Source organism: Didymosphaeria variabile (assembly GCF_027946475.1).
Source record: "Didymosphaeria variabile strain IMI 356815 chromosome Unknown scaffold_2, whole genome shotgun sequence".
NCBI classification, from domain to species: Eukaryota; Fungi; Ascomycota; class Dothideomycetes; order Pleosporales; family Didymosphaeriaceae; genus Didymosphaeria; species Didymosphaeria variabile.
Window position 1 is genome coordinate 3201694 of NW_026611621.1, and position 538820 is coordinate 3740513.

Genomic DNA, 538820 nt, shown 5'->3' on the forward strand with positions numbered 1-538820 from the left:
CTATCAAGTCCGCTCATCTGGCATGTCAGCTTGTCATCGTCGAAGTGTCTGGCGACGTGTGTGCGAGATGTCCGGAGCTTGTGTGACAACGCCTCCGCCTCCGCCTTCAACGCCCTGCGACTGGTACCGATCGTAGCGCTTGGAAGTTCCCATGTTGTCAGATCACGCTCGTATTACCCTATTCGTTGTCCGCAGGCGCGCGCAGTCAGGATGCTGTCATCTTGGGTTATCTCTGTGAGCATATGAAGGCTCCAGTCATGATATCGCTCGTTGTCCTTGATAGCTTCAATAGAATCGCGGCGAAGCGGCGCTGTGCTCGCCAAGATACTGTCAGCCACGATGACAACAGGGTCCTTGCTTCCTTTGGGACAGCAAATCACTCCGAACCCCGTTGTGAAGTGTTAGAGTTGGAGCGGCGTGTTGACGCAGGCAGACCAATGCCCAGGGTCACGGACACAGACCGCATCAGCCCTCCAAAACCAGTTTCCAAATGCACAAGAGCTCAACTACCTCTGCAGTTGCTAAACTCAACCTAAGAGAAGTGTGGCAAGTATGTATGAGCTCGTATTGGCCTACCTAGTCTCTAATTCCTGGCCTAGGGCAGAATGCACGCTTCTGCCCTCACCAACGGCGCGTCCCGCAACACAACAAAAAGATGACCTCGCTTTCTAAGTTGCCCACAACCATACTCGAACCCCCGCGAAAAAGAAAACCCCGGGCGGTGGGGAAAGGGAAAAGTCTTAACATTTTACCCTTTTGAAACACAAAGTGGGAATACGTACCTGATTACCACTGCACCACCTGCAGTCCCTTGGGCCTGGTTACCCAAGGGTGATGGTCAACCTAACCCACCACTTCATATACCGGAGCAAAAAGGAGGAGAAATTTAATTGGTGAGTGGAAATGGTTCACAAGCAGGCAGACGCGCGTTCACTCAATGACCATGCTCATGCCTCGAGCACAGGCCTGTCCTCAGGTGAGAGGCTCGCTGGCAGGTCTTGGGAGCTTGTTGTTGCGGTGTAGACACGCATGCGTGGTTGCCAGTCGGCATTTGGCGGTACATACCGCCTTCAGATCGAGTCCTTGAGCACGCACCGTCTGAGGTTAGCTCTACATGACGATCCCGACAAGTCTCAATCCGCCCAGGGATATTAACGTACGGGCCGTTTCTTATTCGAGGTAAGCAGCGCTGCAGCAACCGACTTCTGTAGCGTGAAGCACATAGCGAATATTCATCCATATTGGAGAGTCGCTCCGACAATTGTTAGCTACGGGCTCTCTGAAGGAGCAACATAGATGCACAATCGGCGAGTGGCGACTGCACTGTATTGCCTGCCCGGCCATGACACAACATCCGACACGTCTGATCTCCGGGCTCGATGCGCCTTATTGACCTTGTTTTGTAGCTTTGGAGAAGCAACGCAACTGCGGCGAACATATAAAGAACTTAGGTACTCGTGTACCTCTTAGGCGAGCGCAATTGAGCCTTGCTATACTACTCCTGAATAAGGATGTCAAGGCCGAACAATGATAATCGCCTATGCAACATAGCTTCATTGACAATCCAATGTCAGTCACATGGGTAGGCTATCATCTTCACCTCCCTCCACTCCTGGATCCACTATGCATGGTGCGATGGAGAGTGCGCCAACAAAATCGGCTTGCGCATCGATTCCACAAGGCAGAGAAGCGCAGTTTCGTAAGGAAACAGAACAAAGCCACAAGCTACACAATCGAAATGCGTCTATAGCGTCTGAATACGATGATAATTCTCGATTGACAAGCTTTCGTTATCAACCATTCGCATGAGGTTGCCCCCAAGCTCTGCCAAGGCAATCCGCCCAATGACGGAGGTGTCGACCCCAGATTGACGGATGGGAGGCATGACCCACCCCTGCTTCGCTCTTCCACCAACCAGGTGCAGCCGTGCGCATGCCAACGTCATTCCGCTCGCGTGTTTGTCCCATGCGCCTCGTACCGCATCCAGACCATCATTGCCTTGATCGTTGCTGCCCCGTGCACAATTAATCTCTCGCCAGGACCATGTGCTACTCCCCGCCGACCTCGACTTCATTGTCAAACCATTCACAGCCTCAGCTTTGGAACCATGAATGACCCTGGTCTTGACGGACCTGCGCAGCAGGCGGCGGAAGACGTGGAGGAGAACGTTTATGAGGCTGACAAACAGAAGGCGGAGGCTGAGGAGCAGGACTTCCTCGATCCTAGGTATGCAGCGTGCGCATTGCATGCATGGTGGAATCCGAACTAATTGGGACCCAGTCGGTGGTGGTTCGCTTCAACCGCGTGCCCTCTTATCGCAGGTACCTTTGGTCCCATTGCGAACGCTTTCTCTATATGCGCGCTTGTCGAGAAATGGAGAGTGTATATCCCACCAGGGGGCGACGAGGGTCACGGCTCGAAAGTGGAGGACCCCAAGTGGCTTGTAGCCGTCAACTCGATATCCTTGGTCTTCGCTCTTGTCGCGAACATGGCGTTGCTACTCAACATGACAAGACGACTGTCATTTGCAATCGCGCAGCCTATTACCATTATCGGATGGTTCTTGGCTTCCTTCATGCTGATCGCCCTTGTCGTAGTGGCTTCAACATCCGTCTTTCGCATTCAACCGATGACAGAGCATGCCTTGAGCCAAGCGTTCTACTACGGTATTATGGCCGCTGGACTCTACTTCATCATTGCATCGCTCATGATACTCACCGTTTGGGGCGCCTATCGCGGACATTATCCGAAAGAATTTCGACTCACGGCTAGCCAGCGCACATTGATGCTACAGACGATCAGCTTCATGTTCTACTTACTTGTTGGCGCACTGATATTTTCCAAGGTCGAGGGCTGGAACTTTCTCGATGCCGTGTACTGGGCCGATTTCACACTACTGACTGTCGGCCTTGGTGGAGAATTCGTTCCGAAATCACACACAGGTCGGTCGTTGCTTTTCTTCTATGCGATCGGAGGAGTGGTGTCGCTGGGTCTGGTCATTGGTTCGGTGCGGTCTCTAGTGCTCGAAAGGGGCAAGGAAAAGATGTCAGCTCGTTTCATGGAAATGAAGAGGCGCAGAGTGCTTGATTCTATGGACGAAGAGAAAAGGACGATTAAGCTAGGCTTGTGGGAAAGGATCGAATTCTCTGAGCAAGGATTGAGTGAGGCTCAGAGAAGAGAACAAGAGTTTAACGTTATGAGGCGAGTCCAGGAGAAGGCCGAGCGCAAGAGGCGGTATACTGCACTAGCGATGTCGTCTATGGCCGCTCTCCTCCTTTGGTTCCTCGGTGCCCTGGTATTCATGCATTCCGAGAGACCCCAGGGATGGAGTTACTTTGTCTCGCTTTATTTCTCCTATACCTCTTTGTTGACCATTGGTTACGGCGACTATTCTCCTACGAGCAATTCCGGTAAAGCTTTCTTCGTCTTCTGGAGCTTGCTCGCAGTGCCCACCCTCACGATCTTGATCAGCAATATGGGGGACACCGTCATCAAAGCGTTCCGGGATCTGACCATTTGGGTTGGCTCGCTTACTGTGCTTCCTGGCGAGCATGGCGTTACTGGAACATTGAAGACTGGTATCCAACAATTGAAGACCGGAAAAATCTATCGCGACGACAAAGAAACAGAAAAAGGCCTGACAGGACGAGGAGCTGCGGAACAGACAATGCAGGATCGTCTCGCAGAACATATCGAAGAAGACGAACTTGCAGAAGCAGAGGAGGCTGGTGAACACGGCGAGAAGCTTCTACGCGACATTCATTTTTATCACTATATCCTGGCCAAAGAACTACGGAAAGTTATGCATGCTGTGGACGCTTCACCACCAAAACAATACACGTATCAAGAATGGAACTACTACCTTAGATTGGTTGGGCAGGACGAGAACGATGCATCTGCTCATCGCAAACCAAAGGTGCATCATGAGCGACAACCGCACAGCCAGCCTGATCTCGGCACCGCAGACGAAGGCGAACATAACGCCTGGAGTTGGCTTGGTGTTAGGAGCCCGCTTATGGGTAACAGGACGGAGGCACAGTGGCTTCTGCAAAGACTGACCGCAACACTTGAGCGCGAGATGTATATGATGCGAGATCCTAAGGCAAAGCGCGAGCCTCCTCCGATATCGATGGCTGATTTGAGAAACAGCGAAGGTCGGTCCGATTCCGATCGTGAGCAAGGTTTGAAGAAAGATGTCGGTGCGGCTGAAATCAGGAGGAGGGCCAAGCATGATATCTGAAGAGGAAAAGTACAAACACCGATAATTGAATGCAATAAGTACCCGCATAAGCTGATCGTCACCTGAGCTTTCACAGCCAAGTGTCCGTTCGATCCGCAGACGCTATCGCTCAACGTACAAGTACAGCGCTGTGTCCAGCTATGAATGACCATATGTTCACCAAAACAAGTAAGAATCATTCGATACATCAAAGGTCCCCGACATGGCATTTCCAGCCCCTTCTTCTCGGACGCTCATCGCGAAGTTCAGCGCCTTGTCGACAGTCACCCTCGCACCGCCGCCTGGGCTGGTGCCTTCTCGCTCCCTCCACGTACATCCCCTTGCATTGATACCATTCATCGTTAGTTGCCTCATAATTGGGGTAACCGCAACCTACGTTTGGATATTGTGGCATCGGGAAGACAAGTACTACGTCGAAAAGCATTATTCTGATGAGGAGTACGAGGATTGCGAAGCGACGGCCATTGACCCTAGCACTATGCGTGGGACTGATCTTGATGCTACAGTTCGCGAGAGGCGACCGGTTACGCCGGAGAGCTTGGTAGCGGCCCGCGAAGAAGCCCGAGCGGCGGTTTTGCGATATGGTATCTCTAGGCCACTCGCTACAAGAACGATGCCCCTTGACATAGAAGACCCTGCGTGGACTCATATGCACAGCCAGGAGCATGGCGCTTCCAGTGTTGCGATGCCCGTTCATGTACCGGACCAAATCGCTTCTCCACCTGCAATGCTACGGGTTTCCTCCGCTGTTGGAAACCCAGTACTGGCTACCGACGACGCTGCTTCCTTCAATTCTACCGAAACCTGGGAGCATGATAGCAATAGATCTCTAGATACCAGCATTCACCCCAACGATGCACAGCCACCTCAGATCTATGTCCAGGAAGGCCATTTTGGCGGTCCTTCAGGTTCCCCGAACAACAACAAGCTTCGACAGCCTGCTCGAACTCCCAATGCCGGATCAGAATCGGAGGAGTTTTCCGCTGCGGACTATGGCGTTCATCGGCAGAGCGGAATTGATTGGAAGGACGATGGAAGCATATTCCAACGCAGCGATCTCACCAAGTATGGTTTTAGCGAGTTCGGCCGTAGCAGCTATACCAATCGCTATGAGGACTACTAAACAGAGGAAGCCGACGAAACAGTTCCCAGCAGGTACACGTGAGCCAGTGATTCAGAAACTAGTCACAACTGACAGCGGGCAGTGTAGCGCAAGAGGTTGGACGAGTATTGTGCCTAGCGTAATTCAGCAATCCCAACCGTCAGGCAGACCGAGCCGGTTGACATGTGTGATCTCTGCAAACTTGAGTCCGTTGCCGCCACACTGTGGCCCTTTGCGTCGAACAGTCACTCAAGCTACCCTTGCTAGCTAATGGCTGCTCTACATCATTGTTTTACAGTCATCATGGTCTTTACGTTTAATGCGCTAAAGATCATTTTCTCTCGGGCACCCTAGAGAAATCTTAAAGAGGGTGAATCTGGAGACACTGCGCATATCAACATGATACGGTATAATGCTGAGCTTAGAGCATTCGTTCCGCAATCCATTACAAAGGTGAACGGCACCAGTCACAGCGATGCCGACTTCAACACCGAACAAATTGGCTATCGTGAGTCTCAGTCATCTCGTTCTACGAACAAGCCAATCAAAGGGCTCACCTTTGCTACGACTCATTCCCAGGCATTGGGTTTTCAAGATGCTATCGAAGCGTTTGACATCAAATGGACTGTTGAACAAGGTGGGCGGCCTGGAATGGAAGGTCTCACAACGACACGGTTGAAATGCAACATTACAAGGTAATGAGGCCCCACAGTCATGGTGGCAAGAGACATACCAAGATGTCGAGGATGCAGATCCAACGGCGGACGGCGCAGAGGAGAGCGAAGGACACAGGGCGAAGAAGAGGACTGTTTGTAAGTTGTAGCTGAATCTCATTATGCGTATTGCGACTGTGAAGGTGCCATCAGGAAATCGATCCCATAGTGGCCACCTGCCGCAATCGAGATGATGGAAGGAGGATACACAAGTTTATGTCAAGTGTGAATCTTAGCGACCATAGATACAAACACCCAACAGCCGAGACTGCAGTGACTGTACTCCGGTAGTGCACGAAAGGCCTGGCCGAATTTGCGTGTCACAGATGGTTGTAGGAGAGTCGAGCTTGAGGTCAATGGCCAGAATACTTGTAAGATTCTTCGATGGTTGCTGTGTAAACCGTGATGAGCTTCATCTGCAGAACTACATCTGAACAGCCTTGATGTAGTTCGACTTCGGCAGCAACGTGGCAACGAGCACAAGATAAGAGGCTTTTCGCGCTTGAAAGTACCAAGACTGGTGACTCCTGGAATTGCGATGCCCAAACGAGGGCGCGGTCGGCTCGGCGCAATCTGTTAGATGCAGAATTCGGAGAAAGCTTGGCACACAACGCGTGTTTTTCCCCCCATTTTCTGCTAAAACACGCCTCTGTTTCACAGCCACGCAATTAAGACGCTTGTAAATTCCTAGAAAGATAGCATTTCATATTGTCAATCTAGATCTTTATGAATTTTTATGCTATCTCTTAGCGTTGTAAAGATGTAGGTTGATGAAAAATCGCGTTTTGTTAAAAATAAGCTAAAAGCTTAGGCCACTTCACATGCAGAATTCGAAGAAAGCTTGGCATTTTTGAAATATTTACATTTCTGTTAATTTCTCAACAGCACAGAACTATTATGTCAAAATTCAATAGAATCTAGATTTGCTACATAAAAAGCTATCTTCTTAGGAATTTATAGGCTTTTTGACTATGTGGTTACCAAAATAGAGAGGTTTGTTGAAAGTTGGGGGAAATTTTCGCGTTGCGTGCCAAGCTTTCTCCGAATTCTGCATCTAACAGATTTAACGAGGCTCGTGCGCAAAATGTGGAGAGTACACATGCAGCATTTTGTCGACCACACGACGCGCGCCTCCAGGGACCTCTCACTCCCTTTTCCCCCTTCAATTGATACCCCGCCCTGACCCGGCACCCTTTCACGACCTCTGTTAATATAGCGCCGCTCCTGGTGTCCTTTTAGCTAAGCGATACCCCCCATCTCCCCACAGCACCCGCTCTCCCTTACCTCGTTAATCTCAACCACTCGTCACCCGCAATCATGCCGGGTGTCAAGGATCTGGCTTACTACGCTGTCCACCCTAAGGAGCTGCGCTCAATCATTCAATGGTAAGCCATCTGCGACGCGCGCATCTTTTGTAATCTGTACCTTAGTATACTTACTCTGCTGCAGGAAGGTGTGGCACAACCCCGTTCATGAGCGCGACGACTCCAAGGAGAGCGAGTCGCTGAAGCGATGCATGTACTTCCTTTCCCAAACGAGCCGCAGCTTTGTCGCTGTCATTCTCGAGTTGCATCCCGACATTCTCGTCTCTGTCGCCATATTCTACCTAGTCCTCCGCGGCCTGGATACTATCGAGGACGACATGACGATACCGTTGGCTACGAAGGAGCCTATCTTACGCGATTTCCACAACATCATCGAGCAGGATGGTTGGACATTCACCGAGAACGGGCCCGACGAGAAGGATAGGCAACTGTGTGTTGAGTTCAACGTTGTGATCGAGGAGTTTAAGAAGCTGAAGCCTGCGCACCAGGCCATCATCAAGGACATCACCAAGCGGATGGGCAATGGTATGGCAGACTATGTGAAGAATGCCGAGCTTGGCGTCGAAAACAATGGCGTCAACAGCGTCAAGGACTACGAGAAATATTGCCATTACGTAGCGGGACTTGTCGGCGAAGGTTGCACGCGCTTATTCGTCGAGGAGGGCAAGGCGAACCCAGCTCTTCTGAAGAGGACAGAGCTCCACGAGTCGATGGGCCAATTTCTGCAGCAGGTCAACATCATCCGTGACATTAAGGAAGACTTCGACGACAAGCGACGCTTCTGGCCGAAGGAGATCTGGTCCAAGCATGTGGACAATTTCGAAGACCTTTTCAAGCCGGAGAACAAGGACAAGGCCCTTGCCTGCAGCTCAGAGATGATCCTGACGGCATTGAGGCGCGCCGACGACTGCCTCTTCTATCTCGCTGGTATCAAGGAGCAGAGTGTGTTCAACTTTTGCGCTATTCCCCAGTCCATGGCCATTGCGACACTCGATGCCTGCTTCCAGAACCACGACATCTTCAAGCGAAATGTCAAGATTACGAAGGGTGACGCTTGTCAGCTGATGCTTGAATCAACACAAAACCTGCAATTGGTGTGCGATGTGTTCAAGCGCTACACACGCAAGATCCATCAGAAGAACAATCCCCACGATCCGAACTTTCTTCAGATTAGCATTGCATGCGGCAAGGTAAGCAGTTCCGCAACGGAGATGGTGCCGTGCTAAACACACTGATGCAGGTTGAGCAATTCATCGAGAGCATCTTCCCTTCGCAGAAGCCGCCCGTGGATGAGAAGAAGAACCCAGCCAGTGCGGAAGAAGCCGCAAGGCTGAAGAAGGAGGCAGATGACAACAAGTGGGAGACATTCTACATGATCTCAGCCGTCATAGGCACCATTGTATTCATTTCCGGCATAATGGTGAGTAACCCTTCTGTTGCTTCGTACGTAGATATTGACATTGATGCCAGTTGGTCGTTGCCTGGTTTGCGGGCGCGCGGTTCGACATTGCTCTTGGCCAAGCCAAAGAGCAACTAGGGCAACTCTTCGGCACGGTGGGCTCCGACAACGCCAGTGCGCCATTGGATGGCAAGCCGTCGACGGATCACAGCGAACTGTAGTCGCGTGCGGCGACGGTTCGAACGTTCATCATGTCTATATGTACTTATAATACTCGGCGGGTCCTTTCTTCTGGACAGGTACGATGCCTGTAAGCGAACACTAATTTGCAGCTCCCCGGGTGTCCTCGCACCTGTCTCTGCTTTCTTCAACGTGATGCCTCAGCACGGATGTCAAATTGCAATTCTGCCACTCAATGGCTGTAGTTGTGCCGCTTTAGAAGTGCTTATATCATAACACGCCTTGCTCGGCGACGAGGCTGCTCCTAGCCTGGCTCCCTACATGGGTTAGGTCTGGAGTGGTGGCGCGGACATGTCCTCATGGAGGCCAAGGGCAGTCGAATCAAAACATTTCCTTTCCTCTGTCTCGCTCGAATCATATGCATGTCTGATCTGAACCTGTGAGTGACGTCTTGTGAGTCAGCGAGGTTATGATATGCATCGAGTTTCACAATCGTTTGGATCGCTAGCGCCGCCAAGACTGGCGGCAACCGCAGCACCTGCATTTTCTTCGTGAGCGCGCAGAAGGCACACAGGCAGAAAGACAAACGCGCCGGCCCACACGACGACTCTTCGCTTCCCTTTATCTCGGCGCTGCAAACAAACAGTGAGCGCCCCGCGACTGCTCTCTTACTTATTCGCCCGGTGCGAACCCAAAAGCCCCGCCTTCGACCCAACCTACACGTCCACACCACTCTCAACTGCAATCTATCCTGTCCGCAGCCGCTCGCTGTCAACACAAACTTCCCCACCCCGCTACATATCTCCATTTGTCACAATGGCCGACGTTGCGACCGCGCCCAACCCGAACCAGCAGGTTCCGCTCGACACCATTCCCATCTCTCCGTCCGATGACAACTCTGGCGAGTCCAAGGACCAGGGCTCCACCGCAGCCGCCTCCGACAGCGAGATCCGGACTGTTTTCCACGACCCCGAGAACTTCAATGTCAAGCATCCGCTTATGAACACATGGACCCTGTGGTTCACCAAGCCCCCGAGCGGCAAGGTACGCTTCTGTGGTGACGGTTCCTGCGGCTCCGCTAACATGACCAGGGCGACAACTGGAATGAGCTGCTGAAGGAGGTCATTTCCTTCGATTCGGTCGAAGAGTTCTGGGGAATTTACGTGAGGAGCAGTCTCACCTATCGACGAAAGGTTCGCTAACGATCTAGTAGAACAACATCACGCCCACCTCGGATCTTGCATTGAAGTCAGACTACCACCTTTTCAAACAGGGTGTGCGCCCCGAGTGGGAAGATGCCCAGAACAAGCATGGCGGCAAGTGGGCCTTCCAATTCAAGGACAAGAAGGCCATCAACATCGATGCGCTGTGGCTGCACGTTATGCTCGCTGCGATCGGCGAGAACCTGGAGGACGAAGACGACAACGAAGTGATGGGCGTCGTTGTCAATGTTCGCCGTGGCTTCTATCGTATTGGTCTTTGGACAAGGACGGTTGGCAAGGCTCTCCCTAGTGACCAGAACAAGGGCCGCACGTTCGAGCAAGGCAAGGAGACGCTGAGCAAGATCGGCAACCGCTTCAAGCAGGCTCTGCAGCTCAAGGAGAACGACCCGGTCGAATTCTCGGGTCACACGGACGCCGCTCACGCCGGTAGCACCCGAGCGAAGGCCAAGTTCGTGGTCTAAAAGCCCTCGAAATGGTTGTTCGATCGCTTTTGGTTCTGAAGCTACTGGATATCATGCCGTGCGCGTTGTTCGGTCTTCCACAGCAGCCTGCCCGGGCGGTGTTTTTTTTTGGTTATGCCATCTACATAATTTCCTTTGCACGGGTTCAGACAAAAATTCCGTACCGGCACATCTTGGCTGGTTGGTTCTAGCATGGCGTCTACGTAGCATGGGCGGCGACGGGTGTGACATTGGGTTTTAGCATGATTTACGGGCACCACGAGTATACCCTAAGATCAAGGGGATGGATTGTGCTTGATAGACGACTGTGTCTTATGCAAATATATCTACGATAAGAGCCATTTCTGAGTCCATCTTGTTATTCATGAGAAAGCCTTTTTGCTGAAAATCATATATCTCGCCTCGACACGGACATGTGAGATGAGTATGTGCTCTACTAGTATTCTCATCGAGATTGTATACAAAGCTCGTCTGCGTTACTTCACACGTCAGCTTGTGGTCATGCAACCGTTGGTAAAAGCTGTCGTGCGAGGTTTTTTGGTCCGCTGTTCCGCCCGCGATTCCGGATGAAGCTTGGCGAACCGCGTGGGCGGTGACGTTGTGAGGTGGCAGTGGCTGCGGCGGTGCAAAAATAATACAGGTGCTGCCTCGCGTCAACGCTCAAAACAACCCCACCTCGCTCCCACCACCCTTCAACCTATATACACCCTGTTCCTTTGATACCGCCGCCATGGTCAAGGAAACGGCATATTACGATGCACTCCAGGTGCCGCCCACGGCGACCGAACTCGAGATCAAGAAGGCATACCGCAAGCTGGCCATCAAGCTGCACCCCGACAAGAACCCCGGCGACGAGACAGCGCACGAGAAGTTCCAGGCTATCGGCGAGGCCTATCAAGTCCTCAGTGATGAGACGCTGCGCAAGAACTACGACCAGTATGGTAAGGAGGGTGCTATACCGAGCAGTGGGTTCGAGGACCCCGCCGAGTTCTTCACCATGATCTTCGGGGGTGAGGCTTTCATGGACTGGATCGGTGAGATCTCGCTTATGAAGGATTTGACCAAGACCATGGAGATCTCCATGCGAGAAATGGAAGAACAGGAAGCAGCTCAAGCCGAGGCTGCAGCTGCAGCCTCTACGGCTGAGGATTCCGCTGCTGGCGCCCCGACAGCTGCAGGACCATCGACTACTGACAAGACGACCGAACCCTCAGGCGCTGCTGAAGCCAAGGCGACCGAGGCTGCCGCTGAAGCTGCAAATGCCCCCGGAGGAGGTGCTGCCCCTCCCTCATACGATGCTCCTCCGCCAGCCTACGTAGAGACACACGCTGAGCCCGCCGCGGCTTCTTCCGGGCCGGCGCAGCCCGTACCTTCTGGATCTAGCTCGCCACAGTCTGGTCGAGGGATCCCGATTCGAGCCGCCATAATGGATAAGTCAGAAGAGGATGCACGGCTGGAAGCGGCGGGTGTTACAGACGCCGAGAAAGAATTAAGAGAGAAGCAGAAGAAGAAGGGCGGCCTGACCAAGGAACAGCGCGAAGAATTGGCAGCGTACGAGCTAGAGCGAAAGCGCATCCGGGATGAGCGTGTCCAGACTCTGGCTAAAAAATTGGTCGACCGCATTTCTATATGGACAGAGACAGACAAAGGTGCTGATGTGACTGCGGCCTTTAAGGAGAAAACCCAGCTCGAGATTGAAAACCTTAAGATGGAGTCCTTCGGCCTCGAAATCCTTCACTCCATTGGTGCAACTTACCTGTCCAAAGCAACGTCTTTCATTAAGTCGCAGAAGTTCCTTGGAATTTCAGGCTTCTTCTCCCGCGTCAAGGATAAGGGTACCCTGGTCAAGGAGACATGGAATACTATGTCGGCAGCCATTGACGCCCAGCTCACCATGGAGGAAATGGCCAAGCTGGAAGAGAAGGGCGGCGAAGACTGGACGGACGAGAAGAAGGCCGAGTACGAGAAGAAAGTCACAGGCAAGATTCTTGCAGCTGCTTGGCGAGGAAGCAAGTTCGAGATTCAGAGCGTGCTGCGCGATGTTTGCGATCAGGTGCTTAACGATAAGAAAATTAAGCTGGAGAAGCGCGTCGAGCGAGCACATGCTCTTGTCATTATTGGTGAGATGTTCTCCAAGGTAAAATGATATCCTGACTCTTCGAATCTGACGGACGAACGCTAATCAATGCTAGGCTGAGCGTGATCCAGAAGAAGAAGGCGATTTCATGGCCTTCGAGCAACTCATGGCTGAAGCCGCGGCGAAGAAGGATACCAAGACAGACAAGGAGAAAAAAAAGCACAAGCATCATTCGCATCACCATGAAAAGGAGAAGGCATGAGTACACCCTCATCTCCCATCTCATGCCTCTTTTCATGACCGTTTATGAAGCGTTGCATCTTTCTTTCCTTGTACTGGTTTCTTTCACGATATCCATAGATTCACTTCACGATCAAGAGCGCGGAATGATTAGAGATGGCGGCCGTTGCTGACAAGAGTCGTGTAGACGAGGTCGCATTCGAGATCGCATTCAGCGTCCTTGTCACAGGAGCAAGGAGATGAGTAGCAGCACATGCAGTGAGCGGAGAGCACGGCAGACGACCTCACGCTGCCTGGTATGAGGCTTTGCCAGCAGTTGTGACAGGGGTATGAGCGATCTTATGTGATTCTCTATCAGGAGCAACAGGGTTGGTCGGAGGTTTGCAGCATGCGGCAAGAAAGAGCAAGTCGTAGTCACAGGGTCCTGGAAGTATACGCCAAGCGGACGGAAAATTAAAGTCGATTCGTTCGCAAGCCCATGATTCCTTGCTTTTGTCGATTGCATTGCTTCAGGTCTCTCATCAGATCTCGATCTCCACTCGCCCCCTTTTGCCTTGGATCAAAGTGCAAATTGCGACTGAGTGCGCTTACTCTTGCGATGATCTCCGTTGGCAGCTTGGTACAAGCTAGCGGCTTGTAACACGCAACGTTGACTGAGCTAAGCTACGTGCCGTGTGCGGACTAAAACCCAACAGCAGCACGAGACCGAACATGCGGCTGCGGTAAGAGGGGCAGTACACAAGTCCAAGATAGAGAAGCAATATCTAAAGCTCGTGCGTTCTCTCTCTCTGATGTAAGCATCGTCGTCATCGAACATATAGCCGCAACACTACCGCCTGCCCCTACAGATGAAAAACGCATCGTTCACGATGCCCTCCCCAACGCCTACGATCAAGAAATTCCTCGATCGAAACAAAGACAACGCGACCACTAATCTCCTCATTACCTTTCCGTCCGGCACCCAAATCCAAGCTCCAGCCACCAAAGCAAATAAGCCCAGCACATCGCAACAACCCACATTCTCCCTCGCGCACTCCTGCCTCCGCACCCACGCCCCAGGCGCAAAATACCTCGCCGTCTCCCTCGATCTCGACGCGCCCAGCCCCTCCCTCCAACTCGCCTCCCCATCCTGCACTACCTCCACACCGACCTCACAGCCGCAATCACCTCGCTCTTCGCAGCGCCCCAGCCCCGAGCCCCATCTATAAAACGGACACCGCGACAGACACCTGGGTACAGCTGACGGCCTCGACTGTTGCGGCGGGGGCAAGGGTACCCTGGAGAAGCCACTTGCGTCATGGGCTGCGCCTGCGCCGCCCGGGTTTAGCGCGCCGCATCGCTATTTGTTTTTGGTGTGGGAGCAGCCTGAGAAGATGAGCGGGGAGCAGGTGAGGGAGAAGCTGGGGTTGGGAAAGGGTGAGGCGGGGTTGTGGGGAGGATTCGGTGGGATGTGGAGGACTTCGTGAGGAGGTTGAAGTTGGGCGAGGTTGTAGCGGGGACGTGGATGCTTGTTGGGAGTTAAGGGGTGCAGCATAGTTAACGAGGAGGCAGCGTCAAAGCTCGGAGGCAGGGGTGTTTAGAGCGGGTGGTATTCTCGGGTCTTTTAGGGCTTTATGTGAAGTGAGGTTTTGCCAACATGAGCATGCAAGTGCACTTGTTCCAGATGATTAAAAGTGATGTATACCACTAGGAAACGGTTCACGATGCGTACAGGTTATTGGTTCTCAATCTCATCTGTCATCATTCATATCTACATTCGTTCGTCAAGGGTATACCACCACATTATGCGCACTTTGTTGACCATTACCAGCATGTTCCAACTCCGCTTCCACCGAGATGTGGTAACAATGTACCACCATCCCACTAGTAGATGGCTCGCGCCAATCTGTATGATATAGGGTACTGCTGTGTGCAGTCTATTCCACCATCGCTATGCAGTGAGCGAGAAAACAAATGAGGGTATAGAAACCGCTTGAACGCAGCAAAAAGCCGATAACGCCGCAAAGAAGAAAAGCCCATTAGTAAAATTAACGTATGTGTGAAAATCGGCCTCCTGGACCTACAAGAGCCCAGCTCAGATGAAAGGGAATTGTCAAACGCTCACGGTGCGGCGTACTCCAACCTCGGGCTTCTGCGCATATCCAATGAGCAGCCTGAAGCTAGTGCCACGCTTCTCACACTCGTTAATGAGGCTCTCGTCGCGCCAGATGCTGCTCCGAAGAATGTCGCCGGAGTTCGCGGCGTCTGGTTCGCCAGCTTCAGGGAGGACAAGGGACTCGTAGCAGCGCGAATACCACCAGCGGCCCACGCGCGCCACCATATCGGTTATGGTGTTGTCTGTAGATTCGGAAGATGCGCGTGTGTTGAGAAGATCTGAGAACGAGACCTCGGGCTTGGGCTTTTTGGTGGCCTTAGTAGTGGCTCCGGTCGGCTTGTTGATAGAGCTGGCGGTGCTCCCTTTCCTCTTCTTCGACGCAGCGTCGGTGTCGTCTGGGCTGGGCAGATTGCCTGCAACAGGAACACCTACGAAGCATCTGTTGCACTCGGTGAAGCCTTTCTTTCCGACAAGACCCATGATCTCATCGCTGATGTTGCGAAGAGACACGTCCTCGTCCGCGACCTGCATCTTGACTTTGAGACCGCGAACGGCACGTCGAGCGCGATTGCCCATGTTGACGAGGTCGAGATCGAGAACGCTGAGCTCCAAATAGCCCCCAGGCCTCAGTACCCGCTTGCACTCTGATATCACAGAGCGGTGAACAGATGTAGGGACAGCGGATGGAAACCGGAGTACAACGCATGCGAAGAAGCCTTTCGGAAAAGGAAACGGGTCACCGAGGGCAGTATGGTTGAAGTGACGGTGGTTACTGAGTGTGGACCACGGTTCAGGCGCATTGCTCGTAGTCGCTGTCAAGGACGGTTGACCAGGACCAAGGTTGTAAACGGTTGCTTCGGGGTATGTGAGAGCGCAATAGTACGACCAGTCTTTACCAAGGCCATCAATGACGAGGATGCGATCATGCTCGGGATTCTTGAACTCGAAGTGCGCGGGGCTGAAAATGACACGGCCAAAAGACAGCCACTTGCTGGTCATCAAAGCACCAAAACGAAGATTGGCCATTGACGACAGCCCGTCTGCTTGTGTCTCAGCCATCTCCATAAGCCGGGTGTCTCTATACTTGTTCGCACTGGCGCTATTGCGGTCCCTCTCAGAGCTAGAGGCAAGAGTAGCCTTAGATTGGCGAGCGCTCAAGTTCAGAGACGCTGGCAGACTGGAGCGGTTCGAGCTCGCACGATTACGTGGAGCTGAACTAATGGACATGCGGGCAGTGGATGGAAAGCTGAGACGTCCACTTATCGGGTCGACTACGCTAATGCTCCTTTCTCCATACTCTTGAAGGAACTCGGACAAAGATATCGATGATGTGGGTGACTGGGAGTGCAATACAGCAAGTAGTCGGGAGCGGCGTAGATGCAATGAGGGATTTGAGACGCCTGTAGTGGAAGCTGCCGAATGTGAAGACGCCCTGGAGTGCTTTAGCTTAAGTGGAAGTGGCTCCAGAGACGGCCGTCTCTGTCCAGATTCGCCACCAACAACATTTTGCGAGTCTACAGGAGAAAGAACCTCGTCAATAAGGTCATCGTACTCGTTCCAGACCTCGTCTTCAGATTGAGGTGCACCACGAATGGGAACGATTGCAGTTCCAGCGGTTGCAGGAAAGCTCCATGTCCCCGAACTGCTGGAGTACGACACCTCAGAACCCTTCCTGGACGAGAAGACGAAAAACTCTCCTTGGCGTACGGATGCCTCCGCACTCGGGCTCATAGTAGCAATAGCCGTGCCGTGGGTGAGCGCGTTAAGCCCATGAAGAATAGGATACGGCTCGGCTGGACCAGCTGTTGCGGTCATAGAACCAATAGAGCCATGCGAAGTGTGCGAAGACGCGGTCGGTTGGTTCATCGCAAAAGGACGAGAGAAGGATCGGGAATGAGGACGGTGTGACTTTTGGCGAGTTGAGACTACTTGAGGTATGCGACCTACTTGAGCTAGGCGGCTGGGCCTTGGTGGAGGATCCGAAGGCGGTGGTCCCAGAGGAGATAGTGTAGCAGGCGTTGACGGTAGGAAGACTGGTACAAGAGTCTTAGGCGAAACGAAAGGCTCGGAAAGTTGCACGGGTGATAGCGGACTGACTGGAGACGATGTGGGAGAAAGATCTGTCACTGGAGTCAAGTCGGCCACTGAGGGCGGCACACGATGAGCCTGCTCGGTAACACTCGTATCCAGAGTAAGCTTTGGCGGAGACTCCGGCATGGGTCGCAGAAAGACCTTTGGCGAAGCTGGACGGGCAGGTGCTGTGAAAATGTCAGGCAAGATGGGCTTCGGTGGCAGTAACATGGATGGTAGACGCTCCGTATCCTTATATTGAGGATTAGAAATTACAGTCTCATCCTGCTGCACTGATGATGATGCTTCTTCGGGCGTGCTGTCTGCCTCTTGCATAATCTTTTCAATGTCGTCGGCGTCGAGTCCAGATTGCGAGTCAACTATTGCGTAGTGGGCCATGGACCGCGAGACTGCTACACGAGCAGGAGAAGAACTTGGTGCTTCCACAGCTGGAGTGGGTAGACGCGGGGCACCGTGAGCCCGCTGGAAAAAGTTCCACTTTCTGGGAGGCTTGGAAGACTCTTGTAAAGTTTTCTCCTTCTTAGATGACTTGAGCCAACTCCCTTCTTTGCCTTCTGAAGTAGCCCCACTGAAGGAGCCCTTACGTGTTTTACTCAAATTGTTCCTCACCGATGGTGTTGCATCAACCACTTTCGAAGTTCGGGACGCGCGCTTGGTAGCAAGGGATGGGATGAAGGATCTCTTCACCTCATCTTCACTCTCTGATGGACGTCGTAAGCCGAGGGGCATTTTCTTCATCGGCGAGATGCCCTGAACGGAATCGGACATCGCTGAGGGCAATAGTGCAGGAGATGCGCTTTCCAAGCAAGTTCTCGAGGAGTTGCTGATAGTCGTGTTTAGCTGGGAAAGTCGAGGGCTCGAGACGTCAAGGCTGCTCGTGCTCTGTAGCGGGTCCGGACTCATTGTAAGTTCGGTATTGCTTCCATTCCCGCGTATAACGACAGGATTGAGTCGCTCAAGGAAGAAATCGTCCATTTCCGTACTAGTCGTACTTGTTACACTGCTCTTGCGGGTAGAAGGGGTCCTGTCCAAGCTCTCGGTGGTGGTTGCAGCACTTGGCGACTTTCCGATACTTGATCCGCTAGCTGCACTTCCATTTCTCGTCCTGACAGCATGCCGTCCGTACCCTTCGTGGCCTGTACCAGCAGCTGGTCCCCGGCGGTGGAGCTTTTTGTCTGGCTTGACAGCGGGCCCGGCTGGCTCTGTTTTGGCACGTCTCGAAAAGAAGCCAAACCGAGATGTTTTACTTGGGCTCGGGGCAGGAGCAGGCGTAGGTACCGTTGATGACCGTTGTTTCTCCAGAGGCAGATCCGGTGTAGGTCCTCGAGTGGGAATGCGTGATGTTGGGGCCAAGCTTGAAGTAAGGCTCGGGTTGGGGGACGGATTGCGAGACGCTTGCTTCGACGACATGATGCCGAATCTGGTTTTGCTGTTCGTCGCTATGCTTGCAGTCGATCCGGTGGATGTTGTTCGTTGATGTGAGGACGGAAACCTGTTCATGTTACTGTGAATGACAGGTGAAGGTCCACAGAACCCAATCATTTCAGGTGTTCCATCCCTGCTTGGTCGCGTGGGTCTTCGTGGAGCTGCCATTACTGACGGCTGCTGATCTGCCAAGTGGGCCAACTCAGGAGGTGCCTGTACTTGGGATGTCTCTTCGGTAGTTTGTGATGGACGTCGGAGCCCTCGGGTCACTCCATTCTTGGCTACATCCGCTGGTCGCTGCGATGTTGGAAGGCGCGTCTGTGTCGTCTTTGATAATGAGCCAGAGGACGAAGAGATCATCGGTTCCGGCACCAACCCAAGTGCACGCTCTTCGGGCGTTCTATATCTGACTACCGGAGGTTTACCTTGTAACGGGCTTACTTGTCGCGTACGTATTGTGCTCTTTGTCGATATCACGATTCCTGGGGAATAAGAAGACATTGAAGTCGGAGTCGACGAGACACTGAATGGACCAGGTGATTCCGAATATCGCGTGGAAGGAGTGGTGGAAAGGGCATATTGAGGAACGGGTGGTGATAAAACTTCCGTAGGCCCCAATTCGAAGTCATAAGGAGGATTTTCTGGCAGCTCCAGCTCTGCTTGTGAGTGAGCGGGTACCGTAGAAGTTGTTGGTATTGATATGCCCAGCACTGTCTCAGAGAAAGGATCCTTGTAACCTCCAGGGATGCCTGTGGCCAAATAAATCTTCTCCTGGGCAGCCCTTGTATCTCCCTGCGTGTGACCAACTTCTCTCCCACCTCCGACTCCAATGCTTGTTTGTTTGCGTCTCAGAAGATTCGATCGTGGGCTATCGACGGTAGAGGCGGAGGATCCTGACACAAGGGATGGCGTGCGCGTGCTCGTTGAAATCTCAGTTTTCGGCAAGCGAGAAGAGCCCTGTAAAGCATGTTTAGGAGCCGTTGAGCGTGGAAAAGAACGGACTATAGGTACAGTGGAGGTTGCGCCAACTTGGCGTGACCCGACGGGAACCGGTGCTTTTGGCGTCGGCGCTCTTTGACCAGTAACTCCTCTAGTGAGATGTACGTCATCTCTCGAAGGCCTCCTCTTCTGGAGTTTTGACGGTCCGGGCCCGGGCACCTGAGAGATGGTCGCAGTAGGCGTGATAGACCGTTGTGGTAGCTTGGCGGAAGGCGTATGATGGAGGTACGGTGGTTGATCCTCCGACCTTTTTGGAAGATTGGAATATGATTTATAGGAAGCCATGTTAGGCAGTTCGGTGCGACACAGATCAAGAGTGTGCGCAACGGTAGACCGGGCCTTGTATGACAGAAGCTTGTACGTGCTGGACAATTCATGAAGACATCGGTATGGTCAACGAGAAAGGGTCCCCGGGCGCCACCAGAATCGATGTTGCAGTATGTTGGTCGAAATTGTTCTTGGTGTTGTCAGCAATCTTCAGCTCGGGGTGCTTCCGGATGATTATTTGGTGTGTGCTGCGTGTAGCTTTCGGGCTACCCAAAGTGCTGGAAGCCTGGGGGTGGCAAATCTGACTAGACTTCAGGTACATGGGACGGGAGCCGGGCCATTTAAGATAGCTAACTCTTTTACTACGCAATTCCCAAGTGTCTAGCAGAGACTCGGTGAGGACTGGCTGTTCTTGCTCATGTACTACGCCACTCCACGGTGATTCCGAGTGAGTCGTGGCGTTCGGTTAGTCCGATCCTGGGTATAGTCTGTGGCGGTGCCTGCATCCAAGATACAAGGGTAGCGCAACCGTTTACAAGGCGAGTAGACGTTGCAGGTTGGGCCAGCGACAGGAAATATAACTTCCAAGATGCAGCTCACGCGTCCGTGTTCGTCTCCACGGGCCTTCGTCGGCCGTGGGTGAGTTGCCGCTGTGTCCGAGTGACTCCGTCCTAAGCGAAAAGGCAAACCAGGAGCTTCAAGGGACTCCTGGTTCGTAGACCAAAAGGGCGCCAGGGGACAATCTAGGTCGTTGGATGAGCGCGTCCGGACTTGCTGACTCTGCTGTCTGACAAGTTCAAGCGGAGTCTAGGTCTGATATATGGCGTGCGGCCCAACGCGACCTAAGGAACGAGACGCGCCGCTCTCCTGGTCAAGGAAGAAGGCTCGCGGACGCGGAGCATTGCCGTCTGGCAAAGCGCTTGCGCTTAGAGGGCGGTTCGAGGTCTGAGAAAGAGAGGCCATGGACCAGTGAGGCGCCGGGCCCGTGGTGGAGGGCGACGATTCGTAACGGATCCCTGTAGCAAAAGCGCACAGACGGGATGGTGGAGGCGTGACTAGACGAGAGGCAAGTGCCAGCGATTGGGCGTCAGCACTTCTGCTAAGCATCGTTTTTCCCACACGCTCATGCGGCTACCGACGATCGAAGCCATGGCCATGTCGAAAGCCCGCTTTTTGCTCGCTACGGTGGAGACGAAACGGCTCCATCGCAGCTGAGGCATGATAATTGACTACTTCAGTGAGGCCACTGCTCCGTCCAGCTAACGTGCGAAGAAGGCCCAATCCACCCCGTCCACCGGCCGACTCTCCACAGATTATCCGCGGCTTGTCACAGATGGTGCGTATAGATGGTGTGAGAGGGATGTGGCTCCAGGATGCGCAAAGAGAGTGTCGGACCAATGCACTCTTGAAAGCTCGTCTGCAGCTCACCTAAACCAGCCGGAGGGGCCGTTGGTTGGGAGGCCTGCGCGGCCTGTACTGAGATGCCATCCGGGTCGATATGGGTCAATAACGAATGATGCGCACGCCGAGGAGTCATCGGTCTTGATGCGCGTTTCCCGCCATGCGCACCCAATGCTGGAGGATCTGATGATATTCTCGTGACCGTCGGTCGCTACACCGGCCGACGACGGTTGCGAATTCCGGGGAGACCGCGCAAGCTGAAGGGTGGCTAGGTGCATTAGCTTTAGCAGATGAGGCTGGTGCCTCGCCACTGTTGCACTGCCTCTTGCCAGCGCAGCAGAGGCGAACCATTCCCCTGAGATAGGTGACGTGATGTTCAACGAGAGCACGCTATGTGTACGTGAACGTTTACCGTCTCTTGCTCGACGAGATGATTGTGGTCTTTGCAGAGGTTGCGCCCCAACAGGTCAGGCCCGGCATCCGGGTTGCCTGCAAGCCACTTCGACGTCTGATGCCTCTTCTGCACCCTCATTGGTCCGTTACACGCGTGATTCGTGTAAACCCTGCCACATGAGCTTCCAGTCATGTGATCAACTTATACCACAACAGGTAAACTATGCTTTGGTCCTTCACCAATGGTTGAGCGAGATGGCACCTTTGGGGCCACCGCTCGCTGCGGCTCTATGCAGGGGGGCGCCGCCATTTCTTGCTCCCACCATTGTCGACAAGCGTCTGCGTTGCTGTGAGACATGTCGGTATTGCAGCATGGGCGAACGGCGACCATCTGAGTTCACCATCGAGGCGTTCTAGCTGGATGGATGCGCCTTGCATGATGTAACAGTGATAGACGATGGCACACCGACTAATCAGCGCAAGCAACTTGGACCCAGTCGAACTGTACGTCGTCTCTCCTCGGTACATTTTAGCTCGGCTCTCGACCGCAAATTTGACCGTTCACCTGATAGTTCTAATCGCGTGATGCATCTTGATCCGTTCTCTGTTTACCCTGCTGCCGGAGGGCATGCAACACGACAATAGCATCTTTGTCTTATTGCCAGGATATATCGACCGTCCATTGAATCATGGGATCGGTGAGCAGCTTTGAATCGAGTGCGAATGCTCAATTTCGATTCCGCCGTCTGGCTTGACGTGGACTGCCGCATCTTGATACCCGGTCCTTCGATGTTGACGGTCTGGAGCTTTGACAAGCATGCCTTACCTTCGCATTTACGTTAGTTGCGGGTGGAACGGGAACGGCAGACGGGGCGTCCCCAAGCGTACCACTCCTCAGCACCGCGAATCAGATCGCGGACCACACCTGAAGTGCAAGTGCCCCTGTGCAGACTAATTGGGGCCATATCAAAGCAACCCCCGCGGAGACTTCATGAGCAGTATGCGAGAGTATATCGCTCTTGATAATGGCGTGTTGGCAACACTCTTGCTTGGAACCGAGCCTAAGCTTATGGTCCACTATCAATATACGGCACGTTTTATCTCCGCATACTAAGATAGCTTTGATTGCAAGTTTGGATTCTTCGTGCAGACGTTGATGACGATAGCTCCGGCGCTTAGTGTGAGGATACCGTCACTGCCTGGGTGTTAGAGTGCCAATAGTATTCAGGCGTCATGATGCAAGCAGTCGAGCAGCAAACTATTATCTCGTATCAAAACACAGGTCGGCTAGAACCTCTGTGGATGTTGAACTTGTAGAGACCGGTTATTGAACAGCATATCGTAAGGTGACTTAGGCTATGTGAAGCCTCCGAAAGTGCAATGTGAGAGTGCACGGCCGAAATCACGTTTGCGGAAGATATAAATCTGGATATAGAGACCTTGAGCTTTCGACAGTGGAATCATGTGCAGGCGTGATCCTCTCCATTCTTGCTGTTATGGCTTTCATAGCAAAGCATCGCGAAGACCTAGGTGAGGAGTTGTGCGGTACATCCTGCTGAGAACGATGTTCGAGCTGCAGATGATCCATCTACAGATTTAATGTCATAGTCCGGCTCGTCAACGACGTGTTATAAACATTTGACGATAAGAGGCTTGTTTGTGCCTTCCTATTCCTGCATGAATGCGGAAGGCACGGACAACCTTACGGGATGGAAACGTAAACCGTAGATGAACGCATACACCACTCATACCGAGCGTGAGCCACCTCTGGAGTGTGCCGACCGACGAGAGATCGAGTTTCGAGTACCGCACATATGGTATATCTCTCTGCAAAACAAGTGAGGCGGTGCATTGATTACATAGTCGGAATTGTGGCTAGTGGCTTGGCACGATGTGCCGTTCCTCCTTTCACCTTTGTCTACGTGTCGGTCCTTCACGACGCCAACGCTCTGTGGACTCAGACACCGTCGCAAACCTCAGTCCACATCCGAGGTCGCCCATACTTCCATTACTGCCCGTTGCGCAGGACTGTTATCGAGCTTACATCGCGCGCTCCGCCGCTCTCAACAGGAACCCCTTTCACGACGCGTTTCACCTGCAATCGCGCTCAACATGTCCCAATACGCCAAATTGAAGAACGATGAGCTTCAGACAATGCTCAGGGAGCGTGGTCTACCGACTACGGGCAAGAAAGCAGATATGGTGGACCGTCTCAGCAAGGATGATGAACAGAAAGCCTCTGATGCTGCGCCTGCGCCTGCGCCTTCGAACGCGCATCCTGAAGACGAGATTGACTGGGATGATGGCGATGATGCCGCGAAACAAGAAGAGAATCCAGACAAGGAGACGGAATCTAAGGAGCCCGCTGTCACCACCCAGTCAGAGACCGTCGCTAAAGCAGGTGGCACTGGGCAGCCGCCGAATCCGCAGGCCGTACCCAATCAGAAAGTCGACATCGATCCCTCGAAGACTGACGATCTTTCGGTAAAGCCGGCTGGCGAAGAGGCGGAGGGCGGCGTCGAAGCAAATGCGGAAGAGGACAAGGAGCCCGCTCCGAGCTATGCAGCGGGCATCGCTGCGACCGACCTCGATGCCGAGATTGAGAAGCGCAAAAAGCGCGCTGCGAAGTTTGGCATGAAGATCGAGGACGACGAGACCCTCAAGAAGTTGGAGCGCGCAAAGAAGTTTGGCGAGGCTGGAGCACTTAAGGGTCTCGACGAGGCTCTTCCCGAGCGCAAAGAGCGAGAGCGAAAGCGAGGACGTGAGGACAACGAGGATGGCGGCAGGAACAAACGCCGTGGCGGCGGACGCGCTGGCGGAAACCGAGGAGGCAATCGCGAAGGTGACAGGAGACGGGACAACCGAGATAACCGAGACAACAGGAGAGATGACAGGCGCATCGACAATGGGTCCAATTGGATGAGCACTGCAGACCGAGAGCGGGCAGACGCACGCAAGGCAAAGTGGACGAAGCCGGCATCTAGCTCTTGAAGATCGGGGAAGATTGCTTGTTTGCACGTTCGAGAGAAGCTGGGGTTGGGGTTGAGGCTTCAGGATTTAGAAGACTCGCTTCCTTCAGCGACGTAGGCCAGGGCCCGCGGAACACGGACACAGAGCCTGTATACCACGTCTTTAACGATCGTAATCGGGTCAGATTGCCAGAACAGCTTGGGGCTTCATTTCATACAGAATTCCAGGATAATTGCATTAAATCATTGGGCCAGTCTACCGGTTATTCTTCTTACCTCGTTTCTGGTTTCGCGCTGTTTGCAAATCCTCAGATCCGGCGCCTGGGAATACACAATCATGTCTTGATCGAACGAAGCACCCTCCCTATGCTTCTATCGCCGGGCTGCCAGCTGCTTCGAACCTTTTTTATCGTGACAAGATGAGCGTTTCTTCAGGACCTCATCCCGGTGCTTAGACAGTTATGGCATGATTAGCGATTGCGGATGCGGATACAGCTGCTATCGATGTCTGTCTTGTGGAGAGACAAGGATTATTTGTACTTTTATTATCAACAAGCCACTCTGCCAAAACGCTGCGAACCTGCAACTTAATACTGGGTCGTCAGCGCCCGATGGTCTTTTTTTTTGGACACGAAGAGACAGCTGCTATGAAGTAAAGTCGAATATGAGAAGTTCCAACGTCGATTGTGTGATAAGGATCGTGATTGACTTCTACTCTGTGACCAACGGCAGGAAATAATGTATACTCAGTCGAATGTACATGAGTAGAACAAGTAGAAGACATCCTGCTCGCGTCCTGGGCTACTTTGGAATATCGAATATATGTTGATTTGCTATGCCGAGGTGTACTAGCCGATCGAACCCTCTGACATCGTCAACATGTCCTGAGGCTGTCAAGGGTGGAGCGCGTCGAGTCACAGATGGCCGTGGGGTCGTATAGGTAATCGCGTAATCATGCTTTCTCGCGATTCACGTGCATCTAGACCCTGTCGAAGACACGAAGAAGGCCTGCCGACCGCGTCTCAGTCTGGGGATGATGCGGGCCTCCACAGTTCCGACGCATTTGGACGCAGCTGATTGTCAGCTTCACGGGCTTGTGAAGATGCATGGTACGTGCGCCTGCCCGAAACAGCACTGCCTCGGCATGTTTGCGCATGACGTCGGCCGCGTTTACCTTCTTCACACGAGCAAGTGAGCCGGCCACCAATCACGCAGCTTCGAAAGCGCTCACGAGGTCTGTGAATCTCGGGCGCGTCACCGAAGCCATCTCCACACGCTTGCTGCGACTCCTGGCCGTCAGATGTCGCATGCCTAGCGTGGCCCGACGGCATGTGAAAGCCCTCAACTTCCGTGACAAGTCATTCATCCTCGGCAGCCGGCATTGTTCTTCTCTCTGTAACACCTTTTGGTAGCAGTGTACTCTCTCTTTCTTTCCTCCAATCTTCCGTTCATTGCATCGCAACAGTCATGTCGCAGCGATTCTCCACCGCCGACGTTGCGTCGCACAACAAGGCCGACAACCTTTGGATCGTTGTCGACGAGGATGTGTATGATGTGACCAAGTTCCAGGACGATCACCCTGGTGGCAAGAAGAGTATGTCTGTTGTTCAATGCACCCTTCAGCTTAATGGCTAACAATGCAAAGTTCTGCAACGTGTCGCAGGCAAGGACGCCTCAAAGCAGTTCTGGAAGTACCACAATGAGAGCATCCTTAAAAAGTACCAGAAACAACTTCAGGTCGGCTCATTGGACTCCAAGGCAGCTCCCCCAACGCCTCCAGCCACCCCTCCTCCCCAAGAAAAGGAGCTAGTTAAGCCGGAGGCGAACTCTGGGGTCGTTGCTCCCCAGCCAACTGCAGAGGCCGAGGAAGCCGAGGCATTAGACCCGTACGGCGATCTGATTCCATACGCTGATCCTTCATGGTACCAGTCGTACCACTCACCCTACTTCAACGAGTCCCATGCAGCGCTCCGCGAGGAAGTCCGACAGTGGGTAGACGAGGAGATACAACCCAACGTGACCGAGTGGGATGAGGCGAAGAAGGTGCCGGACGAGATCTTCAAACAAATGGGCGACCGCGGATATCTCGCAGGTCTGCTTGGTATGCATTACCCTACGCATTTGACGGATAAGCGTGTAAAGAGCGTCCCTCCGGAAAAGTGGGATCTGTTTCACGAGCTGCTGCTCACGGACGAGCTTTCGCGCAGCGGTAGCGGTGGTCTCGTATGGAATCTTATCGGTGGATATGGCATCGGTGCTCCGCCACTTTTCAAGTTCGGCAAGAAGGAGCTTGTCCAGCGTATCGGTCCCAAGATTCTCAGCGGTGAAAAGCGCATCTGTCTTGCTATTACTGAACCTGGTACGTTGATCTTCTGTGGCTGCGAAGCATCCCAAACTAATTTCAATCAGATGCTGGTAGCGACGTTGCGAACCTGACCTGCGAAGCCAAGCTTTCCGAAGACGGCAAACACTACATCGTCAACGGCGAGAAGAAGTGGATCACGAACGGTATCTGGTGCGACTACTTCACCACCGCCGTGCGAACAAGTGACAAGGGCATGAATGGTGTTTCCGTGCTCCTCATCGAGCGTGAGGCTGGCGGTGTCTCAACGCGAAGGATGGACTGCCAAGGTGTATGGTCAAGCGGTACCACCTACATTACCTTTGAAGACGTCAAGGTTCCGGTCGAGAATCTGATTGGCAAAGAGAACCAGGGCTTCAAGGTTGTCATGACGAACTTTAACCACGAGCGTATCGGTATAATCATCCAATGTCTCCGCTTCTCCCGCGTCTGCTACGAAGAGTCGATCAAGTACGCACACAAGCGAAAGACCTTTGGCAAGCGGCTTGTCGATCACCCTGTCATCCGCCTCAAACTCGCACATATGGCTCGCCAAATTGAAGCCTCGTACAACTGGTTGGAGAATCTTATCTTCCAATGCCAAAAAATGGGTGAGATGGAGGCTATGTTGAAGCTTGGTGGTGCCATCGCCAGTCTGAAGGCCCAGAGCACAACAACGTTCGAGTTCTGTGCAAGAGAAGCGAGCCAGATCTTTGGTGGTCTAAGCTACAGCCGAGGTGGTCAAGGTGCGAAGGTGGAGAGGCTGTATAGGGATGTAAGGGCGTACGCTATTCCCGGTGGTAGCGAGGAAATTATGCTGGATTTGAGCATTAGGCAAGCACTTAGGGTACACAAGGCGCTTGGCATGAAGTTGTAAGATGTATTATATCTATGTTTGTAGAGGACTACTATCAAGAGGAACATTGGAACACCTTTCGATGATTTTCTACATTGCAAATCGCACACTAATACTAGGCTTGAGAGAAGTATTACATACAGTCCCCAATGTGTGCCACAGAGCATACACACACACGGAATTACAGCCCGCTGCAATTAACATCAACCACATCTAGTAACTCCCCATTGATCGCAGCCGTGGAAGTGAACGAGCGGAAGCCAGCCAACATGACCCTAAAAGCTGAATCAGTTCTGTGTGCACGGCGAATGATCTTTATCCGTAGCCGTCCAATCAGCTCGAGCGGGTTTTCCTGACATCGTTCCCTACAATTCATTCCCTTCGAGCGGTCTCATTTGGGCCATAGGATTTTGACCCAGCGATCCTGGTTCTGGAAGTAGTGCCCTTGAGCCCAATCGCAATGAGCCGTATACATTGTTGGTTTCGCTTGCATGCTCGACTCGACTGCCATCAACTTACAATTCCACCCGAGAAGTTCGCCGCGACCAACAATCTATCGAGAAACGACATACAATTACCCTCAAGTGACTCGTACCAATTCGACACCGGACCAGCAATGCTGCTACATAATGACACGGCACCGACAAAGATGGCCCACCCTAACATGAACGAAACCTTCCTGTATTGGTATGCGTTCGCAGCGAGATCAGCTGACACCCCGGAAACAACGAATGCAAAGACGATTTGCACAGTGCGTCGTGTTATGCCTCAGACAGTGCCCATAACGTATCATATCGTGAGGTAGGTGGAGGATCTTCCGTAAGAGGTTTGTTGCTGAGGTCGAAGTTATTTCGTGGGGAAGAGCGAAGAATGTGCATTGTTGTGTAGAAAGAAACATCGTATTCGTCCGTAGAGTGCCAATCTCGCCGGACTGTCTCTTCTATTAATCAACGGGAATAGCTTCGAGGAAACAAGTGGATATAGACATCAATCATACGCCTGTGGGTATCTAACGAGGGACAAGAAAAATCTGCGAGCGAGACGTAAGCCAATACCATGGGCGACCACACCATATCAATCGTTCTCGTCGGCCCCTCTCGCTGCAAGCCCAAATCATTACACGATAGTTAGTCGCGACGCCATATCCCTGCCTCTTGCCCATCCCACACATCTCTTGCTGCTATCCGTCCGCCGATCACTCCGCCACTCTCTTCACGTCTCCTCTTTCCTGCTTAGTAGCCTCTCTTCGTGCGCAAGAAAGTCATCGTCACCGCAACAAGCAAGACCGCAGCAGTGAACCACAAGAATACGGTATCAGCCTGCGCCTCTTTGCACCTCTCATTCAAGTGGTCCAGACGATCTCCACCGTTCCAGCACTGCTCCTCGCCATCCTCTTTGCCGTAGCAGCCACCATTGAAAAGATGGTTCTTGAACAACTCCCTGCGATTCTCGGGGCTTGTGTCACTGCATTTGGGGACGCCGATCTGGATAGCTAGTAGCTGTTATGATGACATAGGTCAGTAATGCTTCCAAAATTGAGGGCGAAGACATTCGGAATAACATACCACACCACCAGCAATGTTCAGCAGTATGATCAGGCCGTCAATAATCAGCCCGACCATGCCTTGCAAGACAGAGACCCACTCCGCAGCGATACCGACGAACCCTGTCAGGAAAGAGACGCCGCCAACGAATGCGGTGTAGCGAAGTGATATTGGTGAGCTAAGAAACGGTCCTTGGCCCTTGATCATGCCGACGGACAGTCCAAGGACGACAGCCGCGAAAACAATCTGAAAGCCGCGGATGGCGAAATTGAGGACCGGTGATGGAGAAGACATTGTGAGATATGATTGTGGGTCGTGAGCCAGTGAAGACAGGCGTGATGGTTGTCGAGCACTTTGCGAGTGTAACACGGTGCCAGTTGTTTGTTTGTACGTGCGACGGGTATGGTGACGATGGTGTCGTTCTCAAGGGACTGTTTTTCGTGAAATACTGCTTCCAGGTTTAAACAAGGTCTATGGGTCGCAATGCTCTTCAGCGCAAAGCAAAATTGTGAGTAGGATTTGTGAAGAAGGAATCGAAACCAGACTCAAGAAGCGATACCAGCGCACTCTATATGTCCCCCAAAGCAAGCTTTCAGTGCCGCACAAGCCCCGCGCTGCCGCCTGTGCCTCCCTCAGATCACCCCGAATGTGTTCGACCGCACGTTCATCGTGCAGCGGCACACAGCCCTGCACTCTCCGTCAATGACTGTGTGCAAATCCGATTAGGCACCCAGATGCAGCAACTGCAGTCGTTGCCTGAAGCATCCTTGTCGGCCCCCAAGGGGACCTGGCCAACCACATCGCAAGGATAATTTCGGTAGCCGAGCCTTCTGAAGCACCTGCATAGATCCATAAGGCTGTGGCGGGAAATGGTGTCACGCCTTGAAACTGCTGTCCTGCTGCGCCGTTGTTGTCGCAGGCTGGTTCGCATGTCCGGATAGCGCAGCGCCCCCAGTACCCGCCCACTTCAGCATGATACCAGAATAGCAACGACGAGACCAATCGTGCCGTGCGGGCCTTTTGAAAGCTGTGGTGGAGACAGTGTAGGATAACTACGTGGGTGACTTCAACTGTTCTAAATCGGCGGGGAAGCTTGGGATCATTTCACAAGTGCCGCAGAACTAGGCCAGGCATGGCTAGCGGTTGCCTGCTTTTAGACGGCCTGAACGAGGCTGAGTTCTGGCGCACGCGGGTCTCGGCAGCTTTTTCACTCACCGGTATTTGGCATCCAGGTGCAACATGAAGAGAGTCTAGAATTGCAACGTACCGGGGTTGGTCCATCGATATTGTCTATCAGATTTCCACAAGCTCACCGCATGTTTTCAGGTGTGCCGAGGTTGATATGCTATCATACAGCTTTCACCGGCTCAATGTACCTGCCATTGGGTCGATGGATGTTTGGCCAAAAAGGACAACAATGCGCAAAAGTTGGGCTAGTGCATCCCCCACACCTATCAACCGATGCATATGAGGTCTTCTCCTCTTAGTCACAGTGACTACCATAGAGGAAACTCATTCAGTCCTGCGTTGTTACAACTTTTGTGTCGTTTCTCGATGATCTACTATCGGCATTGAAACTTGTTTCCCCTCAGCAGGACGGTGTCTGAATACAGGGCATTCATGTCTTCCAACGTGAATCTTTCGTGTAGAACCTTGATCAAATGCATCCCTTTCGCGTCTCAGAGCTTCTATCAGCGCACAGCTATTCCAAATATACGGGAATCCCGTAAACAACAGCAGCAGCCCCATTCAAATACCTCAACACACACGCTTGCCTTGCATCTCTGACCGCCTCATCCAAACCAATACCCCTTTTTCTTCTTCCTACCCTAACGCTAGTATCCTCACTGGCACTACCCTTCCGGGACTTGCTCGCTGCCATCGGAGCATCCACCTCTTCTACAAGCTGCGCAACCCTCCCTTTCCCCTTTCTTTTCTTAATCGTAGGCGGCGGCTCAATGCTGGCTTCGTTCTCAGGCTCCGGCTCCGGCCAAAGACCCCACAGCTCGCCAGCCCTGACAGCAAGTCGATCGCAATCCTTATCAGTGACATCCCACAGCATGCCTAGCACGGCCGGCGCTCCCGCAGTGAGGTAGCTCGACAGCATGCCCGAGGGCTCGTATATCCCATTGTCGGAGAGGTGCACACTCGAGCATCCGAACAGGAACGTGGTTGCACAGCCGGGCTTCTCCTTGTCGCCTTCTGATTGCGCTTTGCCATTCAGATATAGTCGTCGCACGGCCTGTGAGCGTATGTACTGTGCTCCGCTGCCGTGTCCAAAGAATAGCACGAGCTCGTCATTCTTCAGACAGTCTTCAAATTCCTGCTCCAAGGGCGGACGGTTGGTGATGTGTGTCCATGTACCTTGCATATCATCCAGACAAGGTTTGATCGTTTTGCATGTGTGGCCCAAGTCTCCCGAAGGATTTAGCATGCTCGTACCTCCTGCCTTGGTAGAGATGTAGTGGCCCGCAGGTGCATTCTGAGTCACACTCGGCGACCTGGCTGCAAGGAGGCGTTCACGCAACGCAGCTAGGGAAGGAAGCCTGGATATTGAGAGCTTTTCAAGGCGTGGGAGTGACTCCCATGGAAGCATGTGCAGATTCTTGTCAAGTATGAGAATGGTGTGGGCGGCTCCTGGAGACGCCTTTTGTGCACTATCATGGTAAGCGCGCAACGCTTCGTACGTCTCGATGACCATTGAGTCAAAATCGATCTCATCGTAAGCGTTCGGCTCGCCGTTGAAATGGAGAATGTCGACGACGAAGTAGATGAGGTCTGTGAGTGCTTCGTCAAAGTCGAGCTCCGGATCCGAGGCATCACCCAGGCCGATGAACAAGTCCAATACTCTTGGATCAAGGTTCGGTCTCTTTTGCTGGCTCTTCTTCTGCCGCGAAGGTAAGTGGCGAGCTAGGACATTGTCGAAAGACTTGCGAAAGCGCGCCAGGAGAGCCGGTTGATGGGTGTGGTCCGAAAAGATGCCCTTGAAGCCACCCAGCCAAATCTTCTCAATATTAAGCAGCAACTCTCGGAGTTTAGTATCGAGTGCCTGGCGATCATCCCACCATTGTTTCCTGCCCTCTCTTGAAGTTAAGTCCTTCGCATTTCGCGTGGTGAAATCGCTAAGCTCAATGATTTCTTCGAGCTCCCGCCTGCCGTCTGCGAAAGTAAATTCCTCCTCGTCCAAGTCGCGGGAAGAATGACGAGACAGCGGTAAGCGCAACACAAATGGCGATGTGTTTCTTTGGTAACGAGTGATGTACAACTCGTCTTGTTCCTCACTCAGTGCTAAAGATACAGCGGTCCATGTTTCGGGGATGATGTCGATGTAATCATGTTGGAACTCGGCTGGTGATGCTGTAGGTGGCTCATTCTCAATGAATTTCGGCCACTGCAAACACACTTCTCGCGACATCGTCTCTTGGTCGACCTCAACAGAGCCTTGAGCGGATGCTAAAGCATGATGCTTTGGGATTTCTAAGTTCCGTGAGCAATGCTTACGCGTATATTGAGATGATACGTACCGCTCATATATGCAGAATACAATGGGTGAATAGACCCACGTATGCGACCTTGAGAGACAGCGGAGAGTAGAACCGTAGCATGGCTTAGAGCTGCACACAGCTGCCGGAAGACATGATTGCTGGCAACAGTGGCGTGCTGAGCATGTGCCTCAACCAGCCTTTCGCGAGCGTCCTCGACCAGTTTAACAAAATCGTCTCCAGCTTGTTTCTTACCACGCGACAATTTCGTGACAGCCTTGACAGCTGGGCGCTTGGCGGCAACTCCGTCAGACGACTGACGTTCTTTTGGCGGTATAGAGGGAAATGCGATCGTAGACTCGGGTAAAGTGTTGAAGGTGAAATCATTAGATATACTTCTGATCGCCTGTGCTAACATTGCCTTGAAGCGCACCCAAGCATGAGACCCTTCTCGGTCACGTTCTGACTTCTCGGCCTTACTCAGAACATCCATAGCTTTCACAACGTCACTCTGCAAGAGATACGTAGCGACTCGTCTGTACAAGACGTCGGCTTGTAGTGCATCCAGTGATGTGCAGTGCTCACTGGCGCTCTGTTTCTCGTAGGCAGGCGAAGTAGTGGCTTTCTTCGAGACTCTCGGAACGGCTGTGGGTTCGCTCGTGAGAGGTGCTTTGCGAGTCGTGCGGGTTGTCATCCTCGTAACAGTATTGGGGACGGCCTTGACAGCTGTGGTTCGCGCCCTTACTCTTCGCGTCTGTTGAACATCTGCAGGCTTTGATTCTTCCAGAGTGAGCGCAGATACGTTGTCGGTCACAACATCCAGATTGGGCGTAAATCTTACCGTCGATCTTACGTATGAAGGTGATGATAAGTGGTGTAGCAGCTTTTCCAACACATCGTATTGAGCAATCTCATCATCGAATCTCTGGCTTACGTGATGCATTCTCGCGAGCGACAGATGATAGGAAATAGTGCTCAAATGCTTGACCGACTGAGACACATCTAGACCATCAAACAGGGGCTGTGCTTTATCGGGTCGGCCACTCTGAATCCATAGATCTGCAAGACGGCTGGCGTGGTCTACAAGCATTGTCCGGGAACCGATAGCAGAAACCACCTTTTCTGCTTGCTGAAGTACGTAAACAGCCTCTTCAAGCATCCCTTGGCTCGCTATGACAATCGAATGTTGTGTCAAGGCTCTATATAGAGACGGAACGAGCGACCAGAACTCCGGTCCTTTGAGCGCCTCGTGAGTGATAGAGCTGGTGAGAGATGCGCCTTTCTCGTGGCGCATGGAACTTGATAAATCAGAATGCGCGCTGATGGGGGCTTCTGTCAACTTGTAACTGTTCGCCGCAACAGCTTTGCGAGTATTGGCATTGCCCTCTCGCGCAGCCCAGATACGTCGATTGAGCACGACAGCCTGTCGAGCATGTCTTGCCGCGTTCTTGTAGTCTCCTCTACTGGAACAGAGAAGGGATGAGACATAGCAAGCTTCTGCTATAACTTTGTTGAACTTCATACGCCCAGAAAGGCTTGTGGAGGACTTCGACAGGTCGGTAAAAGTGCTATTGTTCCGAGCAAGTGTCTCTGCGGCGGACAGTGTACTTTCACTATTGTGTGTAAGTTAAAGTGACATAGAACGGTTAGGAGATATTTTACCATTTCGAGGCATTACCGATGCTCAAGAGATACTCAGCGTAGCCTATGTGCCATCGCAACTTCGCCTCGACCGAGGCGGTCTGGTTCAACAGCACTTCAGCTTTTGCAAAAGCCAGCCCTGCTTTGCCAGAATAGCCTAGTCGCAAGGATTGTAAGCCCAGGGTGCTCAAGGCTAGGATTAGTTCCGATCGGTCTGAGGCTGTCTGGAGCTCTAGAATTCGAACAAGCAGATGAAGCACTGGAAGTGCTTCGTATTCTTCGCCCTTAGCGCAGAGGAAGTCCACACTTGCTTGGATCGCGGCCAGCCAGTTGTCAGTATTATCAACTTGACCTTCCACCTCAACCCAAGATGCTGTAGTGTCAAGTATAGACTCCCAGATACTGAAGCAGTTGCGAAGCTTTTGGAGCGACAGGTCACCTTGGTGTAGTAGAGTCTTAAGGGTTATCATGGCTTTTAGATGATCTCCGAATCGGGACAGATCGCGATCCTTCGTTTGGTTGATGTCCACATCGCTTCCATGCTGGTAATCTTCTGAAGTGTAGGCATCTGATATGATGTTCGGGTACATCTGTGATAGTTGCAGAAGTAGCAGGTGTAGCCTTTTTCGTCTCACCGGAAACTGTTCAGGCGTATACATGTTGACAAGGCGGTCCACGATAGCTTGAACCGACGAATTGAGAGTAGCATCCCAACTGCGGTGTTTCGATAAGGTTTGTTCGTAAGTTCCTAGCTGCCATTCGAGCAATGCCCCGCGCACAACAGCTGTGTATTCGACGTTGTCGAAGAAAGCGAGCTCGTCAGATTTGCGTAGACCGTTTTTCATGTACGAGCGATGATACAATCGGAGAACTCGCCCCAAATCACTGACAGAAGGATCCGTTCCAAACACATGCACAACAGGGAAGTTGGACGAGGCTTCAGCGATCGCTTCGCATAGGTCGTCATTTAGTGATACCCGAATACATTCCGCGTACGCCTCACGGGACTCCTGAACGCGATCAAGCCTGTCTAGCTCTTCGCCTAGTCGTTCTAATTTCAAGCTGAGGTGCCCGGCTTCCTTCTCCGCTTGTGATCTTGAATGAAGAAGCGCGGTAGATCGTTGCATAGCCGTTATATCGGGTGCGGAGTCAGAACCCAATTTTTTGTAACTGTCGCCGCAAGGTCCAGTACGAGTTAGAGAACTTGACAAAGAGAGACTGCGTGCCTTCTTGCGAGCCAAAGCCCGCATAATCATTGTCTACCGACTCTTCCTCAAGCTGCGATGTGAAGCGCACGCAGTCTTGGATCAATACGTCGAGCTCTTCCCATGCGGCATCTGATGTCAATGGCAGTCTGCAACAGACTGACACAGCATCAACAGTACTCCTCACAAGCTTAGCAGCAATGGCTAGACGTGCTTGGTATGATTTTATCTTTCCAGGAGAGGAATCTTCGGTAGGCCGGCTTCCCATGAATCTCCTAGAAAAGTGTATGCTAATTGCGACGATGCGTACACACTGCTCGCGAAGCGTTGGTGACCATTTTGTATTGCCTACTGAAGCAATCAATGATAGGATACGGCTTGCTACGCGCCGTAATGCGTGGACCTCTAGCAGTAGCGTTTCCAGATCCCTGGCTGTTCCATCCAAGCTACCGGAAAGCCTTTCGAGAGCAGTGTCGATGGTGGCGTCTTGGTCCGGCTTTGATGAGCCCTTCAGGCAAGCTTCGAGGGAAATGGAGGCGACGCGAACCGATCGAACCGTAATTGCTGCCGAAGAATCTTTCGTGAGAAAAGAAGAAGATTGACTTCCCAACCACCGGAACGCTTCCTCGGGAAGATCTGCAGCACGTGCGAGTGATGCGAGCGTCGAATTCTTGAGTTCGGACAAGCCCTGTCCATCTCTTTGGGAAAAGTCAGTGGTTTTGCCCGTACCCAGCAAGTTCGAATACAAGGACTCGGCAATCCTATACTGCTTTGCGGCAGGTAAGGTTGACCGTCTCGTAAAAGCTACGAGACATTTTCCAAAAGGCTCGATGAGCTCCTTGTCTTTATTGCCCTGGTGTTGAGCCAATCCCCACCATCGTTGTCGAACCCCAAACGCGAGATGTTGCAAGCATAGAACGATATCTGGAGACGGTTGTGGCTGCTCATCGTCATCTGAGGGGGAGATACTAGGACAAAGATTGAGGATCGTCTGCGCGAGTGATTCCAGCTGGCGTGCTGCTTTAGGCTGTTGTGCCTTCTCTTTCGCAGTGTGCAAGATGAGGCTAGTGGGGTTCGAAGGATGCGACAGCTTGAGATAGTTCCAGACCGCTTCTACATGTCGTGGACGTTTGAGTCTTCCAATCACACGCAGCACGTAGATCTGCAAATTGATGATGATGGGAATAGCCGCATTGGTGCGATCCACGTCACCAAAGTCTAAGAGTGCTGCCAGACTTTCCTTTTCCGGTGGGGGTACCTGCTGAGACGCGGACCGACTAGAGGCAGGTCGTAACTCCTCTGTTCCATTCTTCCGCAGAGTATATGTGTCCAGCCTCTTCTTCAATAAGCGCATTTCTTTTACTGCAAGGCTGTCCAAGCCATGAGTCACCAGCTTTCCAACCAGTGACAGCCGTCCATTCTCCAATGCCAGTTCAGGCGAATTTTTCCCTACGAATTGAGCACCCTCTGATGTGCTCAGATATGCGAATCCTAGCCTAGCGCATTCGGCAGTCGCAAGCAGGCTTGCGTCGGGGTCTGTGAAGGTCGGGTAGGACGAGGAGCGGCGCAATCCCTTTGGTCTTGTCGACGAGTTGGTGGCCTGGCTGACTGAGCGCTCTTTCAGTGGGTGATTTGTGACAGATGAGCTCTTTGCGTGAGGCTTTTGCGCATTCGTCGCAACGGTCGGAGAGGGCTTTGATGCTGGCGGCGATTTGGCTGTTCGTTGCGTCACTGGTGTCTTCAGGGCGTCGGTAAGAGACTTGAGGGTGGCGTTCACTGTCTGTGTCGCCAGTATGTATCGTTGTCGCGGAGAGAGGCCGTGCTCCGCCTTCGCTGCAGTAGCTGTGCCGGGTCGTCGACGAATTGTTGATTGGGCGCTGGTCGTTCTTGCGCTTTTGGCGCGTACGTTCTCTTTCTGCGACTGCGCCGTGTCAATAGAAAGCAAGTTTTGGAGCTTCGCGACGGTCGTGGCTGTACATGTTGCTATCGACTGCAACTCGGTTTCGATGTTTTCTAGGCGCGTTGCCGTCGCGTCCTCGTTGGCCATATTTTCAGGGTATCGAAGTTCGTATGCATACACGATCATTCATAGAGGCGATAGTATATACATCATAGGAAGAGGAAGCCAAGGCTGGAGAGTTGCACGAGACGTATGTTCTGGTGGGTTGAATCGTCCCGTCCAACGTAAACAGTCTAGGTGATTTCCGATTTAGCGCAATTGCAGGGGTTCGCGTCACGGCAGCTTTGATGACGACGTACCACAACGCTTTGCGCCCAGATCCATGATACTTCTTGGCTGAGCTTCCTCTTATCGCACATGTTGCTTACGACAGACACATATAAGGAGACCTAGCTCTTGACGACCGCGCTGCCTGGCGGCAAGGTAGGCAAGAAACGAATGCCTTTGTTGAGAAGCAAGCATACCTACTCGCGGAAATGAAACAGTGTAGTCATCTGCGCAATCGCACGGCTACCGTCTCTAATTATTGTATGTCTCCGAAATCAACAGCTCCTCTATAACTATCAAAAGGCAGGTACGCGATGTGTGTAGTGTACAGCCACACCAGTATGCCTCGCTTTTCCAAATTGGGGCAAAATCTTGGTGGCTTTGGTAGCGCTGTGCTCCGCCTCACAAGGCTGTTATTGCTACCCATTTCGTGGAGCAACCAACGAGACATATATCAGTGGACAAGAACTTCTTCTGCCATTGTTTTCTATTATTTACGTACCATTGATCACGAGCATTCGAGAATTTGCACAGCCAGACTTGATTCGAAACCAACTACTCCCACATCAGCACCACATCCGCAGACAACTTCATCAGCAGCACCTACAAGTCTCGCTCCCTTGCGCAATTTGTTCCAAAACCTCTCAAGATGAGAATTCCCGAGAAGCCCGCAACTTTTAACAGCCCCAACGCCGCAGAGCCGGAACCTCCCGCATACAATGACTTGCAACCGTCACGTACTGGGGATGGGAAGCAGCAGCCACCTCCAGAATACAGCCACAGCGAGTCTTCAATAGCGCAGCCATCAAATCATGTTTCACAACACCTACGGTCATCGCGATTCCCAACCCAATTCAACGTCTACATGCATTTCAGCACGTTTTCTTTAGGTCCCCACGAAGACAATAAACTCTTCACAGTCGTGCAAACTGGTTTGAGAAAACCCATGAAGCTCATTCAGGGCTCTGAGAAGAAAGCATCTCCGCTTTCAACACTCAAGATGAAAGGTATGGGAAGTACCTCGAACTTGACTATATTCCCACACGATGGTGGCGAGCTTATCTATCCGCTGGAAATCACTATCGAGAACCACTCCACAAGGCACTGCTTTTGCATTGGCCTGCCCAACAAAGCCCCTCAATACTTTGAATGGCGCAGCTCCAAGAGCGAGGAGGTGCAGGCATTGGGTGCGTACAAGCGCGGCTGGAAGCTCGTCTGGCTACGGAAAGACGGAAGGAAAGATGAAATTGTCGCCGCAAGTGCTCTGAACAACACAATGAGCATGAAGAAGGGGCTTAAGTTCGGCTTCTTTAATGCTGGGCTTGATGGGACACTCGGCGATACTTTTCAAATTGCCGCTGTTACGACGGCGATGAGCGATTTTGAAGTGTTTATGAGTACAAATGTTGCGATTGCAGGGAGTGCGAGTGCGGCTGCGAGTTCAGCCTCGGTGGCTGCGGCCGCGACGTCTACTTAAGGGAGGTATCAGGTGTTCTTGGTCGTGTGATAGTTCGGAGATAGAAAACCATTCTCTACAGTTTACATGATACTTGGTCATTCAAGTCTTTAACTAAGTGAAAGGGGCATAAACTCAAGTACAAAAGAAGTGTCAAGCCATTCAGCTTACATATTCCGAGAGCGACCGGGATAGACCCCACCCAACGTACAGCCCAACCCAAAAGTACCGGAACGCCTCGCTATGTGGTATGAATAGTTCCTGACTCCGATCAGCCGTGGAATTTGTTTCGAACCCGTACATCGGTATCAGAATCAGCAACAAAGCCCAGCTACCGACTTTGCATTGGCAATACCTTGCCAGAATCGACAATGATCTGTTCGTCCAGTCGAGCAGCAATATCGCCATACTCTAGTCTTTTCCATGTGGAAATCCGCGCTTGGTTGGTGTCGACTTCGAAAAGGCGAATCCGTCGGTGAAAGCCGCCGTAGCCACCGTATCCTCCAAAGCCACTTCCGCCAGCGTAGCACATCCACAGCTCAGGATCGCTCTGCTGGCTCTTCGAGAGCATGCAGTAGTCGTTCGCATGGTCGTGACCGCAAGATACAACCTTAATGCCCTGTTCCACCAAAGCGTCTTTGAAGTGTGTGTTGAAACGTGGCGCCGTGACACGCTCTGGACTCTGACCGAGACGTTCGTTCTCTACAATGGCGTATTCTGGGAGAGGGATGTGGATGAAGGCCATGTCTAGATGGATATGGGTGTACTTCATGTGCGATTCTTTCAAGCTATCGGCAGCCTTCTTGAACCATTGGATCTGGTTAGGTTTGAGCCAGTCGTAGCCTTTGTACTTCTTCTCATCTTTGGAGTAGGCGTGAGTATCGAGGAAGTAGAGTGTGAGGGCGGAATGTCGGTTGGCTCCGTGGGCGAGGACTTCGACGTAGTAATTGCCGACACCCATACTGCCATCAATAGACGTAGGTCCGGCCTCGGAAACCGAATAGGGGAGCGACTCATAAAGCTGCATCTGACTAGCACGGCTGAGTACGCCTCCTTCGTCATCGTGGTTGCCAAAGATGGCGGCATACGGGATCTTGCGCTCAATGAGAACAGCGGTAATCTTGAAAAGCGCCTATAACGTGTTAATGATGTCTTTGTCAAACAGCAGCCCAGACTTACGCTGGGAACATCGGGTGCTGTGCCGCCATTAACTTGGTCGCCGGATAGGACCACCATATCAGGCTTCTCATCATCCAGCAGTCTCTCCACAAACTCCAGGGTCCTGGTGTCGGCGTCACAATGTCCGCCATTGTAGTCTTTCGGCTCTGGGTCTCTACAGGGCCGTACTCCGGTGCTGAGATGCAGATCTGATATTTGCATGATCTTAAATTTACCATCCTTCGTGATTCTAGGGACAGGTTTCGTGACCGCCTCCGGTTGTCCTCTGCGAATCGATAAATGCGGCACCTTGTCGTCACCACCGGTATCCAGGTGTACAGCCCCATTGGGGACCAGTTGCCATCCAGGGCGAGACTCTGTCGCGTCCGCGCCGAAGAGTACATCTACAGCAGTAATGGTCTTCTTCGAGTCGCTTGCGTGCCGCCTGGCCGACCGCTTGATCCATATGCCGGCCGGGCGCGACTCCCATTTCTCGGATGCTTGCGACTGGTCTGCCATGGCAGGGTCCAGCTTTCCTGTGCGCACGTCCAGAATGACTTTGTCTTCGTCTGTGAGCTCCTCCTCTTTCTTGCGCTTGATGTGAACATATGCCTTCGACACCCAGCCCGTGCCCAGGTACAAGTCCTTTTCCACACGATGCCATTGTTGTTGGTCGAGATGGCACTTCGCTATCGGGTTCAGCGATGAGCACGTCTGTATAGTAATGTCTGTGATTACGAGGCCTTCGTGGTGGAGCGGTAGGTGGTTGTGCACAGCTTGCGGGAGCACGCTGTAGCGGCTGTCGAGAAATAACACCAGGAGAACGACGATGACTACGAGCAGACCGAGCTGGACCGATGTCCGAACCTGAACTGTAGTTAGTACCCTCGAGTGGCTACAGCGTGGGAGACGTGCGATTCTGCGCGGCGCAGGCATGGCGCTCTGAGAGACCTCCGCGGGGAAACAGCTGGACTCACACCAGGGGTGCGGTCATTAAACGATATCAAAGAGACTCTGTACAACAGATAGCCATAGTCGCATGCGTTAGTGTGTTTGGGTCTCGGATGGAGCGTGAACCGTAGTCGTGCAGGTGACATGTTTCAACGTCTGCAAGCCGACGGGTGTACTGGCCTTGTCGGCTTGGCCTCAAGCTCAGTGCCACTTCCGGGCTCACCTCCGCTCCGCCGTCAACCCCCCTCCCTTGCTTGTACATGCAAGCCATGCGTTTTTCAAGGTCAATTGAACGCGCATCTGCTCAGCTACAATCGCGCTCGATTAAGAGGAGCTTCGCGACCGGCACCTCCCTCAGGCGAGCTTTCCAAGGCATGCGCCCTGTCCGTTCTTACCCGCCGACCAGATGCTAACGATTCCACAGAAGGCGATGTCGTACTTCTGAAAGAGAAGAAGAATGCAGGCCATGACGGGATTTTAGTGAAACTTCAGACCACAAAGCAAACGCACACCCATCGTGGGAACCTAGCACATGCGGACATTATCGGGAAAGAATCGCGACAGCTTGTACACTCGGCGCGAGGAAATGCGTACCGCATCCACGAGCCCACGCTTGCAGAGTACGTCCGTCTGACGCCACGACTGGTTACTCCTGTGCGTCCACTGCATCGAACGCGCTCCAACGCCTTCGAGACGAGTGAAGGGCGCCTAACAGAAGCTAGATTTATCCTTCCGATGCGAACCTGATCGTGTCTCTACTAGACATCCACGTCGACACGCCCTCCCCTAGCATAAACGGTAGCCCACCCGTGGAAATACTCGAGGCTGGTACTGGTCATGGTGCGCTGACCTTACATCTCGCTCGTGCAATACATGCTGCGAATCCGCCTCTTCCAAAGCTCCACAACTATGCCTCAGAACAGGAAGCGGAAGACCCGGTCTACCTAGGGGAATCCATTGCGGACCTACAGGACGCGAATAATGAGTCCTGGCGGACATGCCGGGGTGCCATCGTACACACGCTTGACATCTCCAGCAAGCACTCGGAGCATGCGAAAAAGATTGTGGAAGGCTTCAAGAATGGCATATATGCCGGCAGTGTCGACTTCCACCTTGGAGACCCTGGCTCTTGGATCAAGGAACAGCAAAAAGCTAGGAAGACCCAAGACCCATTCCTATCCCATGTCATTTTGGACCTCCCAGGTGCAGACACGTATTTGGACGTCGTGGCATCAGCGCTACATATCGACGGTCTGCTTGCAGTTTTCAATCCCAGCATCACCCAGATAGTGGAATGTGTCGAGAAGATTCGTAAAGACAGGATGCCCTACCTGCTCGACCGAGTCGTCGAGCTGGGCGCGAGCACCATCCGTGAATGGGATGTGAGAGCTGTACGCCCCAGAGCAGCGCTGAAGAAAGCGGAGCAGAAGGCTGCGCCAGATGCGTCATCTGGCGCGGAGTCGAGTGACGTTATCAAGGGACAGGAGGCCAGGGACGACGAGCTGGCACAAGACCTTGGCAAGAATGAAGAGAAGTGGGCAATGGTCTGTCGGCCCAAAGCAGGACAGGAGGTAGTCGGCGGTGGCTTCATAGCTCTATGGCGGAAAATGGAGCCTGCAAATCTCTCCGAGTCGCCGGAGCCCTCTGCGGCGGCTACGGAGCAGGCCTAGAGCTTCTGGGTACGAATAGATCAAAAGTACAACGTAACACGTTCACCGCTGTACCACTTGGCTCGGCTTCAAGCTGTTCACTCGATGCGTAGATTAACGCGCGCCACGTGATGTCTGCGGCACCTGGACTCTGCCCCGCGGTAAGCTTGGAGCTCTCTCGTCCAGCAGTTGGAGCAAGCAGCTCAGCACTAACGCGCACGCGGCAATGGCCTGTACAGAGGCAGTGGATTTTGTGCGTTGTCAAGAGCTCGACGCCGAGCATGATTGGCTCAGCATCGGAGTTTATTAACGCTGGGCCAATCATGCACAGACAGTCGCGCTTTCCGCTTTCACTGGGTGCGCATTTAACAGTACCTCCGCCCTTCCACTCATCCCCACCCCACCTGTTTCCTTCTGAGCCTTGGAAGCGAAAAATGAGCGGTGCGGGCGAGAATCGGTAAGCTTCCTCCGACGCGTTTCGTGGACGCATCTGGTCTGACAGCAGATAGGAGTAGCTGGCAGCGGCCGCAGGGACGAGGCAACCGTGCCTCTGGCTCGAACAACCCAGGCAAAGATGGCGGGAGGCAGCAGGCCATGTCGGCGCTGTCTGGCAACGCGTGGAAGGGAAAAGGACAGGGCGGCGGTGAGCGGGCGCAGGCGCAGACACCCAGTGTCCCCGCAGAACAGCACGTACCTGTGAAGGACTTCAATGCTGGCGAAGTCAAGGAGTTCTTGAAAAAGAGTAAGCGCGCATAGCTTGTAGCGGGCCATCACTCGGAGTGTAGAGCTCCTCGATGTCCTCCAAAGCTTCCCCGCCAATTGAAGGGCTGCATCTGACGTGCGTCGCAGAATACCTTGAAAGCGTCGCAGGTACATCTGCCTCGAACAACGCGCTCGCAACAGACATGGGGACTAATGGCAAACCTCTAGACCAACCATCCGCATACCACAAGGTACAAGGGGATTCTGTAGCAAAGAGGAGCAGCGGTGCTTGGGGCTCTCGAGGTATGCCTAAATTGCGCAGGTCTAATTTGGCTGGAGTAACATGAATGCAGGCAACATGCCACACCTCATGCCCAGTGGGCAGGACTTCTTCACGCAGCTCAAGAAGCAGCTGGCGTCCCTCGATCAGGCCAAGCCTTCGTAACCGCAATACGGTTGTCACGCGTTTCCTTCCAGCGGCATTCTAGGGCATAACGGGAGTTCACGGGCCATCGCATTCTTCTCACTACACTATACTCTGTCCTACGGTGGCTGTTTACGAAGACGGTTCGGTTCTTGTTCAAAAGATCGGTAACATGTGTAAATCAAGGACGGGCATTGCAGCACATGGCGTTGGCGGAGCATGGCAATTACGATTCCTGGTATTGTAAGGATACCCATCTATTTGGACTCTTCTAAGGGGCGTCGTTCTGTGCTTGGGAAAGGACGACAAAGACTCCGTACGGTCCCACGAAATGGCTCGTACTTGATCTGTATATAGTCGTAATAGACTGGCTCTTGCGATAAAGTGCAGGTCGGTGGGCGTCAGCAACTGCTTGCATGATAAGTTTTCAGATGGTGACTGTGATGGCCATTCTGGACGTGTTGGGGGTATATGTGCTGGGATGTTTATAGTTTCGGATGTGACGAGAAGAAAGGCGACGACGGCGTTGTCACGGAGCTTGCACCCTCGATTCGGTCAACAAACATACGTGCGGCCCCGCAGCTCGCGCCTTCACTCCACATACCACATTCTTCGCTTGCTATTGCGCCTCGTGCATTGTGACAACCAGTCCAGAAGCCTACTTTGCGCTATTGTGCCATTACATTCATTCGCTGCATCGTTGCAGACAGCCAAGACCGGCGACCACAACGCATCACATTCCACACCCCAAGGCTCACCACCCAACGCACGCGTCGCTACCCCTCATTTGCGGCGGCAACCTGGTCCACGGACCTGGAAACATACGACGCAGGGCATACCAAGGGACCGCACGCCGCTACATGCCTGCAGCGTAAAGCCGTCTCATATCCGCACACGGATGCGTACCTTCACCGGCCACCACAGCAGACCCACCGCCTCTGTCCTCTCCCGTCTCCCCGCCATCAGCGCTCTGCATCTTCTAGAGTGCAAATCACAGCTGAAACGACATGTCTTCGCCGCCGCAAACACCCACACACAGACCTAATTCGTCTCACCGCCGCCGCCCCTCGAGTCTTGACATGTCCCATACCACGCCCTCGTCCAATCGAAACTCTTTACGTCGACGCTCTTCCGGATACTCGTCAATAACGCCACGATTGTCGCAGGAATTCGAACATCAAAATTTCGATGGCGGTGGAGACGGCGGTCTGGGGAATCTGGCCGACGAACTAGGGGAACTTGATGATTGGGACGAGGACGACGAAGGAGTCGAAGGTGAATACGAGGACGAAGACGATCTGCCGCACGAGGGCGCGAACAACATCGGCGTAGCGGTGGATCACGACGGAGGCGTCGGCACCGTGAACGGTGTTAGGGACAGCGGCGTCGCAATGCAGACTTCTTCGCCTGCGGCTACGAGGCTCAGTCCACAGTCTGCAGTCAAGAGTAGGAAACATCAGAGGCAGCATTCATTATACGACGGATCGGACTACGGGGACGATTCAGACCTGGAATCAAACGAGGGCATCTCACCTGCCCTCGAAAATCGCATGGCTGCTATCGAAAGCCTAGCACGGCGGGGCATGGAAGAGAATGGCAGCGCGGCGGACGGTGTAGTCAAGCGGGTGACAGAACAATTACGAGACCTCGGAAGCCAGATCGGTATCGAGAACGGAGCCACAAGGTGAGTCGCTTCCTGATATCCGAAGAAGTCCACCCTAACCCGAACCGCAGACTAAAGACCGCCCACGACGCCCTGACTACACACCTCACCCATCAATCTCGAACATTGAACTCCGCCACTGCTATCATGACTGGGCCCCGTGCCATCATGCCTCCTGCCGAAGAGATCGAAGTTCTCCTCCCACTTATAGCTAGCACCCTCGAGCTCCTCCCACATTCCTCCCCACAAGCCCTGATCGCCCTCTCTCAGCTTACGCTATCAACACGCGAACTGCTTGAGCACTTTTCAAATGTATCAGATAGCTTGCATATGTCGCGACAGAAGGCGAATGAGGCGAGTCGAAAGCTCAGATCGAGCAAAGACCAGCTAGCAGAGTGGAAGAAAGATATGGATCTACGGGAATTGGGTATGGGCTACATTGACAATGGAGACTGGGACAGGCGGTTACGAGATCGAGAAGTTGGCGCCGCTTGCGGTGACGTTGTCAATGGTTTCGAAGAAGTTTGTGGCATGTGGAGGAAGAAACTTTGTGAGGGGTTAGGTGTTGCGAGTGCGTAAGATTCTTGCGCAACGTCATTGATTTTCTTATGTTGTAGACTTGATATCAAGTAGCTGACGGGCTTGACGCGTAGGTGAAGATTACCCAGAAGAGACGGCATGCTCTCCTAGAGGGAACACAGAGACGGAATTGGAAGACAAGGGGAAGAAGAATAAGCCCCAAAACTTCAGTAGCCCATTTCGGACGCAGTATAGGAACTTCGACTCCGGAGTGCATGACTGCGATTGATGGATTGCTGGGAGATGATATCTAGCAAAGGCTGTCAAGGCTTTAGATCCCTGGCACTGGCTTCCGCATTTGAAGGTATTTTAGCGTGAACATGTTGGGATTTTTGTGCGTCACACGTAATACCCCTACACATCGATATCAAGGGTCTGGCGTTCGTAGGTCTCGTTTATTAGGGCGACGGAAGAATACACCGAAGTTGATAAATAGATCAGGCGATACCACCGTCAATATATAAGACCACTGGATGCATATAAGGGGTGCTTTCTTTGTCTTTGGTTAGACTACTGGCAGATAGAGACTTGTGTGACTGCGTTGCTAGATAATCAGCTCAAGGCAGATATTTGTGCAGAAGGCCGGGTGTGTTAATCAACTCGAGGCATGATTTTCGATACAGCTTAACACACCATCAACTAGTTCTATTTAATACCGATTATCGTGTGCATCACTGTGAGCTGTGTATTCGGCGTTTGTTGCGGCAATTCACTGCGAGCTTTTGACCGGATCAGACACTGCTAGCTTTGCAATTCGACGTGTTATGTTTGGCCATGGCCAGACTCTTAGGGTGCTAAGTGACAGCAAGGTGTACCCTTCGCCTTTGTTTACTTTCTCATCTTTCACACAATCTTCCGTCCCGATTAGCTCACACAACAGTACCACGTCCTGCGTGGTATTTATAGACTAGCACCGAAGAATTGTTGCGGTTCAAAACGAACACGTCAACACATTCTGAAGTGTTGCTATAAATGTTAGCGGCGTCGAGCATGGCTTTCGCTACAAACCCAACTTCGACAATGCTGGGTGCGGTATTGGTTGGCGATGTAAGTATTATTCGCGTTTAAAATTGTTTTAACGGTACTAATACAATATCTCCAGAGCCCTTAAATCTAGAGGAGTTGAAATGGCATCTTCTTGTCGAAGGCTACTTGCACTGAATTATTGGCTAGACCTGCTTTTGTCCTCTATGCCCACTGGGATGATGATGTTAAAACGATGACCTATCTATGTACAAGAGCCGCCGCGGCAATTGCACACCCCGGCCCCAACGCGACATGCAACGAGCTGGTAATGTATGGTGAGGCCGAAATTCCTACTGTGCGCCTGTTCCTCGTAGAAGCTTCGCAAGTATAAAGCTTTGTAAATGACATCCAGATACGCTAGGAGTTCTTCTACTTCTCGGTGAAGCGAAGCCACTCTAACATGATTGACGAGACCTTGGGAACAATCGCATGGTTGACTGAGTTCCATTGTGTCTTACACTTGTTGACTTTAGAATTTCAGGCAACTAGGTTCATTCCCAATAGGAAGCCGCCGTAAAGTGGTACAGTAACTAGAAGTACGACTGGATCACCCTAAATATCGGATATCGTCATGGATATGGCCAAGGTTAGGCGTCGATGAACTGTATCGCTGGTCACAGTGGATCTGAAACGGCTTTACTGAAAGCTATTCTGGGTAACTTAGGAATAAAGGAAGGGCAGCAGATCAACCAAACGGAGGTTGCGGGTATTCTGGAGAACTGAAATAAGGAGGAGGCTGATGTCGTGTGGAATGCATGGGATGAGCAGAAGCGTGATCAGTATATCAAGTTACTCGTCCCTTTCTACCAATTCGTTCGTTTTGGCGAATGCCGACTATAACAGACTTGTCAAACCCACTCTTCATTGCTGCTGTCCTCGTAAGCTCAACGGCCATACACACAGCCCTCCGCAATCCGCTCCACCATACAATGGATCGCAGTCGTCACGCGGATCATCCTCACATACTTGATCCTTGATGTCGCAAGCGGTTCCTGCAAATCCACCGCATAACTTGTTCTTCACACAGATACCCGATTGATCGCACGCTGGCCCACATCCGCCTTTGTATGGGTCTTTGATGCAGACTTCGTCAGAGCCGCACTCGCCATAGTTGCTACGGCCGCCGCCGCATGGAGCGTGCGTGCCGGTTGGCCTGGGAATGGATGCTGCATTGAAGGCTGGGGTGGATATGGGGACGAGTGAGGGTGTCTGCATGGGAGGACATGCCTGGTTGCAGGTCAGTGGCCTCTCAGAAGACGCAGGCGACTAGTCGTTATGTACCTGCATATCCGGCTGTACGCCTCCGCACTTGTCAAAACAACGCTGCTTCTGTGCATTTGCGCAATAGCATGAATCTGGCCACATTTGCGCACAGAAACCCTGTTCGCACTTGCACGCTGCATCGGCGTGCACTCCTGGGTTGGGCGGTGAAGTGGGCGGACTCGTCGAACAGGGCTACGCGATGTCAATTTATACTGTTTCGCCATAGAAGAAATTGAGGACTGACAAGGTAAGTAGGTTTGTAAGTTGGACAGGTCTTCTCGCACATTGTTTCGCGGGAGTTGAGGCATCGGCAGAGATCCTGAACGAACATCAGCATCTCATACACATATTGGACCAAGAAGCGTACGACGGCATTGCTAGCTGAACATTTGACAAGTGGACACTCGCAGGCCGACGTAGGTGTTTGCGCCGATGCGAGGGCTCCTAGTAGAGACAGGAGTAGGAATGCCTTCATGGTGGTGACGTAGGATGTCGTGGTATTGCACGCCGAGCCAAGCTTGTAAAGACCCAAGGCAAACGTGCTGAAGAATGAGCAGGTACACCCATCCGCTCTTCCCCGCAGTCCACCTATATAGTAGCTGTATGGCTTGCCGCCAAGCCTCATGCACACCCCTAAATTGGCCATTGACCTCTTTGCACGAGCTATGCGATACCGAGTTGGCTTTATTCTTTTCCAACCTGGGTAATTGTGTCCCAGCTTGGAACAGCTAGTGGCTGCGCTGCATTCCAGGACGCGAAATTAACCCTGAGGGGAATAACACGCGTTGAGCTAGGAATGCTGACGCCAAAGCAAATGCTGGGGAAGCAACGAAAGGGCTGGCTAAGAATAGATCGAAAGAATAGTTTAAGCTGGCCTCGTATCTGCGTAACCCATCCTACTCGTCCAGAGGAATTTGCCTGGCTGAGGACGATTTATACATGCCTGTGAGCGGCGTTAGCTGATGCTTGTGTCCATAGTTCAGATCATCCCCAATAGATATCTCATTTCTCTAATGAAGGGACCTGACGTGGTAATTGGCCAAGCCGTGGCGCTCTCAATCTTGACAACACGAGCTCGCCGAGTTCGCTGATATTTCCCCCTGGCGCCGATTGATCGGTAGGAAGTTTTCTGAAATGCTTGGTAGTCCGTAGAAGCAAAGTTGAGGGAATATTACCGCTAGAGGCAAATCGGCGAACGTGTGACACAAGAACGCAGTCACGGACACGGCGGATTCTGTCGTGTTGCGCAAAGTGAACATTAGATGATATCGGGATGAACCAAAAGATTGATTTGGTCCCTATTTGTGCGAACCTCGCCGCAACGTACTCAAAGCTCTTGCTCTTGCCCGCATGCCTTGGGTGGTACGTCGTGTGCCGACTTGCATTGTCCCCGTGAAAGCCAAAACACAAGCTGATGAGACTTGATTTCTCAGCTGCTCAGGGCATCTATACTTGTCTTTACAATGCTTTGAACTTGCTTCCAGCGCCGTAGTAGGGTATCTTTCTGTGCTGTCTTTACTTCTCCACCAGCCTTCAGCTCTTCCACCTCCTCCATAATCTCCATAATCTGCCTCTCGTATTTGACTAAAAGCCCAACAACGTATCCATTTACCTTTCCTTGGTCGCCCACTCCTTCATCGGTCCCGCTCACGAAAGCCGTGTATCGCCGCGAGGGCAGCGTCAACAAACGTACGACGGCCTGAGTGCGATGGCATATTGTCGGGGTCGTCGGTGAGAGCGTATAGGATCCGTAGAAACCATCTTCCCTGAGTATCTCGGCCTGCTCAGACGAGAGTTGCGAGAGTATAAGGTGGTCCAGAGGTAAGGAGTCACATCCGTTGGTGTCCAGTATGAAGCCATACTCCACGAGCAGGAAATCATTCGAATGTGAGCCATACGAGACGTAGACTTCTTCGCCGGCTTTGTAGGCGCGATCGGCAGTGACCGAGTAGCCTTTTGCATCAGCCTTAGGGTCGCAACCTTTATCAGAGTGATTGAAGTAATCCATGAAGGGACACATGGCGTAGCAGTCGTCTGCTGTCAGCTGTTGGCGCTTTTTCGGAAGGCGCGGATGCGCATTTGGAAGATCAGGGTATTCCCAGTAGAAAGTACGTGTGTTGACGATAAGCCATGTGTAGGTGAAGAGAACTTTTGGGATGGAAGGGTGGATGGCGTGAATATTAACAAAGTCTCTCTCGAGATTCGAGCGCTGGGCTGTGAGAAGCACTGCAATGTATTAGCTGATCGCTGTTTCAACCGTCATTGTCAAGTGAAGTCAAGTGAAGTCAAGTGTAGCCTAACAACATCTTATCTATGCCAATAGTGCACCGCTGTAGAACTAATATGGCTCGACATATCTTACCAGTCGCAGCATGTGGTAGCAGATCCTGCAGCTTCCTCGACCAGTGCAGTGGAAGAATATGAATGAATTCATCCTGACTTGGCCAGACCTCCCGCCAAGGTTGATGTTGGCAGTCCTCGTCTGCGTAGTGAAGAGCTAGATACGCAGCTAGACGGGCATGTATTGAAGTCTTGGTCGGGAACTTGAGCGCTTGTATGGCGTGTTGCGCAACGGTGATTAGTGATGTGTTGCGCACGTGCACTATTTGCTCTCCTTTCTTGAACACTTAGTAGATGGTCTCCAATTCAGCAGCGGCTGCAGGAAAGGTGCTTTGTGCAGCCCATCGATCTTGAGATGACTCGCTACATGATAACCGACTTTTCGCAACCCTTGATAACATAGAAAACTGACCTTGATATCAGATGCGGCTACGATCCCCATGCCGCGATCCTTGAATTTAGCAGGAGCGATACCATTGATGTCCACGCCGTGAGATTGTGCCCACTCAATGAAACGAGTGTGCTCCTCTCCTGGGTCCATAGCTGCGGCCATGGTTCGCGGAAAGGTTCGTGTGGGTATCGTGGACCTGGAGAAAGACGGAACACAATCTGTCACCAGGCTTCCGTTCAAACCTCGTGACGCCCAAGATATAATACCTCCTAATTACCTAAAGGACTCGGGCTTTTCTTTCAGTTAGGCTTCAGTGAACCACTGACGATGGCTTCTGGGCGGAGAAATCCCGTTCTTCAAATCCATGCGAAGTGACCCAGTGTGGTATGCTCTGAAGCTGGCACTTTGTGTTCTGGAAGTCGAGCGTGCTGGATTAGACTGTGAGTCAAGGGAAGAGTGAAAGTTGTGACATCGAAATGTGGCGTAATCCGTGGCGCGTGCTATCGATAAGAAGTGGCTGAAGCTGTTGGACCACCTTCGGGGCGTGTCACGATGCATGATGCAAGTTTCGCATTGCCTCTTTCACCTCCACCTCGCTCTCGATGGCGGGATCTTTGAAGCGGTCTACTGCGGCCTTGGTTTCTGCCCCTCCCAAGGTTGCCTCTCACGCTTTACACCTGGCTTGTAGTTACCGATGCTTCTCTGTGCTCAATCGGCCGCAGCCGAACTATGAAGGCCACATGCCGCTCACACGGACAGAGAGACTGGGATTGGCAGTAGGCTCAGGGCTGATGAGCTTTCTGGACCCTCGAAGAGGAGGTCAGGTCCTTGATCAGACGGGCGACGGCGTCCAATTGGCTAAATCTCTTAGATCTCATTGCGGCATTTGGCGAAGCCACTGCGCAACCGTACTTCATTAATCGTCTTCGTGACCGCATGCTCCTACATCCGACGGGCCGAAGAATCCTGCGCGACAGGCCACGTTTGACGTCCACCTCGCTCGACATCCCACGACTCCGTTCATTACCCAAGAATACCGTAGGCTATGTCTACACCGAATGGCTGGATCGCGAGGGCGTATCACCCGACACACGAGCCCAGGTACGATACATAGATGACGAGGAATGCGCATATGTTATGCAGCGTTACCGCGAGTGCCATGACTTCTACCACGCACTTGTTGGCCTTCCTGTCTTTCGTGAAGGCGAAGTCGCGCTCAAGGCTTTTGAATTTGCCAACACGGGACTACCTATGACTGGACTAGCTGTCTTAAGCGCTTTCACACTCAAGAAAGGCGAGTGGAGAAGATTTTGGGACATTTATGGGCCTTGGGCGGTACGGAATGGCGCAAAAAGTGAAGATGTGATAAACGTGTACTGGGAGGAAGAGCTCGAGACCGACGTGGATGAGCTCAGGACAAGGCTCGGAATCGAGAAGCCACCGGACCTCAGAGATTTGAGGAAAGCTGCACGCGAGGCGAGGAAGAAGGAGAAGACTGCTACGGAAGCTGCTACTGGTGCTGCTGTATAATACCTCCTGTTTGATGAAGTTTACTTACTGAAGGTCTAATAATTGGTTTACAACGAAACCTGTAAAAGGGGTGAATAGCTGCCAGAGCATGAATATGGGATCACTCTCAACCTCATCAAGGAACTTTGTGAATCCTTGTCTTGTTAGCGTTTTGTTCTACCATCCCTAAGCCTGTCATACTGTTGAATGAGAAGAGGTTAAACCCATTGATTGGTGATCTATGTACAAAAGGTAGACTTTATAGTCTTAGGCATTGTTTGTAGGAGTCTTGTGATGGGCTTCCAACCAACACATACACGTAGACCTTCATCTGTAACTACGAAACCAGTCGAACTTTGCAACCGTAATGTCTGACCTACACGTATGTTAGCACTATGCGGGTCAGGCGAGCTCACCTCTCGACTGTCTTTGTCTCCAAAGCTGAAATTATAGATCCAAATAGATATGAAGGCTGTCTGGATGTCGGTTCGACCTCGTAGGCTGCTCGCACTAGGCAAGGCAAGGAGAAGTCTGAACGTACCGGGCGCTCCAGGCTCAGACTAGAACGCTATTCAATGTAAGCAAATAAAAAAGAGCTTGTCGTTGCTGGATAAGACTTGGTCAAAGAAGAACTCACCTGTTATATCCTTTAATATATTTTTCAATGAATATCGGGTAAACGGCGTGTTAGTGCCTCACGGTTGCGCTCTATGGTTGTGGTAATTCATGAGAAGCATGCTTCTTATAAACTGGTAGAAGTTGTAACAGTGTGGTGTCAATGAATGAACGCTCTCTCAGCTAACAATGTGTTTTGCTAAATGTAGCGATAACACTTAGAAACCTTCGTACAATGCAAGGCACCTTTCAACATGGGCTTTGTTCGCAGGACGTTTGCATACATAGTGTAAACACAATACGAGGATGGCTTGTTCCGCGGACCACGGAGGAAGTGAGAAGGAGCTAGCTTGTATCTGTCAAATGCAGAATTTAGAGAAAGCTTAGCACACCTTCTTAGAATTTATATATATACTTTAGCTATCATTCTAACTTTGACTGGCTAGTGCACCAGACTGCGCGACAGAGGGCCAAATGAAGAACATGGTAACATATCCAACGTGGGTGAAGCCTGAGCTCAATGTTCTCCGTGCGTGTAGTGAATCTGAACGGCGTTCAAGACAGCATTCGAACGGTCTCCACGCTGACAATGACATGGACATCGTTTGATGACCGGAAGTGGACCGGACCAAGACAACAGGGAAATACCTCATGGGTGGGAAGATGTCACAAGGGGCCAATGGGGCAAGATGCGGGGAGCGCCAAACGCCAGCGCCAACCTACCTAACCCAACCTTCGCAACCGGGCGGAGGTAGGCGGACGGGACGGCTGCCAGGTGCCGACCAAATACCTCCAAAGCTCAGCTCTGCGCCGGCCACAGCGCCTGCAGACATCATCTCCAGTGAAGAGACCCATGGCCACCAAGCGAAAACATGATGACTCGCCACCATCCGACGCGTCGGGAGCTGGCCCAGAGAATAGTATTGCTTCCACCCGCCCGCAGACGGCGCCCGTGCCAAATAATTATCCCCGAAAACGCATAGCAATTGCTGTCAGTCTTGCCTGCGTGCTCTACAAGATCCCTGGAGAGGCCTAACGCGCTCTAGTGCAATGTGTGTCGGTTCAGGAAAACAAGATGCGATGCACAAAAACCATCCTGCGGGTTCTGCACGGATCTGGGCATTGAGTGCACGTATCGCAAACCAACAGTAGGCGACAGGTTCGTATGCGCTCACAGCCCGGGTCACGACAAGAGATTCCTGGTGTGAAATGCTACTAGAGCTGACCACATGACAGGGCTAAAGCCACTGGTCCCCCTTCAGAGGTTTTGGAAAATATTGAGCGCCGACTTTCCGAACTAGAGTCGCGCCTGGAAGCAACGGAGCACCAAGTGCAAGTGCAAGATGTTGCTGTGATCTCACCGAACGCATCACATCATAGCGAGATGCTACCGCCACTGGAACCACCCCCACGAAGATCAAGTGTAAACAGGCATGCCGTGGATTACCTTACCTCTGCGTATGCAGAGTCAAATGGCTCGGTGGGAACGCCAGTGACGTACGACTTCGCCTATAGACAAACAGCCACAGAAAGCCAGACAGCAAGACCTAGCCTGTTGACCTTCCGCGCACCACCATATATGCACGTGGAGAGCTGGGACTTCACAAGGGACTTCTACGATGACGAGATCCTCGCCGGCGAACATCTATCAGAGCAGCTAGATGCAATGCTTGATCAGCCAGTCGACCTGTCCAGGAGAACTACGAGACAACTGCAGCAAAGCTTCGTGGAAAACTTCCTTCGTTGGACTCCTATTTTTGATCAGCAGACGTGTGTGAACGCTGTCGAGCAAGCAATCTCGGATAGTTTCGTCGGATCTTCACCTTCTACTTGTCTGGCACTCTTCTTGTTGGCTGTGGGTGCTGTTACAGAAGATAAAGGTAAGACTGCCAAGGACACACTTCCAGGTCTTGATTATCTGGCTCGATGCAGTCAAATTTTGGAGCGCCTCTCACTAAGGAACGGAAACCTTATGACGCTCCAGTGCCGCGTGCTGCAAGCGTCGTACTTCAAATTCGCCATCAGACCCCTGCAAACCTGGAACTCTATCACGCAAGCAGGAAGAGATTGTATGCATATTTGCAGCTCCAGGATGAGGGATCACTTGTCTCCGACGGAGCAAGAAGCCTTCAGTCGCGCGTTTTGGGCTACATCGACCATCATTCACGAGTTGGAAGCTACGATGAAGATGTTTCCAGTTGGCATACGCCAATTTCATGATATGGTACCACTTCCCCAGTTTGAGGAAGAGGACTCAAGTATCTACTACTTCCTTGCCCAGATAAGCCTCCGCAAATTCTTGACGCAGTCACTTGAAGTAGTGGGATATCACAGCGGGCGCGTTATTTACGCGCCTGTAGTGACACGAGAGTTGAGAAAACAGGTTCGCGAGTGGTACGATCATCTTCCTGCTGTTGTTCGATTTCCATTGGACACAACTCCAGTCTTCGACCCTCGAAAATCTTTTCTCAGAGGCCAGTATGTCGCATTGTTCGTTGTCCTAGGATGGCCGTCCGTGCTAAAGATTATGGAACACGGAATTGGTGAGGGAGCGCCTTTCGATCAGAATGCTATCGCTGTCATGAAAGATCAAGCAGCTGGATGTATAAGAGGATGCTGTTTATACTTAAGCGTCGCTGATGAGCAGCTAATGGGTCGCACGATGGGCACACATTTCTCTATGTGGGCGTGAGTCGGTCCAAGAGAGATATGCATTGATAGTGCTGACATGTCAAGCAGGGCCTTCGCTATGTTTGCAACGCTTGTCATAACTTTCAAGTGCCCATCCCTATCATTTGTGGAAGAGACGAAGCAAGAGCATCACATACGCAACGCGTATGAAGCACTTAGACCTTGGGACCATCTTCCATTGATACGTAGAGGTTTGGATCAGGCACGAATCCTGATGCACCAAGCTGGCCTATCAGATGGTATGCCTAATTACCCTGCCACTTCATCTAGCTTCGTCACTCTAGTTCCAGTCCTAACGCAGCTTGACTGGTGTCCTCCGCATAGTAGTGCGAAGACGTGATGTGCATGCTAAACTCTTCCAGGATCGATCTAGTGGAATTCAATAACCGAGACCCCGCAAAACCTTTGCCTGTGGTGCATACACAACGGACCTATCAAAGCCGCAATATCAGCCAGACCAGTTCGGATTAAGAGATTTACATTCGTACCGTATCTGTACTTCTTGAAACAGTATCACTGCCATGGGCAGTCACAGGAACATGTCTTCTTCACAGATGACGAGAGCGTATCCAAAGTTCTCAGAGCTACCTCTTGATCCATCTCATCCTCCACACTCGGCTTGGGGCCTTTGGGGCAAGGACGATGAGCTCGGGAGTCTCAACCATCTTACACCTGAGCGTGTCGTCGCAGCCGCAAAAGAAGTGAAGACTGGTGTGCGCTTCGGCCTCAACTGGGCGTTAGAACAGATGGAATATACTGGTGGCTTCCGTGAAACTATCAAGCATGAGATATTCCAGCTAGCAGAGAATATGAATGTATGACTCCCAGGATCTGGTATGATGCGCTACTGACACCTTCCAGGATGACCGTATAACATTCAACACACAAACAAGCACTCAGTGGGACGGCTTACGGCATTGGGGATTCGATGATGGCCGCTTTTATAACGGCTTCACACAAAGAGAGATCATCGAGAATAAAACCTCACGGCTGGGTATACAAGGTACGATGAGACTTGCTTTCTCAACGTTGCGAAGTCCCTGACAATTCTAGCCTGGGCCAAGCATGGTCTAGTAGGGCGTGGAGTCCTCATAGATTTCGTCTCTTATGCGGCGAAAAACAACATACACTACGATCCTCTAGACTTCCATGCTGTACCTTTGAAGACTGCGAAACAAATCGCCAAAGAATCCAACTTTGATTTCCATGCCGGGGACATCGTCCTGTTGCGAACAGGTATGCACCATCTTGATAACAGGAGGCCTGCTTTAACAGTGATTAGGCTTTACTACCGCCTTCGAAAAGGCAAGTCTTGAAGCCAAGAAAAAGATCATGGCCAAAAGACCCTTCAAATATCCAGGAATGGAAAGTAATTTCGAAGTACTCGGCTGGCTGTGGGATACACAAATAGCTGCTGTTGCAGGAGACTGTCCTGGTTTCGAAGCCTGGCCTCCATCCGAGCATGCCTTACACCAGATCTTGCTCGCTGGGTTTGGAATGGCAAGTCCCTCAGGTACAAAGTGGATGTGTCTTCCAGCAAAGGCGGAGAAAACCCTCTTGTTTGTGTATTTAAAACACAAGAAAAGAGTCTTTTGTTCGCTTATCTGAGACACGAGCGAAGGTACCATCCCCACTTCTTGGAGACATACACTGACTTTGTACCTTCGGGGTTGACAGCCTATCGGTGAAATGTTTGCGCTCGATGAACTTGCGAAAGAATGTGAGAAGCAGAAGCGCTGGACTTTTATGCTCACGAGCGAGCCGTTGAATGTCAAAGGAGGTGTCGCAAGCCCTCCGAATGCACTCGCTATCATGTGAACGAAGCTTCGAACTATTAGATACTGCACGGTATCTTTAACGAGGCTCTCTCTGAAATGGTAGCAATTCCTTTGAGACGGCCATGAAATTACTAGCATGACACTCGGTTCGAGAAGTAGCCTTATCCGTTGCCTGAGAGATGAGAAGGCACTGGATGGACATGATGTACAAGCAGCCAATCATTGCTTGCGACGATCTTAGTACGGTAAACGATATCCCTCCATCGGGAACCTCGGCCGTAAGTCTCCTTCACACCTGGACTCTGTCTATCGTGCAAACCCTCTTAGATAATATCAGACGAAGTGCTTCAGTGGATATCGTGGCGTAATCACAATGTGCTTTCTCGGCTACATCCAAGCGAATGGTAGATCTCTCTGTGCTATGAGCCAACAGTGTGACATCGCTAAGCCATGAACTGATCGCAGCCATGCAGAGGGCCATCGGCACTGGGTCACTCGTGCTGCCGAGCAACCGCGATGAGCCATCGAAAGGATTCACAGCCTGGACGGGGAATTAGAAAAATGTCTGAGCGAAGTATAGCACGATTCAAGGATGGAGTTCTTTCGGTATCTACGTGGCCGCTGGCGTCGTCTAACCCTATATATCGGTCAGCCTCCCGCAGGTTTGCTTCGAAATCGTCCAAACAGCCTGGGTCAGCAGGTCTTTTACATTCTTCTTGCAATGTCCTGGATCTTCAAGCTTTCACCATGTCCACTGGAATGGAAAAGATCGAGATGGATCACATGGAGATGACGGAGAACTCCAGTTCTTCGCATGTTTCCGAGCTTGAGAAGAGCGCTTCACTCAACGGCAATCACATTCCCAATGAAGCTCGAAACGAAGATTTGGTTACCCTAACGACATGGATGGTAATAGTCGTACGTACTTGAGATTCTTCGTTCTGCATCTGTCAGATTTTAAAGTAGGCAGGTCCTCTCTTGTTCCTATGGTCTTGTATTTGGATGGCGCTGACCGTGGGGACAACCCAGAAACTAAGTAGCAGCTGAGCTAGGCAACGCGTCCAATACCTCATAATGGACTACCATGTAAGTCCATAACCATGTACTCGTTACAATCCCTGGACACCCACTAATGATGTCTGTAGAAACACTATGTGCACAGCCAGTAAGCAAAGCCGGGGTAAAAAGGTGGGTGTTCAGGCTGGGCGATTGTCTAAGACTCCAGGCCTTACAGTTCTGATTCTGAAATCTACAGACATTAGTAGCTGGCTTGAACACCTAAGTCACCCACTCTCCTGAGTTGGGAACATTACACTGACTTGATAATCCCACCTTTAGTCTCGTTTATGATCTTTGGTGGGAACTCGGATCTCTTCGGGCGACGTTGGTTCGTCATCGGTAGTAACGTCTTCGTCGGTGCAGGTTATATCGCTATCGGTGCCGCTAAAAAAAATGAGACCTGTGTCCTCCGGAGATCTTTGCGAAAGACAAGGGTCGAGAATTGTGAGTTGCATTCCTATTGCCTTTCTCTTATATCTCGCAGGAATTATGCTAATTACCTCAGTACGTACCCATTCATCACTTGATTCTGTCAACATCGTCTACCCAACCATGATCAACGTTCTCTGGACCAACGCGACCATCCCGCTTTCTATCGCTCAAGTACACTCTTCCTCAGAACCCGGGTCTCATATTTGGTTCTATGCTTTTGTGGTTCTTCGGAATCAAGATTGGACATTGGAAGTGTCAATTCATTGGCTCGTTCACTGTCATGACACTATTTGGGTCTTTACTGGCGCTCGGTAATACTGGAAACATGGCCATGATCATGGTCTTCTGCTTCATCGTCCAAGGAACGTACGGGTGGGCGCAAACGCTGAGCATCACGTGGATTCAGCTGAGCGCCCCACAGACACAGCTGGGTATCTCAGGTGCACTTGCAGGTGTGGCCCGCTGGACCGGGGGCGCCATGTCCTCGTCCATCTACCTCGCTATCCTTCCCAATGTTCAAGCTGGGCAATTCTCACGCCTTGGAACCAACGCCCTCGCTGCTACAGGCGGCTCCGAGACCACCGCCACAAAACTTCTCGCTGCGCTACCGCTCGGCGCAGAGGCAATATCGAAGGTGCCCGGAACAACTGAAGCTATGATCGCTGCTGCTAGCCCGGCATAGACGCAGAGCTGCGTAGTAGCGTTAAGGACAGTGTGTTTGACGAGCATTGCGTTTGGCGTAGTAGGTACAACATGTTGCTGCCTCTCGAACGACATTGAGCCTAAGATGAACGATAAAATCGAAGTGTTCCTGGAGAACGATGTACAGGCGGATAAGAACCGGTTCCATTGAAGGAGATTCTAGGCTCGCATTGTTAGCGAGAAACAATGAGACAATGGGTGATTGCAGTGTAATAAATGATGCGAGAGGCGAGTATTATTTCCCGTAAACGCATATTTTATGTCATATTAGTGATGCATAGGAAGCCCTTCTCAATATTACGTATTCAATACCGACACATTCTTGTAGCGCGGAAATACAGAATGGACCACTTAACATTTCTCATTCTGTAAAGGTTATTGCTCGTAGACATGAAATTCATTTTTTAAAGAGCGCGAGTTCGACCGCGGGCGCAAGGCTCGAGAAAATCCAGACGATGAAGCTGGGGTGGTCAAGGGACACGACGATCTGAACACATCAGCCAGCAAACTCTTAGAGGTTGAATCAAGGAGACAATCCAGCTATGAAGGGTTTTGTCAGAATTTCCTTACTCTGTGTGATCTTAAACTGGACATTGCATTGACTAAAGCCATTCTATCACTGTAGAAAACTAGGTAGAATAGTTAGACCGCACACACATTGCTTCTCTGGTAATCATCCTCAGGTTAAGTATAGAAATTGGAACGCTCGAGACTATGCATATCATGCATCTCTCAACCGTCCATACTTTCATTCGAAGCAAGCGAGTGCACACGTACGCAGTCAGGCATAAAAATACATCGTGGCAGGCTGGTGCAATCTATCTACGAACGACCGCAATGCACGTGACGACGTGGCTATGTAAGCATGATCAGCCGATATCGGAGTATGAGCTACGGAAGCTCCTCACACTGTCTCCTCGTCGACCTCCCACTACGATGGGAAAGGCAGCACGACTACCCTGATGAATATGCGCGTAATCTCTCCGCTTTCGCACCGCTTCGAATTCGGCGTCGACTTCGGAGGGTGGCCGTGACGTATAAAGCTGCCCTCCGCCCTTTATAGCAACGCGCTTGCTCTGATCAGACAAGGCTACTAATTCAGCTTACAGCTCTATGACATAGCTACCTGCCTCAATTGATCTGCCCAGAGCGTGAACACATTCACAGCAGTAGCTCAGTTTTCGTACTCGTCGGCGATGGCATCAGGTCCCTACCTTCACGGGCACCACGCTTCAGTCCTCCGCTCCCATAGTTGGCGCACGGTCGAAAATTCGTGCCCACACCTCATACCACACCTCAGCAAATCGTCTCTGAAGATCCTCGACGTAGGCTGCGGCCCCGGCACCATCTCAGTTGATCTCGCTACGCGCATCCCGCAAGGTTCCATCCTCGCCATCGACCCTTCCGCAGAAGTCATACATAAGGCGCGGAAACATGCCGAGGAGAAAGGCGTTACAAACGTGCGTTTCGAGGTTGGAGACATCTTCAATTGGGAGATCATCGAAGGTGTCGAGGAGGGCGGCTTTGACATTGTGCATGCGCACCAGGTGCTACAGCATCTACAGGATCCACTCAGCGCAATGAAAGAGATGAAGAAGCTCACCCGAAGAGGCGGTATTGTCGCCGTGCGCGATTGCGATTACAGTGCCATGAGCCATTACCCTCCTCACCAGGGCATGGACAAGTGGCTTGACCTGTACAGATCAGTCGCGAAGAGTATCAAATGCGACCCAGACATTGGAAAGAGGCTACATGCAATAGCCATCCAGGCTGGCTTCTCTAGAGGTGATATTGATGCGAGTGTCAGTGCGTGGACATTCAGCACACCTGATGAGCGAGCGTGGTGGTGCGGCTTATGGGCCGAACGCAGCACCAAAAGCGACTACACGGCTAGGGTACTGGAGAGTGGGCTAGGGACTGAGCAAGACTTGCACCAAATCGCGCGGACGTGGAGGGAGATGGAGGGGAAAGAGGATGGGTGGTTCGCTGTTATCAACGGTGAAGTGATAGCCCACAACAAGTCTTAGGAAACCAAGTAATTATCCTTCCAAGACAGCAAACCTGGGTCTCCATTTGGACACTGCACATATATATCATGACTACTACGCCTCTTCTGTACGGTCCCACTCCTAGCGTCAGCACACCTCTCCGCGATAGCCACGACCGCACCTCGCCAATCACAGCCTAACCCGCTCTACCCGCGCGACCATCATCTGACCGCGCGCATTAGCTCTTTCCCTGCGTGCTGCAAAGTTGCAAACGACCCCTCCTCAAAAGCTATTATTTATCGACCCCACCACCCCGCCGCGAACAAGCCCAACAGCAGAACCTTCACCGCAACCCACCTTCAATATCCCTAAAGCATACCGTCAACATGGCACATAGCACCTGCCCCAAGTGCAGCGCCTCCATCAGCGATGGCACCAAGACCTGTGGATCCTGCGGCAGCGTGAGTCCTTCCACACCTTTAATGTGTAGGCTGGAGCTGAGAAATGCTGGTTCGTGTTAGACCTGCCCTGTCTAATCGATCGCTACGGAATACTCTTACGATGACTTGCGAGACTAGGCAGGGGCGCAATTCCAGTGGATAAGTCCGGCTGCGAATGATCGGTCGACTGCGCGGTGGAGTTGAAGGATCGCTTTCGGGTTGGGGCCTCAAGGACGTGGTGCCTGTCAGGTACACTGCAATGGAAAGAATATCAATCGTGATCTACTTTGACGTCCAGGGTACTTGCATCCGATTCTGTTTTCATGCTGACACAGCATCTTCGCTCGTGAGCATGTTTCACTTCTTGATTGGCGCGTAGTCAGCAGCCTTTGTTTGGAAGGTCCGGCCTTCGCTTTGTACCTCGTCTTTGCAACGGCTCTCATAGTCGCTGAAGCTTTGATAATGGGCGTTGTCTAATTTCCGTCGCAATAGGATCGAGATTGGAAACGGGCGGAATGAATGGGTAGTGTCAAAGGATGGCAAGGAAAGTACTCAAGGCGTCGCATCTCGCATGTCGGACTTGAATCGTTCAATGGCTCTCTGCTTTGTCTCCTTCCAGTCGACGTGCGGTTTCGGATATCCTAGCTTCTCAAACTCTTCTTTGCTGAGTCGGTCGTACGGCGCGAAGATCGCCTTACCCTTGACGTCTTTAAGCTCAGGAACCCCTGCGCATAATCAGTCATAAGTTTGATTTTAAACCCGTAGCCAAAACCCACATCTCCTAATGTACTCTCCATCAGGATCGTTCTTCTCTGCCTGTGATACTGGATTGAACACCGTGTAGCTTGGCTCCCAGCCTTGCGTATTGTTTGAGAGATCCCAATCAATTAGCGTCTCTGCGAAGTACCGCTCACCTCTCCGGTAATCGAGGAGCAGGTTGCAATACAGATAGCTGGAAACATTCATACGCAATCTGTTGTGCATGTATGCTTCTCTGTTCAATTGTCGCATTCCAGCATCAATAAACGGCTCGCCTGTGATCGTCAGTCAACGGTAGTACTTCAGATGATAGCCTGTCATCATTACCTGTCGTCCCGTTATACCACTTTTCCCATCCTTCCTCATCGTCCTCCCACTTTACGAAGTCGAACTTTAAGTTCTGGGGGAGATTCATAGCCGTGTGCGGTGTTGTCATAAGTGTTTGGCGATACAATTCTCGGAAGACGATTTCGCGCACCCAAGAGTATACCCTGTCGGCGCTGAAGTCAGAGCTACCTTCGTTGTACTCGCGGACCTTGGATAGTGCCTCCCGCACGGACACCATGCCTGCAGAGAAATAAGCTGACATCCGAGAGGTGCTGTTTGCAGCGGGATTCGAGCGAGTGGCTGCGTAGTTGTCAATTTGGGAGATGAAAGCAGTCATGCGCTTCAGGCCGGCGGCATGCCCTGCGGGCCATAGTTTGCGGACACGCTTCTTATCTTCATCTGAAGCGAATTGCTTGTCTTCGCCGACTTTTGGTGGCTTAGAATCGAAGAGCGATTTGAGGTCTTTGGTGGCCGAGGCCGCATTCTTCGCTGGCGCAGGCTGAGTGTCCAGTAACCCCGGTTCCTCCTTCACTTTATCGAGCCATGCGCGATGATAAGGAGTGAAGACCTTCATCGGCTTACCGCTACCTGTGAGCATCGAGCCCGGCTCGACCACTGTTTGGTCGTGGTAGATGGAGACTTGCACATTGCTGTCGACTTCCTTCACGAGTCCGATGTCGCGACGAATCTCATCGACCTCGTACTCAAAGTTGGCGAAGACGTGCGAAGCGTTGTTATCTTTCAAAAACTTTGCAATAGTGGGAATGTGATTCTTCCGCTCTTCTGTCTGTAAGAACACAAGGGGAATGTTCAGCTCTTTGAGCTCCTCTTGCATCAATTTCAGGCCTTCTATCATGAAGTCCATGCGGGCTGGGCTTGTACCGTGCCAGCTCTCTTCTGCAGGGCAATGTAGATAGATGCATACCAGTGGTTTCCCAGAGCTCTGGGCGAGGTGCGAGGCGTGGTGGAGACCAGTGTTGTCATGAATGCGGAGATCCTTGGGACGGAACCAATGGACTACCTTTGTGACTTCCTTTTTCTCTTCTTGCGCTTCAAGCAACTTGGTGAGCCTGTCGAAAGGTAAGTCCTCGTCAATCTGCTTGGCGCGTTTGGTGGAGGGATGACCGAGCTCGGATCGTTCGTATGAAGTGCGCTTCGACATGTTGGACAAACGTTCCGGGTTGCTTTGTTTTGATTTCGCAGATGTATCGTCGATTACTGTTGCGCGTTTTGTCTGGGAGTCTCTTTTCGTCGCAAAAGTTCGGATGGGTACGGCCGCGTGCTCACACCTTTGTGATGACACTGCGCGGATTGACAATGGTATTGTTGCAATGGAAGAGATTATTCTAGTGCTAGGGCCTCTTGCGGAGATCATGGAAGCTGAAATAAAATAAAATTACTGTACCTACATCTATATACCTACCAGCTCGTGAAAGGGATCGCAAGTGGTGACGTCTTTAGTCGGCAGCGCCAAACCCAATGCGGGTCCATTCATCGATTAGAGCCGCATCCATCAGCCAGCTCTGATCGATGCACGGCCGCCATGCAAGTCTGGTCTGAGCCTCAGGATGTGAAGATGCCGTTGCCTTTGATAGAACGAGAGTCACAGCAAGGCCTCTCTCTCTATTGGTATCCTTGCTTCCCGAGACAAAGCTAATCTATACTGCAGGGCGGAACCAGGGGGTCGGGTACGCTAAGGCAATACCACGACCATGGAGGAGCATGCGGGCATTCGAGCGCACGCGACCTCATCAGCATGATACGTGCGGAATACGATGAAAGAAAAACAGTCATCGCATCGCAAGATAGGCCTCAAGGGTAGCATACAAGCTCGACAAGCTCTCGCGGAAGACGTGCTGCAATGCTGAGGGAAGCGCCACTGGCGTTGAGGGCGCAGCTTCGCGTGCAGACTGCTCCGTCCGTGTAGCCGTCCTCGGGGGCTGCGAGACCAATCGCTCCACCGCGCGTACAACACGCGATGATGACTTCCATGGAGATGAGAGATTCCGCCAAGTGTGCCAAGCAGGCCAAGACGCATCCACAACGCGTGGGGAGCGATGCCTCTGCGAATCATAACCACCCCGCGATACACGTTTTGGCCAAGACAGGTCTTCGACTTCGAGGAGCTTGGCGAAAGCCGGCTGGAAGAGGCAGCTCGGTCGCCTGCCTTCATGACCGACAGCCAGGCACCGCCATAGCGGGCAAGGCTGGTGGACCCGGTTCCTGGCGCAGCTAGCAAACGGAGCAGTGAAAGCAGGTGAACGTGCCACGAGGGTGTCTAGTCGCATCAAAGGACCCAGCATCCTGCGTATGCGGCGCAGGCCGACATGTCAATGTGTAAATTCTGGCAAATGAAAGACTTGGGCCTGACCAGGAGCTAGCTCGACAACGGCCAGCTCCTCGGGTTGAATTCGAATGCAAGGTCGAGGTCCCTGGCAAGCGTATAAAAGCTGCATATGCAGCTCCCAGAAGCTCGAGACGCGTCGCGACTCTCACCTCCACCTCCACCTTCACTGCACTTGTCAACATACGAGACATGGCCGTCTTCTCCAAGGTTGTTGGTGTCGCGGCAGCTGCCCTTGTGAGCGCTGTCTCGGCGCAGTCGTTCCAAAGATTGGGCACTTGCCCAACTCTTGGTATGCTTCCCGAATTGAGTGACGGGGATAGCAACTAACAGATCCTAGGTTGCGTCTTCCCGCCTGACCAGTAAGCATTGATGTGGTGAAGCTCGTTCGGAGCTCCAGCTAATCAATTGGTTCCAGGGCCGACTTCCTCGCTGGCCAGTACTTCGACATTCGTCTAGAGGTCCATGCTCCTCAGAACGGCTCCGAGGCGATTGGCCTCCCGGCGGATGAGGCCTTCACCTTCACCATTGCCAAGGGTGATGGCGAGGCAAAGCCAGTGACCGATTTCTTCGGCGTGGAGGATGCGAAGCTTGAGAACTGGACCTTTACTTACTTTGAGGGTAAGAGGGATCAATACTTACGACATGGAATGCAATTGACCATGGCCAGACTACTTCGCTCGCGATGCGAAGACTCCTTCGCTCGTTGATGTGCGATCCAAGGCGTACCGTCGCCTCGCACTCTACGAACCGGGCGAGTACACCGCAACGCTCAACTACAACAACGGCAGCAGTACCAAAGCCACATGGCTCGTACGCGACCTTGCAGAGGAGCGCAAAGCCAAGAATATCATCCTCTTCATTGGTGACGGCATGACGACCAATATGATCACCGCTGCCCGCTTGATCGGTCACAAGACCATCAACGGAAAGTACCAGACCAGAATGCAGATGGACAAGTTCCCAGTTCTTGGCCACCAGATGACACACTCAATCGACTCTTTCATCACCGACTCGGCCAACTCCGCGTCTGCTCTTTACACTGGCCACAAGAGCTCCGTGAACGCTCTTGGGGTTTATGCGGACAGCAGCAAAGATCCCTTCGATGACCCCAAGGTCGAGACCATCGCCGAAATCTTCCACCGTCTGACTGGTGGACACGTCGGTATCGTCTCCACTGCCTTCCTTGCCGATGCTACTCCGGCCGGTCTCACTGCTCATACGCGTGCCCGCAGCGAGTACGGTGCTGTTGTCGACTCTTTCCTCAACGGAATCACCAACTACACCTGGACCGAGTGGGATGGCCCTGATGTCCTGTTTGGTGGAGGTGCTGAGCAGTTTTACTCTCCCGAACTCGGCGGTGTCACCTACCAGAACAAGACGTACTATGACGAGTTCGCGAAGAAGGGCTACCAGGTTCTCCAGAACCGCACTGCACTCTTGGCTGCTCCGAGCAACGAGAAGGCTCTTGGTGTCTTCACGTACTCTAACATGGCCAAGTGGCTCGACCGCAACGTCTACCGCGAGAACCTTAACCAGTCGCTATCTCCTACCGGTGACAAGACCGCTGCTCTTGACCAGCCCGGCCTCAAGGATATGACCCTGAAGGCTATCGACATCCTATCCGAGCGCTCCGGCGACAAGGGTTTCTTCTTGATGTCTGAGGCGGCCTCGATCGACAAGATGATGCACGTTCTCGACTATGACCGCGCTCTCGGTGAGCTTCTCGAGCTTGACGACACCATCAAGGCTACCGTCAACAAGCTTAACGAAACTGGCTGCCTCGAGGAGACACTCATCCTCGTTACTGCCGACCACGGTCACGGTTTCGACGTCATGGGATCTGTGGACACTAAGTACCTTGCTGCCCAGGACGATCAGCGCAAGAAGCGCAACGCTATCGGCACCTACCAGAACTCGGGCCTGTCGCAGTACCAGAGCACCGGTAATCTTACCTACGTTGACTCCAACTTCCCGCGCAACTGGGATCCCCGATACACTCTCTTTTCTGGCTTGACTGCCAACCCTGACCACCGTGAGAACTACACGGTGCACAAGGACGGCCCACGTGAGCCGGCTGTGGAGCTCGAGGAGGACTCTGACGACTACTACGTCAATCCAGAGGATGCCGAGAACGGTATCGAGATCAACGGCAACCTTCCTGTGAGCAACGACCAGGGTGTGCACTCGCTTACCGACGTACCTGTGTTCGCTATGGGACCGTGCCAGGACAAATTTTCTGGTGTTTACAACAGCATCGATATCTTTTTCAGCATGGCGGAGTGCTTCGGTCTTGCGAGGGGCAGGGCGACGAACGGAACCGGTTACTCAACGGGTAACTAAGCGGTGATGTTTTGGTGTAATGACCGTGTATGTTCATACAGACGGGCACGCTGCCTGAAAATGTAAATGTTTAATGTTATTGCAACGTGTAAGTTTGCTCGTGTGCGGGCTCGTGAAGTGATTTGTGGGTGCCATGGAGGCTTTACAAGACGTTTTATAACAGCGTGTGGACAATGAGGTGCTCACCTGGGCTAGATACACTCCGGGAGCACCTCGTGCCATGGAGCTGGAGTGGTTATTGGCTAGTTGAGATGGCTTAGGTAGAACACCAGGGGTGATACACGGAGGCTTTCGTTAGAGTACCATGTTGTACAGGGTTAGCGAAGCAATACTGCACCGACAGGCGCTTGCGTCTCTGTGAGGCTGTTGGGTCATGTCGAGCCCAGACGGAGGCAATGACGGATGACCGAGGCGGAGTGCCAAGCCGCTCGGAGCGGAAGGCACGTTCCACGCTGGGGTTGACGCACATGCGGCGTCCCAGCTTGCCTGCCTGCCTGCTTAACAGCTCCGTACTTCGTCTCAACGCAATGGATCTCGGCGACGAAGGGAGCTCGCCATGGGGCGGTACGTCGCATGCTTTAGGTCTCGACGTGCAAAACCAGTACTGACTTCGTGCGCAGATGTGCCCTCGCGGTCTCCGCCCCCTCAGGTACCCAAGATAACCCAAGAGAACGAGTCTGGTACGAAAGGCGCAGCGCAAAATATAGGACAGAGCTGATGAAACAAAGCACCGCAGTCCGATTCGCAACCCGCCACCTCATCTGCGTCCAATGCCTCGGCCGCACCCCGCTCACCCGTCGGACGAGGGCCGCGAAGGAAGCAGTACGGCGCGCAGGCAACTAAGCTCGAGGCTGTTGAGGATCCCTTGGGGCCTCTCGGTGCGCCTCTTGCAGACTCGACTCCGGGACCAGAGGCGCCACCAGCACCGCCGCAGAAAGAACAGGCAGGACGGAACGCTCCTCCACCACCAGCCGCATCAATACCCTCCCTGCAGGGGACCCTCGACTCCGTGGATCTAGACGACGATGACGACGAAAGGCCCCTCGCGCGAGGCCCACGAGTACCGCCTCCCGTTCAGCCAGCCACTGCAGCCGCGCCAATCCGCCCGACACAACCAAGCGTAAGTGTGGAACAGGCAGCGAAGCCGACATTCAGCATCTATGTGGGAGATCCGCACAAGGTCGGTGATCTGACGAGCTCGCATACCGAGTATTCCGTCATGACCAAGGTAAGCGCACCTTGCTACCTAGCATGGGTCGTCAATGTGCTCATCGACCATCAGACCACCTCCAAAGGGTATCGCAACTCCGAATTCACCGTCTCTCGTCGCTACCGTGACTTCCTATGGTTGTATAATCAGCTACACAACAACAACCCCGGTATAATCGTCCCCCCACCTCCGGAGAAGCAGGCAGTCGGTCGGTTCGACACCGATTTTGTGGAGTCAAGACGTGCAGCTTTAGAGCGCATGCTAAACAAGATTGCCGCGCACTCCGTTCTGCAACACGACGGCGACCTGAAGATATTCCTTGAGAGTGATGCGTTTAACGTTGATATCAAAAATAAGGAACGGAAGGACCCCGGCCTCGGAGAGAGCAAAGGCATGTTCGGTTCAATGCTAGGCGGAAGCAGTGGCAAGTTTGTTGAGCATGACGACGTAGGTACCCATTCAACCTGATTCGATGTTTTATGTTGACGATTTCAGTGGTTTCACGACCGAAAGATTTATCTCGACGCGCTTGAGAACCAATTGAAGGCTCTGCTCAAAGCTACCGACACGGTGGTGGCACAACGCAAAGGCTTGGCTGAAGCATGCGGTGACTTCTCTGCCTCGCTACACTCTTTGTCAACCGTCGAATTATCCCCGTCGCTGTCCGGTCCGCTCGACAGCTTATCAGATATTCAGATTCGGATACGAGAACTCTACGAACGCCAAGCTCAGCAAGATGTGCTCACTATGGGCATTGTCATTGATGAGTATATTCGCTTAATAGGCTCAGTGAAGCAAGCGTTCCTACAACGGCAAAAATCGTACCACACATGGCACAATGCGGAAGCCGAACTTCACAAGCGCAAGACAACACAGGATAAGTTACTAAGGCAAGGGCGCTCACAGCAAGATCGTTTGAACCAACTCAGCGCCGACGTTGCTGACGCCGAGCGACGTGTTCACCAGGCAAGATTATTGTTCGAGGATATGGGTCGCTTGATGAGGAGCGAATTGGAGCGATTCGAACGAGAAAAGGTCGAAGATTTCAAGTCTGGGGTGGAGACTTATTTGGAAAGCGCTGTGGAGGCACAGAAAGAGGTAAGCGAGGGGTGCGACATCGCCATTGTTTGGCTGTACTGACGCGTTCCCCAGCTCATCGAAATCTGGGAAACTTTCCTTATGCAACTCGACACTGAAGACGGTGACACTTTCGTCCCGCCCGCTGGTGTCGTCGCATCGCCAAATTCGGAACAAACGCCATCTGTGGATGATGGACCAGCTACCGCAGAGTCAGAATCTTCGGACGCAAGGGCAGCAGCGGAGGTGACGCGAGAGATTGAAGAGTGATTAGTGCACCCTAATATATATCTTATCTAACACCTTTGACCTAACGTCTGTGGCGTTGGCTAACATGATCTTGTGAGCTGGACAAGTGCGTCTGACTAGACGTGTTTCGGGCAATGTTCGCGATCCTCCCGGGAAAGTTCGTAGGAGGGAACATAAGTCACGACAAGATTCGGTGCAATGGATCTGTCGATGGCCAAGTTTTGATTGTACAAAGAGCGTAAGACGATTCGTCAATTGTCCTAACGATACCATTATCAACGTTGTACTACTAGAGGGTGTGCTTGCGTTTTAGCAGCGAACTCGGTAATGGTCACCAGGTCATTCCAAAAAGCCTCAGGCGAGAGTCAGGAGCTCTTGCTATTCAGCATCATATAACATCTTGCCTTCGTGTATCACACGAACTTTGATGCTGTCGTAAGCCTTTCCCTGCAATTGACCAGGTCGCGAGTAAGGTGTCGATCGCGGTGCAACCCACATGCTCCTCCGGAGGATGACGCACTCTGATTGGACGAGCGGGCCCCCCTGTCACCTAGTGTACCGGTAGTTCCCCAAAAGTTTCTCGAGTTTCGAGGTCGCGTCGCATCCCATTTCAACATCCGAACCACATCTCTCGCAAGCATGGACACGCGCGTCCTTCTCCGCCAGCTCCTGCGCCATCCGCATACCTCGCGCACCCTCCTCACCCCAGCCACCCGCCCGCAATCCCGCACCTTCGCCCTACTCTCTCCACATCACGCCCATGCGCGACACCTTACCATACCAACCATACTGCGGCCCTCTTTCTGGAAATCCATGATACCGCGCCCCTTGCGATCCGGCGAGACACTCTCCTCAACCTCGGACGTTCCGCGCCGCGAATGGAATCCCGCGACGCCGTATATTGTGCTGGCGCTGCTGGTGGGCAGCCAAGCGATTCAGATCCTGTGGCTTAAGCAAGAAAAATCACTGTCGACTCGTCGAGCGGAGGCGAAGATTGGGCTGCTTCGGGAGGTGGTCGAGAGGGTGCAAAGAGGGGAGGACGTGGATGTTGAAGGTATACTGGGGGCGGGCGTGGAGGGATGGGAGAAGGAGTGGGCTGGGTGTAAGTTTAACAATGGTTTTGGTGCAGATGTAAGGGGAAATCAATTGCTGACTTGTGTGCAGTGCTGCAGGAGATTGAGGACGAGGAATTGTTGTTTCAGAGCTCGTTGGAGAAGAAGAGGAAAAAGAACGCGAAGGCGAAGGAGCAGGAGGTGGGGGCAGGAAAGGATGGTAGGGCACAAGAGCAGTCGAGGCTGAAGGTTGAATCTCTTGGTGGAGCGAAATTCTACTAGAGGGTATCTAGAAAGTGGGGCGCGAGCGACAGTTCGTTGTAAAGAGCTTTTTAGTTGTTGATGCGAACATGTCAGGCTATGCCAAGGTCCCAGGCTGTTGATCGCATGAGCAAACCCACTCAGTGGATCCGTTGTAGACGAGGCACCCAATTATGCGAAGACTGCATGCTTCCTAGGCCATTCACTTACATATTGAAGCCTTCCGGTACATGTTGCCTGGACTGAGTGATCGGCAACAGGGTGGTATGTATGAACATTGCGAAAATGTAGACAGGAAAATGCGACATAGACTTCTGAGAGATGCTGTATGAAAGAGCTAGATCTTCGACCGCGTTTTACTCTTCTCCTCCATCAACTTCCTTTTCTCCGCAAACCTCCTTGTCGGTGCGTCCTCGACGAAACGCTCTGCCAAAGCATCGACTGCATTGACAACTGCCATCATCCGCTCCTCTCTCACACCTACATTTTGCAACCTCTTTGTCTCCATCATGCTCTTCCCGTCATTGACTTCTAGCTGACCCTCCAGGAACTTAATGACCTCGGCTTGGAAATCATCGCCCGTTTTGTCCCACACGTAGTTGTACATACCAGCATCGAGTAATTCTCGTGGGGATAGCTTACGGCCGAACATCAGGAAGTCGTTTGCGCGGTGAATACCGATGTGCTGTGCGAAAGAGAGAGCAGATCCGTTTTCAGGGACGAGGCCCAGCGCGCTGAAAGGGCATTGAAGCCATGCGGAAGAAGACGCCAGCACAATGTCTGCGATCCCTGGAAACCAGGCGGCACCACCTCCGACGCCGGGACCGTTCAGTGCGAGAATGAGTACTTTGCGGTGGTCGATCATGCTTCTCAAGAGCTCGTGAGCTGTAGATGATCACGTATCAGTGGCTAATCGAATCTAGTGTTGTGGTGTCATGCCTACATACCATAAGTGAAATTCCGTAAGAACGCCAACTTCTTCTCGCCCGCGTTCTTATATTCCTTCGGCTGCACGATGCACTTAGTCGCTACTTGAAATCGCCAACAGCCCAAACTCGACCATAGAATCAGGAATGGAAAGAGAAATTACCTGCGACAAAGTGCCTGCACCTCGAACATCTGCACCGGCGGAGAAAAAACGACCCTCGCCAGTCAGGACAGTGAAGACGGTGTCTGGGTGCTCGTTGAGCTCGCGAAGAGCGGCGATGACATCGAGGATGAGAGTGCCACCAAACGAATTGAGAGCTTTAGGGCGGTTAAACTATGCGATGAGTTGTTAACTCTCCTTGAGAAAAAGTAGAGTATTCAAGAGTAGAGTACCTTAATAACACCGATTTTCCCTTTGATCTCGAATTTGATGTCGTTGTATTGAGAAGTCATGGTGACTGCTAATTCGGAAATTAGTCCAAGCGAATTGTCGATAAGACAGACTGTGATTGTATATATCGCGAAACAGTGTGGAGTTGAATGCACGCATGTTGCTAGTGTCCCCGCAATACCTTACCCGTTATGCTGTGCCTCGGCCCCTCGGCGAAGGTCCCTGGGATGTAGGAGGGGACTGCCAATCAACAAGTCGGAAAAGTAGGCTCTCAGCGTTGGTGGCTGGGTGTGGATATAACGCTATCCAGGTACTTTGTGATCATAGACGACAGTTGCACATTGTTGTTGCTGCGTATAGCTAAGGTCGCTGACATGTTGAAGCGTTGCGCCTCCAAGCTTACCTCGGCAAATCCGTAAAGGTGAGATCACGTGTTTAACAATCAGCCCTGGTACCTAGTATGTATGTCCAAAAAGCCTAGCATAACTAGGTCACTCCGCAGAAGACGTTTACCATCATCTTGTGTAGCTGAATTCGATGTTCTAGGAATACAATGGTGGCTACCGGTAACGTTGACTCGCTTATGCAGTCGAGCTTCTGGGGCCACCAACATTGGGCCCCGGTTTCACGACCATGGGGATCATCAGCAGGGTCGTCATCGGCCCGAACCGCGACACTGACAGCCTGCTCTGCAGCTGCAACACTGATTCCACAACTGTCACGCTCAACACGGCTCGCGGTCAATCGTTACTCCACAGCCTCATCGCGTTTGCATGTTTCGAGCTCTCGTAACGACATGCGTGTTGGCTATATGCATGCCGGCTGACCGTGTTGGGAAACTGAAGACAAGATTATTCACCAAATCCAGCGTTGCGACCTGATCTAATACTGTATCGCCGAAATATACGTGTAGGTTTAGGCGAGAGCCACCGCGTCATGTTACTCAGTCACAGGCGATGACGTCGTCATGCTCGCCGCGGGAAGCGTTTGCAGCCAAACCAGCTATAGCAAGATCGTGGAAGAGCTACATTGCGGTGACCCTAGATCCTATAACCTAATCCCTCATATTAATACCAAATTCGTCGGTTTAGCTGCCTCCAAACCTTGGAAACCCCTACCGCACGTGGCAGGACTCACGGCAGCGGCGACATGCAAGCACGACAGGACCCCGTTCTGGTCGATGAGTTTGAGGTGGGACTCGACCGAGCCAAGATAACCAAAGCGGCGCAGATACAGATCCCTGAACCGCACGAGACGCCGAGTGAAGACTCTGATGACCAGTGTCAATCTGGTAGCCCGCACACGTCCTCGCACAGTGTTGTCGAGTCAATCAAGGCGAAAAAGCATCGAGCAGGCTTGAAAATCAGGAAGACTCTACATATAGGGAAAGCATCGGATGACCTTGAATACACGACGGCAGCGCTTGCGGGTGCTGGCACCTCTTCAGAATCACGATACGTAACTGATGCGCCAGAGCCAGACAAGCCGACTATGAAAGACTTCCTTCACAATCCTCTCGACACCGTCAGGTCTAAAATATCAGAACAAACCGACCAGCAAGTAGCGGGTCAGATCACAGCAAAGGAAGTTCCTCATGGCGATGAAGTAGACCTGATACATGCTTCTGAAGCAGTTGAACGCGCACAAGACGATGCGCAGCGACTTCTTGCGATCAAAGATCTTTCCAAGCTGCTGAAGGAGCGCCAAGCTACGTACGCGCGATGGACCTTGGATCGCCACGTTACCAAGATCAGGCGTCTGCCGCGAGATGAGATCAAGTTGAGACCAAGATCAGACTTCGAGAAGCAGGATCCACGAAAAGGTCTGATCACTGATTGGAGAGCATACGGACAGAATGTAGGCCAATGGGTTCCTTTTTCCGGCTCTGGGAGCTTTCCGCGAAGCCATCTAACGCATGACAGCTGCTCATTTACTGTGCACATCAATACGGAGGGCAGTACATCGGATATGGTTCCGATCCACCAGCACCATCGAAGCAAACCATCTTGCCGAACATAGAACGCTTCTTGTTGGCTTCTTCCCCGCTTCAAGAACTCATCATGACATCACGTAGAGTCTATCGTTGGGAGCAACCGGCTACAACGGCAAAGTACTTACTGGTATACTTAGTGCTTTGGTACTTCGATATGTTGCTTCCAGGTTGTGTAAGTCCTCTATGTTGAACCTTACGAAATTTAGTACATACTCACTATAATAGCTCGCGGCATGCCTGTATCTCGTTGTACAACGACGCACTCATGGCAACACGATGAAAGACTTGCGCGAAGATATTGAACATCGGGAAAACCAACGCGCGACTGCTCTTTCTCTAACAGAGTTAATCGTCAAGGAAGGTGACGAAAATTGGTCCGACCAACTTGTCGAGGGCTTGGGACCATGGCTCATGGTGCAGCTGGCGGATCTAGCCAACTTCTTCGAAAGCTTACGCAAGTAGGTGTCCCCAGCTATACTTGAGGCATAATAACTGACACGCATAAAGCTTCTACGAATGGCGAGTTCCCCATCGGACACTGCGTGCTATGATTGTTCTCGGTATTACTACGCTAGCTACCGCTCTGGTCCCGATGTGGTTGTTCGTCAAAACCGTAACATTTCTTATGGGTCTGACATACTTTGCTCTATACCCGATCGCTGTCAATTTTCCAGAGTACAGACTATTAGTATCGCCTGCCAAGCGTTTTCTTTGGAATATTCCAACACACGGTTAGTTGCATGCTGCTTGTTTGGACTGTTTGCTCACTGAACCACAGCGGAGTGGGCCGTCAAATACGCCCAAGCCGAAGGTACTCTACTGGCTCAGAAATCCGTGCCAGTGCCCTCCGAAGTGGCATCAATCTCTCCTACTTTCGATCCGGAACACGACTACAACAGCTATACCGCGACCGAGGACAAGACCACCGGTCGTCTTGTCGTCAGTCCTAGCGGAATAAGGTTTATAACAAACTTTGGCCATAATGTCCTCTGGTCTCTCCAATACAACCAACTCGAAAGAATCGAGAAGGTGGATCGCATTGTTACAAGGAACATTCCAGGCAAATTACAAAAGGATCCAGGTCAAGACTTGATGTTCGTTAGCAGGGACGGTAAGCGACGCATACTGAGGAAATTTGACAAGCGTGATGAGGCATTCTCCCAGATCGTTGGCTTCTCGAATACTACGTGGCAGGTTGTCTGGTGAGGCTTGGAATTTGATCTTCCACCGTGCTACTGTGCCGCGTTGCGAGTTGCAGTACAAAGGCTTGCACAGCTTTAAGATGAACAAGATCACTCTAGCGCGTGGGGCAACAGGTCACTCTCAATGCCGGCACGTTCCGAGTCCGATAGCCCTAAACATCGACCATTCCACACTAAGCACTAAGATCGCGACAAGTGTGATAGAGCGCAAGCGAATTTTCGAAGTCTTCGAAAGGACCAACCCAGTATCTAGCTAAGGCTGAAGAACTCTCAGAGAGGAAAGCGGTCGCGGAAACAAAACGCCTCTTCTCCCTGCAACAAGCGCAAAGTGTAGCAGGCGGCGAGCTTCGAAGAGAGCTTTTCCAGGGTGCTATCGAAGAAGTGAAATGGTTTGTCGACTCTATTAGATAGACGTCAATAGTTTGGCGCGGGCAAAATAGAGTTTATCAGCGTAGCCACCAACTCCATTACTTCACTTTGCAAGGGTATGTTACCCTGCCTAATAGGTAAAATCTATCTGGGAGAAAATTTAAAACGCCCAAACGTCTCTTCAATCTCATACGATTTACGTATGTAGGTTTACTGTAGCCTCTGGATAATTACAAGTTCCCACCCTTTACTACTCCTGAAGAGATTGTTGGTTACCGGAGCTTCCGGCGCTTTAACACAACATGGACGATTCTGTAGTAACCTTATAGTATCCTTGAGGCTTGCTCCCGTGAGCATGCGAGACTCAGTCGTCGTCGTCGCGATCTTGACCGCAATGTTTACTGTTTCTTGATTTTTAAGAGTGGTCAACACAGGAGCGCTTGAGCTTAGGCACCATCAACACATACCTGTCGTTGATTCGCTTCCTTCAACTCTCCCAGAATCGCTTCGTTGACGCTCACGTGGATTCCTTTTCGAATTTTCCACAGCCTCCATGAGATCCCTCTTTTATCCGGGCTCTCCAAACCTGAATATCTGAGCGATAAATGGTTTCTACCTATTATTCCCTCGTTCGCCCGTACGATCGCAATCGCAGTCTAAAGCACTCCACTTACTCTGAAACGCCTCATCCATAAACCCAAACTGATGGCAACATCTGAATGCAAGTTGCACGTCTCATCCGCTCCGTAAGTCAGTCTAGCCATTCCTGCCTTTACATGAGTAGAATGATTGAGGAACATTCAGATGTTCATTGGTGTACAAGAACTATAAACAGTAGATGCCCTACTGAGTGTACACATATTCGAAGGGATGGCCCAAGACTTCGTTGTCGGCATGGGAATTCTTATGCAGCACATAATAGCACTAGCAGACGACCTTCGAGACAGGTTCAGCACACAGAACAATGTGAGGCTGGCTTCGAAAGTTCATCTTCTTGGTATCATCTCCCTGTCTACTTCAACGCCTCCACACATAATTTATTTGCTCAGGTCTGCTCCCCACATCTCCTTCGCAATCTCCACCTCCAACCTGACCTTCGCCCACTGCTCCTCCTCACTCAACTCATTCCCCTCTACCGTACTACTAAAGCCACACTGATGGCTCAGCGCAAGCTGCTCCAAGCCCTTCGGCGTAATCTCTGAGGCCTGCTTCAACCTCTGCACAATTTCCTCCTTCTCATCCAGACCCGCCTTCTTCGAGCTCATAAGCCCCAGCACAACAACCTTGTGCTCAGGAAGGTGGCGGAGCGGCTTGAAGTCTCCTGATCGCGCGTCATCGTACTCAAGGAAGTACGCGTCGACGTTGAGTTCTTTGAAGAGGACTTCGGCTACGGGCTCGTATCCGCCGGATGCGAACCACTTGGATCGGTAGTTTCCGCGGCAGAGGTGGATGCCAATTTTCATGTCGGAGGGGCGCTTGCAGATGGCTTTGTTGATGAGCTCGGCGTATTTGCGCGGAAGGGTTGAGAGATCCTCGTTGCGGTCTTCGGCCTGCTTGCGCATGTCGGGGTCGCACAGGTACGCGAGGTTCGTATCGTCGAGCTGGACGAAGCGGCAGCCTGCCTGGTATAGGCTGTCCAACTCCTCCTGGTAGACACGGGCGAGGTCCTCGAAGAATTCGTCCAGGTCGGGGTACGCTTCAATGTCGATGCTTGCCCTGCCGCCGCGGAAGTGCACCATAGTGGGTGAAGGGATGCACACTTTTGTGGTCGCGCCGCCGCCGTGCTTCTTGATTTGCTCTTCAAGGAATTTAAAATCGTCGACTTGAATGGGCTTGGGGTGACCGAGTTTGCCAGTCACGGCGAGCACGGGGGGCGAGAAGCCGTGCGGGCGGATGAGGCCGGTTTGACCTTTGATCTCGATGCCGCTCAGATGTTGGAGAAAGTCCAAGTGAAAGTATGCACGGCGAAATTCGCCATCGGTTACGGAGCGTAGGCCATTTTCGATTTGCTTCTGCGCAACGTCTGCGACGGCGGCGTCTTCGACTTTGCGGAGCTCGGTGATGGTGGACTTTTCGTTGGCGACAGCTTCACGGGCGTCGAGCACGGTCTTAGGACGTAGGAAGGAGCCTACGTGGTCGGCTCTATATACACCAAATGGAAGAGGCATCGTGTGTATTCTGTCTACGGATCGACGTCAGCTTTGGATATCCTTCGGAGAGTTTTGCAGGTCCATTCTCACCCACCTCAAGGTTTCAATATACATAAAACGTCCAGCGTCCCTTCAGAAGAATACGGGATTAAAGACAGTTGTACAGAAGCTCACCTCGGGCCCTAATAGTTGCCCTGATACGAAAAAATCTCTTGGCCCGAACCATCATGAGGTACCCCACCGCGGCAGTTGAGATGGAGGGGCTAACGAAGCTATGCGAGGCCGAGGAGACGCACCAGGACCCTGGAAAGGTACTTGTCGTGCCAATCTCGCTGCACACGTGCCATCTCGTGAAGGGACACCTGGTTTATGATGGGCTGAATGCAGGCGAGACGGCGGCCTGCATCGGAGCTCACCTCAGGTGCTGCAGACATGGCGACATGTGTTGGAGAAGCTGACGGCCGGGATGACGACAGGAGGGGTACCTATCCCGGCCGTGCGGAGACGTTGTTCCGACGGAGCTGTAAACGAACGCCAACAGGCAAATCACACAACTTGCAAGTAGAGGTATGAGGAAACGGACTGTGACAATAACATTGGGGTATCAATCTTCCTAGCGCGACTGTGCGCAAAAGCACTGCCCTTGTGCCACAAGTGCAAGGTCCCTCGTAAAACGACATTTGATGTACTACAGCCGCCTAAAACAACCCTGAGTCAGGGGAGTATATTGCTCCATGCCATGGTCCCTAATGCGCAGCTTTCAGCAGCTTTGGCTCCACCAGCTCACCAAAAGTGCCCTCCCAAATGCTGTCGTCTTCGTCATCTTCCTCGTTGCTCATCCTGAAGGCACCGACGCCGCTCTTGGCTGGATTGCCCGTATCCGTTTCGCTCGCCTTTTGCCGGACATCACGGTCAGCAAGCTTCAACCTGAACGTCCCCGCCCCGTTGCCTGAGTCACCCTCCTTCTCAACGACTGCTGTCTTGTAGTCGCTGATGTGTGGAGTGACGGTCATGGGATCGATGTCGTAGATCCTGAACACAACAACCGCACCAACTCGAATATCATGTGGCTGCAAGAGTGGAAGCGACTCGACATCCTCAGGTAGAGGTGGCAGATCAGTTTTCGCAGCAAGCTCCACGTCCTGTAGAATCTGACATTCTATGGCATCTGTTGGGTCGGAACCTGCCTTCATAGTCTCGGGTGAGTCGTCATAGTCGAGCATGGGTGTTTCCTCGGGCTCTTGATCCTCGTTGTCTTCATACGGCGCTGCAGTCTGCTGTTTGTTCTTCTTGGTTTTCTTTTTCTTCGCGTTCTGTTGGTTCTCGCGCATCAACTTGCTGGCCGGATCCCAGTGCTGCTCGAACGGAAAAGGAGGGGCGCTAAGCTCGTGGTCTTCATCCCAGCACTCGAACGCGGACAGATTGATACGCTGCTTCCAAAAGTCGGGATCGGAAGCGCCCTCGGGTTCAGGAGGCTCTTCAACTACAAGTTTTCTTGACGTTGTTCGCTCAACGTTCACAGCCTGGCGCTGGAGAATGCGGCCAATGGCCGAAACATTGGGTCGAAGCCGTTTCGTGGGTGGTGTTGGCGTAGCGGTACTTCTCTTGGACGCGGGACCTGGTGTGACCGCTGGTGAAGCGCTCACGCTTGCAGTTTCCTCCACCTGTTGTTCTACGGTAGAATTTGATGAATCGACTGGGGTCATCTCGACATCAGGTGCATCATCTGCAAAGCGCGCCATGAGCTCTTGCCTACGTCGCTCAAGCTCGGCGGATTCATCCGCGAGTGTCTGCGTCTCATGGTCCTCTACTTCGTCGTCTAATCGCTTTCTCTTGCCAGTCGCTTTAGATATAGGGTGCGCAAGTGTCAGTTTCGGTGAGTCAGGCTCGGTAGGTGTTCCAAGATATTGCTGTAGGTCGGCATACGTAGCGTCTGGATATAGCTTCCCTTCCGCCTTGAGTTGTTTGAGCTTCACTAATTGTTTTCGCCTGAAATTTCTCCTTCGCGTCTGCTTCGAGCCTGACCACGGTGGTACGGTAGGTTTCGAGGAAAGAACGTCTGGCGCAGAGCTATCGCTGTCACTATCAGAGTCTGAATCGGTTGAGTCTGAATCACTGTCACTGTCACTGTCGGAGTCAGAGTCTGCGCTAGCCTCAGCTTGCATATCTGTTTCTGACTGAGAGTCGCTTTCAGAATCCGAAGATGACCCTGAGCTGCTGTCGGTCTCGACTACCGATGATGTGTCCGAGGCTTCGTCTTCGGCAGAGCGGCCACGCGTGTCTGGTTTCGTAGGCTGGACAGAAGCTTCCGAAGCCGCAGATGAACTGTCATCCTCGCTTCCCGAGTCTATCGAGCCTTCGCTGACATGTCCGGGCACAAAATCTTCGTCCTCTTCACTATCGTCGGATCCTGCATCGTCTGCCTGATCAAAGCGCACTCTGTTCCTGCTCCCCTCCGCTCCAGCGCTTTTTACAGGGGACGGCGCGTCCTCGGCTGCTGTGATGAATCCTGCAGATTCTGGCACCTCACTTCCTCCTGCAGTGTCGTCTTCGATCCGGCGGCGTTTAGGAGGCGGAATTGTCACGGCGGGTCGGGAGGGTTGCCTGAGATACGGTCGACCGAACGGAATGCCGTCGATAAGATGGCGACCGTCCTCGGAGATCTGTGTGCGGCCGCAGAGCGTGCGAGAGCGGACTTCGGCGGTCAGAAGAGGTCGGATACTGCCATGAACGATTAGCAGGCCTATCCAAGTGTGCACGAAGTCAACTTACGAAATGTGGTCGTCTTCTTTTAACGTCTGCGGCACAGGCGAGAAATGGAGGCACTCGAAGCCATCAAGCTCGACAATGTAGTCCTCCAAACCCCATTGCTCCGCTTCTAGCGGCAGAATGCGGTTGACGTCTTCAAGTAGTCGCGCAAACGTGTATGCCTGCGAGCTCGCTATATCCGGCACGCTCCATAGAATGTTGGACACGGGGAGGTTGTTTCGCTGCACTGATAGCCGCAGCCGCATTTTAGCGACTTCTCGCGGGGTGGAATTGTGGTATCGTTGCGCTTTTGCGGATGTAAGTGGTGATGAACTGTTGGAGAGCTTGGCCGGGGTCCACTGCAGCATGTGACTTGGCGTCATAGCCTTTCTTCTTTGAGATGGCGCGCTTTTCTTCCACGTCAGGAGGCAGCTCGCCTGCAACTGCACAACCCTAGGCCCTTGATCTGCTTATCCTACAGGTTTTATAGACTTGTACCATCTACTAGTACCTCCCACGATGTCTAGGGCAACTCTCTTTCGATATAGAGTGATAGAGACAACGGTTAGTCATCAAATGAAGTATAGGGCTTGTGGTCTAGTGGTATGATTTTCCCTTAGCATAGCGATTGCATCTTCTGTATATTGTCTATCGACGATGGGAGAGGTCCGGGGTTCAATTCCCCGCGAGTCCAGCTTTTTTTCGGCTCTCTAGTCCTGTTTTTTTCGGTGGAAATATCTTTTTTCTTGACCCACCTACCTACCTACAACCTCTCGACGGGCAAAGACATCAAAAGCGAGCGACCCAGTCGAACATGGCATACATCACTCTGTCAGATGTCCATGCAAAACACTATGGTAGTCATGTAGCATTTTCTGCTCAATCCCAAAAGAGTGATGCATCGTTGATATGCGTGAAGAGTGCGCTCTTCGTATCCTGCCATGACCGATCCAAGGCGATCCCTCGAACCGATTTTCATGCGCTTTGCTGGTCGAGCCACCTTTCACGTCCACACGCTCTCATAAAAGTAGTACGCAGTGCGTCGGTTCAAATCGATAAGCCTGGGAAGTCTGGATGAGCTGGAGCCCTCCACTGTGAACATGGATCATGCGCGCCCAGCACTCCAGCTCGAATAGCTTTCATACGCAGAGTAAACTTATTGAAGGATCGTCTGTACGCAGATGGTACAAATGTAAGTTCCGGAAGAACGATCAATGCCACCTATGTCAGAGGCTGGACGGAGAGAAGACTGCGGGTGGCTGAGGATTCTCATCGTACTGCTGCTAGTGCAAAATTATTTCGCCCGCGAGCACAAACATCCATGGGAAATCGCTCAGGAGTGCAGTTGCCGGAAAGAGAGAGGAAGCGATTTGCCAGCAGTACTTCTCTAAGACTGTCTGGTTAGATGCTCCGGTAAACTGGGGACTCTCGGAAAAAGTCATTACAGGACGCGTCGACGAGATAACATCTCCAGATCTTGGCTGGCCCCTTACAAACTAATATGACTGAGATACCGTCGTCCGAGTGGGCCGCACAGTAGATCAACGCAGGGCGAGAAATTTGTGGGTGCCATCCGATGTCGGGCCCCTGTCAGTAGTCAACGGTCGGTCTCCCCACGGGCTCCAATTGGCTTGCTTCCCCACAGCCAACGCCGATAACAATGTAGAAGGACCGACCTCGATGCGATGTCATGTCCACTGGGCTGAGCATCGTATTTTGTTATCTCTTGGTACAGCAGCAAGTCTGGTAACGATGTATCAGCTAGTTGAGCATACAAGGTTTTCGATAAGAGGATGAAGAATTCAAATTGTAGCCGGCGCCCGCCGAATACTTGTTTCGCGCACGCAACTGCCATATCTTGATTCATTGATCTTCAACCGCTGAAATATCTTGCTTCCGTGTAGTCCGAATTCGCCAATCATGCAGGTGACGACCACGGATACCAAGCATGCTGACCAGGCCAGTGTTGAGCAAGATGTCGCGGTTGGAACAACATACGTGCCAGACTTGAACGACAAAGCTATGGAGAGGCGCGTCGTCCGCAAGATTGATATGTGGATTCTTCCGTTCATCTGCATATCGTACTTGATCAACTACCTCGATCGCGTATGTGCATACATTCTGATGCGTCCGCAAGATGCTAACGATCCATAGGTGAACCTGGGTAATGCGCGAACGCTCAACAACAATACGCCTGAGAGCAACCTCGTCAAGGAGCTCGATCTTACCGGCAACCGCTACAACATTGCCGTCGCCGTCTTCTTCGTACCTTATGTCATCTTCGAGGCGCCCAGCAATTTCGCCATGAAGTTCTTTTCGCCTTCAGTCTGGATCGGTCGAATCATGATCAGTTGGGGTATTATCACCATTTGCACATGTGCCGTGAAGAGTTTCGGAGGTCTGCTCGCCATCCGATTCTTCCTTGGAGTTGCAGAGGCTGGATTCTTCCCTGGTGTTGTCATGTACCTCTGCTACTGGTACAAACCCTCGGAGCGCGCGACTCGTTTGGCCATTTTCGCCGGTTCAGTTGCGGTTGCCGGAGCCTTCAGCGGTCTACTAGCGACTGGTATCTCGTTCCTGAACGGCAAGGCCGGTCTCGCTGGCTGGCAATGGCTTTTCGTTCTCACCGGCATACCCGCTGTTATCTTTGGTGTCATTGTCTGGAGATATATGCCAAACTATCCCCAGGATGCCAAATTTTTCACCGAAGAGGAGCGTGCCTTCGCCGTCGCCCGCATGGGACCCTTCGCACCGAACAAGGAGGACAAAACATTCAGCGCGGAAATCGCTAAGCAAACACTCCTGGATCCGCTTTTCTGGACGTACGCAATCAGCTATTTCTTCATGGTGAACAGCTTGAACGCCTTCTCCTACTTCAGCCCGACAATCATTGCGAACCTGGGCTTCAAGGGCTACACTGGACAACTGCTCACGGTGCCGCCGAACGTTTTCGGTCTGATCATAATTCTCGCTAACTGCATTCACTCCGACTACTCCAGGGAGCGTATTCGTCATGCACTTGCTGGACTGGCTCTTGTTGGATCCGGCTACCTCATCCTGGCTTTGGTAACAAACTGGATCGGCCGCTATGTCGCCGTTTTCCTGATCGCTTGCACCAACTCAGCCGTCATGCCGTTCCTGGCTCATCGCACTGCTACTGTATCAGGCTCGACAGCGACCGCTTTGGCTACCGGTGTTACCATCGCCATCTCGAACTGTGGAGGTATTAGTGCACCGTTCCTGTTTCCGGGAACCGACGGCCCAAACTACCCTATGGGCAATGTAAGTGAACCTTCCGTAGCAAACTTCCCATTGTCACTGACAAAGTTTTAGTGGACCGTCTTTGGTATGCTTTGTGCTACCTTCCTCATGACTATCTACCTCGGCTTCAGGCTTGGAACAAGCTCTGAGTACCGTGATTTCGCGCCTGGAGCGGCGGAGCAGTTGGCTGCGAGAACGAGCATCGAAGGCAAGCTTCCGAACGAGGCGAGGGATTCGCGCGAATTTCCTCCCCGCAAGCCGGACAGCGAGACGAACGTTGGTAATGCGTTATAGATGATCTTTCAAGCGATCTACGTAACCTGCAAATCGATGACATCTTGACAGAACTTCCGGTGCTTGACGAGTGAAGAGTTCTACAGAGACTTCATCACATACGAGTGCAGGCTAGGACGCGATGTTTCAAATTCTATTGATAGTTGTTGGCTCCAAACTCTTTTAATGCTTTCTGGCGCCTACTTGACACACCGTCGCCAAACCTTTTCGTCGAGGTCGTCTTATCATGTGAATTTCGACGCGTGTAAAGGCGACTGCGAATCGCAATATTTAGCTCTAACGTTTTCTCACTTGGTAAGTCTATGTAGGTTGGGGCTCTCGGTCGTAACCATTTGAAGGGCTGATCTGAGGACCGCTTTATCATCTTGAGGACAAGGCCCTGGCGGAGAATCATCGTGGCAGTGAATTGCTAATTTGAAAGGTCGACCTCGGACCGAAAGAGGAAATAAGCTAGATGCATACATTACCGAAGGGCGTAGGAAACGAAACATAATTGGTAGGGCGCATACTATGTTTCCAAGCCTTCGTGGGTCTTAACCGCCTTGCCGTCGTCGGCCCATAGTCAGCATGTCGAGTTCGGCATTGACAGGCCTTGAACTCTTTTTGGATATATTGAAGACCGATGTAGGTAACCATACCAAGATATCCCTTATTTTGATTGTTTGAGCCTCTCAGATGGATTTCAAGCGCCATCTGGGATCCTAAGTTTGTTCGTTTTTAATTGTATTTCGCGCAGTGATCTATAGTCGATTGAATGAGTCAGCAAGCTGAATGATTAGACTTCGACATCAATCACATAAACAAATGTTCTGATGGACGCAAAGAGCGCCGCATCTAACGTACTGAGACCTTCCATTATGCTTACTTAGCGGTTTAGTATTGGCCTTGCCAAATAAACTTATAGATAGCAAACTGATATACAAGACGCCTACGATCAAGTTGATGATCAAGTTGAGTAGTTTTGACGCTCTTAGAATACTGAGACTTCCGCATGGGCATACTGTGTAATGATATGCTGGGAAATCTGTCTATTGCATCGTTGATCTCCCAGGTGCCATGTCTGTCTTTTTCTGCAGCTCAGCGCGCGATGCCCGAAGATCGTGATCCCGGATCGCGGCGCATGCGATAATGATCCGACAAAGGGCGCAGTAAAGCGAGGATGGCATTGTGGGGAACGGACAAGCAAGCGAGAAGCCACATGTTCTTACGCCATTCATAGGACGGCCTAAGGATGTAGGTCTGCTCTCCTGGGGGGAGAGCGCGCGAGGTGCCCGAACTGCGGAGAGCGTATACGGAACAAACTCAAGATCGTCCATCCTCAAAAGGCCAAAAGGTACCATGCTGTTAAGCGAAACCGCCTGGGACACAATGCGGCCACAATTCTGTCTGATGAGGTTGGCAAGGTAGTCTATTCATGTGAATAGCTCCCATTTATCGATGTCCTTGTATAGGGAGACGCGCCGCGGTGCGCTAACAATGATACTGGTATTGTAATATCCAAATTCTCAGTTCGGGTAGCAAAGGCCCAACAATGTTGGAATCTCCGTCCAATCCACTCGTCTTGATAGGAAAATAAGTGCGGATCGCCTTTCTTTAGGTATTGGTCAGGTACTTTACGATCAACGTCGACGCAAGATATCGGTGCTTTGCGAAAAGAATGCCCCCACCCCTACCATGGTACAGCTCCCTATTTTAATTAATTGTATTACTCATAGTACATATCTACTTAACGATTAGTTAAAATGCGTTGGTACATCTATTTTGATAGCTTGGTGCCCTATTTTAACGTCTACTACAACTAGATCTTGCTATTCAACAGATCTAGCTAGCATTCAACAAGATCTAGCCAGTAATAGAGTGAATGTATCATACAATTGATAAAAGCTGGGGATCTGTACCATGGTCGGGTGGGGGCATTCTTTTCGCAAACGATAATAGTAGTGGCTGATCCTTAAACTTTGTGTTGATTTTGGCGAAAGGAATACTAAATACAGTTCCTCCGGACGACAACGCTTTGTCTTGTACTAGTCTCCTTTGTTTGCGGTGGAGTCACAGTGTGGGTTGGACCCGTGCAAAAATAACACAACGTGTAGAAGAGCAGTGTCCCCTCCAGTATACCGCATCAAGATCCCCCAGTGGGGGCGCGCAAGAGCAAAGGGCTGGCCGTTGTCCTATTCGAGTCCTACAGGTATCGCACTTCGCATCTTCACGGCGCATCGGTTAGTAACTACATCGGGTTACAGACGTTATTGGGTGGCTCGCGCTAACACGGCCATGCTTTTCATCTCGGCGAGATCGTGGGCAGTACGCTCCTCAGGTGGCCAATTTTTGGCAGTGGATCGCCCCTCGTAAAGCTTCCTGAGCTGTGGTTTGAACGCGTAGAACTGTCGAGTGAGATCAATGACAAGGCCTTGCTTCTCAGGCATCATTGTGCCCTGTGTGTAGGAGCTTCCATCGTTGATGTCGAAGTCGGTGACGCCAACTTCCAGCAGTGGCCTTCTTGGTGGTAAGCCAGGGTGCACTGCGTCTACTGGCTGGCCCATGAGGTGAAGCCATTCCCGAAGAAAGACGTTTGCAAATAATGCGTGGAATACCACAACACGTGTGTTCTCCTTCCTACGTACGACTCTTCGGAGTGGTGTAAAGTAACGCTGCGACATCCCAATCATCAGGTTACTGTCAATGAATATCAAAGAGGGCCTAGACAAGAGTGGTTATGCAACAGATAATGAACAGAACACGTGCATTGTATGTTTGACATACAACTACGGCCACATGTATTATACTAATACAAAGTAGACGCCATTCAATTTCATACACCCAGTCTCAAGACAGAGCTCCTCGTTGACCACTAATGGCTCCAACCCTGTGTATAGTCGGGAGTCTGGTCGGTCGTCCCTTGACGGGTGTGTTGTCCTAACAATCTCAGAATCTTCGGCGTCATCATTACGGATGTTATCTCCGTCTAGGGACTCGTGATCGATGGAGCTGATATCGCCGTATTCGTCATCATCGTCAGGCGACGTGTCACCACCGAAGTCGTACTCCGATGACTCGGGCGAATCGTACTCGACTAGCTCGTCGTATGTCCGCTTGCGCATGTCGGGCTTGGTCGTTCGGATCAATTCGAGATAGAGGATAGAGAGGCTTGTCGCACTTAAGTGAGGTGGAAGAAGGACGGCTAAGGGACGGCACTAGGTACTAGGTGCAGAGACGCGCCTTCCGCCAGAAGGACGCCAGTCTTCCACACTCATTAGCAACAACGCCCCATCCTAAGCCTATAGTGTAGTAGAAAGCTTACACATGAGGAGTGTATTACTCGAATTGCTTAAGACAACGAGGTGAAGGAACAGAAGCTTTAGATTACAAAGTCACTGCTACTATTATGGTAATAGCAGCGCGGCTACATGCTATTAGATCGACCACACACTGGCCGACATGGATTCAGAAGAGCAAGCTGGTAAGTTCCACAGACAGGCGTTTGAACTCTTCACACCATCGCGATACAACCACCGCATCCACCAAGCCATCACGCCCCTGCAGCCCATCTCTCCCACCAACCATTAATACCCAACAGCAACGCGAAGGTCTTGACGCGAAGGCCAATCGTTCGGTGGACAAGACGCGAAGGTCAAGTTAGGGATGAAACTCTGCGGCTGCAGTTGGGCAGATGACATGTATACACATGGGGCAGGCGCAGGCGGGGGCACTTCATCTTTCCCTCCGCCAACACGTACCTGCTCCACCCCGGAGCGCGTCATCATTTGTGGCTCCTTCAACCGAAGAGGGCGACGACTGACAACTACACTGCATTCGCTTACAGACTCGTTGGCCGGTATTGAGCAGGATGCCACCCGCAGCGCGCAGCAAGGAGCCGATCAACGATATTTTGTTCATGTGTAGCATCATTCAGCACTGATCTCGGAGAATTAAAGCAGAAGTTGAGTGAAGCAAATCGGCTACTCTTCATACCAGTACCATCTCCATGGACATCGGTGCCTCAAGCCGCCCGAGCGATAGAGAATCAGCTAGAATGGCAGAATTTCAAACCCCCTTATGGGAAGGGATTCTTCAGTCAACGTAGGGGGAAGTTTACCCGTAAACTTGTCTTTTATCTACTGGGCAAAAAACTACTGAAGTTCGGAAAGCCACCTGTCGCAGCTTTCCCTGAAGCCTCGCTGTCGCGACAGACAGAGCAAACGATCCCCGAGCACCCCGACACAAAGAGTGACCATACGACAGCCCAAGGACCTCCTGATCGTCAAATTGGCGATCTTCTATACCATAGCGATCTTCAACATAATGGCATTCAACGCGACCGCACTCAACCCAACACCCACCAGCGCAACAGCGGTCCAGATCTGGCTCATCATGTTCTCACAACTAAACGTTCAACTGCGATTATGAAGATGTCTCGTCGGATTGAGAATGGGGGAGCGGATAAAGAGGCCTTCGCAGAATGTGAGGCAAGTCCCGAACTACATCCAAATCTGGCGTCTCCCGTTGTCTCAGACCATAACGGTACTACGTCCCTGCGAGATCTCGAGTCGAATAGCGGAGGCAGTCCCACCTAAAAAGAGATAATAGATATGGAGACTGCTATTCTATCGGGCTAAAACTATAGAACTAGGTCTAGTTCTTATAAGGCTAGTTAGCTAGGACGAGGTGCACGTACGCAAGAAGATATAGTTTCTAGTATCCTTATAGCTAAAGGTGTAGCTGCGACTAGAAAAAGGGCACGTTAAGCTAGGAAGACGCTGGTGAAGACTAAGGCTGCAGCGAAACCGCCCTAAACGACAAATGATTGTCGGAAGCGTGCGTCGAAGAAGTCACGCTATAACGTAGCTTATCTACCCACCGATGATGAAGAGCACGAGGACTTTGAACCCTAGGTATATTAGGGCCCAATCTTGAAGAATGCATGTTCTTGGCTGATTGGTATTGCTTGCACTTAAAGTTGTGTGTAAAGCCCACACTGTGATTAAGGATGTGTAGCAAGAACCAGCACTGCTACGTTCATCCACTGAGCACCTATTCCAGGATATGTTGCTAGACTTCTCTGCCGATACCGTCTTCAACTGCTTGGGGAAGAGGTGATCGCTTATCCCATGTTCTGAATCGTGGTGTTGGACTCTGCTCGAAGAGGTTGCTAAATGATCCGAGGCTGCAGTTCCCCGCACCCGCCCCACTTTGGACTACGGAACACCTGATCGGGATCCACATGGCAAGCACGCAAGACTTCATGGATCTGTTGCAATGTCTACACGCTCACTATTGGCAGCAAATTCTGATCAGTATTTCACTCTATACCTTGTCCACCACACAGCTATTTCAATCGGATCGTCAGGTCTGCATTACCGGGCAGCATCATATTAACCGACCTCACAACCAGAGAATCCGTTTCGAATAAACACACATCGACAACATCGATAATGACATCAGAACTATCATCAACACCGACCCCATCGGGCCATGACCATTACCACGATCAAGAGCACCACCATTCGGGCCCAGAAGATGCCTGGAAAACAACCGGCGTCCGTGTGATTCCAGCAGACTCCCTCGAGCCTGTAGGAGGCCAACACATGACACCAGGCATGGATCGCGCAGCCGCAATAAACTTCGCACGTGTGGGTGCGCAGAAACTATGGGCTGGCACAGTGCACATTCACGCCGGCGCCAAAACCGGAGCACACCACCACGGCCACCTGGAATCGGTCATCTACGTACTGAAAGGCAAGGCAAGGATGCGGTGGGGAGAAAAGCTTGAGTTCACAGCTGAGGCTGGGCCTGGGGATTTCATCTTCGTGCCCCCGTACGTGCCGCACCAGGAGATCAATGCCAATGACAACGAGAAGCTAGAATGTGTGTTGATGCGCAGCGATAGCGAGGCCGTTGCAATTAATCTACCGGGACTGGAGCCCGTAGAGAGACCAGAGACAGTGAAATGGATAGATCCCACGCATCCGGATGGAGCGGGGGCGTAACATATCTGAAGCGGTGCTGGGCGCAATAGGTTAGCTTCTGTCAGTGTGCAAGATACTGAAACTGAGTTTTAATATGCTATCTACTTTGCACACAACAAATTGCGCTCAGAATAAGCCAAGCAAAATCGCCATCGAAACTTGAGCAATCATGGAGTGATAACTACCATCTAACTGATCGGCTCATACTCATATAAAGCCGGAGACCTATGCTTGCTGTGACTTTCAAACCAACCACAGTATTTCGTAGCACAGTTAATGATTGTTCTTGAAGAGGGGATATAAATACGCCTCATGGCGGCGTAGAAACTAATCAGAATGTACGGGGAGATCATCGGCGAGTGGCTTATTCACAAGACAAGCAGCATGGTAGCTTTAGTTCACACCATCAAGATTTAGACTTCTCGGTCACTTTTCCAGAAGTTAGTCCCAGAGAGTCCTACAAAGATGTTCGTCAATGCTCAGGCCGATCTAGGCCCACCTTTACTCGGTCCAAGTGAAGGAATTGTGCATGCTAATCCAGTGAAAACCCTAGTGCTGCAGAGGGAGAAGTTTTAATTCAGAACAAAATTTAGTGCTTGGATCACTATGAGCCATGCTCAGCAGATCGAACATCTGCCCATTTTCCACGCGAAAGGATCCCACTGCAAGGATACTATGACAATCTTATGAGATCAGTGCGGTGACGTCATTATAGGAGTGTTTACACGAAGGCTGCTGGCGCGTTCGGAGAACGAGGGACTCGAGTGTGTCTCCGATCTCACCTGGGCACCGACGCGAACTCCCTCGGCGGTGTCGGGAAGGGAAAAAAGCTAAAAACAATGATTCTAACTGTCGGTAATGAGAAAGTGTTTCAGCGACACCGTAAGAGATGTGAGTTTCGTCAGTCAAATCCTACAGTTCCGAGTTCTGGCCTGTGACATTCAGTAACAGAGTTCGAACCACAATCATGAACTCTCCTCTGGACATGTACAAACGTTTTCCACGAGCCTCACAGACAGGGACTTCTAGAAGCCGAAAGGACGATGGTGAAACGCAAGTTCTTGATAATATCGGTCCGACACTGGATGGGTCTCCAAGTGATCTGCAGGAGAAGGTGTCGAGCAGATGTAGTATTGTGAGGTGAACGTGATAGTGTCTGTTACGAATACCGTGCTACTCGAAGATTATATTGGTCGGGATTGGGAAAAGTTTAGGGGACGCCATAAGAGATCGACTCAATAGCCGAGAGTATTCTACTTCTCGTACGCTTCTGGAGTGCGTCAAAAAGGTTTTACTGACTTAGTTTATGAGATTGACTACAGCTTGCAAATGCTACTTGAGTACCTAAGATGTGATACCGAAAAACTTGAGCAGTACAGGCTCTACTGGAGGTGCAATGTGCCCTACGCCCTGTCCAAAATATCCTACCAATTTGTTTGAATCACCGTAGATCATCTTCGTGTACGCTGCGCCTTCGTCCACGGAACTTCCAGTCTGGTTGGCCGTGTTCGTAACGCCAAGGACCGTGGACCACTGCTTGAGCTGCTCGTATCCGCACGTCGGACGAACGAGTGAGTCAGCTAGACCATGGGCGACCAGGAAGCGTGGCCGTTTTCCAGTGTAGCCAGGATAGGCGTTATACACGAATTGAGCCCACTGTGCCGGGGTATGAGTGAGCCCTTGGGCACAGGTTTGGTTTGAGCCCATAGGCGTAGGGTCACCTTTGGAGCCTGCAAAACAGCCGAAAGCGGTACCGGAATAGGCTGCGCCAGCTTCGAAAACATCCGGATAGGAGCCCACCATAACTAAAGGTGGGGGTGCAAAGTCAGTGTGATGTTCAGCAATCAGGAAAGTGGGTGAAGTAGGTGTTCTGGCCAGCTGCTCATGTCTGACACTTTCAGACTTAGAGTTGTAACCCTCGGAGTCTTAGACAACCGCCAGCATGAACACCCACTTTGTACCCCGACATTGCGTACCGTTGGTCATCATTGCACCAGAAGAGCCGCCCATGACGTAGACCTTTGCCTTGTCGCCGTTGTACTTGGTGAGTGTGTAGTTGACCATGCTGATGATGCCGAGGGCATCCCCATTGCCCCCATGGGTAAGAGATCCGGCATTGTTGACATCCCAGCAATTAGAGTACTTTGTTGTTTGGGGATAAATGAGGATGAAGCCTTGACTTTCCGAGTACGACGGCAACTTGGTGCCACTGTACCATTGAGAAGCGCTGCCAAGGCAAGGATGCAGCTTCAAGGCCCCTTAGCTTACGTTTCATTTTATGATTGAGGGAGCGATGATACGTACAGCAACAATGATGGCTGGATTTGAAGCAACTTTGGCTGGGACAGAGAGGTACATCTGTATGTTCGTGGGATTTGTGCCGAAGCCAGTCACCTGCGTCAAAGCTCCAAAGACTGCCCCAGTGCAGGCCGACAGGCCGAGAACGTGCTCTAGTACTTTCATGTTATGAATTGAAAATGTCAAAGACTTCGCGCGCAAGCAAATAGGATGCGGATATTGTCTGTCTTCGAATGTTGCAAAAGGACATCCAGTGGCTTTTTAAACATGCTTTCAGCCTCGTCACAGACTCTGGACGTGCTAGAACGGAAGATACCACGTGCATGCTGCCAAACTTCATTGACGCCGGATGCTTTGGCAAATAAGGATCTGTGTTAAAGTCACTTTGGAAGGACGTTAAATGCGACCCGAAATGCTTTAGATCCAGCTAAACTCAATGTCAAGAGAATACAAAGGTTTGACTGTCAATGGTGGAAAGCGAGAATTTGTTTAGCGATTCGCACTTACAACGAGGCTGTAACTATAGCCGGTGGGGCAGTAGATTGCTGCCCCGGGCGGCAGCTCAATTCGGGATCTGCGCCTCCATGAAAGGAATTCGGTCGCTTGGTACGGCAGCCATCGAATTATCCGGGAACCTGGTTCGACAAGAATAGGAGACAACGGTAGCCTGGTTCGGCAGCGATTTCATCAACGAAACGAACGTCTAAGCCTCTATTTAATCCAAGACTTCCACAACGTTCTATCTATGCAGAAACATGACGCGACCGCTCCGGTCATCATGATGAGTGTTGGAGCAGTGTCCTGAAGCATGATCTACTGTGGCGATTAGGAATTCATGCGCAGGAACTAATCGGAGAGCCGTGTTGGCTGGGGGCCTAGCCCGGTTTTGTCATGTTGATCGTTCTCCCAGATGAAACGTCCCTTCTATCTCCACGATATCATCATCATTCAATCGCTGGACCTCTAAGATCGTTCTCGCAGGATAATTGGGTGCCACGTTCTTCCAAAGCTCTTGCGTCACGTTGTTTACGAGCGGTCTCCAACGATACATGTCCGTTACAAAGACTGTCAGCCTGATGCAGTCGGTCTACGCGTGTTTAGTCCAACGATGCATGTTCGGACGTCATTTAGCTTACAAGATTAGCACCGCCAAGTTTAGCGAGCTGCTCCATGTTGGAGAAGGCTTGCTGGACGCGTGGCATACCGACTGGGGCGAGCGTCGTGTTGGTAGGGTAGAAGCCGCGCATACCTTAACAACAGTGAGTATGATCTTGGAAAAGGGAAAATTGGTATACTTGCCAGAGATGTATAAAGTGTTCCCGGCTTTGGTCATTAGACTCCAGGGTCCGCTCACGGTGAAGGACTGGTCCGGGTTGTACACCTCTACACCAAGCGGTGATGTGTAGTTCGGACTAGCTTGGCTGGAGACAAAGCCGATACAAAGATACCACAGACCAGAGATGATAGAGAACTTCATGTCTAAGAGAATCAAATGCGGATGTAATTGTTGATATGGGCATCTGAAAGGAACTATGTCGACATTCCACAGGTTAAATACCTACGGTAGACTTACACTGGTGGTGTTATACGTAGCCTGCCATGCAGTAATGGGCATTACGTTCATCATCTTGAGCCGAGTAGTGGTTCGTGATGGATGCTCGGAGGTAGGCTATCAAAAGCGGGGTCTCTAGCTGTAGAAGGTCGCACAATGCTTGGCAAGGCGGGCAAATGCCTTACGAAAAGTGGATCGCGTACGTCATACAGGCACGACAACTCAAACTCAAGACGTGAAGTGCGCATTTGTTTCAAAGGGTGAGTTTTGTGACAATGCTAGACATGCAAAGTCACTTTTTAGGATCACTGTCGACAATTCTAGTCGAGTTGCATACCTCTTAACCTGTGCAATACTCCTTACCAGAAAGATGCCGTTTCAAATTTCTAGGATCTAGATAAGATGTTAGAAAAGCGATGGATAACCAGACAATCTTCACGAGCGAAACAAATCATTACCGATCTAAATCCTGCAAACATGCTACAATCCATCCTCCAGGCCAGGCAACTATGTCTAGAGGTAGCATCAGTCTCGCGTAATCTTATCCCTTCCGATGTAGCCGAATTGGGGCCAAGTTCCTCTTGCACCTAACATACGTCAAGTTGCGGAACGTCTACCAGTCCATGCATATGTGTCGATTCGCTGCTGCAATTTTTGCCGTTGCCTTGTGAGCCGGTTGTGTTTCATGCAGGGCGTATGTAGTGAGCTGACAAGTCTAGCCCCAGTAGGTGGACATTGCTCGTATGAAGAGTATAGCGCATACTGGATTAGGGCAAAAGGATGCAGGGTGCAAAGCTTGTAGGTTCATCGACAACACTCGACATCAAAGCGCGATACATGATGTCTTCTTCCAACCTTTTGCTTTCGCAGTCTCATACTCCTCTAGAATGGGCAACCAACCGTCAGTCCCCGTACCAGGCACCGAATTGCAAGTCATCGGCGCAGGCCTTCCACGCACAGGAACAGCTTCTTTCAGCGAAGCGCTGCGCATCATTCTAAAAGGACCAGTGTACCACGGTGGCACACAAGCTACCTTAGCGCCACCCCACGAAATCAAGTCATGGATCAAACTTTTGTCGCATTGGCCGCCCAAGGATGCATCGGAGGAGAAGCTTGGTATATGTCCTAGAATCTCCACCAGGTTAGGTTGCTGATGGGCACGCAGTGAACACCCTGCTTGCGGCACGTCTCGAAGGCTACGCAGCAGTGACGGACATGCCAGCCGCAGGATTGGTGAAGGAGATGCTGGAGCTGTATCCGGATGCCAAAGTCATTTGTACCGTACGAGACCCGGATGCCTGGGTTAAGAGCATGGACACTGTAGCCAATGCGGCAACGCTGTGGTTTCTCGGTGTGGTCTTACTTCCTCTTCCTGGTATGTACCTTGCTCATCTGCGTTTGACTAAACGTTCTTGGCAAAGCCGTTGACATCTTAGGGATGCGCCATTTCCCCTCTTACATCAATGTACTGCGAAAACAATGGGGGGCATCTCTATGACGAGCGCGAGCCTGTGACGGTCCAGTCTTACCATCGGCACATCGAAATGCTGAAACAGATTGTACCCTCCGAACGATTAGTCTTTTTAATGTAAAGGAGGGATGGGAACCATTGTGCAAAGCACTTGGGGAGGAAGTGCCTGATGTGCCGTTCCCCAACATCAATGATGGGAAGGCGATCGACGCGCTAGCTGAGCGAATGGTGAAGAAAGGTTTGATCAGATGGGTTGCGCTTCTGGTGACTATCGGGGTTGGTGCCGTCTCATTGCTGATAAGGAGGAATGCAAAATGATGAACAAAGAAAAACGAATGAAGTAACATTAGTCTACCAGAGGTAAAGCTAGCGTCGCGGAACAATTGTAATACCCCCTCACAATCGTTCGATAGCTTCGAGTGCCTCCCGGACGCCAAAGGCTTCTTGATCTGCCAGTGTCTCGCTCCAGAGTCGTTCCATTACTTCCTCTCCCTCTTTAGTGTACATCAAAGGGTGAAAACTACGCACTCATGAGTATACGTTAACTGCAAACCTCGTGCAAGCAACTTACGGGAACATATCCCAACCGAACACGAACGAGCCGTGAGACTCCTCGCCTTTGATAGCAGCTGCATCAATGTACGTCCAAGCACCCTGCTCAGCCGTTCGACCTAGAACAGCCTGCATGATACCCATGAGGATTCTAGGCGCGCCCTTGGGTACTTCACGTCCGAGCGCTGTGTATGCGCTGAAGCCAGGGCAGAAGTTGTTGATTGTGACCTCGGAGGATGGGACTAATTGGCTCAACTTATGGACAAGCATTTGCACCAAGGTTTTCGACGTGCTGTATCTTTCTGAACCCACTGTGATGCCCGACCATTCTTTATCGAATTCGTTGAGCAACGGAATCGCGGTACGCTCAGTGAATCTGGAGCTATAACCCTGTGAAGAGCCAACAATAGTCAAGCGACCAGGTGAGGTTGAGGGGGCTCTTCGCCATGAGGGTCGGTAACAAAAGTATAGAGAGGAGTGCGGTGGAAAGGTAATTGACTTGTATCGTTTCCTCGTGCCCAGTTGAAGGAGACTTCGCAAATCTATCTATCATTAGAGTGTATATAACATGTACTGGTCATTTAGTTTGACATACTCGAGCTTCGTAACTCCGGCGTTGAGAATAGCAACGTCCAGGTTCGGAAGCCCTGCGCAACGGTGCGCAAAAGCCTGCACAGACTCGTACGAAAGCATGTCCAGCTCCCATGTTTCAATGTTGCAGCCAGGGCTTGCGCTTCTTATTGGCTTTGCCGCCTCTTCGCCTCTTTGCGTCGAACGTACACCTAGTATCAGACGTGTAACCCCGAGTGATGGGAGAATTCCGGCTGTTGCAAGGCCGAATCCACTGCTACCACCAGTAAGAACGACCGTTTGTCCTGTGAGAGATGGCAATGGTCCCGCAGGCCGATCTCTTTGCCGCGCCTTCGATATGACCCTCAGCAGGGAAAGATTAGGTTTGAGTGTAATGGATCCCATTTTGAACTATTTGGAGCAAAGCGATAGCATGCCAATGGAGCCCATGGCATCCCATGAACAAATCAATTTGTATAGATCCATCGGACGAATATCAAAATGCCAATGCAGGTATGGATGCCACGCTCAACCACGGCGTTTGCTGTTTTAGACCAGGCCGGATACCTGTATGCAGAATCCCTCAGGCGCGCGTCTGGTGTATAGTCGCTGACTGTGTCCACGAGCCATTGAGCCACTGTCGGTGCTCTTGCCGAAGGGGTGTTGGACGCTAGGGGTCGCCTAGTCCCAAAACGGAAGCCACTGTGGTCAGACTTGCCCGCCGTCAGTACGAGTACGCCCGCTGATGCAACCCTTTTCAGCTGCTACGACCTGCGAAGATGCCGACTGCTCGTCCGCATCCTGTTCCCCTGTGATTGTCTCCAGCAACGCAATGTTTTGGGAAGTCGCTCTGGTTTGTGAACTTCCCACACAATGTTCGAGTTCGTGTCCATGGACCCTGCTGGTCGAGCATTGCCCGCAGACAGGCTGCGCATCCGGAGCCGGGCTGCCAAGGACAAGAATAAACGTCCAGATTCACGCCGCTCTCGCAGGGAAGCTAAACGTCTTGCATTGCTAGAGAAAGAGGCTGCGGCGTGTGCAAGCCTCCCATCCCCGCCTCCTCACGACCTGCAGCTTGTCCCGTTCGCAGAGAAGCTAGGTGGCGATTCTCAAGAACTTCTATACAAGAGTGCGCGTAGCCTTTCGAAAGGCGATCGACGTGTCGCTAACCATTTCAGTATTCTCCTTCAAGAAATTAGAGCAAGGAAAGCCTCCGTTGGAACGATGCATTGACTTTACCCTTTGGGACGCCGCTTGCTTTGAGTGGTTGCAACAAGACATTGCGTTCCTGCAGTCGGTACTTACTTCGGCAGCCATGGTGGACGATGCCAATCGACTCTCAAAGAAAGAACCTGGCAATAAAATGTGGTATCACCTCCACCGTACTATTACTATTCTGAACAGCAGATTGAGCGAAGAAGATACCCATCTGCAAGATTCAACGCTCAATGTGGTTCTCACGCTCTCCATCTTGGCATGTGCCTTGGGTGATCGTGTTGGCCTGAGAACACATCTTTCAGGCCTTTGCAAGATCGTGCAACTAAGAGGTGGTATTGCTTTCCTTCTTGATCGACCGATGCTCCACTTTAGAATCAATCAGTAAGTACTCTACTCCCTCCAATCTTCCTAGACTGACCTACCCATAGCATTGATCTCACGTGGACCTTGATGTCAGGCGAACATCCCTTCTTTCTACCTGCCTTCACATCTTGGACAAGGGTGTTCCCTAACAATCGAATCGTGGATCCCAGGAAGAGCAGTCTCTCGGCCACCAGATTTATTGTTGATGAGCGACTAGTTGCTGTGTTCCAAGACATGCAACATGCAGTACGGCTGCTCAACCAAGGTGTAGACACGAAAAAAAGACACACTGGCGACACGTTCCAGCCGATACTGAATTCTGTACAATCACGCCTGTTACGTCTGGAAGGTCAAATTGATGATACATTTTCCGAATGCATGCGACTAGCTATGCTGGCTTTCCATTCACATGCGATGAACTTCCCTTCCGTTCAATTTCGCGCTACTTACTTGGAGACGCGCCTCAAGTACACGTGGAAGCTCCTAGACCAGGATGATGACTATAAGGAGAAGGACCGCCTCGCTTTAGAATTCTGGATTGCGGTGGTAGCTGCAGGCTCACTGTCAGGATTTCGCAATGACTGGCTTACGCAACGCTTTATTGCCACAGTGCGTGAGCACATACCAACTTGGAAGGAGGCCAACAAGCGGCTCATGAGTGTCATGTGGATTGAGGGCATACATGATGTGCCAGGAGAGATAACCTTCCGACGCTTGTTCCAGCACGACCAGGAGAAGGACTCACAACCGCTTCAATCACCACGAGACAATTGACACAATGGTGTCTCTTCCTATCGCTACGGATCGAAAACCCAGGCGCTTGAACTCAGCGTTGAAACCGACCCAGTAAAAAGCAGCACGACATGCTACACTATCTCGAGATATCGCTTGACCTCCCAGTCTGTCACTGCTTCTTCCCACAGCTTGCATTCGTGGTACCTCGAGCCGGCGTAGTGATCCACGAATTCGTCGCCAAAAAGCTTTCTTGCAATCGAATCCTTTGCTGACATCGCGTCCGTCGCTTCTCGCAAGTTCCTAGCAAGGCGCTTGCCTGGGTCTGCCGTGCTTGCATCCAGAGGTAATAGGTCAACGTCCAGCTTTTCCGTTACACCATACCATCCAGCTGCGAAAATTGCAGCCAGAACGAGCGCTCCATTTGAATCTGCACTTGGCACTCGGACCTCAAATCTTGTGGCTTCGGGGGCGCAGGTTGGCGGCATGATAACACGCACACTCGCCGCGCGGTGTTCGAGGCCCCAGGACACCGTCACAGGCGCCCACATATTCTCCACAAGTCGCTTGTAGCTATTAACGGTTGGAGCGAGCAGCGGCAGTATGCTTGGCAGCGACATCAAAATGCCTGCTAGGAAATGTCTGCCTATGTCTGAGAGGTCTCTCAGTGCCTTCATGGGCACGTTCTCGTCAGGAGCTGCACGAAACAGCAAGTTTTTGTCAGATCCTAGCCTCCTATCCATGAGAGATATGTGGACGTGGCTGCTGCAGCCCGGCGAATTGGCAATTGGTTTGGCCATGAAGGACGGTTTAATCGAGTGCTTGATCGCAACTGATTTCACAGCCAGCCTGTGGAGCACGTCAATAGCGTTCTCCCAAAAGGATCGACTTACTTAAAGAGCGCCGCCCGATCAGCCATTTCGCAGATTTCGTCGAAAGCCAACGCCTACCAAAATCTTAGTCTGTGGTTCTAGCGCAACCGGTGTAAATACGTACTGCCTCATACATTCCTGGCCCAACTTCGGCATGCCATCCTTCAAGAGGACACTGAAATCTTCCGCAAGTCTTGAAGATATCGTAATAGTAGGCCTTGTTGTGAACGGGGCGTGCGATACTGTACCCAAACTTGCCTTCCTCGAGCGGTTTGGGCTTGTCGGAGACGCTCATATGGGTGGCAACACCGGCCTCAGGCAACTGAAAATGGCTAAACTCGTATTCCACTAGACGTGGTGTTCAGCAAAAAGTTGCCGCTGCCGGTTCATGTATTTTCGGATATCCTCACCTCCTGCCATTGCTGTAACCCCCGTTGCGCCAACTTTCTGTGCAATGCGCTTCAACAGACTGCGGGGACACCCGCTGATGCTCTCCTTGGTCTTTGGGTCCAGGAAGTTCACGAGAAAGAAGGGGACATCGTCTTCCCATGGTATTCTTCGAAAGCTACGCAGGTCTGGTACGGCCAACAGATCATTGTAGCCATTCTGGGCATGGCTAATGAGTGGACCCTCGGTGTATCTGCGAGAGGTTACTTCCTTGTTCGTCTAGTTGAGGATGTTGCCAACATTTGATCCTGGAGGTCCCATGCAAACAACACACTTGCGAACCCAAATCCCTCCTGCGCGATGCACAGAAACTTGTCCTTGCTCATCAACTTGCCGCGCAGGACGCCATCAATATCGATTCCTGCAACCTTCACACAGTCATCGTTGGCAAGCAGCGAGGCAAGTTCGTCAAGACGAATGGCCTTTGGCTTGAGCTTTCGCTCGCTGTACAGTTGGTCCTCGTTCATGGTCAGCGTGTGCTTCGTCGTTTACCACTGTTTCTGATTGGTCGCTATGATCGCTCGTCCTTCGAGGCCGGTCACCCACACTAATGACAAATCCTCACGGGAATATTTAGATGCTCTTGTCAAGATACGAAGGTCCTTCCGTCGATGTTCCGTTTATCAAACAACTGAACAACACTCGCAGCTCGATCCTGACAAGCATGCAGGGCACCAAGCAGTATGAAACTGTCGTGATGTGCTGATTTGTGCAAAGATTCCGGAGAGAGCACTAGATGTTGAAGGCATCGAGTACGGAGGTCTATTGGCAGAGGCTTGTGATTTTCTGCGAACACTGCATACCATTTACAGGGGGGAAGTAAGCGCTACCGGGGCTCGAACTGACGTGCCTACCTCGTCATATCAGAGAGCCGCTCCCGCAGGAAGTCGAGGAGGAAATTAACCTTACCATTGGATTCGGTACCTGGCCGACGATCGGGGCTCTTTCCCTGGTTGGAAGCCTTAAAATACTTGCCACGGTCTTGAATGGTACTCCATGGGATGGCTTCGCAATGTACTGCTTCCGCTACTGTATCTTGCGCCGCTTGCCCGCAAACTGGGGCGGAGGATTAGCACCGCAGCATGAGCATTCACCGGATGAAACGGTCGTCGAGGCGACTATCTGGCAGTGTCGCCTTTATCTTGACTTGAAATTCTCCTCCTTGTCCTGCCACAGCATCCCTCATCGTTAAATTTTAGACACGAAAGCAGCCATGGCTTCGGAGACAGGACAGCACTCATTACATTCCAAAACCTCGGGCGAGAAGACGGGTCTGCGTGCGACCCAACATGATGAGATCCACTTCTCCTTTCAACTTCCTGCAGCCGACCACGAGTCGCCTGCAGATGACCACAGTCTGCCTGCATTAGACCACGGAAAAGATGCATGGCTCTTTCTCGCCAGCGCGGTCATGCTCGAAGCGCTCATCTGGGGCTTCCCAAGCGTATTCGGGGTTTTCCAGGATTACTATACCACCCATGCTCCGTTTGCTGGGTCGCAAAGCATTGCCGTCGTTGGAACATGCGCGATGGGCATCATGTACTTGGAGATGCCTATCATTTACGCCATCAACAGAGCCTGGCCGAGCATGCGACGGTGGATGAGTGTATGCGGCGTCTGCGTCATGTGTCTTGCCCTTGGACTCGGCTCTTTCTCGACCAGCGTTCCGCAACTCATTGCGACTCAAGGCGTTGTCTACGCTATCGGAGGCGGCTTCGCTTGGACGGTGCGTGCTACAATGCAAGCAATGACGAAAGTCTGACATAACATAGCCGCTCTTGCAGTACTTGCCGGAGTGGTTCGACCAAAGACTGAGCCTCGCGTATGGCATTGTGCTGGTGAGTTGCATCTGGGTATCCCCAACTCTTTCGGAAAGAAAAACTTAAGTTGCGGGTAGGCCGGGTCGGCATTTGCTGGAGTCGCTTTTCCGCTCCTCATCGAGTGGCTCCTGTCGACGTACGGATACCAGACCACACTACGAGTCTGCGCCATATTCATGTTCCTTCTCACTGCGCCCATGCTTCTGTTCTTCAAACCACGTCTTCACGTGCCACCCAACTCCAGGTCCAGCCGCTGGGGCTTGTCGCTGTCCCACTGTGTTTCTCCAGTGTTCCTCATTGCGCAGACTGGCAACATCATTGAGGCGCTCGGTTACTTCATTCCTTTCGTTTACTTGCCATCCCACGCACGTCTGCTCGGCGCAAACCACTTTCTCAGCGGTCTGACGATAATCCTGTTGAATGGAGCGGCTTGCGTGGGGTGTGTCGGAATGGGAGCTTTGATGGATCGATATCACTTCAGCATCGGCGTCTTCATTTCGTCGATTGGTACGATCATCTCGGTGCTTTGCTTCTGGGGTTGCTCGTATAACCTACCGATGCTTTACGTCTTCAGCATACTCTATGGTCTATTTGCGTGTTCTTGGCCATGCACATGGTCTGGAGTCATGAAGGAGGTGCAAAAGCAGGGGAATATAAAGGACCCAGGCCTGGTCTTCGCGACCCTCGCGGCTGGGAAGGGTATCGGTAGCATTGCCAGTGGCCCGTTGAGTGAAGCCCTCATTCGAGGCATCTCGTGGCGACATGCAGCTTTTGCATATGGCAGCGGCTATGGCGCAGCAATTATCTTTACGGGCGCCACTGCATTTCTTGGCAGCTGTAGCTTCGTGGCCAGGTTGGCTGGTTGGCTCTGATTTCAACCCCGAGCTCTCGCTGGAGTGGGACAGCTCATCCCGTCCCCACTTGTACGATCCAGCCGAACAGCTGGAGTATCCAGTTTCGTTCTTCGTATAAAGCGAAAACGGGGTACAAACAAGCTGACCTTGAGAGCCAAACGACGGCTCAATGTTTAACAGTTTAATGGCTGATGCAGTTGGTAGTCTTTTCTCTCTTCTCCAATTTTGCACCATCTGTTCATTGTCTACTCGGTAATACCTCTCGCCTGGTCTTATCCCTCCTCCACTCGACAGGCCCGCCTTCTCTACGCATAAACATAACAAAACGGTCCCGCAGTTGTCGAGAAAAGCTGATCACTCGAGATCCCGTCCTGTCCGGCTGGAGCGACTACATTGAGCCACTGCCTATCCGTCGACTTGCCCTTTGCCGAGTTTGGATTCATCCAGTTCGTACCACCTACACCACAGAGATTAGCGCTCTTCTCCAAGCCCTAATCGCACTCCACACTAGTTCCCAGATACATTTTAAGAGGACAGTGACTTACCTTCATACATGCTGGTCCTCGCCTTGACCTGATCCGCCAAATAGTTCGCCCACATCCACCAATGTCTGTCCAACTGCCCATGATGCAGCCAAAATACGGGTTCCCCGGGGCTCACAAATATATCACCGCCTGGATCACCAAAAATACTGTAATGCCCTGAGCTATGAATCGCCATCTTACTCCCTTGATCGTTCTGCACGGTATCCTGGAATTTGCCGATAGCAGAGTTAGACGTGATGTGGGAGGCGAGTTCGGTGGGTGTGAGAGAGACCGTGACGAGGTTGTTATTCACGTCGCGCCTCAGACAGCGCGTGTTATCACCGTACCCGTCGCGAGAGGGGTTGGGCTTGATGTTTAGTTTGGGGTCCATGGTATTCATCAAAGGTCCCAACGATATTGTCAGACTACCACGCATCTCAAGTCAGCACATCAATCGACGAGAGCCCAGATCATGGAAGAAGGGAGAGAGGGAACGTACTTTCCAAGCGGTCCTTTCGTCACGCAGCCTCCACCATTACCCGCTGGGAAGGGGCGCCCCATAAGACCGCCAGCGTGTTGCACGTAGTCGCCGTTTCCGCCCAGTGAGGTCTCGCCGCCGTCGAAGATGGGGGATTGAGGCAGGTCGGTGTACTTGCCCCAGTTCCAGTAGGGCTGGGCGCCATTGAAAGAACATTCGGTTTTGAGGGCGGTTTCGTAGGCCCTGTTTCCATCAACATCAGCAAGACCATGGCATGTTGATGTATTGATGTGCAAGAGGGTGAGAGGTAGAGAGGAAGGGACACACCAGATATAGTACCTGTGCCAATGCATAAAGTTCGCAGTCGAGTGCACAGAAGGCGTCATATTCATGTGGACAACGACGAAGTCATCGTAGCGGGACTTCGCACCGGGGAATTTGCCAGCGGGGAGTTTGCTAGGTTGTTTGCGGATGCAGTTGACGGCGCGGATGTACTCGAGTTTTTCTTCTTTGACGAGGTCACCACTGCGTAGTCTGTCAATGACGTTTGTTTTTCAACATAATCAGACGAACTGGAACACGGGTGCACGCACTATTCCTTTCGCACGGACACGGTGTTCTTGTTGCAGGTAGACGTGCGTGTTATGCCATCGGAGAGCGTGCCATCGAGGACTTTGTACGCATTGTTGAGGGCCTGCTTCTGGATATCGTCGATAGACAACGACTGCCGCTTCAAAAATGGGAATGCCGACGCGCTTGAGAACAGGCACAACGCCGTGAGGAGGCTGATGACCGCGTGGCCGGCCATGCTGTGTGGTGTGTTGCTCACTCGGCTGAGGGTTCTCCAAGGCAGTAACCCCCTTTTTAGCACAATCCTGCTTTATACTACTGTAGACACACTTGCTAGCATAAACCCTAGTCCTTCACATTCACCCCTCGCAAGGTGCATAGTACCTTGAATGAGATTATCGTATAATTAGATCACTGGATCCCTTGTTCGGAAGGTTCCTCCGAGTCATCCTGCTCTTGTATAGCACGGCTGGCCAGAGGGTGGTGCTGGGGTATTGCGATCCGGATGCAAGCCTGTCCATCTGCCGTGAATGAGGTCTGGACACGTGCATATGGCGAATGATGATCGATGTTCCCGGGGTTGAGTTTAGAATTGAGATGACAACCAGATGGAAGAAGGTTCTGATGCTGCGGTCAGTATTGGTATACCCAATATGAAGCGCGATCGTCCTGGATTGAAGCTTCCGTAAGTACATAACATGATCGTCTATTGTAACGGCGCTGGTAGGATTTAGCCATGAGAAGCATGCATTCTGGAGTGATTGAGGTTCTTTCGACGTTCACTGTCTTTCGAGTGCTCTCATACAACTGTTGTCGTCATGGCAGCGTATTCACCATGCCTGGAATGCTAATTCACACTCACCACCGAAATCACCGCCATCCAAACCCCTCATGAGTCACAAGTTACATCATTGTAGCACGGTCGTCGGCTACTGTGAGGTTGCACCAAAAAACTTCATATACCGACCTGTTGTATGCTCCAGCTTCCTTTCTGCCGGAAGCAACCACCCAATCTAAAGCGAGATTGTAAAATGCCAATCTCGTGCACCTGCACCCCAGGTCTTGGCAGAAAAGTCATGCAGTATGTAATATCACTCAAAAGCCGGTGAGACGATCGGCAGTGCGCTGGGCACTATGTGTGTTACTTGCGCAACCCTCGCGCAGAATTGTTCATTGTGTCGTGGCGTGGGAAACGTACTGTGTAGGACAGCGGGAAACGTCGTTTAAGCAAGAGAAAAAAGGTATACCTCGACGCTACCATAACCACCCTACTAATGATAACGACTTATTTCTTGAGTGCGCCACCTACGACGATGGAATATTGGCGTTCCCGCACCCTGACTCCACCGCATCTGGGCTGAAAGCAGTCCATTGGAGTGACCGTCATCGGCGTGCCTGTTGGAGAAAGACTACTCATCGGACTTCATCTCGGCGTCGCCGTCTTTATCCTCCTCCTTTTCCCCGCTTCTTTTATCAGGCTCTGGTTTTGAATCGTCTTCTTTCATCTCTTCGTCTATGGGTTCAGGGACGGGCTGTGGGCTTCTGCTCGAACGCTCGATGCTCGGCCGGCCGACCGCGCCCTCAATGTCCAGGTGTGCGGATTGATTCTGCGGCCCTGTATCTTCCATGCCGATGAGCTCGGGACCGCGCGCATGTGGCTGCTCTTCCTCCCCTTCAACGGTCTCCATGACCGTGCCTCCTCCGTCGGCCTCCCCTACCGTAGTCCGGGCGGGGTTCGCCGTAAGTGAATGCGGGTTGTTGAGGACAATGCCAGCTTCCTGCTCTTGACGTAGTATCTCGCCTTGCGTGACAGGGCCTGTGGATGGCAGTGTCTCCCCATCAGGATGTGAGGACGCAATCTGTGACACTCCATTCGAACTTGTCGGTGATGTAGCTTGTGGCGCCCCGTTATTGCCATTGGTACCGCTCAGCATGCCCACTGTGACCGTCTCTATCCTGCCGGCACCATTTGGCCCATCGACCATCTCGGTGCTCTCAGATATGAGCTCGTTTTGGCCACGATTCTGTAGCCACGGTATTGGCGTAAGCAATGCTCCACCGAGAGACTCATCAGAGCCGAGGGACGCCTGAGCTGAGTTTGTAGATGTTGTTCCATTGAAAAGGCCGGTTGCCGTTGGGAGGACAGCCTGAGGGAGGGGAAAGACGGTGTTGGGCGAGGAAACGGAGACTACGCGGTCGAGCGCGCGGAGGTACGGTGAGAGGAACCTGTACCGTCTTTTTGGTTCGAGGATAAGCTCTGCAAGCCTTTGAATCGTGTGGGGTGCGCCATTGGGGAAATTGGTCGACAAAGCATTCCGTATCGATGAATAGAAAGTTATCGTCTCTGGCGGCAGATCTTGAAAGTCCGAATTCGTGAAGGCTGGCACCGGAGGGCGAGATGTTGTCTTGGGCGCTGCATTTTCCTTGTCGCCTGACTGCGAATCCTGGCTAGAGGCTTGCGGCTGTTGTTTTGAGGGTGTAGTCGGGGCGGAGGCTGAGGCAGAATCGGGAGGCTTGGGGAAATCGGCGATTATCTGGCTAGCATTAGCAAGCGGACGAGATTAGACGATGCTCAACCGTGGTTTTACCTCGTCTAGGCGGTCAAGAATATACTTGAGCGTGTTGGGCCAGTCCGCTCTACGAATGGTTTTAGTGATTTCGCTCTACGATGCGACAGCGGTCGGAGGGGCACCTACGCATCGAGCGAACCGTCCTCTGCCGCCTTCTGCAGGACTTGCTCTGCTGTCTAAACGTTAGTTAATAGCAGCCATGGCGACGTATATTGACGTACGAGACGATGCCATGTAAAATAATTTATAGTTGCAGCATGCGACACGCCGCGAGGAAGAGCGGCGCTGGCGCGCAGTTGAACGCGCTAGCCATGCAGCACGTATGACGTAAGCGAGCGCAGTTTAGGGAAGTTGCAAACGAGAAGCCATTGGCGAACTACAGGTGAGCGCCTTTCCTTCGTAGATGTTACTACTGCTATCTAGGAGGGCTATCACAAGTTTCAAGTATGGTATGACGGCTTTCAAGGCGGTTTTATTGACTCAAAAATGTCCAAAGTTTAGCGTAATCGTCACATATAAAGGTCATCATATATACAAGTGGTAGGCCGCGTATGTCTCAGCTACACCTCGACCCTTGTTTACAACACCGCCGATTTTGCGCGCCTGAAAGAATGTAAAATGGGGTATATCGCACGAATGACCAACACCGGAAAAACCCAAGTCTTCGAATAGAAGTCGAAATGTCGAAGCGAAATAACAAACAGATGCTGCGCTGCGTCACACATTACGCATTAATGATGAGATTGCGTTGCCCGGCATCCTCTGGGAAAGCGCCGAACACAAAGCGGTAGAGATCGGACATCCAGCTGAAGCTCTTGCTTCGCGCCATCCACTGAACCGCTCTGCCAATCTCGATTGCGGTTAGCCTTCGAAGAGGCTGCGTGTGGATGTTGCGAAGTGTGGGATCGGTGAGAACGAGGTGCTTGTAGTGCTCGAAAAGAGCACTTTGCCAAGGCAGGGATCCGAAGCTGTTTGAGGGTAGGGACCGAACGAAGTCAGGGAGGGGGTTTTGCCGCGAGTATCCTGTGTTGATTGCGGCTTTGACGATGAGACCTTTGAGGCGAATAAGATTGGGGTCTTCCCGACCCGCTGTGGCTGTAGAGGAGCTGTGAATGGATTGGGAAGTGTCCGAGTAAGTGGAGAGATTCGAGGACGAAGACGACCAACGGTCATGTGTTCGCGTTTGCCCTGCTTCTGGGCCGAGAATCAGGATGTTCGGGACGTTAGGCTCTTCCGCAGGTGAGAATTCTTCTCGCTCGTCGAATATCGTGGTAGGTGTTTCGGGGTGCATGAGGAGCTGTTTTCCCATCGACACGGCGGAGTGGTAAGATTCGTTGAGGCTTGACGATCGGCCAGACGTATCGGAATAGGTAGTTTGCGAGTGTGCGACAGAAGCGGGGGCGGCAGTGAACGTGTACTGCGACGGGCGGGGTGTTCCACGTTCCGGTCGTACCTGTGTCCACCCTTCTCGGAAAAGGTCACACAACTCCCAGCATGCTTGGATCGCCGATCCAAAAATCTCTTCGTCGGCTGGCTTGTTGTCGCGGCTGTTCTGACGGATGCTGAACAGCATCTCGGCCAAAGACCAGCAAGCATGTAGTAGTGCATCGGTCTCCTCGGGAAGCGATGTCCTTTGCTTCATCAATCGATGACACAGGGTCAGATAAAATTCCAAAGTGCGCTCTTGAAATGCCTCCGGCAAGTTGCGGTCGTGTGCATTGTACAAGTGATTATTAAGTTCGAAGCTCACTCTCAGCACTGAATCCGCAGCTTCATCGCCGCGTTGGCGCACGTCGAACAGGGCCTGGCAGAAGTCGCGGCAAAGTTCCAGAGTCGGCTTGATTTGGGTAGTCGGATCCTCGTCTCGACTCTCGTATAGCCTTTGGCAAAGGCGCCAACAAGTTCTCCATGCGTGTTCTTGGACTTGGCCGTGGGAACCGGAATAGTAAAACATTTTCTGGCGGTGGGTCTGGCTAAGCTTCGCCAGGGTGTTACACAGGGTCCAGCACTCGTGCAAAGCATTGCGGAGGGCTGCGATTTCCTTTTCAGATTCGTTGATGCCGTGCAGAACTTCGCCCATGGTTTGAGTGCCTGCGCTTGCGGCCATGGTAGCGAGCGGTGATTCGGGCTTTTGTACATCGCCATCCGGGCTCTCGTCGTTCTCGAATGTGGAACTCGAGGCTGTCTCCGATATGCTGATGTCTTCCGTTTCGGCAATGTCTACAGAATTAAGCTTTGAAAATCGGACAGATGTTGGGGACGAACCTGCAAGGCTAACGCTGACGCGGGCACTGCGTCGTTTGCCATCATCTTCGTAGTCTTGACGCGTCTGGGCGCGTGGCGTGGAACGGTCTGGCGCGGCAGAGGAAGGAACGGCAGTATCAATTGGGTGTGTATAAGTAGACGAATGCTGTGGACGTTCAGCCATCACAATCCGGGACAGAGCTACATGTGCACGACGGACCTTCTCGTCGGGGATCATGTTTGCTTCTGGTGTTTGTGGAGACACCACAGCAGTGTTATCGGAGGTCGTCTCATTCGATGATGGGACAGACACGCTCGACCGATTCTGTTGTTTGTCGTGTTAGCGCCCATGTGGTGCAACCACAACTACGCGACACGTACAAATGTTTTGAAGTTGGTGGGCGCATGAATGACCGACTGCGGTGCATCGTCCGAGTCGGCGCGCAACCGCACAGGCAGTGAGGTGTCTAGTCGCGAAGGCTGCACGCTGTTAGCTGCATCCACACATAATATATGATCATCCTGCAGGGAGGCGTACCTTGGCCTGGCTCTCGAAGCTCACAGGGCTGATGATGTCGTCCAGAGGCGACTTGATGTGGATGTCGCTTCCCTCATCATCGCTAGGTTGGTTCACCTGCGCGTCATCCTCGATCTGCATGTCCCGTCAGCGCTGTCTTCTGCCCTGGCCCCAGCCTTATGTACCTCAGTTCCGCTGGTTCCATTGCTGTCGACTGGTGAGGGGTCCACAGTGGAGGGATAGGGACTCGGCGGGGGCTGCAGATGGTCCGAGGCATTCGAGGACCTTGCCGTTTCCGTTAGCGCTGCGTTATCAATGCCTTGTGGACGGCGCACCTGTTGGAGAAGACCTGGGAGAAGGGAGCTGGCGAGGAGGGCGAGTCGGTGTACGGGCTGAACGAGGACTTCAGGCCGTTGGTGGTAGGAGACGGCATGAGCTGCGTCGCGGTGGCCATCACTCGATGCGCGTCCCCTCAGGCACTCTGTGCACGGCGAGACAGCGCCGTGATGAGAGCCCTTTGTATGGCCCTCGCGGTCTCCAAAGCGGCCGCTGGTCGAGGGCGCAGCGGAGGCTCTCTGGTCGCAAGGCTGAACGCAGGCAGGATGCGCGGCGTAGGAAGGAGCGTTGGGGCAGCGGCCGGCAGCGACGTCTGAGGTAGAGGGAAATAGCAGCCGGCTGCTAAGACGCAAGGCGCGGTCTGTGGAGGATGCAGCTGCGTTTCGTTTCGCCGATCCGACTGACTGACTGCGGATGCGCGCCTGGCTCGCGTGGAGACGAGGTGAGATGTGCGATGTTGTCCACACCCTGAACCTCTCCTCCTCCGCCGCCTACTCCACCTGCTCGCGGCCCCAGCAGGCGGGCCCCCTGCTTAGCCCTGCCGCCCGCTTGGCTGTATCTCCCCAATCACACGCGGTACCAGGGGCTGCTCTAAGCGCCGCAACGACGCGCTACTGCACGGGATCCGCGAGCCTTCGTCCACGGCTGCGCGTTGCGCACTCTCACGGGTCCCAGAGCTCACTGCAAGACCCATCCAGCTGGATAACAAAGACCTCTAGGTCCAGTCCGAAAGCCGCCTAAACACGTCAAGCGTCCAGCCGTCGCGAACACTTACCGAGCGTGGTTGGCATGGTAAGCATCGTAAACCTCCGAACTGGCAATGCCACTCAACAGACACCAGATGTCATCGCCATGCATTTCTTTTACGCTATCTATCACACCTACCCAGTCCAGGATTCGCCGACAGCTGCCAGTGTCTCAGGCTCCTTAGCGTCACGTCCCTCACCGGCCTGCACTAATGCACTTGTGTCCCCGCCCGACTTGTACACCGGCTGATTCAGATGTCCGCTTAGGAACTGCACAGTTGAGGCGTAGAAGCCCACTATAACCTGGATCCGCCGGCCTCTGACCTTCTGGGCCTCGCTCGCTGGGCCGACGTGGCCGACTCCCACCAAATGACGCGAACGCGACTGTGACCGAATCCTCCGGCATGCACGATCTTTGCGGCCCCCAAATCGCTGCGGGGATTTCGTCCCACGTTGATCGACAAAGGCCACTGCAACGGCGACATCTCTCGCTAACACCGCACCGGCGTACCTAGGAATCGCTACTAGGGTCCAGTGCCTCGTCACCGGAAGCCATCATCCCGCAGTCGTCACACCTCGAGCGTGAAGATGTGATATGAACCCCACGTCGTCTATTGCCGGCCATTCTCTCCGACGGTCCAATGTGTTACGAATTTTATCAATTGGGACAAGTGGCGGTCCTCGACCACGAACTGTGCCTCTAACGCGCAGGATTATCCGCGTCAAAGTCCCAATTCAGGACACAGCACGCTCCCTGCCGGTCTGTCTCGTGCTTCCAAGGGCCGGCCAGCCTCACCTTGAAGCTTTGCGTCAGTGACCTCTACTTCGTGCGTTGTTCGAGAGTTGCCATCGACACCACTCATAACTTGATCAGAGAACACTGACAGCGTCGACCTCTTCATATCGCGGGATACGATCTCGAGCAAACTCGTGGAGATCGCATTGACGGCTTCTGGTTGAAGCATGCTTCACTATATCGTGCATTTGCCCGCGGGCTCTTCCTCCACGACTGCTATGCTGCTCCGCCATGTCTGGTCGCCGATCTTGCTATCCCATCGCCGTGCAGCTACTTTACATCCATGCCCTTCTTTCTGAAGGACCTGTATAGTTGCAAGCCTACAGCGCACTAATGTCAGGCTAGGATGGTGGGCGCGTATTTGGGACATACCTTTGGCGAAAGCCCCCCTGACCAACCCATGAAAGGCTTCCAGCAGGCCACAACCTACAACGAATCCTTCAGATTCACTCTAGAGATTACACTTCCTTTCGATCGCAGTCAAAGCTTCGAGACATTGTGCACAACACTCTTCTACGAAGCACTCGCCAACACGGCTGCGGCCATGTAAGGCCACCAGCACCAGCGCCATCACCTCGGAAGGATCGAACCTCTAGCCTACGCTACTAGGCCGCGAACATATGGTCCATGTCGACTTGTAAGCATAGTCCTCTGGTTGAAAACATCTGCCGATACGCTCGGAAGACAACAGAAGAGAAGACACTAGGGGCGTAGAGAGCTGCGCCGTAAGCCGTCGCAATTACGACCGCCACCACCATAGCGGGTCATGTATCCTGCTTTGTACCGACATCGTAGTTCGCCCACTGTGCTGGATAACTTACAAAGGACATTCTAAGATACGATATCATAAGGCTGTCATGGTGTGGCTTTGCCGCGACACGCGCCGCAAACGCCGCTACGGGCGTATCAACTCCCCGATCAGAGAGCGTTATAAAAATACCTTGATGAAGTCCTGGTAGGGATAGGAACCTTTTGACTGGTTCTGGAAATACCATCACCACGCTAGCCCGATACCGTCTGTGCATCTCTAAGTGTATATTCGCCTCGTGCACTTAAGCGCCGCCTGCTCCACCACCAACTTGAGCCTCCATGTTTCAAGTGTCGTTTCTGACTTTGCAAAGCCTCTGCCGCACTCGTGCGTATTGTTGCATAGAATCTGCCTCGCCAACGCATTCATTCCTCAAGCCCATTGATCGTCATTGAGTAGCTAACGCGTAAGGCCGCCCATCGTTGACTTCCACACCGTTTTATACGTAGTCCTCACGCTCGCAAAAGCGATCAAGAACTTGGCCGCAACGAGGCTGTGGCCGGTAAAGCGTGGCCGGTAAAGCGCGACCGAGGAATCATGGCGACCTGAGGGTTGAGGTGGTCGCGTGAATGTCATTCTTTGGTACGCTAACACGACCGTCCGTACTAGCATGGGACGGTCGCACGTCACTTTGCCAATGGGCCATGTCAACCCAACGTCTGCTATCACAGCAAGAATTTGCCTCGCCGCTGCAACAGTTGGCTCGCCAAAACCTTCTCAGCTGATTGCATGGACCTCCCTGAAGCATCCAACATTGACTGTGCCTTCCTAGGATTCTCGAATTGCCGAGCAGCCGTGGGCTACAGATGGAGAAACGTGCTGCTTCCTCGGCACTTCATCGAACATGTGCATGTTGCAGCGTTGGCTTTCGGATCATTCTAGGGAAGTCCGCCTGACAGTGCCCGTCGATGGCATGTAAAGATTCTGGTCTTCGATGCCAACAATGCCGGACATACGACCGAGCTCCACCCTTGTTAACGCCCAGAGCGAATGCAAGAATCAATTCATTAAGCCACGCCCACCACGAGGGCATTATCTCAGAGAGGTTCCCAGAACTGGACAAGACAAACCCACCCATGCCCCACTGTCATCCCAGCACGATGTGAAGACTCTTCGACCTTGTGTCGCGACCCCGACGTAATACCCGGCGATTTCTGTTGCGCAAATGATTAAGATCTTCGTCTCATTATAGTATTATACATAGTAATCTGGTGGTCGCGTCCCCAATCCCCAAAAAAAGACATGTCGATCATCTATCCGCGATCCGCGCCCAATCATCGCGCTGATCCAACCGCCCGGCTTTGTATCCCTGCCCATTAGTCTACCTGTGACGCCGCATGCTCACGGTCCACGATCCGATGTCCTTCTCGTTCTTACTGTCGTCCTTCAAGAATCAATCCTCCTGTGATCGCGATACCTACAGCACTTCATAGGATTATCTTCGTAGAAATCGATGCACAGTCTTGATCTTTAGGTCAGCAGGAGTGAGAGGTGAGGTCCAATCCACAGACCCGAGAAACGATACGAAGCGCGCAGGATCGGGTCTACTGCACGACATCTTTCGCGAGCAACGTTGTACTCGCGTGGTTTGTGTACTTCGTCTCGCTTGTCTTCTTCTTTGAGACTACGGCGCAGGCACTACCGTGCCCACGAGCAGGTTTGCGACTCACGACTAACGTCGACGAAGTTCTCCGGATACGTAAGGGTTTGTTTATGGAATTGAATGTATGAAGTCGGTGACTACCTTCCTAGCTTATCGCTTCGAGTGAGCCCCTTTGGATGGCTCCACTAGATGCGACAAGATCCCGTCCTGATTAAGTCTCGTTTTTCCTTCTGTTGCTTGTGTTCGAACCAGAGTCGACCACGCCTCGCCATTGGCTTCATAAGTCATATGCAAAAGCGTACTGGAGCTCGACTTCCAAAATGGCGCATCTGCTGTGGCGACTATCGCTGCAATGAGGAAGACAGCGAAAGCCCCATACAATACGCTGGGTAGACGCACTAGTACAAATCGAAGGACGCGAGGAGAACCTCCTATTCAAATTAGCCCAGAGCCTAGAAACAGTCAAGCGAGAAGCGAAATTGGACCGAGGTGTGTACACGTGGAAATGATCGGTCGAGCAAGCTCATCGAACAGATGCGCAGCGAAAGGGCTTAGCAACAGCAGCTGTGACACCATATCAACCGTCAATTTGGTGTACGATAATTTGCAGATGGTGATCAACACGTTCGGAACCGCCCTTTAAGTTCGTCTATCGCAGGCACGTTAAGCTCGAACATGAAAATGATGTTGCCAGAAGCCTACTTTCGGCGTAAAGCTCACTGCGATGAGGAAGCCTTCCCACGTCTCGATTGCGCGTCGTGTTAGTCTAACGGCCTGCTTGCTCCTTCTGCAACACCTTTTCAAGCGAGGAGCACTGACTATACGATACTGTTATCAGTTTCGGGTGAGAAGGCAACTTGATTCCTGGAAAGGTTTTGGTTTCAGTGTTGACCAGTATGCTATTACTTGTAACCGCAGAGCCGACTCAATTTTAGAGCTTTTCACAATCTTATAAGTCCGTCGAGAGGCAGGGTCGACATGGAACAGTCTACCAACACGGATCTTGTCGGGACATTCCTGTAGTCAAAGCTCCTGCCACACCACACTGCTCTTGGTTTGACTAGCGTGCCATGCGAATGCTTGTCTTGAAGAGTAGCACGGACTAGTCCTGCTTCTCACTCCTGTGTCCACTCTCGCAACCCCGCTGCACCTTCTCAAGGCCTTCAGAAGACCTTGACGTTAGAGTTAAGAGTTCCCTTTTATTCTATTCCACCGAAGGTTGACTCCGATTCCTTGAATAGTCATGGCGACGTCCCTCAATCACCCCATTCACAGCTGTGACGGTCCGCAATGTCGCTTCTGTGAGATCTTGAAGGGCCTGATCAGTTATCTGCGCGATCCAACCCCTTAGCCTTCCTTCCTGAACCTGAACGGCGATGCCACTTTTGCCAGTCTCAACCCGTTCGCGGAGAGTACAAAGCACCAGCGCGTCACCTTGCAAGCATTTACGAAAACACTCGCCACGTCGCCCAGCAACATTTGAAGCACTCTTTCGTCAACGGACTATGCGCTGTTCTCCAGGACAGTTTGAAGAAGAACGCCATCCAGAGGGACTATCATCTCGGTCTCCGATTCGCGATAGGCGGAAAGCGCAAGACAGAATGCGAAGCTACTCGCTGGATACCATAAGAACCAGCAGGTCTTGGTGGCAGAAATCAAGTTGGCCAGGGTGGACAAGCTTGCGCGAATGCAGGCTTTTGTAGAGGAAGGCCTCCCAGAGGTACGCGAAGAGATAGGCGAGCTTCTAGCTGCCAATACACCAGAGGTCAAGCAGCTCATTGAGGCCTATCGCAAGGCGTGCAGTTTCTAGCCGTCTCTTTCAATGCTTGCTGCCGCACTTATTATGAAGTCAGGACCTTTATACGGCGTGCTGTTTCCAACACAAAGGTAAACTCGACCACGTTGCTTAATAATGTAGACACTGACATAATAAACTTGTTGCTCATTCCGGGCGCACTCTTAGGGAAGAAAGTGGTAATAAGACATGGACAAAAATTCCATGGCTATGAAGATAGCAAAAGATTACTCTTGCTTTTAGCTTTTAAAATGGTGAACGAAAGGATCAATACCTCTGAGCGATTTCCACGGCCGACATCATCAGAAACCTTCGTGTACTACACATAATCATGATAAAATGATGAATGGCGCTTATGTACCCAACTTGTTGGCTCTTGCCTTGCCTGTCGAGTGTCTCTGGGTTTTTGACTTCGTGTCTCGCCTCCTCCTGGTGGACTGGTGGATACTAACCTCGCCTTCACTTGTATTAGTGCTTTCCGCTCTTATAAGAGCTATCGCGACCTCCATGCGCCTGGATTTCCTCTCTCCTGCGGACGGACATTCGGATACATCGGCAGCATGTATCAGCGACAACGCAATGCCTCTCCGTACTTGGCTGATTCCATCTACTGTGTACGCGCTTTCGCGATGGTTCTGGGAATGTTCTAGAAGAGGAGCTGGTCCGTTGTCGCGGTGACGTCGGCCGTGGTTCGAGCAACAGCAACGACCAGGAGCGCCCCGGCCGCACTGGCCAATCATGGCGCACCTGCCGAATTGCGATTCACGGGCGCAACTGCTGCATCGAATTTCCTCGAAAACACCACAAACACACAGAAACAAAGCTTGCTACTTCACCACCGCCGCCTTGACTCGCGCTACACCACCGCCGCCGGCCCTCGTACCATCCGTTTCACTTCACACCACCGCTCGTTGGCCGCAGCATGGCCGCGCAAACACTCCACGGCTCCTGTGCATGCGGGCGCAACCGCTACGTCGTCGAGATACCTCAGCAGCAAACGCAGCTGGCCGAGCTGAGATACGACAACACTTCAGCTTCAAGTGAGTCCTTGCCTTTGCTGTAGGAGTGCTCTTCGTTGCCATCTTTGCATCACGTCATTCGTTGCGCATGCAGTCTTACAGCCCCTCCATATACAATAGCTGACCCAACCAGGACACCATTCCGCTAACCCACTCACCCTTTGGCTGCGTGTGCCTCTCAATTGGTACACTAGCGCTACCTTCGCACAGTTCCCCGACGAGGAACGGACGAGCATCCAGCGCACCTTCGTCTCGCCCTTTGCTTCCAATTCGCGCCGCCAGTTTTGCGGATACTGCGGCACCCAACTCACATCATGGCACGAGCGCACCAGGGAGGATGCTGAGCACATCTGCCTTACGGTCGGCAGTCTGCTGGACGAGGACCAGGCTCTGCTTGGTGAGCTGGGATACCTGCCGGGAGGAGAGAGCAGCGACGAGGATGCAATTACCGCCGGGCCCTCGCGATCGACACAAGCCGTGGCCCGATCAGATCAGCAGCTGCGTGGAGCACCATGGTTCGAGGAGATCGTCAAGAATACCGCTCTGGGACATTTCAAGCAGCAGCGAGGCGGACACACATCGCGCGACGGCAGCGTCAAGGTGGAGTGGGAGGTCGTAGAGTGGACCGAGGGTGACGATGCAGACGACGAGGGAAGCGTCACGCCCAACAAGAGGAAGATTGGCCAGGTCGAGGAGGAGGATATCGAGATGCGAAGCGCGTGAGTTTCGCTTGTTTGGTGCACATGTTCAGTTGTTAGATTGGGATGCTCACGCTTTTTGGGGATTGAGGATAAAGTTCACGAAGACGAATGATAGGTGGGAGCGGCGCATCATGTCACGGCGCAAAATGGCTGACTTATTCTGGGCTCAAAAAGCTATTCAAACAAGCTGTATCATATGTCAAGCTTCCTACAGCACAGCATCTGTGCTGGATAGGATCAGTACTTCTACAAATATAGGTGTTCAAGTAAAAATTGACCAGGATTTGGATTAGCTGGTGAACTTGCGCCCTGCGACGCCTTACATACGGCCCACTTGGTTCGCTATCTGGAGGATGCTAATGCAGCACCGTTGCAACGGCTTCTAGCGCATCCTCGCCATGTCCAGTCAATCTGCCTGACCAACCTAATCGCGTCCCCAGCGAAACGATTGTACTTGCTCTCCTTCTGCCGTTGCCTTTTTCCATCGCTGCTGTCTTCCTACTCATCATGTATGAGCCGGCGAGCGAAAAGGAACACCAGGATTGCATCCTCAATTTCTTCACCGCGCTATTTGCCACTGCCTTTTCGTCCTTTTCATATTTCCCAGGTTCCCTTTGGCATCATTTTCTTCAACGAGCAGTCGACCGTACTCTCTCGCACTTTCCCACAATTTTTTGGCCCTCTAGGTGCATGACGTCTACGCATCCATTTAAATCATCCCGCTCCGCATGCGGGTGGCTGTGCAACATACCAGTACTAGACTGCTATGCTACAACCAGATATCTTCTAGCGAGGCCCCGGCAGGTTTACTATAGCTCGTCGCCTTCGCAAGGTCCGGAAGTTTGCTTTGACACCTCATAGAATGGGGTCCCCTAGGCATCACCAAACATCATGTTTCCTGAGAATATACCGCACCAGCAGCGTCATTGTCTATACTTCAGTCTTCCTAGTTTGATTTGATAAACCAATGGACGGCGACCGTGTCGGTGCATGCCAGCAATACGAGCGGCTGTGCATTCAAGGGCACGTTGGCGTGGTATACGATTACTCGATAGGCTTTCTACAGACCCAGCCACAACTGCGTGGAATCGACATCTTAGACAGTTCAAGTTTCACATCAGCAGTTCGGACACTCGGTCCAACGGGAACGTACGGGTAATGGCGGTGAAACACGTATGTACGTGTGCGGCGCGGTGCATGTGGCACAAGTGTCCGGCGGGCTGCCAGGAAAACATCCGTGACTGCGCTTGCGTACACCGTGCCCATCTTTATCTGCTTGTATGGGTTTGTTTTCCATGGAAAACAACTCGTTTTCCTCTTCGCATCCTCGAACTACGTTCAGTTGAGGACCTTCAGAGAAAAGAAGATCTTCATGTCAGTATGAGAACCTTCGGGAACTTTCGCATGTATTGGTCTTGTGACTCAACCGTCTAACGTCACGACTTTTCTGCGTAAGTTTTCAGAGTCTACCAAAATTACAGGACTAATGTGACTAGTTTCTAGGAATTTTCTAGCAGCCGTTCCAGTATGGTTCGTCAGACTCCATCACTGTCCACTGCAAAGGTATTGTCGTGAACACCAGGTCTGCCAATATGGCGCCTTTAGGTAGTATACCTTAGCTTCTTTAGATTGTTCTCTAGCCGGACAAAGTATGTGCAATCGGACTACTGTATATGTATGGGCAGCCAATCAATACTAGGAATGCCACACCAAATGCGATCTCAACCGTACTGCCGAGCTGCGTGAAGAACAGCCCAAACCAGAGCTAATGGCCCTCAAGAGACCGAAAGGGTTGCAGGAACTACCTCGAGTGGCTCGTCAGAAGCTGGCCTTTCCAAAAGCGCAAAGGCAATAATTGGCGTGGGTGTTCCACTGTTCGTGGCGATGTGGGTCATATCCGAATACCTTCTGCCGAAGAGAAAGAGGCGGTCTAATATGGCACTCCAGACCGAAGCAGACTTATCCGAATACTTTCCCCCGCATGAAGTTTGCCAGGACCAACATCGTCCGCACGATTCACCGGAAGTATAGACTTTTTTGGGGCCTTGAACGCGCATACGATCCTGTGGCGATCAGAGTGCGGTCCCTATCACATGTTCTGTCTTCACAACTGGAGACAAGCTTAGTATCTCACATCCGACCATTTCCTTTTTCACATTCCGTTTTGTATCCACATGTTTCCAACAGAATCAATGGCGAGGAAAGTGTGCGTACATTCAGTACAGTTTGTGGATTCAGAATTGGCAATTTAACGTACTCCTTTAACCAGATCGGTACTCAGTGCGCGTCCTGCTCGGAACGCTAGCTTCCGACGTTGTTCGTTCTGGCTCAGATGCTTAATAAAAATGGAGATATGCAAGAATTGAATGTTATGGCGAGTCAACGCGCAAAGGGTCCTGCTTCTGTCATTATCACATTTCAATTCCTCGTCTGAATAGTCTATATCCTCGTCAAATCTAACCCACCTCACGCTTCCACCTTGTCAAACCATATCAGGTCTCCTGTCTCCGCATACAAATCCACCCCGAATTTCTTCGCCTGCCCACCACCATCGACTTCGAACGTACACTTGAATGTCCTCTTCTCCTCGCTCGCAGGGTCAATGTTCTCGCATACATACCAGTACCCATACGCGCGCTCTTTGATGACCCAGATGAAGGAGTACGACCGGTCCGAACAATCAACTTGCAGCTGCTTCTTACCCGCGTTGAACGCGAGCTCAATCTCGTGATACCCCTTGTTCGTGTACTTGCCGGTGAGTGTTTGCAACGCGGGGTCCTCGTGCGGTTCATCGTCTTTGTGCTCGTCCAGTTCGGGGAAAAGCTCGTCTTTCGTCTTGACGTGCGCCCACTCTTGCATCTTCTTATCATAGTGTGCGCGCCAGTCAAACCTCTTCTCGTCAGGAACTTGCAGGAGCGTGTCTATGAGGTGGAAGAGAATCTCCGTCTCCACCGGAGACGCATCTTCACTGTTCCCCAAAAGTACGACACCCCATTCTTTCTCGGGGAGATACAGCATGATAGATACGAAGCCCGCCCAGCTCCCATCATGCCGTACGATCTCGTAGCCATGATACCAACTCACTTCCCACCCAAGGCAGTAGAACGAGGGCGACATGCCGCGCTGTCCTTCGATAGGGACGTCCTGCAGGATGCGCGGCGCGCGTAGGTCGTCGTAGGACTGGGAAGAGAGGGGTGGGAGGCGGTAAATTTGCGCGTGAATCCAGCGCGCCACGTCTTCCACGTTCGACTGAATACTTCCCGCGCCGAAACCCTCGGGCTCGGGAATATGCGGTAGCTGCAACATAATCTTCTTCTTAGTCGAATAAATCGACCCCAACGCCATGTGTTGTGCTTCGGAGGAGGGAACGTTATCCGGACCTAGCCATGTGCGGCTCATGTTAAGTTTGTCCCAGAAATTCGTCTCGAGGTAAGAGGGGAAGGACGAGCCAGAGAGTCTCTCCACCAAATGCGCAGCGCAACTGTAGAGGAGGTTGTTGTATTCGTACTTTGTGCGGAGGGGATAGGCGAAGGGTAGGTTTCTCATATTCCTAACCACGCTCGCTAGCGTATCTGCATGAGGGTGATTAACACCTCTTACACTCTCCTCATGTCCCTGTAATCCCGTCCGATGGCTCAATATATCCTCCACACTAATGCTCCTCGTCTTTTCCTCGTCTTTAAACCTCAAGTCCGGATCCAATCTGCTCACAGGCGTTTCCCATTTGACCTCTTTGAGCGTTTCATCTTCTTCATCCTGCACTAAAAGCGCCATACTACTCGCCGTAAAACTCTTGCTCATACTCGCAATATCGAAGATCGTGGCAGGCGTCACATCTGGCGCGTCGCTCCCCACACGTGAGGAACCGTAGCCGTGAGAGATTACGGTGTGGTGGTCTACGATTGCGAGAGCGAGTCCAGGGACGCGCCAGTGTCGTAGCGCTTCCTCTACTTTCTTGTTGAATGATTCACCATGGTTGTTGCTGGCGAAGGGGTTGCGACTAGCATCTCCTGCAGGTGAGGGCGCATTGGGATCAAGGACGATGGTGGAATGGCATGAGGTAGATGACATGATTGAGACTTTGGTCTTGGTGGTAGTGGCTTGGTCGCTCAGGATGTACAGAACTATGTAGTGACCGATTGTATGGCTAGTGTGCTAAACTTTCATACGATTGAGTAGGAGCTGAAGTAAGATTAGTATGCGTCGTCCACCTCGTTGGTTCGGGGTATAAGCGCTAGCATTGACCGGACTACGGTACTCATAATGAGTCTTTTCAGCTGTCTGGTATGACGTCTGGATGCAGGTGTATTTGGGTTGTTTGGACGAAGAAGCGCGAATGTAGTTCGCAAACTACGTCAAAGGCCTTTGAGTCACAAATTGCAGCTAGGCTCACACGTTGCGACAAACCATGTCAATTTCGATATTATCTATCTGACTCATCAACCATCCATTGCCCAAGCCTGACCGTTCACATAGGTATCACCAATCCAGCGCAAATTTTCTAAACCCTCACTGGCAACCCTTAGGCCCCAATCGCGCAATTTAGCGGGCCACACAGCCAATCTAAAACGCAGAAACACTGAATAACAGAGAATTTCGAAATGTGAAAGAAAGCCCAACCATGCCCTGGACGCCTCGCATTTTGTGCAGAAGGGTCGTGCCCCATCGTCAAATACCAAATCAAAAAACAGGACGCCGTGAACCCCCGGATATGGTGGTTCGTGTATGTAATGCAGACGGGATAGGGACATCTTTTTGCGGTTTGGGGCTTAGTGTGCTGTCGAAGCACAAGTCGCTCGTTTGTTGTACATCGTAGAAACAAAACATTAGATAATCGAAGAGGCCAGCTGCATCAGTCGTGCGTGTTGGTGTAGACGTGGGCCTAGTTAAAGGTACGCCGACGCCGTGACGCGATCGTGACTGGTGGTGGCCGTGCTGTGTGCAAATTGAACGGACTAGGCAGACTTGTTCGGATCGGCGCTACCCATCACCGATGTCAGCCTTCACGTTCAAAAGAGCGAAAAGGACAAATTTTGTACAAAGCGAGGCAAGAACCTGCTTACATGAAAAATATTCACGAGTGTGTAAATCACTGCTGAGGCGAACTGTTGATCGTTAGTATTCCGTTGCCTTGATGGGGATTATACAACTATGACCTGTGACTTACGTTGGAGAGTACTTGGGCGACGTCGGCGAGTACTGCGGAGACGTCGGCGAGGTGGGAGAGTATTTGGGTGATGTCGGACTGTACTGGCCCATGGGGCTTGTCGGGCTGTACGAAGGCGACGTTGGTGAAGCAGGCGAACGCCTGTCACCGCTGTTGAACTGTGGGCTCGTCGGGCTGTACATTGGAGAGGTTGGACTATATTGTGGAGATGTGGGGCTCCAGCCGCCACCCGGAGAGGTGGCGCTACGAGCGGCAGCTTGCGCAGGCGAGGTAGGGCTCCATTGCGGAGACGTAGGCGAGTATCCCGGGGATGTAGGCGAGTAGCTTGGAGACGTCGGAGAGAATCCTCCAGGTGACGTCGGCGAGAATTGAGGCGAAGTGGGCGAGTACGGGCTCGTGGGGTTGTAGCCGGGGGAGGTGGCGCCAAAACGTGGACTGGTCATGCCTGGAGACGTGGGCGAGTACTGAGGGGAGGATGGAGAGAAGGATGGCGAAGAGGGGCTTGCGCCACCGCTGAAGGGACTCATAGCGCCTGCCATGCCAGGGCTGCGAGTTCCAGCATACGGGCTGAAACCACCGTCACCGTACTGCGGAGCGTACTCGCTCATACCACCAAAGTTCCCTTCTGGAGCTGCCAGAGGCGAGAACTCCGCGCTGTAAGACGGACCACTCATGCCGCCTTCGTAAGTTGGAGAGCCAAGATCGTAAGGAGTTGCAGCGCCGTTGTCATAATAGTTTCCAGTGGCACCGGTGCGCATACGAGAGTTGTCCTCGACCATAGTGAGCAACATTTGGCTATCCATGACAACCTCGAACTCTCCTGTGCCCATTGGTGCAAGCTGGCCAAGCATGATATTTTCGGACACACCGCGGCAGTCGTCCAGCTCACCGTAGCCAGCGGCTTCGAGCAGGATCTCTACCGTCTCTTCGAAGGAGCAGCGCATGAGTGCGCCAGTGTCACCGCGATTAATGCCGTGGCGCGTGATGGCCATGAGGAGACCACGTTGGGTCATGATGTCGACGAGAATAGCCATGTGACGATGGTTGACGTACGAACCGTCAAACTCCAAGACGTTCGACAGTTCCTTCAAGAGACCAGCCCGCGCAGCTTCGATACCGAGAACGCCGAGAACCTCGATGAACGAGTTGGAGTAAGAGCTAGATGCGTCTACGCCCTCTACGGACAGCACCTCGGCCAGGGCGATACCTGTGGTATCCAAGACCCATTCCACGCAGCGATCATCATCCTTCTTTAGAATCAGAGACTCGTCCTCTTGTTCGAAAACCTTCTGCTCGGTACGGATAAAGGCACGCTCGATGCCCTTGACTCCGCGCAGCGTAACATCGTCCAACAAATGAACGGCGAGCTTGCGCATCCATCGTTCATCCCGGTCTTCTTCGTCGTCCTCGTCTTTCCTGAGATGTTGATCCCATTTAAACCGTACGCGCAACACCTGCTCGTCATCGTTGGGATCTGCTGTGATGACAGCGATGTTGGGAGCAAATTCTTCTTGGATCCTTGCAGATACTTCCCGTATATCGAGGTTTTTATCCAGCAGATGCTTCCGGTCCAGAACAATACGAAGCAGCCATTTGGACTGTGACGCCGTGTCTTCGTCATCAACCAAGAAAGCTGTTTCGAGCAAATCTTGATCGGCCTCGATCAATGTAATCCTTGGATCAGGGTCATAATATAACTCAACAGAGTGCGTCAACGATCGAAGAGTTGTATGTTCGATCCGGCTTCGAAGTTCCTTCGCAGTCTGTTGCGAATGTTGCGGGTGGCTCTGCTTGATCAACATACTGGGCGTCTTGATGTTGGCGGCAATGTTGAGGATTTCTTTCAGGCGAGGAACACCAAGAGTGACATTCTTAGAAGACACACCAGCAAAATGGAAGGTATTCAGAGTCATCTGTGTTGCAGGTTCTCCGATGGATTGGGCTGCAATCACACCCACCATTTCTCCAGGGTGAACGGCAGCCCTCAGGAAGCGATCCGCAATTTCGCCAATGATGTGATTGAAGGCGAGCTTATTCAAGTGATCCTGGGTGACCAGGCGCTTGAAGGCTAAACGAGACCGCAGAAGACATTTGAAGAGCATAGTAGCGCTCTTCTGGGCCTCCAAAGTGAGCAGATCGTCACCTCGAATGACGATGAGCTTCTCGAGCAGGTCGCGGACACCATTGATAACCTCTATCGGGTGGAGATCACTTCGTTGAGAATTCTTGATCGCGAATCGAGTCTTGGCATTGTCCACAATGCGGCTGATGTGGAGAGGTAGGTAGACTTCCTTCTTATCGGTCTTCATTCCCTGTCGCAAGAATTTGCGATCCTCTTCAAGCTGAGCGAATTCTTCATCCAGGTATTGGCCAACCTCAGTATCGCCTTGGATCTCGTTGGCAACCTCCAGCACATCGGCAGGGATAGGTGGCTTGTCACTCATCACATCCATCCTGTAGTCATTTTCAAACTTCTTTCGAGAAAGTGGCACCGTGTCAATGGTCTGTTTCTCGACCTTTGCACCGTCGAGACCGTCTTCACCGTAAACAAATTCGACAATGTCACCCATGGAATTACGAACAGTGCCGTCATACTTGACCATGACGTCTTCAAGTGCTTTGACCAAACGACGCTGGATGTAACCAGTTTCTGCGGTCTTGACTGCAGTGTCAATGAGACCCTCACGACCGGCCATGGCGTGGAAGAAGAACTCAGTCGGAGTAAGTCCACGTAGATAAGAGTTCTCAATGAACCCTCGCGATTCGGGGGAGTAATCGTCCTTTGTAAAATGTGGAAGCGTGCGGTATTTGAATCCGAAGGGAATACGATTACCTTCGACGGCCTGTTGACCGACAAGGGACACCATCTGGGCGATGTTGACGTTCGAACCCTTGGAACCAGAAGTGACTGTTTGGACGACGTTGTTGAAGGGCTTCAGGTTGTCCTTGGCTGCAGTACCACCAGCCTCACGTCCTTCATTGAGAGCTTTCTGTGCTTTGGCTTCGAATGTGCCTCGTAGAGTCATACCAGGGTTCGGTTCTAGTTTGTCCGAAGTTGCGAGCTTCAGAACCTCTGCGACTTCAGCCTTGGCTTTGTTTACAGCCTCCACAATCTTATCGGACGTAGCCTTGTCGGGGACAGCATCTCCAACACCGATACTGAATCCATTGTGAAGGAACCAGTAGGCGACGATGCGCTGCGCAGCATTGAAGAAGTCCACCGCTGCCTGCGGGCCGTGTTCGTTGTATACTATGTGGACGACACCACCAGGAGAAGCGCCGACTTGCTTCTTGACAATTTGGCCCATTACCACTTCACCTCCATGGACAATGACAGATTTACCGCTAAAATCGTTGAACTTATCATCCGCAGAATCACTCGATTGCACGAGGTTGAGGTCGTCCTTGAACGCGAAGCTGATGATCTGCTTACCGGTCCAACGAGGTTTCGGTCTCAGAATAGCCGGAGGAGGAAGAAGGCCATCCCAGTCTGGTACCCACATCATGAGAGGCATGACTTGCTCTCGGGTGAGGAAGACATCTGTGTGAGTCATCTTGAAGATACCACACAAGGTATCTTGCACAATACCCATGAGTGGTTTATTTCCCTGAGGTGAGACGATTTGTAGCGGAACCATGCACAGATTCTTAACCTCAGCGCGCGTTTCATCGCTCTGCGGTACGTGCAGGTTCATCTCGTCACCATCGAAATCAGCATTGTAGGGTGACGTGACGGACAGATTCAAGCGGAAAGTCGAATATGGCATGACCTTGACACGATGGCCCATCATGGATTCCTTGTGCAGAGATGGCTGTCGGTTGAAGATGATGACATCGTCGTCGTTGATATGACGTTCAACCTTCCAGCCATATGCCAATTGCAACTCGCTCAGGTTTTTGTTGTGTTTGAGATCAAGGCGTACACCGTCGGATTTGATGACGAAATTGGCTCCGGGATGGTTGGTAGGGCCGTTGCGCACCAGCTGCGACAATTTGCCGATGTTGAACTTGGTTACAGTTTCGGGATACGTCAAAGTCCTAGCAATTGAGCGCGGCACGCCAACCTGATCCAACGACAAATTGGGATCGCCCGTGATGACAGTGCGAGCCGAAAAGTCTACACGCTTGCCCATCAAGTTGCCTCGTAGACGACCCTCCTTGCCCTTTAAGCGGCCACGAATGGTTTTAAGCGGGCGACCAGACTTTTGCATCGCCTGGGGTACACCGTTCGCGTCATTGTCCATGTAAGTCGCAATGTGATATTGCAGTAGCTGCTCGTACTCCTGTATAGCGTGCTGCGCAGCACCTTCTGCATGCGCCTTCTTCACGTTGCTGTTGGCACGGATAATGTCGCCCAATTTGTAGGTCAGATCGTCTTCACCACGCGCACCTTGGCCAGTGCCATCTACCGAAATACTAGGACGGACTGGAGGCGGGGGCACGGGAAGCACGGTGAGGATCATCCACTCAGGGCGGGCATAGTCGACATTCAGGCCGAGCAGACCGAGTGTGTTGTCGCTGAGGTGTCGGAATGTGTTGAGCGCATCTTGCGGTCTGATTTCCTTCTTCTCGGTGTCTTTGCTCTCTTCCTCGTCTTTCCGCGGCTTGTACGAGGCAGTCAACTTCATACCCTCCTTCTTGATAGAATCGGGCATCCGGTTACCACAACCACCGTGGGGCTGCTTCGGGTTCTTATCAGCTGAGTCCGCTGGGTTGTTCTCGCAGTTCTTCCGCCCCTTGGAAAGTCGCCAGATCATGTCAAAGCGCTTTTTGGGGTCCTTGATCTTGATAGCGGTATTCCAATCTGGGTGATTCTAGTGCTGAGGTTAGCCAAAGCACTCCACTAGGCCGCGATGTTCGTCTTCCATCAGGGAAGACTTACGAAGTCAGCCAAGATTAGACCACAGTTGTGGCACACTGTCTCGAGTAGCTTTTTGATCTTCACAACAAAACCTGAACAAAGTCAGACAAAGCTTTATGAGATGACGATCGTAAGATACTCACCAACATGGAACACGGGCACGGCCAACTCAATGTGGCCAAAATGCCCTGGGCAGGTCTGCATGTCTTCCTGGCATGTGCCACAGACAAAACTGCGATCGATGCTTCCAAGCCGGCTATCATTAAGACCTTGGACACGAGCCTGCTGCTTTTCTTCGTCCATGGTCTCAGGGTAGAGGATGTGAACGACACTCATGGACTTGATCTCCTCGGGTGAGAGCAGCCCGAACTGAATCTCCTTGATAGTGCGCAGCGGGCACTTCGAGACGACGGGGGCTCCCGGAGGCATAATGGCGGATGTGTAGGTTAAGTGCGGCGATTCGCAGTTGACGTACGCAGAGAGCGTAGAGAGCTGGCTATACCGTGTCACCGGTGAGCGCGGGCTGCAGGGCGAGCCGTGAGTGAGGGAACGGCCGCGGTGGCCACGCCGGGGCTGGCGCCTCCTCGGTTGCAAAAAAAAGTGTCTAAATGTACGTAGAAGGGTATGCCACGGGTAGGTATAGTATCGCTGATGCGCCGATGCGCGCGGTGTGATGCGGTCGAAGAATACAGCCTGCGGACAAAGGCTGAGCGGGTCGTGGGCTCGCTATCGGTCACGCGTCGCTGCAGCAGGCAGCGCGGAAAATTTGCGCAGTGGCGGGAGCGCAGACGGGTGCGGCGAGATGTTTGACGCGCTCGCAGGCACCACAGCGGTCGGGATAGATGGGGTGGTGGTGTTGAAGGGGGGGAGTGCAGGAGCGAGAGGCGTTTCAGGCCGCAGAGCAGAACAAGAGGAAGCGGCGAACAAAGGAGCCAAGCCGCGCTATACCTGTTGCATCTAGCGCCAGAATCGCACAACGGCGCACCACTACAGCCCTAGCTGTGTGGCTGTCAATCGCAGCACGCGCGGGCCTCTCCAAGATCGCGATCACGAAGGCATGGAGCGCGCAGACGCAAGATGTGCAGCAAATTGAACGCGCGCGCTACCCTCTACGCTCCAGCCCGCAGCCATGAACCTGTCGCTGGTTGATCCCTTTATCCTCGCGCAGGATTGCCCCGAGGTCATCACCGGCCGTCTGCGTGAGTCCCCCAATATCATCATGCCTCTCATCGTCACCGTGACTGACTCACCCCGCGTGTAGGCAGCGGCCACTCGACGTCGATCCGTTTCAGTCACCGCGGCGACTTGTTAGCCTCTGGCCGGGTAGGCAGCAGTATCAATCAGCATGGGGCTTACGGCTAACGCCGCCAGCACGACGGCATTGTCGTCGTCTTCGACATTGAGACCAACGGCGTCGCCCGCAAGCTGCGCGGCCACACGCGCCAGATCCAATCTCTGAGCTGGTCCACCAACGACCGCTTCCTGCTCAGCGCCGGCCAGGACTGGAAATGCGTGCTGTGGGACCTCAAGGATGGGTCGCGCGTGCGCACCGTCCGCTTCCAGTCGGCCATCTTCATCGCAGAGCTGCACCCGAAAAATCAGTACGGTATCCCGACGATATCATGTATGACGGCTAACACCGCGCAGCATGATCTTCGCAGCTGCTCTGTTCGAAGACCAGCCTGTACTCGTGGACATATCTGCAGAAGTTCCCGTCAAGCACACGCTTCCCACCGTCCCCCGCCGCTCGCAGACTGGACGTGAGAAGGCCACCGAGAAACAGGCAGCACAGGACGCCAAACAGACGACGACCGTAACCGTATTCACTCCCTCCGGCGAACACATCCTCACAGGCACGAACAAGGGCTGGTTAAACATAATTGATGCGAGAACGTACGACACACTATACTCATACAGAGTCACGAACTCACTCATCGTCCTGATACGCATGACGCAGTCAGGCCGCGATGTTGTGTTGAATTCCAGCGATAGGATCATCCGGACATTCCTTCTTCCTGATCTTTGCGATCCAAAGCTCGACTTCGACATGCTGGAGCTCAAAGTCCAACACAAATTCCAAGATCTAGTCCAACGATTGTCTTGGAATGCAGTCACCTTCAGTTCAGCTGGTGATTACGTCGCAGCGACAACGTACATGAATCACCACGTTTACATCTGGGAACGCGGCCAAGGCAGCCTTGTGAAGATCTTGGAGGGAACCAAGGAAGAACTGTCTGTGTTAGAGTGGCATCCTTTCCGGCCTTTTGTTGCCGCTATCGGCGTCGACTCTGGTCGCGTCTGGCTGTGGTCCATTTTACAACCTCAGCGCTGGTCTGCGCTCGCACCGGACTTCGTTGAGGTCGAGGAGAACGTGGAGTACATTGAAAAGGAGGACGAGTTTGATATCCAACCACTAGAGGAGCTGCACAAGCGGAGGCTCGATCAGGAAGATGAAGAGGTCGATGTGCTAACTGTTGACCCTGTCAAGACCAACGCTCAACATGAACCTGGCGAGTTTAGAATGCCTGTGTTGCTAGATATTGAGGCAAGCGACAGCGAGGATGAGATTGTGGCCGTTGGAGCTGGACAGTTCAGACGGCGGAGTCCTGGAGCGGGGAGGGAATACATGAACGATGATGAGGTAACAGCCAGTGGTGATGAGGCAAGGAGGGCCAATGGCTCTACAGCGAGCGGGACAAAAAGGCGAAGGGCGTGAGTCTTTCTAGCTGCTTTTGCCCACCATCAACATGAGATGCGTCGTCGTCCTGGGTGCGAAACCGAGTTTCTAAGAGCAGTGTGGAGCTCAAACACAACGGCAATGGCCGTCAACCACATGGGTCAACCACATGGGTCAACCACATGGGTCAACCACATGGGTCAACCACATGGGTCAACCACATGGGTCCGCCACTCGGCGCGAACCGTCTATAACGAGAGACAATACCCACAGGTTCTTGATATAGCAGTGCAAAGGAGGCAAATGCAAGATAAAAGGCCTGCAGCGATCCATTTTTTTTTTTTAGTGAAAGACGAATAAGTAAAAGGGTGTAGTAATCATTATCATCTCATATTAATTTACCATCCAGTCTTCTATCTCGAACTACTTTAGCTGTTCAGCACCCCAAGCCATGTGTGAAGCTACAGCCCTACGAACCCCAAAATAGCTACCACGTTGATCGGCGCCACACCTAATTATAACAGGCGCCCTCCCCTTCCAATGAACTTCGCATATGACGCAACACTGGTATCTAGCCATTGTGCGGTAGGAGTACAGTTTCCACGAAGTGCGACGAGTCCCTCGGGTTTATGAGATTTTTGTTTCTTTGTTGAGGGACAAGTTCAAATAATAAGACTTCGTATCGTAAGTAGAAGAGCGCGCAGCTGGGATGGTGTGGGTGTGCCTGTGAAGCGAAAGAAGCTGCATACGCTCTTCAGCAGGACTAGCGATCGACTTTGCAGCATGAGCAGCATTTATGATCAGACAGCTCGAATTCGACGTTGTTCCCACAAAACAGTGTCGATCGTACAGTCTTTCACATGTTCTAGCCCGCCGTGAGGTTGCGATAGGCGTACCGATCTTGTACTATTACCCGACCGTCGCAACGCCACTCCCAACTACCTACACACCACAAGCGGCCTCGCATGTTGCACACCGCGTCCCCCTATCTTTCGTATCGCGACCAGCTCTCCTCTCCCGGGTTTATCCAAGAACTTGCCGGCAACGCCATGCACAAACACGACATGTTTCAGATGCTGAACCAGCCACCGGCGAGGCTAGCAGATTCCCCTGTTCGCTCACCTCCAAATCGAGCATGGCGAGAATACCTAGTTTAGCACCGCGGCCGTGCATGCATGATGTAGCCATCCCTTCTTTTAACCGAGTGAGAAGGTCTGCAGGGTCCAAGATCTGAGACTGTGACGGACGGTCGAGAACAGCAAAGTGGATAAGTCCACTGCGACTCTTAAAAGCTCCGTCAGCCTCCGTACTCGGTCCTTCGTTCTTACCTCATCGTAGTTCTTCTTGGTCGCGAAGTGTGTGTTGTCACTCGTTCTTTCCATGTTCTGAGTTTTCGCCGCACAATATATATCCTTACCCTAGGGCCACGCTCGCTTCTCCTACTGGCCATCTGCCTTGCTCGACGGGGTATCTTACTTGCTGCGATCCTTGCTATCATCTTAAAAGGCATCTTAACGGACATCGAATACTTCTGGTTGCTCAGCTTGGTCGACGTTGCCACATCCGGCGCTTTTGTCTGGTCTATACCCCACGCAAGGGACGCATTCTTCATTCTTCAACAGTGCATTGTGCAACCGCACACTTCTTCCTTCAAAATACTTGTTATTCGAGCAGACTCTATCGTTACGTTATGCTTTTGAAGCGCGTGCTGGCTGCGGCCCTGGCTTGTGGGTTTGCGGCGGCGGCTCCTGCGTGAGTGTTTTCTTAGTTATCCGTAAGCACATGCGCGTAGAATGTGCTTGCGCAAGCCTGTTTGGAGCAGGAGCAGAGTGTCACACGCGCCCCCTCCGCACCACAGAACAAGATCCCTCTCGTAACAGACAGCTAACCAGATCTAGCTCCAAACGTGGCGTCGCCTTCGCTTGGGGGTCCGAGAAAGTAAAAGGTGTAAATATCGGCGGATGGCTCGTTCTGGAGCCTTGGATAACGCCATCTCTCTTTGATAAACTCGGTCGCAGCGATATCCTCGATGAGTTTACTCTAGGTCAAAAGCTTGGGAAGGCTGCTGCACTTAAGATTCTGCAAGAGCACTGGGATTCTTGGGTTACGTTTGAAGACTTCCAGAAGATCAAGGATTCAGGATTCAATCTTGTGAGGATACCGATTGGGTATTGGGCGTATGATACACTGGACTCGCCGTATGTCAAGGGCGCCGCACCTTACAGTATGTGACTCCCCAGTGCGAAAAGACGATGTCATCTCCCTCCTCGCTCGCGTAGCACACGCTGACTCTGTCCACAGTCGATGCCGCCATCGACTGGGCCCGAGGCCTCGGCCTGAAAGTAATGATAGACCTCCACGGTGCTCCAGGGTCCCAAAATGGCTTCGACAACTCCGGCGAACGCATCTCCGCTCCGACTTGGACAACCGGCGACACAGTCCAACAGACCCTGGAAATCTTCTCCACTATCTCAACCAAGTACGCCCAACCGGAATACCAAGACGTGATCGTGGGCATCGAGCTCCTCAACGAGCCTTTAATCCCTAAATTAGATGAAGGTACCGTCCGCCAATTCTTCCGGGACGGCTTTGGGAGGTTGAGAGAGACGTCGGACACCCCCATCGTCCTGCACGACGGTTTCCTCCCCACATCAAACTGGAACGGCTTTCTGACCCCATCCGATAACAACGCGCAAAACGTCGTAATGGACCACCATGAATACCAAGTCTTCACCGACGCCCTCGTCGCGCTCTCTCCCGATGCCCACGTCTCTGCTGTTTGCTCTGCCTCCGGCAGCTACTCCGGCGCCGACAAGTGGACCGTCGTGGGTGAATGGACGGGCGCAATGACCGACTGCGCGAAGTACCTGAACGGCCTCGGCATCGGGGCCCGATACGATGGGACGTATCCCGGCTCGACCAAGGTTGGGGATTGCAAGTGGCAGAACGACATCTCCAAGTGGCCTCAAGAGTACAAGGACCAGACGAGGAAGTATATTGAGGCGCAGATGGGGGCATTTGAGACGAGGGCGAATGGGTGGGTGTGGTGGAACTTCAAAACCGAGAGTGCACATGAATGGGACGCTTTCGCGCTCATTGATGCAGGGGTGATGCCGCAGCCATTAGAAAGTAGGAAATTTGAGGTCATATGTTGAGATAACGGGGGGGTTTTTGGAAATACATAATGAGTCTAGAGGTGTTCGCGGGTGTCGGTGTACCACGGGACATAGTTGGGTAGACCGACTTCTATTCGTAGTGTGTATTGTGGCGGATAGTGGACATAGTATAACGTACATAGAGAATCTCACAACGTATACGCTTGGTGACCGCTCTCTATACGCTGGGTGAGGCATTATTGCTTCCTAGAGTGTCAAATAATGGCAATCTGCTCGGAGTGCGATTACTCAGCCTAAGAGTGGGACTCAAGGCGTGAAGAAAGACTCGACACCTATGGGTTCATGTTTAGGGCTACAGGTAACGATGTTTGCAATAGCAATCATATTGAAGAGATGTTCGATATCCTCCATTTTGATGCATACATGTCAAGGCACGTGTGATAGTAGGCCAAGCTCAAGACGGCGGACAAGAGTTCGTGGTGGTCATAGAAGGCGAAGTACATCGTGAAGCGCCAGCCGCTTATTGCGGTCCCCGAAGACACAGACAGTGGCCGTATGCCCACAGCGCTGGCTTGCGGTGCGCGGGTGCCTCCAGAATTACCCCGATATTGCGAGTCTGCTGCGCACGATACGCGAAACAAGTCCAGTACGGAGGCCGCATTGCAGTAGTCCAACACATCGACGAGAACGTACTCATATAGACGTCGCTCTGAATCCTGGAGCCACTCGCTCTAGAGGACCCGCGTGCCTTCGCGCATGCGCGTTGCTGGAATCGTACGGATCATTTGGAAGTCGGAACGAGGAGCTACAGGCTGAGACCACCTATGTAGCTTAGCAGATCGTTAAGGATGCCACAAGAGCAACTGTGCGACTATAATTCAATTGTCATGATGGTTGATGGAAGCACCGTGGACATCCGGACGCGCGCTGCTTGCTGCTTTAGGCGTAGGGCAATTGTACCCCTCCTTGTCGCTCGACACTTTCCCTGCCTTCCTTCTTTCTTATTCCTTTCCATCGGCTTCGCATCTGTTTAATCAATGGTCTGATCGCCAATGAAGAAACAATACTTGTTCGCATGCCGTCAACTTCCAACACATCCTAGTTCCAGCAATGTAGTCGCGACGCGGAAACTTTCCGCCGAGCCTGTATCAGGCTATATATCACATTGGTGGCCGACACAGTAGTTTCTCCGTCCGAGACTGCTCCGGATCGTCGGTGCATCCCAGGGTTACTTTGCACGTCATGGAATAGATCTACCCCTCAAATAAGGGCAGTTGATGGAAACGGCAGGTAGAGATGTTGCGCTATCTGTGTGATGGTGTATATCAGTGTCAATGCCTTCTAGAATGGTTCACGGCGGCGCAGTATCGCTCAACGCCTGCTCTGTTTTTGTGCAGCACGCATTCCCAGGATGTTACTCTCGACTTTGAGAGTGTTCCTAGCGGGAAGCCTCGCGGCTTTCGCAGCTGGGCAGGATAATCTCGGGCTCTCAGGTGGCTATACTAACTTACAGTCTACTGATTTCAAGGGCACGATCGTCAAATCTTCCGGGACGCTTGCATCCCTCAATTCAAGCCGCACAGGCTTCAACTTCTTGCCAACAGATCTGATATCGCAGCTAGCTCAAAATGGTGCCCACCACCTTGGAGATGTTACTTTTCGATATCGGACCTCAAGTAGCGCATCCTGGACTAGTGTCGATACAGCCAGCTCTAGGAAAGCGGTCACACAGTTGACAAGCCTGGGAGCTGGAGTGATCGCTGGTGCAGACCTAGCACCCACGCTTGGAACGGCCCGTCCATTTAAGGTCACCCGAGAATGGCTTACCTCCGGCAGTGGTCTTGCCTTGAGGTTCAACTTTACGAACACCGGTACAACCTCCATCGAGCTCGGAAGCTTGGGTCTGCCAGTCGCTATCAACAACATCTTCACCAACCGCCTCGCAACCGATACGCAAGCGAAGTGCTCTTTCGCCGACCCTTACATTGGCCTTGATGCAGGATTCATCCGAGTAACACCGTTGTCGGGAACTGGAAATGCGCTTGTCCTTGCTCCGCTGGGTTCAAGCAATTTCGAGGCGTGGCGCTTCCTATCAGAATCGTCGGGCGCTTTCGGCTACCAGGGACAGACCTATGAAGGCAACTATGAGTGGCAAGTCCACAGCCTGGCATATGCACAGAATGAGTGGAAGAGTACTACACCCTGGAACAGTGCTACATCAAAGACGCTCGCTGCTGGAGAAGTTTACTCTGTAGGAGTCAAGTTCGTCCTGGCTGACTCCATCCAAACCATTGAAGATGCCGTGGTAAAGAGCGGCACGCCCCTCGCAGTTGGTCTACCCGGCTATGTCGTACCTGCAGACCTCACCGCAAGGCTGTACCTCAACTACTCGTCCGCGGTCAAGAGTATCGATGCAGCTGACTTCACCATCACGGGACCCTTAAACACATCAGCCGGTGCACAGTACTCGCTTACACCCAAAAGCTCAGCATGGGGAAGGTCGCGCGTCACTGTTACATACGCGGATGAGAAGAAACAGACAGTACATTACCACATCACGAAGACCGCAGCTTCGACACTCGCAGATATGGGTAACTTCTTCACGACCAAAGCGTACTTCAACAAAACAGATCCGTTCAACAGGGCACCGTCCATCATGACATATGATCACGAAGTTGGTGCTATCGTAGAACAAGATAGCCGCGTTTGGATTGCCGGCATTAGCGACGAGGGTGGAACTGGTGCCTATGTCGCAACGGCGATGAAAGAGTTCATACAGCCCAACGCCAAGGAGGTCTCGCTGTTTGATGACTTTATCCAAGACACCGTTGTGGGCACGCTTCAGCAGAACGCAAGCTTGGGTGTCGTTGCCAGTGCTTTCTACTACCAGCCTGGCGCAGTTTCCTACACGTACGACTCAGCTTTGGATTGGACTACCTGGACGTCCTGGGATAAGACACGCGCTTACACGACGCGAAGAGCGTACAACTACGTTCACCCCGTGGCTGCGTACTGGTCCATGTATCGTGTTGCAAGGAATTACCCCGAACAAAAGCTTCGGCAAGATTGGTCATGGTATCTGAACCGAGCTTATAACACCACGCAATACTGCCTTTCGAACCAGTCCGCAAATTGCGACTATGGCCTTGTTGGGCTGATGGGCGAATGGGTGCTCGGCGAACTTCTGGAAGACCTGAAGCGCGAAGGTCTGACCACCCAAGTGACCGCCCTAGAAACGACAATGCGCTACCGCGCTAACCTATGGGAAACCGAAGCCGTCCCCTTCGGCAGTGAAATGGCCTGGGATTCTACGGGGCAAGAAGGCGTGTACTATTGGACCAAGTAACCTGCCCCATATCGCCCATACTGCCCTTACTAACGCTCCCTAGCTACTTCAAGCTCGCTACTACCCCTACCAAAGCTATAAACTCTATCTTTGGCTACATGCCTACCGTCGCTCACTGGGGCTGGAATGGCAACGCGCGCCGGTACTGGGACTTCAACTACGCCGCGAAAATCGCACAAACAGAGCGTCAACTCCACCACTACGGGTCTGGTCTGAACTCGCTCCCCGTGCTCAACTACTATGAACAGCATCCTGCAGATCTGTATGCGCTAAGAGTGGGCTTTGGAGGTAATATGGCGCCCCTAACGAACATCCACCAGGATGGGTTTGCGAGCGCGGCGTTCCATAGTTTCCCAGAGCTGCTCAAGTGGGATCCATATAGTGGAGATTATGGACCAGGATTCTTGGGACTAAGTTTGGGACAGTGTGTATACGTTCTTACTGGAACGAAGTATGGAGACGTTGCGTTCGGCGGGAACCTCCTTTCCACGTCCGGGGCTTCTACAATCTCGGTGGCGCCCAGGGATGCCGTCAAACGCCGCGTGTTCGTCGCAGACCTAGGGCTTAAGGCTGAGATTAGCGCTGGTATCATCTCCAAAGTGGACTTTGATAAGACCGGCAGCACGGTTACACTGACGCTTGCAAGTGCGGCGCAAACGGCGGACCTGCAGGCTAAGGCGGCGATTGTTTGGCTGAAGAAGCCAGCAAGTTCGACTGTAGGCTATAAGGTTGATGGGGCGAGTACGGCTAGGGGCGGATGGAGTGTGGACTTGTCGAGTGGGAAGGCGACGGTGAAAATTGTGAAGGTGTAGGTGGTGGTAGTATGTTAGCTAGAGAGTGACGGAAGTGATATAACGCCACCATATGCTTATCGTTGAGTCAATTTTCGCTTGATTGCTGGTGGAGCTTTGGCCTCGTATTGCTCGCTTGCTTTTCTTGTGTTGGTGCTTCGCTGGAGCACATATACAAGCAGCTTGCACATTGGGCGTGGGATTTTTTTGTTCCAGACATATAGACGCATGGTGCTTCTCCCGCCAATCTCTCCGCATATCTTGTCGGAAATTATATAGATCGAAGCTCCTGGTCTCGCTATCTTTTGGTGGGCATTCTGAAAAGGTTTATCAGTGATTATTTGCGTAGGCGATGTCCGTTCACAGCACCAATTCAAAGACAGGTGGTATCGGATTAACCGCCTATAATGTACATAATGTGTTTATCAAAAGAGTCAAAAACCCGAGTAGAACTCGAGGAAAAGCACGGATTTCCTACTACGACTGTGTAGGCTAGTTGATCACCAAGAGTTACCACGGTGCACGGATCTTGAACCTGTGTGTGAACACTTCGCTAACGATGGCTCGTGTCCTATCGTCTGTGGCCTATGATGTATATCCGTCGTCCACAGTCCCAAAAGGACCTCACTCCACTCTGCAATCGAATTGCAGAGGTCAACATGCCGTTCACTGGATTACTGGTGGAGCCCAAAGACGATATGATCGCGCATTTCGTGCGAAATGTCAGTGTCGTATGCGCGTGGTCTGTTCAGTCTACCTCGAGTATCGGTGCTTTTTGAAAAGAAACGTGCTACCTCCCACAGTATTGAGTGAGATATGTATACTTTCCCGATAAGCTAATTAGCTATATAGCGGTAAGATGAGCTTCTTAGTAGTAGGTATCCCTAGAGCTTTACTAACCAAGGAGTCTGATTAGTTAGATAGTCGATGGGTCACATCTACTCGCCCCGAAAGCAATTCCAGCACCGTGGGAGGTCGCAGATTCCTTTCGTAAGCGATAACAATCCAGTGGAGAGAATCCTGTGCATTTGTGAAATTAACTCGATTCAGAGGATTTCGGAAACCCCATTCACAAGGAGATCATTGACCACGCACCGATGGAAGCCTTCCGAGTCAAGAGCCCATGAAAATCAGGTACGACTTGCGATCGTTCTACCGGCTCAAATCCTATCGTTACATTGAATACAAAACAAAGCAGAATTAATGTTGCGGGCTGGATAATTTGCTGGCAATCATCTATCACACGCCTACCAGCGGTCGTACGATGATCGCAGGCGAGGAACGAAGACAAGCTGGCTACTATCGAGCAGTTAATAAAGCACATTGTGGTTTGCCACAATATACGACTTTTGATGCTTATTTGAGAAGTCTAGTGTATCAATTATTTCTGAATAACAGCGCTGCGGTATTAAAAGTACAGTAAATAAACAATGCGCCAATCTTACAAGCTGCAGAGACGGAAACCCTTGCGGGACCTGTTCTACTAGTCTCAAACTCCGGACCCCGGACGTTGTATGTGAGTCTGCTATGCAGCCTTCGTCTTCTTCTTGTTCTTAGGCACTCTGCATAGCCAATACAAGGCCGTAGCTGCCGCAACATTGAAGACGACATACACCCACAACAGCCCAAAGTCTCTCCACCGATTGTCCCAGGTAGCATTGATCTGCTGCAAGAACTGATCAGTGCTTGATAGCTGACAGAAGCCACAGGTATCGGTCGCGCTTGGATCCTGAAGATATCCACCAGCCATATTGATGTAGTCCTGCATGTACTGACCGCAGGATTGGTTTGGCGGCGGCGAAAAATTCTGGAACTCGTTCGGCGAGCAATACACGTCCGCCTGTCCTAGCGCTGTGCTCATGAGAGAGCTCACCAGATAGGTGAAAGGGTTTGCGCGGTACATAAAGATCCAAAAGCGAGGGAGCTTGTCCGGTCCAGACAGGATGCCACAGAAGGCGTAGAGCATGATGCTCATCAACGTTGCGATACCTCCCGCAACTTCTTCGCTGGGTGCGCCAGCAATCAGCATGTGAGCAAACGAGCTAGCAAAAAGGAATGTCGCAACGATGATGAGGAGGATTCCGAAGCTTCGGATGTTCACAGCATCTGTAGGCTCCGCGTTGCGGTACAGGCCTACAGGATAGAACCATACTAGGAAGCAGAAGATACCCATGATCTAGATTGAATTAGCAGGCATGACAGCAAGAACGATGATGCAAAAGTGGCTTACAAGATTCCAAAACATCTCAACGAAGATGTTGGAGAAGAGAAAGACTTGCCACATGTAGGTCTTCGATTGACGTTCACGCGCCTCATACAAGGTTCGCTGCACAACGAAGTTGGGCATGATCTGATACAGAAGCTGGATGACGACGAAGAGAAACACAAAGATTCCAAACATCTGTTCAAGTTCACACTTAATACAAAAACATCTTCGTAGTCTTTGAAGTGCTTACCTGGTTCTGGAGTCCTTGGATTGTGTTCTCCATCTTGAAGAACGAGAAGCCGATGAACAGGGACTAGTAATAGTCTGTTAGCACCAGATTCATGATTACAGTGTGACCGTCAACTTACGCAGCCGATGGAGAGCAGAGCTTTAGAGTAGATGTACGAAGGAGTTCGCCAGTATTGCTGAGCACACCGATTGGCAACAACGAGGAACTGTGTGGTAAACGGCGCGGCAAACTCTTGGTAGCTGGAATCATCTGTATCCATGACTGCGGATGGCTCCTTCCGGAGCTCCCTAAGCCTTGCAAGTTCTGTGTGGATCTCCGCATACTCGGCGGAAGACTTCCATACCGTAGGCCAATCGATGTCTGTGTGAGTCGAACCTGGGGTCGCACCTATAGCGTCTAGCATGTACTCGGCAGGATTCATACTCAGGTCGTACTTCGCTCCACCATTGCGTTGGAAATAGTCGATGAGAGTGTGCGACTCGCGCCCAATGTCTCCGAAGTAGACCGTACGGCCGCCCCTGGCCAGTAGAAGGAGGCGATCGAAGCGTTGAAACAACATCGCGCTGGGCTGATGGATAGTACAGAGAATCCTACATTGGTCAGCTCGCGCTTGGTCTGTTAGTAAGAGCAACACTAACGCCTGTCCATTCTTCGTCAACTTCTCCATCAGGTCGCAGATCGACCACGAAGTCTGACTGTCCAGACCAGAGGTCGGCTCATCAAGGAAGAGTAGAAGCTTTGGTCTGGCAGCGATCTCAACTCCAATGGTAAGTCTCTTTCGCTGTTCAACGTTAAGACCTTCACCTGGCACACCGACAACAGCATCGGCGTAGTCCTCCATGTCTAAGAGACGAATGACCTGGTGCAGGTCAGCGCAAGCACTTGCTTACATCAAGCTAGATGGAAGCCTACCTCGTCGACATATGCCAGTTTCTCTTGTCGGGAGTAGTCTGCTGGCTGGCGTAGCAGGGCGCTGAACTCGAGTGCCTCGCGTACAGTGCTGCTATGAAGGTGTATGTCTTGCTATTGGTGGGTCAGTCTCTGTGGTATATTCACTGCGCTTGTTGACGTACCTGCATGACGTATCCCGTCTGTCTCTGGAATGACCCATCTCGTTCCCGACCGTCGACGAACATTGATCCGGAGATGACACCCATAGTCGTGCGGCTCGCGAGGACATCCAGTAATGTAGTTTTTCCGGCTCCACTCACACCCACTGTACCTAATAAGCCAAGATTAATAGTGTGGTGTCGGCTGCTTACTCAAGGCTGTCAGAGTACCTGGCTTTACCCAGCCGTCGACGTTCTGCAGAATCTTCCTAGTTTCGCCCTTGATTTGCACCTCATAGCAGACATCTTCCCAATGGAAGATACTCCGCTGCTTCTCCACCTTTGAGGCAGCGTCGCTGTCACTGCTATATTTATCGGTTTGTACGGCAGTATCTCTCCCGGTTTCTTCATCAAGTCTATGACGCTTTGCCAGGGCTTGAAGATTCTTGCGCCGAAAAACGAGGACTTCTCCCTTAGAGCGAGCAGAAGCAACTAGCTCGGACGTGATAAGGTGCAGTGCGGCGAGACCGATAATGAACACAACGATGATCCCAAAGTTGCGCCACCGGTGGGCGTACTGATAGTCATACGTAGTGCTCGCGAATGCCGTCCCGTTGACATAGTTGGCGCCGGCAACGGCACCTTTGACGGCGCAGGCTCGCTGACTGGGAGTAATACCCTCGTACGAGGGTCCGGATGGAATGAACTGCGCGCACGGAAATTGACGGCCATTGAACTCATTCACAATCACGCTTTCGAAGCCGTAGGATATGGGGTTGAGATAGCGGATCCAACTGGCCCAGCTATACTTGGTTAGCTCTCGAGCTCCAGTACTGCGACAATGACTCACCCTCTCATATCGGCTACGGGGATAGCGAATCCGGTGTACAACACGAGTCCCATCAAAATGATAGACGACGGGGCTAGCGCTTGAGCAATAGTCTTGGTGATGGAAGCAAAAAACCTAACGTGGTCAGTGAGGCGGCAATTGTTTGGGCGGACACCCTACCTGAAGAACATTGACATCGAAAGCAACATCGAGAAGGCGATAAGAAAAAAGAAGAAGAAAGCTCCTGCATCGCGGCGGAGATTTGCCATGAAGTACAAAGTTGTGTTGACGAGTGTTGCATTCGTGATCTTGTAGGGTAACTCCACGATCATACTAGCCATGGCTTCGGCACTCGGGTGATATAAAGCGTAACGATTGTGCTAGACATCTGGTCAGCTCATGATAGTTCACGGGCCACGAAGTCTGTCGCACCTTCTCCACGATCTCTCGCTTTGCATACAGAGAGAATATCTCTAGCATGCTGCCAAAAGCATTCAGGAGCACCTGCAAGTGTCAGTTACCGGGACTCAAGGGCTAGCGGCCCAGGCAGCAACGTTTAGCAAGGTACTGACCATCATGAAAAGGACAGCGCCTCGGGAGAAGAAAGAAGAAGTGTCGCCTGCCAGGTTGAAAAAGATGCTCGCGATTATCAAAGCCTCGACAAGATTGATGACAAGCATTGAGATTGGCACCGCTGGGTCAGCCTTCAGGCGTTGCACGTCTCGCCACATGCAGAGCTTAATTTGGCCAAAATATGACAGCGTATATGGCGAGCGCTCGCGCTGAGCTTTGGACTTCTCCAACTTCCTCGCCGCGGCGAAATTGCTGTGACCGACACCGTCCAGAGGGTGCTCACGACTGTACTCATCGATCTGTGCCCAGAGAAGCTTCCGTTCATCACTTTGTTGCCAGCATCTTGCGAATTCATCGGAGGTCCTTGGAACGCGATCCTCGAATCCGGATTTGACGATCCGCTCGGATGGAGAGGTCATAGACGTGAGAAAGTCGGGGACAGTCTGTGCATCGGGGCACACAAAGCCAAGTTGCTCAAAGTAGCCTTTAGCGCTTTGTGCGGGTCCGAAATAGATCTGTCGGCCCTCATACAGAACGGTGACCTTGTTGAATAGCTAGATGGAATATATCAGCGATGATACACCATAACAGATTTAGACTGGCTCACATCGTAAGCGGCTTGTGGTGCTTGGTAGATCGCCACGAAGGTGGAAGATGCGAAGACGTCGCATTGGGTGCGAAGCGTTTTGCAAAATTCAACGGCGTTCGCAGAGTCCAGACCACGAGTGGAATTATCCCTACACCTCTGTTAGACCAAATGAACGCACCCGTAGCTTTCGTAGATGCCGCATCGTGGACGACTTACCAACATTGAAGGGGCGCGTAACTCAGAGCGGCTTCGGCAATGGTAACCCGCTTCCGCTCCCCTCCGCTCACTCCACGTACAAAGTCGTTTCCGACGCGGGTGTTCATCGTGTGGCTGATGCCAAACATGGCCATGATGACGTCTCGAAGATGCTCCGCATATTGTTCGCGAGAGACACCGCCTGGAATCGTGCGAGGCGTGCGGGCGAGACTGCAATACGCTCCATGTCAGCAATTTACTTATGGGGTAGAGGTCACTTACGCGGCAAAGTACAATGTGTCTCCCACCGTTAATTGAGGGTAGTGCCTGTCAACCTCCGCTGTGTATATGGCTTCCCCACGAAACTGTTTGTGCATCTCTGCTGGTGCGATGCCTTGGTAGTTGATCACCGAATCAGGGCTGACCTTGAAGCCATGGGTCTCCCCAGATATTGTCTTGAGTAGCGTAGAGCAGCCGCTGCCGGGTGGTCCCAGTACGCAGCATTGTTCTCCAGGAAGTACTAGTCCATCCAGGTCACGAAGAATATCGATCTTCTGCGCACCTCTCCCAAAGATCGCAGGTAGCTTGAGAACAGCATTGGCAACACTGGACTGAAAGTCGGTAGGCGAGCCAATGCCCGAGACATTTAGGTTCTTGAAGGCTACGCCAGCTACGCGCGCTGGTACATCTGAGCTATATCTAACGTTGTAGAAAGCCTTCGCCCAGGATCGGGCATTGAATGTGGGAGAGTTTGGATCGAGATTGGAGCCTTTGCTCGCTTGGAATGGTGATTCGTGGTGAGACTGATGGGACTGTGCAGTGAACTTGCGCGCTAGCGAGACAACAGCATTCTCATGTTGCTGTTCTTCCTCTTGTGGTGAGCGGACATCGACATTGGAACTCGATCTTGATTCATTGCAACCCTGTTCAACCCACTCCTGCTCCTGCTCCTCCACCTCTTCGTGTACCCTGAGGCCCGCAGACATTGCGAAGCAACGCGTCACACTGGACGCAAGAACAAAGGGAGGAAGCTGGTCGTGGGGTCTCAAGAGACGCTCAGCTTGTACAGATTTGGGAACAGATGCGGAAACAGTTTGCGAGAATGAGTCGAAGTGATGCAAAGTAGCTGCAAGCCAAAGAAGAAGCACCAACACGAAGTGGATGATGGTAACGTTCTGACTACAAGCTTATAACCGTTTCAAGGAAAGTTTTGATCGCTGATTGATACGGAGGCCAAGTTTCGCACGCGTTGCGCGCGCACCGAGCGCCAAGGCATGTTGTTTGCCCAAGAGAGCAAGCGACGAGGCTGGACATGAACTCGTCACGTCTTTCATCTGACATGCCTATAGATCAGCGAGTCCACCATTGACTGGCGCTGTGGCGCAGAACAAGCTTCTTGGAAGCGGAAGTCGACCGATGGAAACCTTGGTGAAGCCAGACGGTTGTTGGTGGGCCTTCGGGGGGCGGTGCCAGTAAGAGAATTGTTCGCGGCGCCCGAGGACACCGGCCCGGGTTTCCATCGGGTGTCCGTGCACTCGGAGTCTAAACTCAAACAGCAACAAAGAAGGGACGATGTAGGAAATTCGTGCTGGCGGAACTACGTAATGGGCACGGAGAGAGCCATCAATGGAAGACGAAGGCGAAGTCTGCACAATCAGCGGTACCTACTACCTACGGCACCAGTCCATTTTGCGCATGCAAGGAGCCCATGCTAGTCTTTCACCCTTTACGGTACACCGCTTATGAGTTCTTTAAAGCATTCAGCGTCGAGGCTAATGCGTTTATCACGCTTGTATGAGTCCACCGGCCCCAACTCGTGGTCGTGGTCGTATAACCGTGTCGAATACAGGTGTCAATATTGAAACAGAAGATGTGTAGTAGAAACACACACATCGCCCATAGTTGTGACCTCTTGAAGCCAATCTTCTGAAGAGTCTTGAATGATACATAGCGGGTCGATCCAAGGATAATACATTCCAAGATTACAGACGGCATCTATAGCATTTGCAAGGTCTTGGAACATGTCTAGAGCTGCGGCCAGATGTTAGAGCTTTGACACTAGTCTTGAGGAGTTTCGTTGGTGGGTGAGATCCCCGACGGTGACTGAGTGTCATGTATGGTTTCTGAGACCCGAAGGTATGCTGCTCGGAGAAAATATGTACAAGAGTCGCGTCGGCTGCCAAACGCCATGCATTGTTCGTGATTGTGTAAGCATTCGGAGAGCCACAGCAAGACATACAAGGCCCTGCGACTCACACCATCCGCTGGGCGATGACAAAACAAACTATCGACTTCGGCTGACCTTGGTATTAGTGAGCCACGACTCAGGACATTAATTACCGAGAAGTGTACCGAACACCCGCCACAGTTCAAAAGTAAATCCACCGATTCTTAAGAAAACTTTGGCAAATAGAAAAGATCAAAGTTCCCACCAGCAATCTGCTGTCTCGTTCGTGGTCTGATTGGGAATGTGCGTTCAGAGTGAAAGATATAGAAGTAGGGCAATCCTTCATTACAGCTCCGTTATTTGACTGACTCCCTAATCCTGGAACACACGAAGCATCCTGCCTCTGCCGGAATGCGAAGGTCGCAGAGGCATGGGTAGTGCCCCTTGCCCCTGAAGCGCTGTGGGAGCCCCCGCCCCCTTTGAAGATGGTTGCACACCTGTCGCAGAGCAGGCTAGAGAACGCAGGGCCGAGTCAATCCCAACATTAGCTTGCATCAGGCAGATAGGTAGGCCCGTGCTAAGCTGCGGTCGACCAACCACACATTGGCTTAAGTAACGACGCTGGGGACTAATTTCTGCCGCTCGGGATCATCGTCGTGATACAGCACAACTTTCCGCTTCTGAAAGCTTGCATACTTGGCTGTTTCAAGGCGTCACGGGAGAGATCTCGTCCTTATCGCGAGTTTGTGGTAACGGCGCCGACGCAAAGTCATAAGATCCCACTTGGGCAAAATCATCCCTCCCGGAAACCTCCAGCTTTAAGCCCTTGGTAGGCGAATCTCCCGATCCCTTGCTCACAAAATGGGATTCGATCAGTGTCGGACACTGCGTGTCCTGACTGCCAATGCTGGTAACCGCCAATCGATCCCGGCGAGTATGAGCAGTCGGCATGGACGGCCCAGTCGCCTGAGACATCCGTGCGTTATTGCTATGCGTCGTAGTCCGCGAGGCTGGGTAATACGACCACGGCTGAGGGCTTGAACCGTTAAAATCGTCTATCTCGAAAAGCTCGCGAAGGATGGTCCATGTGAAAGGTATGTTGGCGACTATGATGGCCATAGAGAGTTCTCGAAGGTACCAGGACAACCAAGTGTGTATGTACGGGTCGTGAATTCCGTAGTAAGCGCTCAACACCGCTGCCGCTATGGTGAATAAGCCCAGCGAGAAGATGAAGCAAAGGACAAGTTTTCGCTTGAGTGGGAAAGAAGACCGGACAAGCATCTGGAGTGCGATGCATAACATGATGAGATCCGAGGATATGTTGAACACGGTCTTGGTGATGCGATGGTCGACTAAGGTATCGCATTGCTTGGAAGCAGTCGGCGTCGCGTAATATTCGGTAAACGGACGACACCAGGCGACGAAGTAGAGAACCTCCATAACAACGAAGCCAAGAACTACGTAGGCCGCTAGAAGCTTAATTGCGATGTGCTCTTGATGCAGCGCTGTGCGTGTCAAGCGGTGGTACATGACGAGGAGGCACCCCTTGCAGGCCCAGATGACAAGGACTAGCATCTGCTCCACGACGATCATGAGTCTGCTACCGTAAACGCGTCGAGAGATATCATACACGCTTAGTGCGCTCCAGTCGAAGCCAGGCGGCTCGAGGTTCGAGCCGGCTTTGAGATACTTGTTAGAAATCACAATGAAAGTCGTGTAGCACGTCGTGACGAACAAGCCCATAACCCAATCGTCAATCTGGAGATGGTTGATAGAGCGCAAGAGTAGTCTTCTGGATATTCTGCGAAAGATCAGTCAGTTGCAGTCTCGGTCGTTGACTTATTGAGGAAGTCACTTACAGCCTCGCGCCTATCATGGCAAGAACGACAATCCACCATATCCATGATTCTCCGCTATATGGTGTCTTCGACATGGCAGGCTTTATCCGTCCGGTCGCCTATAGTCGCGAGGTTGTCGTGGGTGCATATTGTAATGTAATCGGGGGAGGACTATCTGCGGCAGGCTGGGTGGTCGTTTGCCTTATGAGCAGGACTCGAGGGTGCCAACCACGGGAGAAGGTGAAGGTGAAGGTGAATGCGGGCGTGTTATCGATACACGGCGTCTCGTCGAGCGAGGCTTTGGGCTCGGACGTGCAAGCAGTGACTGAGATCAGGTGTTGTGCAGGAACCCGACGTGGACCCCGGAGGATCCGCTCTACTGTTTGCGGGGTACTTCCACGCTACGGGTCACTACGGCCACCTTCCCGGCGACACATCATTTACTGTATTCTTACGCGTGGTCTCGGATGCTTGAGCGCTTCGAAGTGCCAGGCCTAAGAAATGGTTGCTTATCGTGCTCGAAGCGGTATACCATGCATCGACAAGCCAGGCGAGAAGGCGATGACAAGGCTGATTTGCACCAAGTGGGGAACTTGCTAGTGTAAGAGAAGCCATGGGGGTACCAGGTACGTGGCTTTGAGCTACGTGTGGGCTTCGACTGCCAAACATCTCAAAGCGTGGCCTGAGACGGTGCTGGCTGCGATTGAGGTTACTGCAAGGAGCGTGAGAATGCGAAATTGAGGTTACTGCAAGGAGCGTGACCGGGCAGGAGCAGCCGTTCGGCGCGGAACTACGAATCGCGAGCTTACATAGCAGCGACGTGCTGGACATTGCGCGGGCATGTCGCTGAAGTTTCGTGCTACACAGACAAGGCGTGACCCGTGGGTCTTGAAAAGCTTTGGTGCTACGGGTGTAGTTGTTGAGAGAAACACGAGAGGCGGCAAATTCCGCCTTGCAACACCTGCAACAGCCAGCATCGTCCTCCGGACTCCGGAGAAAACTGCATCTTGCATCTGATATGGCGATGTCTAGAATCCAACAGCCGAGGGCGCGACATGCGCAAGATCGTAATCGAGCAGACGATGAGCTGTTTGACCAAGCCACTGATGGCGGCACTGGCCAATAAGAAGCTGGAACGACCGCGCTTCAACAGGGACAGGGCCCGCACTTGAAGGTTACGCTTGCGAGAGCTGCCCTACGTAACTGGTCTGCTGGCCTGGCCTTCCTACCTATCCTATTGCTTCTTTTCACGAAACTCCTAACGTCCTTTCTTGAGATTTCTCCATGATACCCCTACGACTTTGTTGTTAACGTTGCGCACAATGACGCATGACGAGCGACCGCCCAACAGCGGGGAAGCGCAGCGCGACAATTCCCCGCCCCCACAACAACCACCGCCGTACAATGAGAACACCCCGGAGCTGCCAGGCGACGCACCCGGGAGCTCAGCGCAGCAACATGGTGCTACTGGCAATGAGGAAGTGCCGGAGAGGCCGCGGACGAAGCCTGAGGGCTCGACTTACGCCGGCTCGTACCGTCCAGGAGAAGGGCAGAGTCTCTCTCGCCCAGCGTACGTATACTTACGCTTCTTGTCCTCCTAGTACTGATTCGCTGCTAGGACTGCTGCACAAAGCCAACACGGTTTGAACAATCTCGACCACGACGACCACTCTGCCCCTGCCGACCATCCTCCACCAGCATACAGCGAGTTTCCAGGCACGCTGCAAGACGAAGGCGGCCAGCTCGGCGCGAACGCTACAGTAGCGGATGACGGTCGAGTCAATATTCGCATCGACCAGAAGAGCCGCGGCTTGTCGCAGCTCATCGTACCACAACTCCAACGGCAGCTCACCCGCGTTCAGCACGAACCCGCACCACCTCCTCCCTATATCCCAGAGTCGCTCGGGGGTGCCCCCGGCCAGAAGCCCCCTCCTCCTTTCAACATCGTCATACAAGTCGTGGGCTCAAGGGGAGACGTGCAGCCTTTTGTTGCGCTCGGAAAAGTGCTCAAGGATACGTATGGCCATCGCGTGCGATTGGCGACACACGCAACCTTCAAAGACTTTGTGACTGAGAATGGGCTGGAATTCTTCAGCATTGGCGGCGACCCTGCCGAGCTCATGGCCTTCATGGTCAAGAACCCGGGGCTGATGCCAGGTTTCGATACGCTGCGCAGCGGCGAGGTGGGCAAGCGCCGAAGAGGTATCGCCGAAATACTGCGCGGCACATGGCGATCGTGCATCGAGACTGGCGACGGGCTGGGTGTGGATCCACTCAAGCAAACCATCGAAGAATGGATGGGCGTCGAGGATCAGCTACCGGACGAGCTCAAAAAGCCTTTTGTGGCCGACGCCATCATCGCGAATCCGCCCAGCTTTGGCCACTTGCACTGTGCAGAGAAATTGGGTATACCCCTACACATGATGTTCACGTGAGATTCTCACTTTCATCTTATTGCAACAGCTGACAATGATAGTATGCCATGGTCCCCAACGCAATCGTTTCCGCATCCGCTTGCCAATATCCAAACCTCCAACGCAGACGCAACCATCACCAACTTCATGTCGTATATCCTTGTTGATATGCTGACATGGCAAGGCTTAGGAGATTTGATCAACAAGTTCCGCAAAGATGTCCTTAGCTTAGATCCCATCAGTCTACTCTGGAGTCCTGCTATGATGGAAAGGATGAAAATCCCACACACCTACTGCTGGTAACGCTCATCTGTCTATATCTTCCACTAACATATGCTAATGCAAATGTCAGGTCTCCTGCATTGATCCCGAAACCCAAGGACTGGGGGAACCATATATCGATCGCAGGTTTCTTCTTCCTCTCCTTGGCACACAACTATACTCCAGCTCCAGATCTTGCAGAATTTCTAGCAGCAGGCGAACCACCGGTTTACATCGGCTTTGGTTCAATTGTTGTTGACGATCCCAACGCTATGACGACGCTCATCTTTGACGCAGTCAAGGCAACTGGAAAACGAGCCTTAGTCTCGAAAGGTTGGGGTGGCCTGGGAGGTGACGATCTCAACGTACCCGAAGGTGTCTTCATGCTTGGTAATGTTCCACATGACTGGTTGTTTCAGCACGTCGCAGCTGTCGTTCATCACGGTGGTGCTGGTACCACTGCTGCAGGTATAGCAGCAGGTCGACCTACGGTTGTGGTACCGTTCTTTGGTGACCAACCTTTCTGGGGCTCCATGGTAGCCAAAGCTGGCGCTGGGCCCGAGCCCATTCCATACAAAGACCTCACGGCGGAGAAGCTGGCCGATGCTATAAGAGAGGCTTTGAAACCCGAGTCCCTTGCCAAAGCCGCGGAGCTCTCGGCCAAGATCGCAAAGGAACAAGGAGCCCAAGTCGGAGCTCAGTCATTCCACCAAATGCTCAAGTACGATGATCTAAGGTGTGCGGTCGCTCCGGATCACCCAGCTGTTTGGAGAGTCAAGCGCACTCAGGTGCGCTTAAGCGCCAAAGCTGCAACTGTCTTGACCCAGGAGGGCGAACTCAGCTTTTCTGATCTCAAACTGCAAGTCTGAAACTACACATCATCAAATATTTGCTTACCATGATAGGTTCCGCCCGCGCGAATACATGCCGGATGAAGGGCCTTGGGATCCGATCACTGGCGCTGCCTCTGCCCTCGTCGGTACTGCCGGACAAATGATGATGGGCGTAGCGGATTTCCCTATTGAGACTTTGAAACTTCTCAACATCCATCCCGACTCCTCACGCAAAGGCAAAGGCAAAGCGAAGCAAACTGAAAATGACAGCACAACCGAATCCGGTTCGCAAGCTGGCCGCGGGCAGGCATCACGGACTACCACGAACGTGGGATCAGGGACCGCGGGCAGCAGTACTTCAATCACTCCAATACAAGAACCTAGCACGCCCGACGGTCGCAGTGGTAGCTTATCTCAGGCCCCGAGTGCATCTAATCCTACCAGTCCCCGCACAGACACCGAACGGTCTGGTTTCATGGCTCAAGCAATGGCTCAATCTTCTGAAGTATCACATTCTCGGTCGCCATCGCGAGATCGCACCCGTCTCCAACCAGGATCCAGCCGCAGCCGTAGATCAAGTCAAGGCCGTGCGGCGTCGGTGTCAGCGTCGGAGCTACGCGATAGGTCAGGCTCTGTCTTCTCTGATAAGACCAGCCTCGGAGACAGGCTCGGCGGCATGGACAAAGACTCCATCGTTGGCACGGGCAAAGGCGTTGGTAGAATTGTTGGCGCTGGCTTCAAGTCGCCTTTAGACTTCTCAATGAACGTTGCGCAGGGGTTCCACAATGTGCCGAAGTTGTATGGCGGTGACGTGAGACAGGTCGATAAGGTCACCAACTTGCAGAGCGGCCTGAAGGTTGCTGCGAAGGTGACACACGTCTCCCCATTAATGTTTGAGTATCTAACAACGATTCTAGCAATTCGGGTTCGGTCTCTACGATGGCATAGCCGGACTCGCCCTTGACCCTTATAAAGGCGCTAAGAAAGAAGGTGGCTTGGGTTTTGTCAAAGGCGTCGGCCGCGGCATCTTCAGCGTCCCCTTCCGCGTCATGGGCGGCGCCTTCTCCGTTCCGGCGTACGCGATGAAAGGCCTCTACCAGGAAATGCTCAAAAACCAGGGCTCGGGAGTGCAAAATTACGTCATTGCAGCGCGCATCTCGCAGGGCTACGATGAGGCATCAGTGTTGTCGACGGCCGAGAAGCAAGATATTGTCAATAGATGGAGATGCATCAAGACCAACGTCAAGAAGAAGAAGAACCCAGGCGAGGAACAATTTCAAGCCTTACACAGCTACATGTCGGAGAGAAGGGAGAAGAAGGAGAAAGGCCGTTGGGCGAAGTCTAGGAGGCAAGAGACCGCTCCTGGTGCTGACGATCCCCGTCTGTACATGACGGACGGCAGAGGCTCTCTGGACCTCCCAGAACCCCTTATTCGTTCGGAGACTGCGGCGAGTACGGCTATCACGAGGAGTCATAGAGGGATCCACGACCCCATACATCTGCTTCACCATGCTCGTACTTACCCTGAACCTGCACACCCGCACAACAATGTACCAGCTCCCCATCAAGTCCAACTGGTTAACAACGACGAAGCAGCCGAGCGCCACGAACTCGAGACAGCAATCAAAGCTTCCGTTGCCGAGACCTCGCGCGGCAACTCCGAGGAAGACGAGCTCATCGCGCGCGCGATCCGCGCCTCAATGGTCGAACTCCAGCGTGAGCCAGAGAGCGGTGAAACGGAAGAACAAGCGCTGCAACGCGCGATGACAGCCAGCATGGAGGAAGCACAAAAGAGTGGCGTGTCCGAGGAAGAACAACGCATTCTCGAAGACACGCTGCGCTCTTCTATGTTGGAAACGTCACGTGCACGCCGCGAGCACGGCTCAGACTCGGAGTGGGATTCCTCCGATACTGAAGACGATGAAGAGTATCAACGCATTCTCGCTGAGTCTGAGAAACTGCACCATCTCCATTCGAAGGAGGAGAACCACGATGAGTACTTTTCTAGCATAGTGGGCGCGCGCGAGGCTGTCGACACGCAGGAAGAAGCGACTAGAAAGGAGGAGGAAGAAGCATTACGCAAAGCGATCGAGGAGAGCGAGCGCCAGGACAGAGAGCATAAACTTAACCTCGAGAAACAGAGAACTGAGGAGGATATCGTCATGGAGTATGTGAAGAAGCAAAGCTTGGCGGAGGCGCAGCATAGTCAGAGGCTGAAGCAGGGGAGGGATGTTGGTGGTGAGAGCTCGGGTGCTGGAGGGAGTGGGCCGGCGTAGTATGTTTGTGTGAAGGGTGTATGGTGTTGAGTTGGGATTCGAATGATACATATGGTTGATACCCACGGCACTAAAAACACACATCTATGATATTGATTCTATTTCTGCTTAGTCTACATTTTTCTGTCTCCTAAAGGGGAAAGTCTTCCACATTGGGAACGTAGGCGTTCCATAGAAAGAAGATAAGCTAGGTGCGTAGAAGTGGCTTGTAGTTATAGACAACCCCACGGTCGCAAATCCTGCGAATCAAATCTGCTTCACGGACAACAACTCCATGGTACCTTAACATTACACTGTCTCCTAGAGTCAAAGGCTATGGACCTGCTGGAGAAGAGAATCAATGTATTGCAATTGTGTTTTCGAACTTCAGATGTGCACAGATGTGTACCAACCCGTACCATCCTCGGACAATCGGTACTTGTTTTGTAAGATAGCTCAAAGCTGCCTAAGGTCCATTACCCCTTTCTCGGATATCTAAAGCTACGCTTGCATTACCAATCTTGTCTCGTTCAACGGCGGCACCGACACCACCTCTGTAGCATTCATACTCCCCCCCCTAAAAGCATATGTGAAAGTCCAACCCGATCCTGCCCCTCCATGCTCGCCATACTTATCGACCACCACAATCCCATACGAACCCTCAGGATACTTCCTTAGAATGCGTTTAACCGCATCCTCGGCCGCTAGCTTCGGGCTCATACCCTGCCGCAGGTTCTCCACAGCCTGGTAGCACGGGAGGAACCGCATCATGATGTCGCCGTCACCCGTAGCGCCACAGCCGCCAATGTCTCCGTCAACGTAGGATCCAGAGCCTGTTATTGGGCCGTCACCGACGCGTCCAGGGACTTTCCAGGTTGCACCGTTCGTTGAAGTTCCGGCTGCCATGATACCAGAGGCGTGGATTGCGATCATGGAGATGGTATCGTGGGATGTTTGACTTGCGTCGGGTGTGATCGCTCTTTTGTAAGCTGGCGATGTCGAATTAAGTGCGGTACCCGTGTAAGGCCCACACGATGACTTCGGATCCGGAGTCACGTTAATCCTATAGTTCGGTTGGCAGTTGTCTTCCCTCCACGCTGTGCATCTCGCTGCCTGCTCGGCCGTCGTAAGATTGCTCAAGGGAAAGCCATTTGAGACAGCGAATTGCGTGGCCAGATCGCCTGCGAGAAGAGTGTGCGTCGTGTATTCCAGTACGTAGCGTGCGACCGCGATGGCGTCTTTAATCCGTCGCAAACCTGCTACCGCACCAGATTTCATTGTTGTGCCGTCCATAATCATGGCGTCCAGGGTTGTCTCGCAATTTTCGTCGGGCGATCCACCAAAGCCAACGGACCCATCACATTGATTTCGCTCGCATGTGGAACAACCGACCTGTACAGCGTCGAGAGCTGAAGTGGCAGGATTTTGCAACGAGAGATAGGCGGCGTCGGTGGCTGCGGTGAAGGGTCCTCCCCACGTGTTGATGATGAAGGGAAGGCCTGATGACGCTTGCGCGGGAAGACTTAATGCAAGTAGACCAGCAATTGCTGCGGTTCGTGTCATTCTGGCAGTGCTCGTAGATCGCGTTCCGCGATTTCTGCAAATGGCGAACATATGTCAATGGGTATCAGTGCCTAAGTCCTGGCGTCGGCGTTTGAGACGCACATATATTCTTGTACCGACGATAAGCCTTTAATCGCACGAAAATGATAAGCCGAATTGATGTACACAATGTAACTTTAATTAACTATTTCCGGTAGGTGCCGAGCTTTTCAGAGCGGGCAGATGTCTAGTGCTAAACACATCGGGACTAGTAAAGCTTAATGGGATGAAATACTCCCACGCCTCTGAGTGGTCGAGCTCCGAACATTCAGCTAAGAGGGCCATCGCATTATTATAGCCTCCTATGTCACATATACGCAACTCTCAGCTTACTGCTCGTCCCGAAGGCAAGGCCGTGATTATGGTATGTTCGTGCTGCATTAAAAACGCCAAGTGGCAAGTAAATTAAGATGAGGTGCCCGAGATGCGAGCCGTTCTCGCGCTGCTGCGCTCACTGAGCGTACTACAATGGGACTTTGGCATCGTGAGTATCTATGCTTTCCAAAAGCTCCTTCCCCACCTTCCACGGCTCGGTTACCCTTTTCGTCATCTGCAATCTTCAGCCGATCTATGTACTATAGGAGGCTGGCTATTGGCTAGATTCTGATGAGTTTATATTTCTGCGCCTAGTAGACGTTAGAAAAGACTTACTAAAATGAACAGGCCGACAGCTAGCGATCATTACATATGTTGACTGATGATTTACGAAAAGGGTACCCAGGGCCATGAAAAGGTGGGGGAAGAACTTTTGTAAGACATCGATAACGCGATTGGGCATGACCGACGCCTATGGCGTTCAGAATTAACAATGCGGTGTTTGAGACAAGAAAGCAAGTGGGTGGGTTGAAGCCTTCGAAGGTTTGGTTGAATACACCGGAGCAGGGACAACGTTGTCAAACTTTTCAAAGTTCAGCTGGAGTGAACTCGCAGTGGGGAAGCATTGTCGTTTTGGTGTGCAGATTGCTAGGCCTTGGGCTTAACATGGAAGCCCAATGTATTGACTTCTATATGACGCTTGTATGATCACATCCATACCGTAACCCAGCATTTACTCAGTAACCTTGGTTCCTATGAACTATCAAACACCTTTGTTCTCGAAAATTGGATACCTGAACAAGCAACATGTGAAAACGTCATATGGTGTATAGCATTGGCACAGCACACATCACGTTCCCACCAGAGGTAGCAAACAATCGTGATATATAAAAGGATTATGTGTTCCTCTCCAACTATCTGCAATATCAATGCTTTCGCGATTTTTAAGGAATGGTGCTCACATTCACCTTCACCGCGGGGTTGCCCCGCAAACAGGCACGCAAAATTCATATGCGCAATCGCTTTTCGAACGTCCCTTCTCTCCTCAGAGACAGACTTCAACTATATACACCTCCTCTACGCTAGATCCTCATCAAAGTACACCTTCATAAACCGCATGTAGCACCAATCATGTCTCGGCAGTTCGTCTTCTACCATTCAACTGGTGACTGGTGGGCATCACCAACGCATATCGAGGATTCAACACCGGATCGTAAGCTTCTACGTAATGTTTACTTCGACCCCGGCGTGTTTCGATTCCCAAAGCAAAGACAAAGCGCCTCCAACGGCATACTCTGGCTTCCATTAGGCTCCATCGTCGCTGCATTCGCGTCTGGCCATAACACATATCCACCTGCCGGAAAGCTCGTTCCCTACGTGTATATATACAAGTTCTGGCATCAAGAGCCGAATCAGCACTGCACGATGCAGCTTGGCTGGCAAGATGAGCATGGGTAATGCCATTCGAACGTGCACCGGAAGAAGGTGGCTGACCTGTCATAGGAACAACGTGAGAACATTCGGAAAAGCACACGTACACCGAAAATGGACTTGAGTCCATTCGCGATTGTAGCACGGGTGGCCTTTTGGTGAGGCCGTATGGACAGGCAGGGTATGATTGGCATCCACCGGCTGCGTTTGTGCAGGCAGTCCCGATTCAGCAAGCGGCACAGGCACCGGCACCAGCGGCTTCATATTGGACTACGTCAGACGATGAGGCAGATGCAGAAGGATGGGGCAAGCGAGTAATCACTGGGGAGTAAGCTGCAGGAGTTCTCTGGGTCTGCGAGATTGATCGAGTTACCCTGGGAAGGGATTCCATTGCGACAGAAGATACAGTGGGAACGATGAGCACTTATAAGCTAGTAGCATCACATTTGAGAATATCACCAAAGGACCATTGTATTGTGAAGATTTGATCATGAAACCCTGTAGATACCCTCTTTGGCCCGGCCTCGTATCGCCGGACAATCGACTTTGACATGAAGAAAGATGTTTATTTCAGGCGAGTCCGAAGATGTGGCACCACCACTTTCTTCGATACCCTGTCAATCCGGGCCCATGACTCCTTTGCAGTGAGGAGCAAAAGCCCGAAGATCTGCTCAAGGATATTCCCTAAACGAATCGCGTACGACCTTCCGAATTGCTGTCTCACCTGCCATTTCATTAGCACTTGAATCCTCGATTCGAAGTTTTGATACTTACCACAAGTGCGGCCACACAGTCACATCCAGTCGACCGCCCTCCACCTTAACATCGCCAACCTTCTCCACACATCTAGTCGACCACGGCAGATCATGAGGTGAGACCTTAGCAGCTGCCTCAACGTTCCCGAGTGAGTGCTTGACGAGCCAAATGAGCTGGTTTCGGCGAGCGGCCTTGTCATCGCGGTCCTTCTCTTTCATGGTCTTGTAGATGTTGGGTGCAACCGACTGTGCCTGCTGAAGGATCTGGCTGATGCGTGCCTTGCTGCATAATACCGAACTGGTGGTCAAGATTCGGGCGGGTAGACGAGGTGAGCGCATACGGGCGCCGGTGGTGTTGAAGGCGTACCGGATCATCTCGAGGAATCGCTTTCTGGGTCGTTGTTGGGGTGAGAAAGGATAGCTGCTGTCAACAGTGGATAGTGAGGTGAGAGGACTTGAGAGATTAAGGGCAAATTGATAAGGTGGCGGGAGATTAAGTCTATTCTCTATGGCGTGGCAGATACCGAAGGCGCAAGCTGAACGGTCAGTGTCTTGCTTCATAATCTCCCTTATGGAAGGAATACGCTCTTCTCCACGTGGGCTAAAATTACTTCTGATATGGCCCAGATTGGTTGCAATCGCGGCCGGTCGTTCATTGTTGGCTGCTCTTTCCGTTTGTCAGTCAGCTGCTTCAGGGTGGCGAGCCTTGTTCCAAAAAGACCATCTTGCCGTGAAAACTCCGGCCAAAGAAGTATTCGGCATTCCATGATCTGAAATGAGAGCATGTACTGCTGTTTTCTCGAGATGTTTCAATGTGGTGTTTGCATGGGTAAAAGTGGGAAGGAACGTTGAAGGTCGTCCCCTAACAGTTAGCTCGTCCTGTCCCTGCAGCAATCGGGAGCTTGGGCCCCTGTGCGTCATCCATCCCAGCTGCAACAACAACGTCCAACTACAGAGAACCGCTACAATAGGAGGCTTTAGTCTATTGCTTGAGCGCATGGGGATCGTCGCGCTGTAGACTCAAGCACTCACCTTCTGCGTACGCACGTTGCAGGTTCCATGTTAATGCTAAGCGCTGGCTCACGCCCTCCTCGCGCAGTTCCAAGCCTACTTCATATCTTCGAAATGCAAATCTTGACTTTGATAGGGCTGTTCTTGGCTTCAGCATCAGCCTGGAATATAGATGGTATGCGCCTTTCCTCGTCGTGGGCACCACTGCTAACATTGCACAGTACATAACCAGATCGGCTTCATGGCCGAACAGTTCCTCGAGCCATACACCGTCTCTGTCCTTGCGAACATTCTCGAACCACAATATAATGGATCAATAGGCCGCGCCGCAGCATGGGCTGACGGCTACGCGCACACAGACGAGGGTCGCTTCTCCTACCAGTGGCACTGGATCGATTCCCACGACTACCCGCCACATCATTGCGATCTTTACTATAACAGAGACTGTGCAAAAGGGGGGTTGCGTAGTCTCTGCTATCGATAACCAGACGAGCATACTCAAGGGCTGCATTTCGGATGTAAAGGCTGGCAGCCTTGACAACGGCGCAAACTTGACGTGCTCGTACGCGCTCAAGTGGGTATCGCATTTCCTGGGCGACATTGCGCAGCCACTGCATGCATCCGGCCGCGCTGCAGGAGGCAACTTCGTCAGGGTGAAGTTTGGCAACGTGTCGACTGAGCTCCACGCCGTAAGGTTCCACTCCATATTTATTGACTATAGCTAACAGTCAGCTCAGGTATGGGACCACTACATTCCCTATACAGCAGCTAAGGCCACCCAACCCTTCTCGAACGAGACCATTGCCCCTTTCTTCGAATACCTCGTATCTCGCATCCGGAAAGATCTCTTTTTGGGAAGCTCCATATATGTGGCTAGCATGTAGTGATCCATCCAAGGCTGTAGACTGTGCGATGCGTTGGGCACGAGAAAGCAACAAGTGGACGTGCGACTATGTGTATAGACGATTAAACGCCACCAGCGACCTGGCTGCAGATGGGTATGCCGCAGGCGGAGTACCTATCGTAGAGTTGCAGATTAGCAAGGCGGCGCTTAGGCTTGCCACTTGGCTGAACAAGTTGGTCGGAGAAGAGCGCCAAAAGCAGTTCGACCAGGTAGAATTATGATGAGTATATCGTACTCTCCCGTATCCCAGCATCTCAGTACACTATGTAATCACCGGATCTAGAGGTCAGCCTTCAAGGTCCCGCTCTTCTGAACACTTAGCGCGGCACCCCACATCAGCAAGTCCGTCGGCATCTGGCTGCTCCTCCCCACATGGTCGGTACATGAATATCATCGCCACCAACATGGGAACTCTTAAATCCAGGTGGTTAAACGTTTTCAACCACGGTAGGGAACAACAATTCATGACGTGGTAATGGCTTTTGAAGATCTGCAAGAGAAAATGACACCCAACGTACGGCAAGCCCCACATGAAATTCGAGTATTAAGAAATCTTACGACAACGCTTGGAGCCAAAGATTGGGCATCCTGACTGATATACGCTGCAGCACCCGAGTCGCGAAACCTCACCTGCCCGCGGCGCAACTATTCCCCAGGATGCCGCCGTTCCCGCCGACCGCAAACTCCTCCGAGAATGGCAAGCATCGCAACATATAGACCGCGATGCTCAAGTCAAGATAACTAAAGTTTCGCACATGCGATATCAGCACCCTGATCTCGCCGAGATAACAACATTCTTGCGCGACTTTGGCATGAGCGTGGCGCAGAAAGCAGAAGGGAAAAGATGGTTCAAGGGATACGGTACGGATCAATACTTATACTATGCGCAACAAGGTGAGAAGAAGTTCCTAGGCGGTGCGTTTGAGGTCGAGAGCTATGCAGAGCTAGAAAAGTGCGTACACCCACTGGAACCCGAAAGAAGAAGAACACGCATGTTGACGACACGTATGCAGGGCAGCGGGAATACCAGGAGCATCCGCAATCCAGGGCTTGACGGACGCTCCAGGAGGTGGATACATGGTCACCGTCTACGATCCCGAGGGTTTCCCAATCAACCTCATCTACGGGCAAATACCTAAATCTTCCGGTCCTATGCCCGAAGTCCTCCAAACTAATTACGAAGTGCAAAAGCCCCGGGTCGCCGCCTTTCAGCGCTTCAAGCCCGGCCCGGCCGCAGTGCACAAACTAGGTCACTACGGCCTCTGCGTCACGCAATTCCCCGCCCAGCTCGCATTCTACACGCGTTCCTTCAACTTCGCCCCCACAGACTTTCTTTATGTTCAGGACGAAGAAGGGGAAAAGAAAGATGTCGCTACTTTCCTTCACATCGACATCGGCCCCAACTTCACAGACCACCACACTTTCTTCATGTCGTCGAATCCTACGGCACACGTGCATCACTGTTCTTTTGAGGTGCACGACTTCGACGCGCAAAATCTGGGCCACGAGTGGCTCGCGAAGAAAGGGTATAAGAGCGTGTGGGGCGTCGGGCGGCATATTCTAGGGAGTCAAATATTCGATTACTGGTGGGATACCACTGGGAATATGATCGAGCACTATGCGGACGGGGATCTGGTGAATGAAGAGACTCCGGTGGGTTGGGGAGCGGCTGGAGATGAGAGTTTGGCCGTTTGGGGACCCGAGGTTCCAGGTTGGTTTTTGGATTGATAGGTCAGATTGACAGGTTTTTAGGTTGTGGTAAGGATGGATTACCGTGCTCAAATGTTTGTGTTCTTGGGGTGGTTTTCTCATATGCTGGATTGAAGGAGAGGCTGAACAGCTTGACTGTGGTCTTTTTCCAACAAAGGTATGGAGCGATTCCTGTCTCAATCTCATCTCAAAAAACCACGAAGTCGGATTTCAGAAAGAGAAATTACGCGATATCAACGCGCGCACCCGTACCCGTACTGCCATTATGTATGGATGTGCTTGTAGATTTTTGTATCTATGTGCAGGATTTCCAGTAAGACATGTTTAAACTGCTGGAGATGATGGCCATATGAATTTGCATAGTGACGCCTGGGTTCTGGTTCGAGGTGACACAGCATCCGCAGTACATGCACGTTGTAGAATGCAACCCGGCTTCCGGCTTCCACAACGACTTACATTCTTCCTTTTAATCTGAACGCTCAACGATAGGCTACCTATAGCGCGAAGACAGGACATTGTAATCAGTAGCAGAAAGATACCCGCACCGAGGCGAGACATTGGCGGTGCGTCGTACGATGGTGGTGATGTGCCTCGTTTGGCAGCGTTCAGACTGGCATTTGCTAGTGGCGTAATGGCTCCTCCTGCGAGATTGGCTCCTACCACATATGATGGACATCACTGCTCGAGGTACTCAAGAGCCGATAATAACAGGACCAGGTTGCATAGTCCTTTTCAGAACTGCTCGAATGCAGTAAGTGGCAATAAACAGCAAGTCCCTCACAAGTACTATTGCATTGGCATTGCAAAGACGAAAGAGGTCAAGTAAAGGTGCGTATGTCGATCTCTACCTAGGTCTAGAACCTGGTGCAAGATACTGTAGATTAATAAGCCACCGGTTGGGGTTCCAAAGGTCCCCATTGTCGCAAACCTCCGCACCCTGGAACCGCGATCAACGCCAATTTTTTTAGCTCCCCTGTCTTACCACAACACCTGTTGAGTACGAACACTGTACATTGTTGATCCATCAACACGTATCGGTACTTCGGCTCATTCCGGTAAGATCAGCAAAGCATTTCAAGGCGGCCCTTGTGGTAGGGTAAGAAAAGCGGGAGATACTCGATAGAAAGAGATAAGGTGGTACCATAAGTAGAAGGCGCTCTTTTCTTTCGCTCGAATTACTAAATGTAGAAGGAACTTCACGATAAATCGCAAGTTGAGCGTTTTTGCATGAATCTCGACGCGTAAACTGCCAATGAGGATTTTGAACGTCATCGCATTTCTACTTAGTTAGTTCGATGCGACAAGATGTCTCCCAAACGGCGAACAGCCAGAGAAATGAGCGCTTTGTGGCAACAAGCAGCTCGAAAAGATCGACCGGTTCGAAGGTATCATCCTTTCGGTAATGCCCTTGTGCTCCGCGAGTCAGGTGATATCATACCATATACATACCTGGTACCTGATTTTCCCCAGTTTCCGAGTACTGGCCAACCAGACCTTGCAGATATGCTCTTTTATGCACGCAATATTCTATATCGGGGAAGTGAGTATGCTAACCGCACAGAACACTCTAGTGCCTCCGCTGCCCGCTGCAGCAAAGCTACATACGTACCCCGCAACCATCACCCAGGCACGGCAAGCGTGCTCGTTATAGGACCTCTGCCGACACATGCACGAGTGTTTCGGCTATATCACCCAGAGGCGTAATGTGATGATATACCTCCGATCCCATGGTCTGCAGGGCCTTCACGTGTAGCCCAAGCTTTCAACGAGTAGCCGATCTCCATCCATAGCCCCACCTTTCTGCAAAGACATTTCGTATGCGCAAGCAAGGGGATTGGTCCTTACCTGAGTAAGTGTCAGGTAGAGTACCCTTGGCCTGGACATCGTGGGGTCGTGACGGGCAATCCCGCACGCTGATATAGATGTCGTACAGGGGCGCAACGTATGGAAGTGTGCCGTGTCCTTAAGAAGTACCTCGGTGCTCCACTCTTGAGTTTGGTTCATATCAAGATCTGTGCGGTATGGTGACCCTACATTTAGCGGTACTTTTGCTGCTTGGAGCGGTGGGCGCGGTGGAGGTACCGAAGACGGGGCGCAACGTTGCGCGCGCAGTTGACACGGGGCTGGTGAGCATCATCAATGAGATTCCTAAGTGTGCTGTAAGTTGGCCTTTCTTGAACCTGGCGTGGGAGATAGAAGGGTCGCTCACTGTCGTGTAGTTGACTTGTCTAGGACAAGAAGCCAGCTCGATAGGCTGCTCACTGCTGGACGTAGAATGCCAGTGCGCTTCGAAGAATTCCACCGAAATTCTCCAACCATGCATGAAGGCGAATTGTACATATGAAGAGACGTTCAGTAAGTGTGCAACACTAGGCTTTTGAACCAACCCCAGCATCAGGCTCGTCACCCGTCGAAACGTAATCTCACCGGCGAACAGAGCTTCTCCACGTACAAGCTGATCTGTGCGACAAGCCTCACGACAACAAGTCGTCAAGTGTCAAGCTAGTAGCATGGTCAACCGGCATCATCTCCATCGCAGCGGTTGTCCTGCGCTTCGTATCGCGGCATCTGGGCGGAAGTCAGCTTTGGTGGGATGACTGGTTGCATTTGGTCTCTGTTGTGAGCGCGAAGCGTCTTCCATTAGTATTGCAGGCTATGCTGACCGACATCAGATATTGGTGATTCCAATGACAGTCGCTACACTCCTAAGTAAGAAAGAGAAAACATTCGTCAGCTAGAGGTTCGGAACTAAGCTCTTCAACAGACGCCGAAGCTGGAATAGGCCACCATATCTGGGACCTGACTTACCATCAGGTTGAGAGTATCGGCAGGTGGAGTATGAATCCACTTCTTGCCCGGTTTTCTGCATCAGCTAATCTCATTCCAGCGTACATAACCACCATCTTGTGGGCGCTGGAGCTGCTCATCCTGAAATTCAGTATCCTCTGTTTGTATATGCGCATCTTTCCGAATCCTTGGTTAAAGCGCGCCGTTGTGATCTTTACCGTCTTTACGATCTTCTACACCGGGCCGCTCATCTTTCTTGCGGCACTTCAGTGTATTCCTGTGCACGCTATATGGGATCTTGAAGCGCAGAAGACGGCTAAGTGTATCGATTGGATTGCGGTTCTCAGAGCAACAATCGTATTTGAAGTCATCGCGGAGGTGCTAATATTCGTGCTGCCTGTGCCAGTAGTTCTCAGGTTGAAGTTGAGGCGATCGAAGAAGATACAACTGCTCACTTTCTTCGGTCTTGGCATCTGGTGAGTCTGATAAAAGACGCCTATATCTAGTTGACTGGTTAATGCCGTGTAGTATCATAGGCATCTCCGCTGCACGCCTTCCGACCCTCCCTGGTGTAGTCTCCTCAGATGACCAGCCTTACACCACTGTCGACGCCACTATCCTAGGCTTTGTCGCAAGCGTATTCGGTCACGTCTGTGCCGCCGTACCCACGATTCGCGCTCTCGTTCGTCTTTGGTGCGGCTCACTCGACGACTCATCGTCGCGTTCGCGCCCGTCGCGCTTTGGCAAAGGCTGGGACAGTTCAACAGCTTTGAGCGGCAGGCGGTCTTCATGGTTATCCAAGAGCGGGAATAGCCAGTATAACCATTCGAATAATCTCCTGTCATTGCAAGTCACTGGTAAGGAGAAGAGTGCTGATAGCAACGTCCAACACCACTTCGGCGTGCAACCCGTGATCGAAGCCCAGGATAGCGTGCTATTGTCAGACTTGCAGCCTATTCGCGAGCGCGCGTACCAGCCTTCGCGGCCCCAGCGCGGCGTGGAACACTGGAATTCAGGGCGGCCTAGATGGGCTCCACAAGAGGAGCAAGAGCCTGCGCTTATCCGTGAGCCTTGGAAAGAAGCTGATATTGATGATTCGTCCTCGGAGAAGGATATACTGCCAGATAGAGGCCTGGCGAGGACTCCTTCTGTTCGTGCGATAGAGGTGCACATTCAGTCAATGGAGGCTAGGATGGCTGAGTTGGAGGCAGAGATACAGTTTTATCGGGGGGAGATCGGCACGTGGACATGGGTCGAGGATGTGATGCTCCGAGAAGTTCGTTGTTCTGTAGTATCTGTAGAATTTAGTATTTAGTGCTGTTAGATGATTAGACCACAGGACACCTGACGATGACTGAACGATGTCAAGTTCTCCTGTGGGCCTGGCACTTTGGCATTCTCCACGGTCTCATCAATTTGCAAAGCTTCTTCATAAGTTTCATGACATGGGTCAACCTATCTTGGACGATAGAGAACCCAGACTTCTGATCTATAACTGTACATGGCCTGCATGCATATCTTTATCGTGTTTACCCACGTTGATGACGCCTGGGTGAACAGCAAGGTAGCAAGCCAGCAATACTGATACCAAGAAACGGGAAAATATCAAAAAACGCTCTTCGGCCTCAATCTAGTTTGTACCGACAATGGGAGGCAATGATGGAGTCGTTGTGGGGTTGGGTCTCGTCCACGCTACCCCGGACTTGGCAACATCACGTGGGGCTTTCACATGCCTCGGCCCATGTAGCATGCATCGTCGCTCACAGAGCTGATTGCATATGACAGACAATAATGCCAATGCCGACTTCTTCAATGCCCGAGACATGAAAATCCTCTGCCAGAGGATCCCCATGGCCTACAATGGCCGCACAATCTACTCTACGACAACCGCATGATCCGCTCCTCGCCCTTTACAACCACTGTGCGGCCATTCTCCGCACCCGCGTCCGCGACGCCTCGAAGCTCACGAAGCTCTTCTCTACGATCACCCTCGCGCTTACCATCATTGGCACGGGCTATGGAGCGCGAAGATGGTACAAGAAAACCCGCGCAGAGAAAGAAACCGGGCAGCGGTTGATGAGGAGGAACTCGGGCTTGAGAGGAAAAGATGGGTCAAGAACGATATACGTGCCGTACCGGGATTCGACATCCAAGGTGGTCATTAACCCTACGAAGCCCACCACATTCGATGCGCACCGTCGTCTTTTCCTCCAGCCGCCTCGCGCCGCCCGCATGGCAGATGCGAGCAGCTCGCAAACTCCTCCACCGCAAACCAAACCTGGTCTGAACCTCGCCTTCCTGCACCAGTTCCTTAGCCTCCTCAATATCATGATACCGCGATGGAACAGCAAGGAATCTGGCTTGCTCATTAGCCATAGTGTCTTTTTGATGCTGAGAACGTATCTGTCGCTGGTCGTTGCGAGACTGGATGGAGAGATTGTGCGAGACCTGGTTGCAGGCAACGGCAAGGCATTCCTGTGGGGCATTGTCAAATGGCTGGGTGTTGGAACCTTCTCATCATACACGAACGCGATGATTAAATTCCTGCAGTCGAAGGTATCGATTGCATTTCGCACACGACTCACGAGATACATTCACGACCTGTATCTTAACGACCACCTCAATTACTACAAGCTGTCAAACTTGGATGGAGGAGTGGGCCAGGGAGCAGATCAGTTCATCACGCAAGACCTTACGTTGTTCTGCGCGTCTGCCGCATCACTCTACTCTTCGCTCGGGAAACCGTTCGTCGATATCTGTGTCTTCAACTACCAACTTATCCAATCGCTGGGTCCGCTGGCTTTCACTGGGCTGTTGAGTAACTACTTCCTTACCGCAACAATTCTGCGACGCTTGTCGCCTCCATTCGGCAAGCTCAAAGCTGTTGAAGGGCGTAGAGAAGGAGACTTCCGCGCGCTGCATTCACGCTTGATAGCAAACGCGGAAGAGGTCGCCTTCTACGGCGGAGATGTCATGGAGAAGCATTTTCTAGACAAAGGCTTTAAGGATCTGAAGCATTGGATGGAAGGCATATATAGCTTGAAGATCCGCTACAACATGTTGGAGGACTTCGTGCTCAAGTATTCCTGGTCAGCCTTTGGCTACCTGATCACATCGCTCCCTGTTTTCCTCCCCGCTTGGGGTGGATTGGGCAGTGCGCAAGAGCTATCAGGAGGCGAGAAGCGAAGCAGAGAGCGAAATCGCATGAAGGACTTCATCACTAACAAGCGGCTCATGCTTTCGCTTGCCGATGCAGGAGGACGCATGATGTACTCGATCAAAGATCTCTCGGAACTTGCTGGCTATACGTCGCGCGTGTATACCCTTATCAGCACGTTGCACCGTGTACACTCAGACGCATACCACCCTACCCCAGGCACCAGACCAGAACTCTACTCCCTCTCAGACATTCAAGGCACAGTCCACAAAGGCTTCGACGGCCTCCGTCTCGAGCACGTCCCCGTCGTCGCGCCAGCTCTCTACCCTATGGGCGGCGACGAGCTCATCGAGTCTCTCTCCTTCATTGTCCACTCAGGCGAACACCTCCTCATCGCAGGTCCCAATGGCGTCGGGAAGTCCGCCGTCGCACGCATAGTCGCCGGTCTTTGGCCTACCTACCGGGGCCTCGTCAGCCGCCCGCGCACCATCGGCACAGATGGCATTATGTTCCTTCCTCAACGGTCGTATCTCAGCACAGGCACCCTGCGCGACCAGGTCATCTACCCGCACACTGAGGTGGACATGAAGGCCGCCGGGCGCCGCGACATCGAGCTCAGCCAAATCCTCGAGGAGGCAAAGCTCGGCTATATCCCCGACCGCGAAGGCGGCTGGGATACAAAGAAGATGTGGAAAGACGTCTTCAGCGGCGGTGAGAAGCAGCGCATGGGCATCGCGCGTTTGCTGTACCATGAGCCTAGGTACGCGTTTATCGATGAGGGCACGAGCGCTGTATCTTCGGACGTGGAGGGCTTGTTGTACGAGGGCGCAAAGGCGAAAGGGATAAGTAAGTCACCCTTACCACCGTTCCATATATCTTGAAATGCTGCTAATGCATAAAAGCGCTCATCACAATCTCCACGCGCGCCTCCCTCAAGCGGTACCACACGTACACCCTGACCCTCGGCCAGGGCGAGCAAGGCGACGAGTGGGAGTTCCAGCGCATCGGCACCGAGAGCGAGAAGTCGAGCGTCGAGAAGGAACTCGCGGAGCTGCGCGAGCGGCTTGCTAAGGTCGAGGACTGGAAGAAGAGGAAGCAGGAGATTGACGAAGAGCTGGGGAGGGTGTGGCTCGAGGGCGGTGACGAGCTTGCGCCGCCGGCGTACGCTGAAGTAGAGGGGGAGCAACAGGCCGTTGAAGAAGTGGAAGTGGATGAGACGGGCGATGCATAACGAAGGGTAGTAAACTAAGGGAAACTGCTCTTGTACTCATATATTTACATTATTGCGTGTAGAACTGACTAAGAATACTGAAACAAATTCTTCGCAGCCCTCTTCTTCGCCTCCTTCCATTTAACACTGCTTCCACCGGATATACAATTGACTCGCAAACCTGCCCGTCTCTTTATTCACCGCCAGCTGGCCGCTCGCATAGCTTCCCAGCGGCGTGAGCGCCACCTCAGCATTCACATTCAGCAGCGACTGCTGGCCGCAGGGACTCCACACGCTGACGGCGACGTCGTCTTTCTTGACGTACTTGCCGGTGAATGGGCCTTGGAGAGTGAGGCTTGTTGAGCCCTGGGGTTGTGTCAGCCTTATATCTTGAGTAGGCACATGGATGGGTAGGGAGTGGGGACGTAAGGGGAGGCGCGGGGAGGAATAGAAGGAAGAAAGAGGATTAGTTACAGTAGCCTGCTCTCCGGAAAAATAGTAATGCGCCACGACGGTGCCCTTCACGCCGCTGTCGATGTCCGCCCAGCCTGTGTAGTCGGCGCTGTAGACGCTGTAGCTGTAACCAGCGCTGTAGGAGATGTCGAGGTTGATCTGGCAGTTTTTGCGGCTTTGATCGGCGGTCACGCTGGGACCGACGGTAGCTGTGAAGTCTTTGCTGAAGTCTGGTGGGTGTGGTTAGAATGTGTGATGAAAGGTGTTAAGAGGGGCGAGATGGAGTGGGAGAAGGTGTAATGATGCGACGTACAAATGGGCAGGATGCCGTTGTTAGTCCAGTCGATGTCGATGCTGCCTTGAGGACAACCGGAGCCGCCGGAAACGACTTTGTTAATCTTGAAAGCTGGAGGTGCGGACAAGGTGTCTGCTACGAGTGGTGCGGAGAGGGCGAGAGCAGGGAGAGAGAGTGCGACGAGGGACTTCATTGTTGCTATTGCTGCGGTCTGTTGTATGCCGTTATTGTTGCAATGAGGTCTTAAAGTAGATAAGGATTTGAGTCCTAGCGAGGTTCAATGATGTAGACTTCTTAATCTCGATGATGAGGTAGTGTGGCGAATGATGAAAGATTTAGATTACATATGGAAGTGGCGGCGTATGTGTAGAGAAGTGTGGACAAGAAAGGAAGCGAGCGACCCAAGTTTTATATGCCCACTTTGTTGAACCGGGTACGAGAGAGAGATCAGCTCTTAGTGATGGTTCATGAAAACTTTCTCGATCTTGTGGGTCATTCGAAGCGAGACCCTGCAGCTTTACTATCCACTATCACGTCTTCTCCGGACTCGTATAGTACTGCACCCCAAAAAAGTATATCGCTACCGACATCCGAGATGGTGATCCATGCTAGCAGGCTCTGGAAGCCTGATCCAGATGTCTTTGACTTGGTCTACTGGCGTGCTTTGCACGAAGTCGTAGATAAACTTCATTTCGCGGATGCAGCTAACTAAGGAAAGCCAAATGCTGCATGCTCGATCACGAAGAGAACACGTTCGCTCAAGAGAGTCGAAAAATCCGGGGTATTTTGAGGGCCGTTATCCAAGAATAGCATGCGATAATTGGGAATGGAAGCATGATGGCAAGATACTGAGCTCGAAAGAGGACGGCGTTGTATATAATAGATTGGAAGACCTTGGTCGAGGTCGCGACTCGCGAGGTGAACGGCAACGGTTAATTACAAGCCGGAAACTTGCAGATTGTCTTAGAAATCTAGCGTGAAGAGGCTTGCATATAAACCAACGGTCCTGCCGAACATAGGTAAAAAGCTTTTGCCTTTCGTATCGCTCATCAAGCAGATATTAATTCCTTCGCCATCGAAGTGAAAAGGGCAGGCTGTCGAGACGTCTCATTGAAAGGCAAACGACGGACTAGATGCGCTGCGAGGTTCCTGAGTCGACTTTTGTTGTTTCCTACTGGGCGAGACAATGTTCGAAAAGGCTTCTGTCTGGCTATTGTTGGAACGCGATGCTTGATCAACATGGTTGGCGAGAGATGAACCTGGAGGCAAAGCAGTCAGCTGGTACCTACTATCACTAGCTCACGTGCTTTTCCGCAGGCCAGAAAATCACGCTGACACGGCGACGAAGAGAAAATTGGATTCCAACAATTGCTTCTTGTCAACGAGGACGCGTCCCTTTGTTGAGTACTTTGCCCGAGTCAGTTTTTGCGGAGTCACTAAGATAGTGGTCCCAATTAGCGGCCTTGGAGGGTACAAAACAGGGTGATTACAAAAACTGCAAGCACCCAAAGCAGCAGACATAGTGTACATCATATAGGTCGAAGCTCGAAGTCGAGCAGAATGACAGCCCTAGTGTCGCTTCCCGAGACGGGCAGCGTGCGCATTTGTGGATCTAGCTCGTCTCAGGGTCTTTCTAGGGGTCCTCTTTCGGGTGGGGTGGACGAGGGACATGGCTGTCTATCCTCTTTTCTGTGTCCACCGTACTTTGCTATCGTGTTCATTTTCGGTGCATCCAGGCGTCTTCGGACCGAATTGGTGGCTTCCAGGCCGCGTTAGGGTGGTCCTCCGGCGTCTGAACAAGGCCTCGTGCTACTCACTGGCTTGGCACAGCGCGCTCGCGGCAGTAAGAGGAGGCTGTTGCTGGCGCCAGCACCTGCCATTGCGGGCTTGATGGGGCGACCAAGCAATGTGCGACGATGCGCATGTCGGAGTCCTCGGGTCGTCCCACGATGAGCCGGCACTTGGCCAAGGGAAAGCCGTCGGTTCCCACTGCGCGACTCTGTGTTGATGATGTTTGGGTGTCAGCGTCGTCGGTAGTCAGCGCTGACCGGACGATGGAAGCGGAAGCGGAAGCGTTCGATTCATCGTTCGCGACATGATGCATAGTACGCCACACAGGCAACTCGAGCATCGAAGGTGCCCTCTGCGGTGGTGGAGGTTGCCCCGCGGGAAGCAGAGGCGACTGCCCCGCCCGCATCATCGCGCTTTCACTAGTGTACATTCGGCGAAACTACCGAGACGCTGATCGTGTGGCATCCAAACGGGCCTTGTACTCACCTTGACTTAAATATCACGGCAGCCTTCGCCCCTTGCCCAATTCCTCATCTCTCCCTTTGCCTCCTCCACATACATCCGTCTCAAGAATGTCTCCCTCAAAGGTACCCACTGTCGAGTTCGACAAGTTCTACAACATCATCGACGGCAAGCAGCGCGGCAGTGACAACGTCCACCATGGCATCAATCCCGCCACCGGCCAAGACAACTGGCCGGTGCCCATTGGCAGCGAGAAGGATCTAAACGACGCCGTTGAGGCCGCGAAGAAGGCGTTCCCTGCGTGGAGAGACACTCCGATTCAGAAGAGGAAGGACACCCTGCTCAAGTTCACCGAATACTTCGGCCAATTCACAGATGACCTCGTCACCCTGCTCTGCAAAGAGACGGGCAAGCCGGTATGTGGCGCGGATACTCTTTGCCCCGTGTGGCGTAGCTAACGGTTCGGTAGAGGAAGTTTGCAGCCATTGAAGTCGGTGGAATCGCTGGCTTCATCCAGTACCACTGTGAGTGGTCCGTCGGCTGCACATGAGCGGCGTACGCTGACCATCATCAAGGCTCGCTAGAGATCCCTGAGGATAAGATCGACGACGACGAGAAGACTATCTACACCGAGTACACTCCTCTCGGTGTCTGTGGAGGTATCATTCCGTGGAACTTCCCCTTGATCTTGGCTATTGGAAAGGTCGCTCCTGCGCTCTTGACCGGCAATGCCATCATCGTCAAACCATCGCCGTTCACGCCCTACACAGGTCTCAAGGTCGTCGAGATCATGCAAGAGTTCTTCCCCCCTGGTCTTGTGCAGGCGGTAGGCGGCAACAACGAGCTCGGCGCGCAGATGTGCGCGCACCCAGACATTGCTAAGATCTCTTTCACCGGATCCATCGCAACTGGCAAGAAGGTCATGGAGACCTCGGCGAAGACATTGAAGCGCGTTACCCTAGAGCTCGGTGGCAACGATGCCTCAATCATCCTTCCCGATGTCGACATCAAGAAGGTCGCGCCGGAGGTCGTCATGGGCGCGTTCCAGAACTCCGGTCAGGTTTGCGTCGCAACAAAGCGCATCTACATCCACGAGTCCATCTACAAGGAGTTCTTGGAAGAGATGGTCAACTTCACCAAGACCGTCAAGGTCGGGAACCCGGATGACGGTGACAACCTGCTCGGCCCTATCCAGAACCCCATGCAATACGAGAAGGTCAAGGAGTTCTTCGCGGACAGCAAGGCCAAGGGCTACAAGTTCGCAGTTGGTGAACCCGATATCGCGGCCGGCAAGGGCTTCTTTATCCAACCTACTATCATCGACAACCCACCCAACGACTCGCGCATCATAGCCGAGGAGCCGTTCGGCCCCATCGTACCTACTCAGCCGTGGTCCGACATCGACGAAGTCGTTGCGCGTGCCAACAACACCAACACTGGTCTCGGTGCGTGTGTTTGGGGCAAGGATGTTGAGAAGGCGTCCAAGGTCGCACGCCGCCTCGAAGCTGGATCCGTCTTCGTCAACTCCTGGGAGAAGCCTACACCGCAGGCCATTTTCGGCGGTCACAAGGAGTCTGGTATCGGCGGTGAGTGGGGCAAGACTGGTCTCCTCGCATTCATGAACGCCCACGTCATCCATGTGTACAAGTCATGACTCGACAACGATTCGAAAGGCACAGCGAAACTGTAAACATATTGATGCAGAGAGAAACTGCTTCGGCAGACTTGTGAGATTGCACGTCTAGAGAGTATTCCCAATGTAGGACTAGCAAATGATAACATGAATGAATAACTCCATTACATTGTGCTAATACTAACGTTGGCACGCAGGTACGATGTGGTGTGCTGATAGTGGATCAATACTTCGCGACCAACTTTGACTACTCAACACAATGTTGTCCTCGCGCTCACCAAGAATCTATCAGCACATTACATAGAGTGCCAAGCTCTGTCTCATACCATTCTGTGTTCCAACCTGTAACCTTTATCAAGAGGACTCAAGCCAACGTGTTTGCCGTGCCAAGTGCTTTTGGAACCAAAAAGCCACCTTGGTCTTGGAACTGCCTTCAGCGTTTGTTGATTGCCCGTGGAAGCGAGCATTGAGCCTGTCATAATCGTGTGTAACTGCTTTCTCCGCGGCCACATCCATCTGGATACACGAACAAGAGGGGTAGTGGCCAACTTCCATTGAGAGCGGTTGGGCCCATGAGAGCGCGCACTGAAGAGGCTGACGTGCATCCGATATTTTCCCAACCTCTTGGGGTTTCCACGCTGCCTCTGAAGAAATTCTCGGATCCCAGCTTTGCCTCGAAGAGCTTCCAAATGCGAAGGAGCGGAAGACCGTTGATATCAACAGTTCATCGGAACGGACAAAGGCTGAACCGAGCGTTCAGGTTAATTGAAAGGCTGTACTTGGGCACACATGGTGGAAAGGTTGCACATTGCCCCGAGAAGCTGAGAGGAAGATTCTAGTGTCAAAAGCGTATCACTGCAGACGCTTACGGTGTATCCCGGGAAGTCTGAACCTGGAGTCAGGGATGTGCGGGAAAACCGTACAACCATCATGCACCGAGGCCGGTGATGTTGGGACGATGTGGTGGTGGACGGGTGCTTTCCGGCGATGCGAACAGTGCACGAAGATTTTAGTGCTGCCTAGGTAGGCTTGGGACGCTTAGCATGAGCAAAATACAAACCGGCTCAATAGATTTATGCAGGTTCAAAACTCGTCTTCACGCCCTCAAAGCTGCCCCGCTCCGCGTGACCTCTATTCCAAACGCCTCCACACGCCTTGCACCCCATGCGTATCCAACGCCATATGAGCATCGCACATTTCCGTTTCTGCTTTCATAGTTTACTCCTCGGGTCCCTCGATCAAAATCTTAATGCCCTTCCCAGCCTTTACGTCCCTAAACGCCTCCTCCGCATCATCAAACTTGACCTTGTTCGTGATAAGCTCCTTGATTGAGATACGCTTCGTAGCAACGAGGTCAACGGCAGTCTGGTAGTCGCCCGAGCCGTAGCGGAACGAGCCCTTGACGTTGAGTTCCTTGGTGCACATGGCCATGATGGGAAAGTTGATGTCAGGTTTGCCCATGCCGCCCTGTTTTTCTTGTTAGTATATGTAATTTGGAGAAGAAGGCAGAGCGGCATGAGATGGAATGGGTGGGAAACATACCTGGACGTATGTTCCGCCCATGCGCAGGGCATGGATGGCCGTTTGTATGCACGGCTCGGCACCGCTCGCATCGATGATGATGTCCGCGCCAGGACCTAGCTCACACTCCTTGATCATGTTCTGTGCATTCTCCTCTGCGCTGACTCTCGCGCTCTTGAAGCTCGTTGTCGCCGCAAACTTTAGCGCAAATTGTAGTCTCTCGTCGTTAATGTCGACTGTGACGATCTTGGTTGCGCCGTATGCCTTCGCAACCGCGCAGCAGAGCAGACCTACGGGGCCAGCGCCGAAGACGACCACCGAGTCACCGGGCTTGACACCCGCTTGACGTGTAATGTGCACCGCGACAGCAGTCGGCTCAATGAGCGCGCCCTCTTCCAGGCTCATGCTCTCGGGAAGCTTGTAACAGTAGTCCTCAGGCAGAGCATAGTATCTTGCAAGTGTGCCGTCGAAGGGCGGGGTAGCTGCGAAACGCATATCCGGGCAAAGGTTGTACTTGCCCTCCTTGCAGCGGACGCAGCGACGGCAGGGTACGCCTGGTTCCATTGCGACGCGATCACCGACTTTCAGAGTGGCTACCTTGTCGCCGACCGAATGCACGATACCTGCCGATTCGTGACCCAGAACCATTGGCTTCTCAACGACGAAATGTCCGATGCGTCCTTCAACCCAGTAGTGTACGTCTGAGCCGCAGATGCCCGTCCATCGTGGTTTGACAATGACGTCGTACGGTGAGGGAAGCTCAGGGACGGGACGGTCCTCGTAGATAATCTCATTTGGCGCTTTGAGAATGAAGGAGGGGTTCTGCGACTGAACTTAGCATCGACACCACATAGAAGAATGTTGTCTTCGCGGTTGTATTTGGTGGTACTGTCATTGTCGCGTAGCGCGTGGCGGGGTTTGGTGAATGGCGGGGTAGCTCTACCTTCTGCGTCTTCGTTTGTGTCGTCATCCTGGGCGGCGTGGGCTTCTCTTCTTTTCGTTCCTCGACCACGGGCGTCACTGCAGATTTATTCTTCGAGGAGAAGACGTGACGGAAGCATAGGCAGGACGACATGGGGAGCTAGCTGTAGCACTAGCAGCACTAGACGGCGGAGTGACCATTGTTAAACCGCGGAAAGCTGGTGGAGCTTGGGAGGAGCTCTGGCCTCGGTCCCGCGCCGAATCGCGCATTGTTAGCTCCAGGAACACGCTGTAAACATGCAGGCGGCATCTGGAAGCTCGGAATTTAGCCGATTAATTTATCCGAAGACGCATTTGGTGCTGTCTATCGTGGGTACTGCTGTCTATCGATACTGCCGTTGTCGCCAATTGGCACGCTGCGCCGTGCTGAATGACTAAAACCCACAACGGAAGACGCTATCAAGACGTCGGAGCTGAACGCCACGCAAACGCCCCCACGGAACATCGTGGACGGGCGGGATAATCTACCAAGCCTAGTTAGAGTTTGTCGGACCGGTGTGAAAGAGGCTGTTATGAGTCTTGTCCTGGTAGGTTTTTCCCCCAGCATGACCACCAACAGGTCACCAGAGCATCTTCGTCCTTGCTAGCATCGCCCCAATCGTCGAAGCCCTTCTCTTCACCTTCGTTCAGTATCTGCAGACCTATCATGGTCATCTGCTTACGGAAACTGGCGATCTCGGGTAGATATGCGGCTCTGTAGGGAAATTCTACGATCACTTTTGAATCTACGTCTTCCGAAAGCCAAGCCGCAATGGTATTCACGAGCATTTGCGGGTGATCGGGAGAATAGAGAGAATCCGCAGCCAGGATCAGTGGAAACTTCTCAGAGAGTGCGTCGCCGTCGCCGTTGGTATCAACAACATCTTCTGGGAACAGTGTGCACGAATGTGGGCTTGTCCAGTCCAGTACTCCGGTCCGTATGATTCCTCGATTCTGCTCCACGATGGATGCATTCGTTTTAGCATTGCGAGCAAGGTTGGTATAGATGCTCGGCAGATCTGTCAACACAACGTCTGCACCGAGGCCGGCCATCGCCAGACCAACTAATCCCGTCCCCGAACCGAGCTCGAGAACTCTCGCCTTATCGCGCTGTCCCGGCGGGATAAGGTCAAACAAGTGGAGTCTTTTTGCAAGAAGGTAAGAGGCTGCCCACGTCTTCAAGCCCAGGTCGTCTCCCGTCAGCGCAGGTTCGTGGATGTTGAGCTCGAAGGATCCGTCTCGTGTTGGTATAGTGAACCGGCGATTTAGATCGCCCATTGCTGTACGACCAGATCTCTCACTGAGTCGAAGACTGGCCTGGTTCCATATCTCTTCCTTGACCTCTTCGTCTGGTATCCACTTGAGACTGTTGCTCACGATGCTTGTGAGGTACCGTGCAACTCCTTCCGAATCGATTTGTACACGCTCGACTTCTCCTTGTGTATCTAGATCTAACCCATCTTTTGTGTCGGGATCGGCATTGTAATCCCAGGATGAAGGCGCGGAGGTGAGCAGAGCGAGTGTGTCGAGGAGGGCTTTGGCAGAGGGCTTGGTGTAAAGCTGGGGCAAATCTAGCACTACAATGAGGTGATTAGCATCAATCAAGGAGACTTTCTGGGCAGACTTACCACTAAGAGGCGACATATCTTGGTCTGAACGCTGCAGCAGCGGGGTGACAGGCGCCGATGTACCCGCAGAAATAATGTGGCCCGTGCACGTTCAGATCTCGACTTGAGCACGAGATACTGTTTGTGTCGCGAGACTACCCAAGATGCAGCATACTTGCAATCGATTCACGCAGCATGAATCGCTAATGTCGCCAGAACGGGGTCAGGATGTCATGGGAAAGAACGTGTCACACTGGCTTGCAGCCCCGCCCCCGCACTCCGCGTTCAGTCTTTCTTAAGTGTTGCCTTGAAGCCGTGGTATGCACTGTCCATGTCGAACTGGAACTCCCGAGCTTGATCATCGTCGAGCTTTTCCGCTGCGCGCATTTGGTTCAACGTGATGAGCCATTGAACAATCTTGCCTTTACTTTCGAAGTCTATGTCCGTAACCTTGTTGACTGCCTGGATGATCTCGACCAACAGCGGATGCAGCGTGTCCTTCTCGACGAGACCTATCCTGATGGCATCTAACAGCGTAATGAAGTTTTCGGTCGCATTGATCACGAGTGTCGCGTCGGCCGAATCGCCTTGCTGTGCCGGCTTGTGCGAGGGACCTTGCTCCACAGTAGCTGGTATTCCAACCCTCAGACGCTCGGTAGCTCTCGGGCACTCCATATCCCACTCGCGCTTGAAAGTCTCAAGATCGCCGAACGCGCGCGCAACTGTCTCATCGGCCAGATTCGACTTGTATTGCTTCAGAAGGCGGCTGCATGTCTCGGTGTAGTCAGCTTCAGATATCGAGTCTTTCAGATAGCCCTTCTCGAGTGCGTCCAGGGTGATGATTATGCTGTAGATCTCGGCGAGAGAGTCGTACAGGTCGCGTTCGGTGCTCGTCGAGGATAGCTTAACCTCCTACAAGCAGGCTATCAGTATCGACAGCGCATCTGACGCGTAACGTTATTTACCTCATCGAGATTGATGGTTGCAGAAAGCGTTGACCGCGGAATATATGGCGTGGGCGCATAGGCCAGCTGGCGGTTGCTATACATGATGGTGCTCGGTGCGTTGATGCTAGAGCCTAAGCTTCGCTCATCGCTCATCGCTCGGTGGTGCTCGCTCGGCCCAAGGTTGCTGCTATGTGGGGAAGGCGCCGAACTCTTGGCTGCGCTAACACTTTTTCCGCTGTAACTTTTTGCAACAACATCTCGCGACTTTTGCACCCGCCAATCCTACGCCGACGGCGCAGTGGACACTTTCACAATGCCGGTCTCAAAAGCAACCAAGAAGTTTGAGAAGAACAAGCTGAGTCAGGTGCTCAAAAAGCGGAAAGATGTCGCAAAGATCAAGCAGAGGAAGCAGATGGACCTGAAGCGCAAGCAACGAAAAGCCTTGGACAATGCGCCCGCTGACGGTGTCGAGAACGACGCCAGCAAGAAGGCAACAAGCAACGGAACCAAGGAAGATGCGTTCGGTGAAATGTCTATGGACCAATTCTTCCAGGGCGGTTTCCAAGTGCCCGAAATGAAAAAGAAGTCCACAAAACCGAAGACGGGAAAGCGCAAGCGGACGCCGGTCGAAGACGGCGCCTCGGACGATTCAGATGTCGACCTGGCGGAGGCGGCGGAAGGCGCAGAAGATGCTGGCTCAGACAGTGAATCTGGCGATGACATGGAGGCACACAAGAAACAGCTAGCAGGGTTGGCAGAAAAGGACCCCGAGTTCTACAAGCACTTGAAGGAACACGACCCAGAACTGCTTGATTTCGAGGACGACGATCTGGAGGGGCTTGAGCTCAGTGCCAGCGAGGACGAGAAGACGCCACGAAAGAAGCGCAAGTCGGACAAGGGTGCAAAGGACGACGAAGCCGGATCAGCGGGCAACGAAGTGACTAAGAAGCTTATTCAGAAGTGGAAATCTTCCATGGAGGAGAGCTCATCGCTTAGAGCGACGAGAGAGGTCGTGCTTGCTTTTCGGTCTGCTGCCCACCTTGACGAGGAGAAGAAAGAGAAGTATAAGTATACCATATCGGATTCAACTGGTTTGTCGACCCCATTCCGCAGCATATTGATACAGTCTGACTTGAAATAGTGTACCACGAGCTTCTCATTACCGCCTTGAAGCTGATTCCGAAAGTCCTTCAGCATCACCTGCCAGTCAAGGAGTCTGCATCCGGCAGAGTGTAAGTCGCACGTTTCCCGTAGCAGTCAATCTCGTGCTAACAATTCAGACACTTGTCGACGGACTCCAAGAAGTTCCGCAACCTTGCACCTTTGCTCAAATCGCACGCAGTCTCAATAAACCATCTCCTAGACAATCTTTCGGACGCTCCTACACAGCGTATGACGCTTGACTCGCTACTTGCGCTCCTTCCCTATATCCTGTCGTTCAAGAAGATCGTACGAGACGTTGCAAAGACGGTCTCGTCTGTCTGGGCGGATTCTTCCAACACTGAAGCAACGAGGCTGTCTGCATTCCTTGTACTTCGCCGACTGGTCGTCATCTCAGATGCTGGCATTCGGGAAGCAGTTCTCAAGCAGACCTACCAAGGTCTTATTAAGGGTGCCAGAAACACAACAGTGCACAACATCCAGGGTATAAATCTCATGAAGAATACTGCCTCTGAGCTATGGGGCTTGGATCCCAATATCGGTTACACGACAGGCTTCGGTTTCATTAGACAGCTTGCCGTCCATTTACGACAAAGCATTACCAACAAAACGAAGGATTCTTACAAGACGGTCTACAACTGGCAGTACATCCACTCGCTAGATTTCTGGTCGCGAGTAGTCTCCGTGCACTGCGAGTCTCTCCGGGAAGCAGAATCGGGTAAGCAATCTGCTCTACGGCCTCTCATCTACCCCATCGTCCAGGTCACTCTCGGGGCCATGCGTCTGATACCGACGTCGCAATATTTCCCTCTTCGCTTCCAGCTCGTTCGCTCCCTCCTCCGCATATCGTCCGCTACATCGACCTACATCCCGCTCGCCCCAGCCCTGATAGAGGTACTCAATTCTGCCGAGATGAAGAAGATGCCTAAGCCCAGCACGCTGAAAGCTTTGGACTTCAGCACCAACATTCGCGCCACCAAAGCCTACTTGCGCACTCGTATCTACCAAGACGGTGTCGGTGAGCAGGTCGCAGAGCTTCTCTCTGAATTCTTCGTTCTTTGGAGCAAGAACATTGCTTTCCCTGAACTCGCGCTCCCGGTCAGCGTCATGCTCAAGCGCTGGGTGAAGACCATGGCCAAGAAGTCAAGTGGCAACCGCAACGCCAAGATCAACTCGCTGCTCGCGCTTTTGGTGCAGAAACTCGAGGCAAACTCAAAGTGGGTAGAAGAGCGGAGAGCGAAGATCGACTTTGCGCCCAACGACCGCGCGGGTGTGGAAGGCTTCCTCAAGGAAGTGGAGTGGGAGAAGACACCATTAGGTGCGTTCGTGATCGGTCAAAGAAAGACGAGGGAGCAGAAGGAAAAGATCGAAGAGGCGGCGAGGAAGACGCAGGACAAGAAGAGAAGAGAGGCTGAGAAGGCTGAAGCAGAGGAGAACGCGGAGAAGTTCAGTGATGCCGAGAGCGAGGAAGAAGATGAGGAAGCAGAGGAGGGGGCAGATGGGGTTAGCGCGGAGGATGTTGACGACTCCGAGGATGAGGAGTAGGAACCGAGTCGGTTTAGTGTTGGATACCTCGAATGCATATGCTAATTACAAGCACCCTGTTGGCTGCCTGCTAAGCCTTCCATTGTGTGAGCTGTAGATCAAGAATGCGCTCGGTGTTTTCCTTCCTTTACATCACTACCCATGCCACTTCTAACACTCACCTCCCATCGTCGTGCCCCAATGCGAGCAATGCGAAGGCTTGTTCATCATGAACCCCTCACCCAATGACGTCACAAACATACACCACTGTACCAGCACCGTAACTTCACAATCACGACGCTCGCCACCAAATTCGACATCTTCCTTCGACTGTCACAAAGCTCTTCGCCCATATCAAGCCTAGTTCTCTGCGAATCTAAAACCGTCACCAAGCTCTCAGCCTGGCTGCACTTATAACAACATGACCAAGCCAGTACCAACTTCCTCCGCCCGTCTGACCTGCCTCTGCGGTGCGATCTCCCTCCCTGGCACCTACCTCGCGGAGACCAGCTTTCCTTTTTCCTCCATAGTATGCCACTGCAATCCGTGCCGCTACACCACTGGCGCTCTCCTGCCGACCTTCGCAGACCTGAAAGGGGCGCCTCCCCCAGAGATCAGAAAGCATCTCACAGCGTACCAATTCACGCCTTTCTGCGTGCGGTATTTTTGCAGCACGTGCGGCTCTCATTGCTTCGTGGAGCATCCTCAGGCGGAAAAGGAGGAGTGGTATTGCACTGCGGGGATTATTGAGCCCAAGGAGGATGAGGGTGTTAAAGATGTGGTCCAGCTCGTGGGGCATATGTACATCGACGACTTAGGCGATGGAGGATGTGTCCCACTCTTCCTACCCATCACAACGAACGGCGAGTCGGAACTTTACGACGCTCGATCCGGGACGCAAAAGCTCAGCCCGCAAGCTCTTTACGCCCGCGTGCAGAGTTCTCGCCAGCATCCCGCACCTGGTCAGGAGGAAATGCTCGAAGCACGGTGTCACTGCGGCGGTGTCGATTTGAGGATCAGGAGAGCGGAGTACCCAACAGAACCTGAGGGCGTGAGGAGCTTGATGAAGACGGACGAACCGCACAAGTACCTCGCGCGTTTCTGCTCATGCCGCTCTTGTCGCCTATCCATGGGCGTCTCACTTAGCCCGTGGACGTACGTCGCGCTGTCTTCTGTCCTTAATGTCCACACATCCAGACCTGTACGCTTCGGCGCCGACGCAGAAAATGGTGGTGCGAATGAGGGGCTGGATCTGAAGCATCAACACAGCAGTGAAGGGGTTTGGAGAAGTTTCTGTGGTAGTTGTGGAGCGAGCGTGTTCTACTATACAAGCGATGAGACGAGGAGCCATGTAGTCGATGTCGCTGTTGGATTGCTACGAGCGAAGAGTGGCAGTATGGCGAGGGAGTGGGTGGGGTGGGCAGATAAGGAAGTTAGTCATGGAGACGAGTGCACCGATCACAGCCAGGTTGAGTGTATCAAACAGCACGGGGAGAGGATATGATCAGACGAAGGGATGCGGTTGGGAGTAAGTGGGATGGTTGTGAAATAATACTTGCGCTGCTCACCTGTTGGAAAGTCGAAGTGTCCTTTGGAAGCGTTGAGCACGGGGATACCCAGGCATTGGGAAGGATCGAACGTAACCGTGGTACTAAATTCATATTCGTGACTGTGTCAACCTTCCGACCACTCAAGCACAAGATAAAATAAGTCTCTGGAGTCATGCAACAGTCAAGTCATATCTACACATATCTCATGTTTATAGAATATATATCCCTCTCTTGACGTTTGCTGAATCTCCAAATTAGACTACGATCCCGACTCTGAACACCATGTCGTCACTCATATCATTTGCAGCTTTATACACGAAGGAAGGCCGGTCGAAAGTCCTCAATGCGCCCATCAGTCAGTGGCAAATCCGGCATATCGTGCAGTACCTTGGACTGAAGCACAAGCCTTGCAGGAGCTTGACTTTATTCACTAAAGGGAAAGTCAACGCTCTTGCACTGGATATCCGGCGAACAGTCCGCGAAATTTTATCCCTTATTTACGGCCCTGAAGAACCATCTAAACCTGGATCGGCGCCTACAAAGTTTGAACTCAGGGACGAGCCAGCATTTATCGACATTGCCAGGACGATCAGCATGGAATACGGACCGTTGCTATGGGGTTCCGAAGCGAGAGAGCATCTATATGAACCACCAAAAGTCCGAGCATATCGGGGTTTATACTGGGATAGGCCGGCTGATGCTGAAGTGGTTCGGTTTCTCATCCGATGTTGGCTGATCAGGCACGCGCACTCTCGCCGCAGACATCTAAAAAGATACCGACGAACAGCGCTATGTCCAGAGAAAATTACGAAGAGACTTGAGATAACTGCAGCAATAACAACATACCGATCACGAAATATTAGACCGAAGTTTGCTGTAGGCAACGACAGCGACAGCGATGACGTACCGCCAGTCCGAAGACATACACGCATCCAAACCAAGCATGCAGATGATCTGAACGACAGCGACAGCGACGATGTACCTCTAATTCAGAGGTGTGTACGTTTTCGAACCCAAGATGCAAAGGCCGACACCGACAGCGACGACATGTCGCTCATCCGAAGGCAAACACGCACCCGACCCAAGACTGCAGATGATCCTGATGCCGACTATAAGCCAAGCGATGATGGAAGTCCACCACCATCTTCTCAACGACCAATGGAGAGTGAGTCCGATCGTACGTCTTCAAGGGAGAGTTCAACGTTCTCAGACCTTTGTCGCGAACACTCCTTCAGTATCTACTCAAACGACATCGAGAACAGTTACGAAAGCCAAGTCGAAGCTCAGAGAAACCCTCCAAGATAAACCTATCTTTGGAAGCCCCATGCCCCAGTCGATCCGGACATAACAGACGACAGCACGGTACCAAAGCTCCTCCAAGATCTCGGTATGATTCTGAAACACCAGGAAAACCAGAAGCTGGGGATCTCCGAGGTCATTGACTTAGGCTCTAGCCCTCCTTGCAGCCCAGACAACAGTCCTTGAAGAGAGAGTAGTATCAGGCATGTGATACCGAGCATGAGTCGCGATTTGATGTTGAAAATCAAGAAGCGGGTGAACTCGGGAGCCAGAGACTTAGACATGAGTTCAGATAATAGCACGAATAGCGGTTCTACGAAGAACGGTAGCAGGAAGGCGACATTGGTTGTACGTGCCATGTCGGAGGAGGAGGAAGAAAGAGAGGGCGAGACTTGAATCTTGAATCTGCTGTGTGGGATAGAGGCGAGCTATAGGTGTAGAACTCCAGATGTTTTAAAGGTGTTGTCGTGCCCTAAGCATAAAACAAGGCCGGATTGAACGGTTGGCCTGCCTAAAGGAAGGGGGGGGGATAGTTGGTGGACGTTGAATTAAAGGCACAACATATAAAAGATACATGCAGAGATGGCCTGCTCTCAGGTGTATTGTAATGAATCAAAGTGGCAATTGGCAGACTAGAGTTGACTAAGAGCGTAGTTCATAGTTGCAATTCTCAGTTTCTATGTTTCCAGAGTACAAGGCTACGCTTCAATCGCCCTCAATTGTCCTTTACACCGAATATACATCTCGAGCATTATCCGCAAATAATGAAAGATCAACCACGCCGCACCACTGCAAACCCATCCGCCACCCAACACATCGGATACGCCATTTATTCAACTACGCTTTGATATTCACATACCCCTACCTATAACTCCCTGCCTTACCACCTTTTTTTCTAACAACACATGCACCACTCTCCACTCATCTGCCAAAAGCCCCACAACACAATATCACTTCGGCGCGGAGATGATCTACTACATCTCCACGGCACTCTTCCTCCCGGCCTGAGGCCATCCTCCGTACGAGCCTCACACCACCATCCTCCCTGGAACCCTGCAGGCGTTTCACGTATCGCCACCGGTAGGAAGAAGACCCGAACGACACTTGACACATGACACATGACTGGCACCTTGGCGCTTGGCCACGGCTGAGGCAGGCAGGCAGGTAGGCATGCAGGCAGCATGTATGTGCGGCTCTGCGAGTTTCGTCGCGTGGCGGTCCGAGTTCGAGCTTGGTCGGCTGGTAGAAGTCAAGGCAATGACGCGATGTGCAATCATCATGGCACAGCACAAATGAGGCAACAAGCTATTGTCATGGCGAGCACTGATTCAATTGATGCGAAGATACGCGACATACATACGAGGCTAAAGTAGCACACTCGTTCATACAAGTAAAAAAAAACGTACAAACCCTCTCCCACAAGCGAAGGGGAAAAGCGTAGGTATTTCCATAGCGTAGGTATTTCCGTTTCCGACTCTCTCGCCATCAGCCGTCTAGTCCGGCTGGCGCCCCTATCTTCCTGCATCGTACACAGTAAATAGCATCTAGAAATGCTCCTTCCAGAACTTGAAGTTGACCTCCTGGCATTTCGCCGACTTGCACGCCCTCTTGATGTCACGTGCTGCCACGTTAGGACCGCAGAAGTACACACCGACGTCGGTGCGCAGAGTGCTCTCGAGGCCGCCAATGTACGTTCTATCGAGGATACCATCGCGCATGCCGCAGAGCAAGCGCTGGAAGTCGGGACGTCCAAAGTTAGTGCGGGACTTGAGCTCGGTGAGGGGATCCTTGTCCGTGCCAACTGAGTTGAGCACAATGTTTTGCGCTGTGTTGGAGTCGATCTTCTGCGTGAGGTATGTGTGGATGCGCAGGAACTGCTCGTTCTCGTTGCCGCCCATGGACTGTGCTTCAAGCGACGAGAGAAGCGTCTGGAACCATTCGAATGAGGATGTGTCTTTGCAGACCCAGATGAACTCGACACGGCGGAGACGCTTAGGCGGGTTGGGGCTGAGGCGCATGTGGTAGATGGACTTGAGGATGGAGGCCCAGGGAGTGACACCAATACCGGTACCGATAAGCACGGCAATTTCATTCTCGAAAACGTCCTCAGCGGGTGCTCCGTAAGGCCCATCAATCCGGAGAGCGGGCATCTTCTGGCCGTGTTGCAGAGCGATCTCGTACATGCCCATAGGGTCGAGGTCGTCGTAGAGCTTGGATTGCGACATACCCGCACCGAGAGCATCGGCAAGAGAGCGCGTGAAATCACCAACCTGGCGCACGTGGACAGAGATGTACGGGTCCTGTGGGCAGGAGGTAATGGTGAAAGGATGCCACTGGTGGTAGCTGACTTCTGGGCAGTTGAGGAAGAGCCACTGTCCAGGCTTGTACTTCATGCTGGGCTTAGTAAATTGGATCTCAACAGCATCTGTTGACCGTTAGTCTCAGCTCGAAACTCGCTAGCGATTGACTTACCATAGGGATGGCGGACGACCTTGACGATCTGGGTCTGCCTTCTGCAACGGACCTCTCGGTACAGACGGTCGAGCAAGTACAGTCCTCCTCCGACAAGCTCCCATCGCCAGCCTTCATAGCCGAGGCAGTGGCCCCAGAAGTTGTCGTGATCGAATGGCGAAAAGGGAGCAGCGGTATCACGCACGAAGCAACTAGTGGCGTGCGTATACATGCCGAGCAGGAATGGAATGAACAGGTGGTGGGTATACCAGAAGGTTTCGAACGACTGCTGTCGAATCCTGTGGTGGGCGGTGGTGTAGATGAGCAGCATCATCAGCAACATGAGATGGCCAGTGACACCGCCGGCCTGGGTGTAGTGAATCTCGAGAGCAATCTCCGGACGAACTTGTGTTCTTTCGACGTTGAAGAAGCTGGCACAATTAGCTACATGCAGCCAGACTGCGAGGTGATACGTACTTGACATAATGCGCCGAGGTGTGAATGATGGTGAAGAAAACCATAGCGTAAGCGACTTGTCGGTGGAACCACATGGACTCGTCCAGAGGTAGCCATCTAATCTTAGGTCGAATCATTCGTAGTATATTTCGGCACATGGGCATGACGATGACCATGGTGTCTACTGACAACACCAAACCCGCACCACGAGACGTCCACACGGAGAACTGAAGGGCGTTCAAAGGTGCAAGTCGAGGTTCGGCTGCCTGTTTCCACCTGCGGTAGGTTAGTGCTTGCCCAGGGACCATGGTGAACGGCAACGTACCATCCTATGCCAAATATCGCCCAGTGGAATCCCCAGAAGAAGAAGTTGAACGCCAGCTTCTTTGGCGCGAAGAAGCCGCGCCAAATCGATCCGCCTCCGGCCATGATTACTTTTCAAGTGTCGATAATAATACGTCTTATATCCTGCACCAAGCGCGGAGCATCAATCGCAATCCAAGAGGGCCGGCCGTTCAACGGTGATTACAAGCTATTAAAGAGCGTACGAGGTAGAAAAGCGAATGTCGACCGGAGAGCAAGGGACCCAGTCGACTTCAAACCGGCCAGCCAGATACGAAGTGAAGAAAAGAATGTCGGCGTCAAGCGACGGTGGAGGGAGTTGGGATGTTGTAGGAGGGAGCGGAGGTAGAGATGACGACCAAGGCTTCCGGGCACCCAGGGTTAAAGAGGGTAAGCTTTCGGGGCTCGCTAGTGGCTGTCGCGCAGATCAGGTGGATCTCGGAAGAGCAGTGCGGTTTAGGAGGACGGCACGCTGTGATGAAACCAACAGGCGCGTTCGGAACGGGCGTGGCTCAAACCGAAGCCCTGATGGTTTGCTGCATACAAGATGCAATAAGGTGGATTACAATTTGCAGCCTCCAGAATAGGGATGGCGATCCAGGCAGAGATGAAGCGGCACGAAACCTGGAATGGCTCGGCAGGTGCGATGGCTTCCCGAGTGTGTTGTTGGGGTGTGCACCTATGCGATGTGTGCCTAATGTATGAGGAACGTCTCAAACCTGAAGCGACAGGCACAGAACCATTTTTCCTTGTAGCGGGATTGACTGATGGGGGAAGAGAGGGCCGTTCACCCTGGAGTATGCACGGTTATGCGGCAAAGCGCGCGGGAAGCACGGGTGGTGTTCAATGTAATCGTTGGGTCCGCGTTCGACGACGGTACAATCAATTCTACAGCGGGTTTTTGGACACGTTCTTCACAATCTTGTTGCGTGCCTGACCCGCCGATGTCGTCTTGACAGCTGCTCTGTGCTGGGGGACTTGGGCTTGTCGCCGTGAGCGAGAGGCGGTTCGATGATACGCAGGGGTTCGCTGAGACAGTTCACGTTGGAGCTCGGACAAGGTGACGTGAGGGAAGACGTGGCGCGCGCAAATGGAGAGAAGCACAGAGGGCAATGTGCTTCCAACAGCAATTGTCAAGCAACAGCAGTGTATGCGACGGAGGTGGAAGAAGTGAAGCTAGATTATGTGCAGCATTGCGCAGAGGCGCCACGACGCTGGCGAGGGACAGCGGTGTCTTGGAGTGGATCCACATGCAAGGTGCAGCAATCGAGAGGCTGCTGGGTAACATTTGCTGGAGGCGCCGAGGCGTGAAGTCGCGTACAGGATGGATATTCTCAGGGCGTGTGCAGGCTGTGGTTGGCAGCACGACTTTGGAGGGGGCTGGACGCCGGGCGTGGCGTCACCGTGTGAGCCAATGTGCGTGGGCTTGTAACCGCTCAGGACCCTGCACTAGACCCCCCGCAGCGGGCGAGCCAGACGGTGAGCGCCCATCGACGACTGCGTCCAGGTCCCACCGCGGCCACGCGGTATCTACACAGTGCTGTGGTAGTCGAGCTACCGTGTGAATGGAAAGGCATCGCGAGTGGGGCTTTGCGTTAGGGCTGTGATGGCGATGCTTGTGGCGAGCTGCGAGCACCAGTTGTCTCGGCTGTCGGGTGCCCTCTGAGCCTCCTCGATCGGCTGCAGCGGGCAGATGCTGTGCGACAAAGATCTCACCGAGGCTCGAATCCTGCGCTGCCGAGTCGTGCATGGTTCAACGAGAGCGCAGACGGACTCGAACGGGCCGAGGGTGTATCGTGCACTGCCCGATCGGGAAGGGCAATGGCAGTGTGATATCAGCATTGCGGGCCTTCCAGAAAGCCACTCCCTCTCCGACGGCTGCGGTCTGAAAACAACCTCAGGCCATTGTTTGGGGCATCCGTCGCTCGCACCTCGCAGACAGATGCATACCCCAACCTGGCGCGTCCGCAACCTTGGCGTTGAAAGCTTGACAGCCGTTGCAGCAAACAAAGTCATACGAGACTCGCTCAGTATCAGCCCATATTGTTTTGACAGCACCTGTCAAGCTTCTGGTGGATCGCTGTCGCGGGCGTCGACGCCAGCTTCATGCCTGAGCATCCAGCATCCGGAGGCGGCTTCCCGGGCCTGCAGCTTCTGATGTAAACGTTGTCGTACGATGTTGTTTGATGATCCTGCAATGACCTGCCTGGTCTGCTTCTGCCGCGCCGGGGAGGCATTTGTGTATCCTGAGGCGTTTCTTAAACCGGGACTGAGGCATCCGGCACGGGCCCATGGCGGCTTTGGGCATGGTGGACTGTGGAGGTCATTCACCGCATCTTGCCAGCCATGGCATCATCCAACGTCTTCCAAGGTTCTCGTGGCTGCACGTGGGATGAGCATTCCAGCGGGTCTCGACTGCGCGTCTTGGAAATGCGATGGAAGATGCACCGACGAACCAGACGTCGACGCGCGACTACCGAGCCATCTCGCACCACGGCATCTGCTTGGCCCCGCCGCCACGTGACGCTGCGGTATGCCCATGGACTCAGTATGGATTCGCACTCGCAGCCAAGGGCGAGCACGGCGACGCTCACTGGCGGCGTGCAGGTTGCGGCTTCAGGCCGGTGCTGGTGGCTGCAGGCGAGAGGCAGGGATGCGCCCGCCGTGGCACAAGACACGCATCAGCGCCCCCCGCCACGGCCAATCAGCCCCATTCACTCTACGCGGCGGGGCCCGGCAGCGGCTAGAGGGCAGCGCATCCCAGCTCGGGCTGCCCCAGCGCATGACATGTCTTTGCATTTACGGCCGTCCTGCCCTCCCCATCCATCGTCGTGATACACCACCCGTAGCATAACCGCACCCTTTCTGCCTCGAACACTGCCTGAGCCCTCTGCTCCACCGTCGCAGGACAGCCTCAGCCCGCAATCGTCCCTTCCCGTGCCTGAGTCTCATCCCATCGCCGCTTGGACGACACTAAGCCTGAACCGCCTGCCCGTGACCGACGAACGCCTCGACGCCTGGTATAACAAAACCCTAGACCCGCCCTGGGCTGCCAGTTGCTCTCTGGTCTGTAGCTACTGGTAGCTCGCTGCGCGATACAGTCGTTTACCTTTCCGTTCTCTTCGCCTTCTGCCGCCGGGTCGGTCTTGCAACTCGTCCTTTCTTTTAATACCTTTTGCGAACCTCGGAGCCATGGGAAAGTTAATTAAGAATCATTGGGCGCGCCTCATCGTCCTGACCGCCGCTGCCTGTGCGTGTTCCTGAGAAGTCAATTCGGCACTTCGCCATTACTGACTGCGTGACAGACCAGATAGCTGCAGCGATTGAGGCCTTCTTCTGGCCCAAGATCTTCTGGGATTTCTTGACAAAGAACCTCGATGGCGCCGTCAAGCCTGTTCCCGCGCTTCAGATCATCAACATCATCATGGGCGTGGTGGGACTGGCGTGGGAGTGGGCCCGTTGGTTTCCTCGCCGGCTCTGGCCTACACCGATCCATCGAAGCCCGCCTGATCATCTATCCCATCAGCGCTCTCGTCGCGCTCTTGATTTACCAAGGCACCAACGCCGGTCTTTACTACATCATCGGCATGATGGCATACTTCTGGGCCTACAGCGAAGGCGAGGTACGTTCTCATCCAGCATTACATCTTGCATCCCATACTGACATGCAAAAGGTTGTCTGCCCCGAGCCATGGACCCTCCCCAAGCGTGGCTCGACGCGTCGTGGTGTATAGACCCACCCAACAGACTTCACTTCGCAGTCGATGATTATCACGCGGCGGGCACCATTGAGCGACTGATACCATTTTTCTCATCTACCTATTTCCCGCGCAAAGTGCGCGGAGGCGTTTGGGATGCATGACCTGACCTGACTATCGGACTGGATAAAGACGCATCGCGACGCAACTTTCTCACGATTATGCTTTTTAACTACGCATGGTAATCTGACCAAAGCAGCGAGTATTGCACTCGCTAGCTATGTAGCAATACAACACCAAATCAAGCAAAAACATTGGAATACTATTGATTCGCTGCCCCTCTTGAAGACCATCGTGAAGATCCTAATGATTCGCTTTCGCAACCTTGATTGTCGCATGAATTCCGTCTCCTATGATTTGCGCGCCCAAACACTGAGGCAGGCCTCTGAGGCAGCTTAGTGTGTCTGAGGCTTGTGCTGAGGCTGCGCGGGTTTCAGGCCTACCCGCGCGCTCGCGTATTCACATAGTTCACTACTACACCCAATAGCCTCCGACGGTGTAGGCCCTTTCGTCTCTTCGTTCCTCAAGGCACAAGGAACCGCCTCGTCGGAACTCTGCGTCGGAGCGAAAGCTAAAGATCCGGATGATTTGCTACTGGACGTCGTTGAGATGGTTCTATGTTGGCGGAGCAAGAGGTTGTTATGGCCGTGAAGGTTGGAACACGAACCAATTTTTCGGGAATTATATACCAACATGCTCTGCCTCGAAGCAGTGACTCTTACTATATGCGCGTGTGCTTCGCCAGACCGAAGGGCACTCAACTATCAATCTATTGCTAGAAGATGCGAAGATATCAGACTTCTCGTCGGATTATCTTGAACTTCATGTTCTTTTGCTTGACGAAGCACACATATTCGCACTCAAGCTCCGCATTCGCATCTGCGCGTTCAAAATCATACTTTCGCAGCAGCTGTGGCACAGCCTTCGAAATCTCCATCGGACTGATATTCTTGCCTAAGCAAGTCCTAGAACCGTGACCGAACTGCAATCAGATCAGAGATCGTATCCCAACGATTGTGGTTCTCTGCAGAAAGTGCGATTCACTTACAGGGATCCAATATCTGTTCATGGCGGAGACGGTCTCCTTGTCGGCGAGCCACCTCTCCGGTCTGAATTGATCGGCGTCCTCACCGAAGACGGCTTGGTTGGCGTGTGCAACCCAACAGTTGATTCCGACGGACACCTTCAAACTCGATTAGAAATCTCTACCGGAAGACTCAACATGTCGTAAACGTCTCTGCACGTGCTACTCACTCCTTCCGGGAAGAATCGCCCAGCGATATGGGCACCTCCCTTTGGCACAATTCTAACCAGGGGGAAAGCAGCAGCCGGGTGGATCCTCAGACCTTCCAAAATGACGGCTTGGAAATATGGCATGGTCTGGGTCTCTGCAAACGTTGGAGGGTCCGAAAGCTGGCCGTCAGCCGTTTTCTCGTCAATCTCGGCGCGCAACTGTCGTGCTATTGTCAGACATGGTACTGCAGGACGGGGAGGAAGAAATAAATTTGCCTTAGCGAGAACTCTGCGGTCCATTATTACGTTCCATAAGATGGCGCTCAGGCTGATGCTTGTCGTATCTGTACCAGCTCCGATGTTCTGAAGGCAAGTCAAGAAGACCTTCTCCATGGGAAACTTGGCTGGGTCCTCGCGGTGCAGCCGCAGCACACTAGTCAAGAAATCGTCTCCACTCTCTCCGGTCTCTTCATCTTGCCATTTCGATAGCCGTTCTTGGATTTGCTTTCCTGCGAAATCCATGACCGCCGCGAAGCCGCTGTTGCCAAAGAAACTGGACAGCTTGAAGATGACTCGGTGCCATTCCGGGTACACGCCAATCCGGGCAACGTATAGAAGACTTTGGTGGATGTTGGAGATCATGTTCATACAATCTTCCCCCTTTTTTAGGAACCCGAAACGCTTGGCAACCTGCAATATTTGGTCAGACGTGTGCTCTCCTTGTTATTCACTGTTGAGTGAGAGTGGTGCTTGCGAACAGTTATGGCGCCTATTACGTCAAAAGCGTAGCACTGAACCCACCACTGCAAATCAATCACTTCGCCGGAACTGTGTTAAGGTCAATTGATTGACAAATCCAAAGTTTCCAGCTGCGTCCTTACCGAGAGATCTCTGAGAGCCTTTGATCGAACTCTTTGATGCATTCATCTACCGCGTCCTCCATCTTCCGTAGTGTCTTTATAGAGTAGAATTGAGCAATTTGACGCCGATGTGTAGCGTGCTTTTTCGCATCCAGTTCCGTGAAGACGTCGCGAATGGGCATGTCGGGACTCGCACTGACGGAGTACCATTCTCCCTTGGCGAAAGTAGATCTAGCGCCGTAGAGGATTTGCACAGCAGATGGATCGTCGATGGAATAGTGATTCGGTGCTATCCGGACAATGGGCCCTTAACCTTTCAGTCAGTAGCGTGATCTACATCAAATTTCCTTCCCAATTGAGATATACATCGAAAAATAACTGAGGGACATACCATACTTGCGGTGTTGCTTTACAATCACCTTGTGCCAGTCACCGCGCCAAACCTGACGCAAATACCAAAGACGAGATAGACGGGAGGCAAAAGGCCCAGGTACTGAACGAAGAGGACTCAAAATGGGCCTTGTGATATAGTGCACCAGCAAGACCCCTACCAATGCCGCAACCAAGCACAACCCAAGACTTGTCGGAGAGAGCAAAAAAGTATGGGCTAGGTCGATCTCGGAAGCCATGTTGATCAGAATTCAAGAGCGCAGTATATATCCAGAAAGAAGGAGAGATAAGGAAGCCCTGGAGTTTCTAAGTAACATCAAAGGCTGCGATACTCTTTTTTATATACAAATCGGGTGGCCAAGACGGGGTGCGTTGTAAGTCCAGTGTTATAAATCGTGAGTACCTACCTATGGTACTCTCTACCAATGAGGTCGCTGTCGATCGAGTCCATAAGCCGCGCACGGACTCTACAAGGGAGTGTTAGAAATTACTAACGCTCTATTACAGGTAGCGTGATCTATTGTTCAACCCGACAATGAGCTTGTAAAAGCGGGGCCACTCCTCCGGGGCAGATGAACGGGGAGTCTGGCACGCCCCGTCGATTTCGCCCTCCACCTCATATTGGGTGTAGTAGATACAAATACCACAACCCCATCAGCTACTGCGAACGTTAAACTTAAAAGGGTTCTCTGCATTTGCAAGCACCTCCTGTACGCGTCCGATGCTGCGTCGTTGCGCTGGGCTGAGTGCGTACATGTACATGGTAGGCTTGGTTGACAAAAGTATTGGGAACCCTATATGTATCATCTGCGCCTCGCTCGCGATGCGAGATGGAGTGGTACAACAATCCGAGCACCAACATTGTATAGTCAGTGCATATATTACTGCTGTGCGCCTGTATTGAGCAGCATGTCGACGTGAACAGTTAGTGTTCGTGCGTGAATATGTTGAGATAGATGGCGTTGCTTCTCGCGCGGCGTATTGTTGGATACAACAACCCTACAGACCTACACACTGTCTACCCCTCAGGTGGATACACCACGATCTTCTCTATATCCGCGCCCTTCACATCAAAGCCATTGCTCAACCCTCCAATCTTGATCTCGTTGGTTCCCTTCTTCAACTTCAGCTTCAACGGCGTACTAAGAATTATCCCTTTGTGCGTGTCTCTTTGGTACAGCGACTCCACATTCTGCGTGTCTCCGTTCAAGACAACGCTCGCAATCCTCCTCAGCTGCCAGGCTCCGCCGATCCGGTCCGGCGTGCCCCCCGGTTGGTCCCCGAAGCCCATGTCGTCCGTGTTCTGGTAGTAGAAGCTGACCCACTGGCCGTCCTTCGCGCCGTTGCCCTGCACATTGGAGAATGTTACGGTGGAATCGTTGCCGTAGATGCCGGTTAGGAGGGAGCCGGTGTCGCTGAAGGTGGCTTCCTGTTTGAACGCACTGCCTGCTGTCTTTGCCGACGGCGCTTGATAGATGGTCCCCTTTACTTCACGATACTCGCCGGTCTTGACGTTGAGATCGTAGATGTCGTACCATTCTAGCTGCAGCGACTTCTTCTGCTCATTGATTGAGACGGGCAGCCATATGTATCGCGACTCCCAGAGGGAATTGGAGTCCCATTGGTCGCCAAGGTAAAGGTAGGTGGTTTGCTTGCGGCCTTTGATGCGCAAGCTGAAGCCGGATTGCGAGTTGAAAGTGCGTGTGTTGAGGGGTGCGACGATGAAGGGTTGGGACCATGGCCCGGAGAGCTTGTCTGCGCGGAAAGCGACGACGTTATTGGGGCGGTAGCCAGTTTTGTGACTCATGAGGGCGAAGTAGCTTTTCTCTGTTTGGATGATAGTAGGTGCCTCAAGGTCAAACTTGTCGAAGCGGTGGACGACCGAATCGAGGGCGGTTTTGTTGTCATTATAGCTTGTGAGGTAGACATCGCGGGCTTCTTTCCGGTCTCCGTTGGAGTAGAGGGCGTAGGAGCGACCGTCTTTGTAGTCGGTGAAGAGGCCGAAGTCTTGGGACCAGTTTCCTAGCGGGGAGGTTGCGTCTACAAAGCTGTACGGACCGGTGATGTTGTCGGCTTGGGCGAAGCCTTGTAAGAGCAGCCCGTAGGTGGAGTTGTCGGCGTGCCAGAACATCTTTTCCTGTCAGTGTACTGTTCTTGCGAATGCGCATGGTCACATACTTGGTATTTCTCGGTGGCATCGCTGTATATGACCTTTGGTCTTTGGATGATCATTTTCGGGTCGAGGTACGGGTGTCCTTCTTCGGGCTCTGGTTTTTACTTAATATCACACACAAATTCAGCAGACCAGCTCTCACATACTCAAAGCCAACCCATGCGATTCCCAAGTCGCCAAATCGTCGGAGCTGTAGACAGCCACTCCACCACCCTCAACCTGCCCTTGAACTTTGTACTCGCCGAACAAGAAGAACTTGCCCGAGTCTTCGTCCACCGTCACGCACCCAGCATGTGCATTGACCAAGTTCCCATCAGTATCGCTCCATCGTGCGCCCGGAACGATCCATTTCGCGCTCGCTAGCCCAGCAGCCAGCAACAATTGGCTCGACAGCCATGAAACATACATTGTCCGATTACCCTTACACGAGATGCGTCCTCAGTGGCAAGAGGTACCTTCTCAATTGTAATATGGGAAGTTTTCTTATATGAACACGAGCCAAGACGGTTCCGGGCGCAATTACCCCGAATCCAGGAACGGCGCGGGGCTCCGCATCTTGGAGCGAGCGACGATCATCGTGTTTCTCCAGGTTAAGGAACGCGCCTTCGATTCTCGGTTTTGGACGCGGAGAAATTGGTGCTGCAATGTCGGTCGAAGGGCCTTGGTGATTATATACTCTTCTCATGTCATAGGGCCAAGTACCAATGGTATGGTACATATGATAAAAGCTCATCGTCCCGGTTTCCGGGTTTCGGGGGATGTTGCTACCGAAGGCGAACGTGTTATATCCTATAACTTTGTCTTGGGAATTTTGTGTAATAGCTTGAGTCAGGAACGTTGGCAATGTTCGTTCCTCTTCGCCTTAGGGTTTTGTCGCACCTGCACTAACCGCATTATCCCAATTTCCACTCATTCACATCCAAAATCAACCTCGACATGAGACATAAACAAAAGTCTTAGGACCAGCGGTCACAGGTTTTGCAGAAAATCTGCGCCAACTTTTTTTTGCATATAATGCGCAAGGTCCTTCGAGAATTCGCAGCTTGAGAACACCCGGAGCAAAGAGGTTTAATACGTTGCTCGTCCGCGGTACATGGTATGCCGACCTTCTAAGCACGTAGCTCTTGCTTGCTTGGAAGCAAGACTCTGCGAATAGTATTTTGAAATAGGCATAACTATGTATCCTAGCGACGAGGATTCTTTCCCATTTCTTGTCTTATATTACGACTTTATGCTTTACGTTATCTAGGCTATCAATTAGTTGTCGCAAAATAATATCTGGTTTAGCAATCGGCGCATTCAGTTGCCATCGGAGAGGTCCCGTAGAGATATTCTAGCAGTGTTCTGTCAACTTAGGTTACCGCGATGTAGAGCAACTAATCTTCATGCGTCCAAGCGGGGCATTCTCAAGTGTCGCCACAGACACAGGCCCCCCAAACCGCTGATCCTACGTGCGCTGAGTCACTCAGTAATCGATAGGGAGTGTTACCTTCGGTCTTCCGACCTTCTTCAACCTTCAACCTTACAGGGTACTCAAGCATTTGAGACACCCCGCACTCAAACACTCCCTAATCTCCCTACCTTCACCATGACTCAACCCTACACCGGTCCTCCCTCTCGCATCTCCCTCCACGTAATATTCCACATCGACCCCTCCAACATATCCGCCTTCTTGAAAGCCCTCAAGCCGGCCTACGACGCCGTGACTGCAGAGCCCGAGTGTGTCTTCTTCGAGGTCTACCAATCGCCCGATACACCTGGCAGGATCAAGTTCGTCGAAAACTGGAACGCGAGTGTGGAGTGGTTAATGAATGTAAGCTCTACCTCGACTCATAGAGATTCAGTACTAGTTGAAGACGCTTTACCGTACCGCACGTTATAGATAATGTGAGAGGGCACAACGGGGAAGAATGTTGGCAGGGCCGGTATTCGATGGAAATGCTGACAATAGCACAGGTGCAGATTCCGAAAGAGTACTACAAAGAGTATCAGACAACTACGAAGCCGATGTGGTTGAAGCCTGTTGAGTTCGAGGTATTTCAGAGAATGCCGGAGAACGAGTGGGTCACTGTGAAGGATGCGATGTTGAAGTGATCATCCCAGCAAAATCAGCAGGCCAGTAGCACCGGCAGAAAACCATAAATCTGATATTACTCCTGCGATACAGCGTACTTGCTCTTCGCCCTTATCCTCGTGCCGTAGACGTGGAACAGACGCGGCGCGGTCACCAGCCATGCGCTTGTTAATCTATGATGCTTAAAGTCCAGTCTATACATATTATTAGAGAACGGAAAGCCTACGATGACTATCCTTCCAGAGACGAATAGCTGATAATGGTGAAGACTGCGGTGGCTGATGCGGAGTCCCGTCCGCGTGAGTCGCTACCGTATTGGTACAAGCTGATGAAGATGTAGACGATGCCGTGCCTGGGAAAAGCGCGCGGCAAGCGGAGACTAGGTTGATATCTCTGATAGCGAAGATGCGCTGAACAGAGTAGATGCTTGAGACTGGCTGGAGTTTTGTAGATGTTGTCGGCACGGACGAACATCCCTTGGGGCAGATTCGGAGGCTTGTTCAGGTAGACAACCGATCTGTTTGCGAAACCTGCGACTCTGGAGAAGTGAAGGTAGGGATGGGAACAACACGGTCAAGGGGCGAGTGGGGGATGCGTAAATGAAGTATTCGGTTTCCCCCAGGCGCTGTATTCCACATTGCTGTGTCATATCCCATCGTCTTTGTGAATTCGTTGGATATCCGCATGCATAGCATAGCGTTAACCTGAAAGCTGTCCCCGCCATGAAGTCCGCCGCAGCGATCTGCTACGGTCCATCCTCGTTGGCGTTTAGACGAGTCCAACCAATCCTCGCTTACTCTCATCGCGGGTGGTGGGAATGGGAACGAGCTTCCTAGCCAGACATTTTCGAAGTCCATTTAATCGGCGGAAATGGCCCGCTAGAACGACATGCAAGCGCGCATTTGTATATTCCTTACTCGGAACTAGCGGTGGTGACGTCAAGACAAGAACTGAATACTTTCCTAGCGTATGATGTTGATACATAACTGATCGTACCGGTGCAATGAAGGTTCAATGAGGAAAGCGAGCCTTCCGTCTGATGCTCTGCGTTGAAGGAAGCCATGAGTACGGCGCTGGGTTGCAGCGGAGGTCCAAGGGATTCGCCAAACTCCGGAATGGATGGCATAGCAGGGTGTAGCGGTTTCAGCACACTCGAAGAGCGTTCATTGAGTTTTTCGTACTGCGAAGTTGATAGCTTCCAGAAGCTGGGTGTATGTCGAGGGTCATCCCGAGCTTTCGGAACGGTAAGCGCACTAGACCCGATCCGGAGTCTTGTTTACACGTTCTCTCGCGAAACGCCGTTTGAGAGTCGCAACAACTTCCGATCTCACGACACTCCAACGCCGCGATGGAGGGCACCTTCAACCTAAAGACGGCTTCCGAATACATCAACAATTTACTACTCGCACGCGGCTTACTACGCGATGGCAAGAAAATACAGTTTGCGCATCCGTCACGAGGAGAGGGAGGGAAGGAAGTCACAATGGCCCAGATAATCAACCTGGTGCACGATCTGTTGTTGAAGCGAGACGTAAGTTCTTGTATGGATAATTTACGTTTGCCTGTTGCTTATGCATCGTCTTTGCAGCGTGATCAAGAACAGCGAGAGACAGTTGCCGGCACCCTTCGAAACCTGCGCAGCGAAGCTACGCGCCAGACGCTCGCCATCGAGAGGCTCCAGACGAAGAATGCAGACCTGGCGCGACAAGTTTCCCTCGCTCAATCGCAAGAGCGCTCTGCACGCGCTGCCCTCCGAACCGCCGAATCGTCTGCCCGCAGTCTACGCGAAGAGATGGTGCGACTCAAGACTACAGTTCAACAAGTGCGAACTAGCTGCGCGAATGATATACGAAAACGTGAGGTCCAAATACAGCGGTTGAAGACGCATTTGACCAGCCAGCAGCGTGGGAACAAGACAGGTCTAGTCGGCGCGAGCATTACGATCAATCCTGGCATTACAGGCGCGGGAGGGCTGACATCCAGTATGCGTGACGATGCGCCCAATGTCGATGACCCTCAATACAGTCTAAAGCAAGAAACGACCGAGTTCCTTACGCAACTTAGCCAGACTCTGAGCGATGAGAACGACAACCTGATTGGTTTGGTGAGGACAGCCATCACTACCCTCAAGGAGCTACAAGGCATACCAGAAGAACGAAACGAAGGCGAGGATTTGTCGGTCATCAAAGAGGAGGAGGACAGGACATCACAAGGGATGCTTCACGCGCTACCCACAAGCTACGAGGCATTGGCTACCGAATTAGACACGCTGCTGGAGAATCTAAAGCACCTTCTGACGAACCCCAATTTCGTGTCCATCGATGAGGTAGAGTCGCGAGAAGAGGAGATACATAGGCTGAGAGCAGGCTGGGAGAAGATGGAGACCAGACTAAGGGAAGCTTTCATGCTGATGGAGACATGGAGAAGACGCATGGCTAGTGGAGGAGATACAATTAACCTCGACGAGCTCAAGATGGGTCTTGGTCTGGGCCTGGGACTGGAGTCAGTAAACAGGGAGGACATGTCCTTGATCGCAGAGGACGATGAAGAAGACTTTGAAGAGGAGGGCACGAGCTCTGTCTTCGACGAGGATGTAGATGAAGCAGAGGATGCAGATGAACCCCAAGATCCACCATTTCTAGAGGCGCCATTACGCGAAAAGACACCGGCCTCAGAGATATTCAACTTGAAGCTGCAACCAAATCCTGCAGCGCTTAAGTTGACCAACGGCAATCCCAAATCACCCTCTAGATCGCCCCGCAAAGTCGCATTCTCAGCGTCGATCCCCAACACACCTTCTCAGGTGGAGGACGAGAACACAGAGGCATCCGAGCTCAACCTTGTCGGTGTGGAAAAGCCCACGCGCCCAACATCCCGTTCTGATGAGCGCACATCCCGGTCGATAAGCAAGGATGAACGGCCACCTCGTAGCGTACGTTGCGACCTCATTGTGGACAAGCTCTGCAAACTGGCGAGCAAAGACACATTCTCTTCCTCTCCCTCATTCTCAACACTCGACGCAATAACCGCTCTCGCTTCTAACGAAGACTGGCAGGCAAAGAAGCGGCACTCGAGCCCACATGCGCACCCAGACGAACCGTCGCCCAAGCTGACCGTGCAGGATAAGCTCAAAGTCGCGCAGGCGGAGGCGGCAGCAGCCGCTACTGCCGAAGCATTGCAGGTCAGGTCGGCCAAGAAAGAAAGGCATGATGCTGAAGGTGTGGAGCGAGAGCGAAAGCAGAGGCGGCCAAGTCGGTCGTCGCCAATGAAGACTCGTATCGGTGGGCGACCCAAGCGGAGAAAGAGCACACTTACGCCTGAAGAGCTAGATACTCTGCTCGGAGTATAGGGTGCAAGCGAAGCTCGAGCTGAGTTACATACCATGATACGATGTACGAATACATGCATACCTAATCTCTTCACGAGTCGGTGGAGCTCATGACGTTGGTGCCTGGTGCCCTACTCTAGCACGGCCAACTTGTTGGGCTGGACCTTCCAGTCTACGGGCGTTGGTTGGTGTGAGACCCACTAAAGCAAGTTTTTGGATGGTGTTGCGTGAACGAGTACGCATGATCACTGGCCAGGGATGGCGCGTAAGCATGAGATATCTCCGATCGAGCTCCACTGCCGATAAATTGGGGGCTGGAAGGTCATCTTGGTGAACGAATCAACAACAGTATACCAGGAAGTACGATTCAGTCACGTACGAGTTCTACTGGACTTGAGCAACGTCTCCCTAGGCAGCAAACATTGAGTGAGACCAGCGAGCAGGAAGGACCGTGAGACTTTTAGGTTTCGGCCACGGTGCCGCGATATTGCAAAGGGAGCCTGATGTGGGCTTCCACGGTGGTTCTTCGTCCAGCCAGGGTTCATAATCATGTCACGGCGTCGCAACGTTGGCCGCTCGAATGGCTGGGTTGCTCGAGCCGCTGTGCCCTTGGATCCCCCTAGAGAAGTCGTCATGCTCCCTTCACAACTGTGCTGCACATCATCAAGCCTATCTTTCACGCGATCTCTTGCTCGCGATAGCACCGTGGGCACACTCTTCGAAGGCAGCAGGTCGTGGTGGTTGCACCGGCAAGCCACCGAGCTATTAGGCGCCGAGTCCCACTCTGGTGAATTTTGTGTTCAGATGACCGCCGTCTGCGCACGCGATTGGAGGCGATGCTCAGCTGGGCTAGTGGAGGTGTGAAAAGGCCGCAAATTAATGCAGATGCAGCAGGGAGGGGAGTGCAAAAAGACGCGAATGCGGCAGGGAGCAGGGACGCGCAGACGGCATAATATGACCCGCAACGGCCAGTTGGTGACTCGTTTGGGGGGTTTGCTGCAGTGTGATGGACGCGGGCTGCAGGCTCTCGCGAGGAATCACAGAGTGGTGGGCTTCGGGCGCCGTGGTTGGCTGCATGTTTTCACTCGGCAACCGTGCACGACAGCCGACCCACTCTCCACGACCCCGCCCAGCGCAGCCAATGGCAGTGCTCCTCGCCAACGCCCGGCTACACAACCCTTGGGCTCCACCACTCTCGCATCGCGGTCAAGCGCTGGCCTACATTCGATAGACTGCAACCCACGGCGCCTTCCCTGCCCGCTCCCTGCGATGCAGCTGCACAAGCAATCAATGGCACCCGGGAGGAGCGAGACCTCTTCCGAACTCTGTGTAGTGCGAGTGCAGCCAATATGCCGGTCGGTAAGCCCATCCCACCCTGCCAACCGGCGAGGGCCCGATAAATAAAGGCCTTGCGGCCCCTCATCCAGCGTTCTCTCTCCAGCAAGCGTGTGAAATTCCAAGAGCTGTGTATCGTTGTTTCCTTGTACCCTTTTTTTCTCTTCGTTTCTTTCCCCTCCTACACTACACATCCGCCTTCGGCCTGGTGCCCATAATACCATCTTTACCGCCAACCTCACTTTTTGCATATTTACGACCGTCTTTGTCTCGAAAGAGGAGAGACAGTTCTTTTACGCTAATTCGATTCGATACTGTGGCCGGTCCACAACACACAACGTAATACCAGTTCTCTTGCTCAGGACGCCATCACCATCTGCCTCAGTTTAGTGCTTGAGACAGCACTTCGACCGACCGGCAATTGCGCAACCTCGCTTTCTTCACGCTCTCTTCACGCTCTACTCAGCAATCCGACGTCTATCCATTAGCTTGGCCGGGACCAAAGGAAAAAGAGTATCATAATTTGCAAACCTTTCCCCAATTGACAGAAAGAGTTGGATCCAATCTCTACAATGGCAGCTATCCAGCTCAACTTTTCGCTCCGTACGTCGAGCGGCTGCAAGACGGTGCACCTACTAGGATCGTGGGATAACTACGCGGGACAGCTTCCGCTCTCCAAGGACCCAAAGAAGAGCGGTGGCTGGTTGGGATGCTTCAAATTCCAGGGAGCGACTCTGAAGCAGGGCCAGCGGTATTGGTACTACGTGCGTATTCCCATTCTCTTCGCTGCACACGACCTCGATCTAACAACCGCAGTATATCATCGACGGCTACCACGTCTCGCACGACCCAGCCAAAGACCACACCACAGAGCCCACCACTGGCCGCAAGCTCAACATCCTCGACATCCCCAGCAAGACGTCCAAATCTTCATCAACATCGCACCACACATCTTCCCGCTCCTCTGGTACAAGTCGCGAACAGCGCCGCGTAAGCTCCCAGTCCATCCCCAAGGGTCGCTCCATTTCGCCATCCAAGATCGTCGCGCCCAAGCCGAACCGCCCGTATCAAACCCGCGAAGTCATCCAAACACAGTACGACAAGGCGACGCTCGACGCGTTGTCCTCCCGCTTCGCACGTCACACTATAAGCCCTGCTTCCTCAGCCACCTCAATTTCGGAAGACGACGAATCGGAGTTCGACTCTGATGACTCCGGCTCGGACGTGCCGTCTCTCACCTCGCGGTCCACCAACTCGTCGTCTCCATCAAGTGTCTCCTCGGGAAGTAGCTGTTGCACGTGCGAGCGGTACGGCATCACGCGCTCGGGAGATAGAGTCAAGCTCGACTGCGGTGGTTCCCGCTGCGGATACAGCGACGATAGCTCTGAGTGTTCATCGGAAGATGAGCACATGTACGAGCAGAAGACTACCCGGAGGCAGGGTGTCGTAATCCGATCTTGATCACCCTTGCCAACCCGTCAACCTGGCGTTGTCATTGTTCGATCCAACTTCTTTTCTTTCTGTCCATATTCATGATACCTTTTTCCTTTCCTTGTTTGACTCATATCACTTTGGGGTTATGATTATGATTGCTACGGCTATACACGCTCATTGGATAGAACGACTACGTTTTGTTGCTGCTGGTGTTGGAGCGTAGGAAAGGAGAGAGGAAAGCAGGCAGCAGTGCGCGCGAGAAGGCACGCCATGGGAATACTCTTTTCAGTACCATAGGTATGAAGAATCTATGATTCGCATGGCTCGTGCGTGAAACGAATCTTTTGGCCCGACGATGCTATGATGCGATATGTGATGCCCTGTGACGGGTGCATTGACTGGGCGGTGGTTGTGGGATTGCTCCATCGCGATCGCCAGTGAGACGTCGGAGCAGTAAACAGGACGAAGACCCCCGTGCCCTTGGTGTCATAGACACCTCGATCGACGGGCCAAATCTACTGCCCGATTGGGTATTTTACGCAGGCTGCATCATCTTCAAGACGTAATCAGAGTTCGACGAGGCTCAACCAGCGACTCTGCTGTAGTTGTGATTTCATCGTCCAGTGCGCAGAAGGTGATACAGCCACGAAGTCCAGCCGAGAAGAGGCTGGTCCGTGATGGCAAGTGTTATCAGATGCGATCGTTTTGATAGCAGCTTCCTTGATGCGAACCGTTCTCCTACCACCTGCTCTGGCAAAACGAAGTCCACACCTTGCTTTATGACTAGCAGTCACTTGCAAAGGTACAGCCAGTACTATCTAGACACTAATCGCAATCCAGGCCCCTTGATTTCTGCACGGGATTGTGGGCGGCCACGCTGCGACCGCCGCCAGATCGAACCGCCGTCAGCGCGGTTCGCGGCGGGACTTATGCGCTGCAATCCATGGTTTGGAGTGTTGCCGCTTTGGGTATGTTGAGCAGTGTGGGGTGAGGTAGGGGCCGAAGTTTCGCAACGAGCTCGATTTTGGAGCGATTAAGCCATCGGGTCAAAGTCTACGGTGCGCTATGATTTGAACTTGTTTTGTATCGCCCGCATGTACCTATTGTGTGCTTGTAGTGAGAAAGAAGTTCGTTACATCGGGCAGATCGCCCGAACGATCGTGCAGGATCTCCACGAGGAGCAATGCAAGGGGGAGGATGGCATCCTCAGACAGAGCCAGGGAGAGGTGTGCATCGGCGAAGGCATTCCAAAAGGTAGGCGGTTGAATAATCTGTTCGATGATGCGGTGTAGGAAAAGTCCGTCGTACAGTTGCTTGACGGCTGGGTCTGCCTGATATCGAAGTACCGAGGTCGTAGGCCCGTTTAGGAAGGCGCTATCCCCAGAAAAGCGAAACGCCTTGGCAGTAGCTGGCAAGCCTCCAGTAGACGCGACGATGCTTTCCACACACTTGACCGCGTCTTTCTGCACAGCCAAAGCCTCCAAGAATCGCTTACCATCTGCCAGACTCTTGACTTCCCGATGACCGTGGATCACCGCGTTGTACAGCTTTGTCAAGCCGGCGAGCCGCTTTTCGGCTGCCTCGTCAGCCATCTTCGTCGGGTTAGAGGCTGCAGAAGAGAAAAAGCAGCTTCTGGCGAACGAGATCACTAGTGGCAGGTCCAAGTAGGCGATCCAAATGCTGTCCGGAGGTTCGAATACGGGCGTTTGTCTATTTGACGTGACAGTCCTCTTCGAGGAGAATACGCAGCGATAAGAAACAACGCGAGCGATTGGAACAAGATGTGGTTCGTGTGTGGCAGGCTGTGTAGTGATGATTGTCCGCATACTTCGGAACATCTCCAAAAATCGACATTGGTCACGCTGATGCTGTACCACCTGCGCAAACAACAAACAAGCCAAACCCCCACTCAGGCTTGCTTGCTCGGGCATCATCCTGGGCTTTGTAAGACGGGCCTCTCTCAACTTGACACATCAGAGACAGCTTCCTTCTATATCTCATTCGAAATCATTTCAACTGAAAAAGACCATCACAACAGTTTTTGTGGACTATCGACCCCATCTGTACATTGATTCCCCTAGTGCACCCGAACCAAGCCTGAGCGTGAGGACCCCTCTGGTGTTGGTTCCGCTCCGGTACCCTACGCAGACAGCACCATAGGAGACAACGCCAGCATGTCCTTTCCTCTTGCGCAAGCATACGCAAGAGGTGGCTTTGCTCCACGCCGAGGACGAGGACGAGGTGGAGCACGTCCTTTTGTTAAACGTACGGTTGTAAAGCCTGCTATTACGAAGCGTCCGCTCGGACAACTTTTACAAACACTCAAAGTATCCGATCTGCAGTCTCCTGATCGCGCAGTAGACGTCGATAAGATCACGAATTGCGAGTATGTTGCTTCGTACAATTGGATAGATGCGAGATCTCCCACCATCCTGGTGCCTGGCAAGTATATTGAGTATCTCGACGCAATTCGCTGCTGACTTCCAGGAAGGCAAGCCTCCTCTATGGATGCCCCTTCAGCAATCACAACCTCTCAACGAAGACGGCGATGTCTACTTCCGTGATCCCAACTCGGCGAAGTTTCCTAACTATCCGACCGAGCCAGCCGTTCGCGCGCTGTTTGATACCGATCCAGCCTTCCCTACTGGGGAAGTAGATGTATTTGCGTGTGGCAGTACGATGGGTAACCTCCTTCGTTTCGCTCTTTCGGTCGATAAGCCTTTTCGGTTCAGTGTTGAACTCGTCGGCTCTACTGTATTTTTAGTTCGCAAAGAAGACGATCCCCGAGAGACGATCGAAGGCGTCCATGGTTTCGGTAATACTTTCCCCGAAGCGTATACCACTTGGGAGAAGGAGGTGGAAGGTTCAGAGACACACCAACGCATGTGCCGATACGATCTTGGGCGCTTCAATTGTGTGATTCGATTCGAATGCGATGGCTACCTTCCTACTGGCTCGGAGAAAATCGCGAGCTCAACAGTTGAAACGAAGTCAAGCAACATTGACGATCTTCTTAATAACCTCAAGAACGTCATTGTGGGTCAAGGAACAACTTACGATGTTAACCTATTGTCTCTTAAGCAAGGAGGCACAGTTATCCCGCAGCACAACATCTTCGACCTGAAGACTCGATCAGCTCGGTCCAGAAAATTCATTGACATGGACGAAATTTACCCCCAGCTTTGGATCAAGCAAATTCCGAACTTTATCGTTGCATACCATGACGGTGCTGGAACCTTCCCTACATCAGATATACATGTCCAGAATGTCAGCTACAACATCCAAGCCTGGGAGCGGCAGAACCAAGCTGGCATCCAGCGCCTCCTGGTTCTCCTTGACAAGATCGTCGACCTGGCGAGGCAGGATGGCGCAGGCCTCCTGGAAGTGCATTGCCCATCGGTCGATCGCTTGGAGGTTCGCAGGCAGTATGGACAAGGCGTACATGCTTTGCCATCTGAACTAAGAGCAAAATGGAAAGCTTTGAAGGAGGCTCAGCTTGTTCAGACTACGAGCATGACGACAAGGATCAAGGTGGGCTGAAGCCCGATTTCGACTCGGATGAGGATCCTGACTACACTGCCTGCGGTGACGACTATGGTTACTGTGGCAAGTGTACATACGAGAGCTAAGAGTGCGATGATAGTCCGATTGAAATAGGTCTTATGTGCGCTGCTTTTCTCATGTTGACAACGCGTGCTTTGAGTACTAGACCCGAAAACTGATCACTACATTTCTCATCCTGGAGTAAGTAAAGGTACCAACTTATGGACGCGGCGCATGTGCCTGTCTTCTTGATTCTGTTTCCTTGGCAGATTATTTACCCGATGCGCAGAGAGTGCGAGTCTAAGCCATCTTTAACCCTTGGCAAATGGAAGGGGTGATATGGGATGAACATTGAATAGCTCAGCATGCCGCAATTCTGTCAAGGCTCATATCCTCAGCTGTACTAAACGATCTGCTGCTGACGCTTAGACATGATGCTATTCTACGTATAGCAACACATTCTGGGCAATCGCCCTCGTCATTCGCTCGTACTGGATTACCAGTTACCGCTCGCTTCTCACGTGACATTCATCTGCAAGGAACAGACCGTAAGCTTACCCTTGAGGCGTTCGCATCACAGGCTCACCGCACTGACGTTGGATCCTCGACAGAACGCTGCCTTTCAGAGACTGCGCCTCAACGTTCTGACAATGGGAACGTGCTCTCTTGTTGTCGGGTCATTATCTGCGAAGCAATGATTGACCGTGATTACTCTTGCCAAGCATCTACAGCAACTGCAGTCCTCTAATGTACGAAGCGCCATGTCTAGTCATCATTCGTAGACCAGCTGACGCAGAGATGCCTGATATCTCTACCAAAAGCCGTGAAACACTTACAGTTGACAACAAACAAGTGACACTTGGAGGTTAGATCACACCGTACAGTGCTCGAACATTAAGGGCTGTATACAAGAACATGTTCATTAGTTTAGTCAAGAAACCACGATAACGTATGGTACGTATACGCAACGTCGGACAAGCCCGGTATGGCTGCGGCGAGAATTCAGTGACCTCGGCGCCTCATGGCTTGTGCGCATCCTTCACGATCAGCTTACGTGAAGAAAATGCTGGATGCATCGAAAGATGCCGTCACGCGTTCTCTAAATCTGAGCCAAGTTGTTCAGCTGTGTGGGTGATGAGTTCAGGTAATGCCTTCATTTTCCGAGACATTCTTCTCTTGTCTGGGTATAAGAGAGGCTGAAGACTGCGATGCACAGAGTCCTCCACAGCAACGACTAGATTACCAAGCTTCACTCATCGAATACTTTCCATACTACAACCTGAAGATGGCATCTGCAAATGGATCCAATGGCGTGGGATCGACTGCTGAAGGTAGTTCTTCCCCATATTATGACCCATGTTTTTACTGAGAGCCTTCTCAGATCCAGTCTTGATTGATCCCCGGACTCGATTTAGCGACCTCAAATTGGAACTTCCTCCCCAGAGCTTTCCACAATTGCAAAGAGACTTTCCAACGAAGCCTGACTGTGGCGAAACCAGCTACAAAGGTTACGGTCGCCTGGCCGGACGTCGTGCCCTGATCACTGGCGGCGATTCAGGAATTGGGCGGGCAGTGACTATTGCCATGGCACGTGAGGGAGCAAAGGTAGCCATCAATTACCTTCCGGCCGAAGAGCCAGATGCCGAAGATGTCGCGAACCTGCTTGCTAAAGAAGGCATCAAGATCACCAGAATCCCAGGTGATTTATTAGACGAAGAGTTTTGCAGTCAGTTGGTTCTGAGGGCGCAGCGAGCTTTGGGAGGTATAGACATCTTGGTCAACAACGCTGGGTAAGGCTATGAGTGTTCATTTGAGGACCAAGAAGCTAAACCCTTACAGAACGGGTGGCGATTTCAATCCTGATATCACCACCTACACCACAAAGCAGTGGGATAGAACCTTCCGCACCAATGTCTACGCCGGCTTCTTCCTCGCGCGCGCAGCGATTCCTAACATGCCGCCCGGTTCCTCTATCATCTGGACCGTATCGGATGTTGTTGCCAACCCTGTCAACAATGTTCATGACTACGCTGCGACCAAAGGCGCAGTGGCAAGTCTCGTCCAGACGCTCGGCATCTCGCTCGCCAGCAAAGGCATCCGAGTAAATGGCGTAGCGCCTGGATTAACATACACACCACTTATTGCTGAAGTAGGCATGACAACGGAGCAACTCCTTGCATTCACTCAGACGATTCCAATTAAACGTCCGGCGCAACCAGTTGAGATGGCTCCGCTCTATGTTAATTTCGCGGACAAGAACGTTACTTACCTAAGCGGTGGGATCTTGCAGAACAATGGTGGAACTACAGCTTACATCCTTGAGTAATAGATATGCAGAGGACGCGGGGTTGAACAGTATGGGTGAATTCGTTGTAGATGGTATAGCAATTGATGATGCATCATCATTCACAGCCAACACGTTCGGCACTCAGTATGCAGAGTCAATTTCAGGCGTGCTAGCATCCAATTGGACGTTAATACTCTTGCGCAAGGCCATAAGGTTCTATCGTTGTGAGGTTCTATCGTTGTGAGGTTCTATCGTTGTGGCTGGACAAGCATCAGTGATATGGACAAGAAGATTAGCCTTGCATAGAGCCCTGCAAGATCTACATCCAACATCCGCAGAAACTCTCGTAGGAGAGGAAGATTTAGTGTTGTGTCCTCATTCACGTAGTCAAGTTCAATGTCGCTTCAATGTAATGATGTATTTGTAGCCCGAGATAGCGTCCCCGGGTGTATCTGTGGATTCACAACCAGCGTTTTTGTTACCAGAGTTGTAGCATCGTGCAAATTTCGCCGCGCTGGCTTGTTGGTAACTGCGAGTTCCGACCCAATATCTTCAGGCTTGTGCAGGGATCCCCACTCCCAAGGTCCACTTAGAATAACGCTTCTAAGGTTGTTCTTTTGGTACCGGTACCGCGAGCGACGCGGCTGTCATACGAAGTAACTCCAATATTAACTTGCAGACATTATCTTGTTCTTGTAGGCAACAAAAGCTGTTATGACCAATGTGATGACGAAAATACCCTGGCCTCAAGCCACATCGATACGCAAGCTTAAACCCGCGCGAGAATGCGGCTTTAGATGCGTAACAGATGCAGAATGATGCATTATTGACAGCTGAATATGACCGCCTAGACTCCATACTCATGATTTTAGGGCGCGTGTACCGCCGGTGCCATGCTGTGATATTTGAAGATGCAAAGCACTTGCAACAGTTTAGGTTAATATCTGCATTATCCGGACACAAGCTCTCAACCTACCTTCAATCACATCGCTTCCACGAAATTCCGCCACCATGAGCATGAGACAGATGAACATTCCCCTCTTCGTCTCCACTCTGCCAGAAGAGATGACACTCACCATCGACGAGATCACCAAGGACGTACCCTCTAGAACGTGAGCCAACATCAGCCTACCAAACAAAATGTCATTCCCACACACCTTCACAACACAAAAGATGAAGGATGTAACCCGTCCAACAATCGTGACGCAAGAGTGGCCGAACACCAGCTTCGTACAGACGGCGCGTTCGACAATGGCAATGGCGGCTCTTTCCTAGTCAATTTTACCATCAAAGGTCGACCGGATGAATATCCCGATGCAGATTTGTAGGACACAAAAGGCCAGCTCACCGTTGGGACTTCACACTGGGGAGTATTTTCTCGGCCCGATTAGACAAATTTCTCTTGGACCATCGACAAGAGAAGCCAAACTTACACAGCTAAGACACCGACTTTGACTTATATCGATGACTCCTGTATGTTGGTATCGTGCGTGCCGGAAAAGAAGGCATACGTTTTTGGGGTATCGAATCAACAAGGACTCATTGTCAAGGTGATTCAGGGCGCCGTAAGTGCCATCATTGCCGGTCATGAGGCTTTGTATACTACTGCTTCCGGTTGGTTCTGCGTCATTGGGGGCGCGGCGGTTGCTGTTGTTGCTTTCGGAGCAAGCTTCGTAGATGGAAATCAGCATAATCCTAATTCGAAATACACTATCACAACGACCGTACTGTTGCTTTCCGCTCAATGAAGGTCTTGTTGGTATCGACAGGGCAGCGGTTATGCCGTACTATCAGGGTATCACGTAGATGTTGTCGGCCCACTTGTAGTCCCCTATGACGCTTCCGTTAACATCGGAAGCGACAGGCAACCGTCATGCATCAGTTGATACTTCTGATGTGTTATATATGAAAAGACCAGATAACCCATCTATTGACACTGACGTGCGTTCATCGTGCTGCTGATGATAAGCAGACTTTGCGGTCGTATTTCAGCTTAGCCAAACTACACAAATGCTGGTATTCTCAACGGCACGACGACGACCTCACTTATAGCAGGTGAAGGCAGTTATCATGTGCTATAAGGATTATGCATTCCTCGACATTGATGTTTGAGGGTTATGTCTTCTTAGCTAAGCCCCGACACCCTTTGATTATTGCCTCCTTTCTTTCCTTCACAATGACAACTAATCTTAAAGGACGTCAAAATCTAGGGTGCTCATGAAATGGGCGCATAGAAACTAAACTTTCCATCCGGATCATACTTTTTCTTCAGAGCTAACAGTTTCTCCTGGCGCCAAAACTCATTACCGTAGATTTCTTCGACGCTCTCGGTGCCGAATGCATAGTTGACATAAGTACGCTTGATATTATGGCGATTGTCTTCACCTTCATGAAGGATGTCCCGAAGCGCCTCACCCAAGGTCTTCGCCTTTCTTGTGAGTTCTTCTCCATTTTCGTTGAACCTGACGACGGGAGAGACGAGGAGGTTGCTGCCACGGAAAGGATATGCCGAGTCCTGGCTAGGTATAGCTTTGACACCCTGCTGCGAATAGCCTTCGAAAAGGATGATGGACCTGTTCAGGGCTGGTACTTCATTCATCGTGGATCTCAAGAGGTCATGCACACGTCGCTGAGCAATGACATTGTACTTCTGAAGTTCGATCGGGAATCGAGTATTGGCGAGGCCGGAATTCTGGCAAGTTGCAGCAGCATTCGCCCAACCTATCCACCCGGGTAGCTCTGGGTAGTCCCCACTGCCCTTGAACGTCGCGAAGGGTTCAAGGGCTAGAAATGGGGCAACGACGGCTTCTCGGACGGCGTCTACACCTTCCTGCAGGATGTAGAAGAATATCGCGGGCTTGGAAAAGTCAGTTTACTACTGACATCGTGGACCATATAGAATGAACACATACGCTGTCTGCATCGATAGCAGCATTCTTTGAGAAGAAGGAATAGTGAAAGAGATCCGTCGGTTGCGTGCCGTTCCTCAGTAGATGCTCGTTGATGTTGGAATAGAGTGCTTCCACTTTATCTCCAGTGAAAGTGAAGTTTTGGAAGGCCCATGTTGGGTATTTGGTGTCGTAGATCCTCGAAGTAATCGACGTCACTATCCCAAAATTGTGCCCAGCTCCTCGCAATGCCCACCAAAGCTCATGGGTATGGTCAATAATTTCAAGGGTGCCGTCTGCCATGACCATATTTAGGGAGACGAACTGATCCGAAACCAGACCGTGTCGCGCCTGCAACAAGCCATGGCCGCCGCCTAACCCAGGTCCTATCACGCTCACACATTCGCACCCCCCAGTCACTGGTCCCGTTAATATGCCAAGTGGCGTAAATCACAGTGAAACAGATTACCTGTCTGCTTTCCTACGGCCCAGAGTGCGTCTGTGACAGCCTTGTCTAGGATGCCTCCGCCAAAAGTCGCTGTATGGCCATCTTCTCCAACTTGGACCGAATCGAGTTGGCGCATCCATATCATAATTCCGTTTTTCACTCGACCGACCGTGGTAATCGCACCATGAGCGTTGTTGACAGCCAGGAATGGGATTTGTTGTTCGTTAGCATACTTCACCACTTCGATCACATCACCCTCCGTCGCCACTTCAACCGTCATTCTAAACGTCGGCGCTTCGAGAATAGACCATCTCTGTGTCGAAGTTTCAAACTCCTCGGAATTGGGACAGTAGATGTTTGCTTGGTCAGACAATCGTTGTGCAAGGCGCTCTCCGCATGCCGCTGTTCGAAGCAGGTCACCTTCCGCGGATTTTAGCAAATGATCGCACAAGGACTCTGTCGCCGCTAAGACAACACCGAGTATGTAATAACTGAAGATGGATGTCAAGACCATAACGGAAGTTAGGTAGGAAGATCTTGAGGAGCATTGTGCAACAGTGATCGGGCTGAATATATCGCCGGAGCTGGAAGTTCAAACCCCGCACTCGATGGTGTTGCAAGGCTTATTACATGTCGACCCCTGCTGCTTCTGTCAGCAAGTCGATATGAACGGTGAGCACAACAGGTGCACGGTCTCGTCAAAGATCTTCTCGGTTCGTGAATTGTTGAGCTCTAGGTAAGTCAGAGTAGATTGACGTGTGTTTGTGCTCTCGCATGAACAGCTGACAAAGAAGTGGACAGTGGGAAGCTGTTGGCGGTGAACTAAATAGCGTTTCTGTCCCACTTTCTGAGCCTCGGTACAGCTACTGGAGTAGTTTAGCGTTGTTCTGGGCTTACGTCCATCAACAGTCCGTGGGTACATTCACCATCTCAAATTCCTTACCGACACGTTACTTTCATCTCCCAGTCTCCTTTTGCACCTTTGCCTCTAGCAGACTATCTAGAAGACCGGGTTGCCTCTCCAATGCCGTCCATAAGCTCAATCAGCTCCTCTGAAGAGAAGTCGATCGTCGGTTGAACCTTGTCTCCCTAGAATATCGTACGGCAGCTAAGACGATTATCTCCCGAACGGCCCACAAGTGGGTGCAGGCAAAGCATGCCCAGCCATGTGGATAATGTGAGAACGTGCTCTGCGACACCATCAAGTCGGCCTGGTATCGGCATGAAGCGGAAGCGCTAGCAGAACGAAATCATGGCGAACCACGACCCTGTCGCAAATTTGCTCGCAAGTCTTCACAAAGGCAAACCTTTTAGCAAAAATCTCACGACGAAGCCCTGCATGTATTGGTTTACAAAGGGCTGATTTGGGCTCACTGCACCCTTTTCACGTTACATTGCCCGGGTTGTCGAAGCAAACAACATTGGAAAAGAACTCCGCTGCATATTCCGTTGTGATAAGGAGGCTTACTAGCCGGAACATCTGACTACAACGTCATGCCGGCGGGCCCTGCGCCTTTCCCGCGAACGATGTCTGCACCACTGCGCACTAAGTGGAGCTCCGCAGAGCCTCAACGCGACTTTATCTGTCAACAACTGTTGCCAAGGGTGCTGGCAGACATGCAATTTTTACTGCAATGACGCATGTCGGTGAGTTTATCGGACATTCGGACGATGATACACTGGCCTCCATAATTAATAAGATGGCTATGTTTGCTTTAAAACCTCCAATCATCAGTACACGCCACAGACAATCACAGCGTTGCTTCTGTACAAACCACGATGTCTTACTATGGCAAATCTTTCAAAGCCCCTCCATCGAGGCCATCTTCTCTGGCCGCAACCAGAGCGAACTCTGTCGGCTACTTCGCCCCGCGCACACCACAGCAAAGCAGACCAACCACTCCAATACCACGAGCGGCTTCTATGTCTATGGCACCAACGCCTGTAACAAATTTGTCACGGACGACCAGCAAAACCAACGAGGCGGCGGACACATCTGAGGCAACTTCGCTCAACTCGGCACAGTACAATGAAAAGGGCGAATCTAAGATCGGACGAATCGTGGGCGGAAAATACCTCGATGAGGCAAATCAAGATATCGATGCAGATTGTGGGCCCATCAAAACAGTGGATATCGACATGCCGCTTACCCTCACTGAAATAGTTGAACACAACGGCAAAGACTACATTGTCCTTACCTTCGCAACTGGCGACTCGCAAAACCCGTTCAACTGGAATCCATGGTATAAACGAAGTATCAGCACGATGCTTAATCTGATGACACTGTTTATCGGATTAGCCACGACAGCGTACAGCTCGGGCATCAGCAGCATGTGCGCCGAGTTCGGGGTACCCACCATCCTCGGTCAGCTCGGCCTTTTCACTTTCAACATGGCGTGCGCTGTCACACCAATGATACTAGCCCCCCTCTGTGAGCTTGCAGGACGCAAGGTTGTCTACGCCGGAGCATTCCTCTGCTTTTCGCTCATGTTCATTGGATTGGCTTTAGCGAAGGATATCGGCACTATTATTGGACTGCGTCTACTACTTGGCTTGTTCGGCTGTGTTGGGACTATCTTGGTCGGCGGTACCTTCGACGACATGTACGAGCCACATAAGCGAGGACGTCCGATGGCGATGTTTAGTTTTGTTGCGATATTTGGGACGGTTGCAGCACCGATCTATGCCGGTTTCATCGACCAAGCCATCGGATGGCGATGGATCGAAGGTATCCAAGGATTGGCCAACGTGCCGCTTCTGATCGCCGTCTTCCTCTTCTTCCCTGAGACGCGCGGAGGTGTGGCTTTACACAAGCGTGCTAAAGAGCTTCGCAAGGCTACCAACGACGAACGCTATGTCGCCGAGGACGATATCTACACACCTGATGTGAAGTCCATGCTTCGAGCTTCTTCTGTCAAGGCGATACGCATGCTCGTTACCGAGCCTGTAGTTTTCGCGTTCGGACTGTGGATCGCCTTCTGCTGGGCCGTCGTTTTCCTCTTCTTGTCGGTCATCCCGATCACCTTCTCCGAGAAGCGCGGCTGGTCCGAGGGTGTCAGCGGACTTCCGTACATCTCGCTCGCAGTCGGAACATTCTTGGGATGGGCCGCGCATCACCTTCAAATGCGCAAGTACGATCGTCTGCAGGCTGATCCCAATGTTCAGATCGTGCCTGAATACCGCCTGTACGGCGCCATGTTTGGCGCGGTTTGGCTTCCTATTGGCCTTTTCATTTATTCATTCACTCAATACGGGTACTTGATCTGGGTTGGCCCAGTAATCGGGCTTGCACCAATCGCGTTCGGCATCTTCTTTGTATTCGAGAGCACCTACAGCTATACTGCAGACTGTTATGGTGAGAACTCTTCGTCGGCGATTGCAGGGCAGGGTCTGATGAGGAACACTCTCGGTGCAGTCACGCCGCTATTCGCCAATGCTTTCTTTCACAATGTGGGCAGTCAGTACGCTGGGCTTATCCTGGCCTTGTTCGGCACAGCGCTCAGCATGATACCTTTCGTCATGTTCAAGTTCGGACACAAGCTTAGAGCGAGAAGTAAGCTGGCGAGAGAGTACAACGGGCATTAAGTAGGCCATATGGTACACGTAGCTACTAATGATGATCTCATCTTTTCTTTACCAACATCTGATGGCTCACCTGCTTGAACAAATACTGACTACAGTCCCTACATTTCTAATTTGTACCTTCTTCGACTTTCCAAAAACGCAACAGAGTACCAGTACCAGGCAGCTCCGATGATCTACCAAAGCCAGTCCAATGGCTACGCGCTAGATCATGTTCCTGTCTCGAGACGTACTGGATTTGCATCAGCCACTCTTCCCACGACAATGATATCTGCACCCTCTTCAAGACCCTTGGCAATCTCTTGTGCTTCGAGATACACGTTTGCGCTAACGATGGGCTTTTCTCCTTCACCAGATCGAGCATATGATGCATACTGCAATTTGCTATTATCAAAATCTAGATGTGGCGGCAATCCCTTCAATCTAATATGCTTCATATCCTCAAGCAACTTCTCTCCAACAACATAAGCGACTTTTAGATCGAGTCCCTTGCTAGACACTAGCTGTTGTACCTTCTCAGCAAGGCGGTCAGGATTATGCGCACCGCCCTTGAGCACGACTCTTATCGTCTTTTTCGCTAGCAAGTCTATAGTCTGCTCGATGCTATCCCAGCATGTCTGCTCCCATCCTGGATGCTGACCAGCTGCATGTGCTTGTGCATTCTCTCCGACATTAACTTGAGCTAGGCAGTCGCCTGTGACGAAGCCCACGTCGCTTAACTCGGCCTGGTATCTCATGTCGTAGCCGGGATCAGCTGGCGACGAGGTTGTGCTACACTTCGCGCGATGAACCGTATTTGGTAACGCGCCTTTGTAGCCAGAACAATTGGCAATACGTACGGAACACGTGCCACGTTGTGAGGTCCATCTCGTGTTGTAGTCTGATGGAGCTATCCAATCACTATTAGTGTACTATTGTGAAACCAGTAAAGTGAACGAAGATGTGGAGTCAAATGTGGGGGCTTGCAATGACTTTGTGTTGTTTCTCACTACGGGTGATCGGTCGATTGATCACAATACAATCCTTCTAGACTCCACGAAACGTTGGCTTGAGGCCAATTCCTGTCTGATGTACCTCGCGTCCAAGTCTTGGTTAGTGTCATACTGCGAGACTCCACTTCAGTGCGGGGACGATAGCGTACTGACTCGGCCCATCCCGGCTGTTGAGAGTCGCAAGCAAAAACTCGTAGACGACTCGAACACTGTAGCATACAATCTTACCGGAGGTAGAACCACAGAGCGTTCGAGCGTGTAAGATTTGCTCGCTTCAAGAGACCGAGGACGCTTGTCGACAGTACCAAGTTGCACTCCTGCCTCGGTCGCGTTTGGCCGAAGAGGAAGCGACTACGCCTCACCCGAAACAAAGAACAACACTGTGACAACGTTGCTCAGGCTATCGTATTCTCTCTCAAGATGGCAACAAACGGAGGGAATGGGCGCTCACAGGATGCGGCAACATACTCCATTCCACGCGAAACCAAGAAGGTATTTCGAGAAGGCATCCTGAACAATCCCCTCGTCGCATCATCGCTCCCCCAAGAGATCGAAGAATGCGCGCAAAAGGTCGAATTTGTCGGCACCGACAAGCCCAGCATTCCCATCAACTGGCGCTTCGCGGAAAGCATCGCATCGCTCAAAGGTCTAGAGGCAGCTATGATCAACGTCCTCTTGAAACGGAAGTACGGCCTCGAACCACAGAAAGCTGTCATTAATACCGACCACGCCCAACTGTTCATCATGTCCATTCTTCTCTGGACCATCGACCCCGAGGGGAAAGCTGTTAGCTTCTCGTCCATCTACACTCCGGAAGGCAAAGCCGACTTCGACAAGTGCTTCAAGGACTGCGATCTATTCGAGCGCGGACCCAGCCTGTATAAGAATTCGGCAACGAATATCTATCGCTGTAAAGATGGTCGCTATTTCCACATCCATGGTAGTATGAACTCTGCTCCTACGCAAGATAGCCTCGGCCTTCCGCACTCTAACTCGAATATCAAGACGGCGGAAGAGTCGTGGAAGCCGTACGAAGAGAAGATAGCTCAGCTTGATTCAGGTGAGCTGCAAAAGCTCGCAAGCGACGTATATAAGCAGGCTGGTACAATCTGCTGGACGATTAACGAGTACAAGAACAGTGGGCACGGAAAGGCAAATGCGCACGTGGGTCTATACGAGGTACATCCTGCGAGGAACGAGATGCAACCACCATCTTGGTGGCCAAAGGTTCCGGAGACATCCGCTGCGCGGCCTCTTGCTGGACTTAAGGTCGTCGATCTGACTAGGGTCATTGCTGCACCTGCTGTTACTCGCGGCCTAGCCGAGTTGGGAGCGAGTGTGATGAGGGTCACTGCTTCCCACATTACAGACATGTCGGTGTTGCATTGCGACCTCAATTGGGGCAAATGGAACGCTCATCTGGATTTCCGGGAGGAATCAGACCGTGAAAAGCTTCGTGCGCTCGTACGCGAAGCCGATGTCGTCGTCCAAGGCTATCGACCTGGTGTGCTTGACAAATACGGCTTCTCACTTGACGGATTACTAGATCTGACCAAAGATCGTGAGCGTGGCTTGATTGTGGTCAGAGAGAATTGCTACGGCTGGAGTGGTCCATGGTCATATCGCAGTGGCTGGCAGCAGATCTCGGACGCTAACGTGGGTGTATCGATGGAATTTGGTCGAGCAATGGGGAACGATGAGCCGGTCACGCCAGTCTTTCCCAACTCAGACTTCTGTACTGGTACCGCTGGAGTGATCGCGGTTCTAGATGCTATCCTTAGACGCGGCGCTGAAGGCGGCTCTTACAAAGTCGATGTGAGTCTACTGCCAATTTTTGAGACAGCAAGTGCTGACTTTTCAGATTGCTTTGAATTACTACTCCCAATGGCTCGTCAACAGCGTCGGCACGTACCCAACACCCGTCTGGGAGGATGTCTGGGTCCGCAACGGCAAGCAAGTCTTCCGTCACTACCACAACATGCCTTACACGTTGGGACGTCTTCTCGCAATGCTAAAGCAAAATGCCGGTCCGGTCATCTTCAACCCAGGATTTTTTGAGATGAGGCATTCTGGCGCAATCGGAAAGAATATAATGACTCCGAAACCGATCATCCAGTTTCCCGAGGGCACGGTGCAGCTGAGGTTCAATGTCGGAACAAGAGGAAATGGGGTTGATCAGGCGAAGTGGCCAGAGGATCTGCTGACAGAAGTGGTTGTGTGACAGGTTACGTAAGGATAGCTACATATGTAATGTACCTGTGGAGTTACATAATCTATATGTTTGGCCTACATCTTGCCCCTCCAAATACTTTCGAAGTGCCAAGTGCTGTCTGGGTGCTGTGAGTGAGGAAGAGGTGTCAGTTGTTACAGCTCATCTGAAATACGGAGTACGAGGGAACCTCACATCTGCCCCGCTTTACCAACGCGCGCTAAATTGCTACACGCGACACGCTTCACGTTTTCACGTGCCCTCATTCCGTATTCCGTATCCCGTACTACACCGAACTCCTAAGGCTAGTTAGGCAGCAAAGCACCAGCGATGCAAAAATCACAGCGATATGGAAGCGAAGCCATACACCTCTCAGTGTGACATTGCGCGATCAGCCTAACTTCCTCATAAGGGATTTACATGAGTCAAAGAATGAGTCAGGATCAATCTTTAATCATTCAATATAAAAATCGGGACCATTCTAGAGATAGCTTCAGCTACCATTGGCAACGAGGCCATCAAAGAATTAAACCTACCACAAAATGAGCCCTCCAACAAAAGAAGTCATCGAGACGGAGCGCCTCCGCCTAATCCGCATATCAGACACCTCTTTTGACGGCGACCACCTGAAATGGTTTCACGCAAACTGGGTGGACCCAGTGGCAACAAGTTGGAGGTACACTCTCCCCTCTCATCCTGCATCCCACCCCAATTGTTCCAAGCTGACTTCCTCAGCCTCCACGGCAAATGTAACACCCTCGAAGAATCCCAAGCTTGGTTCACCGAGCACCTTGAAAAATACGACAACATAATCTACATCGTGTTCTCTCGCTTCGACGCCGAAGACAAAGAGTTGGAATATCCCGGCGAGGTACTGGGCAATATCGGCCTCCGTACACAAGCCAAAGGGGCCGAACTTCCCCCCTTCCCTCGGGACACCGCAGCACCGACATCAGACCAGACGCCCACCAACCCCTCGGCGCCCCATCTCTCCTCACTAGCTACTGACAAGCCATTCAACCTCCGGTCTCTGGGGTACTCCTTTCTGCAAGTCGCATGGGGAAAAGGGTATGCAACCGAGGCTGGACGCGCGGTGGTAGATGCGTATCGGGAAGGGACTAGGGAGGCGAGGGAGAAGGGAGAGGAGGTGTACTATGTGGAGGCTATTTGGTCGCCGGAGAATGCGGCGAGTGGGAAGGTGTTAGGAAAGTTGGGGTTCCGGACGATTGGGTATAAAGAGGAGGAGAGGGTGTGGTTGGCGGGGGACTGGAGGTATGGGTATTATGTTAGTGGGTTGTACGTTTGATGCAGCGTGGGGAAAGGGTAGAAAGTAAGGAGGATATTGTGGCCTCGACGGCGCGCGCAGAGCCGGCCTGCCGTTCGACCAGGTGGCATGCGTTGACTGGAGGGCAAGAGACAAATCCTTTCACGTTATGTCACGTCTTGCCCACTGATGGGTAATCTGCTGTATTCTGAGGCATCCTTCACGCCGTTTATTCAAGGATTCTGCTCTCCCCATTCCCCACATCTTCAAAGTGGACGTCAGCAAACTCATTGCCGGCTTTGCCTTCGCTCTCGCTATCAACCACGGCTTTTGCCTCCTTTAACGCTTCCTCAAGCGTCCAGACCTTGCGCCGCAGAAACCACGACACCAGACCGCCGCCCTTCTTCACTTCGTCGTGGGTGCCAACCCAGTATTTTGCGTGCAGTACACGTTGCGCAAGCACACCATTTTTAGCACCAAGGTTCAACTGCTGCGCCGCCGATATCGAGACATCGTGTAGACCATGCAAGAATGCAAGTGTGTGTAATGGCGGGTCTGCCTTCGCGATTGGCTCGAGCGAATTGTAAGGAATGCCATGCGGAGTGTAGATGACACACTCAGCTGCGTCTGAATCGGCTAAGAAGGACTCTTCTTCGCCGTATATAGAGAGTGATGCACGCTTCTTCGGCGTCGCGGGGGAGAAAGCATGCGATGCGAAGGTTATGAGGAGCGCGGAATGGTAGTAGAGCGCGTCGCCCGAGGCTGTGAGTCGGGATATGCTGAGCCATGAGGGTAATGGTAGCAAAGAGTAGTCGCGCCAGTCGGGGTCCGCGGGCGTAAACGTGGGGGTATTGATGACGGTGCGGAAGTGATTGAAGCTTGAGACAAGCTTCGCCGCTTGCTACGCGTACACTATTAGCTAACCCTGCTGATGATACTGGAGAATATCAGACGCACCTCTGTCGCGAACACAGGCACATCCGGGTGCACCTCCAGCAAGGTATCCTTGTGGCAATGATCCGTAAACTCATGGCTTATTGCCACAGCATCAATGAAGGTTTCCACGCCGGGCGCAACCTCGAGATTACTTGTCCTCCTCTTTCTTCCCAGCCGTAAACCCCCTGCCATGATCTCAATCTGCCGGGCCACTTCTTCCACCTCGGCAATCGTCTTCACCGCGCTCTCTGTTGCATGCCATTGCTGCGAAAACCACCGCGCAACATCCGACTGCCCGCCCTGCAGCCACGGATCAATCAGGATGTTGTAGTATATGCGGCTACCGTGCTTCACTGCGGAGGCGGGTCGCGGGATTTGAAGCAGCCAGGACGTGTCGGCGTTCAGATGGTGGAGGATCGGCCGCCGCGACGCAAGGTTGCGAACCATCGCATCGCGAATTTCGAGGTGTAGTTGCGCCGATGGCGCATCGTCGTGCGCATCCATGGTGGATTGTCACGGAGGCATCGCGTAGGGAGGCGTGGAGAAGAGGGTGACGCGTGCATGTAGGTGTTCGGAGGTTCAGGTGCGCTAGTGTGTGAATTGAGTGCCGGTACATGACGCACGGATGGATGGGGCAGGTGCGAACGCTTGTCTTGACGTCGGCATCAATGATTTGTCTTCGGTCTCTGCATCAAGATGGATCGTTTCAATGTACATTACAATCTTTCCCTTGTATTCTTGCACTCTTGATGTATCTTCTACGTCACCAAATTGTGTTGGTGGTCTCCAGCCAGCGAGCATATGCCCGCTGGGATGAATTCAGTAACACGCCCAAGACGACGCCTTTTTATCAAAACCAACATCCGTCATGTTCACATCTCCGGGGCAGCACAGGTCGCCCTTGTACTTCTCGACGTACGCGTGGGTGCCGTTGCACCCTGCATCTCTACACTGTCATCAACATCCGTCCAACTTCCATGCTATGCTGGTATACTTACTCGTAAAGGTAACAACCATTCGCAAGTCCAGAAGATACGTAAGCCCACGATATGTTCTTGTCTAGTCCCGGCTCTATAAGTTCGTGGCCTGGAAGTCGTAAGCCGTTGAGGTGCGAAGCGGGCACGAGAGAACGTACAAACCCAACGATCAGTGACCCATGATTTCTGAATGCCCTTGTTTCCGGGCTCAGTGGACACCATGAAGACAAGACTGCCATGGGCTGTAGCTGCTAGAAAAGCAACGGCGGAAGTGACAGTGTACTTCATCTTGAACGATAGTGTATATGGTGCAAAGCGAGAGAAGGCTCAGCTGAATGTTGCTACCCTCCAAACTCCTAAGCGCATCCTTTATACACAGGAATGTTGCTGGCACCAATGAGCTATGGTCTCCAACGATACTACCTGTCTGCGTCATGAGCTGAAGGGTGTTTCACAAATCCTCAGGCTGGCTTAACCTTGGCCAATATTTTGACCCGAGAGGGTTGTCTGTGTTCAGTGCACCGGGTGGCCGTATCAGCGTTCTCGTATACCCTGACCAATATAATAGCAACCCTCGAGTCATGGACACGCAGGTTGAAGTGGCAAGCTCCCGCTGTGCTCACACTGTAGACTAGGCTAGCCAGGCCTACCGTCTACCAATAGAGCTCCGTGAAATTCCCCACTAGAGCGCAAAAACAAGATCAATGAATGCAGTAATATATGGAGGCTAAATTTGGAAGCTTATTGCAGCCCTGTTATATATCCATAACGATCTTGTTGGGAGAATGTGGATAAACGAGTGCGAACGTAAGATACGATTTGAGTCGATGCGAGATGGAAGTTGCCAATTCCGCAGATGCGGAAAGGGCAACGCGCTAAGCGACCAATGACGCAGCGGTGAATGTAGGCACGTGGCGGGGTACAGCGCAGCCACAACTCTTAACGCTCAACACGTCCATGAACGATTAGTTGCTCTGCTGCTTTGCTACGCATCGTGTTGAAGGTGTCCATTACTGTGAACACCCTCAGAGCTAGCTTTTGGCGCTACGGGTTGATGACATTGTTCGTGCAACACCCCGGATAGAGACGTCAGAGTCAGCAATCTTTACCAAATCAGGCTGCATCATCATGTTCAAGAAGTTCAAAGACAAGCTGAAGGGCGACGATCATTCCGAGCCGCAGCAACAACAGGAAAAGCAACAGCAAGGCTCCTCGTACCAACAGTCAACCCTTCATTCTAATAACCCGTTCCACCCCAATAACTACACATCACTCCAACAGCAACAGCAACAGCAAACCGGAAGTCACAACATCACCCCGAACGAGAAGTACCAGCCCCCTTCAGGGCCTCCTCCAAGCCATGCCGGCGCAAGCTCAAGCTCAGGATACGCACCGCCTCCAGGCCCACCACCCTCCAAAGATATGCCACAACAACCTCCGCCCAGCTGGGAGCCTCCGCCATACCACGACTGGACAATAATCCCAGACACAGCTCTACTGCCTCCTCCACCATCCATCGGCTATGAGACCTCACCCACAGCCAACGCCACAGAGGAAGACGGCGAGCGCGCAGACCACTGGTGCAAGGCGAACCCACTGTGGCCACCCCAAAGCCTCACACCCCCAACGCACGCCGCAATACAAAATGGCCAGCTCGCTATCCTTAAGCCTCCCACCTACTCCGGCGATGTATTTCCCATGCAGCAAGCCGGCCACTGGAGATGTCGCACACATCCACAATGCCGCGACTCCGCCCTCCTAACCAATCTCCCCATGTACTCAGTCTCCTGGGACTCGCCCCTGAACACACAGCGTCCCAAGACAATCTACTTTGAGCTCAAAGTCCTCGGCATAGGACACGGCGGATACTCACTCTCAGAAGCAGACGCGGGCATCGCAATTGGGTTTATCGCGCCTCCGTACCCGACGTTCCGTCTCCCAGGGTGGCAACGCGGTAGTATGGGTGTGCATGGCGACGACGGACGCAAGTACGTGAACGACACGTACGGCGGCGTGGACTTCACGACTGCGTTTCAACCTGGCGAGACAGTCGGGATTGGTCTTACATTTTCGCTGCCGAGGGAGCCGCCCAGCTATGAGCAAAGTCAGATGGGGAAGGTCATGGACATCGATGTATTTATAACGCGGAACGGGCAAAGAGAGAAAGGGTGGGATGGGAATGAGGAGCTGGATGAGAGGAGTGAGGGGGGCACGGTGGGGCTGAGGGGTGAGTGTGATTTGTTCCCTGCGGTGGGGGTGTTTGGGGGTGTGGATTTCGAAGTTTTCTTTCATCCCAGTCAGTGGCTGTATAGGCCCTTTTAGAGGGTATGACAGGAGGCTAGTGGATGATGGAGTTTGTCCCTCGAGTATACCTCAGATTCCCATTGAGCGGTACTACTGAGTCTCGCTGTCTCAATGCATGCATGTCATTAACCCATACGGAACCAGGATAGGCTGGCAACCCTCTTCTGCCGTTGCTCCCTGAATACCGCGCCATTGTACGCAACTCTCAGCTCTACATGCTACATGACCGGACGCGTGACATTGCTGTGCACGTCCGCCTGCTTTTCGCCAGCGAAGGCCACGGCGACAACTGGCCCAGAAACCTTGGTCGCCACCTCAATGCCCACAGCCCGCTCGATGGTCTTGTTCGGTGCCCTATAGATCCTCTCTAGATCGCTATTTGGCGGGGCAGAAGCAGGTTCCTTCGCCCACAGATCCACAGTATGTGGCAGACGCGCGTCTTCGAATTGAATCTCGGCATGACTAGATGCTGAGACGTCGTGGCCTCCGTGATCAAGATATTCGAAGAACAGGGCATCCGATGCGCTACGGGAATGCTGAAACCAGAGGAACCCAGGGACGCCGGCATCGGCACGAGGAGACTCAAGACTAGATACGAACTGCTTGCAGACGAATTTATGGATAGACCAGTTTTTCTTCTGGCCTTCTGCGCCGCAATAGTTGATGTCTTTGTACGCACCGCAGCGGAGCTCTGCGCCTGGTGTCACGCACGTAGCGCAGTTCGGAGATGCCTTGCGGTCGAGCAGCGCATGAGTGTGGTCAGGCTTGACCTTCTCAACGAGGAACTACGGAGCGGGCTGTTGAAGTCTGTGGAAGATGTGAGTGTTATCTTTGTTGTCTGGAGTCTGGAGTACTCACCGATTTCTTTGCCTATCCACGACATAGCTATGTCTTCAAGGAAGGGTCGTTAAGTTGGCGATCTCAGGGTGAGTGTGAGTAGACATCGGTGGGTGGCTTTGTATGTGGCGATGAGCTGCGCGCTTTGTCTATGGAAGGTATGTAGGTTGACTTTTTGACCATACTACAAATACGCCATGGAGAGCGCTCTAAGCTATAAGCAAAGCCAGTAGATCTCGTATATAGACCCTACATATCCTACACTCCCAATCAATATCTACCACTTCGCTACCTCGCCAGGCTTCGGCGCGCTCGCACGAACAATCTTATCGCAGTTCAGCAAACATAGCGGATCGAACGCCCTCTTAAGCTGCCTCATCGCATCAACCGAGCTCGTCCCCAGCTCATGCTCTAGGTAGTCTCTCTTGACGAGTCCAACGCCGTGCTCGCCTGTTGCTGTGCCCTCGAGCTCGATGGCGCGCTTGACCATGTCGTGCACGAGGTGCTTGGCTTTTTCGTATTCGGTTTTCTTGTTATACAAAATGATTGCTGGTCGCGTGTTAGCAGGGAGCACAAGGCCGAGAAGGAGAAGGAGCTTACAGTGGAAGTTTCCGTCGCCAACGTGGCCGACGATGCTGCCCAGTAACCCACTCTTTGAGATCTCGTCCTTCGCTTCTTCGATGATTCGAGGGAGCTTTGATAGCGGGACAGCGACATCGGTCGTCCATACGCCCACATCATCACTTCCCTCACCCTTGGCCATGACGCTCCATAGGGCTTCCTTACGGGCTTGCCACAAATCCGTCTTCTCTTCCTCGCTCTTTGCAAACTCGAAGCTTACACTGCCAGTCTTCTTCGCCAAACCTTGTACCTGGCTTATCTGCTCTTTAACGCTGTTAGGCGTGCCTGCAAACTTGAAAAAGAGCGTTGGCGCGTTCTTCCACGTCTTGTTCGTCTGGCCGGCATCATTGATACATTGCATTTGCACATCGTCAAGAATCTCAATGGCAGCGATCGGGACCCCTGCGCCGACAACTTTGAAAACGCAGTCGGCGGCGTGGCGGACGGTGGGGAAAGCGCAGACAGCTACGCTGGTGTGTTGAGGTTTCACGGTGACTTTGAGGGTGGCTTCAGTGACTAGGCCTAGGGTGCCCTCCGAGCCGATGAACATCCGTGTGAGGTCATACCCCGCTGATGATTTTCGTGGTCTTTGTCGAGTCTTGATAACTGTGCCGTCTGCAAGGACAACGGTCAGTGAGAGCACCCAATCCTTCATCGTGCCATAGCGGTACGCATTTGTGCCCGAGCAACCCGTGCCCACCATACCCCCGATCATGGCGCCTGGGCCCGGATCCGGAGGGAAGAACAAGTTGTCCTTGGCTAGTTCTTCGTTGAGCAATTCCCATCCTACAGCCGGTTGGACCACCACATCCAGGTCGTCCTTGTGTAGCTTCAGAATGTTATTCATGCGCGAAAAGTCGATGCAGATACCACCTCTTGTCGCCGCGAAGTGGCCCTCCAGACTGGTTCCTCCGCTATATGGAGTGACCGGAATCTTCCTCTCGTGGCACACCTTCATGATTGCACTGACTTCCTGGGTGTTGCCGGGCTTCACGACGCAGAATGGTACGTCTCCTGGCTCGGCAGGGTGCGATGACCATGACGATCCAGAGTGCGATTCTAACTCCGACTTTTCTAGCGATAAATTCTCCTTGCCGACGATGTCGCGGAAGTCGGTCCATGCAGCCTCCATGTTTGCTTCTGATATGTTGTGTTTTGGCGGGACTATGGTCGCTAGGGGGGCGGTTGAGGATGTAGATTCCGGCTTGGGGGAGGTCGCCTGACCAAACCAGTAACCAATACTGCCAGTAACGATGACAGCTGCACAGAGTTTTAGCATTGATACGTGTTAATGAACCAATGACAATGCATACCAAACAAAGTTGCGAAGAACCGCCCTCGCGCAGTACGCTGGTGCAACTGCGCCTGCCGTATCTCCTCTTCTTTCGCCTTCTGCACACGCGCAGTCACACTCTCAAACAATTGTAGGTTAAAAGGCACCTCGGGCTTCTTATCCCCATCATCGCTCTTCCACCTCCTCTGCGCCCGCCACCCATCTCTTCTCCGTGCTACAGCGCATGGTGAAAGTCTGTATGCCGGGTTCAGCAAACCGGGTCGAGCACTGCGCAGGACCGTCGCAGCTCTGGGAAAGCTTCGTAGAGACATTGCGGCGTGTAGCAGGAGCGTGGGCTCAGGTCATGGTGCGACTGACCGAGGTTGATCTCGATTTGCGGGGGAGCTTGGTGGTAGCTCTAACTCTTGGAGATGCTGCATACAAGCTCGGTCGGTTTTCGGATGGAATGGCGCTTGAGTTCCGACGCCACGCGGAGTCATGTGACCGGACTGAAAGGGAATGGATCCATGTAGTCGCCAACATGCTCCGCAATCGCGCAATACAACATAGTGGAACTGTGATTCCCTGCGCCCATGTTCAGACAAAGAGTCTGCTCAGCGCCAAAAAGATGGATCTAGTTGAGGCTCTCTCGAATGACATCTTTACCATCAGTTGAACAATCTACAGTCCAACTACCTGTACATGTGCATCATAACAAGCGGAATGACAGTCTACTCACTCAAGTCTGATGATGGATCATGATTACTTGATCTCTGTTGTGCAGTCCTGGAGGAGCATGCCCCTCTACCATATGTTTTCCACATTCACATCCTACCTTGCGCAATTTTGTGCATAAGCCCAACGCCTATGAAGTACACATGACTGCTAGGACTGACCATCGTGCGATGAATAGCGCAACACCCGAAAGTATCGATATGGTGGTATGCTGTTTATGTCTTTGGTTTTTAGAAAAAGCTCAATCCGTGAAAGAGTCGTGCATGACCATTGCCGTAGCCTTGTGCAACTCATCCTCTGATCGGATATCTCCCCGACCCGGCACAGTGCTCAGGGTCCCGATAGATCGGTTATCTATCAGGGTCATCACTAAGCAACGACACACTTACCAAATATATCAGCCGCTCGGGAACATGAGAGAATACTGATTGGTTTGGTGTACGAAACTTGAAGTGGTCCTCGAACGTGTTCGGCTACATGGCATGATTGCGTGACTCTGTGCTGCGACAGCGGTGCAAAGAATGAGTGCGATCTTCTACTTCTCGACATTCCGTCTGGCCGCTCGCTTATAAGGTAGATCGTTTGTGGTCCTGTGCCTTTCACAAGTGGTGCACTGAGGGATGAAGCGACATGCCCAAATCTCGGTAGATACACCCAATAGTTCTTCCGCCAATTTGAACCTCTGCCAAGTACACGCGCGGGTCCATCGGTCGATCAATCGAAACGCGATCCTGAGACGTCACTCCTGTAATAATGTGGGTTTTATGATCAGCCCGCGACGTTGAAGACATGTATGTATTCTGCGGTCATCCATGTGAGCGTTGTGATGATGTCGTTCGGCTCGGTGTGGAGACGGTCCAAGTTCATGCTGGCGATCCTCAGATCACAGTGGGGATGCTGGCATCGAGGCGACGCCGGCACCTGTTTCGCGGAGAAGGACAGGCCACGGCAGCCAACCAGCGAGCATGGCGCGGCCAGAGATGCCGCCGCGCGCGTGGGATATGAGCGCCAGCGGAGCTGGCTTGCAAGTCAGCAAGAGGCCGCTGAGCAGAGACGCAGCACCGTGTCTCATCAGGGCCGGCTGGGCGACTACGGGAAGCGGCGTGTCGGAGGAAGCGGGGAAGACGTCTACGTGCGACTCGTCGTGTTGGGAGGCACAGCAGGCAGAGTGCACAGCTCGTATAGCAGATACACGGCGAAGCGAAGGCTGATGGGAGAGCCGCAGCGCGCCGAGGACGCCTGGGCTTTTGTGGCGTCGAGATACGCTTGCGGCGGTGGGAGCGGACGCTCGGGTGCCCGTGGATGGCTTCATTCACAGCGCGGGCTTTGGGCTAGACTGGGCCGCTCTGTGCTGCTGCGCGGTGAGGGCAGCATTAGCATCCGCATTAGCCCTTGAAGGATGCATCGTCTGCCGCCGAGGCACGACGAAGCTACACTGTCAGCCCGCCAGACTCCGTGACCGCTTCTTCTTCTCATATATCTCAGGCCTCGCCGTCTTATCTCGTTCCAGATACACGGCCGGATCCCTCGCCCCTCACTCCGCCAGTGCCCCGAGTGTGCCGCGTGTTGCGTATAAGACGTATCGCATCGGCACTGCCGTTGTCGCCGCAGTGGAGCTCGATTACGCCGTCATCGTGTTTTGCGAGCTGAGCCCACTTGGCTGCCACAACAACCAGCTCCCACCGTCCCCGGATCGTCCGCACCAGCAGGCGCCGCCTCCCGGCCCGCGGCTGCAGCTGCCAGAGAGTCGTCACTGCGATTCCCATCAGTCCGCGGTAGCAGCATCTCTTATGGACCGTGTTCCCGGCGGTTGCACACGCTACTAACGTCGCCTCGGTGATCTTGTCGCTGTGTACCACCATCTTTTCACCTGGAATGCCTCGACACGCCGCCTGCTGCCCCCCACCACCATGTCCAGTTCGCGCTCCCACAACGGCTATGGCGCATCCAAACACGGCCGTCTTCACAGGCGCGGCAACTCCGCTTCGTCCATGACAAGTCCTCTGAGCCCCGGCCAGTTCACCTTCAGTCGCTCCGAGACGCCCGTTACCTACCAAGAGCCCTGGACCGACATTACACAACCCATGCCCGCCGCAACGTCGCACTCCCACAAGATCAAGCCCTACTTGCGCAAGCTGTCCTCCAAGGACAACAACGACCTCGACCTCTCACGGCCTGCCGCGGAAAATGAGCGCCTCGCTGGCTTGGGCATCCTCGAGTATGGCGGATACGCGCGAACGGTAAGCGATGTCAATTTTGCGCCCGTCAAGTCGCGCAATCACGCCCGCAGCACCTCCAACACGTCACAATTCTCTACCTCGTCGAGTCTCCAGCGGCCCATGCCGTCCATCCGCCAGAGCCCGCGCCCCTATACACCTCCGATATCCAAGTCAACACCCGCTTCCACGCTACTCAACGGTGACAACGAGCCCGAAGACAATATCATGAGCGACGAAGAGTTTCGTATGCGCCAGGCGGCGTACGACCCCGCACGAAAATCTGGCTCGCTATCCAGCTCGACGCCCGCTCAAGCTGCGCCAGCGCTGCGCATACATACCACAGGATCCTCTTCGTTTTTGGCGGGGAGCTACTCTCAGTCCACAGTCTCACTCACATCGCCCGTTGCACAGTCCAGGCCCAGAGGAGACACCGTAAAGTCCATGGACACCACTTCGCCCAGTTCCCGCACATCGTTCGACAAAGCCTTTGGCTTCATTCGCCCAGGCCGAGACTCTCCAATCGATGCACAGTCACGTGCCGCATCCATCCGTGCTGCGCGGCAAGCCTTCGAAGAGAAGGAAGCCGCCAAGGAACGCAAGCACGATCGCGAGGTACATAAGCAGGCTGAGCGAGACACCAAGAAACAATGCAAGAAAGACGAGCGCGAGAGACGCAAGTCCGAATCAAATGAGAAGAAGCGCTCTCGCAGCATTTCCGATGCAACCAGCCACGAAAGAACCTCGCGCCCTTCTGTAGGCGCCAGACAGTACTCTGACCACCGAGAAGCGCACACCAGCATGTTGCCCAATATTGTAGCCACCGTCGATCCGGAGAAGAGTGGCTATGCACCGACCCCCAAGGTGACCAAGAGCCGGCAGGCTAAGGGAAGGTGGCTCAGATTCCTCATTTGGTTCAAGACGAGGTTCTTGCGTATGGGGACGAAGCTGCATGTGCAGTCGTGAGAGGTTGGATCTGGGTCTCGTTGATCGGCAACGTCCCACATCGATTCGCTAACCTGCAGTAACATCCCCGCTCAGCCTCTTTGGTCTACGTAAACCGTTGATCACGTGGGGCAACCTGCATATTACTCACATCATCCTTACACCCTTTATTGGACCCACGTCCACATCGCTACATCTTTTCTTGGGCACACATATACCCCGCCCGCATGTCTTTCGTTTTATGTTTCACGTTCAGCATGGTGTACGGCTTCCACTTTACGATTTCACGGTTCCTATTCCTGCACTGCATATATCGCGGGCATTCTAGGGTTTGCATATTTCTACTTCTCCTAGGGGCGCATTGGGCCGGATTTTGGTTCAGGATACTCCCCACACTGTTTTGCATGGTGCTCTCCATGGTTATGGAATAGGCGTTTCGGTCGCTATCCGGTTTAGGGCCCTGAGTGATTGGGTAGGTCAGCACTGAGCTGTACTCACTGGCTTTGGGTCTTCGGACTTGCTTGCTCTGGCTTGGTCAAGCCATCGAGCTGAATTGAATGCCATGTTCCCATTGCATCAACATCGCACTTTTCTTAATTGCTCTTGTTCGGTGATACAAATGTACTGACCCGAAAACACAATTTTTGACAGTCTTCGTCAACATTCTTCGTGCCCTTGCGCAGCACTCCCATGGTAAACTCACAAGTTGCATAGTTCACATTGACTCAGGAATCGACATGTTTCTGTATAGATACCACAAGTCAAGACGTTCGGTCAGCTCGTCTTCCTCCGGTCACCAGAAATAACCCAATTCTACGTATCTCAACTGCAACCGGTGAATTTGCATGAAGCAACCGGACTGACCTGGGTTCGAAACAACCCTACCGACGCCACCATACGGACTGTGGCTTTCACTTGAAGCCGTGCTCATATACTCGAGACCAGGCGCATTACAGCTTTCGTAATGAGCACCGCAGCGATTTCTGCATTGTCGGCCAGGTTCAAACACCCACCTGAGCTAAGCCGCGAAAATGGAAGACGACAAATTGAAGGGCATAAACTCGCCAATCTTGGTTACATACGGTCACCACGAATTTCCTCTAGGGGAGGCGGTCAGAGAAGAGATGTGTGCGCAATGACAAGTGGCTTCCTTTTCGCCACGATTCATTCCTTCTCCTGGACCAATCGCTCCAACACCACCCCTACACACCTCCTTGTCCTCACTCTCGCCTACGTTCATACGCTCAAGGTGATGGTCCTCTATTGTACATAGAAATGGTATCTGAAAGGAAGCTCTCGGCATGTCAATAGAGACTCAGCTCTTTCAGCCCTGCTACCGCATTCTCGCTGAAGGTCGTCGGTACCATGCTTTCGTAGTTACGCGGTTGTCTCGCACTCAGAAATATTACTGTTTTTGTTAATCTACAGTCCTAGGGCCCTTCTGGTGAGGTTCGATAGGCTTTTAATCCATCGGGGGTCACCTGTGCAAGTCACGCCTCTTTTGCTGATTGTCGGGTAACTTCTTGATCAAGATGAAAACATTAGACACAAGAAGCTTCCTATGGGCGTGACAATGCCTCTCGTTCTTTTCTTGCGTGAACCAAAGGAACGCTTGTATCTATAAGATTTCAAAGAAAAGAGGGAGCATACCGAAAGGTACCAGCAACCAGAATGATCCCGCTTCTTCATTGTTACAGGAGAGGATTCTTTCTTGAACAATATCGATACGGGGTCTGCAATCAATCCACAATCCCAGGTGCCGGAATAACACGGGGTATAAAACTTCTGATGATTCATTGTATGCGTTCCTACCAATCATGGGTGCTGTTGCCCGGGACAGAGCGAGTCTGTTCATGTCCCTGCGTCTTGGGCGCCAAAAGTCGGGGTTTCGATAGTAGACCGCGGGATGGCTTGAGCCAGTGATGAGTATTCAGGTTTAAGATCTGATAGCCCATCGTCTACGTTCATGTGTACGCGAGAGCCTGCCCGGGTCGTAACAGGCTTTTGATACTCGTTATTGGATTCTTCTGTCACGCTCACAAGTTGTCGTCGGAACTGATAACTCAGTTGCCTTGGTGAGGGATAGCGCGCTCCTGTCATTCACTAAATGCTATTGCCTGTTACGGAACAAGTATGTTTACCTTCAACCTCTTCGTTGCTCCAAGCGGCCGTGCTCTCCTTGAAAACATCGTCCGTCAAGCTCTCAGCTCGAGTTTCTTTACCCTCTACTCATACATTGCACATCCCTCACCATGCCCCTCAAATTTGCAGATTTGCTTCTTGAGGCGCAGGGTGTGAAACCCGTGACGTGGGCATCAGACGCCAAGGAGCCAGCTAGCGTGAGTCGGGACGAGGCTACGCACGAGCCCGCCCAAAAGTTATCCCCAGTGCCTTTGTTGTGCTCCGCAACGGCATCCAACTCCGACTCGACACGTCAGTCACCACCACCCGGCATGTCGAGCAACAAGCGTGGGAGCGAGTACAAGCACGGCCAACCGGGTCGCGAGTTCGAGGAAGAGCGTCCCGATGAGCCTGCCGACGAGCCCAAAAAGGCGACGGCCGCGCAGATGGCACAGCGCAAGTAAGTGCACATCCTCACTCTGACCCACCTTGTCTCGTACTTCTTTGCTGACGCCCCTTTCAGGATCAAAACGTTGAAGAACCCACGGAGAGCCAACGTTAGCTCTGTAAGTCACGTCAACCCGCTGCCGATCATGGGCGCAACCCTCCACATCTACCGAGTCGCGCTCGCGACAGTGGCTCGCGCCGCGCGCGACCACCTCAGCTAATATATGCGCGCAGGGCCTCGTAGCCTTCAACCCTAATCCGCCCTCGGCGAGCTCCTTCAATTTTGGCCCCGACCCCAGCGCCGGCGCCGCCCCCTCAAATCCTTTCGCGCAGCAGCAGAGCACACCGGGCGGAAGCATGTTCGGGCAATCGCAACAACAGAACTCGTCCGATGGAAGCCTCTTCGCTTTCGGTAGCAACGCTGCCAGCAGCTTTCCTCCCGCTCAATCTTCAACGCCGAACAACCTATTCGCGCAATCTACGAACTCATCGTTCCCGCCAGCCTCAGGCTTCGGCGGAAACAACGCCGGCTCTGCGTCCCCCTTCAACCCTCAACCGGATATGAACTTTGGGAACAGTACGACCAACTTTGGCGCCTCGGCTCCTGCTCCTGCCAACGGCTTCACGTTCGGTGCGCAGTCATCGCAAGCGCCAGCCTTCGGCGCTTCACAGAACACTGCCGCGAGCACGCCAGCTTCCACTAGCTTCAGCTTTCTCGGTGCAGCAGCAAAGAACAACGAGAGCACGCCTGCCTCCAGCGGTTTGTCTATGAGTAACAACAACGCCTCGACATCCGCCACCTCGGGCGGGCTTTTCGGCACGAGCGCCACCACCCAGAACAACACGTTTGGCGGTTTCGGTCCGAACGCGAATAATAGCACTGCTGCGCCTACCTCACCATTTGGGAATCCGTTTGACAAGGCGAATGATACTTCAACGCCGTTCCAGTTCGGCGCGAGCACAACACCGACAACCGCGGCGCAGGACAATGCATCGACACCAAAGCCTCTGTTCGGCGGTTTTGGATCTGCTTCGCAACCGAACGCAAACTCACAAGCACCCGCAAGTCCTTTCAATTCACATACCGCGACTGCGGGCGGTTCTAATATGTTCCGCGCAAGCTCGCCAGGATTTGCATTCGGAGCTCAGTCGAACGGCCTCAATAGCCTGGCCGCGAGCACACAAGGCGAGTCGGCTGCCACTCCAGCATTCTCTTTCGGGAATTCAACAGTGAACCCTGCCACGCCTGCGCCTTCGAATAATTTGTTTGGATACCTGGGCGCGAGCACACAAGCATCTACGAGCACCCCAGCTCCGGTGAGCTTTGGAGGCTTTGGCCAGTCATTGCAGGCACAGTTCCCAAGCGCGCCTGCTATGTCAGGCCTATTTACAGAATCACAGGTGCAAGCTCCAACTGGACCGATCGCGACACCCATATCGAAGTCGTCTAACAAAGGTCCCTCAACTGCTCCGGCCAAGAAGCGAGCAATGTTCAGTAACTATCAGTATGTTAAGTTTTCTCTTCTCCGTCCAAATGGCAATCCATGTCTTCTTCCTCCCCCCAAAGATCGCAAGCAAACGGATCAAGAGTCCAAAAAGTGGTTCCAGGACATCTACAAAATCATGTCCCCTACCTTTGTAGATGTCGGCCTTCCATTGAAGACCAAGAACAAGTATCCTCTGAAGAATCAAGACCTCAACAACCAAGAGAAGAAGCCTAACATATCCAGAAGATCCGCGACGGACCCCAACCCTACCCAAACCTCACAAGAGGAGACCACCACGACCGAAACTACTGCGCAGACCATCTTCAAGCAGGCGCCCTTCGAAGCACCCCAACTTGCTCAGTCGGCCCAAAGCGAGAAGCAGGCGCCCAACTCTTTTGCAAGCTTGTCGTCATCTGTGCCAGCTTCAAGCTCATCCAGCAACAGCTTGTTTCCATCAGCGAAGCCCGCTGCATCAACACAAAAGCCTGCATTGACAGCCACTCTCACACCTGCAACGGAGCCCGCTGAGACGGTCCCGGCACCGCAAATCCCCAAGGTCACCGTCCCTCCGAGTTGGACCGTGCCAGATGACAACAGCGACGATCTGCGTGAGCACACCAAGCTTCTTGAACAGATCAACGACATCTATCGCACCAAACTCGCCCAGCTTCCCACGAGAGCTGATTGGTCCGCCTTGTCCAAATGGCACTGGCAAGAATCTTCTAAGCTGAAGAAGAAGATCGACGACCTCAAGAAGCAAGCCGCGACCGCGAAGGGTATCACTGGAGAAGAGTCGGTCTTGTCTACGAAACGGAAAACTGATGCTACAGTTCAGCTTGAATCTCCTTTCAAGAAGGCACGCAGTGGCGAGGCACCCACTACTCCCAATGCTAAGGTGCCGCCCATGGCCAGCACAAGTCCCAAGGCCAATCCTCCCTCGAAGCCATTCAACCTGTTCGCAAGTGCTTCTACGCAGCAAACATCATCTACGGCCGACGAACCTGCGCAAGCCAAGGCAACCGAAAGTAAGGTTACTGGATCAGGTACCACCATGGCAACTCAAGACGGTTTCAAACCCAATTTTGGCACATCTGCATCTTCCAGTGCAACCGGTTTCAAACCAAGCTTTGGAGCATCTTCAAAGACAAGTGGCTCCAGCAGTAGCGGATTCTTCGGTCAATTTGGCGGAAAGACGATGGAGCAGCTGCGAGAAGAGCGCATGAAGAAGGCTATGGATGACGGCTATGAGTCCCCTACGACTTCCGAAGAAGCAGAAGGCGACTATGAGACCAGGGAGCAATGGTTAGCTCGCTGGAATAAGGAAGAGAATGAGCGCCAGGCCGCTCTTGATGCTGCAACCAGCAACACGACGCTCAAGTTTGCACCCACGGCGACAGGCAAGAAGATTGATACTCCTGCATTCAAGTTCAATGCTGCCTCAAGCAATGCGGCTTCATCCTCAGACAGCATCGTCGCGTCACAGGGTCTTGCAAGCGGTGCATCTACTCCAGGCTTCTTTGGCTCCAGGGTCAGCAGTCCGGCGCCTTCAGTGCTGAATACGCCACTGGGTGCACAGACCCCGTCTTCGAATTTGTTCGGCCACTTGTCCGCTGCTTCTTCACGGCACCAAGACGATAGCGATGATGAAGCCGACGATGAAGCTGCTGCTAGGCCTTCTGTTGAGGAAGAATCAAAGAAGCGCAAGCTGGGCGATTCTGGGGACGCGGAATCCGAATCATCTGAGACATTGGAAGAATCGATGAGGCGCAAGAAGCCTACAACCCAGAAGTCCAGCTTCTTCGATCGCATCACTAGGGACAATTCGGATGTCGAGCAAGAAGCCACAGACACTACCAAGAAGCCCAGTCTTCTCGACCGCATGACTCGGGATAATTCGGAGGCTGCATCAGATGCGGCAGGCAAAGAAGCTAGCCAGCCTAGCTTGAACTCCATCAATTCCAAGCTCTACAATATCAATGGTTCGCAGACCCCAGCACCGAAGAAGCCGTTTACATTCGATTTCGCTGCAGCTGCGAAATCAGCACCTCAGTCTGCGCCCCCCAAGCAAAATATCTTTGCTGGAGATCAGACCTTCAAGTTTGGAGACCCTATCAAGTTTGGCTCAAGCACCAACACCAACACGCCATTCACTATCACACCCGCGACGCCTACGCCGGCCTCGCCCGCTGCATCGTCCGCCGCACTTCCGAAGGCTGTCAACTCTCCGTTTGCCTTCCTTTCTGCAGCTCCTTCCGCTACTACGTCAGCGATGTCTTCGCGTGCTGCGACCCCAGCGTCAGATGCGGACGCTAGCGCTACCGAGGGGGCAGCTGTGAACGAAGACGAAGGTCAGACTCACGTGGAGAGTGACAAATCGATCCTCTCCAACGAGGAGCAAGATGAATTCGATGTCCTCTTCGAGGCCGAACAAGTCATCGCCAACAAGCAGATCCACAAGGAGGGTGCCCCCAAAGCTGAGTGGGTGAAGATCGCAAATGGCAGGCTGTGGATCTTGAAGAGCAAGGCAGATAACCATGTCATCCTACGCTTGCGTATGAAGAGCGGCGCTGTGCGCGTTAACTACCGCATCCCGCCCATTATCAAGTCTTCGATCATGGGAGCCAACAAGACGCAGGTCCTTACCAAAGAGGCCTCTGTAAAAGATGGCAAGACTGTGCTTGAGAATATGGTCTTTGCGTTCAACCACAAGGATAAGGCCACAAAGCAAGAGCTGGCCAAGACGTTCTCGGAGACTTATAACGACAACGTCGCAGGTGCGTGAGCGTGTTGAACAGTCACTTTTACTGTACTCCCAACTTATTGCTCACCCTGCCGATATACAACTACCAAAAAGTCGACTTTCTAATTCTTGCTGGTTCACTTACACTACCCGTTTTGACCGACTGCGTACCAATTCGAACATATCTTCTTATTGTACGAGTACGGCGTCTAATCGGTCTGTTGCTTTTTCTGCCGATTGTCTTATGGCATTTCACTGCATTGCGAAGGTGTTTTTGGGACCCACAACAACTAATGTGGGTGGACGGCATGGCGCCATGCGCTAAGTGGGGACAATTGTATTTGAATGACCTCTGTTGCCTCCGAATTCCGAGCCAGGCTAGGGTTCTGCGTTGTATAGTATAGTTTCGAGTCTTCTGCTTGGCATGTATAGATGTGTGAAATGCGATTTGCGGACAATGAAAGTTACATGTACTTCCAGTGTACTGTGTAATGTCATTTTGGCAATGTGACAGTAGATTTGTAATGGTGCAACAATGTGTTTGCGACAAAGGACTTTTGGACATGACGTCGCGCTACACTACGGACTTCGCTTCTCCACGGCGGACCTCCGTCCGCCCAATATTCTTGCCCTACCCCGCGTTTTCTAGATTCTGCAAGATGTTGCGCAGACGACCGAGACAGGATCGATTCGCAATGTGTCACATTACTGTGTTATTGTCTATCTAGAGTGTAGGACGAGACATTCACGAAGGCCACTGTTGGCGTGCTCGAGTATACGCACGCTGTTCTAGAGCGTCCCATACCTACGTATGGTGGCGCGGCACCTTGACAACGACGGTGAGGTCTTGATTCAATGTCAGCGCTCTCGTATACCTTTTTTGCCACCAGCGTCTCCCTTGGACCACGATATACGCGAAGTGGGCAGCGCGATGCTATCTTCGTCGTCCATCCGGAAACACATTCCGCGACCTTGGCATCTCGCTGTGCCCGGAAAGAACCAGGACCAGCACTACAATACTGCGCAGCTAGGCAACATCATGAAGTCCGACGCAGCACTGAAAATGTCGCACATACTCCTGGCTGAGTAGTGTGACGTCGCATGTTACCATCGAGACGCGCTGCTGACGGAGACTGTTTGGGCCGAAAGCGCGAGGCTGCACTTGATGCACCCCGCACGGCCTGTTTCTGCACGTCAAAATCTCTCCTTTCATCGTGTCCGTATCTCGGAGAGAGCTTCGTTTCTTTTCATCGGATTCTCGTCTCTCTTTTTACTATCATCTGCTTTGCGAGTTGATAGCTGTTGGCCAACTGAAACATGCCTACATCGCACCTTCCCGTGGAGATTCACAATATCATCTCCTCCCACCTCGCCAGGGATGACATACTTAGATATCGGAGTGCAAGCAAACGTCTCGCTGATATTGGCGCACAGTATCTATTCAAAAGTCTCGTATTCCACGCCAGTTATCACAGCCTGGGCTGCATCGAGAGCATAGGGTACCGCGAACACCTGAGACATTTCGTTGAGACTATCACGTGGGACACTAGTTCGCTGGGCTTAGATGTACTGAGCTTCGATGAATGGAAGCATCGAATCGGCAGCCTGACACCGCACCAGCTATGGATGCTGCGAGAGACGTGGGAGCGCGCGCAATCCTCAGAACACGAGGACATTGGAAAATGTAATAATCGGTTTCTACGGGACCAGTATGAGCGGTACAGAAACCTAGTCGCTGAAGGGCAGGAAGTACAAGACCTCCACCTGGCCGAACTCGCGGACCTCCTCGCCCCGTTTCCTAGGCTCACAAGCATCATCGTGGAGAAAAAGAGGTACCACGTCGCCAATGCCACTTCAGAGAGGCTCGAAATCTATTCCAACGAAGGATTATTAAAGAGGAGCATGTTGCACCACCACCGTTGGATGCCGTACAAGCACTCGACAGACATGTTTCCGCTCGTCGCTGCATTAAATGCCGCACAAGCTTCGGCATGCCAGCTTGAAACGCGGAACATCAACTTTCATGTCTTTAGTCAGCCTAATTACATGGAGCATCTGCAGCATATCCGGGTCTCGCAGATCACACGACTGGATCTCCGCTTTGCACTGCACGATGCTACTTTCGACCCCCAAGAATCCAGCATGAACATCATGAATTGCAAAACCGTCCTACGGCAAGGCTATCTTCGTGACTTCCTCCGAAAGTTCGTAAGCCTGCGATCGCTTAGCGTGGATTTCGGGACCAGATCTCTTGGTAACGGGCGTGCGCCAGTTAATCTACAGGATGTTTTCTCCATGGATCAAAGACACTCCTGGCCGCATCTTCGCGAGCTCGCAATCCACCACGCCGACACGCCAAGTCACACCATCTCCGCCCTTCTCTCCTCTCACGCATCCTCTTTGCGAGTCCTCTCTCTAGGCGACATATGCCTCGATCCACCCGCTTCGTGGGAATCCCTCTTCACCAGCCTCCAGCCTACCCTCTCGCTCTCCTCCGCCGCATTCTCATACTTCCTGTTCGACGCGCGGATCGAGAGTTTTCTGCGGGGAAGAAGTGCGATGTTAGGGTGGTACTGCGATAACGAGGAGTGTGTGGAGGAGTCGTCTGAGCTAGGGCCGCGGTTAGAGGCGTTCATGGTTAAGGGCGGGGTTTGCCCGTTGAGTGAGGAGAGGAAGGTCGTGAGGGTTGTTGGGCGGTTGGACGATGGAAGGGTGGAGGACTGGGTTGCGGGTAGGAGGGTTAGCGTCGTTACTTGAGGAGTTAAGTGAGGGCTCTATTGTTGATATCGAGCTCAAAGCACTGAATCTTCAATGACTTTCCGCTCCGCCTCACCGACCCATGTCCTGTATCGCTCTAACCGCTCAGACACTACAGCTCCGTTACACAACACTCTTCCATCCCCCCTCTGTACATCCGGCAACCCAATTTGCTTAAGCGCTCGGAAACCTCGATCCATGCGTTTTGGTTGAGGCCCTTTCAAATAGAACGCATTCTGCTCGAGTCCTGCAGGTAGCGTGTTGTGACAAACAGTACGTTAATTCTAGGTTGATGCAGCAGACGCACCAAGTGAATGACGTAATGAGATCGCAAGTCAGGAGTATCGAGACTGTTAAAAAGTGATGCTCTTGTAGCGGGGTGATGTTCAGAATTCGCCATGACAAGAATTGCACTCATTCAACATCCCTCTCACCATCAGGCAAGGTCTAGGCACCAGTACCTCATGGCTTCAAATGAGCCCGAATGTTGGAGGTTCTATGACGGGTTGGTTCTTTGGACTGAGGCGCGGAGGGGCCGGGCCATTTGGCGGGGTTGCTTCCTTTACGGCGTGAACAGTAAAAAATGCTAAGCATGATGTGCAGAAGGGCAAGATCAAGCAGACATGGAAATATCCAATATAATACATGGCTTCTATATCCACAGGATGGGTCCACTCATGATAGAAACCAAAAAGGCACTTCGTTCACGAATTAATGTCACCACCTCATAGGTGGTTCAGTCCAAGGAATTCGTACCCTCAGCTATACCGCTATACCCAAGCACAAGGTAAGTCAGTCTGGTTTGGATCCCAAGTCTCCTCTTACATTCTCGCAGCAGTTCAGAAGTTGAAATGCAACATACACCTCTCACTCCCTTCAGCACTCGTAGAGCAATTCCTTGAACATTCAGTTGCGGCCTCCAAAGTTTTTCTCAGACATAATGATGATCGCCTATTCAGTCCACTCTTCTTCGTCTGAAACGTACGATCCTCACTTCGAACTCCGTAGAGCGCACGGTCCAAATCGGAGATGTGGGACTGTAACGTGGGGATGTTGGACTATAATGTGGGGATGTTGGACTGTAGTCGTCCAAACTTGGAGACGCGGGACTGTACGCTGGAGATGTTGAGCTGTTCGGATACGAATTGAGATGCTCAGTATATTCTGTCGAATCAAGCCCGACGTCGGGTTCGGAATAGTCACCAGGGGCCAGTGGAGAGAGAAGGTGCCTAACGGGTGCCGTACTGTTGTTCGCTTGAGGCCCGATCCTGGATGGTCCTGGCCCGCCTACAGTGGTATCCAACCGCAAGCCCTGGTTGTATCGCATAAATGATGACGGGAGAGTTGAGCCAGTGTCAGCCATCTCCGCGTCTTCATTGACAACATCATGCATTCGTTCCCCGGCATTTACCCCGTCCTCGACATCCTGCATGTCTTCGTCTTCATTTGCTGCCTCCTTGCCAGTCTCTGCATCTTCACTTTGCTCGGAAGAAGGGATGGTGTTCCCTTCGAGGTCCATCTCTTCGCTTTCATGCTCGGTTTCCGTTTCCCAGCCATCTTTTTCATTGGCCGCATTGGCCCAGTGTAGATTCTCCACTTTCCCGTCGCAGGCTAACTCGTATTGTGTGTGCCGCAACGGGAACTTCCAAGCTCGGGCACAATCGACTACAGCTTCAAGCTGCCCCTTCTTCTTCGTAAACGTTTCGAGGATGAGTTCGAAGGTCTTCAGATCTGGAAGATTGCCGATGGCCGCTCCCCACGAGCCATCGGATACTGGGTGCTGGCCCTCACGCCGCTGTGCTGCCAAGGAAAGCATGTCGGCCAATAGTGGTCTCGATGTCACACCGCAGGCGGGATCCAGAGCGAGTTGTTCCTCTTTGTCCTTAGTGTTCGGATCGTCAGTCCAGGTCCACCAGTCTGTACGCGACCTGCGGAACAACCAAGTCAGCCATGTAAAGTATATTAAGCGTTGTGAGTGTACATACATGCGAACAGTAAGATGAGTTAGCGGGCGAGCCACCATTGCGCGAGCGATGAAGTTGTCTTGCGTTTGTAGATAATAGCGACCGATATCTTGGTCATAATCGCGCGATTGGCAAGCATTCGGGAGGGTCACCTTGTCTCCATCTTTTGGGTTCCAACCCTCAACATCCTCACCGAATGTTGTGAGGCCGAAGTTATGTGACGCTATCACCCCGTCAGTACGATACGTAGGGCGGGAAATGCTGTAGAAGTGAGGTGCAACGTAGGCACCTGAATGCCGCAGTGTTGCGTGCCATTCATTGAGCTCATTTTGAAGGCCACCTTGTTCCAAACCGACTTGCTGCACGCTGAGATCAAGTCGTTGAATCAAGGCAAACTGCCACTGGATATCTCATGAGCTTGGCAAAGGTTACTGTGCATATTGCATCTACTTACTGGTGCAAGGCGCGCCAGATCAGGACGCTACGGCCCGGAATCGCGGTACGATAGATAGCCTAGAGGTTCAATAGAGTCAGCAGGATGTATCACATAGTTGAAAGCACCAATATCGGTCCGCTTGTGTATTTACAAGAGCATATGTACCATTGAGCAGCATTGGAAGACGATACGTCTCCAGATACACAGCTTTGCATGTCCGAAGCAGTGCGCATGCTATATCGACCTGTGCAACGTCCGCCCTGCCGCCGTGCTCTCTTCTCAATATGTTGTCACTGTCAGGCGTAGGCGCACCGTTGTCTGCTAAAGCGTATTCGAAGATCAGATCACGGATCTCCTTGGGTGTCACTCCGTATAATGGGCATTGCTTCTGTTGGCTCACGTCGGAGAAAGGCGGCAGATGGAAGGCGAGAGGTTCTATGGGGCGTCCAAAGAAAGCACAATCTTCTTGGGCTCTGGAATGTATGCTCATACACTCGCAGTTGTCCAGTCCATCGCTGTTGTGGCAGTAGTAGCTGTACCGTCGCTGCGACGCTATAAGTGCTGCTCGACAAACGTGAACGGTCCTGCCATGCGCACCTTCCACGTCTTTGGATATTCCTTTGGAATTCCGAGTCGCAAGCTGAACTCTTGGTCCGCCATAGCGACGGTTGAGTGACGGTATGAAGTTTGAAAAGTGGAATAATCGAGCCGCAATGGGGCTTAAGTGTTGTTGGAGAGGCTGTGCCGCAGAGGCCGCCCGGTGGAGGTGTGCACCGTGTGTAAGGAACACTGAAGGCACCGATAGTGTGTTTGACGCTTACCCTGTATGTACAAGCGCGACGGTAAATAGACAAGCCTGCCCGGGAAGGCAAGAATGGCTCTTACGACGCATTTTATCACGATACTGGTGCACCACTGGGTATCGTTGCCTGGAATAGTGGGTACACGTCGGATCGGAACGCCGCTGGGGGTTAGCGGAAGATATCCTGGCTCCCTGAACCACTAACCGGGCTAATAATGCACCTTCTCCGGCCCACTCTACACCCACAGCCTTTCGTTGAGGCTGGACGATGGGCCACTCGATTGCAGGATCAGACTCGACCATTGATGCTCTAACTGGACGGCGGATAGCGCCCGTCCAAGCCGTCGATGACAGTGAGCGGATATCGTGGACTTAGGTTTTCGACGCATCCACGGAGCTCTAGCAATTGTTCCGACGAAGAGGGTGAGCTCGCCATGTTGCATAGCACCTATTGCACTAAGCGCAGGCACGGAATCTAGCGATATATAGCAGAATCTTTGTCTCCCAACCTAAAGAGCACAGCATTCATTCATCTGTTCCTTTATTCAGCCTCCCACTTGCTTCTCCTTCACTTGGTCAGCTCTTTGCTGTTTTGTAAACACTCTATTTCATCACACCTTCCTGTATCCACTTCTGCGGACCTCTCTGGTCTCTGATCTCGCATCTATGCAATGCGTAGTGCATTCATAGTCAACGAGGATCAAAAGTGCTTGCGAATGTTGTATGTAACACCGAGGCGATTCTCGGTGCCACCAGCACCAGCTCAACTGTTGTCCTCCATGAGTCTACTCAAGCTTGCCCCGAACAATTTTTTGCACCACTGTCCACCAATTTGGTCTAGAGGAGACTGGGGGCTACGCCAGTGATCGATGCGAATCGATCGAGGTGAGTATCACTCAGATCGACGACGAGTTACCACCAGACGTGGACTCATGCATCGCTCAATTTGCTGGTATCATCGATCAGTGCACAGTCGGCGGTCATAAACTCTCCGCTAACGCACTATATCCAGTTGGCGGACGCGGAAGAGGAGGACTGCGATGTTATTGCTGCGTGCAAACTAGATGGAAAGTAGGCTGATTCCGACTTCCGATCCCGAACTATGATCACCTGATTAGACACTCCATCGAATAGGTACGGGTTCATGGAGGCCTAAGTGACACTCTCGTCGGATGGTGTCAGCTGTATCCTTGCTTGCGAAGATAACAAATACTGCACGAGTGTGTCATAGCTGCAGACGAGCAAAGTTATTAATGTGCACGTTTTCATTATCAATTTCACTCTCCAGAGTATACCATAGATATGAGCTCGCATGGGCGCCCGTAGGAACGCACCTCGAAACATCGTAAGCCGAGCTATCTTAAACATGGATAGAACCTAACACCTCTTGCACAATATAGAACAATCTCTTCACGCTGAATTTCAGTAATAAAACAGGCGCAAATGGTCAACATGATGAACGTGACCGAACAATAGGAAACCAACGTCCCAATTCGGTTAGCGTTTCGTCCGGAGGAGCCCCCACACTGGTGCACTACTCTTACGTCCCAGCATCAAATCTCATCGTCGCATCCACGAATGCATTATTGATGTACTTCTCATAACGTGTCGCTCCTAGAGAAGGGACGAAGATGTTCATCCGCAGTTCGACTCGAAACGCGGTTGAGCTCACAGTATGCGGCTGAAATACCCCCTTCTGACCCAGCAGTCGTCCCACCCTCAGGCCGCGTACGACGGACTTCATTCCGGTTGTGCGGCAGTATGGAACTGTCCAAGCATTCGTGAGTGCGAAGCGACGATACGCAGTGACTGTCAGAATCGTTCTCTCTTCTCCTCCAAGCACTTCCGACTTGCACTTTCTATCTCTTTGCGCCATTTTCATGTGCGGATTACTTCTCAGGGTTACGTATGTGGCTTTTCTCATCCAAAATCTTCATTGCTCACAAAAAAAAGTTTTCCATCGCAGGGTTGCACGTTTCAGGCAAAAAGCAGCGGGTGCTTTCCACACATTCGGCAATATGAGCTTCTAAAACAACACCCAGAGCCTTCCATCAATGCAAACATATTCCAGAGCGATTCATCTCCACGAGCTTCAGCCTATACGGGACCCGCAACAAGCGGTCACACTTCATCTCATCAAGGCTCAGCCCACACAGGTCTCGGCAGCCTCATATTCCACGACATATGCGAAAAGTACCCTGCGCCACTGGTAGAACAATTAGTGGCAGAATGCGCGAGATATGCGCCGCCTTCCACCTGACGCAGTCCTAGTTTCTATGGTAAGGAATCGCCTGGCGACCAATCGATTTCCATCGGATGTAGCAGGGATACAACACTATGCAACCACCACACCAACGTTTCCAGATTTCAGATCTACTGCCCAAGCGACGCATGTGCTGCAGCTGGTCTGCATTTCGAATTTCCTTCGCATCGCTTGTCAAACTCTATTGTAGCTGTATGTTGTCGATCTCGTAATGATGGTTTCTAGTATCAGTGTAATGGTCTGGCTGTGTTGGATCGCGGTTTTGGGGTCGAGAGGTGTTGAGGCGCAGGATAACGGTGGTGGAAGCGGTGCCTTGTCTGGAAACGCGAATGCAAATTTCGGAGGTGGCGGTGGAAGGTTTGGGGATGGCAACAGAGGCGGGAGACAATTCGGACACAGACCGGTGAGTTTTGGCTATGCAATATACTCTCTGGTCAACAGCTGCTCACCTTTGACGTAGGGCTTTCGGAAAGGCGGTCGATTCGGAAATGGTAGAAAAGGTGGCCAGCAAGGTAGTGACCAGGCGGCGACGAACAACCCGACCGGCGAAGGTGATGACGAAGAAGCAGCAGATACTTCGACTTCACCTTCGCCTCCATCGGATCTTGCGCCCGTGGCAGCATCGGCAGCTCTAGCAAGTGCCGATCCAGAAACCTCGGTGGCTTTGCCAGAAGCAAACACCACTCTGGTTGCAGCGTCTGCAACACCTACGGAATCCTTCGAGCAGCCTACCAGCGTTGCCGATGCATTCCCCCGAGCCTCAATCTACCTTTGCAACTCTCGTTGGAATACCTTACGTTGCTCCCTCTAGCACTGCGATCATCGAAAGTCTGTCGTCATTGGCTTTACCAGCGCCAACCTCTTCTCTCGTTCCAGTCTCTGCTCTTACGACGAAACGACTTACAGCAACGTCTTCAAGAACCGTCTACGTGACCTCTGCTGTTCTTCCTCTACCGACTTCTATACCAGCAGAAGAAGACTCCTCTGCCTCAACACAAGCGACGCAAGCTCCATCGCTGGACCTTGCACCTCTTCCCGCTTCTTCAGTGAAGCCGCTCAGCCCGGGCGAGAAAGCCGGTGTGGGCGTTGGCATTACATTTGCAGTGCTCGTCATCGCGGGCGCAATCGCATACGAACTATTTCGCCGTCGCAAAATGAAGGCTCGAGAACGTCGCGGAGGCGAGACTGACAGTCAAGATCCTGGACCTCCCCGCCGCAATTTTGCGCTCAAAAGTTTCTTTGGCCCGAACAACAACCACGAGAAAAGGAGCGATCCCGAATGGAGCATTGAGTCCGCGGAGGAGATGTCCATCGTCCGCGCTGGGAGCGTAAAGTCTGTGGAATCGCAGGCGCGGCCCATAACTCCTCCGCTACCCAGCCTACCGTCTGGGCCGAGATTTGGGCTTGCAGGTAGCGGGACGGAAGTTGTGAAAGTGGGCATGACGGTTCCGGAGCGAAAGCCAACCCCAAAACTTGCGGATATGGCGCTGAGGAGTAATCCTCCGGTGTCGCCGAGTTCATTCCCGAGTCCGCCGCGAGCCGGCAAGACTGGGAGCTGGCCGTTGCCGGAGTAAGACGTCTTCATTCTTGTATTCAAAACTTCGTCTTGGGACTTGGCTTCGCAAATGGATGGCATTAGGCGTACGGTATGCTTACATGGGATGCAGAACCCAAAGATCGGACTTGGCGTACTGGTTTGCGTCGTTTGATACCTCTGACAATGGCTGCGTTGCAGGTAAGAAGGCACTGTCCAGTTCTACTATGAAAGGAGGAGGAACATATGCTGTAGCGTTGTCTTGCTATCTATAGAGGAAGTGCCGAGCAGTCTTCCGTGCTCCTGGTGAGCTTCAATTTTGTTTCACGCGCGTCACATCTCCAAAATTAGCTCGCGCGCCCCAAATAAGAATCCTGGCATTTGAAGGCCAAGAACGCAACGAAACTGTGGGACTAGCTATTTCTCAAATTGTGGGGAGCCGAATCGCACTTACAATGCATCTCTTTGTATCTAGTAATGTCACATACTCTGCCACAAGTCAGATGAATTTCGATTGAGGACGAATGTTTCATTCCTGCAGCCATACTTTAGCTGTCTCTTCGAGCCACTACGCAAAAGCACTCGGCTTTTTGACAAGCAATATGACCTGGTTTCGATACCCAGAAGCTTGCAACTACGGGTGTCTCCATATGACGACCTGCGCAACAATGATCGTCTGGCTCGGTCGAACGGCTTCGAACGTCGATTCGTCACTGATAGAACCTGGACATAACTCGTGTTCCAAATCTAATTCTGCTGTAATCGTTTGCAGGACCACTGAGCTTGTCTACGCAACACAAAGGCCGATTGTACGCAAATCTTTGACCCAGCACTGGGTCTACATGCGTGACACAAATTCCGGTAGCTGGTGTCTCCTGTGCAATCCAGGCAACAGAGGTTCTAAGACTCCGCGTGACATTACAAGTTGAGGTGCTGTTTCGCTTCTCTGTGGGCTGAATAAGGAAAAGGCCCGTGCTGAATAAGGGTAGGCTAGGAAAAGCCCCCACGTGGCCCCTTCGGTTTGGTGGCGAGTCCACAAACGCCCTGTCGATTACCTTTTGTGGGAGCTGAACGTCGTTGTAGCATATGTCGCAAGTGGACGATGGGAACAAATGTGTCACACGGTGGATACACATGGTATTATATGTTTAGTCATACAATTTCAACAAATATGCTAATCTGGTAACGTATCCTAAGAGTGGTTTGGGATCACTGGGATATCTGACATATAAATAACAACGTAGAACCCGCGTCTAGGTCATAGAGGGCAGATCTTTCAATCGTTTGTCGAACATTGAGGTTTCGAACCTTACTGCTTCGCCTTCTCATCTACCGATTCAGTAGGCGGCGACTCGAGCCCTTCTCCTTGGGAGACCGCAGGCTTCGTCCGCCCCTTTCCAGTGATATCCCTGAACATAGCCTTGAATGTCCTCATACTGGTCTTTCGTCCTTCCCAGAGCGGATACAGTCCCACACAGAAAGAACTGCAGAACATCCAAAGAATACCGACGACGACCCATCCGGTGAAGAACTTCTTGCTAAAAACGTAGCCAGAGCCGTACATGGGCATAGGCCAGAGAACCAGGAATGCGAGCGTCATGAATACAGTCATCCATCGCGCAATCTTCGAGGCCTTGAGAAGCTTGGCTTGCTCTTCTTCCTCCTCGACGGAGGTGTGCAGTCGCTCGCCCGGGACAAGCTCTAGATCGACATGGGCAGCGTTCGCGAGATCGTGATCGTCGCCCCTGCGGATGGCTTTCATTGAGATCCAGTCGTAGTTTTGGGGGCCAAACGTGTATGTCAGAACGGGCACGAAGATGACCGGAGAGAGGAGTGCAACAACATTTCCGGCAAGCATAGGGTTGTTTGCGCCGGTGGTAGCGACGGTAAGCTCGCCACTTTCTTTCTTCGCGGTGACGAGCCATGCGATGAGCGAGCAGGCGAAACCCAGAGGCGGTGAGAATGTTGCGGCGTACCAATTTTGCTTGCTCCACATCAAAGTTAGGGTGGCAGGAAGAACGGCAGAAGAGATGATGACGCCCATCAGGAGATAGAGATAACCCATGGAAATACCAATGTAATGTAGTCCTGTGGACCAGGCAGCCATGGCGACAGCGAACGCAATGACCATCATGTGAGACATGTAGATAAGCTGCTTTCCGGTAGCGCGAGGGTTGATGTATGTCTGATAGAAATCGTAGGTCCAGATACTGGAGACAGCGATAAGCTCAGCGGACATGGCAGATGTAACAGCCATGAATACGAGGAGGAGAGTCGCAACTGCGCCCCCGCTTCCTAGCATGGCTACAGCAGCATTCGGTAATACGAGCCCCGCAGAGACATCAGCAGCGGGAAGACGGTTGGGATAAGTCGGGAAAACGGGGTTGCTCTCCAAGGCTAGAGCAGCAAGACCCATGGTAGTGGCCGCTAGCCATGGAATGGCGAACCAGGACAGACCGCCCATGATGTAGCCAGGTAGGGCATCAACGGGGCTAGCAGCGATAGCCTTGTTGTAGTATCCGTTGTCGCAAAAGACAGTTCCAAAGTTTCCAACGATATTGATGACGAAGAAGATAGCGCCTTCTTTGGAACGCATTGTAAGGTAAGAACCTCCAGCGTTGCCTAACATATGCGGTCAGTCGAGGTGATCATACAATCAGTGAGGAGACATACCCTCAACTGGATGTTTCTTGGCGGCTTCGACTAATAGATCGAACACTTTGGAAGGGCTTCCGAGGTTGGCGTTTGTGGCATAGGCGGTGAAGGCGAACATGAGGAGGATGATCAGGATGACGACCGTATGCGCATAATCGGTGAGGAAGGTTGCTTTGATACCGCCGAACATCGTATACAAGCAGACGCCAACAGGCAAAAGAAAGCAGGCTGCAGCAGTGGGCACGCCTGTGAGCGTTGTGACTACCGCAGAGCCCCCGGTGAGCAGCATGGACGTGACCAAAATATTCGTGAACAACCCGAAGACCATAAATACGACATGCGTAACCGCTCCATAGCGCGCTCGAATGACTTCAAGAAAGGTGTGCGCATTGGGTGCTCTTCGCTTCAATTCGATCGCGATTGTTGCGAAAAGGATGATTTGAACGGTTGCACCTGATGCGTACCAGAACGGACCTGAAACCCCGTAGTTATACGCGACAGCACTGCTCTGAAGTAGTGTTGCGGCCCATGTCCAGGAGGAAACGACGGCGGAGGCAACGAGACCAGACTTTACGGAGCGGCCAGCAGTGGAGAACATTTCCGACGTCTGTAGCTCATAGTTGTATCGTTTCAGGACAAAAGTGGTGAGAATCATGAAGAAGCTACCATACGTGTCAGCATCAAAAGTCGAGTTGGCCGTGATTCAACCAAACTTACGCGAAGGCAAAGCCTAGCCCAATGACCACTCCATAGCCGACAGCTTGTGACAGCGGAGGAGGGTTTGCCATGGTCCTTCTGTTTCAATTGTGCTATCCAATGGCTACAGTCCAGCTCTTGCTGTTAAGGTTGGTGAGAACCTGCGACTGGAATTGCAGCTCAAGATCCGGAGGAGTGGCGATTATATACGCGCTTTCTGCCGAGAAAGCGCAAGGACTTGTCAAGAGTTGCTACGCCCTAGCGCACCCGTAAGCGGAGACGATGGCGTGAAGCTTGTGAAGATAAAGAGAGACGGCAAGCTCGAGTGGCGGCCCCGGCAGGTATACACAGTAATGATGCTGCGACATGATCGGCGTGCAGCGAATTGTACATGACTCTTGCTACAAAATTCCCCGTATTGGTTGTAAACGCCCTCGAGTGGATCCGTGGGGTAGTTCACTATGGCTGGAAGAGCAACGATACGTTGGGTTGGGCGTGACCCTGGCTGGAAACTGATAAGGAAGCGAGATGTGGTCGAGATAAGGTGTGCAACCGTGAGCGGACATGTTTAGTCACGCTGCAGATGCTCCTCCACTTCATTGTGAGCATGTACTGATGGATGAATCGTATTTTTGCGTAGTGCGCGGAGGTCTTGTGTTGCAGTACTCCTGAAAGCGCTTGTAGCTCTTCTGTGCGTTGCATTCCAAGCGGTGGAGAGGCTCGGGGCAGATGCAATGAGCGTGTGGAGGAGACTCGTCCCTTCAGCGCTGTAGGACATGGGCGCCATGTCAAAAGCAAGTAAAGCAGGCATCTCCGCGAGGGTTGAGGGTTTGGTCAAGGTGGTCGCGTAACGTTTCGTGGAGAGACAGCGATTGTGGGTCCAGCGGCCGTTGCGCTATCATTGCCAAGCGTATGATTGGTGCATCCCAGACACCCTTATCTCCAGCCTGCGCGCCCATCGGAAGTGTACCGCTGTGGGCGAATCGGGAGTTCATAGTACTCGATCGCGTTGCTAATTGTACCATGGGAGGCCGATAGTGTGCATCTCTGTGCCGACATCGCTTCGGTGAACACGGCGGCCATGATCTAATCAGAAAGGCTTGACGGGGACATGTCACAGTGCACCCAAACGTACCACAAACCACATCCGACGGAGCGATAGTTCCTTCTGGCTGTTCTGCAGATGCGCAAGGAAAGGACCATCCTGGCCGGAGTTGAAGGTAGCACGTGACAACGCGCCTTCCAAGGGTCCGCAGACGCGTCGGACACGCGACACGGGAAGGGAACAACTCTAATCCACGTGCCACCACTTCCCAGTAGCCTTACAACGCACGAAAGATGCAATCTCACGTTCTAAGTCGCCCTCCAGAGCTGGAAAGGATCCGGCAAACCTCAAGTTCTGTCGTCCATCAGGGCATAACCTCATCGCCTAAGCACAATCGCGAGGACATGTTGTGTATACGTGCGGAAGCGGAGGCAACCAACAATCCTAGCAACGACGCGTGTAGTCATCTAGTTTGCCAAGCTCAAACGACATTTTACGGGAAATAACCTAACGCGTAGCCGCTCCGTGTAAAAGGGCGCGCGCCAAGCAGGAGGGCGCATGGCCAGCCGAACTTCATCTCGACCTTTCTCTTCCACTTCTTCAGACGTTTTCTCAATTCTTTCCAAACGTCGTCCACGACATCGTGCTCGCACATGCAAACTCTCTATCTCAAATGTCAAGTGAAGTTGATGCAAGAGCAGACCGGCGTCACCGCCTTGACACACTTGTCACAATAATGTTCGGAATCTATCATTGAATAATTGCGAGCCTGTTTCAGGGTATCTCATCAATCGGCCAACTCTGGCCATTTTTTCAACACACATTACGCATTCAACACCAGCCCCGGCGCACGACACCAAAGCATCTAAGAAGAAGTAGTCACCGCAGTGAATTTCGCCTACAAGGGTTAGTTCTGCTGACACAAGAGCTGAAGGAACGAAGCTTACCTGGTCGCTGACAACCAAGCCGGCAATGCTGGCACTGGTCAAGGTGGAGACGACGCCGGAAATCAGTGCACTAACAGCAAGACGCGAGACGTCACCGCTGCGACCTGGACTGATCTGACTGAGCACACCAATCTGCGTTCCCAGCGATCCAATGTTACCAAAACCGCAGACGGCATAAGTGGCAATGAGTCTGGCACGGGGCGACAGATTGGCATAGGCTGGCTCGGTTTGCAAGCTGTTGAAGGCCACAAACTCGTTGGCAATGACCTTGACACCAATCAATCGTCCGACAAGAAGGAGCTCGTGCTTGCTGCGAGGTACACCAATCAAGAATGCGATCGGGAAGCAAAGGTAGCCAAGGATAAGCTCCAAAGTAAGGTCGTAGTCTCCGTCGAGGTTGATGTATCGGCCCCACCAAGTCAAGAGTCCGTCAACAAGATTCAAAAGCGCAATGATGACGAGAAGTGTGGTGATAATCATGCCAGCGATCTTGAGACCCAGCCACGCACCGTTGGCAAAGGCGTGCAGAGCATTGGCGGCTTTGTGTTCCTCGTCGTCGGGAATGACAACCCGTCCAGCAGTGAGAGTCTCCTCTTCTTCGGGGTACCGAAGTTTACTAATGGCGAGAGAGGCAGGAATACTCATGACACAGGACGATATAAGCGCCTGCGGATTGATGCCCATGCCAATGTAGGCCACGAGAACACTACCAGCGATAGTAGCGAACCCAGAAGTCATGACTTGGTGCATTTCTGCCATGGTCAAATGTGCGACGAATGGCCGAATCAACATAGCGGACTCTCCTTGCCCAATAAAGGGTGACGCAGCAGCAACAACGGCCTCAGCACCGGAGACGCGCATAGACCAGAAGAAGAAGACCGCAAACTTGCCAATGAACCACTGCACGATACCCCAGTAGTAGAGTAGCTGCACAAAAGCGACGAAGAAGATGATCGCCGGGATGACGCTGAAGAAGAAATAGTTGTTGGCAGCGATCTCGTCAGTGGTCAAAAACGCCACACCGTCCTTGGCAAAACCCAAGAGCTCGCGAGCAAGGGTTGAGATGAAGTTGAAGATATCGTAACCAGCCTGGGTCCTGAGGACGAAGAGTGCGATGATAAATTGCGTGAGCATGCCGACGATGACCGTATGCCACACGATCTTCTTTCTATTCCGCGACGTGGCCCAGAAAAAGAAGATGAAGACAACCAGGCCGAACAGACTGATGGCACGATTTGATCGGCTGTTGTCCTCGGATTCCGCGCTTGCGAATGTTCCGACAAGCATAACGGCAATGGTCAAGGCGGCACCAGCGTAGATACGCATCTTTTCCGGGATCAGCGCAACGAATCGTACACCCGTGTTGTTCCACACAAAGTGCATTGGGCGCGTGACAATGGTAATCGGGACATGGAAGAAGATGAGTCGGAGCATAATGGCCAACCAGAGCAGGAATGGGATGACCCAATTCTTGTCATGTCGGTGCACTACGACGCTGGCAATCCACCAACTGGTACGCGTCAGTACATGTTCTCGGCAACAGCAAGTATTGTGCAAAGCGTACCCGGTGAAGAACATCCCAATGAAGATGTGAACGAAGATGCGGTATCTTCGGTAGTACCCAGAGATCCTGTGTCTTTTAGGGTCCGCCTCTTCGGCGACGCCATTGGTATGCGAATCTTTCTCCAAGCTGCCGTGTTCAGTCTCATAGTAGCCGCCAGACTTTTCGACGTCAATTTCTTGTCGCTCCGGGTGGCCGTGCCGATGAAGCGCATCGTCATTCGGGTCCTGCGCTGGTATTACGCTCGGTTCATTGAGCGTGGTACCTTTGGTGTACGCCTTGTCGTCGTTGACTTCTGCGTGCGCGTTCGCGCCATGGTGGAGGTGATGGTGGTGGTGCTCGTGTGCAACGTCCAAGGCAGGGTCAGGATTCCGGACCACGCCCGGTATCGTGGAGATCAGCGACGAAGGGTCGCGCGACACGTCGGCCATGTTGAAGGTTGGCACGATGGCAATTCCTCTGATGCAGTTGAGGGCAAGGAACTGTAACCACCCACCGGGCCGCCAGGCGGATTTTATTTGTGGTCGCACTACACGCTACGAAATGGGGGGGCGGACCACATCTTCGGCCTAGACGACGCTTCGAAGTTCTGTGCGCTGTGGATCCTTGGCCGTGCAATGGCAGCTGCCTCTTCCAGGCTGGTGGAGACGCCGCGACTTCGGCTGGATTGGCAGGCCGGCCTCGTCCGCCACTCCCTCTCACCAGAGCCCGCCGTGTGGCCGCGCCAAGTCCTCCACTGCTGCTCCGGACCCCCCTGCAGCGCCGCCTGGATTCTTATCACGAGGAATGGGGCCGCCCGTCTCATTTGCTGGTCGTTTGGATATCGCAGCTGGGGTAAGAGATAAGCGCGGCGAATCCGCGCTAAATCAACGCGGGGCTTCGGTTGAGGCTCCTTTTGCGGCTGGCGTGGCGGGCGCTTTATCGTCGTGGACCCCGAGCAGCAGCAGCCTCTGGGCAGCCTCTGAGCAGCCTCTTCGACGGGAGCACTCGGCGCAGCTTACAGCACTCAGAAACACAAAGCCCAAAGCATCGCCCGCAGCAAACGACGGGCAGCCTTTGCATGGCTTTGCACGCAGCGCTGTGCGAGGACCATCAGCATGGGTACAACCGGTGCCACCCCGCCGCGTCCTCTCGTGCCCACCTCCCGCTTGTGGAAACTGGAGAGAAATAGGCCCGGACACGGCTCCCAATCCACAGAGCCCGTCTCTCCACCAAGATACCCGTCGCGTCTGAACGCAAGTAATCGCCCACTTGGAACTTTCGTTAGCTTCCGATAACCAGGGCCACGGTGCTGTCAACGCGTGGTCTTGTCTCACGCGACATCTGCAGTCGCTCTCCCTAGACGGCTCGCAGGTTGGCGGCTGGTTGCCATGCGCCTTCATTACCGAGACAGTGGTTCGGAAGTCGCCTGTGTGCGAACCCTCATGCATCGCGCTGCGCATCGCTCGAACAATTGCGAAGTTCATATTGTACGACAGCCAATAACGCTGTTCCAGCTCGCTTCCCTCGACCTTATCACGAGCGCCGTAACAGTCGGACACGTGCTCTCTGCTTACGGTGAGCAACAGAGCGTGTTGATGGAGCAGTTCGCCTCCAACGCCGACAACGCAACAGCATTTGCCTGCACCGTACACTCTTACACGCTGATAGAACTTTGGATAGGAAGTCACTGCCTCTGCACACGTTTACACGTGCGCGTGTTGCGCAAGTACGACCATATGCACGTACAGTACCTTAGGCTGCCCAGATGAGCAAGTGCTCCTCGGAACTCGGCCATTTCAGTATCAGTCTTGGACGATTATCACGCCCAGACCTTCCTCTGATAAGGTCCAGTTCGCACTGCCCCGAGCCAGCTGCAGTAGCTCGCCTTCCAGGCGATCTGTACGCATGTGGGTCACCGTAGGGCGCGTCCACGATAGCGGTACTGTGCACGCGGCTTTGTCTCTTTCACGACAGCGCGAGTCCATCGTCAAGTCACCATTCCCGCACGTTTTCGAAGGCAACTAGCTCTTCTTCTGCTCGACTATGCCTAAGTTGTCAGTGTAGGTCACGCTCACAGGTGCACAAATTACCACCTTAAGACCGGAGATCGCGGCTTATTCTCAACGCGCTCCTCGCGGAGATCCTATCGTATGCGATCGTCCTGCTTAATCAGTGTTATTGAAAAGGCGGACGTCTATACGAGATCTCCCAAGCGCCTGGAGCATCCGAAAGCTCGGCGGGCGAATCCGACCGGCACATTGGCAAATACCAACACGTTCCCAGTCTGTCGAGCAAGCGTACGCAAAATGTTGCGAGCCCATGTATCCACACCTGTGCGGCTCAAGTAATCACAGCAGCGTTTAACTAATACGAGACACCCCGATGCGTAGATCAATCAGATTTCAGCTGACTTGTGGCGTTCTTGCTGATAGGCCAGTTTAAATTGCGCGCGGTGGTTGTTGGGCAGCAAGTACCGAAAGGTCTATGTCTTTCCAGTATATCTTAGTGACCAATTATAGATTCCAAGAGAAGCGACCATCACTGAGTAGCCTAACACAGAATCACCCCCCTTCCTCCAACCCTCACTATCTTCCCGCTGCTACAGAGGCATCTTCTGATAGCTCTGAGCTACTGTCGTTCTTTCCAACACGCAATAGATGTGAACTGCTTGGCATTGGTGGAACCATCTCCCCTCGGAAGGGAACTCCCTGCTCTTTTCTCCATCGCTAAGTCGACTAAGACTGCGATTATTCGATCCGATTGTATCTTCAAGGATGTCGGGGATCTTCACCATTGGTTTTTTCTCGCCTGGTTGCTTGTTTAGGATATAGACACTTGAGTCGGACGATGACGATACTGCCGTCTGTTAGCACTCGTTCCGACGTCGAGGTGCCTGATCAAGTCAACCTACTCCTCGAATGCAATGTCGGTGGTGCACGAGATCCAGCTGCTAGATCATGTACGGCTCCACGAAGTGGCGCCGACGTCATATACTGTGTCGACGCTTCACTGTCTGGGGCACGCTCCGCTTTTGACATGAGCTGCAGCTTTCCCTGACGGATCTGTTTGAGAGCGCAGAGGCATGGTGGTACCGCAAGAGCTAGAGCCAAAAAGCCGATGATCAGGCCGCAGATTGCCGCTGGGTCCCAGCGAGTTGGGTCTGTGCCCAAATGTTCTGGGATAGTAGATGGTGTGGCGGTCGGTGTGGCTGCCGTTGTTGCGGCTGCTTCAAGTGCGGACGAGTGGTCGGCAATATACATGACTACGAGCAAAGAAGAGCCAGCGATCAACGATTCAGAACTCACGCTCAGCATGAGCACGAATCTTAGTATGCGAGCAACCATTCTTCAACATGCTGTGCGAAACCGATTTCAATGCCGAAGACGATGGAAATGCTTTTCAAAAAGGCTTAGCGCGAAATCGATTCTACGTCTTTCCAACCCTCGGCCGCAACAACAATATGAAGTTTCAGCCTCGCACTCACGATGTCACTCCCGAAACAATTAGGTTTATTGCTCGAACGGTATCAACGACACAAATGGAAGACCCGCAGCTATCAGATGACTCCCTCTTGCTTCAACTGTCAACCGTCGAACGGGGCCAGAGTCCCTCGATCGGCAGCCGCGCAACCTGCTTTAGGTCCTCCATGAATCTTGTTCTCCATCTGACGTAGTACCTTCAGTATGTTATGAGCGCCTACGTGACATAAGGGTTCTCTTTGTCTCCCGAGGACGGTAATGACACGGGACGAGATCACGATACTACAAATCCGAGAGCGATAAAAAAACCAGCATCGTACCTTTGATACTGAACAGCCAGGAAAGAGCTTCTCCAGATCACGTGCCACCGGTTGTGCAGGTGGTGTAGAAGAAACACGGAAGGAGTCCGCGCCAAAAACGGCTAGCGCAAAACCGATTCGATGCTTTTCCATGACAGCTCAGCCTCGCATGCTGCAATCAACAAGATGAACTCAGTTTGGCCACAATTCCGTCACAATAATTCACTCGTTACCGTAGCACTAGGCGGATCAGTACCACACTCAATTTCCAAGCCTCACCATGGATCATCAGCTTCAGCAACTACGTCAATGGCTCACACCAAGGGATGGACCTTCGGATCCTGAGGAGCCTGACCACCTTGTGCATCTCTATGACACCGCCGAAGCTACCGACCCTCCTCCGTTGAATGGCTGCATCAACCCGCGCTATCTCTTCGCTCAGACCGCATCCTCAGGGCTTGTTCAAGAATTACCGACACGGCCCTCTAGGTATACCAAATTTATCGAGGAGCCAACTTCTGGCGCTAGAAGTCTCAAGAGGGTTTCTCCTAGCGCAAGAGAATTAGACACAGATCTGCCCAACCTACAAGGTCTCTACACAAGCGATACACCGACTGAGGTTATTAACGTGAAGAAAGGCGACAAGGCCTGCCACTACTGTGGAAAATGCTTCGTAGGAGGGGCTGCTGCAGTGCGGAAGGTGGGAGCATCAATCCATATTGGGACATAAATTGACTCAACCAGCATATCAAAAGTATTCACATCGAAAAGGGCAAAATGCATGGCAAGATACTTTGTTCAAGCCCTGGTCGGTCGAAGAAGACGACGACTAAGGATGAAGCATCAATCAAAACCAGACACACGCAGCGCGGACTGGCGAAGAGGCAGCCTCGCTCAGTCGGTCCCACGAAATCATCCGGCTCATCCTACGCTACAAGCACGGAACTCCGCGAGCTACAAGACGATATACTGACACTACAGCAAGTAGTTAGCGCGCTAGACGCTCAAAGGAGGATGCTCGCTCAACAACACAAGGAAGTCGCCCTTTTAATCAACAGACGACGAGAAAGGCATCATGCTGTGATCCAGGCCCGAGAAGACCATTTCTTCCTCCAATGCGGCGGAGATGAGTTCTTGTTACATACCACGACGTTCCAATCCAAGCTTCATATTACTGGAGAGATAGCTGAATTCTCGTTCCCAACGATCAGTTATAAAGTACACAAACATGGTTTACCCTTCCGACTCTCAGTACCACTTAACGATAGTACTGTCGATCTTCAAGCATATACATCTTGTCATGATTACTTGAAGTGCAATCTCATCAACATCAAGACCACTACCTTAGTGAGGAACCCTGATGACGATGAGCCGGTATTCACCGTTCACGAATCAATACAGTGAGTAACGTATATACCAATTCCAGTATCTAAGTCTCGATGTAGCAACACCGAAGCGCACGAGACCGATGTACACTGACAGAACTGACGTGTCCTGTAAGAACTTTTCATATGCGGCACACACCGTGTCCACTGCAGCCTCTGCCCATAACAGACTCCATAGACGCTGTCCACCTTATATGCGGCCTGAATACGCTGGTTTGTCCGTGTTGTTACAACAAAAGCGGACGAACACGCGGCAGCGAGGTTGTACGGTAAATGTGGAGTTACATGTATTTATCGTCGCATATAGCTATGTATACAAGCTAAGTGGTCATTGAGATTCAAAATTGAGCGGAGTCAGGAATTCACTCCCTTCCTTTCCATGACCTCTGCAGCCGATTCAGCATCATAACGATGAGGGCACTCACTCCAGTTCTCTAACTGGCAGCTCACTGGTATGCATCCGCATCTGTCGAAGTGTTCTTGGCTCACGTCGTCGACGTTTTCCACAATGTTTCCAATATGCATATCAGCATCGCTTCTCAGGTTTCCGTCTGTCGCCTAAAGAACACTAGAAGGGCACGTCCCGTGAAAGTCGATGATTATTTGCATGTGCATGACGAAGACTTGGAGGTTACGAACGGCACGCACATTACTAGTATTGAACTAATCGCGCCCCGCATCTCCATCTTCCCGGAACTTTAAATACCCCGCAAACTCCACTTGCAGTCGCATGCTGCTCGTATAAAGCCGTGCAAAGATGAAAGTGCTCACAACGAACCATGACCACTTTACCCGAGCCGTCGACCCGTTCCTGATTTCCAACTGCACCTTCTAGAAATTACGTAGACAAAGGAAACAGACCATGCCCACAAAGCCTACGATCCTCTTCGTCCCTGGCGCATGGCACGTCCCAGAGAGCTACGACCTTGTCGCTGAGCAGCTCAAGGCCGCAGGCTACCCGACCGTCTACGTCTCCTTGCCGTCAGTATCCTCAACGCCAATTGACAATTTCGAACCAGACGTCGACGCGATCCGGGCCCAACTCGAGCCTCTCGTCGAAGCAGGCTCTGACGTAGTCGTAGTCGCACATTCCTACGGCAGCATGCCGACCAACGAAGCCATCAAAGGACTTACTCGCGCCGACCGTGCAGCCGCCGGTGGAAAGGGCGGCGTGGCGCACTACGTCTTCTGCTCGGCCTTCATCACGCCTGTGGGCGTGTCACTCATGGATGCGCTGCAAGGCAAAGATTTGCCATGGTTCATCGTATCGCCCGACAAAAAGGTTGTGCACCCGGATAATCCACGGGATATCTTTTATGCGGATTTGGATGATGCCACTGCTACACGGTGGGTTGAGAGGCTGTTGCCGTTCAGTTATCAGACGTACTTCAGCAAGACGAGGTATGCGGCGTATGTGGACGTGCCGAGCACGTTTCTTTTTTGTACAGATGACAAGGCGATCCCGCCTCCTGTGCAGGAAATGATGGTTGCCGGTGCCGAACAGCAGGGTGTCAAGTTTGCGCGGACGACGATAGGAGCGAGCCATTCACCTATGATTAGCCGGCCTGGCGAGGTTTTTGAGGCGATTAAGACGGCGGCCGATTCAATTGCCACTCGAGACACAATCAATGTATAGCATGTTCTCCAAGTCAGTCGACCGCTGGATCTCTTTTGTCTAGCGCGCTCACGGTCATCTAAGTGTGTTGCAATGTGTAGAGCACCTACAACAGGCTAAAGCTCACTTTGCCTCTAAGGTTCTTAAAAGAGTGAGTCCTACAGAAGGCTGCTGAGCTTCGACTCGATCATCTTATACCACCGACCTCGAATCAAATCCTGTCAACAGTTGAAAGCTTCTCTAGACCAGGTGACATCAGTTGTAAACGCAGAAGAGCACGGTAGAAATGTCCGCCGGACAGGGTTAGCGCAAACCCAATTTGATATCTTTTCATGCACTGACAGCTCAGCCTCATGTGCTCTGCAGACGATAAAACAACAATACATTGAACGGATGTTTCGAGTTCTACTTCTCCAGATCTGCAACACGACACGAACTGATGTTTCGATCTGGAAAACGAAATGGACTAGCAGCTCTAGCGTTCGAATCCCTGGCCTATGCCAATGCCTTTTTGTTAGCTAATTCTAGAAGCCTTTGATAACTCGATAGCAACGACTAAGAGTTCACTAATCCACCATAGAATGACTGCCTGGACCTGCGTCAGTCCTTTACTTCAGCGGCGGCTTCACCAGAATCAGTACAGGAAATAGCGAAGCTTCCTTCTCAGTATCCCGAACCCAATGATGAGGATTTTATTGTTCACGACGCACTAGGCTTTGACGTTGAGATGAGCCTAGGCGTACAACACCTCGACGTCAGCATAGGCGTATCTGGCGCGACAAGTTTTCGACCGCTTGTGTACAGTGATGCACCGATTGCTGCGGATCTGTCTACTCTGGAAAGTGCCAATAGTATTTGTCCACTTCCAGGAGACATCGACGTAAAGAAAGGCGAAGATACATGCCTATCATGCCGGAAACATCATACAGGGGGGGCTGCTGCTGTGAGAAAGGCTGTCGAAAATAGTCTATATAAGGGTTCATACTTACTGAGTTAGCAAATTGATACTACCCAAATGCAGAAGGTCATAATAAACGTCAAGATAATCAAGTCAAGCCCTGGTCGAGCAAAGACAGTGTCGGCCAAGCATGGGGCGCTGATTAAGAAAGCACGCAAAAGTGTCAGATTTTCCGTGGCCTATGCAACTATCAAGGAACTCTGCGAGCTTAGGATTAAGCTGCTCTTTCTATAGCAAGTAGCAAAGGTACTAGAAACCGAAAGGAGGATTCTAACTCATAAGCACGACGAAACCACCCGTTTATTAGCCGAAAGACGAACACGTTCCATTTAGTCGTTGATTTTGGCAAAATCCATTTCACTATCAGATGCAGCAACTACGATTTCTTATTGCAGACCCCTTCTGTCCAAACCATGATTCATGCAACAGAAGAATCTGCTCCAGCTGTTTGGTTCTACGGAAGGCCAATATAGACTCATCGTTGCGTTCTTTGTCGAACTTAGGCTTTAAATAGGTTATGTAGATTACTGCGAACTGGGCAGAGGCCCTCCGGGAAAGTGGAGGTTTTTATGTCTCTGGTCCAACAGATGGTGAGTCATGTGTATCCTGCATCCAGTCGTAGCCTTTCTTTGTAAAACAACATTGACTATACGAACTCCAGTCCTTATTTATCGAGGTAACGAGCTATTAAGATTCACTCCAAGAGTTGATTTGGCATGATACTGGGACCTTGCTACGGGTCGAATACAGCCCAGAAACGCATCTAAACCTCGGAATCCGGTGTTCAGTATCACAAGCCCTTCCGAAATTCATCTAGCGTCACAAAGGTCATAGAAAGTACCCCAGCGGACGGCGAGTACAAAACGTACGGACACGTCGTGACGTTCGCAGAATCGACGTGTTCTTATATTGGGTTTTAGGCGGAAGAAGAATAACCAAGCAGGAGTTCCATCCCTGTGCGCGTCCCACTAGAAACAATAACGAAAACATCAAAGATGCGAGACACAAGATTGCAAGGTGACGCAGATGCATAATTCCGTTTCTTTCGTAGGATGATCGATAGCGTCGTGAAAGAACCTCGTGGAGAAACGCCATGGATAATCGCGAGCGCGCCGGCTCGCATCTGTCCAGTACGCCGCTCCATATCCAAACCGAGATGCTCTAGGCCGAGAATTGGGACAACACCATCACTCCGATCTCGGATTGATGGAAGAATTTTTCTATACGATCTTCGTCGGAGTCGTACTCAACCTCGAATTGATCGATCTCATCTTCTTCAAGCTCCTCCTTATCCATAACTTCTCCACCGTATTCTCTATCCTTGTTGCTATCCTTTTCAAGAACTTCGGGAGGATTATCGAGCCAATGCTACCTCCACTTGGTTGAGCGATCCCATTCATCAACATTGTCAACTCACACACCAAAGCTCTCGTTGTGTAACATCCCAAGAAACGATACCTCCATGGCAACAATCTCGTCGTTGAGGAGCCTCCGCCTAAAGCCATGCCAGCCCCTTTGCAAACCGGACACCCTATACCTTGCAGCTTCGTACCCTTTTCTCACATCGTCTTTCGCGATTGAAATCCTATAATCGTACTTTCCTTGCGTCGCGAGGGTGACTTTCCATGGGGCAGTAGGGGCATTTGAAGCGCGTGCCTTTCGAGATGCGGTCAAGGGATTCTTGTGCTATGACGTGGCCGCAGGGCATCATCATGGGCGGGTTGGCGTCGGTGGATTGCTCTTTGGAGACAGGGCAGACGAAAATCGAGTGGAAGTGGTAGGTCGGTGGGAGGGGTATCTCGACCTGTTCATCCATGTTAGCGACGTTCCTCGAGAGATTGGTTCATAGACTCACCGGAAGCTCGTTCTGCGTTGTCCACTCTGTGCGCGTCTTCTCCATGATATTCTGCAGCTTCAATAGATGCGGAAGAGCTATAGCGCCAGCCGTGGCGGCGATGTACAGCGGCGAGTCGGCCGAGAGTCCGAGCAGTGAGCAGAACTCGCGAGTAAAGGAGGTAGCGACTTCTTCCCATGCTGTGTTGTTGTAAAAGAATCTCCGGTATGGCGAGTCCACAACGTTCTGCCAGTATGCCATGGCACCTATTAGTTGTTGGATCTCATGTGAGTATCTCCCTCTGAAGTGCGCAAACTCGCGCCGTGCGTATCTGTATGCTGCCAGCGGGCCTTGTGGATCTTCTTCCATAGGCTCATCCTCGTTGTGCTTTAGCCCGTGACCCACGAACAAACACACGAATTGCAGCCTGCACAATTCGAATTCCAAATTGCTCCCTCGCGCTTCTAATAAATCGCTTCGCTGCCGTGCCCACCGTATAGCCGGCTCAAGGTTCCTCTCTTGTCGCAGCTCGTGTAGTATGAGGTACATCTCCTGGAACTGTCCTTGAAGCTTCTCTGAATTGAAAGCCTCCTCTGCTAGATCCGTTTCCCAAGAATTATTCATCGAAGGGTTCGGTGTGCTGGCGGTGGGTTCGGGACGCGGAGGGTTGCGGTGCGCTTCTTGGATAAAGGTAGACGCTACCGAGAACTCGCCTTCGCGGAGCAAGTGCATGGAGATGGCGCGATTGACGAGCTGCGGGTGCGAAGAAAGCGCATCGTTGGAGGCGGATGGGATGGGCTTGTCTTTGAACTTCTGTTTTCATATCAGTCCTCGCATGTTGTTACGACGTGCGGACTCAACGCACCTTGTCCAGAGCTTTGCCATATTTGTTCAGGCCAGAATATATAGGCTTGATGTCTTTCTGCGCTTGTTCGAGGCTCCTCTTCACAGGATCTTGGAGCTTCGCGAGGGTCAATGGTGCTGTCTGCGGGTCTACACGGCCATGATTAGGCAGTGCTCATAGTTCAGAGACGCGAACCGGGCACGCACCTGCAGCGATCTTATCCCGAGCTGTGGTGAGCAGATCGATGACGTTCTGGACATCGTTGATGCTCGCCGAGAGGTTTGCCGACTTCTCCAGCACGTCTAACTGCTCCAGCAGCTCGTGCATGCCCGTCGGTGGCGGTGGCGCCATGATTCAGCGAGGGATGTGACTATAAGCGAAAGGTATTAAGAGTGCGCAGGGCAGTGGAAGTGGTCCAGTAGTGAATAGAAGATCAGAGAGCCCGCCCATGGCGTGGTGGTGAGGGCGCCGGTATGGGGTCGTGTTGGTAGAGCTCGGAGATCGGAGCAGGGATGTTGGCGTGTGACGTGTGGGGGAGACAGGAAGGCGCGACCGCAACCACAGCTCCGCGCCGACCCGTCTTTAGCTTCGCTCATCTTCGACCAAATGCTTATTGACTTCGCGAATCATGCATAGCGCTCCGCTCCTACTCAGTCGCCATATTACGTTCTGCCACCGGCTTCCTGAAGGACGCCGCGGTCTTACGTCGGAGCTTGCGCGCGCATCATGAAGCAGTTGCCACTCCTACGCAAGGACAACTCGAGAAGAGAGCAACGACACCTAGCTTGTGACTGCAAGCAAACGCCGACATGTCGTATAATCTGCCAACTATGACCGCAGCAACGCGCGACATGGACAAAGAGAGGGAAAGGGAGAAGGATCACCGCAGACGACCGCCTACATCTTCGCCCATCGACACCGAGCCCGCTTCCGTTGCGCCAGCTTTCAAGCACATGAAATCGAACACTCCCGATCTATCCAGAGCAACCACAGCCATCGACGACGACGCTACGCAGTTGGCTTCTACAAGCCACCAACGCTTCGTCTTGACCGACAACGTAGCCGCTCGATACTTAGAGGAAGATGCCGCTACGCAGGTGCTGTCTCGCCGCGAGAAGCTTGAGGGATACGAGATATATCTGGTGGAGCAGTGGGCATGCTCGCGCATCCACCCAACCTTCATCATCACCAACTATACTGGAGATCCGAAGGATGTCGTTTACGGATACGTGCTTAGCGTGCCCAAAGACGAGACACAGTGGTCGCCGCAGCTGAGAACCTATTTTAGAGCTTTGGATGAGTTTCATGCGCGAAGAAGAGAGACAAGCTTGGGAACAATCATGGTTACGAATCTAAGCAGTTTCCCCTCCTCTCTAACCATCATTCCCATACCAGACGGCGATCTGAAGAAGAACCGAGAGTACTTCTTTGTGAATGAGAATCTTAAAAGGCTTGGGTGCTCTGGTCGTACTGGAATCAAGCTTGCCCCAGCGAGTGGTGCCACGCAGGCAAAGTTCCACCAACTCTACCGGACCAGCGACAAAATTTCCCTAAACAGCTCCGTCATCGAGTTGGTGAAGCTGTGTCAGGTCGCACTAGTGCTCTTTGGCAAGCTCGAGCCCGAGTATGCAGATGGTTTGTTGTGTGATGTGACGGAAAAGGCGATCAACGACTGGTGGGTCGAGTTTGGCAATGAGTACTACACAGTGGAGCCACACGACGGTGTCCTTGGCCCTACAACTGTCGCTGCCCTGCTTGGCATGCTTATGGGTGCACGTAACAGATTGCGAGCCTACAATGCACCTGTTTCTAAAGACGTATTCGACATTGAGAGTACCCGCCGAGGCATCTCCTACTTTCAGAAGGATCAGAGGATTGCGAAGACTCGTCAGCTTGACCGGCAAACTCTGGAGAGACTGCGCCGTGCAACCGCTAAAGCTGCAAGCAAAGAGAGTTGGGCGGTACCGCGGGCATTCAAAGGTGCAGTAGCCGAACTTGGAGGGAAGGGCGGCGAAATGGTCATGGGCATGGTAGGAGCAGGCGAAAAGGCCGGAATCGCCGACATCGAAACCACAGACATCGACCGCTTCGTCGAGCTTGTATCCGGAGAGCGCGCGAAATGGCTATGGCATGGAAAACCTCGCAAGACGGGAAGTGGCGACATGTTCAGCCGCCTGCCTCGAGAAGAACGGTCGCCCTCACCTGAAGATCGAGGCTCAACGCATATTGCGGGCCTCATCAAAAGAGAGTCGACGCTCGAAGGCCATAGCTTCTCAGCACGCGATAGTCGAGACGTTAAGCGCACCGATTCTCATCTGACAGTCGACAGTTATGACAAAGAGAAAGACCCCAACTCAAAGCGCGCAGCCATAAAACGAGCTACAGAGAGAATCGAGACAGGTAGTGGTTTTCATCGCATCAAGGATGTGGTTGGCCGGCGCAATCACCAACCCAAACCCTCAAAAGATGAGTCGCACCGCGACTCATTACATCTACAACATACCAAGTCAGACCTTTGGCATCCGGACTCTCAGAGCGCAAATGGAAACACTACGCCAAAGATAACAGAATCCAAACAGAATCACAACTTACGACGAGAAGCTCTAGTTGCACGTCGAACGGTGAGCAATCACGGTCCAACAATTACAAAGGCTCTGACCGAAACACCGACTGCATCAGCTAGCAATCTCGACTTGAGTCGTATGAGCAGATTTCAGTTGGATGGCGCCCATGAATCGACAGCAACGACGGCAGCAGACAACCAGAACGCATCCAAGCCGCATACCGCTGAGCCCTCTATAGCAGGTTCCATCTACCACGGCATCGATCTCAACGACAAGCTTCCCATCGACGAAACCCAGGACATTCCTCCATTGCTTCGCCGTACCCAGAGCTCCGATCAACTCGATCCCTACCACCGGACGCACCGCAATGACGATTGGTGGCCGCGGCATCTTTCCTTCAGCATTGCAGAGGAAAGCGTATTACGGTGGAAAAACGCGGTGGCACTTGATCCTATAAACCCAGACCAAAAGCAGGAACTCCCGGAGGCATTGGCTACTACTACGCTAGTCAGCGAGGAAGCGAAGAGATTACATCACAAGCTCGCTCTTCTATCCTCCCTCGATGCGCAATGGGCCACGTCGCACATCTCTACTATAACATCCTTGGATTCTGCTGCCGAGCAAGACGCCATGCAGCTCGACACGCTGTACTATCCAGCGCTCGAAAGCTATCAATCCCTACGTGAAGATGCGCATGAGATCATATCGGGTAATCGCGCGATCCTGCAGGAGCAAGTCAGGGATCTGACTATGTTGAGCGACAAGCTGGACTACGAGGTCGGAAGTCTAAGGAGTAAGGTGGACGATGTAGAGGACGGCGTAGAAGAATTAGAGCGCCTTGTCGAAAGCCTAGAGAGCAGGGTAGACGAAGTCGAAGGCGTGCTTGGCGGGCACAAAGAAGGTTGGCTTGGATGGGCATTACGAATGGTTACAGGGCTTTGAGACGGTGAAGATGTTCACGAATATCCCTAGTTTGTCGGGAGCGTGGAGTTGCAGGATTAATGTCGACTTTCGTGGCAAGTTGCATGTAGAGCACTGCTGTGCATTTTGTTGAACATATACTATTATCAGAAAATGCTACCGCCTTGAGACCAACACCCACCGTATGTCTAGGGATTGGTCAAGAGCCAGCTCGACCCCTAGCACATTCGGCATGGCACCCTCGTTTTCCACTCTGGTGAAAGGTAGCCCGCCCATTATTTGCGCTGATGCAGCAAGCCTTATAAAAAAATTCACGACGCCAATTTCGACCTCAACGGTATCGTCTCATCTCCAGTTCCAAAACTTCGATTGGTTCCCGCACCTCCACTTCGTTTGAGGTCACGGCCCTCAGGAAACGGTTCACATTCCGCCTTCTGTGAGTAAGTACTGACACTTCATCAATGCTCGTGCACAGTCAATCAAACATAGATCTGATAGCAAAGTTTTAGCTGAGCGAGCTACAAGGTATCCGGTCGACATGGCATCAGCCTTCATCTTAGCGCTCCTCACTGTCACCACGATGCGCGCGTTGGTTGCTCCTACTTCTCCGGGCAGCTCAACACTACTGTCGCGTCTCCCAAACTCTCCAATGGTGTCTCCGGGTCTAGACTTGGTCTTAAAACCAACGTGAGCGCTAATGTTATGCCCAACGGCACGATTGTCATTGCAATGGGCGAGGTCACACCTGGGGTAGCATCATCGTGACATCGACATTGAACTTCAAAATGGACACGCACCTGTGAGGTAGTTATGCCCCTTGAACCAGCGTAAGTCTGGATATGGGTCTCATCTGATGGATGTTGCAACTGATGTCAGTCAAAGGGGCTCGTATTTCCAGCTTCCTGAAAAACTGTATGTGGGTATTTGCTGTGGTGATTGAAGATACCAGGAAGCGTATCAAGATGGTTCTTGTCACATTCTTCTCTTCTCTAAATTGAAGCCATACCTCACCACGCATCGTTCGAGGTATCTCTTCGGATGTGTATGTGTAAATTCACCCTTTCACTATTACGTCCATTTGCAGCGTGATGCTCATACCAGGTGAAGAACCTCAACGCTCGAAACGCACCCATTCCGCCTCCCAGTGCTAAACATAAGCGATTCACAATAATTGGGAGTCCCGTGCGCTGTCCCCACGGTGGCTCTCTGTATAGTACAACTGCTTCCGCCGAAGCTTTGACATAACCCATCTGCCCCAAAGCTCTTGCCTCAACCGTACTTGCTACTGTACTTCCCCTTTGGGTTATTGAGCGAAGCTTTGCCGAAGCGAAGCCTAACTCCTGGTTTATGAAACTTCTGTCGCCTTCTTCCAAGTTACCACATCAATGCATCCGCACCTCACCTTTGGCTTCAGCTCGACACACATGAACCATCGTCAGCGTCAAGTATTGCGTAGCATCATAGAACTCCAGACATGCTTTGAAGAAGCTAGCCGTCCTTGCTGCGCAATTAACTTTCCCGTTTCTATAAATCTACTCATCTACCCAAATGTACCCACGCAGACCTCCACGCCATCGGTCCGATCTCACTTGTTGGCCCCCACATTTCAGGGGGGAAAGCTTTGTCGACTATTCCTGCAACACGACATTACCGTTGGGCATAGCTTGCATAATATCCTGAAGTCAGTATCTGAAGAGTTAGGCACGTGTATAATCATTTGACGGAGTTCATTCGTAATTTTTCAGAAGTTGACCAGAAGACTACACCACACCAAGTTTTCCAACGCATCATGTCGACCATTCTACCAAACGATCCAGCTTCTCATTCAAAGCCTTCGGAAACCCTAGATCAATGTCCACTATCGCCCAGGGAAGATCAGCCTGTCCGTCCAGAACCAATTCCCCTCTACTTAAGTAATTATTCCGAGCTTAATAATGCTTATAGCTTCCGTATCTACCGGACCACATCCGGTGATGACGAGAAGTGGAACCGGTTTAAGGCCTATTTGAAAGACAATGTGGAGCGAAGTCTGGGGAGAGACGAGAAGTGCGAACATCAACTCCCACGAGTAGACTGGACGGTGCAGTCAATCCCAGATCTGCAAGATGCTAACGTCAATCAAGCGCGGAAGTAAGTCATCTCACAAACATAGCTTCGTACCGCCTTCCCGACTTCTCGCTACGAGACTAAACTATGTGTAGTCAATTTTTGGAGTGGATTGCTTCCGGTGAAGAACAACCTGACAACAGCTCACGCTTCCTCGCTTGCGTTGTAGTCGATGACGATAGCTTTGAATCAGTCATAGGGATGGTGGAGTTTCTAGAAGAGGAGGGTCTATCATTGGATGATGATGACGAAGAGGGCACAGCCTCCATCCAGTACCCCCTCCTCCCTAAGAGTCTTTTTCTCAATCTCGAACCATCCGATCTCTTTACACACTTTCTTAACCATCCTATACGCAGGTCCATTGACAAGACGCTTCTATTTCATAGGTTTGAAATAGTTCCTAAGCCTGGTTTTAACCTCGTGAACTGTTGCGCTTACAGCAAAGCTGTCATTGCAATAATTACGGCCGGAATTACATATGTTTTGGTCGCGTAGTGCTTAGTAGTGCAACAGACGCGGGTTTTCAGTTGCATTAGGCTTAGAAGTGAGTGGGTGAGATTGGGCGTGTAACTTGTGTTGTATGCGGGTTAATCTATTATCGCTGGCATTTCAGAGTTCCTCTGCCACCTTTCCATGGTATGAATACCCCTCTTGTAGCACAATAGATACTACAAATATAGTGCCTAACTACACCTGCTCTAATAGTAAACATTGTTACTGCATGTCACCTTTTCCACATTTTTTCAGTGGGTGGTGAGCCACGTCTTTGTGGAGAGCACCGATAAGAGGTGTAGTGTGGAACACGTAGTTTGCAGACTGACAATTAGCTGAGAGTTTGTTAAGGTAATTTGTTTTATAGGTAGTTAGTTAACTTCGTGGAAACCAAAACTAAGCATTATGGGGGATAGAGTGCAGCAAAGTATGCTAGAATGTTCAACTAAGAAATCCAAGTTCACGTCCAGTCCGCAGTAAGTATCTTCTAGAAGGCGCTTTCTTTCATATTGACGAGACAAAGACTACACAGCTAGACATGGATTTACACTCTTTGTGCTTGAAACCCTAGCTCAAGCCGTCGATTCTGTCATGCATATACCCTGACCTCATCCCTGATCTACCATTCCCACCTCCCACCCATCTTGCCCTTCTCCCTAGAGCTGCAACGGAAACGTCTTTCTTATTGAAACCGTCTCTTTCCAGCGTCTTCCCCCACTAACGGTGGTCATCAAGTGGTATACTAATTTTTGACACCCGAGATGGTGATGAAGTGCAGGTATCTGAACTGAAAGTGCAGCTAGACATAATGCTCCGAAAGTGGTGTGACGGGGCAGCTACTGTCGCGTGGGTAGTGTATGGGTAGTTGTAATGCTGTACGTGCCGCAAAGCGACCACACTGATTGATTATATGCTGGATAACCTTAGACAGATGACGCGGGACAGACAGCGGAAATAAGACCGCTAATGTGCGTTTGATATTGCAGCGTGATCTGTGCACTGAGATGAGGTGTTACATGATCATGAGACAGGGTACGAAACTGTGACTGCTGTGCCAGACATCAAAAGATCTCACTCTCAAGTATGACAGAAGGATCTTCCAATGTCTAGGTATGAATAACACGTGGGGACATGGCCTTGCTCGGTCATCGCATACTTGTAGAGCAACACGAATATAGGCAGACACAGCAAAACGTAGAAACTATCCAAGTTATTCCATTCACGTCTCTCACTGCCTTCTCTCAGTTTCCAAATGCGCCACATGCACTTGTGTCTCTCACCTTCCAGCCGGCGTCCCTCACTCTCTCAGCGTGTGATCCACATTTCCTTCGTATAAAGCAAGTCGATATACCGCTGAAGCCTACCTCACAGTCCACTTCCAATCCAACCACAATCACTACGACGGCCATTGCACCACCCTCCACCACCCTCCCGTCAGTCCATGTCCCCCAGGCCCGCTCAAGATGTTTGATCGAACAGTCGATCTCCACGTTGACAATGATTTCGTTGCCCGTATTCCCCTCACTACGACCGTCTACAGAGCTAGGGCCTTAATCGAGGCGTACATAGCGACGTTCGAGGGCGGAGAGCACTTGGCCAATCGGCCCGTAGAGAAGATTGGGTATAGGGCGGGCAGTCGGCCAAGGTGGTTCAATCAGACGAAGACGTTAGCAGAGGTGGGAGTGGTGAGCGGGGGATTTGATATTTGCGTGATGTTAGCAAAGAAGAGGGAGGGTCCTGAAGCATGGGGTGTGGGAAGGGGATCAGGAGGAGTGGGGGGATAAGGGGAAGATAGGAATGGGCGGTTTGTGGTATTATTGCGGTTACGGGGTATGTAGTTGTATTGTGAAGGTCTGTCTTTTCGTCACGGGCTAGGAATAACGCAGTCACCCTGTGAAGCGGATTCGATGCATTCTTCTTCCCCAGTTGCTGTATCCGCCGATATCGAAGGAGAGGATCGGGACTTGATATTGTTGAATAATGTGAAGCCAGACAAAGTCGTGATTCCCAACCTAGGGTATACGTAAAACATATCCGAACCGTGAACGCCATCATCTTCCTACCCAATGCCGCTAAAGTGATACAACAGACAAACTGTAGCCTATATCAAGCTGAAAATCATCGATCAACCGACCATCACTTTCCACCATAGTCCGCTTCGAGATGTGCCCATTCGGGAATCTCTCTGATCTTACTCCACATGTATTTCTCCAACCGGTTCGCTGCCTTGGCATACGGAGTACTCTCGTTGTTGTACTTCCTGCAGTTGTCGAAGACCAACTTGGCATCGCGAACGAAGTCATCCGGCGTGGGATATAAATCCTTCTCGTGCTTCTCTTCCATGGTCGCCAAATCCATTGGCTCCTTGATTACATCGTAGTAGTCGAGGACCTCATCCTTGTTGACCGGTTGTTGGAAAGGCCATGCGTTACTATTATTTTGCAGGTCGTTGAGCAGGTGAAGCAGTTGGTTGTAATTGGGACCGTGACGGGGTGCACGAGCAAGCTCGTCCATGGCGGGAGACCACCCAGAGCGTTTTATCGCGGCGATGGTGAGGGGATCGATTTTGGTAAGGCCGTTCTTCCATTGAGTGGGTGGTGCGTGAACTTCGAAGGATTTGGAGACACTACGAATCTTGACATTGACGCATTCTTTCTGCTTGAGGAGCATGCGGCCGGATTCGAGGTAGCGGATCTTGGGCACCATGCTGCATTGCATGATGGTGCCACCCTCGTAATCTTTGATGTAACCCATCCAGCGTGACTTCTCAAGTGTAATCTCCTTGGTGAAGCCTTGTTTCTTGAAGTAGCCGATGGCATAATTGTCGGCGTAGGTCAAGAAGTGCATGACGTCCGAGGTGGCTTTGACATAGTCTTTGAGGTGGGACATCAAGTGGGCGCCGTAGCCTTTGACTTGTTGATCTGAGGAGATAGCGCAGAAGACAATTTCGGCGAATTGGCGGCCGTGGAAAGGGCGGTACGTTATGCCTCTGCATTGTGTTAGTACGCGTCCATATCTCAGAACAAGACCTCGAGCGCCGCCTGCTCCCCGACAACGGATAATGCAGATGTCGAATCTACTCAAGATCATGCGCCATGGCAGTGGCACAGACATACCCCACAACTTCTAGAGGCTTCTTCACAATTGCTATACTCAAGTGCGTTCGATCGTACACTAGACGTGCAATATAATCCTTCGGCATCTTAGGCAACTGTTTCTGGAATATGCACTTGAGGCCCGTGAGGATGATGGTGCTTTCCCTCTTGCCATCATTGTTGACCACTCTGAATTCAATTTCGCCAGTCTTTTCCTCGATGACAGCGGGCTTCTCCGGGAAAGGTATTAGCTTCTTCGGCTGTGGCGGGGCTTCGTCGGGCGTCTCGCTATCTTGTTTCGGTCGCTTGGAAGGAGAGTCTGGGTTAAGGGGCGCGGCGGCCTTGCGCTTGGCTGGAGAAGAGAAGGCATTGTTAGCAGATAGTTCGCTGGGGAGGACATGGGGTGACAACGGAGTGGGTTGACGAGCTCTGAGTATGCTGAGGGGAATCTCGGGCGACGTGGAAGGTGAAAGAGCTTTTTGAATCTTCAAGGGAGTCTCTGGCGACGATGACGGAGGCGACGGCGGCTGCTTTGGCGGGGAAGTGTGCAGCTTCGTGGGGGAGCTCGTCGCATAGCCCAGCGTCTTGCGCAGGCGCCCGTTCTTCTTGCGCACCGACATGGTGGACGCTGAGAGTGCTTTGCGGATCTGGCGGCGACATAGATAGAAAAGCGTACTTACCTTCCTCAGTAGTGGCACCCATAGCGATGTGCTGTATCCAAACACGCTCCTGCTTGCCGTGTAGAAGTCGGAAGTCGCGCCCGCCGCCGGAAGTGTCGCACAGACCAACGTCGATCATGGGTTGCGCGTTGAGGACACCAAGCAGTACCGCACCCTCACTGAACCAACTTCCACAACGACAATTGCTCCCTATTCTCCATGTCGATACCGCTGCTTGACGTCTGGGAGGCTGCTGCTTCCTCGCCGTACAACCCATCTATTTCCAAGGACTCGCAGTTCATTGTTGGCGCAACCCTGCTGCTGATTGGTACGTCGGGATGCGGGAGCTTGAGCTGCCTATACTGACTACTCCCAGCGCTGCTCCTCGCAGGTGTCTTCGGTCTCAGTATGCGCCAACCATGGTTCTCCTGTAACAGATTCGGACGACTAACTTGAGCAGATTTGAAGGCCATCAACGTCCCGCTCCTCGGCGTACCCGCTTCGTTAGCATTCGGGTACGTGGCCTACTTTTGCGCGCGCAATGCATCTCTGACCATAAGAACAGCTTCGGCGCAGTCTACATGATTTGCGCGGTCGGCGTATACGTCTGATTTCCTTCTCCTCATTCGCCGGCGTTCGGGGCCATCTGTAGTGTACTGGAATGAAATAAAGTCAAGATTTCGAAGATACTCACATCTGCTTCTCCACCTCTACTCTAAAAACACAGCGTACAGCCCAAACACACGCCATGGACGAAGAAGAGGAGCTCCCGCTTCTCACAGCCATTTCAAGCTCCGCCCGACAACTCTACCTTCTCCTGCGCTGCATAAATTTCGCCGACAAAGCACATGTACAAATCAATGATGGGGGCTTGCAGTTCTCTGTCGACGAGGCTAGTGTTATGGAAGGTATGTATACCACCCTGATCCTGTCTGCTATACCACGCATCTGAAATATCTCCAGGCTCCGCCTTCCTCTCCAAAGACCTTTTCACAACCTATACCTTCCGAGCACCTGCCCCACAACGTCCCTCTCAACGCGAGATCAACGACTCCGACGATGAAGAGGACGAGAACTCTGAACAACCCCTTCCGACTTTCCAAATCTCCCTCCCCGCTCTTCTCGAAACCCTCCAAATCTTCGGCCTTACCGATCCAAATACCTCCAAGCCCCCATGGGCCCGCGACAACCCCACTTCGACTGCAACTGGTGGGGCCTTCTCAAACAATGTCCTCGGCATGAACAATTTATGCCGCATCGCCTACGACGCGCCAGGCTCTCCGCTCACCATCGTGCTCACTGAAGCGAGTATTCGCACCACATGCAGTCTTACCACCTACGAGCCCGCCTTTAGTGAGGAGATCCCGTTCGACAGGCAGGGCCTTGCATTCAAGACAATCATGCGCGGGACATGGCTATACGACGCCGTGTCCGAGCTTTCTTCCACCAGCCCAGAGAAACTGACCCTGTGGGCACGAACACGGGCCAGAAAGCCGTACTTCGCCCTGAGCTCATCCGGCACGCTTGGCTCTGCGCGCGTCGAATTCAACAACACTCCCACCCGTCCCCACCGCCTCCCAACGCCCCAGCAGATGCACCACCAGCCCCATCGAATCTTCTAGAGACGTTTCAGCTCAGCGATCCCACATCAATGTTTAGGGCAAGCTACAAATTCAGTCTGCTACAGCGTGCTGCCAGGGCAATGAGCGTGGCTACCAAGGTCAGCGTCAGAGTGGATGAACAGGGCGTGCTGAGTTTGCAGTTTATGATCGAGGTGGAGGTGGGGAAGGTGAGCTTTGTGGATTTTCGGTTTGTGCCACTCGTTGAGGAGGATGAGGATGATGGGGATGAGACGCAATTTTGGGGCGGGGACGCGGATGAGAACGATGGGAGTGTCATGGAGGATGAGGATGAGCTGTAGGGTGTGGAATCTGCGATTTGATTGTTGAGCTGCTTTTCACATAGGAAGGGAGCGTTGTATTTGGAAACAAAGGTTACAATTCACGAAAACACTACATATGTAGCGGAGCCAAGGTCTTCAGCAAAAGCGCTGTAATTTACGTTTTCGTCATCTATAGCCGGACAATGCGGCAAAGCTCCCGTGAGAGAGACGCTGAAAAGACACTAACGTACAAGTCTAGTTTAACCTTGGATCGCGGTGTAAGGCACGTCCTCCCCAGGCTACCTCATCCCTCGACGCTAGCAAATTGATTCGTGTTAAAACCTCCCAACTCCAGCATGAATAGACTCGTGAGAAAGTTACGGCGACGAAGAGGTAAATATGTCCCGCGTGTGGCGCATGTCATCCTGTGGGAGAGGGCGATAACGCCGACGGGGATTCAGTAGAACAGAAAGGTATCGGAAGTCGAAGTCCAGAGGACAGTCTGAGATAGAGGAATTTGCGCAAGAATTGGGGATCGAGATATGTCCCGGTACACTTCGTGGTGCTGAGAGTATCCAAATTTAGAGTACGCTGACAAATCCTGGTGGGACTTGATTTTCTGGTTTGAGGGATTGGTGGCCGATCATAGAGCGGGATCATGTATGGTACAAGATGACTATGGGAAACCGGTCATAACATCGAGCTGCAACGAGCCGCAAGCCGGTGATCAGTCACCACTCGAACTCGCCATTGGCCTTATGGAAGAGGTATCTGGGCAGTCAGTATGTATATCCCATCCATACAATACCAGCAAAACTTACTCTCGCTTGTTCGTAGTCAGAATGCCGTCCTTCAGGGTACACTTCCACTTGTTCTTGACGCGCTGCACCTTGTCATACGTGCACAGCATGTAGTCCATCGTCTCGTCGTCGCTGTCGTCGCCATTGTTATCATCATCCTCGGGGTCATCCAAGTCGGAGTTGATAGCATCCGAATCGTGCTCTTCCTCCTTATTATCCTCGCCGTCGCAGCGAGCAGGTCCTGGGACAGGGGCTGCTGCACTCGACGAAGCCTTGGTGGCATCTTGCTCCTGGAGCACTCGAACTGCAGCCTTGCGCCTCCTGCCCTTCGGCATTTGGTTGAGAGGCATCATCAATCCGCTGTCCTGACGGGATGCGAGAGCGTCCAACCGAGCACGCATCAGCTGGTCTGCTTCAACGCGGTCTTCAACGCTCACTGCCCGTCTATCAGCCACCAAAGCCTTCCAGTCCTCTCGTGCGTCACCAGAACCGTCAGTCTGCGAGGGGTTGTAGGGAGGGCTGGGCTGCGGCGGACGCTGCTGCATCGGCTGGGGTGGGCGCTGTTGCTGCGCTTGTTGCTGCTGCTGGGCAGCGTGCATCCGCTGCTGCTGCTGATACTGATATTGTTGCTGTTGCTGTTGCATGCTGATAGGGCCGCCATGCTGCTGTTGCTGCGGCTGGGTCTGCTGCTGGTGCATGCGCTGCGCAACGAGGGCGTGGGCTCGCTGTTGGGCGATTTCGCCGTTGAAGCCACCTGCGTAGCCGCCATTGGCAGCTTGCGGGTACGACGAGAGGGGAGGCTCATAGGCTCGCTCACTCTTGATAGGTGCACCGGGGTAGTTGGCATTGCCATCCTGAGGCGCCGAGACGGGTGGGAGCAACTCATGCTCGGGCTTCACGTTGGACGGCACCGTTGGGGGCTGGCGCGGAGGCTCAGGCTGGGGGTCCCACGGGAACTGAGCAACCTTGAGCCCAGAAAGCTTCTCTTGCCAACCCTGTAGAGCATGTCAGCACCATCCTCTCGAAATATACTTGATGCAGGACGAGGCAGACGTGACGCTGGACGGGCGTCAGGTGACGTGGCTAAGCCTGTTGGAGCAAGGATCGCCGGGGCTTGGCGGCGGCGTGTGCCAGCGCAGGGGCTATAAAAAGCGTCCCAAATACTGAGGGCGCCCCCCCGATCTTGCGAGACCGCCCGGCAGCTCAGCCCCGCTTTCGGCCAGCCCCAACAACTCCTCCAGGCTGCCATGTGCCGCACGTCCGCGCTGCGAAATCGACGTCGACCGACAACACAACAATAAAACAACGAAATGCGACCGCGTGTGACAAAGGAAAGATGCAGAGGGCAGGTGCGGCGATGAAAGGAGTCCGAGATAAGAGCGCCCGGTGCTCGCCACGTACCTGCTTCATCTCGTCGAGCGTCGATTGATCGACGCCAAACTCCTCGAAGTCATTCTGCGACGCCTGTATTACCCGCTCGATGATCTGCTGGTAGACCAGGCCCTGGTGTTGCTGTTAGCATGCTGCTTCAACTGATCCACACCCCCACGTGCAGTGGGTGTACTGACCACGGCGTTGTTTGACATGGCGACTCTCCCCGAGTGGTGTTCCTATCGCGTGGACAACCTTGCGCTCTTGTGCGAATGTCTTCTACGGGGCGCCGAGGGCAGCTGTCGTGACGGTATAGCCGGTTGGCGGTCAAAGGCAAGCAAACGCACGTCAGCGTAGAGCTGCGGTATAGCTACAATGGGTACTATCGAGGCCGGCGCACGACGAGTGCTCAGCTATGAGAACAACTGGAACGGTTTTCGGGCTCGTGCGACAGTGTTGTGCTGCGCTCCGGTCCGTGGTTGCGAGGCCTGGGGTGTGTCGGGGGTGATAGTGCTGAGTTGCCGGGCGGTTTCGAAGGCCACCCGCGCGCGCTAGTCAGGTGCCAAGATACTCGGCTTTGTCAGCTACATCATCCACAGGCAAACTGATAACCAGGCAAACTAAACGTTCAGGCAGAGTCTCCTAACTCGCACATTACTTGCAGATTGATCCATGTGCTCGTGTTAGACATCTAACTAACATTCGGCGCGCTTTCCCCTCCTAGCGAGCTCAGTACTCGCACTACAAACATGGCCCTTCAAAACGTCGTGATCAACGAAGCCTGGAACGCCATATCAACATCCTTCCGCCTAAACCCAGGTGTACGCCCCAAACAAACACCGTGCTTGACAATCTCTGCTACATCGTTAGCAGACCATCCCACAGCCGGCTCACACTCCCAGCAAACTTACCATCAACCAGCTTGGTGACATCAATGAGCACAGCCTTCTTTCGCTTCTGTCTTACCACCGGTATCGGTTCTAGACCTTGGAAAGGCATGTCCATATTCGACCCATTCGCATCGTCGGGGAAGTTGAGAGGCTGCAAAGACCCGTTGTTGAGGCCTATGTCGAATCCAGGTGCGAGATCCAAGCCCAACGGCTGGTCGAAGAATGCGGATGAGTCGATGCTGGGCATCTTGAATTCCGACGCCATGCCCATATCCAGACCAAAAGCTATATCGGACGGAGCGAATAGGTGGTCCACGTTGGCGCCCGTGGCACCTTGAACTTTCGGCGGTGTAGGGAGGTCAGAGCGTGACTCTGCGCTTGTTGTATCTGTACCAAAACTGGGTGTGCTGTCGTCTGATGAGCGGCGAGGTGGTGAAGGGCTGTTCAGCCCTGCGTTTGTGGTGAAATAGTCATCGCCGGGGTGGTCGTCATCGTCTACGAGTGCGTCTATGAAAGAGCTCTTGGGGTCGATGCGTACACCTTTCTCATGTTCTAGATACCCTTCAACGTCGTGCGCATCGAACCACTCGCCCTCAAAGCCCGTCAGGTCGATGTTAAGATCGTGGCTTTGGCTTGGGTCTTCGCTGTTCTCCGCTCGTATCATTTCCTTGTCTATAGGGCCGATACGGCGGACAGTCCATGTGCTCGGCGGTTTGATGATGCTACCCTGTGCGTCTTTTCGTGGATAGTGAGTGCCAGCGCCACCCAGATGTATAAATGGCGTTGACCAGAAGTCAAGCTCTTCATCAGTGCCCCGGGCCAAAAGCTCCTTGAACCTGTCTCGAAGTTGGTTCAGTGTCATGTACGGCAACGAAAGCTTGAATACATATTCAAGTGCAGCAGGTCGCTGATTAGCTGAGCTGAGCAAGTGAAATCCCGTTTCTAGCGAAGCCCGAGTCAACCTTCTCGCAAAAGTCGTCTCATCATGACTGTAAGTCCAAATTGGCTTTGGGCTTTTGGTTGTGAGGTTGCCATATGTTGGTGACGGCAGGCGTGGTATTGGAGGCGTCGTTCGGGGTGTGGGGATATTGACGGAGAATATGCTCCGGTTCTGTGGGCTCGGCGGTTTGAATTCCTGTCGACTTAGAATATCAAGAAGTCCGAAGGGCAGTGGCTGATTGCTAGGTCGTTCATCGAGAGACGCGTGAGCCCAGGAAACCCCCTGAGCGAATAGATCCGGCATCTGTGGTCGCCTATACTGCACTAGACCACCCTGTTTCGCCTGTTCCGCATTAAAGTTGGGTAGTAGAGGAAGGTCGCCATAGTTCTGTGACCGAGCTTCTTCGGGTGGTGATGGTGTAGCCTGTACAGGCGGGGAGTTTTTAAGAGTAGTCGAGTAACCCCAGCCTACGTTCACGCGTGGAGGCTGCGTTGACCGAGCCTGAGATTTTCGTACAGGGGCAGCTTCGATGATCTCATTCACGTCTTCCTCATCGGCATGTCCCTCTGCAGCTGATTTGGCTAGGGAGACGAAGGATTCGGTGACGCTCTTCAGCTGTTGAGCCAAGACCGGGTTGAGCTGAAGGAGCCCCGACTTAAGGGCGGCTTCGTTGAATTGCAAAAAAGACTTGTTCATTTGATCGATGATGGACTGGAGCCGATCATTTTGGTCTTTCAGTGATGAAATGGTCGTCTCTTTGCGCTGCCGGTATGCACGTTGCGCAAGCCGGATTTGCGTTCGGCGTCGCTACATGTAGCGTCAGTGAATGAATACACATTGTCTTTAAAATATTAGAAATTAGAAGCATGGAGAGATAGAACATCGATCAATGTTTGTAAAGGCTCGGTATACAATGTTGTGACAAGGTATCATTGTTTCAGCCGGTACGCGAGCGGTATCATATCGCACAACCACAAATCTGAGCCTTTTCTACCTGTGTTGCTTCGAAAATGCTCAGGGCTCGGGTGGCGAGTATACCTCCGGAGATGTGGGCCAGATAGGGAACTGTGGAGCCATGTACTCACATCGGCCGCTGTCTCGTCCTGGGTATCTACACGCGGACGCCCTCTAGCCTTCTTCCCACCCGCATCCTCACTGTTTGCACTCCCTCTTGATCTCTTCCTCGAAGGAGCCGCTTCCTCGCTGTCTGAGCTCCCCATTTTCGAATCTCTTCCACGTTCCCACTTCCTATAGTCGTGCAGTCTCTTACTCCGGAAGCTGCGGCAACTATAATCAACAACCAATCGACGCGATTATCTTCCTAAACAAACCGATCGTGGGCAAGAGAAAGGAAGAGGAAAGTGACGCAAGGGCGCCTTCGCGCGGAAGTGTCTTCAAAACACAAAAAGCAATCCGGCCGTAAGTGCAACACAGTGGCATCTCCCTCCCGATGTATGCGGTTAGAACTGAAGCTTGGTAAGCGAGAGACCCTGGTCCGTCCCCTGGTCCGCTTTGACCTCCGGCTCCAGGTCAGGCCAATCCTAAAACGGGCCTACGTTTGACAACGACCAGACATCATTCCAAGGGCGCAGGTCCCCCGAGAGCCTTCTAGATGGGGTCGGTTGCTCGATTAGCAAGACATCCAGGCAGCAGATTACGCAACGAGTCACCGCCGACAAGGGATTCATTCCCTTTGGTGGTTGGTTCAGCCCTCGACAGCGGGCCGAGGTCGCTTGGTTTTGTGTGATTACTGAACGGTTCTGCCGCCGAGAACCATTCACTTCCCGTGACTCAACCAGCCGCTCCAGATCACGTGTAGGGATGGCATCATGCAGAGTCTGCTGACATGCAGAAACGGTTCTCGTGACCACAATGCTAGCAGTTGTAACTTGATGATGAATGGTTTTTTGATCACATTAGCGGGATTTTTGAGACTGCGAGGACTTACCGCTCTGCCTGTCGAGCCGGCATGCGGAGCGAAACAACAGCGGAAGTGCCCTAATTGAGATACTACTTAAGGACAAAGAGGCGGCCGAATTACGGGATGTATGGAACGTGATAACGGAGTCTGCAGGCAAACAGCTCTGTGATTCTTCTGGACTGCTTTTGGGAGGTCTGCGAGTTAGACTTTCTCCCGGTTTCGCGGGGGTTCACACTTCCATCTTATAGGTTGAAGAGGTCATTGCTGGCGAAGGATTGATTGAAGCTTCGTGGGGGTGCCGAAGCGGCTTAGTAAAATAACAGGAGCAGGTACAGGTACCGAGACAGTAGATTGCATGCCTATCCTTGCTTCTAACTCCCTCTCGTCTCATAGTGGTTACGTTCATCTCCAAAAGTACAGTTCGGGATCCACAGGATAACCGCCGTGCGGTTGCAACTCGATCATGTCTCAATCTTATTTCAGTGGCTCCACCTTTTCCAGCCTCTTAGGAAATCGAGGCCGAGTCTTCATCTTTTATTCGACAAAGGAATGTGTGCAGACTGTTACATTAGCGTCGAGATGGCCAAGATACATTTCTGAGAAACTTTGCGTTGACCTTGCGCAATTAGGAGCGGAAATCATCCTTCCAAGTGTTTTATGGGGTTGTAAAGTAACTGGTCAATGTATAGCAGGTAGGCTTGTCCAGCGCATTCCCTTCCTGCTGATCACCCAGATGCATTCCAGAGGACTTGTGCTTCTCGTAGGCCCGCACAACAGCAACACCCGCGCCAACGGCCTGAAGGATCGTGAACGCAGGACGAAAGTTGCCCAGCACTCCCCTGACGACCTGAATGCGGGAATTCAACTGGGCAACACTAATCCGACGCGCAGTCGGCCATGTGTTTGGTCTTGAGAAGATAGTTGAATGCATCCTTTAGACCTTTGCGTTGAACGTGGAAACGCTCATCCGGAGTAAGCTGACATGTAGCTGCGCGCTGACAATCGGGCTTCGGATTGCCAAGATTATCGACTGTGCAAGTAACAACAGCAGCTCGAGTAACCCCAGCGGGATGGAAACTGGGGTTAAATATATCGTCATGTACATATGGCTGGATGCCTTCAGGCCGGCATACGATGACTCTCTTATTCAACGCCTCTTAAGAAGCTCAGACGATCGCAAGTGCTATTTTCTGCCCGACAAGGTGCAGACGCGTCATAATTCTGCTTTCATCTCCGCGAGATGGCAGGTTGCTCTTCCTCTGAGATGGTATCTTTCTTAAGGGCAGGATGAGCACCCAGCCAGGTGTCCTGCTCATCATCTGTAGGTACATGGCCTGCTTCTGCCAGTTTTCCACCATCGCTCTCTTCTTCGTGTGCGAATAAGTCCCCAGCATCAACTTCTGGCTCTCTGTCTTCTACTGCTTCTTTCTCGACGGCTGTATCGCTGTCGTCCTTGTAATCTCCAAACGAAGCCTTGGTTTCGAGCCGCCACTCCCGGAGCTCTTCAGCGTTCGGCTTCACATGCATCCACACTTCATCGCCCGCATTAGGCGCACCATTCTTCAGCTGTCTCTTCATCTTTCTCTGCACTTTAGTTGCCATCCGTGTTCGAAATTCGTGCTTTATCTTGAGACGTGCAGCAATCCATTCGTCGTTCGGTTTGTGGTCATCGGGTATCTGCTCGAGCAGCTGCGTGTGTAGAAGTTCTTCGTCCGTGAGGCAGCGCGTGATAATCGATTTACCGGCGCCGGAGGTTACTTCGCGCAGGAATTCGAGCGAGGCGCTGGTATAGATGTTAGTCTTGGTCGCATGCTGCGACCAACGGAGACGTACCTAATATTGAGATCAATAGCTCGCTGCGGATTCACAGTGGCTTTAAAGAAAAAGGATGTGATGCCACTATACAGAATGGAGAAGTCCGATTGACTTATGTGAACAGAACCACGTACTGTGCACAAGACCGCTGGCGCTCCTTGGTCCTTCGCCTCGTGCATGAGCGACATAACGGCGTCAAAGTTCTCTTCCCAGTCTAGACGCGCAGGTACGAAGTCAGCTAAGTCATAAAAGTGGAGATGGTACGAAGTGTTTATGTCTAAGACAGATCGACTTCGTACCCGGGCATTGCGTACACATAAAAGCTTCCGAATTGATCCCTAATATAGGTGTACGGATACGATGCGCCGGATCATCCGCTGGCGGACGTATCGGTGCGCCCCAGATGTCATAGATAATTCCTGCTTGTACGTTTTTGAAGCGATCCGTATTCCGAAGTACTTCGACAACGGTAGCCGCGCCGAACGAGTGGCCTGCCACATTGACCTTGTCCACATGGAAACGGTCCTTCCAGCGCGCCCAGTCCACCCCGTCCAAGCCTCGGGAACTTGCACCCACATATCCCTTCTTCCTTAGATTTTGTCTCGCCACTTCCTCTCCCTTGCCGTCGCATATGTCGCAAAGCACGCGATAAGCTTCTTCGAGCTCACACATACGCAGCTCGATCTGAGCGTTTCGAAGTTCGCGGTCGACGCCCTTCTCATTGTTGGGTGCGGTATCTTTAGGGTTCCCTTTGGGGAAGATGTAGTCCTGCGCCGTCAGTCGCAGCCTTGTTGATGTATATGTGGGTATAGTACTTACAACCTTGTCAAAACCCCGCTCTCGCTCCTCGTCCGCGTGCTCCAAGTTGTGCTGTTTCTCCAGGTGTTCTATACTGCCTTCGCCCTCCATTGTATGATTTATAATCGATCGCGGACCAGATCCATCCCTATGTTCCACGGCACAGACAATGAACCCGTAGCTCGCGAACTCGGTGCACATAGTAGAGTAGCACGTCCGCGTACCGCCGAGACCATGGCTAAACATCAATAGAGGGAATCTAGGCTCGTCTGAAGCTCCCTCTGGCGGTTGCCCCTGTTGATTCTTGATCTTGCGACCATTGCGCTTCGAATTACCTTCGGGGGGCCAATGTGTGGCTGGCGGCGTGTTGCGGAACGCTTGGAGCTTCGTCAAAGCGGTAGTCGCCCCAAAAACCGCCTCTCCTAACCAACCTGGTATTCCAGCGAACTTCGCGTACCCTTTCGCCGTCTCAGGGCGCGGTCGTGGAAGCCAAGTTTCCCGCGACCATTTCTTGTACCCTCCCGGAGCTTTGCCCATGCCTGAACCAAATGCAGCCGGATAGTATAATGTAAAGAGAACAGTTTCTAGCCGGAGTATATGCTTCCCGTTGCGTTTTATGTCGGATATCGATCGTGGTGACTGTACCGGAACCTCAATGTCCATCGAACCGACGCTGTAAGGGCCCGATGACGCGGGAAGGTGTCCATGGAGGAAGCCAAGCTTGTCGCGTAGGCTTTGCGGGGGTCGCGATCGCGGTTTCTTTGCGTTCGGAATCTTTCCTGACCCTCCAAGGGCACTGTGCGTACGTGAGAGCTCTGGGTCCTCTCGTCCATAGCCTGTGATACGAGTCGTCTGCCTCTCTATGTACGACATCGTGCCTGTTCCTAACAACAGACAATTGAAATTGAGTTGTGCTTCAATCGAAGGATGTTGAAGGGAAAGGAAAGAAGGGCAGTTGTCGTGTGCCTACATGTCACATAACAGCGACAGCGTGGCAGTGCCAGTGGGTTTCCCGTAGAGTGCGATGGAGTTGCGATCGTAACCGTTGATCTTGAGAATTATCTTAGGGGCTCCAAGGCTTCCGCGCTCGCCGGCGCCATTGTTGTTGGATTCGTGTAGTGTTCGATGGTACGTGCATGGGCAGGGGCTTGACGTCACTTTCCACTAGCTTGACACCATACTGAAACGGGTTAATGATGAGAGCGAGGAACGGCCAGCCCCGTCATGGTGGACATATTCCAGCGGAGGGCAGCGCAATGCTCAAAATGATTGATGGCTATCCTTGTATATGCTGTACTATGTGACATGCGTACAATCTCGTATCGAAGCAAAGCTCGTGTCGGAGGAACGAGGTGGCCCTCACAGCAGCCAGCGCATACCGATGCATCATCTCTGGTTCAGTCCAAGATCATAGATATCGTGGCGCTGAGTTGCTAGGGTAACATTGATTAGCCTAGTAGCGCTTTATTTGTCATTCGGACGCATACTTGCTACTCCGGCACAACCTAGTGTGCTTTCATTAGGATAGCGTTGTACATGTGTCGTAGTATGCTTTACGCGTACGGTGTCGTGTCGAAGGTGTTTTCAGTCGGACACCGTCTGGTGCAGTCCAGGGTAAGAAAAGCTCTGAAAGTAATTCAACCGTTTTGACACAAGCCAAAAGCGTGTTATGCTTTCCATAAGTCTCATCGAACATTGATATTCAGATCCAGACTAGGCCGGGATCTCCGTTCAGTAGAGCAAAGTTGAGTTCAGATCATCCAGACTGGTTTCGCTGATGATGTCGCCGGACTTCTCACCTTTGCAGAAATTCCGACTTGATCTCTGCGGTATTTTTCACGTGGTTTTTCAATGCTGCCCATCGATCAGCTGAAGGGTTGCTCCCCGTAGCACTGCTCGCTGCTGAAGTCGTCGCCATCTGTGCCAAATTCATGTTGAACCTCTCTTTCTCCAGCTTTTCCAGTTTCTCCTTCTTCTTCATAGCTCCAGGTCTGCTCTTCAGGCTCTTCTTTTGTATCTTCGCTTGCCCAACGACAACCTCGCCGCTTCCATCGCCATCTTCCAAACCAGACAAAGCATCCGCGAGAGACTCGAGGTTTGTGACCAGCTTCTTGTTCGGTCGCCGCCGCTTCTGGATCTTCGACGACTTTTCAATCTTGCTAACGAATGCAGAGTGCTTGCTGGCATGTTTGTCTTTCTTGGACGAAGAGAAGAGCGCATCGCCGGTCGGTGTGGGGAGAGTGACCTGCGGGCGGGCTGCGCGCGACGATTTTGCGCGTGCGGAAGTGCGCTTTTTGCCTGAGATGGGAGCCTAGAGCGGTACATTAGTGCCTTCGCATCGTTACACATAGTACTAAGATTTACCATGATGTCTATGGGTAGACGTTGAATGATTCCACATGTAAACTTTCTTCATGAGCTCAGGCAAAATTTAGCGAAGTGGCACGGACCAATGGTTTCTGTCGATGTGCTGCATGACTCCACGCAAACGCAAACGCGTCGCGCGTCATAGCCCTTCCTTCAAAAGTGAAACGATAGCATTTACGAGTGTTCCATCGCGCCATATCAGTCATCATGTTTCAGCGTGTTGTACAGTATCGTAAAAGATCGTCCAAAACTGTGCTACATTGACATAGACATAGATTTAGTTAGAGCGCGTCATACATACCTATGGTATGCAGTTGAATTTGCTGCATCTGTCCCGTTATGGGCACATGCAGTTCACCTCAATGCAAGAACAATGACCATGCTATCTAGGACTCGCGCGAAGCGCAATATTCCACGAACGTGCCTTGTTCTTGCACACTATAATCCAGCCTCAGACTATCTGTGACACGAGGCAACTGGAAGTGCCTAAGCTGATATGTCGTTCGTGTGGCAAGAGAGGCAGCTCCACGAACGTGCGTTTACAGGCACCCGAGAGCAGGTACAATCCGACGACGGCTATTGCTTGATGTCAATGTCAAATCTTCGTCAACCGACCAATTAGATCCCAGCATCAAGATTACATCATAGCTTCCGGGTTTCTCCAACTGAAGGCAGTCGGAACCGATGCTTGCGGGTTGTCTTGAAACTGAGGCTTAATTTTGTCTTACTGAGGCGTACGTTTATCCTACCGATATCTATAATACCTTGATTTTCACGATGCTTCGAAGCCCGGTGAGAGTTTCCGACAATTCGGAAATTGCGTTTTCGAGTACTGGGAAGCGACACTCTGTGTTCGAATAAGGAGTATCCGGTGTCGTCCACATGTCGCCAACTCGGACGGATCTTTCGGCACCTAAATCCGCTTCTCTCTCACAGTCGTACTCACCACATGTGAGCGAGCTGTCAGCTTTTTATCTCTATCTCGCTGTACGCATGCAGAGATCTTAGCTGTACTTGCCGATAATTTCGTGACAATCTTCGATCCTACTCTACGGTGTTTGACTGATGCAGCCGTGCGACTACTCGTCGATGAAGGCGACGAACACATAGAAAGAGAATGGACAAAGGTCCTGGGCATGCGGTGGTCTCGGCAGACGATCATGGACCGCTTCTTGCGATGAGTATCTGGTTTCTGGGTTGCACATTGGTACAGGTCAAGCTTCCTTCGTGACTGACGAGTTCTGACAAAGTATAGATTCTCTGCACAGCAACGAGGCTGGGAGTCAGGTTTGCTTCACGGAATTTACCTACTGCAGATGATCTCTTCATACTGGCTGCAGCTGTAAGTGAACTATTCTTTTCAAAAACAGTGACAATGCCCTTCAAGGTGGAAACCTTGACGCAGGTCCATCATCGAAAGACTAACTGGAGTTACAGGTGCTCGCGATCGGTGGAACCATAGCTGGTTCGTTTGCGGTTCAATCGGGCCTTGGAAAGAAAGTCTCCCTACTTGCACCATCCGCCCTCGAAGACATCCAGAAGGAGATGTACACGACGACGGTTCTATACATCATCACTATCGGACTCTCCAAGCTTTCAATCATTACGTTCCTCGAGCGACTCGCTTGTACTTCAGCTCACAAGACTTCTGTTGTGGTCTTGTATGCAGTTGTCGTATCTTGGACTTTCGCAATCACCACTGCCGTTCTGTTTGAATGCGAGATGCCGCGCCCATGGACAGTGTTCGAGGGCAAATGCATTCCACTGGTAAGCTTGCGCCTCTCACCGAGTGTGCAAATAGCTTGCTCACCGTTTATATAGCTGTCGTTTTGGGTCATAGCAAGTCTAATCGATATCCTCACTGATCTCGGCATGATCGTCCTACCTATCCAAATTGTATCTAGTCTCCAACTCCCGTCACGTAAAAAGGCGGTCGTCATCTCCACCTTCGCTCTGCGCGTGTTGTAAGCTCATGATTTCCCGATCAAAGCATTTGCGCACGGAATCTCATAACAGCAGGCTTGTAGCCCTCTCCATGACCCGTGTCATTTTGCTTGACCGCGCCATCTATAGAGACATCTCTTTCGATAGTATACCCTACGCAATAGTCACTCAAGCGCATTCCACCATCTCCGTGCTGGTAGCCTGTCTCCCGGGCCTCAAACCCTTTATGGACAGCATTCGCACGGGTATGCTGAGTTCGAGTCTAGCAAAGCACGGCGTAGGCACAACGTTTGGTCAGGACTCGTGGGGTGCACTACCTCGCAATGTTTCGCATTCTACTCTTTGGGACTCTGCATCACAAGGAAATCGCAGTATCCCGATCGTTTGCCCAGCAGAAGCTTCTATATTCGTCTCCGATGCTCAAGGACTTATTACCGCGAGACCAAAGCCAGTGGCTCTGCCGAAGTTGGACATCAGATCTGGCCCAGTCAAACGACTTTTGGTAAGGTTAAGAAAAGAGACCCCTCCACGGCCACCGCCACCACCCGAGGAGCTTCGACCGGATCTGACTTGTTTCCGACCGAGGCTGCTGGGAACGAATAGCATGATAGTTAGCTGTGAGAGACACAATCATGAGGAGGGCGATGAAATAAGGATGGGTATTATTACGCAGACGAGACCGTGGGAGGTTAGGGCTGAAGGTGGCTGTGTCTAGCTGGCTGATGTGCTGGACACGTAGGCAGTGGAAAACGGTAGAGAGCCCTGGTGGTCCTCTATTTAGAGGGGTCTGATGACATGCATGATTGATTTAGCGTTTGGCATTCAATGATTGCTAAACTTCGAGTCTTCTCGCTTCATCTATGATGTTGATCTTGCCTAACTTGAATATTGTGCTGGCGGACTAATGCGACGAAATCAACGTTCGTGAAAGAGAGCTGCAGAAAATCCATGATACAGGAGCCTTGAAATCGCCCTGTACGAAATCTTCTCTCATTCATTCTTTCGTTTTGTCCAAGAAGGGAAAAGTCTTCTGCGTAGACTAGACAAGATGGCTAGCGCTTTACGTAGCATTCCATGTAAATATACACTCAACAGTACAGAGCCCTGACCGAGCCACAGAATAGCAAATGTTCCTCACTCAATGACTCACCAAGGCCACCAGAAGCTTTTCTTCTTCTCGCCTGCGGGCTTCTTCTTCCCTTCGCCGCTTATGCGGTCGAAGAAGACCACCATGACTGTTGTGTCGTCGACTGCGTGGCGACAGAGCGGGCCGGGGATGCTAAGCAAGCCAAGAAAAAGCCCGCGTCGCGTACCGCCCATTGCATTGCGCGCGAGACACACAGCTGCGTTATCATCTTCAATAGCGAAGTACTGGGGCTCGGCCTTCCAGTTAACCTGTTGACCAGACTCAGCATCGTATTCTACACCTTCGTCGGCATTAAAGCTGTTGTTGAAGATGGGCTGCTGGATGGTTGGATCCCGAGAGACCTTGCCGTTGCCGCGCTCTTTGGCTTCGAGCCAGCGCTCCACGCATTCGACCGCGTGCTCACTACTGATATGATCCCATAGTCCGTCGCTGGCCATGATCATAAAGTCGCTCCTGGCTGATTTGTCTTTCGGATCCGCACGTACAATATTTGTCTCCGTAATCTCGGGCTCGGCCGTCAGGTAAGGGGGCGTTTTCGACTGCGGTCGCGGCGCCGTTCCCCAGAATCTTGATTGCAGCTGCGTGATGAGAGTGTTGTCCCATTTCCAGCGGTGATCGCCAAAAGCCCGCGTGACAGCGAGACCCAACAGCCGCCCAGACTTCGGATCAAGAATGTCGTCTTCATCCGGATGAGCCTCCTTGATGCGGGAGACTTCGATCTCGTTGAAGCCCGTTTGGTCGACAGATAGAGGTTGCGCCACGTACTTCCTCTCCGATGAATCCCAACGACCCAGGACAGCACGAGAATCTCCGACGCAGGCGACGCGCAGCTTGCTCTGCTCGGGATCAAAGGCAGCGAGGCTACAGTTGGGGGCACAAAGTCAGTATAATGTCCACAAATTAGGGAAGTGGCTGAAGTAGGTGTTCCAGCCTGCTGCGAATGTCTGAAATTTTCAGACCTAGAGGTGTAAGGCCTGGAGTCTTAGACAATCACCCAGCCTGAACACCCACATTGTACCTACAGCGCGCAACTACCGCTGAAAGCGGGCGTAAGTGCGGAAACAGCGGCTGCGTTGGCAGTGGGGAACCAGTTTGCGGCATGTTTTGCGCGTGTCATGATCTCGTTATCAAGGTTGGTGAAGACGTCCTTGATTGTGGAATGAATGACAGAGGAGGTAGCTTCTGGGGACAAGTTGGATAGGGCGCGGGAGAGGCTCGGGTGAAGCGTCCATTGGAGATAGTATGCTGTATGGCGACCGGCATGACCATCGAAAATCGACCAATAGTTCCAGGGTTTCGAGCCTGGCCCAGGGGCGGTACCGATGGCGTTGTAATCTTCCTAAACCGTTGTTAGTATAAAGCCGCACAGATGTCGAATCAAATCGTTGATATAGTAGGGTAAAGCTGAAGCTGTCAAGTGAGGTGTGTCCTGAAACACAGAAAGGCTTACGCAGGGTTCGTTGCTCCTAAACCTAATCCCATGCGTTACTGGTATTTCGAATTCAAGCGACTCTTCAGGTTCGATTTCCCACCCGAACGCGATCTTGGAAAACTGCTCGCTGATCTGTTTCATCACCTCTGGATCCTTCAATGGGGCACTTGGATCCGGAATATGGTACTGAACCCAATGGTCCACCTCGTCACGGTCCTTGTAAAAGTGAAGAGGCGTAGCACCAGGGTCGCCCGAGAATGATGCGAGTACATGGTCTGCCCAGCCTTCCTCCTTGATCTCGACAAAGTAGAGCGCGGCCGCAACAACAACGACCAAGAAGATGACAGTCTTCGTGGGGAAGGCGGAGTAAAAAATTGGCCCATCAATGGGAAGCGACGCTAAACGGTCCATAGGCGGTCGGCATTCATTGAGCAGTTTCGATTGTCCTAACGCACCTGCGCGTGCGCATGTGTGGGTCGAAACACGTGACTCTGCGATTTGGACCTGTCTGGTGGCTGTCGGGGCACGTAGTCTGGAGTAGGCGCGGTAGGCTGAGGTTCCGTTCCATGGTCGCGGGGTCAAAGGGGCATTTTGCCCTTTGGTACGGGCTACAATGCCTCCCCACCGAGTCCGTAGCATTGTTATGATGAACGCGAATGCGGGAGTCGGCGCAGCCGCTGATTCGAACCTAGGAAATTTAGGAGCCCAGACCGCGCAGTCACGTGGAGCTGCTTAGTCATTGACTCCATCAAGGTCCCTGCTCTTCGTCTCATCGCTTTCTGTAGAGAGCTGCCACCGGCAACACCACCACAGATTTACTTTATACGATGTGGCGTATCTCACATAGCCATGTCGTACCCAAAATCCTGTCTACTACGTATCACAGGTGCTCCAAAAGCGGTTAGAACGCCCAGTGATGTCAACAGCACCATATCCTAGGAATCAGATCCCGCGGCCTACTATACACATCCGTGATACGTTTTGCCGAGCTAGCTCTGTACGAAGGCCCTGAAAGTGCCACGTTGTTTCGTAACTATTCAGGCACTCTCAACATTTCTTGACCTATGAAGATAGGCTTGCGAAGGTTTGGGCAAGCATGCCTACAGCACCCTGAGGCTGTTGCTTTATTAATGGAGCGATCGTCACTATCGAACCCAGTATCAATGGGGCGGCATCTCCTCGGTCGACATATCGTTGTCCGGTACCTGTCTTTATGTTCAGCTGCTGGACGAAACTATTTCATCAATAGGCACGTAGCTTTATTCATTGACTGCTGACGTACTCAATCTGTTATGTCATATCGTTCAACTATCGCTGGTATTTGAGGGGTTTGTTGAGCCTTTTATAGTGGTAGAGATGGAAGGGAGAATGTCGGTCAATTGAACAAATTACCTGTGGTAGGCATACTGCGTATCCGGATCGCTTACCGTTATCTGTCACCCTACAGTGATTGTTGCTTCGATCGACTATAGCTCGGGGTGCTGTCCCGCTACCATCCGCTTCGACAAAACAGACTTTTCCACGTTCCAACGGCTCCAATTGTCTGTACCAGCCGCGCGATGCTTCGTGGGAAATTTCGAGTATGTCTGCCCAATTCAAGGCGCTGGATCAGAATCTTTGATCTCAACAAATCTAAGCGGTAGGCAGCGACGTATATATACTCCCTTTTTCCTAGATTTTTGGGTCAAACAACACCGTCCGCACTTCCCATTCTACAATAAGTTTTGACCAAATCCGCTTTAGCCACCTCTTCCCACGCACACGACCTTTGGCACTTAAGGTCCCTACGTAGCACAGATTTGGCTCCGATTCACCTGCTACTAGACGAAATGTCTTCTCAGCCTACTTTCGAAGAACTCGTGGCGGAAGCCGTCGCCTTCGGCATAGATTTCAGCACGCCCATAGATGACAGCACACCTATTGAAGAGCTCAGGGCCACGCTAGAATTTTGGTCTGTTGAATTGCACCAAACCACCTCGCCTCCAACCAAGCCAACTTCCCTTGAGCTACTTGAAGCTGCATCAACCTACCTTACTTCTGCACCTGAGGACAACGAGTGCGCAATCTGCGTTACCGAACTTGTGATCGCCACCACTAAACCCAAAGCCAATACGGAAAATGTGTATCAAACCGACACAGCTATCAAGCTGAATGCCTGCGGTCATCTTTTCCACGGCGGTTGCTTGCTGCAGTGGTTGAAGAGGGCAAACACCTGCCCATATTGCCGTCGACGCGTGTGCGAGGAGGAAACCAAGGAAGAGGAGGAGTGGGACGCCACTACAAACTGGTGGGCCGAAGAGAGGTTTGGGTCTCTGGATACATTCTGGTGGGTTTGAGCTCTACGCACTTCGACACGATTCTTCCCAATTCTAAACCACGGTACCGCGCTACCCTTTGTACTCTCAACGTCATTTTATTGGATACCTCGCATTCGACATGTTCATTTCCACCACGAAATGCTGCATTATGGGATTCGGCGTTTTGGGCACGTAAATTTTAGAACCGAAGTTTGAGTATACAGAGCGTGTTCTGCTTGGGATTGTCGGTTACTGTTGAATATATTAGTAACGCACACGCCACTGAACTGCCTGTTTTGCAAGTGACGATTAGCTGCTCAACCAGCTTAGCTGCCACGTGCACATCATGCGAGCAAACGTGTCTGCGTATATAATTTCGTGAAGCTGATGTTCCAAGCTCACGCCGACCATCACCCGCACACGCGCTCTCTCTCTCTTTACCACCCAATCTACGAACCTAATTGTCCACCCAGAGAGGACAAATAGTAAGTCACCCCCAATAGCCCTTTCGAATGTGCTGATTTTGGGGCGCAGAGTGGTCCTCGGCTGCATTTTCAAGTTCAGGTCGCGTTCGTGCACTTCACGCCGTTTCACCTGTAATTGATGGCTTCCAGATATTCTATACACATCAATAATATGACCTCCAGTGACTCCAGAAGCCGCCTGGCTTTGTCTATTGGTATACAGCCGACTTATCCGCCTGTCCCTCCGCAGACTCTCCAACCTGTTGCGCTACGTCGACTCGTCGCTTCTTTCCCAACCTTCCCTAGGTTCATTTTTCACATACGGTAAAGTCGACATTCTACACTTCGTGCGTGATCACGAGCTTATATCAAGCGCCTAGAATATTAAACCCTTGACAATGTCCTCTCAAACCACACCGTCTGACTTGGCTCAACCACCTGCTAGCATGGAGAGGCGTGAGGAGCAAGACATAGACCAACATAATTATCCCTCTGGGCCAGGATCCGCGCGCTACATGCCCGCCGAGACTGCCTTGCACTACATGCAGTACCCGCAGCAGAGAGGCCAACCTTCTATTCCTGGCATAGGAAACGTGCCAGGTTTTTTACATCGTTATCCGCGCTATGCAGAGCGCCGCCTGCCACGATTATCGTCCCCCATCCCTCCAGCGCCAATGTCCCACGACGAGCTCTCTCGGCGCCTGCAGACCGTCTCAACTCGCCTCCAGACTACACCAGACTCAGCTACTTCCGCAGGTACAGACGAGGCAAACAACCAGTGCGGCATATGCCAGGATGAGCTTGTGGGAATGGCAGCTGACGCGCCTGTTGCTATCAAACTCAATCACTGCAAACATGCATTGCACGAGATTTGCGTGGTCGAATGGCTAGACTGGGTGCAGCACAATCGAGGTCCAGTACATCAAGCTACATGCCCTAACTGTCGCCGCTTGATCTTCGCTCGCGAGGCTGCTCCACAAACCGGACGAACTGGAAACGCAAGTCATCTCGCCAGTCGGACCCAGGACCATAGGTATCCTTTGTCAAATATTCGTGAGACTTCCACGCAAGCTGAGCTAGTTGCTCGTGAACTTTGTCCGACTGGACGAGCTGCCGACACTGACTACATGACTGTACGGGAGCATCTTGCATCGACCGCTCACTATGCATCTTCACCAACTGGACGAGCTGCAAACACATCATCCTCCCGTCGTGTTCAGCACCCTGAAATGAACATTCGCGAGACCTCTACATCGACATTCCGGACCGTTGGCTTGGTGCAGGCTGATGAGGCCCAGCCTCACGAGCTGCTCGCAGTCTCGATATTTGGTGGCATCGATATGGATGACGACGATGACGAAATCTATGACTAGTTCTCCAAGGCTCTGCTAAATCCTCAAATTGAGTCTCAATTCATACATAGTCCTCTGATGGCGACGACACCGAGTTTCGGGGCACCCGATAGTCGAACGACGAAATACGAACGATATTATATTCACTGGGACAGCCCGGTGCAAATCTGGTTCCTTGCCCACAAGCAGCATGTACGAGCCTCGCCAGTGTCGAGTTGGGCGACTAATCAGCATATTGTCCTACGGTTTCACGTTGCAGGTTGCTATCTGAGCACTTCCGCTGCCCGATTCACTCCCACCCGCATGCAGGTGGCTTTGATCCCTTTATCACTTATTTGACTTGACATGTCTACGTTGTTCACCAGATAGTGTTTCTTTTCTTTGCTTTCTCACACATGGCTTCCCTAATTCAGACCATGTTCAGGGTTGTTGCAGTGCTTCATAGCACAAAGGCATTCTACATGACGGCGCTTCAACTCCATTCACATTCAGCGCCTCATATGAACGGTACAACGATACTCAGCTCCTAGCTCCAAATGTATTCATGTGTACAGATTGGGTACCACGCTCTGTCTTGCCGCTTACAATATGTACTGCACTGTGTCAACTGCATACCCTGAAGAATGTCAAATCAATATCTTTCGCACGCTTTTATGTACACTACCATCCACAAGCTCATAAAATATGCTAATTATTCTGGAGGATACAAGTCACCATGTCAATGTTTTCAACCCTTCGGTGCCTTCCACGTCCGCTTCCTGGCCAACGCGCTTCTAACATTCACGCACAAGATTAGCGAGCTTTGACCTCGACAGGAGGTATAAAAGCTTTTGCCCCCTACCTGGTTCGTCTCCAAGAGAGCTAATCATAAGCAATTGTGTGGTTAGTCGCGTCATTTCCGTTGTGTACATATGTCACTAACACCCGTGCAGTGGTTCCCACGGCATATCCAGACTCAACCTTCGCTCCAAAACGATTGTGAACGTGGCGTCAGTCAGGAAAGTGGTTACTCATAGGCTTGGTCCAAGCCTGCAGCATCAGTGTGCTCTTTGCTGCTTCAACCCACAAAACTTATTGGACTTCTTCGAGCACGGTACTATGTAAGCACGCGCGGCTCGCAGCTCCCCAGCCAGCTTGGAGTCTACCACATTCCAAACAACCATCAATTAACATATGAATTAGATACAACATGGCCAGTCCCCATACCCAGGCCAGCATCACAGAGTTCATGCGCTTGGCCGAAGCCATCGGCCTGGACCTCTCTTGCCCTACACCGACCGACCAGACATCAACCCTGGAAGACCTCAAGGCCGAGCTGCATGACCACATGGCCCAGATCCGCTCTAGACTATCAGACTTGGAGCCTCGTGTGGAGGCCAATGCCACGGTAATCACTGCAGTGCCAATCGCCACTAGGGCTTCGCACCAAGACGAGGCGGAAGACCAGTGTGGTATCTGTCACGAAGAGCTGTTCTGCGTCACTCAAGTTGCGATCAAGCTCAAGAGCTGTGGTCACACCTCTCACCGCGACTGTTTGATCAAGGCCTTCGAGTTCCGCAGCAAGGATACTTGCCCCTACTGCCGTCAAGAAGTGCTGCAACGCACCGCCACGACTGATGTGAGTGAGCTTGACACCTCGGTAATTGAGGGCTTGGTGGATCACCTGGGCCTCCGTGACAACCAGGTGCGCAGCTCGGTTGAGGGGGTTGCCGGTGGAGATGATTATGAGAGTGTTAATCCTACGAAGAGCTACGCCCACCAGCACATGGGCCTCAGCATGTACCTAGACGTGGACCTGTTCGACGGCCATGCTCGGCGAGAGTCCGGTGTTGCGGAGTACGACTGCCTGCACCCCGTGGCTGCCACTGCCGTCTCTGTCGCTGGCCACGTTACCGCCGATGTCAACGCTGTGGCTGATGGAAGTGACGCGATGATTGATGAGGGACGCAGGTTACACGTGCAAGATGGATTGCGCGCGTAAATGAAATCTTGCTGTGACTTTTGAACGAAGAAGCGGTGTCACAGCTTTTCCACCCCATGAGCTAGGCAAGTCGACGGCAACGAGGAGCAGACAAGTTTTGTGCCATAGTTCAGGTCCCTTGCTGGATGAATCACTGATGTGGTTTTGTTTTCTGCTTGAGTCTTGTACTGTATCATTATATGCGATATTGGCAGGAGTTGTATTCCCGCGGCTTTCTAGATCATTAGTCTTGTTCGGATGGCCTAGTTGCCTGAAAGAGCAACCTCCTTCAGCTTCCTTTGACTTGATACGAATTTCCCTCCTCTCTGCCATGTAAGAGATCCATGCCTTCATCTTTTCCTCGGTGGTCGGCCATCCCTGACACCCCCATACTCTGGCATCTCATAGTCCCCAAAACACGCCCACTCAAATTCCGCCTTCTCAACTTGCACTTTTTGCACCTCCAAGAACGTCTTCATCTCGCACCACCCATCATCTCTGTTCCCACACTCTTTCAGACTCGTCCCTAGCGGCACAGTCCGTTGGTTAAGCACGAAATGTACATATGAGGTCGGAGGACCGCCTTCGTACACCTCGTCAAGCGCTACGGAACGGTTCGGGTTGATCGGAGCAGGTGCTTGTATGACTTCGATATCAAGGCGTCCAGCGAACGGCTCGAGATACGCCATTATAAATTCGCGGTCGGGCAGGATATGAGTAGGCGGGAGGTACTCCGCGAAATGAGTGAGGCCGAAGGCGACGAGGATGCTAATGATATTTGAGTCGTGGCTAAAGTCAAAATTGAGGTTTTGGTTGGTGGGGAAGGTGACGGTGTTGTTGTCGAGCGTGGTATTGATTTGCGCGGTGGGCGACGACAGCACGTGGTGCTCCATGCGGGCAAGCACTTCTTCAACATAGCCGATACCGATGGCTCGGCCGACGGGAGAGAGAAAGCCTGTGCCGCCAGCAAAAGCGATGTCGAGACTGTACTCGAAAGCTTCCCATTCCTCGTAGGTGAAAAGGCCGCACCAATGGGAGAAGCCGACCGCGACGGTTTCGTAAGCGCAGAGAGCTTGTGCGTTATCTTGCCAATATCAGCCTTGCATATGTGCACCCGAAGGGGCGTCTTACAAGTATCGTTCATGGTCCAGTCTATATCGCCTGTTAAGTTGGCCTGTATGCGTTTCTGTGCATCCTTAAGATACACCTGAGCCCAATCTCGCGAAGCTGCTCACATCAGTAAAGGTAAATCAAGGTTTGCCCATCATCAACTTACTCTGCCCGCCGACAGCCCAGCTCGATCGATTGCACGCTTTGTATCCTGCCAAAGTATTGTTGAAACCCCTGCTCTCGATGATCCGCTCCAACGTCGCGTTATGCGTCCACCCCAGCCCAAAAAATCCGGCAAGGAAGTACTCTGCCGACTCCGACATCCTCCTTTGCGTGGTCGTACGCGCGATGATCTTGCTGCCATCGTTCGGGTACAGGTGGCCATACTGGTAGTAATGGAGGACGCCAGAGTCGAATAGCTGCTGCTTGCCGACGGGTACGAGGATCTCAGCGCCAAGCACATTGCGCCAGTCGTTGAGAAAGGACAGCGCTCCATGGGCTTGGAACTTTCCCTTCGCGTCTGTGAGCTTGTGTGCGAGCTGTAGCTCCGTACCTGTCACTTCGGGATAGCGGCTGCCGTGGCGATGGACCATGTTGAGCCATGTCACATTGGAGCCTGGGGGTATTGGATACTCATGTACACCAAAGCCTCGCGGGTTCGGGAAGTATGGACTTAGTATGCCGAGGCGTTCGAAGACGTTCTGGCCGTGTTCATGGCCAGGTATCGGCGCCTGCGTTTCGAGAGGGGTGTTCGGTATGTACGACACTCCAGCAAAGGGCGCTGCGTTTGTTTGAGCCAGCCATGGTGCTTCTCCCGTGGCGGTAGGCCCTTGACGGTTGTTAGATGAGTGCGAGCCGGGAACAAGCAGATGGCGCACCAGCGTACCAACCGAGGGTTGAGTCGAAGTAATCTGGACTTTTTGACGATGTCGTCGTCGCAGTAGCTGATTTTTCAATCAGTCCATGGCTCACGACGAGAGTTTCTCAGGATGCGGCTTCCGCAACGGATTGTTAGCACATACAAGTCGGGCAGTCGCTCCCCGCCTTCAGGGGTGACTGAACATTGTGAAATTTCAGGAGATTGCTCGCTGCTCTACGCGTTAGTATCTGTGACCCTGACCAGCCGATTGTTCGATTGAAGCTGGAAGACGAACTATATGCCGCAGGCCAAAAGGGATTGAGGAGCTGCAGCGACAGCTGCACGAGAAGCCACAGCATTGCGGATGATCTAGCATGAGGTTGAGCAACGAGGAGCAGCTATGGTTATCACTACACGTGGAAATCGTGTTCCTGGTGTCTACATGGCGCGTTGACTGATGTTGTTGGAGCACCGAGCTGGCCGCCCAAACCAACCTGTGGCGACACGCCAGACGTTGGACCACGGCAGCGGGGAAACCATGTTCCGAGAAGTAAGAATCGCACTCAAGTCTCGCAACAGTGCAAACAACGTGTCTTGATGTTCGAAAACAGACACGTAGGATTATAGGCAATAGATTGTACGCGTACCATGTTGACAAGGCACAGCGCACCAAGACACCGACCTGTCACTTTTGCCGAGATCCACCCAGCTCCAGGATATGGCCGAAAGCAGCAGCCAGCGGAGCCGACAAGTGCATGAATTTGCATTCGGCGCCCCTCCTTGCGAACTCAACGGTACCACGGTGGGTCCCTCGCCACGAAGCACACTGAAACACATATTTCCACCTAGTGCTAGCAGCTGCTCGTGACAGGTTCGCAAGAGCCACTCAGTTACACCATTACTCGTGACCCGCTGTCTTGGGCAACGATACTGCAGTAGCGCTCCCAAGGTTGTCGGCTCTTAAGCGGTGAAATTGAGATTTCATCAAGTACGATTGAGACATGTTCACGATGCGCGTTGCTTCTTTAGCGGCACCCACATTCGGAACTTTGTTCCTGAGCCTTCGTTTGCCCTACTCTCCGGGTATATAGGTCGAGTAGAGCCTCGCGTTCAAGGCCGTATCCCGTGATAAATCGGGCCGACGTGGGACATGCTTCAGGTCACCCGGAGATGTTGTAGAGAGCTATCGGGTGAAGCAGCCGTGCTGTATGTACATAGTATACGCGAGCCAAAGGTATGCCTGCCTTGCATCGGATCAATGCGCCTCGGGCCCTGGCATGCTGTACTCTACTATGGTAGCTCAGGTTCCCGACGAGGACACGTGCAAATACTGAGCGTTCGCTGCGAATGGACGGAATCAACACATGGCGACTTGGATGTGTAGAATGGGAAGTGCAGATGACTTCTCTTTCAGGAGTGATCGGCACGTTGTAGACATGCATACATAGTCCCGGTGCCTTACGCCTTGCTTTCGGCGAGTGAAAGCAAGTTGCACGATGCTGCTAACACACCGCTGTACATTAATCTTACAAGGTCGGCAAGTTGGTGTCTCAGGGATTGACCGGAGAATATTACCAATGGTCAAGAAATAGCGTGGGATATGTTGGGTCCACGCTTTCAAGCTTGCTTGATAACGCGATCAGTGAGCGATCACAAAGGTCTCGTGCACTTGTCGTTAGGCTGTCGGTCTCGTATAGTCTACTACGTGCGGCGACAATAGGCTGCTACATGATGACCGCAAGGGCTTATGCCTTGCAGGCGCAAAATGAATGACTGTGAGCGGGTACGGGCTTATCGCGGCTCTGGTACCTCTGCCATACCTCATGCCGAACGACTGCGACGCAAGGCAACCAGGCAGCTGCCGGGGGTGCCATTGTGCAAAGCTGACTCTTTGTTTTCTGTAACAGCCTTGTGTGGAGGCATGCGAGAGATTGGCTTCCCCTCCTCCCAGAGATCGTCGCGAGGCATAATAGCGGTGGCCGCGCAGGTTGACAAAGCTGTCTAGCTGCCTATCAGCGGGGCCAAAAGTGGCTTCTTCGGAATGTAGAAACTCAGAACAAGCATTGCAACCGAAAGAGTTTGGTGTTGAGATTGTGAGTAGCTAGAGGTTTCCAAGTCGGCACAGGGACAGTGCGCAGGCGGCGCAAGGTTCCCAATGCATGAGCGGCCGACGTCATTTTCCCCAAGAGATCCAGGAGATCATCGTTTCCAAAACGAAGAACAAACAAATTGAGGGAGGTGGGCTGACGATTGCGACATGTCGTCCCCTGGACAGGGGAGTCGGAATAATGGCTTCCAGTAGACAGGAAGGACCCTATTCGTGGGGGTTTTTGGGAGCGCTTTCGACTCGGCCAAAACGCAGCCAACCGCGAAGGACGTTACATGGCGCTCCGAGCGTCGCCGGGGGACACGGTCGCACACAATGCATTGCGGGGAGGGAGCCAAAGGGCGAGTAGGAGGCGGCAGCACAACAACGACACATGCATCTGTGGCCGGCAACAAAGGAGGCGGGGACGGTCGCAGGTGCCGCAGGGTCCAAGAGGAATACGACGATCATGTATAATTAGGGTGTCGAGGCGGACGGTTGGACGAAAGAGAAGACGCGGGCTGGCGCACCCAGGCGATCAGCGCGTGCAGACAGCCAACAGCCAACGCTTCGGCGGGCGCGTACTGCACACGGTAGTCGCACCGGAGAGCCATGACTATTGAATCACGGCCGGCGTTGCTAGGGAGGAGGGCGGCACATTCTTCTCGAAGGCGGGCGGGTCTCTTCTTTGCAGGCGCTGGCGGAGGGGGGTGCCCAGGGCAGCGGGCTCGTGTCATGTCCGGCACGGGTAGCACGGGAGTCTGAACAGGAGCAGCGGTGATGTCAGCCCAGTCAGGTGCATGGCTGGTGAGACGGCGCGCTGCGGCGGGGGCAAGGCAAAAGCTGTGTGCGTGGTGGCTCTTTCCCTGCAGCCCGCTAATCTCGCCTGCATCCGGCTAGCGACGCAATCCCTCGACGTCATTTCTGCGCCCGAGGGTGAATGCTCGGTGCTGCGCGTTGCCAGCCGCGCTGATCGCTCGACGCCATCGTGTCGAGGGGGCGGGCGGCGGGCTGCGGTGAGTAAAACCGCACGAGCGCGCAGTCGCTGGATGTCACTCTTCACGACAGCAACATTCCGCCTCTGTGTGCACATCCGCGGCCACCAGCGCACACCTCACCCTCACCGCCGCCGCCGCTAGCCCGCTTCGCGCTGTATGCCATTCGCCCTCGTGGTCCCACTGCTAGCGCTCGCCGATCGACATCGTCAAAACTGGGAGCACGACACGTTCACTTGACGGCCCTGTGCGCGGCCTCCAAATATCACCCTCGTCTGCCGGCCCTTTGGCGGCTCTTCCTCCACCTGCATACACAGTAGCTGCACGCCACCCGCCGGCCTTCATTTTTCAGTTGCATTCCGCCCACTTTCCCTGCCGCCAGCACGCCGAAACCAACGCCCAGCAGGGTCAAGCCGACTTCCCCTTTGGACGAGGACCCTTGAGCGGGAGCTTTTAGCGTCATCCCGGGCGGAGCTTCCTCATCCTCGCACTCACACGCACAACCCACCCCAATCAGCTTGGCGCCGCCCACCTGCTCTAACGGCGCCGTCTGTGCCGGTTCTCGCAGCCCACCACTTCTACCAGAGCCGCACTCTCGACTCCCTCCATCATGTCCGTCACTGCTCCCTTTCCTCCACTCGCCCTCCAGGACCACCGCCGCCCTTCGTATCCAGACGACATGAGCTCCACCTCGTCGAGCTCGTCCGTCAGTGAGCAAGACCAAGCCCGCCACGTCGACGAGGACCCCTCGAAGCTGTCGTCGCGCCCGCGCCTGGGCAGCAGGAAGTCGAGCGGCACCATCATAATACCGCGCGACAGCCCCCACGTCGAACTCAAGGAGGAGGAGTACGACGACGGCGACGCCAGGACCATGAGCCCTCGGCGCAGCAGCGAGGAGATTGAGAAGATGGGCCAGGAGGCCCGCCAGGCCTTGATAGAGTGAGTCGACATACCTTTCGTTGCATCCCACCGTCGTGCCTTCCGAGCCTGGGACCCGGCTGCCATCACCGGCGCCGACGGTTCCCGCGAGGCAGGTGCGATGGACTGCCTCCACGCGCTACCGCTCCGTTACTTATCCGTCCCCTCTTCAAGCCCCCACGCCTGGACCCCGACACTGACCTTCGTCAGACAAGCCAAGGCTCTGCAAGCCAGCCTGATGGAAATCGTGGACCGTGTCGAGATTGTCAAGTCGGAACACGAGAAGCTCGAGGGTGGCAACAAGTTCCTCCAATCGTGAGTGATCCAATCGTCTGTTTGATCGCCTTCAGACACGTCTAACCGCTAGCAGATATATTGGTGAGCTGATGCAGACGAGTAAAATCACATCAGCGGGAGCTGGCAAGACCAAGGGCAAGGGAAAGAATCGAGTCATCAAATAACAATCAGCGCTCCCATCGCCCGGGCCGCCTGTCTGGAATCTCGTCGGCTTGCGGCGCGGAGCACACCACATCGGCATCCACCCAGACCTCATCGCATCTTTGATCGATACGATTCATCCGACCGTCCTCCACTACCACCTCATCATGATCATCTCTCGTCTCACGTTACGTCAAGAAGACAACAAGCGATTCACCTATACACAATCGCACATTGAGTCGCGTTTACCAGCGGTTGCATAGCGGCATCGGGCCCTCGGCGTTCTTCATTGTCTCCTACTTTTACTTCGACACCCACTTTTCACTTTCGACACTACCGTTTGACTTCTATTCACCACTCTGTTTAGATTCTATCTTCGCCTCCATTAACTATACCACATTGTTTACGGCATTGCTCCATGAGGCTGGACATCTGCTATTTCTGTAATTGTCCGTTGGCGCACGGCGACATGGCGTGTTGGCGTTTTTCGTCATTTGAATGAAGAAGACTTGTCTGGCATGACAAAAAGGCCGATATCGTTCGGCGTAGACACTCGCTCGGCCGAGGATGGCGCTTGGTGTATCAGCCTATAGCTCGTCGCCGAGTTATGTACGGTTTCCGCTGCGTCCTGAAATAAGGGGGCAGTCGGTGCAATGGAACGCATATGGGCTTTGGATATATCTTAGAGATTCCCCCAAATCAATATAGCAGTGTTTGTTCGATCCACAATTTTCGCTCCACTATCGCTTGCTCCGCTTTTCATCTCGCAACCGGATTCTGAGTTGAGACCCTAAATCTTGTTGTTGGATCTCTGCAGCAGCGTCCCAAAACTACGTCTCTCGTGATCAACAACAACGCAATGAAAACAAAAGCAATCTCGTTTCGCTTCCCTCTAGCCTTGGTGTCGCCTCCTATGTTTACCGGGCCTGCTCCGCGGACGCACGTACGCACAATCTACATCGCGCGGATCTCAAGCGGTAAGGCTGGAGGTCAAAACAGGGTTCGCGTCGCGTAGGTCTCCGAATACGATCGAGATCGCATTTGAAAAGGTGATGCAGCTAAGTTGAGCACCATGGCACTTTCCCACTTTGGATGCGTATCCAAATTGTGATAGTCCCGTTACTGAGGCATGTCCCTTTTGGATCGATATCTTGTTTCAGGGAGCCAAGTATGGGTGCAGTCCCTGCTGTCGAATTTGGTTCGGAAACTGTGTTAGGGTTCGGGGGTAGAAAAGTGGGAATGGTACATGTGTTTGGAGTTAGGTATATCTAGCGCGCTTCCTCGAGAGGCAGGAATGGCAGAGACCGCACGAGAGTTGCAACATCTGAATCTTCTAGGTACATTTCGCGCGTATCCTATCGGTGCATTACTTTCATTTGCTGCCTATTTCTTTGGTGATTTCTCTCAAATGATGTCAAAGTTGTGATTAGTGGTGCTTACTACCTAGTCACACGCAGATCCAGGACATCCGGCAAATGTCGTGCACTTTCATTCTCCGACCTTGTATCTGAGTCTATGGTCTCCCATGTATCCGAATGGCGAATAACAGTATCATTGGGACACTAACCTGAGTATGGTCCAAACATGAAAGCATCAGATATGGTCTCTGCTAGACCGTCTCCCGCCATCAAGCCGTTTGCATTCCAGCTGGCTCCTTTATTTGACGGCCATTCCCCAAAAGTATCTCCGTTGTATCCACACCCCGCCATGATTGTCTGATAACAAAGCATAGCCCGCGGAGCAAACGGAAGTGGAGGAGATTTGTTGAGAGGAAACTGGTGGAAAGCATACGAGGAGTCGAAACGATATCCAAGTCGAGCCAAAGGAGATGTATGGGGTGTTTTCCAGAATCAGCAAAGTTCCCATGGGCGGCTATGGCCCAATGAGTGACATAGGGGCCTTGGATGTCATTGATCGCCCGTTAGCATTCTCTACCAGAGGACACTTCTTGGCTCAACGTGTATCCAGAGCCGTCATGGAATGAATGCCTCGAACAATTTTCCATAGGCCGTGTCCGAACTTCAACATAACCCGAGCCACCCTTCTCGCCAGTCTAAAGTGGAATTCAAGGCAGAACGACATAGCTGTGCCAGAACTCCCAGAGTGGGCGACATGTGGCTCGATTGTGCTCAAGCCTCTGCCCCCACCTTGTGCTTGTACTTGTGTGCCAGGATGTATGCTTCCCATACATCCTTTCCATCCACCATGAATCCAAACTTCTTCTTCATCTTCTCCACGGTCATGCCCGTACTGCTGACCCACTCTCGTATCAAATACGTCATACCATTGTCATTGAGAGCTTGAGCGCCAGCGAATGTCGTGTCCAACGCCCGCACACACTTCGGCATGTGTCGCCTAATGACATCGCAGCTCATGTGCATAAGACGACAACATCCAAAGGGGCAGAAGGAATTGGAATAGTTGAGCTCAATATAGCCCTCGGCTGCACGTAGGAAGCCGATCGCTCGAAACACGACCTGTAGCATGTTAGAGTCCTTAGTGGCACAGCTTTGGGACAATCTGCAAATCTACTCGCCATTGTCCATGGAGCTGAGTAACCGCTATGTCATGTACTTGGATCTGGCGTTGTTGAAGATGCATCGAGTTGAACCCCCCAAGCTGCTCCCGTGCAATGCGCGTCATGCCCAGCTGCGTAGTATCTCCCTGGCTACAGAAGCTCAAGCTAATATTCCGCACGGGTTTTAGGCCATTCTGACTAAATAGCGGACGATCCTGAATCCCGTGCTTCAACCCTTCGTCGTCTGGGACGACCTGCCGCGGCGCAACAGATGCCCCAGGTCCTGCTCGACCATCATCGAAATGGAGAACAGAAGATAAATTGTACTGGTAGGACGAAAAGGTTCGTGGACAGGTAGACGGGTACGGCTTCGTCGAGGATCTGGCGGCAGACGCGGAGTAAGGCGACCTCAGGCGCAGATGTAAAGTCAGTAAACTTCAGATGCTCTGGAAGTAGCACTACGTGAATAATTTTGAGACTCGTCACCGCCCGGTGTACCACAGTATACAGGGCGCTGCGACTGATGCAATGATGAAGAGCTAAATTTACGTTCGGTTTCTCGTACTCCTTGCACCTATCGAAACGGCGGCCCTTGCGAATCTCGAAAGCAGTCGGCGTGTAGAAGACTTTACCCACCGTGAGGGCTTGTGCGTAGATGTTTAGGCGCAATTCTGCCGGCAGATCTATGATGCGGAAAACCCGGGATTTCTCTTCTGGGTCGAGCATAGGTGCAGCATCGGTAGGAGCCTCCTGTGGTAGACATGTTAGCATATGATTCTGCGTGGTATGAGGGGATGGCACATCAGCCTGTGAGGATAGTTGGACAGCTTTACAAGCGCACTACAGGCACTGTATCGCTCCTAAGCCTAATTGGTCTGCACTTGAGGGCATGTGCGTGTCTATCACCGTCCAGCTTGCGCCTGCCTACACAATACATGGGCAGCACGAGGCGTGTAGAAGATGGGTTGCAATTGCTTTGATTTCTTGCGTATGCCATTCTGAAATACTTGATTTGCGCGGCGATATCGATTTACCGGCCTAGTCTACAGCCAAGAGACAGATAGAGCCTTCTGAGTAGAACCTATGTCCATACACTTCCGCCAGACCTTGTTCTCCAACTGCTCTTGCGTGGGCACCGCGCGATTCATCTGCTGGCGCGGCGTTGGATACCAGAACTCGTTGGCCTCTGCTTCGTAGTCGTGTTCGGTGAGAACGAGTCGATCTCCGTCCGACATGGCGTTGAAGTGAAGATGTTACCCGTGAGAAGGGCTGATCTAGGTTGAGTGGACGAGACGGTTGAGTGAGGGTGGGTGGCCGCTCCACATGCGCGTAAGGTGACTAAAAAGGAGACTGCGCGTTCTCTGTCGCGGGGTCGCGGCGTGAAAGCGTCATCTCGCAGTTGATCAGTGCCACTTGACCTTCACCCGAAAGTCGATGGCGCGGAGTACATGCATCAGGGCAGAGAGTAAACCTGTCTTTACAAACTATTTCAACAGCTGCCAGGGAAGGCACAAATCGAGTATCAGACACTTGCAGTAGCAACCGCTGGGCGCTCTGAGTTCTTCCTGCCAGGTATCAGCGGACGGAGGGTAATTTACATGTACGGGTGTGCGTTCTCATTTCTAGATCCTGGCTACTGTACCTGATACATCTCGCTGGAAATGATAGCTCAGGGATTCTGAGGCAGGGCCGAGACATCTTCTAACATCACTATCCTGCCTGGACATATTGGAATTTCACTTAGCATTTCGATACTCCAAATACACGTAGATGTCACAAGCCGCTCGCCCCTCCACTGATCACCACTCCTCCAATCTTTTGCTTAAACCTTACATCTTGCACCCGCCATTTTCAAATCCAACTCAAGCGTGCCACAACCTCGCGACGAGTTCCGTGATACCGACGTCATTTGTCTCGAATGAATAGAGAGCGACACCAAGAGCAACGGTACCGATGCGAAGGGCCCAGTCAGCCAGAGCGCGGAGCTTCGGGATGCGCTTCTTGGGAAAGTAGTCGATGATGCAGGCCCTGAATACGTTAGCAACATGTAACATTCCTTGGACATATATGCTGAACGTACTCAAAACCAATGTGCGAGTGAAGGACGAGCAAAGCACAGAGGATAGAATCAGTAACAGGGTTCAGCGAGCCAGCCGCGAACGGGGCAACTGTAAGTGGGACAAGACCAGCGGCGAGGAGTCGCTCAAAACTCCAGTGGTAGCTTCCGTGGGTGTAGTCTGGGTTGGGAATAGGGACGGCCGTATTGACACCTCCCTCAATCTTCTGGGGCAGCGGGGGCAGGATCTGCTGGCGTTGAGTGGCATGGAAGGCAGCGATCCTGGTCGCCTTGGGTACTGCTGAACGCGCAAAGGCCGGGCGGAGTTGCTGGATGAGCGGCGAAGATTGTCGTGCGGTCGAGCTTGTGAAGGTCGAGAAGACGCGCTGGGAGGCGGCGGGGCTGGCAAAGCCTTGCCTGAGCAGGCCGGGGCGCATAATCGAAGCCATTGCTGCTTGCTTGGCTGCGCAATGGAGAGCGGAGAGGAGTGGAGGATGACAACTGACGTGCGGGATGGGCTTGAGGCTCAATGGCATCGACCCGAGGTCGAACGCTGTGGTGCATCTTGATTACGTCGGGTGTCGCTGATTGGCTGCTATGACCACCCTTTCCGGAATAAGCCGATCGCAGTTTCCTCACCTCTCGCCAAGCAGGTACAGCTCCAACGACATCCTCCATCCCATCACAAGCCGCCTCTTCTCCGCCCGCGCGTCCCCGAAACCCGAGCGAGCATACGCAATGGCTTCCCGGCGGCTCGCATTGAACCTGCAGACGGCCCTGCGGTCGAAGGCCGCTATCAACGCCGTCAAGCGCAGCAGACAGTCGCCCTTGACCAGAGGATTGGCAACCCCCGTCTCCCACGGCTCCAAGACCGAGTCTACGACCCTCTCCAATGGCTTCACCGTATGTAGATTTCTTGCACAGCTATCAGGACTGCAATTGACCCCCCCTCGCAGATCGCGACCGAGCACTCGCCGTGGGCCCAGACGTCGACCGTCGGTGTATGGATTGATGCCGGCAGCCGCGCTGAGACGGACAAGACCAACGGAACCGCACACTTCCTTGAGCACCTTGCTTTCAAGGTAAGATGGTGGTATGGAGCAATGAAGGATGGCAGAAGACTGATATCCGGCGACAGGGAACCCAGCAGCGCACACAGCAGCAGCTCGAGCTCGAGATAGAAAACATGGGCGGCCACCTCAACGCCTACACTTCGGTATGACACCTACGCAAGGGGTAGAATCACTTTGGATGGGTTTGCTGACGGGAAGTGACAGCGTGAAAACACCGTCTACTACGCCAAATCCTTCAACAACGACGTACCCGCCGCCGTCGACATCCTGTCCGATATCCTACAAAACTCCAAGCTCGAGCCTCAGGCCATCGAGCGCGAGCGAGACGTCATCCTCCGCGAGCAGGAGGAGGTCGACAAGCAGCTCGAGGAGGTTGTCTTCGATCACCTGCACGCTACCGCATTCCAGGGCCAGCCCCTCGGACGCACTATCCTCGGCCCCAAGGAGAACATTGAGAGCATCCAGAGGTCGGATTTGGAAAACTACATTAAGACCAACTACACCGCCGACCGCATGGTTCTTGTAGGAGCTGGTGGCGTTCCCCACCAGCAGCTCGTTGAGCTCGCTGAGAAGTACTTCTCCAAGCTACCTGCCGAGGCTCCCAACTACTCCGGAAAGATCGTCGCCGAGCAGAAGCAGAAGCCCGAGTTTATCGGCTCTGAGGTTAGGATCCGGGACGACACCATGGGCTCCGCCAACATTGCCATCGCTGTTGAGGGTGTAAGCTGGAACGACGAGGACTACTTCACTGCCCTCGTTACCCAGGCCATCGTTGGCAACTGGGACCGTGCTATGGGCAATTCCAACTACCTTGGCTCCAAGCTCAGCTCTTTCGTCTCCCAGAACAACCTCGCCAACAGCTTCATGAGCTTCTCCACCAGCTACTCAGACACTGGGTAAGTTCCTGTTGGAAAATCATTGGTAAGATACACCATGCTAACAATACCAGTCTTTGGGGTATCTACCTTGTCACCCCCTACGTAGACCGCATCGATGACTTGGTCCACTTCACCCTCCGCGAATGGTCCCGCCTGTCTTCCCACGTCTCCAACGCCGAAGTGGAGCGTGCCAAGGCTCAGCTCAAGGCCTCCCTCCTCCTCTCCCTTGACGGTACCACTGCTGTTGCCGAAGACATTGGTCGCCAGATCATTACCACCGGCCGCAGGTTAGCACCCGAGGAGATCGAGCGCGTTGTTGGTGCCATCTCAGAGAAGGATGTCATGGATTTTGCTAAGAGGAAGCTTTGGGACCGCGATGTTGCTGTCTCAGCTGTTGGCCAGCTCGACGGCCTATTGACCTATGACCGTATAAGGAACGACATGAGCAGGATGCTGTCATAAGCGTGACTATAGACGGGGTTGAGCATGAGAGAGTGTATAGTGGGGCGTAGCGTGGGCTACCTGTATTTTGTGTACACTTAGCTGAATCTGATACAGAAAGATTTCCTATTGCCGTTTGCGGTTGCATAAAATTTGATCTTAATTATGTGATATTCAATAGTCTGGGGAATCCCTCCGCGAACATCACGTCGCCATGCGGAACTACTTTAAAGAACAACACTGTGTTATAGCTGCTCATATAAAACAGCACAAACGATAACGATTGAAGCTATCAAATCACTCAACCAAAAGTGACGGCAGGTGCACCAGGCAGCTCAGTAAGCCATCCCTCCGCATCCTCATGCACGGACTGCGCTTTTGCACACTTTGTGCTCACAGTACTTGTCTGCGTCTTGAGCGTCTTGCACGCGTTGCCACTGCAACGAGCATCGAGCGCTTTCTGAAGCACGCCGTCTTTCCAGCCGAAGACGTCTGTCATTGTCAGTAAGTGTCAAGCTCACGCTAGGGAGGGGCTCTAGAGGTTTCTTACAATCACCATGTTGGCCGTACCCGGTGCCGTCGCCCATGCTGTAGACGAAGGGCTGCGAGCCGTCGGTCGGCCAGAGGGAGTTGTCGTTAAAGACTGTGGTGTCCCACATTACTTCGTACCTGAGAAGGGTTAGTGAGTGTGCTGGTGGACTGGAGGGCGAGTGGGTGCTTACATTAGTTGGGGAAGTTTGACTGGGTGCGTGGACGGACAGGGACCGCCAGATTCGAAAGAGCCCGATGTCGGGTACGCGACGTGCTCTTTGTGGTCTATGGATGTTTAGCATACGAAGATTCTACACGCATTCATACTCACTTGGAGAGTCGAGGTTTTTGCCGTCCCAGCATCTGTTATCTGTCAATTTCCGTGACGTGTGCAGGGGAAGGGATGGCGTACGTAGGGAATGTGATGGTGGTGCGAATACCGCCTCCACACTGCTTCTTCGGCAAATCATACGTATCATCCCCCGTACACGGCGCACCGCCAAACGGATCTTGCTTCTTGTTCGCAAAGCACCTATGACACAGCTGCTTCTGCTGACCTTCTTTTGTCCTTAGTCCCGCGTCGCCGACGAGCATACGGAATCCCTTGGGGAAAGCAGTGACTTTGCTCTTGCCGTCGTAGGGCGGGATGTAGTACACCGTCACGCCCTCGCGGCCTTGCAACCCGAGATTCACCATCTGAGGAACCCGCTTGTATGTTCCGTTCTTGGCGCGGAAGTACAGGTTTGCAGTCCAATAGTTTGACAGGTCTTCAGCATAGTCACAGGTCGTGCATGTTGACTTCTCCGCTGGGTCGTAGGTAACCGATGTCATAGTGGCGTTAAAGGAGTTGCCGCCGACGATCTGTGAGTCTGTGTAAATTAAGGAGCGGGGAAAGGAGGAGAGGAGACTGACTTGGTGCATATGTGTGCTCGGGAGCAGACCGGGCTGTACGAGGGGATCGATGCGGTCGTAGACAAGTTGCGAGCACTGGAAGCGCATCATGGCTGCTTGCGCGAATTGGCGTGCCATGAGGCCATTTGCGGGTCCTGCAGAGGCATCTTGCGCGGTGAGCGCGAGGGTGAGGAGAAGTGACCACTGCATGTTGGCTTGGATTTGCTCAGAAGCAAGACAAAAGCAACTCTGAGAAGTACTGAAAAAGAGTGAGGGCGGTGTAGCGATTGCACTTGGCGCGTATATGAGCTTGGGTCCGCTTTGATTGCCATGCTGCCGTTATATTGGACGTACCACACTGCATCCCCGCATTCCATGTGGAGACAGTGTGGTTGTGAAAATTGTGGGTGGGTCGTCGCCTGTCGGAGTATGCGCGGTGAACTGCCGCAGATTGAGGCTTAATTGCTCATGTACTCGGTCATGTCAACCAATGAGAAGAGGTCCCGCAAGATAAAAGGCCAGACACAGAATGTCGAGTCATTGAACTGGGATGGCCACTCCAAGGACGGAAGGAAGGAAGGAAGGAAGGAGTTAAGGGTGGTGATAGTTGTAGTGGTGATAGGAGGTGGTCGGTGGCGAGCACTGTGGTTGCTCTACATTCGTTATATTATGGAAGATTTTGATAACCAATACAACATATGCTGAAAACTGGTGGCACCCAGATGGTTCCTCAGTAGGAGATCCTTAGTAGGAGATCACTGCTCTTAACTTTGCATGCGATAGTGCGCTAGAGCTCACGTAATGAACACATAGCGTTGCCAAGTAGTCGAGACTTCCTGCGGAGGAGGTGACGGAGAAACACAGCTTCTATGTGTTTCAAATTATCTACGTCATGCGCAGGAACATAACCCTAGCTTGCATTCTACACGCGCTGTGGTTAGGTATCTTTAGTCGATTGTTCCGAATCGGCTGTCATTTGACAATACCCTGGCGTTCCTTGAGTTTTTCATGGTTGGAGGCCTGTCGCTCAACAATGCATCGGTGTAGCCGCGCCTGAGCTGCGCATATATCTAAAGCGACTCAAAGATCCAGTTCCGGAACGGTAAAAGTGACCTACGATCACAGCTGGACGGAAACGTATGAGGTCAGTAGCGCATCTGCCTGCGTTCTGATGAAGGGTGCGTGTTTATCAACGGCCCCGATGTGTGTTTAGCGTACGCAAGGGCGACTCGGTCCATAGAGTGTGCCGGTCTGTTCTCTTTGCCATCAGTAATCCGGGAAATCCCTATCCACATTGTGTCTCCAGGCTCGTAGCCCACCTCGAATATCGCCAATCCATCTCTGACCTCCATTGTCAAGCCCAAGCTCTTTCATCTTCTTGACGGTAATCTGGGAGTCATTGCCCAATCTGCACACAACGAATATCGGCTTATCGGTATGTTGCCTCAACTCTGACACCCAACCTGATTCTAGACCTGTCTCAGTCGCTGTTCCCTTGCAGTCGTCAGCGGGAGTGCTGGAGATGGTTGAGAAGGGTATATTGACGCTCCCTTCAAGACTGCAAATTTCGAACTGGACCTTCTCACGGACGTCGAGCAAGATGTGACTGTCTTTGCTTGGTTCCAGTCCAGTGAATGGATTTACATCCAGTCGGATTTTAGCGTAGTTCTCTGCGGATATGCGCTCATTGGAGCTTAGCACATCTATGGGATTGATTGTGCCACAGAACTGTACATAGTCCAGACTTCCAGAGTTGAGGACTTCGGGTGTTATTGTTGCGTGTGTGGAACAGACAGCACACTTTGGCTTCCGCGTTCGCAAACGGATAGTTCGAAACATTGGGTTGGCGTAAGCAGAGAATATGAGCAAAGACGGAGGGTCCGGTGACGCCAATCCATCTGATAAGGCAGATGGTCCCCTCGTCAAAATTTTGATGGTCTCTAGGGCTTGTAGTACACCCATGGTACCCACAACTGGACCGAGTATACCGCCATCTCCGCAAGAGACGACTGATTCTGGTGGTGGTGGCTTTGGGAAGACGCATCGGTAGCATGGGCCGCCAGCTGTGTCCCCTGGGGGACGAGGTGGGTAATTCAGGACCATCAACTGACCGTCGGTTCGAAGGGCCGAAGCTGAGACTAGGGGTTTTCCAAGCAGGACACATGTGTCAGAGACCAAATAGCGCGAAGCTGGAGTATCAGTGCAGTCTAAAACCAGATCATACGGCTGAAATGTAGAGACGGCTGTCTCGGGTGTAAGTCGACCATGGTGCGGTACCATATCAACGTTGGGGTTGAGTCTGTAGGTTATGTTAGCATACAAGTAATTGACGGCGTTGATCGAAGCAGAAACGTACGAATGCAATGCGATCATGGCGCTTTCCACTTTAGGCATGTTGACTCTTGCGGCGGAATGCAGTATCTGGCGGTGAAGGTTGGATTCCTCGACAGTATCCCCATCAACGAGTCCTACTGTGCCAACGCCTGCGCCGACCAAGTAAGCGGCTGCTGGACAACCCAGCCCGCCGACACCAACGATCAGTACAGAGGCACCTTTCAAACGGAGCTGACCTATTCAAGCTTGTGAGTCCTCATTCTATCACGATGTAGGCGGGCAGCCTACCTTGAAGGCCGATCTCAGGCATGATCAACTGTCTTCCATAACGCTTGTACTCGTTCGGATCTAACGGCCAACGTTTTGGAGAAGGAATTGACTCTTCGGGTTGTGACAGCGCAGCCAGAATCTCGGCTCTAAAATCATCATGAACTCCATGGGAAAAGTCGTAAGCGAGTGGGTATGGTGCGCAGTGTTCGCTTTGCTCTGACTGCAGGTTGGACCGCTGTTGCTGGCTTTGATATTCAGCTTCGGCGAGCTGCCGCTTCAGATCCTGGAGCTGTGATTCACATGACGTAATTTGCTGGCGCAATGAGTTTATCACTGTCTCAGGACCCATGTTCGTTTTTCTGAGATGTGGTGACGTTGAACTCGATGGTCGTCGCGGGGCGGTTCACCAGATCGGCAGTTGCAAGCTAGCCCCTTCTGATTTTAGCAAGAACACGTGAGCTCCATCAGTCCATGGATGGAGCGCTGCAGGTTCGAGCGAGCAACGTGCTAAATGACATTACTGCTGGCTACGTGTATGTGTGCTTCGCCAGCTGAAACCCACCACCTGCAATACGTGCACGATTTACTCGAATCACCGCCTGGGCCGACGTGATTGCGCCAGATACAAGCCACGGGTAGAAATCTCCCGCTGCATGCCCAGCCCAGGCCCGTCACTTGGTTGCTTATTCGTGGGCTGCTCAGGTTGTATCGGCCTGACAGGCCAGCCTTCAATTCGCCCGTGTTGCACAGCCGTTGTTTCAGTACGTCTACACCGATGGAAGGCTTGCGAATGAGCTCCAGACGACACGATGTCTGATGTTTCGACACGGTCAGTGAGCTGACCTCTGAAGCATGGCGAAAACCACCCAGGTAGTACCTAATCGTTTCGTTGTCCGTTGGAATCCCTCCCTTCCCGGCGCATGGCTTGCCCTCGGTGCCCAGTCACGGATTGTCTCTTCAAGATTGGTCAGGAGGCTGCCACCGCCTTTCAAGCCTACCAAAAGTGAGCTTCGGACGTTCTAGTTTACGATACCGAATGACTGGCACATGTGTGTCTAGGCACGAGTCTAGGCGGGAGACGGACGCGGGTCGACGTGCGATGGCGTCCCTGGCGTTGTGCAGATCTTCGATTCGCAGCGCGCACAAGGTTCCACGCTCCCCGAAGACCAGAATCCCCCGCGATGAGCCTACATCTGTTCGCAGCACTGCCAAGCCACGATGCAGACAGACTCGTCCAAAGCTCCGAGATTGGTGGGAGCAGCAGACATGGTTGCCTCTGAATGCGGCAGCTGTCAGTGGCTTGCCGCGCGGGCATATCTCGTAGCACTAGCACGCAGCAAGCGCCCGTTGGACCTGGAGCGCGGCGTCACGGAAGTGCGTTCCCTACCTAATAGGAGATATTCGTTCAAAAGCGTCACGACCCCACGTCACCTGCGCTAGAACTCAGACCTTGCGAATTCGTCGAGCATTATCGGACACGACATTACAGTTCCATCTCCGCATGCGCGACCATGGACTCAGTCTGTACGACCTGCACAGGCTTACACAAGCATCTCAAAGAGCCCCACCAACATCACGAGACAGAGCCACTCGGTTCGGTGCGCTGGGTAGACACCACCTTGCCACATCTGCGAGTCTCTTCCGGAGCTTGCCGTGGGTGCGCACTGCTTCTGCAGGGAATCCTACTACATCATGGACGATTTGCAACCATCAAAGAGGATAAAATCAGAGTAATCGCTGAAACATTCCATTCGGTACGACCGACCCTTTCACAGGATCACTTATCCGTTGAACTGCGATGGAATCACCACGAAGACGAATGTGACGACATGAGTGACCATGAGCACGAAGAGGATTACCCAGACTTGAAACTGGAGCTTTTCACAGATCAAGGTATGTGGCACAAAACCCACGTTTTTGTAATTGAATATCACTAGTACATGTCGGTCTAGCCTATACAGCACCCCCAAAACGACCCGAGAAGATCAGCTGATAGTGCTAGATGGTCAGTCGGCATTCTCCGCTGTTGGCCGCGGGCGCCACATCATCACGAATCCACTCCATGAGTCTGGCATCAAGACGATACAAAGCATGTTACACCGGTGCAAAGCCAATCACTCCTTGTGTGGAGATGGGACACCCGGCTTTCTACCTCACAGAGTACTCGATCTTTCTGCAGGGGATCTCTTCAAGGGTATCCATTTACAGGAGTTCGAGGCCCATGCAATCCCCCAACAGAGTCACTGCGAGTATTTGGCACTCTCGTATCGCTGGGGCATAGGCCGAGGGATGCCACAGACTACCTCGAAAACACTCAGCGCACACAAGAAGAACATCCCATGGGATACATTGCCGAGAGCTTTTCAAGAGGCTGTTGTGCTTACAAAGGCACTCGGCGTACGCTTTCTATGGATTGACTCACTTTGCGTTGTCCAGGACGATCCTGCGGATAAATTGCGCGCATCACTGGGGCTAGACGACATCTTTGGCAATGCATTTCTTACCGTTGCAGCGACATCCGCGGCGGAACCAACAAAGGGACTGCTTGCGCCCAGAATGCAGACATTCAAGGTTCAAGCGACTGACAGTAAGGGTTCAGTTTCGAAAGTTTATGTTCGGGAACAACCGTCACATTATAGCTTCAAAAAGCCATACGACGCAGGCTCATCCATGCATAACTGGGAGCTTCCGTCCAATGCATCGAAAGAGGCCAACGCGCACACGCCGCTGCTGACACGAGCCTGGGCATACGCAGAGAGACTGCTCTCACCACGTATAATCCACTTTACAGACAGTGAAATGATATTGGAGTGTCGCGAAACTTTCCAGTGCGAGTGTGGCAGGATTGATGATGCGAGATACGATCCGAGGAAGACTGATTCGATCAAGAAAGACTTTGCAAATTGTGCGGCTTTGAGCGACGCAAATGGACACCGACGAATGGACAGTGTTGTCTCCCAGCTCGCCAACACAAGTATTACCGACGCAAGCAACGATCCACCTCCAGAACCAGCAGATCCTTTCGAATTGTGGAATTACATAGTGACGGAGTACACTGCTCGAAGTCTCACTTACGATGCAGATCGATTGCTAGCTATCGCAGGTGTTGCTAAGAGCCTTTCACGAGCTATTAATGCAAGCTACATCGCAGGCCACTGGACAAGCAGCACACTCGGTTTACTATGGTATCCAAATGACGGCATTCAATGCCGTCGGCCTAAGCAGGTCGCAGGCCGCAACGTACCAAGCTGGTCTTGGGCATCTGTGGAAGGCTCTCCGATCTTCTTCGACAATTCATCTGCTATGGATCTGGCCTGCTCTGCTTCTTTCCCGGTCGGCCCTCAAAACGTGTTTTCACCTTTCAGCGGTGACACTGTCGAGCTTAGAGCGGCCATGACTACGGAGGTCACTTTCAATGAGGATACACCGAACGAATACTCGCTCTCCAAAAACGGGATTAGCGTAGAATTTCTGCCTGATGTTATACCCCTTCGTGGGGAAGACACGGTGCAGCTTGGCGAGACGCTCGTTTGCGCTTTGCTCAGCATGTCTTTCCGCTCTTCCATCCTCGGCCTTGTTCTCAAGAAGTCCCGGACGAAAGTACCGACTTACAGACGCATTGGTCGCTTCGAATGCTATGAGTGCTTGAAAGACGGTAGCGATGAAGAGCCAGAGGACGCGGAAGCGTTGTTCGAACACTGGTTCCCCGAAGTGGAAGATATGACACAGCTGGATGAGCGCCCTCGGTACATTTTCAAAATCATTTGAATGAATAGCTTGTTTCTCAATCTTTATCGACTTTCTTCGGCTCGGTCGCTTTACTAGGATGGTGTATGATACCAAAGATTATTCGTTTCCCCCGAGTCTTGCTCTATCCTCCGTCTGTCCCAATTTGTGAAGCCCCTGAGCTATTTTTGGCACCATCTACTGCCAGTATACCCACTCTTCTATGGATTCGCTCGACGCTATTGGCCGGGTTTACAGGTCTTTCATACCTATCTAGGTTCGACGTAGCTTTCTGGACGACAAAAGACCCTGGCTTAACGATGTGGCGGTCATCATCTACGGGGATGTGGGGCGATATTAAGAGCACGCAGGCACCGCTGCACTTTAACCGCGGATTGATAGACCAGCACACCAGCTAGGAACATTGCATATCACAATGCGTTCTTGGAATTCTGACATATGAGCGAGGGCAACCATCTCCCGCATTGGCAATTAATCCAATTCAATTTTGCATTGTAGATTCGTACAAAGGCTGATCACCGCTTACATCGGATTTCCGCCTTCACACAATCCAAGATGGTGCGAACCATCGCCATTGCAACGGCTTTCGCCGCAATTACATCAGCGCACTGCACGCGCCCGCTCCTCAAAGAAGCAGTCGATGCTTACCTTGCCGCCCAAACAATCGGCCAAATCGACACCTTCACCACCCACTTCGACAACTCCACCTGGCTTGGTTATCACGAGAACTCTGTCAAAGTAAACATAACCTCCGGAATTCTCACCAAGCCTCTCGCCATCACGCACAATCGCTCTTTCTACGACACATCCTCCTGCGCAACCTTCACGGAGGTCATTGTGAACAACACAACGAATCCTTACATTATTGGTACGCAGCTGCGCTTCACTAACCACAAGATCAACAAGGTGGACTCGGTGGTCACGAGACCTGGAGACTGGCTCTTCAACGTCACGGGATACGTGTACTGGACCGCGTACGAGAACTGGGAAGCCATACCCGAAGAAAAACGCGACACACAACTCACCATCCGCAAAGCCGCAGACGCCTATCTAGATTTGTTCAATAACAAGAACGTCACCGTGCCATGGGGTACACCTTGCGTGCGCCTCGAAGGCGGACTGTATGGCGATCCTGGACCGAATGGGACGTGTGATGTTGGCGTGCCGTCGGGCGTGCCGCTCACGAATAGGCGCTACGTGATTGATGAGACGCTTGGGAGTGTGGATGTACTACTGGACTTTGGGAATAGCAAGTGGCCGGACAGTCATTTATTTCGAGTGGAGAATGGCAAATTGAGATACGTGCATACGATCACTCATTGTGGGATTGCCAATTGCGGGGTTTGAGGCATGTCTGGAGAGGTCGTACTCGGTTTTTTTGAAGAACGTTCGGGTTGCTAGTATAAAGTGGAAACAGAACCTTACCGGCGAGGTGTTCATTATGTAATAAAAACAAATGTGATTATTCAAGACTTCCCTATCCTAAGCCTACCTGGCTACAAATTTGCATCTCAATCATTTGCACAAGTTGATACGAGCGTTGAAGATTTTCCATGGAAGGGCGGGAAGAAGACGGCAAAGGATGTGTTCCCGGATATGCCCGAGGAATTGAGTCAGGAGAAGGGATGCTGAAATCTCGGCTTTTGCGGCCTACACGACATCTTCATTGATTGCACAAACAGCCAGCATTCAAAGCGAAGCTCATTTCATACTTCTTATCTATACAATGCACCTTAGCATGTGTCTCTGGTACTCATAGATATCTACCGCCCTCGACTGAAAATGATCAATGGAAGTTAAACGCAAACACTGAAATTGTACACTGCCAGTCTGGTCTTCAGCCCATACCCACGACACGAACGCCAGCGCAATGCAAAGGGATAACAATTGGAGAGTTTTGGAGTTTAGCGCAGAAGCGCATTAGGCACACAGTCATAGGACGAATGATGAGGTTAGGGAACGTGGAAACCTGCATCAGCAGTGAGGCTGCTTTCGACACGGAATGTACTCAGCTGTGTGATGAGGAGTACTAGTCTCTCACACTGAGACCAGAGCGGTTGGTGAACATGCGGGTGGCGATATTCATAGCCATAAGCTCCTGGAAGAGAAGCTTAGCGGCGTAGGGAATCTGGATCTGGCTGATGCGCGTCTTGTTGTGGCACGGACGGCATTCGTATTGACCCTTCTTGATTTGGCTGTATCATAATTAGTATTTGCACATACGACTTGAGTGGTAGGAATACGTACGCAATCGGGCTCATCAATCCACAAATGTCGCACACATGGACCCTGTACGCATCCGAGACCTCAAAAAGACGCTCTTTGAGGAACGCCGCCGCACCGTGCGCGATCATGCAATCGCGCTCCATCTCTCCGAAACGAAGACCGCCGTCACGCGCACGACCCTCAACAGGCTGTCGAGTCAGGATCTGGAGAGGTCCACGCGCACGAGCGTGGATTTTGTCGTCGACCATATGCCTCAGGCGCTGGTAGTACGTAGGACCCAGGAAAACCTGGGCTCGCATCTTCCGACCTGTGTGGCCGTTATACATGATTTCGAAACCGCGCTTCTGGAAGTCCGCCGCCTGCAAAAGATCGGAGACATGGTCCACAGTGACACCACAGAAAGGAGTTGCGTCACCTTCCTGTGCATTGATTGCGCCGACCTTGGACAGCAAACACTCGACCAAGTGGGCAATAGTCATACGAGATGGAATGGCATGGGGATTGATGACAATATCCGGTGTGAGACCGTCCCGAGTGAAAGGCATGTCTTCATGACGGTACGTGATACCAATGGTACCCTTTTGACCGTGACGTGAGGCGAATTTATCACCGATTTGTGGTACCTTGGTAGTTCGCGTGCGCACTTTGACGAATCGCAGACCTTCTGTGTTCGTAGTGAAGAGGACTTGGTCAACGATCCCGTTCTCCGTGCTTCTCAGCGGAGTGGATACATCGCGCTTCGTGTGGTTGGCCGACTTTTGACCCAACTCCTTAGCATCGTCCATTGGAATAGGTGCCGTCTTTCCAATGATGATATCGTCGCCGGAGACACGAACACCCGGCGCGACAATGCCGTCATCATCGAGTTTGTCGTATGTGCCACCCTTCATCCTCATCGTATCCATGCGCGTCGGTTTCTCAAATTGCTCCAAGACATTGACACCGATGCGCTTCTCTTGCTCTGTATATGCGCGGTAGAACAAACTCCTGAAAAGACCGCGATCAATACTGCTCTGGTTCATGATGACGGAATCTTCTTGGTTGTACCCAGAGTAACACGCAATAGCTACGATGGCGTTCTGTCCAGCGGGCAGCTCACGGAACCTAAGGTATTCCATAGAACGCGTGGTTGCCAAAGGTTTTTGAGGATAGTATAAAACATTCATCATGGTCTCCATGCGCAGTGCGTAGTTCGTTAGCGCGACACCCATAGCTTGTTTACCCATAGCGGATTGGTAAGTGTTACGAGGAGACTGATTGTGGTCAGGGAATGGGATGATACTGGCGCAGATACCAAGGATCATGGCAGGATGGATCTCGCAGTGGGTGTACGCGTTGACAGTGCGGTTAACCGGCGGTTTGAGAGGCGCAAGACGTAGGGACTTGAACTCCTCCTTTGTATAGTCTGGCTTTCCAGCTTCAGGCATACCCTCCTTAGCCACTTCACGCCATTCAGTCAAGTCTTCGGGCGACATGACAATCATGGCACTCTCTTCTTCCTCGGCATCGAGATACTCCACACAACCATCATGGAGGAGGCCTTTCCATCCATACTTGTAGTGGTCTGTATCCTCATCGTTCATGCCAGATGTGTCTATTTCCTTGTCGGCCAAGAGCTTCTCGAGATGACTCCGGTTGAAGATCAAGTGATCCTTGTTCGGCTTCTTGGTGTCGTTTTCAACAGTAAAAAGCGGCCTCATAACGCGACCAGCATCCGTGAAGATCTTGAACTCACGATCTCGGATATCTCGAATCAAACTCATTTCGTACGATAGCGTTCCGTTCCGGCGAAGTTCTTGTACGTTCGTGACTAGCTGTTGCGGATTATTGTGTGTTCCCACCCACACACCATTGACGAAGACTTTAGTAGCACTTGGGTTCATTATAGGGTCGTACTCCTCGAGAAGCTCCATGTTACGACCCGTCATGTAGTCGATGATGGGCGCGCTTTCACTGCCAACACTGACGTAGCACATGAGTGACAGATTCTTGACAAGTCCACAAGCTTGTCCTTCGGGTGTCTCAGCAGGACAAACAAGACCCCAGTGACTGTTGTGAAGCTGGCGAGGTTTGGCTAGCTTGCCGTCTCGACCGACCGGTGTATTCGTTCGCCGCAGATGGGACAAGGTGGATGCATAGGTATACCGATTCAACACTTGTGATACACCGGCCTTGGCTGAGGCAGCCTTCTTCTGGTCTCCCCAGTTACCAGTGGCGAGTGAGTACTTCAGTCCGTTAGTAAGGATGCTAGCCTTAATAGCCATCTGAACGTTGAAATCTTGATTATTCTCCACGCATCGCTGAAGATATTTGTAGACGTCCTTCGTAAGTTTGAGGAACAAAATGCGGAACAAGTTCGCGATCAAAGGACCGGCAAGATCCAGACGCTTCTTGCCAAAGTGGTCACGATCGTCCTCTTCTCGTCGACCCAATACACACTGGAGTAATCGGTGAAGCATGTAGCCGAAGAAGAACGCCTTTCGCGTGTCCTGGCCTTCCCGTTGTGAAATATGCGGCAGGAATTCTCTTTGCATGATATCTCGCGCAAACTTGAGACGCTTGTCTCTCGGACCCTGCTGGTTGCCCTGTGCTCGACTACCAAGCCAGTTCAAAGCGCTGTCCCTGTCCTGCACCACGGAGGCTTCTTCAATGCTAGGTTTCAAGAGTTCCATCATAGCTGTATCGTTCCGATCATAGCAGATGTGGTTCAGAATGTCCTCATCCGATACTACGCCGAGCGCACGGAAAACGATGCCCATTGGCACATCGGATTTGACGTATGGGAGCAAGCCGTACGCGAAGGGACCCGGTGTTCGCGGCTGGAGGAGCGAATTCTCTGCCCATTTGATGTTGAAAGATGAAATGAGACGTGTACCCTTCTCTACGGCGCTGCGTATTTCAGCTGTCCATGGCACCGGCCCTTGCTTCTTGCGGAAAACTTGAACGATGTTCGCGGCGCTGCGCTCCTGGGCGATCAACACTTTCTCACTGCCGTTTATGACGAAGTAGCCACCCTGATCGTACGGGCACTCGTTGAGCCCGAAAAGCGCCTCGTCGTTCTGACTTCGCAGGTGGCACAGCTCCGAGCGAAGCATGACCGGCAGCTTCCCGAGGAACACCCTGTTTTCCGCGCTGTCACTCGATGGAAGATCTTCCCGCTCCCACTTGATCTGCGAACCCCCGAATTGCTCCACGTCATCGTCCTCTTCATCCATGCCTTTGACCTCGCGCGCCACCATGATCTTGTTGTCGATGTTCGCCATCATGGCCGAAGAATACGTGAGGTTGCGCAATCGCGCCTCGTGCGGGTATAGCTGGATGGTCGTGCCATCGCCTTCGGTGTGCGAAGGGCGCGCCAGAAAGACACGGCCAAAGGAGATTTGGTAGCGGCGCTTGATGATGGGATTATGGTCGTCGTCGTAGGAGTTTGTGTTCTGGTCGAGGATGACGTTACCGTTCTCTGACACGATGTCCTGAATGGTATTGCGCGTGAACTCATCGTAAGAATCGAGCTGCTGCGAGACCAGGCCCTTTGTGTCGAAGAAGGAGGTGATGACGGCCCAGCAGTCCGAGGAGGCGATGCCGTCGTCGTCCTCGTACAGCTCCTCGTCCTCCACATCGTATTCGTATGCATCGGCCATGGCTGCGCGCGAACAGGGTGACCGAGATGCAGGTGGGTGGGTTGAGCGCGGGGTGAGTCGCTGGGGCGCTCTTTCTTCGAGCGCGATGGCGGCCGCCTCATGAAAGAACGGCGCGGAGGTTACCTAAGCAGCCTGGGCACTTTGCGCTAGCCCCTTTAGCCTTAGGGCAACGTCTTATTGAGCTTCACCACAGAAGTGTTCTTTGTTCAAGCCGGGATTGAGCTTCCATGATCTATTACTTCTGCGTGTTTGCCCGGCTCTCAGTAAATAAACAACAGGCGTCCTCACCTATGCAGGGAACATCTATAGCGCTGAAGACTTCTCTTACCAACGGTTGCAGCACAACTTCTGCTGCCAGATCTTCCATTTACTAACGATTTTCAAAGATAATGCGATGTATATCCAAGACATCGTTTTAGAATAGTAATGAACTCAATTCGAAAATGCTAAATGACCAAGGTATCTTTCACCGACCCAAAAGAATGTTTCATTCAACTCCAAAGCTCTATACAAATGAGCGTCCAAGATGTCCCCCAATGCCATGCTTCGTAAAGAAAGAATGAATATCCGCACTTTAAGCCAAAACGCCCTTTTGATGCGGATAAAAAGTATACACAGTGTCTTAAAAACTCCTCGAAATATTTACACATTAAAATGGTCGCCGTCGCCGCCGCCGCCGGGTATTTACAAGTCGTCCGTTTTTCTTTTTTGATTCTTCTTTCTAATGAGAGGGATGGTCAAGGTGCCTAGACCTTGATAGTAGGAGCATTGTTAATGCCCGTGAAGCGCTTGTCCTATTGTACAAATCTTAGTGAGATACAGGACGAGGAGCTAGAGGAGAACGTACGACCCAGAGGTCAGCGATATCGAGGGGAGCGCGTGTGGTGCGTGTGTGCATTCGCGGGGATGAGGATGGGAATGGGGCGGGCGGCGGCAAAACCAGTGGCCATGGCGGCCACGGTGATGAAGATGGTGGAGAACTGCATTTTGAGAAAAGGTTGTGGTGGTGATTGGTTGTAAAAATTGAAGTTGTGGAATTCGAAAGAGTGTGTCAGATATTGTAAGCTGGAAGCTGAAAGGACTGATGTAGTCTGGCAGTGTGTTGTATTGAGCTGATGAGCTGTGTGATACTCTTCTATGCTACTAACTCCCTCTCCATATATACTTTCCAACTTTGCCATGTCGAAGCCACAATGACGGACTCCGCAGTCAACTTGTCTCTACGATGTCACTGTCTCGGGTACCAGCTCACATGTTCGGGCACAATGGTACCTCTTACACATGCTCGGCAGCACTCCAGATTCTTCCTAGAATTCGAGGCGCTTGGTTCGGTGGTCTGCTTTTGGCGCTGTGAGGCTACACACAACGGTTCGGGTAATCCACTCGGCGATCCTGATTCGGCACACGCTACAAACTCGACCTATAAGAGCTTACCCGAGCGGACTTTGACTGGGGTGAGCAGAGGACTAGGCGCGGATGGTTGCGCAGTGCATGCAGATAGTCTATGCTGAGGGTTGGTGAGAGGATATTGGTGAGGGCCGGTGGTCGTGGAAGGGGGGCTTGTGGCGTGTTTCAAGACTTTAAATAACGTGCAGAATCGCAATCTGCACCCGGGGTCCAACGTCAGGCAGGAAGATGCGATCGCAAGCTAGCTTGTACGAAGCTGTCAATATGGTTCAATGTTGTGATTCGTATTGCGACATGATCGACTGACGCGTACCGATTCTCGACGTACGGCTCAGACTGATGGACGAAAGTTCTTGAATGGGACGTGATATCATGGAACTCATTCCAAAACTGACGGTGCTACCTGCACCTTTTGATACATCAGATATACACAATAACAGTGACTCCAGCCTCGCTTGATCGACCGACCTTTCAATCTCGCCGCCGCCGATCATCCCTCCTATGTCCGTCGCGACTTCTGTCTCGCCGGCTGTCTCGATAGCGATCTCTGCTGCGATCTCGCCGGCGTTCTTCGTGCCGTGTGCTCTCATATCGACCATCCCCATCTCTATCACGACGATCGCGTCTTGGGCTCCGGCTACGATTCCGCTCCCATCTATCATCGTGATATGACTGTTCTAGACGCTCTCTTCTGCGACCATCGTCTCTACGTAAGTCACGTTTATCGCGACTCCCATTCTGTTTTGAGTGCGATCCTCGTGAACTGTCTTTGGCACCATTCGAAGGCGCATCACGATCGATGATCAGATTGCTGACGACCGAGTCGCTAATGATTTCGCGGCCATGATCACCACGGTATTGCTTCTTCCTCTGCAGATTGTCGATACCACCAAAGCCGCCGCCTGCTGCACGTCGTCGCTTCATGTTGGCGTTATCTCGCCAATCGTCCGCGATCTTGGAAACGCTCTGTGAGAAATCGACGTGAATGCGGTGATCGTCAATAAGCACGCCATCCATCTTGAAATATGCCTGTTCGCACTCTTTCTGGTCAGAGTATTCAATGAAAGCATACTGGAGACTATCGCCGGAATTCTTGTCGCGTATGATTTCGCAGCTCAGGATTTTGCCGAACCGCGAGAAAATGAGCTCCAGATCCTCGTCCTGAGTTACAGGATTCAGTTTGCAGACAAACAGTACGTTCTCGGGTGGTGCGACTTCGGCGAACGGTAAATCGCCCACCATTTCTAGTGTGAGTGCCTGTGCGCGCGCCTCTCGTTCGCGACGAACCTTTTCCAAAGCTTCTGGGTCAGTCTCTTGCTCCAAAGTTTCATCGTGCCCCACGCGCACCGTAGCGAGCTGGGCAGCAGAAGGTATGGGGCTCTCTGGCGGTTCGACGAGGTCTTTTGGATCGTCGTATGGATCATCCAAGACGACAGTATGCAGTATGCGAATGTCCTTCAGCGGTCGACCCTTGTCGTCAATGAATGCGGCGTTGATCTTCTCCAAGACATCAAAGCCCTCCACAACCTGCCCAAATATCGCAGCTTTCTTGTCCAAGAAATCTATATTGGTTCCCAGCGTCACGATGAACTGGCTGCCCGCGTAGCGCTCGTCTGGATCGTCTGGCGCGGGTGCGGTCGCCATGCTAACTGTACCCATCTCCGTGTGCTTCAGCTTGGGCTGAAACTCGGGATTGAAGGTTTTCTTTGCTGGGTCGGTAGGGTCAAGCAGACCCCATATTGAGCGGCCGCCATCACTGTCATTAGAGCCAGGCCCGATAGGATCACCAGTTTGGAAGGAGAAGTTCGGTTGGACACTATGAACGGGCGAGAAGTTGTAGTACTTGACTTTGCAGAGCTTGAGAAAACTAGAAGTTGCGACGCGTTAGTATCTGCTTTGTACTCAGCTTGCTTCTATGCGCGACGGATGGAAGGCGATGCGACTGCTGTCGCATGGTGAAGTACCGAAGTCTGACTTACTTTTCGCAGCATTTGGGCGCATCGTCGACCAAAAGATCGATAGTAATATCGCCGAGCGACGTTTCTAGTAGCACCGACATGATCGCAGCGACCGCACGAGGTGGAGTGCTTGTCGCGTACTTCGTAAGTTATGCGGAGAGCACTGGAAGCTGCATGTGAGAGCTCGGGCCACCAACCGGCAAATCTCTCTCCGACGTCACACAAAGGCCTCGAAGAAGGCGGTAAGCAGCAACAGAAGGAACGACTTTGTGTTGATGTGCGTCTTTCCGTGAGGTTCGGCTATTCATAAGGTATTGGTGTAACACGACCTGTTGAACAATGGGTATTAAGCCAACAAAATCGATCCCTATCTGGACACAATGTAACGTCACCTTCCTCACATCTACGCTGCCTGCGTTCTAGGTCCTTGAAATGACTTGGCACATATTATAAGAGCTATCTCATTACCGAACACTGGAGTCTGCAGGTGTGGACAGAATGGCCAGTAGGGCTCTCTGTTTTTATATGTCGCGGATGCTGGAGCTACTCGAACTCGATCAGAAACTCTATCTTGTTCAGACCATCCGCTGTTGTATAATTGAGCCAAGGTAACTTGACTCCCGATACAGTAGCTATTATAGGAAGGAATCTTGGAGCCCTGCGATGCATCCTGGGTGTGTTATATGAGGGTGTGTCTCGACTATGCAGCCGTGTCCAGGCGGCCCCACTCAAGGCTAAGGCACGACGTTGCCAGGGAACGTTCAAAACTCCAAGATCTTCAAGCGAACCTTTGATTTAGGATAATTTGACTCTCCTTCTTTCGTAGAAACGCAGAGCAGGAAAATACATATGAGGTATGACATGCGGAATCTGTGTCTCGTATTTGCTCTCAGCAACGAATGGTATGGCAAGCGGATGCTTATTCCGCCAAGCGAAAGAGATACTATTTTCATCTACCTACTACATAAGAAAAGAATCTGTCATTTGCTTTGCTGAGGCACGAGGTAACGTACTATCCCACTTCTATGAGACATATACTGACTTTGTACCTTCGGGTTCGGCATGGCATGTATGCACGGCAAAGATCCTCACTGTGAGACGTTCCAAAATCATCTTACAGCAGTCACTAATGCTACAGTACACAGGGCATTTAGGTATTCATTATTGTACAAGTCTTCTCCGAGTCCACTAAACCAAAGTTCATTTTGCGGAGACTTGCCCCACGAGATGGCCATCTTGAAGTCAGCAGCACCTTCAATAACTTATTCATACACTCCCATCCCAACTCCCCTAGCCCAATTCCCCTATTCCAACTAACACCCTACACACCATTTGCTCCTTCCCACTCCGCTCCACAACGCACACATTCGCATTGATGTTAGAGATTCATGACTAAGCGCTCTCCATCCTCGGCTTCCTCGGTCATGCTATCGTTCTCATACTCCTCTTCATATCCCCCTGACATTCCTCTAACCTCTGAAGTAATAGCAGGAGAAACACTCGCCAAAGAACAAGAGGCAGTGGGTGGTGCTAGGGCAGTGAAAGAACGCGAAGTACGTACCTCAAAGAGAGTTAGATCGCTTACGCTCTCGAAAACCTTTATCTTTCATGGCTGGAAATGCCTGGTTTTCGTAAGAGCGGAGAGGCAGAGGTCGATGGAAGCCATTCATAGCAGCACGGCTGGCCTCTTCGGCCTCCTTACGCGATTGTCGGGAAGCAGCGCCCTTTTCTTCCGGCACCTCGCAAATTGGAATCGTGGACACCATGGAACGGTTGATCTTCGTCGTGAGCTTAGGTAGACTGTCGCGTCGAGGCGGATGGGGTGATCGCGGCGAACCTGCCTGGACGCGAATGCTGGAGATTGAGTCGGTAAGGCATGCTGCGCCGTCCTATTCGAGAGTCAGCAAAGCGATGACTACCCCTAAAGTTTCTTGGCCTACGTCTTCCTTTTGCAGATCCGAGTCCTGAATCAGGAAGCCATCTGAATCGTAGTAGCTGTGGTGGCGACTCCTAACCTCGAGTTCAGATTCGGATTCTTGCACCGTCTCCCAGTCTACCTCGTTATCGGCAGTATTCGAGGTGCATAGTGATGCATACGCATGTTCTTCTTTCTTGACGATCGTATCGTGACAAGACTCAGCAATGCTGTTAACGATGGCGCTATACCGTTTTGGTTCATGGGTGTCCGAGTACACCGAGCTAGACTCTGAGTTGGGGAGCTGAACATGCTTGAGAGCGGCCTGAAGATACTCAAACAAATCCTCTAAATCAGCGGTGGCGCCATCCGTGATCTTGCTCGTGGTAGTGCTGATGGTTCCACAGCGTGTTGCATTGCCATCAACTTTGGAAACGAACGGGTCATCGTACACGGACGACCTCGGCTGTCGAGTATACTGCGAAGGGGAAACAGAATTCTTAGGCGACAGCATATGACGGGAAGACGAGGAATCGGACAGTGGTTGAGAACGTGCAGGGCGAGGCCTGATTCTCAAGGGTGCCGGGCGATCAGGCGTATCAGGCGGGTACTCTTGGGCTCGTGAATGACCGCCAGGGGTAGCAGGAGTAGCCTTCTTCTTCGGAGGAACTGGGTCCAGACTTTGAACTGCTTCGCGAGGTATAAGTGTCGAAGCAATGGGTGAGGTGACATGGTCCTCAAATACAAGCGGTTCGACTCTGGATGGCTTCGGGGAAGACTCTGATTTGAAGCCCGCAGAACGTATACGAAGAAATCCAAAGGTCTTCTTGAGAGACGCGAACAACGCCGGCGCATGAAGTGATACGCGCGAACTCGGAACCGAACGAAGCTGTTTACTCGGCTCGATGGCGCTCTCTTGTAGAAACTCGAGCAGGCTCACCGTTCCCTCTCGCTCTTTGAGCCCCGGAGGCTCGTACTTTGGGCGAAGTTCATAGATGTCCTCGACAAGTTTGCGCACCTTTTCATTCGAGATACGGGACGTGTCCTGCATCACATATTAGCAAGGCGTGATAAATCACCGACCACTCCAGCGGCTTGCCTGATCGCAGTCGAGCTCTCGAATAGAGCGTCTCGCTGTATCGTAGTTCTTGGGGTCATCGTGGATCCACTCGGTAAAGAGGGACAAGAGATCATCATGGACTGTACCGTCAATGGTCTTCCGCACAAGGAGCTCGATATCTTCTTTGCTGTAGTTATTCCGGGAGTTGCATGCTTGCGAACGTTTTGAGGCGCGCTTCTCTGTGTCCACCTCCCTGTGTGCAGTGGAAGGTTCGTTGCCGCGCATTGTCGACGAGGAACCCAGTGCAGTTGCGTTGAGAATCGCTGGCGTGAACGACGACATGTACCAAGAAATCAAATCGTCTACAAGAAGAAGAAGAAGAAGCTTTTGAGTTGGTGGGAGAAGAGAACAAACTCGACGCAGGCGCGCCTTGAAATCCATGGTGGGCGCGCTTTTATCGTGGTGAAGGTGACTGTGAGAGGATAAGTGAAGCTGAAAGGAAACAAGTCGCTCTTCTGGTCAGCGCGGGAACCTCGCAAGAAGCGTTTGCGAGCGCAAGGCGGTGACTGCCGGAGCCTGCCCACAGCAGACGCTCTCGTGCATATGCCGAAGTGGCACGTTTACATTTTACTCGTAACATCAACCGCTGTATAACGAGTAGTCTGGATAACGGCTTAGAGTATACAACGACGCACCACGAACCTATCAAACTCAATTTTTGCAAGTCCAAGATCACCGCGAACACACAACACTTCCATAGCGGCTTCGCCCTAATGTACTCAGCCTGATAGAACAACACTGCCCAGATTCCATTTGACGCGCGTCCTCGAGTAATCTATGATGGGTTGAAATCGTCGAATTAAAGACTGAGTTCAGGGAGAATCTAGAAACAACGGCCGCTGGCAGGCCCAACCCGCAAATACCCGCACACGTGGTCACAAGCCACACCGGTTAACCGCGAGTAGACTTTAGGGTGTCGAAAGCAATAGATACTGTGTACGTAAGAAACCATCAGATATTCAATTTTCAAATTAAGATACAAGAGGTGTAGACGTAGGAAAGGTCGGGATCTTGGGGTTCAGGTTGATTACGAGTAGTAAAAACAACAATATCAATGTTTCCATGCAGGCCTCCTTACATGCCGCTGAGCTCTATCGCTTAAAAGGATTGTCCTGTTGTCCACTGTCTCCTTCACCATTCATCAGAGGTGTCGTAGCTATCATCCTTTTGCTTGTAACCATCATCTTTGGGGTCATCCTTCTCCCAAGTATCATAGCCCGGGTCTTTGGTCTCATAGCCGTCGTCGGTCTCGTAGCCCGGGTCCTTGGTCTTGTAGCCCGGATCCTTGGTCTCGTAGCTGTCATCTTTGTTCTTGTAACCGTCTTTGGAATCCTTGCCCCAGCTGTCATCATCATCACTCCAGGAGTCGTCGCTGTCGTCACTCCAGGAGTCGCCGCTGTCATCGCCCCAGGTGGGGTAGCTGTCATCGTCTGAGGTAGGATAATCGTCGCGTGCCTTCAGACGCCACTGTTCCTTCTTCCACGGATTCGCGTTCAATGCCGCGAGCGCATAGTACTTGCAGCGCCTCTTCTCCACACCCTGCTGGTCAAAATTCCAGTTGTTGACGAAGACCTGGTATTGGCCGGTGCTGCCAAGTGGGCAAATGGCGAAGTTCCCACCCTTGGTGATACCGTACGTCGAAGGCCAGGTGAGGTATGACGGGCTCGGGTCGACGAGCTGGATGGGGTTGTTTCCAGTATGATAGAAACCAGTGGAGATGGCGCTCGGTGGGAGCCATCCGACCTTAGTGTACTTCACAGCACCGGTGACTGAGTCAACGTATAGTTGAAGGGGATCCTTGCTGACCTGTTCCAGAGATGAGTGAACCGTGGTCTCAGAAAGTGATAAGACAGTGTATGACTTACGGTGTACAGCTGGGTATCATCGTCCACGAAGAAGGTCGGTAGCTTGGGATCATACCATTTGTTGTAGGGTGTTGCAACAAGGATTCCCTTTTCTAGCCTAATCGCATAGGAATCAAATGGGCACTGCGACTTCAGGGTCTCCGGTTGCGGCCTGTGGAATGGGTCGCATCGGTCGTTGACTCTCAAGTTGAAGAAGTGTGGCTCCTTAGTATGAGGGTGCCAATCCTTGCCATTATCATGGTCGCCAGCGGTTGCCGCTACAGCGGCTTCAGCAGGGGCGCGAACTTCGATGGCGTGTGAGGCCGCCAAGGCAAACAAGGCTAGAGATGAGAGGCCTTCAAACCTCATCCTGAATAGAAATATAAGGAGTGTGGCAAAAGGAGTGTGAGCAGAGAGGTAGCTACAGGTGTGAGACTGTTTCGGCCCAGGGTAGTGAATTTATCTGGAATCGAGAGGCGCGTGATCTTGTTGTGATGCAGACGATTTGGCCTGGTCCTGGAATGAAGGATAGCACATGATGTCCTGATCTGGAGGTTACGCCAGGGAAATTGTCCTACGGATTCCAATACAGTAAGTGAGGAATGAAACGGTGGGCACAACAATAGCTATTGACTAGTAAATCGCATGTTGACAAAGGGCTGTCAGCGAGTGCAGCGAGTGACGCTACCAGGACGCTGTAGAGTAAAGGGAAGGACTGTCAGCATTACACCCGTACGCCTCCAGATCTGTGCCACAGGTTGCCGAAGTGTTTTGACGACCTCCTCGGCACATTCCATCTGGCTTGAGCTGCGTCACGGAATGATCTGGCGCAAATGAGCCAGCGCCCCTACCGAGCGATAAGGTAACATCAACGACTAGAGAAAGGACAGTGCTTGGTCGAAGAGAACGTCCACGGGTCATTGCCTAGGCCATGGCAAAGCGTCGGCCGTGCCCTCCGGTAAGCCCCCGGTGCGCGCATGAATATAGGGTGGCTGAGTCACGATTGTAGAGAGGCGTTGAAGCATTTTGGCCGGTGGAGTGTAAGTCCAGGGTTCACCGAGCCTGTTCATTGTGGTATAGACGATCCGTCTATTGGACAGCATGTGTTTGGCGTTGGAGGAACATTGACGATAGCCTCTTCACACGGGAGCGTTGAGGTTTCGAGTCGCGCTTGCTTGATCCGATCTAGACGAGATGGCGCTTCACAGTTCCCTGCACGCGCGTCAACGTTTTCAGAGGCCCCCATGGGCACGACCAAGCACAACCCGAGCCGATATCACGGAGCATACGGTAACAGACTGTGCCTCTCTGGTGCCTCTCACCGAGTCCGGCCAATTCATCCGCCGCTCGGCCCACTGGCCCACCGGCCCACTGTGACCACATCATCATGCTGATGATAACGAGCAGTCTGCCTTGGGCTCCTTCTCAATCTGTTGTTGAATCTGCTGCTCTGAATGCACCCTTGACGGCGGCCTTGGACCATGTGTACTCGCTTGATGCCCCGGTCATAGCTGGCGCTTAACTGCGTTACACTGCAGGACGGAGGCCGCCGCCATGTAGGCTTTCATGTCTCCACCGTCTACATGCAAAGGCCACGGGAGCTTCCTTTTGGGCGGCGGGAGTGGCACATGCTGTTGATCGTGCGGGAGGCACGGCCAAACTCGACGCGAAAGGCACCGGTGAATGTGGCCAGTCAGACGACGGGCAGGTCGTGAACGGCTGAACCCAGCTTCACGGTCAACCCCGGTCTCGTCTGGCGGCGTAGAGACAGAGAGTGCTTTTGCGGCACAGCTGCTCTTCACGTTCCTCATTGGTACCGTTCCCCTCCTTTGAAATAACAAAAAAGCGGGCTCTCTGACTATCGGCCACGGGTCGCCTCCAGGCTCCGTTTGCCACGAGCTGAGGGGAACTATGGAGGAACTATGGTGTTCCAACGCCCTCAAGATCCCTTTGCGCATCTTCATTCGTTAGACGCCGGCGATGGGTGGAACCAATCAGCGTCGGCGCCTTTCGTACCATCTCGCTCCCCGGGGCCAGTGGAATTCTGCGGATCCAGGTGTATGAACTGTCTTTAGAAACAGCCGCGTTCCGCCCCTCCAGCCGCCCTCCCCCCGACGAACCACAACCGTGAGCAGTGGGGCTGTTCTTGACACGCACCAATGGCGACGCGCATCCTAAGCGCCAGGGCTTTGCAGAGTCTAGCGCGCAGATACAACGCTCTGTCAACGGTCGCGGGTGACAAAAGCATCAATTCTACCCGCAATCATGCCACGGCGCATGAGACACTAAGGCCAGGCTGATCTTGCGTGTTTAGGTCGACTACGCCGCAAAACACATCAGGCTCTGCTAGAGGATGCCGTTTCCACCGAGCCGGCGCACCACCTTGTCGGCATGTTATAATGACAGTTGCCTGCAAGCCTCGCAGGTGACACAACCTCTGCCTGGCTTACTTCCAAGCAATCTGCGTGGGCCGAGTGCTTAAACTCAGCTGTTCTTCTTGGTTTTCGTCAGCCCTTTTCGTTCGGCGCTTGCCAACCCTCCACTTCCGCTGCCACTGTTAGGCGCTGGCCACGGTCGCGTGTGGACTCCCTTGTATCTCGTGTCTCATTCGCCTACCGTTTCATTGACCAACCGAGACTTGTACAACCCATGCCCATGGATCCAAGCCGGTCGCCCGCGTTGTCGGCGCGGTCACTGTCCATATCATCTACAACTGGGCCCCCAGCAAGCAACCACAGACGCTCCGGCTCTCGCACCGAATACTCAGCCTTGTCGAGCCACGGCATGCCAAAGGAGCCATCACTACTCTCGCCGAACAGTCTCGTCACACAACCACACCGTTTCTCTGGCCTCCCGCCGTCACCGCGACCGAGTACGAGCGAGCCCAGGTCGCCCTTTCCTCCAATATCACCCATGCCAGCTTTGTCTCCTACCACGCCGGGGCCCATGTCTCCACCAATGTCGGCCAGGTCTTTCGGTACACTGATCGACTCGGAGCCTTCCACACCAGCATACTCACCACGCCAGGGCTCAAACTGGGACGACTCCACCTTGGTGCTGTTGCCGCATGTCAAGTCGGGCGAGGCAACTCCCCGTGAGCCTACATGGGACATGCTCGTGCCCCTGCAGAAGCCACCAAAGAAGCGGTTCTCGAGGCACAAGTCGAAAACATTGATCAGTAAAGACATGCCTGCGCACGCATCATTGTCATCGCACCCAGTGGTGTCGATACAAGAAGAACAACCGCAGAAGGAGAACCACCCACCGGCCGAAGAAGAGCGAGAAAAGAAGGACGAGGAAGAACAGCCTGCGCAGAGCGATCCCCTGGGGAAGTTAACCTCGCGTATGAAGTCTCTACTGAAGCGGAAGAACCCTGGCGAGAAGAAGGAGAAGAGAAAGAGGAACTACTATGAGCTGGATCGAGTCGAGACTGTCCACTGGACAGAGTTATGAGAAGGTGGATCTGAATGACATGACTACGCTTACGCATGCTTTCCCGTCATGACGAACGTTACGCTGCTGGTCGGGGTTTCTTTAGTCTTCGCTATGGTGTACTTGGCGTTTGGTTTTCTCAAAATGGGTAGGTAATGACCGGTATGGCGTTTCTCTGGTTAGGATTGGTCGTTTGTCTCTCATTGGGTCGGAAATTTGAAGCTGGGCAGGGAAACATTCTTTTAAGATACCCACAGGTGGGAGCGCAGATGGCGGAGTCGCAACGGTAGCAGAACATTACAGGGCAGATGATACAAATTGCAAAAGCCCATGTCAAGCTTCGAGGTATTTCTCTGCAGCGTGTCAATGCTTGTCTATTCGGGATTGCAGCAGATACTAAAGTCAGGAGCGTGCGCCTACTGTCACCGCACGCATTCGTCTTCCACTTTACATGGCACGGACAGCCTCCGCAACACGCATCGTGGAGTCATTCATCGCAACAAAACCAGGCGCCCGTTGTTCAGAAGGCAGAGCGCCAGCTCATCGGGTCGCAGGGAGCGTCGGTGCATCGCATCGATGTCGGGAGATGCCGGCCCATGTTGGTTTCGACGGGCAGGTTTGCGCCGTCACCGCCTAGACGATGCATCATGACAATTCATAGCGTGGTCATCACAAGCTGATCATGGGGAGCTCAGAGAGAGCAACAGGCGCGGAAGAGAACTATGAGGCCGGCAGCAGGTCTCCTCAGCAGACGGCGAACACATCACGTGCGACTAGGCCGAAAGGGGTTTGGAGATGAGGTCGCAGGGGCTGGCCACGACTCCTGGCGACTCTGGGCGACTCTGGCCCCGGGGTGTCGGAAACACGGGACCAGTCTGGATGAGCCTGGAATCCTCATGCTGAGCTGCCACAGCGCCATCGCAAGCTTCTGCACCACGCACGTCAGGGGTGTGGGCCTGGGAAAGCGCACCTGAAGGCGCCAAAGCGACGGGCGGACGCGGCGGAAGGGGTACGCGACAGCTGACGGGCCTGCGATGCGGCGGGAGAAGATGGATCACGGTTGAATGGCGCACGCAAGCTCTGGCGCATGGCCGGGTTTGCAACAGCGCAGGCTTCGCAGCCGAGATCAGGGGCAGGCTGCAGTAGCAAGGCGCTCACAAGGCCGGGGACGGCATTCCAGTGCATGCTTGTTCCACGGGACGACTGTGGCGCATGTTGTTCGCAACAGGCAAGGAAGTCGGTTTGTAGGAGCAGTCGCTTCCATCCAGCGAGGAATGCCGACCGAACCAGACAAAATGCACTTTAGCGCCACAGCGAAGAGTGCGACAAGAGCCCGCACACGCCAGCAGATCGCGCAGACGCAGCAGCGCGAGCACGCATCGCAGCAGCAGCAGCAGCGAGCAGAGGGAGATGCCTCTGGAGAGCACGAGGATGCAGCGCGCAGAGAGCATGCGTCCGGATGTAGACTAGCGCGCCTGTCTCCTCCTTGGCCGTGAACCTCCACTGCACGCAACCCAGCCAGAATCATTAGCGATGAGAGCAGAGTCGCCGTGCACGCAGAGCCCGCCGCCGCAGCCCATCATGGCCGCCCCATCAAACCCTCGCCGTGTCAACCCCGGCTTCACGCCAACAGCCCTCGCCCTTGCTCACTGCCATCCTCCTTTTGCACTCTGCACCTCGCGATACAGCACGCATCCATTGACGTGCGACAGACCCTGAGCGGCCACCTCACGTTTCGAGGACCTAGCCACACAAAGCTTGGGCAAGCGCTACAGTAATAGGGTACGCACCACCCAGCTGACTTGTTGAATAAACCTACGGCGCCCTTCCTCATCAACACCACCACCAACGCCCATCATCACCGCTGCTGCCCTCCGCACCCATCATCGCCGCCGCCGCCTGAAGACATCGTCGTCGCTCACACCGCCGCCGCCATGTCCACCGCAAAGACGAAGTCCCTGCTCGTCAAGCTCCCGCTGTCGCCTGAGGCGCTGGCCAAGTTCCCCTACGAGCCGTCATCAAAGTCATCAGAGAAGCTCTCGTCGTCGCCAAGCACGCCCGCTCAGATCGTCGAGCCGACGCCCACGGACACTCCTGCCGATGCCGCCACGCCTATGAATGGCGTCGACAACGGCCTGTTGGCACCGCCCGCGACAGATGCCAAGGGCAGGAAGAAGCCAGGGCCGAGAGCTGGCGGTGCCGGCACCAAGAGAGGTGCCGCAGCTGTCGACGGCATCCCGAAGGTACGGGGTAAGCCAGGCCCCAAGAAGAAGCAACGGATGTAAGTACTTTTCCTTTCCATCGCCCTCTTTCAGGAAAGTGCCATCAATGGGTCCCATATCACCGTGCCTTGCATTGGTCGGCCTTCCAGCCTGAGTCAAAGGTCCGACTACCGTAGATTCTGCGTTGCCCGTCCTAGGCCAACACAGGTGATCAGGCTTCTGTGCAAGAACAGCACCGACACCCACTGTATAGTCAAGGCCACGGCTAATGGCAGCACAGGGGCGACATGATCAACGACCCGAACAACAAAGCTCCTTTTGCTGCGCCTGCACCCGCCCAAAAGCTGGGCCCCAAAGCCAACATGGGCACCATCAACGCCAACCTCCGCGCGCTCGACCGATCCGGAAAACCCTGCCGTAAGTGGGGAAAGAAGACGTTTCATATTCGCAGCTTCACCGGTGTTGTATGGCAAGCGCCCACCTGGCGGGCACCTCCCAAAAGCACCACCTTCTCCGAAGATGTCAAGAGTGATACCACCGGTTCAAGCGACTCCAAGATCAAGGATGAGAGCAGTGCCATCAGCGACAGGAGCGGCCTCAACGGAGACGCTGGCAGTGCCACACCGATGCCGCCCGCTCTCAATGGCATCGCGAGTTCACCAACGCCCTTGGCTGCTACCTCGTGAAACACCGATATCCTACGCCCTTCCGTGAGCACGGCTTCTAAATACGCTTTGTGCTATGCATCTGATTTCGCGTTCTATTGCATATCCACACATCGCCGACATTCTGGGTATCTCGCTTGTCACGTCAGCACGCTCTTGCCTGGATTTATTTCTCTACTGCTGTGTTTGTATAATACCTCCATTTATTTATGCGTACACGTTCGGCGTTCTGGAACCCAAGGTGGGCTTGGGACAAAACTGGTTTCTGGATTTATGCTTGGACAGCGATGGCGTTCGTGGTTTGCATGGCAGGCGGCTTGTGTGACGCGCTTCCGTCTTCAATTCTGATGGAGATGTGCCAGCTTTTCTCTCTGAACGTGCTGCACCAAAAGGCTTCATGCGGCTATTTGTATTTGTATAGCAAGAGGAGGGCATAAGCGTACGTACACTTCAGAAGAGCATGTAACTGTAGCTCACTTCTACCGACACGATGCATCTAACGTACTTTACTTGATGGAATGCACTATTTTGAAGTGGACGAATAGCTTAGTTCTGGGACTGATACTCTTACGTGTAATTGACATTGCTTTCGTTTTGCTGCACAGTTGTGCATACCTTGCGTGGCAGTAGAATTATAAGCAGCCTGTTTTGACGCATGGCACCCAACGGTATGCAATGCTATCGACTTTGCGGATACGTGGCTGTCCAAGAAGTCCACAGCTAAAACAGATCTGAGCGAGAACCTCTATAGCTGTTTGCATGCGACTCTTAACATTGTGTGGAGATCCAGTCCCACTGTGGTCGACATGCTAACCAGCAGTACAGCGGAGGTTTGATCGGTCTCTGTCAACCACTTGATTCTTTGAATTTGCGATGAGCTATAATCAGGTCTGAGGACGATATCGCATGTCGATGAAAGTGCGACGGTAGTGGGTACCTCCGAGGTGCTCAGGCGGCCGTTTAGGTAAGAAGCCAATTAAAACCGCTATCCAGAGCACTGGAAAGCCGGATGCAGGGTGAATACCTCATTTACGTGACTTTCCAAGTCATCCATCAAGATGTCTTAGGCTATACAAGATGAGAGCTGCCCGTTGAGGGCTATTGTTCGCATGAACGCGCGGCGGGAGCTATGGATCACCTAGAAGCTGTGCCGATCACGAACAAGGTCATGCTAAGCTGAGATGGTAACACAGCGTCCTCGCAAGCAGGCAACTGTTTCCTTTGATTGATCTTGTGACGGGCGTTCAAAAGCTCCGTGCTATAGATCAGTGAGCAGATGTACACGCGAGGTAGCGTAGTGCGGGGGCGTGCATTAAACCTCGTTCGCGTCGACGCCATCACTGAGCTCATTGACGACGCCTCCGACTCCCCCCGCGACTTCCTATCTACGCGCCACCACAAAACTAAACTGCTCAAACGATGAATGCGTTTGCAGGACCAGCTTTGAAAATCCTTGGCCGGCGTTGACCAACGTCCTTACCCTCCTCGCCGCTGCCAACTCACCCGAGCTCATCGCCGAACCTACCATTCGCAGCTCCTCTGACTGCCGCTGCACGCGCGCCTACCACCACCTCTGGTAGCCCGCTCACGCCTTTCAATCCATTCTTCAAGATATCGCAGCTCATCGTGTTTGAGTTCTGCGCTGGGTGCGGCTGTTGTTGGTAGTAACGCCAACCTGCTTCCCACCTCCGCTTGCCGACATTCGATTACGAGCCTCTCAAACACTCACCGCCATGTTCCGCCGAGGCTCCTACGCGCAGGTAGCTTCAGGGAGTGCAGGAAGCAGCCAGTCTAATCCGGTCTCTGCGCGCTCAGGACAGTTCTCGCACTTGGCCAACAGTGGCTCGATACCGCTAGGAACGTCATCCTTCACTCACTCCCGCCACGCACGCTCTATAGACGCTGACGGTCACCACGGAAGCATGTCCAACTCGCTGAGTCGAAGTGGGCCAGTTCCATCATACTCAAGTCAAATGGGCTACATGAGTGGATATGGCGGCTTGCAAGATGCCGGAGCGCCTGCATTTTTTGTACCCTCGTATCTCCGGGGCTCGAGACATGCTGAGAAGTTGGAGGAGGCGCACAAGGCGAGGATAGCCGTATACCGAGAACAACGCTCGACACACTCTTCGAACACCGGATCATTATCGACAAGCTCGAGCAGCGTCAATCTGCACAAACCAGGTCATTCCTACCGCGGGCTCGCCCACGAAATCATCGAGCGGACACCAGCATTTATAGAGGAGCCCGTCGCCCCATGGCCGACTAGATGGGACGAAAAAGACAAATTCGCGCAGATGGAGGTGGAAGAGGACGGGAGGCTTGCCAGGTTTGCTGGTGCATCGAAGTCAGGACACGATGAGGCAGCAGCAGTTCGAGCAGATTTCCCCATGCCGCGGCAATGTGGAATATATTACTACGAGGTTACCGTGGTTTCCAAAGGCAAAGACGGGTAGGTCCCACTTCCCGTGCAGATCGTACTGCGAACTAACACTGGTTGAGTAGAATTATCGGTGTCGGATTCTCTGAAGCAAAAGTACCTCTGAACAGGATACCTGGATGGGAGCCTGGTTCGTTTGCATACCACGGCGATGACGGGCTATTCTTTACTAGTACGACCTCTGGGAAGCCGTACGGTCCGAAGTATGGCACCCTGGATGTGATAGGATGTGGGATCAACTTTCGCACCAACACAGCCTTCTTTACGAAGAATGGGCAGTATCTAGGTTCGTAGGCTACGTACATGCCAAAGCCACGCTGACAATTTAGGTCCCGCATTCAAGGATCTGAAAACGAATGTCCAGTACTACCCAAGTATTGGCATGAAGAAGCCCAACGAGGCCATCCGTGCAAACTTTGGACAGGAACCATTCGCTTTTGACATCGACAGCATAGTACAGCAAGAGAAGGCAACGATTCAGCAAGACATAGCATTGTCAAAAGGCCAGCCCAGGGAGCATGGCTCGACAGACGAGACGCAGTTTATACAAAGCTTGATCGGGCAATATCTAGCTCATGATGGTTATGTAGAAACCGCAAGAGCTTTTGCGGGAGAAGTAATCGGCGAGGCGCAAGCGCTGGCTGCCGATGGACGGGCCAATGTTCCATACCTCCAAACGGAGGAAGATATTGACGCGATTAACAGGCAACGTGAGAGGATATTGCACCGTCTAGACCCTATCCCAGAGCTTACTCATCTCTAGGAATACGCGCCGCCATTCTCGACGGCGACATCGACAAAGCCCTCAAACACACAAACGCCTATTACCCTTCCGTCCTTCGTGACAACGAGAACATTTACTTCAAGCTCCGCTGCCGCAAGTTCATTGAGATGATCCGTCTCTGCAGCGAACTCAATGCTCAAGTCCATCCGCACATCATCCCTACACCCCCTTCCAAGCGCTCCACAGCATCCACCCTCAACAACCGCAACTCTACCGCCACCGATGAGTACGACTTCGAGATGGAACTCGACGAGCAGCTTGGCGTGCACAATGGCGCGCCGTGGGGCGATGAGGAAGATGACGACGAGGATGATCTTGAGGCGAAGCAGAAGAAGCTGCAGGATTCGACGCAGGCAATGATTGAGTATGGGATGGAGCTTAAGCAAGAGTTCGTCAATGACCCGCGGAGAGAGGTGAAGAGGGCATTAGAAGACACCTTCGCATTGATTGCGTATGAGAACGTGAGGGAGAGCAGTCTTGCTCCTTTGCTGGACACGAGCGGGAGGATACCTGTGGCGGAAGAGCTGAATAGTGCGATATTAGGTACGTATCCCTCTTTGCCGAGAATGTGGAGGCCCACGCTGACCCGACACAGTGAGTCTGGGCAAGTCGAGCTCTGCGGCACTGGAAAGGCTCGTGCAGCAGACAGAGGCGCTTGTCTCAGAATTGGCGGATGATGGTGGACCGGGTGCGTTCATCAATGTCAGGAAGGACTTCTTACAATAATACTGACTTGGTACGGATGGGGAAAACGCCTCTCCCAGGAAGGCGTGCGAAGATCTATTACTACTGGGTTGCGGGCGTTTGCATGTACATTCTACGCTTAGCTTGCATTTACAGTGGCTCTTTTTCTATGCTTACGGGCCTGGCTGAGCTGGCGTTTGGCAGGTCTGAGGATGTCTGGGTGGACGGCACGATACCGACAATAACAACGAGATAACGCGATGGCGGGGAGAGTAGATAGCGCGATTAAATACCAACTAAGAATTGCGAATCTTGAAGGTACATCCGCGTCACGCTGTGACGGTGTAAGTGTTAGATTGGGTACTTGTGAACTATATGAGTCAAGGGGTGCGGATGAGACCAGTCAACGGTGCGTGGAAGCATTGGAAGTATCATGATCTCACTGCGAGCATTCTTTCACTCACACCCTTACCTACAGTATCCTTCTCAGAGCCATGAGGATCGGAGAGCAAAGGCCGAAAGCGCGAGAAGACAACGCCACTCAGGGAAGGAAGCATCCCCATGCAGACCCCAGCACTGAGTGGCCTTTCGACCCCAATAGATTGGCAGAAAGCCTCTTGCCTCCCTAATCGAGTCCATCACCGACTCCGAACAGAGGAACCGTACTCAAGACTACCATCATCCGCGGCATCGACAACTATCGGAACTTCCGTCTCACAGATGACGCTGTATCTAGACAAGGTGGACAAGGACCTGCACGAGAAGATAGGCGACTTGTCTTTCATATTTGGCCTCCACTCCCTTTTCAACTCCAAAAACCCCTTCTCATCCCTCTCCGACCTCACCCTCACCCTCTTCGCCGCCTTCATCAACACCTTATTCGTGTCCTTATATCCTTATCTCTCCTCACCCTCCTCCACCCCCTCCACCCCCTCAAGCCCATGTAACAGCACAGACAACAAACTCGTTTTGTTAATATGCCCCCTCCTTCTGTCCCTCACCTCCTTCGTCAAAGAGAAAAGCAACGCTACGAAAACAATCAATAGAGGAACGACTTAGATTGTAAAGCACACGCCTGTGACGTCTGTGATGACGAGCTACCTTGCATTGCCGACATAGAGCCAGTGTTCCAAACGAAGGGTATTCGCAAAGTGTTTAGAATGAAGGGTGTTCGCAAAGGGCGAACCTTGTTGCAGATGCCCATTGGTTGAGTACATACCACAGGACTCGAGCAATGACACCATTCAGTCCAGGGTCTATGGTGAATACGCCTGGCAAGTAACTGTAACTTCCATCTGACGGTGCCAAGTTGAACAACGCACCTTGACCAGTGTTGGCCAGAGTGTATTTAACATTGAAAGAAGGTGTTTTGGTCATGTACCCAGTCATGTTGGGAATTGGCACGCGTCGCGACGAGATCTTTATAATCTGCTGAGTAAATGGCTCAAATCCGAGTATCAGTACCGTGACTAACGAGCTCAATGATGCAAGAGGTAACCAGCTCTTGACAATAAGTATAAACCAAAAAGCTTCCCAAGGCCTGTGGCTGGCTCTGTCGAAGACGTTCATCTGCCTCGGCGTTCTTGTCTTCTTGGAGTGTACCATTTCAATTGGCCTTGATATCCTGCCAAGGGAAACAGAAGTGCGGATCTAATGATACTAGAAAAGACATTAACGAGGGAGTTCAGCAAGATGGAAATTAGGCAATTGTCGAGCTGTTCGTTATCAATAAAGATGAGGGTCGCGAGGATTAAGGAAGTATAACAGAGGGTTAATGCTGGGGGAATAGACACCGTGTGGTAGGTACGTTGTAAGCTCCTGATCCTTCTAAAGTGCAGACGCGATGCCTAAACGTTCAAACAGATGGGACTATGTAAATCCCGAGAGAGAGGTGCTGAAACTGATGTGGAGGCGTGGAGTATTCTGGCTCGCTTTAGCTCTAGTGTGCCTCTCTACTCCTGGCTTAGGAAGATTCTCCGTTCACGAGACAACAGCATTCTGGTACACCTTCGAGCCTCATCGGCAGAATCATGCTACGCTTATCCATGCGAAACTCTACGATTGCTTGTTACTACTGCTGAGTGTGGAATCGGCAGTGTGCAGAGTTGTGGTCTAGATGTTCCCTCTACATTGATAGTGCACATTGTTACGCTAAAAAGAATTCACCACGCGCTACAAAAAGGTGTCAAATTTGTATGGTCTCACATCAAAAGAAAGAAAGCAGCCCAAAACAAAAGAATGAAGCTGCGAATCGAACGCAGTACGGGAGGAAATCGTAAGAACGAATGACTCAGCCGAGGTTTGAACTCGGGACCTTCAGTGGCCTAACTAGATGTTAGACTGACGTGATAACCAACTACACCACCGAGCCTTTGTTATTTGATGCAAAAATTGCAGCTAAAGGAGTATAATTGACCGCAAAAGGACATCAGCACATTGCCTGAGCATGCATCACACATCGCTGTGTTGCAGTTGTTCGAGAATGGTGAGGCCCACATACAGAAAAAAATCTTTCTGCAATCCCCAAGCGAGAGGCGACCACGCCTCTCAGATCTTACTTTGTCCCTCCTGCGGCACCTTGACGACTACTTTGCCCCAGCTTTTCCTTCCGCCTAATGCCTTCAGTGCAGCAGGTACGCTCTCAAGCCCAACGTATTCTTGATCTGAGAATACTGTGCCCTTGTATTTGTTCTCGTCCATGAGCTTGAAGAGACCATCCCACACCTTCTCCACCATGTCAGGCTCGTTCACGGCATACATACCCCAATGCAGCCCGACTACGCTCACGTTCTTCAACAGTACTCTGTTTGTCGCTAACTTCTCGATGTCTCCCGCCGCAAATCCAACAACAAGTAGTCGTCCGTTCCACGCTGTGCACTTCATCGATTGCGCAATGAGACCAACAGGGTCATAAACAATATCCACGCCGCGACCCTTCGGGGTGAGCTTCTTGACCTGCTCCGGCCAGTCCTTCTGCTTGTAGTCGATAGCGTAGTCTGCGCCAAACGACTTGGCGACATCCAACTTATGCTGCGTCCCCGCCGTCGCAATGACCTTTGCCCCAAACGCCTTCGCAATCTGCACAGCTGCTAGACCGACACCTCCCGCAGCAGCATGCACAAGCACCCAGTCTCCCTCCTTGATCCCGGCCCTCACCACCAACCCAGCATAGCTCGTCGGTGCCGTGACAAACAAGCCCGCAGCATCCTGGAAGCTCCAACCCCGAGGTACAGGCCGTAGTCGCTCCTCCGCGCATGCAACGTGTGTCGCGTAGCCGCCTTGTGTTGCGCCAAAGACTTTGTCGCCGACTTTGTACTTGGGCGTAGAGGAGGTGGAGGTAGGCGCGGAGACGATGGTGCCGGAGAACTCGGAGCCGGCGACCCAGGGGAAGGGCGGCTGGTGCTGATATTTGCCGCGGATCTGAAGGAGATCGAAGAAGTTTGTTGCGGAAGCGTGGATGGCGATGAGGTATTCGTTTGGTTTTGGAGTGGGAGTGGGGAGGGTGGTCACATTGAGGTCGTCTGGGCCCTGTAGGAGTGTTAGTAGGCACACGGCTTGAGAATCGAGCGAGCTATCCGGCCAAAGCCTGTGTATCGTACATTGACATATTCCTTGATCTGAATTCCCTTCATTGCGATAACGTGCTGGAATGAGACGGGCGGTATATGCGAGAGGGTGCTTGCGTTAGTGTGTGGTTTGAACGACTCGAGCCAATACTTGGAGATATCCGAAGTCTAGCCTGGAATCGACCTTGCAGAAGGGGATAAATTGACAGCTCGCAAGAGAAACATGATGACACGGCAGCCCGGGTGGTATGGGATGCTTGCTCGAGATACCTCGGCCCCAGAGTTTCCCCACTCAAAGCTCCTGCCTGACTAAAGACTTGAGCCACTGCAGTGTGTGGCGCGTGCATGACGCCAGTGCGAGGCCGCCGTGACGATGGAGTCCGCACCTGCATGTGCGCGCCTTCTGCGGCCTTCTAAAGCCATCTATAGCAAACAGTCAACCGTCTGCGCCCTGCGTTGCTCACAAACCACACACGTTCGATAAGATTCAACTTCTGCAGCTTTACTCCACCTGATTCGCTTATCTTTAAATCAGCTTTACGTTAAGCACAGCACGACCCCTCCATAGGTCGTTGCCCACGGTCGCTGCGGACGAAAGACTTCGCAACACTCTCCGGCTGCGTTCTCACCACAGCACAACATGGCCGACGACGCCCCCACTGAGGATGCGCAAATCACCTTCAACGTCAAGGCTGCCAACGACCAGAAACATGTCCTCACGCTACCTGCCGCCACCACAGTGGCCGATCTGAAGACCAAGCTTTCCGATGTCGAATACGCAGATTTGCCGCCCGAACGTCAGCGCTTGATCTACTCGGGCCGCGTCCTCAAGGACCATGACACGCTTGCTAGCACAAAGATCAAGGATGGTCATACCATACACCTGGTGAAGGGTGCCGCCAGCAACGCGCGGCAGAACCCAGCGGGCGGGGCAAGTTCCACTGGAGGAAGTACGCCGGCGGCGGCGCAGGTTCCTACCAACATAGCGGCGGGTACAGGAAACAACCCTCTTGCTGGCTTGACTGGTGCGCGATATGCCGGATTCCATGGGCTCCCTGGAATGGACAGCTTTGGTCCGGATGGCGGTGTAAGTCTATAGGTCTAGACCAAAACTTTGGGTGTACGCGACCTTGTATCACCTATTTTAGGGCAATCCGGTGTACTCAAAGGTTTTTGGCCAAGGAACTGCATATGCTAACAAGGCGTAGATGGGCGGAACCGATCCCAACCAGCTCCTACAGATGATGGAAGACCCGAACTTCCTCCAACAGATGAACGAGGCCATGGACAATCCTGCCGTCATAGATATGATGCAGAATAGCCCCATGGTCCGCAATAACCCCATGGTAGCTGAGATGTTGCGCAACCCAGAATTGCGTAGAGCAATGTTCAACCCGGAGATGATGCGCATGCAACTTCAGATGCAGCGCGCGATGAACCAGAACAATGGCGGCTCCAGCTTTCCCATGCCCGGCGCAACCAACACCACACCCCAGAACTCCACCGGAACGCAGGACCAGACCTCAAACACCACATCCCCAAACCCAGCGGCGGCAGATCCGTTTGCAAGCCTTTTGGGCGGAGGCTTCGGTGGCGGTGCGGGAGCGGGAGCGAATAATCCGTTCGCTTCATTACTCGGAGGAGGCGCAAACCCCTGGGGTCCACCGCAACAAACTCAGACATCGACATCGACACCGTCCAGCACAGAAGCGAATCCATCAACGAGTGCGGGAACGACAGAAATTAGCCAAGGTGCACAAAACACCTCCACTTCATCACCTCCGCCTGCGAATCCATTTGCCTCTCTCTTTGCCCCGCCACCTACTGGATCCGACACTGGCGCACAACAACCAAATCCCATCGCTGAGATGTCACGGCAAATGATGCAGAACCCAGAGATGATGCGCGCAGCTATGCAAATGTTCGGCGGTGCCGGCGGCAATAACCCCTTTGGACAGCCACCGTCCAACCCCGCAGACTCCACAAGCGCTGCAAGTTCGGCGCAAGGCAACCCATTCGCCGCCCTCCTCGGGCCTGGCGGCGGCTTTGGTGGTGCCGGTGGTTTCGGTACGCCTCCTCCACAAGACAACCGACCACCGGAGGAAGTCTACGAGAGCCAGCTCAGGCAACTGAACGAGATGGGTTTCTACGAGTTTGAGCGAAACGTGACCGCTCTACGGCGGAGCGGAGGCAATGTGCAAGCTGCAATTGAGTTCCTACTGGGTGGCGGGTCGTAGCGCGATCGAGGAACGCAGGTCGATTGGCAGACGTGTGATAGCGACGATGAGACCCTTCACGACGATAGCGATATTGCTATTGATAGCGAGTATGACCCTGGCGTGGACATCCCATATCCTTCTAGCAGCGATGAAGAGGACGGACATGAACGGGTCTTCAGGTTTACGCAACATGATTGATGTGGATGCATGGTAGCATGGTGCGGTATGCGCATTTACCTACTAGAGGATGTGTAGCCTGGGATGGGCAGATTAGTATTGTTAACGGCCGTATTGCCCAGGTAGAAACATACATGGTATCAAGATCAAAGCTGCAGTATATTACATTGCTCTGTATCGGCGAGACAAAGGCCAGATGCGTATGTTGATGAGAGATTGCACTACTCTCTTACATACTTTCGAAGTGTGTGTCGGGTAATCCTGTAGCCTAGCGCCCGTTTCGAGAACCGACATTGCAACCAAATAGACCTAAGCAGTCGACTAGGTGACACGCTTAAAGTTCATTTGGTGGCCGATCATGTATCGTCTATGTTATTGGAAATCTGGATTTCACGTTCAATCCTGTACGCCCCTTATCAAGTTCTTAATCCCCTCCCCGTTCGCCGTCTTCTCCCATGCAACCGTCGCATCCTCGAACTTACTCGTCGACGATATCAGTGGCTTCACATCGATGAGGCCCTTTGATATCATGCTGACAGCCAACTCGTAGTCGCCAGCACTGTACCGGAAGCAGCCCTTCACGAGCAATTCCTTCTCGCTCATTACTGTCATGGGAAACTCGATCTTCGGCCGCCCCATCCCAGTCTGCACGTACTTCCCTCCGCCGCGCAGGATGTAGATGCCCGTCTCGATGGACGAGGGTGCACCGGAGCACTCAATCACCGTGTCGACCTCCTCCAGGCCGGTAGATTCCAGAAGTGCCGCAGCGTTCTGCTCGGGCGTGTGTGCGGTGTCCGGCCTGAATGTATCACAGTTCAAATACGTCCTTGCGAAATCTAACTTCCGGTCCAGAATATCCACCAAGATAATCCTATGCGCACCAAACTGCCTTACCACGCTCGCAACCAGCAGTCCAATAGTCCCACTCCCCATCACCACAACCGTCTCCCCAGGCCTCACGTCCCCCAGCTTCACAGCATGAACTGCTACACTTGTCGGCTCTACTAGGACCGTTTCTTCCAGGCTGATACTAGAGGGTACTTTGTACACGAAGTCCTCGGCGATACAGTAGTACTTTGATAACGTGCCGGGCGTGACGGGCGGTCCGGGGTCGGCGGCAAACCGCATGTTTTTGCAGAGGTGGTAGGTTCCGGATTTGCAGGGGCGGCAGTAGCGGCAGGGCTGACCGGGCTCGATGGCGACGTGGTCGCCTACGGCTACACTTGTCACAGCTTTCCCAACGGCTGCGATTACCCCGGAAGCCTCGTGGCCCATGGTTATGCCCACGGAGGGGTCGACCATACGGGATATGCCACCGTGGCGGTAGAAGTGGACCTGGAGGTTGTGAGCGAGTGCTTTTCCATGGTATCGGTGTGAAAGAGGTTTCCTTCAATTATTTTATATGATAAGATGGGGAAGTGAGTTACTGACATCGCTTCCGCATACTCCAACGAAGGCGATCCGAACGAGGACATCGTGGGAATCTACGATTTCTGGTACGGGTGTATCTTGAAGTTTTGCGTCGCCAGCTCCGTACAATACGATCGAAGGGTTCTTCATCTCTTTTGTATGTGTAGAAGCCGCCATGGTTCAGGGAAATGTATATCTCTTTCAGGTCGCTGCTTTTGCAATGCTGAATCTTTGCGAATGGAAGCTGTCCTTGTGTCAAAGGTGGTCAACAAAAACTTTCAGCGTTGAGTGGACACAGCAAAGTTGATTGAAATTGTAGGGAGGGGTGCAGACATGTTTTAGTCTGACTCGCGGGTTAGATATAATGTTGTGAAGTCGTCGGGCCAAGTCCCGCCGTCGGACTGCAGAGCTCCGAAGTCCAACACGCGTCTGTCGTCTACAGCGATGCGAGGAGCCATGACGTAAGGCGCCCTCAGCGTTACACGAAGGATCCAGTGGATTGCAAAAGGCCTGCGTGAACAAACACAGTGCCGACACTCAAAATTGAACTCGTAGGCATAGATCCCCCCTGTCTTGTGTCTAGGCCGAAGCGTTAGCAACCTATTATGCAATCTTAGAGCCTAGGCTAATGCGGTCTTTGACACTTGTATAAATTCGTTTCTTAGTCTATCGCCGACGTTCCCACTAACGCGAGAGCCTACACAAAAAGTTCAGTTCCTAGTGTCGGCCATTGTGGAATGAATATGGTGCTGTGCGTATGTCCTCTTGTGGTAGGAACTAGCGTAACGAAATGGCCCCCAGCAGCTTTATCGAGTGGGTCGCACCAGCAGCCCGCAGCCCATCTCAGGCCGACCACAACACCATCACCCTTTCAACACCTTTGATGCAGATCATAGGGATTCGGCTTCCTGATCCACGACGAGATCTGATTTAGCGACCATCGCAGATATAGGAAACTGTGATTGCCTTCATTCTCCGATATGTCTCTAAAAGAGCAAGAGCCGAAGGCCTTGGAGCGTATTGATAAGCTCATGGCGCAGCTGAGGGCTGGTGCGAGGAAATTCAGGCTGAGGAATATGACGTCGTGGTTTACTTGGACGTTCTCGGATGTTATTGCCTCCCATCCTTTGGGCGAACCGTTCGGTTCGCTAGAAGGGAAACCCATGCATTGGTGGGTATCGAGCATTGTCGACAACATTGTGGATAAAGCGATGACAATGGTCTCGGTGATGAAGCGGCTTGATATCGATACTGCCTTGCATCATGCCGAAGGCGGCGGAGCTTTGATTGAAGCCTTGGAGTATTCAGCAGTTAGACCGAAGAATCGGATCCCGCTTAGAACAAACAATGGATATTTCTGGGATGGCGTACTTCAGAAGGCTGGCGAGGAAGGAGTTATGACTTTCAATCAAAAGGTCACGAGTGCTAGCCACATGGTCATGGGAGGAAGCGATACGGGAGCCACAATTCTCCCAGGAGCGATGTACTTCCTGCTGACGCATCCGGAAGCTCTGGAAAGAACGTCTTCTGATGTGTGGACAATGTTGAGATCCGACAACGACATCAGAGCCTCCAACATTGCCGATTCCCCTCTTGCAATCTAGCAGATATCGAAGAGACTCTCCGGCTTTGTCCCCCGGTGCCCTCTCTTAGTGCACACCTTGTCCCACCAGGAGGTGAGACAGTTGATGGAAAGTTCCTACCTGCTCAACTTCAGTTCACTTTTTCCAGTGTGCAGCCAACAGGCTGGAATTCAACGAAGAGTGGCATCCAAAACGGTTTCTATGCGAAGGTGAGTTCAAAAACGACAATCTACGTCGTTCGCGCTTTTTTCAACCAGGCCTAGAAACTGCATCGGAATGTCTTAAGCATACGCGAAAATAAAGTTGATCCTTGCGAAGCTATCATGGCATCTCGAATTTGAGTTGGTTGAGAGGCCAGACAATTGGCTCGATCAGAAACATTTCGGCAGCAGAAGGTCTGAGAGACAATCATAATTCCTTACTGTACTAATATGCTATGACTAGGCTACTGAATACATTCTACCGTTCTCCGGTTAGTTCATGTCGTCCATACCCATAACCCTCACCGGTCATTTCCGCCCTGGATGCACCCGGGTACTGCTGCTGCTGCGCCACCTCCGGATAGTCTGCCCATCCACTTCCATTGTACTCGCGCTGCTGCGTAGGCATGATGTGCGGTTTCTCTTCCGGGGTGGTTCCACCAGCTCCTTCGATCTGTGCCGGCGCACCTCTACCTTTACGTGGCCGGCGATAGAGGAGGATGCCTGCGATGGCGATCAAAGCAACTGCTGCGACAGCGCCGATGCCGATGCCTGCCTGTGAATTCGCGAGCACAAGGTTAGCGTGTAATCTTTCAAGGTAATAATGAAGGGAAACCTGCCTTAGCGCCGACGGAGAGTCCGGTATCTGAGGCTGGCGGAGTGTTCGTGGTAGTCGCCGATGACGATCCGCTAGCAGTGGTCGAGCCTCCTGTTGTCGTAGTGCTCGACCTTGCTGTGGTGGTAGTGTCTGTCGGATTTGATGCTGCCGTGGTCGACGTGCCTGTTTGCTCAGAGGTCGTCGTAGGGTCTACTATTGTGGATTCCGTCGTGGACGAGTCCGTATTCTCCGTTGTCTCCACAGCGAAGGACGTTGCAACGGTAGTCTGGGTAACAAATGTAGTCTGTATTATAGGCTCCTGTGCTTCAGTTGTAGTCGGAGCTGATTGCGTCGTTCCCAGGTCTGATCTCTTCCGGATGCGGAAACTAACTGACGAGACCGACAGATCCGTGTCCCAATCGTAAGTCGCTGCTTCAGAGCTCACTGGCCGCTCAATGCGATATATGAACACTCCTTGGCATGAATCAATAACGTCGTCCGAAAGAGTGCCAGTATCCCAAGCCCAAGTTCCTCCTGTAGAGGAGTCGATGTTTGCTGCGTTCGGGATCAGTGGACTTAGTGCAAAAGTAGTTGGATGCGTACCAGCAAGAAGTCTGCTAAAACTATGATCGAGCCCGGATGTGATCCAGAGCGAAGCATGGCCGTCGTTGTCTAGTACCGCTACAGGCTGGTTGTCCAGGCCAACTTGCCACTTGAAGTTGTGAATGTCGCCTTGTCGGACGTCGTTTAATGGCGCTACCTCCCCTAGGTCTCCATCTGGTACTGTGAAGGCCCACTGTGCACGTCCTAACGTCGCCAGTGCGAGACAAATGGCTGATCTGAACATACTGAGCTGGACGCAGCAGGTGTCAGATTGGAAAGGCAAGACCGAGAGGCTCACAACCTTTGCAAGGGCAAGCGGAACATATACTTAATTCTCTGGGTTGGTCGCTTGCTCTCAGCCTCGTTGCCTTACTTGTCCCAAACGTGAGATTGTCGGCACTGGTAGACTGTGATAGGTCTATACAGAGGTGGCTTGGACAATAATATTTCTAGCCCCCAAGCCAAGGAGCCTAGATGCGATAGCAACCCACACGAAATACGAATCAATACACGGGTATCGCGGGAAGATTTACAGTTGACCAGATCCTAGCATTAGTGGAGCCTCGATAGGCATGTCGGCTATAGGGATCGCTTTGCTGACTGATATATCCGAAAAAGAGTACACAACTATTATCTCTACGCTTCAACCGCTAAATATTGAGTGAATAGTCATGTTTTGAGAGCCCTATGCTTGTTCAAAGGCACATGATAGCTTTGAAGCGCGAGGTCGGTCGTCACGTTCTGACTGAAGAAGTTGTTGTCGGTTAAATTTTCGAAGCGACTGCGAAACGTTTGTGTTGAGATGATTCTTGCCGTGAATATGATTCAGTTCAAAGTGGTGTTTGAGTTGCCTGTCACTGTTTCACCTCGGTGGGTCTCCACCGCTAAAAGCCCCGCACGTGACTGCTCACTCCCGCCAGTCGCGTACGATCATCAATAGGATTGCACTTGACTTTGCTCTTCTCTCAGCTCCACGATTCAAGTCATCAACATCTATTTGGCTCCGTATCGCTCCATCCTATCTTAATTGCAACAGTCTGTTGAAGCAGGTGCTTCTGGGCGTACGGCAGGTGCGCGCTAGCCTATATAGGTGGCCTATGCAGCCTGCTCCTCCCTCACTCTTACAATCAACCTGTTTACACTACATGCTCACATTGTACGCTTCACACTTCAACACAGTCAACAGCGATGGTGGACAATGCCTGTGCTACCTGCAAGAAGGTGAATGCCAATGCTTCGAAGGTGACATACGCTGAACTGACCTATTTCTCTATGGACCCCCGATGAGGCTCTTAACTTGAAGCGTTGTGCGAAATGTCAAGTGACTTGGTACTGCGGTCGCGAATGCCAAAAGGTATGTACATAAGGCTCAACGAAGCCTCGGCATGTGTTTGCTCGACGCAAACACCATATTACGGACATGTTGTGATACCTGCAACCAGGACGGTATTCACGCTGATGCATCTCCACCAGGCCGACTGGAAATCCCACAAGAAACTCTGCTCCCAGCAAGCCAGCAGTTCTGCCTCTGCACCAAACATCGAACACGCCCACGCCTGCAAACAGAAGCGCGGCGACAATCTCGAGAAATACATATCAGACCCATTCACACGTATCGACAAGGGTACCTACTTGCACGACCGCCCGGAGAAAGATGTATTCAAGCTGCTCGTCGACGCCTTCCGTATGCGGAAGGCCGATGCATACAAGATGGAGGGTAAGACCACTCCAGACAGTGTGTACACCGGTACAGCGTCGAGTATAGTCCCCTTTCGGCGGTTCCTCCTTCGTGTGGAGCTTAAGCGGGGGTACATGCCGTCTTGGTGGAATTCGGAGAAGAAAAAGGAGTGTGAAGAATTTGGGGAGACTGGCGGGGATTTCAGCGATCTGAGGAAGAAAGCGACGAAGGAGAATGTGATGGAGCATTATAAAGACGAGAAGGTAGATTTCTCGACGTTTATGTGATGAGACCGATCGCTAACATACATGTGCGTGGCAGATGCCGATGCAACTCCGCATGTTCGCTGAGGAGGCGCTGGGCGAGCCTGCGCCAGGTACCTTGCCAGGTGCAGGTGCGGGTATGAGGGCGCTGATGACCATGATGGAGGCAGGTGGAACAGGCGATGGTCTGCACTACAGCATGCATAACATTAGTGAACGGCGAAGAGGCTGAGAATCCTCTTGAGATTTCACGAATACTCGGCCACGAAGCCTAAACAAATAAGCAACGAATGGCCTTCCTTGAGTACGAGAATAGTAATTGAAACGAGCATCCGGTAGTATTGCATGTTTACAATACATCTGGATTGGCTTCGGCCCCACGCCAAGTGTTGTGGCTGCCATCTAACATGTCCTCCATGCCCGTCTCTGCCTTGATCTGAACGTGGCGTAAATTGACCTCGGCTTCTCTACGCGGCAACGCGACGCAATCAAACTGCCACGGTAGAGTCTTAGACAGATGCATCTATTCCACTCTAGACTTTGCCATAGTGTCTTCTTGTACTGGAGGTTGTTGTTCGCCTACGTGTGTAGACTTCCTGTTGAGTAGGATACGGGATCTTGCACGTAGCAAAATATATAAGCTAGAAGCCAGACAATATAGTACACCAGGGCACATCTTTTAGGATCTCGGTCTTCGCTTTTCGGGCTAAGGCTAGTGCAATGCTATTGCATGGTAGCAAAGCGTGAGCTGTAGTGTTATTGCTAATCAACGTCTTGAGACACTTCCTATGAACAACGTTTTCGGATTATCGGCAACAAGATTCTCAGCCTTTTATGTCAACCTGATCGATCCTCGGAAAGCTTGTATATAGAACCATACTGAGGTATACAGCTTTCATTACCTTTGGATCCATCTTGTCTATCTGCTCGTGCCTCTTAGTTGAGATCTATGATATGATTCTTCGGTGCTGAGATCTGTACGTGGCGTAAGTCAACCTCGGCTCCTGCAATGATGCCCATAGTATCCTTTGGACCCCGGAACGATCGAGCTGCCGCAAGGGATCATAGATAGTCATGTCTTCTATTCCCCTTTAGCAGATCTCGGGAATGTTTCGGACGCCTAGAAGCTGAGCGCCTAATTGCCACATCCTCTTGTGAACGTGTGATGTGGAAATTTGCACTGCAGTAATACATGCGGGCCAAAAGCCGGACGACATCCATTGACAACGGGCGACATCGGAATCATTATCTTTACCCTTAAGGCTAAGGACGAGCGCATTGTTGCCGTATGGGAACATGGCCTGTCTTGTAGTGTGGTGCTCTCATAGAATGTCTTGCGCCATCTCTTCATCAGATGGCTTATGGTTCTGATCAAAATGTACAGACTTACCATGCTGCTCTTTGCGTTTGATGTTGAACTAGTAGGTTCTCAGGAGGATGAACAATGCATTACTTATGCTGCAGCCAAGCACGGAGTAGGATTAATGACCATGAATGGGATGAGCGCGTGAAACAACAAGTGATGGCGTAGAACAATCAAGAAGGGTGGAGAGAGAAACCGAAATTATAATTGCGAAAGTCAACCGATCTAAGGGATGAGCGAAGTTCAGGTGACAATAGACCTGTCAGATGCAAGAACCAGTTCCAGAAAGAAGTCATGCCACCAGTACGATCACTCAGTTAGCCCTAGTATAGACTTCTGATATCTAGACCTTGAGATGCCGTATTCGAATGTATCAAACATGCTTCATCAACTGGCTCAGCAAATCAGACCTTGAGATACTGTGGCTTGTAGAACGACGTAGCAGTTGTCGTGAATTGCTCGATCAACTAATCGCCAAGTCAAACGTACATGTCCATCTAGACCATGCAAACGCCAGCCTCGGTCCAAATGTTGAGAACCCGGCGATCCGTTCGGGGACAGAGACAGGGGTCTAGCGATGCGCATATGCACACAATGATTGGCGAGGTGACACGAGAGAGCCAAGACCAGCCAGTTCGATAATCTCCCGCGTGCTCGTGCACAATCTGTGATGGGTGGCGTCAGCTTTCGACAAGGATGGGTGAGACGTCGCCCGTGGAGGCTGCCAGAGACAACGCCCTGTAAGTTGGAAAGACGGTGTAGGCTGCTTTTGGGCAACCTAAAGTTCGTTGCCTGTTCTGAGCTGAGTGAGGGCTGAAGGAAGGAGGTTGGAATCCACTTTGCGCTTTCAGCCTATTCTACAGGAGCTGCACGGCCGCTCCGAGATTCCTTTGGATTGTCACTGTCGTTAACCAATCGTCGGGATGGTCGAATGTGGGTTCTGCTATGAGGCGCTATACTCGATCTTGTTATAATCGGAGTTGGTATTGTGCGAGCTTGTGGGCGAACGCGCAGCATAGTAGATGGACGGTGCAACTAAAGCAAGGCGACTCGGCATATGGAATGGGCCTCGGCTGGATGAATGGCTCATAGTGGTGGGTTTCGCGCACTACGTGCGAGCCTCTGTCTGTTAAGCCTTCAGAGCCATCAGGTCAATACGATAGTTTCGTCAAGCTCTCGTCTGGTCCTTGGCAAGTGGATGCTGGATGGTGCATCACCCGATGCCCAAAGCACTCGGGCCACGATGCCTCCGCACAGCCTGGACTAGCCGCACGAGTTAGTACCGGCAATGTGTCCAACTCGGGGCAGGCTTCAAACGGAGCGAGGAGACGGCAGACAATGCCCAGATGCCCAGCCTTTTCCCTCCGTACCCCGCGAAATCTGGCGGAGTCGTGGTGCTACTAACTCGTGGCACCGTGGCTCGATCGAAAGCTGGACGCGCAGCAACACAAAGCGTGACGGTCCGCGGCTATCTTTGTCGCAACTGCCAAGGAATCTCGCCCGGGCATGATGGCCAAGAGGTGTGGTAGGAGAAGGGGTGTGAGTTGCTATTCGTCCGCGAGGGGTCAGTGGCGCTCCACAAGTCCACAATTGCTGTTCTTTCTTGCGGGGGTGGACACGTGCCAAGCCAACCCCGTTCTTCGTCCCCAGGTTTCCTTCCCGTTTCCGCCGCTACCCTTGTTCTCCAGCGCTCCTGTTGGCTGCAAAGGATGGAAGTCCTCGAACTGGCTGTGACCATGGCCCAGTGTCGCTGTCATCCCGCTGCCACTGCCTCGGTATTTTTCCAACCTCGAGAGCCCTGTTCGCTGCATGCGCCTTGGCAGCCTTCACAGCTGTCGTGCAGGTGCCACCTGCCAGAATGAGCCTTCCAGTGACATATAGATTGCATGCTCCTGGTCGTGTATCTGATCTGCATTCTTCTACCTCTCACCAACATTCCTACATTCCTGTTCTCTTCCCTGACTTTCCTTCTCCATGGCTCAAGCAGGCATGGACAGAGGCCCTGCCGTTGAGAAGGACCCGACCACCTTGTTGGAGGATGTGGAGCAAACGCCGACAAAGACGTCCTACGATGTTGACTACGAGTCCGAGTTCACGGAGAAAGAGCAGAGGACAATTATCCACCGCATCGACCGGCGTCTCGTCGTGACTGTCGGGGTCCTTTATTGCATTAGTCTAATGGATCGTACAAACTTGTCGGCAGCTGCCGTTGCTGGGTATGCGCTTGGTTACTTCTCATAACACAATGATAACAGCTGACAAGATATCAGCATGAACGCTGAGCTGATGCTTACACTTCCCTTCCCAGCTGGGAGCACAGTCTCGCGGTACTCTGTCGTAACCCTCGTATTTTTCACCACCTACATAGTCTTCCAACCCCCGTCGACTGTACTTATTCGAAAACTTGGCCCGCGCGTGCATCTCTCTGTCATTACCACTGCATGGGGTGCAGTCATGATCGGTATGGGTTTCGTCAAGGACTGGGAGTCTCTGGCTGGCCTAAGAGTAATTCTCGGCATCTTAGAGGCAGGATTCTTCCCATCTTGCGTCTATCTTCTTTCGACCTGGTATACCCGTTACGACATTGGCAAACGGTATTCCGTCTTCTACATGCTCGGAAGTCTCGCATCAGCATGCGCGGGTATCCTCGCTTACGGTCTTATGCAATTAGGCGGCAAGAACAGCTCTTGCAGAGCTCCTCCTTGCAAAGGCCACGGAGGCTTGACCGGCTGGCGGTGGATCTTCGTTATTGAGGGAGCATTGACCTGCGCTTTGGGTATCGGCGCGTACTTCGCTCTCGTCGACTTCCCCGATAGAGCTCACAAGAGCTGGAAATTCTTGACTCAGCGCGAGGCCAATTTCATCATCGCGCGAGTCGATCGGGACCGTGGAGATGCGAAGCCTCAGCCCTTTTCCGCTGGCAAGTTCTTCCGCGCGGCGCTGGACGTCAAGATCTGGGGCTACGCTATGGTAAGCATCACCCGAGTGAAGTATTTGTGCACACTGACCCAGCCTAGATCTTCCTGAACACCACCACCGTAACCTACGCGCTGGCCTATTTCCTTCCCATCATTCTAAATCAGAAGATGAAATTCTCAGTCGGAGCTTCGCAATGCCTCGTCGCCCCTCCCTACGCCCTCGCCGCCATCGTCATGTACGCCACCGGTTGGGCAGGAGATCGCTACAAAATGCGCGGCCCCATTATCATTTTCAACATGGTCTTATGCTTGATCGGCCTACCCATCATGGGCTTTCACAAGAAAGCTTCAGTCCAGTATTTCGGCGTCTTCCTCACCACTGCGGGCGCGAACAGCAACATCCCAGCTGCGATGTCGTACCAGGCGAACAACATCCGTGGGCAGTGGAAGCGTGCGTTTTGCTCAGCAACCCTGGTTGGTTTCGGAGGTATCGGTGGCATCGCTGGAGGTCTTGTCTTTAGAGCACAGGATGCGCCTGATTATAGACCAGGCATCTACGCATGCATTGCGTGCTGCTTGTTATCCATTCTTATTGTTGGGTTGTTGACATTGCAATTCGGGCGCGCGAATGCGAAAGCGGAACGTGGCGAGGTCGAGCTCGAGTATAATGATGTAAGTTCTGTATGTTTGTTCGATATATGCTCATTTGCTGACAACTTTCGCAGGAGGATGACCAGCGTGGGTTCCGGTACACCATCTAAGTTGAGTGCTTATGGTCTGTTGGTGTGAGCTTGCTGGACCTCGGCTCCTGGGTAACCGTAGAGCACCTCACGGACTGGTCGACGCATCGTATTTCGCATGGCTCCCTATAATGGCCACCACCTACCTCGGCGCTCCTCCAAGATCGGCTGGTAGCGTTCACTTTATGTAGATGTTGAACGCGGCATCAGAGCCTTTGAATGAACATCATGACATCCGGATTACTGATTGCGTGTGCGCGTATGCTTCGTGAAACAGGATGTAACCGAGGTGGAAGGGCCATGAGGACATGGATCAGTAATCTGATTGGACACTCCGTTTATCACCAACGTGCAAGATCAACGATTGGCTGCGATTGTCGTTTGTGCCGCTGGAACACATGCATAGGGACGTATTCAGCTGGTACACAGGATGGGCTAAACTCAGTGCAGATCTTGAGGAGCACTGTATGTGCATATATGGCGTGTCGTTTGGGCAAACATCGTATCACATCCGTTCATAGATTTTGAAATTAAGAAAAGCGAGCGTACGGGTAAGTGGACTTGGTATTAGTGTGGATACCTAAGCATACGTGCTTTAACCAATGCAACTAGTCATCAAATCACAAAACAAACCGGATGATAGGCTACGGCTTCTTTCACTCAAACATTCTCAGATTCCAAAAGCTTCGGAACCCACCCCGCCAGATGTTCTTGGCCTCCTCCCAATCACCATCCTCCTCGTCGACGAGCGCCTCACAAAACGTCTCATAATTGGCGTTCCGCAAGGGAGGAATCTCGAGCATCATCTTGAGCAATGCTTCCTCCTCCTCACGCTAGTTCCCAGTATCCTCATACATCACCCTCTGCACCACGAATTACAATGTTGACAACATAATTGTATGTCCCACGTGTGCAACGCTCGATCCGAAAGGCGGACGAGTTGTTCTTGCTGTGTTGCTCCATGTGCTTCTTGACAAGAAGAGGAATGCTTCTTCTGGAATCGCAGAAAACATAGACCCGAGCTTTTGGAGTTCTACGCCCTTCTCGTCTTCCTGCTCCTGAAGCCATTGTGAATCGATTTGGCCGGATCATGGATGGCAGTACCATGCGAGTGGTGAGCTACCAAGTGCGATCGAGCTCGGTTATCAGTGCTGTACATAGAATAATTGAGTATACAGAGTACTAACAGGCTTCGACATTATATTGTAGAAGGTAGAAGCTTTGAAGAAACCCATGCATACTCAGACAATTCCAATGCGTGAAACTCCGTACAATGAAGCTTGGGTAGACTCAAGTGCGAAATATTTTGAATGTAGTCGCGTAGATATCAACAGACCCTGTTATGGCTTGACGTGCATCTACAAGCAGATTAGTGACATGGAGTTGTACGTCGAACGTACCATCATGTGGCTGAGCAGCGGTGATTCGCGTCAATGTTCACAAGCATAGAATCCCACGGCACTTGGCGTGCTTTGTCCTTGGTGTTTATGGAGTTCTTTGGAGGGGGAAACCTATCAAATTCACATACCTAACAACGTTAAAAAGCGCCACATAGGAAATGCAAGATGTCTCGATCTAATTAAACACGCAATGGCATGATAGGAGTGATACTCAATGTCCCCATCACTGCAGAGTATGTCGCGCCCCAACCGGACCAACATGCTTCGAAAAACGACGCATAGCTGATTGTGAGCTTTGCGGAGAGCGATTCTACGTCAAAAGCCCCGACGGTTGCTAGCACACCTACAGCGAAGGCTATGACCAAGCAGGAGCGCTCCAAGAACCCGAACCATGGGCCGTATGCCACGGTGCTAGTGGAGAAGGCGAGATTTGGGAAGGAAGCTGAGGAGAAGAATATGTCTATCGACTGGGGGAGAGAGCAGAGTGCGAAGAGAACGTTTGATATAGATTGGAAGAAGCTAGAGGAGCCGAAGTACATGGAAGATAAGGAGGTGAAAGAGAAGAAAGAGAAGAAAGAGAAGTAGAAAGGAAGCAGCGCCTTTAATGTGCCTGAAGCAGGCCACCAGGTGTTACAAGTGTCGAATCGCATTAGACTGTGATGTTGCAAAGGCCTCAGGAGGTGAGTTTGAGTGTACCATAGGTATTTGCAAAAACCTCCATCTTTAAAAGCCTAAGATGGTATTTGATGTGTATTAATTCAGAGGCAACGAGCTATCCAAAGTAAATGTAATAATAGATATCAATTCAAGTATCGAGTAGCTGAGAAAACGTCGTCTCTCGTGTGCTATCCCATCCTGAACCTCCCGAGCATGGTCTGTGCGCGTACTCGCCATGCCGGAAAAATGTGAGATTTGGCAGCCGAAGCTCCCAACCTCCAAAACCAGGACGCCGACTCTCATCCACCCCATCGCCAATTCGCGTCCGAAACCCGTCACAATGTCTCTCGCAGCCTCCCGCCAAGTGCTGCGGCACTCGACTTTTGCCGTCCGTCGCGCCGGCATCCGCAATGCGTCGTCCACGTCCGAAGCTGCTGGCGCCGCGAAGGAGAAGACTGCCGAGGCATCGTCGAAGGCATCGGAGGGTTTGACCCGCGTCACCTCCTCGGCCAGTTCTGCTGCGAGCAAGGTCGGAAGCGCGGCTACCAATGCGGCAAACAAGGTTGGGGGACGGACGGGAAGGCTCATCGGGAGCGTGCAAGGTTAGTACGCGATCTTTGGGAGAATGTATTAGAAGAAGGAGGACTCGGAGCTGGAGGAGCTTTTGCGCCCGGCGGAGAGCTTTGAATGGGCTCAATGGCACGACGTGAAGCTCAAATGTCCTAGTCTGGACGCGCAGGAGTGGCACGTTGCAGCTAGTGGCCCTCCGGTGTCGAAAGGACTCGCAATGATGGCGACTACACGTTACTGTAAACGATATGCTGACTCCAACCTTCTATAGCTATGATCCCGCGTGTCATCTACTACTCAAGAGTCGGTCTTGAGCTTGGCAAGCTCGTCGCTCATCAGCGAGGCATGGCACCACCGTACGACATCCCTCAAAACCTACCACGCTCGGCTTAAGGTGCTAATCAGCGAACAGTAACATGGCCACCATCCAGCAGTACCTCCAGCCCGTGACCAACGCACTCAAGAACCCCACAAGCCTACTCAACGCCGGTGCGCGCACCGCCGAATCCAGCTCCGCACAGCCCGTTAACGTCCTCAACCGTGTAAGGGGATTCTCTCAACAACAGTGGATTTCCGCTGGTATTGTCGCTGCTGAGGTTGTTGGTTTCTTCTCCGTTGGCGAGATGATCGGCCGTTTCAAGCTCGTTGGCTACCGCGCCAAGGAGGCACACCACTAGATGCATATATCGACAATACTTGAAACACCCTTGAATTTGAGGGAACCAAGGTTGGATTCGCGGGGGTGTGAGGGAGGAATGCAGAAGGGGTAGCTGATTGTAAAGCGACATGGCGATCTGGTAATGACCGGATACCTGCAACGGATGGGTGGAACTTGCGCATGCGGCGCACATGTAATGGCTAACACTGTACCATTATTGCTGCACATACTCAGATTTAGATTTTCTTTTCTTCTGTGCAATTAGGCAATGCATTTCCTTGATCTCAACGAACTGCGGTGCTCGATATCGAGTGGTGTATACTGTACTAGCGGCGTTTGTTTTCGCCGAGCCGCCGAGCCGCGGGCAACTTTTTGTGCATCTCGAACTTTTTGCAACAGCGCAATATGCTTCAACACAGAATGTATTCAAGGCGATAGTGCCCGTTTTACTACGTTTGAGTACCGCAGCCGTCAACAATCACCATGAACGTCTTCAAACTCCTCTCCCGCTCGTCAAAAGCCGCACAATCTGCGCCCTCGCAGAAGCTTCCTTCCGCCGGCGCAGTTCCGAATCCGCAGCTATTCCGCGACGATGAACCAGTCACGGTCTCTCCAGATACAAGAAAAAGCAAAAAGCGAAAGAGAGGGAAGGATGCACAAGACATGTCTGCGCCGCTGCCGGCTGACCTAGATTTTTTTGGCACGTCGAAGAAGGAAAATGCAGAGCCTGCCATACAAGCTACGGAGAAGGAACGAAAGCGCACCAGCCAATCCCAGACTGACACCGAAATCAACGGCGCACAAGAGGAAATGGAAGCAGAACCATACGACGAGGACGAAAGCAAGCGCATCCTGCGATCGCACAAGTTGAAGGTCACAGTGCTCGAGGACTTCGCGCCGCAAGAGGACGAAGCGCAGCCCGAGAAGAAGAAAAAGAAGCGGAAGAAGGAGAAAAAGATCGTGGAAAAGAAGAAGGATGCGAAGAAGCAGTTATATCCTCAGCCTCTTACTTCCTTCGCGCAGTTGCGGATAAGATATGGCATTTCGAGGAGGTTGGCAGAGAATCTGAGCGAACAGGCGTACAAACTGCCGACTGAGGTGCAGCTTGGTGCTTTGCCGCTGCTGCTGAGGTCGAGGAAGACGGAGCAGGAGGGACAGAATGGGAATTCGATTTCAGCGAGCGCCTCTGGTGCGGAGTATGGTGGTGATGTTGACCTTCTAAGTGTTGCGCCTACTGGAAGTGGAAAAACAATAGCGTTTCTGATTCCGGTCATTGATGCGCTCTTGTCCGAGAAAGTCGCGGAAGGCGACGACGGTCCCCGAGCTATCATTATCGCACCTACACGAGAATTGGCGTCGCAGATTGTGAATGAGGCGAGGAAGCTCTCGAAGGGGACCGGACTGAAGGCGACACTCATGAAGAAGGGAATGGAGGTGGTCGAGCGGCCGGAAGAAGAAGACAGCAAAGACGAGGCAGAAGCTGCCAGGAATTTTGAGGAAGAAGAAGAGAGCGCATCGGATAGTGGTGACGAGGAGAAGGTCGTGCAACAGAAGAAGCGAAAGCGAAGACGAGCAGACAAAGTCAAGGCTGCGATACTGGTCACCACCCCAGCAGCGTTGCTCAACGCGCTCAAGCAGAACGACGGTTCCCTTGCCTCCCTCCTGAGCGTCCGCCATCTCGTCCTCGACGAAGCCGACGTGCTCCTCGACCCTCTCTTCCGGGAGCAGACCGTCTCCGTATGGAACGCTTGCACAAACCCCCTCCTCCGTGTCGGCCTTTGGTCCGCAACCATGGGCTCTAACATCGAAACTCTCGCCATTTCCACCCTGAACACCCGCTGGACTTCCCTCTCATCCACCAACACAACCCTCCCCCTCGCCGCCCCCTCATCCGCCTAGTTGTCGGACTCAAGGACACCGCCATCCCCAACATCTCACACCAACTCACCTACGCCGCCACCGAACAGGGCAAGCTACTCGGCCTCCGCCAACTCCTACATCCCACCGCCATACCCACCCTGAGCTCCGGTCCATCTCTTCGCCCTCCTTTCCTCGTCTTCACACAGACAATTCCTCGTGCGATCGCCCTCCACTCTGAGCTTCTCTACGACATTCCCCCCGAAGCGGGTGGCAGCTCGCGCATCGCCGTCCTCCATGCAAACCTCTCCAGCACAGCACGCGAGAGCATAATGACCAAGTTCCGTCGCGGCGACATTTGGGTCCTCATCACAACCGACCTGCTCGCGCGCGGCGTCGATTTCCGCGGACTGAACGGCGTAGTGAACTACGACGTGCCCAACAGCGCAGCCGCGTACGTGCACCGCGTCGGCCGAACCGGGCGAGCTGGTCGCGCTGGAGGCGTCGCCGTCACGTTCTACACTCAAGAAGACATCCCATACGTAAAGCTCATCGCAAACGTTATCCGTGCGGCGGAGAAGCTGAGGGGTGTCGCCGAAGAAGAGCAGAGTGTAAAGCAGTGGCTGTTAGATGCACTGCCCACGCCGACGAAGAGGGAGAAGCAGGAATTGAAGAAGAAAGGTGTGGAGGCGAGGAGGAGTGCGAAGACGGATGACGGGAAGAACAAGGCGCGCATCAGTACGAAGAGCGGGTATGAGCGGCGTGTTGAGAACAGAAAGAGAGGAGCGAGGATTGGTAGCAAGCAGCGGCAGGAACAGGAGCCGCGGAGGAAGGTAGAGGAGGCGAGTGAAAGTGAGTTTGAAGGCTTTGAGTAGGACTACGAAAGTTGGGAAGATAAGATGAGTATATAGTCCATCTGTGCAATGTGAGAACAATGAATTGCCTACCATGGCGCACTGCATAGGTGACGCATGGAATGTTTTCAACTCTTCTCAACCCGTTTGCAAGTGACTCGACGCTATCCTAAAGATCCTTCAGCTACCCTGGTTTCCCAGAACGTGAGCGCTAAACAAGTTGAAAGGGTTGCGAAAGCTGAAACAACTCAAACCGATTGAATCGTTCAATCATGCCCCTGAGCACTTTATTATGAGTTGACTCAAGGTTGAGGTTTACAAGTTGGCCAGGTCGTCTACCAAGTTCATTGTTTAAAGTAATCAAATCAAAGTAGATCGAGTAGAACGCCATGGGTTGGAAAAGAAAACTCAGAGCGACTTTTCGACCATCCTGCCCTTAAACCCGCCTGTAGAGTGGCCTGATGACTATGGTGGTCGGGGTCTTTGGTTGCCGACGAAGCCGCATTGATCTATGCCCGAAAAAAAGGCCCATGTAAACGGGATACTACCTGCGGGCGTACGATAGGTGTACACTCCGTGCATACCAAATATACCATGTTAATGTATTCAACCCAATGTTTCGATCCAATTCATATGTAATCCTTCCTGTCAAAGCCCTCGTCCTCCCACTCACTGTAGGTTGACGAACAGCCCCCCATCAACCAACAACTGCGCCCCCGTCACATACCCACTCAACTCCGCACTACCCAAGAACACCGCCGGCCCCGCCAAATCCCTTGTCTCGCCCGTGCGCCCCAGCGGTATCCGGCCCTCCATATACTTCCTCTTTTCATCATCCTCAAGATCCTTGTCATTGAGCTGCGTCTTGATCGTACCAGGGAGCAGTGCATTGCATCTGATGTTGTACTTGCCCAGCGCGCAGGCGGCGGATTGGATGAGGGAAAGGACGCCTGCTTTGGTGGGCGTGTAGTGGGCTTGTCTGTACGAGGTTAGAAGGTGAAGGGGAAACGGGAGCAGGAAGGAGGGACGCGTACTGTGCGCCGCCTACGAGGGCAGAGATAGAGCTGATGCCTATTATAGAGCCGCCCGGGGGAGATTGCGTGGACATTTGTGTGGCGGCTGCGTGGATGGTGTTGAATGCGCCGGTGAGGTTGGCGTCATGGTGTTTGGCCCAGAGTTCGGGTGTTATCCTATACCAGGATGTCAGTGTTGCTTATCTCGTTGCGTCTTGAGGTTTGGCAGCGTACTCAAGGAACTCCTTAAACTCGCAAATCCCCGCATTGCTCACGACAACGTCCAGCCGTCCCCAGCGCTTCACCACCTCCGCAACCAGCTTCTTGCCTGTCTCCGGTTTTCCTACATCACCCGGTACATCAATTATGCGCTCCTGTGCCTCTTCCTTACTACCTAGTATGCTTGCTGCTTCGTCAAGGAGGCTCTTGAACTGCTCTGCCGACTTCGCGTCGTCAAAGTGGTTGATCGCGATGTTTGCGCCATGCGAGATGTACCCGAGTGCGATCGCGCGACCGATGCCTGTTACGCCGCCTGTTATGGCTGTTGATTTGCCCTTAAGTAATTGTGCGGGATTAGACATTGTGGGTGTGGACAAGGGTAGCTGAGATCGGTTGGAATAGGAGGTGGCGGGGTTCGCAATGGAGGGGTTACGGCGGATAGAGGGTCTGCGCAGCTGTGACACGTTGATGGAGGGCCTTGACAGTAGAGGAAATAGTGTCTGAGAACTTTGAAGGCCTCATGATGCGCAAAAGTGTGGCCGGCGGCAGTGTGGTTTGGCGGACGCGTTTAGGTGGGGTGTAGGAGGTCGAGAGCTGGGTTTCGGGAGAAAGGGTGCCGAGGTAACAAAGCGTGCGACGTACTAGGGTAACTTGAGGAAAGAAGGAATACGGCGATTCGCACTTGATATAACTCGCAAGGAAGTTGTGTTGAAACTCCTAAGTCCTATCATAACCTCAAATCAAACCGTGATCTGTTTACCTGTTGCTAGCGGTCAGACTCCGCTTCAATCGTACCCTCTCAATACTATGGGGTTCAAATGAAGATGATACTATCGCATATGATTATTCTATAGTCCAAGTCATTACCGGCGATTGAGAACTTACAACGCTGGCAATAAAGTCCCAAGGTTTACATCTGCCTTTCCCTTTCCACCCTCGTCCCCTTTCCCTAGCGAAATTCACCTGAACTCCGCAATCCCGTAGGCCGACGCCGCGGTCTTCGCCCAAATCCACTCCTTCTCTCTCTCACTTAACCCTTTGTCCTCCACCCACTTCTCCACAACCTCAACCCAGTAACCCCAATTGCCCTGCTCTCCTTTTGGTCCACCGACATTGCATACCTGTTCATTATTAGCGCCTGCCTTTCAAGATCAAACTCCCGTCCAGGATTCTCAAGACCAAAAGGGGAAAATGAATGATGAAGAAGTACGTACCGGCCAATCACTCCCAAACAGCACCCTATGCGCCCCAAAACTCTGCAGCAAATGATCCAAATATGGCCGCAATGTTACAAGGATCTCTTTCGCGGACGAAGGCGTAGTAGAGGGCGAGAACTCATTCAGCGCACCGCTGAGCTTCATATAGACATTTGGATGTGAAGACAATCGTCCAATACTGGATTGCCAGCGTTCAAAGCCGTCCCAGTTGGAAGAGGATAAGTCGGGTTTGCAAAGGTGGTCTGCGGGACATTAGCACATGCCTTGTCCCATACATTTACCAATGTTCCGAGGATGGCATGTATAAAGGAGGTCAGGCGAAAGACGGGAAAGACTTACTAAGAACGAAGTTTACGCCTTCTTCTACGCCTTCTATCAGTTTGGAGACTGCTTCCAACGTTTCTATGCCGTCGCGGTGCGCATCGACGCCTACATCAAACGCTAGTCGCTTCGGCCCCTTCTCACACGCTCTTTTCACGTTCCAGACGAAGTGCTTGTTTTCTATAATTGATCGAACTTGCTCGGCTGTCCGCCCCTGGAGGAGATAACTATGCACGTCAGCAACTCCCCCACCAGATAGGTCTCACGAGGTTGAGCGTACCGAAACCCCACAACACGTTTCAATGCTTCCTCGCCCAGCGTCTCCCTCGCAAGCTCTAGATAGATCTCAAATAAACTACATGGCAGGTGAAATGGCGCCCAAATCACAAGCCCTTTCAACCTTCCACCATCCTCTTTGCTCGCGCCATCGCCCTCCTGCACATTCCCCTCCACCACTCTTCGAAGGAACTCTAACTCTTGCAAGGGTGCGCGTGCCCAGTGCCTTATCCTCTCTTGTTTCTCTTCTAAACTAGACTCGGGATCGACGAAGAGAGAAGAGGAGGGGAGATACCGATCTGTTTCCACGTAGACGAAGCTGGCGGGCTGGACCGGCGCAAGGGCAGTGGCGGCATCGTACTCTTGTATCCCATGCTGTTTTGCTAAAAAGAAGCCGGGCGTCATCCAGCCATGGTCTGTGCAGGAGGTCGCGATGGAGGGCCAGAGGTGGATGTGGGAGTCTAGGATTCTGAGCGGCATTGTTGGGGTTCGGGATTGATCGTATTGAGAATTGCGCAAGTCTCCGTGGATCGAATGAGATTCGAAACGTAGTGTTGCTTCGGCTAAAAGGGATGATGGTTTGCGTTGAGCTACTTGTGTAAGGCACGTGTGTCTTGGTGGTGCCAAAGCGAGGCTCGGGTTGGCGGGGTAAAAACGTCCGAATGGAGGAGAAATTCGGATCGCTGTGCTGAAACAAAGATTTGTACTTCTACTTCGCCTCAGGTATCATGATAGTTGTACACGACAGGTGGAATCACTGGCATACAACGCACTTTTCACAACTATCTTACTGGAGTAAGCAACGAAGTGTTGTCTCGACAGACTACGCTTTACATGCTGCGAGGTTGAACTGATAACGTTTGCCTCGTTATTTGAATAGGGAACTACTATTGATATCTCGTTAGTCGTGTGTTCTCTGAAAGGTTTGTCGGTATATTGTTTACAGCTCTGGTACCGCTTGCATTAAAGCCGTAATGTGGTCGATCCCTGTAAAGGAACAAGCGACTGCGCACAGGCACTTTGCGAGCGTACTCAATGCACTCAGTCGATCTCCCTCGTCCACTTTCTTCCTCCGATGCTACCCAGGCACAGGTCTGATTCTCCGCTACACTGAGTTCTTCGCATACCCACCTACCTGCGTTAGCTCGCATAACACCCCACGCCCAGGCAGAATCTTCCAGATGCTTGACCGCGCTAATTGCATCTATTCGTCTTGCAGACCGAAACTGCACTCCACACATCGTCATACAAGTAGTCGTAAGCATAGTGGGCTACCCCTCATGCCCCAAGCAGGAAGCTCAAGCAGTCATGGAGGGGTCGTAGACAAGGGTCTCGCAGTCTACCCCACCACCGCCCGTGACCGGAGGAAAGCAGGCCGAACCAAAGCCTGGTCTATAGACGATCACGTGTCCAATGCTCCTCTAGGTTCACGCTACCAAACAAGAGGAACAGATCAGAGCGGATATTGCCGCTACTCGGACAAGACGGTACGAGGGAAGTCCCGTAGTCGTGCGACTGTGGGCCTCGATTTGCGCTGTCAACGCAACTTATAGCGGGACCAAGGCCTACCTCGGCGCTCTGCAGTTCGCCAGGGAAGAACCTGTTCGTGCCGTTTGGGATGAGATTGGTTTGGACGTCTAGCCGCGTTAGCAAGAGGATGCTGACGGGCGAAACTTTGCATGACAAGCGAAGCTGCTCGCCATGACTAAGACCTCGGAGTCCGGCTTGCGGACTTTTGCTCCACCCCACACGACCCTGACAGTTGCCTGGAGGCCATCGAAGAGCTTTGGCCTCTCCCGCCTGAGACCCACGGTTCGCCTCGACCGTGGCACCTTTGCGTAAACACTAGTAGCACTGGAGCAGACGCTGGTCTTTGCTACGGAGTCGGATTGAGAACGACTGTGAAATGGACATGACTCATGAACATCAGCATTGGAGTGATCGGATATTCGTCCCGACAAGACACGTGTTTACCGTGCCTTTGGATCTACTGCTGCCGAGGCCACAGTCGAAGTAATCGTCTTACGCTGATTACCCACTTGTACAAGTGCTGAGGAGAGTACGAGATCTTGATTGCATGACGATGCAGAATCAAAGAGCTGCAAGTCATTTTAGGTGCATTGCGTTGAATGGGTCCGGTCTTCCGATACAGCTAGACTGTAGCGCTTACTCCGTAGCACAAAAGATGGGGTTTGCCAAGTGTTGCGATGCAAATGTCAAATTCAGATGCTCTACCAGGGTCTTTAGATCATGTCATCTCGCTCTACTCCAGGACGATTACGCATGTGAACGCTCGTTATGAACTGTGCCACGGGCTGTAAATGTCGTGGTTGATAGTGTCGCGCTAGAAAGGGACGTCTAACTGTGAACACCTTGGACATATCGCTAAGGTTGATCATTGCCTGGGGAAGCTCGGTTTCGTATTAGTGAATTTCCACTAAGGATTGTTAGCTGCATCGACGAATACAAGCATCCATTCCATGGCGGCACATCTTGCTTCATCACGAACCCAAACAGGTTCGTGTTCAATACTTGGAGCAAGAGTTGCCGGCATGTGTTCCCGTGGTCCAGATCGTGAGATTGAAACAACGGCACAATACTTGCGAGTTGCATGTAACACGACGTCGCATGTCACTGCAGGGACAATTGGGTGACCATTCCATGTCGTTTCTGTGGATTCGGGCATGTCCCCCACTATTGTACCCGGTACAAGGTGCTATGCTCGCGGGTAGAATCTTGGTTCATATCAGATAGCCGGAGATGGATCCGGAAAGTTTTCCAAAGTTGTATTCAGGTCGCGTGGTGCGGGTATCGGTGTTGATAACTCTGTGATGATCCGACGGCGCATAGAGTGCAGGTAGGCACTCTAGTGGTCACAACTGTCGTCATTCAACATGATCTAGCCCCGAACTACTTTTGGTCTGCCTTGATAGAGCAATGATGTGACGGGTGCTTATTAGATGTTGTGACAGTATCGTGATGAACATTTGAAGTTCCCATGATGCCTTGTATGTCGAATGTATGACATTGGTCCAGAGGAACAGCCCACCTTGAAGGTGGCGAATGTCGTCGTGTTGTGGAGAAATGCAACTTGCTCAGGTGAAGAAAGGATCGTTACGAAGAGAGCGACGGTTGAAAGATACCGTCATGCAATTTGCAATTGATGAATTGAGGCGGCTGCTGAAGAAACGCAAACGTTGCCAGGAGCAAGGATGTGAAGAGCAAGGTTTGTGGTAATGCAAGGAACGACACATCTTGGTCGTTAGTCTACTTTGGAGCCTACGTGCAGATAAGCCCGGGGTGCGAGGTACTTGGTGTTGTAGTGAATGCTCCAGATGAGGCACGGAGGGAAAGCCATGTGAGTAATTGCTGAACGGTGAGTAAAACGCATCAAGCCCACATGTCGGCAAATGCTTTGCTCGAACCGAGCACGCATTGGCGAATGGACAAGCACGAAAAAATTTGCGCGGACCCAGCACGGGGGAATGCATTTGAGGTGCGGGTCTGGGAAAGTTGCCAGTGTTTCTGGTTGAAGGTGTCAGGCGACGGGTGAGTCCAATTGCGGGAGGTGCGTAGCAGACTCCGCGGGTTGTGCAAAGACATGGGAGCGAGTGCATATCTGGCAACCTGAGGGGCATGTAGCGCTGTGACGTCCATGAGAAATGGTTCCTGAAGGGTTCATCTGAGCTTGGCGCATCTGCATCGCTACGTAGGGTGCAGACGTGGAGACGGATGGAGGTGCAGGTTGATACCGATGGCGGCGAGGCCGGCCCAATTCGGGACAGGTGCAGCACCCCATGACGAGTTGCTCGTGCTGCAAGGGCGTTCCTACTCCGTTACGAGAGGAGCGTGCATTCGTTTGCATCGGGGAGACGGAACATGCGTGGGTTGCATGCTGCCATTTGATGAAGCCCCGAACAAGCCATCTCTGGCCACCCGACCACGCTGCATGCGTGCCTGGCGTGGTGGCCCCCCGGGCGATGCGATGACGAGCTCAAGACTCGGCGTCAATGCGGCGGGCGCGCAGACAGCGAGTAGCTGGCTCTGGGCTGCGGGAGCCGGGAGATGACGGGCATAAGGTTTGCGCAAAGGGTCTGGCTGTCGGCGCCCAGGCAGTCCGGGGTGAGAGGGTCCACGAGGCTCGCGGGCGGTGGTGAGGCAGCACGAGGGCGCGCGCAAGGCCCGGCAGCGAGCGCTCGCAGGCGCGGCGGCGTGTCGACGCTGAGGGTCGCCAGGGTCGCGGTGCTGGCTGGGGCCGAGGGTCGATAAGAGGGGCCCGCAGAGGTGCTGCGCGGGTGGTGTTGGTGCCCTCTGTGTGCGCCATCGGCGCGTGCCAGTGCACGAATGGGACGTCGTCGTCGTATGCAGGCAGGCACGCATGGCGAGAAAACACCGCACCTGTTGGCGCTCCATACGCTCTACAACCGCCAGCTTCTTCCGCAATCCACCGACCGCCGTGTGCTCCCTGCGCGCCCTGAGGCCGGAGGAGCTGGCGCTGCACGTCCACGTACCGGTACCAGCCCGTATGTACCTCGAGTCGCACCTTCCGCCTTTGCACAGAGGGTCGCCGGGCCTGTCCCGCCTCTCACACGAGATATGCGCCCCCAGCCCCCGCCAGGATGCCACTCTGGGTCCAAAGTGCGGGCGCCGCGGGAGATGGTTCGCGCTATGGGCGGTCCGTGCATGCCGACCGACGGCCTCAGATCATCGACTCAAGTCGGCGGCGACGACGAGGAGCGTTCGTCTAGCTTTCGTGTCGCCTGCCCGTCTGCCCGTCTGCCCTCGGTGCAACCGCCGCCAGCGCCGCGCGAGGGTGTGACGGTGGTGGTGGTGGTGATGATGATGATGACTACATGCGAGCACGTCCAGGCTGGGGGGAGCGATGACAGATGGGGAAGCGCACAACGCGCCGGTGCTTTTTGCATAGACTACATGGTCGCCAAACCCAGCAATGCCAAACCCTCAAGAACGCTACAATTTTTCATCGCCAGCGAGTCCGCGGACCCGCCAGACGCCTGTTGAACGCCGTGTATCCGTCCGGTCCTTTTAGTGCCCGAAGCCAACTCCCGTCGCTAATCCTGTCAAAAGACAACAATGTGTGAGAATCAACCGTGATGTGAAATGCTCTCTATCGTCATGCAACGGATCGTCGTGCGTCTAAATTACTGCTTCCCTAGGCCGCCAAGCGGCGCTTCAACTAGCAAGGGTCGGCTGTCCTGACGAGGAACCACAGCCTCAGCTCACTGCCGTCGGTATGAGGCTTGCGCGCTCGCGGAGTATGCGTCCATGCGGCGACGGCGAGAGCGGCGGCGTAATCGAGGCCATGGGCGGGATTGGCAGCATCCTGATGTTGTCGTCCGTGTCGGCGCCCTCACGCGTGCCCCATGTCGTCTGCATGGTGTTAGCACCACGCGGAAATAACACAACTCGTCTTAGTCTACGCACCTCTGTTACGGTAATGCATCCGTAGAGTTTGATGAGATTGTGGAAGTAGCCAAAGAGGATCGAGACCGGCACGAAGCGCACGTCGCCCGGGTTTCGTAGCAGATGTGGCACTAGCTTGATCGTCTTGGAGAACACCATGTGTCCGAGGAACAAGGCCCATAGCAGCGTGCGCGTCTGCTTGTAGTCCGCGTAGAGCTGCGCTTCGTTCCCTCCTGGATAGTAGCCCGCCTCCACCATGGCGAGATAGAAGACGGCAACAAGGGCGCAGTCGTAGAGGAAGGCCCATTGCGTAATGGTCGTCTGGAAGACGGCGTACAGGGACCAGGGATAATTTCTGTTGCGGAACGGGTTAGCCACGACCAACCCTGGCCAGTGGGAGGGGTAGTGCTTGGCACCTCGACGCGAATTGCGCAGGGCTTGGGGCGCGTTCGGCGACTTACAACCACATGTGCAGCTCGCTCAAGCTGGTCAGGTTACTCCTCCAATTGCTACGCACCCACCGCAGGCACTGCCGCAGGTACTTGGGATCGTGTTCCAGCGTCGTCTCCACCTCGCACTCGCGGTGGTTCTGCAATTGGATCTTCCAATCGTGCGAGAAGAGCCATCGGGTGATGAAGTTGTCGTCGTCCGCGTTGAGAAAGTGGTCGCTACCCCACGTTTCGTGCGTGAACCCGTAGGTGAAGTTTGGATCTTGTAGAATTTCCGATCGGTACGCAACAGCACGTCCAGAGAGGCAGGGGAGGCCGCCGTCGAGCCAATTGCACGCTGTGCAGTCAAACGTCCTTCGCACCAAATATATCGCGCCGAGAAATTCCCAGATATTGTTTCGGTTTTTCCGACGCAGTTGTTGGTTCGTTCCCACGCCGCCCACGCGAGCATCTTCAAAAGGTGCCAGCATCCATTTGTTGAATTTTTCCGGCAACCACACGTCATCGTCCAACAATAGTGTAATCTTTGTCTGCACCTCCGGAATTGCTCTCGAGAGCTGGCGGCGCTTGTTGGCCTGGCTCACGGACAGCACCTGGATCTTCTTGGGGCAGCCCAGCTCTTCAACCATCTGGTACAGCCGCTTCACACGGGAGTCGGGAGTCACAAGTAGCAGCTCGAAGGGTTCGAGGCGGTAGGCCGTTTGGACCGTCTCTTTTAATTGTTGAATGTCCTCGGCAACGGTTGGAATGATGACCGTCACATCTTGCGAAGTAATGCTGGGTTCATCGACCGGCTGAATGGGCGTGTATGTCCATACCGCAGCCAGGTTGATCCATAATCTGATGTAGCGAAACAAGCTGCAAGACCGAGTCAGTCCAAGATGCCGAGATTTGCGGGGTGAGCGCAATGAGTCGCAGCAGATTGACGTACAAAGCGGCCAGGAAGATACAGAACCAACTCCAATTAGGAAACATCCATGATGAAAACGGAAACATGGCAACGACCAACGAATGTGCTAGGAAAGAAGATGTGCCGAGTGCAACGGGAACGAAGATCACATTGATGGAGGAGGGAATCCGACCGTTCCCCGGAGGGAGGGCGGGAGACTAAATATTCAAGCCACACGTCCGGGCGTCGAATGATAGTTCGCATCCCGGCGCAGCTTAAGCTGCAGGACATCCTCTTAGCAGCATTTGGGGTAGTCTTAACATGGCTGGAGCATTGTGAGGTCGTCGAAATCTCAGAAGTGACCAGGGTGGGCACACTAGCGGAATCGACCAGTGAAAGCACGAGCGTCCTGCTGGGGACCCGCCAGCCGTTGAATACGTGCATATTTTGGGCATCCTGGCGCTCAGGGATCCTCTGCCCAGTCTGCAGCGAGCGCCGTGTACTCGGCCAGCCTGTGCTCTGCCGCCCGCACTCGCTTCGGTGGGGAATGGGACCATACTGATGAGCACGAGACTGTGCACCCCGAACCACCAACGATCGTCCGTGACTTGTCTCTCGTGACGGCGCCTGTCATCTTCTCGCCTCCCGTGAGATACCGCGCGCGTGCTCGTCGACAATGCGGCTGATGATCGCACACCAATATATCGTGTCCCCGCTTGGCGGCGGCGCGCCAGCCCACATCTGCGATCAGGGCTCTAGGCCATTGCGCTGTGAAAGCGCCATGCACTAGCCGCTGCAAGCGTTCTCCACTGTGAGCGGCGTCCTGACGGCAGGCGGACCCGCGGTCCTGACTGAGCGCCTGCTGCTCATCGCAGGGTTATCAGTCTGCGTTCTTTTGGGGCTGCTATCGTCTGACGCACTGCCGTGCCGTCGGCTAATCGCGATATTATGGTTTCCAATACGCATACTTGAAGCAAACTTCTGATTGATACTTGTCCGAACGGTGACCAGCAGGAATTTCTTGCAGGGTTCGACTCAGCTTGACTGCAGTTGCCTGTTTACAGCGACTTGTCCTGCTGAAATACGCAAGCGTTGCAGGTGGCCTCGCCGAGCCGCTGAACCCAAGCACCGCAGCTAGTGCTTTGAGGATGCCGATGGCATACAAGTGGAGGCCAACTGTATACCGACGGCAAGCTGTCAACTCCAACGCCACATCTTCCACGTCAGACAGTGTCTTTCCAAACCTGACCGAGACAAGACTCACTGTCCCTTTGCTCGGAATCGACACAATCAATATCGCTGTGCCTTCTGCAACCAAACAAAGAGACCAAAGTACCTGGAGTCGGCTGAAGAGAACATAGTCCGCGTCTACTTGCAGGACTAATTCAAGCTCCTGTACGTAGCTGCACATGCTGGGGTAAGATACCTTGCTCTTGCAGATCCACAGGCATCGGTCCGCGGGAGACCATCCGCGGTCGAATCGCGTTGCTCTTGGGCTGTGTTGGCGTGCGCGTGCATTGCGTACGGATATTAATGTGTGTGGGTGTGGCACGATCCCACGATTGTGGAAGATCGAGCCAGAGTGGCTTGCTTGGGTGCCGCTACGCCGCTGCAGGACTATCCTTTTTTCTTGTAGCGGCGCATGAAATGAGATACGAAGACAGTGTGCTTCTCGAAATTTTCGGTATTGTAATTTATGTGTTGATTGTTCAAGGTAGGACGCCTGCAAGGTACAGCTCCTATCGCCGCTAAACACGGCATGAGAGCCATAGGAGACTTGAATATTGTTGTAGGCATGTCGTCTAAAGAAGGTTGCGTCATTATCAAAGCAGCATGAGGCGAGCATGGTGTCTTGCATTCGCGGAGATACAGCCGCTTCCACGCGAGACACTGACAGCCGTTTCCAGCAGGGACAACTATACAGTCGTACGGCACAAAGCCGTTGCATATTGCAAACATGCTTGCCAGCTGGGTACCGTGCACCAGCCATGCCGAACCCTAGGCCAAACTCGGACCGAGCCTCTTCCCAAGAAATTGATGCCGGAAGGCGCCCAGCCTGTTGTAAGTTGGCCTATAAGCTGCTGCCTCTGGCAACTATCGTCCCCTAACATCCACAAAAGCTCTCCGAGATTAGCGCAGCACGCAAATTTCCTGGTACATGAGTGTTGAGCAGCAAATGTGTAGTGTTGCAGGTTGCCATTTACACCAATAGGTCGATGCTCTTTGCAACGCAACGAATTTCGAACGGGTACAAACAGTGGGGCGCTCCTCTGGCGCGAATGCCAGGGCCTTTTTAATCTGGGAGACAACAAGTAACACGCGACTTTCCCTTCGTCAGCGTTGGCTTCGCCCCTTCCGGACCAGATCTATATCAAATTTCCCGTCGGTTGTCTTCAGAATGAGCTGGTTTTAGCCGGTCAAGTGGAGCCTCCAAATTGAAGTTGCAGACTATGTACAAAGCAAGAATGAGACCGCGAGCAGAAGAGAACGCGTCTTGGCGGTCGCTATCAACAGGTAGCAGAGCGAGAAGGACGCGATGGCAAGCACATCTGGAACATAGTTTGCTGAGGAAAACTTGGGCTGGCACCGCCGTAATCAATCACTCGCTCGAGGTATGAATGGCTCTCGTGCGGAAGCTAAGAGTAACTTCGAGTTTTGCTCAGTCATATGGTACAGCATTCCAGAAGTTGATGCATGAATCCGACGGAAACTCTGGTCGGATGGTCGAGCGTATGGTGGAGGCGATGCTCGACTGGCTGTTGCGATAGTACAAGTGGCAAAGACAACTGGCGATGTGCCTCCACAGGCAATACGAGTTCAAGGCAACGTCGAGTATTCTCGAATCGTCGAGAGAAAGAATGAAGGGATGTAATGGAAGAAGAGCGGTCTTTCGACTGAGCACCAGGAGCACTGGAAGCGTGCCGAGACGGGCTTTAGGGCAGAGAATGAAAGAGTTGGTGGCGAGCCCTGCTGTACGCCACTTAGCACAGATCGGGGGGAGCGGAAAACAGTCAGCGGCTAGAGGTAGGGTCTGTTTCTATCATGGAGAAATGGTCGTGCATTGTCGTCGTCTTAGGTGGGGTCCACAGCGAAGGAGTGGCAACCGGTGCATGAAGACTCTGTGCAAGCAGGCTGACTTCTTTTGGACAGCCTTAGCGCTGGTTGGCGTGGCCTCAGGGTCGATCTCTGACAGTATTTGCCAGCAGTTGCGAGGTTCTCACAGCTCTCCTGCCCTCAACGGGTAGCTCCTTTCGCTGTTGGTGGTCCGAACCCGAGTGACCCTTGTGGCAGCCGCGCCAGCCGCTGGCAAGGACAGTAGACGGCGGGACACGAGACGGTCTGACGGCGGTCGCCGAACCAGCACAGATATGAGACAAGAAAAGAGAGGGCGAGGGAGGTGCGCGTAGGAGTAAGGTTGTCGTCGTGGGAAGCAGAGACGAGCACGCCAGGGCTTAGCGTACCAGAAGACAATGACACGTATCCCTGAAACAGCATTAGTCAACGGAGCCAAGGTAACGCGGCTGCCCTCTACCACCTTTCAATCTCGTCGACGCCGAAGGATTCAAGCTTCACGCGGTAACGGGGCACACGGCCTGCACGTCTTGTCGAGGGCCAGGGGGTGTGATTCCGGACAACCCTGGCCCTCGTGCTTTCGTCCCGGATCCGCCAGAGACTGAGGGTGTGTGGCTTCGTAGAGGCCTGCCTGAAAGCCGCCTTCCCCACACCCAGCTACTGGGCAGTGACGACATGCTCGCGACATGCAGTGTGTGATACCCTGCTCGCAGGCCCCGTCACTCCATCGCCCTGTCAGCGCCTGGACTCGTCTCCTTGCCAAATGCTTCTCGAGAAGCGCGGCTCGTGGCTCTTCGAAGGAGCGCCATTACCCAAAGCCGCAGTCCCAGCCGCCAATGCCCGCCTCAGCACCTGCAGGCACGGGCAGCCGATATCGAAACGAACATAGCCCACCTTCGCGCTCCGAAGGCTTACATCCTGTTGGGTACCGTATTTACATGTCGAAACCCGATCGGTGAGACACCAGCACATTATCGTGCTCTCGTCAGTCAGAGACAGCCAGGCTATTGATTTCTACTTCCTGTCCTTTGCAGGCCTCACAAACTGACCTCACCCTACTATGCGGTCAGCATTCATCCTGGTGTCACACTGCATTCGAAGTCACGGCTCTTGAAAAGCCTGCGTATGTTCATGATTGCGCTGAATGGGAAGATACGAGCGCCCTAAGCCCTCGAAGAGTCACAATCTCCCATGTTGTCTTCGTCCAGGGGCTTTTACGAGACGTGGTGGCAGAAGATCGTCCGATCATGTTGATGTCCATCCAGGGTGCGCTTGACGCAGTTGCCGGTTGATGAGGCTCCGTGCTCGAAGCTCGAAGCACCGCACCGTCTACGTCAGTGACACTATGTTTCTTCACGTCCGAATCCATCTTGAGCTTGCAAACAAAAGCCATAACAGAAGCCAAATATCCTTCAAGCGTTCGGGAGCATGAGCGCAGGCGATGTCTCACCCTCTCGCGTTGAGATGGCTATTTTCCTCACCCGAAAGCAGCCACGGCTAAGGCCAATGCATAGGGTTGTATTCCGAGTAAAAACAGCTTGCGTTGAACTGTGCGGAATTCTTTTGCTGCCAACGATAACGATCCAATCAGGGTCATGGCTCAGCAAAGTCGACTTGTCATGGAGACACCGAACCTGTACCAGCTAATTATGTGTCTTGGACAGCTCTAAGCATCTCAGGCTACACTGCCACTCCTCACCAAGTCATGCTACAAGTATCGGATGTCGTTGGACGTTACAATCATTAGGTACTATACCGTGATGGAAGGGAGTAAATCCAGACGTACGTCATGCTTTTACTTACAGTACTAGGGCGACTATTCCACACATCAAAGTTGTTGGGACATCCCACTAAACAGATCATGCAGCCACATGGGAAGACCGATCGTGCTCCGTTACAGCTGCAGGTCATACGGACCCCCATTAGTCAAGCACTTAGCGCCCCAGGGGTTGTCCTTTTCTCCACATCTTCATTTACCCGCGAGGAAGAGGAGGAACAGACCTTGAAGAGACGCAAGACATATTTGCAGATGCAATGGTACTGATGAATTGAGAGAATTACAATACATCGTCTCACCAACGTGGATTGCACGCGCACCCAACGGAAGATACCGTTCAGCTTCCTTTGCATCCGGCAACAGCTTATGAGTAACGACGGGGCACACGGTTGCATGTGACAACCGATTACAGGCGCACGACATTGTTGATATTCCCGACCAGCAGAGATCGTGGCGGCAGTGCTTTTCTATTTACACCACTTTCAAACCTAGTCCTACACTACTCCCGCGCATCAGGCGGCAAACATGTTCATCGGAGATGGGACGGCCACCCTAACCTTCGGTACAATGCAAGCACAAAGTTTTGGAAAGCACATCGACGCAATAGGAAGGACGCTCCTGCTGCTGGAACGCTTGACGAAAATGTTATCGCCTTCTGTCAATTGGACAGGCCAGACGACTGCAGTGTTCACTTTGCGCGGAACAGATGAATGTTAATGTCTGATTTTGCAGGGACTGGCTTCTTGAGAACGGAGGACGCAGGGGCCAGTCACTCTAACTCGAAGCGGCACGTCGGTGCGGACCTGTACAGCCATTTCGCGCTGATTGCGCGAATACCACAATCACTACCACATCACAGCTCATATTTTACGCCAGGATGTCACTTGGCTTGCTTTCCTGTACAAGCTTTTTGACGCCGTAGAACGGTTCGCCCAGGCCTTACAGGTCACCCCACCATACTACTTGCAGCGGGCATTACGTTTCCACAGCGCGAGGAGCAGGGAAACATAATTCCTGTATGTGATGATAGAAGAAGCTCAATCAATGTCAGAGGCGTTGGTCTCGCTGGTTGAACGGCAAAGCACTAGATGGGGGATAGAAAAAGCTGTTGCGTTAATGTGGGGTGGGCGATTCCGCGTGTGGTAGCACAGCGTTCGGTGCGTCCACCAGCATTTACGAGGCATGGGTCACCACGTCCAGGCAGTACTGACCATCTTTGCATGCTGAAGCGAAGAACCGGGTTCACATTGGTCAACGAACTAACGGCAAAGCATCGCCTACTTCTCTCAATGATCGAAGATGCAAGCCTTGGCTTTGGCAAACTACAGGGGCAAAACAACGACTGAATCGTTTCAACGAACTCGATATGCATCGAAATACATCGATCTAGCGCGCCATACTGTTCGTAACCCATGAAGCGTCATGCAATTGATGCGACGACCCAGAACCCGCAGGAGCGCACACTGCATCAAGTCAACTACTGCAACAAAAGACAATACGTTTTACGGATGGATAACTCTAGCCATGCTATGTACCGACCAGTGCAACGCCGCTCGTGCCGCGCAGATTTGATATTTTCAAGCTTTGTCGAATTGGGATGGCAAATGTCAGAGCTCAGCTCGTTCGTCCCACCTGAAGACCATGCCGACTGAGCAACGATCACCACATGGCCGCGCGGGTATCTAATTCCCGACCTCACATATCACATGACACACTCATGGGATGTAAAGGAGGGCCTCGTGCCCTGCGTCAGTCACTACCTGCGGTGTCTACGATGAACGTACAGTTGAGCCGTTCACCAAAAGCCCCCTTCTCGTCAGAAGTGCCTTTATCACACGTACTTGAAGGACGTGAAATTCAATCTGCTGCACAATTTGACTGAAGATCGTAAACATCAAGGCTCTATCGGGCTTGCAGCCGCCAATGTGAACGGAAATCGACTCAAATCCCGGTAACCCACGAGCCGCACAAGCAAGCCGTCACCAGCGGCCCGCCTATGTCGCGCAGATACACGTGGAACTAGAGGCTAACAGCATCCTAGGTGGCGCTCGATGCAAGTCGGCAATTGGCGGCCGTGGCTTCGGGCCGGACGAACTAAAAGATGATCGGGACCGATATGATAGCTTCCCACCGTGCCGAAGTCAGCACCCTATGTAACATGGATCTCGGGGTGAATGGAAGTTTGGAGAGGTGACTTTTCGGGTCCATCTCATATCATGTGGCAGGTGAAGGACGTGAGCTGATGCAGCGCAGGTGTACAGGAATCGGTTCACCTACATGCATCGCCAGGTGTTATTCACAGCTGACTACGGCGGTCGCCTATTCATTGTGGTATATCGAGTTTTGCCACTAAGTAGTTTATTGCAAGTCGTCAGCATGCTACCACTAATATTCTACAGCAGAATTATCCTTCCACCGCTCTTCTCAGGTTGGTCAGTGATACGGCACTGTTACCTTTGTGGCTTCTTTCACCCAGTATCGAAGTCCTTTACACAGCCAGTCCAGATCAGATCCTCAATCGATTCTAGAAGTAGTGTCACTACTCGACTCATGGTCATGCAAAATAGAATCATCGCTAAAGTCCAGGACTTTTTCTGCTCTCTGAGCCTGTATGACACCGAGTCGAGGATCATGCCGCAAGAGAGGTGCAACGTTGACCTAGAGGCCGTCTCGCAGACGTAAGCGTGATAGGTTCTTGCAGTTTTTCAGGGTAGAGTATTTGCAAACCTATCATAGCGGCTAACCTCGTGATTCGTGGGATTGTTGGGGTCGTCATCGTGGGTTACACGTACCGGAGTGATAAGCCCTGGAAATGGGTCAGGAGCGACTATCACAAGAATGATTGGTCCAATAGTCGGCTGCAATGGTGGAGTTTCTCGTCCAACTCCTCCTACGAGCCTTAAAAATAACATTCTTCGTACACCGAGCATTCCAGTCGTGCTACCTATGAAATAGCTTTATACGAACATACCGAAATAAAGAAAAATCGAATAAAACATACGGAAGCCGGGGGTCGAACCGGGGACCTTCTGCGTCTTACATTCGATTATGTAAAGCAGATATCATAACCACTAGACAACTCCCGCTTTTGATGTATGAATGACACAACTTGTTGACTATGATTAGTTATTCTACCACGTGATCCACTAGAGTCTTCGCAGTGTGTGCCTTACTGAGTATTTGAAACTCTCTGCCCACACCTTGAAATGGATTCTAATTTGTTTTTTTTAGATGATCGCCTCTAGCCATTACAACTGGTAGCGTTGGAACTGATATATCTGGTAATGGAGTCGGTATAGAGTGGGCTACGTTGATGCACATGACCAACTAAACTGTTATTTGACTCTTTGGCCTGCAAAGCTATATACTTCAGTCTGCGCAAGCTGGAAGAGGTTGTTTGAGTTTCATAATCTATGCAAACCTGACTCTGCCTTGGAGCTGTCCAGTCTTTTACATATCTGACCTAGGTACCGCGTACTGTAACACTTCCTAACCTATGGGGCGTCGTAGACACTCTTCCCTCCGAATGGCTGCCTATACGTTCATCGTCTACTACCACACTTTAAGACGTAATTTAACCGGTAGGCCGAGAAAAGGTGTGCGAGATAAGATCTCTTGGGATGGAGGTAGAAGTTGCGATTTTGTGGAAGTTAACGCTGGTCTTGCTCTGTAAGACTGCATCAACCTGGCTGCCACGATTGGTGAGAACGGACAAGAAGCCATAACAGTCGCAGTAGGATCTCGTCGATATCGTAGTGACAGACGTGGGCACAGTCTGCCCAGGTCTTCAATCCGCGCATTTAAAACGGGATTCGGGGGCCGAGTACTTAGAGGGGACACTAGCGGACCGTGCCATGATTGCGTTGCTCGATGGAGGTTGTTCTTCGTAGAGAAACCATCACGGCTAGGCAAGTTTTATTCCCTGGTCTGTACTGGGTTGGGCATTGTGGTCTCTTTTCTACACCCGCGATCGCAATTTGCCGATGAGTGATGCGACCAATCCTGGTTTTCGTTCCAGCTTTCGTTTGGAAAGGGTCGCATAAGCACGCTTAATGGCTGCAACCATATTGACATCATTATCTATGTTTGCAATGTCGATCATTTCCTTCTCCGGTGGGAATCGCGCATCTGAGAACTTCTTGCCTCTTGCGAATAACACTTCGAGAACATCCGCACGCTTCTTCTCCACTGCAAAGTTCACAGCCCAATGATCATTGCCCTGGTACCCAGCGTCGAAGAACTGCTCAAACGTTGATATTGGTAGACCTCCGAGAACCGCAGCGGATACGTTCCAGCACTGTGGCAATCTGAACGGCGGGATCGTGTTTGGGTCTGCGCCACCGTCCAGCAGCACTTTTATTAGCTCCACGCCCTTTTTCTTTGATGCTGCGTATCCAAGTGGATTGATGCATTCGTCGTCGCCGATTTCGGCATCAGCAGACTTTGGATCGGCTTTGCAAGCGGCTCTTAGCACCTGAGTGTTGCCTGTGTCGATGGCGGCCCGCATAGGATAACCATAGAGACTGACCTTGGCGAAATGGTCGGAAAGAAATGCTATGACTCCAGCTTGTTCACCTTGAATGGCAGCCAAGAACATTCGCTCAACAACAGGTACTTGTTGTTCTTCGGGAAGACTTCGATCGAGACTGTAAACACTCTGTGGGTGGTTGGAGGCGATCTGGAGTTCCTGAAACAATGCCTTTAGGGTGGGAATATCGCCGCTGGAGCACGCAGCAAGGATGCCATTGTATGCGTCTGCCATGGTCGAGGTTGTCGTGGTAGTCGCAAGTTTTGATTCAGGCTTGTCGTGTAGTGCTTCGGTACAACACGCGCTCTGAACGAAATCTTGAATTGTACTTGTAAGTAGTAGAGTTGCGAGTGGATGAGCGAGGCTGGATGAATTGCGTGCACCGACCACGTAGGCACTGTATTGTGGGTGCAGGTGTGTTCACCCTCTCTAATTTGAAGTACGTCGCTTTGTCAAGACCGCAGACAAGTCCGTACGTACGAGTTCCGACATGTTTCATTGTCAGACTGAAATTGACTGGGACGAGAACGATGGAAGGGATGTTTCATACGCCAACCAGGGGGCGGTTACCTGGTACACCCAATCACGACAAGTGGCTTGTCGGTACTGCACTGAACACCTTCAATGGATCTCTTACGGCCGTTCGTGTTCGAGCGCTCTCAGTGTCGCATATCATGGGGGTTTCGAGTAAACTAAGCAAACGCTCCATTGCCCATCACCAGAAAAACTGCACCTGTAGGGTGAGCTCCTGAATCTATCCTGGAACTTCCCGTCTGACTCCACATGGAGATTGGCAGCACCGCTCAAAATGAGATGGATCAGGTTTGAGAACATGTGCGACACCAAAGTAATGCTGAGATGCCTGCGACGCTGACCTCCGTCGACCTGTGCAGGATTTCAGGTCTCATCAACACTAAAGCTTCTGCCTGCTGCCAATTGATTTCCTTTCATCCACTAGTTCATCTGATTTTTCTTGTTATGTTTCTATTGCTGCTGGTGCTCTGCCTTGAACAAGCAGCATTCGGTATGGTTGCTGTAGGCCCTTTCTAGAAGTAGCTTGTGATGCCGTGTGTAGTCGGTGATGCCCAGGTCTACTGTTCGCAAGCCGAGGTTCCCGACGTGTACCTGCAGGTGGATACCTAGGTACGTGCGCAGTCATGTGATTCTTAGCGCCTTGGCTCGCTAGCGCGTGCAGAATCTATATAAACCGGCCCTCCCTCGCGCTCCTTCTGGTTCTGGCATACTTACCTTCTTGAAGTGTACCTGAGCTCAAGTATTCAGGCACTAGTCGTTCTCGCCTGCATTGCACAGCGCGGAGCTGGGAGCGACTTCAGTCTCCTTCGGGGGCCTGATCGGGGCAATTTTTGCTGGTCGATTGATCTTTCATTGATGCTGTTCGCCGCTGGCGAGGCTTCGAGGAAGGGCGTGTCCTGGACAACGGCTCTGCGAACTTTGGTGTTGCTGCGTCGTGATGTAACCAGTGGGGCTAGCAATTGCTTGTACGGAGTGGCAGGACCTTCAACAGCGATTCGATGAAGCATGTGAAGTAAACAGAATATATCGCGGTCTGAGCCGGCCGCTCGCGTACCAGGTTGTAGGTGCGTTACAAGTACATAGGAGCGACCGGCGACCGCCTCCTCATCCTCAGCCATCACCACTGCTTCTTTACAAGCGCTCCGGACCCGCAGAGCTTGCTGCTGCCAGCACTGTCGCGGCGTGTTTCTCGTGGACGTGTGCGCGCTTGATGACATAAGCAAAGCTCAAAGCTCAAAGCTCTCTAGCTTTCCTGCAACCATCTCTCCTTCCCTCTCCCACGAGACACATGCCCCTCCATATTGGGGCTCTTTGAGTCTATAGCAGGTATGTACTTGTGTCTTCTACAATATAGCGGGCCGGAGCATGTAATGGAAGGCGGGAAAGCGCGGCCACTGCAGCTCGAAAAGTTTTCTCGCATAACGGGAAACCGCAGCCAGCGTCCTGCCTTCACGCACTGGCCCAGCAGCTCCATTTCATGATGATCAACATATAACCTTAGAACCGTTGCGAATGACGCCAGCTCTGGCGGTTGATTTCACAATGCTTTTCACTTACACTGATGCCTCTTTCATGTTTTGATCCCTTCTATATCTGTGTCTGTGCCTGCACTAACACAATCCAAGTATGAGCAAATCTACGCTCCATTTCCTCCGACCGTACCTCAACCGCGGCATCCAGTCCGCAGTCAAGCCCGACCTTGCTCGCGCCTACTGTGCCTTCCAGAGAAGGTTTGCGCAAACGATAGCCGCCGATGCCTACACCGGTCGGCACGATGTCGAGAAGCAGAAGCGTTTCGAGCAACTGCGCAGAATGAAGCCGCTGGGGGAGTACCATCCCCGACTGGCACATCACGCCAATGGAGAACACATGTCGCTTAAAGAGTTCTACACTCAATACGAAGAACTGCCAGACAGTGTTAGTGATCGAGTATCAGTGTTCGGTACGATGCGCTGCTCCGTCATGTAGAGCATCGCGCTGACAACGTTAGGCAGAGTTCGATCAGTGCGAATGCTCGGCTCCAAGCTGATGTTCCTCGATATCGAGCGTGACTCGCAGAGGCTGCAAATCATGATTGAAGTGAAGAAGCTCGACAACTACGATGCCGCTCTTGAAACTTTCAAGGCGTTCAAGAAAGTAGTTAGCCGTGGCGACTGGGTGTGTAAGTAGCTTCAACGACCTTTCGGTGAGCTCGTCTGACTTTGTGACAGCCTTCCATGGACAACCAATACGGACGTCGACCGGTCAGCTCTCGCTTCTAGCGCTCCAAGTGCCCGACATAGTTGCGCCCTGCCTACATCATCTTCCGGAAAAGGTCCAGAGTGCCGAGACGCTCGCTCGTAATCCTCATGTGCATCAGCTCACAAATCAGGAGCCTGGCGATATCCTCCGTCTCCGCGCATTGATTTACGATTCTATACGTCAATCACTAATACAAAGCGGGTTTCTAGAGGTGGAAACACCCATATTCGATGTGAATGCCGGAGGAGCCATCGCTCGGCCATTCCAGACAATAGCGAACGAGCTTTCGAACACACCTGTTCGGCTCCGGATAGCACCGGAGCTGAATCTTAAGAGGCTCATCGTGGGAGGACAAGATAAGATTTTTGAGATCGGTCGAGCCTTCAGAAACGAAGGTGTCGATAACACTCACAATCCTGAGTTCTCCACATGCGAATTCTACGAGGTTGGGGCTACCCTGCCTTCCTTAATCGACAGAACAGAGAAACTTGTTTGCGGTCTCAATAGCGCTGTTGAAATGCTTCGATCCACCTATTTCCCTTCGCTTGAGAAGCCCGAAGGCGTAGATTTCAAAACCCCTTTCGCCCAACTGCCGTTCATTCCGACGATCGAGAAGGCTTGTGGGCGAACACTCCCTGATCTCACATCGTCTACAGCAGATCAAGACCTCATCGCTATGTTCAATGAACTGAGCATCGTTGTACCACCGAATCCCACTCTTCCCCGCCTACTCGATACCCTCGCTGAACAATACATTGAACCCTTTTGCATCAAACCTACTTTCATCACACACCACCCTGAAGCCCTCTCGCCATTGTCCAAGTCTTACGTCTGCCCTACGACCAATCAGCGCATCGCTTCGCGTGTTGAGCTCTTCATCAACAGTCGCGAGTACGTCAACGCTTACGAAGAGGAGAATTCGCCTTTCGAGCAGCGACGCAAGTTCATGCAACAACTGGATTTCCATTCCGAAATCGAGCAAGGCGGCAGGGAACTTGACGAGAGCTACCTGGAGGTTTTAGAGTGGGGCATGCCACCTACAGGTGGCTGGGGATGCGGCTTGGACCGCTTGGTCATGCTGTTCGCGAACAAGAAGCGGATCGCGGATGTACTTCCGTTCGGGACATTGAGGAATGTGGTCAGCATCGCGAAAAACAAATGAGACCGAACAACTTGAAGGCTGTTGTAGTGTAGTGTAAGAATAGGTGGATGTATCAGGATACGAGGTATGTTGTGTGGGCCTAGTGTACTTGTAGCTTGGTATGGCAATGACAATGAAGATCATCAGAACATGGTTACTCCTCAACCTGTCAAGGGCTCACTGAACCGACCTCTTCAAAACGATCTGGAAAGACAGCACATCGAGCATGCTCGCTAATCCTATCCTCGTCTAGGTGGTTGCAAACCGTTTACCGGGCTCCTGTCATTCATGTACGGCGCCAAAGCTACCGGCTTGTCAAAAATGGCATTACTGCGACAAAAGCAATTGCAACGCCAGCACACCAAACATCACTATCATTTTTCAACTTCAGTGCCTAGAGAATTTCGTTGGATTCGCGTCCCGGTCTCAGGACAACGATATTACCTTCGCCGACAGATCGTCACACATGACATCACCCTCCAAAAATAATGAAACAATCATTTCACTACCGTCACAGCTGGCGCGTCCGCAGAAAAAGACCCTTTCCAGGCGTTCAGCCATCGTCCGACTTTGCGCGTTGCGAATCGATCTGTACAGGGTTCATCCACCGATGTGAGCAGGGATGGCCCCTCCGGGGTGCCCTCTCCACCAGACACCACACAGTTCCTCGCCAATCTGACAGACGCTAGCGAGTACGGACGACGGCCCTGGCCCTGTTCCTAAAACAATGTACATGGGCGCTGCTTGTATCGCGAATGGCAAGTTCCAAGGTCGCAAGGGCGCAGACGCTGTCTTGTCCTTTCTGAAAGCTGCAATTGCCGGCCCCGCATGAATGCTGCCTAGGGACCACCTTGATAGGTCTCACTATTGACTTTTAAAATTTGCTTTTTCGACGTCATGGCGGTCTCTGCGAGCGCTGCGATGGAGAGATCCTGGTGTGGTCGCGCCGATCAACGAATAGATGGTCTTTTGGAAAGGAAGGGCTACAGGAATGACCAGGTGGGAAAGAGACAGTATCGGAGATGGAGGGGCTGGGCGACGACCAGGGTATATTAGTTGCTATGGCGAGCCTATATCATATGGTCACTGGCTGGTTTCCCGCCATAATCTTGTCCATTTACATCGCTCACCCAGGAGATCAGACGTGTATTACCTGGATACACACACGTACACTTTGGCAACCTCAAAATTTCACGTCTTCCGCTACAAGGCTCAAACATCAACACAAGACGCATCGTTTCTTCCAGAAGCTACTTGGTCCTCTCTACAAGCCCCGCATATCTGTCTACCTACCTCCGGACATCACGGCCACATCCACTCCATACATGGCACACGAACAATCAGGTTCACTGCCGCAATACTATGGTCAGACAATCGACGGCACCGTGGTCGAGAGCCCCAAATTTCCTCTAGGTTCCCAGAGCAGCCGCGATGCACTCCTCAGACTGCCCATTCAACCTAATGCTGCACATGTGAACCATCCAGACCAGGAGCTGATGTCGCCTGTCAACGCGATGCCAAACTCTCCCAACATGATGGGCATGGGACCCGCTTCCGGTGGCGGTGGAAGCAGAAGCCGCGCCAAGACAGTAGGGGATAGCAGTCGCTGGATGGTGCCACACGTCAGTGACAGAGAGCGCGAAGAAGAGCACTATTCTCGTGGCCATGGACGAGGCCCAGGCTCCTTCTCCCACCGCTCCGCGTACGTAGAAGACTACTCTGATGAAGATGACCGACTTCGCGCATATCGCCGTCCCGCACGGAGACGCACTCGGCCGCCACCTGCACATGGTCGTTTTCTTGGCCCGACGGGACGGTACTCCTCCGAACAAGATCCGCGTGGCAGTATGGATGGAAGACATTCGAGCTACGAGTATGGCTATGAAAGCGACACGCCCACCAAGGCGCGATTCCACGCCAGCTATAGGTATGGTAGCGAAGGTGAAGATGACGGAGGGTATCGAAGGCCGAGGGTCGCGCACGGCGATGATGGTAGAAGAGGCCCGCCTAGGAGACCGGCGTCCACAGAGGAGGTGATGCGGTTGCCGTGGACGATGTGGATGAATTCGAATGCGAAGAACCGTAGGTCTTACCCTCCCCCCCGGAAGCGTCCCAGGTCTTTTCCCTTCTCCCTTGGTTTTGGTGTCCCTATCCCGGAACAAGAGACTGTCCGGTGCCGCCTTGTCCCGCCTCAGCTCCAGCAACGCGTACTGACGCTATCTTGACAGATTTTGTGGCCTTCGTCGGCGAGTTTGTGGGTACTACCATGTTCCTCTTCTTTGCCTTTTCCGGCACCCAAGTGGCGAATGTCCACTCCGAAGGCAGTTCCAACACCACCACAGGTGCAGACACAGGTTTCTCCCCGCAAGTCCTCCAATACATTTCCCTTGTCTTCGGTTTCTCCCTAATGGTCAACGTCTGGATCTTTTTCCGCATTTCTGGCGGCCTGTTCAACCCCGCTGTCACCTTCGCAATGCTGCTTACCAAGGCCATGTCCCCAATACGCTTCTTCTTGCTCTTGGTTGCGCAGCTCGCGGGCAGTATTTTTAGCAGCTATTTGGTCAGTGTGATGTTTCCGACGCCGCTGAATGTTAGGACTACCTTGAGTGCAAATACAAGTCTCGCAAGGGGAGTTTTCATCGAGGCCGTGTTGACGGCAGAGTTGGTATTCACGATTTTCATGTTGGCAAAAGAGAAGCATAAGGGTGAGTCCTCCCGTCCTCTCCACTCTAAGTCGACTTGAGCTGTGCGCTGACGGGAAGTTAGCAACTTTCATCGCCCCCGTAGGTATCGGACTCGCGCTGTTCGTCGCAGAGCTTGTCGGCGTGTACTACACCGGGGGCTCGCTCAATCCGGCGCGATCCTTCGGGCCTTGCGTGGTGACGGGCATTTTCGACCGCGAACATTGGATCTACTGTAAGTTGCAATCGATGTGGCCGTCGCTGCCGAGACAGTATATTAATGGATCCCAGGGGTCGGACCGGCTGCTGGTGCCGTGCTTGCTGTCGTCTTCTATAACTTCATCAAGATTCTGGAATACGAGATGGCGAACCCTGATCAGGATGCTGATGACAAGGACGTCAAGGAGAAGCAGAACAGTGATTGATAGCGATGGAGATGGTGCTGGTGCTGCACGACGATTATGGCCACGCGATGGGATGACAGATGATGTCGGGTATGAATCATGCATAATGTATTTATGCTCCAATGAGGAAAAGGAGCGAGGCGTACAGGAACTTTATCTCTTTGTATAGCTGGACGTATTTTTTCCTGAGTGTCCGTCAATAAGACCTCAAGTGCTTGTTGCAGCCAGATTGTGTGGTTCTCGATCGATACAGTAGCTCTGAGACCTGTTTTACCCCGGGCTGAGCAGTGCGAGACCTACACTTTGAGACATAATTATGTCCCGCAGCGAACCAACTTCTACCTCCTTAATTTTAATGATTCGGCTTGGCTTTACACCCTGAGTTTAATGAGTTCCATTGTTTAATTCGCAGAGAGGGCGACAGATGACGTCATTGGTCACGCTATCACGGGACCTCGTGTTTCGCGACTTCGATCTTCTGCGGCATCATAACGGTCGTATTTGCAGGGATCGATGTGCAGATACTCTGTAGGTTTTCTCGGCTCTTCCGAAACCTCACTTTCTAGTACTATCAAGTACGTAAATGCCGCCAACGCGCGCTTTCATGCGCGCGAAAACTGCCGAGGAGGAAGTGCCCAAACTTTCTCCTCGTAAAGATCAGGCCTCCGACACTGAACCCACCGCGACCGTCCCTACCACAGCTTCGTTCAAGGGTCAATTGTTGAGATTTCAGTACAACTCAACCACTTCCGCCAGCGACGATGCCAGTCCCAAGTCCCCTGTCTCCGTACGTTCCCCAAAGCGCACGCGCACCGCCGTGACAATCGCCGCCACCACCGACGATGGTTTGACCGAGCCGTCTCCACGTCCCCAGAAGAAGCGCAAATCAAGCAGCTATGCGCCATCCTCTAGATATGCACACCTGTCACCTCTAGTTGACATTCTTGAGCCGAATTTGATATGCGTCTTCGTGGGCACGAACCCTGGCGTGCAAACCGCGACCGCCGGCCATGCCTACGCTCACCCTTCCAATCACTTTTGGAAATTACTCCACGCATCTGGTCTCACCGATCGGCGTCTTTCGCCCACAGAAGACCGCTCCTTACCTGCGAAATACTGTATGGGCAACACGAACATCGTTTCGCGCCCATCGAAAAACGCCGCTGAACTCTCAAAGGAAGAAATGGTAGCTGGTGCTGGAGAATTGGAGGCTAAGTTCCGGGAGTTTAGACCGGAGGCGGTGTGCATTGTAGGCAAAGGGATCTGGGAGGCGATATGGAAGTACAGAAAGGGTAGGGCGGTACGAAAGGAGGAATTTCGATATGGATGGCAGGATGAGGAGATGAACATGGGTAAGATTGATGGAGAAGAGTCTTCGCCAGGGAGCAGAGTGTTTGTCACAACGAGCACGAGTGGACTCGCGGCGAATTTAAGACCGGCGGAGAAGGAAGCTATTTGGAGGCCCTTTGGGGAATGGGTGCAGAAGCGAAGGGAAGAAAGAGGGTTCGTGCCTAGAAAAGAGGAAGGTAGTGTACAAAAAAAATAGGATGTGCTGCTACAGTTGATCTGAGCGTTTTCAAGTACGTGAAAGTCAAACGCGCAAACGCCACATCGACAATGAGAGCCTGTTCAATCAGCGATCTACATCGTATTTCCATCCACGCCTAGGCCCAACAAGGAAACTCTGGTGTAGGTGAAAATAGTGTTTAGTTATAATCTTACATAACTAGACTCTATAAGAGGTAATCTATACGCTAGAGTTAAGCTCTCGGCCCATATGAATAGGCTAATAAGGAGCTAAGTATATGCTAAGAATAATAATAGATGGGAAGACTCTGAAAAGCTACCCTCCTACTTATAGAATATAGAAAGAGGGGGCATGTGAGGTAAGGAGCCTTCCTTATAAGGGGATTAGGCGTGAGTATATAATATAGAGAGGATCTGGTGGAGCTGAAGTGTACCTTAGTACAGTTCCTATGTAGTTTCCTTAACGAGCAGTCATCCAAGAGAGCCGAAATCTACACGCCAAAGTATCTATAGCGTGCAATCTTGACTAAACAGGCTCTAACGCCAACGCGTTTCCGAACCGACCGCCCCTCTATGAAACATAACACACTAAACGTGCCGGTTGCACCATTTTGTTCTGCCACCGACAGAAAATTTCAGTACGCGGGTCTTTTCTGTCAGGAACAGACCCACTGCACGCAGCAACTGTATGGCGAGGTAACCGCGCGCTAAGTTTCCGCAGGGCCAATGCTAATGGTATTACCTCGGAGATAGAACATTAACCGAAGAAGGCCCTTTACCAAACCCTGTCCAAGGACCTATAGGAAAGATCTATGGTCAATCGTACTGTTGCTCCTGATCCAACCTGAACAAGCGCTTCATCAACAATTACCAAACATACTCTTCCAATCAGTGGGTAGATCGCTTGCCGTACGGTTCACGATAGTCTAGCTGGTGTTGTGAACGACCAACTTCGTACGCAACAACCAATGAGTGAGCTGTCAAAGTGCCACACAGCCCCACATATGCAGCCAAGCCACACATCACGGCTATCGGCAACCTCACCTCATCCCAACCCTCCTCGAGTTGTGCATACGGCTTCCTCGCACTCTGCTCAATAACTCTCTTTGGATTGGCATCTGAACTTTGGCAACCACAGTCGATCAATGCTTCAAGAAAAAGTTATGATTGTGATCTTGATGGGCGGCTTTACAAGTGATCAGCCTCTTTACATAGAGACGGTTTGGTACCCTCGCAGAAGGAGCGCTGACACCACAAACAATACCAAGCCTTGCGCCCCAATACCAAGCCCTCGCACACGCGTTCGTGCAGCATGGACGGGCCTTCCCAGGTGGCTCATGTGCCATATGCTTCCCTCCAAATGACCGCCAAAAGGCTGTGCCTAGGTATCTACTTTATACGCAAGCAAGTGAAGCGCTCTGTCCTCTACAAACGAAAACAAAAGCTCGAGCGCACTCGGCACCCATTCCGATCCGCGCATCCCGCTTCGCCTTCCCCTATCCATATATTGCATTCAGATCTCCGCTGTCCTCACCAGCCTCAGGCGCCTCTCGTCTACACCTCACCAGCCTCACCTCTCCGCTTAAGCTTCTACCTCAGCCATATAGCGTACCCACGCTCGCTCTCCAGCCACTTGCCAATTCCAACCTCACTCCACCCTACACACCCAACGTAGACGATGTCCTCGCAAGGCTACTACAACAACGGCCCGCCGCCGCAAGCGCACTACGGTCCTCCACCCCCGAACCAAGGGTACTATCAGCAGGGTCCGCCGCAGCAGCAGGTGAGTCGTGTTCTTGACATGCGCCACACCTGTTTGTATTAACGAAACTATAGATGTACTACCAACAAGGCCCACCACCGCCGCAGGAACAGAAGAAGGAAGATCGGGGCTGCTTGTACACATGGTGAGTGAACTCAGGACGAGGGGAAGGCAAAGGTTGCTAACGGGGAACAGTCTTGCGACACTGTGCTGCTGCTGGCTCTGCGGCGAGACGTGCGAGTGCTGTCTGGAGTGCTGTCTGTGCTAGAGGGAGGGAAAATAAGGTGGTTTGGGCGGGCGTGCGACATGGCAAGGATTTGATTCGGTAAGCCCTGGTGCAACTTGCATCGGGACAGGCGTACGGCTGCTCGGATTTGCGCCTTTCTTTGGGAGGGGCGGAATGATCAATACGGATGGATGGTATATCACATGGGTAGCTCTTGTCCTCAAAAACGGCACATGGACGAGCCTACAGAGTGAATACGATCAATTCAAACGAGTGACGGAACCCACGCTCCCGTGCTACGCTACGCTATGCTACCACTGCTAAAGATATTGACCGGTCGTTACTGTGTATAAAAAAAAGACGAGAAGAGAGTGGGAAGCACAGCCGCCTCAACATCGAGGCAGCTAGTCTAGTCATCGTACGCCTCTTCGAGCTCTTCTTCATACTCTTCCTGCGCCTCGATGAGCTCTTCCCGCTTCTCCTCGAGCGACTCGCGATCGCTGCTGGAGATGGAGTCGCCATCCTCATCGTGCGTCGGAACTGGCGGCGGCTCTTGGAAAGCAGAGGGCTCGGCGGGAGTTGCGGCAATGGGGGCGGGGGCAGCGGCAGCGGGGGCAGCGCCGTAGTAGTTGTTCTGGACGGCCTTTGTGTCGTCGTCTGAGTCCTCGGCTATCTCGTGTTAGCTACGGTCTAAAGGGGTCAGAGAGAGGCTCGAGACTTACTGAGCTCGTGTCCGATCCAGGCGCCAGCAGCTACACCACCGACACCAGCGGCGGCCAACATAGCAGTCGAGTGACCCTTGTCTTTCTTCTCCTTCTTGTCCTTTTCCTTCTCGCCGTAAGGATCGCCATGACCACCACCTGGGGCGTAAGGGTCACCATGGCCGCCTGGGTAGCCACCATGGCTTTGGTCGTGCGAGGCACCGAAGAGACCACGCTCATCGTGACTACCTCCTTGACCGTATGCCGCACCTGGAGGGCCGCTGGGTGGGGGCGCGTACGGGCCTTGAGCCGGAGGTGCGTGTGCGGGAGGTTCCCACTGGCTGCGACCGGTGGCTTGGTCTATATAGAACCACTTCTGGCTGTTCTGGTCGAATTGTGCGACCCAGCCGGGAGGCATTGGTGGAGGCGCACCGTACTAAATCATGATCAGCGATTGCTTTGAGAAGCGTAATTTGAGATCTGGAAGTAGTGCGGCGTCCAATGATGGACTAGAACATCACATATATCAAGCGGATTTTACTCACGGGTGCAGGCGGGCCTTGGGGTGCAGGCGAGCCATAGCCTTGCTGGCCGTAGGGCTGTTGTTGCGGGTAGCCCTGCTGATGCTGTTGTGGAGGATAGCCAGCCTGTTGAGGGTACTGTTGCGGGTAACCCTGTTGAGGGTATTGCTCGTGTTGCTGAGGTGGGTATCCACCTGCATTAGGGTCGTAACCTCGCGTGTCATGCCCACCGCTGCCGTGCGAACCGCCATGGGAATCTAGGTAAGCGATAAATAGGTAGAAGTCAAGCAGAGCCAGCGGCAAGTCATACCAGAGGGCTTGCTCTCCTTCTTGTCATCATCATCCATCAACTCCTTCATCTTCTTCTTGAGGAAATCCATGGTGATGGGGGGAGGGTGACCGTGAACAACGGCACAGTACTACACGATAGAATGAAATTTTGAGAGGACTTTGGAACAAGATGTGGGGAGGGGACAATGAGGGGTTTTTGAATCAGGCCGCAGTCAAATGCTCGGCGCGGGCCGCTGTTCTACCACTATTTGCAACGGGCTAGCAACATGGGACAAACGCAGTATCCACGGGTGCAAGACCACCAGGGGCGTGTTCAGCGCGGCTGCAGATGGAAAAAGTGGGGGATGGAGGGGCTGAAGCTCTGCGCGGTTGGGGACAGCTTCAAGGGACATGCAACGTCCACTTTAGTGAAGCTTGGCGTGAATATGTTTCTATGTGACTGTGTACACGGTCAGCAGAGTTGAAGATTATGGACAGCCTGACTTGGTTTCAAACCGTCGGATGGGCTGGAAAAGAAATTGACGTGACATTGCGATTGGCTTCTGTGGGTCGAAAGAGGCAAGAAGGCTGTATGGACTATGTCGCGTAAGCGGATACCGGCAAGTATCGTGATGACGGCGATTGTGTTTGGTACAATTCCCGTTGGAGGTGAAGGTGGCTTAGCAGTGGCTAATGCAGCGGGAGTCTCGGCGGTCGATAATGGCGCATGCAGTCTCGCGCCCGATTTGAGCATGAGTCACATTGTCACAGGCGACACGCTGTGTAGCACAGTGAGGCCTCAGAGTTGGGTGCCATCGATCTGGTTTCGACGGCCGGGAAAAGTTCCAGAAACAGTCGAGGAACGGAGATGGGCTTTGTGAGACAGGCGAGCGATTCGCAGGCTGTTTCTGTAGATGAAGAGTAATCATTGAGGCATACACTTGCTGCTTGAGGCAGATGCGGTCAAGCTGTTGTGCGATGTTCCTCCGGGCCAGACACACGAAAACAGAGCCTCAGCAAGACAACCGAAGACCATGTAGAATCGCCACGCGAGCCGCACCAACGAAGCGAGAACGACTGCGACTAGCAGAGACGCTATCCAGGCCGGCGGGATCTGGTGTTGGTGATTCTGCGGTGCTGGAAGCGGACATGGTGTCTCGATCTGGTGGACCCACGACGCCATACAGGAGGCGTTAGGGCGTCCGGGCGCTGACGTAGCGCCCCACGACGATGGGGATGATGATGCACGATGGAGCTGCATAGCGAAGAAGGTTGCAGGAGAGCACCGCATGGCACGTCGTCGCGAGATATGGCACCGAGAGGGCTGAGTGGACACAGTGGTAACGCTGGAGCAGGCATTGGCGCCACCAGCAGCCACGTCCGAGCCCGCCCGTCACTGCTGCTGTGAGAGAAAACGGACGGGAGATAGCAAGCTGCGGTCTCTCAGCCGGCCATGGAGACTCATGATGCTCCTACACCCACGCTTCCAGACCCGTTGAACTAGAACCGATCACTCTTCCAACCCTCTTGCGGCCTAGCCCATCGTTCTGTCCGACTAGTGACGCTTAATGCTATTGGATCAGTGCGTCGTCAGTCTGTCAATTGCCTCCACCTCGGTGCCAATCGTCAAGGGAGAGCGAGCTGGAGCGTCCATATATTCGAGGACACTCGAGCCATATCGGCCCGTTACGAGCCGACCAACGTCACAGCAAGCTGGTGCGCCAGCCTTCATGAACCTGCCGCCGAAATCCATATTTACAGGAAGCGCCGCTACCCCAGACTCCACGAACCGAGAGAACCGCCGACTGAGCACGCCCGAATACCACAAGAGTCTCGCGCCCGCGACCGAGCTCTCGAAGCTTTCCACACCGCTCGAGCGGCCATCGCTCCAATCCGCAGAACCTCCCACCCCACACGAGGCCTCATGGACGCACCGCACACCCATCCACCGCAGTGACACGCTCCGATCTTCGTCTTTTGTGGGGCACAATCGCGGCGCCTGGAGCACCAGCGGCGCCGTGAAGACACCGCCCGCGGTCGCTGGTACAAAGCGCCAGTTGTCGCTTGAGCAACCTTCCCCACACGTCCCTGATCCTGCGAGCGAACCGCTGGTGAAGCGGCGGCGCGTGAGCCGAACGCGACATTCACTCGACCATTTGAGCTTTGCCCAATCTGCCAAGCTCTACGACAGCGAACAGCCTCCGTCGCCGCTGTTCTTTTCGCATTCGCGCCGCATCCGACCCCACCTACCTGCCCGCTTCTCGAGCTCCGAGGCCGCGGCCAGGATGCTCAGCAAAACCCGCGAGGACAGCGGCATCAAGACGGTGACACTGGCGAGGGGCACTTTTTCTGGCCTGAGCCCATCAGGGCCGACGAGCGCAGCGAGCGGCAGGAGCTCCGACCGGTCAAGCTTGCCGCGAACAGCTTCGCCTGAAGCGCGAGATCGCAATGACCCCCTGCGGTTGCTGGGATCGGTAGGCATTGTGGAGCTCCTCGAGCAGGATACACGGCCAACTTTTATCGTAGACATTGGAGATGATGCAAACTTTACACCAGAGTCGCCAGGGTTGCAGATCCTGTTCGCGAACAGCGCCTTGCGCTCGAGCATAGCCACCTGGGAAATGGTCGCTGGAAAATTGTCGAATCTTTTAGGAGACGATCCGACTGCGCATGCTTCTAGTCAGTTCAAAGGATGGCTGTTGAGCACAGTAATACAAGGTGAAAGTCTGGACGTGAACCCTTCGCCGGTGGAACATGGTGGCATAGTATGGTCTTGCTATACTTTACGAAAACGTCTACGGGTGGCATATGGCGCAGCGCCAGGCCCTCCTGTATCTAGCATCCCCTCGACGAGTGCCTCCCTTGATTTTGCCGCCCCTACGCCGTCAAAAGACCCCACACCGACCACCACAGAATTGAATGCATCGCCTACACCACCAAACGAACCGCAAGACTATTTTGGAACCAGCCCCGCCCTTGCCGTCAATGAAGACTTTGACCAGGAGCCTCGCCCTGTTCTATCACCAGAACACGTTCCAAAGTCCGAACCCATAGCCGCCGATAAGCCTTCGATAATCCCTTTCCAGAGACCAGACAAGCCCCATCTGCCAGATTTCAGCGAAAGTCCGTCGTTTACCAATGAGTGCGTGCTTCGTGCCCATGCTGCAGGCGACGTTGACGCTTTCAACAGAAATACAGACCCTAGCCTACCCCCGGAACATGATGTGGGCTTTTTCGACTGGACAAGGCTGTCTTTGTCGCCTTCCTTACCAAGACACATTCAATTCGCGCGTTCAATCGACTGGGCTTCGACACCTTTAGGACCTATAGAATTCTGGTCTAATGATCTTAGAGCCATGTGCAATCTTATAATGTAAGTGTAGATTATCTGATTTGCTACTGCAGACCCATTTACACATCAAACAGGGCATCTCCACATCCTGCGGCCATGTATTGGGGCGAAGAATTGGTTGCTATTTACAATGAGGCTTACATTGGTATGCGTGGACAAACAACCCGAACGTCCATCTAATTAACGCCTCCCAGGTCTTGCTGGCCAGAAACATCCCACTCTTATGGGCCAAAGCTACAAGATTGCTTGGGCTGAAATTTGGGACGAAGTGAAAGACGTTTTCACAAATGCCAGGTTAACCGGTCAAGCTACAATGAAAGATGATGACTGTCTGTTCATGAAACGCAGCGGCTTCTTGGAAGAGGCATATTTCTCGTGGTCTATTATACCCATGGTTGGCGAAGATGGTACCGTCATGGGTCTATACAATCCAGCTTTCGAAAAGGTAGCTCCTCAATTCCCATTTGATGCTATCACCCGCGCAGAACGTGTTGGTATTGAGAACACATTTCTATCGAAGCGCTCGTCAGATGTACGTGCTAACAATCCTTCAGACCAGAAGAAAAATAGCCGAGCGGCGAATGTTGACCTTGCGAGAAGTCGGCGAGCGTACAGCGACTGCGCGAGACGTGAAGGGCTTTTGGGAACAAGTTCTCTTGGCTTTGACCGACAATGAATATGACACACCATTCGTCCTGCTATATTCTGTATCCGACGACACCGACAGCGATGCTTCATCCCTGCACTCTAGTAGTTTGCTTGGGTCGAAACAGTGTTATCTAGAGGGCTCGTTGGGTGTTCCAGCCAGTCATGCAGCAGCACCTGAACAGATTGACTTGAAAGAAGGTACCGAAGGCTTCGGTCCAGTGCTGAGGGAGGTTATGAAGACCGACAAGCCCGTTGTGCTTAGCATTGGCTCTGGAGATCTTCCTTTCGAGATGCTGGACGGTCTGGAGTGGCGCGGATTTGGAGACCCGTGTCGGGACATAGTGATCTGTCCTATCCATCCGACGACTGGAGAATCAATCCTTGGATTTCTGGTTATGGGTATTAATCCGAGGAGACCTTATGATGATGATTACAACCTCTTCGTGCAATTGCTCAGCCGACAACTTGCTACTTCGCTAGCTTCTGTTGTTCTCTTCGAAGAGGAGATCCGCAGAGGCCAAAAGGCCGCGAAACTTGCAGCAGAGGATCGCTTCCATCTTTCAGAGCAGCTCGCCGCGCGGACACAAGAAGCTCGAGATAGTGAAACTCGTTTCACGCGTATGGCAGAGTACTCGCCTGCTGGTCTCTTCATCGCAGACCACGTTGGCCGTATAACGTATTGCAACGACACTTGGTATGAGATCTCAAGAGTCCCAAGAGATCCCGAAAAGACGAATAACTGGATGGATTACGTCAAAATGGAAGACCAGGGTCTGATACACGAAAAATGGAAGAGACTGGTCGAGAATGCTACAGCAATAAACATAGAATTCCGGTTCAAGACTCCTTGGCAAGATCGAAATGGCAACAAGGGTGACACCTGGGTCTTGTTTTCCGCCTTCCCAGAGAAGTACGAAGACGGCATGCTGAAGAGTGTATTCGGCAGTATCACCAACATCAGTTCCCAAAAATGGGCCGAAGGCTTTCAGAAGAGGAAGATGGAGGAGGCTGTGGAACTTAAGCGGCAACAGGAGAACTTCATCGACATCACGTCTCATGAGATGCGGAACCCCTTGAGTGCCATTTTGCAATGCGCCGACGAGATCTCGACCATCCTAAGCGACTTTCGGACATCTGGCGCTCGGGAGATACCTCAGCGGCTTCTCACTGACAGTATCGATTCAGCACAAACCATTGCGCTGTGTGCACAACATCAGAAGAGAATCGTTGACGACGTGCTCACGCTCTCGAAACTTGATAGCGCTATGCTTATGGTAAGTCCTAGGTTTATTGCTCATCAGATTGTATATTAACTTGTTTCAGGTCACACCTGTCGACGCACAACCCTTGCAGGTTGTCCAGCGTGCCCTCAAGATGTTCGAAGGAGAAGTGCAGACGGCAGGTATTCAGATGGAATTCGTGCTGAGCGACTCGTACAAGAAGCTAAACGTTGACTGGGTGAAGCTTGACCCTTCACGCGTGCTCCAAGTAAGTTCCCTGCGCTGAGCATACTGTCCAGCATCATAATCCGAGTACAGGTACTCATCAATCTTACAACGAATGCAATCAAGTTCACTACAACCGAGTCAAACCGCACTATCAAAGTCTTACTATCCGCGTCTAAAATACCACCTTCAGCCAGTCCAAATCCTTTGGTCAATTTCTTCCCGTCAAGATCCAAGCGCGTAGAGCAAACGCTTGGACCTGACTGGGGTAATGGGCAAGAAATATACCTGGAATTTGCCGTTCAGGATACCGGACGTGGTCTTAACCAAGAAGAGAAGAAGTTGCTCTTTCAACGATTTTCCCAAGCCAGTCCTCGTACCCACGTTCAATACGGTGGGTCGGGCCTGGGCCTTTTTATCTCCCGTGAGCTCACTGAGCTACAAGGCGGTGAGATTGGTGTGGCATCTGAAGCTGGTATAGGCAGTACCTTCGCTTTCTACGTCAAGTGCCGCAAGACGAGCGAGCCCAAGGAGGCAATTGAAATGCCGATAACGCTTGGTCGAAGGATCTCGAATGCGAAGGAGAGGCATCACGTCCAGCTGCAACCGCCCAGAGTTAAGGATTTTGCGTCGGCCCCGCAAGATAACGCAGTCAACAGCAAGAGCAAAGCACCGGCACCGAAACTGAAGGTTCTGATTGTCGAGGACAATCTAGGTAAGTAAAGAGGTTATCTATGCTGGGCCAAATGCTAAGGATCATCCCAGTCAACCAGAAGGTATTGCGTCGTCAACTCGAGAACAGCGGCATCACTACCCATGTAGCCAACCATGGCGGCGAAGCCATCGAAAAGCTCAAGCAGTCGCGTTACTGGAAGGGCCATGGTTCTGACGCTGTCGACCTTGGGGTCGTTCTCATGGACAAGGAGATGCCAGTAATGGATGGTTTGCAATGTACTAGCAAGATTCGGGAGTTTGAAGGCCAAGGGTTACTAAATGGGCATGTTCCTATCATTGCTGTTACGGCGAATGCTCGGAGTGAGCAGATCGCTACGCTTTTGGAGGCTGGCATGGTGAGTATCTTACTGCCTTTGGTCAATGCTGGGACTGACAGGTACAGGATGATGTCGTGTCGAAGCCTTTCCGCATTGCGGAGTTGATACCTAAGATTGAGGAGCTTACGTTGAAGCATTGTGATTCCAACTCCGTGGAAACGATAGTCGTCCCGAGTAGACCGAGTACGCCGCCGTATGCGATATGATGGCGCTTTGCATGGCATTGTACGAACAGATATAGAGGATGGAGGACGTCACACGCCTTGTATGCACTTTGGCTCGGCGTTTTAATCTGCAGCACTTCTTCGGACGATGTTTAGACGAAGTTACGTATGCGCATCGGGTGTCGGTCCAACGGGTAGTTTGGGTGGCATCTTGCCCGTTCGTTCGAGCTATGAACATGCCCGCAATGCAATATTTGAGCATGGGATATGGGAAATGGGCGTGGTCCGGTTCGTTACATACCCCTCGTAGTTCTGATCATGGGCGGGTGTGGGACGCCACTTCAGTTCTGGGATGGTATGTACGGAATCACTTCGTTTTCTGCATCATGCAGAAATCACGATAGTCGTGAACTCTAAGATAAATTCTTAACAAACCCCAATGCTGTTCATAGCCCGCATTCGAAGATCGTTATGTAAAGCGTACGGATCATCCTTTGCCCGTGGCTTGGCATTCCGGCGGGCTGTTCTTGTCTTTGTGCACTTCCCTGTCGACATCTCGTCCCTTGCAACATAGCTTCGGATCAGATGGTGTACAATTGGGATGGCAAAGAAGCTGAATGTTATCAGTTGTATGTACACGAGAGGCGGAGCCTGACCGAGGTGGTGGATTATTGGAAGCAACGGGGCTTCACACCGAGGTACGTAATTGCACGCTTGAGAAAACAGCGCGCCGTACACGTTCACTGTCTCCACACATACTGATAGCTGTGATGCAGCAAGCGCGCCTTTCAGACGCAGTTCAAGGTATATATAGTCCTCCTTCATCCCCTTCTTTCCATTCCATCCCGATCTTGCCGCTTCTCCTTCGTCATACTGTGTTAGCGTCTAATATTTGGTTAGCGATGGGGCTTCCCTGGCAAGCAGAGCCCAGCTTACAAAAATACTGCCCTCATCGCACGTGTAAAGGAGCTATGGGAGAAGAACACGATGCAAAAGCACATGATGAATGTACTGGAAGCTGAGGGATTTCGTATCAATGATAGAGAGCTAATGCGATTGAGGTCGCGCTTCAGGTGGTTCCTCAGAGAGACAAGGAGCAAGTCGAATAGCGAGGATGTCGATAATTTAGAAGAGAATAGACGCAAGAAGGACAGAAAAGCGCCGGTGCCTACAGGAGATAAGTTGATTGACCAGCTAGCAGCTGCGATATTGCAGGAAGCAGGGTCGAGCGAAGAGGAAGAGTCCGAAGAGGAGCATAATGAGGGGGAAGAACACGAGAATGAAGGCCCGTCTGTTCAGTCCAACCCAGTCCCACCATCAGAGAATTTGGATCCGGCGGAAGCGCTTCGACGACAACTACGACAACAACAACTCCAAGCCGAGTCCGATGAAAAATGGAGCGCGCGCAAACGCAGACGACGGACAAGAGGTTGGGCTGGCCTTCCCGCGGATGCCCCCGGTGAACCGCCTCGATTTCCCTCTGAGACCACACTCGACGAGAGCAAAGCATACCTGGGCTTAGACAACCAGCTATACGCTCAGATACGTGACGAGTTCCAAGCGATTTGCAGAACCGAAGGTATCCTTAGGAAAACCGTCGCTGGCCCTGACAAATGGGCTGAGCTGCTCCAACGCCTCGTCCGAGGGAACCACCACCTGACGGTAGTTTTTCAACAACAGGCAGAGACGCTACAGCAGGTTAACTCGTTATGGAAACCCAAGAATTATCAGACGCGTTCGTTGGATATCATATGTCAGGATGTCACCAAACGCATGCGAGTTATGGAAACCCGGATGAGTATTTCAGAAGCGAAGAATATGCTCAAGTTAAACCCTTCTCAGACCCGCGACGCCAAGCATGCTTTTCTTAAGATACTGAAGGCAGACCACTTCACAAACAAGTTTGAAGCAGGTGGTCAGCACTGGAGCGAACTGAAACAGCGCTGGGTTGATGGGTCTGAGCTCTTGAAGAATGCAATCACGCCAAGTGTAGGAGACGGAGATGACAAGTGCGCACAACGTCTCCGCGCCATGGAGGTGCTGGCGCGCGATGTGATGAAGCGGCTGCGGGCCGAGGGTACGCAAATACGGAAAGAACAATCTGGAGATAATCGCAAGACCTCGCATCATGGTCCTGGTCCTGGTCCCGCACCACCCTCTGCACCATCTCAGAATAGAACAACACACAGCACCGTGGTTGGCAAGAACCGCACCGACGAGCTTGTCAGCGCCGTTCCGCACATGCGCGAAGCTCGAGAGGACTGCACCAGCGGCCCCCAGACCGCTCAAGATGCAGACCTTCAAATCGATCCCTCGTTGCTGCTAGCCGCCAGCGACGCCATCCTCCCGAGCGCTATTGCCCTTCAGCACCCCTGTCAACACTCCTCTCAACAGCTCGAATTGGATGGCACTCACAGTCACGCCCCAAACGCACATGGCTCCTTCGCGACGCAGCCGCATACGTTCCTTCCTCCGTCCATACCCTCCCCACTCCCCATATACTTTCGCCTGCACTCCCGCAGCGCCACGCCCTTCCCGCACAAAACCGTCTGGTTGAGCGTGCTGCAAGCTCCCCTTTTAGAAGATGTGAGGAAGTTAGCCACACGGGAGCACCCCGGTAGTGAGGTTGTGCATTTGGAAGGCGTGATCGGAACGAGGGATGGCGAGATGTGTGTGGGGATCGATGATGATGCGGAGTTGGGTGCGTATCTGGGGCATGTTGGAGCGAGGACCGGAGGAGGGAGGGGTAAGGTCACTTTTGTGGTGAGGCTGAGGATGAGTGGTAGTGGCGGCGGTTGGATAAGTAGTGGGCAGTATGCGAAAGAGATACCGGAAAATTGGTAGTTTGCAGCTCATTGAAAGCAATCAGTGATAGCATTGCACCTGCCAGCATTCTTCGTGCCATCTTCGCCTATTGGCTATTGTCGCAATGTCAATCCTTCGGAAGCCTCACACCCCTGAGGTTTTGAGGCTTCCCGGCTGTGCGCGTGGGCTGTGTTCTCAAGGTATAATGAGTTTAAGGTGTAGCAAAGACATGGAGAGAGGTCTTGACTATCGACGTTCGCAACCTTGTTAACCCTTTAACCTCCGAGCGCTCTCGCAGTCGTGCCACGATATGCACGTGCGAGAAACGTTGGCGTCCTCATTTCCTAAGGCAGAAAGAAATGACTTGATAACTCGAGTGTTGCCATTGGTATTGTGTGACTTCGACTTGTCCTGGAATGAAGGACGGACCAGAGCGGAAAAGCCAGATGGCAATGCCAGAGCACAGTGCCAGATTGTACTGTGCGCTCTGACAGTCTCAAAATAATGGCATTACACAATGTGGTGATGATCTGTATCCTTAAAGTAGCCTGGAGAGGATCGCCAATCTATGCCGGTTAATTCTCGATGTGTCTTGAGTGGACAAAACGAACACTCTACCAGCCTCCACCGTTACCACAAGCATTACCACCAAGGACGGCGTTGTCTTGTGATATAGCCTCGTCACTGGTATACTTAGTCAACGCGTCGGAGGGTAAAGTGTTCGTCTTACTTACGCATGTACCGCGTGGTACTCGGCCTCAACGTGATTGTGATACCGCTGGCAGAAGTCGAGTCTCACCTTCGCGCTCTAAACATGGCTTTTAAGGTGTTGAAAATCGCATCCAAATTGAGGGCCTGTGATGAATTTCTTGAGACTGCATGCTTGAAGCATGTCCAGCAGGCACTCTTCTGGAAGACTCGTCCCGGACAAATGATCTTTGATACCTTGAAAACCCTAGGTTCCGACCGCGTGATCTATGGCAGGCTTCCTCAATGAGCTACCCTCCATGGTCTGGAGATACACAAACGGTAAAATGCCGATGTTCCCCGTCCACGAGTTGATGTAAAAGCAGTGGTAGGCCTCCAGTGTGCGATTCTTGAGGGTAGGGACGGCGTAAAAGTCGGCAAAGGTGTAAAGATCCACGGCATCCATGTCTTTCAGCTTGTGGTGCAGGGGGGGTGGATCATTCGCCGTGAACACGGACAATTTCTTTTGACACACCATTGGCAGGCCTTTGATCTGACACAGGTCAGTAAGCCTCATAGCGATTGTTGAAGGAGCAGCTTCTTGGATCTGCTAATATTAGGGGGGCCGCAGGCATTGGCAGATATAAGGCATCGGAATTGGGAAGAGCGTGGGCAGAGTCGATTTCACCTTGCCCCACCGACCTGTGTGTACACATAATATACAGATCTACTGCTATACAATATACTACAAGAACCCTTCGACTAGCCTCAGGAAATATCTTCTCGCTTCTTCTACTGTAACCCCGACACTGATATTTCCATTCTTGTCATCTTTCTCCGTCAGCGGTCGTCCCAACACCTCACTGATGATCTTAGTCACGGTACCATCATTCGTCTGATTCGTAATTTGTAGACGCACGGTCTGAGACTTGACTTCCTCCGTACCGACAACAATGACGTGATTGTACTTTTTGGTGCGGGCTTCGTGAAACTTCTTGCCTAGTGCACGGGCACTAGAGTCGATGTCGATGGGGAGGTGAGTCGCAGATAGCTGCTGTGGCGTCGGTTTGATCTCAGTTCCTTCTCGTGCATCGCTCGGGTGCGACAAACCTGAGATACCTGCGAGCGCGGACTGGACGCGAGTGGCGTACTCGAGCACTTGAGGCGTTTGGTTCAAGGTCATGATGAGGGCGGGTCGAGGCGAAAGCCAGAATGGAAAGTTGCCGTTGTAGTGTTCGATGAGGAGGGCCATGAAGCGTTCTAACGATCCGTAAATGGCGCGATGGACGATGACGGGTCGGCGACATGATGAATCAATGTTCTTGTCTCCAGCTGATATGGGGCCTACCTCTAACTCCTCGGGAGATGCTTGATATTGTAGGTCAAATCGTTGGGGAAGTTGAAAGTCGAGCTGTATAGTGGCTGTTTGATGTTCCTTCCCAGTCGCATCTTTCAAAATGATATCAATCTTCGGGCCGTAGAAGGCACCATCCCCCTCATTGATGGCCCATTCCCTTCCGCTGTTGTTCAAAGCACTAGTCAGCTGTTCTTCCGCTCTGTTCCACTCTTCTAATGTCCCAATATAGTGCTCCTCTGGACGAGTTGATAGCAGAAGCTTGTACGGACCAAGGTTGAACGTGTCGTACACCATTCCCACAAATCTCAACGTCTGCTGAATTTCCGACAAGATCTGGTCTGGCCGGCAGAATATATGCGCATCGTCTTGATGGAATCGTCGCACTCGCGTCAAGCCTGTTAAAGAACCCGATATCTCGTTGCGATGTAACGCACTAAAGTCGGCGTACCGTACGGGGAGTTCTCTGTAGCTTTTGAGCTCGCCCTCCCCCCAAAATAGCAGACAGTGTCCTGGGCAATTCATCGGCTTCAGTCCGAACTCTTCGTCCTCGCCAGCCTGCGCATTCTCTGTTCGTCCAGTTGCGCCTCGCCCTTGCACACTAAACATGTCCTCCGCATAATTCTCCCAATGACCAGACTTCTCCCACAGTGATTTCTTATATATCGTCGGCGTAATGACTTCCTTGTATCCGAATTGCGGATATTGTGCTCGGAGGAAATCCTGTAATTTTTGGAAAACGTAGGCACCGTTCGGGAGAAGCAGCGGCGATCCCGGGGACATGGGAGACGTGAGGAAGAGGTCATGCAATCGAGCGATTACTCGGTGGTCGGCCTCAGTGTCGGGCTTGGGCGGATCGGACGTCGTGGGATTCAATTGAGCATTTTGCGAAGCTCGTTGCGCGCTGCGGACCACCGATTCCCGAAAAGGACCAGGAGCGGAGCATGAGCAGCTCCTGACGAAGACTGCTACATGACTGCGAGAAATTGTCGCACCTATTGGCCTCCGACCAAGAAGATTTGACGCTGCTGAAAGCTGCCGTATGCGCGGCATCGAGAAGTCTGGCGAACTTCAGAGCTCTGCTGCACGTTCGAGACGCGTAGAACTTAGCGCCTTGGCACAGTCGTACATCAATTATCTAATAATAATGACGTCGATCCATCTATGCGACATCAAGTCTCCTTGTGTCGCAAGTGTATAATAGCGCAAAGAGCAAATATGTTGCCTCTTCACTACAGATCTCAAGGTTAAACGTTACGACTTTGAAGTTGCGCTTTACGGTGTTGTGCTCATTGTTCCGCACCACGTCACACCTTTGAAGGAAGTGGCAACCTTGTTTCCAACTCTCTTCTGTAGAATCCACAGCATGTAAACGACACCAGCATTTGGACTCTGCCAAACCTCCTAGCATACCCTATTTGATCTTGTTACTGTTCGAGAATTCTATTCGCAAAGTTTGAGGGAAGAAACAGGGGAAATTTAAACCACTATGGCCGCCGTGCGACCGTGAAGGCACAATGGCAGCCTGGGGGACTCATGGGGCTCTGCAGAATATTCGGACGACAACGTTTCTATTGAGTCTGCCGACTCTCTATCAGACACTGGTAGCCAGAGCGACTACTTTGAAGAGCATGGGCGCGATGTGTTAGACGAAGAAGAAGACGATATGGCAACGCCAATGCCGCACCCTAGAACTACGCGGGCTTCAGAAGTTCAAGACACGCCGACCAAATTATCAACCTCCCGATTTTCACAACGACCACACCCAAGTAGAAACGGCTCGAGATCCTTTCAGCAGCCAACACCGCAGCAGTCACCTGAGCCCGCCTTTATAATGCCTTCAATCCACGCATCTGCGAACGGATTCAACAGCGCATCACCCGCATCACCCCTCCGCAACTCTCAAATCAAGAGCAGGAAACCTAGGCGCAACTCAGTTCAAAGCCAACAAATGTCGCGCTTCCCTCGGACTGGCAACCGCCATGCTCCCCCAGTCCGTCGTCAGCAAGAAGAACCGGTGAACCCGTGGCACTTTTTGGAGCTCTTCTGGGACTACGCCGGTCAGCCTGTTCTTGGATACTTTTACGACATCTTTAAAATGGTCATTGCTGGCTTGAAGCCTGTTGCCGGTGTGGCTGGGCTCATCGCCGTCTTGGTTCTGACCATCCAATTTGGCTCCATCTATGTCAAGAACTCGTTTCAGACAACTCTCGCCCCATTCTGTGCGCTCCCCTTCTCCGGATATGTTCTCCCGTTCTGTGACACGATGCCAAACGACCGCCAACCGGATTTCGAGGAGCTCGTCAACATTCAAACGTCCTTCGAAGATCTCCTAGAAGCAAACAAGGACTCCTATGCTCTACCGGCTAACATGAAGAAGAGCCAGGTCGCCATGCGTGACCTCCGTACGCAAGTGAAGTTTTCACGCCTGCCATCTAGGGCGGAGCTCGAAGTGGAGCTGTATACCTTCATCGAGACCGCGCGCGAAGCTTCTGATGATCTTGCCAAGTACAACGCCCGCATCGGTTACGTTACCGACCAGGTCATCTCCACCAACCGCTGGACACTTCAAGTCCTAGAAGGCATCGCCGCCGGAGAAGCCAACCGCGGCGCCCTTTCCGTCGCCCTTTCGTATATGAACCCCGCCGCCATGTTGTACGGTCCACCGGAAACCCTCGACCAACTCATCTTCGCACAATACGTGAAGCACGTTGCTAAGCTCAAGGACGACATCACCAGCTTGATCCACTTCAGCGAGTCACTCATCAAAGTCCTCAACAACCTGGACAATCACCTAGACATCATTGCTGACATCGCTCACCGCGATGACCATCATCTCACCCGCGATCGCGAGGAACTCCTCGCGCAGCTCTGGTCCATGCTTGGTGGAAACCGCTCGTCGAAAGCCGCAAACGCCGCGTCACTCCAGCTACTTCACGATGTTAGGCGGTACCGCTCGCTTGCGGTGCAGCACGTAAGTGCCACATTACTCAAACTCCAGGAGATCCGCTCTGGGCTTGACAACCTTCGCGATGGTGTTGCAGCACCCGAGCTGGTTGGATATAGAGAGGATATCCCGCTGCAGTGGCATATTGATGTTGTAAGTCGTAGCGTTGAGCGGTTGCGCGACGCCCGTGGTGAGAGCATGGCGATCGAGCGGGATAACATTCGAAAGGGGATGCGAGAGGGTGTTGGGAGGGACGATGTGCGACAAGTGGAGCGCGGCGAGATGCCGACAGTGTATGCAAAGGCGAAGGACGAGAGGGCGTAGGGCGCCGTCGTTGAGCGGAGAAGCGAAGACAACGCGTTGAGTGTTAGACCTACATTCCTTCCCCATCGATCAAAGAAGGGACGTAGACTGTTGGATTAATTCTGCAAGAAGGCAGGCATGCAGCTTTTGGACGTCATCACCGCTTGGTGCGTGATTAGAAAACGGACGATTGACACGACACGGCGTTTCCCTACCTCATCTCATTCGTAGCACACACCTAGATACCCCTATATGAAACAATTCGTAACTTACTTTCCCTTCACCATATGATTGCTTGCCAACCTATCAACACATCTGCACCTCACAAATCGCCCTCCGAACCCCCTTCTCCAACCCTTCAAACTCCATCTCATACGCCACGCACCCCTTCTTCCCACACTCCTCCCGAAACTCGTCCACACTCCCGCCAACCCCAAAGTAGTGCCTCTTCGCCGCAACAAGCGCCTTCCCGCTCTTCACGCGCTGCATCAGCTCGACCATCGCATCTGTGAACGCTACGAGGCTGCCTGGAGAGTATATAGTCTCTGATGCGAGGATGAGCGTATTGAGTTCGGGAGAGGAGGGGATGAGTGATTTGAGGGTGGTGGTCGGCAGCCAGGAGCCGGAGAGGAGGGTGAGTGTTAGTCCTGTGGCTTTGAATTGTGCTTTGAATGCGTCAAGCACTTCAGGCGTCAGGTATACATCGCCATTATCTTCTTCCCCTCCGCCACTCGCAAGCGGATTCCCCGCCTCGCCGAACACTTCCTTGCTCCTCTGCTCGTCGAGCGTGCTTGCCCAGGTCAACACAAGATTGGGCAAAGTGACCAGCCGTAACACATCAGCGTTATAATCCGTCAGTGTGAAGTACATCCCCAGCCCGTTCTTTAACGCATATTGGAAGAGCAAGAGGGAAGGAATGGCTGTTCCGCAGCCCATTTCTATAACGTGATTGACGCGCACGAGGTCGTCGAGGTCTTTGCGGGGGCCGCGGTCGAGGAGGTAGCGCGCGAGATCGAGGCTGCATTCCCAGGTTTTGTAGCCGCCTTCGTAGATGTTGGTTTGAACATCGGAGTCCTATGAACGTGATCAATGATCGGAGGACTGTGTAGGAAGAAATGACAATCGTACATCAAGCCCGGTTAGGGGGTTCGGAGATGAGCCGTCGTCTTCGGCCATAAGTTGGAGGCGCACATCGAAGAGTTCGCGACGGGGGAGGCGCGCGGTGTGGCCTTGCGGGGACGTAATTGTGGATATGGAGAAGGATAGTTTGTCCGGCAAAGAGGAGAGCTATCAATGTTAGACATGGATAGATACAACGATGTTGTGTGGTGTGTTTGCGCGTGAAACATCTTGGAGCGCGATGCCGAGGTTGCACACCTACCAACTCATCTAAGTCGTGTGTTCGAGCATGGATCGGCGGAGGGGCATCCTGGGCCGTTGCTGCTGAGGTATGAGAGGCCTGAAAGGCATCTTCTGGGCCGACTTGTATGTCATCGCCCGAAAAGCCGAAGCTGAAAGACATGTTCACGCGTTGCGCCGCGGGGTTTGTCAAGAATGGTGTATTTTCTATCAGTTATCGATAAGACGGCGCGCCGTCATTGGCCCGTGCCAAATCGCGAACGCGTTCGGCATCTTTGATCTATGATGCCGTGTGGTTGTCAAATATGACATCTGAAGAACACGGGCATAGTTCCGTGATGACCAACGTCGACGCTCTACGCTGTTGTCGCTGCCAATTCGCTCTTCGCTCGCTGCAAGAAAGGCTCACGGCTGAAAGCAGCCAAAATGCTCCAGATGCTCATCGAATCCCTTCCTTGAAAGTTCAGCATGGAGGCGCTGCTGTCCACCTTGCTATTGCTCGCTCTCGTTGCGCTTCTGCTGGCTTTCGCACGCGGTGACGGTCTCTCGCGAAAGTTCCCAGCCCGCCGTGTCCAAGCCCTTTGCCTTGCCGGCCTCGATCAGCTTCTGGCGCTCACTGATCTTCTCTCGCATGTGGTGCAGTGTGGCTTCCAAAACAACGGCCTCGCTCCTTCCTTGGCCTTCCATGCCGGGTACAATAGACGCAAGCCGGTCGAAGCCGTCACGGATGGCCTCGCGGCGCTTCTGCTCGGATCTTATATGGTTCTCCTTTTTCTGCGCTTCGGTAAGGCGTGGGCGATCGGCGGCGCCTGGGGGTGGACTTTGCGAAGAAGTCATCGTGTACGTTTATTGTAGTTTCGGGTGTCTGTGGAGGGTTGCGGGGTGGTATTGGTATGTCAGGAATGTAAAAGACGATCTGCCGCTGCGTGTCCGAGGACCAAACGTAACATGATCTGAAGTCTTTCTGCGTGCGATGGGCAGCGTCGGCAAAGGGAATGGCTCGGCTGCCTGTGACGGAGTGAGGAGCCTGCGGTGGAGGTGGAGGGTGTCGAGGAAAGGGCTACCGGATGGGCTTCATGTGAAAGTCCGGCCGGCGCGTCGACGCGAAACTATCGTCTTCGAGGTTAGCAGCGCGGGACGTTTGCGCGCTCAGCCATCATGTACACGGACGCTACGGGTTAGGCTACGAGATCCAATCTGAGATGTGTGAAAGAGCAGCTGAGGTGGATGGTCTCGGCGCACAGGCGCTCGCGGACAAGGCGACGGGAAAAGTGCCCAGCGCCTCGGGAGCGCGACGGATGCGGTACTTTATTTACGGTGGGTTTTTTGCGAGCGTCATCGCGTCGGGGGCTTTCGCGCATGGGCGAGGGTGCAGACTAGCCAGCACTGTTCTAAGATTAAAGTGTATCATGAGCTGTAGTCAGCCGATGGTGCATGCTGCAAGCTATGGCGGGCTCTGCCAGGAAAGCACTGGTGACGCACCGCAGGGCAAGCTCCCGCCACCAAAAGCCCCAGTCCCAAGCCCAAGACCAGCCGCCGCCGCCACGCTGGCTTGGAACATACGCCCACTATCTACGCGATCCAGGTAGAGGAAGAAAACGCCTTCGTGCCGGTGCAGGACGGCGCAAAAGAGAAGGATCAACCCCCCGCCGCACCGCGCACGCCCGGCAGCAATCAGCAGCTCGCTTGCTTGACATGCGCCCGACCACTCGCCCACGATACACACACCGCTACTGAAGACACCGCATATCTCTACCATGGACCAGGCTCAGGGCACCAACAGCCGCGTCAACAGCATCCAGCGGGGTGAACGCGTCCCGCGGCGGGGCTCAGGCTCAGCGCGAGGGAAGCAGCGCAACATCTCCGCCCAGGATGCCTATCTCTACGCTCTTCGCGCAGCATATCTCGCATATCTGCTGCAGCCACGCCAGAAACGAGTTCAGCATGTCCCTGCTGCGCCCAAACCTGTACAGCGGTCGTCGACATCCGTGAACGACCTCATGAAGGACTTCTCCTTGATACGCGACTCCAAGAGCACACGTTTCCCCAAAGATTTCATGAGCGAGCTGGACAAGCGGATAACGGGCGTGCTGGTGGGGACAGAGCGCATGCCTGAGTACAAGGACGCTACGGTGAAGCGCACATTCGCTGTCTTCCTGAACGAGTTCAAGAAGCCGCAGTTTCGAAAGTCAATGGAGAAGGACCGCAGAGTGGAGGACTTGCTGCTCATTTTCTTCTCCAACGCGACGAAAGAATTGTCCAAGGGCAAACCTCCAGGCGACGACGGCTGGAAACTCATGGTGGACCGCCACGTTGCACTCTTTATCCGTCTACTCAGCTCAACGTTGCGGAACCACGACTGGGCGCGAGACCGGCCAGAGTTGATGACTCGATTACAAACGATGGAAAAGAAGCTCTTGATGCATGACCAAGATTTGGCTTCAGAGGCCCAACGCAATGGCGGACAAGGGGGTTCCACAGTAGAAGTAGAGGTTCCACGCAGCTACGAGGTCAAGGACATGCCCCTAGTCCTGGTAGTCTCTCGCATATTCGCCATATCGTATCAGGATGTGCAGAATGATATCAATCGATACAAGTCTGTATGGACAGAGAAGGCGGCACTGCAAGACCTCAAGACGTACCAAGCGCATCTGAGCCTGATGAGTAGCAAAACCTTGAACAGCGATGACTTTGACCTGGATGATGCATACCAAGCGTGGAGGCATCAAGAGGTCCAAGATCTGTCGCAAATGATACTTGCCATCGTACAGTCGAACCCCGAACTAGCAAAAAGTACCCCCGGCGGGTCAGTGCCACAGTTCAAGCCAAATGCCTCTCACGAAACTTCCTATCACGATCCCTCAAGACGTGATTCGAACGCGACGCAGAACGGCTCATATGTCATCGACCAACCTGTGGATGTGAGTGGTCTCAGCTTACAAGAGAATGGCGGAGACAATGACTTGCCCTTCACATTCATACCCTCGGACCCACGAGCATACTACCGTGCGATCCTGAGAGAGGCTCTTGCGTACGATATAGCAGATGCCCAGTTGCAGCCCTCTGAGGCGACAACCGACGTCCCTTCCTTCAAGTTACTGTCCAAACAATCTACTGAGCTGCTGACGGAGATAGCCTTGCGATGGCGACTTCCACAGTTTTCACGACTGGTCCTGTTCCTCGACGTGGTGAAGGAGAAGTACGAGAATCAAGAAGTCGACCTAGACACTTTGGATGCAGCGTTCAATTACGCCAAGGAGCCGCCGCCGACGGACAAGAAGTCGCACCGCCTCAGTCAAGTACAGGTTGCAGACTCGCTATTCGATACCTCAAGATGGACAGTGCACGATTACGCTCTCAAGCAACACATCTTGGCAGTGCTCCACGACTGTCTGCTTCGCGAGCTGTATGAAACGCTGCTTCTCGTATACGAGACAAAAGCGCCTCCATTGGGCCCGCTCATGTATGTGCTGACCACGCACATTTACGAGGATTCTTTATTCCAGGAAAGTCCAGAGGCCTTAGATCAGTATACCGAGGAGCTCAAGAAAGCGCTCCGTGGAAAGGCGTCTGACAAGTATCGCGAACTTCTTGCGAAGCACATTCCGGAGACCAAAGAAGAGTGGGAATTCTATCATGTCATTGAGCTCGGTCGTGCTGTGGTCAAACTCTGCGAGAAAATACAGAAACGGTATAAGAAGAATCCTGAAATCATGGGTGCCAGCCCAATGATGTGTCTTGTTGAAGAGATGTTCCCGGCATACGCAGCAGATGCGAGGGACCTGGTGTCTCGAATCTTGGATGTTGCCCACGAGAATGGTCATGAAGTTCCTGTCGAGGACGGTTTCGAGCTGTATAAGGAGCTTGTCGAGATCAGGCGAATCCATGGCGACGCTCTTCCGAATCGCAAATTTGCCTTTCATATCGAAGGGCTATTGCAAGACTTTGTGTGGAGATGGATCGAACGGACAGATGAAAACCTCATCGGATGGGTCGAGAATGCTTTCAAAGCGGACAAATTTCAGATCGAATCTCCGAATCCAGTGCCTATGGACGACGAACGTCACAGCGTGTCTGTCGTAGACATATTCCGCTCCTTCAAACAGAGTATTGAGCAAATAGTTTCATTGAATTGGGACGATGACCTCCAATACGCAAAATTTATGACAGCAGTCTCCAAATCAATAGGAGTTGGCCTGGCGAGATACTGCGAGCTCGTAGAACAGAAATTCGCCCGAGAAATGGATCGCATGACGCCTGAGCAAGAAGCAGCAGCCCGCCAGACTCGACAAGAGAAGTGGATCTCTATGGCAAAGGACCTATACAATCAGAAGGAGAAGATCGAACCTTTCAACTTCTACCCAGAGGTGAGTGAACCCTAACTCGTATAAGCGTGCGGTACTAATTTTGCGCAGTCATTGATCAAGCTAAACAACGTTGAATACGCCATGTTGCAACTGGACAAGCTCGAAAAGGAAATTAACGTAGATGCATGCGCCGAGGTTATCAACAGGCACGCCCCGCCACCGCAACAGCGCATGCGCTCCAACAACTATGTTTTTACTATCAAGATTATCGAAGCCGAGGATCTCAAAGCATGCGATATCAACGGCCTCAGTGACCCATACGTCGTCCTCGGCGACGAATATCAGAAACGACTCGCAAAAACGCGTGTCATCTATGCCAACCTCAACCCGCGTTGGGACGAGACAATCGATATCACTACCAACGGACCGCTTAATATCATCGCGACGATCTGGGATTGGGACACACTTGGTGATCACGATTGCGTTGGGCGGACGTCGCTCAAATTGGATCCCTCACATTTCAGAGACTTTATGCCTCGTGAATATTGGTTGGATCTGGATACTCAAGGCCGGCTTCTTCTTCGTGTTAGTATGGAGGGAGAACGAGATGACATCCAGTTCTATTTTGGAAAGGCGTTCAGAACACTTAAGAGGACTGAGCGTGAGATGACACGAACAATTACTGACAAGCTCTCGGCATTCATCAACCACAGCTTGTCACGCAGAGCGCTCAAGGCTATGCTTAGCGGTGGCCTGACCGTATCGTCTGTGACAAGCTTCTTCCGCACGGGAAACCGTCCCCAATCGGTCATGCAAGCACCGACCCAGCAAGATGTGACCAGAGCCCTCGAGCCGCTCTTCGACTACTTCAATGAGAACTTTGCGCTCATGAAGCAGACATTGACTGACCCGGCGATGATCATGGTCATGACCAGACTTTGGAAGGAAGTGTTGGCTACCATCGAGGCTCTCCTGGTTCCTCCGCTGAGCGACAAGCTAAGCCAGCAGCGGCCACTAACGCGACAGGAGGTCGATATTGTGTTCAAATGGCTGCAATTATTGTTCGAGTTTTTCCATGCCGCGGACGAAGATGGTAACTCTGACGGTGTTCCCATTGATGTGCTCAAGTCGCCCAAGTATCACGAGCTGCAAAACCTCAACTTCTTCTACTTCGAGTCAACCGACGATCTCATCCGGACATCGGAAGGCATGGCTGCTGCCACTCATATCCGTCAACAAGAGCAGGCGGCGCGTATGAACAGGTTGTCTGCTCCACCAGCTATGGGCCATCAGTTTGGTGGGGCAGCGGGCTTGGTCGGCATGCCGTCCCGCAAGCACAAGACTATCATGCTCTCACGTAACTTGGGCACAATGCGCCAAGCCAAAATTGAGAAGCGAAAAGAAGCTCATGCAGATCCAAGTGACGATATGATCCTGCGCATTCTAAGGATGCGACCTGAAGCAGAAAGGTACTTGCGTGACAGGAGTCGCCAAAAGGTAAGTGACATCCTTGGTCTTTTCAGTCTCTACATGCTCACAATGATACAGGAACGCCTTGCAGCAGCGCAGGCTGCCGAAATGATTGTACGACAGAGCCTCAATGCTGGTGGTGGGCGCATGACCGGCGTAGGCATGGGCATGGGCATTGGAGGGCCGAGACGATAGAATCGCCGACCAACAAGGCCGTCTATTTCGTCAACCTCGCCTAGAGTTTTATCATCGTCGAAAGTGGAGCGCAACTTCTCTGTTTGAGATTTGCTTTACCTTTTATGGGTTTTGGTTTTGCAAATGATACCTCTGCATCATTGTTATGGTTTAGCGGGGTACTGGGGTTTCGGGAAGGCGTTCAACGGGATCTGAGGTTTAGTGGGTAGTAATGAGGCTCAAGGTCCTGCGCTTACGAGAGGACAGATAGGATAGGTAGGATAGATGTCATATGATATTATGAATCTACATCACCTTATTCGAACACACTAAAGCTATGACTGGAGATTCGCAGCAAAACTCTGCACCTCTTCCTTCAGACTGATATCCCCCGCCATATCCAGTTTCTTCGCTAACGAGATGTCAAATCTCGCCGGCCAACTCGCAACAATCGCCTCTACCTTCGGATCATGCTTCTTTTCTATCAGTTGCAATGCCTTCTCGCCGCCGACCTCGCCCAATGCGTCTAAGATCTGGCCCACCGTGACCGTCTGTCCTGGTAAGTTGACCACGCGTCCCCGATTCTTCGCAAATCTCTCCTTCGGGACATCTTTGATAGCGACCAAATTCTTCACTACCGTCTTGGGCGAACACACCCACATCGCGAGGTCCTTGCTTACAGGCAGTGTCGATTGCAGCCCCTTTAGCGGCTCCCTTACAATCCCCGATGCAAAACTCGAAGCCGCAGCTGAAGGTGCACCAGGCCTTACAATGACGGTGGGTAATCTCACCACCCGCCCATCGATAAGTCCGCGGCGGGAGTAATCGTTCACCAGCGTTTCAACGATAAGCTTCTCCGCCCCATACGAAGACTGCGGTACTGGAATAGTTTTCTCGTCGTACTGCTGGTCAGGCGATTCCGGTGGGCCGTATACTGCTAGTGAAGACGGGAATACGACGACGACGCCGGGCTGGTACTTCCGGAGGTGGTCCAGGGTCAGGCGGTGGGAGTCGATGTTTACGGCGAGTCCGAGGTCGAGATTTGCTTCTGCGCCGCCGGACATGATGCCGTGGAGTAGGTAGCAAGCGCTCCACTGTTGGGTGAACAGTAAAGAGTCTACGGCTGCGGGGCTGGTGAGATCGGCTTTGACTGATTTCGTGCGAGATGAATCTGCACTTGGCGGCTCGAATACGTCCGCGAGTGTGAGATGAACGCTTGTATTGGATGCTAGTAGAGAATTGGCGAGTTCCTGGCCTATGAAGCCGCCTGCGCCCGTGATGAGGATGTGTTCGCTGGAGTTTGGATGGGAGCCCATGGTCTGTGATGAAGAGCAAATTGAGTATAGGTGAAGAATATCCTAATAAGACAAAACGTTCACTCTTAAATTTTTTGCGGTTCACAAAAACCTATCTGTACCTTCTATAGGCGTACTTGTGGGTCCAATGCTACGCTTGCAAAGCGAGATCTCGTTGGATCCTGGGTCGGCGAGAAAGCCGCCAGCGTACTCGCCCGCCCGCGTGCGGGAACAATTACCCCGGACTCGGCCTCTACCTGCGGCTTTGACACCGAACGACTCTGGCTTGTATGGCTAATTCTCGGAAAATTCGTGATGCTGGTATTGGAACTTCTGCCCTCTTGGATCGCCGACAACTGTAACCATACCGCGCTCACCTCACCTATCCAGACACAAAGGACCTAGGATCCTACGTTCATTATGGCCGAAGCCTCGCCGGCTGATGCGTCAAAACCCCCTCCAAGCATGCAGTACGCTCGACTCGGGCGCTGTGGACTTAAGGTGTCGCGCATAATTCTGGGTGGCATGGCCTTCGGAAGACCAACATGGGAAGGCTCGCCGTGGACGTTGAACGAGGAAGCCAGCATGGAAGTCATCAAACGAGCGTGGGATCTCGGTATCAATACGTGGGACACGGCCGACACGTACTCCAACGGCGAAAGCGAGCGCATCCTAGGAAGATTCCTCAAGAGATACAGCATTTCACGATCGAAAGTGGTGATCATGACCAAGCTGTTCAACCCTGTAATGGATGACGACAGCAGACCGAGCCCCGCAGATCCTTGTTCACAAGAGCTGGTGAACCAGATGGGCCTCAGTCGAAAGCACATCTTCGACGCCGTAGACGCATCTCTCGAAAGGCTGGGCACATCGTACATCGATGTGTTGCAGCTGCACCGTTTGGACCGTGAAACAGAACCAGAGGAAATCATGCGCGCTCTCCATGATGTAGTAAGCATGGGCAAAGTGCGGTACCTGGGCGGTTCCTCAATGGCGACGTGGGAATTTGCCCGACTCCAGTACATTGCAAAGATGAACGGCTGGACGCCGTTTGCATCGATGCAGCCGTTCTACAATCTACTTTATCGCGAGGAGGAGCGCGAAATGATTCCATTTTGTAATGCGGAGGGCATTGGCATCATTCCATGGTCCCCGCTCGCTCGCGGGCTCCTGGGCAAGCCTGTAGGCGCAACGAGTGCGCGGAATGAAGCAGACAGTAAGACAAAGAAGTGGTTTGGTGATGCGAATTCGGACATTGTTAGGAGAGTGGAGGAGCTGAGCAAGAAGAAGGGTGTGAGCATGGCGAGCGTAGCGACGGCATGGGTGTTGCGGAAGGGATGCAGTCCGATTGTAGGGTTGACTAGTGTGCAGAGAGTGGAGCAGATTGTGGAGGCATTCGAGGTGGCGCTCTGCGAGGATGATTGCAGATTCTTGGAGGAAGCATATCGGCCGCGAGAGGTGCAGATGTAGTACCATTGTTATCGATGTAAATGAATGACGTCATCCTTTGAATTATACGGCCGGTAGAGGCACTGTCTAAAACTGTGCTCTTATGTTTCAATGATTGGCTTTGCGAGCACATGAGATAATTACAAATGGGACCGGCCAGAAGTCCGACGATGGGCCATTTGCCGTGCAGTACCTACGTTAGCCGCCCTTGCTACAAAACCGTCATCTACCCGTTATGAAGCCCCCAGCCATTACAATATTCTGCCTTTGTTAGTCATCATGATGTCCTCCTCCACGCCGTTGCCGCTCAAACAAACGCTCGACTCACTGCCGCCTCTCAAGGCGTCTCTGGAGGAAACGCGTTCACAGACACGTGCCCAGCTTCAATCAAACCCACATGTACCAATCCTAGTGGCGCTCGACGACGACCCCACAGGTACTCAAACATGCCACGACATCCCAGTATTGACCACCTGGAGTATCGAAGTTCTCGCAGAAGAGCTGGCTAATACTAGAGCGGGATCGGGCTTCTTCATTCTGACAAACTCGCGTGCACTGCATCCACCCGATGCCAGAGAGCTGATGATCGAAATATGCACCAATCTCAAGGCTGCATCAGCAAAGGTGAAGAAGCCGTTCGAGATCGTACTGCGTGGTGACTCCACGCTCCGAGGACACTTTCCACTGGAACCGGAAGCAGCTGAGGAGGTTCTTGGACAGACCGATGCCTGGATATTGGCGCCCTTCTTTCTGCAAGGAGGACGGTACACGATTGAAAATATACACTACGTTGCCGAAGGAGATACGTTAGTCCCGGCTGGTCACACTCCATTTGCACAAGATGCTACCTTCGGGTACAAGTCTAGTGATCTACGCGACTGGGTTGTCGAGAAGTCAAAAGGGACAATTGCACGGGAGCGTGTGCAGGGACTCAGTCTCACCGATGCCAGATCTGGTGGTGCAGACGCTATCGCTGCAAGATTGCTAGAAGGGGCCAGAGGCGCCATATTTATTGTCAATGCAGCGGCAGAGGAAGATATGGACGTCATTGTGCAAGGTATCCTTAAAGCTTCGGCACAGGGAAAGAAGTTTTTGTTTCGCTCCGGTGCAGCATTCGTCTCTGCGCGACTCGGCATCGCTCCAATCCCGCCAATCTCTGCTAAACAGCTGAACCTCGATGGAACCAAAGGCGGTCTGATCATCGCAGGATCTTATGTACCAAAGACTACAGCGCAACTCAAGGCCCTTCGTGAACGCTCAGGCGACAAGCTGACAACCGTGGAATTGGACGTGAATAGGCTCCTGGAATCACCGGAAAGTCGCGAGGAAGAGCTACAGGCAGCGCTTTCCACCGCGGAACGCGAACTCGAGAAGCCGCAAGATGTACTCGTTATGACGAGCAGAAGGTTGATCACAGGACCAGACGAGCGTTCGTCACTTGACATTGGGTCCACGGTCGCAGCAGTCCTGGTCGACTTCTTGATAAAACTAAGAGCTACTCCTAAGTACGTCATAAGCAAGGGTGGTATCACCAGTTCAGATATTGCAGTGAAGGGATTGCGCATGAAGAAGGCGACGATTGTTGGTCAAGCTGCCGCTGGCGTACCTCTTTGGCGGTGCGATGAACCCACTTCGAAACATCCAGGTCTACCCTACGTTGTGTTTCCTGGTAACGTGGGTGGAGAAGAAACCCTTGCTGAGGTCGTGGAGAGGTGGAGAGTATGATCGACTTAGGTCTGTTGACAGCGCGCTTAGGCCTACTCTGGCAGGATCTGCTGTAGAATGGAGTCTATTACTTTTACTTCATGCGTTCGCACAAGATCGTGCATGTTCCCGACCAAGACCAGGCTAATTACTGATAGAAGCCCCTAACCTATTAAGGACACATTAGGTATAGATAGAAAGGATGTTCTAAGCTTTCGACGCCAGAATCACAACAACAGGCCAACTAACTCCATGACGAACGTCAGGTCCACCCATTTGCTTTCCCAGTTCTGCCCAAAGATCCTCGATATCCGAAGTCACATCTTCCTGCCTGAAGGCCGGTAGGTTCATCTTCAAGAACAGCATCCAGTCCTGTACAGCCCAACTCTTGCTCCAAAATCCAGGGTCGTTCACCAACTCCACCTGCTCTTCACCACGAATGCGACTGACAACCTCGACGTCAAAGTCACAAGCCCCAGGTCCATAGAATGACATTTCCAAGCCACTGTTCCATTTCCACCGCTGCACGTCCTTCCACTGCTCAGGATCTAAGTCCACGTTGTCCAGGAAACTAGACATGCAGTCCGTCGCCCGTTTCCAGCCCGCTTTGTACGCTGGCCCGGCTTCTTTCTGTATATGCTTGGTGAACATGGCGTCTGCAAGTCTATCGTAGATCTGCTGACACGCCGCAGCGTCATACCCTTGTGCAGCTGTGAAATGCGGACGCCCGTAAAACCATATGGCCAACGTGCCACCGGGCCGAAGCAACGTAGCCCAAGACTTGAAAGCCTTTGCATGGTCCAAGAGCGGCATGGTTTCTCCTACGGCGACGAAGGCTGCAGATCCGGATGGGCCGGCTGCATGAACCTCTTCGGCAGCGAGGCGCTCAAAAGTGATCTTGGCGAGGGCTGCGCTGTCTAGCGAGCTTGCAAGGCGCTTTTGGGCGATGGCGAGATGGCTTTCGTTCAGGTCGCTGGCCACGATGGAGTCGAAGTGACCCGACAGCACGGCTGCCACTTGTCCCGGTCCGGTGCCGACGTCGTGGGCGATGGTTCTGTCAGTAGACGATTTGTCCTGATGTGAGCGGTGATACTCCAGCACGCGCGCGTAAAAGTCATCCTGGGTATAGTCCGGCCGTGCAGTGAGATAATCCTCCCAGTACTGACTCCTCTCTATCTCAGTGGTGAAGAAGTTCGATGTGTCCTTTTTTGTCCCCATGGTGATGGATGTTCCTTCCTTCGAGGGATCGCGGGGGCACCTGCAGATACCGCATCGCCAGTGGGTACGCTTGACCCAAAACAATCAGTATAGGACTGTGCATTGCTAGATCCGCTTGGCCATACCGACCAAGATAGGGCCGAACGTTGGGGGCAAGCAGGAATCGCAACAGACGCTGAGTAGAATGCTCGGAAGATAGGTTAGTCTAGCCAAACTGGGTAGCAACAGTGAAAGAGATCGTTTGTTACACCAGCCTCGTACCAGCCTGACGGTACGGGCTTCTAGGGAGGCACGTGGGAGGGACAAATCGCCTGACTCGTTGGATCCAGCTGGCGAGGAAAGCATGACTCGATCCCCTGTTATGGTTTGCGGCCTTCCCTCCGTACCCCTCTTCGAGCTTCACCCCCCATGTCACGGCCCACACCGGACAGCTGCGCGGTGCGTCCTACAGCGTCAAGCTCTATGGGCAAGTTTCCGACTCTCGGAATGCGGCATGTGCAAAACTCGGAACGAGTCCCGCTGGCGCAGTCAATACGGAGTAGATCTTGCGACCACGGTCTTCCTTCTTCATGCACTGAACATTGCTACATCCTTTGTAAACCTACAAAACGATTTCTTGGCTTCTGAACCTTGAAGCATTGCTACTGCCCAAGTTCGCGTTGAGAACCCACACAGTCACAACACACCACCACTCCCCTCAACAGCCACCATGCCCGTTGCCAAATCCACCATACCAGACAAGAAGACGATGCTACCCCCAGGCGTCTACACCCCCGTAATAACCCTCTACAAGCCGACCAGAACCCAAGAGATCGATCTCGATGCCATGTACAAGCACTGCCAGTTCCTCGTCCGTGGTGGCCAGCACGGGCTCGTGTACCAAGGCACAAACGGCGAAGCCGTGCTGCTCGCCCGTGAAGAGAAGAAAGATATCCTTCGCATGGCACGGAGAGCGGTGACCGACCTGGGTGTGCCAGAGTACCCAGTTGTCGCAGGCATAAGCGGGCAGAGCACAAATGAAAGCATAGAGCTGGCAAAAGATGCCGCTGAGGCGGGTGCAAGCTTTGGACTGTTGCTTCCGCCGAGTTACTGGGCGAAAGCTGTGAGCGAAGAGGCTTTGCTAGGGTATTATAGGGATGTTGCAGATGCATCGCCAATACCCGTCGTAATCTATAACGTATGTCATACTGGCATTTGTCTCATTCTACGCACTAAAGTATACAGTTCCCAGGCGTAACCTCCGGCATCGACCTCAACTCCGATGACCTCTCCTCCCTCGCTTCGCACCCAAATATCGTTGCCGTGAAGCTCACCTGCATGAACGTCGGCAAAGCAATCCGACTCGCCTCCAAGTTCACTCCACAACAATTTTCCGTCTATGGTGGCTCCTCAGACTTCCTATTTCCCACGCTGGAAGGCGGCGGCGGTACGTCCCCTTTAACCTCCCTCACCATCCTTAGCAAGCGCCTAATATTAATGAAATGATACAGTGGGCTGCGTCACCGGCATGGGCAATGTCTTCCCCAAATCCACAGCACGGGTATACGACCTCTGGGCAGCGGGAAAGAAAGACGAGGCAAGGAAGTTGCAGGATGTAGTCGCGAACGCGGAGTGGGCGTGCAAAAAGTCGCTTGCGCTTACGAAATTCGCAGCAGGGCATTTTGCAGGAAAGCAGCTTGGTTTGGGCGATGCGAAGACGTTCTACCCGAGAAGACCGTACTTACCTGCGACCGAGAAGATGCAACAGTGGACGCTCGAGGTCATGGGTGTGTTGAAAGAGGAAGAGAATGCGATTGCGGATAAGGTATTTGATAAGGCGGCCGTGAACGGATCGAAATAGAAAAGCGAAGGTGCATTGTTTCTGTTGCTTTACCCAGAGTCTTGCTGTGGCCCATACGATGATCAATGATAGTATAAGCTTGCACTGAACTATAGAGGAGCTCAACTTCAGCAGGTGTACTATTTCAATGTTCTGTACTCGATGTAGTGCCACTTTCAAAGTCCTGGTATTTTTGACCTGAGGGTACATATGCAAATGAAATGTTCATTCCCTCATTTCAACTCAATATTACTCGTACTCGTACTGTCGGTTTCCCATTCCTGTGGACTCCAGGCTCGAGCTTGTGATTCCGACTTCTATGGCTTCACTTGCACCCGAACGTGACAGATCAATCGTCTATATATTCGATACCATTACTCCAATTGGATCAATTTTATTTAAGCAACGCTTTCATCGTCATCATGAAATATCACAGACCCCCAAACCGGCCTGTTGAACCTCCTCCCCTCCTTCATCGCCAGTGCATTTAAAATCCCTACTTCCTCTCCACCCAGCTCGAAAATCTCCAAATTCTTCCTAATCCGCTCTTCCGTGACGCTCTTTGGAATGACACTCCAACCTCTCGTAACTCCCCACGAGAGCAGAACTTGTCCCGTCGTGACCCCTTTTGCCTCGGCAATCGCAACTACCGCAGGATGCGAATGCAGTGTCGACCCCTTGCCCCCGAGCGGCCCAAACGCGGTCTGATGAATGCCATGCTTCTTACAGAATATGTTGAGCTTATCCTGCGGAAGTAACGGATGTAATTCCGTCTGATTCACTGCAGGCACAACCTTCGCCTTCGTCAACAACTTCTCCAGATTCACTGTTGAGAAGTTCGCTACGCCAATCGCCTTCACCAGACCCGTACTGAGCAGCTTCTCCATCAGAGCCCAGGTTTTGGAGAAATCCCAATCCTGTGCGTGCGCTTTGCGGTCTTCCTTTCCGAAGTTGGGCGCATCAAGGGCGTTGGAGGGGAGCGAAACGGGCCAGTGCATGAGATATAGGTCTACATAATCAAGTTGGAGGTCTTTCAGCGATTTGCGGAGAGCGGCTTCGGGATCATGGTGTGAGGAGGACCAGAGCTTTGTAGTGATGAATATGTCGGAGCGTGGGGTTTGAGTGGATTTGAGTACGGAAGTTAGGGCCTCCCCAATTTCAGGCTCGTTCCAGTCTAGTGAGTTTTGAGTACAAATAGTATTTGTCCAGTGGCTTGATCAGACATACATAAAGGGGCACAATCCTAGAGTACATCAGTATCAAGTCTGAATCGCAATGTGGAAGTTGTAATTGACTTACAAGATGGCGATAGCCTGCCTTGATGGCAGTTTGGACGGCGCGACCAGCGTCGCCTGGGGCTGCTTGCCAGGTACCAAAGCCCTGTCCTTCTACTTAGCAATTGACGCATGAACAAATGATGGCTATTGAAGCTCACGACTGCAGGGATCTCTGCGCCGGTGTTGAGCCGGAATGTCTTCTGATGGTATCCCATTCTGATTCTTCGGCGATGATATTGCTGCGGTATTGCTTGTCGCAAGAGTCCTTAACAATGACCCGACATTAAATCAGCTATATATGTGAGACACAAAGCAAGTCGAGTCAAAGCAGCACCGGTGAGAACGCCGTAAGCTTGCGCACAAGTTTTGTGGGTCGGAGAGAACGCATCTTGGGTGTCGGCTTGGACTACGCGGGTACCGTTGTCGCACGGGCGGAGAGCAAGAGAGCGTCTCAGGAACGGTAAGACATTCAAATTTAGAGTCAAAGCACCGATTCGAGTAGTTCAGAGATCACCAGTCATTCGTTAAAGTATAAGCCTTCCCACGACGGCAAAGACTTATCCTGCTTCAAACCCTCTCGACATGTACGTCTCCATCGCGTTTCTCTCCAAGCTCAGCTACCTTGCTATCCTGCAGAATCTCGCCAACATCATGGCGAACTTTATCTTCCTCTTTCGGATACGCGCGTTTATACATTGTCCAAATTGAGTGCGAGAACAAGTCGTCCATGGACTCAATGGACCTGCCTTTCATCTCCGGCATGCAGAAGAAGATGAAGACTACGCCGATGTACGTCAAAACTGCATATAATAGAAATGTGCCCCAGCCGAGGTGCGTCATCATCGACGGCGTCGCTTTGGTAATTCCGAAGTCAACTATCCAGTTGACAAAGAAGCAAAATCCCATACAAACCGAGCGAATACGCGAAGGGAAAATCTCAGCGGCGACGACATAGCAAGCTACACTGTGGCCAAAAGACCTGAATCAAGTCAGCTAAGAATTACTCATTCGGTAGACGAGGTCACTTACCACCCGAACGCATAAACGTAGATAAAAACGATGCCGATGATGCCGCCTGCCTCAGTGCCACCTCCTTGAACAGGATTGGCAAAGCGGACGTAGAGTGCGATATAGAGCATAGCGGTAGCCTGCATAGACGCTCCGATCATCAGCGGAAGGCGACGTCCAACACGATCAACGATGAAAGCAACATAGACCACTGTCGTGGCAAGCTTGACGAGACCATAGACGCCGGTTGTGAGAAGAGCCTGAGAACCACCTTTCACACCGATCATGGTGAATATTTCGGGCGCGAAGTAGTTGAGACTGTCGGTTCCGGTGAATTTGTGAAACAAGAAGAGCATGACGGCCAAGAAGAAGCGACGACGATTGGACGGGACGAAAGCGATGTCCTTGATGACCAGCATGTAGTTGCGGCCAGCGGCCACCTCTTGCTCTTGATCGACTTGTGCACACACTTCCATGTACTCCTGCTGAAGATATGGGTGGTCCTCAGGCAGCTTGCGCAGTCTCATGAGGTTCTTGAGTCCGTCGTCTCTTTTGCCCCTTGCAATGAGTGCACGTGGCGTTTCCAGCACCCACCAGAGCATGCAGACCATGAAGAACCCCGGTATAAGCTGTATGCCGAGCGACAGCTGCCACTGCGTGTAGTCCGTGACTTTGACATTCTTCCACTTCGAGACGCCATAGTTAATCCAGAAAGCTAGCGATAACGCAGTGATTATCATGAGATTGTACAAGCAAGTCATGGAGCCACGGATCGCCTTTGGCGAGTTTTCAGCTAGGAACTGAGGCGCACCGGCGGACATTGAGCCGATAGCGACACCAGCAAGGAAGCGACCTGCGTAGAAGAGCGGCAGGTTTGGGACTTCCTGGAACGCGCACCCCAGGAGGTAGATGCAGCCGTAGACTATCATGGAATATTTGCGGCCCAAGAAATCGGCGAATGGAGCAGAGATAAGGGCACCTGCAGACCCGCCAGCAGCCACTGTGTCAATGATTAGTCTCACATCCTTTGGTGTATAACTCATACGACTTACTCAACGCAGCAATGTTACCAGCTCGCTCATCAGCAGCGTCTTCGCTCAGCTTATCTAGCCCAAAGGCATGTTTGAATGTTGGAAGGACAAGGGTGCCTCCGATGTTTCCTTGATCGAATCCATACGCGCAACCCGCAAATGCGATAGTAACGGCCAGATAGGCCAGGCGTCCATTGTAGATGGACTTGGGGTCCTTCTTCCATTCAGGTGAGGCCCATAGGGAAGTTCCGCCACCCATAGCTTCGGCAAAGGATCAAGGCTGAAAGCTTGACGAGAGAAAGGGAAAAGTTCGTCGAGGTGCAATCCAGTGGTCTGCTCAGTCGTAGCGATTCCGCAGGTATCAACGGCTCCTTCATATACTGCTAAGGCATCGAAAGCCACTCAACATCAGGCGAGCATGAGAGACCAATCATTGCTGGGTTCTACTCCAGAGTTTCCCCGGAAATGCTGTTGAGCGTGAAATTCCCCGCACTTTGGCCGTTATCTGGGGTCGCGGAGAGAAGTGCGAAGGATCGGCGCTGATCGCCGGCAGTCCAACGCCATGTGCAAGAGGGCGAGGAAGGAAAGGCGAGGCCACGTGCAATTTTAGCAACGTGTGCGCCGTCTCGAGGCGTGTTTACATAGTACCGCCAGTCCACTATTGACCACAGCAAAGAATAGTCCCTGGCTTTTCAATATGGCAGAATTTAATGCAGAACTCGTTTCTTCAGCGCAATCGGTTGGTGTGGACTCCAATTATATTCCAGCTTCAACGCCGCAGGTGCATGCATCAAATCTGCTCCGATTGCCTAGTGGTGACCTACTGTGCGTATGGTTCGGTGGATCACAGGAAGGGCTATCTGATATCTGCGTAAGTTGTCCCTCGAATCTCACTCTGTCAAGACGTTCAATAGCTTTCGAACGTTCAAACTCACGCGCGTTGGTGCTAGTAGATTTACTTCTCGCGCCTTCGCAAAGGAGCAAGGACGTGGAACAATCCGCAGAAGATATCAGAAGATGTTGATAGGAGCGAGCAAAACCCGGTATTGTTCTTGAATCCAGAGACCAGAGAACTTTGGGTACTGTTTACTGCGCAGCCTGCCGGGAACCAGGATAAGGCGGTGGTTCGCTACCGCACCTCGAAAGATGAAGGCCAGACTTGGTCGCAGACACAGAACCTCTTCGACGACGAAGGACTCTTCATACGTCAACCCATTGTCGTACTCAAAGACGGTACATGGGTTCTTCCAGCGTGGTACTGTCGCACACCTCCCGGATATCGATGGATTGGTAACGACGACGTCTCAGTCATCAAATACACCCGGGATTGCGGAACGACGTGGCATGAGAAGGAAGTTCCCAATAGTACTGGTTGTGTGCACATGAATATCCGAGCAACCAAGGATGGTTACGCCGCCTTGTTTCGGTCGAGATGGGCCGACAACGTGTACGTTTCCACATCCAAGGATTGTTTAGACTGGAGCGAATGCAAGCCTACACTCCTTCCGAACCCGAATTCAGGAATATGCTTCGATGTGCTCTCGGATGGCCGATGGATGGTTGTGTACAACAATTCTAGCTTCGAGCAAGGCCAAGCCAAGCGGGAAGGGCTGTATGATGATATCACACCCGAGGACGACAAACGCCAAAATCAGCCCAAGCAAACGCGAGAGGCCATATGGGGTGTTCCACGGAAGCAGCTCACGGTTGGTGTAAGTAGTGATGGTGGTAAGAGCTGGAAATCGAAGCTGCTAGAAGAAGGCGACGGTTTCTGCATGACGAACAATAGCCGCACGAGGGAGAACAGGGAATTGTCATATCCCAGCGTATGGGTGGATAGGGACGAGGCTGGGGATATCGCGAACGTCGCATTCACGTTCTGGAGACAAAGAATCAGGTTCTGCAGATTTGAGGTTGGCTGGATAGAAGGGTAGCTCCGTCCAGCAGTAAATGACATCTGGAAGTGCCATCTTTGATGTATGCAGGTTTGGCACTCTTTTGTGAGCTTTCCGGGTGAGCGAGAGGCAACGCAGAACCCAATGTGACGCGCTTTCATAGACCGATGCGTTCCCGGGCTGCGAGCGTGGATGATGGTCGATGGAGATCACTCTTGGGAGGAATTTTGCGATTAGTAATCAACTTTGGCGCACACCCAACCACTACCACGAGCTCGTTAACGTCTTCCCATCTCATTGCCCGTACTTGGCAACGATTCGTTCGACCGCTGCGCAGTCCTGCGGCCGCCCGCGAACACACATCGCGCGCTCCTGCGGCGATGTTCCGGCGTTCTTGCCGCTACGTGGGCTACTGTGGAGCCCATCGAGACGCCCAATGGCGTGGAGGAGCCCCTTCTTAAGCATGCAAGCTTGTACCTTCGATTGAAACCCCACCATTACAGACATGTCGAAGCCTACCGTCCTTCACATTGGCGAGCCTATCAAGTATAACCATAAAATCTACGAGACCGAGTTCTTACAGCGATTTAACGTGGTGCGCAACGAGGATCTAGATCGGGCCTCCTTCATTGAGGCGCTGAAAACCAAGAAGTATGTAGGAACAGATGTGCAAACCATTCAAATAGCTCATCAAACTACAGATATGGCGATTTTGTAGCCATCTTCCGTCCGCACTTTCAGACGGGCGGAGAAATGGGCCAGTGGGATTCGGACTTGATCCCGCTTCTTCCATCCTCATGTCGTATCTTCGCTTCGGCAGGCGCAGGCTTCAACTGGGCAGATGTGGATTTGCTTGCAGAGCACGGCATCTGGTATGCCAACGGTGCGGGCGCGTCTGACGAAGCCGTGTCCGATACTGGGCTCTATATGATCTTGTCGGTATTCAGAAACTTCACACGCGCACAATTGGCCGCAAGAGCTTGCGACATCGAAGAGTTCGAGAAAACACACAAGCTGATTGCGACCATTAGTGCGAACCCTAGAGACCATATCTTGGGTATCGTGGGGTTGGGTAATATCAGCAAGAAGCTTGCGTACAAAGCAAGGACAGCTCTAGGGATGGAGATTCACTACTTCGATGTTGTGCGGGCGACTTCAGATGTCGAAACTGAGTTAGGCGCAACCTACCACGAGAGCCTAGGTGATCTGCTCACTATCGCCGATTGCGTCTCGTTACATACACCTCTAAACAAGCATGTAAGTATCATGTAGACTCACTACTCCGCCTCTGCAGTACCGAATGCCCCTTCCTTCCTTCCACACTATTTTACTAACTCACGCGTGTTCAGACCCAAGACCTGATAGGTGAAAAGCAGCTAGCCATGATGAAGAAAGGCTCTCGCATCATCAACACTGCCCGAGGACAAGTCCTAAACGAAGATGCCCTCGTATCAGCATTGCAGAGCGGCCACATAAGTGCCGCAGGGCTCGACGTCCACTATCATGAGCCGCAAGTCTCCGAAAAGCTCGCGGCCATGCCTCAAGTCACTCTTACAACCCACATTGCCGGAGGAGCGCTTAATACACGCATCAACTTCGAATTGGGCGCGATGAAGAACATTCTCAGAGTAGTTGGCTCCGATGGACAGTTCACGGGCGTTGAGCCTTCGACACCCGTGAATAAGCCTGCTGTTCTTGCGTCGCAGAAAGAATGACATCCTTCGCTACATGCGCAAATTAATGAAGAGATTACAGCTATGGAGTAAATAGATGGATTAATTTCCAGCAAATAGGCTTCATTCGGCATAAGAAGGTATTATTCTACTGCAACGTAATGCACGATTTCTCTTTGCCCATCTCGGATCTGGCTATCGCATACTTGAGTAGATGCATGCTTGCTGAGGGGAACCTTGTGTGGCTCAATAGTGGCCTAGTGCGATTCCGTCGAGTCATGCACGTTCGTGCATGTCTTTTTCCGTGTCTATCAAGTTTGTCGCCTGATCCAATTAGTGTCCCCACAGGCCCTCGCAGTTCTCGCCGCACGACTCCGCACCAAGTTCTCTGGGGAATGGAGGAGGATCGACCCACTCTTTCATGCACGTGAATCGTGTTGCTTCAGGTGGACTAGCAGTCTTATAAAACTCTCAGCATTGACTGGGTACTTCTATCATATCCAACAGCACTCCGGAAGACGCCTTTTCTCATTCAGTAATCCATCGTACCATCGCTTTGGACCACGCTGTCACCCGAGCGCAACATGGAGGACGTGATTGCCAACAAGCCAAAGGCTTCACTAGAGACAACAGAGAAGATTGTCGCGCAGTTGGACGATCTGCCGCTGCCCGAAGAATTGCAACATCTTGACGAAGATGAACGGATCAAGCTCGAACGCAGCCTCGTGCGAAGGCTGGACTGTACTCTCATGCCTGTCGTGGCACTGCTGTTCTTGCTCAACATCTTGGATCGCAACAACATCGCCAACGCAAAAATCGCAGGATTGACAAAAACTCTGGACATCACGAACTCGCAGTACAACACCTGTTTGATGATCTTCTATGTGGGATGTAAGTAAACCGTACGACATCCTAAGACATTCGCTCACTGTCTGCGGATGTTATCACACAGGTCCCATCCAACATGATCATTACGAAAGTGCGTCCTTCATGGTATATCTGCTGCATCACGTCGGCATGGGGTGTAGTCTCTATGTGCCAGGCCTTCACCAAGAACTACGGAGGACTTTTCGCTTCGAGGTTCGTCCTAGGTCTGGTCGAAGCACCTTTTCTACCGGGCGTCTTCTACCTGATGAGCTGCTGGTATAGCCGCGCGGAGCTTCCTCCAAGAATTGCCATCTTGTACGGTAGCAACATGCTTGCAAGCGCCTTTGGGGGACTCATAGCTGCTGGAATCGTGTCGCGTATGGAAGGTAAAGCCGGACGACCTGCCTGGGTCAGTGACATTCAGCTCAGCGTCGCTGTTATAAACTGACATTCTGCAGGAATGGCTTTTCATCATTGAAGGCAGTATAACTATCGTTATTGCACTTCTTTGTGTACCCATACTTCCAGATTTCCCTCTCCAAAAGACCAGTCCGATCCTCAAGCGTGAGCACCAACTTTTTGCCGAATATCGCCTTCGAAAAGAAAATGCTGGCATTCGCGATGAGGATCCAGAGTCCATCTGGTGGGGCCTCAAGCAGGCCTTGCTTGACCCGAAGCTATACATGTTCATCCTTTTGCAAATGATGTTGATCACAGCTCAGTCCTTCAATAACTTCTTTCCATCCATCGTTGGCACACTCGGCTACGATACGACCGTTACGTTGCTTCTCACTGCACCCCCATACCTGTTCGCGTTCATCGTTTCTCTTTGCGTCTCTTTCCACGCGGCACACAAGAAAGAACGTGGCTGGCACATCGCTATTCCTATGATTGTCGGATTGCTTGGAAATCTATTGGTGAGTCTCGTCAATGCTAATTGCGGATCGAAGGTTCTAACCACAATCAGGCTATGTTCGTTCCGTCTCTAGGCGGTCGTTACTTCTCCATGTTCCTCATGACATCCGGCACTTACGCCCCCTACAACCTTTGCGTCTCGTGGCTCTCAGCGTCTCTGCCTCGTCCAGCATCCAAACGCGCCGCGGCGCTTGCCATTATTAACTTAATGGCTGCTGGTGTAGCACACTTCTACACTAGCTATGCGTTCCCCGACTCACAGAAGCCACGTTATTATGGTGGTGGCGGCATGATGAGCGCGGCGTGCCTCCTCTGCTCAGGCACCGCGATTTTCATCAAGTATTACTTGAAGAGACAGAACGCGAAGATGGAGAGGGAAGAGCTGGAGGAAGGCAGAGTAGGAGGTGGTATCAAGGGAAGCAAGGCTGGTCACGGTGGCGAGGCCATTGTCCGGTTCAGATACGTGCACTAGGTCCCCAAAGGAGCAGTGGTGAAGGCCTATTGTCATATTCGGACAAATGTAGCTCGAAAAGTTAATGATTGGCTTTCTCCATTATTTTGCAGAATATCAGCCTGAATGGTAATAATGCCTCAAAATGAGTGTCGAATAGTGCAATATTCATTTGCTTCCCAGTCAGCTCTCTGTATTTTCTGTATTTCCCCAAGCACCTTTCTATACATGACACCCAATACCACCTCAAGCCGAGCATAATGTGAATCTGAATTTCACAGTGTGTGCCTTAGGAAGCTTGAACAAGGTCATATGACGCACCGGTGCCTCGGGTGGTGCCCCAGATTCCATGATTTTGGAAGACAACTCCACAAAGTCGTGACTCGTATGACCACTTCCCAACACCACGATTACGCTCGGAAGTTTACCGACATTGTGGAGGCACAAGGTTCTCCGGACTTCACGCCTTAGGTGCAGGATTGTGGTGTGGGTCCACGACGGCGAGAAGGCCGGCCGCCACTCCACACCTCCCCGGAGCCTGGGAGAACACCGAGATTCGCCCACATCCGGGGACCTGGAAGAACACCGAGAGAGCACATCTACATACCGGCTAGCGTCATGTCTCGGCTTCGTGGATCTCTCTGGCTGCACCCTTTACGAACTTAGCATCCATATCGTTCCTGGTACCTAGATTTTGCGACATTGCGAGCATGGAAGCTAAATCAGTTTTATCGATTGAGGAAGTCAAGGCACACAACAGTCCCGATGACTGCTGGGTAGTAATTGAAGACAAAGTATGGGATGTAACAGATTTTCTGTCAGACCATCCTGGAGGTTCAGAAGGTATGTCCAATACCTATGCAGCGCCACTCTTCACGGTACTAGCTCAGTCAGCAATCTTGAAGTACGCCGGTCAGGATGCGACTTCAGTCTATAATGAATTTCACGCCCCAGGTATGCTCGAAGAAACACTTGCGACCAGTAAGTTCGTCGGCGACATTCTCCCATCCAACGACGTGCCGCCAAAAAGCACAATCGACGAAGCAGAGGCGGCAGAGTCAAATCCGCAGCCCGAACAACGCCCCATTGAATTTTCACGTCAAGTTCCAGAGATATACGAGAAGCCGCATCTCCACCAGCTCATCTCTGCGGCCGATTTCCAGGAAGTTGCGCGCAATACGTTGACACCAAAAGCATGGGCCTTCTACTCTTCGGCCGCTACGGATTTAGTGACGCACACGCAGAACAAGGCAGTCACTCGACGCGTGATGTTCAGGCCTCGGGTCCTGCGAGATGTGAAGACAGTGTCCACAAAGCGAAAGATTCTGGGGTGTGATTCCTCTGTACCGTTCTTTGTTTCTCCGGCAGCTATGGCTCGACTGGCCCATCCAGACGGCGAATTGGCCCTGGCTCGGGGTTGTGCAAACGAAGAAATTGTGCAGTGCATCTCGAGCAATGCTTCATACCCGCTGGCTTCGATTGTCAAAGCCGGGCGGAGAGATCAACCTTTCTTTCTGCAGCTCTATGTCAATGTTGATCGTCCCAAGACGGAAGACCTCCTTCGTAAAGCTGCCTCTTTAGGAATACGTGAGTCATCTGTGTCAATCCGTGCAAGAGACATACTGACTGAACTGAAGGTGCCATACTCGTTACTGTTGACGCACCCGTACCCGGCAAACGAGAAGCAGACGAACGCATCGCGGCAGAAAACGTCGCAAGCGCCATTTCCGGCGCCGTGGCCAGCAACGACAAGAAAGGGGGTGGCATGGGTAGATTGATGGCCCAATATGTGGAAAAGAGCTTGATATGGGAAGACGTGCAGTGGATCAAAAGGGTATCCGGACTGCCGGTCGTGCTGAAGGGCGTACAAAGTGCGATGGACACAAGAATGGCGGCGGATTGGGGATGCGACGGTGTGATGCTGAGCAACCATGGAGGGCGCTCTCTGGACGGGTAAGGCGCTTCATCCCTGCACGTGCGCGGAGAGGATACTGATGAATATCGCAGTGCTCAACCGAGTATACTCGTCTTGTTAGAACTGCATCGCATGTGCCCAGAGATCTTCGATAAGCTCGAAGTGTACATCGACGGAGGCTTCGAACGCGGATCAGACATTTTGAAAGCCATCTCCCTCGGTGCGACAGCCGTCGGCATCGGGCGACCGTACCTATATTCACTGACTTATGGGGAAGAGGGCGTTGAGCACCTTACTCAGAGTAAGTTCATCACGATGCCTAGTAGTAATGCGGAGCTGACTCGTGGTTAGTCCTGAAAGATGAGCTTGAAACATCGATGCGATTGTGCGGCATAACAGATATTGATCAGGCGCACCCTGGCCTGGTCAACACGCAGGATGTCGACTCTCTAGTATTGACCACGGATAGTCACCCATATATCCGATGGCGTCCGCGCGCGAAGATATAGAGCAGGTAGAATTCGGGGGAGTCAGCGTACGAACATGATTCTCTTTTCGAGTTTCGTGTAGAAAGGTGGCGTGGGGTTTGCACTGAAGCGGATCTTAGTAAGACGGTGTCCTCTGTTAAGCAGCCGCAGCCGCAATAAGTTTCATCACAATCCTTCCTCATCCGTTCAACCTTCAGTAGGCCAACAGTCTGAGTACAATCGACTCGTGTATTGCCTATCCCAGGGCCACACACTGCATTCAAACTTCTTGACATAACGCTGTATATCATCTCTCGTGTCTCGTTATGATGACGTTGCTCTCGCTTTCGAATGAGCTACTCGCCAACTGCTTTCTCTATTCCAGCGACAGTAAATCCGATATTGAAAACCTCCGCCTAGTCTCCAAAAGGGTCAACGCTAACGCATCACCTTTCCTTGTCACGGAAGCCCATGTCTCCTTCAACCGCAACTCAATTCGAGATCTCGAGACCCTCAGCAATCATTCTGTCTTCTCGAAGAGCATAAAGTGCGTTCAGATAGATGTCTCTTACTACGACAAATTGCTTGCAAAGTCCTGCCATCGCTTCGTAGAGCACAACGCAAGCAAGTTAGGCTACACGTTGGACCTACTATCTCGGGCGACCCATCGGTGGTACGACAAGGACGGCAACATGAAGGAAGAATATAGAGGGGACAAGGAGATTTTCGCGAAAGCATACCGTGTCAATGAGGAGTGGAACCGGACTGCAGCGGTTATGGCCACCGAAGATGTTATCAGGTCCGATGCAACAGAAGCGCAAAAGCTCCTACTCACCGCGTATGAAGAATACAAGGAACTTTATGACGAACAGCAAGCGGCTATAGCGACCGGCCAGGGCGTAGAAAGAGTTGCCCAAGCGCTGCACAAAATGACTAGCCTGGATGAGATCGTGGTTAAAGACCTCAAGTTCAGTCGGCCCGGAAAGAATCGTCGACCCTGGGTCGAAAGATTCTATACTGAGAGGTTGATAGAGAGCTGTCTGAAGAAAAGCCGCTGGAAAGGCTCATTCATGACGGCTATGGAAACACGACCTCCTGTCCATATAGTCACAGATCTATTCGCTGCGCTCGCCGACTCTTCCGTAAGGCCAGCTTCATTTACCATCTGCATTACTCCTCCGACCGACCTGCGCTGTATCGACTTCACAAGCAAGCAGCTAGAAACCGTCAGGACAGTCTTAGCTCAAGCAAAAGAATTAAGCCTCGATGTGCTCAGCTGGGAACGAAGGGACTCGCTGGCTGAGAATAACGACCGCCCAAAGGAGGAACTTACAGGACTTTGTGCTCTTTCACGTGCCTTATTCAGCTCTTCACGCCTACAGGGGCTTCGACTGAGTCTTGGGAATTACCCATGCTTCTACGAATTACCCAAGATATCTCTATTCGATCTCTTGCCAATGCCGCTCCCGTCTAACGATGTTTCCGAGCTTGGTTTCCAGTCTGTTCCATTGAAGATGGACGAGCTTCGAGCACTCGTCGACACGATGAAAGATCGAATAAAGCGCTTAGCGTTGAACAGACCATATTTGCTAGACGGAAGCTGGGCAGATTCGATTGCCATGTTGCGAGACCTGGAAAAGCTTGAATGGGTTGACTTTAAGTATCCGTACGGCGGCGAGTACGGTGATAGACGCGATGGACCAAAGATTGAGCATGGTTTGATTGAGTCTTACATATCGGGAAAAATCAAAGAAAATCCGCTACAGCGGCAGAGGTTGACAGAGTAACAAGACGAAAGCTCGAATGAGGCTATGTCTGGGGTGAAATCCTTATCTTTGTAGGAAACATGATCCAGAAAAGTATGAACACACGAGTAGCGCACATTTCTGAGTCCTTATGTATTCATTGCTTCTGGAGCTCAAGTCTACTTCTCAAAGAGGGTGCGATAACAGCAAAGAAATTCCTGTGAACACAGCGTCCCGTGATCACCACAGTTCCCTATCGCGGTCTACTCCACACTTTTGTCCCCGCTCTGTCATTCCTCAAATGAACCTGTAAGACTTGACATCCTGGCTAAACTTGTTGTTGGAGCCTTCTGGGAAAGTGAAGAAGTGGGTGTTACCGGTCTCAGGGCAACCGGGCTGGTCGTACACTCGGACTGAAGGTTTGTTAGCTCAACGTTCGCACACTATACCAGTGTCCAACGTACTTTGGCGGGTTAGCGAGCTCGCGGTAAGCTCGGTGCATCCAACAGTTTGGCCCACGTTGAGGTCATGGCAAGGGGCCGTATCTTGGACCAAGATGACTGGGGAAGGCGGAGTGATGATGTCGGCGGGGTTGTTGCAGCCAGAGCTCTTGTAGAAAGTGACGGTGACTGACTGAGCCTGACGCTCCTGAACGGAAGACGCTGGGCTGGCAGCGGCAAGGGCGGCGAGGATGAAAGAGGCAGCGATGGTGAATTGCATCTTGATGATGGGAGGATGATTGAGTGGAAGACTGGAATTTGAGAGTTGCTTTTACGTATGAAAGCTGAGAGTGAACGGGCTGGTTGGTGATGTTGAACAGCAGACAAAGTAGCGGTATTTATACACTTCTAGCTGCTAGCCTCCTCTAAGAAACTTCTGTCGCATGAAAGTGAGCGTCGTTACAGCAGTCTGGTAGTATCTTCATGCTGGCTATACTTGTGGTATACAAACGAAGCCACTCAGACCGTGTACACCAATCGCGGCCCAGGAATCTATCACGATGTGAGCCTCGAAGCACAGCCCTGGTGAAATTTGACGAGTCTGCCTCTCGCATGATCGTGAAGAAGACCATGAGTGGAGCACAAACCTCGTTCTCGAACGATTGGATTGCCTCACTGGCCGTAGGATAGATAAAGTTGAAGGTTACGTCCGTGAACTTCGTGAGGCAATGACCAATATGACAATTAAGTCAGAGGTCTCTATAGGTCAGCTTACGGTACTGCTCACGGACCCCTTTTGGTTTGCCTATTTTCTTCGGGGCGTAGATTCCTGAACACGCCTACATATGAAATACATAGGGTTAAGAAGTAAGATCCCCACACAATCGACCAAAAAGTCAAATGCTACGTGAGAAAAATGTCACATCAGTCTCTACGGCGTCGTTCGTTTCGCCTATCGCTCAGTACACGGTTGCGATATGACAGCTTGTGCCAACCGTCTGCACAGTCTGATGAAAACGGAGTAATCTTCGTCAGAAATTATGCTCTGGTGGTGTTCGGTATACTCAATGTAGATTTGTAGCCAAGAGTGGAACTACCACGTGGTAGTAGTATGCGTAGAGCTGCTGACGTTTGCGGGGTCATCGATGTTTCGTGCTGACGAATGTTGGCGATCGGATGCATTATGTACATTTTCTAGAAATTACATGCCATTGAGATTGGCATGTTCAATGCGGGTGCGTCGAAAATACTTCACTTCCCTGAATGCAGAAAATTGCAATAAAGAGACACAACCTATTCTAGGAGTGAGGACATCTGTACGTAACATTGAAACCGACGTGATTCATGGGAAGGTAGCCCCGATCCAACGATTGCTCCGCGTAGCTGGTTCTATTGTAGTGGACAGATCTCATCGATCCGTGTGCTCACACAGGAATTTTTTGCAAATCCTGGTTTAGCCAGACCAAGCATTCGGCGACCGCGTTACTTCGCAGTGCCTCTAATTGTCATTGCTTACTAGTTCATAGGCTGAGTGCATCGGTGCTTTCCGACATTCCTTCCATAAGTGGCTGACTGCTATGGATGGGGATACCACAAGGCAGCCAAAACAGTGGCGGGAAGTGTGCTTGTGGTGTTGCATTTATGCGGCCTTTTGTCATTGTGAATATGATCAGAGAAGATGGCTCGATAGACCAAAGATCAGTATCAAACAATCGTGAGTGTCCTAGATTGGAAGACAAGAAAAAGCTGCGATCAGCTCCAAACTATAGCGAAGGAGTGGAATCCTCTGGAATGTCCTCGAAACAAACTGTAAATTCCCGAGAACAATTATTTGAAGTCACTCAGAGGCGCAGCCTTCGCGTTGGAGGGATGTCGGATTTATTGGCCGCTACAGCCACGCGTCACATGGAACGCGTTCCTCTCGCGCGGTTTGTTACTCTGGGATACATACTCGCCGAAACATGCTTCTGTGCAATATGTGCCCTCTTCCCATGCTTCCCATGCTTCGAACGGTTCTGGAACAAGTCAACCAGTGATCGATCGTAAATCCAGTGCAATGTGCGTTCTGCAAGTCTGATCAGATCTTGTCTGATCGAAACATGATCAAACTCTGCTTTCTAAAAATAAGGATTTCAGTGTTCTCTTGCTCCCTCCAGTACTCTTCGCGTCATGAGTGTAGTGCGACCTTCTTTCGGATCCGTGGTGATTTAGTGCAGGGCTAGATTAGCAGTCGATTGGGTGTACCTAGGTACCCCAGCTCCACTGAAGTGCTATTGGCATGCATGTCGTAACAAACTTTCTTTTTCTATCAATGTTCAATTATTGTAGCCGATGTAGCCAACAATGATTACGATGAGTGCTATATCGGTACCGAAAGAGCGGTCAGTTGCCGCCGTATGCGCGCACAAGCTCATTGCCCTAACTTTAGCGTTCCTTTCAACCAAAGCGAAAGCGAAAATACTGGCTATTTAGTCCGCGCCAAACTCGCAAATGAATAGTCGCCGATTGCCATGACGCGGCTCGCATCGCGAACTGTGGTTCACGTGTGGCGCTTTTAACGTGCCGTTCTCCGTCACAATTTTAACTCAAAGGAGAAAAGATTGAACAAAGGTGTCGATTGCTGTAGATTTTTGACGGTACACCTCGTGGTTTCAGCCACGGCTGGAGATTGCGTTCCTTACTCGTGCAGTTCCGTAACAGGCAAGACCGCTGCGGGCGTGGAATGCTGCTGTGAGGCGGTGGTACGCTTGATGATGCTTGCGCAGGGGAACCAAGCGAGGTGCAGGAGAATTTCGTGATCGTACAGATAAGGGACCGTGGCGAACAGAATTTGGTGTTGATATAATTAGTGGTACCGCCTCCTACCACAAAAGGCAGGTGCGGTGCATGAGTGTCGAAGGCAGTGCCGGCTCACGGTACACTTTTCCATATGTTACCATTGTTCGTGCAACACGCCAGGCGCCTGCATGACTCCGTAAATCGCGGCTTGGTTACACCGAGTCGGAATTTCACACGTTCCAAGGTTCAAATCTCCGCAGCAGGCAAGTCAATGCAAAGTCATCGATTGCTGTAACCTCGGCCGGTACACTTGGAAAAGCTTGGTTGTGTCAGTCCTTGATGAAACCCATATGGATCTCTATAGAGGGCAAGTCATTGAAGATTCGTCAAACGCAGTGATCCTGGCCGGTACGCTTGCATGACTTGTGCCGCGTCTGTTTCCAGATGAATCTAATACGAACCCTCCGCAGAAGGCAAAATGACAATAGACCGTCGATCTCAGTGGTTCCCGCTGGTACACTTAAGGGACTGCGACCGTACCTATCTCTAGATGATCCTGCCGTGATCTCACCGCAGAAGGCAGGTCAACAGGAAACCGGTGATTGCAGTGGTCTTCACTGGTACACTTAGGAACACTTACTGAGTCGGTCTACACGCATGATCCACCGTGTTCCTGCCGCAGAAGGCAAGACTAAAATTCCCCATCGATTGCAGTGGTCTTCGCCGGTACACTTGAACGACATAACCCGTGTCCGTCATTACATGACCTAGTTAAGAAAGCTCTAGGCGGGTCGTTGTCCTCAAGACCACCGCTCCTCAAAGAGCTTGTACGATCACCCTCATCTCTATCATGCGCTTCTCAAAGCCTCAGATATCCTGCTAACACCTTCCTCCACAGACCTTGAAGGTTGCGTGAACACCATCCTAAACCAACCCGGCTGTTCAGCGCCAGCTACATCACCCAAAACAAGGAACACCTTCTTCTTCATGAGCCGCTGGAAGATCTCGTTCGTAATCGATCCCATTGACTTGCCGCGAGCTGCTCCACCCAAGGCTTCCAAGTACTTCTTTCCTAGATTAATCCATAGAAAGAACGCTGCGTTCGCCCCTGGCGTATACTCAATGTCGTGCTTCCGGAGCAGGTCGACAGCATGAGCGTACGCGGCGGACATGCGCTTCTGATTGGTCTTGATATAAGAGGCTAGGAAACCGAAGTCTGCCAGAATAGCAACAGCTGCATTTTCGGCTAACGAGGAAGGTGATGAGTATATGGAGGCAGTCCGACAAGCTGTAAGAAATGGCTTGTTGTTTTGCGAGGCAATGACGCCGATCCTAACTCCGTTCGCTCCGAAGTCTTTAGAAAAGCCCCAAAGAACATGTACAAGTGCTGGGTCGATGATATCCTTGGTATCAATTGAGAGAGCTGATTCGAAAGGGGTAGGCGGAGTCTCCAGCTTGTCGACTGTATTCTCCCAAACTGAAAGCGCGTAGATCTCGTCATTGATTAAATGGATGTGATACTTTTGACACAGTCGCATCAATTCCATGATTGTGGTCTTCGAATAGCACCGGCCCAGCGGATTATGCGGGTGACATAGCAGGAGTGCGCGTATTCTGACTCCTTCAGTGCTCGACTTCAGCAACGCCTTTTCATACTCAGCCACACAGTCTTGACCACATGGATCTATGTCCCCAAACGCGACTGGAACCACATTTACGCCAAATCGCAATTGAATGTCTGGTAAGAAGGCGCGGTAATACGGACGGCCTAATAGTATGCCATCGCCTGGGTCGCCCAAGGCCCATGCGCAGTGTTCTATCGCAGAGGAGACGCCATTGGTGATCATGAGATGGTCGGCTTGGACTTGTTGGACAGGATGAAAGTAAGTGTCCAAGAATAACGCAATGGCGTTCCGGGCTGATTTTGATCCCGCTGGACCGTCCTGATACGTGAAGGCTTTTGCGGATGGATCTACGAGAGGCTTGTTTCGGAGAAATTCTGAGAGTTCGTCGTGTGAGAGGGAGTTCTCGGCGATGCCCAGCGAGACGTAGCCATCAGTGTTTGTCGAGGGATCCCACTGGTTCGCACTGACTTCCCATACTTGCTGCAGCGATCAATCGATAAAGAGAAGATGGTCAAGGTCATGCTGATGGTACGTACGTGTTCATCTGCTCCGCCAGCACCCTCTTTATGACCACGGCGTGACAACAAGGTATGCTTCATCATCCAATACTAGAGGCGTATACTCGAAGGCCCACAAGTTCAGGCTGGTCATCAATATAATATAGGCAATTGTCAGGGATGCCTTTATGATGGATTCTCAAGTGATCGCTGACTGGATCATTCAGCGCTTGATAGATTCTGGCGATTTTCACCTGATCAATCCTGCCTCGACAGGTTCATCAGAAAGCATCGCAAGGAGAGGGGTTGCATCCTTCATTACGTCACCACCTCCTCTTCATTGGCGGAACGACTTGTGTTGTCGTGTATAACACGCCCTATGAGGTGTTGAGTTATCTAACGCGCCAACAGACCAGTGGCAGAGAGACAGTCAAGTGGACATTGACAATGGGTTGGGTTGCGCTCATCCCTCGTCTGATGCAATTCATCTGATGAGGAAGGCGGAACCAGTCTACATCGGAACCGGTGCTCCGCCGGAACTGAGTCTTGGTCCCTTCATGCATTCCAGCCTGGCGACTCTCTGGATAATCTGTATCTTTTACGCTTGTCCAAGAACCAACGTGATGCCCCAAATGTCGCGGTTGCCGTGTTCGCGCGTCTGACAAATCAGGAGCATCCTTGCTCATTCCCTTCCCCTCGTGGCCCGCCACATCATCACCATCAATTCCATCAACATGGCTGCGCACAAGCAGAAAGTTATCTTCTTTGATCTTATGGGCACCTGTTGCGACTGGCTTACTTCGTTGCTACCTGCGCTACAAACATGCCCACCACATTCTTCATTGACTCCAGCAGAACCGAAACTTCGGGAGCTCGCTATCGCCTGGCGGGAAGGCTTCTTCCAAGAGATACACGCCCGCTTCGACCGCGGGGAAACTAATGAGGATATTGATATCACCCATCGCCGTGTGCTCGACCGCATCCTGAAAGAGAAAAGCATCGACCAGGATGTATGGAATGATAGCGTGCGAGACAAGCTGGTCCAGCAATGGCACAGTCAGACTCCTTGGCCTGATGTCCTCCCAGCTTTGCGCCAATTACGGGAAGACGGAGGGTGTTTTCTTGTAGTTCTGGCAAATGGAACAGCGCGGTTGCAGCTCGATATTGCGCAGTCTTCGGGCTTGCCCTTCCATATGTTGCTTTCGTCTGAGCTGCTTGGGCTTACAAAGCCGGATCCTGCGATTTATCGCAAGGCCATGGATCTGGTACGACTCTCACCTGAGGACTGCACCATGTTAGCTTCTCATCTCTACGACTTGGCGGCAGCGAAAAACGCAGGTATGCGTACAATCTACATCCATCGGGACACCGAAGATGTGAATACTAAGACTGTTGATGTGGATGGTGAACACAAATACGTTGACTTGTACTTTGACGGCAGAGGAAAAAACCAGAACCCGGATCAGGGAGCCGGATTCCTTGCGGCGGCCGCGCATCTCACCAAAATTGAGAGACGATCACATTGATCAACATGACGGCGAACGGGCTCCAATGCAGATACCATCCAGATGTTCGGGCTGCCAATGGTGTCACCGGGGTCATGATTCGACTATAGCACATCACAAATGCGTTCTGAGGCTCTCTGTATGCCAGAAGATGTGTACGCAGGTGAGCCAACGCACGTCTATCGCGTTAATGTCCGGTCGACCGTTGTCCCACCCAGTCTAACTACACCTAACGCCTTAAAACTCTCTGCACTTCCTTCGCCGCGGCCACAAACCCCTCCGCACCTTCTCAATCAATCCAAACTCTGAATCTGTACCTTGATGCACCCAGTCTTCGGGTCCGATGCCGTCTTGAACGCCTCAACCGCCTGCTCAAGATCGAAGCGATGCGTAACAAGCGGTCGCAGATCGATGAGGCCGTTCTGAACCAACCGGATGGCCTTGGGCCAGGTGTTTGCGTAGCGGTACTGGAACTGCAGGTCGACTTCGCGGGTGGACAGGCGCATGAATGGGATCTTCATCTCGTTCTTGCCAACGCCGATGACGAAAACTTTGCCGCCGAATTTGACGGCTTGGATGACGCCGTTGATGGAGGACTCAACACCGGTGCATTCCATAGCTGTGGATTGTCAGTATTCGAGAACTGCGACCGAGCGGGGGTAAATGCACTTACCAACGGCGGGTTCAATACCCATAGTTGCAACAACCTTTTCCCGGAAGTCATCAGGCGTATGGCTGAACTCGACCTTGTGCGTGAGAATGTTCGGGATAATCTTCTTCGCAAAGTCCAACCGTCCCTGGTCGATATCCGTAATGAGCAGCGGCGCCGCACCTGCAGCCCTGCAGCAGAGCGCAGTGACAAGGCCAATCGGGCCAGCACCGCACACCACTACTGGATCACCCAGCTTCACGCCCGCGCGGTCCATACCCGCGAGCGCAACGCTGAGCGGCTCCAACATCGCACCGTCCTCCCATGTGAGGTTGTCGGGCAGCTTATGGCACCAAACGGCTGGGTGCTTGAGGTAGCGGCGCAACAGACCGGGAACAGGTGGTGTGGACAGGAACAGAACGCTCTCGCAGCCATTATAGCGGCCTGTGAGACACGGCTCGCAGGCGTGGCAAGGGATGTTAGGCTCGATGGCGACGCGGTCGCCGGGCTTTATGCTCTTGACTGAAGGGTGGACAGCGAGGACTTGCGCGGAGGACTCGTGACCGAGAATGTGAGTGTCTTCTACGACCATGGGGCCGATGCAGCCCTGGGACAATTGTCAGCATCAGGATTGCCAAAGCTTTGCAAATCAGAATGTAGTAATAGGAACATCTTGAAATCACTGTGCTCTAGCATCACTAAGAGGTCTCCACATTGTAACATGCCGCAGCTTGCAAAAGCACGCAAATACTTCTCCGCTGGTATCAGGAACCCAATGAAGATCGGAAGACTTACAGCGTGCCAGAAATGAATGTCACTGCCGCAAATACCAGTGCTCTTGATATTCAGCAAAACCTCACCCTCCTTTAGATCTCCGCCAGCCTGAACACTCTCCAAGCTCGGCTCCGCCTCCGCAACCCAAAGTTCATGCGCAGGATTCGTGTAGACTCCAATGTTCGCCTTGTTCGGCTTGACCTCCGTAACGGTCGTTGTGCTCATTTTGCAGTACTGCTTCTCCAACGACGCGGGGTATCTTCAAACAGGACGCGACCGTAGCAAGTCAATGGGAAAGAAAGGAATGAACAGGTAGATACACACAATAGATAATTGTCGAAAAGAAATTGTATCAATCACCAGCCCTCCGAAAAGATTGCCCCGGGGTTTTATGCCCCGCGACCGCCCGCCCAACCCACATCAAGCTACCCCTCCATCGTCACAGCTAGTTCCTTTCTAGCCTCCGACGACCCTTACGGCAGGGTGCATTTCCACGAATGGTAACCCGCCAAAGCCGCTACGGACCAGCTGCTCGCAAAGGAAGTCCAAAAGCGGCGCGCATGTGGGCCTCCAGAGCTGCATGATTTTTCCGGTGGTTTCAAATGTCACGATGTTAGCGTTTGGTGTTGAGGGGCCCACGGGGACATGTACGAATTACCGCGGCATGCGGGGCGCTTGGCGGGGGTCTGGATCTCCGAGGTCGTGTTGACGGGTCGAATGTTGCACGCGAAGGAACACGGCGTATTGGGACTGTTTCGTGTGGTTGCTGTCGTTCTCGGTCTATGATTCTGGTCGGTTTCGGTGCGTGTGCTTACGGCAGGTATATCTACCGAAAGTCTTCCGTCTTGCGGAAGACTACATAGTCATGCTCCTGTCTTCATGCTAGCCTTCTGACAAACCCTCTACTCATTGACTTTACTGGGAAATATCGCAGCAAAACCCGAAAAATAGCATTCATGGAGAATCACTCATCTGTTTTCGCTAGTCGTGACGATAGGAATATATACAACGACCCATTCCATTGATACGTACGATCGCAAGTCTGAACCTCCAAGTATTAAGACACCGCTGAACCAATTGCAAATGCATCAAGACATCAATCGTTGACCCAAACACCTTGCGCCGCAATAACACACATAATCATCCCCCAACAGTTTACCGCCCGATCATAGACTGTGGTATCTCAAAAGATCAAAGGAAATCATCCGAAGCCTGGGAAAATCTTATGCAAGCCACGTCTCCACCGCGAACGGTTCTGTTCTTCCTCTTCAGCATCATGCGGTGCATGCCGGTTCCCAAGAAGGGCTAGAGCCCGTTGCCGAGCCCATTCTCGGCGCTGTTGCGGGTATTGAGACGGAGGTTCCGGCGGACACTCTTCCGCAGTGTTCTGACGTGTAGGCTCCGGCGCTGCAACGATTTCTGGAAGTACGGTTGCGGTGGGGGCCGGCTGCACAGCAGGGACCGGAGGCGCCCCCGAGGTCATTTCAATATCTAATGGCCGTGATTGCGTTCTCGTTGGTGCGCTAAACATTCTGCGGCCGCCAGAGGTCCTGCCTACTCGTGCGCGGAGGGAGTCGTACGCCCCTGGGAGGCGGGCCACAATGTTACCCGGTGAATGGTTGTGACCTGGCGCGTTTTGTGTTCGTCTGCGGCTGATCAATCGTTCTCGCCTGACCATGACATTGGTGATCTTCGGCGGACAATACCCAGGTGGCAACACACTCTGTTTGCATATCGGGCAAAGGCTGCTGTTGTTGAGCAGAAAAGGGTCGATGCAGTCGACATGAAATATATGCCGGCAAGGTAGCTCCCTGACTTGCGACTCATTGGGTTCGAAATCGTCCAGACAGATGGGACAAGTAGGCTGTGAGAAGATAGCGGAAGCACGCGTTGTGGAAGGAGCCTCTGGAGCAGACGATCGTCGACTCAGCGGAACCCCCTTCAGACTTGTCTCAGCATCGACGGTAGTGGATGCCTGGGACATACTCTTTTCACCGCGTTCAGACTCCCCAAGGTAAGCGAATACAGGAAGTTTTGTCAGATAATCTGCAGGCACGGTAAGGCGTTTGACCCCCAGAGCTTCAAGGTCTACCTCGCCGTTGATGACACGTCGTCGCAGGGCATTGCGTCGCCTTCTTTGTACGACATGCATGCAAAAAGAGGTGGCTCCGATGATCAGTATGAGCAGGCCTAGGACTATGACCAGAAAGACCCATAGGCTGGGAAGCTGAGTGCCAGAATCAGCCGTAACCTTCGCCCATAATCGAACATAGTCTGATTCTTCAAACTGATCCTTGAGAGAGTCCCCATATGGCACAGTTGACATGTTGCCCGAATAATCGCTCATTTTGCTGGCTATCAGGTAACCGCTTGCTCCAGGCACAGCGTAAGTCGGAAACTGATTATTGTATTGCCAGCTTCCACCATCGTTCAAGGCCCATGCTTGATCATTCGTCTCTGGTGGTACTGCGGTTGAATTTGGGTTCGGTTGGTACACGATGAACGCCTTCACCGGCTCATTTCGGGCCGTCGCGAAATACTCCTTCATACACAGAGGAGAGAACCACGGAGCAACGGCGATGAGAGCATATCCGGAATTCGCCGGAAGATTGGCTAGGCGTGTGGCATTTTGCGGTACATACTGCTTCTCGGAGTCTCTGCATTCGTCTGTCTGTAAGGCAGGTATATACAGGAGGCCATATGGGTCGTCGCCACGCTCAACGCCTTTCGAAGAGAGTGTTTGTATGTTCGGAACGGGAAAGTAGAAGGACTCGTTCGACTGTAATTGGTGGTTACTTAGTTCGTGATCTGGTATGAGGTGCAAGAGTTTCTCAGATGAGCGTACGGGAAGTGGATCGAAGTGATCATCTATAGTCTCGGTGCGGTCGGGATCGGGGAAGTCAATGGTGATGATGTTGATGCTTTCGGCACCTGAGCGAGGTTGTCAGCATCCGTCCCGAACGCACGGTGAATGTGAGAGGCTTGGGTGACGTACTCATCGCGGCGATTGGATGGTCGAGTGATGGTCAAAGAGATAGTGTTGCGCACGCGGGTATCACTGCTCATAGCGAGATAGGCGATTGCGCGGACGTTCAAGACATTGCGACACAGGTACAGACAGCGACGGTGTCGCAGGAGAAGTGGCGATGAGCGAGTGGGCGCCAAAGCTGGGATGCGGGTTATGCGGAGGCTGGAGGGGCCGGGTTCGAGCCGGGGCTGCCGCCGAGCATGCAGAAAGCTTATCAAAGCTTATTTTACGGGCTAGCTGGTGCGTGTCGATCGTCTTCGCATGCTCTTTGAGCTTCAGGCAGACGTGAGAGGTTGGCCGAGGTGTTATACAAAGTTTATTGAGCTCTATCAAGTCAAAGACTGTATGCAATAAGACACATATACATCGCTATACTTGGCGAACGTTACGCGGGTCACACTTGACGGGCTCTGGGGATGGCGACTGCCAATACTTGCGAATGCGGGTGGCCCTTGGCACTCCACTACCGCAACGAACACCAGCCTTCACAAACAACAGTCTCGACAACCTCTTGCCAGCGCTGCTTCCCACGACCGCCGCACCCTCAAGGCACTCGTCGGTGCATCGCCATTGCCGTCGCCCATCTTCGACGTACTCGATAGACCCTCCGCAGTCGGCAGTCGCCCGCGCGCCGTATGACGACGCCTCCCCACCACACACTGCATTCCTCACGTCGCGAAGCGCTAGCACAGCAAACATGTCCAAGAACACAAGCAGCAAGGGCAAGGCGAAACCGGGATCGAAGCCTCTAGGTACACCGCGGAGTCGCAATACGACGCCCCTGCCCAACGTCCGCAATTCAGTCGAGCCGTCGTCATCGAATTCTTACTTTAGGGCAAATATCAGTGCTCTGTCCAAGAAATGCGATGTCACCATCGAGGACATCCTAGATCGTCCTGGCGGCAATTCACAGTCGACCCAGCCAGTCCCCTCGAGCGCCCTGTTGATTAGCATGCGCGAGGCCATTGAGAGCAAGGTGCTTGGGAACATCCAAAAACGATGCGACGTCTCCAACAGTGCGCTCAGGGAACTCCAGGGGCTCAAGAAGAACCGATCCTCACACGAGCGGGATAAGGAAAGAGCAACCGACAAAGACGCGGAAGAGCGCAAGCACAAGTTGAAAAAGATCAAGAAGGCAGCTGCTGAAGACGAGCGACCGCTTGCAGTAGGCGCCCATGGCGTTGCGCGGCAGGACGGGGTTGATCTTCACAAAGGTAAGCCCCAATATACCTCACATGCACGATTTGCCTTCCTATAAATTCTTCACTTTCTCCACGGTGAACACGCTTTACTGAACAGTCAACTTTAACCACTGGTCCCCATGAGGTTGTCTTATCACTATGTCTTCCGATGGGAATAATATACGTAATGAGTTCCAGTCTCTGACACAAGCAGCAGACAACTCTTCCACGTTATCCTCGCCCACTTCTCAAGCAGCACCCTCAGCTGCTGGCGCTGGCGCAGCCGATGCGCCCTCGCCCACCGACACCGACGCATCACACCAGCCGCCGCCAGCTCCTGCAATACCACAGTTCCAGACTTTCGGTCCAGATCCGTCTAAGTTCGACGACCCAACTATATACCACATAAGAGATGTCACCCCTGGCATGAGCGTGGAGGAGCGAAGGGAAATATTCAGCGTCGCTGATTACCCTGAGAGTGATCTTCGGGACCAGACAGCGGGTATACCGCCAGACAAGGACTTCTCCAACGCAAAGCCCGCGACGCAAGTAAACGCCAGCGTGTTTGCGAATTACGTTGAGCCGTATATACGCCGCTTGACAGAGGAAGACATGGCTTTCCTGAAAGAGCGAGGCGATCGCCTGAGTCCTTTCGTGCTTCCTAGGAGGGGTGCGAGACACTACAAGGACATTTGGGCGGAGGAAGACGGGCAGTTGTACGCCGACAACAACGATCGCCTGCCACCGAACGAGGCACGCGGCTCGTACGAAAACATGACAGACGATTTCTTGACTACAGAGGATATCTCGACCGGTCCCTTGCTGTCCCGACTCCTTGCTACACTCCGACCAGAGGGCCGAGGTACCTCAGGCAATGCCAACGACACCAACGGCGTCAATGGTGATGCTATGGACATTGACGAGGGTGCTGGAGCAACTACCGAGAATAACGACAACTCCGTACCAGCAGCCACACAGTTATCCGAACTTGTACAACAAGGCTGGAAAGGGCCGCCCGTCGGCACGCGGACAGATTACGCTTCGCTCAACGAACGCCTCCTTCTGGAACTCAAGCACAACGGTATCATCACCGACGCCGACACCGACATGACAGCCTTCGATTACGACTCTCACTTCGACGATGAGATCGCCGCCCGCCTACGTGTCCTCCAGGACGAACTTCGTAAACAGTCTATCATCAATGGCGCACGAAAACAGCGCCTACTCGAGCTCACGGGCATACGCGTAGCGCAGCAAGAGTACAACGACATCGCGGATGATCTTGACGGCCAGCTTAACCAAGCGTACCTGAAGCGCAACCGGAACATCGGAAAGGGGAAGAAGCAGACGAAGCGGCCTGGTGGTGCGGGGGGTGGATCGCATCCTGTGCCTAATGCTGGGGTCACGAGGCCTGGTGTAGGCGAGCCCATTCGTACGTTAATGGAGAGGAGGGGTCAGTGGAGTGCGACGGTTGGGCCGGTGGTTAACTATGGGAAAACGGGGTTGCCCGAGGATACTATCTTCCCGGAGGACAAGATGAAGGAATTGGAGAATAAGGAGGTAGAAATTTGGGATAACGAGGCTGATGAGTAGGTTATGAGGGTATGTGTATACATTGGGCGGCGTTCCGGGACCAGCGCAAGCGTTTAAGGCGTACCAATTAGCAAAGGACCTCGACGCTGGCATCGAATGGGTTGCTTAGGCACGATACCATGGTTAGGATAGGCGAATTTATGTCATGTCATACAAGTAACGACTCTACCATTTTGGAAACTTCTTCAGGGTTGTCGCTTCACACCTTATTCTGTCCTTGTGTTACCTTGCCAACAAATTCCTCCACGTCCGCCCACAGATCCTCAGGCTTCTCCAACGCCCCAAAATGCCCACCATGCTCGTGCACGCTGTAACTCACCAAGTTTGTCTCGCTTTCAATGATGTGCTTTATACCTGGAAACAGTTCCATGGGGAAGAATGAGTACCCCGTAGGCTTCGTCAATGGTGGGAATTCTACTCGGTTCCCGCGAAAGATAGATCGGTAGGGGTAGATGCTGCGCGGGAAGGAGCCGGTGAAGTAGTACAAAGACACGTTTGTGAGGATGGTGTCGAGAGGGGGGGTTTCGTCCGTCCATTCGAGAAACTTCTCGCCAATCCAGGCTAGTAGGGCGAGAGGATTGGAGGAGAGGACGTGGCCAATAGTACTTGGGCGAGTGCCTGGAGGGAGAAGGAGTGGGAAGTCAGTGTCATGTAGAGGTGTGATGAAGGACGTTACGTACCATGCTCTTGCGCGTACGCCATCCCAATGTTGCGCCATTCGAGCGCTCTATTTAAAGCCTTTGTCTCGAGAGCGCTCAGCTTCTCGCGCTGTGGCTCTGTTTGTGTGCTGTACATATTCACTGCGCACGCTCGTTAGCGTCTCAGCCCTTCTCCCTTTCCTCTTTGAACAACGTACAGTGCACACCAACAACACTTTCATACGAGGGCGCCATGAGCCTACACAGCATACTTCCCACATCCCCTCCCTGCACAAAATACTTGTCAAATCCGAGATTCCGCATCAACTTCTCCATGACCTCTGCGGAATCTTTCATCGTCCAGTCCCTCTCCAACGGCCCACCAGAAGAAAGAGTATATCCGGGTAAACTCGGAACAACGATGTGATACGGGCTTTCCTTGCCTTCATACCTCTTCTGTAGCAGCTCCAGCATCGGGAGGAACTCGATGAAGCTGCCGGGCCAGCCGTGCATAAACAATATCGGAATAGCATCTCTCCGTTGCGAAAACAAGGCCACGAAATGGACGGTGATCTCACCAATGGTCATCTTGTAATTGGGAAATGAATTGATGTGTGATTCTTGGGCGCGCCAGGAGTAGGTGTTTAGCCAGTGGTCCTTCGCAGCGGAAAGCCATTTGTATGTGACACCGAAGTCCTCCTTCTCCTGCTGGTTTTCGTACGTCTTGGGCCCAAGCTTGGACAATTCGAGCAACTGGCGCCATTCCGAAAGCTCCTGGTCGGGAATGTGAAGGGTGAAGGGGCGCGCGGAGGAGGGTGGTGTGTAGGTCATTGTGGTAGGATCGAGGGTCTTTGCGGTTGTACAAGGAGAGTTGTAAACTAGTGAGCTCAGTAGGGGGAGATGATACAGAGTTATGGGGAAGATGGCTGTGGCACGGTATTTGTATATCGGTATATGCTTGCCAAGGCTACGGGTACGGATACAAGTCGTACCGTGCGGGGAGAAGATACTGTGTACATGAGGTCACGGTAGGTGGGGGTTGGACGAAACCTTGTACCTTGTTCGAGCCGAACGGATGCCTCGGATTATGAACATGATTAGTATGCGATCGTACAATGTGTCTATGGAAGAACGACTAGTGGCTGGGGTAGGACGTCCCAGATGAGATTAGCACAAAGCGGGGCACCAAAACTCGCTTCGAAGGGGAAAGAGAAAAAGCCAATGCGACACGACGGGGCCAAGTGACCTTGTCTCTGGTGGCTCTTGCAAATGAGGGTACGAAATAGCGCCTTATAGGTATGGCTCCAGAAACATCCCTAAAACGGGCTAGCCCGCGGGTAGATTCTTTGGCCGCAATCGGCAACAACATCGGTGCCCCCGCGATTAGCTCATTATGCAGATGTTAGTTCCAATTCTTTTTCGTTCGACTCACCAGCCAGACTTCACTCTTCGTTCACTCTCACAATACGAAACGAAGTGTTGCAAGGCTCGCAATCATGGCGCCTCCACTTCTCGCCGCAATTGACCTGCTCGACTACACACAGCCCACCCACGGCCTCAACCCTCTGCAATTGTCCTACATCGGCAACGTCTTTGCCCGCGTCACCCCCGAGACCATCGATCAGGCCCTCTCCCACCTCCAGCAGTCTGTCGGTCGCTACACAAATTACCTCGGCGTCGCCTCGCTCGAGTCCATCGACGACGTTATCTCGCTGCTCGACGCCGGCGCCGCAAAGGTCTTTGTGACGCGCCCGCAGCTTTCCCGACTCCTCGAGAAGAACATAGACCAGGATCGGATAGTCTTGTGTCTGCCTGGAAGTACCCGGGAAGAGAACATCGAAGCGATTTCGGGGACCCAAGTCGACGTTTACTCTCACCAAATCGGGGACCTTGACCTGGTAGAGGCGTGGCTGAAGGAGCATGGGACGGAAAGACCAGAGGTGTTCGTATCCTTTGCGAACCCGACATTGGATGATGCGGTGAAGATTGCCAAGCTGGGTGGTGTACCTGTCATACCCGCGCAGGCGCTCAAGGTAGATGCGGAGCCAGGACCGGGCCTACTGAGCGTCGCGAAGTTGCTCATGGCAAACGCGGTTAGTGACCGACCGGATGGACTATTCACTACGCTGGTGACGGACGAGCGGGGAATTGCGCTCGGACTGGTGTATAGCAGTGAGGAGAGCGTGGCGAAGAGTCTGGAAACAGGAAGGGGTGTGTATCAGAGCCGGAAGAGGGGCCTGTGGTATAAGGGAGAGTCGAGTGGTGATATCCAAGAGTTGGTTTCCATATCGTTTGACTGCGACAGCGACTGCTTGCAGTTTGTTGTGAGGCAAAAAGGCAGAGGTAAGCATAATGGGAGGAGTTGGAGATGCGTGACTGATTAATTACCAGGTTTCTGCCACCTCGCAACGCCAACCTGCTTCGGCCAGTATCGTGGCCTTTCAAAGCTCCAAAAAACCCTCCAGAGCCGCAAGGAATCTGCACCGGCAGGCTCGTATACCGCACGATTATTCAACGACTCCCAACTCTTGCGAGCGAAGATTCTCGAGGAGGCTACCGAGCTGTGCGATGCGAACACGAAGCAAGAGATTGCCTTCGAAGCAGCCGACCTGCTATACTTCGCCTTGACTAAGTGTGTCTCAGCCGGCGTATCATTAGAGGACGTTGAGCGGAATCTTGACGCAAAGAGCATCAAGGTCAAGAGAAGGCAAGGCGATGCTAAACCTGCATTTGCCGCGCAAGCAGCAGCAGCAGCAACAGCAGCGACCAATGGGGGATCCAATGGAACCGCGACGAAAGAGGAAATCAAGGAGGCAGCTTCGATACCAAAGAGTAAAGATGACCCAGCAGGTCTGAAAAACGGCCGGATAGCCATGAAGCGGATGGTCACGTCACAAGAAATGCCACAAAAGATACAAGCAGCTCTCCAGCGCCCGTCACAGAGATCCAGCGAAAAGATCATCGGCATTTGCAACCCCATAATAGAGGCTGTCAAGACGCGAGGTGATGCCGCAGTGTTGGAATACACACACAAATTCGAAAAAGCAACGTCACTCACATCACCTGTGTTGAAGGCACCATTCCCGGAACACCTCATGCAACTCGCGCCTGAAACCGCAAAGGCCATCGATATCTCCTTCGAGAACATCCGGAAGTTCCACGCCGCGCAAAAGGAGGAGAAGCCTTTGGTTGTCGAAACGATGCCCGGTGTGGTCTGCTCACGCTTCTCACGTCCCATCGAGCGTGTCGGTCTCTATGTTCCCGGCGGCACCGCAGTCCTACCCTCATCTGCGCTCATGCTCGGTGTCCCTGCTTTGGTCGCTGGCTGCAAGAAGATTGTCCTCGCAACACCACCGCGTTCGGACGGATCCGTAACCCCCGAGATTGTCTACGCTGCGCATAAAGTCGGCGCCGAAGCCATCGTCCTGGCAGGCGGCGCACAAGCTGTAGCAGCAATGGCCTACGGTACCGAGAGCGTTTCCAAGGTCGACAAGATCTTGGGACCTGGCAACCAGTTCGTTACTGCCGCGAAGATGATCGTTTCGAACGATACCAATGCCGGTGTAAGCATTGACATGCCCGCCGGTCCCAGCGAAGTCCTCGTGGTCGCAGATTCCTCCGCAAACCCCAAGTTTGTTGCCTCAGACCTGCTCAGTCAAGCCGAGCACGGTGTCGACTCGCAGGTCATTTGCATTGCTGTGGGTCTCAGCGAACAGCAACTCGCCGCTATCGAGGACGAACTCGACGAGCAGGCCAATGCGCTCCCGCGCGTGGACATTGTGAGAGGCGCGATTGAGCACAGTCTCACCCTAGTAGTAGAAAACATCCAGGAGGCAATGGAGTTGAGCAACCAGTACGCACCCGAGCATCTCATCCTGCAAGTCCAGGATGCGGAGAAGGTTGTGGATCTTGTCGAGAACGCTGGATCCGTGTTCATCGGGCAGTGGACACCCGAATCTGTTGGTGACTACTCGGCGGGCGTGAATCACTCACTGCGTAAGTCTCAACGCTAAGCTATCGGAATGAACAATACTAACGTCTGCACAGCAACATTCGGCTACGCAAAGCAATACTCAGGAGTCAACCTCGGCTCCTACATCAAGCACATTACCAGCGCCAATCTCACCTACGAAGGGCTGCAGAACGTCGGCACTGCAGTAATGGAGCTCGCGCGCGTCGAACAGCTAGAGGCGCACCGACGGGCCGTGAGTCTGCGGCTAGGCGTTGCATAGATCTCCTACATACTTGCAGATGAATAGAGCTCTTGGCTATTCTCTTGTTCTGTTTCTGCTTTATTTATGTATGGTTTCGTCTTGTCTTGGAACAAGTTGGGAACCGGTGGTGGTTCGGTTCGCTTCTGCATGAGCGCAGAGCCTCTCATCAAGCGAGGCGTTTCACGTCCCGCCCCGTTCCAGGTTGACAACGTCAACGGCGCGATCGGACGGGAAACAGAACACGATCTTGCGGAAGCGAGTGCGCCGTCAAAACACCTCGCTACCACATTCCCTCATGAAGCATCGCCAAACCTCTGTACAAATTGTTGCTCCTTCATCTAAAACTCGCCTCTATCGAGTAAATCCACTTCCTTAGCACACCGCCAGCCTGGTCTACCATCGCAATGATATTGATATTCTACACCGAGAAACATGCACCCACCGGCATTACAATCCCATCTATTCCCTCATGCACATCCTCGTCGCCCAGATCTCTTCCGTCCCAAGATAGCCTAGCGCGGTGGATACATCTATGATCTCCAGGACGTCGTTTCATAAACCGCTGAAACGAAGTTCCTCAAATCGGACCATGCCCTGCCGCATTAGCGGGTACCCACTGAGTGTATACAAAATGAAGTGTACCCAGGTGAGTTTTTCGCGCTCCAAGCTGTGCTTAGCTTTACTTTCACTACTTACTGGTGTCTCCGTTCTTTACTATCTCTTAAGACCTTACATTCTTTTACTATACAGATACAGAAGCTTGCTTCGTTACATTCACTTCAATCAACACTCCAACCGCTCGAATTCAGACCGTCACTACACCACGTCGTCCCCCTTCCAACCCACCGAATAAAATCATATCAAGTCAAACCAAGAATCTTTCAAGATGCAGCTCTACTTCACCGTTCTTACCCTAACTTCCACCTCCGCCGTCCTTGCCGCGGTCCCCACCTACGGCCAATGCGGCGGAACGTCCTACACCGGCGAGACCACCTGCGATTCTGGCAGCGAGTGCACGGAGTATAATCCTTGGTACTCGCAGTGCGTCCCCTCCGCCAACTCCGGATCCAACCCAGGTTCTGGCAACGGTGTAGCATCCAGCTCTGGAGCCCCGGTCGCAAGCAGCAATGCGGTCGCAGGACCTAGCAGCGGTGCTCCGGTGCCGTCCGGTAATGCCAGTCTTCCAGTAGGAACGGGCGTGGGCACGGGTGTTGGCAGCGCATTAACGACGATGGTCACGCGTGCGAGCTCTGCTGCAGCGGCATCTTCCACAGCTTTGGTAGTGTCCGATGTAGCTGTTACCAGCTCGATCGTCGTCACGCCATCTACTTCCTCCTCTGTCGCCGCCGCCCCTATCTCCACGGGTGCTGCTGTGAACAACACCGGCAGCAGCGCGAGCGGCGCGTCGTGCTCCATCAACGAGGCCTTCATAGCCAAGGGGAAGAAGTACATCGGTGTGGCGGCTGATAAGGGGACGCTCAGCGATGCGACCAATGAGCAGATCATCAAGGATAACTTTGGGCAGGTTACGCCTGAAAATTCGTGAGTTGTTTCCCTTTCCCCTCCCTCTCCCCAATCCTAGATAGGAGGACGATGCTGACTCGGGCAATAGCATGAAATGGGACGCTACCGAAAATGTCGAAGGGACATTCACCTTCACCGGCTCCGACGCCCTTGTAGACTGGGCGACTGCCAATTCGAAGCTGATCCGTGGGCACACGACGGTGTGGCACTCACAACTGCCCACGTGGGTGTCGTCGATTACGGACAAGACGACGTTAGAGAAGGTCATGAACACGCATATCGAGACGCTGCTTGGGCAGTACAAGGGGCAGATCTATGCTTGGGTGAGTCGCCCTCTCGTCCTCTCCCCCTCTTCGTTTCGTGACCTGTGCTAACGGATGGATAGGACGTTGTCAACGAGATTTTCGCTGAAGACGGCAGCTTCCGCTCTTCCGTCTTTTACAACGTCCTAGGCGAAGACTTCGTCGCGACGGCCTTTAAGACCGCGCGCGCCGCCGACCCTGCCGCAAAACTCTACATCAACGACTATAACCTCGACTCTGCATCCTACGCCAAGACCAAGGCCATGGTATCCAAGGTTACCGAGTGGGTCGCGGCGGGCGTCCCCATCGACGGTATTGGCTCGCAATCGCACTTGGCTGGCAGCTGGCCTATTTCGGACTATCCTGCTGCGCTGAAGAGCATCTGCGCTGTAGTGGAGGAGTGTGCCATTACGGAGCTGGACATCAAGGGCGCGGCGGCGAGTGACTATGAGACTGCAGTGCAAGCGTGTTTGGATGTTGACAACTGCGTCGGTATCACCGTTTGGGGTGTCAGCGACAAGGACAGCTGGAGGGCGGACGCTACGCCGCTGCTTTTCGATACGAGCTTCAAGGCTAAGGATGCGTACAATGGAATCTGCAGCATCTTGTAAATGCCGAGTCGAAAGGAACTATATTCATTGTATATAATATATCTCTTGTAGCAATGTACGCGCATAGATCTCTTGGCGGGATCACAATCCATTGGGTATCATTCCATAACGCCTTTCCAAGCAAATGAGGATGTGTTAGTTTATAATTCTTCTTCCTCGTCCGGCATTCGTGCTGAAACAAGGCCACCATAATCAGCCCATGTCAAGCCGTTGATGCCCAGGGCTGCATCATATGCTATTCGCCAGTTCTTGAGTCTCTTGCGTTTGTGCTCGTTAGTTGCACTGGGCGTCTCACTGTCTAGGCGTTTGGTGTCAGTGGCTGGTGTGGTGTTGTGAACTGATGGAAGCTCAGAAATGTCGGTAATGGTGGTGGTATTCTGCCCGTCCTCTAGCTGCTTCGTAGGTGAAGTGGATTTCTCCGTAGCACTGGCCTTGGGGGTCGTTTCTTCGCGCAACACTAAAACATCTGCCGGTGCCGTGAAGTAATTCGCAGAGTCTACGTCCTGCTCTGCCGAAACGGCACCTGCGCCTTCACCGTTTAAATTTGGAATTGTAGGATTGACGGCACGAGGGCTCCCGGTACCTGCGCTACTGCTTTGCGTCTGATTTTGACTCTCACTTTGCATGCGTCTTTCGTAATTCTCTTGTTCCAATCTGGCTGCATATATCTTCATCATCTCGTTGTCATGGCGAAAGGTATGTCCCGAGCAGAATGGCCCGAATAAGGATCGCATACCTAGCTCCGGATCCCATCTGTTCTCGTCCACGGTGCAGGGAAACACATCTTTGGGTCTGAACGCATCGACTAGCTCACACAGTTCGGCAAAGGAGGAGTGGCGCGAGTAGGGAAAGCGTATCGTTCTGCGTGGCGGACGTCAGTAATTCCTTGCATATTCAGGTACGATGGTCACTGCAGCGGCAATGGTAGGACGGAAACTGTCAAGGTTCAGAGGTATCAGACGCGCCCATACCTGTTCAAGAGGCTTCCAACTTCTTGAGGTCTTGTCAGATGCGTTGAAAGAACAGTGGCGAGGTTCTCTAGGCGAATTTCGGGCTCTTTTTCGGGGCATTCCTTTTGCAAATCCATGTCAAGGTCAATCGTCCCATTGCGGTCCTTGAGGGCTTCTTGTAGTACGATCGACAATTTCGAGAGGACTTGCTCGTCTTTGATGGTCTTGGCGCAAAGCTCGATGATCTTACTGATATTGGCTGCATTCCCTGTCTCAAGCTCTTCTTTTTGATCTAGGTCACCTTTACCACCTCCCGCGCCCAGCTCGGCTATTTCTACATTGGTACCTTTGACTCGCGTTACAATGGGAATGATGTGAACCACGCGAGCATTCTGGAGTGTAGCCATTAGCAATGCTCCATTGATACCTCGGAAGCATGTTACGTAGCCAAAGATGACAAAGGCGATCTGACTTACCTTGTCATGATCCAGGACAGGACAGCCCATACCACGTTCACACGAGTGAATCCGCACATCCGGCCGAGACGTCAAGCAACCAGGCTGCATTCGATTGCCATTCCGAAAACCGCACAGCGCAGGCGCTTCTTGGACGTTCAAACCACTCTCTCGTAGGAACCTGTTCTCGACTTTAACGTCGAGGCCTACTTCCCGTAGCGACTTTTTGTCGAGACTGGACAATGAGCCGTAAATTCCAGTCCGATAACTGTCCAAGTGAATTCTCGATCGCAGAAATCCAGAAAGAGCTATCCAAACGTTTTCATATCCAAATGTCCACGAATGAAAGTAGAAGACGGTATCGTCGGGGTATTTCGAGACTTTATCCAACAGCTCCTTAATCCCCTCTGCTTTCGATTGAAACTCGCGGTAGGGATGCGATTTGGTTGCAAACGTGGTATCCAAATACATGCAGTCCAGTCGTCGAGATCCAAGAGTATATGGTAACAAAATCGGGTTCTTCACGAGCGAGTCCACCCACCAGGTCTCCGCTCTGATGTCACCAGTGTACAGAATTGCTTTGCCATGGCCTTCAATGAGGAACATGACGGCGCCGATGCAGTGGTTGGCGTCAATGAGGGTGACTTGGATATTGTTACCGGGGGCGAGCTCGATAGCAGTAGGCGTGTCGAGAGGCAGTGGCTTCGCCAATCTACGCATGCTCCTGTCGTAGGTGACATTGCGGCTTTCCAGTTTTCCTTGAGCAAAGTTGATGCGGTAATGGTACTTTTCCAGCCGAAGTAAAATCTCACGTGTGGCGGCCGAGCAATAGACGAAGGGCGCCCTCAGCGATTCCAAGCCCATGAGGTGGTCACTATGTACATGGCTCAGAAAACAAGCCAAGGGCGCCTTATGTGCGGGTTGATGTCTGAAGTAATCGATCCGGATTTGAGGGAACTCGGCCACGACTCCTTTGAAGGTTGACATGCTCGCCGGAGACGGCTCATTGCAGCTCAACAATAAGAAGGGCGAGTCGACGATTGCTGGAGTTACCGGATCGGGTAGTGCGTGAAGCGTTGGTGGAGGCCCAAGGTGCCAGGTTGGCCGAGGGCAGCATTGCCGGGGTGCGATGTGGACGTGGATGCGCAGGCGAGTGGCGAGCGATTGGCAGGGGCGGGCGGGATGCGGCTTCCCGATCTAGGCCGAAACCAGGGCTCGTCTCACGCAGGTTGGGATGCGAATGCCATGGTGCTGCTGGTGGACGCCAAAAGCGCGGTGCGGCAGCCCGAAGCCTACGGTGGTGTGCTGCTGCTCGATAGGCACCGCTGGGGATGCCGCTATCCACGTGAAGGGCCCGGGAAATGTGCGCTTGGCTTGCAGGTTTCCGTCCTCGTGCAGAAGCTCGCAGTCACGAAGAGCCAACCAAGCGCCCGCGCCTCAGGCCGACGTGATGTCGAGGACGCAGGGCAGGCGGCGATTGGGCGGCTCGCGCGTGCATTACCTACAGAACAACACACGGTGGCGGACAGCGCAGAGGCAGAGGGACATGTCAGTCGCACGGCCAGACGCGAGGCGTGTGGATGGGCGGCCGTGCCTGTGGTGGCATCGACAGGGCCTCGCTGGGCTTGTCGAGCCCCGGTCCATGCCTGGGCAGTGGGATGCATTGCATTGGGGAGGATCCTCGAGTCCGCTGTCCTGTCGACTAATTTGAGCGAGACGAGGCGGTGAGACCAACGCGCTGCTGCTTAAGTCGACCGTCGTGCCCCTTTGCGTGCTGGCCCGTTCTGCTGCTCGCCGCACACAACCTCCTCCGGCACCGTTCCGCACGCTTGCACATTGCCGCCTCCACATCTTGACTGACTTCGCAAAACGCCCCTTCTAGCCCTCCCGAGCTTCCTCCTTTTTGAATCTGGCCGATCCACACGCTGCCAATCTCCCAATCTCCCCGGAACTTAAGTAGTCGGATCGCCCGCGCCGCACGTTTCGCAGAGTCCAGCTATTTTCAAGTCTCGTGGAACCCTTGTTCAGGTCACCTGGGAGCCTTGCACGCAGCGGCTGACAATCGAGCTGAGGAACACTATTGGACGGCGCACACCCTCGGAGCCTTGCAAACGGTCAACTGCGCACTGTCACGCCCGAGAATAAGCAGCATTCGACTTCGGGTGCTTTTTGAACAAAAGGGAGGCGCCACCGCGCATCTTGTTTCCTTCTTCTGCCTGTTTCCTCGGGTCACGGTCCATACGAGCCGCCATCGGACCACCGAACACGTTGTCAGCTTGTTAGCTGAACCGCGACATCACTCTGGGAGGCACGACGCAATACTGCACATTCTACGACTACACACCCCAAGCCAAAACCCGAGTGCGTCGCGCTCTCCCACGCAACAGCCATGCACAGAAAGAACCCAATTTCCGTACTCGTTTACAACGCGCTTTTCCCCACCCCCTCGCCCAACGACCCGCCCTCCTTCTCTGCACATCTCTCCAAGAACCTCGTCGGTGAGGTTCGCATCGAAACCGCCACTTTCTACGGCTCGCTCGACACCATTGAAGCGCGATACCCAGGTCTCAACTACGCGCACGCCCCGCATCGCAGGCGCCTCGGTCGCTTCCCGCACCACAGAAAGCTGTTCGATGCCTTCGACAGACTGGGCCTGACCGACAGCGAGATCCAGGGCTTCTGCAGATGGGAAGGCACACTCTGGGCGCGGGAACGGTACGAGCGCGACGAGGGTGTAAAGGTGCGGGACACGACGGGCATGGAGATCACAGAGTGGGTTGACCGGCGGAGAACAAGTTCTTCTAGAGGGAAGAACGGCATCAACGTCAAGACCGACATCGAAGTTGAGATCGAGGAAATGCCCTCTTCAACAGAGATTACCGACCCTGTACGACCTGTAGACACAGAGATGCAGGATTCCAGTGACGACGACGACGACGAAGAGGAGGGAGAAGAGCAGGTCCTGGACGAGAGCGTGGGGTTTGCGCTCAACCAGCGGCTCATGCAGGCGGCAGCGTTGCGAGAGCAGGGCCAGGACGCGCCCATGGACCCGGAGTGGGAGCAATATCTAAAGGATGCACAAGAGCGGGGCGAGCATCTCGGTGAGGCAACGAGAGAGGTGCTGAGGACTATGGCGGGCGAACTCGCGAGAGTGAACCCGTCCGAAGGCCCATCCGCGCCTACACAGCCGTACCCGCCTGCTGCTCCGGCGTGAGCTTTTCACCATTTCCTCAATCTCGGTTGGCATCTTGCATTCAATACCCAGTTTAGCACCCACCACGCACGCACTCCGCTCACCATCAGCCGCGCGCACTACCCCCAGCCGCGTATACCACAGCCTTCCCCACCACACCGCGCGACAACTTTGTTTTTACACATATGAAGCACTGCATGGCGTCTCGGAGGCGTTATTGGGCCCACAGGGTTTCGGTTCCGTGGATTTTGGATAGAACCCAGGTGGCTAGCTAGGAGTAGCAGCCAAGCCAGAGGGCGCTCATCATTTTTGCTCTTGTTGATTGGAAAACGGTAGCATAGATTTCGCCGTCGAAACATTTGGTACGCATAGGCATGGCATATTCATAATGAAGAGAGCATGGTTTTCGCTCGAACGGAAACCCGTAGCTTGTTCTTCGCAACTTTGGCTTGACGAAACAACTCCGCTTGCCACGCGGCTGTATGATGTCGCTGAATTCCGAGATGTGACCGACCTCGGCATAGTCGTCAAGGACTCGCCAGAGGAACGCAACGATCTTACTGGTTTTTGCGATTACTGCTTTGTAGCAGTCCACCAAGGTTTGTACTGCGCGATGCCGTGGCTTGCAAGGCACTCAGACTTCGAAACAGTAGATGATGAACCCACGCTTCGCACTGGAAGTGAGGCGTGCCCTCTTCAGCAAATAATTTTAAAATTCTTGTTCTTCTTCACCGACATGGTATACTCGTGCATCGTACGCTCGTAGTCCTTCATGCCTGCGCAACACCTGCAAATGCAATGTTCCCCATAACCATGTTGTGAAAGTGGTCTTTCAGCTTAGACCGAGCATCGCTCCGAAGCGGCCTGCGTCGACAAGGAGCATCCTCCCAGTCAGTCATGTCATATCTCATAAACCTGATATTTCGAATCACATGCCCTCAACCAAGTCTCTTCCCCAAACCCGAGAACCCGCCTGCGAACCCCCGCTTCATACCCCTCGTCTGCCTCCCGCTTCCACCCTGCTCATCCACGTCCATCATATCCTCATAACCCTCATCCCGCCTCTGTCCTCCGCCCTTCCCCTTATCCTCGCTCAACTGCAGCATAACTTCCAAGGCTCTTTCCTTCTTCCGCCTCAGCATTTCGCGCTCCACAGCTGCTTTCCTGACCTCCGCAACACGCAGTTCCAGATCCTCGAGCGCGGAGCCGCATCGGTTCGACCAGTTGGCGAGGGTGGCTTGCAGCGCGGGGAGCGAGCCCGGTGCGAGGTCGCGAAGGGGTGCAACGCTGGTTACTGAGACGACGGAATGTGCTGGGTCGAGAGTGGCGGTGAGGAGGCCGGCGTAGATGGCGGTTGTGAGGAGTTGTTCGAGGGCGCGCGGGGTGGAGAGGTCGAGTGCGGACATCAGCGCGGGGTATGTGAGGGTGGAGTGGGAGCGGGCTAGTGGGAGGAGGGAGAGCATGAGGAGCTTCTCGTGCTGTTTGTCTGAGAGCTTAGGAAGATCGCTACGGCCTGTAAAGTCATTAGCATTGTACTCAAGACGCCATAGCAATACCATCCTGAAGTGTAGGTTTACTCACCCTTGTAGTCTTCCCATGTTCCCCAAGCAAAGATCTCGAGCAATGTGAGGTACGAAGCGTGTTCAGATTCCCGTAGCTTCTGGATGTTGGGGGTGAGTATGAGCTCTGCAAAGACGAAGGTGTTTGGCGCGGAGGTAGCTTGCGTTACGAGGTCGCTTGCTGCGCGTGGGGAGGTTGCTGTCTTGCTGAGTGCGAGAAAAGGCTCCAGCGCATTGAGCGCTTTAGTCTGCTCCATTCTGATTGCTGCGCAAGCTGAGTAACCGTTTGATGGTTCAGGAGATATCAGACGTGTAGAGGGGGCAGAGGCGGTACCGGATCTGGAACCTTAGCATTGTAGTCAACAGGCCGCTGTACGTCAAGGCAAGTGCTATCGATAAGAGAGTAATTATGTAAGGTATGCCTAGCGCAGTGCACCCGCCACGGCCCCGGGGTGCCGTTTTCCGGGTCCCAGGCTCGTTCACGCTATTGAAGGATTTCTTTCATTCGTATGTATATTCGTAATCAGGCGCAGGGTCATCATGCGGAAATCTGTCTTTATCGCTTATTGTGACGAGGCGCTGTCACGCGCAGGTACGCTCGTATGGTGGCTTTGTATTCGCTCGTGGCTATACCCAAATGTAGGTTCAATAGAAAGCATAAGGCATTCAGGCATTCGGTCCTACACGAAGAACTCGGCTTCGCGAAAACATACTCCGTGCCTAGAGACTTGGTAGAAAGTGAAAGTGCGCAAACCGCCAGGTACCCGCTCACACCCGCTCAGGTGCGGAGCTAGCTTGTCGCATGTCAAGCTCCAAACGGTTCCTAGTTTCAGTGGAGTGCCAAGTGTGAAACATCGTCCTTCCGCGAAGCGAAACGGCAGCAGAACAACATCAATTCTGCCTGACACGACTTTCCTTCTCTCTTCTCATCGCTTTGTGAGCGCTGGTCGTATCGTCAGCGAAGGTGACCATTACCAAGCACTCGTTCAGCTGGTGGCGTGAGTCCGGATCCCTCAGCCTATAAGCTTTTAGCGTCCAACCCTCCCTCGACGGCCCGCCATTTGTGGCTGCAGATCGGTACGCGGCTTCCGCTGTAGCGGTAACATCAAGACATCTGGCATTGTTATAACGAAGGCTGGCCTTCTACACAGTACATCTGCCGACCCAAGCGAGGGCCCTCAGTATATATTGATTCCTCGGCGGAATATATTGCTGCATGCGGTAACACGGCATCGCTCGGCTCCCCCTTCGACGACCGCCTCACGAGGCCCGCCGCATCTCCCCGCCGCTGACCCACGCGACATTCGCCCGGAACAAGCTTCGAATCGCTTCTTCCCTTCGCAGTAATTATTTGATACCCTTTGTACATAATGGCGCCCTCCGCGACGGCTGCGAGCGGCGCAACGGCGCACATGGCGACTACAACCCTGAAAGTCGGAGGCATGACCTGTGGCGCATGCACGTCCTCGGTGGAGTCGGGCTTCCAAGGCGTAAATGGAGTAGGAAGTGTGTCTGTCAGCCTGGTTATGGAGCGGGCGGTCGTACAGCACGACCCCGAAGTCGTATCGGCGGAGCAGGTGGCGGAGATAATAGAGGACCGAGGGTTTGACGCAGAGGTCCTGTCCTCAGACGTACCGTTGGCTGCGCCGGATGAATTTTTGAGTGATTCGGAAGAGGAGGAAGCGGAAGACTCCTCGATCGCAACTACAACGCTGTCAGTGGAAGGCATGACATGCGGCGCGTGTACGTCGGCAGTGGAAGGAGCTTTCAAGGACGTCGCAGGCATCAAGCACTTCAGCATATCGCTATTGTCCGAGCGCGCTGTAATCGAACACGACATGAAAATAATATCTCCGGCGACGCTGACGGAGACGATCGAGGATGCAGGCTTTGATGCGAAAGTTTTGGACACAGTGGCGCAGGTATCGGAACGACCACGGAGTAAAAAGGACAAGAACAAAACCTTGACAACAACAATCGATGTCGAAGGTATGACATGTGGCGCCTGCACGTCTGCGATCGAAAGTGGTTTCAAGGATGTGGAGGGTGTCTACCAGTTCAACATCAGCTTACTCGCAAATCGCGCTGTGTTGGTCCACGATCCGGCGAAGCTTACCGCAGAGCAAATAGTAGAGATCATCGAGGACCGAGGATTCGATGCCAGGGTGTTGTCATCTGTAGACGGAAGCGTACAGCAAGGCTCAGCAAATGATGGTCCCATTCACCTCAAAGTTTATGGACTGCCAAACCAGACAGCAGCAGAAGAACTTGAAGCATTACTCCGAAAGCGGCCTGGTGTCAAATCTGCAACAATCAACTTCGGCACGTCGCGAGCAGTCATTCAGCGAGATCCCCAAATCATTGGTCTACGAGTGACGGTCGAGACCATCGAAGCTGCGGGCTACAATGCCATCGTTTCCGACTCCGACGACAACAACGCTCAACTAGAATCTCTCGCAAAGACCAAGGAGATTATGGAATGGAAGCGAGCGGTCAAGATCTCTGCCTGCTTCGCAGTGCCCGTATTTCTGACTAGCATGTTGTTCCCCATGTTCTTGCCATTTCTCGACTACGGAAGCTGCCGTATCCTACCCGGTGTTTATCTCGGTGACTTGGTCTGTCTTGGTCTTACTATTCCTGTACAATTCGGTATCGGAAAGCGGTTCTATGTTTCGGCATACAAATCTCTCAGTCATGGCTCGCCTACGATGGATGTCTTGGTTGTTTTGGGAACTTCGGCCGCATTCTTCTTTAGCTGCGCTTCGATGCTTGTCTCACTGCTCATCCCGCCTCACTCGAAACCTACCACCTTATTCGATACCAGCACTATGTTGATCACGTTCATCTCTATAGGTCGCTACCTCGAGAACAGCGCGAAAGGCCAGACATCGAAGGCATTATCACGACTTATGTCTCTGGCTCCGTCTATGGCTACTATCTACGCCGACCCCATCGCCGCCGCCAAGGCTGCTGAAGGATGGGACGTTGATGACGAGAAAGATTCACGCCAGTCTATGGAAGGCAATGCTATCGAGGAGAAGACTATTGCCACTGAGCTCATCGAAGTTGGAGATGTGGTCATTCTCCGGCCTGGTGATAAGATTCCAGCCGATGGCACTGTTACTCACGGAGAGTCTTATGTGGACGAAAGCATGGTCACAGGTGAAGCAATGCCGATTCTCAAGAAGAAGGGCACCCTACTTATGGCAGGTACTGTTAACGGCGCTGGCAGGCTGGACTTCGTCGTGACCAGAGCTGGACGTGACACGCAACTTAGCCAGATCGTGCGTCTCGTGCAAGAAGCTCAGACAAGTCGCGCTCCCATCCAACGTTTGGCCGATACTGTCGCCGGATATTTTGTTCCCATCATCATCACCCTCGGTCTGGCCACTTTCGTTGCTTGGATGGTACTTAGCCATGTTCTTCCGTACCCACCAAAAGTCTTCCTCGACCATGCCAGTGGTGGCAAGCTCATGGTTTGCGTGAAGCTCTGCATCGCTGTCATCGTCTTCGCCTGTCCTTGCGCTCTCGGCTTGGCTACACCAACGGCTGTCATGGTTGGTACTGGTGTAGGCGCTGAACAGGGAATCCTCGTCAAAGGTGGTGCTGCTCTTGAGACTGCTACCAAGGTCAACCACATCGTCTTCGATAAGACCGGCACGCTTACCGTTGGAAAGATGAGCGTCTCTAAGGCCGACATCAAGGGCGAGTGGGGTACAGATTCGAAGAAGAATCTCTGGTGGACGCTTATCGGCCTCGCCGAGATGGGCTCAGAGCATCCCATTGCCAAGGCTATCGTTGGGTCTGCGAAGGAGCACCTCCGACTTGGCTCTGAAGGTCACCTTGATGGCTCTGTAGGCGATTTTGAAGCCGTTGTTGGCAAAGGTATCGCTGCGACGGTGGAAGCTGCTTTGTCGCGTGATCGCACCCGGTACCGTGTCTTTATTGGAAACGCCGAGTATCTCCTCTCCGAGGGTGTCAACGTTCCTGACTTCGTCGACGAACCTCTCACTCCCGCTGCCACAAGATCTGCGAACCCTAGGGCAGGTACTCAGACGCGCTCTGCTGGTATTACGACCATTCACACAGCCATCGACAAGACCTATACAGGTACACTGTCTCTCTCTGATACGATCAAGCCTTCAGCTCGAGCCGCCGTCCTTGCTCTCCGTCGCCTCGGCATGACAGCCTCTATCGTCACTGGCGACACTTCATCGTCTGCTCTCGTTGTCGCAGCCCAAGTCGGTATCGACCCTGAAGATGTCCACGCCTCCGCCAAACCCGCCGACAAGAAAGCCATCATCGCAGACCTTCAGTCTCGCGGCAAGGTCGTCGGTATGGTCGGCGACGGCATCAACGACTCGCCGGCCCTCGCCTCAGCAGACATCGGCATCGCCCTCTCCACCGGCACAGACGTTGCCATGGAAGCCGCCTCTATCGTCCTCATGAGTACCACGGACCTCCTCGCCATCCCTGCCTCCCTCTGCCTTAGCAAAGCCATCTTCAACCGCATCAAGTTGAACCTCGCCTGGGCGTGCATGTACAACGTCGTCGGCCTGCCCTTTGCCATGGGCTTCTTCCTTCCCTGGGGTTTCAGTCTGCATCCTATGGCTGCGGGTGCGGCAATGGCATGCTCCTCTGTGTCTGTCGTGGCTAGCTCGTTGCACCTGAGATTCTGGAGGCGACCGAGCTGGATGAAGGTCTCAACGCTTGATCCTGCTGCCGAGGTCCCGGAGAGCGAGAAGGAGGCGGAGAGGCTGGGGTTCGCCAAGAGGGGGCTTTTCAGCACAGCGGTGGAGTGGGTTAAGGAGACTATCGCGGCGAGGAGAAGGAATAGGGAGGAGGCGGGGTATGTGCCGTTGCAGAACATGGCAGAGCATTGAGCAAGTGGAAGGTGTAGAAAGGGTGCGTATACCACTTTTGATGTTGATGTTGGATACCTCAAGCACTTCGCTGCTATTCTTATCTTTTCCTTACTCGTTAGCATGCGCGACGCACCGTATATAGCCGTGCTTTTCTTTAAATATATATGTTGATTGCTATGACTAGCTAGCCAACACTATGTGTTATTGCTACGATGTCCTCATTAGTACTGTTGAAGTAAGTTGGCAATCGAACAACGAACCCTTCTCTTGCTAACACACCTGCCTTGCATATGCTGAAGGGTACCTTCCATGGCCCAGCCCTACCTCAGAGGGCAGTTGCGCGCTAGGCATACACAGAGCGCCCACCTGTCCGCAATACTCGGCTCTGTACACACGGATACGGCTGCCCTACGCGCCACGATACCTTTTAAGTTTCAAGTGGCGGAAGCTGTCCCACCGTGAAATTTAATTGTTCCTGTTTGGGAACCCTTATTCGCTAGCTAATTATTGCTCACTTCTTCACCCTAACTTCTCAAGGCAGACCCCACATGCTTAATCAGAGCTCACTTGTCCCGGCACCACGGGCACTACACACCACCAGCGCATTTGCCATTCCTTTACAATAGGTGCTGCTGCCTAAGAAGAGTCCGTATTTCATGGGCGATCACATTGGCTGACGTGAGAAGACAACCTTGGAACCTAGATAGCCACAACTTGGATTCATGTGATAGCTCGTCTTCAGCTATTGAACTTTGTCAGCTTCAGCTTCGTTACACAGAACTCCACTCCACCCGCCCACAGCGGCCCTTTTGCCTCATTTGCCTGGGCACAGGTAAAGACGCGTCTAGAGCCATCGGCGTGAAACATGGGTTATCAGTACTTCAGAGATGGAGGGGTCCATGTATGTTCATGCTCCAGCACCAGTTCCCTCGCCCTGCTGCAGCAATCATGGCCCATTCTCCAACTTCGATAGGCAAGGAGTGGACAAACAAGGTCTCAGGTCTGGAGGTTCCGGCAACAGCATACTCATGTCTTTCCAACCCACCCAGCCCAAGTCGCTTTCCGCGATTAAGCCGTCCTGTTCCGACGATGCGCCCCGAATACGATGTTGTGGTCGTTGGTTCAGGCTACGGAGCAGGCGTGGCAGCCAGTCGAATGGCGCGGGCGGGAAAGCAAGTCGCAGTGTTAGAGATCGGGGAAGAGAAATGGCGTACGTGCGCACACTCCGCGCATTTCCTCTGAAATGCAGAAGTGAAGCTAATGATTGTATGTTTGTGCACCTTTAGCAGGCGAATATCCAAATTGTCTAGGGGATGCAGCGCTCGAGTTCCACGTCTCTGGGAACGCGGGGAGGGATGGGGGGAGACTGCTGGATCTCGAGTGCGGAAAGAGGACAGGACTATACCATCTAGTGCTTGGTGAAGGACAGAACGTCTTCGTAGGTAATGGGCTCGGGGGAACGTCTTTACTCAACGCAAATGTGTTTCTGCCTGTAGATGAGCGCACACTTCAACTCAGCGCATGGCCACCCGAGATTCGCGAGCATCCAGGCGCACTGGATCCGTGTATGGACTTTCTCTATCGTCAGGAGCCCACGGACGCGGAACTGACTCGAGGTTAGATTACAAACGCGCAGCTACAATGCTCACCCCAACGCCGTACCCGGAAACGTCTCCTCCTCTGAAGAAGCTCCAAGCCCTTCAAAGGCAAGCCAAAGCCATGGGACAAGAGCATAACTTCTCCCACGTCCCACAGACGACGTTTTTCCATTCCGGCAAAAACAATGCTGGTGTTAATATGAAAGCGTCGACTGGGTCTGGACAAGACTGTACGGGAGTGAATGATGGGTCGAAGAATACAGTCTTAGTGACGTACCTTGCAGACGCATGGAATTGGGGCGCAGAAGTATTCTGTGAATGTGAAGTCAGGTATGTGCAGAAGGCAGAAGACGGGAACGGTTACATTGTGTTTTTTGCATGGCATGGCGCAGGCAGAGGGAAATTTGAAGAAGCCCATCTAGAGAAGCTGATGTGGGTTCGAGCTGTAAGTGCTTCCCATTCAGCTCATCTCTGCCGCTTGGGTGGCTAACCGCCTTCTAGAAAGAACTTTGCATTCTTGGCGCCGGCGCCTTGGGTACCACTTCTATTCTACTTCGCTCACAGAAACATGGGCTCCAGGTTTCGCCCTTACTAGGTCAAAAGCTGTCCGGCAACGGCGACGTTCTCAACTTCGCTTACAATACTGACGAGATTATCAATGGTATGGGTACAGAGACACCAGATCCATCGAACCCTCCTGGTCCGACGATCACAGGTGTTATCGATGCTCGCGACCCCAACACCTCGCCAAACGTCTTGGATGGCTATGTCATCGAAGAAGGTGCAATACCATCCGCTCTGGCGCCAGTCATTCAGGTTCTTTTAGAGAATTTACCAGGAAAAACGATGCCGAAACTCGGACGGTATAAAGTGTTAAGGCACTATTTTTCGAGGATGAAAAGCAGGGCTTTTGGACCGTATGCTGTCGGTGGAAGCGTTAGTAGGACACAAACTTATCTCGTCATGTCACACGACAGTAACGAGGCGATCCTAACAATGACGGGCGATAAGCCATATTTGCAATTCACTGGTGTCGGGAGGACGCAGCGGGTTAAGAATGTGAGAGAGGTGCTCAAGACGGCATCTAGCGCAATCGGGGGAACACTCATTGACGCGCCCTTCTATGCTAGTAACAAAGAGCAGATTACTGTGCATCCCTTAGGTGGCGCCATCATGAGTTCTGATGGTACTGGACGGCGCGGTGCTGTGGATCACATGGGTCGCATTTTTGTTGGAGAAGGGGCCGAAGTCCATCATGGCTTACTGTGTGTTGATGCGGCTGTGATCCCGACAGCATTGGGTGAGTACGGTTCTTGACCTGGAATTGTGATCGATTACTTGAGCTCATGGTGCTACAGGTGTGAATCCTTTTGCCACTATTACTGCTCTTGCTGAACGGATCTGTGAGATGTTGCTTCATGAGAAGCAATGGCCAGTTGATGAGACCGAGAATGGGACGATCGACCTGTTTGAAAACCCAAAAGTATGCCACGCCATTGAACCAGGCCTATCTCACTACGATGGGTCGCAAGCAGACGGCGCCGGCGTCAGATTCACCGAAGTCATGGATGGATACATCCATATTGGCGGCAACATAGTCGACTTCGACGTCGCTCACAACGTAGCTAAAAGAGCAGCCAGCTCAGCGAGTCTGTATATTACTGTTGATACGTTTAGCTTAGACAATCTGACATCGCTTTCCGACAACGCTTCGATTGCGACGGGAACCTTCTCCTGCGGCGCACTATCGCAATCACCTTTGATGGTGCTACGTGGGCAAGCCCAGTTCTTCACTACCGACGACCAGATATCGGATGGGACGGATCTTGTCTACAAGCTCACTATGTTGAGCGCTGAAGGCACCACGTACCTGCTGCATGGTTACAAGAACGTGGATTCTACGATGGCATTTTCCGCCTCGATGTCTTGGAAAGCGACGACGACTCTATACACGACCGTCACTCATTTCGATGGAACACTAGCCGGACGAGGAATTCTGCGGATCTCGTGGCGCAACTTCATCGACGAGATCCAAAGCTTTGGAACTCCTGCTCATCATAACGGCGCTCGAGGTACCATCTTAGCACCTTTTCGATTCCTTACACAGTTCGCCAAAAAGACGGCAGAATACTTCTTCAGTCCGCTCCGACCTCTTCAATTTCCGGACAAGTCAACTTCGGGTTACTTTCCAAAAGCTTTGCCCGCCAAGATTGTGGAACTGAGGGCCGAAGACGGTGTCCAAACTGTCTTGAAAGTTTGGCACCCACCCTCTGAAACCACCAAACGCAGCATGCCGGTTCTTTTCATACCTGGCGCCTCTGTAGATGACCAGATCTTCTCACTACCGACCATTCAAGTCAACGCAATCGAATACTTTACTGGGCTTGGATACACTTGCTACGTTTCTACCTTGCGTTTCGGAATTTCACCAGCGGCCAAAGTAGGGTACACTGCATACGATGCTCGAGCCGATGTCAAGGCGGCGATGGAATATGTGAGGGAAGAAGAGAACGGCAAGAAGTTTTATGTCATCTGCCATTGTTTGGGAAGCATCGCTACAGGAATGGCACTGTTAACGGGAACAGCCAATGCTGAATGGATCCAAGGTATGACAGCGAGTCAAGTGTTCATGCATCTTCGGTTCGGAAAGATCAACAGCATCAAGTCCCGCACGCAAGCGCTTCAAATACTTTACAAAGTAAGCACACTCGCAGTACCAAGTCAAAGGTTTGAGTACAATCGGCTTTTGTATTGCCTAACACCGACAACACACTGTACTCAAATGTTGGCGTAGCGCTGCAGTTCACAGACCCCCCACTTAGCACTCAACTAATTCTCCCCTTTCAGACCTTCGCAGGTCCATGGTTTCCAACCGATTCCACGCCAACCTCATCGATCTTTCAACGTTTAGTCGACCAAATCCTCCGCCTCTACCCCGTCGGCACCTGCGGCGAACTCTGCAACTCCACCGTCTGTCACCGCGGCAGTCTCGTCTTCGGCCGCTTGTGGACTCACGCCAACCTCAACCACGCCACGCACAACCACCTCAGCAATTTCTTCGGCGGCATCCACATGTCCTTTCTGTCCCATCTCACACGTATGGGCTCTACTTCCCCACACCATATCCGCAGCAGCCCACCTGAATTCAGAGATTTGGTGACAGAACCAGGTAATCTAGACAGATTGAAAGGCTTGAAAATACAGTTCTTGAGCGGCGGCGCAAACGTGGTGTTCGACCCTTGGAGTACGAGTGAGAGCTATGATTTGTTGACGCATGAATTTGGGATGGGGGACTATGAGAGGGTGGTTGTGGGAGGGTATGGGCATTTGGATAGCTGGATGGGGAAAGATAGTTCGAGGGATATTTTCCCTAGAGTGAGAGGGCATGTGGAGACATGCGAAGAGGAGGCACAGGAAGTGTAGAAGAGGTTGTTGATGCCTAAGTTGAGCTTAATAAGTTGGCCGTACTTGCTTCAGACGCTTGGGAGGAATGTGTCCACTGCCTCGCGATTGAACCTTCTTGGAGCATTCAAATTCTAGGGCCGTTTCTAGGGTCAGGGTGCCTCTTCGGTCCTTGGGTCTGGCTACGCATTTAAAGTGTTTCTTGGCGTGTAGGGCTTGTTAGGTCTGCAAGTTTACCTGATATTGTAAGCATTACGAAGAATTTAATATGAAAGGAGCTCAGGTCAGATACCAACGGGATTAGGAATTACATTATGTATCGCTCGCTGTACACCTCGTCGCCTTTGAAATAACCACGGGTAAAAAAATTGAGATATGCCGTTCCAGAGCGAATGGATGCACACTTGATCTAGTGCTCGCAGTCCGACTGCAATGCTTCTAGATGTTCCAAGATTACTGCAGCCTCGAGTGTCAACGAAGACCCCCCCCTTCTTCAACAACATCCTCTCCGCCTCCCAGTACTTCCACTTAACCTGAATACTTCTTCCCACTCTCTTAGCTGGCCGCCGCCACCGCCTCGTCTCCCACCTCGACTTCTGATACTCTCGTTTCCGTCGTCAACACCCCACCCTCCCATGTCTCCATACTGAATTCCACTCTGTGGATCATCCGGGTCGATCTCTCCTAGCTCAATCTTGGTGAGAATCATCCTCGCCAGCCGATTGAACAGCTCATCCACATTCTCCCCCGAGAAAGCAGATACCTCGACTGCAACAGGAATCCCATTCTGCCCCGCCCAGCGGCTCGCCGTGTCGAAGGGAACTTCGCGACCTTCAGGCGCGATCGTCGCTTTGGAATGATTCAGCGCGGGTATCGTGGAGCGCGAGGAAACGGAACCAGCTGCTGAATCGGGGCCGTCGCTATTGTAACTGCTCGCGTACGAGTGCGAACTCCCGCCTATCCTTCCCCCTCCTTCCTCCGCAACATCCATCTTATTCCCGGCGAGTATCATCGTGCAGTCCGGGCTCGCTAGGGCGCGCACATCTTCCATGTATGTCCTCAATCCTTCAAACGACCGCCAGCTCGAGACGTCGTAGACCAGTATTGCGCCGGCCGCGCCGCGGTAGTAGGATCTGGAAACCGAGCGGAAGCGCTCTGTGCCAGCTGTGTCCCAAAGCTGTAGCTTTATCCGCTTGCGGGTACCGCGAGAGGGGTCACGCGGGTGAATGTGCACGATCTTGGAGGCGAATTCTACGCCGATGGTTTGCGAGGAGAGGATTTTCCAGGATGAGTTGATGAAGCGGTGGAGCATGCAGGACCTTTTTTCTTGTTAGCGCACTCCTTCGACAGAAAGATGCGAGAGAGAAGTGAGAGGAAGAGAGGGAAGAGAGACAGAAAGAGACATACTTTCCAGCACCGCTTGGCCCTAATAGTATGACTTTCGCAAGGTAATCATACATGCTACCCAGCTCCTGTGCACTTCTTTAGCATAGCATCTTCCCCGAGGATATGCCCCGTACCTACTCTCGCCGTCTCCTCGCCGCTCCTACTCGATGCATTGCTTTCTTTCCGGGGCCGGCCCATGATGTGAAGTCGCGATGTGAAGTCGCAACACGAAGCCGCTGCGCGGGGATAATGCGCGAAGTAAAGTGGTAAGAGGGTGAAGACGTGTATTCGTGCTCAGAGATAGGTTACTCAAGGCGCGCGGTCGGTGCGCCGCAAAGGCGACTGTTGCTGTGGTGCTGTGTTGTTCAAGGCTTGGCTGGGTGTCTTATCGATGGTACCGTTGGCAGCTAGCGAACCGCGGTTCAGGGTTCCGTCACGCGTAGGGTCGACCGACGGGACCTGCACGTGGGACCAAGAGGTCGGTACAGATGTTGGGCACCTTTTGTATTTGTTACCTGGTATATAAAGGTTGGTCTGCAATTGTCTGGAAGTCAAATTCGTCGACGGGTTCCAAACGTTTGACTTAGATGCTCCCTTTGGGCCCAACGCGCTATACCATGCGGCAGCGAAAGCTTATCTGGGAAGCTTGGAGAGGCTGAACAGGTTTGCTGTGTACGTACTGCTTGCTTTACTTTCCTGCGGGTAGAGGTATGTCACATGATCAAACTTCGAGTTCGGTGTTCTCCACATAGCTTGCTGAGATATCGTATCCACGGGCATGCCTGCTGAACGCCCATAGGCGAGTTGACGATTGCAACATGTTCCATGTCCTTCACTTCAGTGCTTGAATCTCCAGCACGTTCAAAGTCTCGTATCGTTCGACGACCCATGAGGTGTGATGCTGCAGCTATGCCATAAAGGTGTAAGGCTGAAAATAGAGGTGCTCAGAAGCCAATCATTGAAAGGCAGAGACTAGAGAAGACATCCTAATGCAGTATCCTATCGTTTCCTCTGAGGAATTCGCTATGACATTCTGACGAAGTTCTAGATTTGGCTAGCGCCAGAATCCAACACTGTGAAACCTCGGCTTGCCAGCGGTACGACGTCATCACACACCAGGGTTCGCGGCAACGCCGATCCCACACAACGACAACTTCTTTTCGGCCCTTTCAGAACATTCCAGCCCCATCAACGAGCCTTGCCTCCTTCTACCAATAATGCCATCTAGAATTTTCGACTTGCACTAACATTTCAGAAAGCGATTGCTTCGGCACCGGAAGCGCAAATAAGCCGGCGAGACCGGTTTCAAACAGCCAACGTCACTGCTACGACGGCACTTCATGAAACAATATTACTGCCAAGTTTTGCGGCCAGACATGGTCGCGTGCCCTCTCTAGAGTTCCTGCGTTAGTGGCGCCCCACGCCTCGCCCATGCGTGGGCTTATTTTCTATTTCGTCACTCGCGTGACTTTTATTTCCTCTTCTTCCGCTGTCGTGTGCGAACATACTGTCTCTTTCTTAGCATCAATATACTCAGTCACTCTCAGCCACCGTTCTTGAAATCAAGTGTGAAAGCTGAACCGTCACACTGTCACTCTCACAACTTTCTAGATCCCTCATTACGCGCCTGCCTCGCAGGGCACCCGTCTCGAATATGACTTGGCTGAACAAGATCAATCCGACACCGTCGTTTCCAGAATATACGGGGCCGTACAAAGTTGGGTCAGTGGATGTGGAAGTACCAACAAGTCAGCTGGAGGCGCCTGGACGGTCGGACAGCCCGTGTACCAACCTGTCAACGGTATCATTCCGCGTATTCTACCCGGCACGGCCAGAAAGTGAGCAGAAGGGCGTTAGATGGATACCCAGCCCTCAGAAGGAGGTTGTGAGCGCTTATGCAAAGTTCCTAGGTGCGGGTAATGCAATGGCAGGGTTGTTTGCGTAAGTGAACACAATCGAAGAGATGTCTCGGAGAGACTGGCTGACCTCGTGTAGGACACTTCCACAATTATTGTACTACGTTACGGTTCCCGTGCATCACAATGCCGATATTCTCGAGCCACCGACCGAATCGAAACGTTGGCCCGTAATGATGTTCTCACACGGTCTTGGAGGGTCCAGGAACGCATATTCGCATATCTGTGGCTCGTTGGCAAGTCACGGTGTTGTAGTTGTTGCACCGGAACATAGGGACGGAAGCTGCCCAATCTCGTTTATTCACACGCCAGAAGAGAAGGCAAAGATGAAAACGATAGCATACAGGAAGGTGCCCCACAAGGCGTCCAAGGAGGTATACGAGGCACGAGACGAGCAGCTACGGATACGACTCTGGGAGCTAGGCTTGATCCACGAAGCTCTCCTCAAGATTGACAACCGGATGCCTCTCAAGAATGTTGCGGAAGACCAGAAAAGAACAGGCGGGAAGGACATGCTTACCATGTTCTCTCACTTGCTAGATGTTCATGAGCCGGGCAAGATCTCCTTCGCTGGTCACTCCTTCGGCGGAGCGACAACAGTACAATTCGTCAAGTCCGTCTATTACCACAATGCAACAAAACTCAAGTCTTATCACCCACTCTTCGCGCCTGCAGAAGACTCGAGTATCGTCCGCCAAATCACCCCTCAGACGCCTGTCATGCTCCTCGATTTATGGACGCTACCCATCCAGAGCCCGACAACGTCATGGCTTCGCAATAAACCCATGCCGTGCTACGATTCGCCAGCCGGTGGCTCAAACTTGCTTGCTATTCTCTCCGAGGCATTCTACAAATGGTCGTCCAATTTGAACGACACGAAGCGCATCGTCTCCAAGCCGACAGATTCCGCTGTCAAGTACCCCAATCAACCAGGCCCGCACATCTTCTACCCGACAGCCTCGGCGCATCTCTCCCAGTCCGACTTTGGTGTTCTCTTCCCGTGGATCACGACGAAAGTTTTTGGTGCGAAGGAGCCGGAGCGGGTACTCCGCCTCAACGCGCGCGCCATGCTGCAAATCATGCGTAATGCTGATATTGAAGTTGCAGCGACCAGTAAAGAGGACATGGAGCTGCAAGATGTGGAAGGATTACAAAAGGGAGTTCCTCAGGACGAGAAAATCTTGAGTCATGTGGAGGAATCTATAAGAGGTTGGATTAGCCTAGGTACGGAGCTGTATGGAGGATTGAGCGAGGTGGAGAAGGGGCCTGGAGACGCAATGGTCGAGGGAGAGGTTCTGGGGCAGGTGGTGAGTAACGAAGAAAGAGCGATGGCGTAGGCGATGATCTGAAGCTCTTGTATATCCATGGTGTGGCGCTGGTGTTCGTCTGTACATAGCCGACATGGCGTTTTGGTAGGTTTGCATGGTTGGCGTTTGTCTTTAGGGTCGATACCAGTAAATAGAGATGAGCACCTGCAATGATACGATGACATGAATCAAAAAGTATAGGCCTGACTCCAGCCTGACGCGTGAACACAGTGATGAATCTGCAATGAAGTGACGAGCTATTGTCAGCCTTGGATCACCTTCTTCAACCCCTTGTTTTCTCTTTCGGCACTTTTCATCACGTGCTGTTAGGTAATGCATGGATCTATTGATGTTCGTGGGACTAGCTGTGATTTGACTGAAATGAAACCGTGGAACGCTGCTTGCTACCGTAGTACTGGCAGCTGCGCGGTCAACCTCTGCATTGCCCATCCCACTTCCATCATCTTCCATCTTCCATACACTTGTCCATACACGCGCCGCTTAGACCTCGCCAGTCATGGTTGGGCAGCTTGTGCATCCCGTTGTGTTCCGTACTCACTCAAGAAAGCGCGTCGGTGGCCCGTGCGTTAGCATCGCTTCTACATTCAGAAAGAGCGACAACTCGCTTTCTCCACCTGTATAAGCCTGAATGTCGCCAGTCGAATTCCTCACTCTTTGAAACTACACACCTACGTTGATTATCTGACTCAACTTTTTATTATCATTAGTTGATTGCCTCCACTGCCCGAAAGTCGAGCAGAGTAGAGTGTACTAGCCGCCAACAGGAACACCTTACTCGCTATTGGTAGCATCGCTGCCACTCGAATCACACACCTACCACCCGAACTCGAAGAGTTGACTCATATTATATGACTAGGAGGTATCAAATCTATTGATATCATTCCTGCGACCTGAGCCGTGTGGCCACTCTGTCCTTGCAGACCCAAGCTATTCTGGGAAGGCGCCACCGCGGGCAAACAGCCCTCTTGACGATTTGCAAACGACTTTGCCGCGCCACCACGACAGAGTAGTGCTCGTCACCCCAAGGGAGCTATCAACGCAATTCCATGACCCCCCTTGTTCACTTTCATCGACTCCTTCGTCCTTCAGATTGATCTCGCTCTGCCCTTGCATTGTCCATCCTGGATCAACACACACCACAATGAGCGGCAAGGACGAAGTCTTGTTCAACACACCCAAGTGGCTACTTGATTGGCAGGCCGAAGCTTCTGAGCAATTCTCTGACTTTTCCCTGTCAGACGAGTTCCAGAAGATCCACGAGGCGAAGGCCCGTGGCGAAGACCCTTTGATAACAGTCTATCATGTTTCGCATGAGGACCTCGAACAGTTTTCGGAGGTTAGTTATCAGTGGAACAAGCCTACGGAAAGTGGAGATCAATTGCGTGTGCGCGAAGAGCATCGGTCGTCCATGAGCGATGAAGTAGGAGACGATGAAGCTCGCAATGCAAGACGGCTTGCAAAGTTAAAAACGAGAAAAGCCTCGCAGTCTTCCGTTGGCGATGCACGCAAGGCAACTCGAAATGAAATAAAATCCTCAGCATCCGGCTTCGCACCACCAGAGGAGACCATCGCGGAATCGTCCAAGGCTGGTGCAGCTCGAAGGCCCTCGGCATCTCTACATACCCCTACTGCTGGCACTTCGACAGCTGAGGTGGAAAAGACAGAGGTTAAGACACTATATGAACCTAAAGCGCCACCTGACTGGTACGTGTTTCTCTCACTTTACTCCTATGACTCTGTGATCGTAAGTGATAAGATTTGACTGACTAATGCGGCTGTTAGGCTGAGAGCAATCTTGACCACCTCACTGAATCGAGAGCTAAAGCGGCCGGACAAGGATCGAACCCAAGCTCTATGTGCAATCGAGGCGTTCAAGGATCGCATTCGACGCTGTGAAGACGCGACCGCCGCTGGAAAACTTAAAGCTCAGCTCGAAAAGCTCTTTGACGAACTGCGTGATTATGTTCACAAGGCTGAAGTCTTGCTTAAAGGCGTTGACAAATACGTCGTGCGTAAGAAAAACATGCTGACAGTTGAAAATGGCCTGCCACGGATTTTCGCGAGCACACAAGTTGACTACCCATGGGATTTAAAGGCGGACGCCTGGCAGCTATACCTCCGCTGGTATGAGCAAGACTTCAAGCCTGACTTACTACGAGGCATCGTCACGCGAAAGGAAAAGAACCGCTCCAGTGACAGGATTGATCCGGAATGGGCCAAGAAGATCAGCCCTAACTTTCATGGAGAAGGCCATCTTGTTCTCGGCCAGTGGTGGCCTACGCAATTGTGTGCTAAGCGGGACGGTGCTCATGGCGCTCCACAAGGCGGTATTTGGGGCCAGAAAGGAAAGGGCGCATACTCAATCGTGCTGTCGAGTGGTGGCTATAAAGACAAAGACGATGGCGATGAAATTTGGTATTCAGGAACCGACAACAAGAATTCCAACAACAAAGACCCAACGGAAAACACCCAGCGGTTGATTGAATCTTGTGAAGAGTTCCCGAACCAACCCGTCCGCGTTTTACGTTCCTCACAGCTTCCGCTTACAAATCGCTATCGCCCGAGAGTCGGTTTGCGATACGACGGCTTGTATAAGGTGGTTGGGTACGAAATTCTGGACAAGGCGAAACAGGAACATCTGTTCAAGTTGGTTAGGTGCGAGAATCAGAATCCCATCCGGTGTGAGGATAATGCTGCACGGCGGCCGACCAAGTATGAAGAAGACGAGTACACGAGACTCAAGAAAGACGGGCGTTACCAGTGAGCATTACAGTCGTTATGGGTTGAAGTGACCTTGGACCGGCGTTACACGAGTAGGATAACGATTGTTTGTTCGCTTTACAGTCATACTATGCTGTCATGCTTTCGCACGGTTGTCCTACTTGAGCGAGGCATTGAACTGGGTTTTGGGAGTAACGGCGTTGTGGGAAAATTCACGAAGTCCATGCGAACAGGGATCACGGCCTCGCCTTACTTATTGGGCTCCATACTTGATAGCCGGCCTAGGCGTTTTCATTTTACTTAATGACTCCTCTGAAGTTTCGGTCTGCCCAATCGTCACTGTACTCGAACTTCAGGTCCCGTTATGGATGCGTGGCGAGCGATTGAAGCTCGTGTCAGGTAGTATAACGGCCTGTGAGGGCATTCGAATGATATCGGACATGATAAAGAGATAAAGATACTGAAATATCTTTACAATCCGCTGAAGAAGACCCGGCGTCGAACCGGCTAATTGCAGACTCTCGACGTTCAACGACTGCTAGTCACCGTTCTCCATGTTGTGTGTTTTACCCCAAGACACATCTTCGAGAGGCAGACCGCACGGGACGAGGGGTTATTAATCCGAATCCATCCCTTCACCACGGACTTCGCATTGGCTTTGTACACACGACAGAAGCGCTCGCGGGAAGTACACAGCTGCTTGTGAGTATGTTTTGCTGATCAATATATCAAAGCCTCGATGGAGACATCCTGATGTACACAGGTTTGCCATCTTCATCGATCATAGGACCGATTTTCCCATTCTTTACTAGCTTTCAGTCGAATGTTCACGCTGCTCTCTAGACTCATCATCCCGCGTCACACGCATACAAATCATCATTCCAGTGTCAAACGTCAGACGTCCGGAATGCAATTAAAGGTTTCAATGCCACGCTTGCGCTCGACCAACCAAAAGGAACATCATGTTGATCCACATCCCGACGTGGCGGTTCTGCGCTTCTGGATTCGATTATACCCGCAGGTGAGTGTTGTGATGGCGAAACATTCCTCCCTTGACGTGCTACCCTTGCTTGGCACACTTATATACGCAACCATTTGGTATAGCTGTCTCTCCTTCTCCTGCTTACAATCTGTCGTTTAATCACCGTCTTATAAGACTCTTCACTCGTTAGTGGGCTGCCATCACCATGGCGCCCTCTAGTCCCATCTTCGCCATGCGCATGGTGACCTCCATTCTTTTACTTTCAAGCATTGCATACGCAAGCGTGCTTCCGCCCCATAAGATTTATAATCGACACTTACCCAATACCATCAACGTACGCGCGCCCACCGAAGACGCAGCAATTACACACAATGTCGACGACGTGGCGATCGTTGCGAACGAGAAGAAGGACGGCAAGAACTTCTTCAAAGAGCTGGGCAATTTTCTGAGCGAATTCGACCCTGTAGATATTTTCCGGACGATTCTTGGTGGGCTTCTCGGATTAAAAGTTGATGATGCGACAAACGGTTCGAGTTCTTCGCCTACGACGACTGTTTCAATCACACCAACACCCATAGAAGCAACTTTGTCTACGGTGAAGACTACATCGACGAAGACGGTCACTACAACTCAGCTGCGGAAGTCTAGCACGAGAGCCGAGCTTGCATTCTCCATCTTGCCGATCTTTCCAACCGAGGAGCCTCTGGAACTTACAGGCCTTGCTCCTACCCGAGTGTTCACGCCACATCACATCATCTTCACGCCAGGGGCGTCTGCATCAGTGGATGTAGCAGCGTCGGTCCATGCAGAAGTTTCTGTCAAGGTGCTGCCAAGTGGGCCTTTCATCAACACTTCCGCTGGTATTCCTGCACACAAGCCCACCCCCATTGTCGTCTTCGACAATTTCGAAACCTCAGCGACGCCCTTAATCGATGATTTTCTGAGTGCTATAGAGACAGATGGGGCCCCAGATCCAGAGAATCTACCCGATCTAATCGCCACTGCCGCACCGGTCAACGCAACTACTGCACCAAATGCCACTGCTTCCGGGATCACCGTAACATATGAACCTGAAGAGACTTTCTCCATTCTTCCTTTCATCCCACCAGGCGAGGACCTAGCCGATAACGTCACCAACACAGGGCCATTTAATTCATCCACCGCGCCAATCACCGCTACTGGAGAAGTCATCGAGTCATCCGAACCCGAAGAAACGTTCTCTATACTGCCATTTTATTCGTCAGGTAAGGGCTGGTCTGACATTTTCAGCCTCCCAGCAACCGTCGATGAGATCCCCCCTCTAGAGACATTTGAAGTGGTTACTACCCCAGTCACTGATGTTCCGGGAGCGACCTTACTACCAGTTCAGACCGAAGAAATATTTTCTATACTGCCATTCTATTCGTCAGGCAAGGGCTGGGCTGATATTTTCAGCCTCCCAGCAACCGTTGATGAGATCCCCCCTCTAGAGACATTTGAAGTGGTCACTACCCCAGTCACTGATGTTCCGGGAGCGACCTTACTACCAGTTCAGACCGAAGAGATATTTTCTATACTGCCATTCTATTCGTCAGGCAAGGGCTGGGCTGATATTTTCAGCGTCCCAGCGACCGCCGATGAGATCCCCCCTCTAGAGACATTTGAAGTGGTTACTACCCCAGTTACTGATGTTCCGGGAGCGACCCTACTACCTGTCGAGACTGTTGAGCCAATGTCTATCCTTCCCTTCTTTGGGCCAGGCGAGCATCTATCCGATAATGTTACAATGCCGACCCCTACCGAACAAGTCCCAGAGCTGCCGATACCTGTCTTTACTGGTCTCGAAGAGTCCTTGAATGCTTTTGCAGGGGAGGATGTGGCCATTACCATGCCAGCAGAAGTTGAAGCAAATACCCCACTGGAGACAGATGGTCCTGATTCCAACGACCGCGCGCCTGTTCCACTCCTGGAACTTGTAAATGGCACCTATGTGCTGCCAGCGACGAAGAAACCAGACTTTGTTACCCCTGTTCTGTCATGGCCACCGCCAGGGTTCAACGTCACTGCAAAGCCAGCGGTTTCCACAAGGAGGGGCCCACCCAGAAAGACATCATCTAGGAGAAGCGCTCTTCCGACGTGGCCTAACGTGTTTACGCCCCTACGGCCGACGAAGCCTATCGTTCTCCCACCGCCACTCATTCGTCCTACAAATTTCCCCCTCAATCAAACTTTCTTCGCAAACCAAACAAACGGAGCTGCCAGTGCGGTCGCGAAGTCATCCCGTCCTCTGATATTGACAAACCCGCTTCGTCCTACGGTAGAGGCGCTTCCTCTGCCCAGACCGTTTCCCCTACCTGGACCAATCCCACCATTCCCTCTAGCAGGACCATTTTTCAACAATACAAGAGGCATTAGACCCATCGGGCGACCAACACGCCCATTTATCCTGACGGACCCGCTTCGAACAACACCTGAATCGTTTCCTACCCTTATCCTTGCGAGCTCGCCCCGTCCTCCCATTGAGACTTTCGAACCGCTTGATGCGAGAAGCACCACAACGAGGACTCTCAAGATCAGGAGTACCACTATCAAAACTGTGATCGTAATGCCAACCCCTGTGGGAGACGTTCCTGATGTGTCGGTTCTGGGCGTGGATGTACCTGCGGATGAGCCATTGCCTAGTGATGCGGGTTTCGTGGGCCCGGAATTCCCGTTTGATGAGGGTGAGGATATTCCTGTCAGCGAGAATCCGAGGCCAACTCTTCCTATCAATGACTTCGACGACCCGGACGTCTCCAACGGCATTCTATCGCCTACGGCTACTCTGATTATCAACGACTTCGACGATTTTGATGTCTCTAGCGATACTTTGAGGCCGACAATTGCTCCTATCCTTGGTGATGTCGGCGAGTTGGACATCCCAAGTGATCTTGTGGAGCCGAGTGCTGCGCCCATTATTGATGACTTTGGCGAGTTTAACTTCTCGGTTGCTCTCTCCGCACCAACACCTGTAGAGACAGATGTCTCACTACCTGACGTGCCACCATCCTTCGTGGACTCCCTCAAAACTTTCACCACCATCGCTAATGTTCTGCTCCACCCTGGATTGGGAGTCAAAGCTACTGGAAGTGCGGAACTGGACATTGCCCTCTTAGAAGACACCACCTTCCCCTCAGACCTCGTCGTCTCGAAGCTACCGCTCTTTACGCCAACGCCCACACCCCGTCCTCTCTCCCACATCATTAGCGCCGCCCCATACCCCACCTCGTCCTCCCCTCAGGTTTTCCCCTTCCTAAGCCTGTGATCGACATAACTAGCGTAATGTTCCCCACAGGGGACTCCGTGAAACGCCTTGCTGAAATCTGCGGCGACGGACAAGTAACAACGGTCACGCTTCCCCTGTTGCAGAGTTGGTACGGACCGAATGCGTACCCTAGTTTGAGGAGTTACCCAGGATGTGCGCCAGCGAACCCACGACAAGCCATCCAAGCCCCCGGGCTACTGAACTGCACCGCACTGGGTCGAGAAGTGCAAACATGCCAGAAAGCAGGGAAACGCGTGTTGCTTGGGATCCGCGCCGATGCCCCCTCGGCTGTGAACGGGAATCTAAAATGGGGAAGTGCGGATCCTGGGGTCCTGGGATTGAAGCTGCCGCTGCCGCTGCCGCCAGGCCCGTTCCTGGGCCGCCCGGGACATCCGATTTTTCCGCAGGCTGGGAACTTGACGACGGTGAAGGTGGATGGGAAGACGGTCCCGGCGCCGAACCTGTTCGATGCGCTGCATACGCCTACCGGACTCGCGGCGACTCTGTTCTCCCTCTTTGGCGAGGGCCATGCTGAGCGTGCGGATCTAAGGCCGCTGGGTCCGGATGCGCCGAGCAACTTTAGCTCGGATAAAATCATGTGGGTTGCGAAGCCCCTCGGAGAAGAAGTGGTGGTGGACGGGTTTGATGTGCGGACGCCGGGGCAATGGAAGGGAACGCCGCAGGCTGCGCTTGTGGAGAGATTTGTGAGTTCGTTGAAGGAGAGCGTGGAGAAGGCGTGGAAGGAGGAGGGAGTAAAAGGGGGTTTGAATGATCTCGGGGTAGATGGGCCGGGGGAGGTTGTCAGTGGGTATATTTGAGAAGAGGGGATAATTGTTTGTTTCGATGTTTCTGAGGGAATCAGCATGTTATGACATTACGACTACAATGTATCATCTACTTAAGACCATCAATGCACGAATGCGGGGTGCTGAACACGAGATCACAGAGGCCGACTGCCTACGTCTTGATGCAGAACCGCGGTTTCACAAAGCAGAAGGGAAAGATGGATGTAGCAAATGCTCTGTATTTGCTGTGGTTATATACATCACAGCTGCGGCGCAAAATGCCTTTAGTCAGCAGGCCCAGGCACCTGCAGCGGATGCTGTAGCCATCCATGCCTTTCATTCAATCCATGGAAAATCATGATCGTGTTGTTGAAGTCCATCCCAATCGTTACGCCGGAAACCTGAGACTCTACAAGGTAATCACCTGATTAAAAGCCCAGGCAATACTACGATGTATGAAGATCAGATACGCACTGTCGACCAAGTAACGGTGTGTTGTCGAAGGAGCGAGGCGCTGGAGATCGAAGATCTACCAGCCACCGCCAGCCGAAGCGTCGCCCCAGCCATCACCGTTGCCGGAAGCCTCGCCATTGTTGTCGGCATTGGCCCAATCACCAGAGACGCCTCCAGCATCAGCACCAGAGTCGCCCCAGCCGCCACCGTTGGTGTCCTCGGTAGGAGGAGCCTTGCAGCGCTTGACGGTGTGTCTATGTACTGTTAGTGAACAGATATACTATCAAAGAGTGGTAGCAACTCACCCGAACTCCTTGCAGTTGTTGCACTGTACCCTAGACCAGTCTTTAGGCTTCGGGCTATGAGTTATTAGTATCCAGTAGGATCTTACTGGGACATGAGATACAGGAATACGTACCAATTGCGGGACTCGTGACCAATCTCGTCGCAGTTGCGGCACTTCATGACACGCTCGTTGGGGCACTCGGTCTTGCGGTGACCGTACTGGTAGCAGTTGAAGCACTGCTGACCACTGTCTCCACCTTCGCGAGGCTTAGGGGACTCAGTGCAGTCGGCCTTGCGGTGTCTATTGAGATGTCAGTCATTGCGATAGATAGGCAAGGTGGTGTACGAACCCGGTCATCCCACAATTGAAGCAGGCACGGTCGTTACCACCGCCACCACCATTAGGACTATATTACGGTTAGTACACAACAAGCGGGTAATGTTGAGAACTCCTCACCAGTCACGCTTCTGATGCCCCTCGAGACCGCAGCCATAGCAAGCACGACCACCACCGCCAGCAGACTTGGGACTAGGCAAGGTCAGTACGATATAGTCAACATGAAGATGTATGCACTCACCAGTCACGCTTGATGTGGCCCTCTTCACCACAGCCATGGCATTCACGACCAGTGCCACGCGTAGCACCAGCAGTCTCGTTGTTGCCGCCATCAGCCTGACCCCAGGTATCTTGAGCACCGGAGAAGTCGCCACCTGAGTTGAAGTTGCCGCCGTTCTCCTTGTCCTTGTCGCGACGATCATTGTCGTCGTACGCGCGGTGCTTCTTGGAGTTCTTGTGTTCGCCCCAATTCCTGAAGGGGATCCTACGGTCGCAGAGCTCGCACTGGACGAAGTCCGGCGGAGTGGTGCGGGCCGCGTTGTAGGGGTTAGCCCCAATGGTGTTCAAGACAGGACCACCACCACGCGCCATCTTGAAATGAAGATGAGAATGAGATCTAGGCGAACTAGAGTCAGTGCAACGTGATTTATCATTTGAGACAGAAGCAAACAGATGGCCGTGAACTGCACAAGGCTGGGGAGACCGGAAGTTTCCGTCAGTCGAAGGGCAAGCACACAAACCGTTTTTGCGCGCAGAGCCATGCTGTAGAGCAATATAGACAGAACTCACAGTAGCTTTGTCGATAGTCGAATCCCAATGACCTGCTCAGCTCGCCCAATGTATGAGCGAGGGACTAATTGTCGAGGAGGTTAGGAAGAAGGAGGCGTCGGTGGGGGTGAAGGGGAGGTCTTCATATAGTCGGCAGGTGCGACCACAAGACGCTAATTACAGGCCTAGCTCAAATGGAGGTGGTGGGCAAAGAGTGGCGGAAGCGAGCAGAAGAGGGCAGAAGGAGTGAGAGGTAGGCCGGTGAGGGACGACCGGGACCGGGTACAGCTCGGACGGCAGACGGCAAGCTGCAGCTGGAGTGCATGTCTCAGCGTGAGGCTCATGGCAAACACTATATGAGACGCCATCTCAGAGCATGCGACTGCGGGGGCTCAGAGTACCCCTCACTGCCATGTTCTGGCGCTTGGGGGTCCGATAGGAGTTTCATAGCTGTGGCGTCACTCGACGCAATAGCTCCGCCATGTCTTAGACCTAGAGGGGATGTTGTTTGCTCCTATACGACGCAGATGTAGCCTTTGGAAACGTGGGTGATGTGTTTTCCATTCTCCAGTTGCTCTTTCGTCGCCTCGAGGCACTCGCTCCAATATACGCGTACAGCTCCTTCTCCCCTTTCCGCGAACGGCAGAGTATTGGGGCGGACCTCATGCTCCTTCCGCCAATGCCTCCTCGCCCTCAACGCCTTCTTCGTCACTCGCCGCGACGCTCTTCGGCGGAGCCTTCCAACCGCTCCCCGCTTGCACGATCGTCATGACGATAGCTAGCCCTGTTCCGCACATGAAGAGCGTTTTGATGCCCTCGCGATACGCATTTACCGCTATCTCCTTCCTCTGTCCCTCCAGAGTCCCCACGAGCGCCGGGCTACCCAGAAGCCTTCGAATCAAGCCAGTCCTGTCCTCGATACCCGCCCTCGAGAAACCCTCTGTGAGGGACTTCTGAAGGACGCGCTCGAAGATACCACCTCCGATCGCAGATCCGAAGCTGCCGGAAAAGCCGCGAAACGTCGCAAGCAGCGAGAGGACAATGGGATGGACCTCCGGCAGGGTCAGATGGAGCAGATGGACGAGCGTATAGTTCAAGCCTGCACCAGCAAGAGCCCCATTGCAGAATACCATCAGGACATACAGAGCGGGGGAGCTGTGTGGCGTGGAGATGAAGGCCAGAACGATAAAAGTGGCCGGGAACAGCATGTTGGCTACAAGAGTGTGGATGTAGAAGCTCCCCTCTCGGCGGATATGGAAGATCCCAGCTAGTAAGCCTCCGGTCGCGAAGCCTGCATTCGTGGGAATCAGGATGGTTCCAGCAATTGCGCCCGGCCAGCCACGGACCGCAATAGCATACACTGGCGTGTAGAACAGGACAACCCAACGTGCCATCATGACGCCTACAGTGGCAAGGCAGATAAGGAGCGTGCCCCGAGACCGAAGGACTTTGATGGGAATGACCGGATCCTTGGCAATGTATGTTTCGTTCAAGACAAAGACAGGGAACACGCAGGCCGAAAGGATAAGAGGAGTTGCCAGGATTCGAGGGCCAGACAGACCAAGGAGGAAGAGGATGATGGTAGCGATGAGCAGCAGCGCTCCCGAGTAGTCGATTCGGGCAAGCTTCTGACTAAGGGATCGGTGCTCAAGATCACTGTTGTTTGCTTTGTACCCAGACGGGATACCGAAAAGGATGCCGAAACCTGCTAGGATGCTAAGAGGAGCTTGGATGCCGAAGAGGGGTTTCTGTAGGAGTCAATGCTATTCGCTCCTATGCTTGAGGCAATACTGACCCATCCAATCTTGGGCTCCGCGGCACCAGCAATGACTGCTCCAAGGGAAAGGCCTACGGTCATACCGGTGTTCGCCATCCCAATGAACAGCCCACGACGCTTGGAGCTGACCATCTGGATGATAAGGATTGTTGCTACGATGAGGATGCCAGCTCCACCAGCACCGGTTAATGAACGTCCGACCAGGAACCACTTTAGCGAGTTTGCAAGCGAAGTAATCAAAGAGCCAAAGCATATGAGCACCGTGGAGAAGAACATGCACAGCCGCGGGCTGAAGAGCTGGGAGAGGCGTCCCATGAGTGGAGCAAGAGCGGACATGGCGATGAGGTACGACGAGGTGAACCATGTTGCCTCCTCAAAAGAATCTAGGTCCGCTGCTATGGCCGACTGAGTTGTTGTGAGGATGGAGATGTTGGCGCCTGGTAGAAGTTAACAGGCGAACAACCAAGGTCAGGTGGGGCTGTAATGAAAAAGCAGGGAGAGCGGAACGGAATTGAATTGAGGAAGCGCAAAGAACGAAAGGGTGAGAGAAAAGAGCTAGTACAGCACAAGCAAGGGCTTCGTAAAAGCACCATGGAAAGAGCGCGCGGGCAGCTATAGATGCCCTGCTTTGGGAATTACAGGCCGTCAAAGATGCATCCTCTACTCCGCCTTGGTGTTGGCTCTCTCTCTCCGGATTTGGGCGCTGCGGTTGAGGAAAGAACGCTTGGGCAGCCTTTCCTTCGCTGGTCTTCACCGCTCACATTTGAGCAGGACGGGGAGAAGTTGATGGGGTTGGGGACAACAACGCGGCCTCGCCTGTTGAATTGCGCCTTCTCCAGCTCCAGCACTTCGCCCAGCTCCAGACCGGCGCTTTGCAGGGAAAGAGCGCTTGTGCAGCCCATTGCCGGCTTTCGGTGCTTGATTTCACGTGGAGCGAGTGAAAGTTGAGCGTGTCGAAGACAAGGAGCTCAAGGGTTTGCCTTGCTGTTGGCTCGAGCCAGCTCCAGGTCTCGCATCGCTCCGGACTTGCGCTCGGCGTTCGAAAAAGGAGTGCCCAGGTAGCCATACCATCGTGATGAACCATCAATCTTCGAGCTCGGTGACGAGGGCATGGACTGCTTACAAGCGACACCGAAATAGAATTCCAGAGCCAAATGACATGAAAGGATAGAAGGTGCACCAAAGAGGGCAACGAGATGTGGCACATAGACAATTTGAATGGTAGGCAGGATTTCAAGGGCCAAGAAGAAAGGGTACGTACCTTGCAAGAATATCAACAGTCCGATTGATGTACATACCACCACTCCACGCAGTCTGGAGAAAACCGGTGCCTTATCCTCTCCTACGCGGCTTCCGTCTGGGCTTGCTGGCGTATCCCCATCGCGCAGCAGCGGTGCTCGCTCCTCCGGAGTATCTCTAACGGACATTATCGCCGCAAGGAAGTCACAGAATAGATCAAGAAGTCTATAGCGATGGATCTATGCAGGAAGAGATGAGTTCGGAGCAAAATCACAGCGTCATGTTGGATGCAACAAGGATGACAAATGCTAGCGATGTGTCACTGTCTGTCGACCGCGCCTTTTTGTCCGCATTGGAGCCTACGTTCGCACATCAAGTCGTCTGGTTGTAGAGCGATTGGATCATGATCTTTTACTTGTTGGAGTACGTTCAAGTGTTTTATTTTTGGCTTCCCATAGTTGCGTGACGAATTGCCGTGCTGCGTGATCGTGTGACGTCGGGGCATCGACGCGCTGATTGGTGGAGGCTTGGCATATGCGGCGCTGCGCCTGGAGCTTGATGAACGTGTATAGCTGGCATCTTTCACAAACACGTCCGCTTTACCGACGCCACGTCGGGGACTTGTGCATACACTCACCCAATGTTCTGAATGTCGCGATGATACCATTTGTCTTGCCTTCCCCCGCCGAGAGTTCACCACGATGAAACCGCGATTACAGCGGCTTGTGCCGCTCTTGTTCGGTACGCCAACCCCATGGTAGCGCGATGCATGTGCACATGGTCTGACTGTTCTTGATAGTCCTCCTCTCTCTATTTCTACCTGCGCTCTCTGCGCAATTCCGCGGCAGCGACCAAACCCATGCTCAGAAACCCCTCGGCGAGCGCAACATACCGTCGGACAGCTGGGGCCCAATACCCACAGACGGAGACCAAGGTTGGACGACTGCTTCGAGCTAGGAGTTCCTTGCTTATGAGGGTACAGATACATCCACGTTCGAGAAGGCATCGACCTTGCTGCACAAGGTGCAGCCAGCGACGGCGCCATGGTGGAACTTCAAGAAGTCTGGCGTCTTTGGCACCAGCGCATACTACGCGAAGGAGCTCTTTTTCCTCCTATTCATGAACGGACCTCCCCAGCAAGACCTGCTTACCACAAATCCGCAGCCAAAGAAGCTCGACCATCCTCTCGCTGAAGCCGTCAAGCTGTTGGAAGAGTCGGCTGCTGCGAAGAATCCGGACGCAATCTTCACGCTCGCTGAAACGAACTTTTACGGCAAATACTCGCATCCCCGCAACTACACCGAAGCCTTTCAAAGGTACCACGAGCTCGCTACGCTGAACGGAAACGCCTCGGCACAACACATGGTGGGGTTCATGTACGCAACAGGCATCGGAGGCGCAGTGAAACAAGACCAGGCGAAAGCTATGCTTTACCACACGCTTGCGGCAGAAGGCGGAGATATCCGGTCAGAAATGACGGTCGCCTTCCGGCACGCTGGCGGCATCTCGACCCCGCGCAACTGCGAGCAAGCCGTGCATTACTACAAAAGTGCCGCAGACAAAGCAATCAAATACATGCGGTCGGGACCACCGGGAGGATACTCGCTGGTACGGGAATCATACAAAATCGCGGATGATGAAGGCGGAGTATACGGAGAGGGAGCCAGTGTTACCAGCTCCGGACCAAACGCCAAACACGGCAGCGTATACTCTGACGCTCATTCTTCTCTGGACGATGTAGTCGAGTACATGGATCTTCAAGCAAGAAAGGGAGATCTGCGCGCAAGCTTCAATCTAGCCAAGCTCAATTATGATGGGGCTCGATCGTCCCGTCGTAATCTCCCAGAGGCCAAGAGACGGTTTCTGGAGATTGCTCGGATGTACTGGAACAAGGATGGAAAGATCAAAGCCAATGCTTCGCCAGACGTCGAAAAGCTGGCGCCGAAAGCGGCCGGGTACTTGGGGCGTATGTTTCTTCGCGGAGAAGGCATGCTCCAGAGCTTTCCCATCGCAAAGACCTGGTTCAACCGAGGTGTCGAGCATGGCGATGCTCTTTCGCAGTACTCGCTGGGACTCATGTACTTGGACGGCCTTGGCGTTCCTAAGAATCCCGTCAAAGCTGCCGACCTGTTCAAAGCAGCTGCCGACCAGGGGCTTGCTGTCGCGCAAGTCCGCATCGGTGCACTTTTCTTGGACCAGGGAGATGTGTCAGTGGCCATCAAGTATTTCGAGCTCGCCTCCCATAACGGGCATCTCGAAGCGTATTACTATCTGGCCGAACTGACGAACGCTGGAGTTGGTCGTGACAAGTCCTGTCTCGTTGCGTCGGCTCACTACAAGATTGTGGCAGAGAAGGCGGAAGCCGTCTCGACCTCTTTCCCCGAAGCCAACGAGGCATACCACAATGGTGACCTTGAGACGGCGCTTGTTGGTTACATGATGGCTGCAGAGCAGGGCTTTGAGACAGGTCAAGCGAACGTGGCCTACCTGCTCGACCAAGCTAAACCACGCTTCACTCTGAGTTCCTTGATTCCGATTATCAAAGCTAAAGCTACCTTGGCTAGTGATGCATATCTTGCTCTGCTATACTGGACGCGCTCCGCCGAGCAGAGGAATATCGATTCGATGGTCAAACTCGGAGATTATTATCTCCAGGGTCTGGGAACCGCTCCTGACGACGAGAAAGCGGCTGCGTGTTACACGGCGGCCGCGGAGACCATGATGAGCGCACAGGCTCTGTGGAATCTAGGCTGGATGCACGAGAACGGTATCGGAATAGAACAAGACTTCCATCTGGCAAAGAGGCACTACGATCTGGCACTGGAGACTAATCCCCGTGAGGCTTATCTTCCAGTCACACTCGCTCTGTATAAGCTGCGCTTCCGGAGCTGGTGGAACAAAGTCACAAATGGCAAGATCAAGTCTATTCAAGAGGAGCCAGGTAAAAATACCCATGCACTCACATGACAACATACTGACCCCGTCTTTAGTCGTCAGGAAGGAATGGTCCATCTCGGAATGGGTGTCCGTTTTTTTAGAGGCCGAGATGGCTGCCTGGGACATGGACGCAGAGCCCGACGACTACGATGCAGCAATGCCTGGGGGGGACGCTGACTACGGTTACGACGACATCGATTCGGAGGTCCTAGAGTCTCTTGTCATCCTCGCGCTAGCGGCCGCTCTGGCAGCCCTTATCTACTACCGCGGTCGGCGCCAGCGTGTCGCCGAGGAAGAAAGAAGACGAGAAGAGCAGCGCCAAATGCTGGCAAATCAGGTAGCTGCCATACAACAACAACAAGCCCAACCGCAGCCTCAACCACAACAAGAAGATCGTGGAATGTTTCCGCATCCCAACGACCCTGCGTTCATGGAGTGGGCTGCAGGGGCAGTAGGGCATTGACAGCATTGCGAGTATTTGACGTTTGGCATGCAATTCGCTGCGTCTAATGCACTGAATGGCGTCTTTTTTTTTCTTGGTCAAGAGCGACGGGAGATGATGCGATGAACATTGGGTTAGTTGGGATGAGTGTAAACTATCGTCCCTTGTAAATGATCCCTCCTTATCATTTCAGCGGACAACCAGGTTCTTGGGACAGAACACCCCGCATGTGCATGGGCTTGCAGAAAGGATCTAGCGCAGTCATGTTTTAATGAAACTGCAAGCAGTCTTGATTAAGAAATTCGAGCGAGACGAGCGGGCGTCAAGACGAAAGCAATTGAGTGAGAAACGTTGCGGCGCTGATAGGGAACACAACGTACCGATTGCGTTAGGATATCCGTGTTTCATCATGCGCTTCGAATGGCGCGATGGGGGCACGGTGGTTGTTTAAACATCGCTTCCATCGCTTCCAGGATGTCGACCCGAAGAGTCGGTCGAACGATTTGCGATGTCGACATTTCGAGATGCAATTTGCGCGCGAACCACCGTGGTAATGCAACTGCAACTGTACATGCTCCTAATTGTTCTGGCATTTTTCCGTACATTCGAAGTACGTATTATCGCAGATTCAGCAGTCGGTTTTCGCTGGAAGTTCGCTTGCCGAAGAATTGCGGACTGCGCAGCGCTTTGCCAAGCAAACACTCAATGACGATCAAACAGATGCCCAAGATCGTGCCAAGATCGGGAGCCTCCGTGCAATCTTGACATTCCATCTGCTATGTGCCACTTGGTAGCAAGTATATAGTAGAATGTCGACTCTGCTTATGCAGTTTCTCCATCGACTTCCGCTCCTTCATTCAGTCGTTTCTCTTCATTCGGCTTCGTCCGGATTCTCTCTCCTTTTTAGAACACCACTTGAATTGCATCGTCGGCTGGCCTGAGTGATTTTTGTTTTTCAAGTTACCTTCTGTGTATACAGCTCTTGCCTTTTGTGCTCGATCAAAATCAATCTTCCGAAGAAACAAAGAAGAATGCGTTACTCAATTGCTGCTGCTGTCCTTGCCGCTTCGCAAGCGGCTGCTCAGTCTGTCGTCGGCACTGCGTATGGGTTCGCTACTGGTGTGACGGGAGGTGGTGACGCGGAAGCCGTTACTGTTTCCAGCGTGAGCGAGCTTGCCGACCTTCTATCAGATGACACTGCTCGCACTATCGTCATCGACGCCGAGCTTGACTTCACCGGTACCTCCGCAACGGACGCTGGATGTGACCGCAAATCTTGCTCCGCTGACAATGGAGGCCAACTCTACCTCGGCGACCTTTCCTGCGGTGGCGATGACAACGTCGCCATCAGCTCCATCACCTACGACGCTGCTGGTCCCAAGCCCCTGACAGTCGGCTCCAACAAGTCCATCCTCGGTAACGGCAAGGGCGTACTCATTGGCAAGGGTCTCGCGCTCGCTGACGGCGCTTCCAACGTCATCATCCAAGGTCTCGAGTTCAAGAACATTAACCCAAGCGCCGTCTGGGGCGGCGACGCTCTTAGCTTCAACGGCAACAACGATGGAGTCTGGGTCGACCACAACAAGTTCAGCCTCGTTGGTCGCATGTTCATCGTCAGCCACTATGCGCCCTCGCGCCTCACCGTCTCCAACAATGAGTTTGACGGCACAACCACCACGTCCGCGACCTGCAACGGAAACCACTACTGGACCATGATGTTCTATGGCGACGGCGACCAAGTCACCCTCGACAAGAACTACTACCACGACGTCTCCGGCCGTGCTCCCAAGCTGGGCGAGGACGGCTCAACGGGCACTTTCCAGGCCGTCAACAACTACTTCTCCAACATGAAAGGCCATGCGTTCGACACGTACGACAGCGCCTCTGCGCTCATCGAAGGCAACGTCTTCGAGTCTGTCAGCCAGCCTAACACCGACAAGGCCGCTTCGTCGTCCGTGCTGTACACTGTCCCCGATTCGTCCGCTGCGAGCGCTTGCTCCAGCTCTCTCGGTCGCGCATGCGAAGTCAACTCTGTCGACTCGTCTTCCGGCGAGCTCGTTGCCCTGAAGGCAGACAGTGTCCTCAGCACCCTAGCTAAGGTCAAGGACTCTCTCGTTAAGCCGCTCGCCGCGAGCGACGTCGCTGCTCACGTCAAGGCCAATGCTGGACCTGCTGGACTCGCCTCCGCCAGCTCCACGGAGCCGTCAAAGGTGGCCGACGATGAGGTTGCGACTAACACTACTAACCCCGCTGTGCCCGTCTCCAGCTCCGCCGAGGAAGCTCCCGCCGCTACCTCCGAAGTCGCTACCCCTGTCTCTTCTTCCCCCGCTGAGGAGGCTTCTGCTGCTACTTCTGAAGCCGCTGAGCCTACCTCCGCTCCCTCCACCGGCTCTAGCTCTGACTCGGGTTCATCGTCCGGCACTGTTGCCGCGTACGGACAGTGCGGTGGCATTGGGTTCACGGGCGCGCTGGAGTGCGTGAGCGGTTATACATGCACAAAAATGAACGACTGGTACTCGCAGTGCATTGCTGCGAGTGCAAAGTTTAGGAGGAGTTTTGGGCCGTTTGCCAAGAACCGTTAAGAGCCGCTGACAGGGGTTTGCATGATTGATATGAAGGTGGGGGAAGAGAAGGTCCTGTTCTACTGTAGATATCTTTAGTGAATGATTTAAGGGTTGCACATAGTACTTCCCGTACGAGGTTGTTACAGCCGCGAAGAATTTAGTTGAATTGCTCTAAAATTGAAATATGTTGGTGAAGTGAGATGGTTTGAATGTGATGTGACTTGCCACGCTCTGAACTACTTAAAATGTAAGGACTAAGGACCACTTGATTGCCTATATGTAGGCACACTGTACGAGTGTGACGACCATGCTACCTAATTAAAACATATACTACATCCTCACGACCCTTGCTGCTACATACATCACTATTCCTTACGCCTAACACGCTACTAACCCTTGACATACATACTCCTAGTTCTGCTACCACAGTGATGCATCTGCGCTTCCTGGTTTTCGCTAGCGCCGGTTGGACGTTCTGCGCATCGAACTCCTCATCTAGCTTCGCCGAGCGGCTGGTGGATGAGTTGTGCGATGGGGATGACAAGTTCCAGCAGGACGGCGTTGTAGAGCCGCTTCTCGATGGAGGCAAGCAGATGGTTGGTCTTACTTTCTTACTGGTTAATAATGTCCCTCGTTTCTGAACACAGGGGACAGCAGAACTTCTCCAAAGGGTGCCTTTTTTGTAGTGACTGTGTTGACCCACAGGTCCACAAGTATGAGTCCAAATAAGCCTTCGGCCCAAGTCAATGCCAATCACAAGCCAAAGAGCTCCGCAAATCGACCGCTTAGCGGTCCACCTACAAAGATCTCTGCCGCGATATTTATGTCTTCGGCCGTGAAAGCTGGCTTAGCTTTCAGTGCCCTGTTGACCCTTTGTAATAACAAACTAGACAGGATATTCCTTCCATTGCGGGCCTGATCATGGCCAAAGGCCTCCGGTACGTTCATGGTGACCCCCCACACGATGACCATCGCGTGAGCAAACAAGCGAAAATGCTTGTTCAGTAGCAAAGTCGCGGCATATTCCGAACACATTAGGATGTTCTTCGCAAGCCGAAGCATCTCATCAATTATTGGCCCAAGGCTTGGCTGGAAGACACCGCCTAGCTCATTGTACAGGCCATGGAGTCGCCATTTGATTCTTAGCAAAGACAGGCGGCTTTGCCAGTAGTTTGCGAGCGCCTCGAAATCCTTGTAACAGGCGAATTGCAGGCTTTGGCGGGAAAGCGAGTCAGCATAGGAATCGCTGGAGGTGTGCAATTTGACATTTCGGAGTAACATTTCTTCAGCTTGAGGATCTTGCAGCTCAAGAAGGTTCTCTGAAAGCTTAAGCGCACTCAAGAGCACTTTGTGCTGCAGAGGCATTTGGAGTCGCAACGAGCGAACAAGCCTCACCAGCCGCGGCAGGCGAATGAAGACCTCATTGCTGAGAGACTTGAGTTGCGCTCGATCGCTGTCGCTGCATCCCAGCCTGTCGTTGGTATAGTACGCTCGGGCCACGTTTTCAAACGGCGAGGACGTATCTTGAATACATGCCATAATGGCAGACTCGCCAGCATGGAAGTCGAGGATGTCTCTCGCAAGCTGCGTAACTGGATATGTTGCAGGCCTGGCGGATAAGATTGTAGCCAGCCCTTCAACATGTAGACGTGTTGGAACGTAATTCCTCTTTACCTCGCCTTCGAAACGAGCTAGCAGCGCTGTGGATGCAAGCATGTCGTCGTTCGCCTCTCCGCGCGACTGCTTGATGTTCGCTTGCACAGCATTGAGGGCGAGCGCTAGGGCTTGGTAGCAGTCACCAGAAGTGACGTTTGGCGTACTTCTTTTGTACGCGCAAGCGGCGACAAGGGCTTTGATAGAAAGGTCAAGTGCGAGCGTGTTCCCAAAATGGGCCGGCAGGTGTTGGAACCATTCCTCTTCGACACCTTCGTACCGAAGCGTGTCGATGGCTCGGCCGATGAAGACGATCTCAGGAGACTGGGGTCTCCGGGCCAGTATTGTACCTCCAATCCAGCTTGGCGGTAGGTCTCCTCCAGAACGCAGCTTGGTCAGCGGAACGACAGACTTGTTGACTGGGTCTGCCTCTTTCTGTACAGCAGCTGCTTGAGAGGGCGCCAGCGTCACTGCAGAAAGTTCAAGAATAACATGCGGAACGACGTTCCTGGCCCCTGGCGTAGTAGGCGAGCGACTTTCGCGGCCTGGTCGCCCCAAGATGGTTTGTCTGACTACACATGGAACGCCCAATCTCCTGCATCGATAGCAAGGCGTTTGTATCGTCCGGAGCTCTCCTGGCTTTGGAACCTCAACCTCACTGGGTAGCTCGCACCGAATGCGCCTGTCGCGACACCCCAAGCAGATCAAACGGGAATACTTGTCTCTTGGCCGCTTGGTCGCGGCTGGTTTGTCTGACATCGTGGCTGAGACAAAGGCAAAGACTATGTCAAAAAAGGATTGTTGTGAGAGTGTCTAGACATGCTGTTCGCGGAACCTACTCCTGTTCAGTCGGGATACGGTTTTCAGGGTCTGGCGCGTTGGCGAAGCGCTCAATGGCCGTAGCTTCATCGCCATACAGCAGCATTCACGGTGTTGCGACATCAAAGGAGGCTGAGGTGCAGGGGACCTCTAACCCAGATTGGTGTCAGTAGCGAGATGCTGACATAATGTCGTTCGAGGGAACCGTCGTCGACATCGAAACGCGGTTCCTTCTCACGACGCTGCTAATCAGGCATCCTAACAGGTCCTTCCTATTAGCTTCTACCTTCGGTGCCATTCCTGAGTCGGGCCTGCCTGCACAGCGGGCCTGTGGCAACTTTGCTTCGTATCGCGCACGGCTCTGGTCGCTGTCGGCATAGAGGTAGGAAAAGGATCTCCTGCTAGATTTTGAGGCTGCTGATCGATGCGCATGCTGTTCACACTGAGGTGTCAGTGTCATGCACCGCAAGAGCTTTTCATTCTTGACTCTCTGTACCGCTTTTGTATATGCCTTCGTGGTGTGCTTAGCGCGACGCTAGACGTCACGTACAGTACCTGGACTAAACCAGATTCAGCGCGGAACTACGAACCGCGCTGCGAGGCTCCGCCCCAGTGACTACCAAAGGAATGCTTCACCGCGTGTGCTCCGTTGCGAGCACTGATAATCCGACAGCACGTACGGGTCGCAATATAGGTATATAAGGTAATCTAGCTGCCACAAAATGGGCTCCCATGTGACAACATTGCAATTTCGCCGTAACGACACTCGCAGACATGCAATCTATGCTTTCGATTGTTTTCCTCTTGCTCATCAAGACGACTACAGGGTACCTGGTCCCAGATCCGCCTGGTGAATACAATGTTACCTTAACAGTCGGGACCCTGACCGACTACACCCGCAATGATCCTTCAGTCGCAACGCCAACGCCTCGGACATTGGTGCTGTCGGTCTTCCAGCCTGCGAAATGCGCCACCACTGTGCCCGTCACCTATATGCCCAACACAACTGCCGAATTCCAAGGGCCATATCTCCAACAGCAGTTCAACATTTCTGCCAACTTCACGCCCCTTTTCTTGGAAGCTCGCCTACCGGTGTGTCCAAAAGCACCCAGCAGTTGCTCGCCCCTAGATGATGGCCCTATCCTACTCTTCTCAGGTGGCTGGAACATCCCACGCCTCTATTATAATGTCCTTGCCTCTGCCATCGCCAGCGAGGGCTTCACAGTCATTACCATCGATCACCCGGGGGACACTAATATCATTACCTATCCTGATGGCCACGCGGTCATCGGAGACGGTCCAGGTAACCCCGATGGCGACGAGTACGCACAATATACGTACGCTCGTGCCGCCGACGCATCCTTTATAATCGATCAACTGAGCAACGCCACTGCCATGGGCGGGCTGCTTCCCCAACGCGGGCCTCGACAATTCCCCACCAACCGCGTCGCTATGATGGGTCACTCTCTTGGAGGTGCCACTTCTATTCATGCCGCCGGGCAGGACACTCGCATCCGCGGTGCAATCGATTGGGACGGCAGTTTCTTCGGTTCTCTGCCTCCGTCGGGACTGTCCACGCCAGTTTTGCTTGTATCCGAGGAGCTCGGGAACGTTACTGACCCCACTTGGGACGCGTTGTGGCCGCAGCTGAAGGGTCCCAAGCTATGGCTCGAGGTCGCGAACACGACACACATGAGCTTCTCAGATGCGCTCGTACTGTTACAGGCCAGTGGACAAGACACGACGGGGGCTTTCGCGGATCTGCTTGGATCGATTGCGCCAGCCGAGTTGGTGCGGCTCCTGGTGGCGTATACGACCGCGTGGATGAATGGGGCGGTCAGAGGTAAGGTAGGAGGGCCGTTGCTTCAAGGGAAGGAGCCGCGCAGGTTTCCCGAGGTCAAAACAGTGAGTTCAAGCAACCTCTGAATCAATCAAGGATGTCCCGTGAGATAGATGATGTCTACCACATTCATGTTTACAGAGGAGCAGTATGCACACTTTTGTAGAAGCGAATTGATGCGGAATGTATGGCTAAATGGGTTGTCGTTGGCACCGGAACGCTATATTTATTTGCCATACAGAATTCATGCACAAATAATTCACGTTAGTAGCAAAATTGAGCCTGGCATTTGAGCAGGCTTTTGTGTTGAGGAGTGCAAAGAAATGTGCCATTCCTGTTCTTCAAGGAAATTTGACATTTGCTGTGAATAGGTACAGCACTAAGTCAGCAATGGGAAGGTTGATATCATTGATATCACCCGTTTCTTCATAGGGCATGCTTAGATCACCGACACCATATTCCATGACATTTACATAAGAAGTCACATAGGAAGGGCAATAGGGGTGATTTGCACGGCCAAAGCACTGTACACTCAGGCATTGTACACACCGTACTTGACACCTAGTGTGGTATCCATTTTGGGAAGCGGTCAGAGTACCACTGAAGCACTTTGAAGATCAATTGATAGTGCAAAGAACAGGGCGAATACTTATCTGTGACAAGGTTTCATCACCTGATAGCCTCATAAATTTACCTATATTCAATCCTAGTCCGCAATGCTGTCTGACAATACCAATCAACACACACGCACTGACGTTACAAAACATAACCAGACAAGAGCCAGCTAAACAGGTCGTTCATAAAGTGATTCAGATATCACTACAAGATCTCGCCAATAACTTCAGACCTCCGCGATCAGGTCTCGAATGGTGGTGCTGTCGTTGTACGTTCTCTCCGGCTGTTTCCACGATCCTCCGCCTTACGGTACTGATGACCATGCAGGTGGTTTTCTGAGTCCATATGTCATGAAAGATGGAACAGGAGAGACCCAAAACCGTCAATGTGGCCAGTGCAGAAATTTGACAGGGCTGGGTCCGTGCCAATGCTGCGATGCTAGCTCATTGACATGAGTTGTTCTTTAAGCATACTCGTCGGTCAAATTCAGGCTAGATACCATACAATTATCCCTTCCAATTCCCACTTCTGTGTACTTGTTGCAACATTGCTCGTGCTTAGTTTAGGCTAAAGCGCATTTAACTTTACAGCTCTAGCACAACAGCTAGTTCAGAGGGCTTGTGGTACAAAGTATTCCCCCGCAGCACATTCTTGGCGTGATTCGAAAATGAACCACAGGGTGGCCAGTGTTGGCGATAATTTAACACAATGGATACCGCCTTGAAAAGGCGTGAAGGGATAACATGAATGCTGAACTCCCTGTAACCTTACATGATCTCGTAACTTCTTGCGGCTCGACGCGGTGAGGATGCGTAGGTCAGTGAATAGAAGAGCTTCATTGTGACAAGTATCAGCGTAGTCCTGGAAGGTAGAGATACATATCAGTGGAAGTGAATGGTGGTTACAAATCACAGCGTTGCAAATTTTTGAATTTTGACCTCCAGCGCGAACAGCAGTGGAGACAAAGATCCTATGTGTTTTACAGAGTCACACAACCAGAGTCTTAGATAAGTGCATATATAAGGCTCTACCCCGTACTACGAACCTTATCATACAACATTCTTGATAAAATTGAAGACCAACTACACAACAAGTGTCCTACTACGCCAACGACAACTAATCAGAGCACGAAATCTCAACGAATACACCTTCATCATCCACTTACTCATACATATACACAGTGACTCAATATTCGCTCCAAGATCTTACCAACTACGCTAAATACGGAGTTTCCTGGTGGTGCTGCGATGATGACTGTGTGTGACCTCTCTCAAATCACAGTTTTGCATTACCCAGAAGCTAATGTTTACGCAGGCCGTTTGAATATTGTGGCGCTAGAGGCAAACACGATGCAGTGCAAAAATTGTGGACATAAGCGTTGTGGTGAATGTACAGTTGACTTCGGACGTCCCGGATAGGATCTGAGTCTGGGAAAGGATCCAAAATGAAATGCTCGAACAGGGAAGGAGTATCGATGTTGGTCTTGTCCCTTATTCAGGTCTACTTTCTTGTTACTTTAATACTTTGTCATATACTCATTAGGATCAATTCCATATGACGTTCAGTGTACTGTCACACCAAGTCCTACATTAGTGCCCCATATAAAGTATCCAATTCACAACCCTGTGCGCAAACGTGCGCCGATTCGCCATGCGCAACGGACAATATTCCAGCAAACGCACCTAGTCAGACCACTTTCATGAGTACGTAAGATAAGGACCCCGCTATTGGAACATGATTTAAGCGGACACGACCCAAGCCATGCATCCTTTAGAGAAACAATATCCACGCCAGGCTTGAAGTTACACCACCTTGAATTCACATTTCTTTCACTGCGCCAACAGGATCATTTCCAGTTGTCGTATGCAAGCTCAGAAATCCGCCAGAGATCTCCCCGTATACTGTTTTTCTCAACGCCATCGCTAGAAAACATTCGAAATTCTACTGTTTAGGATCCGTGACTTTGCACCAAACACTGCAATCCTTCAGCCACCACGCAGACCGCAACCAATGCTTCAATCCTCGTCCCAAAATCCCACCAACAGCAGTAAGTCCACCTGGAAATGCTGCCAATGTGAGTATTGTTCCTGGTCGATCGCTATCTACATCATACTAACATCTCTCAGGCCAGCACGAAAATCCCATATCCGCGAAACTCTGCCAGGGAAATCACTGCAATCATGTCAGGGGCGATGAGTTTCCCGGTGAAGGGAAGTGTGAGTGCAAGTAGGTTCTGCATGACCTTAACTTGGTATCTTGAGTCGTTTCAACTCGGTGGACCAGAGCTTGCTCATTTCACAGCCGCAGTCAACGCTGTCGACAACGGAAGACCTTACATTTGTTCAAGATGCCCAATTCTGTCAAATGACTCTTACGGTTTTCTTCCTTGCATGAGTCTTCCTAACACCCTCTTCTCCCCTTTACGTCTCTCCAGGACCTCCCACTCATCCCCTCAATGCATCAACCCAACCCTCAGGTCTCTTCCTCCCACCGCCATAACCCGTATTCAACCACTCCTCCCCATCATACCCAAATCCGATCAACTCCTCCTCACTCCCCCATACGCCCGCCCCCATCATGCCGACCGGAATTTTCCCCTCTCCTTTCACAGGCTCGACATACCCAACTGGGAACTGTATACAAGGCATGCCCGTGAAGTTCGCCAACCACACATATTCCATGTTCCTGACTTGCGTATTCCCGTCCGTCATTCCGTGGCTTAGTTCTCCGTCGCCGATGGGCCATCCAGCATTGGGCGTGGTAGGTGTGACGATGATGAGGCCCGGGTGGGTTAGAAAGAGGTGTGCGAGGTGCTGCATGAGAAGCTGCCTCAACTTTTGCGCTAAAAGGAAATCTGTTGCGGGCGTTGCGCGGGATACACTGAGGAGAATCTTATTGGGTGGTGTAAGGCCGGCAAGGGACTTGATATTTGCCGTGGTCTCAGCGAGAATAGTCATCGCGTGCGCCATTTGACCTTCGCGGAGCAGCGGGATGTCGATGTCGATGGTAGTGTAGCCGTGCTCTGAGATAAGGTATTGGAGGGCGGCGTGGCAGGCTTGCTGGACGGGCGGGTCGGCGCGGTCGAACCAGTCTTTGGGAATTCCTAGTGTTTTGCTTGGAGAGCTCGATGGGATTCCGAGGGGGCTTGGAGGAGAAAACCTGCTGGAAGTGTGGTCGGATGGGTTGGGTATTGCGAGGACACGATAGGAGACCTCAAGGTCGGCCATGTTGCTGGCGACAGGTCCTCTGACTGTGACTGAATTATCTGATGATTGGAGAGGCTCGGTGGAAACCCGACCATGCGAAGGCTTCAAGCCATAGAGACCGCAATAGTTGGAGGGGATGCGAACAGAGCCGCCTCCATCAGATCCAATGCAGAAGGGAATGAGACCCGATGCGACAGCATAAGCGCCGCCTCCTGTCGAACCGCCCGTGTAGTAGCTCGAGTTGTAAGGATTTAGAGGTGTGCCCCAATTCGGGTTGTTGTTCGTAGTGTCTGCTGAACGTTAGCTCTGCCTTTATCTCATATCTCCAAGGCCTAGGAGGAAACTATACCCATTCCCAGCTCATGCATGCTCAGCTTCCCTATCATTAAGCCACCGGCCTCCTCGACCTTGGCTACGCACCAACTAGTCTCCACCTCCTTACCCTCCGTATAGTCCTTGGTCGAACCGATGTACCTCTTGTATCCTTTGACATCGAGGTCATCCTTAGCACCAAAGGGCACGCCATCTAGTAGTCCCAACGGCTTCCCATCCTTCCATCTCTTCGTCGAAGCCGCGGCTGCCTCCCTTGCGATATCGGCTTTGCTATCGATAAACGCCGTGGAGTGCGGAGAGCGATTGGCAATATCTCTACGAACAAGAAGCAGCAGAGCTTCTGCAACATCGGAAGGTGTCAGTCGTCCGCTTTTGTAGGCATCGTGGTAGTCGGCTATGGTGTAGAAGCGGCCTGGCGCGTCTCGAGGCGGTACACGAAGGCTTGCGTATTGTGGTTCGTCCGTCGGCACTCCGTCCGAAGGTTGAGGTAACCGTATCACTGTTGGATCAAATCGCGGGACAACTCCATCGAGCTCGCTGAGCGATCGTAAACCGGCGAAGCCTGCATTGCGATAGAGGATAGTTGGTAGGAGGGGCACGTTCTCAACGCTGTAACTGTCAGCTAGCACGGAACAGGCGCTGCGGAATTCTACAACATACAGCGCAGCCAAAAAGGCCAATGGGCGTCCCTTGATCACCGGATTTTGCGGAGTAGGAGGGGCTTCATAGGGTACGTTGTGCGCCTTCGCATCCGGGAAGTTGATGTATGCGGTCCGTGCGCGATCAGACATCTTAATTGGAGTGATGCTCTCAAGAATGGGCGATCATGTGTGGCCTTACAAAGACATATGATATTGTGATACACAAGTATAGGACAGAGGATGAAGCTACGTTGTTCTCAGACGACAGGCATGAGCCAAAGCTATTCCCGGATGAGCTCAGCTCAGCGTTCGCAGAAACCTAGGTACGATGATTATCACATGTTTCAGGTACAGATTTGGCAACGATTCGTGAAGCTGAATTGATGCTTCTGTCCGAGTCCTTTGATATACCATACAGTGTTTTCTAACTCCAGCACCGTGCCATGCAATAATAATGTTCCAAGAACGATGATACAATCGTAGTCGTCTCAACACGGCCTCAGCCTACCGTCAGCAGCGCCTCCCCACGCTCGCTTCGTACTTACCATCATCCGAGCAGATATGGCTGGCGGTGCGCGAGCTTATTCTTGTCAGCACGTCGCCTGCATGACTCTTTCCAAATCTGCCCAAGCTAACGCTCTACTGACCCTTGCGGGGGGCAGCGCTGGATCCAGAAACTTGATCACCCATGCGGTTGTACTCGTTCTGCATGCTCTCGACCTGCTTCTTCAGGTTCTCCATGTCGCGGTCCTTCTTGGCAAGCTCGTCCTTGAGAGCACCGACCTCGCCAACGTTGCCAGCGTTCTGGAGAGACTTTCCGCTCTTAGCAGCGGGGTCACCCTTGAGAGTCTTGACCTCCTCTTCGAGACGGAGCACATCGAGGATCATGACGTAGGTTCGGTTGAGGATGAGGGACAGGAACAGGGTGAAGCCGCAAAGGTACATGTTGCGCTGAGAGTAGAATTTGCGTGCCTGAACCTCCATGCGCTCGGAACCGCCCATGGCAACAGGTCTGAGAGTTGTTAGCATTGCGATGGCTTACTTGCTCATGATCGTTCACTTACCCGCCACGGCCATCGCTCTTGTTGAAGGCTGCCAGCTCAACCTGGACGCGGTAGACACGGTTCACGCTGTCGATGAAGAGAATAAGGATGAAGATGAAGGTGATCTATTGGCTCGTTAGACATGTCGCCCGTCTGCAATATTCCGGTCATCCTACCTTCATGCCATATTGTAGCTTCGCGATTATGGGGCTCTCGGAGATGAAGGTGAAGAGCTTGCGGCGCCATGTGAACGGTAGAGGGACGATGAGGGCGAGGAAGATGAGCATCTCCGTTACCAGGAGGAGGAAGACCTGTGCAAACAGCAAAAGTAAGCATGTGGGCAGCATAGTTGGCCTCGTGAGGCTGATTGTTCGGAAGGACGTGGAAAGCGAGGTGCCGACATCGACATATGCCAGCAATTGGCGTTATAGATGGCAAGGGAAGGAGCGAATGCTTACAAGGCTGTAGTAGAGCGTCATGTTGGCGATGTTTCCGAAGCTACAACAGAGATGGTGTGTGTTTATGTGCGGGGTTGTGTGGGTTAATCGACAGGTCGTGAAAGCTTGGGAGAGCTGCAATCTGCTATTTAAGCCCAGACGAGAAGAGGACACGGTGCGTGTGGCTGATGTATGAGGTGACGGAAAGTGAACAACAGAGTGCGGGCAGGAACGCGACCAGGTTTAATGTGCGCTGCCTAGCTTGTGAACAAATACGTCACCTCAGCGCAGCTTCCGTGGCGCACGGACGGCCCTCTGCACTAGCCTTTTACATCCTAGCCGCAAATCGTTCTCTCAAATCTTCAAGCGGCTCTCTCCACAGTCGCCCCCAAAATAGCAAGTGACCGCGAGCTTTGCAGCGACTGGTCTAGAGCGTCGACAATGGCGGACACGTTCAATGACGCAGTGCCACTGGTACAGGAGGAGATTGTGGGACAGCAGACAAACAGTTGCGCACAAGAGATGGACAATGGTAACGTGGAAGTGTCAAGCCTGGGGAAAAGAGACAGACCTGACAATGAAGACATTGAATCCTCAGGAAGTTCTGCGAAGCGCGTCAAGGGCGTTGCTCCCATCAAGACAGAGTGAGTCATTGCACCTGACGTCTTGCTCTTGACTAAAACCAGAAAGGTACTTATTGCATCCGGTTGGGAGCAAAGAAGAAGCAAAGGGAGGTGCGGAGAACGACGATGCTGCTGAAGCTGGTGGTGAGCGCTACCAAAAGGTTGATGCCCGCGACAACCGTGACGGAGGCAAGGGCAAGAAAAATAGAAAGGACAAGAAACACGGCAAGCAGAATGGCCAAAACACAAGCCGTACTTTCGGACATTCTCGCGACAAGCTCCAGCTATGTGCCTCTCGTGCATCATACCCCGAATTCTCACCTAGAGAATGTCAGTTCGGTGAGAAGTGCAAGTTTGAGCACAACCTTCGCAAGTACCTAACGCAGGGGCGACGAGAAGATCTTGAAACTTTTGGTGGGAAATGCCCTGTCTACGAAGCTAGGGGTTACTGTCCTCTCGGTTGGAAATGTCGATTCCACAACAGCCATTCGGAAGAGAGGGAGACGGGGGACGGCCGCAAAGAACTTGTGCTCCTTGAAGATCCCGAGAAGAAGAAGGGCGACCAGGCACGCGATTTTGATGATGAAGTTGGCGTTGTGAATCTCGTTTCAAAGCAAGACAAGATCGATCTTTCGAGACGGCGGCGAGGAACTCCTAAGGCTGATGCATATGTCGAATGGGTGAACAAGATCGCTGATGAAGAAAGGAAGCACTTTGACTCGCAACACAAGTCCGCCGAACAGAGGAAGATCGACGTTGAAGACAATCTTGATCCAGATGCGAAGGAGGACAACCGAGCACAGTTCGTGGAGCCTCCGTTCCGACCCTCGGAGAAGCGTCGTCTTTACTACGGTCCTGAGACCCCCATCCTGGCACCACTCACAACGCAAGGCAACATGCCATTCCGTCGTCTATGCGTTGAGCTCGGAGCCCAAGTCACTTGGTCGGAAATGGCCATGGGACTTCCACTCATACAAGGCGAAAAGAGCGAGTGGGCGCTGATGAAGGCTCACGAATCTGAAGTCCGACCCGTTATGTTTAAAAATAAGAACACCGTTGTGCGAGGCTACGATAACGCTAAGGACATCAAGTTTGGAGCGCAGATTGCTGCTAATAAGCCCTGGGTTGCGACAAAGACAGTTGAAGTATTGACAGCACTCTGCCCTCAGCTTCGTGCGATTGACCTAAATTGTGGGTGCCCGATCAATTTGGTCTGCGAAAAAGGCATGGGTTCTGCGATGCTTGACAGCCATGCTCGTCTCGAAGCTACGTTGCGCGGTATGAACTACGTATCCAACGACGTTCCCATCACCGTCAAGATCCGAATGGGTACGAAAGATGGACAGCCTACGGCCGATAAGCTGATCAAGCGTCTCGTACTTGGTGGCTATGAAGCTGTTGAGTCTGGGAAGGGCACAGCAGGCGTTGCTGCAATCACCCTCCACGGACGAAGCAAACAGCAGCGCTACACAAAGAATGCCGACTGGAGTTACATTGCCGAGTGCAACTCGTTGATTGCTCGGCTGAAGCGGGAAAAGAACGCAAGGACCGACACCATCGCCGAAGCTGATCCCCGAGATCTTGCTAACGAAGGTCACGTCTACTTCATCGGCAATGGCGACTGCTATTCTCATGTTGATTACTACAATCATATCGAGAACGCCAAGGTAGACTCCGTTATGGTGGCTAGAGGCGCGCTCATAAAGCCCTGGATCTTCGAAGAAATTGAGAAGGGGCAATACCTGGACAAGTCGGCCTCTGAGCGTCTGAGCTACGTAGAGAAGTTCGCCAAGTACGGTCTGCAGACATGGGGATCGGATGAAATGGGTATTGGCACGACTCGCCGCTTCCTTCTGGAGTGGCTGAGCTTCTCGCATCGGTATGTGCCTCTTGGGCTACTGGCGCACCTGCCGCCCAACATCCAGGATCGGCCCCCACGCTTTAAGGGGAGGGACGACCTGGAAACCCTCTTGGCTAGCGAGAACTACAAAGACTGGATCAAGATCAGGTGCGTATATCAAGTGTGTAACGAGATGATCGCTCGACTAACTCAGCACAGCGAAATGTTCCTTGGACCTGCAGCAGAGGGCTTCAAGTTTGAGCCTAAGCACAAGTCGAATGCTTATGAGATCGAAGCAGAGGGTTGAGCTGCGATTGGGATTCCCTCATTAGCTCAATGCCTCACTCGCAGGTCTGTTCATGACACTGCATGCAGCAGCTGAAATAAGCGAGCCTAGCTTGTGCGTTGTCGAGTGCGATATCATAGAGTTTCGGCCAAATTTGCCTTCGTACTAGACAACAAAGGGGGCACCATCATCATGAGATCCAAATTCATCAAATTGCGATGCGGGCCCGCGGACTGAAACTGATCGTCGTTGTTTCATAGTGGTGAAGGCAAATTGATCGTCTTTGCCGCTTCGTTTCTATTCTGAGCAACAGCATCCCCATCTGCCAACTGACCAGCATGCACAGATCGTTTCCAAACAGCGTACTCGCGTAGGTCAGGGGCAAAACGCCCTGCATACGCGCGTAGCACGTGAGGGGAACGCTAACCCCATTCGTCATAACCGCCACCCGTGCGCTCGGTACTTTTCCATCCGTTCCAACTTTCCCATCATTTGATGCCAATCCTCCCTTTAGCGCCACGACACCTTTCGATGCCCGTAGCGCAAACGCCTGGTTCTATCAATTGATAGGACAGGGTTGCGATGGCACGCCGCTGGCACGAGATTACAGCAGCGCCTTCGCCGTCCACGGGTCGCTTTCGGAAGAGCTGAGCGCTCGGCACGCGCCGTGGCGACGCTTTAGGACTTGTAAGCGAAGGGCCTGACGGAACCGGCGAAGGGAGTAAATGTGGGAGCGGAAGAGGAATGCGGGAGTCCACGTAGCTAAGGCGTGGGTATCTACGTCCCTCACGTATAGTGGAGTGTCACCACGCTTCTTCGTCTTGCAGCACGCTCTGCGTAGCACCTAATCTCACCATTGCGTTGGTTCTATTTCCTTGCTTCGTGCCCATCGAATCCCTTTGGGTTGTTTACAGTCGCTTCTCATATCTCTAATCGTTCGCTCATGGATCGCTCATAAACGCACAATATGAAAAGTCTGTCTTGTATCTCGCTTCCGAAGACAACAGATGACCCAATGGAACCCCATCGTATTGCGATTAACGGAGGGAACGACACAAAAACTCACGAGGCGGGTCACAAGAGTTCCAAGCTTCAGACCTTGGTTGAAGTGCTAAGATGTGAGCTTGGGAAGCCCGAACGATCGTCAGCCTCAGATACTGGATTCGAACCCTCGAAGCAATGGACAACGCTTTACTACGCAGTCTATCACGATCGAGAAGCAGCATTGTTACATTTTCTTCGAGCAGGACAAACGCCAGACGGAAGTCCCGCTGCCCAGCCCCCACTGTGTGTTGCCGTGACAGCGGGACATGCTGGCATAGTCAGGATACTCTGCGAAGCGGGCGCAAGCATCAATGCGGCATGCATTCACAGTGGAGAGACCGCTCTTCACCATGCTGTCAAGGCGGGACGCGACGACATCCTTGACATCCTCCTCCGATTCGAACCCGATTTGAACGCTCGAACGTTACCTACGCATGAGACACCACTTCACTACGCGGCAGCCAAATCAGGATCTACCGCCGCCGTTGCTGCGCTACTCAAACATGGAGCGAACTACGAATCGCTGAACGGCCAGGGCTGCAGTCCAGCTGATGTAGCTCTTCAGGCACAAGATCTCGATAGAGCTATCCATATCATTCGAGCTGCCGGCAGCAAATCGCACAAACTCGCAAAAGGAAAAAAATTGCTTTTGGACCAGATTCTGGATTCGCGCCGCCGGTCGTCGCTCAACAAAGACCTGGTTGCAGAAGCTCTCAGATTGGCATGCCCATCCGATTCTACAGCTCTGGTAGAGGCAATCAAGACGCGCGACGCGAGCCTTGTCAAGCTTGTCCTCGAGAGAGGCTCAAACCCCAACGAAGCGACCGCATCTGGTCTCTACCCCATATTTGCGGGCTTCGACGCTTGCAGTGCACCCGTCGTACAAGCCCTCGTGGAGTATGGAGCGGATGTCACGTTGCGAAACCCACATGGGCCAAACGTGCTTCAGGCCGCGCTGGCGAGCCCTTTGTCGCGCGATAAGGAAGCGATCACGTCGGTCTTTGAGTTGCTACTCTCCTGGGGGGCTGACGCAAGTACGACTTACTCCGATGGCAGGACGATGCTTCATCGTACCGTTAGCCAAGATCTCGGGTTGGTGAGGATTGTACATCTGCTTCTGAAACATGGTGTCAGCATCGATGCACAAGATCAAAATGGGTACACTGCGTTGCACGTCGCTGCTGCATCGCCACCTTGTGTTGCATTGCTCCTGAAGCACGGCGCAAATCCCAATACGATAAACGCCAAGGGCCTCACACCGCTTCTCGATGGTCTCAGAAGCGCGACGAGTGACAATGAGCCAGATTTTCGAGAATTGATCAAAGCATCCGACAGGGGAACAGTTGATCCAGCAGGAAGGACTTCTCTACACTTCGCTGCCCAGAATGGATTGACCAAGACGGTGAAGTCGTTGCTTGAAGCTCGCGCCGATACAAGCTTGACTGATACAAAGAAACGCACCCCGCTCCTGCTCGCCGTTTCCAACCACCAATGGGCAAACGTCGCCTTGCTTGCGACACAGCCAGGCAACAACTCCTGGGACGATAACGGTCTCACAGCCCTGCATCACATTGCCATTAGCACTCCGAAAGCTCCATCAACATGGAAGCACATCGCCGCTGCTGCAGCGCCATTCTGTGAGAAGGGCGTTAGCCGTAGCATGCGAGATCAGACGGGTTCCACACCTCTTATACAGGCAGCCAAAACTCTTCCCGAGGAAGGCTTGCCTATTTTAGAAGTACTGCTTTCACAGAAGGGCTCGGAGCGAAGTAATTGCGTAGCCCACGAGGACCATGATCAACGTAATGCTTTGTACTATGCGGCAACCTCGAGCAAAGTGACGTTCGTGGAAGTACTCTTGAGGTATGGCTCGCCGTTCACTCTGAGTGAGTGGCGAGGGAAGAAGGGACCAGTCAAGCCAGACAGCGCGGCCAACAAGCGGATTCTGAACCTTTTTGCGGAGCACGAATGGATCCGACGTATGGGAAGGCTGCATCGACAGTTCAGTACTGCCAATGATGAGGACTTGCTGCCCAAGATGCTACCAATTCGCGATCTGAAAGACATGCTCACCATGGGCCTCGATCCAAACCGTCTACCATCGGGCAAGCTTCCGGGTTCACTCCTTTGGGCGTTGCTTGATTACAGTATCTCTTTGCCAAGTTTTCCTTCCAGTTATGATCACGATGCTCTCAAGCTGGTTTTCGCCTTTGGTGCGGATCCGAACGCGATGACGAGCCGAAAGCCTCCACGTGCATCGACTGTGCGTAACTCCCATCAGACTCCAATGTCGGTGCATCCGCTCACCCACATTCTTGAGCAATGCCCGCGTGTAAGTTTAGGCTTGGTCAAACTTCTGCTCGACAACGGCGCAAAACTTTCAGTTGCATCACTGCTATACGACGGTCGTTATCCACTTCATTCAGCCGTGCGAGCCAGTTGCCCTGTAATCGTAGACGAGATGCTTCGCCGGAAGCCATTTGTCGACTGCAGCGATGATAAACAACGCACTCCACTTTTCATTGCGGCGGAGGATGGACTCGTTGAGATTGCTGACTTGCTACTACGTTCCGGAGCTAGGGCTACTGCGGTGGATGTTGAAGGCAATACTCCCCTCCACGTCGCGGCAGCTACAGGCAGTACGCAGGTGTTAACATGCCTACTCCGCGCTGGCGCAAAAGCTACCTGCGAGAATAGTAAGGGTCTTACGCCTTTGCGCTGCTTGTCGGACCACTTGCCAGATGAAGAGAAACGCAAGATTACGGTTTTGATGGAGCAAGCTCAAGAATTGGAACGTCGCAAACTGGCCCCTCCGGCAGTAAACTCCAGAGGGCGCATGAAAGGACCTGGACTGGAGAAGCCAGCAGTAAACGAGGGCAGGAAAGTACTAAGGAAACCCCGTAACGTGCCAGCCCAGCCATCCACGACTGTCACCAATGCGCCCTCCGCTCGAACTCCCATTGTTGTACCACCAACCATAACAAACCTCAATCCACCACAGGTTCCTACAAAAGACACCCCGGCACCACTCCGGTTTTCTATTCGCTACACACCGCCTACACCGCCGACCCTTCCGTCTACCGTTGCCCCACCGAAGCCTTCTCCCGTCCCTAACGATGGAGTTCAACAGCCGCGCCATGCTCCTCGCGTGGACAGTGGTCTTGATCTTTCCAAGGCGGGCAAGGAACGTTCTCCGCCCGTTTTGGAAAGGAACAAAGCTACTTTCGATTCTTTGGGAGATTCTCCTACTGAAGAAGATGAGCTGAAGAGTTGGTTGAGTATGAGTAAGATGCTGGACCGGCTTTAAGGATAGGTCAACGCTTGAAACGACACTCTTTCCTTACGTAAACGGTCACGGCCCGGACGGCATAGGGTCGAGGAATACGAGATACCCCTTTACGTCGCTCAAACGCTGCGATCTAGGTCTAATGATTGTCCAGTCTTATTCTGTAATTTCCTAAGTAACATACCCACATAGCATAGCATAGCATATATACACAACACAATTATAATATACATAATACACATCCACCCCGATTCATCACCCACATTGCCCTTATCTCCTCAAATTAACACCCCTCCCCAGTATACGGCGCCCTCTTCCCACAACACGTCTTCAGACTCTCCGTTCCCGCACACTTCCACGGATCCAGACAATCTTCATAGTTGCGGCATTGCGAACCTGGACATCCCCATAGTGTCGGCGCGCAGCAGGTCGACGTGGGGTAAGAAGCTTCTTGGCAATTATTCGGGGGCGAGCATTGAGAGTCGGCGGTGCAGGTGTCCCCCCCGCTAAGGTAGAGGCGTTGTGGTGGGGTGGTCGGTGCGGGGTGGGAGGTAGTAGGGTTGGGTGTTGGATTCGTTGACGTAGGGAGCGCGGATTGTGAGGCTGGGGATGCTGGGGAGGTCTGTGACGGTCAGCGGGTGGGTCCACGTTGAGCGAGAGGAATCTTGATGGCGTTACGGCTGTAATTAAAGTGGAGAGTGATGCCGTGTTATGGAAGGAGATATTGGGTAACGTCAAGGCAAGTATAATCGTCAGAACACCTTGAAAGGTGCGAGTACTTACAGTGGAAGGATGTTGGACTCCGCTCGAACCCTTTGTCAAAAGTAGCACGCATAGTACGATAACGGATGTGATGATGGCTAGCGAGGCCCCAGCGAAGATCCACTTATGTTTCTTGGGCCAATCGCGCAGGCGATTTCTGGCGATACCAACGAAGGAGCTGTGTTTCGATGATCCGGAGTCATAATGATTTCCATAGACGTGAACGGTGGTGGTATGATTGTGGTGGTTCAAGTGTTTGTTCCTAGTGCTTCGGTTGTTTGCGTGAGTGTTATTGGCTATCTGGAGCTGATCGGTTCCTTCTTGTGTGGCATGATACATTGTAGCGATGTTAAGGGGTCGGGAGGTATCCTCTAGGCAGCTTCAAGCAGCGCATGCCCGCGTAGGCAGCAGTCGTAGCAGACGAGATGATGCAGGGAAGTTGTTGTTGAGAGAGAAAGCAGGTGAGGGAACCCTGGTCGGCGCGAGAAGATCGATGATGGGAAGAAATGGGATGTTGCCAGAATTACCCAGTTCCTACCTCTGGGGGAAGGGGCGAAACCGGTGAGGCTCTGCAATGTTCACCCTCCCGCCCTCTCGTCGCAGGCCCCCACAGTCCACGTTGCCCACCCTGGTATGCTTGGGCATGTTATCTTATTTCGAGTGCGGCCAAAACTTCGACCCAACGTCTAAGCCTTCTAGAATCATCGGGTGCCGAACTTCAAGGCGAAATCGAACGTTTCCACCAGATCGAGCACACCAGTCGCCCAAACTTGTTGCTGTTTTTAGCTTGCTCTATGTTTGATCGTGGCGTTACGAATGTTCAGCAAAAATAAAACGATGTGGCCGATAATCTTGATCATGAAGGACCAGCCAGGCAATTACAGCAGCACTTTCATACATGGATGTAGGTTGTTATCCCACTTTTATTCATAGTTCTCCATACTCTCCCCCTCATTGGCTACCAATGTTCCTTTCTATCCAGGACGAGAACTTTGGTCCATACTTCCAAGTGCAATGCCCTGTTGTGTGACATTTTCGATGGCTGCGTTGAGGATGCCGACCCCTCTTTTGCCGCTTATTCGAGCCGTGCGTTCCTTGTAGCGCCCCACGAGTCCCTAAAAGATCCCTGTCTTTGTGTAGCCGTAAGAGGCGTTCCAGAAATATAGTAATCCGTTCATATCTTACGTACGCCGCCGAGCAGATGTCAGTGCCTGAGACGGGGTGTTGAACATGTGGGGGCTATTGGGGGCTTACAGGAATTTGGAGGAAATTTAGCAAGGTCAATGCGTTACAAAATATATTCGACAGCACTGTAAGAAAGTTCCTACGATGTACTTCCTTGTAACGAACGCGACTTATAGATAGCTAAAAGGAAGACTAATCGCTATGTCAAAAGTCAACCAGCATTGCTTCCCGTTCCGAAATTTTGGAATCGAGTTCTCCACACTAAAGACTTGCGCAGTATGAGCCAGGCCCTCTGCTTCCATGTAAATACTCACTTCGTAGTATGCAGTCTTAGCAGCAACTGATACAAGGAAAGCGAGGGATTACCCTGAGCGCTTCGCAGAAAGGGGATAGAACACGCAATATGCGAACAATGGCTGGGGCAATACGGTTCCTCACAGAGGGCTCCATGCTTCCGCCGTTCAAAATGGGAAGGGCGCTTTTCTCGCCACGAATAATACTTCTAAGGAAGAGGAAGCCAAAGCATTCAAGCTCCATCCGAAACATGTTCTTCATGCACGAAGGTCAGCACTCAGATAAGGCTTAAGACTATACGATCTCTATGCTATACACATGTCTACCATCCTGTAACCCTACACCTCATGGTGCTTCCAACGCTAAGGTGTCTTGTTTTGGTTCAACGCTCTTTGCCCTGACCCCACTTATCGGAAAGTTCTCTCTTTGTTGTGCTCCAGCATGATCTCGAGCATATATCTCGGCAATCTCTAGTTGCTTCTTGATAACATCCGGCTCCATATAGACGTTGTTGCTGTTGACGACTACGCGGTCACCCACAGAGCTCGTGCTCAACTTCACTGATCCGTTTATTCGCTCCAGTATGTGTCCCAAGCCATTGTTCGATACCATGGTAGATCCGTTGCCGACCTGCTTGGAGGTCATCTCAATTTCGAGCTGCGAGGATTTTAGTCAAAGCTTGGAAGACGCCAGTCATCGGATCTAAGTCTGAACACTTACCGTAGGCGTAGGCTCTATGCGAGCTACCTCCTTAGACGCAGCATTTTGATCCATTGTGGCGTCTTCCAGATGTCGTTGCCTTTCAGTATAACCTCTACTGATGGAAGCCAGTTGGACCAGGTTCTCGTGCGATAGTGCCAGCAGCAGTATCTCCCTCTTCGCCTTGAGTGACTCGAAAGCGCGATTCAAGATCTCTGTTATCCCAATCGAATACCAACGGATACCGAAAATCTTTGTGTTTGCCTTCGCAACGGTGTAAAGAGCCTTCTCTGCGATATTGCGTGACTCGCACACAAGCGTAGCTATCTGTCCCGAGGCGCTGAGCTGTGCTCGCTCGGAGAGGTACGAGATCCGTTTGGTGATCTGGATGAGGTGTTCAAGGTTCGTTACGTATTCTTGCCACGCAGCTGGTCCTTCTTTTAATTCGGCGTATAACCTGGTGAAGACCTTCCAGGCCGTATGTGTGTAGACTGCGAGCTGAGTAACGCTTGCTATGCCTCCGATAACTTCCATAGAGATGCCATGTGTCTGTCTAGTTGGAAAGAAATCGTTACTGTGGTTTTGTTTGCCTTTCTGAATGGTACACTGGACGGTGTGAAGAACCCATGGCTTATGTTGGCGTCAGCGGCGGCATCGGGTTATCAACAAATTCTCCTGCGGCAAATTTCTTACGCTACACCGGACAATCCAAGAGAATGGGCCTTGGAAGGCCGCTCTCCTTGCTCTGGGTAACGACTCATGATCTCTTGGTGGATATTGGACATTAGTAATGAGCAGATATGAGATATGGTAGGTTGTGGATGTAGCGCAAGGCTGGGAGGCTGCGTCGAGACCCCGCTTTGAGTATTACCAAGAAGGCAGAACAGGCGGACACAGCCGACCCGACCGTGCCCCATCAATGCAATGAAGCAGCCACATGCACACGTGTCGCTCGCGAATAGGCTCCTTCGTCAGTCATTACGACAGGCGGCTTTTACGAGATCGAGGTTGGTGGGATTGATAGCATCCGATTAATAAAGAATTAGCACGTATTTCGTATTGGTGTAGGAACCGGCTTGCCGATACCAGGAGCATACCGTGTAGCTAATTCTTCCGAGACTGCCCCAAACTCTCAAAGTAGTCAGCACGACTATCAGGCAGACCCGAATATGCTACCTCTGTGCCCTTCCCACCGAGCCTCTTCCCTTCTGTCTGCTTTCTAGAGTCCCGCTTTATCCTCAGAGTAGTGAGCTCGTTATGTTTCTGCTGTTGTGCCTGCACATCTCCGCTGACTGCATTGTTGACGCTTTGAAAATTTTCATCCCCATCTTGACTGGCCTCGAAATCCCCGTTTCTCATGTGGCTATCATCATACTGATCCAAGTCGTTATTGGCTATCTGGGTGTTGCCCTTCCCCTTCTGGGTGGCCCGGGCCTTGACCTTCTCCTTCCACAGTATCAGTTCCTACTCTCTTTGGCGTGTTGTGTGGCTTTGGAACTTACAGCTTTCGAAAGGATCACGCCCATTGGTGTATCTGGCTGCTCAGGCTCTTGAGACTCTGGAGGCATTTGATGGATGCAACCTACCCACACAAGGCAAGAACAAACCTAGACCGAGTTCGACTGTCGAAATATGATTGCCCGACCGAGGGACAGGACCAATGTATCCCGTTGGTGAGGTGTGGTTGAGCGTTGTCGAGTAGTCGCTTCAACCGCAGCGTCGAATCGCTCTTTATATGTACATTGAGGGGCCATAACTGCGAACCTATACATCTGCACAAGTCGCGTCAATCCTACTGCCCTAATTTCCGCCCCCTTAGATTGCCATTCAAGAAGTCATTTCACAATGTACGAGCTGCAGGGCTTGCCCTTCCAAGAGTTGTGCTTTTCAGCCAGACAGAAGGCTAGCCAGCCAGCGAGCCCGTCCCGGCCCAGGGCATTGAGGGACCTCCCAGGGGGAGCAGTCTCGAGGGAGGTCGGCATCCCGACCTCATTCGCCCGAAGCATGGCACACTGCAGAATCTTGCCGACCAGACAGCCAAGCGGTCAGCATTGATTGCACCGGTGAGCCAGTGTGGGCATGGTGCCGCGACGGTGAGTCCTAGACGGGGTCGCTTCAAGTGCGGCTCTTCCGATCTTTGGTCTCCCTGGAGTCTGGGTCGTTTGTTGTCTCTTCTCAGAGATGATCAGCTCTGAGAAGAGCGGCAAGCGAAGTCGATGTAAGGGGCTAATAGCGAATTTCCGTAGCATGGAGCTGTCATAATACTTCTATCAGCACAGTCGTGTCGCAAGTAGCCCTATCCTAAGCACTACACCGAAGGCAGCACGGACTCAAACTGCTACTGGCCTCAAGTCTTCGAACATCCAAGCAGTGTACCAGTGAAGATAAGCCTGGGATTCAACCACGTAGCCTTGGTATGGGTTATAGCAGGCGTTTTCTCCATTTTGACACCGTGGTGCCCATCTCTCCGCCAGTTCGTATAGACAGTCTTTCCGATGGCTCAGCATTACTGTTTCCTATGGGTGAGGCGATCGTGAGTCAGACGGGAAGGTCAAGACCTCGAGCCGTGGAAGATCTATTGTGGCGAAGTAAATGAGCCGTGCGTCGTCAGATAATTTTACACGATATATTAGCTTGAAGCGTTGTCCGAAGCGCTTTCAACCATGTTTACCTTCAGAGCCGGTCGTACAACAGCGCAGCTGCCGCTGGTCAAGTCTTCCCCCACGGCCGAGAAGGAAGCTACACAGCACACTACGCAACGCAAAAGCGATGTCGGATAGGGGCGCTGTTTGCGTGGGGCGTGCGCCGCATATGCGTTTCGCCACAGCTGCTCCGACGCTGCGGTTTGTCGATGCCGCAGCTACAGTGCACGAGCTCCTGCCGGAGTGTCTTCATTTGAGCGAGGAGGATGCCTGAGGTATGATGCTGCTAGTGCAAGGTAGAGTGGCGGGGGCTTCCTGTCACCAGCAGAAGCGTGGACGCGTGACTGGAAAGCCATGAAATGTTTCACGCAGACCTATTCATACACCCACAAGCATGGTGTTCATACTTCGAATAGGCTCCCACATGTGCATTGCGTGATGTCACAAATTTTGGCTCTATCCAGAGCTTACAGAGACCTCCTGCGCTGTGCTGCGCCGCCGGAAAGCGCATTGATGCCTGAAAGGATTCGGCAATGGAGGTAGCCATGAAAGCTAGGGCTTTCTTACTCTTGATGGTGTAGGTTACGGATTGTAGTGTTATGAATGTACCAAGTACGCAGTCTAGCGCAACGTGCAACGCAGCTACTGAGCCTTGTTCGGGGCTCTGTGAAGTTTTCTCAAAGCACCAGGCGCTAGTGCGACCATTGTATTTCGCAGCCGTCAATAACTGTGGGTAGATACCTTGACTGGTGACATAGCGGCAATACCAAGCGATTTCCGACAGTGTGGTAAGGTACGAATAAATTTTGGGCTTGACTAACAGATGACCGACTATCAGTTGGTGGAAGGGTGTGTATGTGGCTGATGGCGGTTTGAGTCGCCGCCAGCGGCATTCTTGGTGGGTGGTGGGATTTTGGGCATTGAAACCGGTGGGCACGCACGGGCTGCCACTGAAGGGATGGTCACGCGGCGATAGTATGTACACTACTACAATCAGTATCATTACTCGCTCAAGTGCCGTGAAAGTCACTGATCATGAATACTCACAGATGAGTGAACATTCATAGGAGACGATGGGCAAATCCGCCTGCAGCATCCTTGAGTCGCAGTCCGTCGATGAGTAAGATGCACAAGTAGCGACTGAAGTTTCGAAGGGTCATCATCCCCATGGAGGAAGATCTTCGGACAATTCGCTTGCAACTAGGGCTATGCCCTATCCGAATTGCGCCGCCTGCAGGCAGGTAGTATCCGGCTCGTCTGAATAGCTGTCATTTCCTCACATGGATTCGGTGTCTCATTTCGACCGGAGTAAGGTTCGTGGCTCATCCGCCACACTGCACATGAGGCAGGGTGAGGCAGAGCCGCCTACAGCGACTCGTGGATCACACGCCCATATATATTGTGATCACCAAACCTGCACGAAATCGAACCACTCGAGGAACAGTTCTCAAGGTATACTCGCTCCCGCGTCTTTGAAAGCGATAAACACCTTTTTCGACCCTTCTATTTTCCCTGTGTTGGCTCAACATGTACCGTAGAGCCACTTTTGACGCATTTCAACGTGGAAGCCAGAACAGCCAGAACGCCAACAACAACCACGCCAATAATCCGACTAATTACCAGTTGTACGTGTACACCCAGACCCTGGTCATCAACCGCCTTTCGTTGTCGAGAAGCTCTACTTTTGCAGAAGTGGCTGCCAAAGCCACAGGCGCTGCACGTACACAGCTAGTGGTGGAAGAACCGAAGTGTCCCATGCCCAGTTTGAGAAGAACGATGATGTTCCTTGCAATCGCTCTATCGACAGCTGCCATAGTTCTTTATTTCGCATTCTGACCCTCAAGACGGACTGTGCAGCTGCAGGCTGTAATCGTGAGACACCAGTGAATGCCTCGTATTCCCTATCTATCTCTTCACTGACAAAGATATATATAGATATTGCCTTAAATCGAAATTGGTGGCAAGGCTGACCAGTGGTGAGGCACCATCCGACGCTTGAGTGAGGTGGAATGAAGGACGCGCTAGTAACGCTAGTGGAAGCTCGGACCCAACGTTCAACTTTCTCGAGCCGGCGCGACTTGCGACATACGAAATCAATCGTGAAGACGTTTCGCTTCCCTTGCATATACGTCAGACATGACCACCATCGACGACCTCTTCAAAGGCACGAGCTCGGCGATAAAGCGCAAATTCGAGAACCCATCCGAATCCGACCCGACACAAGCCTACAAAACCGCGAAACTCAGCTCGAATAGCGACTCGAATAGCGACGCCAAGCGACCAGCGCATGCCTCAGTAGCGGAGGAAGACGATGACGAGGAGGCAGGACCGTCGTTACCTCCAGATTCTGGGGACGAAGAAGGCGACGATGAGGACGGCCGCTTCTTCGGTGGCGGGCTAGACGAAGATGCGAAAGATGCGATGGACTACTTGGATGCACAAGACGGGGAGGAAGTAATAGGCGAAGAAAAATACGATTCATCATGGCTGCGGAAAGCGAGTCTCAATTTCGAGAAGAAGGTCAACAAAAACGCGTCGTTGCGTGCAAAATACGAGGAAGACCCGACCAAGTTTATGGAATCGGAGGGCGACCTGGACGAGAGCATAAAGGGTCTTAGCATATTATCAGAGCACTCGGAGCTGTACGAGGAGTTTGCGAAGAGTGCAGCATCCATGAAGCTGGTGGAACTGCTGGCGCACGAAAATACGGACATCGCAATTGCCGCTATTGAGATGATCTCGGAGCTCACAGATGAAGATGTGGAGGCAGAACAAGAACAGTGGGATGCGCTGGTATCGGCATTCATGGAGGCAGACCTGCTGGGTCTCCTCATCTCCAATTTTAGTCGCTTCAACGAGAGCAACACGGAGGATGCATCGGGCGTGTACCATTCGCTCAGTGTTATCGAGAACATACTATCGCAACCTGCGAACACGGATCTAGTGGGCAAAGAGCAGAAGCTGCTAGACTGGCTGCTCGGTAGAATACAGCAGACCGAGAAGCCCACAACTCAAAACAAGCAATACGCTTCCGAGATCCTCTCTATCCTCACTCAATCATCACGGCCGAATCGCAAACGTATCATTGAAGCGAACGGCGTCGAGATATTCCTCACACAACTTGCACCATACCGGAGAATCGACCCACAGAAGGAGAGCGAGGAGGAGGAATACATGGAGAACCTTTTCAATTGCTTGACATCTCTGGTCGACGAGCCAGAGGGGAAGTTGAAGTTCATAGACGCAGAAGGTGTGGAACTGTGTCTGCTCATGGTAAGGGACGGCAAGACTAGCAAAAGCCGGTCACTCAAGGTCTTGGACCACGTCAGTGGATACGCGGAATCCGTTCCAACTGAAGAGGCGCAAACGAACGGTCATATTTCGAAAGACAACGGCAAGCAGGCTGTGGAAAGTATATCGAATACCGCAGCCCCAGTGTGCGAGAAGATCGTCGGAGCGCGAGGCCTCAAACCCATCTTCAGCGCCTTTATGAAGACTAAGAGACACGACCCTGAAACCACCGAACACATACTCGGTATCTTTGCTTCGTTACTCCGTTCATTACCCGGCAACACCGACTGCCGCTTCCGCGTTCTCGCTAAGTTCCTTGAAAAAGACTACGAGAAGGTCAACAAGCTCGTGGCTCTGCGCAGAGACTACGCTGCACGTGTCGCTGCCTTTGATGCTAGGCTCAAGGACCGGAAACGAGGGCTGTCCAAAGAAGAGCAGGACGAAATTGATGTGGAGAACATCCCGTCACGGCTTGACGAAGGCTTGTATTGCCTAGAGCGTGTGGATGCCATTCTTGCATGGCTGGTGGCTGAAGATGATGGAGCGAAGAAAGCCATCGTGAAGGCGCTGGGTGAGCGAGATGAAAGCTTGAGGGACGTGAAAAGGACATTGCAGGCACAACTAGACGGGGTGTTGGAGGTGGAATCTGCTGAGCGGGAGATGTTGGAGACTTTGGTCGCATTCCTACAGTGAGTGCGCAAGCATCTGCATCCAATTTGCTTCAAACGATTTGCGCGAGTAGACAATGTGTCATATCCGAGGCATTGCATGCGCATTGCGTCCATATCAATGCAAGGTCTAATGGACATCGTCCAAGGCAAACATGCAAGACGTAGCTCGGACAGGTTTCGAGGTTCCATAACGGCTGCTTTCGTCGTTGGGGTGAGCTAGTGTGGTGTGACGCCGCGTTGACCCAGCTGAAACGCCTACGAAGGCAGTGTCTTACTTTCCATCGATCTTGGCAGTCGTCCTCTACACCACACTTCTTGCCGAGGCGAGGCTTGTCCCATATCCTCAATACTTCACAGCAATCTTCCACCCCACACTACACGCCCTCGCCCAAATAAAGCACATCAAGCTGACTACATAACACACAAACGTGAAAGTCACAACCCCCCAATACCGCCCTCCACTCGCCTGCAGAATGCCTCCCGCAATCGGAATCCCTGTCAAAGTGCCAAAGCTCACAATCGTATAGCATGTTGCATAATACCTGCCATACACATTGGTATCACATAGCTGCCCCACGCACACCGGTGTGAGACTAATATTACTCCCGCTAGCAAATCCGAAGATTAGCGCATAGACGATGGACAGCGCTTTGATAGTGGTGTTGTCTGATGGGGAACTGGGATCGAGGATGGAGGCGGGCAGCCAGAGAGTTACGGTGGTGGCGGTGCACAGGGCCAACATGGCGACCATGCTGTTGAAGCGGCCGAGCTTATCGGCCATGATGCCGGAGCCCCAGCGGCCGAGGCAGGAGCCTGCGTTGAGGATGGCGATGAGTTGGTAGGAGAGGGCGGGGGTGAGGGAGCCGGTAGAGAGGGCGAAGGAGGTTATGTAGGTTATGGGGATGAAAAGTGCCCATTCTGGGAGAAAGTCAGAATTACATGACTCCAGCACAAAGATAAGAAGTTCATCGTACCCATGAAGTACACTCCTATAGTGACCAGTAGGAACGGTATGTTCCGGAAGATACGCAGATCAGGCATGACCGACTGACCAGGCTTGGGCGGCAATCTTGAACGAACAAGGGCCACCGACACACAACAGCAAGCTAGAATGATAAACCCCATGACCCTCGTTGCCCATGCAAACCCTACCTGCGGAAACAGCTTCTGCAAACTCAGTGGGAAAATAACTCCTCCCATACTCCCACCCATCGCTGCTATACCCGTCGCATAACCTCGCTTTTCCAGGAAAAAGTGGCTGACGGCAGCGAGAGCTGGGGTGAAGATGAGGGATGTGCCAATGCCGCCTAGCACACCAAATACGAGCATGAAGTGCCAGTACGCAGTGCAGATGCCGAGAAGGAACATGCTGAGGCACAGGCAGACGCTGCCAGCGAGGACAAGAAGGCGTGGGCCGTGAGCGTCGAAGATAGGCCCTATCTGGATGCCGCAGAAGAAGGACAAAAAGACGTACATGCCGAAGATCCAACCGATTGTGCTTTCGCTATAGTCCTTGAGCTGGTTTTCGGCAACATATGCTTGGACTGTGTTGATGTTAGCTTGTTATCTTGATTCACACCAAGGATTCGTGGAATGGGCTTGCTGTTCACCATACTGTAGCCCTCGCTACCATATCAAAGCACATTTTCTTGGAGGGTTGCAGTTTGGTCCAGCAGATTCCGATAATAATGTTGAAACATACATATCCCAATCGTGTTCATCATGCCAAAGGCTCCAATGACCCCGCAAAACGAACCCAAAACCACAAGCCATGCAGTTAGTCCGCCTTCTGGGTACGGCTCCGTTGGTGGCTCCTCCTGAACCGCATCTTTCTTCTGCGAATGCGGTGCTCCTGGTGGTGGCCCCGGTGGCTGATCCCGACTTGCGACGAGTTCCATTGTGCTCGCAGAGTCTCGACGCTGGGTTCGACCAGAGCGGCAACAAAGACTTATGTTGTGGGGGCGCTAGCGGCTATGTCTCTCCGGTCCGGGGCGAACGCCGAAAATCTGGGAGCGAGCATGCAATTCCGAATGCGCTCAACTCCGAGGGGTATAGTGGCCTTGGTGGTGGAGCACCATAGCGTTCTTTGTAGGTAATCGCAGCGCAGGGGCACAAGTGGCGGTCCATTCTGCAGATGTGGACTCATAATTTGGAGCGCACGATGATGATGGAAACAGGGTATGCTTATCTCAAAGCCGCACCATGCATGTCGAGGCGTATGGAGACCTACACAGGCCGGGTATAATCTGTCGATGTGTTAATTTGCGCAATGTCTGTTCCGACGTGGAGTCGAGTGGAGGGGCGGCGAGAGTCGAACATCGCCTTGAAGTGGGCTGACATGGGCAGGCTCTGTGTACGATTCGATTCAACTTGTGTGCGTTCAATCGTGTCTGTGGAACTTCGTCTCATCTGGCTACATTGCTTGGTAGAAGATGAGTTGTTATCAGCCAGGCGCGTCTCACTTGTGGACGCTTGGGCCACCTGTACCACAGGGTTTACTTCAATGTCAGGTTGCACCATACACCCCTTCACAGCGCTTTCCCAGGTAGACTTAGTATCCTCATATGACATACTGACAAGGCTATATGCGACACACATGATGCTGCCCTTGGCAGGCATTAGCGTTGCGCAGGCGAGGAAAAGCAGCTGGCGAGACAACAAATAGAGTACCATAGGTAGTAGTGTTAGTAGTAGTAGTAGTAGTATTCAACGTCTATATAACCTCCCGGGGGGATATGAGACGCGCCGAGCACCTGTTGGTGAGGGCGTATCTTGCTGCTGTCCCTCTCCGTTTAGGGGCAAATCAGCTTGTCTTCTGTGACTGGTGGGTCATAATGAAATGTACAAAGAGTGTTTATACATACAAGGGCAGCTTAGGCTGCCCGAACCTGTGTCGTTAGACAATGAAAAGAGCTATTGTGAGGGGCACTGTATAGAATCATGGAAGATTTGGGGTACAACTCCGCCTGGTATACAAACAATGGATACTGGAGGTTTACCTGGTGTATTTTTCTCTACAGTGTATGTCACAGTGGTGAGCTTGCTCATCCGCTCATTGCATTTGTGCGCCTACCCCAAAAGACTCTCTCCAATACGATGAAGCTAGTGTGGCCTCGGCTTTGTGTACTTGAGCCTCGATTCGACACATAGTATATAGCGTGTCAATACTCAAGCCGAGCCTACACAAGTGCTCCATCCCCACTGCCTCGAAGGACTTTCTGAGCGATATCAATGCTTGGAGCTCAACCACGTTAGTTCGGAGAGCAAGCGCATCCTTACGGTGAGCGCACGAGCCTGCGGTGAGAGGGTGGATTTCAACTCGATGAAGGTGAATGCACGTACCACTTTCGCCGATAGCGCGTTTGCAAACGGGCATACTTTCTCCAAGGTAACTCTCTTTTGTCACGGACCTCTTGCCCCTCTTCTTGACCACCCACACACTTGCTACAGCAGATCTTATCGCATTTGCATAGCACAGCTACCACAATCAAAAATTCAAACTACTTCTACTTTCTCTACTCACTCAATCTATCCAAGATGAGTCCCTCCATTCTCAAGCCTACGTGGCCGCTCAAAAAAGTTCTCCCTCAAGAGGACTCCCGCCCTCATAAAACGGGATATTCTGTGTCTGTTCAGCAGCAAAGCGCGCACAGAGAAGCGTGCGGATGAAGACCAACAACGCGCGCGTTTGGAGATGAAGCCGTGTGCTGAAGTCCTCGCAGTCAGCACCACTCCAGCTCGAGAGCAGGTGCCACAGACTCCCGTTCGCTCTCCGATTGCACCCACCGCCTCACCCAAGACCATTGAACCATGGTCAGCCTCCAAGGACACTACCAACACGGCGACCTTCGACTCCGGCTCAAGCCCAATCACTCCGCCATCCACCGCCACCACAGGGTACAGCACTAGCCTTCCCACTACCTACGGTGCCGCTATGGCTTTCTTCGACTATTGGTACAAACAACAGCACCCGAACATCAGCATTCCCGAATCAGAGCGCAACCTGTTTCGCGGCGTCATCATCACCCTCGCTATTGCATTGCTCAACTGCTTCGAGGAGCCCATATACTCTTCGCTGATTGGTTTTCGACCTGAAGAAGTCCGCGTACCTTATTCACGGCGTGCGCTCGAGCAGATTCTCGCTTCCCTCACCGATGACCGTATCGATGCTCAACGCCTCGCAGAAAACCTTCTCTCTGTCACCGGTCCCGATCTTCTGGGCAGCCTTTCACCCCGCGAATTCATGACGCGCATTGGGTACGCAAAGACCCGGATCACCGATCACGAATCGTATGCTCTTCACGATGGGTTCCATCGACTCCTGAGCGAAGATCGCCAACTTTGTTAGATTCACTGCGTATCTGGATATATGGCGGCTTCGCACACATATGGTCTCATTGTATCTCGATCGGCAACAGTCTAACGGAACAAGATGCAAAACACCTGGTACAAACCGCCAATAGGCCAGACCCAAAGTAGACGCTCGAAAAACGTCAACGGTCTCATATTGGCCTCCTCTGTCTCCTCTTTGCTTTTGGGTGGATCACGACGGATCTTGTCCCACACAGTCGGCAATGTCTCTGCGTGCCACTTCTTTCGCGCATCCTCGTATCGCTTGCGATCGTACAAATCCCAGAACTCATCTTCTGTGTAGAAAGACGCCGCGTAGATCAGCTTCATTCCGCGCAGCTCCTTCAGTCGCTCTTCCAACCTACGATTAATCTTATTGAAAGCCTCAGGCTCGCCGTCGCATGCGCCCCAAACACCCCAATCCATGAACAGCCTGCCTCTCTTCTGCGGTACACCTGCGGGCTGTTCTCCGGGCTTTGTTTTCCAGAACGGATGTCCCCAAACCTCGCTATCGTCGGCCAGCTTCCTCACCGGCGTGCACCACATTGGCCAAATTCCCAGTTCTTCGTCCACGTAATCGACCCACTCCTTCGAAGTCTCGACTGGGAGAATAAGATCCTGTATGATCGCAAAGTCTGCTGAACCCGTTGATAACTGTGCTTTGTATATGCCGCGAGCATTGCACAGCTTGTCGAACAGGGCACGGGTAATGCGATTGCTTGGGACACCGAAGTACGCCAGCATAGTCTCGCCTCCCCAGAATGCCCCCCGATCCCAACGGAAGAGGTAGCTCCGCAGCGGAACGATTTCGCTGTGGCCTGATGGAACATCTTTGGTGTGACGATAGCACCACTCATCCAGTGGCCGATCGAAACGCTGCTTGGGGTAACTCTTAGCTTCGGTAGACTTCGAGTTGATATGACGAGCGTATACAACGACACCATGCGTCTGGTTATACACCACTCCATCGATATAATCGTAATCCGGATTAAGCTTGTCGCAGAGTTCGGCCATCCGATCGATGGTTCCCTTCACGCTGTCCTTCTTCTCGTACGTTACCAGTACACTGTCCTCGGCTTCTCTCAACCGCATCTTCACCAGTGTCACCACACCAAGCGTACCCAGACTACATCGCGCTGCATCGAACAGGTCGGCATTTGCCCCTCCTTTAACCGCGCGCACGACGTCGCCATTGCCCAGGATCAGCTCTACCTCCAGGACGCAGGCATCGAAAAGCCCTTCCTCCCAGCACATGCTCTCGCCGCTTGCACCGCTGAAGCCGCCGCCTACAGTGACATCGGGGAAGTCCATCAAGGTCGTCGGCATGAAGCCAACCTTTTGCGCCTCGTGGAGGATGTCACCGAGCTTGACGTTCGACTCGACGATCGCATACTTTCCAGCAACATTGATGCTGAGAATATGGTTCAGGTGCGTGGTAAAGAGTTGCGGGGTCCCGGGTGGGCGCATACGGGTGGCGTGCGTGGAGCCATGATTGATGCGAAAAGGAATGTGAGCCTTGTGAAAGGCTGCGACTTCTTTGGACAGAGATTGCACAGCTTTCTCGTGATGCTCGAAGGTGTAGGGTGACATGGTGAATCGCTGGTGCAGTCGATGTACTGCACTGAAGTTTTCAGAAGGCTGCGGAGCGTTCTGACCGCGCCAATTTGAGCATATATACCTATGGTAACCTCCGTAACCAACTACACGTTAATATTGTACCTCTCGCTTTCCTATGCGCATATTTCGGAAGCGTGCTAAGATTTATGGGGCGCCTCTCAGAGAACAATATCAAGCCTCGCTTGCGCCGTGAGGATGGTGTTGCGACGCGTATTTCTTTGTTCATCTCGCGCCTCCCCTACACTATCGGCCGGGAAAAGGTACCACATCGCTGTCAGCTTGCTCTAAGAGTAAAACATCCGGGACTAATCGTCCACAAAGACAAAGCCACGGTTTCCTGTCGAGCGTTCATCTATTGTGAGCCTCTATGCACATAGCTTGCATTCCCGAAACGCCCTGTAGAATTACTCAAGAATTGCTGATTTTCAAGTGCCACTTCGTCCTTGTGATCCATAGGTCAATTGCATAAGTCCTCAGATCAATGTCACATTGAACATTCACTTACTTAAGTCTGATGTTACTGATTGCGCATAATGCCGAGAATGACATTGCATAATATATCTGTTCTTCAAGGAAACATTCAATCACATCGTCACAATCGATAACAGTGCCATGCATTGAGCTCACTTGACGGTGGAGCATCCTATGAAAGTTTATTGGCTTACCTTATGTATGGCCCTCATCAATCCCAGTGATTGCGTGTTTTGTAGTGTCTTCGAAAGTCAACATGGCCTTAACGGACAGTGCTCATCTAATCTTCATATTGATTGTTCTGGCCATTAGTGTAACATGCATCATTTCAGATCCTTCGTCCAGGATTAGTACTGTTATGAGCGATCAAAACTGTCGGAGGTCCTTGGTACTTTACTGCTTAAACTGCTTGACCTGCTTGTCTGTCACTCTAATTTACCTTCATCAGCCCTGTCTTCGTAACTTTCATGTACTGAATCAGCCACGAATGGGCTCGAGTCGTCTCAATGCTTTTACTTGAGATATCGCTATTAATCTCCTGCGTCAATCTAAACACAGTCGATCGGCTGGGGAATGTCATCGCAAATTCACCACTCACGCCCGAATATGTGAGGTATCAAACACTGTCGGTTCAACAATGTATCCTCACTCTTCACACGCGTTGACATCCAACGGTGCTTCTAGTTAAGCAAGGCGGCCTTCTGTAGTATATATAATAGCTCAATATCCACGGACTTACTTCGCCAGAACAGCACGTACAGTAGATCGCGAATACAGCAAGTGAGCAAGTCAGCAAATCGGCCATCTACATCGATCAAATCACCCCCACAACACATCATCAACCCTACAAAATAACAACGTCAATCCTCGATACAATGGCAATCATAAAGCTGAGCGGACCTGTCAATTTTATCTCCAAGCCGAAGTTCAAGTGCTGCGCATGCGGTGCCAGCGCTCAATACATACCAATGTTTAGCTGTCCCAACTGCGGGCACGATTTATGCGGGGATTGTCACTCAGAAACGGGTGTCGGACGTTGAGGCCGCTTGAGGAAGGAACAGCGTGCGAAGAGGTTACCGGCGTCCCTCATATAGGGCCTTGAATTTATTTGTTTTTTACCTGGTCTCAGACTGGATTTATCTTTCCAGTTCTAATTTCTTGAGGTTCAGAATCTAGCAGTCTGCATAGTATTTTAAAACATCTGGCGTTCACGGCTAGGGCTTTAGGTGTTTTACAAGATTGGAAGTACGATCGAGTGATTTTTGCTATTGATTCATTGATTACACTGCGAACCGTGATGTGTCTTTCGCCATCGGCGCTCAGCAAACAAGCAAGGATTCCGTGATCAAGGCTTATTTCATCTGCCTTCGTCAATGCTGTGATATGAAACGGAAATTTCTGATACTGTCCTTTTAACTCTCTGATACTATCCTATGAATTCTCTAACTTCATATTTGCACTTGAACGCCCTTTGACCTTACTGTTCAGAATTCGCGTAATCGAACTTTAGCAAACAGGTTTTAATTACGCCCGAAACATATCATGCATCGCTGTTGGAAGGAAGTAACTGATGGCACCTAAGCGAACAGAGTGCATCAACGACGCTGAGACAGTACAGAATGTGAATATGTAGCATCTTGAATTGCAGATCATGTCACACATTCATTGATTGGTGTGTCTACACAACGGAATCCGTTTGAATGCGCAAACTTAACAAAGACATGTCTACCAAGCTCTCGATAGATGCCTCTGTGATTCTTGATATCGACAAGCTGGCATCCTCATGCGTAAAACAATACGTACCATCCGCATCCTCGGGCTCGTCTTCGATGGCTTCGCAACTCAGACTCCACTGCCCCAGACCGTCAAAGAGCTCGAAGTGTTGGTTCGTGCAAAGAATAAGCCCTGCACCTGCGACGCATGCAACTCCAGGAGCCATGCAATATTCAAGTGCATTCGCTGGCCACACTTCACCATTGCCCTTCACTCGCACCTCACCACCAATTGCTTCGGCAACACCGTCTTCGTACCTCCCAAGCTCTCCTCCCGCGCAGCATGGCCAGCAGAAGGCACGTCTCTCGTTCGTAGCGTGATTGCCTACTTTGACCGACCACTACGCAAACTAAATGATGAGCAGCTCGCAGCAAGAGCTACCCTCGTCGCATGGCGCAACCGCCGCTGGCCAGATGTCCTCACTACCTACGCTAAACCCAACGGTCGTGCACTCCTGCCCACCCACGAAATGCAGCA

The 538820-nt window shown here is 52.5% G+C and overlaps 184 protein-coding genes and 3 non-coding genes across 187 annotated transcripts in view; 101 read left to right on the forward strand and 86 right to left on the reverse strand.

Annotated features, from left to right (window-relative positions):
- Positions 1–2107: 2107 nt before the first annotated feature.
- Positions 2108–5363, forward strand: N0V89_002754 (uncharacterized protein; the record flags this gene model as incomplete). The annotated part of the gene is made up of 3 exons (XM_056211561.1): positions 2108–2226; positions 2281–4199; positions 4642–5363. 3 exons carry the CDS (start codon positions 2108–2110, stop codon positions 5361–5363), a joined length of 2760 nt encoding a protein of 919 aa, XP_056075034.1.
- Positions 5364–7372: 2009 nt separating this feature from the next.
- On the forward strand, positions 7373–9000 carry ERG9 (bifunctional farnesyl-diphosphate farnesyltransferase/squalene synthase; the record flags this gene model as incomplete). Its single annotated transcript, XM_056211562.1, has 4 exons — positions 7373–7440; positions 7505–8570; positions 8621–8800; positions 8851–9000. The coding sequence occupies 4 exons, from the start codon at positions 7373–7375 to the stop codon at positions 8998–9000; spliced, it is 1464 nt and encodes a 487-aa protein (XP_056075035.1).
- Positions 9001–9775: 775 nt separating this feature from the next.
- Positions 9776–10643, forward strand: TIF45 (eukaryotic translation initiation factor 4E; the record flags this gene model as incomplete). Its single annotated transcript, XM_056211563.1, has 3 exons — positions 9776–10003; positions 10051–10122; positions 10173–10643. The coding sequence occupies 3 exons, from the start codon at positions 9776–9778 to the stop codon at positions 10641–10643; spliced, it is 771 nt and encodes a 256-aa protein (XP_056075036.1).
- Positions 10644–11373: 730 nt separating this feature from the next.
- Positions 11374–12982, forward strand: CAJ1 (DnaJ-like protein; the record flags this gene model as incomplete). Its single annotated transcript, XM_056211564.1, has 2 exons — positions 11374–12780; positions 12836–12982. The coding sequence occupies 2 exons, from the start codon at positions 11374–11376 to the stop codon at positions 12980–12982; spliced, it is 1554 nt and encodes a 517-aa protein (XP_056075037.1).
- A 2070-nt stretch (positions 12983–15052) lies between these two features.
- N0V89_002758 (uncharacterized protein) lies at positions 15053–18261 on the reverse strand (the record flags this gene model as incomplete). Its single annotated transcript, XM_056211565.1, has 2 exons — positions 15053–18227; positions 18257–18261. 2 exons carry the CDS (start codon positions 18259–18261, stop codon positions 15053–15055), a joined length of 3180 nt encoding a protein of 1059 aa, XP_056075038.1.
- Positions 18262–23743: 5482 nt separating this feature from the next.
- N0V89_002759 (uncharacterized protein) lies at positions 23744–24622 on the forward strand (the record flags this gene model as incomplete). The annotated part of the gene is made up of 1 exon (XM_056211566.1): positions 23744–24622. The coding sequence occupies one exon, from the start codon at positions 23744–23746 to the stop codon at positions 24620–24622; it is 879 nt and encodes a 292-aa protein (XP_056075039.1).
- A 1445-nt stretch (positions 24623–26067) lies between these two features.
- Positions 26068–27818, forward strand: N0V89_002760 (uncharacterized protein; the record flags this gene model as incomplete). Its single annotated transcript, XM_056211567.1, has 3 exons — positions 26068–26194; positions 26246–26959; positions 27010–27818. 3 exons carry the CDS (start codon positions 26068–26070, stop codon positions 27816–27818), a joined length of 1650 nt encoding a protein of 549 aa, XP_056075040.1.
- A 1211-nt stretch (positions 27819–29029) lies between these two features.
- On the reverse strand, positions 29030–29635 carry N0V89_002761 (uncharacterized protein; the record flags this gene model as incomplete). The annotated part of the gene is made up of 2 exons (XM_056211568.1): positions 29030–29296; positions 29363–29635. The coding sequence occupies 2 exons, from the start codon at positions 29633–29635 to the stop codon at positions 29030–29032; spliced, it is 540 nt and encodes a 179-aa protein (XP_056075041.1).
- Positions 29636–31043: 1408 nt separating this feature from the next.
- Positions 31044–35591, reverse strand: ESP1_1 (separin protein; the record flags this gene model as incomplete). Its single annotated transcript, XM_056211569.1, has 4 exons — positions 31044–32818; positions 32866–34436; positions 34486–35054; positions 35100–35591. 4 exons carry the CDS (start codon positions 35589–35591, stop codon positions 31044–31046), a joined length of 4407 nt encoding a protein of 1468 aa, XP_056075042.1.
- A 22-nt stretch (positions 35592–35613) lies between these two features.
- Positions 35614–37716, reverse strand: ESP1_2 (separin protein; the record flags this gene model as incomplete). The annotated part of the gene is made up of 3 exons (XM_056211570.1): positions 35614–37511; positions 37576–37590; positions 37647–37716. 3 exons carry the CDS (start codon positions 37714–37716, stop codon positions 35614–35616), a joined length of 1983 nt encoding a protein of 660 aa, XP_056075043.1.
- Positions 37717–38545: 829 nt separating this feature from the next.
- On the forward strand, positions 38546–39373 carry N0V89_002764 (uncharacterized protein; the record flags this gene model as incomplete). The annotated part of the gene is made up of 1 exon (XM_056211571.1): positions 38546–39373. One exon carries the CDS (start codon positions 38546–38548, stop codon positions 39371–39373), a length of 828 nt encoding a protein of 275 aa, XP_056075044.1.
- Positions 39374–39683: 310 nt separating this feature from the next.
- Positions 39684–41446, reverse strand: N0V89_002765 (uncharacterized protein; the record flags this gene model as incomplete). Its single annotated transcript, XM_056211572.1, has 2 exons — positions 39684–40484; positions 40532–41446. The coding sequence occupies 2 exons, from the start codon at positions 41444–41446 to the stop codon at positions 39684–39686; spliced, it is 1716 nt and encodes a 571-aa protein (XP_056075045.1).
- A 159-nt stretch (positions 41447–41605) lies between these two features.
- On the forward strand, positions 41606–43131 carry N0V89_002766 (uncharacterized protein; the record flags this gene model as incomplete). The annotated part of the gene is made up of 3 exons (XM_056211573.1): positions 41606–41631; positions 41770–42115; positions 42184–43131. 3 exons carry the CDS (start codon positions 41606–41608, stop codon positions 43129–43131), a joined length of 1320 nt encoding a protein of 439 aa, XP_056075046.1.
- A 413-nt stretch (positions 43132–43544) lies between these two features.
- On the forward strand, positions 43545–44257 carry N0V89_002767 (uncharacterized protein; the record flags this gene model as incomplete). The annotated part of the gene is made up of 4 exons (XM_056211574.1): positions 43545–43567; positions 43620–43852; positions 43960–44115; positions 44166–44257. 4 exons carry the CDS (start codon positions 43545–43547, stop codon positions 44255–44257), a joined length of 504 nt encoding a protein of 167 aa, XP_056075047.1.
- A 1058-nt stretch (positions 44258–45315) lies between these two features.
- On the forward strand, positions 45316–46478 carry N0V89_002768 (uncharacterized protein; the record flags this gene model as incomplete). Its single annotated transcript, XM_056211575.1, has 2 exons — positions 45316–45920; positions 45971–46478. 2 exons carry the CDS (start codon positions 45316–45318, stop codon positions 46476–46478), a joined length of 1113 nt encoding a protein of 370 aa, XP_056075048.1.
- A 3718-nt stretch (positions 46479–50196) lies between these two features.
- On the reverse strand, positions 50197–51660 carry N0V89_002769 (uncharacterized protein; the record flags this gene model as incomplete). Its single annotated transcript, XM_056211576.1, has 3 exons — positions 50197–50993; positions 51130–51385; positions 51520–51660. The coding sequence occupies 3 exons, from the start codon at positions 51658–51660 to the stop codon at positions 50197–50199; spliced, it is 1194 nt and encodes a 397-aa protein (XP_056075049.1).
- A 578-nt stretch (positions 51661–52238) lies between these two features.
- COQ4 (Ubiquinone biosynthesis protein) lies at positions 52239–53028 on the forward strand (the record flags this gene model as incomplete). Its single annotated transcript, XM_056211577.1, has 2 exons — positions 52239–52317; positions 52370–53028. The coding sequence occupies 2 exons, from the start codon at positions 52239–52241 to the stop codon at positions 53026–53028; spliced, it is 738 nt and encodes a 245-aa protein (XP_056075050.1).
- Positions 53029–55006: 1978 nt separating this feature from the next.
- Positions 55007–56784, forward strand: N0V89_002771 (uncharacterized protein; the record flags this gene model as incomplete). The annotated part of the gene is made up of 2 exons (XM_056211578.1): positions 55007–55623; positions 56676–56784. The coding sequence occupies 2 exons, from the start codon at positions 55007–55009 to the stop codon at positions 56782–56784; spliced, it is 726 nt and encodes a 241-aa protein (XP_056075051.1).
- A 50-nt stretch (positions 56785–56834) lies between these two features.
- On the forward strand, positions 56835–58131 carry N0V89_002772 (uncharacterized protein; the record flags this gene model as incomplete). Its single annotated transcript, XM_056211579.1, has 5 exons — positions 56835–57128; positions 57175–57316; positions 57367–57549; positions 57596–57813; positions 57991–58131. 5 exons carry the CDS (start codon positions 56835–56837, stop codon positions 58129–58131), a joined length of 978 nt encoding a protein of 325 aa, XP_056075052.1.
- An 862-nt stretch (positions 58132–58993) lies between these two features.
- N0V89_002773 (uncharacterized protein) lies at positions 58994–60264 on the forward strand (the record flags this gene model as incomplete). The annotated part of the gene is made up of 3 exons (XM_056211580.1): positions 58994–59000; positions 59046–59053; positions 59770–60264. 3 exons carry the CDS (start codon positions 58994–58996, stop codon positions 60262–60264), a joined length of 510 nt encoding a protein of 169 aa, XP_056075053.1.
- A 1216-nt stretch (positions 60265–61480) lies between these two features.
- N0V89_002774 (uncharacterized protein) lies at positions 61481–62311 on the forward strand (the record flags this gene model as incomplete). Its single annotated transcript, XM_056211581.1, has 1 exon — positions 61481–62311. One exon carries the CDS (start codon positions 61481–61483, stop codon positions 62309–62311), a length of 831 nt encoding a protein of 276 aa, XP_056075054.1.
- Positions 62312–63264: 953 nt separating this feature from the next.
- Positions 63265–64960, reverse strand: N0V89_002775 (uncharacterized protein; the record flags this gene model as incomplete). The annotated part of the gene is made up of 3 exons (XM_056211582.1): positions 63265–63437; positions 63489–63746; positions 63799–64960. The coding sequence occupies 3 exons, from the start codon at positions 64958–64960 to the stop codon at positions 63265–63267; spliced, it is 1593 nt and encodes a 530-aa protein (XP_056075055.1).
- A 1374-nt stretch (positions 64961–66334) lies between these two features.
- Positions 66335–68485, forward strand: N0V89_002776 (uncharacterized protein; the record flags this gene model as incomplete). Its single annotated transcript, XM_056211583.1, has 4 exons — positions 66335–66434; positions 66483–66504; positions 66561–66763; positions 66813–68485. The coding sequence occupies 4 exons, from the start codon at positions 66335–66337 to the stop codon at positions 68483–68485; spliced, it is 1998 nt and encodes a 665-aa protein (XP_056075056.1).
- A 527-nt stretch (positions 68486–69012) lies between these two features.
- On the forward strand, positions 69013–71042 carry vps5 (Vacuolar protein sorting-associated protein vps5; the record flags this gene model as incomplete). Its single annotated transcript, XM_056211584.1, has 6 exons — positions 69013–69049; positions 69106–69165; positions 69214–69713; positions 69768–70142; positions 70191–70793; positions 70848–71042. The coding sequence occupies 6 exons, from the start codon at positions 69013–69015 to the stop codon at positions 71040–71042; spliced, it is 1770 nt and encodes a 589-aa protein (XP_056075057.1).
- Positions 71043–71660: 618 nt separating this feature from the next.
- On the forward strand, positions 71661–72355 carry N0V89_002778 (uncharacterized protein; the record flags this gene model as incomplete). Its single annotated transcript, XM_056211585.1, has 2 exons — positions 71661–72123; positions 72186–72355. 2 exons carry the CDS (start codon positions 71661–71663, stop codon positions 72353–72355), a joined length of 633 nt encoding a protein of 210 aa, XP_056075058.1.
- A 316-nt stretch (positions 72356–72671) lies between these two features.
- On the reverse strand, positions 72672–73714 carry N0V89_002779 (uncharacterized protein; the record flags this gene model as incomplete). The annotated part of the gene is made up of 4 exons (XM_056211586.1): positions 72672–73219; positions 73282–73342; positions 73425–73595; positions 73655–73714. 4 exons carry the CDS (start codon positions 73712–73714, stop codon positions 72672–72674), a joined length of 840 nt encoding a protein of 279 aa, XP_056075059.1.
- Positions 73715–74801: 1087 nt separating this feature from the next.
- Positions 74802–77258, forward strand: N0V89_002780 (uncharacterized protein; the record flags this gene model as incomplete). Its single annotated transcript, XM_056211587.1, has 6 exons — positions 74802–75509; positions 75575–75817; positions 75871–76103; positions 76153–76376; positions 76424–76839; positions 77052–77258. The coding sequence occupies 6 exons, from the start codon at positions 74802–74804 to the stop codon at positions 77256–77258; spliced, it is 2031 nt and encodes a 676-aa protein (XP_056075060.1).
- Positions 77259–78253: 995 nt separating this feature from the next.
- N0V89_002781 (uncharacterized protein) lies at positions 78254–79713 on the reverse strand (the record flags this gene model as incomplete). The annotated part of the gene is made up of 2 exons (XM_056211588.1): positions 78254–79344; positions 79707–79713. 2 exons carry the CDS (start codon positions 79711–79713, stop codon positions 78254–78256), a joined length of 1098 nt encoding a protein of 365 aa, XP_056075061.1.
- Positions 79714–80112: 399 nt separating this feature from the next.
- N0V89_002782 (uncharacterized protein) lies at positions 80113–82380 on the reverse strand (the record flags this gene model as incomplete). Its single annotated transcript, XM_056211589.1, has 2 exons — positions 80113–82087; positions 82139–82380. The coding sequence occupies 2 exons, from the start codon at positions 82378–82380 to the stop codon at positions 80113–80115; spliced, it is 2217 nt and encodes a 738-aa protein (XP_056075062.1).
- A 320-nt stretch (positions 82381–82700) lies between these two features.
- On the forward strand, positions 82701–82808 carry N0V89_002783. The gene has a single exon. It is a non-coding gene; the product is annotated as a tRNA-Ala (tRNA).
- A 1226-nt stretch (positions 82809–84034) lies between these two features.
- N0V89_002784 (uncharacterized protein) lies at positions 84035–85669 on the forward strand (the record flags this gene model as incomplete). Its single annotated transcript, XM_056211590.1, has 3 exons — positions 84035–84220; positions 84269–85396; positions 85448–85669. The coding sequence occupies 3 exons, from the start codon at positions 84035–84037 to the stop codon at positions 85667–85669; spliced, it is 1536 nt and encodes a 511-aa protein (XP_056075063.1).
- A 2246-nt stretch (positions 85670–87915) lies between these two features.
- N0V89_002785 (uncharacterized protein) lies at positions 87916–89433 on the reverse strand (the record flags this gene model as incomplete). Its single annotated transcript, XM_056211591.1, has 3 exons — positions 87916–88199; positions 88488–88776; positions 89407–89433. The coding sequence occupies 3 exons, from the start codon at positions 89431–89433 to the stop codon at positions 87916–87918; spliced, it is 600 nt and encodes a 199-aa protein (XP_056075064.1).
- A 1668-nt stretch (positions 89434–91101) lies between these two features.
- N0V89_002786 (uncharacterized protein) lies at positions 91102–91656 on the forward strand (the record flags this gene model as incomplete). The annotated part of the gene is made up of 1 exon (XM_056211592.1): positions 91102–91656. The coding sequence occupies one exon, from the start codon at positions 91102–91104 to the stop codon at positions 91654–91656; it is 555 nt and encodes a 184-aa protein (XP_056075065.1).
- Positions 91657–92888: 1232 nt separating this feature from the next.
- Positions 92889–93438, reverse strand: N0V89_002787 (uncharacterized protein; the record flags this gene model as incomplete). Its single annotated transcript, XM_056211593.1, has 2 exons — positions 92889–92905; positions 92994–93438. 2 exons carry the CDS (start codon positions 93436–93438, stop codon positions 92889–92891), a joined length of 462 nt encoding a protein of 153 aa, XP_056075066.1.
- A 123-nt stretch (positions 93439–93561) lies between these two features.
- Positions 93562–93893, reverse strand: FAE1A (Feruloyl esterase B; the record flags this gene model as incomplete). Its single annotated transcript, XM_056211594.1, has 1 exon — positions 93562–93893. A coding segment is annotated over one exon (332 nt), but the record flags the coding sequence as incomplete, so codon positions are not given.
- Positions 93894–96372: 2479 nt separating this feature from the next.
- On the forward strand, positions 96373–96983 carry N0V89_002789 (uncharacterized protein; the record flags this gene model as incomplete). Its single annotated transcript, XM_056211595.1, has 3 exons — positions 96373–96601; positions 96651–96860; positions 96922–96983. 3 exons carry the CDS (start codon positions 96373–96375, stop codon positions 96981–96983), a joined length of 501 nt encoding a protein of 166 aa, XP_056075068.1.
- A 369-nt stretch (positions 96984–97352) lies between these two features.
- On the reverse strand, positions 97353–97778 carry N0V89_002790 (uncharacterized protein; the record flags this gene model as incomplete). The annotated part of the gene is made up of 2 exons (XM_056211596.1): positions 97353–97476; positions 97528–97778. 2 exons carry the CDS (start codon positions 97776–97778, stop codon positions 97353–97355), a joined length of 375 nt encoding a protein of 124 aa, XP_056075069.1.
- Positions 97779–98951: 1173 nt separating this feature from the next.
- On the forward strand, positions 98952–100433 carry N0V89_002791 (uncharacterized protein; the record flags this gene model as incomplete). The annotated part of the gene is made up of 3 exons (XM_056211597.1): positions 98952–99207; positions 99257–99677; positions 99725–100433. 3 exons carry the CDS (start codon positions 98952–98954, stop codon positions 100431–100433), a joined length of 1386 nt encoding a protein of 461 aa, XP_056075070.1.
- A 92-nt stretch (positions 100434–100525) lies between these two features.
- N0V89_002792 (uncharacterized protein) lies at positions 100526–102177 on the reverse strand (the record flags this gene model as incomplete). Its single annotated transcript, XM_056211598.1, has 5 exons — positions 100526–101240; positions 101285–101337; positions 101388–101611; positions 101674–101903; positions 101951–102177. 5 exons carry the CDS (start codon positions 102175–102177, stop codon positions 100526–100528), a joined length of 1449 nt encoding a protein of 482 aa, XP_056075071.1.
- A 2732-nt stretch (positions 102178–104909) lies between these two features.
- N0V89_002793 (uncharacterized protein) lies at positions 104910–106194 on the reverse strand (the record flags this gene model as incomplete). Its single annotated transcript, XM_056211599.1, has 3 exons — positions 104910–105333; positions 105408–105920; positions 105998–106194. 3 exons carry the CDS (start codon positions 106192–106194, stop codon positions 104910–104912), a joined length of 1134 nt encoding a protein of 377 aa, XP_056075072.1.
- A 1171-nt stretch (positions 106195–107365) lies between these two features.
- N0V89_002794 (uncharacterized protein) lies at positions 107366–108760 on the reverse strand (the record flags this gene model as incomplete). The annotated part of the gene is made up of 4 exons (XM_056211600.1): positions 107366–108490; positions 108545–108593; positions 108653–108698; positions 108748–108760. The coding sequence occupies 4 exons, from the start codon at positions 108758–108760 to the stop codon at positions 107366–107368; spliced, it is 1233 nt and encodes a 410-aa protein (XP_056075073.1).
- Positions 108761–109250: 490 nt separating this feature from the next.
- On the reverse strand, positions 109251–111720 carry N0V89_002795 (uncharacterized protein; the record flags this gene model as incomplete). The annotated part of the gene is made up of 7 exons (XM_056211601.1): positions 109251–110746; positions 110792–110936; positions 110991–111095; positions 111152–111250; positions 111309–111422; positions 111473–111572; positions 111623–111720. 7 exons carry the CDS (start codon positions 111718–111720, stop codon positions 109251–109253), a joined length of 2157 nt encoding a protein of 718 aa, XP_056075074.1.
- A 6573-nt stretch (positions 111721–118293) lies between these two features.
- On the forward strand, positions 118294–119113 carry N0V89_002796 (uncharacterized protein; the record flags this gene model as incomplete). The annotated part of the gene is made up of 2 exons (XM_056211602.1): positions 118294–118411; positions 118524–119113. The coding sequence occupies 2 exons, from the start codon at positions 118294–118296 to the stop codon at positions 119111–119113; spliced, it is 708 nt and encodes a 235-aa protein (XP_056075075.1).
- Positions 119114–121557: 2444 nt separating this feature from the next.
- Positions 121558–123353, reverse strand: N0V89_002797 (uncharacterized protein; the record flags this gene model as incomplete). Its single annotated transcript, XM_056211603.1, has 2 exons — positions 121558–123215; positions 123350–123353. 2 exons carry the CDS (start codon positions 123351–123353, stop codon positions 121558–121560), a joined length of 1662 nt encoding a protein of 553 aa, XP_056075076.1.
- Positions 123354–124254: 901 nt separating this feature from the next.
- Positions 124255–129548, reverse strand: RPO21 (DNA-directed RNA polymerase II core subunit rpo21; the record flags this gene model as incomplete). Its single annotated transcript, XM_056211604.1, has 3 exons — positions 124255–129072; positions 129141–129211; positions 129263–129548. The coding sequence occupies 3 exons, from the start codon at positions 129546–129548 to the stop codon at positions 124255–124257; spliced, it is 5175 nt and encodes a 1724-aa protein (XP_056075077.1).
- A 700-nt stretch (positions 129549–130248) lies between these two features.
- Positions 130249–134951, forward strand: SWD1 (chromatin binding protein; the record flags this gene model as incomplete). The annotated part of the gene is made up of 6 exons (XM_056211605.1): positions 130249–130318; positions 130381–130442; positions 130491–130720; positions 130767–131831; positions 133695–134020; positions 134098–134951. 6 exons carry the CDS (start codon positions 130249–130251, stop codon positions 134949–134951), a joined length of 2607 nt encoding a protein of 868 aa, XP_056075078.1.
- A 1372-nt stretch (positions 134952–136323) lies between these two features.
- On the forward strand, positions 136324–139070 carry N0V89_002800 (uncharacterized protein; the record flags this gene model as incomplete). Its single annotated transcript, XM_056211606.1, has 2 exons — positions 136324–138254; positions 138302–139070. 2 exons carry the CDS (start codon positions 136324–136326, stop codon positions 139068–139070), a joined length of 2700 nt encoding a protein of 899 aa, XP_056075079.1.
- Positions 139071–140574: 1504 nt separating this feature from the next.
- Positions 140575–145726, reverse strand: CDR1_2 (Multidrug resistance protein; the record flags this gene model as incomplete). The annotated part of the gene is made up of 15 exons (XM_056211607.1): positions 140575–141225; positions 141280–141450; positions 141506–141568; positions 141624–142095; positions 142144–142364; positions 142418–142528; positions 142579–142721; positions 142768–143357; positions 143405–143518; positions 143564–143763; positions 143816–143887; positions 143956–144510; positions 144564–144693; positions 144762–144971; positions 145023–145726. The coding sequence occupies 15 exons, from the start codon at positions 145724–145726 to the stop codon at positions 140575–140577; spliced, it is 4407 nt and encodes a 1468-aa protein (XP_056075080.1).
- A 1886-nt stretch (positions 145727–147612) lies between these two features.
- On the reverse strand, positions 147613–148840 carry N0V89_002802 (uncharacterized protein; the record flags this gene model as incomplete). Its single annotated transcript, XM_056211608.1, has 2 exons — positions 147613–148708; positions 148767–148840. The coding sequence occupies 2 exons, from the start codon at positions 148838–148840 to the stop codon at positions 147613–147615; spliced, it is 1170 nt and encodes a 389-aa protein (XP_056075081.1).
- Positions 148841–150067: 1227 nt separating this feature from the next.
- N0V89_002803 (uncharacterized protein) lies at positions 150068–151180 on the forward strand (the record flags this gene model as incomplete). Its single annotated transcript, XM_056211609.1, has 2 exons — positions 150068–150315; positions 150364–151180. The coding sequence occupies 2 exons, from the start codon at positions 150068–150070 to the stop codon at positions 151178–151180; spliced, it is 1065 nt and encodes a 354-aa protein (XP_056075082.1).
- Positions 151181–151306: 126 nt separating this feature from the next.
- N0V89_002804 (uncharacterized protein) lies at positions 151307–154529 on the forward strand (the record flags this gene model as incomplete). Its single annotated transcript, XM_056211610.1, has 6 exons — positions 151307–151311; positions 151512–152156; positions 152326–152606; positions 152698–152851; positions 152908–153121; positions 153171–154529. The coding sequence occupies 6 exons, from the start codon at positions 151307–151309 to the stop codon at positions 154527–154529; spliced, it is 2658 nt and encodes an 885-aa protein (XP_056075083.1).
- Positions 154530–155009: 480 nt separating this feature from the next.
- On the reverse strand, positions 155010–156071 carry N0V89_002805 (uncharacterized protein; the record flags this gene model as incomplete). Its single annotated transcript, XM_056211611.1, has 1 exon — positions 155010–156071. The coding sequence occupies one exon, from the start codon at positions 156069–156071 to the stop codon at positions 155010–155012; it is 1062 nt and encodes a 353-aa protein (XP_056075084.1).
- A 2555-nt stretch (positions 156072–158626) lies between these two features.
- Positions 158627–159267, reverse strand: N0V89_002806 (uncharacterized protein; the record flags this gene model as incomplete). The annotated part of the gene is made up of 2 exons (XM_056211612.1): positions 158627–158998; positions 159223–159267. 2 exons carry the CDS (start codon positions 159265–159267, stop codon positions 158627–158629), a joined length of 417 nt encoding a protein of 138 aa, XP_056075085.1.
- A 596-nt stretch (positions 159268–159863) lies between these two features.
- N0V89_002807 (uncharacterized protein) lies at positions 159864–162254 on the forward strand (the record flags this gene model as incomplete). The annotated part of the gene is made up of 6 exons (XM_056211613.1): positions 159864–159987; positions 160064–160311; positions 160360–160502; positions 160585–160735; positions 161135–161478; positions 161540–162254. The coding sequence occupies 6 exons, from the start codon at positions 159864–159866 to the stop codon at positions 162252–162254; spliced, it is 1725 nt and encodes a 574-aa protein (XP_056075086.1).
- Positions 162255–165540: 3286 nt separating this feature from the next.
- On the forward strand, positions 165541–166511 carry N0V89_002808 (uncharacterized protein; the record flags this gene model as incomplete). The annotated part of the gene is made up of 2 exons (XM_056211614.1): positions 165541–166299; positions 166356–166511. The coding sequence occupies 2 exons, from the start codon at positions 165541–165543 to the stop codon at positions 166509–166511; spliced, it is 915 nt and encodes a 304-aa protein (XP_056075087.1).
- Positions 166512–166883: 372 nt separating this feature from the next.
- Positions 166884–169411, forward strand: PXA1 (ATP-binding cassette long-chain fatty acid transporter pxa1; the record flags this gene model as incomplete). Its single annotated transcript, XM_056211615.1, has 2 exons — positions 166884–169026; positions 169083–169411. 2 exons carry the CDS (start codon positions 166884–166886, stop codon positions 169409–169411), a joined length of 2472 nt encoding a protein of 823 aa, XP_056075088.1.
- Positions 169412–169531: 120 nt separating this feature from the next.
- Positions 169532–170331, reverse strand: N0V89_002810 (uncharacterized protein; the record flags this gene model as incomplete). The annotated part of the gene is made up of 2 exons (XM_056211616.1): positions 169532–170073; positions 170157–170331. 2 exons carry the CDS (start codon positions 170329–170331, stop codon positions 169532–169534), a joined length of 717 nt encoding a protein of 238 aa, XP_056075089.1.
- A 2170-nt stretch (positions 170332–172501) lies between these two features.
- Positions 172502–174045, forward strand: N0V89_002811 (uncharacterized protein; the record flags this gene model as incomplete). Its single annotated transcript, XM_056211617.1, has 3 exons — positions 172502–172807; positions 172861–172915; positions 172967–174045. 3 exons carry the CDS (start codon positions 172502–172504, stop codon positions 174043–174045), a joined length of 1440 nt encoding a protein of 479 aa, XP_056075090.1.
- A 1197-nt stretch (positions 174046–175242) lies between these two features.
- On the reverse strand, positions 175243–176620 carry N0V89_002812 (uncharacterized protein; the record flags this gene model as incomplete). Its single annotated transcript, XM_056211618.1, has 3 exons — positions 175243–175491; positions 175567–176367; positions 176489–176620. The coding sequence occupies 3 exons, from the start codon at positions 176618–176620 to the stop codon at positions 175243–175245; spliced, it is 1182 nt and encodes a 393-aa protein (XP_056075091.1).
- Positions 176621–177036: 416 nt separating this feature from the next.
- rrg1 (Protein-lysine N-methyltransferase rrg1) lies at positions 177037–178149 on the reverse strand (the record flags this gene model as incomplete). Its single annotated transcript, XM_056211619.1, has 2 exons — positions 177037–178082; positions 178134–178149. 2 exons carry the CDS (start codon positions 178147–178149, stop codon positions 177037–177039), a joined length of 1062 nt encoding a protein of 353 aa, XP_056075092.1.
- Positions 178150–178397: 248 nt separating this feature from the next.
- Positions 178398–179161, reverse strand: VPS28 (Vacuolar protein-sorting-associated protein 28; the record flags this gene model as incomplete). The annotated part of the gene is made up of 2 exons (XM_056211620.1): positions 178398–179024; positions 179078–179161. 2 exons carry the CDS (start codon positions 179159–179161, stop codon positions 178398–178400), a joined length of 711 nt encoding a protein of 236 aa, XP_056075093.1.
- A 211-nt stretch (positions 179162–179372) lies between these two features.
- NOC2 (Nucleolar Complex 2 protein) lies at positions 179373–181765 on the forward strand (the record flags this gene model as incomplete). The annotated part of the gene is made up of 3 exons (XM_056211621.1): positions 179373–180150; positions 180201–180291; positions 180340–181765. The coding sequence occupies 3 exons, from the start codon at positions 179373–179375 to the stop codon at positions 181763–181765; spliced, it is 2295 nt and encodes a 764-aa protein (XP_056075094.1).
- Positions 181766–186137: 4372 nt separating this feature from the next.
- Positions 186138–187929, reverse strand: N0V89_002816 (uncharacterized protein; the record flags this gene model as incomplete). Its single annotated transcript, XM_056211622.1, has 4 exons — positions 186138–187018; positions 187066–187475; positions 187522–187776; positions 187826–187929. 4 exons carry the CDS (start codon positions 187927–187929, stop codon positions 186138–186140), a joined length of 1650 nt encoding a protein of 549 aa, XP_056075095.1.
- Positions 187930–191219: 3290 nt separating this feature from the next.
- N0V89_002817 (uncharacterized protein) lies at positions 191220–191576 on the forward strand (the record flags this gene model as incomplete). The annotated part of the gene is made up of 2 exons (XM_056211623.1): positions 191220–191465; positions 191517–191576. The coding sequence occupies 2 exons, from the start codon at positions 191220–191222 to the stop codon at positions 191574–191576; spliced, it is 306 nt and encodes a 101-aa protein (XP_056075096.1).
- An 817-nt stretch (positions 191577–192393) lies between these two features.
- On the reverse strand, positions 192394–194087 carry N0V89_002818 (uncharacterized protein; the record flags this gene model as incomplete). Its single annotated transcript, XM_056211624.1, has 6 exons — positions 192394–192582; positions 192649–192783; positions 192855–193523; positions 193631–193661; positions 193715–194000; positions 194081–194087. The coding sequence occupies 6 exons, from the start codon at positions 194085–194087 to the stop codon at positions 192394–192396; spliced, it is 1317 nt and encodes a 438-aa protein (XP_056075097.1).
- Positions 194088–195101: 1014 nt separating this feature from the next.
- Positions 195102–196664, reverse strand: N0V89_002819 (uncharacterized protein; the record flags this gene model as incomplete). Its single annotated transcript, XM_056211625.1, has 3 exons — positions 195102–196214; positions 196262–196350; positions 196403–196664. 3 exons carry the CDS (start codon positions 196662–196664, stop codon positions 195102–195104), a joined length of 1464 nt encoding a protein of 487 aa, XP_056075098.1.
- Positions 196665–197844: 1180 nt separating this feature from the next.
- N0V89_002820 (uncharacterized protein) lies at positions 197845–198350 on the forward strand (the record flags this gene model as incomplete). The annotated part of the gene is made up of 2 exons (XM_056211626.1): positions 197845–198069; positions 198213–198350. The coding sequence occupies 2 exons, from the start codon at positions 197845–197847 to the stop codon at positions 198348–198350; spliced, it is 363 nt and encodes a 120-aa protein (XP_056075099.1).
- Positions 198351–199678: 1328 nt separating this feature from the next.
- N0V89_002821 (uncharacterized protein) lies at positions 199679–201679 on the forward strand (the record flags this gene model as incomplete). The annotated part of the gene is made up of 2 exons (XM_056211627.1): positions 199679–199861; positions 199919–201679. 2 exons carry the CDS (start codon positions 199679–199681, stop codon positions 201677–201679), a joined length of 1944 nt encoding a protein of 647 aa, XP_056075100.1.
- Positions 201680–203565: 1886 nt separating this feature from the next.
- N0V89_002822 (uncharacterized protein) lies at positions 203566–204454 on the forward strand (the record flags this gene model as incomplete). The annotated part of the gene is made up of 2 exons (XM_056211628.1): positions 203566–203757; positions 203810–204454. 2 exons carry the CDS (start codon positions 203566–203568, stop codon positions 204452–204454), a joined length of 837 nt encoding a protein of 278 aa, XP_056075101.1.
- A 1073-nt stretch (positions 204455–205527) lies between these two features.
- On the reverse strand, positions 205528–206019 carry N0V89_002823 (uncharacterized protein; the record flags this gene model as incomplete). The annotated part of the gene is made up of 1 exon (XM_056211629.1): positions 205528–206019. The coding sequence occupies one exon, from the start codon at positions 206017–206019 to the stop codon at positions 205528–205530; it is 492 nt and encodes a 163-aa protein (XP_056075102.1).
- Positions 206020–206839: 820 nt separating this feature from the next.
- Positions 206840–207967, forward strand: N0V89_002824 (uncharacterized protein; the record flags this gene model as incomplete). The annotated part of the gene is made up of 1 exon (XM_056211630.1): positions 206840–207967. One exon carries the CDS (start codon positions 206840–206842, stop codon positions 207965–207967), a length of 1128 nt encoding a protein of 375 aa, XP_056075103.1.
- A 1587-nt stretch (positions 207968–209554) lies between these two features.
- Positions 209555–210296, forward strand: N0V89_002825 (uncharacterized protein; the record flags this gene model as incomplete). The annotated part of the gene is made up of 2 exons (XM_056211631.1): positions 209555–209760; positions 209810–210296. The coding sequence occupies 2 exons, from the start codon at positions 209555–209557 to the stop codon at positions 210294–210296; spliced, it is 693 nt and encodes a 230-aa protein (XP_056075104.1).
- Positions 210297–212472: 2176 nt separating this feature from the next.
- On the reverse strand, positions 212473–213873 carry N0V89_002826 (uncharacterized protein; the record flags this gene model as incomplete). Its single annotated transcript, XM_056211632.1, has 3 exons — positions 212473–213114; positions 213170–213564; positions 213615–213873. The coding sequence occupies 3 exons, from the start codon at positions 213871–213873 to the stop codon at positions 212473–212475; spliced, it is 1296 nt and encodes a 431-aa protein (XP_056075105.1).
- A 1649-nt stretch (positions 213874–215522) lies between these two features.
- Positions 215523–217178, forward strand: N0V89_002827 (uncharacterized protein; the record flags this gene model as incomplete). Its single annotated transcript, XM_056211633.1, has 1 exon — positions 215523–217178. One exon carries the CDS (start codon positions 215523–215525, stop codon positions 217176–217178), a length of 1656 nt encoding a protein of 551 aa, XP_056075106.1.
- A 206-nt stretch (positions 217179–217384) lies between these two features.
- N0V89_002828 (uncharacterized protein) lies at positions 217385–217912 on the reverse strand (the record flags this gene model as incomplete). Its single annotated transcript, XM_056211634.1, has 1 exon — positions 217385–217912. One exon carries the CDS (start codon positions 217910–217912, stop codon positions 217385–217387), a length of 528 nt encoding a protein of 175 aa, XP_056075107.1.
- Positions 217913–218587: 675 nt separating this feature from the next.
- N0V89_002829 (uncharacterized protein) lies at positions 218588–220388 on the forward strand (the record flags this gene model as incomplete). Its single annotated transcript, XM_056211635.1, has 2 exons — positions 218588–219982; positions 220029–220388. 2 exons carry the CDS (start codon positions 218588–218590, stop codon positions 220386–220388), a joined length of 1755 nt encoding a protein of 584 aa, XP_056075108.1.
- Positions 220389–220918: 530 nt separating this feature from the next.
- On the forward strand, positions 220919–221682 carry N0V89_002830 (uncharacterized protein; the record flags this gene model as incomplete). Its single annotated transcript, XM_056211636.1, has 2 exons — positions 220919–221052; positions 221112–221682. The coding sequence occupies 2 exons, from the start codon at positions 220919–220921 to the stop codon at positions 221680–221682; spliced, it is 705 nt and encodes a 234-aa protein (XP_056075109.1).
- A 187-nt stretch (positions 221683–221869) lies between these two features.
- On the reverse strand, positions 221870–223080 carry N0V89_002831 (uncharacterized protein; the record flags this gene model as incomplete). The annotated part of the gene is made up of 2 exons (XM_056211637.1): positions 221870–222541; positions 222598–223080. 2 exons carry the CDS (start codon positions 223078–223080, stop codon positions 221870–221872), a joined length of 1155 nt encoding a protein of 384 aa, XP_056075110.1.
- Positions 223081–224681: 1601 nt separating this feature from the next.
- N0V89_002832 (uncharacterized protein) lies at positions 224682–225875 on the forward strand (the record flags this gene model as incomplete). Its single annotated transcript, XM_056211638.1, has 1 exon — positions 224682–225875. One exon carries the CDS (start codon positions 224682–224684, stop codon positions 225873–225875), a length of 1194 nt encoding a protein of 397 aa, XP_056075111.1.
- A 200-nt stretch (positions 225876–226075) lies between these two features.
- Positions 226076–228920, reverse strand: DLD1_1 (D-lactate ferricytochrome c oxidoreductase; the record flags this gene model as incomplete). The annotated part of the gene is made up of 5 exons (XM_056211639.1): positions 226076–226642; positions 226716–226727; positions 226987–227243; positions 227295–228575; positions 228629–228920. The coding sequence occupies 5 exons, from the start codon at positions 228918–228920 to the stop codon at positions 226076–226078; spliced, it is 2409 nt and encodes an 802-aa protein (XP_056075112.1).
- A 2313-nt stretch (positions 228921–231233) lies between these two features.
- On the forward strand, positions 231234–232505 carry N0V89_002834 (uncharacterized protein; the record flags this gene model as incomplete). Its single annotated transcript, XM_056211640.1, has 1 exon — positions 231234–232505. One exon carries the CDS (start codon positions 231234–231236, stop codon positions 232503–232505), a length of 1272 nt encoding a protein of 423 aa, XP_056075113.1.
- A 2231-nt stretch (positions 232506–234736) lies between these two features.
- On the forward strand, positions 234737–239321 carry N0V89_002835 (uncharacterized protein; the record flags this gene model as incomplete). Its single annotated transcript, XM_056211641.1, has 3 exons — positions 234737–235065; positions 235129–235171; positions 235287–239321. The coding sequence occupies 3 exons, from the start codon at positions 234737–234739 to the stop codon at positions 239319–239321; spliced, it is 4407 nt and encodes a 1468-aa protein (XP_056075114.1).
- Positions 239322–240596: 1275 nt separating this feature from the next.
- Positions 240597–242036, forward strand: N0V89_002836 (uncharacterized protein; the record flags this gene model as incomplete). The annotated part of the gene is made up of 1 exon (XM_056211642.1): positions 240597–242036. The coding sequence occupies one exon, from the start codon at positions 240597–240599 to the stop codon at positions 242034–242036; it is 1440 nt and encodes a 479-aa protein (XP_056075115.1).
- Positions 242037–242991: 955 nt separating this feature from the next.
- On the reverse strand, positions 242992–244439 carry N0V89_002837 (uncharacterized protein; the record flags this gene model as incomplete). The annotated part of the gene is made up of 2 exons (XM_056211643.1): positions 242992–243953; positions 244433–244439. The coding sequence occupies 2 exons, from the start codon at positions 244437–244439 to the stop codon at positions 242992–242994; spliced, it is 969 nt and encodes a 322-aa protein (XP_056075116.1).
- Positions 244440–247736: 3297 nt separating this feature from the next.
- On the forward strand, positions 247737–249075 carry N0V89_002838 (uncharacterized protein; the record flags this gene model as incomplete). The annotated part of the gene is made up of 3 exons (XM_056211644.1): positions 247737–247858; positions 247997–248283; positions 248408–249075. 3 exons carry the CDS (start codon positions 247737–247739, stop codon positions 249073–249075), a joined length of 1077 nt encoding a protein of 358 aa, XP_056075117.1.
- Positions 249076–250344: 1269 nt separating this feature from the next.
- Positions 250345–252478, reverse strand: DUR3 (urea active transporter; the record flags this gene model as incomplete). Its single annotated transcript, XM_056211645.1, has 3 exons — positions 250345–251657; positions 251709–252352; positions 252408–252478. The coding sequence occupies 3 exons, from the start codon at positions 252476–252478 to the stop codon at positions 250345–250347; spliced, it is 2028 nt and encodes a 675-aa protein (XP_056075118.1).
- Positions 252479–254296: 1818 nt separating this feature from the next.
- Positions 254297–256370, reverse strand: N0V89_002840 (uncharacterized protein; the record flags this gene model as incomplete). The annotated part of the gene is made up of 3 exons (XM_056211646.1): positions 254297–254329; positions 254379–255888; positions 255943–256370. 3 exons carry the CDS (start codon positions 256368–256370, stop codon positions 254297–254299), a joined length of 1971 nt encoding a protein of 656 aa, XP_056075119.1.
- A 5576-nt stretch (positions 256371–261946) lies between these two features.
- Positions 261947–262720, forward strand: N0V89_002841 (uncharacterized protein; the record flags this gene model as incomplete). Its single annotated transcript, XM_056211647.1, has 1 exon — positions 261947–262720. One exon carries the CDS (start codon positions 261947–261949, stop codon positions 262718–262720), a length of 774 nt encoding a protein of 257 aa, XP_056075120.1.
- Positions 262721–264818: 2098 nt separating this feature from the next.
- N0V89_002842 (uncharacterized protein) lies at positions 264819–266686 on the reverse strand (the record flags this gene model as incomplete). The annotated part of the gene is made up of 5 exons (XM_056211648.1): positions 264819–265025; positions 265255–265461; positions 265513–266304; positions 266357–266484; positions 266542–266686. The coding sequence occupies 5 exons, from the start codon at positions 266684–266686 to the stop codon at positions 264819–264821; spliced, it is 1479 nt and encodes a 492-aa protein (XP_056075121.1).
- A 458-nt stretch (positions 266687–267144) lies between these two features.
- N0V89_002843 (uncharacterized protein) lies at positions 267145–269841 on the forward strand (the record flags this gene model as incomplete). Its single annotated transcript, XM_056211649.1, has 1 exon — positions 267145–269841. One exon carries the CDS (start codon positions 267145–267147, stop codon positions 269839–269841), a length of 2697 nt encoding a protein of 898 aa, XP_056075122.1.
- A 4713-nt stretch (positions 269842–274554) lies between these two features.
- GCN5 (histone acetyltransferase) lies at positions 274555–276215 on the reverse strand (the record flags this gene model as incomplete). Its single annotated transcript, XM_056211650.1, has 3 exons — positions 274555–275407; positions 275535–276141; positions 276212–276215. The coding sequence occupies 3 exons, from the start codon at positions 276213–276215 to the stop codon at positions 274555–274557; spliced, it is 1464 nt and encodes a 487-aa protein (XP_056075123.1).
- Positions 276216–276391: 176 nt separating this feature from the next.
- On the forward strand, positions 276392–278093 carry rad1 (checkpoint clamp complex protein Rad1; the record flags this gene model as incomplete). Its single annotated transcript, XM_056211651.1, has 6 exons — positions 276392–276500; positions 276549–276578; positions 276633–276687; positions 276845–277080; positions 277136–277735; positions 277795–278093. The coding sequence occupies 6 exons, from the start codon at positions 276392–276394 to the stop codon at positions 278091–278093; spliced, it is 1329 nt and encodes a 442-aa protein (XP_056075124.1).
- Positions 278094–278785: 692 nt separating this feature from the next.
- Positions 278786–280264, reverse strand: TOA1 (transcription factor IIA subunit alpha; the record flags this gene model as incomplete). The annotated part of the gene is made up of 3 exons (XM_056211652.1): positions 278786–278825; positions 278876–279849; positions 280256–280264. 3 exons carry the CDS (start codon positions 280262–280264, stop codon positions 278786–278788), a joined length of 1023 nt encoding a protein of 340 aa, XP_056075125.1.
- Positions 280265–281083: 819 nt separating this feature from the next.
- On the reverse strand, positions 281084–282893 carry N0V89_002847 (uncharacterized protein; the record flags this gene model as incomplete). Its single annotated transcript, XM_056211653.1, has 2 exons — positions 281084–282786; positions 282890–282893. The coding sequence occupies 2 exons, from the start codon at positions 282891–282893 to the stop codon at positions 281084–281086; spliced, it is 1707 nt and encodes a 568-aa protein (XP_056075126.1).
- Positions 282894–285203: 2310 nt separating this feature from the next.
- Positions 285204–287462, reverse strand: N0V89_002848 (uncharacterized protein; the record flags this gene model as incomplete). The annotated part of the gene is made up of 3 exons (XM_056211654.1): positions 285204–285759; positions 285810–286005; positions 286145–287462. 3 exons carry the CDS (start codon positions 287460–287462, stop codon positions 285204–285206), a joined length of 2070 nt encoding a protein of 689 aa, XP_056075127.1.
- Positions 287463–288384: 922 nt separating this feature from the next.
- Positions 288385–288956, reverse strand: N0V89_002849 (uncharacterized protein; the record flags this gene model as incomplete). The annotated part of the gene is made up of 2 exons (XM_056211655.1): positions 288385–288900; positions 288954–288956. The coding sequence occupies 2 exons, from the start codon at positions 288954–288956 to the stop codon at positions 288385–288387; spliced, it is 519 nt and encodes a 172-aa protein (XP_056075128.1).
- A 3090-nt stretch (positions 288957–292046) lies between these two features.
- On the reverse strand, positions 292047–293890 carry N0V89_002850 (uncharacterized protein; the record flags this gene model as incomplete). Its single annotated transcript, XM_056211656.1, has 3 exons — positions 292047–292908; positions 293070–293386; positions 293537–293890. The coding sequence occupies 3 exons, from the start codon at positions 293888–293890 to the stop codon at positions 292047–292049; spliced, it is 1533 nt and encodes a 510-aa protein (XP_056075129.1).
- A 1418-nt stretch (positions 293891–295308) lies between these two features.
- On the forward strand, positions 295309–295815 carry N0V89_002851 (uncharacterized protein; the record flags this gene model as incomplete). Its single annotated transcript, XM_056211657.1, has 1 exon — positions 295309–295815. One exon carries the CDS (start codon positions 295309–295311, stop codon positions 295813–295815), a length of 507 nt encoding a protein of 168 aa, XP_056075130.1.
- Positions 295816–296914: 1099 nt separating this feature from the next.
- Positions 296915–297613, forward strand: N0V89_002852 (uncharacterized protein; the record flags this gene model as incomplete). Its single annotated transcript, XM_056211658.1, has 1 exon — positions 296915–297613. The coding sequence occupies one exon, from the start codon at positions 296915–296917 to the stop codon at positions 297611–297613; it is 699 nt and encodes a 232-aa protein (XP_056075131.1).
- A 1168-nt stretch (positions 297614–298781) lies between these two features.
- Positions 298782–299573, forward strand: RNF32 (RING finger protein 32; the record flags this gene model as incomplete). Its single annotated transcript, XM_056211659.1, has 1 exon — positions 298782–299573. One exon carries the CDS (start codon positions 298782–298784, stop codon positions 299571–299573), a length of 792 nt encoding a protein of 263 aa, XP_056075132.1.
- Positions 299574–299902: 329 nt separating this feature from the next.
- On the reverse strand, positions 299903–301255 carry N0V89_002854 (uncharacterized protein; the record flags this gene model as incomplete). The annotated part of the gene is made up of 3 exons (XM_056211660.1): positions 299903–300636; positions 300684–300779; positions 300829–301255. 3 exons carry the CDS (start codon positions 301253–301255, stop codon positions 299903–299905), a joined length of 1257 nt encoding a protein of 418 aa, XP_056075133.1.
- Positions 301256–305212: 3957 nt separating this feature from the next.
- N0V89_002855 (uncharacterized protein) lies at positions 305213–305835 on the forward strand (the record flags this gene model as incomplete). Its single annotated transcript, XM_056211661.1, has 2 exons — positions 305213–305541; positions 305731–305835. Coding segments are annotated over 2 exons (434 nt in total), but the record flags the coding sequence as incomplete, so codon positions are not given.
- A 2252-nt stretch (positions 305836–308087) lies between these two features.
- N0V89_002856 (uncharacterized protein) lies at positions 308088–309711 on the reverse strand (the record flags this gene model as incomplete). Its single annotated transcript, XM_056211662.1, has 3 exons — positions 308088–308435; positions 309026–309226; positions 309535–309711. The coding sequence occupies 3 exons, from the start codon at positions 309709–309711 to the stop codon at positions 308088–308090; spliced, it is 726 nt and encodes a 241-aa protein (XP_056075135.1).
- Positions 309712–310338: 627 nt separating this feature from the next.
- Positions 310339–310981, reverse strand: SDH4 (membrane anchor subunit of succinate dehydrogenase, Sdh4; the record flags this gene model as incomplete). Its single annotated transcript, XM_056211663.1, has 2 exons — positions 310339–310504; positions 310557–310981. 2 exons carry the CDS (start codon positions 310979–310981, stop codon positions 310339–310341), a joined length of 591 nt encoding a protein of 196 aa, XP_056075136.1.
- A 289-nt stretch (positions 310982–311270) lies between these two features.
- Positions 311271–312945, forward strand: MAS1 (Mitochondrial-processing peptidase subunit beta; the record flags this gene model as incomplete). Its single annotated transcript, XM_056211664.1, has 5 exons — positions 311271–311435; positions 311489–311614; positions 311671–311748; positions 311810–312501; positions 312555–312945. The coding sequence occupies 5 exons, from the start codon at positions 311271–311273 to the stop codon at positions 312943–312945; spliced, it is 1452 nt and encodes a 483-aa protein (XP_056075137.1).
- Positions 312946–313225: 280 nt separating this feature from the next.
- Positions 313226–314556, reverse strand: N0V89_002859 (uncharacterized protein; the record flags this gene model as incomplete). Its single annotated transcript, XM_056211665.1, has 6 exons — positions 313226–313416; positions 313475–313593; positions 313647–313740; positions 313787–313818; positions 313868–314316; positions 314368–314556. 6 exons carry the CDS (start codon positions 314554–314556, stop codon positions 313226–313228), a joined length of 1074 nt encoding a protein of 357 aa, XP_056075138.1.
- A 1056-nt stretch (positions 314557–315612) lies between these two features.
- N0V89_002860 (uncharacterized protein) lies at positions 315613–317299 on the reverse strand (the record flags this gene model as incomplete). Its single annotated transcript, XM_056211666.1, has 3 exons — positions 315613–316645; positions 316703–316916; positions 316969–317299. 3 exons carry the CDS (start codon positions 317297–317299, stop codon positions 315613–315615), a joined length of 1578 nt encoding a protein of 525 aa, XP_056075139.1.
- Positions 317300–319012: 1713 nt separating this feature from the next.
- N0V89_002861 (uncharacterized protein) lies at positions 319013–320718 on the forward strand (the record flags this gene model as incomplete). Its single annotated transcript, XM_056211667.1, has 2 exons — positions 319013–319016; positions 319130–320718. The coding sequence occupies 2 exons, from the start codon at positions 319013–319015 to the stop codon at positions 320716–320718; spliced, it is 1593 nt and encodes a 530-aa protein (XP_056075140.1).
- A 534-nt stretch (positions 320719–321252) lies between these two features.
- N0V89_002862 (uncharacterized protein) lies at positions 321253–322044 on the forward strand (the record flags this gene model as incomplete). The annotated part of the gene is made up of 1 exon (XM_056211668.1): positions 321253–322044. One exon carries the CDS (start codon positions 321253–321255, stop codon positions 322042–322044), a length of 792 nt encoding a protein of 263 aa, XP_056075141.1.
- Positions 322045–322726: 682 nt separating this feature from the next.
- Positions 322727–326564, reverse strand: RPB2 (DNA-dependent RNA polymerase II; the record flags this gene model as incomplete). The annotated part of the gene is made up of 2 exons (XM_056211669.1): positions 322727–322892; positions 322945–326564. The coding sequence occupies 2 exons, from the start codon at positions 326562–326564 to the stop codon at positions 322727–322729; spliced, it is 3786 nt and encodes a 1261-aa protein (XP_056075142.1).
- A 1878-nt stretch (positions 326565–328442) lies between these two features.
- Positions 328443–330030, reverse strand: cyp6 (Peptidyl-prolyl cis-trans isomerase-like 4; the record flags this gene model as incomplete). The annotated part of the gene is made up of 2 exons (XM_056211670.1): positions 328443–329838; positions 329951–330030. 2 exons carry the CDS (start codon positions 330028–330030, stop codon positions 328443–328445), a joined length of 1476 nt encoding a protein of 491 aa, XP_056075143.1.
- Positions 330031–331818: 1788 nt separating this feature from the next.
- On the reverse strand, positions 331819–333189 carry N0V89_002865 (uncharacterized protein; the record flags this gene model as incomplete). Its single annotated transcript, XM_056211671.1, has 2 exons — positions 331819–332889; positions 333046–333189. 2 exons carry the CDS (start codon positions 333187–333189, stop codon positions 331819–331821), a joined length of 1215 nt encoding a protein of 404 aa, XP_056075144.1.
- Positions 333190–334095: 906 nt separating this feature from the next.
- N0V89_002866 (uncharacterized protein) lies at positions 334096–335177 on the reverse strand (the record flags this gene model as incomplete). The annotated part of the gene is made up of 2 exons (XM_056211672.1): positions 334096–334770; positions 334830–335177. 2 exons carry the CDS (start codon positions 335175–335177, stop codon positions 334096–334098), a joined length of 1023 nt encoding a protein of 340 aa, XP_056075145.1.
- A 2589-nt stretch (positions 335178–337766) lies between these two features.
- On the forward strand, positions 337767–338261 carry N0V89_002867 (uncharacterized protein; the record flags this gene model as incomplete). The annotated part of the gene is made up of 1 exon (XM_056211673.1): positions 337767–338261. The coding sequence occupies one exon, from the start codon at positions 337767–337769 to the stop codon at positions 338259–338261; it is 495 nt and encodes a 164-aa protein (XP_056075146.1).
- A 1913-nt stretch (positions 338262–340174) lies between these two features.
- On the forward strand, positions 340175–341148 carry N0V89_002868 (uncharacterized protein; the record flags this gene model as incomplete). Its single annotated transcript, XM_056211674.1, has 2 exons — positions 340175–340521; positions 340743–341148. The coding sequence occupies 2 exons, from the start codon at positions 340175–340177 to the stop codon at positions 341146–341148; spliced, it is 753 nt and encodes a 250-aa protein (XP_056075147.1).
- A 1712-nt stretch (positions 341149–342860) lies between these two features.
- Positions 342861–345077, forward strand: N0V89_002869 (uncharacterized protein; the record flags this gene model as incomplete). The annotated part of the gene is made up of 5 exons (XM_056211675.1): positions 342861–343579; positions 343633–343853; positions 343897–344277; positions 344331–344894; positions 344947–345077. The coding sequence occupies 5 exons, from the start codon at positions 342861–342863 to the stop codon at positions 345075–345077; spliced, it is 2016 nt and encodes a 671-aa protein (XP_056075148.1).
- Positions 345078–347321: 2244 nt separating this feature from the next.
- Positions 347322–347406, reverse strand: N0V89_002870. Its single transcript has one exon. It is a non-coding gene; the product is annotated as a tRNA-Val (tRNA).
- A 176-nt stretch (positions 347407–347582) lies between these two features.
- On the reverse strand, positions 347583–348667 carry N0V89_002871 (uncharacterized protein; the record flags this gene model as incomplete). The annotated part of the gene is made up of 2 exons (XM_056211676.1): positions 347583–348563; positions 348635–348667. 2 exons carry the CDS (start codon positions 348665–348667, stop codon positions 347583–347585), a joined length of 1014 nt encoding a protein of 337 aa, XP_056075149.1.
- A 574-nt stretch (positions 348668–349241) lies between these two features.
- On the forward strand, positions 349242–350838 carry N0V89_002872 (uncharacterized protein; the record flags this gene model as incomplete). Its single annotated transcript, XM_056211677.1, has 2 exons — positions 349242–349688; positions 349810–350838. The coding sequence occupies 2 exons, from the start codon at positions 349242–349244 to the stop codon at positions 350836–350838; spliced, it is 1476 nt and encodes a 491-aa protein (XP_056075150.1).
- Positions 350839–351393: 555 nt separating this feature from the next.
- On the reverse strand, positions 351394–352584 carry N0V89_002873 (uncharacterized protein; the record flags this gene model as incomplete). Its single annotated transcript, XM_056211678.1, has 2 exons — positions 351394–352332; positions 352429–352584. The coding sequence occupies 2 exons, from the start codon at positions 352582–352584 to the stop codon at positions 351394–351396; spliced, it is 1095 nt and encodes a 364-aa protein (XP_056075151.1).
- A 1865-nt stretch (positions 352585–354449) lies between these two features.
- N0V89_002874 (uncharacterized protein) lies at positions 354450–355635 on the reverse strand (the record flags this gene model as incomplete). The annotated part of the gene is made up of 3 exons (XM_056211679.1): positions 354450–354780; positions 354920–355343; positions 355392–355635. 3 exons carry the CDS (start codon positions 355633–355635, stop codon positions 354450–354452), a joined length of 999 nt encoding a protein of 332 aa, XP_056075152.1.
- A 1214-nt stretch (positions 355636–356849) lies between these two features.
- Positions 356850–357564, forward strand: N0V89_002875 (uncharacterized protein; the record flags this gene model as incomplete). The annotated part of the gene is made up of 2 exons (XM_056211680.1): positions 356850–357332; positions 357391–357564. The coding sequence occupies 2 exons, from the start codon at positions 356850–356852 to the stop codon at positions 357562–357564; spliced, it is 657 nt and encodes a 218-aa protein (XP_056075153.1).
- A 3105-nt stretch (positions 357565–360669) lies between these two features.
- Positions 360670–364338, forward strand: N0V89_002876 (uncharacterized protein; the record flags this gene model as incomplete). The annotated part of the gene is made up of 5 exons (XM_056211681.1): positions 360670–360911; positions 360966–361369; positions 361406–361665; positions 361713–362285; positions 364036–364338. The coding sequence occupies 5 exons, from the start codon at positions 360670–360672 to the stop codon at positions 364336–364338; spliced, it is 1782 nt and encodes a 593-aa protein (XP_056075154.1).
- Positions 364339–364750: 412 nt separating this feature from the next.
- ATP20 (ATP synthase subunit G atp20) lies at positions 364751–365657 on the forward strand (the record flags this gene model as incomplete). The annotated part of the gene is made up of 3 exons (XM_056211682.1): positions 364751–365012; positions 365252–365336; positions 365393–365657. 3 exons carry the CDS (start codon positions 364751–364753, stop codon positions 365655–365657), a joined length of 612 nt encoding a protein of 203 aa, XP_056075155.1.
- Positions 365658–366121: 464 nt separating this feature from the next.
- Positions 366122–367537, forward strand: ROK1_1 (RNA-dependent ATPase rok1; the record flags this gene model as incomplete). Its single annotated transcript, XM_056211683.1, has 1 exon — positions 366122–367537. The coding sequence occupies one exon, from the start codon at positions 366122–366124 to the stop codon at positions 367535–367537; it is 1416 nt and encodes a 471-aa protein (XP_056075156.1).
- Positions 367538–367827: 290 nt separating this feature from the next.
- On the forward strand, positions 367828–368370 carry ROK1_2 (RNA-dependent ATPase rok1; the record flags this gene model as incomplete). Its single annotated transcript, XM_056211684.1, has 1 exon — positions 367828–368370. One exon carries the CDS (start codon positions 367828–367830, stop codon positions 368368–368370), a length of 543 nt encoding a protein of 180 aa, XP_056075157.1.
- A 648-nt stretch (positions 368371–369018) lies between these two features.
- Positions 369019–371875, reverse strand: N0V89_002880 (uncharacterized protein; the record flags this gene model as incomplete). The annotated part of the gene is made up of 7 exons (XM_056211685.1): positions 369019–369328; positions 369384–369539; positions 369597–370028; positions 370545–370702; positions 370796–371040; positions 371138–371346; positions 371400–371875. 7 exons carry the CDS (start codon positions 371873–371875, stop codon positions 369019–369021), a joined length of 1986 nt encoding a protein of 661 aa, XP_056075158.1.
- Positions 371876–376630: 4755 nt separating this feature from the next.
- N0V89_002881 (uncharacterized protein) lies at positions 376631–378264 on the reverse strand (the record flags this gene model as incomplete). The annotated part of the gene is made up of 4 exons (XM_056211686.1): positions 376631–376786; positions 376841–377174; positions 377281–378126; positions 378200–378264. The coding sequence occupies 4 exons, from the start codon at positions 378262–378264 to the stop codon at positions 376631–376633; spliced, it is 1401 nt and encodes a 466-aa protein (XP_056075159.1).
- A 7740-nt stretch (positions 378265–386004) lies between these two features.
- N0V89_002882 lies at positions 386005–386092 on the reverse strand. Its single transcript has one exon. It is a non-coding gene; the product is annotated as a tRNA-Val (tRNA).
- An 872-nt stretch (positions 386093–386964) lies between these two features.
- N0V89_002883 (uncharacterized protein) lies at positions 386965–387768 on the reverse strand (the record flags this gene model as incomplete). The annotated part of the gene is made up of 1 exon (XM_056211687.1): positions 386965–387768. The coding sequence occupies one exon, from the start codon at positions 387766–387768 to the stop codon at positions 386965–386967; it is 804 nt and encodes a 267-aa protein (XP_056075160.1).
- Positions 387769–389694: 1926 nt separating this feature from the next.
- MSK1 (mitochondrial lysine-tRNA synthetase) lies at positions 389695–391471 on the forward strand (the record flags this gene model as incomplete). Its single annotated transcript, XM_056211688.1, has 3 exons — positions 389695–390010; positions 390059–390229; positions 390279–391471. The coding sequence occupies 3 exons, from the start codon at positions 389695–389697 to the stop codon at positions 391469–391471; spliced, it is 1680 nt and encodes a 559-aa protein (XP_056075161.1).
- A 1304-nt stretch (positions 391472–392775) lies between these two features.
- Positions 392776–394556, forward strand: N0V89_002885 (uncharacterized protein; the record flags this gene model as incomplete). Its single annotated transcript, XM_056211689.1, has 5 exons — positions 392776–393072; positions 393161–393377; positions 393679–394155; positions 394217–394366; positions 394423–394556. 5 exons carry the CDS (start codon positions 392776–392778, stop codon positions 394554–394556), a joined length of 1275 nt encoding a protein of 424 aa, XP_056075162.1.
- Positions 394557–395139: 583 nt separating this feature from the next.
- Positions 395140–396081, forward strand: thp1 (uracil DNA N-glycosylase Thp1; the record flags this gene model as incomplete). Its single annotated transcript, XM_056211690.1, has 1 exon — positions 395140–396081. The coding sequence occupies one exon, from the start codon at positions 395140–395142 to the stop codon at positions 396079–396081; it is 942 nt and encodes a 313-aa protein (XP_056075163.1).
- A 2378-nt stretch (positions 396082–398459) lies between these two features.
- Positions 398460–399652, reverse strand: N0V89_002887 (uncharacterized protein; the record flags this gene model as incomplete). The annotated part of the gene is made up of 4 exons (XM_056211691.1): positions 398460–398719; positions 398773–399187; positions 399297–399529; positions 399583–399652. 4 exons carry the CDS (start codon positions 399650–399652, stop codon positions 398460–398462), a joined length of 978 nt encoding a protein of 325 aa, XP_056075164.1.
- A 1620-nt stretch (positions 399653–401272) lies between these two features.
- On the forward strand, positions 401273–406245 carry N0V89_002888 (uncharacterized protein; the record flags this gene model as incomplete). The annotated part of the gene is made up of 8 exons (XM_056211692.1): positions 401273–402915; positions 402969–403039; positions 403089–403339; positions 403449–404816; positions 404866–405030; positions 405081–405702; positions 405753–406057; positions 406105–406245. 8 exons carry the CDS (start codon positions 401273–401275, stop codon positions 406243–406245), a joined length of 4566 nt encoding a protein of 1521 aa, XP_056075165.1.
- A 960-nt stretch (positions 406246–407205) lies between these two features.
- Positions 407206–409047, forward strand: N0V89_002889 (uncharacterized protein; the record flags this gene model as incomplete). The annotated part of the gene is made up of 2 exons (XM_056211693.1): positions 407206–407211; positions 407251–409047. 2 exons carry the CDS (start codon positions 407206–407208, stop codon positions 409045–409047), a joined length of 1803 nt encoding a protein of 600 aa, XP_056075166.1.
- Positions 409048–410440: 1393 nt separating this feature from the next.
- On the reverse strand, positions 410441–411832 carry MST1 (threonyl-tRNA synthetase; the record flags this gene model as incomplete). The annotated part of the gene is made up of 1 exon (XM_056211694.1): positions 410441–411832. One exon carries the CDS (start codon positions 411830–411832, stop codon positions 410441–410443), a length of 1392 nt encoding a protein of 463 aa, XP_056075167.1.
- Positions 411833–412883: 1051 nt separating this feature from the next.
- Positions 412884–414320, forward strand: N0V89_002891 (uncharacterized protein; the record flags this gene model as incomplete). Its single annotated transcript, XM_056211695.1, has 1 exon — positions 412884–414320. One exon carries the CDS (start codon positions 412884–412886, stop codon positions 414318–414320), a length of 1437 nt encoding a protein of 478 aa, XP_056075168.1.
- Positions 414321–414605: 285 nt separating this feature from the next.
- On the reverse strand, positions 414606–415475 carry N0V89_002892 (uncharacterized protein; the record flags this gene model as incomplete). The annotated part of the gene is made up of 2 exons (XM_056211696.1): positions 414606–415373; positions 415428–415475. The coding sequence occupies 2 exons, from the start codon at positions 415473–415475 to the stop codon at positions 414606–414608; spliced, it is 816 nt and encodes a 271-aa protein (XP_056075169.1).
- Positions 415476–416150: 675 nt separating this feature from the next.
- On the reverse strand, positions 416151–416495 carry N0V89_002893 (uncharacterized protein; the record flags this gene model as incomplete). The annotated part of the gene is made up of 1 exon (XM_056211697.1): positions 416151–416495. The coding sequence occupies one exon, from the start codon at positions 416493–416495 to the stop codon at positions 416151–416153; it is 345 nt and encodes a 114-aa protein (XP_056075170.1).
- A 920-nt stretch (positions 416496–417415) lies between these two features.
- Positions 417416–421630, forward strand: N0V89_002894 (uncharacterized protein; the record flags this gene model as incomplete). Its single annotated transcript, XM_056211698.1, has 3 exons — positions 417416–420025; positions 420074–421462; positions 421514–421630. 3 exons carry the CDS (start codon positions 417416–417418, stop codon positions 421628–421630), a joined length of 4116 nt encoding a protein of 1371 aa, XP_056075171.1.
- Positions 421631–421944: 314 nt separating this feature from the next.
- Positions 421945–422925, reverse strand: N0V89_002895 (uncharacterized protein; the record flags this gene model as incomplete). The annotated part of the gene is made up of 1 exon (XM_056211699.1): positions 421945–422925. One exon carries the CDS (start codon positions 422923–422925, stop codon positions 421945–421947), a length of 981 nt encoding a protein of 326 aa, XP_056075172.1.
- A 444-nt stretch (positions 422926–423369) lies between these two features.
- Positions 423370–424374, forward strand: N0V89_002896 (uncharacterized protein; the record flags this gene model as incomplete). The annotated part of the gene is made up of 1 exon (XM_056211700.1): positions 423370–424374. The coding sequence occupies one exon, from the start codon at positions 423370–423372 to the stop codon at positions 424372–424374; it is 1005 nt and encodes a 334-aa protein (XP_056075173.1).
- Positions 424375–424632: 258 nt separating this feature from the next.
- Positions 424633–426078, forward strand: N0V89_002897 (uncharacterized protein; the record flags this gene model as incomplete). The annotated part of the gene is made up of 1 exon (XM_056211701.1): positions 424633–426078. The coding sequence occupies one exon, from the start codon at positions 424633–424635 to the stop codon at positions 426076–426078; it is 1446 nt and encodes a 481-aa protein (XP_056075174.1).
- A 186-nt stretch (positions 426079–426264) lies between these two features.
- On the reverse strand, positions 426265–427275 carry N0V89_002898 (uncharacterized protein; the record flags this gene model as incomplete). The annotated part of the gene is made up of 1 exon (XM_056211702.1): positions 426265–427275. The coding sequence occupies one exon, from the start codon at positions 427273–427275 to the stop codon at positions 426265–426267; it is 1011 nt and encodes a 336-aa protein (XP_056075175.1).
- Positions 427276–427984: 709 nt separating this feature from the next.
- Positions 427985–429115, forward strand: N0V89_002899 (uncharacterized protein; the record flags this gene model as incomplete). Its single annotated transcript, XM_056211703.1, has 3 exons — positions 427985–428452; positions 428500–428701; positions 428766–429115. 3 exons carry the CDS (start codon positions 427985–427987, stop codon positions 429113–429115), a joined length of 1020 nt encoding a protein of 339 aa, XP_056075176.1.
- A 377-nt stretch (positions 429116–429492) lies between these two features.
- Positions 429493–432669, reverse strand: N0V89_002900 (uncharacterized protein; the record flags this gene model as incomplete). The annotated part of the gene is made up of 6 exons (XM_056211704.1): positions 429493–430268; positions 430322–430337; positions 430394–430474; positions 430993–431350; positions 431401–432379; positions 432432–432669. The coding sequence occupies 6 exons, from the start codon at positions 432667–432669 to the stop codon at positions 429493–429495; spliced, it is 2448 nt and encodes an 815-aa protein (XP_056075177.1).
- A 438-nt stretch (positions 432670–433107) lies between these two features.
- N0V89_002901 (uncharacterized protein) lies at positions 433108–434344 on the forward strand (the record flags this gene model as incomplete). The annotated part of the gene is made up of 2 exons (XM_056211705.1): positions 433108–433149; positions 433364–434344. 2 exons carry the CDS (start codon positions 433108–433110, stop codon positions 434342–434344), a joined length of 1023 nt encoding a protein of 340 aa, XP_056075178.1.
- Positions 434345–434810: 466 nt separating this feature from the next.
- N0V89_002902 (uncharacterized protein) lies at positions 434811–436020 on the forward strand (the record flags this gene model as incomplete). Its single annotated transcript, XM_056211706.1, has 3 exons — positions 434811–434956; positions 435007–435562; positions 435655–436020. 3 exons carry the CDS (start codon positions 434811–434813, stop codon positions 436018–436020), a joined length of 1068 nt encoding a protein of 355 aa, XP_056075179.1.
- Positions 436021–436562: 542 nt separating this feature from the next.
- N0V89_002903 (uncharacterized protein) lies at positions 436563–438232 on the forward strand (the record flags this gene model as incomplete). The annotated part of the gene is made up of 5 exons (XM_056211707.1): positions 436563–436869; positions 436931–436957; positions 437007–437254; positions 437304–437762; positions 437813–438232. 5 exons carry the CDS (start codon positions 436563–436565, stop codon positions 438230–438232), a joined length of 1461 nt encoding a protein of 486 aa, XP_056075180.1.
- A 689-nt stretch (positions 438233–438921) lies between these two features.
- Positions 438922–440477, forward strand: N0V89_002904 (uncharacterized protein; the record flags this gene model as incomplete). The annotated part of the gene is made up of 4 exons (XM_056211708.1): positions 438922–439054; positions 439106–439798; positions 439849–440164; positions 440219–440477. The coding sequence occupies 4 exons, from the start codon at positions 438922–438924 to the stop codon at positions 440475–440477; spliced, it is 1401 nt and encodes a 466-aa protein (XP_056075181.1).
- A 445-nt stretch (positions 440478–440922) lies between these two features.
- On the forward strand, positions 440923–442380 carry N0V89_002905 (uncharacterized protein; the record flags this gene model as incomplete). The annotated part of the gene is made up of 2 exons (XM_056211709.1): positions 440923–440927; positions 440985–442380. 2 exons carry the CDS (start codon positions 440923–440925, stop codon positions 442378–442380), a joined length of 1401 nt encoding a protein of 466 aa, XP_056075182.1.
- A 4024-nt stretch (positions 442381–446404) lies between these two features.
- On the reverse strand, positions 446405–447780 carry N0V89_002906 (uncharacterized protein; the record flags this gene model as incomplete). The annotated part of the gene is made up of 2 exons (XM_056211710.1): positions 446405–447661; positions 447718–447780. The coding sequence occupies 2 exons, from the start codon at positions 447778–447780 to the stop codon at positions 446405–446407; spliced, it is 1320 nt and encodes a 439-aa protein (XP_056075183.1).
- A 632-nt stretch (positions 447781–448412) lies between these two features.
- N0V89_002907 (uncharacterized protein) lies at positions 448413–449204 on the forward strand (the record flags this gene model as incomplete). Its single annotated transcript, XM_056211711.1, has 1 exon — positions 448413–449204. One exon carries the CDS (start codon positions 448413–448415, stop codon positions 449202–449204), a length of 792 nt encoding a protein of 263 aa, XP_056075184.1.
- A 272-nt stretch (positions 449205–449476) lies between these two features.
- lad1 (L-arabinitol 4-dehydrogenase) lies at positions 449477–450831 on the reverse strand (the record flags this gene model as incomplete). Its single annotated transcript, XM_056211712.1, has 3 exons — positions 449477–449802; positions 449857–450439; positions 450628–450831. 3 exons carry the CDS (start codon positions 450829–450831, stop codon positions 449477–449479), a joined length of 1113 nt encoding a protein of 370 aa, XP_056075185.1.
- Positions 450832–451807: 976 nt separating this feature from the next.
- Positions 451808–453605, reverse strand: N0V89_002909 (uncharacterized protein; the record flags this gene model as incomplete). The annotated part of the gene is made up of 2 exons (XM_056211713.1): positions 451808–453537; positions 453602–453605. 2 exons carry the CDS (start codon positions 453603–453605, stop codon positions 451808–451810), a joined length of 1734 nt encoding a protein of 577 aa, XP_056075186.1.
- A 726-nt stretch (positions 453606–454331) lies between these two features.
- On the forward strand, positions 454332–456408 carry NGG1 (Transcriptional regulator; the record flags this gene model as incomplete). Its single annotated transcript, XM_056211714.1, has 2 exons — positions 454332–454848; positions 455030–456408. The coding sequence occupies 2 exons, from the start codon at positions 454332–454334 to the stop codon at positions 456406–456408; spliced, it is 1896 nt and encodes a 631-aa protein (XP_056075187.1).
- Positions 456409–456607: 199 nt separating this feature from the next.
- N0V89_002911 (uncharacterized protein) lies at positions 456608–457877 on the reverse strand (the record flags this gene model as incomplete). The annotated part of the gene is made up of 3 exons (XM_056211715.1): positions 456608–457026; positions 457089–457208; positions 457265–457877. The coding sequence occupies 3 exons, from the start codon at positions 457875–457877 to the stop codon at positions 456608–456610; spliced, it is 1152 nt and encodes a 383-aa protein (XP_056075188.1).
- A 665-nt stretch (positions 457878–458542) lies between these two features.
- HIS4 (trifunctional histidinol dehydrogenase) lies at positions 458543–461278 on the forward strand (the record flags this gene model as incomplete). The annotated part of the gene is made up of 3 exons (XM_056211716.1): positions 458543–459389; positions 459438–461042; positions 461094–461278. The coding sequence occupies 3 exons, from the start codon at positions 458543–458545 to the stop codon at positions 461276–461278; spliced, it is 2637 nt and encodes an 878-aa protein (XP_056075189.1).
- Positions 461279–462146: 868 nt separating this feature from the next.
- On the forward strand, positions 462147–463697 carry XYNF3_1 (Endo-1,4-beta-xylanase F3; the record flags this gene model as incomplete). The annotated part of the gene is made up of 3 exons (XM_056211717.1): positions 462147–462802; positions 462873–463107; positions 463170–463697. The coding sequence occupies 3 exons, from the start codon at positions 462147–462149 to the stop codon at positions 463695–463697; spliced, it is 1419 nt and encodes a 472-aa protein (XP_056075190.1).
- Positions 463698–463837: 140 nt separating this feature from the next.
- SWR1_2 (swr1 complex component) lies at positions 463838–465966 on the reverse strand (the record flags this gene model as incomplete). Its single annotated transcript, XM_056211718.1, has 3 exons — positions 463838–464558; positions 464669–465039; positions 465124–465966. The coding sequence occupies 3 exons, from the start codon at positions 465964–465966 to the stop codon at positions 463838–463840; spliced, it is 1935 nt and encodes a 644-aa protein (XP_056075191.1).
- A 1525-nt stretch (positions 465967–467491) lies between these two features.
- N0V89_002915 (uncharacterized protein) lies at positions 467492–468316 on the forward strand (the record flags this gene model as incomplete). Its single annotated transcript, XM_056211719.1, has 1 exon — positions 467492–468316. One exon carries the CDS (start codon positions 467492–467494, stop codon positions 468314–468316), a length of 825 nt encoding a protein of 274 aa, XP_056075192.1.
- A 917-nt stretch (positions 468317–469233) lies between these two features.
- N0V89_002916 (uncharacterized protein) lies at positions 469234–470111 on the reverse strand (the record flags this gene model as incomplete). The annotated part of the gene is made up of 2 exons (XM_056211720.1): positions 469234–469808; positions 469877–470111. 2 exons carry the CDS (start codon positions 470109–470111, stop codon positions 469234–469236), a joined length of 810 nt encoding a protein of 269 aa, XP_056075193.1.
- Positions 470112–471224: 1113 nt separating this feature from the next.
- Positions 471225–474737, forward strand: CCC2 (Cu(2+)-transporting P-type ATPase; the record flags this gene model as incomplete). The annotated part of the gene is made up of 1 exon (XM_056211721.1): positions 471225–474737. One exon carries the CDS (start codon positions 471225–471227, stop codon positions 474735–474737), a length of 3513 nt encoding a protein of 1170 aa, XP_056075194.1.
- Positions 474738–475667: 930 nt separating this feature from the next.
- On the forward strand, positions 475668–476340 carry N0V89_002918 (uncharacterized protein; the record flags this gene model as incomplete). The annotated part of the gene is made up of 2 exons (XM_056211722.1): positions 475668–475929; positions 476006–476340. The coding sequence occupies 2 exons, from the start codon at positions 475668–475670 to the stop codon at positions 476338–476340; spliced, it is 597 nt and encodes a 198-aa protein (XP_056075195.1).
- Positions 476341–477280: 940 nt separating this feature from the next.
- N0V89_002919 (uncharacterized protein) lies at positions 477281–479150 on the forward strand (the record flags this gene model as incomplete). The annotated part of the gene is made up of 3 exons (XM_056211723.1): positions 477281–477617; positions 477676–479015; positions 479127–479150. The coding sequence occupies 3 exons, from the start codon at positions 477281–477283 to the stop codon at positions 479148–479150; spliced, it is 1701 nt and encodes a 566-aa protein (XP_056075196.1).
- A 1062-nt stretch (positions 479151–480212) lies between these two features.
- Positions 480213–481303, reverse strand: N0V89_002920 (uncharacterized protein; the record flags this gene model as incomplete). Its single annotated transcript, XM_056211724.1, has 3 exons — positions 480213–481038; positions 481127–481191; positions 481244–481303. 3 exons carry the CDS (start codon positions 481301–481303, stop codon positions 480213–480215), a joined length of 951 nt encoding a protein of 316 aa, XP_056075197.1.
- A 1456-nt stretch (positions 481304–482759) lies between these two features.
- N0V89_002921 (uncharacterized protein) lies at positions 482760–484358 on the forward strand (the record flags this gene model as incomplete). The annotated part of the gene is made up of 2 exons (XM_056211725.1): positions 482760–483046; positions 483101–484358. 2 exons carry the CDS (start codon positions 482760–482762, stop codon positions 484356–484358), a joined length of 1545 nt encoding a protein of 514 aa, XP_056075198.1.
- Positions 484359–485490: 1132 nt separating this feature from the next.
- On the forward strand, positions 485491–487113 carry N0V89_002922 (uncharacterized protein; the record flags this gene model as incomplete). Its single annotated transcript, XM_056211726.1, has 2 exons — positions 485491–486053; positions 486132–487113. 2 exons carry the CDS (start codon positions 485491–485493, stop codon positions 487111–487113), a joined length of 1545 nt encoding a protein of 514 aa, XP_056075199.1.
- Positions 487114–488257: 1144 nt separating this feature from the next.
- Positions 488258–492153, forward strand: N0V89_002923 (uncharacterized protein; the record flags this gene model as incomplete). Its single annotated transcript, XM_056211727.1, has 2 exons — positions 488258–491255; positions 491366–492153. The coding sequence occupies 2 exons, from the start codon at positions 488258–488260 to the stop codon at positions 492151–492153; spliced, it is 3786 nt and encodes a 1261-aa protein (XP_056075200.1).
- Positions 492154–492649: 496 nt separating this feature from the next.
- On the reverse strand, positions 492650–493786 carry N0V89_002924 (uncharacterized protein; the record flags this gene model as incomplete). The annotated part of the gene is made up of 6 exons (XM_056211728.1): positions 492650–492827; positions 492879–492932; positions 492992–493159; positions 493209–493265; positions 493316–493387; positions 493437–493786. The coding sequence occupies 6 exons, from the start codon at positions 493784–493786 to the stop codon at positions 492650–492652; spliced, it is 879 nt and encodes a 292-aa protein (XP_056075201.1).
- An 839-nt stretch (positions 493787–494625) lies between these two features.
- Positions 494626–497167, reverse strand: N0V89_002925 (uncharacterized protein; the record flags this gene model as incomplete). The annotated part of the gene is made up of 3 exons (XM_056211729.1): positions 494626–495711; positions 495759–496177; positions 497002–497167. The coding sequence occupies 3 exons, from the start codon at positions 497165–497167 to the stop codon at positions 494626–494628; spliced, it is 1671 nt and encodes a 556-aa protein (XP_056075202.1).
- Positions 497168–497838: 671 nt separating this feature from the next.
- Positions 497839–500379, forward strand: HRD3 (ERAD-associated protein; the record flags this gene model as incomplete). The annotated part of the gene is made up of 3 exons (XM_056211730.1): positions 497839–497913; positions 497937–499920; positions 499970–500379. The coding sequence occupies 3 exons, from the start codon at positions 497839–497841 to the stop codon at positions 500377–500379; spliced, it is 2469 nt and encodes an 822-aa protein (XP_056075203.1).
- A 1010-nt stretch (positions 500380–501389) lies between these two features.
- N0V89_002927 (uncharacterized protein) lies at positions 501390–502940 on the forward strand (the record flags this gene model as incomplete). The annotated part of the gene is made up of 1 exon (XM_056211731.1): positions 501390–502940. The coding sequence occupies one exon, from the start codon at positions 501390–501392 to the stop codon at positions 502938–502940; it is 1551 nt and encodes a 516-aa protein (XP_056075204.1).
- A 735-nt stretch (positions 502941–503675) lies between these two features.
- On the reverse strand, positions 503676–505500 carry N0V89_002928 (uncharacterized protein; the record flags this gene model as incomplete). Its single annotated transcript, XM_056211732.1, has 2 exons — positions 503676–505143; positions 505415–505500. The coding sequence occupies 2 exons, from the start codon at positions 505498–505500 to the stop codon at positions 503676–503678; spliced, it is 1554 nt and encodes a 517-aa protein (XP_056075205.1).
- Positions 505501–506168: 668 nt separating this feature from the next.
- On the forward strand, positions 506169–507320 carry N0V89_002929 (uncharacterized protein; the record flags this gene model as incomplete). The annotated part of the gene is made up of 1 exon (XM_056211733.1): positions 506169–507320. The coding sequence occupies one exon, from the start codon at positions 506169–506171 to the stop codon at positions 507318–507320; it is 1152 nt and encodes a 383-aa protein (XP_056075206.1).
- Positions 507321–510293: 2973 nt separating this feature from the next.
- N0V89_002930 (uncharacterized protein) lies at positions 510294–512179 on the reverse strand (the record flags this gene model as incomplete). The annotated part of the gene is made up of 3 exons (XM_056211734.1): positions 510294–511345; positions 511405–511997; positions 512049–512179. 3 exons carry the CDS (start codon positions 512177–512179, stop codon positions 510294–510296), a joined length of 1776 nt encoding a protein of 591 aa, XP_056075207.1.
- Positions 512180–512668: 489 nt separating this feature from the next.
- On the reverse strand, positions 512669–513551 carry YET3 (Endoplasmic reticulum transmembrane protein 3; the record flags this gene model as incomplete). The annotated part of the gene is made up of 4 exons (XM_056211735.1): positions 512669–513041; positions 513094–513197; positions 513249–513383; positions 513531–513551. The coding sequence occupies 4 exons, from the start codon at positions 513549–513551 to the stop codon at positions 512669–512671; spliced, it is 633 nt and encodes a 210-aa protein (XP_056075208.1).
- Positions 513552–513950: 399 nt separating this feature from the next.
- Positions 513951–516279, forward strand: DUS3 (tRNA-dihydrouridine synthase 3; the record flags this gene model as incomplete). Its single annotated transcript, XM_056211736.1, has 3 exons — positions 513951–514153; positions 514200–516140; positions 516192–516279. The coding sequence occupies 3 exons, from the start codon at positions 513951–513953 to the stop codon at positions 516277–516279; spliced, it is 2232 nt and encodes a 743-aa protein (XP_056075209.1).
- Positions 516280–517225: 946 nt separating this feature from the next.
- Positions 517226–520609, forward strand: N0V89_002933 (uncharacterized protein; the record flags this gene model as incomplete). The annotated part of the gene is made up of 2 exons (XM_056211737.1): positions 517226–517232; positions 517506–520609. 2 exons carry the CDS (start codon positions 517226–517228, stop codon positions 520607–520609), a joined length of 3111 nt encoding a protein of 1036 aa, XP_056075210.1.
- A 2565-nt stretch (positions 520610–523174) lies between these two features.
- N0V89_002934 (uncharacterized protein) lies at positions 523175–524156 on the reverse strand (the record flags this gene model as incomplete). The annotated part of the gene is made up of 3 exons (XM_056211738.1): positions 523175–523486; positions 523550–524019; positions 524153–524156. 3 exons carry the CDS (start codon positions 524154–524156, stop codon positions 523175–523177), a joined length of 786 nt encoding a protein of 261 aa, XP_056075211.1.
- A 476-nt stretch (positions 524157–524632) lies between these two features.
- On the reverse strand, positions 524633–525054 carry N0V89_002935 (uncharacterized protein; the record flags this gene model as incomplete). Its single annotated transcript, XM_056211739.1, has 2 exons — positions 524633–524974; positions 525031–525054. The coding sequence occupies 2 exons, from the start codon at positions 525052–525054 to the stop codon at positions 524633–524635; spliced, it is 366 nt and encodes a 121-aa protein (XP_056075212.1).
- A 3252-nt stretch (positions 525055–528306) lies between these two features.
- Positions 528307–530154, forward strand: N0V89_002936 (uncharacterized protein; the record flags this gene model as incomplete). Its single annotated transcript, XM_056211740.1, has 1 exon — positions 528307–530154. One exon carries the CDS (start codon positions 528307–528309, stop codon positions 530152–530154), a length of 1848 nt encoding a protein of 615 aa, XP_056075213.1.
- A 352-nt stretch (positions 530155–530506) lies between these two features.
- N0V89_002937 (uncharacterized protein) lies at positions 530507–532030 on the reverse strand (the record flags this gene model as incomplete). The annotated part of the gene is made up of 4 exons (XM_056211741.1): positions 530507–530543; positions 530714–531050; positions 531107–531676; positions 531835–532030. 4 exons carry the CDS (start codon positions 532028–532030, stop codon positions 530507–530509), a joined length of 1140 nt encoding a protein of 379 aa, XP_056075214.1.
- Positions 532031–533454: 1424 nt separating this feature from the next.
- N0V89_002938 (uncharacterized protein) lies at positions 533455–534480 on the forward strand (the record flags this gene model as incomplete). Its single annotated transcript, XM_056211742.1, has 2 exons — positions 533455–533460; positions 533713–534480. 2 exons carry the CDS (start codon positions 533455–533457, stop codon positions 534478–534480), a joined length of 774 nt encoding a protein of 257 aa, XP_056075215.1.
- A 71-nt stretch (positions 534481–534551) lies between these two features.
- Positions 534552–536072, reverse strand: N0V89_002939 (uncharacterized protein; the record flags this gene model as incomplete). Its single annotated transcript, XM_056211743.1, has 1 exon — positions 534552–536072. One exon carries the CDS (start codon positions 536070–536072, stop codon positions 534552–534554), a length of 1521 nt encoding a protein of 506 aa, XP_056075216.1.
- Positions 536073–538353: 2281 nt separating this feature from the next.
- The window catches only part of N0V89_002940 (uncharacterized protein), a gene marked incomplete at both ends in the record, with an annotated part of 882 nt that continues 415 nt past the window's right edge, over positions 538354–538820 (forward strand). Inside the window, 2 exons of the mRNA XM_056211744.1 lie at positions 538354–538455; positions 538708–538820. The exon at positions 538708–538820 is cut by the window's right edge and continues 415 nt beyond it. Coding sequence (XP_056075217.1) covers positions 538354–538455; positions 538708–538820 — 215 coding nt within the window. The remainder of the gene's footprint in view (positions 538456–538707) is intronic.